We start from the raw sequence: 571956 nt of genomic DNA, 5'->3' as shown, positions 1-571956 counted from the left end.
CAAACTGGGAACGGGAGCCATATAATTAGACTCTGATGAGTTCAATGTGCATCCCCGCAGTTTTTCCTTATGATGGGGAAAGAAAAAGATAATGCCAGCAAAATTTATAATGATTCCTTTATGCCAATAAACAGTTCAGCAACTGGGATGGAATATATGGGAATAGGGGTCGAGACTGGACAACTTCTCAACCTCACTAATATGTCTACAGCTTTTTCTTGATTTTCTCTTATCTCATTGATATTTAAAAACCTTATCTGTCAGGCCCCACACTCACATAACACAACAAGCCAAACTTTTATCCCCTGTATTAGTCCATTCTTGCATTACTATAAATAACTACCTGAGACTGGGTAATTTACAAAGAAGAGGTTTAATTGATTCACAGTTCCACGGGCTGTACAGGACGCATGGCTGGGGATGCCTCGGGAAACTTACAATCATGGCAGAAGATGGAATGCAAAGGGGAATCAGGCACGTCTTATATGCCTGGTAGGAGTAAGAGAGAGAAGGGGGAAGTGCCACACACTTTTAAGCAACTAGAGTTCTTGAGAACTCACTGAGTATCACATGAACCGCAAGGGAGAAGTCACTTCCATGATTCCATCATCTCCCACCAGGCCCCTCCTCTAACACTGGGGATTACAATTCGCCATGAGATTTGGGTGGGAACACAGAGTGAAACCATATCACACCCCCTTATGCATGGATGACTACTTTTTGGGTCACCACCCATCCACATTTGATCCTTGGGGACCATGGGATCCCTCTATGCAAATTATACTGGAACCGAAACTAACCACATCTATGCCTGGTTACAAGGTCCCTCCTCAGGAGTTTTATTAAAAGAAACTGGGTTCTTCTTTTTATGCAAATTCAAAATGTTTCTAAACTTGCCTATTAAATGGAGAGGTACTTGCATTATAGTTGCAGCAATACCTGGGGTTCAAATATATAACTATTCAGACTTCATATCCTCTGGCCAAGTTCCAAATTTAGGATCCTTCATAAGTTGGGCCCTCCAAAGGCCATCAGGAGAAAGGAAACAGAAATGTAACTTAATCAACATCCTATCATTTGGTGTGCTTACCACTGACAATCCCACCATAGAGAGGAATGGTCTAAGAAATTCTGTAGCCCATGCAATTTTTTGGTTGGCAGGTATACCCATGCTTAAGTGCTGTATTCATTATCTCACCATTCTAGTACAGCAGTCTTGGGAAGCTACAGTCATAGCATCAAGGCCCAACAACAGGCCCTAAATTCGTTGGCAGGGGTTGTCTTGCAGAACCAACCCACTTTGAATGTGCTTACTACTGAGATAGGGGGCACCTGTATACTATTAAATGAAACTTGTTGCTTTTCCATCAGTACCTCAGGTCAGGTAGAAGAAAGTTTTAAAAAGATCAAAAAGAACATCAAGATTTTAGAGGGCCTTCAAAAAGGAGTTCTTCAAAATTCCTTTTTGACACAACTATTTCAAAGCTTCTCCAGCTGGGTTTGGCCATGGGTTGCCCCACTTCTCCCACCTATCATAATGCTCATGTTAGTTTGTTTATTTGCTCCATGTATTGTTAATGCAATATCTCATTTTGTGTCTTCTAGGATAAAACAATTTCAAACCAAAATGTTACTGTAGCAAGGGTATCAGCCACTGAGAGAACTTCATGACTCTCCTTTGGATGCAGCAGGACAAAATTTTAGGCTGCAAAGGCTCTTCCCCCATGGTCCCATAGCCACCCTGCCCAAATTAACTCCCAACTTAGGGATTTAGGCCCATGTAACCTCCTAACTAACAACAATCCTAGGTAAGGCCAACTCTACACCTCTGGTCAGCAGGAATCAGCTGAAAGACAATCACCCACATGCCAAAGATTTGTCATTGTTGCTCTGTCAGGGGGTTGGGACGGGGAAATGTGGAGTCTCAATTAGAGAAAAGGAGTCAGCCTGGCAGGACCAAGGGAAAGCAGAAAGAGAAAGCAGATAAGCTATAGATCTGCCTTTCTTCCTGGTCCAGGACAGCATAGCCCTCCTGCACAAATAACTCACAATTTTCCTGTGCCCAGCTATCACCAGACCCTCGGCTGATAGAAAAATGCAAGTTAGCTAGATGCAACCTTGTTGTTATCAGCACACAGCACCAGCACCACCCTATAAAATCCCTAGCAAGCCTTTGTCTCCTTGCATTCAGCTTCTCTCTTACTAATCTGCATGTTGCACTCTTGCAACACATTTTTATACTTTCTCTAATAAGTCTGCTTTTCTTTACCTACAACTGACTTGATAAATTCTTCTTACCCCAACACCACTGGCCCATATAGCTCCTACTCACCTGCAACAACTAGTTCATGCATTAAATCATTATTGATTAATGCAGTGGATAATGAAGTACTACATTTTCTGTAATGGTAGCTTTGGGAAGAAAAAAGAGCAATACTCAATTTTATGAAGGACAAGGAGCAATTGTAAAGGATTTCATTATGCTTCACCTTGCACATGGCACAATTAAGTCAACAAAGAGACCTTCCTCTTTAGATGCAAGGACTGTAGGACCTGAAGCTGGGAAGCATTAGACTAGAGGCTTCTGCAAAGTGTGGGATTAAAGTTGGTATTTATAGATAGGTTTCATGAGGGACAAAAAGGGATCTATTTTGATCAGATTTTATATTCATACTCGGGGATCAGCTTCCAGCCCAGAAATCAGAATCAGGCTCCAGGACTTGTAGTTGGAATCAATACAAGTGGGAAAAAAAAATCTACCAGTGAATCAGAAGTATAGGCCACCTCAATAGTTTGGATCCCTAAGGAAATAAAAGACAAAGAAGAGAAGGTCAGAGGAGAAAGATGGTGCATCTCTTCCTCCCCAGGGGTCTGAGAGTGTGATAGGAAATGTGGTGTTACAGATGCAGGTCTGAGATGAACAGTGAGGGTGAGGGTAGACTTTAAGTTGCTGAAAGAAGCTAATTCATTCTCATAAATGATTTAAATGAATGATGGCAGTTGGCAGTGGCTGAAAATGGCATATCCAAAATGAAAGGAAACTGTTACTTAATACTTTCCTCTTCTTGACCCCTTTATTTAATCCTCAGAACAGTTTTTGAGGCTTTTTGGTGGTGGTGTTGGTGATGTTTGTTTTCTTAGAGACGGGGTCTCACTCTGTCACCCAAGCTGGAGGAGTGCAGTTGGCACCACCATAGCTCACTGCAGCCTTAAACTCCTGGGCTCAAGCCTTCCAGGGAGCTGAGTAGTACAGGCATGTGCCACCATGGCCAGCTTAACCATCACCTCAATCTTGATAGGAAGATATTGATTTTGCCCATTTGCAGTTTTCAGTGACCTTGAAAATGCAAGGTAGATATTAAATCCTTTATTTTCCTGCCTCTGCCATGATTTAGAAAATGCCAAGGCTATTCCTGGATGGGCATCATTTTGTTGTCAGAACACCTGCATGTAATTCTCTGTCCATCTAGAAACTAGGTCCTTTCCAGACCAGCAGTTCTTGCTACACAAGATGCCAAACCCTGAAGGATATTCATTCTTAGTGGCTGCTGGCTTTGCCACTTGTCATGCTAACTTCCCTCCTTAGCTAAAGTTGTGATTCTTAGTGCTGCTGCTGCCCAGCCCATCTCTTCTATCCACATCAGCCACGTGACCTTGATGACCTATGGCCATGGTTCCTACTCTCAGCCCTTTTGGAGGCTGAGTTTCTGCTGTGAATCCCACCTAAAAACTCCACCCTGGTTCACCTAGCCTTTTTCTCTCTGGCCAAGTATACTGAAAATACAAAAACAATAAGAGGCAGTGGTGTGCTGGAGCTGGCTTGTTGCTGAGAGTTAATTTGTAAATTTTCAAGAATTTTATATGCCAGTTGTTAAGTACAGCCATGATTAAAAGGTAACTTATATGAAGATATAATTTTAAAACATGTATGTTGAGACAAAGGTGATATACCGTGTTTATGTATTACAAGAAGACTTACTATTGTTTAGATGGCAGTACTCCCCATATTGATCTACATATTCAATGCAATCCTTATCAAAATTCCAGCCTGCTTTTTTTGCAGAAATTCACAAGCCAATCCTAAAATTCATGTGAAATGCAAGAGACCCACACTAGCCAAAATGACCTTGACCAGAAAAAGTTGCAAGACAAAATTCCTGATTTCAAAGCTTATTACACAGATGCAGTAAGACCATGTGTTACTGGCATAAGTGTATATATAGAGATCAGTAGAAATTGAGACCTGAAATAAACCCATATATTTATGATTTTTGACAAGTTACCAAGATAATTCAATGGGGAAAGAATAGTCTTTTCAACAAATATGCTGGGACAACTAGATATCTATATGCAAAATAATCAAGTTGGACCCCTACCTCACACCATATACAAAACTCAAAAGGGACCATCAACCCAAATGTAAGAAATAAAATTATAAAACTTGTAGAAGAAAACATATAAGTTTTTCTGACTTGGATTGGATAGTGGTTTTTTAGATATGCCACCAAATACACAAGTGAAAAGAATATATAGAAAAACTGGAATTCAGCAAAATTTAAAACTTTTGTGCTTCAAAGGACAACATCAATAAAGAAAAAAGAAAATGCACAACATAATAGAAAATATTTGCAAACTAGGTGTATATATATATATTTTATATATATAAAAAATATTTTCCTTATACCTGCTATATATATATATATATATGGAACTTGTATCCAGTAAAAAAAAAATATATATATATATATATATATGTATATGGAACTTGTATCCAGTAAAAATAAAGAGTTCTTAGAACTGAACAATAAACAACTTAATTTTTTTAAGGCAAAAGATTTGAATAGACATTTCTCTAAAGAAAAGATGAACGTGGTTGGTAAGCACATGAAAAGTTGCTCAACATCATTAGTCTTCAGGAACATGCAAATAAAAACCACAATGAGATACCATTTCATTCCCACTAGGATGGCTATAATCTTAAAAACTGACAAATGTTGTTGAGGATGCAGAGAAATTGGAACCCTCATCTATTGCTGGTAGATTGGAAAGTGGTGCAGTCACTTTGGAAAACACTTTGGCAGTTCTTCAAAAGGTTAAACATAGAGTTAGCATATGACTCAACAATTCCAATTCACAGGATATACACCTAAGAGAAATGAAAATATATGTTTACATAACAATGTTTACATGAATGTTCATGGCATTATTCATAACAGCCAAAAAGTGAAATAACTCAAATGTCCACCACTCATGGATGTGGTATATCCATACAATGGAATATTACTTAGGAAAAAGAAGGAATGAAGTAATGTAGTAATCAAAACTATGTGGGACTGGTGTAAGGATAGACATATGGATCAGCAGAATAGACTCGAGAGTCCAGAAATAATCTTTACATTTATGATTTTCTTTTTTTTTAATTATACTTTAAGTTTTAGGGTACATGTGCACAACGTGCAGGTTAGTTACATATGTATACATGTGCCATGTTGGTGTGCTGCACCCATCAACTCGTCATTTAACATGAGGTATATTTCCTAATGCTATCCCTCCCCCCTCCCCCCACCCCACAACAGGCCCTGGTGTGTGATGTTCCCCTTCCTGTGTCCATGTATTCTCATTGTTCAATTCCCACCTATGAGTAAGAACACGCGGTGTTTGGTTTTTTGTCCTTGCGATGGTTTGCTGAGAATGATGGTTTCCAGCTTCATCCATGTCCCTACAAAGGACATGAACTCATCATTTTTTATGGATGCATAGTATTCCATGGTGTATATGTGCCACATTTTCTTAATCCAGTCTATCACTGTTGGACATTTGGCTTGGTTCCAAGTCTTTGCTATTGTGAATAGTGCCACAATAAACATACATGTGCATGTGTCTTTATAGCAGCATGATTTATAATCCTTTGGGTATATACTCAGTAATGGGATGTCTGGGTCAAATGGTATTTCTAGTTCAAGATCCCTGAGGAATCGCCACACTGACTTCCACAATGGTTGAACTAGTTTACAGTCCCACCAACAGTGTAAAAGTGTTCCTATTTCTCCACATCCTCTCCAGCACCTGTTGTTTCTTGACTTTTTAATGATTGCCATTCTAACTGGTGTGAGATGGTATCTCATTGTGGTTTTGATTTGCATTTCTCTGATGGCCAGTGATGATGAGCTAGCCATATGTAGAAAGCTGAAACTGGATCCCTTCCTTACACCTTATACAAAAATCAATTCAAGATGGATTAAAGACTTACATGTTAGACCTAAAACCATAAAAACCCTAGAAGAAAACCTAGGCAATACCATTCAGGACATAGGCATGGGCAAGGACTTCATGTCTAAAACACCAAAAGCAATGGCAACAAAAGCCGAAATTGACAAATGGGATCTAATTAAACTAAAGAGCTTCTGCACAGCAAAAGAAACTACCATCAGAGTGAACAGACAACCTACAGAATGGGAGAAAATTTTTGCAATCTACTCATCTGACAAAGGGCTAATATCCAGAATCTACAATGAACTCAAACAAATCTACAAGAAAAAAACAAACAGCCCCATCAAAAAGTGGGCGAAGGATATAAACAGACACTTCTCAAAAGAAGACATTTATGCAGCCAAAAGACACATGAAAAAACATTTATGATTTTCAACAAGGATGCCAATACAACAAAATGGGTAAGGCTATATACATGTCATTACATGGATGAACCATGGAAACAATATGCTAAGAAGCAAATCACAATAGACTTTGTGAAATGTCCACAAAGGGTAACTGTGCAATAGGCAGTGATCAGTGGTTGCCCAGAGCCAAGGAGGAGGGCACTTGGGGGTAAATGGGGAGTGACTGCAAATTTATATAATGTTGCTGCTTGAGATGATTAAAATGTTCTAAAACTGATTGTAGTGATGGTTACAAACTCTAAAAATATACTAAAATCACTGAATTATTTTACTTTAAATGGGTGAATTTTATGGTATGTGAATTATATTTCAACATAGATGTTTTTAAAAATCCCAGAGGTAATACTAAAAGCTCACCCTTCTAATTATTATACTACATTTTACTATTATTTGTGCTCTTGATGTTATTTTGTCTGTTGCGTCTATGGTGGAAGTGCTCTGTAATGCTGTACTACTGTGCATCTCTCCAATTCCACTCTTTCAGTTACATCAGATTGTGAACTTTAAATTTCCCATAGTGGGTATAATTAACCAAGGGAAAGTGTGAAATTCTACAAATCAGGGCTTCTTTTATTTCCATGGTATCATCTGTGGCCTGTTACAAACCAGGCTGCACAGCAGGACTTGAGTGGCAGGCAAGCAAGCGAAGCTTCATCTGTATTTACAGCCACTCCCCATCACCCACATTACCACCTGAGCTTCACCACATGTCAAATCAGCGGTGGCATTAGATTCCCATAGGCGCATGAAGCCTATTGTGAACTAGGTTGTGGGCTGCTTATGAGAATGGAATGCCTGAAGATCTGTCACTGTCTCCCATCACCCCCAGATGGAACTGTCTAGTTGCAGGAAAACAAGCTCAGGGCTCCCACTGATTCTACATTATGGTGAGTTGTATAATTATTTCATTAGATATTACAATGTAATAATAATAGAAACAAAGTGTACAACAGATGTAACAAACTTGAATCATCCCTAAGCCATCCCCTCCCGCCTTCCCCGGTCTGTGGAGAAATTGTCTTCCACGAAACTGGTCCCTGGTGCCAAAAAGTTGGGGACTGCTGCTCTAGGGAATTCTGATACCTTTTGGCCACATCTCAACTCTAACTCATGTAATGTACCTCTGCCATACTTCTGTGCCACCTTGCCACTCCAGCCCTGCTCTACTGAGTTGAGCCAGAGTTGAGACAGCTATATATGAACTTCAGCTTTCAGAATGCTGAATCTCTCACTAACTTCTGATGTTGATTTGGATAGTATAATGAGATTTTGACCCTCTATATGATAGATTCAAAATGCAATCCATCTAAACCAAATAGTCTCAAATTATAAAAAGATTCTCACTCCTTCACCTTCAGCAGGTTCCTCAGCCTTCCACTGAAAGATAAAATAGAGGCCATTGGGAGCTGAACTCTTGGGACTTCCAGAGACATACCTGGAAGTGCCTGTTCCCCCAAGTGCCCCACCATGAGGGACTCATTCTCCTCTGGAAAACAAATCTATCCCCTTTGGATAACCACCACTCTGATTTTATACAGGAATTTGTCCCCTTAGATTCTCCTTCTTAGTGAATCCACTTCTTCATCAAGGAGGTATTTCCCCCCTTTCAGTCGAGATATTCCCACTCTGTGATCAGTCAAGTCAGCCAAATACTACACAATATGTTCTCCAAGATCTCTACGCATGGAGGGTGCTCCTAGAAGTCCATTGAGGGGTGAGCATTGCTTATCATTTCTGATTTGAGGTTCCTCTAAACCATGCTTTATGAACCACACCTTTTTGTGCCCCTTGCCTTTGTCACACCAGTTTTAAGGGGCTGCTCTGAAACCATGGCTCGAGGAGGACACCAGGACCACCTAAAACCCTTCCATTTGGGGGCCTCAGTTTTTCTGTCTTCTGAGAGGGGAGCAGAGAGAACACTCTGAGCCTTCTGAGTTTCTAGCAGTTTTTTTCAATCAAGGGCCAAGCAGCTCAGGGTGTCATAGCTCAGTACAGATTGTGACCAGCTTGGCAAGAGCCTGGCCTTTGCAGTCACCCCTAATGGCTCCAGTCCTCTTGCCAAGCTTGGTTCCACTCAGGCTCCGCCCCTCTTGCCAAGCCCCACCCGTCTCTAGCCCCACTCCTGAATCTATCACCTGAGCCAAGGTGTCCTCACCACCTAACCGCTACCCTCTGATAACAAGGTCTTAGTGCTCAGGAATTCTAAAATGTGGCAGGTGGTCTCACTGTGCTTGGGTAGTTGTCACTGAATGCATCCTTCCCATGGGGGAGTTTGTGTTGGAGTCGCAGGTAAACAATCCGCCTACAGAACTTCCTTCTGAAAACAGCTTAATTTCTTTATTTCTTTCAGGGAATATGAAGAAAGGTCTTAGAAGGAGATGAAAATGAGTATTTTACCAAAATGAAATTGAAAGAAGAAACAACTAAAGGAAAAGAAAAAAATAAAAGAATGAGAGAAAGTAAAAAATACATACATAGAAAATAACGTAAAGTAACAGACAAGATTTTGTGGGTGAAAAACTAGACAAGCAATTCAGGTAGTGTAATCCAAATCTAGAAAAATATACATTGAGAATCTGAAATGTATAGATTAAAGAATATTTCAAAATGGCAATTTACAGTAAATTATAGCCTTAGAGAGTATGTTAATCAATGAATGACACCATTATCAGTATTTGTGCTCTTGTGTTCTGACCTGGCCTACACTGAGAATGAAAGTTCCAAGTATGTTAGAATCTAATCTTGGCTTTGCTGTTGGCAGAAAGTACCTGGAAGTACTAAAGGAAAGTGAGGACAATGTTATCAGTAGCTGGAGGAAGGAGGACCCTTGTTATGTACTGGTTGAAAGTAAAGCAAAATGGAGGCCAAGGCGGGTGGATCACAAGGTCAGGAGATCGAGACCATCCTGGCTAACACGGTGAAACCCCGTCTCTACTAAAAATACAAAAAATTAGCCGAGCACGGTGGCAGGCGCCTGTAGTCCCAGCTACTCGGGAGGCTGAGGCAGGAGAATGGCGTGAACCCGAGAGGTGGAGCTTACAGTGAGCCGAGATCGCGCCACTGCACTCCAGCCTGGGTGACAGAGCGAGACACTGTCTCCAAAAAAAAAAAAAAAAAAGAAAAAAAAAGAAAGTAAAGCAAAATGGTCAGCTGCCATCACATGAAAAATAGAAATTTTTACTTAATGCAATGGATGATCTAGCTAAGGAGATTTCTAGACAGGGTGCTAAAATTTTGTCCTCAGCCTCTCCAGGACAAGCAATGATAAAATTAAGAAATAACTTTAGGAGGCCAGGTGCAGTGGCTCATGCCTGTAATCCCAGCACTTTGGGAGGCCGAGGTAGGGGGATCGCCTGAGGTTGGGAGTTCAAGACCAGCCTGACCAACATGGAGAAAACTCGTCTCTACTAAAAGTACAAAATTAGCCCGGCGTGGTGGCACATGCCTTTAATCCCAGCTACTTGGGAGGCTGAGGCAGGAGAATCGCTTGAATCCAGGTGGCAGAATTTGCAATGAGCTGAGATCGTACCATTGCACTCTGGCCGTGGGCAACGAGAGCGAAACTCCTTTTCAAAAAAAGAAGAAAGAAGAAGAAGAAGAAGAGGAAGAAGAGGAAGAGGAAGAAGAAGAAGAAAGAAAGAAGAAGAAGGAAGAAGAAGGAAGAAGGAGAAGGAGGAGGAAGGAGGAGGAAGGAGGAGGAAGGAGGAGGAAGGAGGAGGAAGGAGGAGGAAGGAGAAGGAGAAGAAGAAGGAGAAGGAGAAGAAGGAGAAGAAGGAGAAGGAGGAGAAGGAGGAGAAGGAGGAGAAGGAGAAGGAGGAGAAGGAGGAGAAGGAGAAGAAGGAGAAGAAGAAGGAGGAGGAGGAGGAGGAGAAGGAGAGGAAGGGGAGGAAGAGGAGGAAGAGGAGGAAGAGGAGGAGGAAGAGGAAGAGGAGGAAGAGGAGGAAGAGGAGGAGGAAGAGGAAGAGGAGGAAGAGGAGGAGGAAGAGGAAGAAGAAGAAGAAGAAGAAGAAGAAGAAGAAGAAGAAGAAGAAGAAGAAGAGGAAGAGGAAGAAGAAGAAGAAGAAGAAATAGCTTTAGGCGGAGATCAAATCCTAACAGGAAAACACATGGCATTTTTGAAATAATCATTAGTGAAAACACCATCAGTTTGACTTAAAAGGGACAAAGGTGGCTGGGCACAGTGGCTCACGCCTGTAATCCCAGCACTTTGAGAGGCCGAGGTGGGCAGATCACGAGGTCAGGAGATTGAGACCATCCTAGCCAACATGGCGAAACCCCAACTCTATTAAAATACAAAAAAAAATTAGCTGGGCATAGTGGCACTCGCCTGTAGTCCCAGCTACTCAGGAGGCTGAGGCAGGGGAATTGCTTGAACCTGGGAGGCAGAGGTTGCAGTAAGCCAAGATCGTGCCACTGCACTCCAGCCTGGCAACAGAGCAAGACTCCATCTCCAAAAAAAAAAGGGGGGACAAAGGTGGTTGGGTGCGGTGACTCACATCTGTAATCCCAACACTTGGGAGGCCAAAGTGGGAGGATCACTTGAGGCCAAGAGTTCGAGACAAGCCTGAGCAACATAGTGAGACCCTGTCTCAAAAAAAAAAAAAGATCAAAATATTAGCTGGGAGTGGTGGCATGCATCTGTAGTCCTAACTACTTGGGAGGCTGAGGTGGGAGGATTTTTGAGCCTAGGGGATCAAAGCTGTGGTGAGCCTTGATTGTGCCACTGCACTCCAGCCTGGGTAACAGAGTAAAACCCTGTCTCAAATAAATACATACATACATACATACATAATAAAAATTATAAACTTTATTTCTCAACATAAGTTCTATCAAATTCAAGAAACTTTTGTAAGGAACGGTACCAGCCATTTAGTCCATCCCTAAAAACCTGAAGATCCTGGGAATTTAACCATGTCCATGCAGTCTTTTTTACATTATTAACTGAAGAAAAATGAGTGCACTTTAAAGATTTTGTTAAAATTAGGAAACAAAAAGAAGTCAGAAGGAGCCAAATAAGGACTGTAAGGTAGATTCCCATCAAAACTCTCACAAAATTGCCCTTGTTTGATGAGGGGAATGAGCAAGATCATTGTTGTGGCAGAGAAGGACTCTCTGATGAAGCTTCCCAGGCATTTTTCTGCTAAAGTTTTGGCTAACCTTCTCAAAACATTCTCATAATAAGCAGATATTATCATTCTTTGGCCTTTCAGAATGTCTACAAGCAAAACGCCTTGAGCATGCCAAGACACTTGCCATGACCTCTGCTCCTGATCAGTCTGTTTTTGGGGTGACTGGACCACTGCCACCTCTTGGTAGCCATTGCTTTGATTTTGCTTTGTCTTCAAGATTGTATTGGTGAAGCCATGTTTCATCTCCTGTTACAATTTGAAGAAATACGTCAGGATCTTGATCCCACTTGTTTAGAATTTCCACTGAAAGCGCTCTGCTCTTGTCTGAAGCTGATCTGGGCACAACAGTTTGGGCACCCCTTGAGTGGAAAGTTTGCCAAACTTTACTAATTTTCAGTCAGAATTGTGTAAGCTGAACCAATAGAGATGTCTACAGTGTTGACTATTTGTTTCTATTGTTAACTGTTGGTCTGCCTCAATTTGGGCAGATACGAGATGAATTTTTTCCTTGCAAATTGATGTTGATGGTCTGCCACTGCAGGCCTCATCTCCGACATCATCTCATCCCTTCCTAAAATAAGTTATCCATTAGTAAATTGCGGATTTCTTCAGGGAATTGTCCCCATAAACTTTTTGTAAGGCATCAATCATTTCATGAAACTGCCGTCAGATAGAATGCAATAAGAACAGAGCATCAGTCTGCGATATTACTCCAAAAGATAAATTTAATCACGAGGAAATATCAGACAAATGCAAATTGATAGACTTTCTACAAAATTACTGGCCTATAATTTTGAAAAGCATCAAAGTCATGAATCTCAGAAAAAGCCTGCAGAACTGTTCCTTTCTGAAGGACAGGAAAGAGACATGACAACTAAATGCAAACTATGATACTAAATACAATCATTTTCTTTAAAAGACTGTTATTGGGACAGTTCACAAAAAGTTACTGAGGTCTAAAGATGAAAGTTATTAATGTTAATATATCAGTGCTATCAAAGTTAATGTATCAATGTTAACATTCTGATTTTGATTATTATAACTTGGTCACGCAGGAGAAGCTTTTTGTTTGTAGGAAATACTAAGTTATTCAGAGGTGATGAAACATAAGATTAAGAACTTAATTTCAGCCAGGAGTGGTGGCTCATGCCTGTAATCCCAGCATTTTGGGAGGCTGAGGCAGGTGGGTTGTTTGAGCTCAAGAATTCAAGACCAGCCTGGGAAACATGGCAAAACCCCATCTCTACAAAAAACACAAAAAGTAGCTGGGTGTAGTGGCACGCCCCTGTGGCCCCAGCTACTTGGGAGGCTGAGGTGCAAGGATCATCCAAGCCCAGAAAGGTCAAGGCTGCAGTGAGCCCTGATGGTGCTTCTGCACTTCAGCCTGGGTGACAGAGTCAGACCTTGTCTCAAAAAAAAAAAAAAAAAAAAGAAAAGAAAAAAAGGACTTAATTTCAAGTGGTTCAGAAGAAAGTTATTTTTTGCTTTTCTGCAAATTTGTGATCTATTTAAAAATACAAAATTATTTTTAAGAAAGAGAAAACCAGAAAAAACATGTTAACTTTAAAAAATTATAATATACTGACAAATATACTATGTACACTGATATATATTAAATCAAAGTATAATTGATATGCATTAAAATGTATCCATTCTAAGTATACAGTTTGATGTTTTGACAAATTTAAACATCCATATCACCATTAGCAAAATATAGAATATTTCCTTTGTAGTACACATACACCACCTCATACTCTCAGTCCCAAGCAACCATTAATTTGCTCTTTATAACTATAAATTAGTTTTGCTTGTTTTACACTCTTTTGTATCTGGTTTCTTTATCAATCTTGTTACATGTAGCCATATTTTATTCTATTTTTTAACCAAGTAGTATTCCATTATATGGCTATGCCACAATTAGTTTATTTATACAGTTTTTGGTGGACATTTGATCCCTGTCCAGTTTTGGGATATTACAAATAATACTGCTATAATTATTCACCAATGGGTCATTGGGAACATATGCTTTTAATTCTCTTTTTAAGTACATAGGAGTGGAATTCCTATGTCAGATAGTAAGTGTATGTTTATAAGAAATTGCCAAACTGTTTTGCAAAATGGTTGTATCGTTTTATGTTTTCAGAAGCAATGTTTGAGAGTTCCAGTTGCTTCCCATCCACATGAACACTTGCTATCTCAGTCTTTTTATATTTTCTAACGCGTATGTAGTGTTATCAGAATTTAATTTACACTCTCCTGATGAATAAACAAAATATCTTTTCATGTACTTATTTGCTCTTTGCATGTATCTATTCTTTGTGAAATGTCTGTTCTCATTTCTCGGCTGTTTCTTTTATTGTGTTGCTGTCTTCTTATTACTGAGTTATAGAAGTTTTTACATCTTCTGAATTCAAGTCCTTTGTCAGATACACATATTTCAAATATTTTCTCCCAGTATGTGACTTGTAGTTTCATTTTCTTTAAAAAGTTGTTCAAAAGTCAGGTATTTAAATTTTTTATCATGTCCCATTTATCAATTTTTCCCTCTATGGTTTATGTTTATCCTTTCTTATCTAAGAAATAGTTATCTTTTTTCCTTTTCAAATGGATAGCTATTTTTTTCTGCACTATTTGTTGAAAAGACTATGCTTTATCCAATGAATTACTTTGGCGTCTTTGTTGAAAACCACTTAACCATATACGTTAGGTTTCTTTTTCTCAGCTCTTTCGTTCTCTTAATCTGCATTTCTATTCTTGCACCACTATGCCCTTTTAAATTTGCATGACTCTGTAATAAACCTCAAAATGAGATTTCAAGAGTCTTCTAATGTTGTTGTCTTCACTATTGTACTGCTTTTGCATTCACGTATAACCATTAGAATCCATTTACTAATTTCTACCCCCATCAAAAGCCTGCTGGGACTTGGATTTGGGTTTCTTAAATTTTGAGCAATTTGGGGAGACAAGACACCGTAACAATGTTAAGTTTTCCAAACCATAAGCATAATGTATCTTAAATAGATAAGTAAATCTTATGTTATTTTCAATTTTTATTAGCAATGTTCTGTAGTTTTTAGTTTATAGGTCTTGAACATATTTTATAACATTTATCCTTAAGCATTTTATATTTTGATGTTATTTTAAAAATTTCTTTTGCCACTGTTTCTTAATAGTACGTAGAAATATAATTGAGTTTTATATATTGGCCTTAGACGCTGTCCTTTGCTAATTTCAGCTGCAAGTTCTAATAGCTGTTTCGAAGATTCAAAAAAATTTTAGAAAGATACTCAAGTTGAATAAAACAAACTGCACTTCTTCCTTTCTATCTGTATGCCTTTTGTTTCATTTCCTTGCTTAAATGCACTAGCTAAGCTCTCCCATATAATAATGACTAGAAATATATAGAGTGGGCATCTTACCTTGTTCTCAATCACAGAAAGAAAGCATTTAGACATTCTTTTCCCAATAAACAGGAAGGTAGCTGTAGATTTTTTACTCATGTCCTGTATTCTGTTATTAGGAGAATATAGTTTTATGGTTGCCTTGTCTTCCTGATAAACAAAAACTTTTATCATTATGAATTGTCCCTTTTTATCACCGTTAATACTCTTCATCTTAAAGACTACTTTACATAATAGTAATACAACTAAACAGCTCAGTTGTCTTATGTTTTCATAATATAGTTTTTTTTGTGCACTTACTTTTAACTCATCTCTTTATATTTAAGGTGTAGTTTTTGTAAACAGCATATAGTTGAGCCTTGCTATACTTGGAGAGTTTCTTCATTATCATTTAATTTAACTATTGATATGGTTAGATTTAAGTCTACAATTTTACTTTTTGTTTGGTGCTTTTCCCATCAGTTTCTTCTATCTGTTTACTTTCATTCGCTCTCTCTAGTGCCTCAAAGTAACTGTTTTAAATATTTCTTCCAGAAATTACAGTTGTTATGTGAAAGAAAATTTGTTCAGTAGGAGTTACTTGGATATTATCAGAAACTGGAAGCCTCTGATACATACATTTTAAAGATACTGGAGTTTTTTTTTTACATTTACCAATTTTTATTATAAAGGATATTATAAAAGATACACACTAAGAGATACATAGAACAAGCTATGTGCGAGAAGAAGTGTGGAGTTTCCATGCTCTCCCCGGTGTGTCACCCTCTGGAGCCTCCACTTATTCAGCCATCCAGATGCTCTCCAAACCCAGTCCTTTTGGGTTTTTATGGAGGCTTTGTTACACAGGTATGATTGATTAGATCCTTGGCCATTGATGATCAATTTAACTTTCATCCTCTCTCCTGTCCTCAGAGGTTGTGAAGTGAGGCACAAAGTCCCAACCCTCTAATCATTAAAATATGCTATTTTTAAATTTTGCTATAATGTCATCAATCCAGTAATCTCTTTTTTGAATGAAAAATGAAAAATGTATTGTTTTTCTCCTCTTGGTCCACGTAATAGTCCCGATTATTTAATATAATAAATGTATTTAATTTCTCTTTTGCTTTATCAGAAAAACTTGCCCTAACAGATTCTTTGATGCAATTTGACTTTGATTTTGCCTGCTTAAATTTTTTAGTACAGATTTTAACTGGCATTTTCCCATCCAAGTTCTAACCAGGCCCAATCCTGCTTACGTTCTGAGATTGGATGAGACTGGGCACACTCAGGTTGGTATGCCATAGAAAACCTGGCGTTTTCTATTTCAGACTTCTGCATCTGCTGCTACTGTGCCTTCTCAGCATACCACATCACCGGTGTTTGTCCATCTTGCACTACTTCCAACTGGCATATGATTTGACCTATTATCTCCTTTATATCTTTAGCCTTTTTTTTCTGAATAAATGTGATAAAGGTATGTGACCTTCAGGAAGGCCTCCAATGCAGATTTTTTTTATAGTATCAGCAAGATCTTATCAAAGTTGTCACACTATAATCCCTCTCTCTGCTTTGCCAACTTCATACCTATTTTTTTCTTTCAAGTGATGATATTCTTTGAATAACTAGTTATTTCTTTCTTCCAGCATGTGTTTGTTTTTCACTCTCAGCTTGATTTGTTGTGCATACTTACACAATTTATCTTTTATATTAGTCATTGTGTTTTTCTATTTCATAATCTTTTTGTGCATATTACCCCATTGTTTGAAAACAATATATTTTTACTTTGTAGTTTCAGTGATCATTTCTTTAAGGTTTTTTATCGTATAATATATTCATTTTGTGCGTTCATGTTGTCACATGTATTCACTTTCCTTCTTTTTACATTCTGTGATAGGAGGTCTAACCAATATCTTTTGGTTCAGAGGGTAACTTTAGTGCGATAAAGCTCATTGTGTAGGTTACTACTTTAACATTTAGTTTTCAACATTATTGAGAAGGCACATCATGGTTATATTTTAGTTCAGACGAATGAAAATATTGGAACCTGATGATTCAATGTCTTACTCTGTTTATGTTGCTATCAAGGAATACCTGAGGTTCAGTAATTTACATAGGAAGGAGGTTTATTTGGCTCACAGTTCTGCAGCCTGTACAAGAAGCATGGCACCAGCATCTGCTTCTGGCAAGGAATTCAGGCTGCTTCCACTCATGGTGGAAGAGGAAGGGGAGCTGGTGTGTGCAGATCACATGGTGGGAAAGGAATTGAGAGAGAGAGGAGGAGGTACCAGGCTCTTCTCTACAACCAGTTCTCATGTGAACTAAAAGTGAGAACTCACTCACTCCTGCAAGAAAGGCACCAAGACATTAAGGGATCTGTCCCCAGCATCCAAGTACCTTTCACCAGGCCCCATCTCCAACACTGGGGATAAAATTTCAACATGAGACTTGGCAGGGCCAAATAAATTATAACATATCCCAACCGGCTTGGTGGCGGGTGCCTGTAATCCCAACTACTCGGGAGACTGAGGCAGGAGAATCGCTTGAACCCGAGGGGCAGAGGTTGCAGTGAGCCGAGATCACACCACTGCACTCCAGCCTGGACAACAGAGCGAGACTCTGTCTCAAAAACAACAACAAAAGAACAAAAAACAAACAAACAAAAAAACATATCCAACCGTAATATTCAATTTCTCTTTGCTTTGTTTTTCATTTATTAATTTGAGTTCAATGCTGCTTTCTCAGGTATTACTGCATAAAGTAGTCCATTATACTGAATATTGTTTTGGCTAATATTTCTTTGCCCAGTTTTATTATCTTTTGAATATCAAAATTCTTTTATGTTAAAATGTTAATATCCTCAATATATTTTCTCTGATCTTGATTTATAATTTTCATAATTTTTTCACCTGGCCCTTCTGAGATCTTATGATCTTGATTCTTTTATTTTGTTCAGTTCCACTCTTAGCATGGCAATTTCATTCTGTAATATGTCCTTTTTGTACAATAGATATTTTTCCTTTTCCTTGCCTTCAGAAATCTCAGAATTCTTAACGTTTTAAGTGGATAATTTCTATTTCTTTCTGCTTGCAAAGTGATGGCTGAAAATTTCATTCTGGTAGTTTTAAAAAATGGCCTCAAACTCTTTGAATCCCTTCCCATCAAGAGGTTGGTCTGTTTCTCTTCACCTTGAATGTTCGTGAGTTTCTGACTGCTTTGACCACTGAGTATAGTAGAAGTGATGCTATGTGACTTCCAATGCTAGCTCATAAGAGGCTATACAGCTTTTGACTTGCTCACACATACACACAGTAGCCCTAAGCCGCCATATAAAACTATGACTACTCCAAAGTCACTATGCTGTGATGAAGTCCAATCTACATTGAGAGGCCATATGTAACTCTTGTCATTGACAGCACACACTTTACTGTGTCATTAAAGCACACACTTTACTGGTCATTATAGCACAGGGACCAGACATAAGTGGAGAAGCAACTAGGTGATTCAGGCCTAAGCCATAGGAGTCATGCCCAGCAATTTGTCTTCCCAGATGAAACTTCAGATTTCCAGTGATTTTAGCACTGTTGTCAAAAATCAATTGACCGTAGATGTATGGGTTTATTTCTGGACTCTCAATTTATTCCATTAATCTATATGTCCAGCCTGATGCCATTACCACACTGTTTTGATACATACAGCTTTTTTTTTTTTTTTTTTTTTGAGACAGAGTCTCATTCTGTTGCCCCGGCTGGAGTGGAGTGGTGCGATCTTGGCTCACTACAGTATCCACCTCCCAGGTTCAAGTGATTCTCCTGCCTCAGCCTCCTGAGTAGCTGGGATTACAGGCACCCGCCATCACACTCAGTAGTTTTTTCTATTTTTAGTAGAGATGGGGTTTCACCATGTTGGCCAGGCTGGTCTTGAACTCCTGACCTCAGGTGATCTGCCCACCTCGTCCTCCCAAAGTGCTGGGATTACAGGCATGAGCCACCACACCCGGCCTGCTAGTACTCTTTTTCTGAGTACTCTTTTCCTCTGCCTTCATGAAAATATCTTTCACATCACTAAAAACAAGGCTGTACTCAGGTTTGTATATAAAAGTATTTTCAAATTAATTAATTAATTGAAACATTTATCAAGTGTTGCATCAATTTACTTAATCTTGAGGGTAATTAATTGCTTGAAAGGAATTATGATGTCTAATGTTTGCATAAAGTCTCTCATTATAGGATCTATTCTTGTTATATAATCAGACCCAGCTAAAGAGAAAGAAGGCAATTATCTCAGAAACTCTGCAGGAAACTTATTAAATGGGCTCATACCAATGAGGCAGGGAACTTAACTTCTGTCTTTTGACAATTTCAATGTACCACACAATTTTAATATTGAGACTACAACAGTGAAACGAATAAACTTGTGAAGAAATAAAGCCACCTGTGGGAACAGATATTTCACAAGGTGCAGCAAAAACTGCCTTAAATGAACAAGCAAATGTTGTTGGTACATGTTCTTCTAGAATAATGACATATACCTAAGTGTGAAAAGGCAATGCTGCAGCAAAAATTTGTGTTTCTCTAGTGTTCCTTCCATTCAGGTAATATAGGGGGAGGAGAGAAGGCTTGCTATGATTAGTTGACTCTATTCTTGCCTAACTGCTTAACACAGTATCTCCGTGTGGTGTCCTTGCTTGAGTACACATGTGTGGTTTCCTCCTGCCAATTTCTGAAAGCATTTGTAAGGTTTCAGTAACCTAGCCCTTAATGTACGAAAAATAATGACCAATTACTTACTGAGCTCCACTGAATAAGTCTACTTATTGCAGACTAAGTGTCTACATTCCTTGTCTCTAATTCTGTCATCAATCTTATAAGACAGAGATTCACCCCATATTACAGATGGGGAAACTGAGGTTCAGAAATGTTGCATTATCAGACCAAGGTTCCACATCTGACAAATGGTAAAGTCAGAATTTGAATGGAGGAGTCAGTTTCCCTGGCTCCAGTGCTTGTGTTTCATCTGTGACGTCATGATGCTGCCGCCCAGCTGCACTCCCAGACATCCCCTCGTTTCACAGACTTTTAATGACTCTCAAATAGTCACTCTTAATTTGAATCTTTTCTGTTCATTCTAGATCTTTAATAATTCTGACTTTGAAAAAAGATTAGGTAAATACACAGCTGCACCACACTTGTCCACCATCTGGAAAAAAAATGCCATGCTCTGAGAAATTTTAACGTAAGATTCTTAACACAGAAACACAATTTAATTGACATAATGAACTTCAAGAATAAAAAGATATTTGTGCAAGCTTTAAAGCAAGAAAGAAAAAATATCATGCACAATAGAAAAATCAGGCTAGTCAAAAATTTCTTCACAGCAATATTTCTGCTCAATATTTTACTTGAAAGACTTCAAACTTGCAGAAAAATGGAATACTGCTACTACATAGAACACCAAGATTTACCAACTAATATTTTCCTCATTTGTTTATCTCTATCTATGTATGGATTAATCACTTTTTTATTTTTGTATTCTCATTTTCTTTGAAAATTTTGTTCTCAACCATTTGAAGTTAGGATGCAAATATCACAACACTTCACATTTTTGTTGAAATGTTTCTACTTATGGGAAGATGAAATGTCCAACCCAAACAATGAATGAAAGATATCTTAAATTCTGACTACCTATAATGTGAGCTGGATGCCAGAGAGGCTCAGAGGTAATTGGAAATTAGAGCATTGGCCTCTTATTTAAACAATATAGGTGAATCAATGTAGGAGCTTTATGGTAGGAAATTTCTCCAATATTTAGTAATAAGAGATTTATAAGACTTGAAAGCATGAGTTAATCTATTTGAAGAAAAAGGAGTACATATCTCAGTCAGAATTCCAGCAAAATGTGCAGATAGTATTTAGGGAAAGCAATAAGCAATAGTAGGTTCCCTACAGTTTGCAACACCAGGGAACTATTACTACATCTAGCCTGGAAGGCAATGTTTATGGAAACCTATTGAGAACAGCTGTATGGGAGAGGGCCATCTGAGAGGAGCTGTGAAATTTGCTAGGGTACTTGGTAACCCATAGAGAATCGACAGGGAAAGATCTGGGACAGTAAGCACCCTCCCTCATTCACTTCCCAGGACAGCAACCACCCTCCCTCATTCACCTCCCAGTCTCTAGGTCTCCTGGTGATCCTCCCCAGTGATTAAACCAGCTGTAAGCCAAAAGTCAAAGGCTACTCATGAAACAGTCCACAAAGGTCAGCCCTCTGAGGCAGAGAGTACGGTGGCAAAAGGTAAACAGTGCATTTGTTGGACAAAAATGAAAGACAAAATTGTTAGACAAAATTATCTGCATATACTTTCTACCTACCATTCCCATTTTGGTAGAATAATTTTTACAACACAGACATAGTTACACACACACAAACAATTGTAACTGAGTACTATATATAGGTTACATAATTATATTTATAATATAAAGCTATTGTAATATAAAACAGTTGTAATACAAATCTGATTATAACATAAATAGACTTTGCTATTTTGAATAGTACTGCAATAAACATAGGAGTACAGGTGTCTTTTTGATAGAATGATTTCTTTTCCTTTGAGTAGATGCCCAGTAGTGGGACTGCTGGGTCAAATGGTAGTTCTATTTTTAGTTCTTGGTAAAATGTCCAATGTGTGGTAAGTAAATACACCAAGACACAAAGAATTGCAGCAGAGAAAGAGGTTTAATCACAAGGCAGCCAAACAAGGAGACTGGAGGAAACCTCAAATCCACCTCCTCAAGGAGTTTAGGATCTAGGGATTTTAAGGGGTTTGGATGGTTAGTGGGCCAAGGTATAAGGATCACTGATTGGTTGAAGAATGAAGGGTGACGTCATGGAACTAAAGAAATTGCATTCTTGCATTGAGTCAGTTCTCCTTTTGGTGTCTTCAGACTGGTGGGCATGAGCTGTCCTGCTAGAATTCAGGATCTGGGCCAGGCATGGTGGCTCATGCCACCATGACAGAGATTCATCCCAGCACTTTTGGAGGCCAAGGCAAGAGGATCTCTTGAAGCCAAGAGTTCAAGAGCAGCCTGGGCAACAGAACAAGATTCTGTTCCTACAAAAATAAAATAAAGTTAGTTGGGTGCGGTGGTAAGCACCTATAGTCCCAGCTACTTGGGAGGCTGAGGTGGAAAGATCACTTGAGCCCAGAAGTTTAGAGGCTGCAGTGAACTGTGATCATGCCACTGTACTCCAGCCTGAGTGACAGAGCAACATCTTGTCTCTAAAAATAATAATAATACAATTTTTAAAAAAGAATTCAGAATCTGAAAATCATCTTGAATGGAAAGTTTCAGACTTCTAATGCTAAAGATGCTATCTATAGGAACAATGAGGAAGTTCATGGTCTGTGTTCTGGCCTACGTGACTTTCGGTTAGTTAGCAATTACAGCGAAGTGGGCCAAAGTGTAGCCTGATTAATGCTTGACTGCCCTTCAGCCCAAAACCTGGCATGTTATTATGAGGATGGTTTCAAGAAGACAGAATGAGAGAGGAAAAACTAAAATGTAAGAATAAAATAAAGCAACTGAGAGAATACTAACGTGAGAATATTAAAAAGAATTTGGAAATGCCAATTTACAGAAATAACAGCCTTAAGAGTGGATACACATCAGTCATACCCTTATATGTTGGTAAAAATATGCATCAGTATATAATACAATGTGTAGAAAAGAACTAGCAAAGCAGACCTGAGACTGCTATTCTTAGAAAGGCCTGCTTGCAAAGTTGGCCCTTGGCTGACATCTGGGAACTTAACTGGTAAACAGGTACCTACACTGATATAAAACTTTCCCTTGGTCGGGCACAGTGGTTCATGCCTGTAATCCTATAACCTTGGGAGGCTGAGGCAGGAGGATTGCTTGACGTCAGAAGTTCAGAAGTTCTAGGCAATATAGCAACACTCCGTCTCTACAAAAATATTTTATAAATTGGTCAGGTGTGGTGGCACACATCTGTAGTCCTAGCTACTATGAGGCTGAGACAGGAGGATTGCTTGAGCCTGGGAGTTTAACGCTGCAGTGAGTTCTGATCAAACCCCTACACTCCAGCCTGGGTGACAGAGCAGGACCCTGCCTCTAAAAAAGTAAAATAAAATAAAACACTTTCCCTAAATGATAAGGGTGGCTCACTGTGCCTAGACTGTGTGGACAGTATGGTTTATGCTGAACAACTGCTTTCCATCTGGGTATCTGGAATCATGGTACATGGTAGGCAGGGAATGCCTATATGTCCAGCTCCCAGTAAAAGCCTTAGGGACAGTCTCTAATGACACCCCGATAACATATCACACATTGTCACACTCATTGCTAGAGGAAGTATGTCTTGTGCAACTCCACTGGGAGAGAACTCTTGGAAACTTGTGCCTGTGGTCCTTTGGACTTTGCCTCATGTGCCTTTTACCTTTGCTCATTTTGCCTTGTATCTTTTCATTGCAGCAAATCTTAGCCATGATTATGACTATGTGCTAAGTCATGTGTGCCCTTCTGGCAAATCATCAAAACTGGAGCTGGCCTTAGGAAGCCGCAACACATGCAGATATTGATTTTGTCTGTGCTCTAGAGTTCTGTGTTCAACCTCAAGTTAGCATGGAGGAACCAAAGTGCGATTTTGTAATTGAATTCTAGATATTAGCTTCAGTCTTACCCCTGGCAAGAAGTACCTTGAAAGTTTCTGTCCTAGAGGTCTTTGGTAGATCTGTGTTCTCCTCTCCTGCCGCTGTGGTCCCCACTTGAGCTGATTCTTAGTTCCTTGTTCTGCATTGCCTGTTCCCATGCCTGGAATTCTAAACCTTGGAGCTTAATTGCATTTTTAAATCTATGTCCTGATCCAGGTCCACTGTGATCCTCAGCTTTCAGAACCCTGGTCTTCACCATGCCCAGTCAATGCTATGGCTGCTCCGTTAGCTTTTTCATCTAGTTTCTCCCGTCCTGAGTTTCCCTGAGCCTATGCCCTAACTTCAGCCCAAGGCTAATTACAGCACTCAGAGTAGGAAGATTTATTATTAATATCGAATTTATTACTACTGGCTGTACAGCCTGGCAAAGGACTTAGGCTCCTGAGTCTAAACTGCTTAAACTGAACATGAATAATATAACCTTTCTTCTGTTTGCCTAATAAGGCACTTGTGAGGGTCAAATAAGATGTTTTTTTTGTTTGTTTTTGAGACAGTCTCACTCTGTCACCCAGGCTGGAGTGCAGTGGCACAATCTCGGCTCACTGCAACCTCCGCCTCCCAGGTTCAAGCAATTCTCTTGTCTCTGCCTCCCAAGTAGCTGGGATTACAGGCGTGCAACACCATGCCTGGCTAATTTTTGTATTTTTAGTAGAGACAGGGTTTCACCATATTGGCCAGGCTGGTCTCGAACTCCTGACCCACCTGCCTTGGCCTCCCAAAGTGCTAGGATTACAGGCATAAGCCACTGCACCCAGCCAGATTTTATATGTGTAAGTATTTATCAACTATGGAGCACTACACAGTTACACATTTCACATATTATGATTATTGCCATCATCTCCAAGCTATACCTACAGATAGAGTCACACAAATTTGACTTTTCTAAAAAGTCCTTACTAACCTTTCTCTAGGCCAACCACAAAAAAATCAAGCACTGGAATTGTCATACAAGACTTTAAAGCAGCCATGTAATCATCTTCCACAAGGTAAAGGTGAATGCCCTTGAAATGAATGGAAAATCAGAAATTCTCCACAGATGAAAAAGGCCCAAATAGAAACTTCAGAATTGAAAAATACAAAAACGTAATTAACATAAAACTGAGTGACATGGTTTGGGTTTGTTCCCACCCAAATCTCAACTAGAATTGTATCTCCCAGAATTCCTACGTGTTGTGGGAGGGACCCAATGGGAGGTAATTGAATCATGGGGGCGGTCTTTCCCATGCTATTCTCGTGATAGTGAATAAGTCTCAAGAGATCTCATGGGTTTATCAGGCGGTTCCGCTTTTGCTGCTTCTTCATTTTCTCCTGCTGCCGCCATGTAAGAAATGCCTTTTGCCTCCCACCATGATTCTGAGGCCCCCCAAGCTGTGTGGAAATGTAAGTCCAATTAAACCTCTTTTTCTTCCCAGTCTCGGGTATGTCTTTATCAGCAACGTGAATATGGACTAAAACACTGAGTCACCGTGTTAGCTCAATAGCGGAATGGAGATGACAGAGGAAGAAGTTGGGGAATTTAAAAATAGGTCAACACAAATTATACAATCTGAAAAATAGAGAAAAATAAGACTGAAAAGCAATGAAGCAGGCACAGTGGAATGCCTATAGTCCTAACTACTTGGAAGGTTGAGGTAGGAGGATCACTTGAACCTAGAAAAAGTCAACACCAGCCTGGGCAAGATCCTGTCTCTATCTCAGAGAGAGAGACAGAGAGAGAGAGAGAGAAAAGAAAAGCAGTGGACAGAGCTTTGAAAACTTTTTGAACAATATAAAAAATCCAAGTTAACCAGGCATGATGATAGCTCACACCTGTAATCCCAGCACTTTGCAATACCAAGGTAGGAAAATCACTTGAGCCCAGGAGTTCAAGACCAGCCTGGGCAACATAGTGAGATCCTGTCTTTACAAAAATTAAAAATTAAAAAAAATATAGCCAGACATGGCAGCATGCACCTGTAGTCTCAGCTACCCAGAAGACTGAGATAGGGGGACCACTTGAGCCCAGAAGGTCAAGGCTGAAATAAGCCTTGATGGCACCACTGTACTTCAGCCTGGGTAACAGAGAGAGAGAGAGAGACCCTGTAAATAAATAAATAAATAAATACATGAAAAAATTAACTTCTATATAATTGGAGTCTCAGAAGAAGAAAATGAGATTAGTGCGCACAAAAATATATTTGGAAAAATTGGCTAGAACATCTCAAATTTAGTGAAATACATAAATTTACATATTCAAGAAGCTCAATGAACCCCAAACGGGCTCAAAAATAGACTAAAAAAAGAAAACCATACCCAAACATGTTGTAATTAAACCACCGAAACCAAACGTAAAGGAAAATTACTGAAAGCAGCTGAAGGAAAACAACACATATAGGGGTACAATTATTGCAGGCCAAAAGAGTGAGGGTCGTGATCAACTCAGTATACCACTGGAGGCTATATGAGTAAACAGCAAACTGTTCTCATAAATGCAGAATGTTGGCAAACTGTCAAACTGCGTCTGCCACCCAGAAGGAATGCTGAGGGCAGTCACACCCCAAGCGCAGTGTTTCCTGTGATTAGGTACATCTGAAGCCTGTTAGTAATAATATGAACCTGTGATCAGTTAAGCAGCTGACCAATCGTTACCTCCTCTTCCTTGCTTTTTCTACCCAATAAATACGAAGGGCTGTAGAAGCTCAGGGGCTGCCTTTGCTCACTAGAAGCAGGGAGCTCTCTTCTTCTTCCTCTGGCCCCTTCCTTTAAAACAGTTTCTGTTGTCTTAAGTTTTCATTTCTATGTTCGTCCCTTCATTCACTCTTGTAATGATGGTCTCAAGTAGTGACAGTAGTAACTGCCCCACTGACGGTCTCAAGTAGTAACCGTGGCAGTCTGTCACATGCAATGATTGAAATGCAGACTTTTCCTTAGTAACCAGAGAGTGAAAAAAAAATTTTTTTCCAAGGGCTTAAAACTGACCAAAGGTACTGTTTTCTGTTTAAAGAAGAGATTAATGAAAATAAAAATAGCTGCTTCACAGTAGAAAATTTCTCATTTTTGTTCATGAAATCACCACTAATAGAAAAACGTACAGAGTGGAAGAAAGCAGAATTGGGCAGAGTGAGATGTTGAACTGCCATAGCCGTTCAACATGAGATGTTGAAATCCACCGCCCAGCACATGGAGCTCTGAAGCTGGGACAACCTGCAAGAATTGCCCAGGATTGAGGCAATCAGGAAAGGCTTTATACTCCATGTCACTGATGCGTCATTGGATGTGAACTGTCCAGGAAACGGGCGTGACCTTCAGTGTGTAACTCTCTTTGGCTTAGGCAACTCAGAAGAGGACTTACAATTGAAGGCTTTCTGCTAGCAACGCTTTCTGCTAGCAACACACCCTGCAACTGGAGGAACACATTCTTGAGTCTGGAAGTAGAACCGGGTGCCCCACAGCATCCGTTATTCCTACACATTACACTGGTAAATTATTTATCCTTCAGAAGGTGCTGTCTCGATTTGCACTCCTCTGTTATTAATGGCACTTTTTAAAAACTGAAATTGTTTTTTTTTACGTAATTTCTCCAACCACACGGTGAGTGTCTCATGAGAAAGAATGTTGTATTCACCACCACCTATTTCCTCAGTCTCCACTTTTCGGGCTGAACCCGAGAGCCAGCGTGCAGCGCAGCTGGGGGCGTGACCGACATGAGATGAAAACTGCGCAGACTCAGCAACTCAGCCCCAATAGGAGGGCACGAGCCCCAGCGTCCTCGGTTTCCATAGTGACAGAGCCTACTTCTGGTCTCTAACCGCCACGGTTTCCCTTCTTAGCTCCGGGCGCACCCAGGAAAGACAAAAATACGCATAAGGCCAGCCGTTTGACCCCTTGCTGCGGAAGATAAAGGGCTCCACTCTAAACGTGGTGATCCTGGTAAACGCAGGAGTTGGGGGAGCGTGCAAGACCCTGAGAATTTTCCTTCTTTACCCGCCCCCAGGCCTAGCCCACCCACCTAGACCGCGATCAGCCCTCCCTTTATAAGGGGAGTGTGCTCTGGTATAAGATTTGTTAGGTGATTAAATATAAAGAAAACCTGTTAACCACCTACCCTACCTTCAAGAAACATCCCCCACTAGCCAGCTTTAATACATAAATTATGTCTCTGGAAAATTGTCACTTGGGGTCTTGAAGGCCCATTAGTCTGCAAGTCACCCAGAAGGTCAGTCCCCTTGTGAAGGGGTGTGTATGTCCCAAGAGGGACACAGGGCTGGGAGGCAGAAGATCTGGGCTCTGAACTGGCCGTTACCCAGCTTTGTGATCCGAAACTCGCTCTGCTCCTCTGAAGAGTGGTTTGTGGAATGTGATGGAGCTGTGGGCTTCTCTCAAGCCTCTGTCTCTCAGCCTTCTAAGACTGCATTTCGTTATCAGTTCACCCCTGGGAGCTGCTTGGCAGAACTGGCCCTACACACCAGGAAACTGGAGGAAGGATGAAAGACTGGAAGGACTGTGGTTGTGGAGGAGACCAAAGGAATGCCGCCCGCGGTAGAATGTTGGCAGGTCTTGCATAGCGCTACAGACACAACATGTGGTGGCCTAAGCACCCTAATTTCTTTGTTTCTGCCTAGCCAGTATAACAGTCCAGAAAACCTCCTTTCCTTTAGGAAATACTCAGGGATATTAAAATCGAATTCAGAAAAGAATTGGCTCATGCATGAAACTATTATAGACTAACACAATATCTCTAGGTCCCAGAACATTAGAACCCGGAGCTAGTAAACAATCTGGTGTGTGCAGACTGCAGGCTTCAAGGCAGTGTTTATAGATAGACTTGACAAGCAACAAAAACAGATCTATTTTGATTGGATTCTGTATTCAAACTTAAAGATCCTCTTCCAACCCAGAGATTGGACTTCAGGGCTCCAGAAAATTCAGTTTAAAACTATGACTTAAACAATGCTATTAACTTGATCTATAGGTCGTTATGTATCATTGTATCATATATAATTATATATATATATATACACACACACACACTATATCTATTAGAATATCCCCACCCAACAAAGAACAGAATACACATTATTTTCAAGTACACATAGAGCATTGATAAAGATACATCGCATTTTAAGCCATAAAACACACCTTAACAAATTATTAAAAATTGAAACTATACAAAATGTTTTCTCTAAACATAAAATAGTTAAACTAAAAATTACAGATGTCTGAAAAACTACTTGATATTTGAGATTTAAACAGCATACTTCTAAATAACCCATGAATCCAAGCAGAAGTAGATGTCAATTGGTAAATATTTTGAACTAAATGGAAGTGAAGAGTTCAAAATTTGTGGGATGCAGCTAAAATGGTGCTTAGAAAGACATTGATTAGAAAAGGTCTCAAAATTAGTGATAAACCACCTTAATAAACTTGAAAGAGAAGAGCAAATAAAATACAAAACAAGCAGAAGAAAGGGAATAATAATAAAATTGAAAATAGAAATACAATAAAGAAAAATAAAAAACTCATTCTTTTAAAATATCAATCAATAAGCCTCTAGTCATACTGACAAAAAAGAGAAGACAAAAATTACCAATATCAGGGTCACTGAAGAACCTACAAGTACTACAAGGATATTGCAAGAATATTACAAATAATTATATGCCTATTAATTAGACAATGTAGATGAATTGGACACATTTTTTAAAAGGCACAAACTACCAAATTTTATTGAAGAAATAGCTAAACCTAAATAGTCCTATATATGTTAAGAAAATTAAATTTACATTTAAAATCCTTCTCCACTAAAAAACAATAAAGACTCCAGATCCAATTGGCTTCACTGGCAAATTCTATAAAACCTTTTAAAAATAAATAATACCAACTCTACATAAACTGTCTAAAAAATATAAAGGAAAATAACTCTGTCTGATGCAGTTTATGAAGGCAGTATTACTCTGATACCAAAACCAGGAAAAGAAATTACAAGTAAAGAAACTTAATATCTCTCATGAACATAGCTGCAAAAATCCTAAATGAAATATTACCATATCAAATCCAGCAGTATAACAAGAAAAGGTTTTAAGTAGCGATTAGTTGGGATTTAATCTGGGAATGCAAATCTAGTTCATTATTGAAAATGTATCTATGTAATTCACCATATCAGTAGATGAATGATCATCTCAGCAGATTCAAAAAGAGCATTTGAAAAACTTCAATATCTGATTGTAACAAAAAGGGGACATTGGTAAACTGAAAAAGGGCTGCTATAAAAAACCTATAGCTAACAGCATACTTGATGACTGAATTCTTTCTTATCAGGCCAGGAAACAGGTAGGAGTGTATACTCTCATCACCTATGTTAACCATTGTACTGGAAGTCTTAGCCAATGCCATAAGGCAAGAAAAAATAAAAGGCATAAAATTGACGAGGAAGAAATAAAACTATCTATCCTTAGATAACATGACTGTCTACATAGAAAATTGCAATAAAATTTTTAAAATCTAGAATAATTGAGTTTAACAAGGTTGTAGAATGCAAGGGCATGATACAAAAATCAGTTGAATTTCTATAAGCAATGAATATATGAAAATCAAGATTTTAAATAGAAATCTTTAACAAAATATGAAAATTTTAGACATATATATATATATACACACACACACCAATATATATGCTAGTTCTGTATGCTGAAAACAAAAAAGTGAAGAAAAATTAAAGCAAACCTAAATAAGTGGAGATATATAGCATGTTTATAGATTGAAAAACTCAGTTTGGCCAGCCACAGTGGCTCACGTCTGTAATCCTAGCACTTTGGGAAGCCAAGGTGGGTGTATTACCTGAAGTCAGGAGTTTGAGACCAGCCTGGCCAACATGGTGAAACCCCATCTCTACTAAAATACAAAAAGAGCACTTACAAAATTGAAAATAGAAATACAATAAAGAAAAAAACAAAAATACAAAAATTAGCTGGATGTGGTGGCATGTGCCTGTAATCCCAGCTACTCAGGAGGCTGAGGCAGGAGAATCGCTTGAACCCAGGAGGTGGAGGTTGTAGTGAGCCGAGATTGTGTCATTGCACTCCAGCCTGGGCAAAAGAACAAGACTGTGTCTCAAAAAAAAAAAAAGAAAGAAAAGAAAAAAGAAAGAAAAACTCAGTCTTGTTAAGAGGTCAATTCTCCTTACACTATCATTTCGATGCAATTTCAATCAAAATCATGGCAAGACATTTTATAGAAAATTGATATGGAAAGGCAAAGGAATGAAAAAACAGTTTTGAAAAAGAATAAAGTTGAAGAAGGCTTACACTATCTGATTTCAAGGCTTCTTATAAAGCTACAGTAATCAAGAGTGTGTGATTTTAGACAAAATTAGAATAGAGGATCACAGTAGAGAATCTGTAAACAAATACACTTATATATGTTCACAAACATACAAAGGTAGTTCAATGGAGAAAGCAGTTTCTTCAACAAATAACTGAAGTAGTGAAATAGTGCCGGAGCCACTAGATCCATAGGCAAAATCATATCATATGTGGCCAGGAGTTTGAGATCAGTCTGGACAAAATAGTGAGACCCTATCTTCACCAAAAAAACACCAAGTGTGGTGGCGTCCACCTGTAGTCGCAGCTACTCAGGAGGCAGAGCTGTGAGGATGGCTTGAGCTCAGGAGGTCAAGGCTGTAGTGAGATATGATTATGCCACTGCACTCCAGCCTGGGCAGCAGAGCAAGACCATCTCAAAAAAATTGTAAACAAATATTTCTAGCAGTGAGATATGATTATGCCACTGCACTCCAGCCTGGGCAGCAGAGCAAGACCATCTCAAAAAAATTGTAAACAAATATTTCTAGCAGCTTTATTCCTAACCACCACAATGTAGAAACAACGTAAATGTCCTTCAATAGGTAAATAGATAAACAAAATATAGTACATCCATGCAAAGAACTACAACTCCGCTATTAAAATGAAGAAACTACTGATACAAGCAACAACATGGGTTTCAAAAGCATTCATCCAAGTGAAAGGAGCCTACGTAAAAAAAAATCCTTTTATATGATATTTCGGAAAAGGCAAAATTATAAGAACAGAAAATAGACCTGTGGTTTCCAGGTGCTAAGGATGAGGGACAGGTTGACTAAAATGGGGCGGCACATAAGAATCACTGAGGATGATAAGAGAGTTCTGTGTCTTGAGTGGGGTGGTTGTTACATAACTATGAATATTTGTATGCTAATATAAGTAGACTTCATGTAAACTAAAATAAATGAACTATAAAATACATTTAGTTCTGACCATGGATGTAATGAATTCCTATCATGTCACTTCTGCATCTGTTTTGAAAGTAGGTTTAACTTTCTCATTCCAGAAGCTGGCTTAGTCACCCTGGACACAGTTTCCAGCTTTCTGCCTATTCCTAGTTTCTCAATGTTCTTAATCCACATATCTACCTTATACAACTGGCTCTTGGTTACCACCTCTCCACAAGGCAGCTAGATACAACCCACTAAACTGGCCCAACTGGCCCCACTGACCCCACATGCCACACAGACTACACAGATATGCCACAGTGACTTCTCAGTCACAGCATGACCCCATGGGATGCATGCCTGCTTGCTCTAAACCCACCACTTAGAACTCTCTGAAGGAGACCTGCTTGGGTAAGAACACCCTGGACCCCAAACAAAGGCCTTGGCCCATGGGTTCATCTTTCTGTCTGGCCCCCGGTTGAGCATATTGTACCTGCAACCTTCCTACTGGCCCTCATTTTTACTCTTCTCATCTTTGGTGCTGTAAGAAAATGCTTCTGCTATTTCATGGGTTTTGTTGCCTCTGTCCATTCTACTGGCACACTTGAACCTGACTTTTCTCTTGGTCAGAGCTCTCCTAGATTGGCTATCTTGGTAGAAATAAACTGGACACAGGTCAGACAAGAGCCACAAGAGCATCTGCCAACATAAGTTTCCTGTGAGATGGACACTTGGACACGCAGGGCCCGACTTCTGGGGGCTCCTTGGTAGGATGCAGGGCTCTCATTAGAGTCCCCATGGGGTCCCTCTTGTGGAGACACAGGCAGGAGGGACCCCATGGGGACTCTAATGGCAGCTGAGGGGCACAGCAGGAGCTGCGGGGTCTGCGGGGGGCCAACCGTGGTCGCCGCCCTTTCCCGCCCGCTCCGAAAAGGGCGCTCCTGCCTGCCCACCCCCATTTTAAGCCAGTACAATAAATAGCAAAATAGCAAGGATCTTTCCCTACGTGCTATGAAAGGCCCAACCGTGAGCTCCTGGAGCGCTCCTGGAGGGAGTGGAGATCTAACCAGACCTTTATGACTATTATAAGGCACAAAGAAACGTATAAACTGAAGCTGTATTAAGACCTGCGACTTTTCCAAGAGGAAAGGCGTTAGACGGCCTTTCAGGCAGAACCCAATAAATATCCAGCCAGAGAGACCGAGGTTGATCTGAGGATCGCGCAGATTCAGCTTCTCAGTGCCAAGAGGAAGTGGCTAGACACTTAGGCATTGGATCATCCACCTGGATAAAAAAGTAGCATGTGAAAGGCACACTGTAAACGTACATGACCAAATTCCCCAGAGACGACAGGTGCAGTGCCTCAGGTCTGTAATCTCAGCACTTTGGGAGGCCGAGGTGGGAGGACTGCTTGAGCCCAGGAGCTCAAGACCAGCCTGGGCAACATAGGGAGACCCTGCCTCTAAAAAAAAAAAATTCCCTGGACCCCCACTAAGGCAGTATTATGGTTTATGGCCATTCTCCAAAGACAGACCTCAAGACCAAATTAGAGAGGAATACAATGAGATAGTGGTTTCATCTTTCTCGATACAAGGCAGCAGTGTTAGACACACAAGAGGGATTTTTGACTTTCAATGTAAGCACAGCTCATACACTGATGCGTAGGGAGGGTTGGCAAAAAGCTCAGAAAATCAAGTGTGAGTTGGGGCCAAGTTGGGAAGGTTTTGTCCACATCTGGGAAAGATGTCAACAAGGGAGAACCTGAGGTATCTGTGGGACCAAAAGATAGTCTCCTGGGCACAGATACAGCGATAGAAAGGCTGGTAGAGCCGTCACAGTGTAAATAAGGAAGCTGACATTTCCAGAAGTAATTATGGGAGAGCGGATCTAAGAGATATAGACACAGGAAAGACAAATGAATGTTTTAAAAATTCAATTTATGAAGTTCAGGAAAACAGATGATAGGGACCTATTTTTCCTCCAAGACAAGAGGAAAAGATCAAGTCCAACTGTCGTCCCACCAAGAGCCATCTACGTTGTCCCTACTGTCAGACTAAGGGACACACCTAAAGCCGATTAGCAAAGTACTTGCTGGTGCTCAGTAGGTGGTCAGTGACTAGATCTGCTGTACTTTTCAGTCCTATACATGCCAGTGGCTGTCTTACTTGGCAACTAAGTAAAGCACTTCCTGGCGGCAACTTTTATTTGTGTTATTTTACACAATCCATGAAAGGTTTACCATGGTCCTTGCGTTGCTCACTCCTATAAATAACATAGTATGTTCCAAAAAGGAGATCTGGACACCCAAAAAACCAAGATCTGGCCCAAAGATTCTTCCTGATAGGCTAAGGCAGGGGTTTGTGCAGTGCTGAGTTACCTTATTAAGGAAGAGTTGTAAGTAATCTTAAAATACTATAGTGATTGAAAAAAATCATTGCCTTCCCTCTTCTCTCATTTTTGTTAAAGGAAAATATTTATCCAAATGAAAACAGAAGCCTTGACATATGTTGTTCTTTGTAGTGTTACAAATTACTTCTCAAAAAACAAACCCTTTTATATAAATAAGCAAAAATAAATACATATGTTATAAATTCATATTGAATTACATCTAATAACATGTTTAAGAACAAAGGTTTTATGGTCATTTTTTTAATCCAAACAAAAACACTGCTGATATCAAAGTAAAACACTAAAAACTACTGCAAACTATTTCAAAAGAATTACACAAAAATTATTTTTTGTCTCTTTGTTTTCACACAATTTCCTGGTATGCTTGAGACCAATAGAAATTGGAACAATTATAGTTTTTTTTTAAAAAAATAGTTTTAAAAATTAAAAAAAATAAAGCAAAGCTAAGACATAACTTGGAAGCCTAGAATAAGCGTTCTGAAGTTGGAAACATTTGTTTTATCTTCCTAAACCTAAAGAAAGGGTCAGTCAGGGGACACAGCAGGGGGACAAAGTAATATCACGGTGTGGGTGACAATTTGACACAAAGTGACAATAAATTTTATTCAGCTGTGGTGTGAAAAGTGGTGTCTGGGAAAGAATAGCAATAAACATGCTTCAGCCTCCAGCAGAAGGTCTCCCCCCTTGTGAACCTGCAAACCTGCTATCTTCCTTCTATCTCAGCACTCAAGGGCCACAGAGAGTAGAAGGGATAGGGGCTGACTTGAAACCACCTTTGCAAGAATCGTAACTGAGAAAATTATGACAGTCAAAGAGATATGACCTAACTGACTTCATCCTGCTTCTAACCTCCAAGCTGTCCTTGTTCATTCCTGGGTGTATGTGGAACTAACTTTGGGAGGAATTTAGATTATAGTTTAGGTTTGAAACAAATGCCAAAACAGCTCTTTCCCAAAACAAGCCCCCTTCTTGCCTGGGGACTAGACTGCCTTTGCAGGTCTAACAAATTAGCAACAAGATTAGAAATTACGGTTTAGGAGTCACTGTTGCAAAACCTGAGATCACTGCTTGAGATATTTTTGCAGACCCTACATTCCGATGTACCAGTTGACACCATCCAGATCGATAAACTGGCTCTTCTGGTCTTGTAACCCGCCCCCCACTCCGCCACCACCCTCCCAATGAACTCAGCACAAAAGAACAGCTTCAACTCCCTGTGATTTCATCTTCCACCTGACCAATCAGCACCTCCCACTTTCTGACCCTCTACCCACCAATTTATCCTTAAAAACCCCATCCCTGAATTTCTGGGGAGATTGATTTTGAGTAATAAAATGGCATCTCCCATGTGGTGTGACTGGCCTCATGTCAGACTTTTTATTTTTTTTTTCCTTTTTTCTTTGTTTTTTTGAGACAGGGTCTGGCTCTGTGGCCCAGGCTGGAGTGCAGTGGTGCAATCACTGCTCATGGCAGCCTGAATCTCCTGGGCTGGAGCAGTCCTCCTGCCTCAGTCCTCCGGGAGCTGGGACTATAGGCCGCACTACCACACCCAGGTAATTTTTATATTTTTGTAGAGATGGGTTTCACCATGTTGCCCAGGCTGGTCTGGAACTCCTGGGCTCAAGGGATTCTCCCAATTCTGCTCCCTAAGTGCTGGGATTACAGACATGAGCCACCCCACTGGCCTAAATTGTTTCTTTACTGCAATGCCCTGGTCTTTATTTGTGCAGCATACCCATTGGGATGTTACAGACTCAGTCAGATAATCGAGGAAAGGGGCTTAGGTCGCCTGCCCCAAGAGCCCCGTGACTCTGGCTCTCAGCTGCGCCACAGCCTCCAGTTGGCTCAAGTGGCAGGTTTCTTAGCCTTGTGCTCCAGGTTGTGTCAAGTTTCATGAGGCCCCTGACATTCTCACTGCTTTCAACCTGTGGCTTCCCCGGGCTGTGCTCCTCGTCCCGCCTGTCCCCAGGTGTGGGCTTGTAGGACCTAGCCATGCGATCTGTCGCCACCCGCCCCCCCACCCAACGCCCGACGTGGAGACAAAGGGTCTAGTCCCTCCAGGGCAGGAGCGGCTTGGCCGCGGGCTTTTCCTGCCGCCGATCCAGCTTTCCCTGTGACGGTGAAGGGCCGCGGGGCTCCGCCGAGGGCCACCCAGGGCTGTGGGGCTTCCCGGAATGGTGCGGACTCGGGGACAGCCCGCGCCGCGACCAGGCCCTTAGTGCTCCAGGTGCGCGCCGGCCGCCCGGACGCGGGGTTCTGATCCTCCCAAAAGCGGGTCAGAGGTTGGACACACTCCACCAGGCCAACCGACCCCACGCAGGGCCCGACTTCTGGGGGCTCCTTGGTAGGATGCAGGGCTCTCAGTAGAGTTCCCATGGGGTCCCTCTTGTGGAGACACAGGCAGGAGGGACCCCATGGGGACTCTAATGGCAGCTGAGGGGCACAGCAGGAGTTGCGGGGTCTGCGGGGGGCCAACCGTGGTCGCCGCCCTTTCCCGCCCGCTCCGAAAAGGGCGCTCCTGCCTGCCCACCCCCATTTTAAGCCAGTACAATAAATAGCAAAATAGCAAGGATCTTTCCCTAAGTGCTACGAAAGGCCCAACTGTGAGCTCCTGGAGCGCTCCTCGACGGAGTGGAGAGCTAACCAGACCTTTATGACTATTATAAGGCACAAAGAAACGTATAAACTGAAGCTGTATTATTAAGACCTGCGACTTTTCCAAGAGGAAAGGCGTTAGACGGCCTTTCAGGCAGAACCCGATAAATATCCAGCCAGAGAGACCGAGGTTGATGTGAGGATCGCGCAGATTCAGCTTCTCAGTGCCAAGAGGAAGTGGCTAGTTTCAGCGTCCACGGTTCCCATGGTGACTCTCCTCACTTCCGGCCGGGCGCAAACGCACCCCTAGCCACCCGCCCTAATACGAGGATAGCCCGTGACAACCAGAATGCAGTATCCCTAAAGCCTCTGCAGTCCCTGCGATTGTGGGATCCTGACTATGTCAGGATTTTGGCTTTGCAGGGTGTGGCAAGGTGAAGGGTCTGGTACTCCCTCTTGGGGGTCGTGGAGCGTTGGGGGTGGGTGTGGAGAAGGAGGCTTGGGGAGGAAGGGAGTTAGTGACCTGGGCCCAAGACCCTAGAGACTTGTCCAGGTGCCCCCACTCCCAGGCCCAACCAGCCCAGCCCTACTGGACTGGCAGTGAGGGCTCACTTTAAGAGGAAAGGGTGACGTCCCATGTTACTAAGTCAGACTTAATATTATTAAGGTGGCAATACTCCTGAAATTGTTCTACGCATTCAACGCAACTCCTGTCTCCAAGCTGACTTTTTTTGCAAAATTAGACAAGCCGATCCTCAAATTTACATGAAAATTTAAGGGACCCAAAATAGCCAAAATAATATTGAAAAAGAACAAAGTTGGAGGACTCACATTTCCCAGTTTCAAAATTCTATAAAGCCACAGTAATCAAGACATACAGATACTCAGTACTGGCATAAGGATAGACATATAAATCAATAGAATAGAATTGAAAGTCCAGAAATGAACCCTCATATTATGGTCAATTGATTTGATTTTTCTCTCCCTCCCTCCCTCCCTTCCTTTCTTCCTTCCTTCCTTCCTTCCTTCTTTCCTTCGTTCCTTCCTTCTCTCCCTCCCTCCCTTCTTTCTTTCTTTCTTTGTTTCTTTCTTTCTCCTCCTTCCTTCCTTCCTTCCTTTCCTTCCTTCTTTCTTTCTTTCTTTCTTTCTTTCTTTCTTTCTTTCTTTCTTTCTTTCTCTCTTTTCTTTCTTTCTTTTTCTTTTTTGATACAGGGTCTTGCTCTTGCCTGGGGCTGGAGTGCAGGGTGAAGTCACACCTCATTGCAGCCTCAACCTCCCAGACTCAAGCAATCCTCCCACCTCAGCAGGCATATATAAATGGAATCATCGAAATTTAAAATTTGCACTTCAAAGAACACCATCAAGAAAGTGAAGACAACCCAGAGAATGGGAGAAAATATTTGCAATCATATATCTGATAAAGGACATGTATACAGAATTTTGTAAAACTATTACAACTGAATAATAAGAACAAATAACACAATGAAAAAAATAGGCAAAGTATTTGGTTAGATAGTTCTCCAAAGAAGATATATAATGGCCAATAAACACATGAAAAGATGCCGAACATCATTAGCCATCAGGGAAATGCAAATCAAAACGACAGTAAGATACCACTTCCCACCTACTAGCTTGACCGTAATCCAGAAGACAGATTACAAGTATTGGAAAGGATGTGAAGAAATTACAACTTTCATAACTTGCTGGCAGGAATGTAAAATGGTGCAACCATTTTGGAAAACAGTCTGGCAGTTTCTTCAGTCAGTAAAACATACCATATGACCCAGCAATTCCACCCCTAGTTGTATACTTAAGAGAAATGAAAATGTGTGCACCAAGAACTTGTATATGAATGTTCATAGCTGCAAAATCCATAACAGTCATTATGTGGAAACAACCTAAATGTCTATCAGCTGATGTATGAATAAACAAAACATGCTATGTTCATACAATGGAATATTGTTTGGCCATAGTAAGAAATGGTACCAATACATGCTACAATGTGAATGAACCTTAAAAACATGCTAAGTGAAAGAAGTCAGTCACAGAAAACCACATATAATATGATTCTATTGATATGAAATATCCAGAATAGGCAAATATACAGAGATAGAAAGATTAGTGGTTGCCTATGGGGAGGGGCTTGGGGAGTGGTATCTAAATGGTGCAGTTTCTTTTGGAGGTAGTGAAAGAGTTCTAAAAAATGACTGGGAGGCCAGGTGCATGGCTCAGGCCTGTAATCCCAGCACTTTTGAAGGCTGAGGCAGGAGGATTGCTCGAGCCAAGGAGATCAAGATCAGCCTAGGCAACATAGCGAGACCCCATCTCTATAAAAAAAATTAATTAAAGGAAAAAGATGATCAGGGCAGTAAATACACAAGTCTGTGATTATACTAAAACCATTGAAATGTAAACTTTTAATGGGTAAATTGCATAGTATTTGGATTATATCTGAATAAAGCTGTTTTTAGAAAAATACTCGATGCCTTTCACTAGCGTTCGGAAAGATTTATTTAAATGCATAAAGATTGGTTAATAGAAAAAAGTGGGTTTTGAAAGAAGGAACCCCTTTTTTTTAAGGAAAGGGGTGTGATAGGATTTGAAAGATGAGGAAAGCTAATGAGGGCCCCTAATTCCCCCACCCCACATCTCTCATAGGCCAGATTTAAAATATACAAATTCCATACCTGGAGAATTATCATTGGGATCGTGAACACTTTTACTCTCCCCTAGACTCCCAGGATAGTTGTCCCCTTGCTATGTGTAGTGTGTGACATGGAAAAGGGGATTGGCCCAGGCAGGAGACAGTGCCTGAATAGGTGGTTAACCAGCCATGTGTTCCTGGGTTCCTGCTGCTCTAAGTGACTCTTGAGATTTTCCTGAGCCTGCTTGATTTGATTGTAATTGAATTGTGAGAACTTGCTGTGTAGAGTTGGTCCTGCAGGCTTGGAAATGGGAACAGCAGGTACCTTCAAGGACAGAAACAGTGAAGGAGGCCTGGGGAATGCTGCGTGCTGCAGATTATTGATGGGCCTTCCACAGTACTCCAGACGAAGGCAACTTAAACTGTTGGTCAAGCACCTCTATTCTGTTGTTCCTTCAAACCAACCCCGAGAAGCCACATTAAAAACCCCCTTTGCACATAGACAATTACAGAGATGGTAATGAAACCAATTCTGTGTTCACAGCACTGCAGGAAACACAACTGTGGATTCAATTCACCTTGTGTGGTTTACTCTTCAAGAGATGCTTAGTTCTTACCTTCAGGGAGTTTATAATTTCATTGAGGAAACAACTTGCTCATATATGAAACCATTGCAGATTAACAAAATTACAGGAGTGTTCTGGTGTCTGTAACGGCAACTTTTGGAAGAGAACACAGGGATAATCAAGAAAAAAAATTATCATGAACACAGACCAGTACCAAAGGGTTTTATAATGCTCCATTTTGTGTATGACAAACCTCAGATTTGCTCTGTCTTCTGTAGGACCAAGGACATCATGATCTGGGGCTAAAAAACACAAACTGGAAGCTTCTGCAGGCTATAAAATTCAAGGTGATATTTACAGATGAGCTTTGCGATGGATAGAAACTGACCTATTCAGGATAGAAATTGGTTCGTAGGAGTTGGGTAGGAATAAAAAGTAGAAGAATCTACCACCAAACCAGAGAAGCAAGCCTATTTAATTCTTTTTGGTTTTTTCAGAGGGCGTAAGTGGGAAAGGAAGAAGTCAGATTAGAAAACTGGTGCACTTGTTCCTCTCTAGGAACCTGAGTGTGATAAGAAATGTGGGCCAGGTGCGGTGGCTCACACCTGTAATGCCAGCACTTTGGGAGGCTAAGGTGGACAGATCACCTGAGGTCAGGAGTTCGAGACTAGCCTGGCCAACATGGTGAAACCCCATCTCCACTAAAAATATACAAATTAGCTGGGTGTGGTGGTGGGCACCTCTAATCCCAGCTACTCAGGAGGCTGAGGCAGGAGAATCACTTGAACCTGGGAGGCGGAGGTTGTAGTGAGCTGAGATTGCATCACTGCACTCCAGCCTGGGTGACAAAAGTGAGACTCTATCTAGAAAAAAAAAAAGAAATGTGGCTGTTAGGGACGGGGAAGCTGTAGTAGGGAGGGAGCAGATTAGAATTAAAGCTACTAAACAAGTCCTCCTCATCAATGATATTAAATGACTGGTTCATGACATTTGGCAGTCTTTAAACATTTCAGAGACATCAGCTTGAAAGTATAATATATGAGGAAAAAGGATATTTGTGTCAGGTGTCCTAAGACCATCCTCAGGTTCAATGACTCACTAGAAGAACACACAGAATACAAAAACACTGCTAAGCTCCCAATTAGTTTGTTACAGCAAAAGAATACAGATTGAATGAGCAAAAAGGCTCATAGGCTATAGTACAGGAAAGACCATGCTTCCAGTTCTCCTCTCCTAGAGGAGTCATATAAACAGCACTTAATTATCCCAGAAACAGTGTTGTGATAACATGAATGAAGTATTGCAAACCAGGGAAGCTCATCCAAGCTTTGGTGTCCAGGGTTTTTATTAGGGGATTGGTTACATGAGTATGGAGGGTGCCATTGCTGACCTTGGTTACTCAGTCTCCGGCCTCTCCAGAGTTCATATTGATACCCTGTGGCCCAAGGTCCCCACCACAAATCACATTGCTATCATAAACTATCTGGTGTGGACCAAGATCCTAGGTAAATATAAACATTCTTTTTTTCTTTTTGAGACAGAGTCTTGCTCTGTCATCCAGGCTGGAGTGCAATGGCGTGATCTGGGCTCACTGCAGCCTCCACCTCCTGAGTTCAAGCAATTCTCCTGCCTCAACCTCCTGAGTAAGTGGGATTACAGGCACCCGCCACCACACCTGGCTAATTTTTGTATTTTTAGTAGAGACAGGGTTTACCCATCTTGGCCAGGCTGGTCTTGAACTCCTGACCTCAGGTGATCCACCCACCTTGGCCTACCAAAGTGCTGGGATTACAGATGTGAGCCACTGTGCCCAGCTGAACATTCTTATTAGGCAAGTAATTCTGAGCACTTTAAGGTTATCTCCCAAGAGCCAGTCAAATATCAGATTTTTTTTTCATGTGAAGGTTTGAACAACCAAGGCCTGCTGAGTTAATCTTTTACCGCATGGCACTATTTGGAGAGTTCCCATTCTGGACCTAATTCATATTATTCTCTCAGATGTCTTTCTAGGAGGATGTTAATTTTGCCCATTTTTATAGATGAGAAAAAGTTCTCAGAAAGATTAACTACACTCTGCAATGTAAAGCAGCTAGTATTAGTAGAGCCTAGAATCAAACTCAAGCTGTAACACTTTGTTCTTGAAGGCATGAACTGTAAAATATACCTCTAAAAACTATGACTTAAGATATTGCAATAGCCACAGAATATTTCAGTGTCATTGAAAACATAAGATAGATATTGAATCCCTTGGTCTTATTTTTCTGGCATGTTTCAGCAAATTCTGCCTGAATTTGTGCCTGAATGGACATTAACCTCATGAGAGACCTACAATAGTTCCTTTGCATTCAGAGTCTGAGTTCTTTCCAGACTAGGGATGCTGCATAGAATGGCCTGGGCTCTAAATATATCCCTCCCACTGGCTGCTGTTTTTGCTGATTCTCAAGTCCACTCTCCCCTGGGCCAAAGTGGTTGTCAGTACCACCGTCACCCATCCTGGCTCCTCCCTGCTCCTTATTCAATTCACCTGCACTTGAATGACTTCTAGGCTTGGTTCCTGCTCTCAGCCCCTGTGTCCATTTGGAGAGTGAGTACCTGCTTTGATTCTTGCCCAAGGTCCAGTCTTGACCCAGTCCCTGCCTCCCGCAATCACAAAATGCCAGAAAGATTAGAGGGCCACAGTCTGTTTTTCATACTGTTTTAGACCATTGTGATATGGCTTAGTCACTTCCCAGTTCTAACTCAATGGGACCTAGCCCTCTGCTACACCCCTCTGCTCTCTCCCCACCCCAGCCCTGCCCTACCTAATCCACACTGAGTCTAGGCATCTGTAGATACCTTAAGCCCTGATTTTTTTTTAGCCAATTTTGAGTTCATTTGAATATTATATCAATGTCAGTAAATGAATTTAATAGTCATTATAATAGAATGATTTTCAGACTGGTCCAAAAAACAGAATTCAACTAAACTGAACAGGTGGATATGCTGGGCAAAGGGATAATTTACATCCCAGGTGGGATGGAATGGCACGGTGTGAGATTTCATCACAATACTCAGAATGGCATGGTAATTAAAACTTATGAATTGTTTATTTCTGGAATTTTCTTTCTTTTTTTTTCTTTTTTGAGACAGGATCTTGCTCTGTCATCTGGACTGGAGTTCAGTGATGCAGTCATGGCTCACTGCAGTCTGGACAGCCCGAGCTCAAGCAATCCTCCTGCCTCAGCCTCCTGCATAGCTGGGACCACAGGCACGTGCCACCATGCCCGGCTAATTTTTTTTTTTTTTTTTTTTTTTTGAGACAGAGTCTCACTCTGTCACCCAGGCTGGAGTGATCTCGGCTCACTGCAAGCTCCGCCTCCTGGGTTCATGCCATTCTCCTGCCTCAGCCTCCTGAGTAGCTGGGACTACAGGCACCTGCCACCACGCCTGGCTACTTTTTTGTATTTTTTAGTAGGGACGGGGTTTCACCGTGTTAGCCAGGATGGTCTCAATCTCCTGACCTCGTGATCTGCCCGCCTCAGCCTCCCAAAGTGCTGGGATTACAGGCGTGAGCCACTGCACCCGGCCTAAGTGTTTATAATTTGTAGAAACGAGGTCTTGCTATGTTGCCCAGGTTGGTTTCAAACTCCTGGGCTCAAGGAACCCTCCCTCCTCGGCCTCCCAAAGTGCTGGGATTACAGGCATGAATCTCTGTGCCCAGCCCTCTTGAATTCTTTACTTAATATTTTCAGACCATGGTTGATCATGGGTAACTAAAACTTCAGAAAGCAAGACTGTGTATATTCCTCAGCGAATGATTCCAGTACTGATTTTGTCTGTGCTTGCTGGCAAATTAGAATTGAAGTGCTAAGCATGGTTTTGTCATTGAATTTCGGATATTTATGTCATCCTTGCTGTTTGCAAGAAGTGTCTGGAAGACTTCCGTCCCCCTCCCAGGAATCTTTGGTAGAGTTGAGCTCTCCTTTCCCTTTCCTGTGATCCCCACCTTGTGCTGAGATCCTGTACTTAGTTTCTCATTCTGTGTTGTTTGTTCTCCTGCCTAAGAACCTAATCCTGATTCCTGGTGTCTGATCCCCTGGACTTCTGATCCATTTCCTGAACTCAGGTCCACTGTGACCCTTAGCTTTCAGAATCTGCTCCATTCTGTGCTTGCCTCATGAACTTTTTTATCTAGCTTCTCTCGTCCTGGGGCTTCCCTGAGTCTATTCCCTGATTCCAGCCCACAGCCCAACACTCACAGTAGGAAGATTTTACTATTAATATCAGATCCATTATTACTGGCTGTGTGACCTGGCAAGGGACTTAGGCTCCCTGAGTCTCAATTGCTTTCACTGCAGAGTGGGGACAATAAGGCTCCTGCTCCATTCACCGTATAAGGCAATTAGGATCAGATAAACTATCATGTGCGAAAGTATCTTGCGAACTATCAACCATTAACCAAATAGAAGATTTTTAAAATTATGACTATTACCATCATCATCAAGCTAGACTTATGAAAAATTTACTATTTGACAAAATACTAATCTTTGTTTGCTTCACCATGTCCATACCAGACTGCACACAGATCAAAGTGAGCACCAATAGTGTAAACTGGGAGCTCCTCAAGGGCAGCATTTCAGATGGTGCTGGGGATTTGAGAAAATATGAGAGATGTTTATATTTATTTTTATCTCATTCCTTTAAATATGTATTTTATGTGGTTTCTGATTTTTGCACTATATTGCTGTGGTAATGTGTAGTATTTATAAAATGGCTGTGAATGCTGACAGTTTTTTACTGACAAGGGTGATGAATTTACAAGTTTGCACTGGCCGGGCGCAGGGGCTCACGCCTGTAATCTCAGCACTTTGGGAAGCCGAAGGTGGGGGTGGATCTCTTGAAGTCAGGAGTTAGAGACCAGACTGGCCAACATGGTGAAACTCCATCTCTACTAAAAATACAAAAATTAGCTGGGTGTGGTGGCACGGGCCTCTAATCCCAGCTACTCGGGAGGCTGAGGCAGGAGAACTGTTTGAACCCAGGAGGCGGAGGTTGCAGTGAGCCGAGATTGCCCGCTCCACTCCAGCCTAGGTGACAGAGTGAGACTCCGTCTCAACAACAACAACAAAAGTTCGCACTAATCTAATAACCTAATAAGGCTCTGATATAGGAACCTTCATACACTGCTGGTAGAAATATATGTATCAACCATTGAAAGACAAAATTACAACAAATTTAGTTACAGATGTAATGGCTTTTACTTGCAATTCATGAATTGGGGCAGATCCCATTATACAAAATAGAACGAGAGCTTTTCCTGGGAAATAGCAGAGCAGTGAATTTTGTAAGGTTGGAGCAAGGAAAAAGAACAATTTTTTTTTTAAAGCTGATTGGTTAACATCAGATTGCTTCAGGTTGCTTTTTTATAAAGGTTAAAGCAAAGGGGACTTTCAAGCTAAAAGTGGCTTGTATGGGGATTTGGCTATTATCCTGTCTCTTTCTCCTTGGAAGGTCAGATGAACAATTTAGTTTTGGCTTGGTGGCATGGAACTTCAGCGTGAGTGACTCCATTTTGGTGGGGCCTAGAGCAGGAGCTCTGTCCAAACTAATGACCTCCTATAAATTTGAACATGTCTTACAATATTTATAGCCAATTACAAAGTAATTCTACTTTTAGAATTTTATCTCTAAGGAGAGTCAACTAAGAAGAGGCAAGAGACCAAGCTGCAATGCAGGAGTTTATTGGGGCATTAGGAACTGCAATTCAGGAGACACAGATTCAGCTCGAAGTCAAATTGTACTCCAAAGATAGGAAGGGGAGAAGGAGTTTTTAAGAAAAAGAAAAAGGAAGCTAAGGGTGATTACACAAGTTCTTTTAAAGAAATTATTATTGGTGGAGGCGGCTGGCTGGCATCAGTCCATAGTTCATTGGTTGTTGTTCAGGAGACGCAGCACTAGTGAAATATAGCTGGTTTCCAGGACTGTGTGGTCATTGCAGTTTGGACCAATTCAAAGGTTCGAGGCAAGTTCCTGTTGTGTTTTAATTTTGTTTTGTTTGTTTTCCTTTTTGCAAGTTTGCAGGGAGTCCATAGAATGGCTTCCAGGCGGGCCAGGCACGCGGTGGTTCACGCCTGTAATCCCGGCACTTTGGGAGGCCGAGGCGGGCGGATCACCTGAGGTCGGGAGATCCAGACCATCCTGGCCAACACGGTGAAACCCCATCTCTACTAAACATACAAAAAAAATCAGACGGGCATGGTGGTGCATGCTTGTAATCCCAGCTACTCGGAAGGCTGAGGCAGGATAATCGCTTGAACCCGGGAGGCGGAGGTTGCAGTGAGCTGAGATCGCGCCATTGCACTCCAGCCTGGGCAACAAGAGTGAAACTCCGTCTCAAAAAATAAGTAAATAAATAAAAATAAATAAATAAATACATAATAAATAATAAATAAAATAAATAAATAAATAAATAAATAAATAAATAAAGCCTGGCTTCCAGGCTCCATCTTACAGCTGTTAACCAGAGTTACACCTGGTATATCACATTTGTATATTTGTAAATTTGTATATCACATTTCACAAGAAATAATCAGGGATGAGCATACAGATCTATGTTTAAGAATGTTCGTTGCAACTTTATTTAGAATAATATTTGAAAATGTTCTAAATGCTAAACAATAAAGAAATGGATAAGTAAACTGTGTTTAGGCTTATTGTGCAGCTTATAGAACTAAAATAAGATTTGATATTAGTTTAAGAATTGTTTTTAAATAAAAATAAAATAAATAGAAGCCGAACCGTGCCAGGCCTGGCAGAAGAATGACAAGTGGGAGGAGTAAAAGCCGGAAAGAGTGGTGGCAGGTGAAGTCGGAGACGACAGAGGAACTGGTTTCCTCCGCCCCGCAAGGCACACAGCCTGCCGACGCCCCATTAATACATGTGGAAGGGGAAAGAGACTGAATGGAGGAATGAATACAACTTGATCCAGGTCGTGCTTCGGAAGCGGTCACTTTACCTGTGAACCTCTCTGCCTGACAAACGGGCAATGTACGGAATCAACCACCAAGATGGCGGCGCCCGTGAAGAATCCGCAATTAGGTCGCCGTCATATGTCGCCTAGGAACGTACGGAATTCGACCCACGTACGGAATCGGATTCCAAGATGACGGCATCTATGAGGAAGTCACGCAGTAGGTGCAGCCATGTTGCCTGTACGTCGAGGCCGTACAAGCAGCCGCCGTACGGACTCTACTGACAAGGTGGCGGCGCCCTCGGGAAAGCCACATTAGAGCGCGGCCATGTTCCCGGCGAACATATGGATTCGGCCACCATACGGATACGATAAGCAAGATGGCGGCGCCTGAGGGGTCTTGGGGGCTCTAGGCCGGCCACCTACTGGTTTGCAGCGGAGACGACGCATGGGGCCTGCGCAATAGGAGTACGCTGCCTGGGAGGCGTGACTAGAAGCGGAAGTAGTTGTGGGCGCCTTTGCAACCGCCTGGGACGCCGCCGAGTGGTCTGTGCAGGTTCGCGGGTCGCTGGCGGGGGTCGTGAGGGAGTGCGCCGGGAGCGGAGATATGGTAAGTAGCGGGTCCAGGGAGGGGTTCGGCGGTGGAGGTCGGTCGGTTGGCAACAGTGGGGTCTGTCGGCCGACTCAGGGGTCTGTGGTGAGCCATAACCGGAGTCTGTGGACTGAACGGCGGGAGTCTATGGGCAGAATGATGAACCATCTGGGAGTTCTATGGTGAGCCACGGTGGGGGGCTCCTTAATAGAAGTTTAGTGGGGACTCCGTGTGGCAGTTCCGTGGGAAACCATGATCGGGGGTTCTTAGGGCAGAGGGATAAGCGGGTTGTAAGGAGTCACATTGAGTGGTCTGTAGTGAGCCGTGACGAGGAGTCCGTGTCCGGGTATCCGTGGACAGCCGCGACTGGGGGTGGGTGCGGGTGCCAGGTGGGTCTATGAGATAAACAGGGAGGGGTGCGTGGAGAACCGCGATGGGAAGTCCGCAGTGAGTTACGCGGGGTCTGTGAGGCGCCACGATGGAGGGTCGCCATGACCCATTAGCGAGTGTGGACGCAGGGAGCGGGTGTCGGTGGGTGCGTGATGGGAAGTATGGAGCAGAGTAATAGGATGTCAGAGGAAGGGATGGGGGTCAGTGGGGACTGTGATGGAGAGGTTTTTTGGGGGCCCCGATGTGAAATCTGCAGGCAGAGTGGGGATCCCTGCTGACCACGGTGGAGTTGTAATGGGGGGATGAGCCGCCACGGTGGGGGCTGCTTAAGGATCCGTAATGGGGGTGTCCTGCAGGAGGGAGATGGTTCAGACCCAGAGCCTCCAGATGCCGGGGAGGACAGCAAGTCCGAGAATGGGGAGAATGCGCCCATCTACTGCATCTGCCGCAAACCGGACATCAACTGCTTCATGATGTGAGCGCGGGAGAGATGGGCGGGGCTGACACTGGCAGGGTGGGGTGAGGCCGATGGGCCGCGCCCCTCACATCTCCATCGCCTGCCCCATCCTCTGCAGCGGGTGTGACAACTGCAATGAGTGGTTCCATGGGGACTGCATCCGGATCACTGAGAAGATGGCCAAGGCCATCCGGGAGTGGTACTGTCGGGAGTGCAGAGGTGAGGGCCATGGATGGACAGGGAAGGCAGGTGGGGCTTCAAGGGAGGAGGAGGAGCCACAAGGGGGGGTTATGGGGATTAGTGATACACGTCTGTGGTGAGCTGGAATGGGGCTCCATTGTGAGTAATAGAAGATCCCACGGGAAGAGGCAGCTCTGCCCTGGACAGGGGTGCAGAGTAGGTGGGTGGGTCAGTAAGGGAGCGAAGAGGAAGAAAGAGGTTTTGGGACCATTCAAGCCATCCAGTGCTCACTCACTTTGGCCCTACTCTCTGCCCCACAGAGAAAGACCCCAAGCTAGAGATTCGCTATCGGCACAAGAAGTCACGGGAGCGGGATGGCAATGAGCGGGACAGCAGTGAGCCCCGGGATGAGGGTGGAGGGCGCAAGAGGCCTGTCCCTGATCCAGACCTGCAGCGCCGGGCAGGGTCAGGGACAGGGGTTGGGGCCATGCTTGCTCGGGGCTCTGCTTCGCCCCACAAATCCTCTCCGCAGCCCTTGGTGGCCACACCCAGCCAGGTGAGTGGCTGCATAAAGTGAATGGATGTGTAAAGTGGTTCCGTTTCAGCCCTGCCTGGGTCCATGATTTCTGTTCTGGGCCCCCTCCTGCAGCATCACCAGCAGCAGCAGCAGCAGATCAAACGGTCAGCCCGCATGTGTGGTGAGTGTGAGGCATGTCGGCGCACTGAGGACTGTGGTCACTGTGATTTCTGTCGGGACATGAAGAAGTTCGGGGGCCCCAACAAGATCCGGCAGAAGTGCCGGCTGCGCCAGTGCCAGCTGCGGGCCCGGGTGAGCATGGACAGAGCTGGGTAGGGTCAGGTGTGGGAGAGCTGGTGGGTCCATGCATGGTTAGTTAAGTCTAGGCATGGATAAACCAGGTGGGATTGGGCCTGACTGTATCCTGACAGGTGGGAAGGGGCCTGTCATGTCCAGATGAATGGGGCATGACCTGGTATGCTGGGCTGGCAGAACACCCCCACCAACCCTGGGTAGACAGAGTGGGGCCAGGTGTTTTCAGGTGGTCATGCATGTTGGTACAGATCAGGCAGGGCTGAGCATTCCTGGCAATGAGGGGTAGCGGGGAGGTGTGTCTGGGGAGGTAAGGCCAGGCCAGGTGGGTAGGGCTAGGGCAAGGCCGCCCTCCATCCACCTGGGGCTGACCTGGGCCTTCCTCCTGCCGGCACAGGAATCGTACAAGTACTTCCCTTCCTCGGTGAGTCCAGCCCCCCAGGGTGGGGTGGGGCATGCGGGCAGGGCGGTCAGGGCCAGTCCTGAGATTCTGCCCTGCAGCTCTCACCAGTGACGCCCTCAGAGTCCCTGCCAAGGCCCCGCCGGCCACTGCCCACCCAACAGCAGCCACAGCCATCACAGAAGTTAGGGCGCATCCGTGAAGATGAGGGGGCAGTGGCGTCATCAACAGTCAAGGAGCCTCCTGAGGCTACAGCCACACCTGAGCCACTCTCAGATGAGGACCTACCTCTGGATCCTGACCTGTATCAGGACTTCTGTGCAGGGGCCTTTGATGACCATGGCCTGGTGAGCAGACAGGAGCATCCACTGGTGGAAGGGTGGAGGTTACAGAAGCAGAGAGTATCCCTAATGAGGAGACAGAGGGTATGGAAGGCTGATATGGGACATGAGTAGGTGGTGGGGTTGTCACGAGCGGGGCAGGTGGGTCAGTGCATGCCCTGCTTGCAGCCCTGGATGAGCGACACAGAAGAGTCCCCATTCCTGGACCCCGCGCTGCGGAAGAGGGCAGTGAAAGTGAAGCATGTGAAGCGTCGGGAGAAGAAGTCTGAGAAGAAGGTGATGGAGAGGGTAAAGTGGATGTGGAAAGGCAGAGGGTGGGGTTGAGGGAGAGGCAGAGGTCAGAGGCTGAATGGGGCAAGAGCCAGAAAGGGCTAGAATGGAGCAAGGGTCTGGGGTCTGGGGCTGACTTTGACTCCACCCTGACCTGACTTGTCTTGCTCAACAGAAGGAGGAGCGATACAAGCGGCATCGGCAGAAGCAGAAGCACAAGGATAAATGGAAACACCCAGAGAGGGCTGATGCCAAGGACCCTGCGTCACTGCCCCAGTGCCTGGGGCCCGGCTGTGTGCGCCCCGCCCAGCCCAGCTCCAAGTATTGCTCAGATGACTGTGGCATGAAGCTGGCAGCCAAGTGAGTCATTCCTGAGAGGTTCAAGGGAGTCAGGAAGTGCATGGTAGGGCCTGACCACAGCCTTCTGTATGTCTACCAGTCAATCAGCTATCCACCAGTCACCAAACAGCCACTACCCACTCACCCATCCACCTACCCACCCACCTGCCCGTGTGTCCATCCAGCCACCATTCCGCCAGTCACCTATTTACTTCTCCTTTTGCCATTTGCGTCTATTTTGCCATTCTCACTTACTGATCACCTCACTCATTCTGTTGCTTGCTACCTTCCCTGCAGCCGCATCTACGAGATCCTCCCCCAGCGCATCCAGCAGTGGCAGCAGAGCCCTTGCATTGCTGAAGAGCACGGCAAGAAGCTGCTCGAACGCATTCGCCGAGAGCAGCAGAGTGCCCGCACTCGCCTTCAGGAAATGGAACGCCGATTCCATGAGCTTGAGGCCATCATTCTACGTGCCAAGCAGCAGGCTGTGCGCGAGGATGAGGAGGTGAGCAAGCAGGGGCGCAGCAGAGCAGGGCCTGTACTTTGTCCTTCCCAGCCTTATTGTTCCTTCCATTCCATGCAGAGCAACGAGGGTGACAGTGATGACACAGACCTGCAGATCTTCTGTGTTTCCTGTGGGCACCCCATCAACCCACGTGTTGCCTTGCGCCACATGGAGCGCTGCTACGCCAAGGTTGGGGTGTCAGACTGAGGGGGCGGACCATGTGGGAACATCAGTGGGCCAGTGGGGGACAGATTTGTTGTCTGGGTGGTGTCTTGGGAGGGCATGCAGCGCACATCCACAGTTCCCTCCATTTGTGCTCATCCCTCCAGTATGAGAGCCAGACGTCCTTTGGGTCCATGTACCCCACACGCATTGAAGGGTAAGTGAGGGTGCCACGCAGTGAGAGGTGGGGGGTTAAGGCGGGGGTCAGAAGTGGGATGTGTGTGGAGCTGGGGCAGGATACGGGCAACCAGCCAGGACAGATGGACCTCCCTTCCCTCCCTCTACTGCCCTCTCTACTCCAAATCCCCAGGGCCACACGACTCTTCTGTGATGTGTATAATCCTCAGAGCAAAACATACTGTAAGCGGCTCCAGGTGCTGTGCCCCGAGCACTCACGGGACCCCAAAGTAAGGTTTTCCCTCAGCTCCTCCCATTTTGCCCCTCCTCCCTGCCTCGCTGTCCCACATTCATCCCTTCCTTCCTCACCTCACTTTTCCTTCACTTTTTCCTCTCAGCTTCCCTGCTGCTTCACCCTCCATTCCTCCTTTTCCATGCCTCCTCACCGTTCCCTGAACCCTCCATTCTTTTCCTTCTCCCTCCTTGAGCCCCCATTCCTATTCTCCCTTATCACCGCTATTCATCCCCCCAACCTGGCCTCCTTGCAGGTGCCAGCTGACGAGGTATGCGGGTGCCCCCTTGTACGTGATGTCTTTGAGCTCACGGGTGACTTCTGCCGCCTGCCCAAGCGCCAGTGCAATCGCCATTACTGCTGGGAGAAGCTGCGGCGTGCGGAAGTGGACTTGGAGCGCGTGCGTGTGGTAGGTTTCTGTGCGGTTTTGGTGCTGCATGTGGTAGGTTTCCATGTCGGACGTGGCCGGGGCAGGCGGGGCTGCAGGTGTTCCTGCTTAGGACTCCTGCCGCTCCCTTGGCAGTGGTACAAGCTGGACGAGCTGTTTGAGCAGGAGCGCAATGTGCGCACAGCCATGACAAACCGCGCGGGATTGCTGGCCCTGATGCTGCACCAGACGATCCAGCACGATCCCCTCACTACCGACCTGCGCTCCAGTGCCGACCGCTGAGCCTCCTGGCCCGGACCCCTTACACCCTGCATTCCAGATGGGGGAGCCGCCCGGTGCCCGTGTGTCCGTTCCTCCACTCATCTGTTTCTCCGGTTCTCCCTGTGCCCATCCACCGGTTGACCGCCCATCTGCCTTTATCAGAGGGACTGTCCCCGTCGACATGTTCAGTGCCTGGTGGGGCTGCGGAGTCCACTCATCCTTGCCTCCTCTCCCTGGGTTTTGTTAATAAAATTTTGAAGAAACCAAGGAAGCTGTCTCCACATTGCTGCGGTTGCAACTGTTCCAGACTTCTGGATAAGATGGGGGGCGCCTGCACCCCGCGAGAGCCCAGGGACCCACATTCCCAGCCTCCCACGGGCAGAGGGTCTACGCAGCGCGCCTTCAGTGTGGTGACACCGCCCATGCATGCTCCTGTCTCCCACCCAGAGCTGTCGTCCGCTGTGGACGCCAGGCCCCGCCTTTTCCCCACAAGCCCCACGTTGGGGATCCGCCTCCTGCAGGGGCGCGCCCTCCCGCGTGCCTCAGTTTACCTGCGGTGTGGCACCGCCCCTTTCCCCGCCCCGCGCGCTCCCACAGCTGTTCGGCGGGGAGGAGGGAGCGGGACACGACCCCCCCTGGGGTTGATGTTCGGAGGGACCCACGAACACAGGATAGACCCCAGCGAGAGGTGGGAGAGGAGAGCGCCGGCAGGGCCAGGGAGTGCGCAGGCGCGAAGCAGCTTCCTTGCCGCGTTCGGTATCGGCTGTGGAGACCGCGGGAGGGAAGGGAGGGCGCAGGCGCAAGCCCTCCCCGACCGCTTCCCTTCAGGTTGAGGCTGGAAAGCGCATGCGCCAGCTAGATGGGCAGCGAGGAGAGCCGCAACTGCCAGTCCCTCGAAGGGGTTAGCTGTCGTTGAACGTCAGCACGCAGATGCAACTGGCTCTCGGCAGGGGGGCGCGCGCACCGCTGCGGAGCGCCGGCCCGTAGGCGCGGGAGCCTCCCTATTAAGGGCACGCGACATCGAGGCAATAGTGCGCAGGTGCTTAGCCAGAGGCGGAGCCCGAGAGGCAGGCAGCGGACTTCCGGTTCCGGGAGCAACGAACAGCCGCGGAGGCGACAGCTACCGCTTCAGAGGAGGCGGCCGCGGAGGAGGAGGAAGGGGAGGAGGGCGAGGCGGGAGGTGCAGGAGGGACCCTCGCCATGGGTCCACGGGCCTAGAGTGGCGGAAGATACCGGCCTGGTGCCAAACTGGTGAGACAGCCTTGGGGCTGGACGTGGAGAGCGCTCAGGCGGAGGATGGGAAGGAATTGTGGCTCAGAACGCTGACGGGGAGGAATGAAGGGCCCTCAGGCCGATAAGGGGGAGGAATGGCGGCGTCGGAATACTGACGAGGAGAAATGGGGGGATTTAGGCTGAGGACGGGAAGGAATGCAGCTCTGAACTCTGACAGGTAGGAGTGTCGGGATCCTGGGACGAGGACGGAGAGGAATGGTGGAGATCAGAACGCTAAAGGGAGACATCGGGGCATCTGAAGTTGAGAGAGAAATGGGGGTTCAGAACTCTGAGAGGGAGAAATGAGGGGCCCTCAGGCTGATGACAGGAGAAATAGAGGCTTTGGAATGCTGAAAGGGAGGAATAGGAGGCCCCATATAGAGGACGAGGAGCAGTAGGGGATCAGAATGGTGACAGTTAGGGATGGCATGATCCCGGGACAAGAACAGAGAGAATGGAGGAGGGTTCGGAATGCTGAGGGGAGAAATTAGGGTCTCTCTGGATGATAAGGGAGGAATGGAGGATGAGAACAGTAAGGAGGAGAAGTGGGGAACTTTTTGGCTGTAGAGGAAGGTTTGGGAGCTCAGACTAGGGAGAAATTGTGGGTGAGAACATTGAAGGAGAAGAAAAATAAGGGGGGAGGTCTTGGGCTGAGGAAGGGGAGGCATGGGAGGCTTCCAGTGTGAGGAATGGAAAAGATGAGGGGCTGTTCAGGCTATGGGTTGGAGCAGTTGTGTCTCGCAGAGGAAGTCGAGGTTGTAACACTGAGGTAGCAGGATAAGAGGACATCAGGCAGAGAAGGAATGGAGTGGTTAAAACACTGAAGGAGGGAAATTAGGAACTCCTGGGTCAAGGAAGGGGGGAATGAGAGACTACTGAAGTCAAGTAGTGAGGGCAAGAGAAATGGGGCCCTTTGGGGCTGAGGATGGGGACTATGGGGGTCTTGGGGTGATAAAATAGAGGGATAGAGGCCCTTAGGTCAGTGACAGGGAGGAATGAGGGGGAAGGATGAAAAGTTTCTGGATTGGCAGTGAGGAGAAATGATGGGTTGTCAGTCTGAGGATAGAGAGGAGTAGGGGATTAGGACACTGAGAATAAGAAACAGGGATCCTTGGGTTGAGGAATGATGATATCCTAGGCCCAGAATAGGAAAGAATGGGGTGAGAATATGAGGGGTTTCTTTTCCATATATGGGCTGGTTGCCTGTGGCAGGTCCTAGGGCTTGGGCAAGCACTAATGGATACCAGTGATTTGTGTGGCCTGGGGCACAGTGTTGTCCCTTCCTAGAGCCTCAGTTTCCCTCATCCCTTCCACCCCCTTTCAGGCTACTGCTGCTTCCTGTGGCCTCCATGGCTGAGGACTGGCTGGACTGCCCGGCCCTGGGCCCTGGCTGGAAGCGCCGCGAAGTCTTTCGCAAGTCAGGGGCCACCTGTGGACGCTCAGACACCTATTACCAGAGGTACTGGGTGGGTAGTGGGCAGAGTCAGGAGTGGGGTAGAGCCTGATTCTGGTAAAATCAAATGGTGTGGTTAAATTTATGGATGAAGTTTAAATTATGCACATACAGTTAATCCTTATTAGCGGATTTTATGTTTGAATTTCACCTACTTAATAAAATTTATTTGTAACTTAAAAGTCACTACTCACAGTGCATTTGTGATTATTCAAGAATACGTACAGAGCAGTGAAAAACTGTCACTCAATGCATGTATTTCTAGCTGAGGCTGAAGGAGCCCTTTTCAGCTTTAATACTGTAAACAGGTGTCCTTTTCGTGGTCTGTTTAGTGTCACATTTTTCTAATTTTTGTACTTTTTGGTGATTTTGCTTTTTAAAATGGTCCCCAAGCATAGTGCTGAGGTGCTGTTTAGTGTTCTGTGAGAAGACTATGTCGTGCTTTATGGAGAAAATACAAGGCAGATAAACTTTGCTGGTTATCTGAGTTACAATGCTGTTGGCTGTAAGTTCAATGTTATGCATCAGAATTATGGTACAACCAGAAAAAGAAGGAAATTTGCCAATATGTGCACAAAGCTGCTTCAGAAAGTACAGAAAGCATTTATAGTCTTGAAGCTATGTAAGAGATGAGAAAGCAGCTACATTGGTGGGTTCATGAAATGACGATCAATAAAGCATAGTTGACAGCATTGTTGAGGAAAGCCAAAGTCATGTTACCCTGGGTTAGGAAAATATTAAGGTTATATCAGCTAGTGCTGGCTGACTTGCACATTTCAAAAGGCGACATGGCATGAAACATGTTAAACCTGCATGCAATGCAGGTTCTGCTGATCAGGAGTCTTCCGAAGAATTTTAAAAATACCTGTTAAGTGTTGTACAGGAAAGGGGTTGTGTGGAAGAGTGGTTTTCAATGTCAATGAGATTGGCTTGTTAAACAAGAATATTGGCAAAAAACCTTACATAACACATACGGCCTCCAAGTCCCCTGGTTTGAGTCATTCAAAGACCATGCAAATAATCATTTGTAAAAAAAAATATGTATTAAGTAATGTGTGTTTAAACAGAAACACACACAAAACAAAAGTTCAGATGCTCTCAGGAACCTAACCCTGTATTTCTTCTAGGAGCAATGGTTTTGTATTCAATGTTCATGATAGCTTTGTAGAACGTAACTACCATAACTAATGAGAGTCAACATAGATGTTTATAAGCATTTACATGTGTTTAAGAAACATTATTAAGTTTCTATATTCTTTCTGATTTTTTAAATCTAAGTTGCTATCTTTCCAGGTAAATATCAAATTACAAATTACTTTTTGTTTATATTTAGTTATAATTTATTCACATATTTATGTACTTGTATAAAACTTTCAAAACTTAAAAGTGCAGTTGTCAAGAACTATAAAGAACCTGAGATTTCATTCTTAGGACAAGATAATAGTGAATTTGTCAGAATTTTGTAGATGCTGGTAGGAGGGGTAAGACTCCTGGGTTACAGATCAAAGACAGTTTATTACAACAGTTGCAGGATCCAGAATACAGTAGTCTCCCCCTTATCTGCAATTTCATTTTCCACAGCTTTAGTTACCTACAGTCAACCACCATCCAAAAATATTAAATGGAAAATTTTAGAAATAAACAATTCATTAGTTTTGAATTGTGTGCCGTTTTGAGTAGCGTGATGAAATCTCACACCATCCCGCTCAGTCCTGCTCAAGAGGTGAATCATCTCTTTGTCCATATCCGTATCCATATCCATGTTCTAGACACAACCTGCCTGTTAGTCACACAGTAACCATCTCAGTTATCAGATAGAAAAAACACAGTACATATTACATTAGGGTTTGGTACTATCCACGGTTTCAGGCATCCACTGGGGAACTTGGGATGTATCCCCTGCACGAGAGGGGGAATTACTGTATTACTATTTTTGTGCCAGTTTCTGAATCCCAATTCCTACAGCATGACGTGAAGAGGGTTGTATTATTATAGGAAAAGAACCGTGAGCTTAGAGAATCAGGTTTTTTTTAAATAATATTAAGACAGTAAGTATGCTTTCCCTTTGGAAAAAGTATACTTTCCCTTCCTCCTATGGAAGGAGACCCTATCTCTTATCTTCCAAGGTTGTTTGCTTTACAAACATCCTTGGAAAGATAGTTTATCAAAAAGGACAATCGTTGTCTCTCTTGCAGGGCATACAAAAATGCAAGAAACCCATGGGGGTCCCAAAATCAATTACTTATACTTTAATTTGTATGTAGTTGCATTTGTTTATATGTTTTTAAAACATATTTGTGTTTTCTTTACTTGATATATACTTGGTACATAATGCTAACATTTATATGTTATATTTGTGTTATATATATATAACACAAATATAATATATTTGTGTTCCTATTTGTGTTTATTTTTACTTACATGAAATAGTTCCAGTATTACTAGTATTATATGTTGTAAATATGTTCATCTGTTTACATTTATATTGTTTCTAATGTTTCTATATGTGTTGGTATTTATATTAATTTTTTTATGTTTTCAAGGTTAGTTGAGGTGGGGGCTGGGCAGGGCTCACAAGCCAATTCCAGGCTGCCTCCTATATCCTGCCAGCCCTGTCAAAAGGTTGTATGAGTGAAATGGCATTGGCTCCACCTGGGTGCTAACCCATCATGGCCCATCCCTAGCCCCACAGGAGACAGGATCCGAAGCAAAGTTGAGCTGACTCGATACCTGGGCCCTGCGTGTGATCTCACCCTCTTCGACTTCAAACAAGGCATCTTGTGCTATCCAGCCCCCAAGGTACTTCACAACATGAGATACCTAGGTAGGGGTGGATGTGCCACCCAACACCCAACCACTGACCCATATTCCTCCTTCCCTTACTTTCCAGGCCCATCCCGTGGCGGTTGCCAGCAAGAAGCGAAAGAAGCCTTCAAGGCCAGCCAAGACTCGGAAACGTCAGGTTGGACCCCAGAGTGGTGAGGTCAGGAAGGAGGCCCCGAGGGATGAGACCAAGGCTGACACTGACACAGCCCCAGCTTCATTCCCTGCTCCTGGGTGAGTGTTGGTCTAAGGTGAGCCAGATGGGTGAGGGTTGTGATTGGGGGTGCTCTTGGAGCCCCACACCTGCCTTTCCCATCCCAGGTGCTGTGAGAACTGTGGAATCAGCTTCTCAGGGGATGGCACCCAAAGGCAGCGGCTCAAAACGTTGTGCAAAGACTGTCGAGGTGAGTGGCCTCCAGAGGATGGGGCATCGGGAGATAGGAGCTGGAGCAGGTCCAGTGTCATGCTAGGCTGGGGTTTGAATGTGGATGTCAGGACAGAGGCTACTGGCATGGTTGGAGGTTGGATATTGGAGATAGCAGGCATAGGTAGAGGTTGAATAGTGGAAGTCAGGGCACAGGCAGTGAGTGAAGTCAGATGTCTGTTGCTTCCTTTCCACTTTTCTTCTTCCCTCTTCCTCCCCACAGCACAGAGAATTGCCTTCAACCGGGAACAGAGAATGTTTAAGGTAAGCACAACCTGCTTCCTCTTCACAACTCTGCAGTGGGAGCAGGATGTGATGGAGCTGGTAGAGTCTGAAGGGATGATGATGGGTCCACAGGATGAAGAGTCATTTTATAGGGTGCTCTCCATAGGTCAGCAGACACAATAATGGGAATTAATGGGGTAATTAATCCCCATTACCATTAGTGCATCAGTAGACACAGTGATGAAGTGAACAGGGGACCAGTAGACATACTAATGGCCTCAGTGATGGTGACTAACCAGACCTTCTCAGATACGGTGATGAGGCTAATGGGGGACTAAAATTCATGGTGATGCCAGCTGATGTAGGGTCAGTAGACATGGGAGGACCAGTGCTTCTGGAGCAGGCCCGTGATCTCGTCCCTACCATTCCTGGCAGCGTGTGGGCTGTGGGGAGTGTGCAGCCTGCCAGGTAACAGAAGACTGTGGGGCCTGCTCCACCTGCCTCCTGCAGCTGCCCCATGATGTGGCATCGGGGCTGTTCTGCAAGTGTGAACGGAGACGCTGCCTCCGGATTGTGGAAAGGGTGAGTTGGGCAAGTGGAAAGAGCCCAAGGCTCACCTCGGCCCCTGGCCCCCATGGGCTTGGCCCCATGCTTCATGCCTCTGCTCCCACCTGCCCCCCGCCAACAGAGCCGAGGGTGTGGAGTATGCCGGGGCTGTCAGACCCAAGAGGATTGTGGCCATTGCCCCATCTGCCTTCGCCCTCCCCGCCCTGGTCTCAGGCGCCAGTGGAAATGTGTCCAGCGACGTTGCCTACGGGTGAGTTGGGCTGGAGGGAGCAGAGCTCATTCTGCTGTTAAAATCGTCGCTGCCTCTGCTTCCTTTCAACCTGGCCTTGCCTACCTCATGTCTTTCTTTTCTGCCTAACCCTATGCTCGCCTTTCTGGCCCCGCCTACCTGCCTCTGTCTGCCAGCACCTTGCTCACCGCCTGCGTCGCCGTCATCAGAGATGTCAGCGACGCACTCCCCTGGCTGTGGCTCCCCCAACTGTGAGTGCCTCACGCCACCCTCTGTCTGCCTGTCCCATGCATGCTTTCTGCACTTAGGGTGTGGGGAGTTTCTGTGTCTGCCTGGTGCCACCAAGCTGAAACCACCCTTTCTGATCTTTCCCAGGGTAAACATGCCCGCCGCAAGGGAGGCTGTGACTCCAAGATGGCTGCCAGGCGGCGCCCCGGAGCCCAGCCACTGCCTCCACCACCCCCATCACAGTCCCCAGAGCCCACAGAGCCGGTGAGGCCCCAGTGGGTGGAGGGAAGGCACAACCCTGACCTTACCCAGTACCTGCCCTGACCCCACCCCATTTGCCTCTACAGCACCCCAGAGCCCTGGCCCCCTCGCCACCTGCCGAGTTCATCTATTACTGTGTAGACGAGGACGAGCTAGTGAGTGGCCCCACCCTACCTGGATAAGCCTAGAATCTCAGGACGCTTGGTTAACTTCAAAGAAGCAGATGCTGGAATGAGCCTATTGGGGAACAGCAAGGCACAATAATGGGTCCTAGGATGGGATGAGTAGATAATGGAGGACTAATACGGGGTCAGCAGGTGCATGAGAGTGCTTCATGTCACATATACCAACACTCTGGTAGCTGATGTGGGGATTGACAGAGGAGCAGCTAGCATAGTGACTGGGGTTCACCTAGGATGAGCGACAGAGTAGGCACAGTGATGGGAGCTAATAGAGAGTTATCAAAATGTTGCTGGAAATGGGGGTCAGAGACATTTTCTTGGTAGCTAGTGGTGGCCTAGGAAATACAGCAGTGGATACTGTAGTGGAGCAGCCACAGTCCTAATGGTATCGAGGGCCAGCTGGCACAGTGATAGTGGCCAATGTTGAACTAGCGAATGCTGAGGAGTGACTAGTGGGGAGTCAGGAGGCTGAGACTAGTATGCAAGTAGCTCCGTCTTATGGGGCTAGAGGAGCACCAGGACCAGCACTGGAATAGGCGTTGAGGATGGCCTCTCCTAGTCCTAGTTGACAGCACCACCCATTCCCCCCACCCCAGCAGCCCTACACGAACCGCCGGCAGAACCGCAAGTGCGGGGCCTGTGCAGCCTGCCTACGGCGGATGGACTGTGGCCGCTGCGACTTCTGCTGCGACAAGCCCAAATTCGGGGGCAGCAACCAGAAGCGCCAGAAGTGTCGTTGGCGCCAATGCCTGCAGTTTGCCATGGTGGGTGGGGCAGGAAGGGTCAGGTGGACGGGATAGGTTGGGCCAGGCGCCCCAGTGCCTGGAAGTGGTGGGCAGGCTTGGTAGGTGGGTGGGTGGGGCAGTAGCTTTGGTTGAGGATTAACAGACATTGTTCTTGGCTTAATGAGTCTAGGTGGCATTGGTGTTGCTAATAGGAGACTAGCAGGCTCAGTGATGAAGGGCTCATATGTAAGCAGATTCCGTGCTGGGACTGATGGGAGATTAGCAGGCATGTGGAGCCGGGCAGGGTGGATGTGATTGGTCAGGACACCAGGTAGCCATAGCACCCTATCTTTCCCCATAGAAGCGGCTGCTGCCCAGTGTCTGGTCAGAGTCTGAGGATGGGGCAGGATCGCCCCCACCTTACCGTCGTCGAAAGAGGCCCAGCTCTGCCCGACGGCACCATCTTGGCCCTACCTTGAAGCCCACCTTGGCTACACGCACAGCCCAACCAGACCATACCCAGGCTCCAACGAAGCAGGAAGCAGGTGGTGGCTTTGTGCTGCCCCCGCCTGGCACTGACCTTGTGTTTTTACGGGAAGGCGCAAGCAGTCCTGTGCAGGTGCCGGGCCCTGTTGCAGCTTCCACAGAAGCCCTGTTGCAGGTGAGGGCCCCACCCTGTCCTGCCTTCCCAGCCTCACCCAGCTGCATGCCAGGGAGCTGAGACCAAGTCTGCTGCAATCCTCCCTCACGCAGGAGGCCCAGTGCTCTGGCCTGAGTTGGGTTGTGGCCTTACCCCAGGTGAAGCAAGAGAAGGCGGATACCCAGGACGAGTGGACACCAGGCACAGCTGTCCTGACTTCTCCCGTATTGGTGCCTGGCTGCCCTAGCAAGGTGGGGGCAGTGATGGATGTTCTGTTGGTGCCGTAGCGGAGTGGTCTGTAAGCAGAGTGATGATGAGCCATGATGGTTCTCTTGAGCAGAGCAATAGATGTGCTGATTGCGACGTTTCTGCAGAATTACCCCGCCTGTCTAACAGACACCCTACCTCCCACAGGCAACTAGCTTTGCCCGCTTTGCTATCCAGCTAACAGAAAAACGGAGGTCAGTGAGGAATGGGAATGGGAAAGCTTTGTAGGCAGAGAGATGGACTTTCTGTGTTGAAATGTGATGGAAGTAGGATTTGTCAGCACAGTGAGGGGTTGGCTGATAGAGACTTTCCTCAGGTGAACTCTGCCCTTCTAATGGTTGCCTGTTTCCTACTTCTCCCAGGCAGTAGACCCAGGCCTGCCTTCTGTGAAGCAAGAGCCACCTGACCCAGAGGAGGACAAGGAGGAGAACAAGGATGATTCTGCCTCCAAATTGGCCCCAGAGGAAGAGGCAGGAGGGGCTGGCACACCCGTGGTCAGTGCTGGGGATGCCCCACCCTGCCCTGACCCTGCTGTAGCCCCAACAACCACATTGACCTATGGTGTTAATTCTTCTCTAGATCACGGAGATTTTCAGCCTGGGTGGAACCCGCTTCCGAGATACAGCAGTCTGGTTGCCAAGGTGTGCCCCACACAGTGAGGGGTGGGGAAGGAGTGGGTGTTGGCCAGATGTGGGCCCTGAGTTTTGAAAGTATAGCCGGCAGTTTGGCATGGTGTGGTGGGAGGTAAAGGCCCATACCCACTATGCTGGTCACAATTAATGAGGGGCGTGTGTGTAGGACCCTAGAGATTTCTCCTGAGATCCAGCCCAATAGCATTCCAGGTTAGGACTCTCCTTTGGGGGTAGGGGAAAGACTTGGTACTCTATCATGAGATTTGAAAGAAAAAGATAGGGAGTCTGGTCCCTATTTTCCTAAGGAATTTCTATAGGGGTCAGCTTTAATATATAAATTCTTATTCAGAGAATAATCATTTGGGTCTTGAAGGCCTTTAGAGTCTCCAGGAGACCTCTGGGTGGGCTGTTGCCTGACATTGAGCAATGTGTACCAGAGAAATGGTGCTGGGCTTGCCTGGGCAGTGGTATGGGCAGGAGATCTGGGTTCCGAGCTGGCTTTGTGAGCTGGGTTCACACGTAGTTGTGTGATCTCTGGTTGCCCTGCACTTCCTGGAGCGGCCTCTGTGGAAGGGCTTGGGCTGGATCTCTTGAGCCTTTCCTGAGCCTATTGAGGTTATTAACTTCAGATGCCTTGCAGAACTGTCCCTGTAGTCCTGGCATAGAACAAAGGGTAGATGCCTGTAAGGACTAGGGTGGTTGGGAGGACAGAGGAGTGCTGGCTCCTGCAGAATATTGACAGACCCTGCATAGAGCCCCAGACACTGGCGATGTAAACTATTGGCCTAAGCACTTGGATTCCTTTGCTCCTACAAACCAGCCCACCAGGCTAGAAACCCTTTCATCTATACTTGGCCAATTACAGAAGTATTGATTGAGTTCCTGTTGGGTGCACAGCATTGAGGACAATGAGCCCTGCAAAGCTTACCCTTCAGGAGACACAGGATACCTACCTTCAGGGAGCTTATAATCTGACTATGTACAAGCTGTCTATAATGGTAGTTTTTAGAAGATATAAAAAAAGATAAAGGATAATTAAGGGGAAGTGGATGGAGGACACAGAATAGTAGGAAATGGTTTTGTAATGCTCCATTGCGCACATAGCAAACCTCATTCAACATACAGACCTGCTCCCTTTTCCCTAGGTCCAAAGACCTTAAAAAACCTGGAGCTAGAAAGCAGTAGACTGGAGGCTTCTACAGACTGTAGGATTCAAGGTGATATTTGCAGACTGGCTTTATGAGAGACAACACTGATCTACTAGGGGCTGGACCCTAGATTGGTTGCCAGGGCTTGTGTGTGAATCAACCCTAGGAGGAAAAACCTACTACCAAACCAGAAGAGCAGGCCTAAGAGTACTTTGAGCTTCTAGAAGAAGTAAGCGGGAAAGGAAGAGAAAGAGTAGAAAGTTGGTGCATCTTCTCCTCCCCAAGAGCCTGAGTATAAGAAGTTGGATTTTAAGGGTGGGGGAGCTGGGTTGGAGAAAGGTAATATAATTAAAGCCACCACAAAACAACCTAAACAAGCCATGTTCATGAGTAATTGTAAGTGGCTTCTGGATGAGACCTGGCAGTGTCTCTACATACTTCCTCAGGGAGATAGCAATTGAAAATGTAATTGAATAAATAAGGAAAGGAACTGCTATTTGGTGTGTTCCTCTGTGGACCCAGTTTATTTAATCCTTAAAATAATATTTTTGGGAAGACATTGATTTTGTCCATTTATGTGGATGGGAAAACTGAGACTCATTAATTTGTCCAATGTCGAACAGCTGGTGTTAGTAGAGCCTAGACTCAAACCCAGCTTTTAAAGCCCTTGTTCTTTACTCCACTAAACTGTAACCTGTAATCCTGTATGCACTAACAGGAGTTTTCGGTGACCTTGAAAACACAGATTACTATAATTACTATAATAAATCCCTTACATTCCTGTCTCTAGCATGGTTTAGGGAGTGCCAAGGCTCAATGTAGATGGGGTCACCTTGTCAGAGCATCTGTTCATACAGAAACTGGGTTTCCTGCAGACCCCAGGTGCTGCATAGGATTCCTCAAACCCTACAGGATATATCTCCCCACTGGCTGCTGTCCATTTTGCTTGTTACCCTGACTCCCCCTCTTCAGCCAGAGCAGTCTTTGTAACTAAAGCTGCCAGCCTGGCTCATCTTTCCTGACAACGTGCATCTCCTGCCCTGTGATCACCTTTGTGCTTGGCTCCTGCCCTCAGCCTGAATGTGTTCTAGGAGGCTGAATTCCTGCTTCGAGTCCTGCCCAAGAGCCAGTCTTGGCTCAGCCCTACCTCACTCTCTCCCAATTCTTCATTCATAAAGTGCCAAAAAGATTAGACCTGTAATTTGTTAGCCAGCTTTACAGGGCCAGGACTGAGTGAGTGCCTCCTTAAACTTTGTATCCTGTGTGCCTCCCTTGCCTTACCCTAGTCCCAGCCCTGCAGCTTTAAGTAATTCAGACATGGATTAGCCATTTCCCAGTTCTGTCTCATACAGTCCAGCCTCTGCCACCTTCCCCACCCCTTCCTTTATTCCATCCTAACTAGTTCAGCCCTAGTCAAGACTGGATAGACTGATACTGCTTTGTTTCCCCCAGGAACCAACCACCCAACCCCAGTATTCTGGTAATTTTGACAATGATCTATATGAAATTTATTTGATTGACATTTAGACTCATGAGTTAAGCTTCTGCTGACCATTTATGTTAGGGTACAATCAGAGGAGCAGAACCACTAAGATAAAGATTATGTATATATGTATTTTAAGGGATTTATTATAGGGATCTGACCGCATGCCATTGTGGGAGCTGGTTAAACAGTCTCTGTAAGGCTGTTGTCTTTGCATCTAATGCTGGAGCTTGAAGTCTGCAGGGCAGGCACTCGGGAAGGGAAGATGGATGTAAAGTGTGGGAGACCGAGGACACAGTGGAGCCCACGAGCACGAGCTGGAACCCACGAGGATGGCCTGGAACCCATGTCAGTCTCTCACCACCTCCAGCTTCGATGATGTGGGTGTCCTGCAGAAGAAGCTGGTGCCCTTCCTCACAGAGTTAAATATGCATCTGGCCCAGGAATTAGAGAAGCTGAAAGGATGATCCTGGGGAAGGTGGAGCAGCTGCAGGCCTGGCTGCAGGCCTGACTACTGCCCACACCAACGAGGTGATCTAGCAGATACATGGCAACGTGTGAACTGCAACAACGCCTGGTGCCCCAGCACCAACCTTCCAAGTGTAAAAACAATGTGCTGCTGCTTCACTTCCGCCCTCCGGTTATCAAGCAAAATGTCTCTTGTGGCCCATCTTACTGGAAGAGAGTTCCGGGAAACATAGCCTCACCAAGGTGACACATTACAAAGCCACCCTACCATGAATCCGCTCCCAAGGGTCTCACTGCTCACCTGAGGATAACTCAATATAACTATGTGGCTGAAAATGCAAAGCTGAAGACCATGGATTTCATGGTGATTCCAGCAAGTACAGAGATTCTATGAAGCCCACCCAGAAAAAACTTGCTGGTCCTGGCTATTTTTGTGTCATTTATTCAAGTATTGAGAACCTGGCCTGTGGTAGGCACTGTACTTAATACTAGGATACAGAAATGCAAAAGATACGGCCCATGCAATTTTATTAAATGCATCAATATGTATTACAAATGGTGAATGGATTTCCAACTTTATCATGGAATTTAATGCTGAATATATAGAATTCAGAAAATTGTTGGGAGGACAGCCCTTTTGTGAACCTTGTTTGGGGCACAGTAGGAATTGGAAATAATTTAGTTTCTATCTCTAAGCTGTTCTATTTTAAAATTATTTTTAAATTTTTATTGTCCCACTTACTTACATGCTTAGTGTTTCTTTTGGGAGTGGTTTGGTGGGAACAGTGTTGACTGCCTCTGAGAAACTGGGATAGTGGGTGGGAAGATCAAATCAAGGTCACTTCTTTCCAAGGACCCTGAGCGATTCACTTACCTAGGCCGCGGGGGCGGGGGGTTGGCTGAAGGCTGAGGCTCTTGGTGCTCAGCACTGGCCGGACACCTTCAACCTGCTGGTGGGTCCGCCAGGGGGCGCCGGGGCGAGAAAGCCCGTAGTTCCCAGCCACAGTCACCCACCGGGGCCCTGGAGGCACCGCTCGTCACCCATCACCCCTGGCCTGGCCGCCCTGGGGCGTGGTCTCCGTCCGGCGCAAACCCCAGTACTTGGGCTAGGGCCAGAGGGAAGCTGAGTCCCCCTCTTCAAATAGTGGTAAAACAGGCAAAACCGAACCGGGGTTAAATTTCGGAGCTCGCCCAGGGTGAGGGCGGGGCTCGACGACCTAGGACGTTCGAGTGCGGCCGGGTGTCGCCAAGGGTCGGTTTACCCCATCGCCTCAGAAATTCCGACGAGGCCCTTTGGGCTGCACAACCTTGGGAATCCCCAACGGGCGGCCCCGAATCTGCGCCGATTTTCCCAAGCCGTACTTCGGGCCCAAGGCGTTTTCATTGCCGCCTTCCCGGAGGATGTGTGGTGGGGGTGGTTCCGCCCGGACCGACGGGCGGGCCCGGAGCCCGTTGGACTCGAAGATCAAAGAACCGCCCCTCTGGACACTCCAGGAAACCGAGACGACCACCTAATTTGTTTGTTTTCTGTTTCAGGCCACGTAAACTCTTAGTAAATGCAAATGCGTATTTTACTGAACTGCAATTGAAAGAACCGTTATAGAAAAGAACACAAAATGACAGAATTATTAAAAGAGAAGAAAAACATTATTTCGTGGCTGAAAAGCTGAACCAGCAATTCAGGAAATGGAATTCGTATTTAGAAACATACCACATACAAAATCCGAAGTGGGTGGTTTACAAATGATTAAGGAATGCTAATTTACAGTAAATTGCGTCCTTAAGAGGGCATACACATTAGTTGTACTTATTATATGTCAGTTTGACGTAGGTACTGATTTGTTGCATGTGCTCACAAGTGTTCTATGCTCACCCCCACTTTAGAATGGGAGTATCACAGTGTCATTCTTAATTGGCTTTTAGGTATTACCACCTTGCTCTTGACTGGAAATGCAACTGTGGTTACCACCTGTGCTGCAGGTCCGTCCTGGTTCCCTGATTTGTGTTTCCTGTTCTGCCTGGATCCTGATTCTCAGAAACCAGTTACTGGACTTCTGATCCACATCCTGACCCTGGTCCACTGTGACCCTCAGACTCTTAATTATGCTCCACCAGGTCGTGCCACTGCCCCACTAGTCCATTTGATCTGCCCCCATCCTAGGATATCCTGAGTCTAAGCCCTGGTTTCTGCCAATGGCAAATAGGAAGATTTTATTAACAGGTTTTAAAAAATTATTATTATTACTGGTTATTTGGTTTGACAAGGCACTTAGGCTCCCTGAGCTTTGCCTTAGCTGGAAAATAAGGATAGTATTACTTGCTATTCTATCAACCCTGTAAGATATTTGCGGCCACGCGCGGTAGCGCACCCTGTAATTCCAACACTTTGGGAGGCCGGCGGGAGGGGCAGTGGGGAGGATCGCTTGAACCCAGGAGCAGGAGTTCCAGCCTGAGCAACATAGCGGGACCCCCTGTCTCTTCAAAATTTGTTTTTAAATTAGCAGGGCGTGGTGGCGCAGGCTTTGTAGTCCCAGATACTCTGGAGGCTGAGGCCCAGGAGGACGAGGCTGCAGGGAGCCATGATCACGCCACTGCACTCCACCCTGGGCGACAGAGCGAGACCTTGTCTCAGAAAAAATCTGTGAGGTTAAAAGGCTGTGTGTGTGAAAATATCTTGGAAATTGTAAAGAACTACACAAATATAAGGTTTTCCTGTGATTATTACCGTCATCAAGATTAACCTACAGATAGTGCAAAATTTAAGCTTCCCAAAAAATGTTCGCTAACCTTTTTCATACTTTTAGACCATTACAAGATATAAATAGCAAAGTCAACTGGAATTGTAATTAGAGCTTTGATTTTTCTTGGGCTAGAGGTTTTTTCTGCCATTCTGATGAACCCTGGAGGAAGGGAGCAAGGTCGGCGGGATTTGGCCGAGGGGCGGGGTGAGGACTGCGCAGGCTCAGCTTCTCAGCTGGAAGAGGAAGTCCCGAGTGCAGGCGTCTGCGGCCCCCATGGTGACCAGACCGACTTCCGCCCGACCCGCCCACCTCTACCGGCCCCTAATCCCGCGAGGCGCACCATGGCAACCAGACTTCTGCGTCGCGGAAGCGGGTCCCGCAGGTCGCCACGGTTGGGGGAAACGCGGCGGACGCCGCCCCCGTCCCGAAGGGGACTCGAAAATGTACAGCCAGCGGTTTGGCACCGTACAGCGGGAGGTTAAGGGCCCCACCCCCAAAGTGGTGATCGTGGTAAGCACAGGATATGTCTGCCAGACCCTACAGCTTTCTCCATCTCTCCGCACTCCAGGCCTGGCCTATCCCACTTCGGCCCCCACCCGGGGCCTTCTCGAGGGGAACGGGTGTCGCCTGATGCAGTGGGTTGAATTTTGAAAGAAGGAAGATAAGGTCGCTCACCTATCTACCCCACCTCTCACCCACTCATCTCCCTCTGTTTTCATCCTTACAGCCTTTCATCTGCCCCCAAAGTTATAATATTTAGGTTCTGTTTTTGGAGAATCACCACTAGGGATCTTAGGGTTTTTCAGTCTCCAAGACACCGGAAGGATGTCTGTCCCCCATGCAGTGGCGAGTGTGTGTTATGGAAAGGGCACCCGGCCCAGAGACAGATCTGGGGGCAGGGCGGGCCTATGATTTGGAGCTGGTCTTTCACTCCTAGGAAAATCGTCTGAGGAAGGGGAATTAGGTTGTGAGTGGTTATAGCACCCAACGCCTTTCCTGTGCCAACTCAACCAGTAACCATTGCTGGACAGAAGTGTCCCTTCAGACCTGGGAAAAACTCAGGTGCCTGCCTCTAAGGCTGGAGTGGTAGTAGGCCAGGAAAATGTGCTTGCTGCAGAATTTGATGGTTCCTGCTGAGAACCTCAGACACTATTGGTCCATACATGTAGATTTTTTTGTTTCTACAAATTAGTTTCTACCCACCAGAAAACTAACATGTAGGCAGAGTTATTGCTTGAGCCCCTGCTGTGTGCGCAGTATTGTGGGAGATACAGGGGTGGATACAATGATCCTGGAAGGTTAACTCTTTATTGAAGCCTGAGCCCTCCCTTCAAGGAGCTTATACAAGTCAAGTATCCCTTATCTGAAATGCTTGGGACCAGAGATGTCTAGGATTTCAGATTTTTTTTTTGGATTTTGGAATACTTGCATATACATAATGCAATATCTTGGGGAGGGGACCCAAGTCTAAACACAGAATTTATTTATATTTCATTACCTCGAAGGTAATTTTATTTTCCCCTTGGGGATGCTGAATAAATATGTGTTGTTTGCTTGTGTTTTGACTGTGACCCCTTACATGAGGTCAGGTGTGAAATTTTCCACTTATGTCATCATGTGGGTGCTCAAAAAGCTTCAGATTTTGGAGCATTTCAGATTTCAGATTTTCAAATTAGGGGTGCTCAACTTGTAATCCAATTGCAAAAAAAAACTTAGGTAGAATGAAACCACTAAAGGTTAGCACGGTAAATAATGATGTGCTATATTGTCTGTGATGTCAGTTGATGGATGAAAGATCAGTGATACAGTTTTATTATGCTCCACAGTGCACATAGCAAACTTCAGTCAACCTATAGACCTGCTCCTTCTTTAGGTCCAAGTACTGTAAGATCTGGAGCTGGAAAGCAGTAGATGGGACACATAAGTAGGCTGTAGGGTTCAAGGTGATAATTATAAACACACTTCATGAAGGACAGAAGATCTACTTTGGGTTCTGTATCCAAACACTGGGCTCAGGGGCTGAGCCATTGTTGGGTGCTATTACTTGTGTTGGGAACCAATAAGGAACAGAAAACAAACAAAAACACTAAACCAGAGAAGCGGGCTTATTGAATACTTTGCACCTAAGAAGAATTAAGAGGAAAAGGAGGAGGTTAGAGTTGGTGCATCTGCTCCTCCGGTGTCTGAGTGTGATAAGAAAGATAGATGTTAGAGGTAGCAGAATTGTGTTGCAAGAATTAAAGCCACCAGCAGATGAGACTTGGACCCTAAACAATTCCCCAGGAGAAACCTGTGAAAAATTTAATGTCTGAAGTAATGGGACATCAAAAGGAGCAGCTATTTGATGAGTGTCTCCTAGGAATCCATTAGGAGGATACTTATTTTGCTCATTTGACAGGTGAGAAAACTAAGATTCAAAGAGATTAAGTAACTTGCTCCATTCAATTAGTAATGGACAGAGGCCAGAATCAAACCTAGGATGTAAAGCATTGTTCTTTAAGACAACCGAACTGTAAATTGTAATCCTAATAACTATAACTGGAGATGCTACAATAACAGCCTTCAGTGACCTTGAAAACCCACAGTAGTTAGTAAAATATCCTGTGTTTTCCTGACTTTAGCATGGTTTAGAGCTGTGATGTCCAATAGGTAGCCACTAGTCACACATAGCATTTGAGCACTTGAAATGTGCCTAGAGTCACATATTGACAAGATAACATCTTGGATATATTGGTTAAATAAAATATACTATCAAAATTAACTTCCCCTGTTTCTTTTTACTTTTTTAAATGCAGCCACTTGAAAATTTAGAATTACATATCTGTTTTGCATTATATTTATATTGAACAGTACAGACTTTGAACAATACCACGACTGTGCTGGGATTGGCATCACCTTTTTTGAGAACTCCAGGTCATACCCCTAACTTATCAAGAGATTGGGTCCTTCCCAGACCAGAGTCCTTCACATGATTCCCAAGCCTTAAAAGGCTTCCTGACCCCTTGGGTACTGCTCATGGTATTTGTCACCTCTTCAGCCAAAATATCCCTCAGCCCTGTTTCCTGTCCTGACAACTGGAGCCAGTGTTTCTAGATTTACTTGGTGTTTCATTCCTGTTCTCAGCTCACACTGGGACCCTTAATTCCTGCTGTGTATGCTGCCAAGGGTGCCACTGTGATCCTCCTCTGCTTTATTTTCACAGATCTATATTCATAAAATGCCAACTGTATTGGAGAACAGTCATCTAATTAGCTGGCTCTAGGCTCCAGATAATTATGACATGGATTAGCTACTTTCCATGATATAACCCCCAGCATCATCTTCTGTCTCCTTACCACCCCAGGCTTGCCTTATCTTGTTCAGCTAAATCTAGGTACCTATATGTGTACCCTGAGCCCTGAATCTTTTCATTAAACTGTCTTCAAATGTTGATTTTCTTTCCTCAGGAGACTTCATTACAAACACCTAACCCTAGTATTCTGGTAATCCTGATGGTGATATTCTAAATGTAAAAGATCAGATTGACTCTCTGTCTCTTAAGAGTTTTGTTTCTGTGAATCAGCACCCCAGTATCTCACAACTTACCTAAGGATGACTTGATAAAACTGTTCCTGAAAATACAAAGCTCAAGACTATGGATTTTATGGTGGCTCCAGGAGGTGCAGAAATTGCATCAAGCCCACCCAGCAACATTGTTTCATTCATTCACTCATTCATTCATTCATTTCTATTGAGGACCTCACTGTAGTAGGCATTATGTTCAATGCTAGGAATACAGAAAGGAAAAAGATATAGGCTATGTGATTTCATTAAGTGTATCTATATATATTCAAATGGTACATGCATTTCTAACTTTTTTAGTGGACATTTCTGTAAAAACAGTACATTTATAGAAATTCAAAGTAGCCCAAAAGGTCAGGAACACACTCTTTGCATTAAAACTTCTGGGCACCATAGAAATAGGAATAAAGTTCTACCACCAGCTTTTTTTCTTTTCCCTCCTCTCTTCCTCCCTCACTTCATTTCTTCCTTCTTAGTCAAAGATCTTTCATTATCACAACTCGTTATATATCCATATACATATACACATATATATACACACACACATATACATGTATATACACACATGTATATTTTTTCTATATATTCGCATAGTAGCACCTTTTCATTGAAAGTATTTTGATGTGATAACTATGGTGTCCAACCGTGAGAAATAATGTGGAATAATGAGTGGCAATGTCAAGGTCGGGAATTAGAAGACCTCTAATTCTTGTTTTATCTGCCCTATTTGAAGCAAGTTCAGCAAATCACTTAATGTCTCTGGGTTTGACTAGACAATCTCAACAGAGTCCTGTTCACATTTTTAACTTTGTAATTTCCATCAACTATTTTTCAAATGGCACATTAGAAATATTTGAGACTGTTTTGATGACATCTTAGGTATAGGCTCAGAGAATGAAACAAGTTACTCTTTAGGTGCATAAGCTGTATTCAGTTGTAGTAGGATGTATTAGTTTTTTATACCCAATTTTATTTAGTATGAGTATTGATTGAGAGCATAACTAATTGAAAATATGCAGTTGATTCTTTGGCTTATTATAAGTGATAGTTGGTTTTTGTTTTCAGAGATCCAAGCCTCCTAAAGGCCAAGGAGCTGAGCACCATCTAGAAAGAATCCGACGCAGCCATCAGAAGCATAATGCTATTTTGGCTTCCATTAAGTCAAGTGAGCGGGATCGCTTGAAAGCTGAGTGGGACCAGCACAATGACTGCAAGATTTTGGACAGCCTTGTGCGAGCAAGAATCAAGGATGCTGTGCAAGGGTTTATCATTAACATTGAAGAAAGACGAAATAAGTAAGGCTCACAAACCTGGGACATAAACCATGAAATATTCCTAAAACCACAATTTGAGATTGACCAGTCAAAAATCAAATTTAGCAAGGATCATGGCTGAGATGTTTATATTAAATCCATAGCTATTGCTGGTTAATATTTTTAATATTTTTATTTGTGATAGCCTGTATTTTGATGAAAAACAATATATTGTTTCATATTTCATTATTTTGATTGAAACCTGTTCATTTTACTCTTTTGTTAAAAATATATATTTCGTATCTTATTTGTATGTGATCAAATAAAATATGGTGCAGTTGGTTGGGCTTAGTGGGTCATACCTATAATCCTACCACTTTGGGAGGCTGAGGTGGGAGGATTGTTTGAGCCCAGGAGTTTGAGACCAGCCTGGGCAACACAGTGAGACCCCATCTCTACAAAAAATAAAAAAACAGCTGGGCATAGGGGCACCTGCCTGTAGTCCCAGCTGTTCAAGGAGGCTGAGGTGGGAGGATCACCTGAGCCCAGGAGGTCAAGGCTGCAGTGAGCCATGATCACACTGCACTCCAGCCTGGGTGACAGAGCGAGATCCTGTCTCAAAACAAAAACAAAAACAAAAACAAAAAAACAAACCAACCAGTCTTATTCTGTGGAAGACTGCAGTGATCTTTCTTTTCTTACAAATTAGACCTATAGTTCTGAAATTGAATATAACGATGCATGTAGCATGACAGTTTTCTTTTTTTTTTTTTTTTTTTGGCTTTTTGTTTCAGGCTACGTGAGCTTTTAGCATTAGAAGAAAATGAGTATTTTACAGAAATGCAATTGAAGAAAGAAACCATTGAGGAGAAAAAAGATAGGATGAGAGAGAAAACTAAATTACTAAAAGAGAAGAATGAAAAAGAGAGGCAGGATTTTGTGGCTGAAAAGCTAGACCAGCAATTCAGGTAATGAAATCAGAAAACACACAAACAGAATCCAAAGTTGGTACATTAAAATAGATTTAAGAATGCTAATTTAAAGTAAATTAGTCTTAAGAGGATATACAGAGTAGTTGTAACTTTAAGTCTTGGCAATATATTACATATCATTGAATAATACAGTGTGTGCTTGAGAACTATGTTCTAATGTTCTGTGCTTGCTTCTCAATTAGAATGGAAGTAACAAAGGAGATTATGTTACTGAACTTTAGGTATTAACCTCACCCTTGCTGTTGGCAGGAAGTTCTTCAAAAGCCCCTGTGCCAAGGAATCTTTGGTAAAGTTGGGCTTTCCCCCTGCTGCTGTAGTCTCTACCTGTGCTGCATGTGTGCTTGGGTTCCCTGGGGGGTTTTTCGGTTGTCATTTTTTGAGACAGGGTCTTGCTCTGTCATCCAGGCTGGAGTGCAGTGGCATGATCATGACTACAACCTCCACCTCCTGAGCCCAAAGTGATCCTCCCACCTCAGCCTCTCAAGTAGCTGAGACTATAGGCACGCGCCACTGTGCCCAGCTAATTTTTTTGTATTTTTTGTAGAGATGGGGGTTTCGTCATGTTGCGCAGGGTGGTTTTGAACTCTTGGACTCAAGTGATCCACTCACCTCAGCTACCCAAAGTATTAGGATTACAGGCATGAGCCACCATGCCCGGCCCTCTCTACTCTCTTCTTTATTGTCTGTTTCCTTGCCTGGTATTCTGATCACTGGGGTCTGATCACCTGGACTTATAAGGCACTTCCTGACCCAGACCCATGGTGACCCTCGGTTTTCAGACCCCTGGTCTTTACTGTACTCAATCTACTCAATCTGGTACTGTGGTTGCCTCTGTATCCCTTTTCATTGTGGTTTTCCATCGTAGGATACTCTGAGTCTGTGCCCTGATAGACTACCCACTACTGTGCACTTACACAGAGGGAAGATTTGTATGGGAGTACCCAAGAGTGATCCTCTGGAGATGATCTATAGTGTTATATAATCAGAAGCTTGGCAGATGCTTTTAGTTTCACAAACCAAGACATTCCTTACCTCTAAAGCAAAAATATACTAAATAGTCTCCCTCCCTAGAGCTACAGCTCTTAGAACAAGAGCTATTATATATTTATAATGTTACTATAATTCCTCAGTTATATTTTCAGTGCTTCTGATACTTCTAAGAGTGTAAACATTAAGAATTGCTGTTATTTGGCTGGGCACAGTGGCTCACACCTATAATCCCAGCACTTTGATCACTTGAGGCCAGGAGTTTGAGACCAGCCTGGGCAACATAGTGGGACCTTATTTCCACAAAAAATAAAAAAATTGGCCGGGCGCAGTGGCTCATGTCTGTAATTCCAGCACTTTGGGAGGCTGAGGTGGGTGTATTACCTGAGGTCAGGAGTTCAAGACTGGTCTGGCCAACATGGTGAAACCCAACTCTACTAAAAATACAAAAATTAGCCGGGCATGGTGGCACACGCCTGTAATTATTGACTATAGTCATCCTGTTGTGCTATCAAATAGTAGGTCTTATTCATTCATTCTTTTTTTTTTTTTTGGTACCCATTAACTGTCCCCACCTCCACCCCCAACCCCCCACTATCCTTCCCAGCCTCTGGTAACCATCCTTCTCTATCTCCATGAGTTCAATTGTTTTGATTTTTAGATCCCACAAACTAGTGAGAACATGCAATGTTTGTCTTTCTGTGCCTGGCTTATTTCACTTAACATAATGACCTCCAGTTCCATCCATAGTGTTATAAATGACTGGATTTCATTCTTTGTTATAGCTGAATAATACTCCATTGTGCATGTGTACCACATTTTCTTTATCCATTCATCTGTTGATGGACACTTAGGTTGCTTCCAAATCTTAGCTGTTGTAAACAGCACTACAACAAACATAGGAGTTTAGCTATCTCTTCAATATACTGATTTCCTTTCTTTTGGGCCTATACTCAGCAGTGGGATTGCTGGATCTTATGGTAGCTCTATTTTTAGTTTTTTGAGGAACCTCCAAACTGTTCTCCATAGTGGTTGTATTACATTCCCACAAACAGTGTACAAGGGTTCCCTTTTCTCTGCATCCTCACCAAGATTTGTTATTGCCTGTCTTTTAGATATAAGCAATTTTAACTGGGGTGAAATGATATCTCACTGTAGTTTTGATCTGCATTTCTCTGATGATCTGTGATGTTGGGCACCTTTTCATATGCCTGTTTGCCATTTGTATGTGTTCTTTTGAGAAATGTCTGTTGAAATCTTTTGTCCATTTTTTGATTGGAATATTGGATTTTTTTCTTATGGAGTTGTTTGAGCTCCTTATATATTCTGGTTATTAATCTCTTTTCAGAGGGATAGTTTGCAAATATTTTCTCCCATTCTGTGGGTTGTCTCTTCACTTTGTTGATTGTATCTTTTGCTGTGCAGAAGCTTTTTAACTTGATATGATCCCATTTGTCCATTTTTGCTTTGGTTGCCCGTGCTTATAGGGTATTGCTCAAGAAATCTTTGCCCAGTCCAATGTCCTAGAGATTTTTCCCCAATGTTTCTTGTAGTAGTTTCATAGTTTGAGGTCTTAGATTTAAGTCTTGGATCTATTTTGATTTGATTTTTGCATATGATGAAAGATAGGGTCTATTTTCATTCTTTTGCATATGGATATCCAGTTTTCCCAGCATCATATATTGAAGAGACTGTCTTTTCCCCAGTGCATGTTCTTGGCTCCTTTGTCAAAAACGAGTTCACTGTAAGTGTGTAGATTTGTTTCTGGGTTCTCTATTCTTTTTCATTGGTTTATGTGTCTGTTTTTATGCCAGTACCATGCTGTTTGAGGTACTATAGCTCTGTAGTATAATTCGAAGTTAGGTAATGTGATTCCTCCAGATTTGTTATTTTTGCTTAGAATAGCTTTGGCTATTCTGAATCTTTTGTGGTTCCATACAAATTTTAGGATTGTTTTTTCTTTTCTTTTCTTATTTTCTTTTATTTCATTTTATTTTGAGACAGGGTCTCACTCAGTTGTCCAGCCTGGAGTGTATGTTGCCCAAGGTGGAATGCAGTTACAGGATCTCAGCTCCCCGCAACCTCTGCCTCCCAGGTTAGGTTCAAGCAGTTCTCCTGCCTCAGCCTCCCAAGTAGCTGGGACCACAGGTGTGTACTGCCACCCTCAGCTAATTTTTGTATTTTTAATAGAGACGGGGTTTCCCTATGTTGCCCAGGCTGGTGTCGAACTCCTAGTCTCAAGTGATCCACCCACCTTGGCCTCCCAAAGTTCTGGGATTATAGGCATGAGCAACTGTTTTTTCTGTTTCTGTGAAGAATGTTATTGGTATTTTCATAGGGATTGCGTTTTGTCTGTAGATTGCTTTGGGTAGTATAGAAGTTTTAATAATATTGATTCTTCCAATCCAAGAACATGGAATATGTTTCAATTTTTTGATGTCCTCTTCAATTTCTTTCATCAGTGTTTTATGGTTTTCATTGTAGAGATCTTTCACTTCTTTGGTTAATTCCTAGGTAATTTTATTTATGGCTATTGTAAATGGGATAACTTTTTAAATTTCTTTTTCACGTTGTTCAGTGTAAGCATATAGAAATGCTATTGGTTTTTGTATGTTGATTTTGTATCCTGCAACTTTACTGAATTTGTTTTGCAGTTCTAAGACTTTTCTTGTGGAGTCTAGATTTTTCCAAATATAAGATCGTGTCATCTGCAAACAAGGATAATTTGACTTCTTACTTTGAAATTTGGATGCCCATTATATCTTTCTCTTGCCTGATTGCTCTAGCTAGGACTTCCAGTGCTATGTTGAATAATAGTAGTGATGGTGCATTTTGCCCCTTTTTTCAGATACATCTCTCAGTGCAGTGATGATCACATGAATGACCCATGGAATGCCCTAAATCATCGATTTCATCTGTCTTTTAATTTTAGAGTAACTGGCTAAAGTTTTTGTATTCAGAAGGGATTTTTACAGTCCAAAATATTACCTGGAAGTGTTTAAAACATAGCCATTAGCATTCATTCATTCAGTAAGTATTTTTGGGCTCCTACTTCATGCCAGGCTCTGTGAGAGTGAGTGTCACTTAGGTTGTTAGGTCATCTAGTATGAGTGGGGCAAGGTGTGTATCATGTTAAGCCAGATTCAGGAATGGATGATCCAAAAATACCTGAGTTTAAATCTGGTGGAATACAGAAGGAATACAAGAGTTCATTTTTCATAGCACTCAAAATTTGAGTAGACCAGAAATCCAAAGGTCAACAGATGTGAAAAAGCAGCAAAATGACATCTGTGGAGGGATCAAGACATGGTGCAGAGAAAAGCTTCTTCCATCTGCTCTTTCTGTCATGAATTCGCTATTAATAATATGGACAGCCCTAAACCCTCAACCCTCTTACTAGAGGCCAAAAGGAGAAGTAAGCCATTGCAGTGAGTAGTAGATAAAAGTTGCAGATGCAGCTGCTAAAAGTAAATTCCCTCTCAAAAGGAGAGGGAATGGGAAGTTTCAGGGCTTGGGGAGCTGCTGAAGGAGGGCAGTGAAGAAACCCGGAGTAGTAACGCACAGGGCCAGACGCGACTTGCCACCCTCCTTGGCTTGTAGATGGATAACTGAGTTCTACAGGTAGGGATTTGTCTAGGTCTTAAGCTTGAGGTAACCAAAAGAGGATTAGACTTGGATTTTCAAGCCTGTGTAAAGCATGCACTCATACCCTGTCCTCAGTGGGATTTGGACATCTTTGCTACTGGTTGCTGGGGGGAAAAGATGCTGTGGGTGGAAAATGGTATATTAGCCAAGTGACTCTCAATGGACCATTCATATATTTTCTACTCCCTAGTAAATTTATCTTAACATATTAAGAAAACAAAATGGTTCGTAAGTGGTTGTGCTTTTAAAATTTATGGATTTAGCAACATTTTACAGATTTCACTTGTATGACTGAGTTTTTGCTAGTTAGATGAATTGTTAAAAATCTTAAAGAAACGAATGTATCCTATAGTAATATAATTTGAAAACAAATTGTTTTTAGTGTTTTGAATGAAGCACTGCCAACTCCTCAGCATAGATCCTCAGACATACTTTTGAGTAAGGATGCGTTATTAGACCCTATTACTGAAAATATAGTTGAGGCTTTAATATGTATATTAATATAAAGCAGAATGAAAATTTTCCTCTTTTTTTTTTTGTATTCCATTGTATAAATATACCACAATTTATTTCTTCTCCTGGTGACAGTCATTTCAGTTATTTTCAGTTTGGGACTCTTATGAATAAATCTACGATGAATAGACATGTCCTTTGATGGCATATGCATTCATTTCTCTTTGATATATTCAGTGGCATTCATAGAATATTTGATACCTGGAGTAGATCATTTTTAGTGATCCCTATCTTCTATACAGCAAAATTATTTTCAGCAATAATAATGAAATGAAATGGATAATAATGACAAGAAAAAATTACCAGTGGTTTTTTTTTGTATTTAATTTTTAATTTTAAATAATTATATATTTACAGAAAGTGCACAGATAGTACAGAGATCCCATTTACCCTTCACCTAGTTTCCCTCAATGGTTATATCTTACATAATTGTAATACAATATTAAGACAAGGAAACTGATAGTCATGGAAGGTGTGTGTAGAGTTCTGTGCCATTTTATCACCTGTAGACTGTGTAACCACCCTACAATCAAGATACAGAACTATTCCATCACTGCAAAAATCTCCTTCATGTTACTCTTCTAGAGTCATGCCCACTACTCTCACCCCCATCATTCCTAACCCTGGCAACAACTAATCTCTATCCCCATAATTTCATCATTTTAAGAATGTTATATAAATGGAATCACACAATATGTGATCTTTAGAGATTGGCCTTTTTCACTCAACATAATGCCTTTGAGGTCCATCCAAGTTGTTGGAGGTATTGTTAGTTTGTCTTTTTTATTGCTGAGTAGTATTCCATTGCATGAATGTACCTCAGTTTGGTTAAACCGTTCACTTACTGAAGGACATTTTGGTTGTTTCTAGTTTTGCTCTATTATAAGTAAATCTGACAGGAACGTTTGTGTACAGGTTTTTGTGTGAACATATGTTTTTGTTTATTGAGGATAATTATCATATACTATTGCTGGATCATATGCAAATTTGTTTTGTTTTGTTTGAGACAGAGTTTCACTCTTGTTGCCCAGGCTGGAATGAAATGGCGTGATCTCGGCTCACTGCAGCCTCTGCCTCCTGGGTTCAAGTGATTCTCCTACCTCAGTCTCCCGAGTAGCTTGGATTACAGGCATGCACCAACCAAGCCCGGCTAATTTTTTGTATTTTTAGTAGAGATGCAGTTTCTCCATGTTGGTCAGGCTGGTCTTGAACTCCCGACCTTAGGTGATCCGTCCACCTTGGCCTCCCAAAGTGCTGAGATTACAGGCGTGAGCCACCACTCCCAGCCATAAATGTAATTTTTTCTTTTTTAATAAACACTAAACTATTTCCTAGAGTAGCTGTACCATTTTATAATCCCACCAGCGGTATATGAGAGATCCAGTTTTTCCACATCCTGGTCCTTTTGGTAGTGGCGTTATTGTTTTGTTTTGTTTTGTTTTTATTTTTAGCTGTTCTAATAGGCGTGCTGTGATATCTCATCATGGGCTTAATTGGCATTTACCTAATGGCTGGTGATGTTGAGCAACTTTTCATGTGCTTATTTTCCATCTGTACATTTTCTTTGGTGAAATGTCTCTTTATATCTTTTGCCCATTTCTAATTAGATTTTTAGAATTTAGCTTGTTTTAGCTGCTAAGTTTTTGCCTTTTTTTTTTTTTAGCTGTTAAGTTTTAAGGATTCTTTATGTATTCTAGACAGTACTTCTTTGTCCGATACGTGGTTTTTTTCCTAGACTATAGCTTATCTTTTTTTTTTAAATGGTTTTTTCTTTTCTTTCCCCAGACATTCAGCAGTCTTGTCTTATTTATCCTATTAAAAGGATCTTTTACAGAGCAAAAGCTTTTAATATTAATGAAATCAAATTTGTCAATATTTCTTTTATGGATTGTGCTTTTGGTACATTATGAAATTTCTTTTTAAATGCCCTGTAATTATACATGGTTAATGATTAGACCCCAGATTAAGGTAGGCATTTCGAGGGTTTGTTTTGGGGTGTTTTTATTAACGAATACCCTAGGATGTTTGGTCAGAATGCCTGTGGATCAGAGGTAGTCTTGCCTCTGTCAGTTGCTGGCAGAGGTGATGCAATGAAACACCAAAGAATCCAGACTCCAGGGCCACACTGCCAGCTCTTCAGTCCCAGTTCTACCACATATGAAATGGACAAACTTAGGTAAGATGCTTAACTGCTGTGTGCTTCCATTTCCTCATCTGTAAACCAAGGACAATAAAAATAATAAAAATAAATTTGCAGTAATGTTCATTGCCATATTGATTATTATGAAGATTACAAGAGTTCATATGTGTTAAAGTGCTTAGAATAGTGTCTGGCAGATAATAAGCACTTAATAACTTTTGCTAATAATATTCCTACTACTGGTTATGTGACTTGGGAAGACACTTAGGCTCCCTGAGTCTCTGTTGCTTTAACTCTAAGATGGGGATGATACCTGCTACCTGCAAACTATAAAGCACTCACAAACATAAAGTTTTCCTCTTATCAATGATTATTATCATTAGAATAAATAAATATTCTGTCTATCATTTAATTTATTTTTTTAGAAACTGGGTCTTACGGCTGGGCGCAGTGGCTCACGCCTGTAATCCCAGCACTTTGGGAGGCTGAGGCGGGTGGATCACAAGGTCAGGAGATCAAGACCATCCTGGGTAACACGGTGAAACCCCGTCTCCACTAAAAATACAAAAAATTCTCCAGGCGTGGTGGTGGGCGCCTGTGGTCCCAGCTACTCCGGAGGCTGAGGCCGGGGAATGGCGTGAGCCCGGGAGGCAGAGCTTGCAGTGAGCCGAGATCGTGCCACTGCACTCCAGCCTGGGCGACAGAGCGAGACTCCGTCTCAAAAAAAAAAAAAAAAGAAACAGGGTCTTACTGACCTAGAGTGCAGGTTAGAACGCATTGGTATGGTCCTAGCTCACTGCAGCCTCAAACTCCTGAGTTCAAGTGGTCTTCTTGCCTCAGTCTCCCAAGTAGCTAGGACTACAGGCGTGTGCCAGCATGCCTAGCTAATTTTTTAAAAACTTTTGTAGAGACAAGGTCTCACTGTGTTTCCCAGGCTAGTCCTAGTCTCCAGCGATCCTCCTGCCTTGGCCTCCCAAAGTGTTGGGATTACAGATATGAGTCACCATGCCTGGCCAGATATCCTATCTAGCTATAGTGAGCATCTCAGCCTGGTGTAGTGGCTCATGCCTGTAATCCCAGCATTTTGGAAGGCTGAGGCAGGAGGGTCACTTCAGACTAGGATTTTGAGACCAGCCCTGGCAACATAGCAAGACCCTGTCTCTACAAAAATAAAAATTTTTTAATTAGCCAGACACGGTGACATGTGCTTATAGTCTCAGCTACTTGGGAGGCTAAGGTGGGAGGATCACTTGAGGCCAGGAGTTCAAGGATGCAGTGAGCCATGATCACGCCACTGCATTCCAGCCTGAGCGACAGAGTGAGACCTTGTCTCTTAAAAAAAAAAGTGAGCAGCTGGGTACGGTGGCTCACGCCTCTAATCCCAGCACTTTGGGAGGCTGAGGTGGGCGGATCACAAGATCAGGAGATCAAGACCATCCTGGCTAACACGGTGAAACCCCGTCTCTACTAAAAATACAAAAAAATTAGCCAGGCGTGGTGGTGGTCACCTGTAGTCCCAGCTACTCAGAAGGCTGAGGCAGGAGAATGGCATGAACCCGAGAGGTAGAGCTTACAGTGAGGTGAGATGGTGCCACCGCACGCCAGCCTGGGCAACAGAGCGAGACTCTGTCTCAAAAAAAAAAAGAAAAAAAGTAAGCAACCCTAAATTAGGGGTTCTCAAAGTCAAGTGAATAGGTCAGTCATTGGGGTTAACAGGTTGAGTTTTTGATCTGAGATCACACAGGAAATGGAGTCAGGGCTGCCTTTGCTTTACTCCAGTTTTCATAGTCAGGCTGTGCCATCCTGGTGCTTGCCCTCCCTGCTGCTCCCTCTTGTTTCCTGTGCTCCGATGGCCTGCATCCAGGTCTCTGATTTTTCTTGCTTCATTGTGTGATTGTACAGATGTGTGCCTCAATAGAGCAGTGCCTCACGAAAGGCTGGGTTTTGTCTTTTTAAAATTTTCCTTTCAGGGAACGCTGTGAGGAGCTCCGTGTTGAATTGTTATCTATCCATCAGAAGAAGGTGTGTGAGGAGCGGAAAGCACAGATTGCATTTAATGAGGAGCTGAGCAGGCAAAAGCTGGTGGAAGAGCAGATGTTCTCCAAACTCTGGGAGGAAGACCGATTAGCCAAGGAAAAGCGAGAAGCCCAAGAGGCGAGGAGACAGAAAGAGCTGATGGAGAACACACGCCTGGGGCTGAATGCCCAGATCACCAGCATCAAGGCACAAAGGCAGGCGACACAGCTGCTGAAGGAAGAGGAGGCACGCCTTGTGGTGGGCCTTTAAAATGCTTGTTAGAGGGTGATCAACGCCATGGGTGTAGTACAGTTTGCAGGCCTGTTACAGTACAGTTTGTCTGATGGCCTGGGCTAGTTCACAGGCACATTTCCATTTTTGGACTCTTAGTGCTGTTTAATAATGTATCCAAATGTGTGGTGCAGAGTTCATAGAAGGGTCAAGTGTGGAAGGCCAACGCACCCACAGGTGGAGAATGGTGGTGGATGATGGGTACTGGGATTAAAAGTAGTTTCTGTTTATACTTTTCTGTTTTCAACTCTACAACTATTTATTACATTATAATCACACATGCCCAGGCAATTTTCACAGTTTTATTGCTGACTCAGCTACGAAAAGGAAGGTTTTCTTTCTTACAGCCTCTCTAAATCCAGGTGTGTGTGTATTTCCAGAAATCCTTTATTCCCATCTCTGAAGTCAAATGCACTAACTTGTCTTGTCCAACTGTACTGATGCATTATCTTTATTATGATTCTACCTTAGGAAAGTAACAACGCACAGATTAAACATGAGAATGAACAGGATATGCTAAAGAAACAGAAGGCAAAGCAGGAAACTAGGACCATTTTGCAAAAAGCCCTACAAGAGAGGATAGAACATATTCAGCAGGAATACAGAGACGAACAGGACTTGAACATGAAGCTCGTGCAAAGGGCCCTTCAAGACTTACAGGAAGAGGCAGATAAAAAGAAACAAAAAAGAGTAAGACATTTTTTTGGTGCCTGCTACCTGCTGGAAGGGATTCCTTACTGAGTTCTCAGTCTTGTGGAAGATGGCTTCAAATATATAGCAGTGCTACTCTGAGTGTGGTCCACAAGCCAACAGCATCAGCACCATCTGGGAAAATGTTAGAAACAGAAATTCCCAGGCTCCAGAATCAGGATCTCCCAATCAAAATCATGACAGGGGCAGGAAATCTGTGTTTCAGCACACTCCCCCAGGTGATTCTGATGCTAACTAAAGTTTGAGAACTCCTGGAATTTGAGAAAGACATTACTCAGAAAGTGACATTTGAGTTGGACCTTAAAGGATATGTAAAGTTTTGTCAGGCAAAAAGAGAAGGGAAAGGCATTCAGTATTGAGTTAACTACCTATACGTTTGGAATTTGGATTGAACTTTTAAGAGTGTTTTGTTTCTCCCACAAGTGCTTTTTCTTGTTTTTACCTGGTTCTTAGTGTGCATGTACTTTGATTTTTAATTAAACTTCTCTCTCTCTCTCTCTTTTTTTTTTTTTTTTTTGAGACAGGGGTCTCACGCTGTAACCCAGGCTGGAGTGCAGTGGCATAATCATGGCTCACTGTAGCCTCGCCCTCCTGGGCTCAAGCAATCCTCCCACCTCAGCCTCCCGAGTAGCTGGGACTACAGACATCCACCACCTAGCCTGGCTAATTTATGTATTTTTTGTAGAGACAGGGTTTTGCCAAGTTGCCCAGCCTGGTCTGGAGTGGGCTCAAGTGATCCTCCCACCTCAGCCTCCTAAAGTGCTGGGATTACAGGTGTGAACTACTGTGCCTGGATAAACTTTTCATTTTGATATGATTGTAGATTCACATGCAGTTTTAAGAAATAATACAGAGAGATTCCTTGTACCCTTTACTCTGGTTCCCTCAATGGTAATATCTTGCAAAACTATAGTACCATGCCAGTCAGGATGTTGACATTGATATAATCAAGATACTGAACATCTCATCATCACCAGGATCTTTCATATTGCCCTTTTATAGACACACCTACTTCCCTCTTGCCCCACCCCCTTCTTAACCCTGTTCTTCATTTCTATAATTTTATTATTTTGGGAATGTTATATTAGTAGAATCATATAGTGTGTAATCTTTTCAGATAGCCTTTTTCACTTAGCATAACCCTCAGGAGATTTGTCCAACTTTTTGGATCTATCAATAGTTGTTTCTTTTTCTTTTTCTTTTTTTTTAATTTTTTTTTTTGAGACAGTCTTGCCCTGTCACTCAGGCTGGAGTGCAGTGGTGTGGTCTCAGCTCCCTGCAGCCTCAACTTCCCAGGCTCAACTGATACTTCAGCCTCAACCTCCTGAGTAGTTGGGATTACAGGCACAAGCCACCATGCTCAGCTAGTTTTCTTATTTTTTGTAGAGATGGGGTCTCACTATGCTGCCCAGGCTGGTCTTGAACTCCTGGGCTCAAGTAATCCTCCTGCCTTGGCCTCCCAAAGTGTTGTGTTTACAGGCATGAGCCACTGCACCCAGCCTTCTTTTTATTCTTTTTTTTTTTTTTTTTTTTGAGATAGAATTTTGCTCTTGTTGCCCAGGCTGGAGTGCAGTGGCGTGATCTCGGCTCACTGCAACCTCCGCCTCATGGGTTCAAGCGCTTTTCCTGTCTCAGCCTCCCGAGTAGCTGGGATTACAGGCGGGTGCCACTGCGTCTGGCTAATTTTTGTGTTTTTAGTAGAGACAGCGTTTCGCCACGTTGGCCAGGCTGGTCTCAAACTCCTGACCTCAGGTAATCAACCTGCCTCGGCCTCCCAATTTATTCTTGAGTAGTGTTCATGGTATAGATTTACCACAGTTTGTTTAGCCATTTACCTGTTGAAGGACATTTGAGTTGTTTCCAGGTTATGGCTATTATGAGTAAAGCTGCTATAATCATTTGAGTACAGGTTTTTCTGTGAACACATTCTCACTTTTTTTTTTTTTTTTTTTTAGGCGGAGTCTTGCTCTGTCACCCAGGCTGGAGTGCAGTGGCATGGTCTCGGCTCACTGTAACCTCCACCTCCCGGGTTCAAGTGATTCTCCTGCCACAGCCCCCTGAGTAGCTAGGATTACAGGTGTGTGCCACCATGCCTGGCTAATTTTTTCTATTTTTAGTAGAGATGGGATATCACCATGTTGGCCAGGCTGGTCTCAAACTCCCAACCTCAAGTGACCCACCCACCTTAGCCTCCCAAAGTGCTTGGATTACAGGCATGAGCCACCACACCTGGCACAAATCATCATTTCTATGAGATAAATGCCTAGAAGAGCAATTGCTATGTCATATAGTAATTGCATGTTTAGTTTTTTAAAGAAACTGCTAAACTGTTTTTCAGAGTAGCCATACCATGTTACATTCCCACCAGCAATACATGAGCAATCCAGTTTCTCCACATCCTCACCAGCATTTGGTGCTATCACTATTGTTCACTTTTAACCATTCTGATAGATGTGTAGTAACATCTCATTGTGGTTTAATTTACATTTCCCTAATGGCTAATGATTTTGAACAACTTTTTATGAGCCTGTTTTCTATCTGTATGTCTTCTTCAATGAAATGTCTCTTCATGTCTTTTGCCCATTTTCTGTTTTTTTTTTTTTTTTTAATTTTTGTTGAGCCAGTATCTCACTCTGTCACTTAGGCTGGAGTACAGTGGCATGATCATAGCTCACTGCAGCCTCCAACTCCTGGTTTTTGTCCATTATCTAATTGACTTGCTTATTTGATTTCTTTTTCCTGTTGAGTTTTTTGTTCACATTTAAATCATTTTTTTAACAGCTTCAAGAGAGAATTCACATAACATCCAGTTCCCCAGTTTAAACCATACAATTCAGTGGATTTTACTGTTTTCACAGATATGTGCAGCTGTCATCACATTTTATTTTAGAACATTTTCACTATCCTGCTATCCCTTCTTCCCCACCTCCTGCCTCCAGTCCTAAGCAGCCACTTATCAACTTTGTGTCTCTATAGATTTCCCCATTCTGGACTTTGATATGAATGGAATCACATGTTATGTGACCTGTTGACTGTCTTCTTTCACTTAGCATAATGTTTTCAAGATTTATCCACATTGTAGCATGAATCACTATTTTATTTGTTTATGTGGCTGAATGATATTCCATTGTATGGATATGCCACATTTTGTTTATGCATTATGTCAGTTGATGGACATTTGGGTTATTTCCACTTTTTGGCTATCATGAATAATGCTACTATGAACATTCATGTACACATTTTTGTGTGGACATATGTTTTTATTTTTCTTTGGGGCATGTATCTAGAAGTAGTACTACTGGGCCATACGGTAACTCTGTGTTGAAGTTTTGAGGAACTGCCAAACTGTTTTCCAAAGTGGCTGAACCATTTTACATTCCCACCAGCAGTGTATGAGGGTTTTGATTTATCCACATGCTCACCAACACTTGTTATTGTCTGTTTTTTTTATTTTACCCAGCCTAATGCATCTGAATTGGTATCTCATTATGGTTTTTATTTGTATTTCCCTAGTGACTAATGATATTGAGCCTCTTTTCCTGTGCTTATGGTCATTTGTAGATCTTCCTTGGAGAAGTCTATTTGAAGGCTATTCTCTATTCTTAGAGAAGTCTATTCAAGTCCTTTGCCCATATTTTAGTTGGGTTATTGGTCCTTTTATTATTGAATTGTAAGAGTTCTTTTTTTTTTTTTTAAATCTCACTCTTGTCGCCCAGGCTGGAGTGCAATGGTGCAATCTCATCTCACTGCAACCTCCACCTCCCAGGTTCAAGCGATTCTCCTGCCTCAGCCTTCTGAGTTGCTGGGATTACAGGTGCCTGCCACCACGCCTGGCTAATTTTTTTGTATTTTTAGTAGAGACGGGGTTTCACCATGTTGGCCAGGCTGGTCTTGAACTCCTGACCTTAGGCGATCCACCCACCTCAGCCTCCCAAAGTGCTGGGATTACAGGCGTGAGCCACCACGCCTGGCCAAGAGTTCTTTATATTTTCTAGATTCAAGTCTCTTACCAGATAAATGACTTGCAATTATTTTCTTTCATTCTATAGGTTGTCTTTTTACTTTTTTGATGATGTCCTTTGAATCACAAAAGTTTTAAATTTTGACAAAGTTCAATTTAGCTATATTTTCTTTTGTTGCTTATGCTTTAGGGGTCCTATCTAAAAAATGGTTACCTACTCTAGGATCACAAAGATGTACTTCTTTGTTTTCTTGTTAGAGTGTTATAATTTTAGCTTTTACATTTAGGCTTTTGATCCATTTTAAGTTTTGTATATGGCATGAGATAAGGATCCTAATTCATTATTCCTCATGTGGATATCCAGTTATTCCAGCATCATTTGTTGAAATAATTCTCTAATTGTTCCCCTATTGAATTGTCTTATCACCCTTGTCAAAAATCAATTACAGTAAAGTGAAGGTTTATTTCTGGACACTCAGTTCTATTCCATCAATCTATATCTCTATCCTTAGTCCAGTATAACAAATCTATATGTCTTGATTACCGTAGCTTTGTAGTAAGTTTGAAATCAGAAAATGTAAATCCTGGCCTGGTGCAGTGGCTCACGCCTGTAATCCCAGCACTTTGGGAGGCTGAGGCAGGAGGATCACCTGAGGTCAGGAGTTTGAGACCAGCCTGACCAACATGGTGAAACCCCGTCTCTACCAAAAATACAAAAATTAGCCAGGCATGGTGGCCCATGCCTGTAATCCCAGCTACTTGGGAGGCTGAGGCAGGAGAATCGCTTGATCCGGGAGGCGGACGTTGCAGTGAGCTGAGATCGTGTCATTGCACTCCAGCCCGAGCAACAAGAGTGACACTCCACCATTGCACTCCAACCTGGACAACCAGAGTGAAACTTCATCTCAAAAAAAAAAGAGAGAGAGAAAATGTAAATCCTCAAACTTTGTTCTTTTTAAAATTGTTTTGGCTATTCTGGCTCCCTTGCATGTCCAGGTATCTGGAAGTTACATGGATCAGCTTGTCAATTCCTGCAAAGAAGCCAGTTGAGATTTTGGTAAAGATTGTGTTGAACCTGTAGGTCAGTTTGGGAAGTGCTGTCATTTTCACAGTATTGTTTTCTGATTCATGAACTTAAGCTGTCTTTCCATTTATTTAGGTCTACTTTAATTTCTTTCAATAATGTTTCTTAGTTTTCAGAGTATACATTTTAACACTTACTTTGTTAAATTTATTCCTAAGTATAACATTTCTATTTGGAAATAAAATTTTTAATTTCATTTTAGATTGATGCTGTCAAATAGGAATACAAGGAGTTTTGTATATTGGTCTTGTATCCTGCAACATTGCTAAACTCGTTTATTAGTTTTTTTTTTTTTTTTTTTTTGAGACGGAGTCTCGCTCTGTCGCCCAGGCCGGACTGCGGACTGCAGTGGTGCAATCTCGGCTCACTGCAAGCTCCGCTTCCTGGGTTCACGCCATTCTCCTGCCTCAGCCTCCCGAGTAGCTGGGACTACAGGCGCCCACCACCGCGCCTGGCTAATTTTTTGTATTTTTAGTAGAGGCGGGGTTTCACCTTGTTAGCCAGGATGGTCTCGATCTCCTGACCTCATGATCCACCCGCCTCGGCCTCCCAAAGTGCTGGGATTACAGGCGTGAGCCACCGCGCCCAGCCTTATTAGTTTTAATAGTTTTTTTTTTTTTTTTTTTTTTGAGATAGAGTCTCATTCTGTCACCCAGGCTCGAGTGCAGTGGCATGTTCTTGGCTCACTGCAACCTCTGCCTCCCAGGTTCAAGTGATCTTCCTGCCTCAGCCTCCTAAGTAGCTGGGACTACAGGCTTGTGCCACCACACCCAGCTAATTTTTTTGTATTTTTAGTAGAGACGGGGTTTTACCATGTTGGCCAGGCTGGTTTCCAACTCCTGACCTCAAGTGATCTGCCCACCTCAGCCTCCGAAAGTGCTGGGATTACAGGCATGAGCCACCATGCCTGGCCAAGTTTCAATAGTTTTTTAGTGGATTATTAGTTCACTCTTCTTTTTGGTGCTCAGATTGCCTGATTCTAGATCATGAGAGTCCCTTCAAGTGGGCTGTCATGCTCTTTTGATACTGTCCACCAACAGACTTTGATAGTTTTCTTGATTCTGACACAATAAGATGTACCAGGTTCATCCTGTTCAGTTTCTGCTCCAGTCTTATATTGATTATTTTCCCAAGGATTGTTGGTTCTTTTTAGTGGGAAATGGTATTTATCTGTTTTCACACTGCTATAAAGAACTACCTGATATTGGGTAACTTATTTAAAAAAGAAGGTGTAATTGACTCACAGTTTCACATGGCTGGGGAAGGCTCAGGAAACTTAAAATCACAGTGGAAGGGGAAGCAAGGCACGTCTTACTTGGCGACAGGAGGGAGGGAATGAAGAAAGCCACACTTTAAACCATCAGATCTCATGGGAACTCACTATCATGAGAACAGCATGGGGGAAACTACCCCCATGACCCAATCACCTCCCACCAGGTCCCTCCCCTCACACATGGGAATTACAATTCAAGATGTGATTTGGATGGGGACACAGAGCCAAACCATATCAGGTGTTTAATAATATCTACAACCTTGGTATTGGATGAACTCATTGCTATTGGATAGTTACTGCAACATGGCAGTAGCCAACTAAAAATGCCTGCGCTAAATAAACAGCAGGTCTCAACTTTAGCTGCACATTACTATCACCTGGGGGAACGTAAAAGGTATCCATTAATTAGGAATTTCTGGGGGTGGGACTCGGCCCTTGATTTTTTTTGTTTTTGTTTTTTTTTTTTTGAAACGGAGTCTCGCTCTGTCGCCCAGGCTGGAGTGCAGTGGCACGATCTCGGCTCACTGCAAGCTCCGCCTCCTGGGTTCACGCCATTCTCCTGCCTCAGCCTCCCGAGTAGCTGGGACTACAGGCGCCCACCACCACGTCCAGCTAATTTTTTTGTATTTTTAGTAGAGACGGGGTTTCACCATGTTAGCCAGGATGGTCTCAGTCTCCTGACCTCGTGATCCACCCGCCTCGGCCTCCCAAAGTGCTGGGATTACAGGCTTGAGCCACTGAGCCCAGCCAGATGTCAATACTTTGTAAAGCTCCCCAGTGACTCCAAAGTGTAGCTAAGATTGAGAATTGCTGTAATAAAGCACAAAATGACTACCAGCCAGAGAGACAGTGCTCTAATAGTAGAAGTAACTTATTTTGTTGATCAGATTAGGATTTCATATACCTAAATTAAAGTAAATGAAAATAAAGCTGTATCATTGAAAACTATTTGGCAACTACTTTGAGAAACACTTTGGGAAAGTGTTTGAATTAACTTATTCAAACATTTATTATCAAACATTTTAAACAAATACAAAGAATTGCACAATGAGTCCCCACGTGTCCATCACCTCACTTTAACAACCATCAACTGATGGCCATTCTTGTCTCTTCTATATCCCTACCCATTTCCCCCGCTACTCTTGAGTATTTTGGAATAAACTCCAGACATACATCTGTAAATGTTTCAGTACATAGTTCTAAAAGATTGGGATTGGAGCTTTTAAAGATTTTTTTTAAATGTATCCTTACTATAGTATCACACCAAAAAATTTTAACAATATGAATTTTTATGTTACATAGGAAGATATGATAAGAGAACAGAAGATATACCATAAATATTTGGCACAGAGACGTGAGGAAGAAAAAGCTCAGGAGAAAGAATTTGACAGAATATTAGAGGAAGACAAGGCAAAGAAGTTGGCTGAGAAGGACAAGGAGCTGAGACTTGAAAAGGAGGCAAGGAGACAGCTTGTGGATGAGGTCATGTGTACAAGAAAACTTCAAGTTCAAGAAAAGTGTAAGGAACTGAATTACAGTTATATTATAGCTTGCCCTTAATTCAATTTAAGTAACAACCAAAATACTAACAACCATAATACTTATTATGTAAAACACCATGAGGGATGCAAAAAGGATGAAGGCAGGAGGCCTGTTATTGCAAATCTTATCTAATTGGATATATATGAAGAGACCAGCAGATTCCAATCAGTCACGGGGAGAAGTTCTCAAGGTTAAAGGAACAGTACATCATTTGAATACTGTATGTCTTGGTGATTAGAATGAAGAGTGAGAAGGTGGGGCACAGACATACAGCTCCCCCTTGTCCTTTGTATCTGTCCCTCTTTTCTTTCGAAAGTTATCTCCATACAGTTTCGGGAAGTCAGGGACCCTGAATGGAGGGACCGGCTGAAGCCACAGCAGAAGAACATAAATTGTGAAGATTTCATGGACATTTATCACTTCCCCAAATTAATACTTTTATAATTTCTTATGCCTGTTTTTACTGCAATCTCTGAACATAAATTGTGAAGATTTCATGGACATTTATTAGTTCTCAAAATTAATACTTTTATAATTTCTTATGCCTGTCTTACTTTAATCTCTTAATCCTGTCATCTTCATAAGCTGAGGATGTATGTCACCTCAGGACCCTGTGATGATTGCGTTAACTGTAAAAATTGTTTGTAAAATGTGTGTTTGAACAATATGAAATCAATGCACCCTGAAAAAGAACAGAATAACAGCAATTTTCAGGGAACAAGGAAAGATAACCATAAGGTCTGACTGCCTGCGGGGTCGGGCAGAATAGAGCCATGTTTTTCTTCTTGCAGAACGCGAGTAGGAGAAATATTGCTGAATTCTTTTCCCAGCAAGGAATAGCCCTGTGGAAGGAATGCATTCCTGGGGGTAGGTCTATAGACAGCTGCTCTGGGAGTGTCTGTCTTATGCGGTTGAGATAAGGACTGAAATATGCCCTGGTCTCCTGCAGTACCCTCAGGCTTACTAGGATTGGGAAATTCCAGCCTGGTGAAATCTAGTCAGACTGGTCCTCTGCTCTCGAACCCTGTTTCCTATTAAGATGTTTATCAAGACAATGCGTGCACAGTGGGACGCAGACCCTCATCAGTAATTCTAATTTTGCCTTCTCCTTGTGATCTTTATGACCCTTTGAAGCATGTGATCCTTATGACCTACTCCCTGTTTGTACACCCCCTCCCCTTTCAAAATCCCTAAAAAAAAACTTGCTGGTTTTGTGGCTTGAGGTCGCCATCATGGTCCTGCCAATATGTGATGACATCCCAGAGGCCCAGCTATAAAATTTCTCTCTTTGTACTCTTTCTCTTTATTTCTCAGACCAGCCGACACTTAGGGAAAATAGAAAGGACCTACGTTGAAATATTGGGGGCTGGTTCCCCCAATGCTATACCTTTGTTTATGTCGTTGTCTCTGCCTATGATGCTCTTGATCATGAGAAATCTAGATATCTTTCAATGCCAGCTCAATTGACTCATGCCTTGAGCGGCCCTCTGTGTTCTCCCATTTAAAATAAATCCTCTTTCCAGGGCACTGTGGCTTGCTCACATCTCAGATGACCAACTGGCCAGGAGGGTCTTTATTTGGAGACCATACTCAAAGTTTGGAGAATCTTTCCCCTTTTTAATACTTACATTCAATCCACATTGGTTACTAGGTATTTCTTTCATAAAGGGAGTTTAAGCTATTCTTGTAAGGGTAAGCTTTGTTTTAAGGTTTCTGAAAGTTACATCTGTGCTGAGATGACCTTTGTCTCTTGGAAATCCCTGGCCTAGGCTGCATCATACTGCTAAGTGATACATAGTGTCAGCCCTGCGAGATGCTTAAGTTAACTTTATGGCTACCATTAATCTTATAGCCACATTATGTCTCTTATTATTATACTACAGTATGCCACTATGTTCCCTCAGCTTCAAGCAGTGCTTGGTCACAGAAGGATGTTTGTTGAGAGGGTGAATTTCCACCTCCAGATTTCTGCCATTTCCATGTCCAGCCCAATGGACCAGAGCGGCAATAAACACATTTCTTGTTAGGGTACCATTGGATTTCGCACCAGTGGTCTTTGCAAGAGGAAGCTCATCCTGGTCCCATTCATTAATTCTTCACTCCAGGAATTACAATAGCAGTAGAAAATTGTTAAGCCAATATTAGATGGAACTTTTAGAAACTGCGTAGAAAGTTTATATGCTGAAAAGATTTTTATATTCGTCAGTGATGTTAGAAATAGACAATCAGTGCCACGAGGAAAAGTCAGCACAGAGAGAGATGATCTCTCAGCAAGACCATCTTTACTTCCTGCAGAAAGGGTGCTCAGTCACAGATGGAACAATAGCGAGAGCACATCTGGGCAAGGGAGGGGAAGAAGTTCTTATTCCTGACTCACGTGGCCCCTGCTGCTGTGTCATTCCGCTATTGGCTAGGATTGGACTGCACAGGCTAAACTAATTCTGATTGGCTAATTTAAAGAGAGTGATGGGGTGAGTGGTTTGGCAGGAAAAATGGTTATGGAATGAGTCAGGGTAGAGAATGAGGGCAGAGCAGGTAATTGGAATGAGTCAGGGTGGAGCAGGTAATCAGAATGAGTTAGGGTGGAGCAGGTAATCTGAATGAATCAGGGTGGGGTAGGTGATCAGAATGAGTCAGGGTGGGGCAGGTGATCAGAATGAGTCAGGGTGGAGCAGGTAATCTGAATGAGTCAGGGTGGGGCAGGTAATTTGAATGAGTCAGGGTGGGGCAGATGATCAGAATGAGTCAGAGTGGAGCAGGTAATTTGAATGAGTCAGGGTGGAGCAGGTAATCTGAATGAGTCAGGGTGGAGCAGTTGATCAAAAAAGGTCACTTTATGAGGAAGTTAAGTTTAAAAGTAGAAGGCAAAGAATTGAACATACTGACATATTGATTCTTTGAAGATAAATTTAGAACTCATATCTAACAAGTGATAAATGTTATAGAAAATATTGAAAAAACATGGAAAATTTATTGAGACCATTTATAAACAAGGAAACAAAATCAACCATAATTCTACCACCCAGGAATAGCTACTATTCACAGCTTTGTGTATTTTCTTCTAGTATTTTTACTACATATATAATTTTCTTTCACAAATTAGAATCATGTAGTATATACTGTTTTATGGTCTATATTTTTCACTTATCAAAAATATTTTTAAGTCATTTTTTGTCAATTATAAGATTTGTAATGACTGCCTACAAATCTGTTATAAAAACAGACCGTAACTTATTTTACTTAAACACAGCAATGACTCTTTATATTGTTTCTAATCTTTTTACTGTTATTTTAGAATTCCAGATTACCATCTCCATACATACTTATTTTTGGATTGTAACTGGTTGTTTAAGATGAATTTCTGAAATAGACTGTGGTACCAAAGATATATACATTTCAGATGTATATTAGCCAGTTGTATTTATTATTTTGTAAACTCTGTTTCCTTTGTCTTTTTTTTCTATTGGGATGCTTAAATATTTTTAACTTACAAGAGCTTTATTTATTTATTTATTTATTTATTGAGACGGCGTCTCACTCTGTTGCCCAGGCTGGAATGCAGTGGCACGATCTAGGCACTTGTGCCTCAGCCTTCTGAGCAGCTCAGATTACAGGCACGCACCACCATGCCCAGCTAATTTTTGTACTTTTAGTAGAGACGGGGTTTCACCATGTTGGCCGGGCTGGTCTCGAACTCCTGACCTCAGGTGACCCACCTGCCTCAGCCTCCCAAAATGCTGGGATTACCGGCATGAGGCATTGTGCCCAGCCAAGAGCTTTATATATTTAAATAATATTTATTTTATAATAAATATATAATAAATAATAAATTATTTATAATAAACTTTTATTAATATGAATGGCAATGAACTGTTTGTCTTCAAGGAGAGAAAAGTAGGAAGTATTTTAACATTAGTAATCTGGTATGAAAAAGGGTAATTATAGATTTTCAATGAAAAATGATGAACAGAAAATCTAGATTGTAGCATATATGAGCCTAAACCCAATTTATTTCTCAATTGAGATGTGTACTTCTACTTTATCAATCTAAGATCCAGCCTTGATTCTAAGCTCTGCCTTTCTAAAGACAATATGACTCTGGTGCCCAGAAAGATGTTGGCAATTCTTGTCTGAAAGTCATTTGACATATAATTACTTTTGCTTTTCTTAGTGCAACGAGAAGCTAAAGAACAGGAAGAACGTGCTATGGAACAGAAACACATAAATGAAAGTCTTAAAGAACTTAACTGTGAAGAGAAGGAGAATTTTGCAAGGTATGATTTTGTTTTCTGTATCATCATTTGCTACCTAAAAAATGGATTTTTGGCTAGCCATGGTGGCTCACACCTGTAATCCCAGTACTTTGGGAGGCTGAGGAAAGAGGATTGCTTGAAGCCAGGAGTTTGAGATTAGCCTGGGCAGTATAGCAAGATCTCATCTCTACAAAAAAATAAAAATAAAAACTAGCCAGATATGGTGACATAGACCTGTAGTCCTAGCTACTTGGGAGCTGAAGTGGAAGATCACTTGAGTACAGGAGTTAAACACTGCAGCTATGATTGTGCCACTACACTCCAACCTGGGCAACAGGCAAGAACTGTCTCAAAAAAACAAAAACTAAAACAGATTTTCAACATAAAGACCATGTGCCATAATTCATGCATTATTGACATTATTTTACATTAGTATTACACTTGTCCTTCTAGACGCTCAAAGCAGTTTACAAAATTTCATGTAAAAGTAGGCACCAACTGTCTTGGTAAAATTAAATTCCATTGCCATTATGTATATTATGATTATACACATAAGTTATTAGGCTGGATGAATATCTTTAAAAATAAAATAAATTTGAAACACTTAAAAAAATTGGCACCAACCTTAAATCCTAATAAAATAGCAAGAAGATTTTTTTTCCTCCATGAAACAAATCCTGAAAAGCAGGCTGGCCTAATCAGCTAGATTAGCAGAATGGCTTATAGGGACAGGATTCCATACAAATGTCCCTAGGAGGACGTGTTTAGCCTTACTGCACTAGAACACTCTGGATGCTTTGGGAAATACCACTGCTTTCCTCTGACAGGCCTTAGGCTGGGGATTGGTTAGTGTCCTTCTGATCACCACAACCAGGCTCAGGTGGGGGAAACAGGCAGCTACCTCCCTGCAGTTTTTCTTATACCATCTCAGTCTCTTCCCACTGGTGGCCATGATACCTAAATCAGGCAGCCAGTGTAGTGGAGGAAGAGGACCCGGCTTCTCTGATTACTGGTCACCCTCCCTGTTCCTGGGGCCTGTCCTTTGACTTACTCACACTTGGTGCATAGAAATTAGCTCTTCTCTTTCTAGAAAGAGTATGGTTAATGTGCCTGATCTTATTCTCACTTTGGGGTCACAAACAACAACATCTGGCCTACCGTTCTGAGTTCCTGCTACTGCCTCTGCTGTGGAAATCTTTCCTTCTCATATATATATATATGTGTGTGTGTGTGTGTGTATGTGTGTGTGTGTGTGTATATATATGTGTGCGTATATATATATATATATATATATTTTTTTTTTTTTTTTTTTTTTTTTTGAGATGGAGTCTTGCTCTGTCACCTAGGCTGGAGTGCGGTGGTGTAATCTTGGCTTACTGCAATCTCCGACTCCCGGGTTCAAGCAATTCTCTGCCTCAGCCACTCAAATACCTAGGATTACAGGCATGCACCACCATGCCTGGCTAATTTTTATTATTTTTAGTAGAGACAGGGTTTCACCACCTTAGCCAGGCTGGTCTTGAACTCCTGACCTCGTGATCCACCCACCTCGGACTCCCAAAGTGCTGGGATTACAGGCGTGAGCCACTGCGCCTGGCCTCTTTCTCATTTTTAAAAAGTCTTCTGTTGGAGATTTGTGAGGACTCAATAAATATCACATCTCTTCCCTGCTAAACTTCTGAATTGGTGGAGAGATAAGGAAGAAATTATGGGCAGAGGTATTACAGTTACCTATTGCTACATAACAAAACACCCTGAAATGTGTGGTTTAAAGCAATTTATGATTATCTCTTATGATTCTGTGGGTCAACACGGCTCACCTAGGTAGTTCTTGCTCGGAACATCTCATGTCATTGAAGTCAGATCCACATGACTGAGGCTATATATTCATCTGAAGGCTCAACCTAGGACACCTACTCATATAGCTGGCAGTGTATGCTGACTGTAGTCAGGGATCTCAGTTATCAACTAGGAGTTTTAGTTGTCACCTGGAACCCCTATGTGTGGGCTCTCCATGTGATTTGGATTTCTCACAGTATGGTGGCTTGTTTTGAGAGGGAGAGTTCCAATAGCAAGTATTCCAAGAGCTAGGAAGAAGCAGCTGCCAGGCCAGTTAAGAGCTACACCTGGGACTGGCATAGCATTACTTCTACCATATTCCAAAAGTAGTTACAAGGCCCATCCTGATTCAAGGAGATGGAGATAGAAGCTCCACCTCTTGACAGGGTAGTAGAGGTTTGCATTGCTGAAGCGCATAACTAGGCTGGTGGCATGGGGGTAAAAGAATTTACCAAGACAGTTGTAGGTACAGGCAGATTAACTAGAGAAAGTAGGAAAACTCAGTGCAAGAAAGCAATGGGCAGCCAGCAAGAGAGGAGCTGACTGCCAGGAAACAAAGGCTTGCCAGAGATTTTATAGGATGGTTCTTGGGCTACTTGATAACACCAAGGTAGCAGGGAGCTGACTTGCATTCTTCTGTCAGCCGAGGTGTTTGATGATAAATCGAAACATTTGATGTTAAGCAGAAGTTTGTGAGTTTTGTATGTTATCTGCACAGGAGGGCTGTATGTCCTGGGCCATGAACAAAGGCAGACCTATAGCTTACTGCTTTATCTCTGCTTTATCCTGGTTCCACCAGCCTGACTCCTTTTACCTAAATAGGATTCTACATTTCCCCCAACAGAGCAACAATGACAAATCTTTGGCATGTGGATGAAGGTCTCATCTTCCAACTGCTTCTTGCCCACCAGGGGTGTATAGTTTGCCCGACCTAGGATTGTTAGTTGGTCAGGAGGTTACATGGACCTAAATCCTTGGGTTGGGAATTAAATTGGGCAGGGTGGCTGTGGGACCATGGGGGAACAGCATTTGCAGCCTAAAATATTGTCCTGTTGCATCCAAAGGAGAGTCATGGAGTTCTCTAAGTGGCTGATACCCTCACTGCAGTAACATTTTGGTTTGAAATTGTTGTATTCTAGAAATCACAAAACAAGATACTGCATTAACAATACATGGCACAGATAAAGTAATATGAATCTTACTGTTATTATTATTTTTTGAGACAGAATTTCGCTCTTGTCAAGGCTGGAATGCAGTGGCGTGATCCCAGCTCACTGCAACCTCTGCCTCCCCAGGTTCAAGTGATTCTCCTGCCTCAGCCTCCCAAGTAGCTGGGGTTACAGGCGCATGCCACCACGCCCAGCTAATTTTTGTAATTTTTAGTAGAGACAGGGTTTCACCATATTGGCCAGGCTGGTCTCAAACTCCTGACCTTAGGTGATCCACCTGCCTCAGCCTCCCAAAGTGCTGGGATTACAGGTGTGAGCCACCGCACCCAGCCAATATGAGCTTTATTATAGATGGGAGAAGTAGGGCAACCCATAGCCAAACCCAGCTGGAGAAGCTTTGAAATAGCTGTGCCAGAAAGGAATCTTCAGGAACTCCTTTTTGAGGGCCCTCTAATACTTTGATGTCTTCTTTTATCTTTTCTAAAGTTTTTTGCTACCTGACCTGAGGTATTGATGTAAGAGCAACAAGTTTCATTTAACAGCATGCAGGTGCCTCCTGCCTCAGCGTTAAGCACATCCACAGCACATCAGTTTTGCAAGACAACCCCTGCCAATGAATTTAGGACCTGTTATTGGGCCTTGATGGCCATGACTTTAGCTTCTCAAGATTGCTGGACTAAGATGGTGATATTACAAATGCTGCACTCAAGCATGGGTATACCTGCAAACCAAAAGACTGCATGGGCAACAGAATGTCCTAGACCATTCCTCTCTATAATGAGATCATCAGTGGTGAGGATGCCAAATGATGGAAGGTTGATTAAATCCCGTTTCTGTTTCCTTTCTTCTGATGGCCTTTGAAGGGCCCAACTTAGGAAGGATCACAAATTTGGAACTTGGCCAGAGGTTATAAAGTCTAAGGAGTTATATATATGTACTCCAGGTATTGCTGCAACTATAGTGCACGTCCTCTCCATTTAATAGGCAAGGCTGGAAAAATGTTGGATCCACACAAAAAGAAGAGCCCAGTTCCTTTTAAAGAAACTCCTGAGGAGGGACCTTGTAACCAGGCATAGGTGTGGTTAGTTTGGATTCCAGTATAATTTGCATAAATAGAGGGATCCCATGGTCCCCAGGGATCAAATGTGGCTGGGTGGTGACCTAGAAAGTAGTCATTCATGCATAAGGGAGGAAAGTTTTACTTGTGTTATATGAATGTGGGGCCTGGCAGATAAGAGTTTTAAACATTAATGAGATAACGGAAAATCAAGAGAAAGTTGTAGATGTATTAGTGAGGTTGAGAAGTTGTCCAATCTCAACCCCTATTCCTATATATTCTATCCCAGTAGCTGAACTGTTTATAGGCATAAAAGGATCACTATAAATTTTGCTGGCATTAACTTTGTTGTTTCCCCACCATAGAGAAAACCTGCAGAGGTACACAGTGAACTTGTCATTGTTGTCATATAGCTTCCATTCCTGGTGTGTTTGATTATAGTTGAGGGTGTAATTACAATGGGCTTATGTTAAACACCCTAGGAAAGGGCCAGACCCTTTGGAGTTTCTGATGCAGAGGTGAGCCTTACAAGTGCCTATAAAAGGGCCAGATCCCTCGGATTTTCTGATGCAGAGGTGAACCTTACAGGCCATCTCTGGTGCCTTCCCAATCTGCTCCGTCACAGTGGATGATTGCCATGAGGAATCAATTGGCCTAGGCTCCCCTCCTAAACCTGTGTTTTTGGTGTGTGTGTAAATGGTGTAGTTGAATCCAGAGTATCAGGCTTGTTAGTAATTTCTTCTATGGATAGCGGGACTGCTAGGATATAATGTTATCTTTGAGTGCCTGTCCGCATGGGCATATCCAGAAGTTAGTGCTGTGTGTTATGTTAGCAACCTGAAATATTACTGGGAGGAGTAAGTGCCTGGCTCCAGCCATGGAGGCAATAGCCGTGATAGAATAAAAACAAAGCCATTTTTAAGGAAAATGACAATATGTAGTAAACTCAGGGAGACAGGCGAGAAGAAGGGCTGTAAAGAATATGAGAAAAACAGTTAACCAAACACCTAGTACCTTAGCACACTGATGTGGTGTGGGGGTAAATGACATTACTAGGACAAATATACAAAAAAATTCATCTGGGTGGTAATCTTGGAAGTCCGCTTGCAAATAGCAGTCGTAAACTACCTCCCTTATAAAAGCATCAATATTAAGAGGGTGACGCTGCTTAAGTGAGGCAGTTGGATAATTACTGAAAGCCTGTAGTAGAATTGGATAAAAAGAGTCAGCCTTAAGAGTAAGGTCTAAAGGAGGTGTTGGATTTATTTATTTATTTTTTATTTTTAAGGGAGGTTTAAAAATTCTGGGTTGTTTGAACAAAACCTCTTTTACCTTTTTTTCTTTAACTTTAAATGAGTTTTCGATGTTTGCATTCTAATTAGACCACAAAGAATGAGTTTTATCTCAGCACCAGGACCTTAGTAACAGCAGATTTAAAGCAGGCAGAAAAAAAGGAAGATAGAGAGCTATAGAAGACTTCACTTAACTTTATAGTGCAGGTTAACCATTTGAGCTCTGACTTTTTCTTGTTGTAGTTTGCCCGTTAGTTTAAAATGTACCATAATATGTAACCAGCTGGAGTTTTAAAGAGAATGACAAAATCAGGGGTTAGGATGTTAGAAACTGTCTTTCCCTTTTAAGGCTGGACCCCTGGATTGAACAGAAAAAGAGAAAAAGAAAAGGAAGGAATGGAGAGGAAAAGGTCAGGCTTTACAGGAGGGCTTGTGAGCCTTCCAGCCACTGCACAGTGCAAGGTCAGTACCCCTGCCACTTTTGTTTATCTCCCGCCAGGGAGAGCATTAGCACCCCAGACCTACAAGGTGTGGGATAAATTCTTCCCAACTTTGCAAGTTATCAGTTAAGGTGAGCTGTTTCCAGACAGAGCAGAGAGCCTATTTAGCATAAGGCCATTAGGGGTTGAGATTCTGTCCTGGGGGCCCTTTGATCATCAGGGCAGTCTTTTTTCCAGTGGCTGAGCTTGTGGCAGAGAGAGTAAGCCAGGCAGGGCTTTTAAAATTTATTCCACTGGGGCACTCTGCCTTTCAGTAACCTGGCGTTTTGCACTGATGGCAGTTATCTGAAGGAATGTATTTTTAGGGAAACCTGGAGGGGCTGGGGCTTGTAAAGCAGCCAACAGTTGAGCCTGTCTCTTGCCTCTGCATTTTTCTTTCTTCTTAGCCCTGTCCTCCTTATTCTGCTGTCAGTTGTAAAGGACTCAGGAGGCTAATTTGATGGTTTTCTACATAGGGGCCATGCTGTGTTACACAATAAATTAGACATTTCTTTTTGAGGGTTTGAGAGTTAAATTTGTCTTAATGTTTTAGGATACAACCCAGAAGTGAGTCTGAAGGAATAGATGGGGTTTGTCCCATGGTGGGACTAGAAAACATGCTGCTTGGGGATGGTGCAACTCAGGGGCACAAACTGCACTTTCTCTCAGGATGTCCAGCCGAGATGAAAAGCAGTTCCACTTAGGTCTACTGAGGAACTTGGGGTGCACTTTCTAAAGGGGTGTCCCACCTATTAAGAAAGTCCCCTCGGCCACTCAGGGGCCTTATGCTGGATGGCCAGTCCAGGTACAAGGAAAATGGGTGAAGGGAGGACTCTGCCTGTGTTGGCCCAGGAGAGGGGGTGGGTAAGGGAAAACTCATGGTTCTGAGGCTGTCTGAGATCACCTGATTTAGCAACATCTGGGACAGAATGGCTGGCTGACTCCACAGGAGGATTCAGAGTGAGAAAGAGTGTCTGAGTCACCCAAAATGTGTGAATTTGCTCTGAATGAGCTTCTGCTGCCAGTCGCATCACACGTAGGGATTAGGGACTTCTGACCAGAGAGTATAGGAGGAAGCCTTCCTCTCTTCCAGGCCAGGTGGCTATTTGGCCTTCAGGCAACACCGGATAGTAGCCACAGCTGGTTACTGTCAGTTGCCAAAGAGATACTAAAAGCCAGCTGCTGAAAGGCTGAAAAGAGAAAGTAAACTCAGGTCCCTCACCTGAACAGGTGGTAGTTAGATGCTTCCACACGGATACCTTTCAGTCCCACAGGAGTGTAGGTAGCTCCAGCTAGAGACCTACAATTGTCTCTCTGGGTAGATACTGTCCACTGAGGTTCCTAAGTTGGGAAAGGGAAAGAGAGAGGCCAGAGGCTTCCTCATAAGGAGAGAGTTTCCCATACAGGCTACCAAAATGTGGGTGAGCAGTGACTATCTGGGTCAGTGGTGCAGGGGTAAAAGAATTTACCAAGACAGTTGTAGGTAAAGAAAGGCAGATTTATTAGAGAAAGTAGGAAAACTCAGTGCAAGAAAGCAATGGGCAGCCAGCAAGAGAGGAGCTGACTGCCAGGAAACAAAGGCTTGCCAGAGATTTTATAGGATGGTTCTTGGGCTACTTGATAACACCAAGGTAGCAGGGAGCTAACTTGCATTCTTCTGTCAGCCGAGGTGTTTGATGATAAATCGAAGCATTTGATGTTAAGCAGAAGTTTGTGAGTTTTGTATGTTATCTGCACAGGAGGGCTGTATGTCCTGGGCCATGAACAAAGGCAGACCTATAGCTTACTGCTTTATCTCTTTGCTTTATCCTGGTTCCGCCAGCCTGATTCCTTTTCCCTAAATAGGATACACATATGGGGAGGGAGACAGTACTGTGGCCATCTTTGGAAAATAGAATCTGCCATAGAGGGGTATCCACATTATCTTTATTTCTGATAAAATTCTATTATCTTTATTTCTGATAAAAGTTGATGGAGTGTTTTCTGACCCCAACAACAAATTCTCTGATTCTCCAGACCCCAACTGGGTGTCCAAGAATTCAATTCAGTTCTGATAGTAACTACCCAGAGTTAGTATAGACCCCTCAGGGTAAGGGCTTAGTCCCACAGAACTGCTGCCACTTCAGACACCAGATGCTAGTCCCAGACCACCTTCTGATCAACCAGCTATAAATTGGGGGTTCCCACGACCTCCTCCTCAGGTTCAACAGTTTGCTAGAATTGCTCAGAGAAATCAGGAACACATTTGACTTGTGTTTACCAGTTTATCACAATGGACACAACTCAGGAACAGCCAACTGGAAGAGATGCATAGGGGCTTCCGTGCTCTCTGCGGGTGCACCATCCTTTCAGCACCTCCCTGTGTCACCATCACAGATGCCCTCAGAACATCCTTGTTCAAGAGTTTTTAGAGCTTCATCTCCAGCCCCCACCTTCCCCTCCCAAGAGGTCAGTGGGTGGGGCTGAAAGTCCTAACCCCCTCATCACTTGGTCTTTCTAGTGACCAACCCCATCCTGAGGCCACCCAGGGGCCCTACCCTAAGTCAGCTTATTAGCATAAAATTGGGTGTTCCTATGAATTACAAAAGATACTTTTATCACTCAGGAAATTACAAGAGTTGTAGGAGCTCTGTGCCAAGAACTAGGAACAAAGATCAAATATAATTCTTATTATACCACAGCTGATATTAAAAATGTGGCTTATATTTCTAGCCATTGAAACTACAAAGAGGCCAGGCATGGTGGGTCATGCCTGTAATCCCACCACTTTGGGAGGCCAAGGTGAGTGGATCTCTTGAACCCAGGAGTTTGAGACCGGCCTGTGCAACATGGTGTAACTCTGTCTCTAAAAAAATACAACAACAACAAAAAAATTAGCTGGGTGTGGTTGTGTGCACCTATAGTCCCAAATACCTGGGATGCTGAGGTGGGAGGATCACCTGAACCTGGGAGGTTGAAGCTGCAGTGAGCCATGATTGTGTGATTGTGCCAGTAGTGTACTCCAGCCTGGGTGACAAGAGTGAGACCCTGTCTGAAAAAAAAAAAAAGAAAAAGAAAAAAAGAAAGAGACTACAAAGAAAAAAATGTGGCTTATAAATTGTAAAATTATATAACCATTATGGAAAACAGTATGGAGTTTCCTCCAAAAAATAAATATTAAAACTACTACATAATCTGGCAACCCACTTCTGGGTATATGTCCAAAAAATTAAAAGCAGGGTCTTGAAGAGATATTTGCACAGAAATATTCATAGCACTATTCACAGTATTCAAGAGGTAGAAGCAACCCAAGGGTCTATTAATGAAATGAATAGATAAACAAAACATGGTATATATTTATGATGGAATATTTTTCAGCCTTAAAAAGCAAGGAAATCCTGTCACATGCCACAGTATGGATGAACCTGGAGGACATTATGCTAAGTGAAATAAGCCAATCACAAAAAGACAAATACTGTATGATTCTACTTTTATGAGACATATAAAGTAGTCAGATTTATAGAAACATAAAGTAGAATGGTGGTTACCAGGGGTTGTGGGGAGAAAAGAGGGGAGGGAGTTTCAGATTTGCAAGATGAAGAAGTCCTGGAGATCTCTTTTACAGCAATATGGAGACTTAACTACTGAACTGTACACTTAAAAATGGTTAAGATGTAAATTTGTTATGTGGGTTTTGTTTGTTTGTTTTTGTTTTTGTTTTTTGACAAGGTCTTGCTCTGTTGCCCAGGCTGGGGTGCAGTAGTGTGATCATGGCTCACTGAAACCTCAACCTTCTGGGCTCAGAAAATCCACCCACTTCAGCTGGGACCACAGGCACATGCCACCATGCCTGGCTAGTTTTTTATTTTTTTGTACAGATCAGGTCTCCCTATGTTGCCCAGGCTGGTCTCAAACTCCTGTGATCCTCCTGTCTTGGGCTCCTAAGGTGCTGGGATTATTAGGTGTATGACCTATGTAAATTTTTTTGTTTTGTTTTTTGTTTGTTTGTTTGTTTTTGAGATGGAGTTTGACTCTTGTTACCCAGGCTGGAGTGCAATGGCGCAGTCTTGGCTCACTGCAACCTCCGCCTCCTGGGTTCAAGTGATTCTCCTGCCTCAGCCTCCTGAGTAGCTGGGATTACAGGCATGTACCACCATGCCCAGCTAAATTTTGTATTTTTAGTAGAGACGGAGTTTCTCCATGTTGGTCAGGCTGGTCTCGAACTCCTGACCTCAGGTGATCCACCCAACCTCAGCCTCCCAAGTGCTGGGATTACATGCATGAGCCACCATGCCCATCATAATGTGTTTTTTATTACAATAAAAATTATACTATAAATAAAAAAACTGTCATATATTTAAAATGTGGCTTATTTATGCAAGAAATTATCTAGTTAATACTGAACAGAATGATAAGATAAGGCTAACTTACCCACCCAGTCCCCAGCAGCATGAGATCACTGCAGGCCTCTTGTGCGGGGATGTGGCCCTTTGATCTACAGCAGAGCAGAAAACAGGCGGAGCAGCCTCCGAGATGAAAGGGGAAAAGCTGGCCAGGTGTGGTGGCTCACGCCTGTAATCCCAGCACTTTGGGAGGCTGAGGCGGGCAGATCACTTGAGGTCAGGAGTTTGAGACCAGCCTGGCCAAAATGATGAAACCTCATCTCTACTAAAAATACAAAAATTAGCCAGGTGTGGTGGCGGACGCCTGCAATCCCAGCTGCTTGGGTGGCTGAGGCAGAGAATTGCTTGAACCCAGGAGGCGAAGGTTGCAGTGAGCTGAGATCACGCAACTGCACTCCAGCCTGGGTGACAGAGCGAGACTCCGTCTCAAAAAAAAAAAAAAAAAAAAAAGGAGAAAAGTTGAATTGAGCAGTTTGCTTATCCTCTCCAATTTTACCCATAGAGAAGAGTAAGGGAAGGGATGGAGGCAAACCAAGGACCATTACCACATAGCAGTGAACATTACGAGCAGGGAAGAAGCATTTCCTCTCTAAAATCAATATTTGTCCTAGGATTATATTAATGATTATTATGTAAGAAACCCATTATTGAGTTTTTCATCTATTTCTTCTCCACTCACCCTGATTTTAATGGGAATTTAATTTGACTTTACAAATTATATTTTAATTGTAATGCTCTGAATAAATCTAAATGCTTACTTTTATAATTTTATGCTTTGACATTTCTAATACTTTAGACGCCAACGTTTAGCCCAGGAGTACAGGAAGCAACTTCAGATGCAAATCGCCTACCAGCAGCAGTCCCAAGAAGCAGAGAAGGAAGAGAAACGCCGAGAGTTTGAAGCAGGTGTAGCAGCAAACAAGATGTGTTTGGACAAGGTCCAGGAGGTCCTGTCCACCCATCAAGTGCTGCCTCAAAACATTCATCCCATGCGCAAGGCATGCCCCAGTAAGCTTCCACCGTAGTTCCGTGAGCATCAATATATCTTTTCTTGGTCTTTTAATATTTTTAACTACAGTATGCTTGTATGCTTCTTTTAACTCCTGGATAAACTTTTCTTTTTTCCCTGAGTTTGTGTAATTAATTGAACATAATTTTCTTCCTTTGAATAAACCTGTGCCTATTTTGGAGTTCACAGACTTACAAATCCAAATGATCTACTTAATCTCATGTTATTTTCCTGCCCCCTTTGCCTCCTTTTTTAACTCACTTATGACTAGCTCCATTTGCTGACAACTATCTACCCGTATGCCCGTTTCTTCTTCCTTCCTTTCTCTTCTCTCTCATATACATAATTCAGTGTGAAGAGAGCGCTTTTGTAGGCAGAACTGGAATTAACAGCCACTTTCATTAACCCACCTATTTAGTCATTAAAGAAATGTTTTCAGTGTCTCCCATGGGTCAGGCACTATTCTAGATCCTAAGACTTCAGCAAAAACAAAACATACCCCTTGCTCTTGTTGAGCTTATATACTAGTGGAGGAAACAGGAAATAAGCGTTAAGTGCCATAAACTGGAAATGGCAGGTGTGCTGTTTCATTTTATATGTGATGGTCAGAAAAGGCCTCTCTGAGCAGCTGATACTTGAAGAGAGGTCTGAATGAACTAGCCATGGATTATCTTCAGGGTAATTATCTAAGGCAGAGGAAAAAGCCAGCGCAAGGTCCCTTGGGCAGAAGCCTGCTGAGTGCATTTGAGGCATAATATTTGTGCTGGAGTAGAGTGAGTGAAAAGAGATTAATCAGAAAGGTAGTTGGGGCCAGATGATGTAAGGCCTTGGAACCACGGTAAAGGCTGGCTTTTCCTTCACTAAAGGAAGCTATTACAGGGTTTTCAAGAGAGGAGCAACACAATATGATATAAGAGGGTTGCTGGCTGCTATGTCTAGGATAGACATCAGGGAGACAGAAACAAGCATGTTGAGTGATTACAGCCAGGCATGGTGGCTCACACCTGTAATCCCACCAGTCTGGGAGGCCAAGGCAGGTGGATCACTTGAGGTCAGGAGATCGAGACCAGCCTGGCCAACATGATGAAACCCTGCCTTTACTAAAAATACAAAAATTAGCCAGGCGTGGTGGTGTGCGCCTATAATCCCAGCTACTTGGGAGGCTGAGGCAAGAAAATCGCTTGAGTCCAGGAGACGGAGGTTGCAGTGAGCCGAGATTGTGCCACTGCACTGCAGCATGGGTGACAGAGTGAGACTCTGTCTCAAAAAAGAAAAAAAGAATGTTAAGTGATTGCAATAATCCAGGTAAGAGGTGGTGGTAGTGTGGTAGCCAGCCTCCAAGATGACTCCCCATGATTTTCTTCTGTATTTATGTCCAACCTCCCTGAATCATGGCTGATCTGTGGGACCAACAGAACAGGGTATAACTTCCAAGACTAGGTCATAAAAGACACTGCAGCTCAGTCAGTCACTTATGCTGGTAAGGATAGGATGCTCAAGAAGGCCTTCAAAGAGGCCCATATGGGGAGACATTGAAGCCTCCCACCAAAAGGCAGCACAGCATGCCAGCCATGTGCACGAGCAACCTCGGAAGATACTCCAGCACCAGTTAGGCATTCAGATGACTACAGCCCTGGCTGACAACTTGACTGCAATTTCATTAGAGATTCTGAGCCAGACTGCTCAGCCAAGGTGTTCCTGATTTCCAACCCACAGAAACTGACAACAGACGTTTATTGTGGTTTAAGCAACTAAGTTTTGGGGTATACCATTAGGCAGCAATAGAAAACTAATACAGGGTTGTATCTTGGGCACTGTGAGAGAGGTCAGATTCTATTTTAAAGGTAGAGCCAACTAGATGTGCTGATGGATGTACATGTTGAGTGTAGGGTTTGAAAGAAAGTCATAAAATAGAACTCCAAACTTTTGGTTTGAGCAACAAACCAGTAAACTGCCTCTGTGGTGGGAAACACTTGACATCTCTCTCAAGCTGTGAACCTGGAGATGTTAGCCAAATGAAGTCAAAGAAATTAACAAGTTACTGGGTAATTCTCGTCAGTATTCTATTTGGCATTCTACCTCTGCACTGCACTGTGTTTTTCATATATCAAAATATGTCTTGTGTTATACCACTTTTTGTGAAAAACAAATCAGGAAAGGTCTGAAATTTACATATTTTCCTGGAGTCATTAGACACAATGAAATATTTTAAAACTCTAGGAAACCCTAAAGTAATGAAACCTAGTTACCTTTGTTTATTCCTCTGTTACTCATACTTACTTGATCTTGAAACTCTTTTTTAAAAAATCAAACCTATTAACTCCTTTTGGTAAACGCTCATCTTTCTTCTGCATATTCACATGATTCATTACATCATCTCCATGGGATATTCAGAGAAGCTTTCTGCAGGATATTACTTTCTAAATAAAACAGTGCTTTATTTCTAGTAGCTCGGCCAATGTTTTATGTAAAAATTCTAGAGAAATTTATTCTTTTAGACAGTATTTTAAAAGCTATATTGAGGTATAATTTCCATACCATGAAGTCTGCCCATTGTGAGTGATTTATAAAGTGATTCTTGGTAAATTTAGAGCTTTGCAATCATCAGCACAATCTAGTTTTAGAATGCTTCCATCACCCCGAAAACTTTTCTTGTGCATGTTTGCACAAAACCCGACTTCTTTACCCAGTGCCAAACAAACACTGACCAACTTGTGTCTCCATAGTTGTCTTTTCTTCAAATTTCATATTAACGGAATCATTCAATATGTACTCTTTCATGTTTGCCTTTCACTTAACATGTTTTCGAGGTTCATCATGATACTGGATGCATCTGTAGTTTATTCCTTTTGATTTCTGTAGTATTCTATTGTATGGATATACCACAGTTTACACATCCATTCACTAGTTCAGGGACATTTGCATTATTTCTAAGTTTTGGCTGCTATGAACATTCACATGCAAATCTTTGTGTGAACATACACTTTCATTTCTCTTGGTTAGATACGTAGACATGGAATTGCTAGGTCTTATGGTGTTTTTCACTTAAGTTGCCAGGCTGTTTCAAGTGACTGCATCATATTACATTCCCACTGCAATATATGAAGGTTCCAGTTTCTCCACATCCTTGTCAGCACTTGTAATGGCAATTCTAGTGACTGTGGAAAGTATCTCATTGTGGTTTTAATTTGCATTTTCCTAATGACTAATGATGTTGAGCATTTTTTTCATGAGCTCCTTAGCCCATCATATGTCTTATTTTGTGAAGTATTTATTCAGATCTTTTCCCCTATTTTCTAATTGGGTTGTCTTCTTATTACTGAGTTGGAGGAGTTGTTTATATAGTCTGGAAACAAGTCTCAGCTACTTGGGAGGCTAAGATGGGAGGATCACTTGAGCCCAGGAGGATAAGGCTGTAGTGAGATCTGATGGTGCCATTGCACTCCGGTTTGGGTGACAGAGCAAGACCCTGCCTCTGAAAAAAATTTTTTTTGGTCTTTGTCTTTGACTTTGCAAGAAACAGAAGCCCAAAGAAATCTCCTGTGTCTTGGTCTGGTACTTTTTGTTACGGGAAGTCAGGGACCCCGAACAGAGGTACTGGCTGGAGCAGCAGCAGAGGAACATAAATTGTGAAGATTTCATCTTAATATGGACATTTATCAGTTCTCAAATAATACTTTTATAATTTCTTATGCCTGTCTTTACTTTAATCTTTTAATCCTGTTATCTTCGTAAGCTGAGAATGTACATCACCTCAGGACCACTGTGATAATTGTGTTAACTGTACAAATTGATTGTAAAACGTGTGTTTGAACAATATGAAATCAGTGCACCTTGAAAAAGAACAGAATAATAGTGATTTTTATGGAACAAGGGAAGACAACCATAAGGTCTGACTGCCTGCAGGGTCAGGCAAAAAGAGCTATATTTTTCTTCTTGCAGAGAGCCTATAAAATGGACATGCAAGTAGGAAACATATTGCTAAATTCTTTTCCTAGCAAGGAATATTAATATTAATACTCTGGGAAAAGAATGCATTCCTGGGGGAAGGCCTATAAATGGCCACTCTGGGAATATCTGTCTTGTGCAGTTGTGATAAGGACTGAGATAAGCCCTGGTCTTCTGCAGAACCCTCAGGCTTACTAGGGTTGGGGAAACTCAGCCCTGGTAAATTATTATTCTTATTGGGCTTATGTGCCTTTTCCTCCACTTATTCGACCTCTCACCTAGATGGATGCTCCTGCAGAGATCTATACTAATGATAGTGTGTGGATGCCTGGAGCTACAGATGACCATTGCCCTGCTCAACCAGGAGAAGAAGGCACTGCAATTAATGTTACTATGGGTTATAAATACCTTCTTCTGTGCCTCGGACATGCACCTGGTTGTATCCATCTAGAAACTCAAGTCTGGGCTGCTTACCTTCTGAAGAGATCAGCCACAGGGGAATGGAGACATTTGGTCTCTGGCCTCTCCCTTTCTCCTTTAAGACAAATGAAAGGGGGAGTAATAGGAGATACCCCATACTTTCGATATAAACCTGTGGGAAAACCATGTCCTAAAAATTTTGAGGGCCTTATCTAAAAGTTTAATTTGGGAAGATTGTGTTAACTCACATGCAGTAGGATTAAAAAATGACTCATATGGTTTAATAATAGACTGGGCACCAAAGGACTATTTAAAAAGCAATTGCTCCTCTGGCAGAAGGGAATGCCTGGAGGCTACTTATTTTATTTCTTATTGGGAGGACGAGGATCACCATCCTACTTTGCATAGGAGGTTCAGCTTGTTCTTTCCCTTAAAATGGGAAGAGAAGGGCATTACCCTACCCCTGCCAAGGCCTCGTATGATATTCCCCATTCTGAGCCCAGAACACCCAGAACTTTGGAAATTGGCTATTGCCATGTCTGGACTATGATTATGAGAAGGGGAAACTTTCCTGTCTGTTGTCCCCACTACTGCCCCTCGCATCCGTGATTCTGAACCCCATGATAAATCCCCTTTGAACCCTCTTCCTCTTTTTGATGCCCATCCTCCTTTATGGGACTCCGATTGGCATTATGATAATAATTCTCGACCCAGGTATGCCCCTCTACCTCTTCAGCATCCTGGGCACCTTGGATTGCTTCTTTATGGTGGAGAACATCCAGTGTTGCCACTGCTGCTCGTCTCCCTCTGTATCAACATAGATTCAGACATTCTGCTTTGTTTACCTCCAGCCTGACTATTCCTATACAGAGTTGTGTTAAGCCTCCTTACATGCTGTTAGTGGGAAATATCAAAATTTTGATGAAAAATCAAACTGTCCAATGCATTAATTGTCATTTATACACTTGTGTTAACTCCTATTTTGACTTCAGGAAAAGTGTAATGTTGGTTCGAGCTTGAGAAGGAATCTGGATACTGGTAACTTTACCCAGACCTTGGGAATCTTCCCCCTCAGTACATTTAATTAATGAAGGGTTACAACAAATTCTCAAAAGATCTAAGAGATTTGTTTTCACTTTAATCACTGTGATCATGAGCCTAATTACAGTCACTGCACTGGCCACCACTGCCAGAGTGGCATTACACCAATCTATTCAAATGGCTCATTTTGTTAATGATTGGCAAGCCAGTTCCACCCAAATGTGGAATTCTCACAGGGCATTGATCAAAAATTAGCTAATCAAATTAATGATTTAAGACAGTCTGTTATTTGGCTTGGAGATCGGCTAATGAGTCTCGAACGTCGCATGCAAATGCAGTGTGATTGGAATACTTCTGATTTCTGTATCACACCATATTCCTACAATGAGACTGATCGACTGATCGACTGATCATTCATGGGAAATGGTCAAAGGGCACCTGCTGGGTAGGGAAGATAATTTATCCTTGGACATAACTAAATTAAAGAAACAAATATTTGAAGGCTCTCAAGCTCATTTATCCATTGTGCCTGGAGCTGAGGCGTTAGAGCAGGTGGCACAAAGTCTTTCTGGACTAAACCCCACGACTTGGATTAAGTCTATTGGGGGCCCACTGTAGTAAATTTTGGAATCATGTTTCTCTGTTTAATCGGCTTGTTTTTAGTATTCTGGACCAGTCAAAGAATCTTGTGTCAAAACCGAGAGAACGAACAAGGCTTCATTGCCATGGCACATTTATATAAAAAGAAAGGGAGAGATGTTACGGGAAGCCAGGGACCCCAAACGGAGGGACCGTCTGGAGCTGTGGCAGAGGAACATAAATTGTGAAGATTTCATCTTAATAGGGACATTTATCGGTTCTCAAATAATACTTTCATAATTTCTTATGCCTGTCTTTAATCTCTTAATCCTGTTATCTTCGTAAGCTGAGGATGCACGTCACCTCAGGACCACTGTGATAATTGTGTTAACTGTACAAATTGATTGTAAAACATGCGTGTTTGAACAATATGAAATCAGTGCACCTTGAAAAAGAACAGAATAATAGAGATTTTTATGGAACAAGGGAAGACAACCATAAGGTCTGACTGCCTGCGGGGTCAGGCAAAAAGAGTCATATTTTTCTTCTTGCAGAGAGCCTATAAATGGACATGCAAGTGGGAAACATAGCTAAATTATTTTCCTAGCAAGAATATTAATATTAATACCCTGGGAAAAGAATGCATTCGTGGGGGGAGGTCTATAAATGGCCGCTCTAGGAATGTTTGTCTTATGCAGTTGCGATAAGGACTGAGATAAGCCCTGGTCTTCTGCAGAACCCTCAGGCTTACTAGGGTTGGGAAAACTCAATCCTGGTAAATTTGTGGTCAGACCGGTTCTCTGCTCTCAAACCCTGTTTTCTGTTGTTTAAGATGTTTATCAAGACAATACATGCACCACTGAACATAGACCCTTGTCAGTGGTTCTGCTTTTGCCCTTTGCCTTGTGATCTTTGTCGGACCTTTGTCAGTGGTTCTGCTTTTGCCCTTTGCCCTGTTCCCTCAGAAGCATGTGATCTTTGTTGGACCCTTATCAGTGGTTCTGCTTTTTGCCCTTTGAAGCATGTGATCTTTGTACGTACTCTTTGTTCTTACGCCCCCTCTTTTTTTGAAACCTTTAATAAAAACTTGCTGGTCTGAGACTCAGGCAGGCATCATGGTCCTACTGATATGTGATGCCACCCCTGGCAGCCCAGCTGTAAAATTCCTCTCTTTATATTGTCTCTCTTTATTTCTTAGCTGGCTGATACTTAGGAAAATAGAAAGAACCTACATTGAAATACTGGGGGCGGGTTCCCCCAATAACTTTTTGCATCACATACTATCATGATTTCTTACCAAAATCTAATTTGGTATCAAAGTACTCTTAATCAATCAATATGCCCTTTAAGGCTTGCTGTTTAGCAATGCTCTTGGCATTTTCACTCCCTTGCCATCATTTTGTGGTCTCTGTCCAAACCTTTATGCTTGCTAACATAGCATTTGGTGCAGATCCATCAAATACACCAATGCATGCACATTTCATAAATTACACACAGGGATGAATATTTTTCCTTCTATAAACCATCCTTCTGATATTTTGATTGCCTTACATATATGAGGCAAACAGCCTCTCAGAATATAGATGAGAATTTCATCTAATAAAAAGAATACCTTCCTCTCTAGAAAGGCCCCTGAGATAACTGGAATTTTATCGCAGTTAGCGCAGGGAACAGTAAAAAGATATGATTCCATTTATGCCTCTTGTGAAGCTGTCAGCTGGACAAGGGCTCTGAGAGCCTAAGCTTCCTCCAAATTTCATTTTTTTTTTTGTAAAGTGCTAAGACATGTGTTTTGGGTAGAGGCTGAGGGTTATTAGCTTAGTGCTTCCAAGCACTGCTATGTGAGACTTCTATTTGAAATGACTTTGTAGATATAGTTCTGGGAAAATGGACATAGCGAGACAGTTTCAGGCTAGGTTCTTGCCCTATATGTGTGACTTCAGGTTGGGCTTTCTGGGATTCATTTTTCTTCCCTAAAATCTGAGCTGAAAGGGACCTGAGAGGGTGTCTAGTTCAAATCCTTCCCTTTATAGATGAGAACTCATCTTGGGTTTGGTTCTCCCGAAAGCAGAGCCCGAGATGAGGACTTGGGTGCAGTTAGATTATGTGGTCAGTGATCCAGGAAGCAGAGGTAGGGAGGCTGCAGGGAAGGAACCATGACAAGAATGTGCTACAGAGAGGTTGTCACTGCAGATAACTGGGTCTCATTGCACCTGGGGACCTGCTGAGGAACTGTCTAGAAAGCCTCTCAAGTTTGAAGTGCACAAGTGCACAATGCTGGGGCATTGATCTCCCCACTCTTGCCCGCTTTGGTCAAGGGTTGTCTCTAGGGGCACTGACCCCCCACACCAGGTGGGGAGGCGTACAGAGGCTGTGAGGGACTCCCTCCTAAGCCACCCTGTCCAAAGCTCTATTAAGCACCTGTGTTTGCTGCTGCCACCTTGTGGTCCTATCTTTCTCCTTGATCAGCCTCAAATCCCTCTAAGCCTGGCAGAGAGGCAGAGGGAAACCTACCGTCAAAGGTGTGATCTTTAACTTAATGACCAGAAGACAGGAAGGGGCAAAATGTCTCGCTCTTCAACCCCACATAAGCCCTGGAGGTTTATGGAGATGAGGGGGCCACCATCCAGAAGGGGAGGAGGACAGGCGAGCTCCTGGAGACAGGAGGATGTATCACCAGGCAGCCTAGTGTGGTGTCTTTGGGTTCAGAGATCCCAGGGCCACACTGTTTGGGACCTCACTACTGCCAGGCCTATCTTATCAACAGGGGACAGCTGTGGGATGAAGTTGCACCGGGTATGCAAAGCAGGCAGGCTCTAGATGGCTAAACATTTGCTTGTTTGGGCTATATTTAAAATTGAATATATCAACATTTGCATATGGTGTCAGCGGGCTGATCTAATGAGTCTCAGCCAACAGTAAATAAATAAACAACCTTGGTGCCAATGCACAGAGGCCACTGTTAGCTCACTTTTGTGATAATCTGAGCAACCCATATCCAGCTGTGCTGAACTGACAGTCACTGGTCTCCAAACGGACAGCCCCACCATTTCCCCGCATCTAAGCCTTCACTGAGAGTGCTGTCTCCCTCCTGCAGCCACCCGGTGGATTCTAGCCTTTCCTCTCCTGAGAGCCCAACTCAACACCATCTACTCAGGCTACCCAGACATCCTAAAGGCTGCCTGCCACCCTACTCTCTCCAGCTCTTTCTCTTTTTTATCAGGTCAGCTGGGATCCGACCTACATCCGCTACTAGACCATGAGCTGTCGGAGGGAAAGGGTACTAGGGACTAAGCTGTATCCTCCCAAAATTCATCTGCTGAAGCCCTGCCCTCCATGTGACTATATTTGCAAATGGAGCCTTCAGGGAGGTTATGAAGGTTTAATGGGCTCCAAATGGCTGGTGTCCTTATAAAAGGAGGAGACACCAGAGCTCTCTCTTGCACACACAGTGAGAAGACTGCAGACAGGACTCCCCAGAAACCAGCTCTGCGGGCACCTTGATCTTCCAGCTTCCAGAACTATGAGAAAATAAATGTCTGTTGTTTAAGCCACCTAGACTGTGGAACTTTGTTATGGCAATTCAAGCTGACTAATACAGAGACCTATTTCATTCTCCTTTAAATCTCTTGCAGCATCTAGAACAGCGCCAGGCACACAGAAACCCCTCAACAAATGTTGACTACATTGAATTGTAATCCCCAGGTGAATGAAAGATGTGATGCTGCTGGGGCCCTGGATCTGAAATCTCTGACAAATCCCGAAGCCAATCCTGGTCCATGTACACCGGAGAAGATAGCCAGGGTCTGCCAGCCCTCACTCAAAACTGCAAAACCCAAAACGCTCTGAAACCAGAAGGTGTGATGCCAACCCTCATTTAGCAGCAAAGTTTGACCTGAACAGGAGTAAAGCTACTTAAAATTATCTCACTAGATTTTACTATAGCACTATTAATGATTTTGATTACCGGCCACCACCCCAGCTCTGGCAGGAAGTGTTATAAAATCTATAGTTTAGGCATCATACCACCTTTCTAGAATCAAAAAAATGCAAAATTCCAAAAACCCATCTGGCCCCGAGGGATTTGGATAAAGAACAGTGAACCTGTGCTATAGACAGGGTTAATACTAACCTCACAGCTGTCCACTCAAGGAAGAATATGAAAAACACTAATTACCCAGTGTGTAAATAAATTGCAATTGCAATTTGGACAGAAGGGGAAATAACTTTATTCTAAACTGGGGAGGTGTGTGATTGGAAATGAAACATGTTTTTTAACGTGAATGCTACAGATGCCAGTGGGGTTTTTCTTTCCTTTTTTTCTTTTTATTTTTTTGAGCAGTTTATTTCATCAGCCTACAAAATGTGCTGAGTACAGTTTTTAAACATGTAATGAAAAAGTACAAAACTACCTTGGAAAATAGCATCAGTGCAGTTTAAAGTCCAGTTGGCTTTTTATAAATTGCACTTAACAACTGGAGAAATCAATAACAAATACAATTATAAGGACACTAAAAAGTATTCATTATCATTATCAGCATTGCTACCACAAATAATATGAATAAAATTCATTTGCTGAATGTATATAGTATATTTTTAGCAGAGCATCTCAAAACTTTTTGGTAACTAGTGCAATCTCAGCTGTGTGAACCCTCTGCTAAGCCCTATGGGGCATACAGAGTAAAAACGACATAATTTCTGCCCTGGTGGAATTTGTAGTCTCACTGAAGATCAAAACCTAGGACAAGAAATAATTAAGAATAATGCAAGTCAGTATCTAATGAGTGTGAAATACAGTAAGTGCATGCAACAGACTTACTTGTGCTAAGAAGGCTTCAGAATTTGTATGTAGCCTGCGTTTAAAAGGGCATCTGGCTGGAAGACAGTGTTACGGAATGTTTCTTGAGGCTGCGTTTGAATAGCAGTATGCTGTTTTGTTTAGATTTTGTGTTTATTTTGAGTGGCTTGGAGGAGGAGCTTTTGGTAACTTGACAGAGGGTGGTACTATGCAAGTCACACTTTAGAGTCACGCCACTGCTGCTTGGGTTTTTTTGGAAAAGGGAGAGGTTTATCATGGCTGGGACCATCAGTTCTGGAAGTCTTCCAGGAAAAAGGTGCACTGGAGCTGGACTTACAGGTTGGGTGGACTGTCGATGGCCTAGAGAAGGAAGAAGGCATTTGGAGTTGAGTGTTGGGGCAGGTCACAGTGAGAAATGGACTTGACTCAGTTGGAGAAATCTATCTTGGGGGCAGGAGATCAGAGCATTCATTCTCAGACAGACCAGAAAGACCCATTCACAAATGAGAAAAAGGGAGTCTCCTATATCTCACCAGACTTCAAGAGAAATTAATTGCCTGCAGAATTTCAGTAACTGCAGACCCCACGTTGGGCATGATTCATAACCAACCTATTGCACCTCCTTTCTCACTAAGGGCACGGTCTTGACTGTATTGTTTACACTATTAGAGGTAATCATTTGGACTCGTAGCTTAAGGAAGAGGATGCCACACCATTAGTAACAGGCAGCAGGGTGCCTGCAGAGCCTTAGCAGCGTCGAAGTCCAGTCGAGAGGCCATATTATCCAGAGCAGCAGAGTCAACCCCGCCTTGACTGTTGCAAAATTAAATGAGATGATACAGCAGAGGGCTGGCACTCTACAAATGCTAAGTGCTGCATCTCAACAACTGAAGCATTGCAGCCCATAATACGTATCATATTCTTCCAGTGAAATTGTGTAATTTCCCAGAAGTGCTCAGTTTCTATTCCTAGTTAAGTTCATTCTGGTCTGGAAGAACAATTTTTTTTTCCCTCAAGGATCTAACATCTTTTTGATGCCATCATTATTCCTTAACAATAGCAATGCACATTTGTTTGGTGTTTTGCAAGCCTGTCTAGTTTTACTTGGTCCTCACCATAGCCCATAGGCACTAGACAGGGATGCTTTTCCTTTTTTAAATTGAGGTATAACATGCATGCAGTAAAACGTGTCAAGTGTACAGCTTGGTGAAGTTTTACCTATGTTTGCTCCTGTATAGCCCCACCAGCTGAAGATACAGAGCATTTCCAGCATCTCACAAGGTTCTCTCACGCCCCTTTCCAGTCATTGTACCCTCAGAAATAACCACTCTTCTGACTTCTAACACCATCCATTCATCTTACTGGCTCTTGGACTTCATGTAAACAGAATCATACAGAATGCAGTCCTCTGTGCCTGGTTTCTTTCACTCAACATAATGTCTATGCGATTCATCATGTTGCTGCATATTTTAGCAGCTCATTCTTTGTGAGTACTGGGTAATGTTTCATTGTGTTTCAGTATGCCACAGTGTATCCATTCTTTTGTAGGAAAAGATTATTAAACAAATTTACAAAGGAAGAAACCCAGGACCAGAGTGACTAAGTCCCTGGCTCCAGATGGCACAGGTAGGAAGGTCAAGATTTGAACTCAGCATATTTGGCTCCAAATTCCATGCCCTTTCTAAGGTGCCACGCTGAAGCGGTGCTTCTAGAAACTTTTTTGGGGGCTTGCAGAATTTTGAACTACATGATTTATAGTCTCTTAAATCACTGGCAGGGAATAAGTAGTTCAGTCAATAAGCAAAAGCAAAAACTAAAAATCCCATTTTGGTGGGAATCTTCATGTGAAAATGTGGCCATGTATTTAAAATGAACACCGAGCACATGGTTGGCTTTGAATAAATGCTTAATGGTCCTGAGCCATATGGAAGAAGAGGAGGTGGAGAAGAAAAAGTCTGGGAGTGGTGAATGAATTCAATTCTCAACTCTACATTTACAGCTACAGTGTAAGCAAGACTGGGAGAGAGGTACCATTTTTTTCTCGCAGAGTGGTCAGTCTGCAGTGGACTAGCCTGGGGTGTGTGTGTCTGTGTGTATGTGTGTGAACTTAGCATGCCACTAATCATGCCCTAATATGCATGTGGGCATATGCCTCTCCCTGCATTGGAAACTGAGCTACTTTGCTCTGCCCCTGCAGGACCTGGCTTTCAAGGCCTCTCTCTCAGGAGCCAGCTGTGGCCACCCCAGCTGTTTTCTTAAAGGACCAACTGCAGAGTCAGATGAGAGGTGCTGGAGGCAGCTCAAGAGTGATTTGTGGAAAACCCTGGAGGGAAAAATGGATCCAGGCAAGGATTTAGGGCAATTAAAAAAAATAACAAATCATTTCATGGTAAATGCTACTAGTCAAATTCCAAGTCTGGGGCCAAGAACTAGAGAAATTCACGTGCAGCAAAAATGCAAGGGACGAAATCACTCAGATTGAATGCGCTTTCCCAACAATGTGTGCTAAATACAGACATTTCCAATTGCTTCTTGGCCTTTTGGCCAAAATCAAGGGTAAATACAGGTATCTCCGCTGTCAGGAAGAGGTGGCCTCTTCTATCACTTAGCAGTGAAATTCTCTTTCCTGCAAGAGGAGTCTCCCAGCCACCCAAGTTACAATGGGGAAATAAAAATCAAGTTTTCTCTCTGTCAGTTCCTGTGTCCGCCTTCAGACACCCTCCCCTCTTATGCCATTTGTCTCTCTTCCCAGCCCAGTATGTAAAGCTGCTCCTGGCTGCCCAGTGGGCAGGGTCCCACTCCTGGACGCATGCCTTTCATGCCCTTTTTCTCCCACAGAGACTCTTAGTTACCACCTCCCTCCAACTCCAGCTAGTTCTCCTTTCTTTTCTGTCCTCAAGCTAGCCTGTCTCTGTCCTGTGTGCAAATGCCCTACCCTCACCAGAAATGTTCTGGCAAACTAATCTCTGATGCGGCCATGACCCAGATGTGGGCCAGTACCTCCATAGACAAACCTCCTTAGGTTTTTGTGCCACCAGGGCACTCCTGGAGATGGACATGTGGGTGGTTTCCAGGCTTTTGTTATTTCCAGTTATGTTGCTGGGAATAAATCCACACAGTTGACTCATTTGTGTGTATATCAGGAAAGTGAATACATATACATGAAAGTCCATATATATACATTTATGAGTATATCAGGAAAGTGAATTCCTAAAGTGGAATTTCTGGTCAAGGGAACATGCATTTCAATATCTGATAGTGGTTTCCATGTACCCAGCACTATCCCAGTCCATGCTACTGATTAACTTCAGAGAGAAGGGGCTGATTGATGGCTCCAGGGCTCAGTTACGGGAGGACAAACCTGACCCTGTTATGTTTCTTGAACTCTTTGGTCTAGGTTTCAAGTCACACTTTAATTTAATGTAATTTTTTTGAGACAGGGTCTGACTCTGTCACCCAGGCTGGAGTGCAGTGGCACGATCACAGCTCACTGCAGCCTTGACTTCCTGGGCTCAGTCGATTCTCCTACCTCAGCCTTCTGAGTAGCTGGGACTATAGGTGTGTGCCACCATGCCCAGCTAATTTTTTCATTTTCTATAGATATGGGATCTCACTACATTTGCCCAGTCTGATCTTGAACTCCTAGGCTCAAGTGATCCTCCTGCCTTGACCTCACAAAGTGCCGGGATTACAGGAGTAAACCACCATATCCAGTCTCAAGTCACACTTTAAATATCAGAATATTTGTTGACACATATGCAGGGATTAAAAGGCACAAAACATCGCTAGACAAGTCAGCGGGGATTACAATTCGGCCATTACTATGTGGCCTCACAATGCTTCCAAGTGTCTATAAAAGCATCCAGGCTAGCATGAGGCTCACTTGATCACCAGGATGTGCGTAGAGTGCTTGAGTGCACTGTCCACACTCCCAGCCTGGAATGTTCTAGCAAACATTTTATCCCATTTCTTACCTCCCGGATGAAGCAAGTGGCATCATGTTCATAAAACTGTATCTTCAGTGGTAACAAAAATAAGTGTTCCATTTGAGGCATGTGATTTACATAATCACATTTGGTGGCGCAACAGGGACAGTTCACAGTGCTGCCTCTAGTGTGCCTTGGGACATTGATTAAGAACCCCTGATGCTAAATCCAGGCAGATGCCCCCTGGGGAAAGCAAGAAGTCTGGGAAGGTCCCAACAATGCTTAACGGGAATCCTGACAGGTGAGCAAATCACAGCAGCAGGAATCTGGAAGCAAGATATGAGCAGGTCCAGGCATCAAGGAGAATCTGCTGCAAACATTGGGACCAAGTCATGAAACCTGGGTGTGCAGATAAGATCAGAGATGGAGGGAAGACTGTGATGAGTACGGTGAATCTGGTCTCCAGGAAACCTGGACATAACAGGGAATTGGATAAAGATGAGGGCACTAGAGACAAGAGAAGGATTGAGTTATATGACCAGACTGACAGAGGCTTGTTGTAAGGAATAGCACAGGATCCCAACTACTGGAAGTAGAGTAAAGTTCAAGGGGAGAGGAGCATCAAGACTGGGTGGGACCACTTACTGACTTTGCCTTTAAAACTGTGCAGCTCCTGGGGCCTGGCTTGCTGTGAGCGGTTCCTGGGGTTTGAGGAGTGGCGAGCCAGGAGCTGGACAGTTACTTCTGCAACCACTTGCGGAATAAGCTTTAAGATCAGCTTGAGCAGGAGTGGCAAAATGCTTGAGTCCGATGACAACTTAGATGTGTGAGGATTTTTCAGCCTAATTTATGGAGTAACACATGTTAAAATAGAAGGAGACCATAAACTTTTAGCTAGAGCATAAAAATGTAATCCTAAATGATATGCCTCCCCACACTCCCAGGCTGGCAAGGGTGGGCATGCAAAGATTACTGGAGGCACCAGCAGGTGGGTGCTTATAGATGGCTCTGGAGCGGGGGCACCACCTCCGTCTGTGTGGGCTCTCTTGGGACTAATCACGTAGTGATGTTATTTGCTTTTCTTCACTAGCCTGGGAGCACCCTGGGGTAGAGGTCCTGCCTATCATTTTTTTTTTTTTTTTTTTGTTCTGCAGTGCTTAACAAATGCCTGGCTCTAGGAGTGTTTGTTGAATAAATGGGTGAAGAAAGGAAGGAAGACTTTGTGTCTTATATAACTATGGCAGCTGGCCAGGCATCGTGACTCACACCTATAATCCCAGAACTTTGGGAGGCTGAGGTGGGAGGATCATTTGAGGCCAGGAGTTCAGGACCAGCTTAAGCAACATAGGAAACCCTATCTCTATTTAAAAAAACAAACAAACAAACAAACAGAAACAACATCTCCAGCCCCGTATCTTTGTCTTGGTGGAACGGAACTGCCATTGGACAAAACCACCCTCAGACGTCACCTGTTATGGGCTGAATTGTATCTCTCCATAAAGATATGTTGAAGTCCTAACTGCTAGTACTTTGGAATGTGACCTTATTTGAAAATAGGGTCATTACAGATATAAATGCTAAGATGAAATCATTCTGGGGCCGGGCGAGGTGGCTCCCAGCACTTTGGGAGGATGAGGCGTGCAGATCACCTGAGGTCAGGAGTTTGAGACGAGCCTGACCAACATGAAGAAACCCCATCTCTACTAAAAATACAAAAAAAATACAGCATGGTGGCGCATGCCTGTAATCCTAGCTAGTCGGGAGGCTGGGGCAGGAGAATCGCTTGAACCTGGGAGGCAGAGGTTGCGGTGAGCTGATGTCATGCCATTGCACTTTAGCCTGGGCAACAAGAGCAAGACTCTGTCTCCAAAGGAAAAAAAAAAAAAAAGAAATCATTCTGGATTAGAGTGAGCCCTTACTCCAATATGAGTGGTGTCCTTATACAAAGCGGGGTACAGACAGAGAGACACAGATGCACGAGGTGAACGCCATCTGTGACAGAGGAAGAGACTGAAGTGCTGCATCTAGACAGGATGCCGTAAGGACAAGGGTGGGGGTCACACCCCAGAAGCCCAGGAAGCCCAACATAGTGGGCAGACCCCCAGAAGCTGGAAGAGGCAAAGACAGATTCTTCCCTGCGTGTTTCAAGAGGCTGGCCCAGCTGACACCTTGATTTTGGACTTCCAGCTTCCAGAACTGTGAGAGAATGAATTTCTGTGATTTTAAGCCACCCAGTTTGTGGTTCTTTGCTATGGCAGTTCTGGCAAACCAAGACATCATCCAAACTATCCTGCATGCTGGAAAGAATCAGGCTGGAGTTGAAGAAGTCCCTACAAGTTAGAGAATAAAACGGCTTATATTTTAGCAAGGGGATTGGGAAAAAAATAACCAAATAAATACATAATATGCTAGATGGTGATAATGACATAGAGGAAAATAAAGGGGCCAGGGGATGTGGAGTGCCAAGGGGCCATGCAATGTAAGTGAGGCAAGCAGGGAAGCCCTCACTGAGAAGACCCCTGAGAAGGTGAGAGGGTGAAAACCTTGAAGCCAGGAAAGGCAGAGGCACTGAAGCTGGCCAGACCATGAGGCATTCAAGGAACAGCAAGGGGACTGGAGAGGAGGGGATAAGGGGGCTGTTGGAGCCAAGCCATTGTAAAAAGACTTTGCTGTGTACCCTGAGTGAGATGCTGTCTGTTTCCAGATCCATGAGTTGAATCTCACTCAGAGTAGAAGGCAAAGTCCTTACGAAGTGAGATGGAAACCCTTAGAGGGTGTGTGCATGGGGAGGTCTAGAAAACAGGAAGGAGAATTCCTGGCCAATGGCATGTCTGGAGTTAGGAAGTGTTCGGAGCCCTGGGATAGGAGGCCATAAGGACAACGGTGGGGGTCACACCCCAGGAACAACACTCAGCCTGGGAATAATGGAGAGTTATGACCAGCCAAGTACAAGAAAGTGAAATAACACTCAGACGCACAGGCATGAAAATGAAAATGTTAATGTTGGATAACTTTGTTCACGCACTTTCCCTTTAGTAATGTTCATATTTTAATAATGGATACCTAGAAATACAAATCACCATAGAAAAAGAATAAATCATTTCCCCAGGACAGACCAGAACCAGGGCCAATGTATCTCTTCATAAGCTCCGAAGCTAAGTTGATTTATGCAAAGTTTGAATATGCAAACCAGTAGTTTCTGCACTTTGACATGAGTGCAACTTGACGGCACACTCTGTAAATAGCTCTTGTTAAATCAGTAACATTGGAAAGAGCTGGAGGTATCCTTCATCTTAAATATTCCATCTAGACTTATCTCTGTGGGTCCTTTTAGCCTTTGGATCCCCCAGCCATGGAGGCCGCTTGGCAATAAACGACACCAGGAGAAACCTCAGCTGTGTGGCTGCCCTTTGTGTCTGTAACCATGCAGGGTTTCAGCCTCCATGCAGAGTCAGTGCAACTGACATTTTACCATCAACCATGTGAGGGACACTCTTCTATCATCTGAGAGTTTAGCAGTGAGCAAGACAGACAAGCTCTCTGCTTCAGGGAGCCTGTATTTGAGTTGAGTGGAAGGGGTAGACGGGAAATTATGAGATAGAAATGAGATCATTCTAGAATGTGAAGTGATACAATGAAAGAGAAATGGAGAGAATGCAATAACAGATACGGTTATCAGAGGCATTCCTGATTATGTACTATTCTGATTAGGCTGGAAAGATGAGAAATCACAGGCTTGAGGGTTATAGGGCCACTGCGCCCAGTCTATGGATCAATAATATTTTTAAAAATCAAAATTAATGCAAAAAGTCCACAAAGCATGAAATATCAAAATTTTAAATAAAGACAGGATCTGGCAGTGCTATGCTCAACCATGTTGGAATCAGAGGCCAAAAGAAAAATGTGTGTCTGTATAGACATGCCTTAATGTATTTCTTCAGTGGTTAACTTTTTCCAGAAGTAGATATTATTGATTGATCCAGAAAATATTATTGATGAGCTTGCTTCATTAAAGCCAGTGAAGTTATACTAACTTCTGGTTTTGTTATTATGCAGTTAAAGATTAATTCAGCAGGCTTGAGGTGTCCAACCCTGCACATTCCAAAGAAAGGATGGACCCTTGAGGCTCCCGGGAGATATAACCTGTGAGTTCTTGGAATTCTGCCTGATATGAGTGTCTTTGTCTTCCTAGAGACTTGGACTACCCTAGATAGCTTCTTATTTTTTATTTTAGAGATGGAGTCTCACTCCGTTGCCCAGGCTGGAGTGCAGTGACACGATCATAGTTCACTGCAGCCTCGAATTCCTGGGCTGAAGCCATCCTCTTGCCTCAGATTCCTGAGTAGTTAAGACTATGGGAACATGCCACTACACCCAGCTAATTTAAAAAATTTTTTGTATAGGCAGGATCTTGTTCTGTGCCCAGGCTGGTCTCGAACTCCCAGCCTCAAGCAGTCCTCCTGCCTCAGCCCCTCAGAGCACTGGGATTACAGGCATGAGCTACTGCACCTGGCCTATCCCGGATTTATACTAACGATGTAATTTTTGTTGAAACCTGTTGTTGTTCACCTGGGAACCTGGGCCATGCTGTATTCATTTCACCTCTGGAGGTGGGAGAAATGAAGACTGGCCCCCAGTGAAAACCTTGCAAGTTTGGGTGAGCTTCCCTGCTTGGCAATACTTCCTCCATGTTGTCACACATCATTGCTGGGTGCTCTCCCTACAATTCTCCTTGTTAAGGACAATGGAAGCTTATGTCTCGTCTCTTCTGGACTCTGCCCTGTGCACTTTTTTTCCTTTGCTGATTGTAATCTGCATCCTTTCATTGTAATAAGCCAAAACCATGACTATAACAGCTTTTTTGAATTCTGTGAGTCCTTCTAGCAAATCCTCAAACCTGGAGTCCTGGAGATCCCTTAACACAAGTATAATAAAATATTTAAGCTTAACATAATGTGCATTTTAACAACCCACTTTAAAATTTTTCAATATTTTTTAACTCCTTTAAGATCCTGGGAAAAGTTAACCTTTAAAAATATACAGCTGGGGCTGGGCGTGGTGGCTCACGCCTGTAATCCCAGCACATTGGGAGGCCGAGGCAGGCGGATCACCTGAGGTCGGGAGTTTGAGACTAGCCTGACCAACATGGAGAAACCCTGTCTCTACTAAAAATACAAAAATTAGCCAGGCGTGGTGGCGCATGCCTGCAATCCCAGCTACTCGGGAGACTGAGGCAGGAGAATTGCTTGAACCCGGGATGCGGAGGTTGCAGTGAGCCGAGATCGCGCCATTGCACTGCAGCCTGGGCAACAAGAGCGAAACTCCATCTCTCTCTCTCTCTCTCTATACACACACACACACACACACACACACACACACACACACACACACACATATATATATACAGTTGGGCATGGTGGCACATGTTTATAGTCCCAGCTACTCCAGAGGCTAAAGCAAGAGGATTGCTTGGGTTCAGGAGTTCTGGGCTGTAGTGTGTTATGCTGACCGGGTGTCTGCACTAAGTTTGGCATCAACATAGTGAACTCCCAGGAGCTGGGATCACCAGGTTGCCTAAGGAGGGGTGAACCAGCCCAGGTCAGAAACTGAGCAGGTCAAAATTCCTGATCGAGGCTGTGAACAGCCACCGTACTCCAGGCTGGGCAACATAGTGAGACCCTGCCTCTTAAAAAGAAATACAAGGCTGAGTGCGGTGGCTCATGCCTGTAAACCCAGCAGTTTGGGAGGCTGAGGTGGGTGGATCACCTGAGGTCAGGAGTTTGAGACCAATCTGACCAATGTGGCGAAACCCTGTCTCTACTAAAAATACAAAAATTAGCTGGGCGCGGTGGTGGGCGCCTGTAATTCCAGCTACTTGGGCGGCTGAGACATGAGAATAGCTTGAACCTGGGAGGCGGTTGCAGTGAGCCGAGATTGCGCCATTGCACTCCAGCCTGGGCAACGGAGTGAGACTCCAGCTCAAAAAAAAATGTATATAGGGGCACACATTTTTACCTCTGGCCTTTGGATTCTATATGGCTTAGCATGGCACTCCTGAATCCTGTCTTTATTTAAATTTGTGTTTTTTTTCGTCATGGACCTTTTTTTTTTTTTTTTTTTTTTGCTATTGCATTAAATTATTGTCCTAATGTCTTGAGTACTAAGTTTTCTTGGTGCTTATTTAAATTTTGGGCCTGAGGTGAATGTCAGGGGTAGAGCCTTCCAGGGAAGGAGCCAGTAGCTTCAAATAGCCTGAGGTGAGAATAAGCACAGCATGTTTGAGGAACAGAAAGAAGGGATTGAGGTCGGGAGCTCAAAGTAAGAAAGGAGAAGGGCAGGAAGAGATGAGGTCAAATAAATGGAAGTGGAGAGACCAAGCAGGTGGTTTTTGCAGTAGCCCAGCAGGAAATGGCTGGGGCTGGTGGAGGGTGGCACCACTGGAGATGGAAAAGGTGCCTGATTTGGGATGTGCCTTGGAGATTGAACTATTAGGCTTTGCTGATGGATTAGAATTGAGAATTGAGGAAAATGGGCTGGGCGCGGTGGCTCACACCTGTAATCCCAGCAGTCTGGGAGGCCGAGATGGCGGATCGCTTGAGTCCAGGAGTTTGAGACCAGCCTGGGCAACATGGTAAAACCCCATCTCTATTTCTTAAAAAAATTTAAAAAAAAAAATAGGCCAGGCTCGGTGGCTCGTACCTGTAATCACAGCACTTTGGGAGGCCGAGGCGGGCAGATCACCTGAGGTCAGGAGTTCGAGACCAGCCTGGCCAATATGGTGACACCCCGTCTCTACTAAAAATACAAAAATTAGCTGGGCGTGGTGGCGCGTGCCTGTAGTCCCGGCTACTCAGGAGGCTGAGGCAGGAGAATGGCTTGAACCTTGGAGGCGGAGGTTGCAGTGAGCCGAGATCACACCATTGCACTCCAGGCTGGGTGACAGAGTGAGACTCCATCTCAAAAGAAAAAAAAAAAAAAGAAAAACAGAATTGAGGGAAATAGAGGAATCAAGGATGATGCCTAGCCTAGGATTTCGGCTTGATGGTAAGTGGTGATGCTATGTATCAATATGGTTAAGATTTGGGGAAGAACATGCATGTGGGGTGAAAATTAAGATTTTCATTTTGGTAATATAAGTCAGAGATACCCTTAGACACATATGTGGAAAAGGCAAGTAGGCAGCTGTATGTTTGGGCTGGGCCCCCAAAAGACATTTTATTCTTCTGTAAATCTCTGTAATCTCAGGGAGTGTCTGAAACATAGTGGGTGTTTAACAAATGATGTTTAGATGAATTTTTGTTTAAAGGAATCAGAAATATATAAGACTCAGAGTTAGAAAATGACTTAGGATTCTATGCCACATTTAGATTCTTTTTGGTAGATAACAATTAGTTGCCCAAGAAGGTTGTGGTGGCTACAGGTGATAGAGAAAGCAGTTCATTCAGCCCACGTGCTGCCACTTATTAGACAAGCTTTCAGCGGCAAGCTGGTCCAGAACTGGCTTGGTAAGCTTGATGAGGTTTCAGCACTCTTGCCTTTTAGGGGTTCTGATCACACCTGTAAGGCAGGGTTACTTGAGGCTGCCTGTATACAAGGTTCATTCATTGCAGCATTCAGAGGCAGGAGTTCGTGCTTCTAGTCAGCTTTTTACAACCAGATGTCCTCTTCCACCATCGGCTGGACACCAGGCCAAATTAGGATCCAGCCTTGGGCACCCTCCCTCACGGTGCAGGTTATAGGGCACTCCAGATTCTTGCTCTGGCGTGTTCTGGCAAGAGTGAGGAGTGTCTCTAGCCTACCCCTAAATCTTGAATACCCATCATTTAACCAAAGAGATCCAACTTCTAACATGCATCCTGCAATTTCACAAGTCACCAATAAAAACTCATTTGACATTCAGTCTGTTAGTTAGCCTAGACATGGTGATTGATTGAAATGTGATAGCAGAAGGATGTGTGGTGGCTACATCTAGAGTGTGGCCTTTTGGGATGTGCCCGCTGACTGCCCTGGAATGGAGATTCTTCACAGCCTGTCACCTGGCCACCCCTAGAATTTAAGCTCAAATTAACTGAGTGGGACTGTAGTATTTCAGAGTATATAACAGAAAATCTTCCCTAGTTCCCTGATCTTTGAAAGTGGTAGATGGAAGAGCCAATCCTCTCATTTTACTAATGAGAAATCAGAGGCTCAGAGAGGAAGCGGGACCGCCCAAAGTCACCCCCGTGGTTGGCGGTGCGGCAGCTCTTGGCCTGGGCATTTCTGGGAATAGGAAGATGATAGGGGCTCCCGAGACCCGCTTGAGTAGCAGAGAATTTCACAATCTCTCCCCACCTGCCTGGCTCAGAAAGTTTACCCTTCACCCCACATCACCTGGTAATAAATCAAAATGGAACCATTAAACCAAAGCCTTGCTGTGGGGACCATGTTTCAACCTGATTCTAGGGGAGACTTCCTCTCAGGTGAAGTGAGAGGGATTGAAAAATGAGAAAACGCAGAAACAGAACTAGCTGTTGGGAAAAGTGTCCAGAAGAGGGCGTGAGACGCTGGGGATAAAACATTCCCGCGGCCTCTGCGATCTTCCGGAAAGGGACCGGCAGCTGCTTAGGTGAGAGCCGATTGTGGTGAGGGGCAAGTGTCTGTTGGAGGACTGGAGGCTCAGAACACTTCAGTGGGGTGTGGAGGAGACTGTGCGTTCGCCGACGGTGGTATCACATTTCCTCTGATCCATGTCACCTCATTTTTCTCCTCCCTCCTCTCCATCCAAGCTCCAATAGACTCGTCATTTCATTCTGGGGTTGGCGGGGAGGTGTCATTACAGTTATTTATATACAGCCCGTGAGCCCTGGGAACAGCCTCTAGGGGCAGGAATTTTGGAGGTTCTGCGAAAGCATAAACCACACTGTTATGCCTCCCTCTTCTTCAAAGAGAAGAAGCTAGCCCCACCACCCCTTTTCAGCAGTCAGGATGCCTCCTAGGAAGCAAAGCCGCTCATTCCATTTCGGATTAAAGGCGAGGTTTATGTGAAACACCCCCCAAAGGAAGCACATGACTTACAGTCGTACTGAGTTGTAAGAAACTGATATCAAACCTTCCTAGGGAGCAAGCTTTAAGATGCGGGTTTCCTCCCTCAAGGCTATCAATCCAGCATTTGTGACAACAGCTCTAAGCTTTCTTGGGCACCATAAGCCAGGTGTAAGGAGGGCAGCCACCAGGGAACCACCAGTGATTCCAAGCAGGGGTACAGCCCACCCTCCACCCGGTGGCAAAATAGCATCCTTGACAGTGATAATCCAGCCTCTGCTTGCATTCTTCCAGGGACAGCACGCTCAATTCTTCATGAGATGCCTGGTCCTCTCTTGATGGTTTTTCTTATTTGAATGTTGTACTTATGCTTCATGGTTGTCCAGGATTTATTACCCTGAAACTTCCTCCCTGTGGGCCTGGCCTCTATTAATCAGCTTAATCTCTCTTTCACAAAACTGATTTTTAAGTATTTAAGAACACGATGTCCCTATCTCTCTTGTTGGGGGTCCCCAGTCCTCACCATTCCTCAGACCTCAGAGTCTTTTTTTCCTAAACTAAACAACTCCAATAACCTCCACTCATCCTCACATGTTAGAGCTCCACCATGGAAGAATGTTGGAGCGGAAGTCTGGGTCAGGGGGTCGGGGACTGTGCCAGGGCCTCCCCGTACAAAGAGTAACAGAAGTTACTGCTGAAGCTGCAGAGGCTGGGTGCTAACTTGAAACAGGTGAAAAAATAAGTCTGTATTGTCTCAAGAGAGACTTGGAGATGAGCATAGACTAAACTGGCAGGCTGAAAGCGTTTCACAGCATCAAGATGGTTAACACCAATTTAAATCCTGAATTCCTAAGAAAGTCCTAATGTGAGGAGCTGTGGAAGTGGCTGTCCTCCACCCCAGGGGCTTTAGACTTTCTTGCTTTTTTTTTTTTTTTTTTTTCTGCCAGGGTCTTGCTCTGGTTGCCCAGGTTGGAGTGCAGCGGCATGACCACAGCTCACTGCAGCCTTGACCTTCTGGGTTCAAGCAATCCTCCCATCTCTGCCTCCTAAGTATCCGGGACTACAGATGCATGACACCACACCTGGCTAATATATTTGTGTAGAGATGGGGTTTCCCTATGTTGCTCAGGATGATCTGAAACTCTTGGGCTCAAGTGATCCTCCATCTTGGCCTCCCAAAGCGTTAGGGTTATAGGTGTGAGCCATCATGCCCAGCTGACTTTCTTGCTCTTATATTCTCAAAATGAATTTTTTAAAAGCTGTATGTCTCCATACATTTTGGATATTTTCTAAGTTTCCATAGTTGAAAAGGATGTAATTTTGCTGTATCTAGTCACTTAAAATACTATATTACTGTTTTAAATGAACCCAATGGACTCTAACTGTCCTAGCAATTTGATAACTTCCATTGCCCATTTTTAAAATACACAAACAAGTTATTTAAATCAATTATTTTTTGTTCCTTAAGCCTGAAACTCCATTCCACTTTTTCCACGGAATTTTATCCTACATTTTTTTGTGGTAGAAGTCCTTTTAATAACCACCCTATAATAATTAACCACAACAAAAATAGCTATATAAATTAATATATTTTAAAAATTTCCAGTGGTCTAAGTATTAAAATTATTTTGAATTATCACAAATAGTATTACTGCACAGCTTCAAAAATCTATTCCTATTTTTGTTATAAGTGCTGAGAGGAATCTTGTTTGCATAAATAAATAGATAGGAAGGCAAGTTTTGTTGGAACAGCGTCCTTCAATTCTTTGAATTCCTTCTGAGTTGCCAAAAATTACATAGTGATCCATCAAAAGATTGTTTTTAATAATCTGTCAGCTGACCACTGGCTTAAGTCCTGCTTCAATTTTGTTGATAGCACAGAAGTGGAAACTACTTGAGCTGCAAAAGAATTTGTGGCCCCTTCTTTAGTTACTTGCTTTCTCAACACCAAATTTCTAAGTGTCCTTGTGTGTGGCATCATGCTTTGGCTACCTGGGCAAACCACCATCCTACTACTCAGGAGGTCTGAGAATGTGTCTTTTGCAAAGGGAGAGAAAGGGACCTGGGAACTGAGACCTGAGAATGACCCTTGCCTAATTGCAGGCCTGATTTTTTTCAAATCAGTGTTTAGGAAGAAATACATATGGAGGTATAGGATCTGGACACCAATTCCTTTAAAACAAAATATGGGAATAACAACATGAATAGTCTTGGTGTACAGGGCCCCACAAACCCCAATTTGAAGATGGCCACTTTAGTAGGTATTTGGGGAATGAACCTGCCATCATGAGGAGAGAATTTGCTAGAATGAAATTCTTATCAGTAAGCCAAGGATCACAGAACACTTTTGTATATAATTATATTAGTCATCTATCACTACATAGCAAATTATCCTCAAACGTAGTGGTTTTAAACAACACATTTATTATCACACAGTTTACATGGGTCACAGAATTATATCACAGTTTCTTTAAGGTAGATGCAGCTTTATGGGATCCTTGCTTCAGGGTGGATCACATGGTTGCAATCAAAGTGTCAGCTGGGGATGAGGTCTCATCTGAAAGCTCATTGTATTACTCAGGGTTATCTAGAGGGACAGAACTAATGGAATATATATATGAGTTTATTCAGTATTAACTCACACAATTACCAGCTCCCACAGTAGGCCGTCTGCAGGCTGAGGAGCAAAGAGAGCCAGTTGGAGTTCCAAAGCTGAAGAACTTGGAGTCCGATGTTTGAGGGCAGGAAGCATCCAGTAGGGGAGAAAGATGTAGGCTGGGAGGCTAGGCCAGTCTCTCTTTTCCCATTTTTCTGCCTGCTTTTTATTCTAGCCATGCTGGCAGCTAATTAGATTGTGCTCACCCGGATTGAGGGTGGATCTGCCTTTCCCAACCCCACTGACTCAAATGTTAATCTCCTTTGGCAATACCCTCACAGACACACCCAGGATAAATACTTCATATCCTTCAATCAAGTTGACACCCAGTATTAACAATCACACTCATTTGGACAAGAATCTCCTTCCAAGCTTACTCACATAGTTGTTGGGAGAATTTGGTCCCTCAAGGGCCATTGGACTGAAGCCTCCCTTATTTCCTTGCCATATGGGCCTTTCCACAGCAACTCTTCCTCAGGGCAAGCATATGACAAGAGCCAGAGAGAGTTCCAGTAAGACAAAACTCACAGTCCTTTATAATTTAATGAATCTGGCATGCCATCATTTTTGCTGTATTTTATTGTTAGAACCAAATCTCTAGGTCTAGCCCACACATAAATGGAAGAGATTACACAAAAGGACACCATTAGGAGGTGAGAAATATTGGGAGCCATTTCAGAAGCAGCCCATAATCAGGCTTTAATGACCACCTGTTGGGGAAAACAACTTCAACCTTATTCCCATGTCTCAGGGACTACTATTTCAACCATATTTCCATTTCTTGGATACAATGTGGAAAACTCAATTCAGTACTCAAATCTGTATGAGAGAAGCAGTGGATTGCCAGCTGGCTGAGGGTGATGAGGACATTATGGACCTCTGGAAATGAGAGAGGACCTGCAGAAGTTCAATGACTGTGCTGGCTGCCTCACAGGATAATGAGTTCTCCATCCGCAGCAGTGTCTAATCAGAGACTGGGTGGTCCCACATTTGGGAAGGTGAGCATTCTTGCACTGGGCATTAGGCTAGATGACCTCCACCCCAAAAACTGTGATTCAGGGTCAGTGAGTCCATGCCCAGTTTTTAGTTCAGGGATAAGTTTGTTTTCTCCCACCCTTTCTTCCATGCAGGTAAAGTTGTCCCCTTTTCATGTTTAGGGAGTTTATATTCCAACTGTGAATATACTTTATGGCTCCTCATCCAGATCCAGAATTCACTTTATTCATTCCCTTGCCCTGGTTTGGGGGGGCCAGACCTCAGGAGAAATCCTGACATAATTTAAGACAAGTTTTCTGGAAGAGACAGAATTTGGAGAGAAAGGAGTCTAACGGATTATGTTATTATTGAAAACATTTGCTGTCCTGTTCTGGTTGCTCCTCCAGTCAGTGCCCTGCCCTGATAATTTCAGAAGCAGCCCTGCATCTTGTTTTGGCCAATGAGATGTGAGTGTATCCCTCTCAGTATTGAAATGTGAGTCAGTCCTCAAGCAGAAGCTTTAGAAGCTGGAACGGGGTTTGCTGCATCTCTTTTCCTTCCACCACAACACAGGGAAGCTTCCAGATGGGAGCCCAAAGGAAAGTCTCTAGAGCAGAGCCGCATCCAACCCACGGTAGGTACGTAATATGAGCAAGAAAGACAGCCTTTGTTTAAGGAACTGAGGTTTTCAGGATAGAGCAGGAAAGGGGGAAGATATGAATCTGTTTGGTAAAGGAGAGGATATAAGAAAATTATTATTATTTTTGGAAACAGAGTCTCACTCTGTTGCCCAGGCTGGAGTACACTGGCACAATCTCAGCTCACTGCCCCCTCCGCCCCCTGGGTTCAAGAGATTCTCCTGCCTCAGCCTCCCAAGTAGCTGGGTCTGCAGGCATGCTAATTTTTGTATTTTTAGTAGAGATGGGGTTTCACCATGTGGGCCAGGCTGGTTGTGAACTCCTGACCTCAAGTGATCCGCCTCAGCCTCCCAAAGTGCTGGGATTACAGGTATGAGCCACTGTGTCCAGCCCATAAGAAAATAATTTTAACTGTCACTGTATAGTTTATAAACCGCTTTCACAGAAGGGCCAGTGAATAAGAAGCCTTCTTCTTAGTGGAATCCCTCCTCTCTTTCTTTGCTTATGCAAATTTTTCTGTTTAGTAATCCCTTTATTTTCTCTTTTCCACTAATTAATGAGCAGTACTTCCTTTAAGACTTGGCTCAAAACATATCTCTATTTACCTACTATTTACTGTGATCAACTTTGTGCAAGTCATGTTCTAGGAAGTGCAGAGGACACAAATATGGATCAGGTGTGGTCCCTGCCCTCAAGACTCTTAGAACCTAGTGGTGAGGAGGAGAAAGGGATATTAGTTCACATATCATACAGGGTGCAAATGAATGCCTTGGAAGTTCACTTTTTATTATTTGTGTGAGGGAAATCCTCACCTGTCAGGAAGGAGACTAAGGCATTTCCAACAGGTATCTTCTTTTTACTTTGAGAAGCCGTGGAGCACAGAGCAATGTTTCTCAAAGTGTGGGCCCTACACCACCTGGGATATGTATTAAATTTGCAGACTCATAGGCCGGGCATGGTGGCTCACGTCTGTCATCCCAGCACTTTGGGGGCCAAGGTGGGCAGATCACCTGAGGTTGATCCATCTCTGCTAAACCCCGTCTCTACTAAAAATACAAAATCAGCCAGGCATGGTGGCGCATGCCTATAATCCCAGTTACTCGGGAGGCTGAGGCAGGAGAATCGCTTGAACCCGGGAGGCGGAGGTTGCGGTGAGCTGAGATGGCACCACTGCACTCCAGCCTGAGCAGCAAGAGCAAAACTCCATCTCAAAAAAAAAAAAAAAAAAAAATTCAGACTCATTGATCATGTCTCTGACCAACTGAATTAACATCCCCTGATAGCCCCTTAATCCTGGTACACACTGAAGTTCAACATCCATTGACATAAAAAGCAAGGGTTAGACGCTCGAGTGAGACTTTAATTGAACAGTAGCTGTCTGACCTAGAGTGTTTTTCACACCCTTCTTCCCTAAGCCTCACTTTGCCCATCTGTGAAACAGCCTTAATATTCTGAACCTCCTTTATAAGGTTGCTCTGAGGCTTCAACAGGATCACAGAAGTAAAGCGCTTGGTATGTTTCCTGGATCAAGTAAGTTTTAAAATGTCTTTATTGTTCAAAGGAGGGAAACACCATATCTGATTGTGGAATTAGAAATTCACAAAGCTCTGGCCAAGTGTAGGACTCAGGAATGCGATTCAGTTCAGTTAACATGAATTGAGCTTTTCATTTGTGCCAGGTGTGATGGAAGCCAGACAGTTGGAACCAGTTACGGGTGGGGAGAAAGGATGGAAACAAATGAATGTCAGGTTGGTCCGAGGTCCAAGTGGCATTGTTACCATTGCCTATCTGCAGGTGGAAAGGTGGATCTTGAGTAAGGTTAGAATTAGATTTGAGAATTAGCATTGTGAGCAAGAGACAAAATGGGGGCGTGGCTGAGAAGAAAGATGAGATCTCTGAAATGGAGCATAGTTTTATTCAGAAACCAGGAAGAGGACGCAGGCCTAGAAAATAATGTTGAGAAGGTTTGGTTAGAGAGGCTGAGAAAACAAGAGAAAAATAGTACTCAGGGAAGAGATGGTTTAACGTAATGGGTTGAATCAATTCCCACCCCATGCTTCACAGTGATGAGGCAATTTCAATAGGATAGGTCTGAGTGGAAGCCAAATAAGAAGAAATTAGAACAGCAACATTTATTTATTTATTTATTTATTTATTTATTATTTTTTAAAGATGGAGTCTTGTTCTGTCACCCAGGCTGGAGTGCAGTGGTGTGGTCTCGGCTCACTGCAACCTCCACCTCCCAGGTTCAAGCGATTCTCCTGCCTCAGCCTTCCAAGTAGCTAGGATTACAGGCATGCGCCACCACGCCCAGCTAATTTTTGTACTTTTAGTAGAGACGGGGTTTCACCATGTTAGCCAGGCTGGTCTTGAACTCCTGACTTCAAGTGATCGGCCCACATTGGCCTCCCGAAGTGCTGGGATTATAGGCATGAGCCACCACACCCGGCCAGAACAGCAGCTCTTAAACTTGGCTGCCATTAGAACCATCTGGGAGCTCTTCAGAATCCTTTCACCCAGGGCAACACCCCCCAGACAAGTTAAATCAGAATTTCTGGGAGTGGGAACCAGACATCCACTTGTTTCAAAAGTGATTCTGATGTGCATAAAGTGTTGAGAATCAGAGAATTAAGGAGGTACTGGGCGTAAGTGGAGATAGCTAAATAAGTGAAGCTACTGCTTTAAGAAGTTTAGCAGGAGAGGAAAACACAAAAAGCCAGGGGCCAGTGGAGAGAGGAAGAGTTGCTGGTAGAGAGATGGGACCACTAATGGTGGTGGAGGAAGAGGCCAGGATCTAGGCAGGACTGATGACTTTCTTATTCAAAAAGGGGAGAATCACCTGGAGGCAGAAAGAACAATGAGTACTGGCCCCACACCAGAGTTTATGGTTCAGTAGGTCTGCAGTGGAGCCCAATAACTTGTATTTCTAACAGTTACCAGGTGATGCTGATGGTGGGCGTGGGGGGTGGGGACACACTTTAAGAGCTACAGGAATCCGGGGAAGGGAAATATGCAGAAAAACTTTTGAGGAAGAGAAAAAAATCCCTTTCTGCTCTTGCCACTGATGTGAAGAGTTCCATTTTTAGGTCCAATGAGAGCCGCCCAAGCTTTGGTCAATGCATTTGTCACCCTGGAAGTACCATCCTTTAGACTTTCAGAGGAGCTTTAAAAATTGGGATACCCAGGTCCCATCCTTCATTATATCAGAATTCCTTGGGTTGGGGCCTCTTCCTTGGAACGCTTAAAGCTCCCCATGTGACTCTCATTGTGGAGGTGCCCATGGGAAGGCCTGCACAGGTGAATTACAACGGGATCTTGAGTTCCAGGTGGGATGCCTCTGAGAATCACCTTCTGGGGCTCTTGAACAACTGCCCCGGCTGGTACAGATATATCTTCCGGTTGAGAACCACTTTTCAGGGGCCACCCCTGGGTCAGGGACAGATGTCAGCTTCAGAAGGGAGTGTCTCCTCTGACAGCCCCTCGTCTCCCTCCACAGACTTCTGGCAGTTTTTTTTTTTTTTTCTTGGTTGAAATTTCTACTTTTCACTGGAAGTAGGAGAGGAGCTGAAGTTGCTGCAGGCAGCCAAGTGCCATGGTCAGAGAGGGAACACAAATAAACGAGGTAGTGAGTGGCAAAAGGACCCGGAGTCTGCATGTAGACGAGACGGGGGTTGGGAGAACGTGAGACTTCCCGGAAAAGCAGAAGCCCTCTGAGATGAGTGGCCTGGAGTCTCCTTGGAGGCTGTGGGCGAAAGTGGACAATATTTGTACAGAAGGAGTTACGACTCCCACTTTACTGACAAGGATTTCCGCGCAGAGAGTTCAGTTTGAAGGAGAAGATCCCTGGTGTATGTATATCCAGGTCGCCTTAATAACGATCTACGAGTAACTGAATTTTAATCATGAAAGCGCTGAATACAGCCAGGTAAAATCGAGGGCAATGTCTGGGGCCTTCCAGCCATAGACGCTTCTCTTTTTTCCCCCCTCTCTGGTTAGTTCCTCTTCCCTTTTCTTGTCTGCACCGCGTTCATGCCGGACTCCGCGGGGCCCGGTGCGGGTGGAAGCGGAGCGCGGCAGGGCAGGTGCGGGCGCCGGGGCGCACCTGTGCCTGCGCGCGCGCGGCGTCCAGCAGGGGGCGGCCCGCGCCGGTCCCGGAGCTCCTCTCTGAGCGCCCCGCCCCCGGCCCGGAGGCCCAGGTGGCAGCGGGGGCGCGGGAGGGCGCGTCGGGCCGGGCACCGGCAGGGCTCAGAGGCGCGGCGGCGCACGGGCCGTCCGCTCTGACGCGAGCGGGTCCTCCCTCCTCGCCGGCCCTCGCCTCCTCCCCACACCTGGGAGGGGAGTGGTGCGGCGCGGCCTCCTCCCCCGGCGCTCGCAACTCCTGTCCGGCCGTAGCTGCGCCGCCGCGGCGGGAGTAAAGGTCGCGCCGCCGGGAGCGAGCCGGCCGCGGCGCCTGCGGGAAGCCGGCGGGGCAGGTCGGAGAAGAGCGAGAAGATCGAGAAACTCCAGGCCAGCCCGGGAACATGGCGCCAGGCGGGCCAGCCGCGGACTGAGAGCCGCGGGGCAGCCAGGAGCCGGGGCCCGAGCCCCGCCCGGCCCGGGCCATGTCGGTGGGCGAGCTCTACAGCCAGGTGAGCGCGGCCGCGAGGGAGGCGCCCCGGGGCCGGGGTGGCGCGCTCGGGGCCACCTAGTACTCAGGGTCGCCTTCTCCCTCGGCTACTGGAGGCGGGAGGTGACGGGAGACCCCCCTCCGCGGTGTCCTCCTCGTCACTGTCCTCGGAGTCCCTAACTTCGGTTGGCGGAGAAAGTTTGGCGGTTCCGGGAACGCCCGCACTGACCGGCCACCCGGCTCCTAGAGGTTCCGCAGCGCCACGGCTCAGCACCAAGCCAGGGCTGTCGCCCCCTCCCCGCCGCGCCCCTCACTTTCGTTGCCTGGGCTCGGCTCCAACCGAGTTCCCCGAACGGCAGGGCGACCCTGCCAGCTCTGAGCGCCGTGCGCGGGACGGGCCCCCGCGGTGCTCCCGCTGCTGTCCCCTGTCCCCGCCGTGGACCCCACCCCAGGGGCTCTGCGGCGCCGGCTCTCGAGGGCGCGCCTCCGAGGCGTCCTTTCCTCCCGCATACCCACAACAGGGAACCCTGGACTTGGGAGAGGTGGGGGTTCTGGACTTGGTGGAGAGGGAGGAGACAACCTGGCGTGAGGGCGCGGCGGCTGGATGGAGTGAGGGTAAGCAATGGGTAGAGGGGTGCGCCGTTATCTCCGGAGACCCCAGGGAAGAGCATTGTGAATTTGCTGGGGATGGATGTTTTGACGCGGCCTCTTTGGTACAAAGAGGGCTTCAGTGACTGCGGGGAGGGGGTTGGAGTAAAGTCGAACCGGGAGCAGGGTGTGAGTTTCAGGATGCCTTCAAGGTCAGAAGGGATGTGTGAGGCTGGGTGCTCCGAATCGGGAACAGGTGCAGCCCGGGCGGAGACGCCCGCGTTCCGCAGCAGTTGCTGTGGTTAAAGTTAGGGACAAGCCACCGCTTCCAGGGGAGCTCGCGGCAGCGCTGCAGCCGCCCGGGACCCCTCGAGTTTCAACCTGGAGTCAGTAGTGAGAGGGGCAAAGGCCTTTTCTTCACATGTGCCCTATGCACCTTTAAGAAAACAAGTTTTGGATAGTCCAATGCCTGGTTTTCCTGTTCGTCTTCTTGGGTGGCCAAAACACGTTTAACAGTGCCTATGCACACGCCTCCATGCAGAGTTGTGTGTGCGTGTGGTGTCCACGCGCGTTGCGTGGGTATGCGATTCCCGGGACACCCGCCCGGGCCAACAGGTCTGGGCTGGGTAGGAACAGTCACTTCCGCGTCCTTACCTGGCGATCACACGCGGCTGTCTAGCCCATGTGGGAGCCCTTCGGCTCCGTGGGCTGGCCACCCTTCTAAGTTTGAGGAATTATTCAACTCTCCCATTCCTCCTGGAGGGGAGCAGGGCCGGGATGAGTTCATGCTCAGGAAGGTGGCCGCGGAGGCTGTCACCTGGCTGGGGGTGGGGCCGCAGCAGCCTCAAATACAGCTTCCGAGCCCACCAGGGGCCACCTGTGCAGCGATCAGGGATGGGCGACGGCCTCTGGGGGAGGAGGGGAGGAGGTGGGAGCCAGGGCGTGAACTCTGTGACAGTCCTGGCCCTGGAACGGCACCCCACCCCTCTTAGCTGTGGAGGTATTGGGAGGATCCCTAAAAGCTCAGCTTTCAGTTCTTTCACTGAAGCCGGTTAGGTTTTCAGGAGCTGGGACTGGAGGCTGGAAGCCAGTGAGGCAGGGGAAAAATCTGAACTGGAGTGCTCAAAGAGCCGAAGCTTTGTTACATTAAAGTGCATGGAGATACAACTTGTGCTCCTAAGTAAAAGGAGTGACTCAACTGAATATACCTACAATGTGTCAAAGTCCTTTGTCAGGCAATATTGAATTGCTGTATTATATGAGGGGGAAAGTTTGTGGGGGAAAAATGGAGTTAAAAGATTAAAAATATAAACTTTATTTCTCAACACAGTTTCCATCAAGTTCAAGACACTTTTTTAAGTTATACCAGCCACTTAGTTCGTCCCTAAAGAACTGAGGGTCCTGGGAATTTAACCATGTCAATGCAGTCTCTTTTACATTATTAACTGGAAAAGATGCAGGTCATTTAGTTCAAGATTAGGACACAAAGTCAGAAGGAGCCAAATCAGGACTGTGAGGTGGACGCCTAATAGTTTTCCACAGAAACTCTTGCAAAATTGCTCTTCTTTGAGAGGAATGAGAAGGAGCATTGTTGTGGCAGAAAAGGACTTTCTGGTGAAGTTTCCTGGGTGTTTTTCTGCTAAAGCTTTGGCTTCCTAAAGACACTCATAATAAGCAGATGTCTTCATCATTTGGCCTTCTAGAAAGACAACAAGCAAAATGGCTTGAGCATTCCCCCAAAATGTTGCTGTGATCTCTGCTCTGAACCAGTCCATCTTTGCTGTGACTGGACCTCTTCCACCTCTTGGCAGTCTTTGCTTTGATTGGGCTTTGTCTTCAGGATTGTACTGGGAGAGCCACATTTCATCCCGTTACAATTCAAAGAAATGCTTCAGGGTCTTGATCTCACTTGTTTAGAATTTCCATCGAAAGCTCTGCTGTTGTCTGCAGTTGATCTGGGTGCAGCAGTTTTGGTATCCATCAAGTGCGAACTTTGCTCAACTTTGTTTTCGGTCAGAATCATGTAAGCTGAACCAATTGAGATGTCTGTGGTGTTGGCTATTGTTTCTACCATTGTCAGCCCTCTTCAATTAGGGCACAAACAAGCTACATTTTTTTTTTTTTTCTCTCAAATGGGTGTGGATGGTCTGCTGGTACAGGCTTCATCTTTGACATCGCTTCGTCCCTTCTTCAAATGAATTATCCACTTAAAAACTGATTGTCCCCATAAACTTTTCATAAAGTCATGATTTCACAATTCTTCTCTCCACACTTCGTCATAAATTTGATGTTTGGTCTTGCTTCAATTTTAGTAGAATTCATGTTGCCCTGATAGGGGCTTCTTTTCAAACTGATGACTTAACTTTCTTAGTGCCTCAAACTAGACCCTGTTCTAGATCCCATTCATACTTGTTATAACAAGTATAAAACTATGGGTTTGTTTTGGTGCAGAAAACTCTGAAATCCATGTGAATTTTTTTCCATGATATGCATTTTCCATGACCTTGAAATAGTGCTCATATGAGGCTAATGGACAATTGAATAAACCCTTAATCTTCGGAGCCCTAGTTTTGAAGAACAAGAATTAATATCGGATTGCTTTTAAAGACAATACTTGTAGGAGAAAACACTCAATTTGATTTTTAGTTAGAAATGAATACATTGCATGTTAATTCTTAGGAATGATGAAGTAGTGGGAGTCTGAACTTGGGTTTCAGTGTACTTTTTCTCAGGTTATGGAGATGTACAAAACTGGTGTCACCAGAGAAAGGTCTTGGATATAAGACACTTAAAAAGTAGCTTCATTGGTGTGAGGGGTTGGCATAATTAATCCCAAACAAATATTAGAGTTCTTCCCTAAGGGCTGCTGGGCTGCACCTTGCTCTGTTAATGGGTTTCCAGTTCTTAATCATTTAGGGTCTTGATTATGAAATTAAGGAGATTTTCTGGGACCCAAGACAGTATCTTCTAGATTTATGTTTTGAGCAGTTGTTATTCTTCCTGGCAATTAACACACTTGTGCTTTACTATGAGAAGCAGTTGTGTAGTTGCCTAACCATGGTCTCCCCACTTGCCAAGCTGGCTTCTCAGTATGCATGTGAATCATAAGTTACACAGGGAAGTCGTGCCTGCTACTCAGATTCACTTTGTTTCTTAGAGATTATTCATTTTAGTGTATTATCAAAATAGCCAATGTTCCCTTTTATTTTTAACTTGCTAGTGGGCTTTCCTAATGTGATGAACACTGGAGCCAGACACACACATCAATGTATTATGTATGATGGAAATAATTACCCATTATGCTAACAGCATTTATACATTTTTGGGAATGGAAAATTTAAAGCCCTTTGATTATACCTGTTGCTTTTGTGATAGTTAGAAGATGTTATTATTGGAATATGAAACATTTAAATATATATTAGCTTGTATTAAATACTGTTCAGTAAGAAATTAGTGTATTTCTAGTTATCTAAGAAAATAGTTTCTTTTTCCCTCCATCCAATTAAATGTGTTCTTGCTCTTCTTGATCTGTTCCCTTCAAGTGGCAGTTTATATGTTATGTGATTTTTTTTTGGTAGGTCGGGGGCCAAAGGGCACTTCTCTTTGAACAGAGACACTCCTGTTCTCAGAAGACCCAACACCTCACCTTTGAGAAATTGTTTTCTTTGTAGTGAGGTTTTTCTGGATGGAGAAAGAGCACCAGTCAGTGCCAGACACTTTCAGGGTGATGTCAAAGTGAGTCAGTCTCATTCACTCTCACATCAGCTCCAAAGGTGGAGCTGATGATGGTCTCTGTTGTCACAGTGGCATGCATGTGGTCAGTGTGAGTGCTTGGCTTCCAACCCATTGGAAAAGACAATGTGGGCTTTGCTTTGCATAGATCCAGAAAGAAGCCCACACATGTGCAAGCATGGTGAATACCATTTCATCATGATGATTGCAGATAGTAGTCTGATTTTAAAGCATAAAATGTAACCTCTCCTTCTCAGGCTGAATAATACAACTCTTATCTATAGAAGAGTTACTTGGAACAAAAAATTTAAATACTGCTATTTCAAATACCTGGATTTTCAATATGCTACTTTGATTCTAGCCAGCAGAGTGAATGAGAAATCATCAAATTGAAACTGGTGCCTTGAAACCAGTGCCTTCAAATAACCTTTTTTCCTGCTTGGCTTCTAATTGATAGGTAGTGTCTGAGCAGTGGGTTTTTGAGTGCTGCTGGGAGGTTACTTTACTGGCAGACACACCATATGTATGGCAGCTTTGCACCCAGGAGCCTTTACTAAGGGCGCGATTTGGGACCAATCATTTGAAAAATAGATCTTCTGTGCTTTTGGGCAGGTGTCCTTTAACAGTCCCTTACCTATACCTCAGGTAATGTAAGTTTCTCCCAAGTGTCAGTCTGAAGGCAGCAAGAGCCACCTGTTTCCTCTGTACCCAGTCACCCCTGCTGGAGGGGCTGATGATTCCTTCTTTTGCTGGTGGCTCTGAGTGATGTTCTTTTTTCCAAAAAGTGGTGACAGTGTTAAAGACATGAGGACTTGAAAAGTGTCAGCAGATGCTGTTAGTGCTCCTATTGTTTCCCCCTTACTCCCTTCCCTGCATACTGCCTTGGTGTTAGCTCACTCCCAATAGCCAGCACCCATCTCTTTGTCAAAGCTCCTGAAGCTGTTTTGCCTGTGTGCATAGGGAGCCTGGGAATTGACACTCTGCAAAAGGGAACAGTCCTTAACCAATGGCACTGTAATGACATTAGTTTCCTATCTTGTCACCTTGAGAATGGAACAGCTCTAAAGTATGACCCATACTGTTTTCAGTTTCTTTGTACAGTTGAACTAAAGTTACCATGCTTGGGACTTTCCTTAGTATCACATGTTAGCTTGACTTCCTTCCCTCTCTTGTCCACCTTCTCTACTCCCCTACCAGTCTTTTCCGGAAAACACTGCCTTACAAGTCTCTTGAGCAGGAATCCTTGTCTCAGGATCAGATTCTAGGAGCCCAAGTTAACCATAACTCATGGTGGCTTAGCTTAGTGGATGTTGAGAATCTCAAGGGCTTTGGCCCCTCTATGGTCCCAGGAAAGGCTGAAAAGAAGCATGGAGGTTGTGTGTCATGCTGTCACTTTCCTTCTGAGGCTCATTCTCTGTCTTGCATGTGGTTTTTTTCTTCTCTCATCCCTAGTTCCAATTCCGTTGATCCTCTGCTCCCCGTTTTCAGATGGGCCTATAAGCCCAGTGGATCCTGCTTCACCATGTTGGCGATCATCAGAATTTTGAAGTTTGTACTTGTGACTTGTGGATGTGGCATATTCCAATGGCCTGTAACCTGTAATCATTGAGCAGGCTCTTGCCCTGCCCTCCTTTGTTGATAGGTGTGTGTGTTTTTTTTTTTTTTTTTTTTTTTTTTTTTTTTATGACAGAGTCTCACTGTGTCACCAGTCTAGAGTGCAGTGGAACGATCTCAGCTCACTGCAACCTCTGCCTCCTGGGTTCGAGTGATTCTGCGGCCTCAGCCTCCTGAGTATCTGGGACTACAGGTGTGTGCCACCACTCCCGGCTACTTTTTGTATTTTTAGTAGAGACGGGGTTTTACCATGTTGGCCAGGATGGTCTCAATCTCTTGACCTCATGATCTACCCACCTCAGCCTTGTTGATAGTTTTTATGTGATGCTTTATCTAAGTAGGCTGAGATTCTGGAGAACAGAGGCCATACCAGATGTTTTTAGGAGCCTTCAGTGTGTTTGGTGATAAAAGCTAAATACACAAAGTACACTAACAATACAGGATTATCTGTGTGTCATTAGAGGAGTGCACATACTCCTCTACAAGTTACAGGCATTTTGTAGAAGTGTTGGTCTGGTGGGCTACAGTATTGCGGGAAAGGCTTCCTTTAAGGTGTAGTGGGACATGACTGGGGCCTAAAGAATGAATAGGATTTGAAATGCATGAGGAGGCTGTAAAGAAGGATGTTCTCTCAGGAGGAGACAGGGGAGAGTGAGTTTAAGCATAGGGACAGGTATGAGCTAGATGTATATGGGGATAATTATAGCACTATTTTTAACTATTTTGAAATATACACTTACAGAAACATTGCAAAAATAGTGCAGTTTCTATATTTTTCCAGATTGCTCCAGTGTTAACATGTCATATAACCATAGTGCAATTATTGAAACCAGGAGGTTAACATTTCTGTAATACTACTAACTGGTCTATAAAGCTCACCGGAATTTTACCACCTTTTTCACTAATGTTCTTTTTCTGGGCCAGGATCCTGTTTAGGGTTCCACATTGCCTTTAGGGTTGTAGCTCCCTGCCCCCCTCTAGTGACAGTTGCTCAGTTTTTTGTCTTTCATGACCTTGACACTTGAAGAACATTGGTCAAGCCAGGCACAGTCACTCACACCTGTAATCCTAGCACTTTGGGAGGCCAAGATGGGAGGATCCCTTAAACCCAGGAGTTCGAGACTAGCCTGGACAACATAGCGAGACCTCATCTCTACAAAAAATAGAAAAAATTAGCTGGGTGTGATGGCATGCACCTGTGGTCCTAGCTACTCTGGAGGCCGAGGTGGGAGGATTGCTTGAGCCTGGGAGTTGAGGTAGCAGTGAGCTGTGATTGTGCCACTGCACTCCAGGCTGGGTGACAGAGTGAGACCCTGTCTGCCCACCGCCCACCCCCCCAAAAAAAGCATTTCTCAATAATTTTGTAGAATGATTTTGGGTTTGTCAGACTGTCTTATGCTTACATGGAGGTTGTGACTTTTGGGCAAGAACACATCATAAATGCTGTGCCTTTCTCACTGCATCACCTCAGGAGACAGTGATATCAATGTGTCCTGTTACTGACGGATCACTTTGATCCCTTGGTTAAGCTGATGCCTGTCAGTTTCCTTTTATTGAAGAATGGAATTTAGAAATGAAGATCTGGTTGCTAGGTGTACTCATTACTACTTTTTGTAGTTATGTAGAAATTACAGAGACTAGAACTCAATAAATGTTTTATTAAGGGCAAGGGAAGTAGAAGAGTCAACTATGAACTTGAAATATCCACCTTGAGTGTGGACAGAAGTCAGGTTGGAGCAGGGATAATTCTTGATTTTTGACATGTTGGGTTTGGGATGAAAATGGTTTGTCTAAGTGAAAGCATTTATTTACATTTGGAGATTTACGAAAGAGCTTAGAGGAGAAATGTCAGGATCTGGGGTTCTTGCAAATGATGCCTGGGATTTGCTTTTCTTTAATGAAGAAATGCAGTTGTCTGATAGCATGGTGTTAATAAGGGTAAGATCAGGAGCTTGGTATGGGCATTTCCAAGGCCTTTGTGACTATGATCTTGAGGTGGACACCCTGGATATTGTGGCGCTCTCAGCTCCGACACATTGGAACAGATACTTTCTAAGCCTTGATTTCTTTATCTGAAGAATTGGGGTGGTACCTGCACCATGGGAAGGTTACTGGAGGCTTATAATCCTAATCCATGTGAAGTGCTTGTCTAACATAGTGTTGGCAACTGTTCATTAGTTTGCTTCTCCCTCCAGTCACCATGCTGGGTGGCAGTCAGCATTATGTGGCTAGCATGTTTTTTCCCCTAACCCTTCCCTGCTGTCCTGAAGGGGTCTTGATCACAAGGAGACTTGGTGAAAGAGGAAGTAGGATTGCTACAAACATGAACTATGAGAGCGGTAGACAAGATATGGTACTCCCCACCACCCCTGGGGAAGGAGCAAGAGCAGTCTGAAAGAAGTTTTAAGTTTAACCTGTGCTTTCTGGTCTCTTATTATAGCTTTAAAGGAAAATTAAAAAGCATTTTTCACAATGCTTCTGTTTTCCCTCTGTGAATACAAATGATTATTGAAACAATCCATACAATGCAGGAAAGACAAAAGCTCTGTAGTCTCATTCCCAGAAACAGCTGCTCTTGACCACTTAGGCATGTTCTCTGGACCTCCGTTGTCCAACAGGGTAACTGCATGTGGCTGCTGAGCACTTGCGATGAGGCTGGCCCAGCTTGGGATGAGCTGGAAGCGTGCAGTACTGTACACACTGGGTTTCCAAGACTTAGAAAAATGTATGCGAAATATCCTTCATACTTCTTATATTGGTTATGTGTTGAAGTGATTGTTATTTATATATTGGCTAAAATATTCTGTTCAATTCACCTTTTAAATGTGGTTATTAGAAAATTTAAAGTACCACAGGTGGCTCACAGTTGTAGTTTGCATTCTGTTTCTCTTGGGCAGTGCTGCTTTAGACTTATGCACAATATGTACTCAAAACAAATGGGATCATGCCATGTCTATTACTCTAAATCTTAATCTATGGCTATCTTTTCCTGTAGCCTACAAAGGCAATTTTGCCATTTTTAATGGCTGCACAAGGCAGCATATGGATGTACTGTAATTTTTTCTTAAAAATATACATTTTTTAAATTGCCAAGATCTGATGCCATATACTGTAATGTGTTTAACCATTCCCATGCTGATGAGCATTTAGGTTGGTTCCAATTATTTTCCTTTTGTTTTTTGTTGACAGTAATAATTGCACAAATTTATGGGGTTCAAGTGATTTTTTTAATACACGTATACAATGTATAATGATTAAATCGGGCAATTAGGTTATCCACCACCTCAAACATTTATCATTTCTTTGCATTAGAAACATTCAAGATCCTATCTTCTAGCTTTTTTGAACATACTAATAAATTGTTAATCTTTTGATACTGTGAAAGATTGTTCTTGTAACCTCATTTATTTTCTCAGAATAAATTCCTAAAGCTGGAATTGCTGGCATGCACATTTATAGTCTTCATTGATATGGCCAATAGCCACCACAAGAGAACCAGTCTGTTTCTTCGCCACTCTAAGTTCGGGTCATTGTTCTTTCTCTCTCTCTCTCTTTTTTTTTTTTTAAATTCTTATTCATACTAAATGTTTTACACATGTTTTAAAGTTGACTTTCATTGGAGGGTTGAGCCTCTGTTCACATGCTTGGTAGGCTCTACATTATTGATCACTGGGAACAATGTGTTGTTTTCCTTATATTTCTTGTTTGTATTAACTGGCATTATTTATAACTGTTTTTGCTCATTTAAATGACTACTCTATATTTTTTATTTTTTTGAGACAGGGTCTCATTCTGTCACCCAGGCTGGAGTGTGTGTGGTGGTGCAATCATGGCTCACTACAGCCTCAATCTCCTAGGCTCAAGCAATCCTCCCACCTCAGCCTCCCAAGTAGCTGGGAACAGGCATGCGACACCATGCCCAGCTAACTTAAAAATAATATATATATATATATTTTTTTCTGTGTGTGTGTGTGTGTGTGTAGAGATAGGGTCTCACCATGTTGCTCATGCTGGTCTTGAACTCCTGGCCTCAAGTGATCCTCCCACCTCAGCCTCCCAAAGTGCTGGGATTATAGGCATGAGTCACAGCACCCAGTCCACTCTATATTTTGAGATAGGAAAACATGGAAACCAGAATATTCAGGATACAATATATACATTTAAAGAATAAAGCACCTTGGCATGTATTTTCCCCTTCATTTGTTCTGAGCTTATGTATTTTGAACCCTCTAGTTGGACAACTACTGGTTATGGAGTGCTTTTGTGCCAAATCACTTCTCAGCACTACATGTTAGCTCATTTAACAATAACACAGGCTTATGTGACTTTCCCAAAGCTGCCTGGCTTCAGGGCCCAGCTTCTGACCACTGTGTTCTACTGCCTTCCATGAGGTTATCTGTCCCATTTATGGTGAGTCAGAACATCATTTGGATATAAGGGGCCCTAATATAGAGGGTCCTTTCTGCCTAGCACTGCCCTGCAACTCTCCCTGCCCCAGCAACAGAAAACCCACCAAGATCAGAGAAGGATCGAGTCCATGTGCAGAAAGAACGGCAGGTGGTCTGATCCTGCTTGTGTTCTTTTGCCACTGCCACCACTACCACACCCAGCCCCACGTGCATCCTGGTGCTTCTTAAAATTCTGTCCCAAATGTAGGCAGAACCCCTGCTTTTGGTTTTCCTTAGGCCATGTAGTCCCAAACGAGATCCACATCTTCAAAAAGGCAAAGTGTAACAAAGTACACTGTCTTAGTCCATTTTGTGTTGCTGCAACAGAATACCCGAGACTAGGTAATTTATTTTAAAAAGGTTTATTTAGCTCACAGTTCTGTAGGCTGGGAAGTTCAAGGGCATTGCCCTGGCTTCTGGCAAGGCTGTCCTGATGTCATAACATGGTGGAGAATGTCAAAGCAGAAGCAGACATGTGCAAAAAGACAAAATCTGAGGGACATCCTGTCATAACAACTCACTGTCGTGGGAATGAATCCATTCCCAGGAGAACGAATCCAGTCTCACTATAGTGAGAACTCACTACCATGAGAACAGCACCATACCATTCATGAGGGATCCGCCCCTATAACCCAAACACATCCCACTAGGCCCCGCCTCCCACCCCCGCCACATTGGGGATCAAATTTCAACATGAGCTTTGAGGACAAATGATTCATATCTAAACCACAGCATACCTGAAATTCAAGGAGCTTAAAATTGGGTATTTCTGATCTAAAACTAACCATCCTTTCATTCTCAGGGCCTTGGTCCACTTTTCCTGGCTCCATCTCTCACTTAACATCCTCCAGTGAAAAGCTGCCTCCTTCCTACCATGCTTGACACTTTAATAGGCATTTTGCTTTCTTTCTGGGCCATGACCTGAGACTCCTGGAAGCCTTTCCTCATCTTCTTGTTTAGTCAAAGGCCCAGCTTAGGTATCATCATTTAATGTGCTTTAGAGAGGAATACATACAGAATAATACCATTCTTAGAATTTCTGAAACAAAATGAATAGTATTGAAGGAGATATATATATATATATATATATATATATATATGATAAAATTGAGGAAACACCAGGGAATGAAGGAAAAGAAAACAGTCTAGAATAATTACTGGGAGGTGGGAGTGGCAGGGGAGCAGCATGGGAAACTGTACTATTAACAGTCTAATTTGGGTAGTGAGTTCACAGGTATTCATTTTATTACCGTGCATCATCAATTATCCAAAAAAGGTGGTTCTGCTGAAAATAGGATGAGTTATAATGCCAAATTAAAAGATGCAATGCCAAATCAAAAGCTTTGAGGTCATAGGTAGTTTTTAGATTCACTGTTTCATTACTCTTTGTTTTGGGTACGCAATTGGTGGTTGAGTGTGTATATTTGCAAAATTGCTGTCATTGAAGTTGTAGGTAGAATCTTAGCCTCACATCCCTCACAGTTCCCAGGGTGGGGTTTTGCATGCTGTAGGAACTCAACAAATATCATTGAATTGGTTTAAAGTTTACCTACAACCCCCCAACCCCCCACAGCCTGGTTCTAGGCATGGCTCTTTGAGGAAAGTCCTCTCCTCACCAAGGAGCCACCTTCCTTGACTGTAACATTACCTTCTGTGATTTTGGAAAGGCTTTTGGCTTGGCATAACCAGTAGAAAGCCCATCTGTTTCCTCTGGCACTTGCCAAAGTCTATGGAATGTGGAGCCCCTGTCAGGAGATAATTAAATGTTTTTCTTTTTTATGACAGTGCTCAAAGGCTTAGCACAAGGTGTGAATGTAGAATATCAGCAAAGTAACATTCATGGATGTGAGAGTTAATTTAACTGCCTTGTGTTTGAATATCCTAATTTTACACGTTATTTTGGGCACATATTTTTGCCCTTACCTTCTCAAGGTTATCATTTGTTAAGAGCACAGTCTCCTATTTTTCCCCCAATTAACTCAAAAGGTTTTATTAACAATCTTTCTCCACCAAGCTGGCCAAAGGAAGAAAACAAACACCCCCAAAACCAGTCTTATGAAGACCCATGGGTATTTGCATGATGAGGTGGGGGCATGTATGGATATCCACCTGTCCTGTTAGATGTAGCAAAGCCAGTGGCTTTCAGAACAGAAAACAGTGAATCCAGGAAGAAAAACTAGATCGAGTTGTTTTCTTCTCTCACCTAGAAAAGATAACAGTACTCATAGTTTTTGCCTGAAGGTTCAGACCATCTTTCGTATTCATCACGCAGGCAACAAAGGTTTGGAGCACTGTCTCACCACTGGGATGTGTTACAGCCAGCACATGAGGCTGGGAGAAAGAGCCCACCCTGGCAAAAGTAGGCTTTTGACCTTGAGTTCTTCTAATCCAACGGTTCATTTGTCGTATGAATAAGCATTAAGGAGGTATTAGTATGTTAAAGGGAGATAAATTGCCTTATCTTATCCCATCATCAGATTTAATCACATTTTCAATTTGCCTGAATTCCGTAATGAGGGATAATATTTATTTGTAAAGTAAGGAAAATGAATGTCTCCTCAGCCAGAAACTAATGTTTCTTTGCTCTCAAGCTGCTTGCCCTTTTAATTGCCATTTTACTGTGTGTATGTGTGTGACTATGAAACAAGCTGCAGGCACCAAAATGATGGCAATGCCCATAAAATGTGATGGATTTTTATGACCAGCATGCTACATCCTGCACCGTCTGAAGGTGTTCTGTTTCCTTTGGGGTGGTCACTTGGGCAGAGGGCTGCAGATGCTGTAGCTCATCAATACATCTTATGAAACTGGCTTCAAACCTGATGGTGTGTGCTTTTGAGTCCTCCCTATGGTGACAATATCTTTGTCTGGAAGATAGGCTTTCTGTTCTAGAAATAGTTAAGTTATTCACACAACTAAGCTGGTTGAGTAAGGTGAGGACTCACTGACTATCTTGCTATTGTGGACTGTGTGTTGCTTCCAGGTATGGATGCCAATTTTGTGAGGCCTCTTACTAGCCATCATCATCTGGAGTTACAGTTAGGCTTTGAATGTTCCCAGTGATCAATAAATGTAGAGCTTTCCAAATTGTCAGGAAAATACTCATTTGGATGTAGCAGTTCTGGTCTGTTTGGTTAACAATTTAAAGACAGAATTTTATAGTTATGCTGATTTATAGTTCCACTTAAATTATATGTATGTTAGTACAATTAACTTAGTGTATGAACATATAATTACTTCAATTTTATGACAAGTATAATAGCATTAATAAATATCTATTGATTTAAAAATCACATGGAAAGCCCATTGCACCTAATTTCCTAAAATGCACTTTTGAAAGTGGATGGTGAATACTCTTTTTACTCTCTTCCCCCTGCTGTGTCAGGCAGGATGACAGGTGCTGAATGTAAGTGAATGAAAGATAAGGAGGTGGAGCAGCATTATCCATGATTGTCAAAAGCAGGGAGCACCCTTTTGACTATTCCAAGGAATGATGAATGGATGAATGAGATGTGGTCTGCCCACACAGTGGGATATATTCAGCCTTAAAAAACAACGAAATTCTGACATCTGCTACAGCAAGGATGAACCTTGAGGGCATTTTGCTAAGTGAAATAAGACAGTTACCCAAAGATAAGTGTATGTTTCCACTTATATGAGGTATCTAGAATGGTCAAATTCATAGAGACAGAAAGTAGAGTGATAGCAGGGTTTTTAATGGACACAGAATTTCAGTCTTTCAAGATTAAAACAAAGCTTTGGAGACGGGTGGTTGCGAGGGTTGTACAACAATGTGAATGTACTTGATGCCACTGAACTGTACATTTAAAAAGATGACAATGCTAAATTTTGTGTATCTTACCACAATGTAAAAACTAAACTCGGGGAGCGGGTAGGTGGGAAGGAGGACTGGAAAACAGAGGTTAGGTGTTTAGATGGGGGATTGGCCTGGGTTTTGAGTCCTGGTTCCTCAGCTTTCTAGCTGTGTAATCTTAGGCATAACCTCTAGACTTCAGTTATCTGTAAACCAGGAGCAAGAGTCTAGGACACCCCTCAGGCTTGTTGATGAAATGAGGTAATGTGTGAACTGTATTAGTTGCTGATAGCCACATCACTAGGAGAAGGTCATGTCCTTGGGAAGCCACAGCCCAGTGCGGGGCAGTGTGGTGGGCGCCAGAGTGGCTGGGAAGGGAGCTCTGTCTGCTGAATCACTGGCTCCAGCTCCTCAGGTTCTGAGTGGGCAGCCTTGGATCTGGTCCTCTCACCTAACAAAGCACCAGCATTGATGGGGAACCTCGAGGTTACAACATGCTTTTCCTTTTCAGGTGTGGAGAAGGCCCTTAGGAATCTTAAGATCCTGGTTTTGAGGACCACCTGTCAGATCTTCAGCCCTAGAGGTCCGGACCTAAGTGTTCCATAGCTTATGGTTATGGACCTTCCTGCACTTTGTGTTGAGAAGAGCATCCCGCATTGATACCACCAACAGGATGCTTGTGTCTATCTTTGTCCCTCCTAGCACTTGGTATTCTTGGCTATTTTGGGTCCAAGGGCACTGCAAGGCATAGGCTTCATTCTAAGGATGCTTTAGGCATTAAGGGAGATGAGGCTCTTTCGGGAACCAGGCTTAGCTGGTCTGAGAACTGTGGCCTAATAGGCCAGCACAGTACTAGGGGACCAGAATAATGCTGAAGCCTTCCATGGCTTTAGAGAGCAGGCTGTCCCATCAGCAGCAGGGGTGCATTGCCTTCTGTGCTAGTGCTGGCAAGGAGACTCAGTTACTCTTGTCCTTGGCTCTTTTCCTTGTCTTCTCACCTCTGCTGTGTGGTTTTAATGCCCTTTCTGAGTCTCTGGTTCCAGTTTAGATTGGCTCCACTATGCACCGTTGTCCCTGTCATTATGACCCAAGCTCTGAAGCTTTTGTAGAAGGCAGCCTCTTAATTGCTGACTCCTGGGCAGCTTCCTATACCCGGTTCAGGTAGCTTTGCCCACTTCAGATGAAGGAACTTCCCAAGATGGCTTAGTCACTGGGAACCATGTTTCCATCAAAACTGGAGGTTGCTGGTACCAGAGACCTGGTTTTTCTACTTTGGGTGCATCAGATACAGTTGCTGTGTCTCTTGTAGAACTGGATTTGGGAGACTTGTTCTAGGCCTGGTTTCCACTTCTTGCTGGATTGTGGTTATTTATGGAACTTGCATCCTTCTGCCTGAGTCTAAACTATCATCAATCTCTGCCTACATTCTGGTGGTGGCTGGTGGTTTTCATGTCTGGAAGAGCTTTAACCTGCTGTCACCCCCTAAAAATAATGCTGGGCTATCGGCCCTAAGATTTGCCATTTATTTATTAGTATAATAATAAACATTTTTTCCTTGGATTTTATCTCCTCTTCTAAAAGTGTTCTAGGTCCTCACCTTTTTTTTCCCCTCCAGTTGCTTCCTCCACTCCCTTAGTTGCCTCACACTTTAACCTTCTGTAATCCATCTTTAATAAAGGCTCTAGGGATGGCCCACTGTGTTAACATCCCTGAAATCTGACTGGCAGTGTGAAACCAAACCCCTTTCAGCAGGCCACTGGAGTCACACAACACTAGCCGTGGAGAGAGTTCTTAGTTAATGGGACAGATGCGAAGATGTCCATCTGAATTGCACTCACATTGCAATGTGAACCATCTCAGAAATCAGAAACTGCCTAAATGCTGGCCAAAGAATGATGATGTGTCTGGAGCTGTAAATAATACCCGAAGCCCTGGAATGGTAGCCTGTATCTAAAGTGAGGCAGCTGAGTGCCAGCCAAATTATTTAGGTTATAACTGTTTTCTGCTGAATCTCACTCAATAAGTAAACTCTTGGCTTAACACTGGAATTTAAAATCTTGCCTTATGCTTTTTGTGTTTTGCTAGGGGGTCAGTTGTTGCACTTCCCTGCTGGGCTATGTTTATGCATCTCAAGTGTTTTCTGTTGCTGAGTACTGTGGATACTAAGAAATGAGAATTTTTTTACGTAGTTATTCACTGTGGCAAACAGTGGTTAATATCTGAGCTAGTTCATGGCACCAGACAGGGAAGTTGATATTTTTCAGTCATACACACTTTCTGATTTAGCAGGGGGTTATATCAGTGGGAAGTGGCATTGATTCTACTTTGTGCCAGTTTGGGCTGGGAGCATTGGTGGTGATCTGAGTCTGAAGCTTTTAACGCTCTGATTTGTGAAAATGGTCACTTTCAGCTGATTGTGTGCGCCACAACTACCCTCTCCCCACAGCAGAGATGTCTTCCACTCAGCCTCGGTGGGTTGGGTAGTATTACATAACAGACACAAGTATTCGAGAGTCTTTTTGATGCTTAGCATGGTGCCGGGTGTAAAAGGTGAATAAGACATAGTCCTTGCTATTAAGGATTACAGTGCAATAAGTGCTATTCAGGAGTAGTGTATCAAGGAGGTATTTAACAATATTCTTGCCTTTGGAGATGACAAGAAGGATGGGCTGTGGCACCCCTCTACTGCAGGCAGTTAGAGGTTGCCTGGCTGTCATGGCAGCTGTGAAGACAGTGCTCCAGGAGGCTTCACCTCTTGCTATTCCCTGTGGCTGGGTGTGCCTGCCTTGCATGTCAGTCTCTCAACATGCCTTCCTATCCCTGCCTCAGATCAGTTTAGGAGGACTGAATGCTCTGTCTAGAACCACAGTTCAGTGGGTGGTGATGAAGACCCACATCATTTGGGGGCTTTCAGCCTTCAGAGCAGTTCTCTCTGAGCAGTTAAAAAGAACTCTTGGAATCCCTACTTTGTTCACCTGGAAAACTGCTCCCTCCCACCAACTCCAGGGAGGGGCTCAAGGCAGTTAAGGAGAGCAGGACTTACAGGAGACAGCCTGATTGGATGGGTGGGGGATAGGGCTGAAGTTTTGTTTGCTTGCTGAGTGAACATTATTGACATCAAAGAGAATGATTCCCATAAATTACAATGCTGTTTGAGGAAGAAGGCAAAGACGGGAGTATATAAAAACCAAAACATAAACGTTTACAAGCTGTTAAAAGCATTTGATTATTGTAGCTGCCACCTTAAAATGAGTTCCTCTAGAACTCATCCCACCCCTTAGTGTATAATAACACGGTAATATTCAAAGTATGGAGGCGTCTATTTTCCTGAATCTTCAGGGCTGCCTCTGCATGGAGCTGTACCTTTTTTTGTCATGTAGTCCTTTGCTGAAGCTTATTTTTGGATAAAATTCACTTGGCACCAACTTTTTTAAAAAAATAAGATGGCCTGTGTTTCCATGAAATTAGGGTTATCCTGATTTATATAATTGTGTTTTAGTTTTACTGTTTTGGAATTTTTTAACCAATGGTGTCATGTGAAATTTTTTCAAAGCTCAATGCTCATTATCTCCCTTACAGTGCAACATGTTTCATCTTAAATGAATAGGTGTTAGCTACAATTTCTATGGTCCTGGCAGGCTAACATAGTTTAAGACGACTTCAGATGTAACCATAAATACACAGGCAAGAAACTTGTGCTGGAAACTTTTTCACTTGGGATGATAAACGACATTCATGAGTGCACACTTGTCTTATGGGAGCAAAAAAAGCAGTTGCTTAAATAGTTGCAGCCTTTAGAAAAGGATAGTGCTGTTGATTTTATGTACTACAGTAAGATTGCTATCACATTAACCTCTTTATGATTTCTTTTAATTATCACGACAACAATTTGCAAAAAGAAAGACTTTTGAATGGAAGTTTTACAAAGTTCCTTGGGTGAACTCTGAGTGGTGGCTCTTTGACCATCAAGAAGTTTTGGTCAGGGACCAAACTTTGATCAGGGACCAGGTATGCAAGGGAGGATGAACTTTTGAAGACTCTAGGAAAACACCTCCTTTGAAGAGGACTAAGTAACAGTGGCAACTATTTTTACAGCTTGGGTACATCTGGCTCATGGATGCATTTAAATTTCAGAAATGCAGTTATATGTGCTAGGCATAAGTGAACAAAAATCCCCAAGGAACCAACCAACAAAATGAGAAAAAATAACTTCAGTTGTGTGAACCATTGACAAGCTCATTGAGGATACCCCAGGGACAAGAGTGAGAAGGAAGGAGGGAGTCTGTTTAGGCAGTTCAGAGCCTCTTGAAGTTAGAACATCTCACCACGGTCATGGGCAGTGCAAGGGATTTCCAAGGGTAATTTGGGTGCTGCATGATTTTTGCTTTAATATTGACTTTAGCATTAAGCCAACTCCCTCCCAATAAGATGTGATTCCGTGATAATATATTCTGATTTCAATGACATATTTTAAGGGGACCTTAGTAAATGGAGCTCATTCAGAGGTAGATGCCCAGGACAGCAAAATGCCTGGAAACCATAGCATGTGAGGAATGGCTTGGGGATCCAGGACTTATAGTCTAGGGAAAAGGAGATATAATCCTAAAATACTGCAGGGCTGTCATGTGGAATTCATGTATTTCCTCTCTGAGTTCTTCCAAAAAGCAGTATGACCAGCAATGGGTATGTGTTGTGGGAAGGTGGACTTAGCTTGGTGCAGGGGCACGTGGTCAGTTGAACACCCCTCAACCCCTCCGTGGTGGAATGGGCTGCCTGTGCAGAAGTGAGGTCTTCATCTCTGCAGGTATCTGAGCTGGCTGTGCTTTCCAGCAAGGATGCCATAAGGGAGTGCCTTTGAGTAAGAATTTCACCTTTGAGTAAGAATTTGACCTTTATGACCTTAAAACTTCTTGCCCACCTGAAAGGTGTCTAGAAATGACTGCTTATTGTGGAGGATATAAAATTACAGTGACAAAGAATAACTTCACATAGACAGTAAAAGGAGGAAGGAGTAAGTCATTTTCTGGAGATTCTACTTACCCATAAAAATAAACCTAAAAAAATTTGATGGTTTTTGTTTTTCTTAAAGAAATAGGTTTCCAACTCACTTGATCTTAAGAACAGAAATCATCAAGCTTTTACTGATTCAGTAGAAAATAGTTTAAAACATGCTTTAGTTCCATGTTGTGGTTATTTAATGGTGGGAGGTAGGAAGGCAATGGAAGATGACCACCTGTTGTCTTTTAGGATAAAGCAGCTTGTGGGTTGCAAGCTTGGATGCAGACAGAAAAGGGATGAGAACAAATGAAGGAGATTAGAAAGAGGAAGGATGATCATGATGGTGGAGGAGAGTGAAAGTAAAGAGGGAGGCAGGCATGGTGTGGCGTCTGCCACCTGGCAGGCTGATACTGCATGAATCCCCTTGCCCAGAATGTTGCTTGGGTCAACCATAGAAGAATGGCTACTGAGGGGACATGGATCAGATTCCCTGAGAGGCTGGGTGGGACCTGTTTTGCCTTTCTTTAGATGTCACTTCCCCATAGTGTCCTGGAAGCTGATGATTTAGCTTTAGATCAAGCATCTCATTAACGACAGATCCAAGATGTGCCAGTGGCCTGGCTGGCTGCCCTCAGACTCCTCCAGCCATCACTCTGCTTGTCACTTGACCAGAGACTTGGCATGGGATATGTTCTTCCAGGAACAGGGCCTGATGTCTGAGGCCAGACACCTTCTGCAGTGGCAGCATGTCTGCACTGGGCAAATCACTAGCACCTATGTAAGGCATTTGTATGATCAATCAAATGAAAGAAACATAAGGCATTTTCCACTTCACACATGTGCATCAGTACCTGTATATTACCACACCACTGCTACCCCCTAATTCTGGCCATGTGGGAAAGGAGAGGTGGCCTTGAAGGAACTCACGATGGCTGGCTTCTGCTTTTCCCCTTCAGAAAACATCAGGAGTCTCTTCTTAACAGCAGTGTCGTCTTATATTGGTGTATACTTTGTTTTCCATGATGTTCTCCCATTTAGTTGTCCTTTTCTTGTCACAAGAGCCCTCTGAGGTAGGGAGGACAAAGAGGGAATGGAGACCCTGAGCTGTTCAGCAACATACTCAAACTCACGATGCAAAATAGGACTGGAATGCAGGGCTTCCATCCCTGATGTCAGGGTTCTAGCACATGACATCCTGGTGTTGGTGCTGTACCTTCTCAGGAGCTAGGGGCTGATGGGGGCTGATGGGAGTGAGAGTGCACCATCCCCTGTGATACTCGCTGTGTGTATTTTCCTGGAGGCTCAGTAGCTTGTTTGTCTCCAAAGGAATTAAGTTCCACATGAGCCAGTTTTCATAATAAACCTCCTTTTATGTATCTTTATCCTATTCTGTTTGTCTGCAGAACACTAATACAGATTTGGTACTGGGAGTGGGGTCACTGATGTAAGTACCAGAGTCTGAGGGCTCCCATGTCCACAGGCAGGAGAAGATCAATGTCCCAACTTGAGAGAATTTGCCCTCCTTCTGTCGTTTTGTTCTATTTGGGCCCTTAATGGATTGGGTGATGGCCTACCCATATAGGTGAGGGCAGACCTTCTGTACTCAGTCTGATTCCAATGCCAATCTCTTCCAGAAACGCCCTCGCAGACACACCCAGAAAGAATGTTTTACCAGGTATCTGGACATCCTTTGGCTCAGTCAGTTTGACACACAACATTTGCCATCATGCTGACCCATTACAGGAAGTGAAATGGTTCAGTCTGAAAGTGTATGCCTTTTCTAAAGTTGCTGCCTCACAGTAAAAGATGCTTAGAAACAAGCTTGTATGTTGCTATTCCTGTTTCTCCCCCCAGCTCTCACCATCCCAGTAAGAGGCATGATCCAGCAGCCTAAGACCCAGATCCAGGCATCATCTGTGATTTCCCCACTCCATCAGCAAGTCCTGTTGGCTCAGCTTCCAAACGTTACTTGAATCCTCGCTCTTCTTGCCCCCTCACTGCTCTGACCTCCAGCCACCACGATCTCTGGCCCGCATAATGGAAACTGTTTTCCAACTGACTCCCTTCATCTTCCCTTGTCTCCTTCCAGTCTGTTCTCTGTGCAGCAGCCAGATCAATGTAACGTCAGTTGGGCTCTGTCACTCCTCTTTTGGAAATCACGTAGATGCTTCCCTTGGCTTTTGGAATAAAATCCAAACCCCTTACCAGGCCCATGAGGCCTCCTGTAATCTGGGCCCTGCTATCCTGCCCCATTAGCATCCCTGTCTTCCTTACCTGCTGCATCCATCCGCACTGGCCTCCTCTTTTTTTTTTTTTTCTTCTGTTTTTTGTTTTTGGAGTCTTGCTCTGTTGCCCAGGCTGGAGTGCAGTGGTGTGATCTTGGCTCACTGCAACCTCCACCTCCCAGGTTCAAGTGATTCTCCTACATCAGCCTCCCAAGTAGCTGGGATTACAGGCTTGTGCCACCATGCCCAGCTAATTTTTTTGTGTTTTTAGTAGCGACGGGGTTCGCCGTGTTGGCCAGGCTGGTCTTGAACTCCTGACCTCAGGTGATTCACCCACCTCAGCCTCCCAAAGTGCTGAGATTACAGGTGTGAGCCACTGCGCCTGGCCCACACTGGCTTCTTTGTTCACTGAACAGTGCAGGTGTCTGGCCACCTCAGTGCCTTTGCACCTACTCCTAGTTCATAGATGTTCTTTCCCAGTCTTTGCACTGGGGGGCTTCCTGTCATTCAGACCTCTGCCAAGTCACCTCCTCTGGGAGGGCTTCTCCACCACCTACTCAGATCATTGCCCTATTTTGTTTTTCTCCTCTCATAGCTGGCTCTCTTGTTTGCTTGTCTTCCTCACCTGGATCCTGAGGTCCTTGAGAGGAGAGCAGCACTTGTCCTGTTCACTGCGGAGTCTCCAGTGCCTAGGATACATGTAGCACATAGAAGGTGCTTGGTAAACATATTTAAAATAAATGAGTGACATCACCATAGTTTCACTTTATAGGGTAATGCTGCATTTGGCAGACTTGTCTGAATCATTTTACAGATCTTTCAGTATCATTGAGGGAGAGTCATCCACCCACTGCATGAGAGTCTTGCTTGAATACTGGGCTTGGCCAATTCCATGTATAACAAAACTCACAGTGGTAGGACCTTGTGGTATCAGGAATACACTGGGAATCCGATTCTCTAGTTCTGGATATCAGTGTACTTTCTTATCTGGGCCATCGTATAAGAGAAAAAACAGTCTGGCCAATCTCTTTGCACTCACTAATGTGCTAGCACAGTTCGGCCTTTTTTTTTTTTTTTTTTTGTCTTTTTTTGTCAGGGTCTCACTCTATCACCTAGGCTGGAGTGCAATGGCGTGATCATGGCTCACGGCAGCCTCGACCTTCTGGGCTCAAGTGATCCTTCCCCTTCAGCCTCCCAAGTAGTTGGGACTACAGTTGTGTGCCACCATGCCTGGCTAATTTTTAAAGTTTTTGTAGAGATGGGGTCTTGCCTTGTTGTGCAGGCTTGTCTCAAACTCATGGAGTTCTGCCCTAATGAACATGAGGCCTCCAGGGGTGGTTAGAATGAGGGTCTTTGCTGATTCCACAGACTCTGAACAGCCATTCTGGTTTAATCCTCTTAAGAATTCATATATGTCTTTTAGTAAATAGGCACAAGGAAGAAGATCCATTGCTGCAGATTTTTCTGAATTGAGTTTTGGATTTGGCTGTTATATGAGGAGCCTCTTCTGGCTTTCTCTCTGTATTCTTTCCTCTGGTTTTAAGGGTGAAATACATGGGGTGGGGATTGACACTCACTAAACAATAACCATTTATGGTTGCCTGTCTGGGATCATCCACAACTCCATTTCAACATCTTGACAAAACCCCTCCTCTATGCAGCCATGTGACTTGGGCTGAAACAACACTGCAGAACCCACCAGAACTCTGGACTTCTTGTCACATGAGATAGAAATGCCCTTCTGTTCAAGCCAGGTTGAAGCCTCCCTTATATCCAGAGCATAGTAACTGATCATCTATCATTTAATTATTGCCTTGTATGATCCACTGTTTCCCCAGCAGAATCAGCCCACTCATAATCGTCTGAATGTACCTTGAGTTTTCCATATCCATGCTGTATCTGCCTGGAATGTTCTGTACCTTTATATTTCTAAGTTTATGGTCTCTCTCGAGACCAAGGTCAAATTGCAGCTTCTCTATAAGCCCTTCCTGACTTCTTCAGCCTAAGGAACTCTATTCTCTGTACAGAGGCAATTACTGTAAATCGTGTCCATCCATTACATGGTCTTGGCATCTCCTCTCATGCCTCTGCTGCTGTCGTTGGCCTGCAGTGTTATTTAATATCTCTTGGATGATTACTTTACTTTTTGCATATTTGCCTTATCTCCTCAACTTATCTGTGAGGGTGAAGATCGTGCCAAGTGCCCAGCACTGTCTTATGGAACAGGCATTCAGGACTTCCAGATTTGAGGAACAGGGCTGCATGAGACTGGCGGCCAAGTATCCCAAGATTCTGGGATTTCTGTAGGATTTTGAGGGCCTGGCAAATACTAGCTGAGGGGATGCTAGCTGCAAGGAGAGAGAGCCTCAGGGAGGCAGGTGTGGGTTCACCACGGGGTAACGGGATTTTGCAGCTCTTCACTTCTGAAACCAATGTGAGCAAGTAGAGAAAGATTGAGTGCTGAATTTCCTGTACGTTCTTTCTTCTAAGTTTGGGTAAAATGTCTCTTTTCCTGTTTACTCTTACTTGATCTCTTGTTCTAGTCATTCATAATATAATCTTCTAATCTCAAAAAGTGAAGCCATGTTGAACTGGCAGTGTTGTTAACGATATACTATGTGGATTAGGAGAACACTGGATTGGGAGTCATGGTTCAGAATTCTTGTTCCATTTATGCCAGTTCCTTGCTGTGAGACCTTGGACCAGTGGCTTAATCTTGCTCAACTTTTTCTTATGTGTTAAATGGAAACAACTGGAGTCACCCCACAGTACTGTTCGGAGTGAGAAGAAAGCAAAATAGTGGTAAAATGAAACTTTAAAGAGGAAAGCATATTGGCCCAACATGAGGTATCATGGTAATAAAAATGTGATTAGAAAATAAAATATAGAATGATTTCTAAAGTCAAATTATACATGAATAGTTATTTATCAAAGTCCCCGTTTATTTGTAGGTAATATTCTAAAGGTTACCTTAAGTCTAGCATCTAGGATCTTTCTCATAGAGGCGGTGTTCTTGTGGTGGTCTAGTCAAAAGTCAAAATGTATTATCGAAATAGTACATTTCTGATGGAAAACTTGAAAACCTGCTTTGACTCATTGCGATGCTGCGGTGCTACAGAGATCCTGGAGGCCCTGCTACTGATGCTTCCGGCCAAGCCTCCTTTCCTCACTGCCCACTGCTGGACAAAATGCATTCTCACAGCTTCTCTGCCCTCTTGTCCATGCAGCAAGTCACAGCTTTTCTGTTAACTTTTTGGTGGGTTTTCCTATTAGCAATAGTGGGGAAATAGTAATGGAATCATAGTCTTCTGTCTTCTACCTATTAAATGTATCAGTTATGACTTCTTTGGCTGTAACAGAAAACCCTACTACCATGACATCGACAATCAAAGAGTTTATTTTATTCCATACTACAGTATTTTTGGAGGTGGGCAGTCTGGGGCCCGTGTGGCAGGTCCACGGCTCCTATCTCATTGTCCTGCTAACCTTGCTCATCATGGGACTTGATCCTCACATCTGTATTCTAGGTGGAAAGCAAGTGGAAAGGTGAAGAGCAAAAATTTCTTTAAAATACTGTGTTTTGAAATCTTTTCAGACTTCAGGAAAATTGCAAGAGTAATTCAAGGCACACTCATATACCTTGAATTGGGTTTAAAGTTTTGTCCATTGACTCAGTAATACCCTTTATGATAACGGTACCAATCCAGGGTTATACATCACACCCACTTGTCATCTCTCTCTAGTCTCTTCCAATCTGGAACGTTTCCTCAGTATTTCCTTGACTTTCATGGCCTGGACAGTTTGTGTAGATTACAGCCAGTCACTGTAGAGAGGCTCTCCACTTGGGCCATGTCTTTTTCTCTGGATACTGTGATGATGATTGCAACCCATGCGGTGGCATGTTATGTCTAATTTGTCCTGTTACTGGTGGTGGTAACTTTGATCACTTGCTTAAGATGGTGTATGCCAGGTTTCTCTACCTGTCATGTTACCTGGTCCTCAGGAGGGACTTGATTAAATGCTGACTCATTACCCTCCCCTGCATTTCCTATGTAGCTTTTCTTTTTTGAGACAAGGTCTTGCTCTTTGCCCAGGCTGGAGTATACTGGCATCATTATCGCTCACTGCAGCCTCTTGGGCTCAAGGGATCCTCCTGCCTCAGCCTCTTGAATAGCAGGGACCACAGGCATGTGCTGCCACATCTAGCTTTTTTTTAGTTTTATTTTTTGTAGGCATGGGGCCTCCCTATGCTGCCCAGGATGGTCTCAATTCTTGGGCTCAAGCAGTCCTCCACCTTGGCCTCCCAAAGTGCTGTGATTACAGGAGTGAGCCACTATGCCAAGCCCCCTATATAGCTTTTTCGCCCTTCTCTCTCTGACTTTATGGGGACAGATCACTCAGAAGTGATAGTTGCTTGGAGGATCGAAATAATACATTTCTGATGGAAAACACATTTCTGGCTAGAAGTGGGCACAGGCATGGGGCTTCTGGGATGCTGATAATGTAACTTCCGATCTGAATGCTGCTTACACAGATATGTGAATTTATGAAAGTTCATTGAGCTGTTCTTTAGGATTTCTATACTTTTCCATATATGTCATCTTTTAAAAAATTACTAAAAAATTAAAGTCTGAGTGTTTTGGACACTTAAGACCAAAACAAGAAAGTGAGGAGGGTGATTGACCAAGACCTGGTTAGGGGTCGTGGTGTCTGAGATTCACACAGGGTTGGAACAGTGGTGGGGGTCTAGTGGGGAGGGTCCTGGAGACCCTCCCCTCTGTCTGGAGCACATCTGTCCTGGATGGTACCAATGTCTCTGAGGAGCAGGGAGTGGGGAAGCCCCAGCTTATCCTGGGGACTGCAGCAAGCAGGAGCCTTGGAAAAGGGCCCCCTGACAGGGGCAGCTGTTCCACTCCTCTTTGACATGAGAGACAAAGAGAATCCAGGCATATTCATGGAAGAGACAGCCTGTTTTCTAGAATGCCAGGTGTCAGAACTATCTTTCCTGAGTCTTCTGGAACTGCAGGCCTCTCAAAGGACTCTCAGTAAATCACCATGTTGCCAGATTTTCCACTTTACTCCCTTAGCTGTGGAACAAGTTGACTTGTGAGGTTGAAGGCCTTGCTGTGCTTTGGCAGTGACGGGAGGGAGGCAAATGAGGAGGTTTGACTCGGATGCTGTTAGAGGGAGTGATGAAGCCAAGAGCACCATTCTTAGCAGGGTTGGTGCCTTAGGGGTTATATTTTAATTAGCAATCTATCAATGCAGTGCTGAATAATTCAGAATTAACAAAAATCAGCCAAGGCCCCATGTGGTACTTCATATAAGTGCAATATAAATATCATAGAACCTGCCCTATGTGAAATTTAACAACTTTGTCTAATGGTTGATTTTATTTCTGAGTTGTTTTTTTAACCTAGACTGTCAGCCCCCAGGGCAGCAGTGGCCTTTATGGTGAATACATAGGTTTCTACAAATGATAGGAAAGTGTTTTTGCCTTACCCGTGGGGCCAGAGGGCAGATGGGCTTGGCTTGATTTATTTTGGGGACTTGAACATTCAGGTTTATATATTGCTTTAAAGAAATGGATGAAAGGAGCCCTAGGCATAGGAGATAATCTCTTGCCTATGGATCATTGCCTTTCTCAGCTGGGGAAGCTATGGAAGCAGGGGGAGAGGGCTTCTTGGAGGGAGATGGGCCTTAAACCAGATCCTAAACAGCCAGCAGGGTTTGGGTTAGAGGACAAATAGCTGGGAGAGAAAGCATGTCCATGACCTTTCATGGAGTCAGCCAGTTCTGATTTTTAGAGCAATTTGTCTTTTATAACTTATTTTTCATCTGTTTATAAATTGAGTTTCTAGAGGTTGGGACAGTTGATCAATCCTATCTACATTGAAGTGGCAGGTTGCATAATATGGATCAGAATGTGGAATGGAGTGGGGATGAATAGAAACAAATGTCGGTCCTTTATACCTGTCACTTATGAAACTTAAGCCTTCTTATTTGGGGTCAGTAATAGAAAGTCTTATGCCTTAAAGTACTTGGAGACATACAGTGAGGCTTGTGAAAGCACCCAGCACATTGCTTCATACATAGGGAGTGCTCAGTAATATCCTTTGAGTTTTCAAGTTGTGAATTTACACTAGTAGGCAGAAGTAGAAGGAGCCTTCTGCAATATACAGCAAGGATTTTCCTAAGGAAAGATGTAAGATTCTTTTGTCTTTGTTCAGACAGTGTACTATAGCCTTTTCCCAGCGGTGGCTTGCTTGCCAGAGGGGCAGTTGCTGAAAAGATGCTTAGGGAATTCAGTTAACTCGTTTAGATCTTTAATATCCTTTCCAGGGGAGTCTCTCTTTAAAGACTTTCCAGGCGTCTTTTATATTCACCTAAAAGATTGAAACCATTGATTCAGTATGTGCATTCAAGATTGGCAGTTCTTTCCAAATGCAGTAAAAATTGATATCCAAGATTGTGATCTTCATAAAGTAAAATGTTATATACTTGGTTACACTAAAGGTGGAAATGCTGTAGGTCTTATAGCTGGGAAAAGTAGTTGTAATTCCCCCTTCTTCTCAATCATGCATTGTGTTCCTCTCAGTGGTATTTTCCATATAAGACCTTTGACTCAACCTAATTTCCTGATGAGGAATCTTATGAAATCAAAACTTCAAACTGATAAATGGTTTCTTTTGGTAGGCGGGGGGTGGGGAGTGGCTAAGGAGGAATATTTTACTTTTTATTTTGTGTACTATGCAGCTTAAATTTTACTTTTTCAATGAGCTTGTGGTTTTTAAAATGAAAAAGTCCCAGTAAATTAAAGATAATGCTTTAAGGTCAACTGTAATAGCTTTAAGGTCTACTATAATAGCCTAGAATTGAGATGTACCAGCTTAGCTGTGTGTTATTGGGATGATGGATGTTTTGTAAACCTGATGTTTAAACAGAAGAGTTAGCAAATTTGCTTGCTTATGTCTATCTTTTCTGAGGTTTAACTAAAAAACTAAGCATGGCCATACCCAAAAATAATTTGGGCTGCTGTTACCAGTATTCAGGGCACAGAATGCTTAAGGTTTCAGATAGAATCTGGGGACAAGGTTAGGATGAGTTTACCTTAGTGCTTGTATAATGGGTGCAATTACCCATCAGTTAGGTGAACTCACCCTGAGGAATTGCTCATAAAATGTGTGGCAGGCAAGTCCTGAGGGCTTGATATGAAGGGCGTACTAACTAATACAGAGAACCCCCGCCTGCTCAATGGTGCTGGAGTGTACCTGGCATAAGGTGATGACTTTTCTGGTTGCTGAAAAAGGAGGACAGGAACAAGGTTTTGTATGAGTTGCCTGTCACTTTGGTGGGAGCATGCTTGACTGTGGGCAAACCATCCAAACCTTGAGGTGGAAGAGAGGCCTCTAACAGCCTTGTAACTAGAACTCTCTAATACCTTTTTTGACACAAATCTTGATACTGAGTGAATGTGATCCTGGGGAAGGAAAATCTAGCCCTGGTTTTCCAGTCAGGTTATCTTATCTTTCTTTCTCTCTTTCTCTCCTTCTTTTCTTCCTTCCTTCCTTCCTTCCTTCCTTTTTTTCTTTCAGACGGAGTCTGGCTCTGTCGCACCCAGGCTGGAGTGCAATGCCACGATCTCAGCTCACTGCAACCTCTGCTTCCTGGGTTCTAGTGATTCTCCTCCTTCAGCCTCCTGAGTAGCTGGGATTACAGGTGCACGTCACCATGCCCTGAGAATTTTTGTATTTTTAGTAGAGATGGGGTTTCATCATATTGGCCAGACTGGTCTTGAACTCGTGACCTTAAGTGATCCGCCTGCCTTGGCCTCCCAAAGTCATGGGATTACACGCGTGAGCCACTGTGCCTGGCCTTTCTTTATTTTTTGAAACACAGTCTTATGCTGTTGCCCAGGCTGGAATGCAGTGGCACAATCATGGCTCACTGAAGTCTCAGCTACCTGGACTCAAGTGATTCTCCCACCTGAGCCCAGATAGCTGGGACCATAGGCATCTGCCACCGTGCCTGGCTAGTTTTCCTATTTTTGGTAAAGATGGGGTTTTGCCATGTTGCCCAGGCTGTTCTCAAACTCCTGGACTCAAGTGATCCTCCTGCCTCAGCCACCCAGAGTCCTGGGATTGATTACAGGCATGAGCCAGCCACTGTGCCTGGCCCAGGTTATTTTAAAAGTGTTAATCAGTGGCATTCTGGTAGATGCATCTCTCCCCTGAGTTGATGACTAGTTAACTTTCCAGACTTGTAAACCTGCAGGTCAACCCTTGATTCTCTGTTGATTTTCCCCCAGCTGCAGTGAGGGGCCTGTGCCCAGCATATATAGATGCTCCAAAGCCCTGCCAGATACCAAATAAGCTGCGAACTCCTCCAGAAAGAAGAGCGTTGGTGGGACCTCCACAAAGTGATCTGTTGAGGGTGATAATGTGTCAACACTGAATACACTCCCAGTCTTGAGATTTCTTAACTCAACTTCAGCTCCAAGAAGGGACATTTTCTATTTTACTCTTATGATAGAAACCCAATTTTTAAGAAGCATCAGAGAACAATGAGAACATACTGACACAGGGAGGGGAACAACACACACTGGGGCCTGTTGGAGGGGTGGCAAGAGGGAGAGCATCAGGACAAATAGCTAATGTATGCAGGGCTTAATACCTACATGATGGATTGATAGGTGCAGCAAACCACCATGACACACATTTACCTATGTAGCAAACCTACACATCTTGCACATGTATCCTGACACTTGATTAAAAAAAAATCACAATTTGAAAATTTCTTTTTAATTAAATGGATTTAATTCCAGGGAGACATTGAGTCACAGATTCCAAATAATGTATGTGAATACCTTATCAAGGGGGCATTTCCCTTAAACAGAAGTTCTGTAAAGTGGGGGGATGGTCACAGATGTCAGTTACGCTGTGTTGGTGTGTGTCTTTCTCAGTAGACTCTATCTCATGGATAACTGGTAGATGGATTAGCAGCTTTGACAAAATAATGTCATTAGACAGGTTGGGATGGCTTGCTCTATTTGAAGAGAAGGCCACCCATAACAAGGCATATACTTAAGGAGGCCTGAAATAGAGTGGAAATGAGACCTGAGTCACTACTACATAAAGATCACTAAAGTACAAACAATAATGCGAAAGGCGCCCAAAGTTGGAGTAGCGAGTCTCCTGATGATGTAAGTTAAGAGGTTCGTGTGGGGAGCTTCTGTAGTCTTTGACTCCTGCATCAGGATAGCTACCTTGTCTAAAACCAGCACTAAAAACCACCTTATGTTATGCAGAAAAGAGACACTTAATTCCCTTGAAATATTCTTTGCCTGTAATGTTGTACCTCTGATAACTTGAACAATTTTTGATATTTTTCTTTTAAATAGAATTACATTCCTACCTAATGGCTAAAACATGAAGTTTATTAGGATTTAGACATGGATGGGATGTTTGAAGTCACCTGAACTGTCATTTGGGATCTCAGAGCAAATTAACATTTGCATAATGATTGTGCTTTCTCCTCTTTTGTTACTGCCAGCAAAATAATCACCTGGAGTCCAGGCAGGCATGGGAGGGGCCAGCTCCATGGGGTCCTGGTGCAGCTTGAACAAGTCTGGTTTGTGAGAAGCAGCTGGTCTCTGCTGAATGAAGCTGTTTCTGCCCAACTTGTTTTTAGGAGACTCTGGCCCAGAGACTACCTTTGTTAGGGAAGTTGCTCATGGACGCTATCAGGAATGCACTGCAGAAAATTTCCCACAGTATCCAGCACCTGGGCTGCTGGTGGGGCCTCATGGTATTGAAATAAGATAGGAGGAGAAACTAAGATTGTGTGCCCCAGGAGATTCATGCTGTTTCTGCCCAGAGCTGCAGCCAGGGGTTTCCCTTCTTCCTTAACGTGACAGGTAGAAAAAGTAAAAAGCCATTGCTTATGAAATCTGCAGGGCTGGGCTGATGTGGTGATGGAGGGGAAAACTGGAACATGAATGGTGCCCTTGTTTGCCCCTCTCCTGGGAGAGTGGAGGGTACCACCCTGACATGAACGAGCCGAGCTCTCTCCCCACTGCAAGTTCTGTATGTCAGGGTGGATTAATTCGTGTGCATGACTTTTTCCCTTTTGGAGAGTGATGAGGTGGCAGTATGGGGAGGAAAAAGGAAAAAATATTAGCAGGCTTGGTTGGGCTTTGCATTCACTGGAGGTCTGTCTACATGAGGTCATGAATCATCTTGTGTCTTGGAAAGCTGGCAACCTTGGTAGCAATTCATTTCAGAAGATCTGCTGATAGTACTATACTTCACGAAGTCATTTTTGTTATTAGCTACAGTTGCATGAACACAAACAAAAATCATTGAAATGTAAAACATGACTGCCTCAACCAGTTTGTAAAAGGAGGTCTCCATCAAGGACACTTTGCTTAGCTGATAGGTGTGGCTCCGAGTAGCTTGGAATGTGGGAGGGAGATGCCGCTGTGACAGGGCTGGAATGGACGGGATGGGGAGGCATCAGCTGTGAGGTGCTGTGTAGCTGAAAGATTTGTTGCCTGATCTTTTTGGGCAGTACTGTGCTGACCTCTGGGTTGCAGATGGTGCTGCCTCAGAAAGGTTGGCACAGTGCAGCACTTAGAGGCAGTGGATTCTGTGTAAACAGTTGATGATCATATCTGATGTGCCTCAGTGCCAGCACTGTGAAGAAATGTGCATTAGTGGATAATGTGATGTGGTCGAGGGCTCAGGGCCGCCCAGTTTGCTTTTGGAATATGCCAAAGATGTCCTGATGAGCCAACATTCTGGTGTTCTCTCCCCTCATCAGTTACAGGAGGCTGTGACCAAGCATCGTTGGCAATCTCATGGAAAATACGCTCTTTGAAGAAAAGAGTTGTCTATCAGGAGGCTGAACTTGCTGGTAGATCAGCACAGTCCTTCCAAATTTTTCAACAAATTAGATGTTTTACTGCTTCCCTTAACTTTTGGTATCAAAAACTGGGCGCCGGGATTCCTATCAGGAGTGGTAATGATGTTTTGAAAATATGCTAGCACTTGGCAGGAATTTGCTTGTGGGTAGGGAGGGAGGGAGGGATGGTTCAGGATTCTGAAGGCTACTTTCCTCACACTATATTGCTGTTGGAGAATGTTGATATGCAGAAATACATTTTAGAACCCCATTTGAAGACTGAGTTTGGGCCATGCAGAACAGTTTGAGAAATAGCTTTTTCTTTAAGATTGGAGCACAGGGGAATTGGAGAATGTAGTGACCTCATCTTGCAAGACAGACCTCTTCCCTGCCTTCTGGGAAATACCACTACTGAGGGAGTGGCTGTTGGCCATCTGCGTTGCACGCAGGTACCTATGTAACCACTTCCATGAACAAAAAAGTGGATGCCAAACCAGTTTAGCAAAAAGCTGGTGGCCCTGCCTTTGGCTAGGTTCCTCAGCCTCCCCAGCTTCCTGAATGGGGCATCTTTGAATTCTCAAAAACTCATGCTGTTTTTCCCCTAGCAGCTTTCTCCCTCTGCCTTTGCTTTGGCTGTCACAGTCCCTGACTTTGCTTCAGGGCAGCAGGGAGGGGCTCCTGCCTTAGAGTTGTGTTTTGCAGTGTTCAGGAACCTGGGACTCTTGTCCATGTTTCCTGGTTGCCCCATAGTGGGGACTCTGTCTAGAACCTGATTGTCTTGGAGGATGCTTTCTAAGGGTCACTGATCCTTCTGCTTCAGGGTCTGAGGGAGACGGAGGTAGTGGCTGTAGCTAGCAGGGTCGGGCTGCATGTTGTCTTCTGATATTTCAGGGGAAGAGAGAATGTGGTAAGAGCAGTGACTCCTGTGCCCCCCCACCCCGCCCCGAAACCCTAGTCCTTTCTGCCCATTTCCTCTAAATTCCTTCAGTGTCTGGGGTCTAGTCACAATTTGGTGTTTAGGTATAGTCCCCCCACTCCCTTAGAGGGGAGCGGTCCTTCATGGTTTTGTGTGTTTTGTTTGTTTTTGAGACAGTCTCGCCCTGTTGTCCAGACTGGAGTGCAGTGGCACTATCTTGGTTCACTGCAACCTCCACCTCCCAAGTTCAAGTGATTCTCATGCCTCAGCCTCCTGAGTAGCTGGGATTACAGGCATGTGCCACCATGCCCGGCTAATTTTGGTATTTTTAGCAGAGGTGGAGATTCACCATGTTGACCAGGCTGGTCTCAAACTCCTGACCTCAGGTGATCTGCCTGCCGTGGGCTCCTGAATTGTCCTTCATTGTTTAATGTGAGTTAATCTCTTTTTCTAAGCCAGGTTGTGAGCTCCACAAGGGACAACTGCAACTTTGAGCTTTGTGTCCAGCCCCCAATACTGAGCCCTGTACTACAAGGAGGACACAAGCTGAGGGTGGCCTTGAGAGCCCAGGACAGGGCGGGAGTTGGGAAATTAACGTGGGAGAATGGCCGCAGTGTTTCAGGGCTTTTCTGAGGAGAGAATGAGCTCAGAATGGGCTGCTGGTGGCTGAGGGGTGGGTGTTGGACAGGAATGCAGTCTCCACACAGTTCTGAACTGTGTAGGGAATCGAGAGTGGAGGGACTAGGGGAGTTGATATGTGCTGAGGATTTCCTTTGGGCTAGGCCCTAGGATTGTGTCTACTCTCACAGCGGTCACAACTAGGATGAGTGGGTGAAAGTTTCAGGGAGATGGATTCTAGCTCAATCTGAAGACACAAGTTTCAGGTGACCCAGAGTGGCCCCCCAAGCCACCCCCCGACCCTCTCATTGCTGGAGGTGTTCACATATGGCTACCTGACCTTTCATGGGGAATGTGTGCCAGCTCTGTGGCTTGTCCCCAGGAACACAGTCGGCTGGAGGACTGTCCTTTTCTGAAGTCCTTACTTTGGGGGGCAGTTAAAATGTCTGTTCTTGTGGAGAATGTTGCTGATAGTCTCTGAAATTAAGTAAATATTAACTGGTCCACAGAACCCCCGAGTCAGGGAACCTCTGCTTTCCATCATCTGATAGAGAACTGGGTTTTACCCAAGATCCATCTGTAAGGCTCCTTTCAATACTGAGATCCTCCAGCTGTGGCCTCTGACCTTAGAGAGTCTGCTCCACAGCCTTGCCCTCTGCAGATGACAGCAGAACATTAAGAAAAGCCACCCACATAGAGTTTTCGAGAGAGCAGCTACCCTCACTGACCCTACGTTAGGGTCATAGGTGCACCCGGGCAGCCCCGTTGTTTCTGCTTCCATGCTTACGGTGGATATTCTTGCTTGGTGTTTTATCATCCGCTGGGAAGTGTTGACTGTGGTACGTTGTGCGTGTTAGCATGTGGTCCCATGGACAGAGGGGAGCCATTTGCACCCCTGGCCATGCCATCACGTCTGCGTGAGTACTGTCCAACTTGTGACTCTCCAGGATCCAGTGTTGCTACGTTGTTCATGTGGAGCGTCTGTGTGCCTGTGCCTGTTCTGCAAGGGAGGGTGAGGGTTGGGCAGCAGGGTTCCTGCCATCTGAAGCTCAGTCTTGGATAGGGCAGCAGCAGCACAGGCAGTGCCACACGGAATGTGCAGCATGATATCAGTGGCGTGGGGGTGCTGGGGAGGATGCAGGAGGAGACTAAACAGTGGAACGTGAAGACCTTGAGTAACAAACACTGGGAGAGAGGGGAGCTGGTTGCTGGCGGCGTGGGGCATCATAGAGGCCTGGAGGTGCGGGATGGCAAAGGGACTTTTTCTTAGAATAGAAGATTCCTTTTGGGACAGTTGGGAGACAAGTCTGTGGGGGAGGATTTGGGATTTGACATGATGTGGGCAGAGAAAGCCACTGTGAGCATGAGAAGCACGGTGGCCTGGGGGCTGCAGAGCACCTGGAGCTGGGAGCTTTAGTTGACTGCTCTCCCGTGGGTGACTGAATGTCACTAACGTCTCTCAGCTTGAGTTTCCTGGGTTGTATATTTAGGCCCAGCCTGGGAAAGATGGGTGTGAGGGTTGAAGAAGGTAATAAACATGTGAAAGCTCCTTGAACATGCCAGGGGATTGGTATCTGAGAGATTTTCTGCAGGGGTTGAAATAATCAAATATCAGAGTTAGAAAGTAGAGGAAAGCATATTTTCTTTGATGGCAGAGGGGTGGCAGTTGGCGGGGGCGTAAATCAGTTGCTTCAACCTTTGCATGATTTCTTAGGAGTCAGGAGATCTTCCCTGGGTTAACTGTGGGTTTGGTTAACCTTTGAGGCTGGCTGTGCACCTTCTCAACTAGGTCTGTTTATTTTCAGAAGTGATTGACAGCTCTGGACAAACCTGTTTGACTTCTCTGGGAGTCTCCCCAGGATAACGAGTTTAAACCTTTGTCTCTCATGGTTGTTAGTCTTCATGCATGAAAGGAGCTGTAGAATTTGCAGGGCTTTGTGCAGCCTGCTCTCATTTGGAAGTGTCCATTAATAATGATAACGGCAAACATCGTGGTGTAGGGTAGCACAGGCGTAGATTCATGTTTAATCTAGAGGACTTCATGGTAATCCATACACATTATCATTCTTACCCCATCATCAGATGCTCAACAGCTTTCCACAATGTGCCAGGAGGTTGATAACTGTAGCTCCTGCCTCAGAGAACACCGGCTCCTTAGGGAGACCATAATGGGGCATGTTCTGGATTGGGAGCCAGGGAACTGGCATTCTCATTTTAGTGTCCTCAACAATGGACTCTGACTTTGGAAAAAATATGTCACCTCCTTGGGCCTTGGGTTTTTCACTTGCAAATAAGGATTTTGGGCCAGGTGATTTTGAAGGGTGTTCTCAGGTCCTTTCCACAGTATGGGATTTTGTGATTGTCCATGTACAAATGCATCACATGATGAAATTTAACTATGTACATGAGCAATACATGTAAGAGCTAGGAATCCACGCAAGGAAAGATATTAATAATTGTGGGTCCTGAGGGTCAGAAATGGCGCTTCCAAGAAGGTAAAAATGTAGATGAAAAGTCCAGATATCTGCATAAAAATAGGGAATGGAGGCTCACCTGCTAAGTCATATTAGGTATATGAAAGAGTGGCGTTGGTTAGGGGTTCTGAGGTCCTTGGCAGCATCCATGTGAGCTCATTGGGAGATCCAGGGATCTTCCATCTATTTCTTCTTTGTGCCATAATTACTTGAGTATCTGTGAAGCCAGACACTATTTCTGCTTTAGACATGTGGCCCCAAGAAGACCTTACTATATAAAAGTAATACAGCTTGCTTATTGATGACTCCAAACTCATTATTTGCTGGATCCCTCTCTCCTGGTCCCTGTAATCATTTAAGGTTTTCAGGGAAATGCCTTCGTGTGCCCACTTCCACCTTAGATGTGCTCCTGCCATCCTCTGCTTCCACCCATAAAAAATCAGTATTTAGTTGTGTGATCACATTTCGTCACATACAGTAAAACCTCCCAAATTTTACTTGTAGAGTTCCAGTGAGTTCTGGTTGAACAAGTATATGGATCTTGGTTTTTAAAATATTCTCAATTGTTTTTGAATTTCACCATTATTTAAGTGCTTATTCTATTCCAGGCATTGGGTAGGCATTTGTAAACACAAGACATGGTTTTGGCCCTCATACATCTTATGATCTAACAGGAGAGACAAACATTAAATCACCACACAGGTAAATGTTAAGAGCATCAGTTTGCTGGGCACTGGTGAAAATGAACAGGATGGTGCAAGACTAACGGGGCCACATTTTGTATTTTAGATTTGAGATCAACTTGACCTCTCTGAGAAAGCAAAGGATGAGAAGCAGCAGCTAGTGAGGAAAAAGGGCTTGGCTGGAGTTGGGGAGAAGAGAAATGTGGCTGGAGCTGAGAGAAAAGCCAATGCAAAGGCCCAGAGGCAGGAAAGGGCTTGACAGGTTGGAGGAACTGGAAGAAAGGTCAAAGGGATCGGACTGTTAGAAATTATAGGGGAGCGTTTGAGAGAGGTTGGAAAGAGACCCGGGTCAGATCACATAGGATATTTTGGTGGTTAGAATTTTAGATTTTATCCCATATTCAAAGGATATCCAGGCCGAGGTAGATGAATCACCTGAGGTCAGGAGTTCGAGACCAGCCTGGCCAACATGGTGAAACCCCATCTCTACTAAAAATACAAAAATTAGCTGGGCATGGTGGCAGGCACCTGTAATCCCAGCTACTTGGGAGGCTGAGGCAGGAGAATCACTTGAACCCAGGAGGTGGAGGTTGCAGTGAGCCGAGATCACGCCACTGCACTCCAGCCTGGGCGACAGAGCGAGACTCCGTCCCCCCACCTCCCCACCCCCAGCCAAAAAAAAAAAACAAAACAAAAAGGATATCCATTGTTGATTTCAAAGAGGGGAGAGACACAATTCACTATAGATTTAATTATTCTGTCAGTGTTTTGAAGGATGACCTGGGGGAGGGTGGGTGTTGAGGTAGAGAGTTACAGGGGATCAGTGTGGCTCAGGTAAGAGATGATGCTGGCATGGACTTCATTGGTGACAGTAGCGTTGGATAAAGTTGAATGGATTTCATGTGTACATTGAAGGTCGAAATGATGGCACTTAGTGTGATGGCTGGGATGGGAGAGGTGTCAAGACTGACTTCTAGCTTTTAGTTCTATCATCAAAATGGAAAAGTTACATGTAAGATACACTGTTAAAATTCTTTCCTAGAATGTATTGGGCTACCTTTATGCTTTTTTGTACCTAAGAAAGTGGAGCTAAAGAAAATAGCTTCCTTTGGATGTGGGTCTGTATTAGTCTGTTCTCACACTGCTAATAAAGACATTCCCGAGACTGGGTAATTTATAAAGGAAAGAGGTTTTTTAATTGACTCACAGTTCAGCATGGCTGGGGAGGCCTCAGGAAATTTACAATCATGGCTGAAGGGGAAGCAAACACGTGCTTTGTCACATAATGGCAGGAAGGAGAAGTGCTGAGCCAAAGGGGGAAAAGCCTCTTATAAAACCATCAGATCTCATGAGAACTCACTATCAGAAAAACAGAATGGGGGAAACTGCTCCCATGATTCAGTTATCTCCACCTGGTCCCTCCCGCAACACGGGGGGATTATGGGAACTATAGTTCAAGATGAGATTTGGGTGGGGACACAGCCAAACCATATCAGGGTCTTAGCATCTTGAAACAGTAATCTTACTGTACTTGTTCTGTAGATGAAAATGGCATAGGAGAGGTGTTGAGTGTGCAAATACTGGATGTTCCCTAGAAGTTGATTTTAAATATGAATGTATTTTCTTTTAATCCATATTGCTTGTGGAAGTCCAGTGGCCTGGTCCTGGTTAGTTGGGTTGTGGTTAATTGAGATTTTACTTTAAATTGGAACAATCCAAAGGATTTATGTGGGTGTGGTCCCAGAAAAAGTGTAGGACCTTGCTAGAATGTCATTGTGCACGACTGTGGCAGGCCACCATTTTTCTCCTTAGGATCCTGGAACAGCAAGAAGTTAAGTCCTCTAGTTCATCTTCTTGACCTATTAGTGTTAAAGGACTTGAAGTTAACTTTTGAAAACCAAACTTATGTTGAAGTCATCTTCGGTGCCACTGTGACATTTCATAAAGCACTTTTGGATCTTGGTTTGTAGTGGTTACTGAGATTCTTTTTAGTGCTCAGAAATTCCTAGTTCTCACTAACCGATCAGAAAGAGAATTGCTTTTCTGATTGGTAAAAAGACAATTGCCAAGTCTTACTTGAACACACTTAGCTTTTTCCTCTTCCTTTTTGCATCTACTCTGGTAGAGGAAATAGCATGAAACAACTCACTTGCCTGTTGGGAGTGCCGGGCAAAACAATTTAATGACTCTTCTCTGACTAAATTGAGAGTCAGGTCTTTTTGATTAGCATGTAGATAAACTGCTGCAAGGTAGTTAGAAGCAGTGATGGTTGTTCAATCCTTAGGAAGATTTTTTTGTTTTTTATCTCAAAATACTGAGGGTGAAATGAATGAAATCTTTTACTCAAGGATTACCAAGATAAGTACCTGGTTAAATACCATTTGTAGTTCTTTTAAATCATATTCTAATATGGGTCATATTTTAAAAGATGATAGTAGAATAAAGAATACATAACTTTAACCACTGTTCTTACCAATTCTTCATTCTACGAATGAGCTATATATTAGTTAAAGGCATAATATAGTGGAGGAGATGACTCCTGGTTCACTATAACTGTGTGAAGTGAGGCCTGGTTGTTTGTGCCACGTAGCTGCCTCGTACCTGGAGTGGTTGCAGCTACTATTTATGGAAGGTCTCCCTGTACTGGAAACCTTACGTATGTGAACCCATATAAATTTGAAAAACAAGTTGTTGTTTTTTAACAGCTATTTTTCAAATTTGTCCGAGTTAAAACCACTAGAAGAAGAGTTGCAACTGAGATGGTTTGTCTGCTCTAAAGCAGGCCTTTTTAGTCTGTGGTGCTACCTTGTGTAACATGAAAAATACCTTGAAGGCAAACAGACTTTTTTGAGTGCTGCTTTGTAAACCTAAGTCTGTAACATAACAGCCAATGTCAGGTAGGACTCCAGCAAAACTGCCTTGCACAGGAGAGTATCTACCTGATTTTAAAGGATTTTTCAGAGAAGGAAGCTTGAACCCCTCTTCTGACCATTCATTCCAGGGCCCTAAAGCCCTTGTGCTAGGAAAGTCTTCCTTATGACTAATTCCAGTCCCTCCCACCTCAGTGTCATCCTGTCCCAATTAGAAGTGCTTGTTGAACAAGCTAATGGACTATTAATCTGCATTTTTGCTTGTCAAGCATATTGCACTAAATGCCCTCATGGTGCTTCCAGATAATAGGTAACAAATGTGAACTCGAATGTGCTTCTGTGGAATAGAAGCAGGATATTACACAATTGAGGACTTTGCCCATGCTCTTTGAATTCCATCTTGACATTACTACTCAACCTGTATCTTCCCTTCCCCAATATGCAGGTAGGCTTAGACAAATCCCGTACCAATCAAAGAAGGCATGGTGGAGCATTAACTGTTCTTAAAATTAGAGGAGCCAGATTTAGTGTGCAAAGAAGAAACTCTTGACTTCAATGTTGTGAGGTCATGGATTGTCTTTTCTTGTCATTGACTTTTTTGGGTGGGGGATAAGCTTTAAAAAAATCACACAATATGATCTTGCAAAAATCAAACAATATAGAAATCTCTAAGATAATGAGTGAAAGTCCCTCCTTGCCTTACCTTTCTCCAATCCTTCTTTCTTTCTCAGAGGTAGCCACTGCTATTCTCTGGGCACATACCACCTACATACAGACCTACACACATACACAAGTGTGAAGATGTATGTTACATAGAGAAGGCTTTGGGAGGTCAATTGTGGAGCCTTGGCCAAGGCAGAGAAGGGTCCTGTGTGTTGAGAGCCCAGGAAGTCTAATGGCCATTGTGGAGATCAGTGTCTTCAGCTTCATTGGCATCTTCCTGATCATGTGCAGCCAGACCATTATAAATTACAGGTGGTGGAGAGGTGCCCAGAGGCTCCAGGGGTGGGGAGCAAGGACACTGCAGTCTTAGACACAGACTATCCCCACTCACTCACTCACTGGTGTCGTCACTCACTCGCATCCCCGCTCGCTCACTCACTCACTCACTTCCCCACTCAAGGGTAGAGTTGATTTTATTTCCATAAAGAAAGTGAGGCCGGGCACAGTGACTCACGCATGTAATCCCAGCACTTTGGGAGGCTGAGGCGGGCAGATCACTAGAGGTCAGGAGTTCAAGACCATCCTGGCCAACATGGCGAAACCCTGTCTCTACTAAAAATACAAAAATTAGCCAGGCGTGGTGGCATGCACCTGTAGTCCCAGCTATTCTGGAGGCTGAGCAGGAGAATCGCTTGAACCCGGGAGGCGGAGGCTGCAGTGAACCGATATCGTGCCACTGCACTCCAGCCTGGTGACAGAGCAAGACTCCATCTCAAAAAAAGAAAATGAAATATTTCTCCCATGTCTCATGCTGCTTGTGCTTATAAATATATAAGAATAGATTCCATCTACTAGGAGCGTCTTACATTCCAAGTCATGCCTCACTGTTAACACTGACATCTCTTGTTGCACAGGGGATCCTTCCTAGCTTGAAAGTCACTATTTTGAAGTTAACACTTGGAGCACTGAAGTCTTATGCCTTTTAGAAGACATCCTTATTTTCAATCTTTGAAACATTGAACATGACCCAAATCTTATTGCAATTAGTGTATATAGTACGAACGTGCCACATCTTACTGGGTAAGCTGGAATTTAACTTGGGTGACTAATTGTGCCACAGGACATTGATTAGTCTTGGGAAAGATCTACCTGGGAATCCAAATTTCCTGCTTTATATAGCTATGTCAATAAGACAGCCACCTGAAATCTGCATGAATATACCAGCAGTAACTTTAGTTTGATTTCCTGCATTTTTCACAAGGAAAATAAATTCTAGTTGTTACTTGCCTGAAGGGTGGAATCTATTATAGAATTCACCAATATATGAACAAGGGACATGTGTTTCTTTTCAGTGTGATTTTTTTTTTTTTTTTTTTTTTAGTTTTGAGAATACATACTATTTCTTTTAATGAACACCAAAAAATATACAATCATAGTTTTTGTTTACTCTTTGTAGGTTTTAAGAACCCCAATATCAGAACTTAGGAAATGGTTATTTTAGCTTTCCTGGGTTTTAAAATCAAAATATAAAAAAAGTCATAATAAAGTACATTAGGCAGGTTTCTTAGGCCAGTTGGGCCTGCATGTTAGTGGCTGTATGAATTGATTACCTGCTCTCATGTTGTAGTTCTTATGTGGCAAAGCTTGTGATGTCAAGACCTGTGGGTTGTCTTTAATATGTGATTGGGATAATGGAGTATGCTTTTCAAACTCTCTTCTGGTACCCATTCTCAGAGGTTTTGGTAAATTCTGAAATAAAAATCACCAAAAAGTTGTCCTTTGGAATCATGCTGAAAGCAGTAGCACATTTACTAGAGTTTGTCATCTCTCACCTGTCTTAATATAGAAAGGACGACTTTAGTTTCTTAACCCAAACTGATCATCCCAGAATATCCTGCTCAGATTTCATTCAGGGAGTGCCCTCGTTGTGGGTTAAGCCCCTAAACACCTAAGGAAACCTATGAAATTCTGTGAAGCAGCTTATGCTTTGTGATTAGGCAGGTGGCTTTAATTATTGCCTGCCACCTCAGCAGAAAACACGGGGTGGGGGAGGCACCATTGGGACTCGGGATCAGTAGGCTGTGCTTTTCACGAAGGCCTGTGAATCAAACTGCTGTATAATGTATTGGTCTTTGGCTGAGGAATTGTGGTCCAGAGAGGATTTAATCTTTGATGACTCAGCACTCTTGTTTACGTAATTCATTTCCGTCATCTCTCTCACTGTGCCCCCAGCCATCTTGGATCAAAGTCAAGGAAGGATCTGAACGGGGCGGATGTTCCCCCAGGATGTAGGCTCTCTGGGCTGCAGGTCTTGTGCATCCCTGGAGCGGGAAGGCAGGCTGAGGAAGCTGGAACCCAGGAGTGGTGTGATTTGGGGTGGACCCTGCCCCCAAAGAAATGGGTAAGATCACCACGATTCCAAGGGACCAGCTCAGAGAACTCATCCTCACTCACATCCTTTGAACATCCGAGTACAGACTCCAGGGAGCCAAAACAGAATTCTCTGATACAATACAATCCTAGCTGTGTTTAGGCTTAAAAAAAAAATTCAGTGTTTTAGAAGAAGGGAAACTAGTGTATATATATACTTTTTCTAGAGCCAAGCATTTTTCTTGCATAGTTTAATGCACATAACAATGTGTTGTAGTTTATCCCAATTTTATAAGTGATGAAACTCTTAGAGCCATACAGTTAGAAAGTGATGGAGTCTTTATTTAAACCTACATTTTTCTGACATAAAAGCCCACCCCTATCCAAGAAGGCTTTGAATAGTAGAAATTTAAGATCATATTTATATCATGATCCTTCAAATTTAGACCCTTCATGAGGGTGCTGAGACCCAGAATGGCTCAAGGACCACCTCAAGTTGACATCTTCTCCTTGGTCACAGAATTGGGGAAGAACTGAGTGACGTGCAGTCAGTCCACTGTTCTCAGGAAGAACTTGTGGTGGGCTATAGTATGATGGAAATTCTTTATCCTTGGAATTTCAGACTAGCTGCTAACTCTGAACTACAAAGCCTTGGTACATGTATTTTTCAGAACTGTTTTTTCCTGTGGGAGTGGGATTAAAAACAATAAGAAGCAAAAGTGACCTTTGGAGTAAAAAGGAAGCCAATGTCTCTCATCACCACATTTAGGGAAGGACCAGAAGCTTGACCCAAGAGACAGCATCCCAGCTAGGCATCCAGGAGGACAGAGGAAGGCTCCTGAGAGCTGGCCTTGAAGAGTTAACCTTTAAAACTGATGGACACACTTGCTAGTGACTATGACCATTTAGGGGCAGAGGCCTTGCCTGTGTGAAGAGAGGTGTGCCAGGGGAGCATTGAGTATGGAGCTGTGACTGTAGCTTTATTTTCAGCTATATGTTGTGGCTTCCACTGCCCTATTTTTCTTTTCTTTTTTTTTATTATTATACTTTAAGTTTTAGGGTACATGTGCACAATGTGCAGGTTAGTTACATATGTATACATGTGACGTGCTGGTGCACTGCACCCACTAACTTGTCATCTAGCATTAGGTATATCTCCCAATGCTATCCCTCCCCACTCCCCCAATCCCACAACAGTCCCCAGAGTGTGATGTTCCCCCTCCTGTGTCCATGTGTTCCCATTGTTCAATTCCCACCTATGAATGAGAATATGCGGTGTTTGGTTTTTTGTTCTTGCGATAGTTTACTGAGAATGATGATTTCCAATTTCATCCATGTCCCTACAAAGGACATGAACTCATCATTTTTTATGGCTGCATAGTATTCCATGGTGTATATGTGCCACATTTTCTTAATCCAGTCTATCATTGTTGGACATTTGGGTTGGTTCCAAGTCTTTGCTATTGTGAATAGTGCCGCAATAAACATACGTGTGCATGTGTCTTTATAGCAGCATGATTTATAGTCCTTTGGGTATATACCCAGTAATGGGATGGCTGGGTCAAAAGGTATTTCTAGTTCTAGATCCCTGAGGAATCGCCACACTGACTTCCACAATGGTTGAACTAGTTTACAGTCCCACCAGCAGTGTAAAAGTGTTCCTATTTCTCCACATCCTCTCCAGCACCTGTTGTTTCCTGACTTTTTAATGATTGCCATTCTAACTGGTGTGAGATGGTATCTCATTGTGGTTTTGATTTGCATTTCTCTGATGGCCAGTGATGGTGAGCATTTTTTCATGTGTTTTTTGGCTGCACAAATGTCTTCTTTTGAGAAGTGTCTGTTCATGTCCTTCGCCCACTTTTTGATGGGGTTGTTTGTTTTTTTCTTGTAAATTTGTTTGAGTTCATTGTAGATTCTGGATATTAGCCCTTTGTCAGATGAGTAGGTTGTGAAAATTTTCTCCCATTTTGTAGGTTGCCTGTTCACTCTGATGGTAGTTTCTTTTGCTGTGCAGAAGCACTTTAGTTGAATTAGATCCCATTTGTCAATTTTGGCTCTTGCCATTGCTTTTGGTGTTTTAGACATGAAGTCCTTGCCCGTGCCTGTGTCCTGAATGGTAATGCCTAGGTTTTCTTCTAGGGTTTTTATGGTTTTAGGTCTAACATGTAAGTCTTTAATCCATCTTGAATTGATTTTTGTATAAGGTGTAAGGAAGGGATCCAGTTTCAGCTTTCTACATATGGCTAGCCAGTTTTCCCAGCACCATTTATTAAATAGGGAATCCTTTCCCCATTGCTTGTTTTTCTCAGGTTTGTCAAAGATCAGATGGTTGTAGATATGTGGCATTATTTCTGAGGGCTCTGTTCTGTTCCATTGATCTATATCTCTCTTTTGGTACCAGTACCATGCTGTTTTGGTTACTGTAGCCTTGTAGTATAGTTTGAAGTCAGGTAGCATGATGCCTCCAGCTTTGTTCTTTTGGCTTAGGATTGACTTGGCGATGTGGGCTCTTTTTTGGTTCCATATGAACTTTAAAGTAGTTTTTTCCAATTCTGTGAAGAAAGTCATTGGTAGCTTGATGGGGATGGCATTGAATCTGTAAATTACCTTGGGCAGTATGGCCATTTTCACGATATTGATTCTTCCTATCCATGAGCATGGAATGTTCTTCCATTTGTTTGTATCCTCTTTGATTACATTGAGCAGTGGTTTGTAGTTCTCCTTGAAGAGGTCCTTCATGTCCCTTGTAAGGTAGATTCCTAGGTATTTTATTCTCTTTGAAGCAATTGTGAATGGGAGTTCACTCATGATTTGGCTCTCTGTTTGTCTGTTATTGGTGTATAAGAATGCTTGTGATTTTTGTACATTGATTTTGTATCCTGAGACTTTGCTGAAGTTGCTTATCAGCTTAAGGAGATTTTGGGCTGAGACAGTGGGGTTTTCTAGATATACAATCATTTCATCTGCAAACAGGGACAATTTGACTTCCTCTTTTCCTAATTGAATACCCTTTATTTCCTTCTCTTGCCTAATTGCCCTGGCTAGAACTTCCAACACTATGTTGAATAGGAGTGGTGAGAGAGGGCATCCCTGTCTTGTGCCAGTTTTCAAAGGGAATGCTTCCAGTTTTTGCCCATTCAGTATGATATTGGCTGTGGGTTTGTCATAGATAGCTCTTATTATTTTGAGATACGTCCCATCAATACCTAATTTATTGAGAGTTTTTAGCATGAAGGTTGTTGAATTTTGTCAAAGACCTTTTCTGCATCTATTGAGATAATCATGTGATTTTTGTCTTTGGTTCTGTTTATATGCTGAATTACATTTATTGATTTGCATATATTGAACCAGCCTTGCATCCCAGGGATGAAGCCCACTTGATCATGGCGGATAAGCTTTTTAATGTACTGCTGGATTCGGTTTGCCAGTATTTTATTGAGGATTTTTGCATCAATGTTCATCAAGGATATTGGTCTAAAATTCTCTTTTTTGCTTGTGTCTCTGCCAGGCTTTGGTATCAGGATGATGCTGGCCTCATAAAATGAGTTAGGGAGGATTCCCTCTTTTTCTATTGATTGGAATAGTTTCAGAAGGAATGGTACCAGTTCCTCCTTGTACCTCTGGTAGAATTCGGCTGTGAATCCATCTGGTCCTGGACTCTTTTTGGTTGGTAAGCTATTGATTATTGCCACAATTTCAGCTTCTGTTATTGGTCTATTCAGAGATTCAACTTCTTCCTGGTTTAGTCTTGGGAGAGTGTATGTGTCGAGGAATGTATCCATTTCTTCTAGATTTTCTAGTTTATTTGCATAGAGGTGTTTGTAGTATTCTCTGATGGTAGTTTGTATTTCTGTGGGATCGGTGGTGATATCCCCTTTATCATTTTTTATTGTGTCTATTTGATTCTTCTCTCTTTTTTTCTTTATTAGTCTTGCTAGTGGTCTATCAATTTCCACTGCCCCATTTTTCACATCCGCTAATGCTGGTAACAGTTTCTGCCTCCTGTTTACCTCACAGGATCCCAGGATTTGGCAAGGTAGTTGCTTATTGAGCTCCTTAGAAAGCAGGTTCCTTAATATTTAGTGTTTAGGGAGTGTGCAGGCACTGGAGAGAGATGAGGGATAGAGTAGGGCCTTTATACAAAAGAGTTTCGGTGAGGTCAGTGAGGTCACTGGGGCCAGGCTCAGGAACGGTCTTGTATGCTACCGAAGATGTTAGGATTTTAGTTAAAGCCATGGAAAGCCATAATGGGATCTTAAATTTGATTTCATCACTAGAATGGGCACAATGTCTGTTTTGCTGACAGCTGTATCCTCAGGGCCTAGAATAGTGTCTGGCACAAAGTAGTTGCTCAGTGAAGACTGAATGAATGAGTGAATTTCTTCAGCTTCATGTGTTAAACAAATCCATGTACCCTGTGGCGGCTGGACTGGAGGCAGAGAGTACTGGAAGAAGGGGTGCTAATCAGGAGGTCACTGCAGTAATTCAGGTGACTGTGGACAGGGCAGTGGCAGGGATTAGAGGAGAAACCTGCTTTGGGAGAGAGGTTCCAGAAAGACCTTCAGACTCACTGGGTGTGGCAGGTGAAGGGAGCGAGCTAAGGGTGACTCCTAGGATCCTGACTTGGGTAGTTGGAAGAAGAGAAGCCACTGTGGGGAAGATGAAGGCTCTGAAAGGCGTGTTGGGCTGAGAAGCTTGTGGAACAGGGTAGGGTTGGCCTGTGAGCTTTTGGACATACTGTTCTAGAGCTCAAGAAGGCAGTCCAGGCTGGAAATAAGGGTTAGGGATTCATGAGGGATCAGGTTGAAATGGAAACTGTCTGTAAGGAGACAAGATGGTGACCACTGGTAGAACCCTGTGAAGTGTGATGCTCCTTATGGGACAGGGAAAGAATTTATGTGGGCGATTGGAGGGCAGTGAAAAATACTCTGAGGGGGACAGGGAGTACAGAATTATACGAAAAGCCTGCCCTTTCTCTACCCCCACTTCCAGAAGTACCTGCAGAAGACATTTTGTCCTATATCCTTCCAGCTATTTTCTGTGTCTACACAACGCTAAATACGTAAGTTTTTTATTTTTACCCAAATGGATTACACTTTGTTCACATCCTCTTTAAGAGTCTGATTCACAGAGAAGAACATCTAAAGAGATCGCAAAATACAGGTTGAGTCTTAGCACTGGGTTAATTCAGATGTAATAACCCTTGATGAAAGTATAGAACTTAAACACGTTCATCCCAGACAGCAAGGACTAGCTTGTTTGGAGGCCTTTGTGCTTTTTCGCTAAAGATATCTAGGTGCAGGGTGGACACAGGGTCAAGAGCACAGCCCTTGCCCTGCTCCCCAGCCTTTCCTACCTGCCATTTATGTTCTGGTGCAGGTTTCCTCACTGGGGTTGCCAGGCAAGCCCAGTCTCCTGACTGCACTGAATTGAAGCTGCTGGCACTCCAGCGGGCAGTCAGGTCATCTTGAGGGAAGGCTCCTGGTTTGCTTGCCTGTAGCCACAATGTCCCATGTAGGAAGAGGGCTTTCCAAAGTTCTTCCTTCCAGTTGGATAAGACTCTGCCATTCACGGGCTGTGTGACCTTGGGCAGGTGACTTCGCCACCCTGGGTTTTGATTTCCCCATCTCTAAAGTGAGGGGCTTGGGCTAACAGCCCCAAGATTGTGTCTGGCATAAATATTTCTTGACCCCTGGCCCATCAACCTGCTAGGGGTTAGACTGAGTGAAGGCAGAACCTGCAAGTGTGCTGCAAAATACTACAGACTATAATTTGCCCTCAATAAATCATAATTAAACTGAGCTACTGTCTTAAGTCATCTTTCCTACCTTCTAGGGAAGTGACATAGTAATTTGTATATTGGGAAGGGCTGCTCCTTTAATTTACAAAACAAAGTTAAAACAAATACTTCGAAATGTATCCGTTTTTGGTAAATGGTTTCTTCCATCAGTGTCACAGGCACCAGTGAAGACCAATGGTGTAAACAAGTTTGCAGGCTTAATGAGAACAACTTTTGAGTTTCTAAAACACCTCATTAATGGAAAACCATCCATTTTTTCTGATATACTTTGGTATCCCTCAAATGACATTTTTTTTCCTTGTTTGCAGAAATCTTTTCTGGGACAGCCAGTGGTAGGTTCAGTTCCAACCTCTTTTGACTTTTGTTAGAGCTGTTTGAATAATCTTTTGAGAGATTTTGTTGTTGGTTGAATACTTTTTAAAAAACTAATGGAAAAATATACTTCTTATGATGAATGAAATACATGTTTAAAGTCTTCCCATCAGCATTTTTAATTTAAATACTTTGCTTTTGGGGATGCTCCTGAGAGAAATTTTTTTTTTTTTTTTTTTTTTTTTTTTTTTTTTTTTTTTTGAGATGGAGTCTTGCTCTGTTGCCCAGGCTGGAGTGCAGTGGTGTGATCTCAGCTCAATCTCGGCTCACTGCAAGCTCTGCCTCCCGGGTTCACGCCATTCTCCTGCCTCAGCCTCCCGAGTAGCTGGGACTATTGGTGCCCACCACCACACCCAGCTAATTTTTTGTGTTTTTAGTAGAGACGGGGTTTCACTGTGTTAGCCAGGATGGTCTTGATCTCCTGACCTCGTGATCTGCCTGCCTTGGCCTCCCAAAGTGCTGAGATTGCAGGCATGAGGAGCTGCACCCGGCTGAGAATTGCTGCTCTTAAAACTTCTATAGACACCCAGAAGTAGGTCACTTTGGATTCCTTCTAATTTTTCCATTTTGGTGGGAGTGGTAGCCTCAACTTCCTCTGTGCTGAAAAAGGCATGAAAATTCCAGGCAGAATGTTTCTCCTGAAGGGAAGCACTGAGTTGTTGCCTCTCCCAGAAGTTACCTGTTTTAGGGTAAATAGGTGATTGATTCAAGGCCTGTATTGAGCCCTGAGTGTCCCCAACACTCTGAGGGATTTGAAGAAGTGTGGGCATGAATCCTGCTGCCATAACTTGTTTTTACCTGGGATTTAGACTCAACCACCTGTGCATGTGAAGTGATCTGGGGGAGGGGTGGTCTTCATCTTTTGAAGGGCCTGGAAGATGTGGATGAACTGTGTATACCTATTAGGTGCTATGTTAGGTGTGGCAAAGGGCCTTTCACATTCATAATCCATACACTTCTTCCTGTAGACTCTTACTGGTATCTGAGTTAATGTTTCACTCAGTTGGAATATCAGCATTTTCCTTCATCCCAAGCAGTGCTTTATATAAACCCTGAAGAATAAATGTCTTTCCCTAAGGTCTTTTGGGGGTTATTTCCAGGTTAATTTGCTACTGTTCTGTGTATATGTAGCTCATGGAGAGCATCTTCCAGAACCTCAGTTATATTTTCCACTGAAGTCCTGTTTTTGGATGGGAGAGTGAAGGGGGACTGTCAAAAAGGACTGATGTTGGGAAAGTTCTCTGCCAGAACCCTGCCTATCCTCTTTTAAGTGAAGGGCAAGCTCAAACCAAAAAAAGGAGGCAGACCAACCCCTCCTGGTTGGGAGGCAATTGAAGACTTTTTTTCAGAGGGATCATCCATACAAGGCAGTCTTGAGTTGGCAGCAAGATGAGGTAGGTCTTTATGCGTCCAAAGCACGCCTGTCTAGTCTTCTATACCATGGGAAGAAAAGAGAAAAAGTTACTGATGCTGTGTCAAGCCATCTGGTTGCTTTCTTAATCTATTCCTTTCTACTTAAAGGGATTGTTTGGGTTTCCTACAATCTGGTTAATATTTCTAAGGGGGGTGGGGCAGAAGTGGTTACCTTGATCCTCTGGTCTCTGTGTTCTGTGACTCACTGTGATGTTACATGCCCAGAAGACATTTTCACAACACCTGAGTGTTCAGTGCAGCTTGCCTCACCAGCTTCCTCACCATAAGACAAAGCCTTTGGATAAGAAGGTGATAACATTCTGTCCGGCTAGATGATGAGGCCCTCCAGAAAATGGATATTCCATGCATATGGTGTGCTTGGCCCTAAGCAAGACCCCTGTGAGAGCAACGAATAGGGCAGAATGTGCTTGCAGGTTGCCAGATGGATTAAGGCAGGTGCGTAGGAGACAGGACAAGCCTGTACACAAATTGTGTGTTGCACGCCATGTTCTGACCTTCTATTGCTGCCTTTCATGGTGCCCATCCGAACAACATCCTGTCTATATAGATAGCCTCTAAGATATTTTTTTCCTTAACAAATGCCTGCCTTCTATTCCTTCTACCTGTAGTCATTTGGGGGCTTTCTAAATCTCTGGCTATGTTATAGAACTTTTTATTCTTCCTTATTCCCAGCCTTCATATATCCAGATAAATATTGGTGTGATTAGTCACTGAGAAGCCTTAGACCCATACAGATCAACCGCTCTAATGCCCCATCCTGTGGCTGGTGTCAGCCGGTGCTGTTCAACAACTCCTAAATACAGAATGCTGCGGTTGCTGAGCCTGTGGGATCTCACATTGTTAGAAGGTGGTTCTGCTCTTAGTAACTGAGGGGGGCCTCCTGGGTCCTGCCTACTGACTCCACTTTCTGCCTTTGGAGTTAAAAGAAGCCTATTTTATTCTACACAGCTGCCCTTCATGTTTTTCAAACAGATAACATCCTTTCCAAGGCTTCTCCCAGCTAAATAAATGTCCAATCCCCTCTTTCTCTTGTAACAGACCCCTTACTACTCTCTCTGTCCTATGAGTACTCACTAGTTTGTCAATGACCTTCTTAGTGTGCAGTGCTCAGGGTTAGATACAGTTACTTTGATGGATTGGAATGAGGAAGATAAAGCTTAATAGAAACGTTAAATGCTTCATTTAGATTAAAAATATTTGACAATGTAATTACCACATTCCCCTTGGCTGGACAGAAGTCTGTGTGAAGAAGTGATGGCGTTTTGGTTCAGCTCACAGTGAACTCAGTTGGTAATTCATCAGGAGTTTCTGTGATTCATACTCTTTCCATTCTTAGGTGTTTTCCTATCGTATGTCTGCTGGCACTCATCTTCACTGTGATTTCTTATGACTGGAATGATGCTGTTGTGATTTCACATGGTATGCCTCGGTGCACTTGAATTTGCAAATCGAGGCAAACCTGAATGCTGTTGTCATTGTTAGACTGAGGTTACCCTTTAAGCTCTTGGTCCAGCTATGGCCATTATAATCTTAGGCTGTAATGGTCTTTTGAGGGTGGGGGTTGACTACTAGCCACCTGTGATGTGGACTGGGGAACTTTGGTGCCCACACTACAGAGCAAGGCAGACAAGTGAAACTGAAACAATTAATTCTGCAACTATTCCATGTTACTCTTTGAATTCAGAAGACATCCCCTATATACCTTGGTTTTAAAATGACAACACAAACCCCCCATATTCCCAATCAGATCCCCTTCAGCCCTTGTCAGAGACGTAGATGAGGAGATTCCTACTTTGGTTGGGAAGTGGATGCAGTAGTTGTTTGGTTGCTCATGAATATCTGGTTCCCTTTCTCCTGACCACTTGGTAGAATTGCACTTCCTTACAGTTTAACTTGGACATGACCATGGGATTCGGTTTGATTAAGGAAATATGAGCTGAAGCCACTTTCATAACATTTCTGATAACACATTTTGCCAAGCTCTTCCTTGCCTGCCATGGTAACCAGTACTGTTCTGGGAGGGTTGCTCCGTCAACCTGAATTCCAGAACCCCCAGCCAGCCCATGATGAACATGGAGCAGAAGCCAAAAGCAGACACCTTGTGTGTGCCAGTGAAATGTTGGATGGGGTTTGTGACCACAGCAGAACCCAGTTGATCCTGACAGATGCATTAGATTGGTGGGCTTCTAGGTTAGCTTCTAGAAAAGCAGCTGGAGAATTACTTGGTTGAATCAGAGTAAAGAAAGTCTCATTGGTCCTAGAAGCAATAGCAGAATTCCCAGAGAGAAACTATCCCCATTTTGAGGAAGAAATGGTATGTGGATGATTTTCTCTTTCTTGAATTAAGCTTCCAACCCATTGTCACTACTTTGGTCTTTACCCCCTTTAGAGAGAGGTGAGGCAGGGAATGGGACTGGGCAGGGCTTCAGCTCCAGGAGGCAGGCTGACCTTGTTTCTTGGTTCTCTGTTAAGGGTCAGGATAACTGACTTTATGCCTGGTATAGCCATTTGCTGCCTGGGTCTTAAATAATTTAACCTTGCCCACAAAGGGGTCTTGCCTTTGTTATGGGCTCAAAATATGATTTAGGGTAGGGGCTGGCAACCCCAGAAATACCAATAGTGTGATTTTGGGTCAGGAGCTGGTCATGCATAGGGTAGGGTATGGCCATATCAGAAAGATTGATGCAGGGCAGGTAAGCTCCAAAGTGGAGCTTAGCCCATGAGGGTTCTTGGCTTCATCCAGGGAAGAATTCAAGGGGAGCTGGTGGTAGGGTAGGAGAAAACAGCTTTCTTGAATTGGTAGTGTTACAGCTCAGGCAGTGTTACAGCTTCATGACAACTCCTGCAGAACAGGTCTACCCCATAGGCAGTGTGCTGAAAGCAGCAGCTCAGGGCAATTTTGCAGTCATATTTATACCTATTTTTAATTACAGGTAAATTAAGGGGAGGTTTATGCAGAGATTTCTAGGAAAAGGATGGTAACTTTTCAGTCATCAGGTCCGTGCCATGGAAAGGGGCAGTGACTCCTGGGTGTTGCCATGGCAGTGATAAACAGACATGGCACATGGGTGGGCCTGTCTTATGGAAAGCTGTTTCCTTGTTGTCCTTTTTTAGCTAGTCCTCAGTATTGTCCAGTGTCTGAGTCCTGCCTCCTACCTCAAGAATCAACTATGCCATTTAGGTTGGGGGCTGGAGATTGAGGTCAGCCATGTGGCAGTAAACCACACCTGCATAATGAAGCCCCAGTGAAAACTCTGAACACTGCGGCTCAGTTGAGCTTCCCTGATTGGCAGTATTTTGAGTATTGTCACACATCTTTGCCAGGAAAGTAACACGTTTCATGCTTTTCCTGGTCTCTGTCCTATGCATCTCTTCCTTTGGCTGGTCTTCATCTGTATCCTTTAGCTAAACTAAACACTGTACCATAAGTACAACAGCTTTTAATCAGTCTTTCTAGTGAATTGTTGAACCTGAGATGTCTACTTGTGCAGTTGGTGTTAGAAGTGAGGCCAGGTGTGTGGACTGTGGTTATAACTAGACAGTCGGCCCTAATGGTTTGCACCCCCTTCTACTTCAAGGCTCTTCTGGAATTCATTAGATCTTCGTCCTAGTGCTCTGCTGAATGGAAAGAATTGGTTTTCATTCCTTTGGAGGCTGTTTGCCTCTTTGGTTGTAAATGTCAGAAAGGAAAGATTGAGAATGTTTTTCTATGGGCTTGGAGGATTTTCTTCCTATAGCGGGTGTGGAATAAATACACAACTCATTCTTCCAACTTCAGGACCATTAGCCCAGGTGAGAAACAGTTTATCTCCATATTGCCCAATAGCCCCAGGAACCTGAGACTTCTCTTGTGTCAATCAAAAATTAATTTCTGTGCACTGAGGCATTGCTTTAGTTTCCTCCCTGTTCACTCACTCAGCACCATGTTTGGGAAGAGTTGCTGCCTTTTAGTTTCAAAAAAGATAATGTGTTGCTTTCCTTGAGCATTTTGCAAATAGCCGTCATTCATTTTCCCAAAATGGTAATTAATAAAGATAGCCTAGAGCAAGAAGCATAAAGTTATTTTAGATGTGGTATCTAGAACCAAACAGGATTTCTGGATCTTTTCCAGTTACAGTGAGCTTTACAGAATGACCTAACTGTTCCACATAGCAGATAAAAGAAGCAAAATTATACATCTACTCTGTATTGGCTGCCACTTTGTTAGTACTTCAGCTGATTTGTTTTTTAAAGTTTTTTTCCCCCTAGGTTGTTTGTAATTTTAAGAAGTACAACTTTCTGAATTATACTTTTCTGATGAGAAGTTAATTAATTCACCGTCAGCTATGGTGTTTGATAAATTTATTAAATGTATATTTATGTGTAGACTACACTGATGGTAGATTTGTTTCTGGAGATATTAGGTTGGTGCAAAAGTATTTGTAGTTTTTGCTATTGGAGCTGTGAAGAGAATGGGACAATTTGCTGGTTGGGGGTGGTTCTGCCTGCCGGACCTGCTGCTTTGCTTTGGAGCTGGTGGGCTGCATCTTCTCGGGACATGTGGATAGAAGGGAAAAGCATGGATTCTCGCTAAGCCCAGGGCCCTTGTTACTGATTGTGTTTATAGAGTGGCTTGCCAGGCAGTGTGCTTTAGGGAAAGGCTGGGTCCTCTGCTGGGCAAAGGGCTCCCCAGAACCACTGTCCTCCAGGAGCTTCCTTCACTCACTTGTGTCTCTTCCATGACCAGCCTGTGACTTGGTTGTCTCTAAGTCGTGCCAATGAAGAAAGCTGACTTTAAAAGTGTCCATAACTCAAAAGCCAAGACTCTTGTAAGGAGTTACTTAGAATTTCTTAGTTGTTGGAACAGAAGTAAAGTTGGGAAGCACCCTGTTCGTTCATGTGCCATGTTTGAGGAACCTCTGGGACAGAGTGTGATCTGCTAGGGTCCAGACCAAGAGATTTTTTTCTGACTCCAAATGAGTGTCCACTTTGTAGCATGACTGAGTCACCTTAATGCTCAGCTGCAAAGTTGGGAGAGGGTCCTGGCCGCACCCCTGCAGGGCCCCCCACATCTCACATCTTGGAACCAATGGTCTTCTGAAGAAAAATGAGATGATGGGAACACAGATTTTGAGAACAGGCATTTCGAAGGCCTGTGGACCTAAATATTTCCTGGCCCTGGTCTGCCTAAATACTCTGGCATCCTCACATTAGATGAACATTGTTGCATTATAAATAAGTTATCTGGGGAAGGTAACTGGCATGGGTTAACTTGGATTGTTTATTAGTTGAGAACAGGGTCCTGGGAAAATGGGAAGAGAGGCAGATGTTGAGGGTGAGAGAGTTGCAGATCCAGGCCTGGGTGGGCCATGGGGATGGTGGCACCAGGCCCCAACACCCTGGGCTCTGCCCTGCAGAATCGCCAGCCCAGGCTGAGGCAGGATGGCTGGGCTCTGGTACTTAAGCAAATACATGGAAATTTCCCCTTGGAACCACCAGGAAATGGGGTACTATTTCTTCATCTGTGGATAACAAGGGTTTAACTAATTAGGCACCAAAGTGAGTATTTTGGAAGGACTTATCAAACCTCTTAGAGGTTATTGAGCATAATTTCACTTCTTTTTTTTTTTTTTTCCGACTCAAGAGTCATCACCACAAAAGGTCAACATTTCACTGTGGTTTAGCATGAGATTCCTGCAAGCTCCACCAAGGTGGACAGGGCTTCTATCCTCCTCCTAAATGGAATCAGAGCAATTTAACACTGTTCTGGTGCCTTTCTTTTCTTTTGTCCTCTCCTGAGCTGCCACTTCTTCTGCAGTCTCTGTTCTTGCTTAAAGCAGCATTCCATTTACTGCTCCTGCCACCCCCCCCAAATTGGGCACACTCCAGATTCCCTTTCTCCTGTAACTTCTTCCCAAAATAATTCGTTTCCTGTGTGGGGAAAGAGGGCAGGAAGGAATGCTGAATACTGAAATCTTTGTGGAGATTGAAGTGATTCAGCTTGATAGAGAAAACATTCCATTTAACACTTTCAAGCACACTTCTAACTACATTTAGAAATACCCATTTTTTCTTTTAATTTTAGGTTCGGGGTATATGTGAAGGTTGTGCTTGTGGGTATATTTTAGGTTCAGGGGTATTTGTGGAGTATATGTTCACGGGTATATATTTTAGGTTCAGGGGTAAATGTGAAGGTAAACTTGTGTCACAGGGGTTTATTGTACAAATTATTTCATCAGTGAGGTATGAAGCCCAGTACCCAGTAGTTATCTTTTCTGATCCTCTCCCTTCTCCCATCGTCCACCCTCAATTAGGCACCAATGTCTGTTACTTCCTTCTTTGTGTTCATAATTCTTATCATTTAGTTCCCATTTATAAGTGAGAACATATGGTATTTGATTTTCTGTTCCTGCATTTTTTTTGCCAGGGATAATGGCGTCCAGCTTCATCCATGTTCCTGCAAAAGACGTGATCTCAATTTTCATAGCTGCATAGTATTCCATGGTGTATGTGTACCACGTATTCTTTATCCAATCTGTCATTGATGTGAATTTAGGCTGATTCAATGTCTTTGCTATTGTGAATAGTACAGCAGTCAACATTGGTGTACATGTGTCTTTATGGTAGAATGATTTACATTCCTCTGGGTATATATCTAGTAGTGGGATTGCTGAGTTGAATGGTGGTTCTGTTTATAGCTCTTTGAGGAACTAAGAGAAACTTAGCTGTTTTGAGGCAATTTATTAATGGGCTAATTGACAGAGCTGCAATAGTCATTGAAGATAATCTATACAGCTTCCTCGTTTCCAGCTGAGAAAACTGAGCCTAGAGGTTGGCAGGACAGGACCTTGTCTAGGTTCCTTCACCATTTGCATAAATTTTTAGTTGATGGCATTCTTTTATTTGAGGGCTGCTTTGAAGGTGGGTTCCATGTCTTAGTCATCTTTGGGTTTCTTGGGGCCTTACACAGTGCTGGCATAAAGCAGGCCCTGAAATAACGTTTGTTCAAAATGTAAGTGGAGTATAGATTTTCCCTTTTGGTAGATAGGCTAAGAATCCTTCAGGGGAACCTGGAGTGCCTCGTTGGTATGCAGGTCTGCAGAGCCTTTTGATTGTATGTGAAATAAACTGCCCTCGTGGCCACTGTTCTTTTTGCAATGCTTGAAACTTGTGTTCACTTGAATTAGCTCATTTCAAAATATTGGAGTCCTTACTATCATCTTCTAAGAATCCATGAGGGACATAAAAGTAAGCACTAGCCTCCCTCCCAGACCCTACCTTGTAAAGTGTTTAATCTACTCGGGCAGATAAACTGTTACCACTAGTGACTATAATACACAAGTGCCTATAACAGGGCCTATAGATATTCTGGCAATTGAAGATGGAGTTTAGGAGTTGGGTAGTTAGGGAATGCTTTGTGGGGCTAATGGTAATTTATTGAATGCCTTTGTGATAAGGGGTCTGACACCATCGTTTTCTTTCATCTTTGCTATAATTCTCCAAGTGTAGGAGGTTGTCTTCTTAGTAACATTTGAGAGAAGTTAAATGAGGATACTGCTTTACTAAAGAGCCACTAAGTGGCAGGGTTAAGATTTGAACCCAGATGCCTTAGACCCTAAGATCCGTACTCCTTCCATGCAGTTACCAACTTTGGTTGCACAAGAACTGTGCATGTTTGTACACACACATATACACACATAACCCTACCTCCAAAAAGTGGCCTTTTGGAGATCAGTTTTGAACTAAGCCTTGGAGTCTGATTTAGATTTGAAGAGGTTAAAAAGAATGAGCAAGAGCCATCTACCTAGGGAAGATGTCAGCACACTTGTCAGCTAATGTTTACTTGTATCATCACCTGGTAATATTACCATCCCGACTTCCTTTCTTAGCAATTTGCATGGATGCAAAAAAAAAAAAAAAAGTAAAAAAAAAACAAAAAACAAATATCCAGTTGATGTCCTTTCAGAGACTAAAGGCAGGTAGATAGTATTATGGGTGTATCTTAGACCCTAACGTGGCCACTCCAGTTGAAAGCGTTCCTCTAGTTAAATGGCAAGACCACAGGAAGGCTTCTCTAAGTACATACTGTGGGACCTTGGGAATATCACCTGAGTTATCAGTTTCATCCTCCTGTGAAGCTCCTGAATTAGCCGGCCATGTGAGGCCACAGAGCTCCAAAGCTGTATGCGTGACAGACGTGTGATACCGTGGAAGAATGCTGTGGGGCAGGCTTAGAGGACCTGCTGCATTCAGGCTGTGTGACCATGGGCAAACTACTTCACCTCTTGATTCCTCACCTGTCAAATAGGATGATAACGAACACTCTCTGTCTCACGAGTTTTTGTATGGATGAAAAGAGAGGACATGAAAAGCGCATTGTAAATTGACATACTGTAAAACTGTTAGACCACTTGCAGGCACACCTATCAAGGGCCTGTTGTGTGTCCTTGGCACTTAGCACTGTGCAGTGTTTCCTCCCAAGTTCATGGACAGGGTCTCCAGGTCACCTCCTAGCAGTTTCTAACAGTCTAACAGGATGTAGCTGTTTAAAAACCTGCTTTTACAATAGTAAGACAGCGTGCATGGAATCTCAATTGTCTTTAACCAATCCCACTTCATTTAAGTAATACACCAAAAATGATGAAATTAGCCATTTAAATACATATTATCTTCTCTCTGGGAATGATTTATCTAGATTGAATACTTAGCCCTTTCAACCAGAGAGGTGTCTTTGGGACATCCTTGGAATCCTTGTCTCTTTACCTAGAGGGTTTCAGTCTGTCCAGAGAAAGGTGTGTGCGTGTACATACAGATGGGAGTGATGTCAACTGTAAAGTGGATTTTTGAATCTGGCAAAGACGAATATGATCATCTCTTGACATGTTGGATTATCCATTCTCCTTTCATCATTACATAATTGATATCTTTTCACTTTCCCTAAACTTTGTAGGTTGAAAGGTTGAGTCTTCTGGACTCGCCTGTCTGCTAGACTGTCTTGAAAAACCTCAAAGCAAGCAGGCTTTCTTGAAGGGAGGAGAGAAGTGAAATTGGAAGGAAATGTGGCTATTTTTCTCTTCCAAAGTAGTACAGGGAGTAAGAAGTGGGAGATGGTCTCAGGAATATGAGGCAGGATACAAACACTTGAGGGCAGAATTTTGTTGGCAGTTGGGTCAGGAGAAATAGACTCTTGTTGCCTTGTGTATTTCCCGGTTGATATGTGTATTTAAAGAGGAAGAGTGGAGGGCATTATCTTAGAGGAACACACTTATTACAATCAGGCAGAGCAATCCAAATCAGCCTGTATAACAAACAGTTGAGGAACTTAATTTCAAAGCTCTGAATCTAGTTATAAATGATTGTTTTATCTCTTGCAAAGACAGATCTGAGTAAGTGTCTGTAGGCATTGATTAAGTGACTTCAAGCATCAAGGGAGATAATTAAGGTGGTTGAGGAATAGTCTGTTCTTTCAAAGAGTTAGCAGTTGACTTGGAAGACAAAAATTCCATGAAGAGAATATATGAAGTGCCTCGTGAGCAATCCCCAGGGCACCGTTTCCCTCAGCAGGTGGATGGAGTGTCTCTCTTTGACTTCTGGAGCCTCGGTGCAGCCCAGGCAGAAGAGAAGGGTTCTTACATGCAAGAAATCACTGAGAGCTCTGGAATACTAACCCTTGAGGCTGCTATTATTTATTTATTTATTTATTTATTTATTTATTTATTTATTTATTTATTGAGATGGAGTCTCACTCTATCGCCCAGGCTGGAGTGCAATGGCGCGATCTCGGCTCACTGCAACCTCCGCCTCCTGGGTTCAAGTGATTCTCCTGCCTCAGCCTCCCGAGTAGCTGGGATTACAGGTACCTGCCACCACACCTGGCTAAGTTTTTGCACTTTTAGTAGAGATGGGGTTTCACCGTGTTGGCTAGGATGGTCTCGATCTCATGACCTTGTGATCCACCCACCTTGGTCTCCCATAGTGCTGGGATTACAGGCGTGAGCCACCGAGCCCTGCCACGCGGCTATTTTTATCCCTTAATCACTATTTTTACTTGTTTTTATGTGCCTCTGTCTATCCCTTTGAAGTTTGAACAACAAATTTATTTGATAATGTATCTGTGTAGTTAAATTCAAAGAGCTGAAAAGCAATATGGTGATGTTTTCCTTCTGCCTTTGTCCCCAGTCAGGCAGTTCCTTTTTCCGGGAGCAACCAGTGTAACAGGTTTCTTGTGGATCTTTTTAGAGATACTCTATATCTATATATCTTGTATCTGTCTCACTCCCATCTTTAAAAAACCTTTATTTTCATTGCCCCATCTTTTCTTATACATAAGGCAGCATGCTAAACACACTGTTCTGCACTTGTGTCTTTCTCTTAAAGATATCTCAAAGATTGCTCCCTTTTGTGTTTAAATAACTCCCCCCACCTCCCTCCTTTTTTTTGTGGCCATATGGTTCTCAAACTTTGCATCTAGAATCACCTGGAGAGCTGATGAAGAATGCGGAGTCCCAGGCTCCTGGAGGTGGGAGGGGCCTGGGCCTTTGTGTTTTGACCAAGTGCCCCAGGTGATTCTGTTAAAGATCAGAGTCTGACAGCCACTGCTGTATAAGCCCCACCTTGCAAAGTGAGGAATAAGCTGGAGTGTAATATACCAGGACAGTCATGGGGTTGCAGTGGGGGGACAGACAGACAGACGGACGGACGGAGGGATGGAGGGATTTCTGGGCTCATCACATGACTTCTCTTGGTTCTTGAGTCAACTTCCTTCACTGGGCAGCTTCAGCAGTTGTGTCTGCACCTACCTTTTCCTTCTGGGTCATGTTTCTGACGTCTGCACCATATGAGCTTTCACTCTTTCTATTGAAGGTTCTTTTAATACTTTGGAATAGCATTAAGGCCCAAACATTAGCCTCGTTTAAGGCAGCAAGCACTCTCATGAACTCCTCTCTGATCTTGGGATGTAGTATCTTCTTTGTGGTTATTTTGTTTGTGCTTATTTTTACCTTTTCCAATTTGAGGAGAGCACTAGAGAAGACAGAGAACAAAAATAGTGTTTCTGTATGGCTTGAATCTCTTTTTGCCTGGGATATGTAGTCTGTGTTGAAGTACTTTGAAGGGGGCCATGGATAAGGAACTTGAGACTCACTCCTCCTCATTGATATTTTTGCTTTTCCAGGAAGGAAACAGTCATATTCTGGATTAATTCTGCCCTCAGCAGCATAGACTGGTCTTGGAGAATCATCTTCCAGGCTTATTTAAAACAAAAAGCAAAAAACTATGAACTTGGGTCTCTCTAAATTAGTAGAAAAAAATTTCCCCCTCCCACTGATTTAAATTAAGAAGGCTTTTAAATACATCCCAGTGGTTGAAGCTATGGATGTATATGTAACCAGGGAGCTGTGAGAAGGAGGTGGAGGAAAGCAGTGTGAAATGATTTAAGGGATTAAAAGGTATTTCCTTATAGAACTTACCTGCCTTTCACGCTTCAGCCAAGGTACTTGGAAGTTTTTGTCTCATGCTCCCACTTAACTATGTTTAAACATTGGAGGTTCAACCCATGCGAATTTTCTCTATCCACTTGCTTAGTGGCAACCACCATAATCTATTCCTGGGCTAATTCTGAGCAGGCAACCCTATTCCCAGGAAGAGAGATGGCAGAGAAGAGGGGAGCATGGTGGAGATAAGCATTTTACTGAGCACAAGTGAAATAAGTATTAATGTTCATTTTCTTCCCCAGCCTATGGCAGACTGCTGTTGACTGGACTTGTCGGCCTAGAAAGAGTTAATGTTATATATCAGCATTATTAATTTACACAGAACCATTGTGATGTCATATCACAGTACCTGGAATATATATTAATCTCATATTCAATCTTTACAACGACAGAAGGACACAAGTCTCTACTACCTCAACTTTACATAATTAAACTGAAACCCAGAGAGGTTTAGTAACTTGGATAAGGTCACACAGCTAAGAAGTAGCTGCACCAAGATTTGAGCACTTGACGTGTAACCATTATGCTCTGCTCCTCCAACCATGCCCAAATGTTCTTAAATTTCCAGAGGATCCTAAAAGGACTGCCGTGGCCACTGTTTCAAAGCGGAGAGCAAGTGAGGGTTTGGGGGATAATGCTTGTGTTTTGTTCTTGATTTTATTCTTAAAGTGGGGAGGAAGTATTGGCACACTTGGGAAGAGGGAAGAAAACAGGAAATGTGGTATATTTTGCTAAGCCCACTGTGGAAGCAGGAGCCCCTTTCAATAAAGAATTCTGCAAATTATTGTTTGGGAAAAAATAGTGCCAATGGGGGAAAACTGCAGGTACAGAAATGATAAATGTTCTCTCTTCACAAAAAGTTCAGGTCCAGATCTGATTGTGGATGGTGATTGGTTTGGTATTCAGCCTGCTGAATAATTAGAGTGATTCATAGTTCATGCAGAGTGTGTGTTTGGGAGTCCAGCATTGCTACAAATAATAGAGGGGAGGTGGTTTCCCCTGCTGTTTTGAAACTTGTGAAATGTCACATTATCACCTCCTGTCATGGTGACAAATGAGCTTTTTCACTGATCTCAGTACTGTATCCAGCTAAATGCTTTCAAACTGCCTGTTGCCCCCATAGGTTTTTGAGCTACAAATGCTTTTAATGCACCATTCAGCCTACCTTGCTATCAAAGAATAATAATACTTATGATGATAATTTAGCTCCAGGGAGTACAAAGCACTGGGCCAAGTGCCATGCCAATATTGAAATGCTTGTGGCCAATGTCAGAAAGGTGGCTTGATTGAAAGTGTCTGTAGGAAGTGGCAGGAGTGAGGGAGTGGGCTCAGTACCTATTATTTTTCCTTGGACTCTAACTTTGGATGTGATTTGATGAGGCCATTTTTGATAGGGATTTGGCTGCCTGTTTCATAGTCCTATTGGTGTGCTCAAAGACTCATGGTACAAATGTGCTTGGATGGAGTGGGATGTTTCTTCCTGGTAGCCAAAGTCTGGCAACAAAAGGCCAGTGAGTTGGTGGGTTAGAGCCTGCAGTGTGAGTTTTATCAAATAGTTTTCAAATTAGGACTCCCTTTCAGGACTAAGTTTCTATGCATTCTATTCTATGATTCCATGCAATTAATGACTAATATTAGCTAGTATAGGGCTTTAATGCTTTTAAAGTGCCGTGCTAGATGTCATCTCATTTGATTCTCACAGAAAGCCCTGTGACCTAAGCAGAACTTGATTCCTGTTCATCAGTTGTAAGAATTGAAGATTGGAGGAAGAGGCTTGCTGCACATTCCATAGCTGGAACATGATAGGCATGGGGCTAGAGGTTTTTCTGCCATGTAACTACTCAGCTTGGGATAAATGACTCCTGAAGTCCCCTGGAAGGAGAGGAGCTTGGTTAGGGTGATAAAGCCAAAAGGGAAACTACCTTTTCCTGAGAGATGAGCTTATTCGGGATTCCTTACCCATTTCCTGTTAGCAGTGCACATCACAGTCGTTTTGTAAAACGAGTCTTTTGCAAATTTGAGCAGATGAAAAATGGCCAGGGAAGAGTTTGTGGCATCCTGTGTAGACGATATTGTTGGTTCATCTGAACCGTTCTAACTGGCTTGTATTTCACCGGTGTTCTTAGAATTCAGGCCTGGTGTTCATGATTAAACAATAAATCCACGGAGGGTGCTTTTAATTTCCTGATTTCTGCATCAGTACCCACCAGTTCAGGTAGGGTGGATATTGCTCGTTCTCATTCTTCTTGTCTCCTTTTGAAGGAGCCTTTGCCAATGCCCAGGAAGACCTTCCTAGAGCCACAGAAATGAACCGCATGTGTGTACATCTCAGGGTAACCTCCAGAAGCTACCAAGGTTGTACAGGTTTCCTTCTGGAGGCCCTAAGGAAGTGCTCAGGCATAAGCCATCTGATTGCCATTCGTCAAATTCTACAGGGCAACTGGGAGTTTTTCCTTATCCAAGAAAACTTAATTATAAGTCCTGATGCCTTCTGCTGGCTAATCGATAATGAGCAAAGCTTTTTATTTCAAGGAAGTTCTTGAAAAAATCACAAGAGGCTTAAAAAAATATGGCTGATGTATTTTTAATTGTACCCCCAGTATTAACCAACATTTCTTAATTGGATCACTAGGTAGCTGACAGCTGATTCCAGCCCAGTCTCCTGGTGGCCTGCCTGGCACTCAGCCTTGCTGTGGTTGCATCAATGTTTCTGTTTTTGAGGAGCTAATTCAGTGCAGGCTGTGCTGAACATGCTGAGTGCTCAGGTAGGGTAGAGAGCTCTGAGCTGCACTGCTCCTGGGAAGGGTTTGAAGGAAGACTGCAGGAGGTGGGGCGGTGGTCATTGGGAAAAAAAGTTGGTTTAGTTTTCATTTTTCTGTCTAAAGAAGCACTTCATGTTCATTTTAGAAAATTGAGAAAAATCAGGAGACAAAACAAAGCCCCTCTTCTGACTTTTCTTGTTGGCGGAGGCTCCTGTACTAGTCCCATGATTTGGTTTAGAGATGCAAGGTATAGAGGATTTTTGAACTTTGGCACTCTTGAAAAGGGCTCAGGTTTTGGGATCTAGATTCTTGCCTGGACTCAGATTCCAGCTCTGCTACTCCCTAGGGACCTCGGGCAAGTTATTCCACTTCTTCACATTTAGTTTCCTCATCTGCAAAATGGAGATGATGTTTCATAGGGCTGTGGGAATTAAAGAAGTTACTACAGAAAGGCTCTAGGAAATGGGCTGGCGTATGGTGAGGTGTCTGTAAGTACAGCTGTTATGATCACATCTCTGGTATTAGCTCGTGGATCATTTGCCTGCATTCCTTAAATCAGAATGCTGGACAAGAGCTCCAGTGATTTGAGTTTTCTGCCTTATCGGAGTTCATTTCCTGTTTCCTTTCATGGAATATATATGGTGTTTTAGTTACATTGGTGGCATGACAATTAATATAGGGCAGAAGCTTGTCTGTTGAAGTTCCCTTGAGGAGAAAGGGATGCCCTGGGTTTGTGGTAAGTGTGCTGTGTGGACAGCATTTGCTGGAGTCTATGGGATTGTAAATGTGAGATAAGCTCTAGCTCCAGCTCCAGGAATTGCTGTACTGGGAAGTCCCTGCCCTCTCCACAGTCCTGCTTGGGCCCAGCCCTCCATCCCTCTCCGTCCATCAGGCCATGCTCCCACCACCGTGGGGCCTGGCCTGGGCTCCTTTCACATCACTGAGCATTCCCTGCCACCTCATTCTCCTGAGCCGGCTCTGACAGCCCTGCATTAAGCAGTGACTTACCGTGAGATTTGGCAGGTGGTTCTTCTGTGATTTTAATTAGGCCCTGGGTGTGTTTTGTGAAGGTGATCCTCTGCGGGTTTGTCAATAAAAAGCCTGCTTTTCCAGCCGGCAGCCGCTGATTGGGTATTCTGAGGCTTCACACCAAAGCAGTTTCTGGTGGAAGGTGGTTTCCCCCTTCTCACTGGGCCACTTCCTCCTCCAATGTTCTTTCACATTTTATCCTCACATTCCTTCTGGTACGCATGTCACAGGGAGGGAAACTGAGACCCGGAGGGCTTGAGTGACAGACTGGGGATGTGTAAAGGATCTCGGATTCTTAGGTGCTGGCACGTGGCCTTCTCCCTGGGCTCTTTGGCCTTTGTACCTGGGCAGGGTGCAGAACTGCTCTCCGAGCTGTTGATAAATCCAAGGGAGTGTGAGAGTCCTCTGTTCTCAAGGCACGAGAGACTTCCTGTCACTGAGCTAGGCGCTGCTATCGCACCCCACATGTCTTCTCCTACCTGGACAGGTATATGCTGCTGGCCTCCTGGGCTCCAGGCTTTTCTACGCTTATCCATGTGGGATCACTTCTCCTAAACTCTGCTTTTGTGTGATTCTCAAGATCACAGGCACCCCATCTACCTGTGTGGAGGGTCATGTTCAGAATCCATCAGCTGTTCTCAGATCAGCTGTTGCACCTCACAGTCCTCATTCCTGTTTGTTCTCTCTCCCCCTTCAAAGCCATTTTCTCATGGCCTTCCTATTCTCTCATTTTTTCACATCTTCGCTTTTCATTCAATTTCTTAGACTTCTGGAAGCTTTCCTCCCCTTTTACTCTCTGCCAAACCAATAGTAGTGTATTAGGATTCTCTAGAGAAAGATAACTATAGGAAATACACATATTTATATATTATGGAATTACTCACACAATTACAGAGGCCAACAGGTCCTAAGATCTGCATTCAGCAAGCTGGAAACCCAGGAGAGCTGATGGTGTAGTTCCAGGCTGAGTCCAAAGGCCTGAGAACCAGCAGAGTCAGTGGTGTAAGTTCCAAAAGCCAGCAGGCTTGAGACCTGGAAAGAGCTCATGTCTCAGTTTGAGTCTGAAGGTGGGAAAAATAGCAGTGTCCCAGCTCAAACAGGCAGGGTTCCCTTTTACCCAGACTTTTTGTTCTAATTGGGTTTTCAACTGATTGCATGAGGCCCACCCGCAGTGGGGAGGGCAACCTGCTTTACTCAGTCGACTGACTCAGATGTTAACCTCATCTAGAAACAGCTTCATGGACACACCCAGAATAGTGCTTGGCCAAATGTGTGGGCACCCAGTGGCCACATAAGTTGACACATAAAATTGATCATCCCAGTAAGCAATCTTTAAAGCCCCACCTAAATCCCACCTCTTCCGTGAGGTTTTCCCTGATTACATCAACTTACACTTGACTGGCTTAGCTGGATTCCTCTACCTTTTATGCGCTCCACCAGGGCTCAGCAATTAGTGGTACCTGCCCCTCCATTGTTCTCTTTCAGCTGAGGACTCCTTACCTCCTCTACCAGGTGTGAAGGGTGGCAGATACCATGAGTTTGACCACTCTTGTCTTCCCTGTAATGTAGAGCACTGCATCTGTTGTAGGTGCTCAGTAAAAGCTTGTTCTCTTAGCCCAGTTTTCCAGTAGATAAAGTGAAGCGTTCAAAACTTGGCTGCTGGGATTACAGACCAAGATGATGGGCTTGGAGAACCTGGGTTCTTGGTTCCTACAGGCACTAGAAGAAAGGATGGCCAGTATCTGGTATATAATAGGTGCCCAAATATGGTTGAGATGCTAGAAATTTTCATCAAATGCTTTTGAATTATCGTAAGTGCCACAGTGTGGTGGGAAGAGTAGGGGGCTCTAACTAGCAATGTAAACTCAAGCAACTTGCTCTTCCTTTGCCTCAATTGCCTATGTTAACTGGGGGCAGTTTGATCTTGCCCCACCTGCCTCTTGGGTCTTATGAGGTTGGAATAAGGTAATAATGATTATGAGAATAACAGCTAACTCTCTATGTGGCAAGGATTGTTCTAAAAAATACTTTTTAAAAACTTGCTTTTTTCTGTGACACTAACCAATGAATTGTAAAAACTTCCTGTATGTCAGCTCATTTAATAACCCTATTTTACAATGAGATGCTGAGATTCAGAGATCTAGTAACTTGCCCAAGGTTACAGAGCCAGAGAGCAGCAGGGCTGGGATTCAAGCCCAGGAAGTCTGGCTTCACCATGCATGCTCTTCACTGCCATAGTGTGCTAGAAGATGGTGTGAAAATGCATTGGAGGCTTGGAGAGCTGTGCTGCTGTTCTGAGACCCATTTGATCAGGTCCTGGAGATGATTCACGCATGACTGCTGTTCACTAGGGAGTTTGCTAGAGCTTGGACCACGTATGAATTGAGAGCAGGAATGTGTGCAAGCTCTTGACTTGTCAAGGCCTTTGCTCACCAGAGTGACATGTGGGGTTTGCTGTAGACATTTCAGATAACTCGGGATTCTGTAGCTTCCTGGCAACTTTGCCCTGACAGCCCCCACTTTGTGGTCCCCTGTGATTTGCCCTCTTAGCTCCATTCTTCACTTTGTGGTCTCTGCCTTAATTGAATTAAAAGATGGTTGATGTGTCTCCCCAGTGGAATGCAGGTTCTATCAGGGCAGGGCTAGAGGCTGTTTTGTTCACTACTGTGTCTCTAGTGTCCAGTGTGGTGTTTGGTCTGGCCAGGGGTGCCCACATCTGGAAAATAAGCATTATAGTAAAGGACCTGTTTCCCTGTTTCAGGGTTGTTTGTTTTTATTATGGTAAAATATAAGTAAAATTTACTGTTTTTTAACTTTTAAACATTTTTTAGTTGTGGTAAAATACACATAACAATTTACCATTTTAACCATATTTTCACCATTTTTCAGTATACAGTTCAGTGGCATTAAGTACGTTCACATTGTGTGCAATCACGACCACCATCCAAGAACTTTTTCATTATCCTAAACAGAATCTCTGCACCCATTAAACAGTAACCCCTTCCTCGCAGCCCCTGGCACCCACCAGTCTACTTTCTGTCTCTATGGATTTGCCTCTTCTAGGTCCCTCATGTAAGTGGAGTCATACAGTCTTGTCCTTTTCTGGCTTATTTCTCTTAGCATAGCATCCTGAAGGTTCATCCATGTGATAGTATGTGTTAGAATTTCCTTCCCTTTTAAGGCTAATAATAATGAATTGTATGGATAGTCTGCTTGTTGATCCACTGATCTGTGAATATTTGGGTTGTGTCTACCTTTTGTCTATTGTGATGAATGTGTCTGTGAACTTGGTATACAGCTATCTGTTTGAATTCCTGCTGTTGATTCTCTCAGTTACATTCCTAGAAGTAGAATTGCTGAATCATCATAGGGTCATTTTGAAGATTGAATAACCTAGTATTTGAACTGTTCCTGACACATAGCAAGCACTATATATGAGTGTTTGCTAAATAAGACTTTTCTTTCTTTTTATTATTATTACTATTATACTTTAAGTTGTAGGTTACATGTACACAACGTGCAGGTTTGTTACATATGTATAAATGTGCCATGTTGGTGTGCTGCACCCATTAACTCGTCATTTACATTAGGTATATCTCCTAATGCTATCCCTTCCCCCTCCCCCCACCCCACAACAGGGTCCGGTGTGTGATGTTCCCCACCCTGTGTCCAAGTGTTCTCATTGTTCAATTCCCACCATGAGTGAGAACATGCGGTGTTTGGTTTTCTTTCCTTGCGACAGTTTGCTCGGAATGATGGTTTCCAGCTTCATCCATTGATGCATCTCTTAACATTCATTGTTCAGTTTGATATTTAGAAAGGTGTGCAGCATAGTGCCCTTGAGAAAGAGAAGCTGTAAAGGTAGGTTTGCGCTCTGTTCAATACCATTCAAATGGCTTGGAGACCCTGGGGCTTGTGCCAGGCCTTGCAGTCAGCAGGGGTACCATCTGTGGCAGGCTCCCCAAAAGTAGGGCTAGGAGTCAGGGTGGGCTTGGTTTCTGAAGACTTCTGCTCCAGCTGCTTATATCCAGTCCTTGATTTGAGTCTGGTTTCCATACTGTAGTCTCTTTATTGATCCTTGCAGCCTCTGTCCTCTCCCAGTCTGGGGAAATTAAAGTGGGGCTTCCCAATTCTTATGTTGTTATCTGCAGTTTATTAAGAAAGACTGTACACATTCCTGAAATAAGTTGACGCTTAAAAATAACATATACTTTTCAAAATGATCAAGCGGGGTGGGGCGGGGGGAGAGATGTGTCAATTGCAAGCAGTGATGTGGAGTTACTGATAGGAAGGGCACCAGGGGGGAAAGATTTCACTTTGCTCACAGCAGGTTTATGCATATTCCAGATGAGGGATTTGCACAGGGATTCTATGCAGGCTATACATGTCTTTCCTTCTGGTTCCAAAGCATTTTCTAGTTACAGGGTATTATTCTTCAAAAGTTTTTTGTTGTTGTTGTTTTCTTTTTTTTCTTTTTAACATTCACTTGAAAACAACTTGAAGTAGACAATCACACTTTCCCTAATCCATTTAATAGAAGAGCAGAACGATGACTCCCATAATAGGAATGCCGCTACCCCATGAGTTGAAGGAGAGTGATGGGACCATGTGCATGGGAAAAGGTGTACCAACTCCCCTTTGGGAATGATTGTCTATTCAACCAAATAAGCCACATGTTGAGGAAAATGTTTTGCACTGTGTATTGGAAAACTCTGAAAGAATCTCACAGTTTTATAACGAAGTCTATAAAGCTTCGAGAATAAAATGTTCAGTTACCAGAACCTCTCTGCACTGTCAAGACCCAATTTAAGTGAGGCCATCTTATCGGAGGATGTATCTGGTATTTGCACATAGGTTATAAGGACATTGTGTGTTAATCATAGGGTGCAGTGTGACTTTGTTGAATTTTTAGATGAGAATTTAATCAGATTTACTAAGCGCAAAAGCACAAATAATGTGCCCATGGTGGAAATGGTCTTATTTATAGACACATAATTATGGGCATATCTGCAGTCACTCAAAAGACTCACTGAGCTTTGACTGGGAGAAAAGGATGCCTTCTGTGGACGGCATGTATCTGTGTGTGTATCGTATATATACATAAAGTATTTGATGCTACAAATGATCCACTAGGCTGTAAGATATATGAGGGCAAGTACCAGCATTGTCTGGTGTTTTACGTGTAGCAGGCTTCCAGTAGGTATTTGAGGAATGACTGCAAAAGAGTGACACCTCTATATCTTTCTTTGAAAAGTGGAAAACCTTTTATCATCTTATAGAGCCTTAACTTTTTTTGAGACAGGGTCTTGCCCTGTCACCCAGGCCTGGAGTGCAGTGGTACGATCATGGCTTACTGCAGCCTTGACCTCCCAAGGAGCTGGGACTGTACGGTGCACCACCATGCCTGGCTAGTTTTTTTTATTTTTATTTATATTTTTTGCAGAGATGGGTTTTTGCTATGTTGCCCAGGCTGGTCTCGAATTCCTGATTTCAAGCAATCTTCCCACCTTATCCTCCATCGCTGGGGTTACAGGTGTGAGCCACCTCACCTGGCCAATTTTTAAAAATTGAAGTGAAATTCACATAATATACAATTACCCATTTAAAGTGTACAGTTCAGTAGTATTCAGTTCATCCACAATGTTGTGCAAACACTCCCTCTCTCTAGTTCCAAAATATTTTCATAACCCACAAAGGAGACCTGTACCCATTTCTCCCTCCTGTTGGCCCCTGGTAGCCACTAATCTGCTTTCTGTCTATGGATTTGTGTATTCTGGATATTTCATATTAAATGGAATCATATAATATGTGACTTTTTGTGCCTGACTTCTTTGACTTAGCATATTTTTGAGGTTCACCTGCATAGTAGGCTGTATGAGAACATAGTCCGTTGTAGGGATGTACCGCATTTTCTCCATTGTGCAGCTGATAGACACTTGGGTTGTTTCCACCTTTTACCTGTTGTGAATAATGCTGCCATTCACTTTCATAGAAAAGTATTTCAGTACCTATTTTCAGTTATTTTGGGTATATAGCATGCAGTGGAATTGCTAGATCACATGGTAATTCTGTGTTCAGCTTTCTCAGGTGACATCAAGCTGTTTTCCACAGCAGCTGCAGCATTTTACATTCACATCAGCAGTCGATGTCTGAGGGTTCCAATTTCTCTACATCTTTGTTGACACCTTATTTTCTATTTTATTTTTTATTGAGGCCATCCTAGTGGATGTAAAATGGTGTCTTATTGTGGTTTTGATTTGCATTTCAGGGTCTGTTATTTTTTAATTTTTATTTATTATTTTTGAGATGCAGTCAGTCTCTCTCTCTCTCTCTCTCTCTCTCTCTCTCTCTCTCTCTCTCTCTCTCTCCCCCCCCCTTCCCTCCCTCCCTCTCTTTCTCTCTCTCTCCCCCTCTCTTCCTCTCTCCCTCTCCCCCAGGCTGGAGTGCAGTGGCACAAACTGCTTCCCAGGTTTAAGGGATTCTCCTGCCTCAGTCTCCCAAGTAGCTGGGATCATAGGCACCTGCCACCACACCTGGCTGATTTTTTTTTTTTTTTTTTTTTTAGTTGAGACAGGGTTTCACCATGTTGGCCAGGCTGATCTCAAACTCCTGACCTCAAGTGATCTGCCTGCCTCGGCCTGCGAAAGTGCTGGGATTACAGGCATGAGCCACCACGCCTGGCCAGGGTTCTGTTTTTAAATTAAGCGCCACCAAAGAAGAACCACATTTCTACTTAGGGCAGATATCCTACCACTTAGTGGCTTTTAAAATGAATTTGTGTGATTAGGAGAAGGGTGTTTTGGTGGCGAAAATTGTCATTGAGCAAATGCCTCATCTGTGCCCAGTGTTCTGGTACTTTCTGTACTTTATGTTTAGTTCTCACAGCACCCTGCTTTTTCCACGAGGAAACAGACTGAGACTAAATTATGCACTTGAGGTTGCATGGCTGCAAAGCAGCAGCTTTGGGGGTCGGTTCAGTCCTGCCTATTTGACTGCAAGCCTCATGAACTTTCCATAGCCAGTGTGAATCTTGGAAGTAGGAAAAAGGAAACAAAGGGTGATGTCCACTTCAAATATTTTAGTCAAAAGCAAAGACTTTACAGATTGCAGTGAGAAAGGGCTGTTATTGGTAGTTGCATGGGGTCCTGGCAGTCTTTGGTTGTCTGCTAGTAGATCCATGAGTCAGGACCTACATTGCTGGAGGTATCCCTGGGCTAGAGGCTGTGGCAGCTGCAGTGGTTGGGCATTAGTGAAGACAGTGCCTGTTTGGGTTTGTGGGGCTATAGGGTCTTTTTCTTGTCCCTGTGACCATTTAAGTGGGTGCTTTGTATTTACATTGAATGATGAAGTGAGGAGGCACACAGGGCAGGCCCTGATCATAGTGAGTTCTGAAGAATGCCTTCCATTGGTGATAGTTAATTCTCAGTAAATTGAGAGTTCCTGAAAAAATATCAAACTGAATCCTGTTTTAATGCAGGGGCACTTGATATTTAAAGGAGTCCTCTGGTGAATGCTGCTACACAGAGCCCTTTGATAAATCTTTTAGGTAAATCCAATTTTCACATGCTAAGTTTGTTTAGAAAGACATACACAAGACTTGGAATTTTACTTAAGAAGGTCATTGATACTATAATTGTCTCACTATATAAAGCTACCAGTGTATGTATTCTAGCAATGTTTATTAGACCACTTTGGACACTGGAGTGAAGAAATAAGTGAGGCCTTGAGGTGCTTATAATCTAGAAGGGACAGATAACGCAAGCTTTGGAATGAAGACCACGTGGGCACGCTGGGGGCTGATGGTGCTACTGCAGGAGTTCAGGGAAAGTTTCACAGAGGGAAGGAAAGAGACTTCTCAGGACAGAAAGGATTCACAGAGGAGGAACCCACACTAGGCCTCGAGGACTGAGAAACAGAGGAGAAGGGAAAGCATCTCAGATATGGGAGTGGGGTTTGAAAATGCCCAGAGGAGAGCAGGTGCATCTGCACTGGCCGTAAGTTGCTGGTCTTGCTGACTCCCGGGCTGGAGGGCAGGCTGGAGGTGGATAGAAGAGTCCTTCATTCTCTAGCTGAGGAGTTTGGCCTTAGAAGCTCCTGAAACATTGGAAGCCTTTTAAATGGCGTGCAGGTCAGCTTTCACCATCTACCAGCTGACCAGGAAGTAGCAGTGCTCATCAGCTGCTCTTGTGAAGGTGGGCCAGCCTGGGGGTGTACATTAAGAATGGGGACTCCCCTAAAACCAGAGGTAGCCTTTTACCCTGGCACAAGGTGTTCTCCACCCCTAGACTAAGCAGGGATTATTGTCTCCATATCACATACAAAGAAGCTGAGGCTCAGCTATGACCTGCTTGAGGTCGAGCAGCTTACTCAGAAGGGCCAGGCTGGGACCCTGGATTGCTGGCTGGCTCCTGTCCAGGGCATTCTGCATACCACCCTGGGGGAAGAGGGCTGAGGACGGTAGACAAATGCTCCTAGTGGCTCTGACAGTTCCACTTCGTAGGTGTGCTTCCTTAGGACATGGCCCGTTGAGACCTCACATGGGATTCTCTGGGTCCCAGCAACGCAGACCAACACTGCCCTGAGAATTGAGGGGTCACCCTCCTGCTGCCTGCATCTCCTTCCATGTTTCACCTTTAGTGAGTCAGGCAAGGGGTTCAGAAGACAGATGCTAGAAACCTATGGCTCTGGGAAGCCAATCTCGAGCAGACATTGTCTTCAGACCTCACTTGAGTCTTCCACATTTACACTCGGTGCTTCCTGGAGGAGAAGAACACTGTGAAGGTTGTGAAGCTGACCAATTATACTTCTGGCCCCCAAAAGGCATTAAAATTGAAAGCACTGCTCGATAAGTCTTTGTTCCTTCTGTCTATATCATAAATGCTGAAGTGGATTGCTTAAATACTTAAGTTTTGTAAATGCACACACCACTTTCTGTGGAGAACACAGTGGTGTTTCTGTTTAATGCCTTTTTTAGTGCCGTATGTGCTAGAAGCTAGACCTTTTTTTAAATATGTTCCCAGGGAGCACAATATTCAACTTTGGAGCTATGAGAGGGCTGCCCCTCTCTCTTGGTTCTAGCCCACTGTTGAGGAAGGGTCTAGTTCACCAGTTCATTTAAAATATTTGTGCTTCTCAGAAGGTATCACAGCAAACTAATTTTTTTTCCTTTTTCAGCAAGACCTTCTCTAGCTTATTTTCTTTAAAAATTTTCTTTGAAGCTCTGGGACAAGTACTTGAAAAAGAGCTGGAGTGTAGTTCAGTGATAAGTGGCGCGATGAACAACTCGGGCTGATTTATATTGATGAGGTTTTCCCTTTAATACATCCCTCCCTTAGGAGAAGGAGACATGTGAATAATTGAGCTGGAGATCATGAACTAATTCCTGCCGCTCACTGACCCTGGGACTTCGGGAAAGCTCCGGAATCTCCCTCTTTCTCATCTTCAGGATGAGGAAATTATCCTTTCCAGTTGTCTCTCTCTGACCCTGTCATGCGAACTGGATAGATCATTGAACAGAAAACTTCTACAGCCCACGAGATTACTCTGTTTGCAGTGACAGCAATCTCTGAATCCACAGACAAAAAGTTGAGGGAGATGGAATGCAGCTGTTGGTGTAATGAGTGAGGAGAGAAAACAGAATTTGTTGAGGATTACAAGAATAGGAAGCTGAAGGATGTGAAACCTGTAGGGTAATTGCTACTCAGCTTCATGTTTAAAATCAATATAAATGCTGTTGGAGGAGCCCCTCGTCTGGGATAGAACAGTGCAGCTCCATGTGGGCCCCTCTGCAGCATCACCCGGAGCTGGTTATAATCCAGATTCCTGGGCCCCACCTCAGATCTGCAGAATCAGTAAGTGGGGAGGAATCCAGGAATCTGTTTCCACAGAATCCAGGTATCTCTTTCTGGGTGATTCTTATACATGCTAAAATTAGAGAAACACTATTCTAGAAGTCCAGAATTTGAAGAGCTCTTGATCATTTACATCTTATAGGTAGAGACAAGACCAGAGAGGTTAAATGGCTTCCCAGGAAGGTTGATAGTTGACTCAGGTTTTCTCAGTTGGTTATAGGTGAGCCGTGGTCTAAGCTGGTACTACTCTTAGTGTGGTCTGTGACTAGCAACAAACAGTAGCACCTGGGAGCTTGTTAGAAATGCCAACATGTCCTGGCTAACGCGGCGAAACCCCATCTCTACTAAAAATACAAAAAATTAGCCAGGCATAGTGGCGGGCGCCTGTAGTCCCAGCTACTCAGGAGGCTGAGGCAGGAGAATGGCGTGAACCCTGGAGGCGGAGCTTGCAGTGAGCCGAGATCGCGCCACTGCACTCCAGCCTGGGCGACAAAGCGAGACTCCGTCTCAAAAAAAAAAAAAAAAGAAATGCCAACATGGCACATGTATACATATGTAACAAACCTGCACGTTGTGCACATGTACCCTAAAACTTAAAGTATAATAATAATAAAAAAAGAAATGCAAATTGAGTCCCACACCAGACCTGGGGATCAGCACTCTGTGCTGTAGTTAAGCCCTTCAGGAGACTGTCAAATTTGGGCATGCATATGAACTACTAACCTAGGCTTCTAGCTCTTAATTGAGTGCTCTTCACCAGAAAGACACTGACTTTAAGTTACTAAAGGCTGTGACAACCTCTTTCTGCAACTCTCATTGGGCTTCAGGTTGGACACATGCGGTCCTATCTAAGATTTGTTTTTCTGCAGCGGCAGCCATAGGTCTGCTGGTCCTATGGTGACCAACCATCCTAGTTTGCCAGCCTTTTGTTGCTGAGCCAGGGAAGTTCTGGGCAAACTGAGACAGTCATGCTAGCTGGTCTCAGGGTTTAGTTGGGGGCGGGTGGATGGGCAGTTGTATCCTACTGAGTTGCAATCATTTGGCAAACATTTGCTTGATTGCATTGAGTGAAGGAGGCTGAGTCACTAATAAAAAGGCCATTTTCATCAGGCCGGTGGTAATGTATGGCTGTCATCCACTTGAATTTATTATCCTTTCACTTCCATGTGAAATCTGGCAGTGCAGGAGCACAGTTTCAGGAGGAGATGGGACTGCCCAGCACTGACTTTGCTCCTTTCATACAGTAAGTGCTTACTGTGTAAAGCCAGATCGTGAGCCCCTGGACCCAAGCATGGCGTACTATGTGGTGGTGGTATTATATAAGCCAGAGACCTCTTCTATGGGCTCAGGCCTGAGGGGTCTGAGAGAGGAGGGATGTTTTTAGCAACAAAATCACTCCCATTTGTGAGCCGAAGCTGGGAAGCTGTTTGGGTCTGCCTGTAGCTTTTCTTTCTCTCCTGCTGTGCTGGGAATTGCTGGTACCTATGGATAGAGAATAATGGCCCTGTTTTCTTAATGCACTTTTTTTTTTCTCGGCTTTTAGAGCATTTAAGGAACAAGTAGGTATTCTAATTCTCCCATTTTGTAAGTTACAAGTTTTTCCTCTAGAGAGGAAGAAAGACTCCCAGGGAGAAAGGGGGCGATGATATGGTATATAGAAAGATATAATCTAAACTTTGAAAATTCCATAACTAATGTCTTCTGCTGTGCTTAGAGATCATGGAGGCCTGTCCCTCATCTGTTCATGGGGCTGGAAGTGCTGTTCCAGGCCTTAGACAGGCTTTACAAAGGTGTGGAATGTTGGGTCTTCCTGGAAGAGCCTTGAAGAAATAAACCCATAGAGTTTGGAATTCATGAGCATGCTATTTTTTTTTTTAAATGAGAATTTGAAGTTTCCTCTCTAGACTTATTTGTAGAAATTTTACTGCTGCCCTTTTTTATAGGGGCTTGGTCATATTCATATTCACCTAAGTTGCTTTTTTTAATCACCCCAAATTGGGACCAAAGAACATAATCGTATCTTGACCAAAAAAGGGCATTTTTGAAATGAGCTACCAAATATAGATGAATATTCAGAGATTGCTTATTATCAAAGAAGATAGGGTTAATGTTTATCTCATAACAAAATGTCAATTGCTGCTACGTACTTAATAGTACTTATGTGCTGTGACAGTGTGTCATTGTCAAAAAAGTTGGGTATGTGAGTCTTATGTAGGAAATACCTTCATAGCTAAATGACATCACAGATGCTGATTCTTCATTGTTGATGTTGTGTGTGGTTTTTGTTTTTTGGTTTTTTTTTTTTTTGGTAACTCAGTGGTTCTCAGACTTTAGTGGGTATCAGAATTGCCCAGAAGGTTTGTTAAAGACTCCTGAATACCCTAGACTGCTGATTTAGTGGGTCTGGGTGGGGCCTGAGAATGTACATTTCTGACGAGTTCCCCCGTGAAGCTATGCGGCTGATCCAGGGACCACACTTTGAGAACAGCTGTTCAAACCAGAGCAAGGGTTAAGCCACCTGAGGTTAGGAACGGCCTTATTCACCTTCTGTGTCCCATTGGGTTAATTGAGAACTTGGCACATTGGAGAACTCAAGAGATGCAGCAGGTTTTTTTTTCTTTTTTTGGATTTAAATCTGAAGCTGTCTCTTGCTACAGAGGGGAATGATTCCAGTTTGGGTAGGCAAAGTTAAGCCTATCTTCTTTATTGGCAGAACTGCTTCTCAGCTCATGCCTGAGCTTTCCTCTTTTGGATTTGGGGAACAAGCATCCTGCTTCCCAGGTGTTCATTTAGTAACAGTGAAGTTCTTCTACAGACTGACTGCAGAGTGCCAAGTGATGACTGTTGACTAGTGATCAGGCTGCTCCATCCCTCAAGTACTCCGCCTATACTGCAGAGAGAAGGCTGTTGTGGGCATGGATCGCCACACGTAGGGGGATGATGGTGAAAGATAAGTAGCCATGCCCATGGCCGAAAACTTTGGTCTATTAGGGTCATAGGGATGACATGATTGCTCTTAGGAGTCTGTCTTAGACTTTCAGTTTTTCCTAATTTTGTTTAGTGATCCATTTTAAACCTTCTTTTAGGAAAACCATTTTGGTTAGTGTCTTACACCCTGAAGAGATGGGGGGATGGAAAGGTAACAGGCTAGGGAGTAAAGGTCCCATGGTGTTGCATTGTTAGTTTCTTTCCTCATGCATCTATGATTAGTGATAACTGGAAACATTCAAAACCTGTTCGTTTAAAAGTAGAAGGCAAGCAGCCATTAACAGCTACCTTTTTAAACAATGAAAAAAATCCAGAACTTTACCTACCACTACCCTCCCCCCTCCCACATACCCACAGAATCCTGACCAGAGAAACTGTTCCCCATACACTGTCCTTAAGAATTCCCTAACATATGAGGCCAGATATCCGGTAATGGGGATTTAAATGTTGGAGCTGGTTATTAAGTGGCTCTAGACTATTCTGTAAGATTCTGAAGTCATACTAATCATTAGACTCCCACCATAAGGGGATTTGATCAGCTTTACTAGTAAACTGTCAGCTCTGAGGATAGGGACAGTTTGTGTGTGTGTGTGTGTGTGTGTGTGTGTGTGTGTGTCTCTCTGTGTGTGTGTGTGTGTGTTTTATTTATTTTTGTCTGGCCACCAACTTTCTAGAGCCTAGCACAAGACCTGGCCCTGGTAGGTGCTCCGTACATAATTTGGTAAGTGAGGAATGCAAGTTCTGCAGGAAGGGAGAGGGTTGCATAACTGTTGACTTCTGTTATGTAAGGCTAGTGAAGTCTAGCCGTAAGATTGAATTCCATAGACACTTTCTGAAGATTAGCCAAGGGCTCACTGCTGTCTGAGTATTGTGAAGAGTAGGGGAGAGGACCTTGTGGTGTGTTTGAAGAGCTAAGACATGCTCATGGGATGCTGTTGGAGAGTATCCTAACACAGTGTGCAGGTGGCTGCCCACCTTGGGGATCAGGATCCCTGGGAGAGCTGTTGGCATGACTGGGACAGGTATGATGGAGCAGAGAGGAGGAAGGCACAGTGTGGGGACAGGTGTAAGTGGTGGGCAGATGCAAACTGAGATTCAGCACTGAGTGGACCATCAAATTGTGGAATCAGAAAGGTGCTGTCCTCTGGCTTCGTCTCTGTTCTCTGCTATGTCTGGATTTTCAAAATGTTCTTTGGAGCAACTGGGAGCTTCCTGGGTGTGAAAGCAGGAGGCAAGTTGCCATGTGGCTTCACCCAACTTTGGTCTGGAGGAGGGTTCTACAGATAAACAAGGTCTTGGGCAGCACTGCCTCCTGTCATGGGCTTTATCAAGGGGGCAACCACCACACCTGCTCCACCTGTGGAGGTAACACCAGCATTACTGGTCTTCCCCACACTTCCTGCCCTTCCATTTTTATTGCTGTTCTGCTCCTAGATGCAGCGGTGCTGGCCACTCAAGTAGAAGGATGAACTCTTATTTCTGGTCCTCTAGTTCTTTGCCAAGTTCCGTCTGGAGCAGCGTGTGTCGAGGCTCTGACGGAGTCAGCTGACACTTAACATGCTTGCCCAGCTCAGACAAATGTCTGAATTGGGAACAGTTTATGTAACTTTATTATATAAATGTGATTCTCTCCAAGGCCTAAGTTACCTCTTAATTAGAAGGCAGCTATCCTGGGAAGCCGGGCTGTACCTCTGGGTTCTTTGAGGATTGTGTGGGCACCCTTTCCCAAGAGGAGCCTTGGTTAGCTTGGAGGAGTCAGTGCGGCTTTGAATAGGCTGAGAGTTAGTTTAAGCTGAAGCTCTGGGCCATGGTTGAGACAGGCACATCCTTTGTTTCTTTGCCCAGCCATGACTTGACTTTCTGTGCATTCTCCAAAATTTACATAACATAAACTCAGTATTATAACAGCACGGCAGTTTAAAGAAACAAAGTTCTACCTCTACCACCTTTTTTAATTTTTTTCTTTTCTTTTTAACTTTTGCTGGCTGGCATCTCAGTTTACTCATCAGTAAAATAATACCATCTCCTCATTGCAACTGCTTATTACCTTACAGGGCCGACATTAAGCCAAAGGAAATAATCTAACATGATTTAAAGAGAAGAGGCAAAGAACCACAAAGCCAAGCTCAGGTGGCAGATAGATTTTTAATGCCCTAAATGGGGCTGTGAGATGGAAGTTTAATCTTTTGAAATCTGATCCCATTTGTTCAGTCTAAGAACTTAACTTGGGAAATCGATAAAATGAGTTAATTGTGTGTTCTCTTTTTCAATTGGTGTAGCAGCTCTTTAGGCTTTGGACAAAAGCTAAACTTCCATGTACTTTAAAATAGCATTTGAGATGCCTGGATGATAAGAACAGCAGCCTGAGTCACTCCTGGTGAGCATAACAATCAAAGCCAGAAAGGGGAGTGGGTAAGAGGGGGCTCCTCTAAGCAGCTCTCACTGATGGACTCTGCCATGAGAAAAGACCCTCACACTAACTTCAACCCTTCAGGGCCCCACAGTACCTATCTTTGTGTAGTTGATGCTTTTTGGAGCATTCTTTAATGTACAGAAATAAGTTGCAATTTTGTACGTGCGCCTGATAATTACGAGGCCACACTTGATGTTCAGGCATAAAGAAAAGGAGATAGCAGCTTCCTAACTTTAATAATTAAACCATATCAGAGCAGTGTTCCATGGTCCAGCAATGTGTTTTCTCTAACGTTCAGTTGTCCCCCATCTTAACACAAATGTGAAATGTAGTTATCTGCCTCCAAACCATGGTGAGCCCTACAGTGCAACTGGCAAAAATGATCACGACAGCATCACAGGGAGGCATCAGTGACTCTTGGGAGGGAAGGCAAGGCTTTTGGTTTTATGTCAAAGCACCCCTTGATACTGCTTTAGGATGCGAAGCTTCCTGAGGGCAGGGAAGCCTTTTTGTCTTTTTTGTTCACTGTTTTATGCCCGGTACTTAGAACAATGCTGACTACAGGTACTGAGCAAATATTTTTTGAGAATGGATGGGAAACTACAGAAGATGCCTCCTCACACTCAGCAGTGTAGGTGGTGGGGACGGGCAGGGAATTGAGGCACACTTGAAACAGGTCTCAGGGAAAAACGATTAATTCTTGGAGATGAGAAAGTGTTCTAATTGTGCGTTATTTATAAGCAGGCACTCAACGTCCATGTAACCTTCATTATGTGGAATGATTTTAAAGTTTAATGTGGGTGACAGGATTGTGTGTTTGTGATTTAATGACTGTGTTGTGCTAACAAATGTCTTATTGAAATAAATGACCCAATTTTTTTTAAAATACGTTGCTGTGTTGAAAGTATAATAGAAAGCTGCTATACTGGATGTTACACTGCTGAAAATTGGTTCATTTTCACAAACATTTTGACAATAGGGATGTTACTGTCATTAGTCATTGTTATTTATTATAATTCATCAGTTACTGAGCTGCTACTGTGTACCAGCTTAGAAACCTTCAGTCCAGTAGGGAGTGACTTAATATAGTGGGGGTTTTCTTGTGTATGTACCAGAAGGGCCTGAGTTGCCTTGGAGCAGACAGAAAAAGGTTTTTCGTGGGGCATAACCAGTCTCAAGTGTCATGCACAATGCATGCTCAAAGGCAGATAGGGCTGGTGGTGCTCAGCTGGTTAAGGCGCCATGGGGGTCCCATGCGGCCGTCTTTGGAGCCCCATTTGGGTGTGGGCAGGTGGGTGGGTGGCTCGGCAGGAGCCTTGCCTTTGCCTCTTGATGGGGACGTCTTGGTGTTGATGCTTTGCTGCTCTGATGGGCCAGTATTGTTGGGTACGGAGGATTCCATATTTATCCTTAATAGCAGTGTTTCTCAAAAGGAGCCCCTTGGAGCCGTGATGCAGTTGCTTTGTTGGTTCGCTACAGTTATGGATTCCTAGATGTAGCCCAGATCTCTCAGGAGTGGGGCTTCAATTCTCTTTACTATACTTTTTCCCTACTCAATATTTAGGAGGTTTGCTCTCTCGTTTCTGTCCTGTTGCTTCTCCATTGCCACTTCCTTAGAGAGGCTTTCTTTGACTACTCGATCTAATATAGCTCTCTTCCTTTGCCCACTTGGGTTGTTTCCAAGCCCCTTACCATATTTACTTTTCTTCATAGCAGATGTCTCTGTATCTGGTTTTGCCTGTTTCCCCCACTAGGATGTGACCTCCATTAGTACAGCGATCTTGTCTCTTCCTTCTCTGCTCCAGTGCTCAGAGCTTGCCTGGCACATAGTAGGTACTCAGTAGGTGCAGTGCATTGAAGTCTCCAGGTGACTCATGTGCTCAAGGTGCCTTATAGGAAGAGGGGATGAGTTGATAAGAGGCAGAGTCTTCAGAAGTTCAAAGAAATGAATGAAAGGGCTAAGACTTAGAAATTCCAGTCCCAATGTTCAGTTAGTAAACGTAGTTTTATTTTACCTTAATGAGATCCCTTTATCAGCATAAACTGCAGAGAATTTAAGGACCTTAATAACTACTGGTTATAATTGCAAAAGGTTCTGCAAACATACAGCAATAAAAGCAACAATAACCATTATAGATCTCAGTTCATGACTGACCCCTTAAGGAAGATAGGGTTTTAGCAGGTGCCTGTTTCTTTTGAATTCAGTCTTATCTAAATTTACCCAAGGAACATGTATTTGAATGAGAGATACAATCTGGAGAATTTGCCCCAGAACTTTCAAAGAGAATGAGAACCAGAAGGATCTGTTTTTCTGCCTACTAGTTTAAATTATAATCTTGACATGGGTGTGTATCTTTCAATCTGTGACTGTCTAACAAAATAATTTACTATTCAGTGCCCTTTGCAGAGTAGAGATTTTGTAGTTTTATGAATAGAATTTACTTCTGTGAGATAACTGCAGTTTAACTTTTTGACACTAGCAAAAAATGCTACAGATTATAAATGATGGCAGTGCAACCCTCAGTGCTGGCCTCATTACATACCTCTGAATTACCAAGGCATCAACATTACTGAGTTGACACAGCCTCTGTTCCCACTCTAGTAATCTTTGAGCTAATCTGAGCATTATCCCTTTCTTCTTTTTTTGCCTATTTGCCATTTCCTTAATATAGTCTCCACCAAAGAATGAAAACGTTAACCTTATGAGAGGGGAATTAAGTGACTTTCTGAAGAGAAATCTCAATGGTGTTGAAATCTTATCATTGTGAACATTTTAAAGTAGTTTTATCTGCTGCTCTCTGTTTATGGTACACTATGATTGCAGGATCTTCTTCTGATATGTTTTGTATTCAGTAAGGCATTCTTTGAATCTGTAGGTGTTTGCCTGCTTTCTCCTTTATCTAATTTTTATGCTTCTATTTTTATTTTTCTAACAGACTCATACTCTACCTTGTCTAGATCTTCTAGGTGGTTTATAGCCCTTAAACTCATCATTCTCGCTAATCCATGCTACAGACATATTTGGAAATTGTTTACTAATGAATAAAATTTGGTTCCTTAACTTCCGTCCTCAGTTGGCCCTATACTTCAACATTCTGCATTTATGGAGTGTGATTGGTGAGTTTCAGTGACATGCACTCAGGGATAAAGAAAGCACATTTAAGAGGAGAGGCAGGAGGGATTCAGAACATTGCTTTGGAGCTCTACAGACCTAGGGTCAGATCCTGGCTCTGGTACTTTTCAGTAATGTGTACTGGGCAAGGTGCTTAATCTTGCCAACCAAGTACCCCACTTTCTTCTTGTATAAAATGAGAGAAAGCACTATCTTCCAAATCCTTGAGTGCCTATCAGCTGCTGGGCATACCTGGAGCAAATGAGGGAGGAAGGTGGGAGGGTTTAGGCCACAGAGAGCTTATCTCATGGTGAGGGAGATAAGCAGGATAAAGTATTTAGGGCATAGATGCTGTTGTTGCCAGGAGAAGAAAATAAAGCAGAGAAAGGAGACATGAAATGGGGTGAGGGAGGTGATGGTGAAATTCGAGGCCATGCAGAGAAGTTCACGTTTGGCCAAACACTTGAAGCATTTGAGGGAGGAAGCAGCGTGGATATCTGGGAAAAGAACATTCCAGACAGGGAAAGCAGGTGCCCAGGCCTGAGGCACAGCAGGCCTGGTGATTTTGAGGAACAGCAAGGAAGTCTATGGCTGGAGCTGAGTGAAGGGAGTGGGGAGAGAGGGTAGGATATGAGGTTAGAGAGGTGAGAGAGGCCAGACTGGGTAGGGCCTTTGAGGCTGCTGCAAGGGTTTGACTTTCGCTGGGATGGGGAACCCGTGGAGGATTTTGAACAGGGCAGTGACATGATTTGTTCTTGTTCTCACATGGCTTTAGGCCTGCTTTGGGTGTTTATGTTGTAGTATGGAGGGCGGTGGATACTGAGCATTGTATGTAGCTCACCATGGTGCTGCCGTTGGCCGGATGAGGGTGCCTTTGCCTACCTTGGTTCTGCTGCCTTTGAAAAATCATGACCGCTGGTCGTGGTGGCTCATGCCTGTAATCCCAGCACTTTGGGAGGCTGAGGCAGGTGGATCACAACGTCAGGAGATCGAGACCATCCTGGCTAATGCGGTGAGACCCTGTCTCTACTAAAAATACAAAAAAAATTAGCCAAGCATGGTGGCGGCGCCTGTAGTCCCAGCTACTTGGGAGGCTGAGGCAGGAGAATGGCATGAACCCCGGAAGCGGAGCTTGCAGTGAGCTGAGATCACGCCACTGCACTCCAGCCTGGGCGACAGAGCAAGACTCTTGTCTCAAAAAAAAAAAAAAAAGAAAAATCATGACCAGCGGACCAGTTGTGATAAGATTGACAAGTTGGTGACAGAGCATGTTTTGTGAACCTCTGAACTCTTCTGGGGGCATTTCTCATAATTTATGTCTTCTTGTCTCCCGGCTTGGGTGCCTAGCACTCATGGTTTTTCCTGCTGGTCCCGTAACAAATTCCATTTTCTTGGAAAGGTATGTGGTCTGTCATGTAGCTTCTAGTCTTGGCTGGGATTCAGTTGCCATTTGCCCTCTTAGGGTATTGACACTGGAAACTTTCTTATCGTGGTTCTTCAGTGGAAGTTTGGTGGAAGCTGTGGATAGGGGAAGTGGTGGGACGGGAAGATAGGGTTTCTAGGGCTTTAAAAATCACTCAGTGCCAATTTTCAGTTAGTCCTGGTCCATTTAGCTAGTCTTGGTATCATCACCCCAGTGACTTTATTCTTCTTGGAGCCTGGTTCAGAGAAGACAGTTTTAGCATGTGGGGTCATTCAAAGCCAGGTGAACTGTATTTTGTGTGAGGAAAGGAAAGGGTTGCCTCACCCAGCTAGCCCAGCTGTATAATGGAAGCAGCACATATAGCCTCATGTTAGACTTGAACACTTCAGAGCTGGCTGGGGAAAGATAATCAGTTTTTATCTACATACCTGGTATCCTCAATAGTAGAGTTACTACATATTTTTTACTGATTCTGGTTTATCAGCACACAGCAAGGCCTTATTATTAGAACCCGAGATAATTGCTGCATACCTCCTTATGAGGCACTGTGGATTGTCAAGGATGCATGTTTGTCGGGGGTCCATCTGCATAGTTTCCTGTTCTTGGGCTTCTGTGAAACATGTAGCCGGTCTAGGCTGCCTGGAGAACTTGGCCTGTTTCTGCTCTGGGTACCCAGGTATTTTCAGTACAATCATGTTGAAATTGTGTGGACTCAGCTGATTCGATGTTAAAAACATAGGAGAAACACCATCAATATTTAAAACAAATACATTGTGGTTTGTTCATGTACTAGAATAGCACACAATAGCGCGAATGAATGGACTCTGGCAACACATAGGGACATGAACATATCTCACTTAATGCAGAGCAGAAGACTCAAACTATAAAACAGTACACACTTCTGTGAAGTTCAACTATAGACAAAGCTCAGCTGTTTGTCAGAGATTCTTACATAGGTGGTTAAATTATAAGAGAAGCAAAGGAGTTATTTCAAGAGACAGGATAATGGGCTGGGCATGATGGCTCATGCCTGTAATCCCAGCACTTTGGGAGGCCAGGGTAGGCAGATCTCTTGAAGCCAGTTGTTCAAGACCAGCCTGGCAACATGGCGAAACCCCATCTCTACTAAAAATACAAAAATTAGCCAGGCATGGTGGTGCATGCCTGTAATCCCAGCTGCTCAGGAGGCTGAGGCATGAGAATTGCTTGAACCTGGGAGGCGAAGGTTGTAGTGAGCCAAGATCACGCCACTGCACTCCATCCAGCCTGGGTAACAGGGTGAGACTGTCTTAACAACAACAAAAAAGGATAATGGTTTGCTCTAGAGGGAGGGTCACATGGGAGTTGGGGACTTCAGGGTGTGGTATCCTTGGCTTCTTGGGGGCATGGTTATGCAGATGTCCACTTCTGAATAATTATACTGTAAGTACATGTATGCTATGTGAATGTTAGCATATACAACTTAAAAACACATACAACAAAGCAGTGAGAGAATGATTAACTAGGGTATTTTGCCTCTTTCTGTTGCTCCACAGATGTGTAGTGCTGTGTGGCATGAAAACCGGAAACAGTGCTGGAATCACAAGGCTGGTTTCTAGCAGGAAATGGCTGTGTGGCTGGAGCCAGTCCCTTAACAACTTAGGGTTTCAGTTTTGCATCTGTAAATTGAGGGGATGGTAATGGAATCTGGGATCTTGTTAAGTTTAAGTTGCAAAACTCTGAAACACAATCTTAATTGAAGCTCAAGATGTGAGAATACGGTAGAACTCCCCTGGTTGTGGCGGGAGGAGCTGTCTTATCTGAGCTCCTCATTTCTCTGGTGGTTGGTGGATCTTGGAGTTCTTCAAGAGCACCCTGGATATCACAAGGTCAGGAGATCAAGACCATCCTGGCTAACATGGTGAAAACCTGTCTCCACTAAAAATACCAGGCATGGTGACGCATGCCTGTAGTCCCAACTACTTGGGAGGCTGAGGCAGGAGAATCACTTTCAAGTGCCACCTGGGAGGTGGCAGTTGCAGTGAGCTGAGATCGTGCCACTCTACTCCAACCTGGGTGACAGAGGGAGACTGTCTCAAAAAAAAAAAAAAAAAAAAAAAAAAAAAAGGCACCCTAAGGCATTAGGAAACCCTGGACCAGGCAATCTCCAAGCTCTGTCTAGCCCATGATTCAGAGTCAGGGCAGCTGGAGGTCCCATAACTAATCCTCATTGTCTGGCTGTTTAGGCCAAGATGTTCTCCTCCCTTTGCACCCTCCCTTAGTGAAGGCAGCAGAGTGGGTCTTGGTCAATGAGCATTTATTTCTCCAGGGTTTTCTTTATGAGGTGGGAGGGACATAGAGTTATGTGGCCATACCAAAGGCACAAATTATCTATCGGCAAGCCTTGAGTTCCTGTTATAATAGACACTGACGATACAGCAGTGAATAAGATGCCTTTCACGGACTGGGTCTGTCAGGGACACAGATGAATTGTCTGACATGTGGAGTTAGCAGGGTTGTGTCAGGGGAGGCACAGAGGGGCACATGCCCCAGGCCTCGGGAGTTGGAAGCACTTCCTGGGGGAAGTGACATCCAGGCTGTGAAACCTGAAGAGGAATAGCCAGATAATGAGAAATAGGGTGGGCGAGCATTCCAGGCACAGGGAGGATACTGTAAAGGCCTAGCAATAAGAGCATGAAGCATTTAGGGAAATGAAAGTAGCCTTATTTCCAAGGTAAAAATGGTAAGAGATTAAACTTAGTAGGCAGAAACCTCTGGACAGGGCCAGATGATGAAGGCCAGATGATGATGACCCCTTTGACACACTAGGACTTGGGTCCCAAGAACAGTGAGGAGGGCATCTAAGAGCTCTGAGCAAGGGAGGGAAATTATTTGATTTACATTTTTGAAATATCACTTTGGCTGCAGTAAGGAGAATGCGTTGATGTGGGGTCATACCAAAGGTCAGGGTTTTACCCTAGTGAGAAAAGGTGAGACCTGGACAGGGATGGCAGTGGTGGAGGGGATGGAGAAAAGCAAACAGATTTGGGAGAGAATCGGGAGATCTGCTTGGTGAATTAACGAGGTAGAGGGGAAGTGAAGACAATGTCCAGGGTGCATTTTTGGGCAAGTAAGAGGATGGTACCACTCTCTGAGGCAGGGAAGGGAGCAGGCGGAGGATGCAGGGGCAGGATGGGAGGATGAGTTATGGCTTGAATAGTATGAATTTGAGGTGGTTCTATAAAAAGTAGCTGGAGAGGGTGACTAGGGTGGGTAGGGTGGACAGCCTACAAAGGAGGCTTGTTTATGTGTTTATGTGAGTCTTTGAGAGTCAACAAAGAGCTCTGTTTTTGTGCCAGAAACACTGGAAGGTGCTGAGCTGGGAGGGCTGTAGTGGTGCTCATAGGAGTGACTTCATGCTTTTGTCTTTACTTAATTTGTCCAGCCCAGCTCCATACTCCAAATGGCATATGCAAGGCCTTGTGCTTTGATGTTCTAGAGCAGTGGTTTTCTTAACCTTTTTGGGGAGTTTCGTATTCCTTTGAAATCAGGCGAAACCTGTGTGCAGAAAAATACACACTGCAAAAAAGAAAAAAAAAAAGAAATGCACCCTGCAAACATAGTAATTTTTACAAAGTTATTTAACCTGGCAACCACTGACCTGTCCTCCATCACTATAGTTCCGCTTCTAAGAAGGTCACAAATGGAATCATGAAGTACGGAACTTAAGGAGACTGTCGTGGAGTGCGGTTTTCCCATGTTGGATTCTGTGAACCTGGTTCAGAGCTCACAGGTTAGGGAAGAAGCATTGCTTCATAGCTACACTGTTTTGTTTGGTAGAAAGTAATTGTTTAAGACTCCAGATGGTAATGACATCCTGGCTTTCACATCACTCTGAACAACATAAAGGGGAGCCCTCTCTATCCTGTCATCCTGCCTGTCCACCCAGCTCCAGTACCAGCATCAGCAGCTATTTTATCTATTTTTTATTTATTTATTTATTTATTTATTTATTTATTTATTTATTTATTTTTACCATGCCTTGACCTCTTGCTTACACCCTGACTGCTAGTGACTGGTCCCGGTCTTTTTTCTTCTTCCAGCCTCATCTTGGTCTGATTCCTACCTTGGTTTCCTTTGTAAGTATCCCAGTCAATAGGGAAACCATTCTCCTAAAACTCCAGAAGCCAAGTCTTAACTTCCTGCTCCTAGATGTCCTCGTGTACCCCCTCTGGAGTCCTCCCGGTGGTTGAGTCCTGGTGGTCTCCAGAGTGCTCCATCCCAATTTTTCCATCTGAGCACCAGCCAGCCCACAAGTGTTGCTGTTCTGGCCTTTGGAGTTCTGTGATTGCTGGTGTTTATGCATTTTGGCAGGTCTGGGATATCTCTTGTCCATCTACTTCCAGTTTCAAGGTTAATAAGGGGCAGATGCTACCTGTGCGGTCCATGTCTGTTCATTCCCTGGATAAAAGAATTTTCCCCTAGGACCCAGCAATTTCAAACTTAGGGAAAAGGCTATGAAAGATTATTATCAACTTAGCTGTAATGTAAGAGCGCATGGTCTGAAACTTGTCATTACTATGAAGTACATTAGTCATTATTTGCGAGGAACTGGTTACATAGTTGTGGGAAACCTAAGAAGGTCTTTCCTGATGCCCATGCTTATAATCATTACTCTTCATCCCCAAATAAAGACAGGAATCATCATGACAGTGAACAATTGTATGATCTTTGTAGAAATGTTTCTTCTAAACTAAAATACTAGTCATTTAAAGTAAAATTTTCCTCATTGAATAAATTAATGACCACAAATAGATGATCAGATATTTCACAGTAGAGACATAAACTAAGTAAAAACATTTTTTTAAAAATTGGTAAATTTTTTTGAATTTTTATTCAAAGAATATGAGGATGTTCCTTTTTAAATTTTTTTGAGATTTATGAGATATATATATATATATATATATATATCATGTATAGATCCCCAGGAATCTTAAATTTCTGGCCAAAGACACCTTAAAGTTGTTAATGTCCTCCTCGCTAGGTATAATTTTCTTTTTTTTCTTTTTAATAGACAAGTTCTCATCTGTTGCCCAGGCTGGAGTGCAGTGGCATGATCATAGCTCACCACTGTAAACTCAAACTCCTGGGCTCAAGAGATCCACCTGCCTCAGCCTCCTGAGTAGCTAGGACTGTAGGTGCACACTACTACACGGGCTATTTTTTTTTTTTTTTTTAATGGAGATGGGATCTCACTGTGTTGCCTCAAAACTGATACTTTTAACTAAGAAGGTGATCCTTATGTTACATTTAACATAATTTGTAAACTGTGTTCCCAGATGATGATGCATGCTTGCCCTACCCATTTGGAACTGCATGTGCTTGACGGCAAATTATTATTTAGAGTCCATGAAGTTTCAAAGAGTGATTGGTGGTATGATGTTAGAGTTCCTAGGTGTTTGGAATCTGTTTTTTGTTTTGGTGGGGGCAGATGAGGAGACAAGGTCTTGCTCTGTTGCATGGGCTGGAGTGCAGTGGTATAATCATAGCTCACTGCAGCCCCAAACTGCTGGGCTCAAGCCATCCTCTCAGCCTTCCCAGAAGCTGCCACAGGTGCACACCACCGTGTCTGGCTGATTTTTAAATTTGTTTTAGATATAGGGCCTCACTTTGTTGCCTAGCTGCTCTTGAACTCCTGGCCTCGAGTGATCCTTCCACCTTGGCCTCCCAAAGTGCTGATATTACAGGCATGAGCCCACATACCCAGCCTTGACCAGAATCTTTATAAAGGAAAAGAAAAAAATGGATTGAGACTTAACCAACCCACACCAGGTAGGGATTTTGAACAAGCACAAGATTGTAAGATACATTCTAACTTCCAGGGAGGGTCAGGATAGAGTGTCTTTTACCCTTCCCAGCCTCCATAGTTTAGGTTGGTAGAATCCACACAAAACTGGTTGGAAATGGAAACTAAGATAGTGGCTTAATGAATGGCTAGGCAGCACCTAGTTACCCTCAAATTTAGGACCTTTTGGTCCACTGTTGAGGTCATGGCTTTGCCAAAATGCCCAGAGAGCTTTGCCCACAAAGTGGGCCTCCTGGCTAGTTAACCACAGGAGCTGGAAGCCCAAGGTGAGCCTGTAGCCATGAGCACAGTCAGAACAAGGACAGGCGGGGCAGGGGAGAAGTGGGAAGGAGAGAGCAGAGCCTGTTTCAAGAGCATTGCATTTCCACTCACTGATCACATACAATCTGTTGGATTTGCTACTCTTCTCCTTTGGGGGAAGGACTGAGTTCCTGGGGAAGAAAAAAAAAAGGACTCCCTCTTCATTGCTCCTGGGAAAGGGCAGAAAAGTCTCTTATGGGCTGAGGCTGGGGAGGGGAAGGAAAAGACTTTGAGAAACTTTGGGCTGGTACAGGATTATCTAATTCTTTGGCCTGGGGGGTTTTGGGACAGGCTAGTATTTTAATGTGCATGTAGAACACTGGGGATTTTTTTTTTTAATTCATTGGTTCTGAGGTTAGAGATTCTGCATTTCTAACAAGCTTGCAGGTGCTGCTGCTCCTGGTCTAGGGACTATACTCCAGAGCCAGGTTCTGATTCTCTCTTCTGGGCTGTGCAGGACTGGGTTGGAGCAGCCTTCACCCTGCATCAGAGGTATTTTGCTAATTGTGGAAACTCTTTGTCTGGCATTAGTATTCCTAATCTGTAGCCACTCTTGCATTTCTAGCTTTTCATTGGATCTGTGTGTTGCTGGACCATTGAGGAGGTTCCTTACCTGGCTTTTCTCCACCTGGATCGTATTCCTGCTGTGAGTTCCCTCCCAGCAATCTGTCTTCCTTTTCTAAGAGTTAAGATTTGGAGGCTTTTTTTTTTCTTTAAGTTCTGGGTAGGATATGTATGCAGAACGTACAGGTTTGTTACATAAGTATGTGGTGTGCCATGGTGGTTCGGTGTACCTATTAACTCGTCTCTCCCCTCGCCCCACAACAGTTCTCAGTGTATGTTGTTCCCCTCCTTGTGTCCATCTGTTCTAGTTGTTCAACCCCCACTTATGAGTGAGAATAAGTGGTATTTGGTTTTCTCCTCCTGTGTTAGTGTGCTGAGAATGATGGCTTCCAGTTTGAACCATCCAAGGACGCAATCCTTCCTTCACCCAAGGACATGATCTCATTGCTTTTTATGGCTGCATAGTATTCCGTGGTGTATATGTACCACACTTTTTAAATCCAGTCTATCATCAATGGGCATTTGAGTTGGTTCCATGTCTTTGCTATTGTAAATAGTGCTACAATAAACATACGTGTGTGTGTCTTTATAGTAAAATGATTTATATTCCTTTGGGTATATACCCAGTAATGGGATTGCTGGGTGAAATGGTATTTCTGGTTCTAGATCCTTGAGGAATTGCCACACTTTCTTCCACAATGAACTAATTTACATTCCCATCAACAGTGTAAAAGCATTCCTATTTCTCCACAGCCTCACCAGCATCTATTGTTTCTTTACTTTTTAATAATCACCATTCTGATCTGCATGAGATGGTATCTCATTGTGGTTTTGATTTGCATTTCGCTAATCCGTGATGTTGAGCCTTTTTTATGTTTGTTGGCTGCATAAATATGTCTTCTTTTGAGAAGTACCATATCATTTTCCCAGTTTTCGATGGAGTTGTCTGTTTTTTTTTCTTGTAAATTTAAGTTTCTTGTAGATTCTGGATATTAGACCTTTGTCAGATGGGTAGATTGCAAAAATTTTCTCCCATTCTGTAGGTGAGGCATTTTTATAGTTATTTTTTCTTTTTAATATGTGTCAATCAATATGCCTAGGACTTACAGAGAAGATGGCCCCATACAGGAATATGATGGTCCAGGACTCAGGGATACCTGGCTGGTGCCTCACTAAGTACCCCTCTTCCCTGTGACCTTCTTTTTCCCTTCCATGTAGCTTTATCAAGGTACAGTTGACAAAATTGGCACTTAAGGTGTACAACTTGATGCTTTGATGTACATATACATTGCGGAATGATTATCATCAAGCTAATTCACATACTCGTCATCTATCACCTCACATAGTTACCATTTTGGGGGATTTGTTTTGTGGTGAGAACACTTAAGGTCTACCCTCTTAGCAAACTTCAACTATACAGTATGCTATTGTGAACTATTGTCCCCATGCTGTAGGTTAGATCCACGGAGCTTATTCATCTTGTAACTGATTGTTCAATACCTCCCCATTTCCCTTCCCCGGACCTGTGGTCTTCTTAAGGAACAATTGCCAAATAGTAACTGAAGTTCTAGGTTTTCATTGGCCCAAGCCCTGTCCCTCCCAAAGCAGAGTTCTGGGTGGGAAACTGCAGTTTCGGGTGATGCTGCTGGCTCCAGCTCTCCCTCAGCCACTTCCGCATCTAGGGGTCTTGCCATGCTCTGATTGATTGTTCCTTGCAAAGCAAAGACAAGAAGAAGAGAGCAGAGAAAGAGCCCAGTGCTTTAGGAGGAATCTTCAGCTCTGGTTTGGTTTGCTGATCCCTAGACCTGGAAAAGAGAGGGGAGATGCATGCATAGTATGTGGCTTTTGGCCCCCAGTGACTGTGCCTGAGCAACAGCTAGTACCAGGTAATGTCTTGGACCCTGACCAGTCAGTACGATGTGCTTTGGGGAAAGAGGAGAGAAGTAGAAAGTGGGGAGGGTGGTAGGCAGAGGGGTAAAACTTCCCTTCCCTCCATACCATGCAGGCCGTTTCTCACTTGAATATAGTTGAAGCATAATTCTGTGCACTAGTTGAGGTCTTCCTGTGGTCAGTGGGTCTGTTGACTTGCAGTAATAGATGCTTCACAGATACCAAAGGAAGCTGGGAGTCTTGTGTCTGAAAAGGTTATTCTCTCAAGCTTTTGCTGGTGCAACACAACCAGCATCATATGTTCCTGCCTTCAGTGTGACAGCTCAGGAGGAAACAAGATCCTGATTTAGCAGAAGCAGATGTCTCATAAAATACTTTAACCATGACAAAGTGAAACTGTGAATTAGTCATTTAAGTATTTACTCTAGTGAATATCCAAACAGATGTGCTCATGTAGAAAAGAAAATAAGCTCCTTCCTTCTGTCATTGGACCAATGTGCATGTGACTTTATAGTGTTCTTCCGGTTTCTAGCCAGGTTGTTGCTGAAATATCTTGGCTGTGTATCTTGGATCTGAGCTTGGAAGGCACCTATAGTGATGTGGGAGGTAAATCTCTGAAGGTTGCTTTAGGACACTGAGAATCTGTGTGTAGACTGTGGAGCCCTGGTCCTATGTCCAGTGTCCTGAACTGGCCCAGTGAACCCATGGCAGGCACACACGGGCCCTAGTAAATAGTAGTCTATATTTAGCCCTTTTGGTGGAGGATAAAGTTTATATATCTAATGTCAGGTGCCCATTGGCATCAACGAAGCCAGTTGGCTTTACAGGGGGAACATAAGTACAAGATACCGTGTATTTCTCAGCTAACTATTCTGCAAATTCATGTAAAGATGGTTGCTGAAATTATGTGGAACTTCATCCCCACCACTTAAAAGCAGCTCAAAGCTCCAGTCCTTGCCATATGTTTCCTGGGGGCCCAAATCACCCCTAATTGAGAATGTCTCACTTAGAGTAAGATCCTTGTGTTCTGTGGTGGCCTGTTGGTAGTAGAACCCCAAGAATCAACTACGTTTTACTTACAAGGCTGGCTGACTGGCTGGCTTTGCATCTAAGCCAGGCTTTTGGGAGTGGAAGGAACCATGGCATCTTGTTAGACTTCTGTTCCTCCTGTTCCCTAAGTCTCTACTGTGTGTCCCACTGTTGCTAAGTATCCTTGAAGCACAGTCTTCCTGTGTCACTTATCCACTCTGGAACATCAAACAGCTGCCTGTGTTGAGAAGCCTCCATGATCCTGTCCCACTCTACCTGTCCAAACCTACTTCTCATTATTGCTTGACATGCCTTTTTTGTTTCAGGTGTTTTGGGTTTTATTGTATCAGTTGTTCTTATTCTGAACAGTAGGTACAAAAGATATGAACACTGTTGTGTCTTAGGTTGGAAATGTGCATCCTCAGACTTTAAGAAACTCCAGATTGAGACAAGCTTGGATGCGGATTGAATTCATGGTCAGAAGATGAATTAAATGGAAAGAAAAAAAGGCAACTTGTGCTTGAAGCCTCTAAGCAGTTGCTGAGACTCATTCAGCTCTTGTAGTTGTGCTTGGATCATTCATATAAAGGCCGTTTTAATCTGTTCTTCAGATTCATTCAGGGGAGTATAAAGGTTTACAACTTTGACAGTGGGGCTGGGTGTTGACAGAGGTGACTAGGAAGCTGGTGGCCTTGGCATCCTTAGGGTTTTCTTCTGGGATTACAGGAGCTGGACTGCAAGGATCAGAGGTTCCATCATCTGAACTGCTGTCCTTTGGTGAAGGTTTCTTTCCCAGCTGCTCAGTTGACCACTGTTGGTACCTGGATTGCTTATGCTCCAAGAGCATGTATTGGAGTCATTACATTGATGATACAGAGGAGCTTACTACATTGTCCATGTTATCTATGTTATTTCATTTCTGTTTCTAAGACTTTCTTTTTCTTCTGCATAAATCCTACCATCTCTGCAAGCCTTTCCCAGTTAATCCAGTCCCCATGCCACTGTGCTTCCAATCTGTACCACACAGTTGGACATTTACCTTTTCAAAGCTAAGTTGTAGTTTGTAAGCTACTTGAAGTTAAGGCAGTCTATTTCCTTGTTGTGTATTTGCTTCCTCACAGCCAGCCTAGTAACCAGTAGATATTTTGGTATTGATTTTGATGGGACTCTTTAGGACATCTAATATGAATGTTATAACTTCATTGGAATCCATAGAACATGGCAACTAAGTTTGGAGCCTGTAACTCCAAAGCAACGATTGCTAGTTTACACCTTGCCCCTTAAACAATTGGAACAATACACCTATAAGATAAAAAAAAACCTGATTTTAAGTAACATAGTGTTTCCACGAATCTGTTGGTATTAACTGTTGTTGAAGTATACCCCTAAGTAAGTAGACAAACTGACCTGCTTGATGGAGGATGTTGGATATAAGCAAGTTATATTGTGGAGTAAATGTTAAAGCAAATATTTTATTTCGAAGGGAATTCTTTACTCTGACTTCCAGAGGTGCTCTCTTGGCTTAGACTTTGAATGTGGTTCAGGGTGTGAGAAGTTGGTCATTCTTGTCCTTTCCTGACTCATACCACTAGCCTCTTTGGCAAAAAGCAGTGTGTAGTTTCTTTGTTTAGGGTAGAGCATTAGTTTCCAGGGTGGTGACTTTTCTTTGCTGGTCTGAAGTCATGCTGTCTCCAGTTTCCTGTTTCATTCTCTGCTCCTCCTCAGTTTCACCAGGGTGTGTGATCCACTGCCCTCATTTCCTTGTTGGCAGTGGGTCCTTTGGCACCTGCGGCTGCTTCATGGGCAGTCAGGGTTTGCCTGTAGGCCCCGAGAGGCTTGGGACTTGCAACAGAAGTTTACCATCCTTCCCTAAGCACTGGCTTGTGTCATTTGATGACTACTTATTCAGAACCTGGAACTTTCTGCCTGTGAGGTCGACATACCCATCATGCTTATTGCCTGGAGAGGAAGCCCTACATTCTGCTGCTGCTGCAGAGTGATGATTTTTAACAGACCAGAACTTACACATCTAAATGAGTGTTGTTGTTCAGTGAAGTCACCTTAGGACAATGATTTAAATAACACCGCGATTTCTCAAGAAGTTTGGAACTTCTCTTATGGTTGAGTTCAAAGCCATTTTATGTTATATGTGGCCCAAACAAGTTTTATTAGTACAATTAAATCTTTATTGAGGACTTTTGATGGACCACATAGTGAACTTGGACTGGGAATCAAAAGAATGGTAAGGCAGGGTGTCTGCCTTCACTGTGCCTGCAGTCTGGCTGAGATGCACATGTGAGCCACACTAGCACAAGCCAGCATGCACTGGCCTGTCACAAGAGAGGTGAGATCAATTCTAGGGATGCGGAGGTGGGAGTGATGACATCTGTGGGGAATGGGGATGGGAGGAAAGTCAGGGAAGACACCAGCAATGAAAGACTGGGAGGATTTGAGAAGAAAGATAGGGGAGGAAGGACAAGGGAACCATATCAACAGCAGTGTTGAAAATCTGGGGACTTGCCTGGGAAATGAAGTCATTTCACTGGACTGACAATGCATGCTGCAGTGTTGGTTTCCCTTCATAGGTGGAGCCAGGCCCAGCATAAGCACTGACCCTGTGGATGGATGCCAGGTGAGGCTGGCAGGTCTGCTGGCCCAGGTGTTGTCTCCCGCAGGAGCTGGGAGCAGACGTTGTCTGAAGGTAGGGGTATATTGTAGCCATGCTGAGGAGCCAGCATAGAAGCCAGTGTTGGACCTAGGGAGCTCCAGCAGGAAGACACTGGGGAGAGACATTGAGAAGAGGAAATAGAAATGCAAGGCAGGGCAAAGGGGGTTTGATGATGACGGTGATGATGATTTTTTAAGAGTATGTATTGTGAACAAAGTAGGAAAGGACTTGTGCTTATTTACAGTGGACAGACTGGTGCTGGGGCAAGTGGGTACATCGTAGAAGTTAGGATGAAGGAGAGATGGAAATGGTGACCAGTGGAGATCAGCCTCAATGGCTTTCAATACAGACTAAGAAGTGTGACCTTGATCCAGGAGGCTCTGGGAGCCACAGTGATCCTTCTTGAACACGGAGTGACATAGCCAGACCTAAGTTTTAGAAAGAGGGATCTTCTAGCTCTTGGTGGGATGGATTGGAGGGGGGAGAGGCTGAAGGCAAGACAACCTTGGCCTTCACAGCCTAATTTAAAAAGTAAAGAGCAAACACTTGAGTCAGAATGCTTCAGAGGGGGAAAGGGGGGAATTTGGTGTGAGAAGCAGATGTTGAAAGGATTTGGGGATGGCTTGGATGTTGGGTGAGCACACAATCCTTGTTTTCCCCAAAATGCCTAGTTGCAGCCCAGTGTCTCAGCATAAGTGAATCATGGAGCTGCCTTTCTTTAGGTCAAAAATGGCCAAATGTGGCTATTTAATGTGGTTCAACATAAGGTTAAATGTGCCTCCTTTTCATATATGGGAAGTGTCCTGGTTTGGACAGTAAATGATTTGGTCCCCCTAGTTAGACATGGTGAGATATGGCAGAACAGTTTTCTTCGAAGTTCTGAGCTTGGTGACTGGGAGAATGCCCTGGTAGCAGAAGTGAATTGGGATTGGGAGGTGGGTGATATTGACCTACCTGCTCACCAAACTTGGGACCGACTCACATTTGACTTTCAAATAATTCTGTTCCCTCTCCAAAGATGTAACACTTTCATCTCTAAGGATATTGGAAGCAAAGAAGCTCTGAAGGTGGTTCCTGTAGAAGCTCTTAAAAGATTGCTTTCAGTGGCATGACCCATATGGGAGTGTCTAAGTTCTGGTGGATGTGTTCATGAGTGAGGCTCCCTGCACTGTAGTCATTTCTCACATGGGTGGTTAGAGTAGGTGGCTGGCCATCCCAAGGCGCATGGGTCTCGTTCACTTAACTGTATCCATTAACTGATTTCTGACTCTTTCCTGAAAGACAGCTAGGCTCACACATGCTCATCCTTATTCACAATGGGGCTGGGCTTAGGTGTGTCTAAGGGCTCAGTGCAGACACACCCACCCATGTGTGCATCCCACAAAGAGTGCCCAGCAGAACCACTCTCATTCTGAACCCCAGCACATGTGCCTGCTTCATGATTTAAGCAAGTACCAGGTATCTAGTGGAGAAGCAGAAATGTCACGGTGATTAAACTTTTTAGTTTTATGAGATCTTGCTTCAGTCCCTTGAATGCACAGGTTAACTGCACGGCTTGCTGTGTAGAGGAGGGAAATGCAGGGAATTACATCCACTTCTATTTCATGGGTGGAATTACTAGCTATACCAAAGCATCAGTTCCTAAGGATAAATAAATGGCTTTGTCAGGCCAACTATGACAATAGAAGATACTTCAGTGGAAACACATTTTTCTGAAATGGTTGCACTCAAGATCGTTGGTGAGGGGATACTCTGTGAGAAAGGTTGTGCAGGGAATGTTGATGGATTTCGGCCAGTTGTGGTGGCTCACACCTGTAATCCCAGCACTTTGTGGGGTTGAGGTCAGTGGATTACTTGAGGCCAGGAGTTCGAGACCAGCCTGGCCAACATGGCAAAACCTTGTCTCTACTAAAAATACAAAAAAATTAGCCAGATGCAGTGGTGCACGCCTGTAGTGCCAGCTACTCAGGAGGCTGAGGCATGACAATCACTTGAGCCTAGGAAGTGGAGGTTGCAGTGAGCTAAGATCACATCACTGCACTCAAGGCTGAGTGACAGAGCGAGACTGTTTTAAAAAAAAATGTACAGGTTTATATTACTGAGCAAGTCCATAGGCAATAGATCCTGGTTTCAGTTTTTAGTGGCCTAATGGCTACACAAAGAGTCAGGACCACATCAGTGTGTTATGTACCAGGTTTATGGATGAGGAGATCTACAAACACCAGAGTTACCCAAATCTCTGTTGTCTTTGATAAAAGCAACACTGGTCTCCATATAGGTTTTTTCCCTTGTTTGGTAAATGTTCCCATGGGGCAGCAGTGTAGCTCAAGGGTCATTTCTGCATTTTCTGCATTTTTCTCCTCGATGGCTTATTTCTTCTCTTTGAGAATGAACTACTCCTTTCTGTGTTTCATTATGAAATCTTGAGGTTTTAAATTCTTTCCAACTACAAAAAAAAACTCAGTACTTAAGAAAACTGGGAGAACACCAAAAAGAAGTGTCGTCCATAATTCTAGCATTTTTTTTTAAACCACATTTTCCCCTCCCTGTTTCTAAGCCCACCTGCTCAGAGTTACACTGCTCAATTTTGATGTGAACCTGTCTAGTACAGCCTTTTGCTTACTTAAACAGTGTATCCATAGATTGTTTTTTAAACACAAGGATTATACTATAACATTTTGTAACTTGTGCTTTTTGGTTAATATACCATGATTATCTTTCCAAATCAACCCGTTAGTCTACTACATATTAGTGGCTACAGGATTCCCATGGAAGACTGTTTTACTGGAAAGGGGTCCTGATACAGACCCCAAGAGAAGGTTCTTGGATCTCACACAAAGAATTCGAGGCGAATCTAGAGTAAAATGAAAGGAAGTTTATTAAAGTAAATGAATTAAGAGTGGTTACTCCGAAGGCAGAGAAGCCCCAAGGGCTGCTGGTTGGCCATTTTTATGGTTATTTCTTGATTACATGCTAAACAAGGGGTGGATTATTCATGAGTTTTCCGGGAAAGGGGTGGGCAATTCCCAGAACCAGAGGGTTCATCCCCTTTTTAGACCATATAGGGTAACTCCCTGAAGTTGCCATGGCATTTGTAAATTGTCATGGCACTGGTGGGAGTGTCTTTCTTTTTCTTTTTTCTTTTTTTTTTAGCATATTAACGCAGTATAATTAGTGTTTAATGAGCGCTGAGGACGACCAGAGGTCACTTTAATTTCCATCTTGTTTTTGGTGGGTTTTGGCTGGCTTCTTTACCACAACCTGCTTTATCAGCAAGGTCTTTGTGACCTGTATCTGGTGCTGACCTCCTATCTCATCCTGTGACTTGGATGCCTAACTTCCTGGGAATGCAGCCCAGCAGGTCTCAGCCTCATTTTACCCAGCCCCTCTTCCAGATGGAGTTGCTCTGGTTTAAACGCCTCCAACAACTGCATGATGATTTGTTAACATCCCACTGAACATGAGGCAATTTTCAATTTTTGCCCTTGTAACAACACTACAGTTAACATCCATATTATTTACTCTTCCCATCCTCAAGCTAGTGTTACTGTAGGAGAGTCTTCTAGACTTGGCATGACTGGATCAAGTTGCTCTCGAGGGTTCATCCATTCTGCAGTTTTGTCAACAACATGAGCATGCTTAGTTTCCTATCTTGGTATTACTAATATTCTTTTGTGTGTGTGTGTGCCTCTCTGTGTGTGTGTGTGTGTGTCTGTGTGTGTGTGTGTGTGTGTGTGTGGCACAAAGCTCATAGGTTAGTAGTATTTCACCATTTAATGGTCATTTCTTGAATCATGAGGGAAGTTGAGCATCTTTTCATGTTTATTGGCTCTTTGTATTTTTTCAGTCTATTTACAAATTGTTCATAGTTTCTTACTGATTTGATAGCTTTGAGAATAATAGATATTGAAAGTTTCTCTGCATGTTTGTTAAGGTTTCTTCTGCCATTTGCTTTTGTTTGCGGAGTCTTTTAAAAGAGAATGCATGCTGTCAAATCTGTCAGTCATTTTCCTTTATGTATTCTGAATTTTATAGCATGCTTAAGGTTTTAAATTTTTGAAAAAAGTATTTTTGGAGTCTAACACTCTTGACATTTATTCAATGATTCAATAATTCAATATTAGAGTATCTACTTAATGTGTTCTGTTCCTACTAATTACCATATCATTTCCTCTTCCCCTTCAGTTCCATTTTGGGCACTAGTATGTTACTGGCATTCATTCATGATTGCAGCTTTTTAGGAAATTGAATATCACCCTGTTGAAAAGCCTGAAAGTTATGGTCTAGCCAAGCAGCTGACCAACCTCTTCCAGGAACCCCCGTGGTTTCTGGTCTTTATAACCCTTTTACAGTTCTTTGAGCAGACTGGGTGCTCTTGTGTTTAAAAAAAAACAAAAAACAAAAAACTGATTGTTAACCAAAGTCGATGGCTTTAGACACACCCTGCTTTAGTGAGGTGTGTTAGAACGCAGCAGCAGCAGCAGGATGGCTATAATCTTCCTTCTCCATTATGCCATGTGACCTTGGGCCTGTCCCTCAACCTTTTGTAATCCCCTGTGCTCACTTTTCAAATGCAAGACCCATTCTTCCTTTTAATGCTGCTCCCATCACTGTTTCTTGGTTTAGTGATTCTTCTGAATTTCAGCTTGGGGCTGCATCTGCTACTACAGTTTTTTGGCTTATCATTTTTCTCTTCTAATCTTTTCTTCCCATCTTTGAGCCTCTTACTTGAAATCCCTTTAAGGCAGGCAGTTATTCATTTGGATTCTTCTTTGTTTCTGCTGGCCCTTATATGTGTCTGCTTCATTTCCTGGTCTCTGTCTTTGAAGCTGAAATTAGAAACCTGCAAAAGCATAACAGATGCTAGAATCTCATGAAGTAACAGCCCTGAAATAGCCCAAGTCTACTGGCACAGGATTTGGCCATAATTCTAGTGAAAGCTCACAATGGGGCTGCCCTGACTAATCACATTTGTCCCTGTTTCTCACAAACTTTTGAGGATGGTCCCAGTGCATTGTCATCCCCTTAGCCAAAACCCTTGGCTTTTCTAGTGCCATTTCTCCTCTTTCCCTTTTAGTATATTAGCATTGAAAACTTTGGGAAATTTTCAGTGCAAGCCTATATATTACAAATAGGCATTTAAATCTGTAGAAGCTGCAAGCAGACACTGAACAGAAGTCAGGGGTGCTGAGATACATGTAACAGGGTGTGGTGGTGTCAGGTGGCTCAGTTGATAAACAAATGGCTGCCTAGTGCCCTGTGAGACTCCTACAAAGACAGAAACAGCCTCCAGCAATGGGAAGAAGGCAGACAGTTGCCAGATTTGGGTTGAAGTTTCGGGGCTACCAGTTACTTTTTGTTGTACATACATCCGTTAGGTTCTCTGAGTATACCTACCCCATAGGATGGTTGTAAGGATTCGGGGATGAGATTGTGTATGTTAATTACTATGAAGTGCCATCTATACATAGTAATAATAGGTGATTAAATTTCCAAGAATGCAAGGATGGGTATGCAAATAAGCTTGAATACGAGTAAAATTTATAAATGCTCTCAGAGACTTTGCAGATACAGTGCCAAAGAACTTGAGAGGAGAAAGCTTCTGTCAGTCTGGGTATTGGAGGGGAATGCATAGCATTGATGTTAGTAAATACGCAGTAGTTGATCAAAGCTGCTATGAGATGGGCCTCCACTCCCTTTATAAACTTCCAGTGCGTCTGAATGATAGTAGAGGACTTTGTTTTAGTCTCCTTTGACCTGGTGGCAAGTGGCTGCAATGCATCTATATGCACAGGTGGGGCTGTTGCCCTTCCCTGTCTTCAGGTGGGGCCTCCACTAACTGGGGGAATTCTCTCATGCTGGTGGTACCTGGACACCCAGGCACATACCTGCCGGTAAGCAACTTAAAATGAACTTCTTCATAGAAACATGTCACTATATTTTAGGAATACAGGCTGTGCAGGCTGTCCTGGGAACCTAGCATGGCTAGAATTGTTTCTGCTGAAAAAGTGAATTCTGAATTCCAGACCCAGAACTTTGAACACAGCTTGTTTGAACAGGAAGCCCTCACTTAATGCTATAGGAGGATGGGGGATGCTGTTGTAGGGAAAGTGGTGATACAATGAGGCTCTTTCTGGATGGATCCAAGGGGCAGCAGCTCCCCTGTGCTGCATTATAACGCAGAGCAGGTCAGTTGTAGGCAGACTTTGGTACAAAAGTGCTAGGGAACTCTTCTGCTTTGATTTTTAAAACCACATTTTGTAAACCTTGGCTTACAGAAAATCCCCAAGAAGCCTAAAAAGGGTAGAGACAGCCACAGTAGAAATAGGAGCAGAAAGGCGAGGTGGTTTGATTTTGGCGGTGGTTTCCCAGTTGAGTGTAAATTCTGACTGTGGAGCACATGGGTGTTAGTTGATGAGTGTGGTGACAACTCAAGGAGGGATACTACCTAATATTCTATGGCTGTCATTTCCTGGAGTCCCTGTCAGCAATGGTTGCATTTTTATGAGCAGACACAAAGTGTGTCTTACATGGACATAATTTGTTAATTTCCCTCAGAGGGAATTTTTTTTTTTTTTTTTGAGGGTCTTGCTCTGTAACCTAGGCTGGAGTGTGGTGGCATGATCTTGGTTCACTGCAACCTCAACCTCCTGGGCTCAAATGATCCTCCTGCCTCAGCTTCCCCTGTAGATGGTGATTTGATTCCTCCTGGAGTGGAGGAACACCAGGGTTCTTTGTCCTCATGCTGGTTTAGATAAAACAACATGGACTTATGTGGAGTAGTTTTAAGGAGTGGATAATTTAATAGGCAAGGAGGAAGCTCCCTCGTACAGAGACAAAGGGAGTGGGGCTCCAAAGCCGAGAGAGGGAACCCCAGTTGGGGCGGAAACCAGCCAGATATATAGAGAGAGGCTGAAGGAGGTGGTGTTTGATTTGCATAGGTCTCAGGGGATTGGTTTGACCAGGTATGTCATTCATGTAGCCTTCGAAAAAGGTGGCCCTCCCACCCTAGCCTTTTAATATGCAAATGCAGGGTGCCATGATGTTCTACACATGTGGGGTTATGCGGGGGTGGCCATGTTGCCAGGAATACATGGGGCAAGGGCACAAAGGCCCAGGGAATCGCCTTGTTGGGTGGGTATCAAAGGTTGCCGACCTGGCTCTAAGGGCCAGGACTTTACAAGAAACGTTTGTGTTTGCAGAGCAGCGTTAAAAACAGAAACTTCCCAAGGACCTCTTTTCCTTTCCATCTGCCTAAAATAATTAATTAATAACTCCTACGACACTGGGACACAGGCAGGTACCACCACACCTGGCTAATTTTTTGATTTTTTTTTTTTTTTTGGTAGAGATGAGGTCTCACTTTATTGCTCAGGCTGGTCTCAAACTCTTGGGCTCAAGCAAATCTCTCACTTTGGCCTCTCAGTGTGCTGAGATTACAGGCATGAGCCACTGCACTTGGCTTCAGAGGGAATCTTTGGTTTGCTTTTTGTGTCTCTCACCCTTGATAAAAGGTTCCTATAACTTTTTTTTTCCTTTTTTGAGACGGAGTCTTGCTCTGTCGCCCAGGCCAGAGTGCAGTGGTGCGATCTTGGCTCACTGCAACCTCCGCCTTCTGGGTTCAAGCAATTCTCCTGCCTCAGCCTCTTGAGTAGCTGGGACTACAGGCATGTGCCACCACTTCCGGCTAATTTTTGTATTTTTAGTAGAGACGGGGTTTCACCATATTGGCCAGGCTGGTCTCGAACTCCTGACCTCATGATCTGTCCACCTTGGTCTCCCAAAGTGCTGGGCTTACAGGTGTGAGCCACTGTGCCTGGCCAGGTTCCTATAACTTGAGCTCCAGATAAACTTTTAAAAAATGGTACTTAAAGGAAACTGACTTGCTTTCCAGAAGGTTACTTTTGCCAGGTTACTGACCAGGAAAAATGAGCATTTTAGGGAGACTTTTCTCCCCTTAGATGATATTCACAAGTCTAGGAGCAAAAAACATCAGCTAACAAAGATCTGTCAAGCACTAACATATGCCTTCTGTTGGGCCAAGTCTTTTGGAAGAACCAAAAAGGTGTAATATGCAGGCTTTCTTCAAAAGAAGTGTGTTGATGGATAGATAAGATAGATATGCAAAACAATGACTGGAAAAGACAGTATGAAATGAATTGCTATGCTATAAATCACTTTTGGAAGATGGAGGATATAAATTATACATGTGTGAATGCATACATTTTAAATGGCCATGTGCTTATACATAATCTAGACAATTAGTGAAAATTGATAATTTCTGAAAGTGCAGGCTTGAGCTAGTCCTTGAAAGAGGGTGAGGCTATGGGTTGTGCAAAAGGATATGTCAAAATATAGACTTTAAAAATATTGCTCCTTCAATTTTATTCCTAACAAACCTGGAGTTAAATGAAGAGGAACACAATTATTGTTTTAAAGATTTTAAAGTCACCTGAGAAATATTTCACATTGGTGGTTTTACCAGTGCTGCACTTGTATTTAAGCTGTGTCTAGGGTGGTAATAAATCAATAGCACATCACCTATTTTTCCTGTGTGTGGTAGGTGTTCCTATACATGCCTGTCATGTGGAGTTTCCTGAGGCTCAGTTCCAATCTCACCTTTGTCTGTTTCGGAAACTTTCAGTAGCCTCCAGTAGCTTACAGCATGAAGTCCTCTCTGCAAGCAGGGTGTTTGGGGTCCTCCATGGTCCACCTATAATCCTGACTTGCCACGTTTATTTCCTTCTACCCTCCTTTGGACACCAAACCCACAGCCAACAGCAGGTCACCCCACACCGGTCCTGCCGCTGTGTGTCACAGGTGCTGGCTTCTTTCCCTGGTCTATGAATTCTGTCTCTGCATCTTCAAATCTTCTACATCCTTCAAAGCTTTGCTCAAAGTCCCTGCTTCCACTAAACCTTTTCTAACCTTCCAGCCAAAAGAATCTCTGCCATCTCAGAGTTTCTGTGGTACCCAACCCCTGCTGCTCTTGTGGCTCTTAATACTCTCTTCCTCACACTGTTAGTTACTGTGCTTCCCCGTTAGCATGAGGGCTGAGTCCCCAGGCCTTTCTCATCTTGGTTTTCCTGCACCTAGCATCACCTTGGAGACCTGAGCTCTTTGGGAAGGGTGCCTCATCAATCAAAACTGGCAACCTCCAGTGAACGCTCTGGGCTTCATGACACAGCCCTACCTAGGAGACACCTGGGCCTCTTGTTGCTACCTCTGCATGTTTATTTAGAGGTTTTTACTGATGTCTGCATAGATGACAGACACAGGCGGTTAAACATAGTGTGATTCTTAAAACATTCATTTTATTTATTTTTATTCTTTTTTTTTTTTTTTTTGAGATGGAGTCTTCCTCTGTCACCCAGGCTAGAGTGCAGTGGCACGATCTCACCTCACTGCAACCTCCACTTCCCAGGTTCAAGCGATTCTCCTGCCTCACCCTCCCTAGTAGCTGGGATTACAGGCGCGTGCCACCACACCTGGAAAACTTGTTTTTGTATTTTTAGTAGAGACGGGGTTTCACCGTGTTAGCCAGGATGGTCTCAATCTCCTGCTTCGTGATCTACCCGCCTCGGCCTCCCAAAATGCTGGGATTACAGGCATGAGCCACCATGCCCTGCCAACACTCTGCTTTTTAACAGTCTCTAAGATGTTTTATCCAGGGTAGAATCCTCAGAGCAGATGGAGGAGTAAACAGGCAATCTTTAGAGACACTTGGCAAACATCGAAGTCCTACCTGGCTGTGGCTTTAAGGAAGTATCTTGCAGAATACTGAGAGAGAGCTGAAATAGGACATGTCCATGGCTGCATGTTCTGGTATTGAGGAGTGTCCATGGCATGGTGGTTACCTTGTTCACAGCTGTGAGACTCACTTAGCAGTTTCAGGTGTGCTATTATTGTGAGTCTCTTTCACAATTTACTGTAGAGGTTTACTATTCCCAGTCAGTCCGATTTGGGGATATTGGTGGAGTGGTATCCTTTTTGGTTCTATGTTGCTGTATACAGACCACTCCACTATATGTAGTGGCACAAGAACAGTTAGTCTTTTGCATTTCTGTGAGTTGACCAGTTGTGTGTGTTCCTGTGGCCTGCTCATCTCCTCTACTGGCATCACCCTCCGCCTGTAAGCAGAAGACTTCTAAGCCTATTTCTTAAGTCTTTACTCTCTTCTGAGCTCCAGACATGAAGATCCAACCGACTGCTGGCATAGTCAGTGGAATGCCCCAGCCTTGGCATTTCCACAAATGTGGAAATTATCTTTGGTTCCAAATGCAAGGGTTATATAATTTCTCCGTGTCTCCAGTGCCTGCACAGTGTATGGTACACATAATAGGTTCTGAGCAATATTTGAATCAGTGAGTAAAGAACACTTGTCAAGGTCCACCAGTGGGTGCTAGATATGTCAATTGTGATACACACACGTGCACACACCACAATGGAATACTGAAATGAGTAAGCCAGATCTATGTGTATTAATAAGGAAAAAATCGATGGTGAGTGGAAACAAATGTAGAATACGTAGTATATGCTACCATTTTTCTTAAGTATACAACCAAACAATATTACATATTTACAGGTGTATCTAGTCATGGTACACAGACATAGATATGAGGGAATCACTCCACTGTCAAGATAATGGCTGTCTTTTGGGAAAGAGAAAAGGCAACGGAAGAGGGAAGGAACTCTCAACAGTAATAAGTTTATTTTTAAAAATCTGGAGTGAGTAGAAATAGGCCATAAATCCGTTAAACAGGGTGTTGAGGATATGGATGTCTGCTTTAACTCTGTACTTCAAAAAGTCTGCCATATTTTAAAATTAAAATCTTTTTTTTAAATTTTATTATTATTATACTTTAAGTTTTAGGGTACATGTGCACAATGTGCAGGTTTGTTACATATGTATACATGTGCCACGTTGGTGTGCTGCACCCATTAACTCCTCATTTAGCATTAGGTATATCTCCTAATGCTATCCCTCCCCCCTCTCCCCACCCCACAACAGTCCCCAGAGTGTGATGTTCCCCTTCCTGTGTCCATGTGTTCTCATTGTTCAATTCCCACCTATAAGTGAGAACATGTAGTGTTTGGTTTTTCGTCCTTGTGATAGTTTGCTGAGAATGATGGTTTCCAGTTTCATCCATGTCCCTACAAAGGACATGAACTCATCATTTTTTATGGCTGCATAGTATTCCATGGTGTATATGTGCCACATTTTCTTAATCCAGTCTATCATTGTTGGACATCTGGGTTGGTTCCAAGTCTTTGCTATTGTGAATAGTGCCGCAAAAAACATATGTGTGCATGTGTCTTTATAGCAGCATGATTTATAATCCTTTGGGTATATACCCAGTAATGGGATGGCTGGGTCAAATGGTATTTCTAGTTCTAGATCCCTGAGGAATCACCACACTGACTTCCACAATGGTTGAACTAGTTTACAGTCCCACCAGCAGTGTAAAAGTGTTCCTATTTCTCCACATCCTCTCCAGCACCTGTTGTTTCCTGACTTTTTAATGTTCGCCGTTCTAACTGGTGTGAGATGGTATCTCATTGTGGTTTTGATTTGCATTTCTCTGATGGCCAGTGATGATGAGTATTTTTTCATGTGTTTTTTGGCTGCATAAATGTCTTCTTTTGAGAAGTGTCTGTTCATATCCTTCACCCACTTTTTGATGGGGTTGTTTGTTTTTTTCTTATAAATTTGTTAGAGTTCATTGTAGATTCTGGGTATTAGCCCTTTGTCAGATAAGTAGGTTGCAAAAATTTTCTCCCATTCTGTAGGTTGCCTGTTCACTCCAATGGTAGTTTCTTTTGCTGTGCAGAAGCTCTTTAGTTTAATTAGATCCCATTTGTCAGTTTTTGCTTTTGTTGCCATTGCTTTTGGTGTTTTAGACATGAAGTCCTTGCCCGTGCCTATGTCCTGAATGGTATTGCCTAGGTTTTCTTCTAGGGTTTTTATGGTTTTAGGTCTAACATGTAAGTCTTTAATCCATCTTGAATGAATTTTTGTATAAGGTGTAAGGAAGGGATCCAGTTTCAGCTTTCTACATATGGCTAGCCAGTTTTCCCAGCACCATTTATTAAATAGGGAATCCTTTCCCCATTGCTTGTTTTTCTCAGGTTTGTCAAAGATCAGATGGTTGTAGATATGCAGCATTATTTCTGAGGGCTGTGTTCTGTTCCATTGATCTGTGTCTCTGTTTTGGTACCAGTACCATGCTGTTGTGGTTACTGTAGCCTTGTAGCATAGTTTGAAGTCAGGTAGCGTGATGCCTCTGGCTTTGTTCTTTTGGCTTAGGATTGACATGGCGATGCGGGCTCTTCCCAACTAGAAACAAATTGTTGTCACTACCATCAGAGCAAATGTCGAGATTTGGCCATATAGATTTGGTTTGAAAGTTCCCAGAAGGCAGGAGAAACATAAAGAACTTTGCAGGCCTTCAGTAAGGTAAACAATTGATGCCTCAGCGATGAGTTTTCCTGCCCTGAGAGTATTGAGGCCCAAACTGGATAACCATTTTTGTGCCAGAGATTCAGAAGAAGGGATTTGAAAATTAAGTAGGCAGTTCCTCTCTAACTCTAGAGAGAGTAGTAAAAATGGTTAAAGCAGAGTTTTAGAAAAACAAAACTGAGTATAACCCAGAAAGAGAAAGCTAAGGGAGGACGAATGAATTCTGGGTCAAAATTAATACTCGATTCATCCTGAATAAAGGGTTAAAGGAGCACAGAGTCTTCTTTTCATTTTGCAGATGGAAAATTGAAACCCTAATTGGCAACATGTGCTGCTAAATGTTAGCAACTAGGTGCCAGATATTGTTCTGAAAACGTTATTACGCCATGGAATTCTCTCATATACCTTTTAGAAGAGGTTCCATGATAAACTGAGGCACAGGGAGATGATATGACTTGCCTGAGTCACATAGCTATTAAGTGGCAGTAGTACCATTCTGACGCTAGGGTCTTACTATGAAACTTCTGTGGCAGTTTGGGTGAATGATGATGTAATCTTCTGTAATTTGCATTTAACTGCAAACCTTCCTTGGGGTGGACTGGGATGGCATGCCTGGGGGTGAATGAGTTTGAGATCCCTGGTTATCTTGGGTATCAGGTTGGTGACACCCACTAGAGGTTTTACCTCCTCCCAACTCCAGCTGTAGGTGGCCTTGGTGATCCACCTTGTAACTGAGCTCATGTAGTTGCAGAATGGTTGAACAGATGAGGGGAAACCCTCTGAGGCTCTGAATTAAAGTTAACTGCTCCTGACCAAGGATTTAATTCTGGCTTGCCTTTGTGTGCTCAGTGCTGTGATGCCCACGTGTCACATGCAGCATGCATGCCTGTGACAAATGTGTATATTTGGGTCTTTGTCCTCAGTTCTTGGCACACAGCTCCTAAAACCCTGGGAATCTCTGGAGTGATAAAAGTGTCTTTTGTATGCTACTGAGATGGCTGGTGGCCCCTAGGTATTACAATAGTTTCAGGATTCGGGCTGAATGTCGGAGAGACCAAGGCATGATTAGAGGGTTGGAATTGTCCCACTGCTTGACCTCTGGGAGAGGAAAGGGGCTGGAGATTGAGTCAATCATCAATGGCTAATCTGTCATGCCCATGTCATGAAACTTTAAAAAACTCTAAATGGTGGGGTTTGGCAAGCTTCCAGGTTGGTAAACACATTGAGGTGCTGGGAGGGTGGTACACCCAGAGAGCTCACAGAGACTGTGTGCCTTCCCCCATACCTTGCCTGATGCACCTCTTCTATTTGGCTGTTCCTGAATTATGTTCTTTATGATAAACTGATAGTAGTAAGTAAAGCACTTACCTAAGCTCTACAAGCTGTTCTGGTAAATTACTGAGCCTGAAGAAAAGGGTCATGGGAACTCCCGGAATACAGGTGGGAACCTTAGACTTGGCACTGGCAGTGGGTATGATCTTGTGGAACTGGGCTCTTAATCTGTGGGGTCTCCAGGTGGTTAGTGTTAGAATTGAATTTTAGGAGGAACACCCAGTTGATGTCTGGAGAATTGGTTCTTGGGTGGAAGAAGCCCACATATCTGGTGTTAGAAGTCCACATATCTGGTGTCAGAAGTGTTGTGAGTAAAAACAGTTCTTTGCCTAAACTGGCTGTTTTCTTCCTCAAATTTGCAAGTCTTTCCCTTGTATTAAGGTGGTACCATTCATTTTTTAACTGAAGTAAAATAAGCATGCGTTGTCTAATGGTCTTAGCTCCTAGGAGGGACAGAAGTTGGAAGGGATATCCATGAATAGAATTGAGGTCCCAATCCTACAGTTAGTATTAGGCTGCACATTCCCTTGAGGTAGGAAGGATTGGGTCTCACAGTATGTTGATGACATTGGTATATTTTATCAATCCGCAGATAGCCTTTGCTTTAAGCAGAGGAAACACTTAGGTTCTAGACCTGAATTGGTTTTAAACAATGACTTCTGCATGTTGATAGCTCCTAATAACATGGAATATCCTTCTAAATTTTTCTCTGTTCACATATTTGGAGTTTTAAGATGTGTTTTTTCACTAGAAACAATCTTTTTGCAGGTCACTGTTTCCAGGTCAACCTGTTGGTCCATAACACACTTGAGCTTATAATATTCATAGTATAAGGCTGAGGCCTGGATCCTGGAATCCAGTAACCACAGGGAATAGGATTTGGTCCATGGTTTAGTGAGGACTTATGTCTGGCACTTTGCCTGCCTCCTGTTATATTTAACCCTCTCTCCAACTCTCCTCCAGCCCTTGGTACCATTGTGGGCCTTAAGCCCCATCACACTTGAGGCTACCTTAATCTATGATAAAAAGACATTTCCTCTTAGCTGCCAATCTCAACTGTTTTTCTGCAGATGGCACTGAACTGACTTTTATGGGTATAAATACTAATATATCATATTTCTTTTATAGGTGTATTTTCACTTTTAGAAAAGAATTTTGTTAAACCAAACAAATTACTTCTTGGTAAAATTTCAGGTTCCATAACCAAGAATTTGGGAAGTGTGGAATATGAATTGATGAGGCAAGAAAGACCATCAGGCTAGCCTCAAACCCTTCTCCCCATCCACAGTTGTCTTTTTGTATACAATTGTGAATTCCTCAATTGTGGGCTTTATTTTTTTTTTAACAAAGATTACAGAGCAGAGGGGTGGAATAGAAAAGGTTGCATGTGTGAATCAGAATGTTGAATGTTAAATGTTACTTGGACTGAAAAAATTTTCCCAGAAATAATACTTTTGTCCCCATATAAGCCTTTTTGTCCCAGGACACCTGATTTATTTACTATGACCAAAACCAAACACAAAACACTGAAATCAGCCCCAAAGTATGGCAACCCTTTATTTGGGAGAGAGCTTTTAAATTGTATTACAGTGCAGGGATTGTGTACCTTCACAATGAAGATGTTTCTCTCTCATAGTGTTTTCCTCCCTTTTCCCACCACCTTTACAGTAGCTGGTGGATGAATCACCTGTGTGTAGAGTGTATGAATCAGCTGAAAGAATCCCGAGCCCTCAGTTAGCTTTTGTTGGCTGTTAGCTGGTTATTTAAAAATAGTAGGTCTTTGTTTTCCTAAGGGTTGGGCAGCCTCCCATTGGGAGCATGGGCTTGGAGGGTCCTTTTGGCTCTGGGAACAGGTCATCTTTGGTCAGCCAATCCTCTGGTGACTTTAGGAGATAATTCATTCTGAGGGCTGCTGGCCACAACAGAAGGACCCACTGAAGAGGTTGACCTAAATCCAGGCTTTGTCAACCTTAGGAGAGGTGAAGGAGGAGGAAGGGAAAGCTGGTGAAGTCACCTGAGAAAACAGAGCAGATGCTTTCTTGGAAGGTGTGTTTGAGTCTCTGGTGACTCATAACTTTATTCCAAGTTTAGCTTGCTACTAGCGGCATGAAAATATATATATTTTTAGATTCCACCTCCTAGTCATATTTTGGCTTAATGATGAAATTCAATATTTTAAAGAAACACCCAACATGAAATGTGGAACCTCCCAAAGAGTGGGACGGGCTGGCAAGTGACTTAATGATGAAAGACCCCTCCTATGCCTTCTTCCCTGCTGCATGAACACCTCAGCAACCTGGATGGAAGGGCCGTGCCCCTGTGCTTATTTTGAAGTTCTCTTATGGGAACTTGCTTCATCCCAGCTTGTCCCATCCCAGCATGGCAACCTGGCACCATCCTTCGTACATAGCAAGTGTTGTGTAAATGTTAATTGTTTAGTATAACTCCATTGAGGCTCTTGATTCAATAGGCTTTTTCAGTTTGTCCCCCTTCCTGTTGTCATCATCTAACTCAAACAGCTAATACTTGAGGAGGCTTCTGGTGACTGTGGATGGCCTACAAGTGGCATGTGGCCTCTTGCCAAACTGTGACTCTTGGGGGCAGCTGTTGGGCAAGTCGCCATTGGTTTCCCCCACATGCTGTATAAAAATGTCTGCCCTTGGAATAACATATGTCAAGAGCATTGAAAGGATGCAGGGAGAGAAATTGGCGTAGAGTGAGGAGAGGCTCGCCTGTAGATTTGCTTTCAGGGAGGTAGTTGCTTTGATTGGCTGCCCTGGAAGTGAGGGCAGCACCTCCCCGCACCCCACAGATGTCCTCCTTGAGCCTAGATGCAGATCCTTTAAGAAACTGTGTCGTTAACTCGACCTTGTCACTAATACCAAGTTGCTGTAGTGTCAGTCTGCTCCCAAGGGCTTGCTGAGATATTTACTCATAGTTCCTTCTCTCGTGTCTTTTTAAAGCGGTACTGGTTGATGGGTTGTTTCCTGAGTCCAGAGCTTGTTTGGGATGATGAAAATTCTGGACATGGACAGTGGTGTTGGTTGCACAATAATGTGATTGTATTCAGGGCCACTAAGTTGCACATTTAAAAGTGGCTAAATTGTAAACTTTATATTTACCACAATTGAACTAAAATTGTGAAAATGACACTGGTAGCAGGAGCAGCCCCTCCCCATACTTGTCATCTCAGGCATCTGAGTTGTGACTGAACAGCACCATTGTGCTCCTGTGGCAACAAAACCCCTCTGCCCTAGGATAGACTACGCTGGCAGAATTAAGGAGGGCAGGCAGGCAGGCATTCAACTGGAGACGGCCCAGCTGGGCTGTTGCCCAGGGGTTACATAGCAGATGCTTTGCCCTGGACTTGGACAGTCTGATTCCGCTGCTACAGAGGCTCCCGCCCATCCCATGCCACCTTTTGCTGCCAGCTCCCTTGAGACCTGGGCTTCTTCCAGGAGCTGGAGAGTGGCAGGTGGCTGTGCAGAAGAGGAGTCAGCCATTCATAGTCATCCATTCATATTCTCCAATGCCAGTGAGACCAACAGGTATTTGAAAGGGAATGTGATTTCTGTATCCCAGGGTTTGAGGGAAGGGCTCTGCCTCAAGGGGGGAGAATTTGAGGAGTTTTATTTTGGAGCACTCTGTCTTTTAAGTCGAAGTGTGAGAGGGAGGCAGTGGTTGGTCCAAGGACCAAGGGGTGGATGCTCTCATCCCCATCTTCTGATACCTGGAGAGTGTGGGACAGCGTTCTGTGGAGGAAGAGATACCACAAGTTAAGTGTGGTACATTTTCCTAGAATATGAGTTATGAAAGATTCTGGGGGAGACAATATAGACACACATGTGGTGAGGGTGTAAAGCAAGACGGAAAATTCTCTAACTTTCTTGAACTTTTTATTGAAGTAAGATTTATATCCAGAAAAACACATAAGTGTATATCTAACTTAATGTATTGTCACATACTGAACCCACCGATGTAACTAGAACCTGATCAAGAGACAGAACTTACCAGCATCCCAGAAGTTTCCTTTGTGTGCCCTTGCAGTCACTATGCCCTTCCCCAGAGTCACTTGTCCTGACTTCTAACACCATTGTTTACCTTTGCCTGTTTTTGAAATTTCTGCAAATGGAATAGTTTAGTATGTATTCTTATGTCCACATTATAAATGAGATGTGTCCTTGCTGTCACATGTAGTGGTGGCTTCTTCCTTCTCATTGCTGTATAGTATGCTGCTGTGTGAATATACTGGGATGTATTTGTCCATCCTACTGTTAATGAACATTGGGTTTTTTTCTAGCTCTTGGCATTTACAAAAAAAAGCTGCTGGGCATAGTCTTGTACTTGTCTTTTGGTAAACATACGTGTGCATTGCTTTTGGGCATGTATCTAGGAGGAGAATTGCTATGTCATGGGTGTGGTGGGTCTTATGCTCAGCTTTAGCAGATACTGCTGAAGAGTTTTCCAAAATGGTTTTACCTGTTGACACGTTCATAAAAATAAAGGCTTGTTCCACATCCTTGCCAATGCTTGTTTTCTTTTCTTTTAGGCATTATGTTGAGTGTAAAGTGGTGGTGTGTGTAATGGTATCTCATGTTTTTAATTTGCATTTCCTTGATGACTAAAGTTGAGGGCTTTTACAAATTCATGTTCATTATAAAGGTGAAATGTGTCAATCCAGATTTTAGTGGGTGGACAGTATGCATCTACTCCCTCCTGCCATTAGGGGACTTGCATAGAAAAATTTGCCTTAAAGTCCACCAAAATGTGCTTTCTCGCCTTTGTCTGTGCTGTGTCATAATACTAAATGGCATATAGTGATGTAAATCAAGCATGATCGAAAGGCACCTAATCTACTCCCAGGATGCTCAGGGATCTGAAGCTTATTTATGAGAAGGTACCAAGTGCTGATCAATTTCCTTTCCCTGTAGGACCTCCTGTGGAAGGATTTAGTTTAAAGAAACCAGATCTTTGAGTTTGGGAACTCTGCTATAGGCTTTATGTGATCTCAAGCTAGATGGATTCACTTAGGGTAAAGGGAATATTCCCGCTTTCCCTAGGATTCCAGTATTGACCTAGCTTCTGTGTTGTCATCTTGATTCCTCAACTTCCCCTGCCTCCAAGGAAATAAGTCCAGGCTGTGATGCCTTTTGTGCTAATATATGTCTTTTCCGCAATATAGGATGTGCAGTTCTTGTGTGGAATTTCCAGTTCTGGGAGTGTGCTGAATAAAGGTCAATGGATGTGTTATTGTAGTATGTAGGAACCGGAAACTTGCAGTGGGCCTTAGGGTGAAGAGGGTGTCTTGTCCCTGGGTTACAGAGCAAGTGAGCAGCAGAGAGCCCTCCTGACTGCTGTTCAACTGTTCTTTCCTCTGTGCCTTTGTTTCCCAAAGTGCATTTAATGGAATACAAGTGTCTCTCTTGAAGTTGCGTTGTTTTAAGATAAAGCTTCTTTGTCAGGTGTAATTAAGAAATTCTGATTAAACAGATTTTAAAAACTATGTAGTTAAGCATTATGAATCTATAGGAGATGAGTGGGAGATGCAACATTCCTGAAATGGGCTGGACCATTGAAGTCCTTTACTGTGTGTGTGTGTGTGTGTGTGTGTGTGTGTGTGTGTGTTTGTGTGTGTGTGTGTGTTTTGCCTTGATCACGGATCACCTTAGCATCTCATGGTAGGCATGAGGTTTAAGCATCCAGATGCAGGGCCACTCTGAGTTACAGCCTAATTTCTCTTAGAAAGGGACTTCCGAGTTGTAATCTAACATGCTGTGAAGTAGCAAGCGTCTCTGGTTCCTGTAACCCTGTTTATGTGCAAAGCTATAGTGTGTTATACAAACTTGAACGCATAGAGCAGACGTTAGGTTTCATGAACTAGAAAAAATAGTGAAAGACCGACAATAAGAATTCAAGTCACTGATGTAAGTTGTCTTTTTTTTTTTTTTTTTTTTTTTTTACTTTGCCACAATAAATTAACCCTAAGCAAAAACACCAATTGCCATTTACTATCCCCATTCTGTTTCTTAAAAACGAAGACATTTTAACAAGGGCATCCTCACAGCATAAAGAGTAGTCTGTTACATGTAAAGACTGATGACATCTTTGCAGGCATAAAAAGGAAATATATTTAAAAAATATTTCTAATGAGGAAACATTGCCAAAATTTTATTTTATACTATTGGATTTTTTTTTTTTTGCAACATCAGTTTTTTAGTCTGGGCTTCTTTATTGTTCAGTGTAACAGAAAGTGAAGTGTGAATGTCCCAACTGGTTTTCATCACAATTATTGTCAAGCCACTCGCTGGACATTACTTCACCCGATTGGGAATATTCTGAACAATTGAGAGACACACACAGGGAGCTTCTGACTGCATCTCTGGCTTTTCCAGAAGGAGCAGGAAGGCAGCGGGGGCAGTGGACCAGGTGTGGAAGTCACGCCTGCTCGTGGTTAGTTGATAGGAGAGGAATCACATGACCACCTTTTGGAATTGTCTTATTTAGACCAACTGCCGGATCCCCTTTGCTCATTTCTAGGAATTTGACAAGCCCAAGGCTATGTCATGACAGGGACAGGAAGGACAGGAATGGATGCCGGTGTGTCCTGACATATTCCGTGCTCTGAAAAGCGCTTGGGAGGCCTCACCAGGTGGCTGCCATGGCTGTGTGATCTTTGCTTCCCCTCCTCCTGCCACGCCTTTCCTTCCTTCCTGTTTCACCCTCATGCTACTGAGGCAAGTCATGTGTCTTTGGTGGCTGGTGCCCCTTACTCTCAGGGTGTTTGGGCATGGATGGAACATGGTATGATCGTCCACTGCCACCTCCTCAACCTTGTCAGCTTACAGTTCAGCTCACTTTCCGTACAGTTCTGCAGCCAGGGGAAGGATCTTGACGGCCTCCTGAGCGTTTTCCCTTAGTTTAGCAGTGAGTGAGCTCTGCCTCTGGCTGTAGGTTGCTCTCTGGCACGCCTTTTGCAATTAAAAAGAAGAAAAAGGAAATATCTTGCCAACCCTTCTTTCTTGTTGACCTCCCAGCTGTGACTTCTTTTGAGACTATTTTTCAAATAATGAGATCATCCAGGAGATGTCAGTGGAGGGTTAACAGGGGTTTTCCTTGAGGCCTTCGTGGATTCAAATTGCAGTTTGCAGTCAGACTTTCTGAATCAAAGTCCAGCCCTTCTGATCATTCTGCAGCGTGGCATGGCCTGGCCTCTGATGTGCATTTACTGGTAGAGCTGTACATTGCCACTGATACTTCTTTTGAAATGGACTGGTGGTGGCAGGAAGGAATGCCAAGAGCTGGAAGCTGTTGTCCTGGGGTTCTGGCTCCATGCTCCTGTTAGAATGAAAACTCGTCTCTCCTGGATCCAAACTGAGTGCCACAGCTTGTTTTCAGGGGACTTGGGCTTCCTGCCCTGTGTTCTTCTTTCCCCTTTTGGCATCCACTTCTTTGAATCTAGAAGCCTAAAGCCTGTAGTCTGTCTTGGGGAACACAGTGTAGCACTGGTGGAAAGTGTAGGACCTCACACTAGGATCTAGGCTTGCTCTGTCATCGCTGCATGGCCTTGGGCTGAGAGGGAGGCACCTTCTATGGGCTGCAGTCCCCAGTAGTCACAGAAATGAGGGTATTCATGTTTTACCAGAAGAGTTATAAGGATTAGATGACAAAGGTTAGGAAATACCTGCTGCCTTCTTTGCCCTGCTATGAAGAAGGGCAATGATAGGTTAATTTCACCATGGAATTCATGGTATACTCCTGTGTATATGTAGGTGTTTAAAACTTGGATTCTTCATGTCTTGGCACACACCTGAGATGTCTTCCTTCCTTCTCCATCCTGCCTCTTTTCTGTGAAGTCTCTCCAGTCTTCCATACCCATGGAATCCCAAGAGACCCCTCTCTCCCCTGAATATTAGCACTGGGGCAAGGACAACTGGAATGCGCTCCCATGGTCTGTTCTAGCTCAAATGGTGTCCCCTACAAATATCTGAGTACACTTGGCACTAGAGATGTAACTGAGAAAAACAGGTCTCCAGGCCAGGCATGGTGGCTCACACCTGTAATCCCAGCACTTTGGGAGGCCAAGGCAGGCAGATCATGAGGTCAGGAGTTCGAGACCAGCCTGACCAATGGTGAAACCCTGTCTCTACAGGGTGATGGGGTGCGCCTGTAATCCCAGATACTCGGGAGGCTGAGGCAGGAGAATCACTTGAACCTGGGAGGCAGAGGCTGCAGTGAGCTGAGATCATGCCACTGCACTCCAGCCCGGGCGACAGAGTGAGACTCCATCTCAAAACAAACAAAAAAACCCCCAAAAAAACCATGGGTCTCCAATCTCCTGGAACTTATATTTATGGGCATGAGACAGGCAAGAGATGAACCTGATCGTTTCAGATAAGAAAATCTGATAGTGGGGATGGTGGAAAGTGATTAACAGACCTGTTTTTACATTAGTTGGTCGGGAAAAGCTCTTCAAGGAAGGCGATGTTTCAACTGAGATTTACATGACAAGAGCCTTGTGAGACTCCCTGAGCCAGAAGATCAGGGTGCAGATTCAAAGGCCCAAGAAAAGAAAAGACCTATCGAGCTAGAATTGCAGTGTGCTGGATGGAAAGAGATGAGGTTGGTAGAGAGGACATGCAGGATTCAAGAGCCTCATTGAGGAGTTCAGGTTCTATTAATGCAGTGGAAGATTTTAAGCAGGGAAGTGACATCCGATGGGCCCTTTCAAAATGATGCTCTGACTGCTGTTTAGGAAATGCATGGTGATAGGTTTGGCTGTGTCCTCACCCAAATCTCACCTTGAATTGTATCTCCCAGAATTCCCATGTGTTGTGGGAGGGACCCAGGGGAAGGTAATTGAGCATGGGGGCTGGTCTTTCCCGTGCTATTCTCATGATAGCGAATAAGTCTCATGAGATCTGATGGGCGTATCAAGGTTTTCTGCTTTTGCTTCCTTATTTTTCTCTTGCTGCTGCCATGTAAGAAGTGCCTTTTGCCATGATTCTGAGCCTCCCCAGCCATGTGGAACTGTGAGTCCAATTAAACCTCTTTTTCTTCCCAGTCTCGGGTATGTCTTTATCAGCAACGTGAAAATGGACTAATACACATGGTTTGTGGAGGTTGAGAGCAGAAGCAGAGACCAGGTAAGAAGGAGAAGGAGCAGTCTAGGAGAGGAGGGGGTTGGCAGGGTGAATGGAGAAGGATCAGACACAAGATACCTGTTGGTAGTAGAGTGAATGGGCCTTGCCAATGGATTGGATGTGGATAATAGGGTAAAAAGATAGGAAGCCAGGATGATGACATCTCCAGGCTTTTGCTTGAACCCCAAAGTAGATGGAGGTATCATTTTCTGAGGTGGGAAAGACTAGGAAATAAACAGGTGAGGGGTAGGAAAGGATTCAGGGGCTCAATTTTGGCTTTTAAAACTTTCAATCTACATATTACATACCCAAATAAGGGCACTAAGTTGGATATGAGGGTTGAGATCTCAGTGGGAAAGTGGGGGCTCAGCTGCATACATGAGAGGTAGCAGCCATGTGGCTGGACAAGATCCCAGCAGGATTATGTTACATGCACAGAAGAAGGGACAGGGGTAAGTAACAGGTGCATGGACGAGGGGAGCCAGGGAGCTACCCAGCAAACAGGTGGCCAGAGTGGAAGGAGGAAGGCCAGGAGTGTGGTCAAGAAAGCCAAGTTGTTTTGGGAATCTGGCTTCTCACGATGCTTGCATGTAGAGGAGGGCTTGTCCTTCCCAGTTCACCTGGGTTTGAGTTCATTTGCTTAGCTTCCTTGGCTTTTCTTATTTTGCCAGTTCCATCTGGGTGCAGAGTTTTGTTGAGTGATAAAATTGATATAAATTATTTGCTGGTATGCCTCATGGTGGTTTATAATATTTTTATTCTGTCATCTGGGGACCCTTGACAAGGTCCCAGCTTCAGTAGTAGGTACCAAGAATAGCAATGATAGCAATTAGCATTTGTATAATACTTGATCGTTATAAGTATACTTTCTTTTATCCAGATCGCTAAACTACTCAGTCAACTTCTGGCTTCTCCTGTGTGAAGGATTAGGTGAGAGTCCCTTGGCTAGGAGTAAATCTTTGGCTACGATGTGACTCCAACCTGCCTTTTGGAACTTGCCTCCCACCATACCTTTCCACAAATCCCTGGCTTCAACTCAGCTGATGGCCTAGTTGGGCCCTTTCCTTGCACACTCCAGCCTGGAATGTGAGCCCTGGTTGCTCTCCTGCTTCTGGTCTTGCAGGCCAAGTTCTCTTCTGGGACTTCCTCCTGGACTCTTCCTTCCTCCAGTGGGAGCTCCCTATTGGCATCTCGGTGAGCTGGTTCCACTCACTAGATGCAATCCTGTACTGGTTTCCAATAACTGTGTGTCCTGCTGCTTACTTTCCATTGATGATTAATGTTTTCTGTTTTTATGCTTTGCCTGCTTAACTACACTGTTAGCAAAAACCTTAGAATGCACCATAGTGCCTGGTGCTGTCATCTCATGCCCACATGAGGTGTTGAGTATCTGATTGGAATTATTCTCTTTTGATGCCCTTGTGAGGTAAGATAGCTCCTACAAATGAGGAAACTGAGGAAGGACGTGGGCCAGCAGTTTATCCCAGGACACAGAGCAGTTAGGTTTGGGGCCAGCGTTCACACCACCAACCCTCATTTCTAATTTCCCCCCAGGCTACACTCCCTGAATGTGATGCCCTTCCCTACTCACTCTTGTCTCTCTCCCACATAAATGGGGCTGCTTTTTCACCAGCTGCTCCACAGACTTTGGACTGGATCCCTGAAGCTTGGAAGAGCCTCAGCTAGACTGTGGCCTATTGTCTGTGTCCTCACAGGTCAGAGGCTAAATGTTAGTTTTTTTTTTTTCTCTTTTTAAAAATGGTTCCTGGTTATGTAAGTTGCATATATACTCTAATCACTTTTTGCCTGGGCAACCACAGAGTGTCCCTCCTCCATAACATCAGTTCCCACAGGACTGAGATCAGTGTTTTCTGAAGTCCATGGAGAACTTCCAAAGGGAGTGCCTAGAGAATTAACAGGGCCTAGTGGTACCAAGGAGACCTTGATGACTTCTAGCTCCTATTTCCCTTTAGCCCAAGCCTTAGAGGGTTGCTTGTCCCCAGTGATGGAAGCTAGATGGTCTGTGTTATGCAGCACATTGTAGAAGTCAGCTGTTGATTTGTCTCCTGTTAACAGAAATGGGGCTGGAGCATGGGACTCAGTGAAATTCCTCTCAGATGCTCCCCTATAGCTCTTAAGCCTGTGCTAAGGATCCTGCTCTTGGCATTCTTCCATTTAGTTTTAGAGAAACACAAAACACTGTATTCATTTAACACACCCATTGCTTCAGAGCTTTCTAAATTTGTAGGACCCAGAAATTCCCACAGAACCAGGAGTAGTGACAGATAAGACCTAGAAGTTACAGGAGCTATGGCTGTGCTAACTCTGCAGAGAGAAGTGCAGTGTCATCAGACTCCATGCTGGAGTTTGAAGACAGAGCTGCTCTTCCTTGTGCCCAGATGTTCTCGAGCTGGTGACAGCCCTGTGCTGATGAGTTATTTAGATAGTACTATTTTTAGCCTTTCTGGTGGGAGAGAGGCCATAGCTTCTTGCTATGAGAAGCAAGAATCTATAGTGCTAGAGTGTGTGTGCACGCGTCCGTCCATTCAGCATCTGCTTCAGTGCTTTGCAGGCCCTGTCCTGTATGCATGGGGCATCATGATGAACATTTTGTCTCTACCCTTGAGGAAATAGAAACATCTGTACAAGTGAATATAGTAGAATTCAAGGCTGTTATAGTAAAAACACAGAGAGACCCCTGGGGCAAGCATGAACAAACAGTCTTGACAAAGGGAGTAATGTTTATGCTGGTCCTTAAAGGGTGAATAACAGTGGAGGAAGGGAGGAAGATATCTTCAGCAGAGGAACCAGCATGAGCAAGGCCCACTGGCAGGAAAGCTCAGGAAGGATTTAAAATAGGTTAGTGCTGGGCATGGTGGCCCACACCTGTAATCTCAGTATTTGGGGAGGCCAAGGCGGGAGGATGGCTTGAGCCCAGGAGTTTGATACCAGCCTAGGCAACATAGCGGGACTTCATCTCTACAAACAATACAAAAGTTCATACAAGACTGTTTGCAATTGGCCCAAATGTCCCAGCTACCCAGGAGGCTGAGGCCAGAGGAGGCTGCAATGAGTAGTGATCTCACCACTGCACTCCCACCTGGGTGACAGAATGAGATCCTGTCTCAAAACAGGTGAATGTGGCTGGAGTGTGGGATGAGATGGTATGCAGGCAGGGGGCAGTGGGGGTGTGCAGGGGCCGGGGGGTGCAGGTAGGATGGGGATGTGGCCAGAAAAATCATTTGGGCCAGTTGCGAACAGTCTTGTATGAACTTATCCTGTAAATGACATGGACATTTTTAAGCAGGGGAATGGTATCGTGCAGGATGAGGTGTTTTTGTTTTTGAGATGATTCTAGAACAGAATTTCTCAACTGTGGCATTAATGGTATTTGGACTAGATAATTTTTTGTTGTCAAGGGCTATCCTGCGTGTTGTGGTATGTTGTTATAGCGGCATCCCTGAGCTCTACCTACTAGATGCCAGTAGGACCCTCTCCCCAACCCTTGTGATAATCAAAAATGTCTAAAGACATTGCCACGTGTCCTCTGGGGACAGTTTTGTCCCCCACCCCAGATGAGAACTGCTCTAGAAGCAAGCAGTCTAGAAAATCAGTTGGAGTGGGAACAAATTGGTTGCAGGAAGACCAATTAAGAGTAAATTGCAGCTGGGCGCGATAGCTCACGCTTGTAGTCCCAGCACTTTGGGAGGCTGAGGCGTACGGATCACCTGAGGTCAGGAGTTCAAGACTAGCCTGGTAAACATGGTGAAACCTTGTCTCTACTAAAAATACAAAAAAATTAGGCAGATGTAGTGGTGGGTGCCTGTAATCCCAGCTACTAGGGAGGCTGAGGCAGGAGAATTGCTTGAACCTGGGAGGCAGAGGTTGCAGTGAACCGAGATCACGCCCCTGCACTCCAGCCTGGGTGACAGAGTAAGACCCTGTCTCAAAAAAAAAAAAAAAAAAAAAGACTAAATTGCAATATTTCAGGTAAGAGATGAAGTCCAGAACTAAGGCAGCAGAGTGGAAGTTGAGAGTGGATCCTGAATTTGAGTTTGATGTTGACATTATCTGGCATGTTCTAGGTGCCTGAATAAATAGGGATGAACAAACAGGTCTTGGTGATTGGTTGGAACTCTTCAATTAAACTTGAATATTGGGTTGGGCTTGGAGAAGTAGAAAGAGCACTGGCTGGGGAGTCAAGGTCTATTTCTGGGTTCAGTTTTTTTTAGGGATCTGAGCATATCTAGGTTCCTTAACTTCCTGGATCTCAGTGTCTTTCATCTGTAAACTGTATCTAAGAATCCCTGTGCTTCCTGTCCCATGGAATTCTAGGAATTACTATTTGCATAAGCCCTTTGAAAACTGCAATTACTCTCTAAACAGTGCTCTTCTAGTGGTACCAGGCTGAGGAGTGAGGGCAACGGGGACAAGCATGCTCAGACATGAGTGTGAGAGAGAGATACTGTGAATAGACAGTGGACAGTGTGTCACATCTAGCTGTAGACTAATGGACGGTGAGGCTGGACAATACTGAAGACTCGGGGGATGGGATGTTGGGACTTGGAAGGGAAAATTTTGCCAATGTTGTGGTGCTTAACGTCCCTGCCGTGAGTGGTGGAACTCTGTCCTGACATGATGCTGTTCTTCATCCTTACGTCAGCAGTGAAAACAGACTCCAGAGCTCAGCGTTAACCCAAATAAGAAGGTTCTCTGTTAAACACAGACAGATAGTAGATAATAGCAGGAGAGGGAATGGCCAATAAGGGGTATGTTTTAAACATCCAATGGTTATTATTATTGCTATTTTTTTTTTAACCGGGGAACATTGCCCTTTTACCCATTTCCTACTTGCACCCAGGACAGTTTTTGGACTCCATAGATGAGTGTTCTTGGGCTAGGCACTGATCCTCCTGGGAGCCTTGTTTCCCTTACCTGCTAAATAATGATAGAACCTACTTATTCTGAAAACAAAGCACTAAACTGATTGACTTCTATGGTCTCTCTGATTAGAGAGAGGCCTATCTGTTGAGCCACAAACTTTGACCTTTCCATGGATATATTAAAGGTGGACATTAAAGATGTTGCCCTGGGCAACCGTCTTACTGGGAAGCAGGAAGGTGGTTAAATGATAAGTGCAAATGGAGTGTTGAGAGCTTAATTTAGTTAACCTACTGATTGGGAAAACCAAGGTCAGGAGAATGTGAATGATTTGTCCAATGCCGTTTTGCTATTTGGATGCTGAGGGAGGTCTGTGTGCCTTGGTAACTTATTGACCAGAGCCACACTTCTTCTTTCACACCAAGACCCAGTTGCCTTTTGCTTGACATCTCCAGCTCCATATTCTCAGTCATCCTGGAAAGAATAAATGTGACGTGGTCTGTGTCCAGAACCAGCGTGCTTCCTTTTCTTTCATTCTGTTTCCTTCTATGCATTTCCAGTTTACTTAAGGTGGGACTGCTTGGATCACTTAACTTTGTTGGAGGAGTTTTGGTCAGTCCTTTGTGATGTTCTCCCAGACTCTGATCTATGGGGGCTTGGACCCCAGGAAGGCCTTGGAGCCAGGGCAATGGCAGGGGCCACTGGGGAAAACTAATGCTGTAGATCTGGGATGTGTCCCTATTTTGACACCTAAGTGGTGGAAAGAATACAGTATGACTCAGGCTGTATCCAGAACCTGGATGATTTAACACCTGGTGTGGGTTTCTATTTTAAGAACTAGATGTATACTTGTTAAAATAGGGATGTGCACATATTTCAGTATCTACCATTAATCTCACATATTTGACAAAAGCTTTATTGGCTACCTAGTATGTAAGGCATCTGTAAGAAAGTGAGAATTTTATTGAGGAATAGGGTTTGCTTATGTTGTCCCAGAGATTCTGAGCTCCTTTGGATTTAAAATATTTCCACTCTAAAAGTGTTGTGTGTGTGTGTGTGTGTATATGTGTGTATATATATATGTATGTACGTGTGTGTATATATGTATGTATGTATATGTGTTCTAGAACATGTCTGTAGTGTATACTTGGTAAGGAAAACAGCACCAGCAAGACTGGAGTGCTTTTGTGTTACCTATCCCCATGGGTCACTGTTCTTAATAGTAATTGTCTTAGTCCGTTTTTAGTTGCTATAAAGGAATACCTGAGGCTGGGTAGTTGATAGAAGAGGTGTATTTGGCTCATGGTTCTGCAGACTGTACAAGAAGCATGGTGCCAGTAAATGCTTCCAGAGAGGGCCCCAGGCTGCTTCCACTCATGGCAGGAGACAAAGGGGAGCCAGCATTTGTGGAGATCACATGGCAAGAGAGGAAGCAAGAGAAGCAGGGAGGTGCCAGGCTCTTTTTAACAATGGGCTCTCACGGAAACTAAGAGTGAGAACTCACTGCCTTCCACCCTGGAGGGCATTAATCTATTCATCAGGGGTCTGCACACGTGACCAAACATCCCCCATTAGGCCCCATCTCCAATATTGGGGATTGAATTTCAACATGAGATTTGGAGGGGACAAAGATCCAAACTATAGCAGTAGCAATGGTAACTGGGACTCTGAACAACAGCTTCTGAGGGCAGCACCGCTCATCTGATGGGTGTGTACATGCTGCTCAGGTTTGGGTTGAAGGAAGGCAGCAGGCAAAGGCTTCTCCTTGTAATCCTTGGGTCCAGCCATAGCTCCCATGTACAGATAGAACAGGAAATATAACCGATCTTCCCATTTACTTCATAACTCCTCAAATGGTTTTCACAGTGACAGCTCTCTTTTTGTGCAAAGTTTTAGATTGAGAAGATGGGGCCCATCTCTCATTTTACTTTTTCTCATTAAGATGAATTCCCCCTTCCATCTTCATAGTAGAGTGGATAAAGGGTACATTTCACGCAATCTCATCTCTCCTTCTCTCTTCCTAAACTCTACTAAGTCTTTTCTTATGAGGAACACAGAGTGTCAGGCCAGTTATCTTTAAAGTTGCAGACACAGTTTTCAACTGGACATGAAAGGACATTTCAGGATAAAGCTGCACCTGAATCTCTCTAAAACATGTTCATTTGGCCTAGAGGAGTTTGAGGTAGCTGTGGTCATCCTAGGGGATCTATGGTTATCTGACAGCTCAATTTGTTTGATATTAACACTAGATAGAGCTCTCCAGAGAATGATTCGGTTCCAAATAGGCAGGCTGTATTATTGATAGTGTCTGCTCAGTAATTCATCTCAGAAGCAGGATGGAAATCGGAGGCAACTTTTTAAGGTCTTAGGGTAATAGTAATTTAAGCAGCAGATACCCACTTAACTTTCCTAGCTCAAAAGTCACAACTGGTTTCATGGCTGCAACTCAGTGTGTGTGTTGATTCGGGAACATTTTTTCCTTCTGATATCCTAGAATTTTAGATGGTATTATTGTGCCGTTTTGCTAATGTACCCAGGTTGAACATTTCTTCTCTATTCTTAGCATTAAACTTTTCCATTCAACCCTCTGAAACAACAAATTAGCTCCATATTGCCTTATGCAATGAAAAAAGTTGGTAGACCTGGTTGATGATGACATGAAATAATACATGAATAAGGAGGTTTCAAAACTGTATAAGTATTTCTACAGAAGTGTGGTGGGAATGGCAGTTTAGCAATTGGGTGTGATACAAGTACCAAATAAAAAAGGAATATTCAGGGGCAGAGTTTCAAAGACAGTTTGTATGGGGATAGTGGTAGGACAAATGATGTCCATGATTTCGTATCATTGTTAGTGCTCATATGAGGACAAAGGGAAGGGACTGGGGTTATGCACATTGCAAGACTGAACTATCTTGCTGATAATAATTCTTCCATATACACTCCATCTGTAAATCTGATATTTTTATCATGGAGTTTTGACCATGTCCTTTCCCATGTTTGAAATCCATGTGTAGTTTTCCATTGGCTATAGAATACTTCAAAAAAATCTGTAATGTGACCCCCAAGAACCTACTGGATCTGGCTTCTGCATCTCTTGCCAGTGTCATTTTGAGCCCCTTTCACCACTGTCCTCTGTCTCCCACCCACACTGGCCCTCTTTCAGTTCCTTAGCGAGCCCTCCTCCTTCATGCCCCAGACTTATCACACAGGTATCCTCTCAGCCTGGAAACCACCTCCTTCCACATCTTGCCCAGCTACCTCCTTATCCATCTAGGATTCAGCTTGAATCATCTCCAGTGAGGCCTTTCCCGATGACCCACAGTGGGTTGGGTCCCCTGTCACATGCTGTGAATGTCGGTGCTGTTGATGCATTTATGACCATTGCAGGAGATTAGCCGCATGTGGTCCGGGATCCTTGAAGGGCCCTGTGATATGGTTTGGCTCTGTACCCCAACCCAAATCTCATCTTGAACTGTAATCCCCATATGTCAAGGGAGGGACCTGGTAGGAGATGAGTGGATCATGGGGGCAGTTTTCCCCATGCTGCTTTGCCTACAGTGAGTGAGTTATCATGAGATCTGATGGTTGTATAAGTGGCGGTTTCCCCTGCACTTTTTCTTTTCCTGCCACCTTTTGAAGAAGGTGCTTGCTGCTGCTTCGCCTTCCGCCATGATTGTAAGTTTCCTGAAGCCTCCCCAGCCATGCAGAACTGAGTGAATGAAACCTCTTTCCCTTATAAGTTACCCAGGCTCTGGTATTTCTTTATAGCAGTGTGAAAACAGACTAAGACATCATGTCTCCTCTTCACTGTGCCCAGCACCTCGCACAGTGCCTGGCTGTTGTGTAGAGGTCTTCAGTAAATACTTGTAGAGGATTAGGTGAACTGGAGTCCATGGTCCAGTCTGTAAGCCTTGGTAACCTATTAGGGACATATAGGAGTTGAATGTTTATTGAACAGCTTCAAAGATAGGTGTTTGACTAATTGGAGATGGGGGAGACTGACATGCTCCTGTGGAAGGAAAATTGAGAGCTCGCTTGAGTCCCAGATGCAAGTATGTGAGGTGTGTAAGTTCTGAGATAGGTCATCTCTTGAAGACAGAGTAAGGACAAACCAACTCATGCACCCAAATACAAGGTGCAGTTTCCCCCAGGTTATTTCTTAAGAAAGAGTGGTGCTCCTATGCTTTCTCTTAATAATTTTGGTCAGTGAAGTGGTTCGCAGAAGAGAACTTAGCCTAAAATAACTTCAGTCAGTGCTTGCTTTGGTTGTTTAGAGAGGTCAAGGAATGGAACAGGTTTTTAAAAAGAAAAACGAAGCAAACTTAGACTGCATAAATATTTATAGGGCTATGACCTTTCAATAAGTGTTATGGTGATCATAAACTGTTAAGGTTGTTTCTCTGGGGAAAGCAATATACTGGTCTTTTATAGAGATGAGAATGTAAATCCACTGGATGAAGAGGAAAACAACTATCCTGTGATAGAATCAGAAATGGATTTTAAAAGTTGGATTATGTCAGTGAGCTTTGAAAATGAAGGTGGTATGCTCTGGAAAACTATCTTAAGTGACTTAAAGATTTTTAATATGATAGTAGATTGCTTAATTCATATACTTGATTGCTCTGTTTAGGGAGGTTTGACAGTCTAGGAGCTGAATTATGGAAGTAGGATTTTAACAGTTTTAGCTACTTGATTGGATCTGGACATATCCTTTAGCTGCATGATATGCATTAGCTTTGAGGAAATCTTTTTTAGCTTTTTTGGCAAGCAGGTTAATGGATTCAGCATTGCAGCCTTAAAAAGCTGACTTACTGTGGACACATCCCTTTTTAAATGGGAGCTTTCAGTGATCTTTCCACTTAGGCCATTAGGTCATTCACAGTCTCCAAAGAATGTTCCCTTGTGCTCAATTCAGACTCGGGGATTTACAATCCAAGTTCATTGAAAGTGGACATGCAGAAGGTACTAAACTGATATGTCTGTTGTCCAAGTAGATTGTGGGAAGTCTTGAAGTGAGAGCATGACCGCATTGCTTGATAAGTATTTCTAAGCCTCTGCTATCACTGCTTCCCTCACCAACAAGTATACTACTGGTATAAACCAGTTGGATAAAATGATTCAGCAGTGTTCCTTGTACACCAAACGCTTCCCATCTTGTCAGTTCATCACCTGAGGACACACTGCTTACTCTGTTAACTACATTCATAGGGCAGTAAACAGGTAAATTTTGCCTTCATCAGCCACATGGAGACTCGATTCCTTATTAGCTTCAAATATAGATATAGAATGTGTGATAAATGGAATTGTGACTGACACAATGAGATATCACAGAAAGTTGACTCTTTTCTGAAGAGACTGGGTTGAGATGATACGATACATACGATACCATAGCATGTGGATTTGCCTTTTGGTTATAATTGACTTTTGTTTCATTTAAATGATAGGAAATGTTGAATATTATTATAATTGTGCTATGTGACTATGCAGTTACCGCATCAGAGCGACTCTTTCTTCTCTGCTTTTTTCTCCTCTCCCCCGAGGTTGCTCAGTGGCTCTCTGCTGTCCCCGTCTGTGTATATTATGTTATAGTTCTTTCTCCTGGTGCTCTGCATACCCTAGTTCTCTGTCATTTAAGAGAAAACAGCAGCAAGATAGGGAGGCATCTGGGTGGGACTTGGGAGTCTACCTAATGGGCTCAGAAATCATACCTGAATTTTTAGTTACTTAGGTGGCTCTGGGCAAATGGGATATTTACATGTAATTCCTTGTGGCTCTAAATTACAGGGAGCTTTCCAGTGGAAAGCATTTGGGGAAAGGGGAAGATTATTACTGGTTCAGGAAGACTTTAATGGAAATGAGTAAACGGAAACTCAGAAGCATGGCTCGCCGCTGGGGGAGGAGGAGTTAACTCGGGAAATAATCTGGAAGCGCTGAGCTTCTCTGTTCCCATGACACTTTATACGCACATGGTTCTGTTGGGATTCTTTGGCTGGCTGTGCTCTCCTAGAGGGAGTCCTCTCTGGTTTTATTCACTCCCAGGGCCTGAGTCCTGCCATAGTAAGAACTACTAAGCACTTAAAATGTGCCAGATACTGGGCCAAATATTTCATATACATTATTTAATCCTAACAACAACCCTGGTGCAGAAGACATTTCCACCAGATGATGAAATACCTTCTGAGGAAGCCGAGCCTCAGAAGTGTAGACTCTTACCTGATGATGGGAGTGGGGACCAGCACCCTATATCTGAATCTTCACCTCCTTGCTCTTCTGTCTCCCATAGTGGGAGCCCAGCCCAATAAATGTGAAGGGAAGATGACCAACAGCACACCAATGGGAATGTTCTTGATTTGGGCTCCCCAAATTTGCAGGACTAATCATCACCACTGGGTTCAGGATGCGGTGTCTGGGCCCATGAACACTCCTTCAGACAGCGGTACCTGTAGAAATGATTGTGAGTTCTACTGGGAGGGGGTGCAGGGCTTAATTAATCTTTATCTTCTAAATTCTTACCTTGCAAAAGAGTGGAGTGTGTCCCACTTTGTGCAAGCACAGTTAGGTAAGGTGTTTTCATAGTTCCTACAACACAGCAGTATCCTTCCAGGTACCAAGCCACTTGGGAAACTGCTGTTTTGCTGGTGTTAAATGAAACTATTAGTTTAGAAATGTTTTTTCTTCCTTCTTTCTTCTGAACAGACCAGTGTTCCTGTTCTTGGTCCCCTAATCACAGGAATGGACAGGGAGTTTATACTGCCAGCTATCAAGTTAGGCTGTGGGATCCCTTGTCCATTCCCAGGGAACTCTGCCCAGACTGCCCTGCTTCCGGTCAAGGCGTTGTTGCAACTGAAACATCAGCCTGTCTGATGCTTAATGCTGAAACTACCTGTGGCTTAACTTGGCGTATCGTTGTTAATTGGCATTTGTACATTTTTTTTTTTCATGTGTAATTACAAAGCACTTTACCTGTATAAAATACATACTCAGCAGGACTCTGGGCTGCTGTAAACAAATCAATATTTCTCCAGGAGTGGGGTAGACAGTGGAGGACTTAGAGACTGAGATCTTTTCTCCAGGCCTGCTTTTGACTAAGCTCTTGGCAACTTGGGCAAATTGTTCAGTACTTTTAACCCTCAGGTTTCTCCTGTATAAAAGAGGATTGATAACCCTGCTCAACCTAATTCAGTTTTGAAACTAAGTTGAAATGACTCAAATACTTAAGATTACTTATGTTAGTAGGAGGGGATGGAAGTAGCATTATTATTAATTCCAGGGAGTGCAGGTTTCAAATGTCCCTGTTCTCTTCTCCCTGAAGGTCCACCTTGGCTCCTGAGGTTCACTCTGAGATAGGAGTTTTAATTCTGACAGTGCATTCATCACTTGGGAAGTTTTTTAAAAATACAGTGTTTGGGCCCTACCCCCAAAGATTTAACTATTCAAGTGTGGGATATGGGTGTTAGTGGTTTTGTTTTTTAAAGATCTGAAGATCTGCAGATAATTCTTGTATGCCAGCCAGCACTGAGAATCAATTCTCTCAGGTTTTTGGAGTAGAAGTAGGCTAGAAGTAGGTATTGATTTTTAAGGTAAGATGTGGCTACCTATGTATTATGACCTACAGGACATCTAAAGGATCCCAGTAACATGGACCACCTTAGGTTTCTTATTTTCCTTTTCTCATTTTCTAATTCTATCCAAAATCCCATCAGGATTTCTCGACAAAACTGTATAGTAATATCACCATCATCATCATCATTGCCTAATACTTATGTGCTGTGATAGTGGGCTCTCATTTAATTCTTAGAACACTTCACGAGGTAGGTAGAACTTTTACCTGTTGTTCAGCTAAGGAAACTGGGGCTCAGACCCATTCATCAACTTACACAAGCTAATAAATGGTGGTTAGAATTCCTCTCCGAAGCTGTTTGACTCTAGAGCCCGCACACTTGACCACAGTGCTACAGCCTGATAATTCATATATATGGATAAATGCTGTGCTCTTCTGGACATTGTATTTACATTTTAGCTGGGGCTCTTTGGGAAAGAGTTCTTTAGCTCTGGGGAAATAATCTGCAGGCTGGAGTTTAATGTTTAACCACACACTGGTAGGGAGAGGCCTGCAGCACATGAAGGTCTGTGATACCCTTCAAATCTGTTACCCAGTCAGCCACATGGAATTACATTTTCAAACTTGCTTGCATATTGAATTCATCTGGGGAGCTTCAGAAAACACTACCTGGTTCCCACCCCTAGAGGTTGATAAAAGTAGGATGGGGTGTTGCCTGGCAATGGGAATTTGTGAAAGCTCCCTAGGTGGTTCTAATATGTAGTCAGGATTCAGGCTCTTGTCATAGTTGGCCACCCCCTCCAGCTGTGTATGTAGGAGAACAGCTGCTGGAGCTGGCCCTGCAGTGGAATAAAGGAACAGGTTGTTGGAGAATAGCTTGGTACTAATGCATTTACATTTGATGTAGGCATCTGCCTTCTCTAGGAAATATGTGGGGCTCTTTTCAAAAGAACTTTCCAAAAATCACAAGCTTTTCTTTGATAATTGGGTCAGACTTGCTATTTTATTTACTTTGATATGAAGGAATTAAGTGTTGTTAAAATAGGATAGTGACAAATTGAGTGGTATGGTAATTGGGTTGTATGAGTGAGTTTGTCTGTCTTATAGTCTGTTGGCTTATAGTAAATCTGGTAGTGGTCAGATTTGTTTGAAGACATTCCTTGAAGGTGAGAAAAAATTAAGAGGCAACACAGATCTTTGGTTCTAGAGAGTTTGGCTGGCTCATAAAATAATGGCCTTCTGTGAAAATATTTTACTGCTTTTTCATAGACTAGTAATGTGAACCGATGCCAGGAGAGAGCATGTACAAGATACTGTTTGCAATCTCTACAACCAGAACAGTGTGTGTGTGTTTAAACTGAGAAAAAATTTACATAATATAAAACTAACCATTTTAAAGTGAACAATTTGGCTTTTAGTACATTCAGTGTTTGCAACCACCATCTCTGTCTGGTTACCAAAACACTTTCATCGCTCCAAAAAGAAACCCTTCCCCTCCGAATCCTTTCTGTCTCCAAACCTCAGGTCATGTCTGCCTTCCTCAAGTCGTTCCCAGCTACTGTGGTCTTGTCTCTCCCTTCTTAGTTCATGTGTCTGTTTCTTGGCCATATATTTTATACTCATCATATACTGCTTTGTACTTGATTACAGAAGCAATGCATCTCGCAAAGCCAGCATATGAGGCAAAATTTGATTATGGTTAAAATTACCCTTGGAAGATCTATAAATTTCTCATTATATGCAGTATGGATGACATTGGGTAAACAGCCCTGCTCAGTAATTTATAGACACTTTAAACTGAGAATCCATAAAGTAAGATAAAAGTGAGGAGGCAGAGCGGGGAGGTGGCAGCTGGCAGCTGTGAACCATCCTGCACAGAACAGGGGGTTCACTTCATTCTGATTTAACAATGAACTGCTATAATCTCAATGTGTTCCACGTGTCTTTATTGTGGAGATTGACTGGACACATATCTTGTGCCCAATATTTACTAGATTTGCATCTAAAGCTTGCTTGATCAGATCTGCATATACAAAATCCTTTTCAACATCATGGAAGAATTTGGCTACCAACTTTCTCTCTTCCAAAGTCGGCATTAACTTGTTTTCCCCTCTCTCCCTGTCTTCCTTCTCTCCACTGGATAGATGTTACTCTCCTTAGGAGTTGGTCACATCACCCCATTAGGGCATATTTTTATGTGAGTTATCGACCCAACTAAATATACATCCCTTAGGTTCAGGAGCTACATCTCCATGTTCATACTTTGTTACATGGTACTTATCACAATGTGTTTTAGGTATAAACCAGGTGCCCCATGAATGCACATTCTCTGTTCACTGATTCCTATACTCAGCATGAACATTTAGTGAGCATCTGTTCCGTGCCAGGATGTGCTAGATCCTAGGGATACAAAGATGCCCAACAGTATATTTGGAAGATCTTGCTGTAATGAGGTGAAACTGATGTGAAAGAAATGACTGCAAAACCAGAAGGAAAGATAATCATAGAAGAATTTATAGTGGCAGCTTATGGTTGGGTAGGGCTAACTCTATAGGGAACAGGGAAGGAAGTGATCAGTGAGGAGATGGTGCTGGAAGTTGGACCCTGCCCACATGGACGAGTAAGGTAGGGCACTGTGGCCTGAGGAAATAGTAAGTACAAGGACAGAGGTTGGCATGCTTTCCTGTAAAGGATCAGATAGTAAACATTTTACTATGTGTTTTTTTTTCTCCGAGACAGAGTCTTGCTTTGTCACCCAGGCTGGAGTGCAGTGGTACAATCTCTGCTCACTGCAACCTCCGCCTCCCGGACTCAAGCGATTCTTCTGCCTCAGCCTCCCAGGTAGCTGGGATTACAGGCACCCGCCACCACGCCCGGCTAATTTTTGTAATTTTAGTAGAGACAGGGTTTTACCATGTTGGCCAGGCTGGTTTCGAACTCCTGACCTCAAATGATCCACCTACCTCGGCCTCCCAAAGTGCTGGGATTACAGGTGTGAGCCACTGTGCCCGGCCTACTGTGTTTTTAAAATGGCTTTGAACCATAGGGTCTCTGTCATTACTTTTTGTTTTTTGAGACAGAGTCTCATTTTGTTGTCCAGGCTGGAGTGCAGTGGCACAATTGTAGCTCACTGTAACCTTGAGCTTCTGGGCTCCAGGGACCCTCATGCCTCAGCCTCCTGAATAGCTAGGACTACAAGCATGTACCACCACATCTGGCTAATTTTCTTTTTTAAGTTTTGTAGAGACAGGGTCTTGCTATATTGCCCAGGCCAGTCTCAAACTCCTATCCTCAAATGATCTACCTGCCTCGGCTCCCAAAGTGCTGGAATGATAGGCATGAGCCACTGCACCTGGCCTTCAATTCTAGCATTAAAATGTGAAAGTATTAAATAGATAATACATCAATGAATGAATGAATATGGCTGTGTTCCTAGGAAACTTGATTTATGGACATCAGTATTTGACTTTCATGTGATTTTTTTCATGTTATGTGAATATCCTTCTTCTGAGCTTTTTTCAACCATTCTTAACTCATGGGCTATAGAAAAACAGGCAACACAGGCAGTGTGCTAGATTTGTCCCATAGCTGCAGTTTGCTGACATATTCTCAAAGGCAGGGGAGAGTGAGATGATGTTGCAGGAATGGAAGAGTAAGTAGTTAGTATGAGGATTCTGATGTGGTGAGTCTGGGGGAAGCTGAAATTCTATGCTTCTAACCTGCTCCTAGGTGATGACGATGCTGAGGTCCTCACCTGGAGGAGCAAGGAGCTAAAGTACCATTGGGGTCCCACTGTGCCCCTTATGTTGTGATAGGTTTTGTGGGTATGGGACAATATGAGAAGCCAATTGTATGCCTACCAGGTGCTCTCAGTCTCTTTAGAGAGGAGAGATTTATATAACTAGAAAGGTACATGAACTCCCCTAGAATAAAAGTTGAGATCAAGCCAGGCAACGAGATTCTTCAGTGCTGGATGCAACTAACCACCCCACGAGTGGCATATGGGCCACAGGGTGATGGCCAGCAGAGTCCTTGGCTGAGCTGGGACTAGGCTCCCTGGCTTCCAGGATCTACACAACATCACCTCCGTTCGGTTCCTGTTGGGATTTTCCTGTTCCTTTCTGGTTATTCCTCATTCTGTTATCTTGAGCCATTCCTGGCATGATTTACATGGAGTGGAGACTTTGCTTTAGGTAAAAATTTCTTGGGTATGCTGGCTGAAGGGGGAGTCCCAGGAGTGGAACTCAGTGACAAGAGAGCTGTGGTGAGGCTGAAGGACAGACACTCACCTGAAGCTTAGGGACAGCAGCTTTAAAGGTCATCACAGCTGGATGGATGGTGGACTTAAGCCATAGTGGAGAAAGTGAGGACACCTGGGGGTAGAAGAAATGTTGACAGTTAAGATCAGCAAATGCTCAGAAGGTTTTCTCTGGAGGTACCTCAGAACATTCCTTATATTTTACTCTGGAGCTCTCAGATGCAATAAAGCTCTTTGTTATTTTAAAGCTCTATATTATTTTACTATAAAGATATGATAATATCTTGCCATAAGGCAGCAGGCTTAAGAAGCAGGGAGAAGGTTAAGATTCTGTGAATTTGTTTCTTAGTAATGAAACAGATGACTTTGGCTTGTACCCTGAGTTGGGATGTCAAGGATGCAAAGTGGTTGATGTTTGCTTTCTCATTGACTGGTATTCTGATTCTGTTGCCTTACAACTTTCACTGTTCCATAGTATATTAGAGACAAGTGTAGGAGGAGTCAGGATCTTGCTTTAAAAAAAAAAAAAAGCCTCTGATTACCTGGAGGAAAACACTGCTTTGAAAAAAAAAGTCAGGACCAAAGTAAAGCCAGCTGGCCGCATGTGCACAGGTGACAGACTGGCCCAGGGTCTGTGCTCAGCTGTCACTCCAGGAGTGAAGTGGATGATACTGACCCAAGCACATGTTCTGGTTGAGCTTTTGGTCAAAAGAACCAGTTGTTTCAGGTTTCCTGATAATATTCTATGGCCAAAGAAGCCAGATGTATGTGTGTGTACTGACGGCTTCTACAGAAAATAGGCCCTGTGGAAGTTGCCTACCTATGAGATGAAAATGCAGAAATTGTTCTGACAGCTGTGCAGTAGGATCCCAGGAGATCCAGATGCTGCCATTCAGCACTCATTAGTGTCTCTGGGAGCTTTTATGTCACCTCAGATCCTGACTGAGTTGGTCTGAGGTACAGCCAAGAATTGATATTTTCCAGGCTCCCCAGGTGATTCTGACTGCAAGTAGGGCTGGGAACCTCCTAGTTATGTTGAGAATGTGCTGGGCAAGTCAGACAGTTAATCCTGTATCACTACTTTACCAAGGGCTGTGTTCTTTCCTGCCAGAACTTGGCCCCATTCAGTGACTTTGTCTGCAAATCAGGATAGCTACTTGGTGAAGGTGAGTGAAAGTTTTGGGTTTATGGCTTAAAGAATGGACAAATAGGCCTGGCATAGTGGTTCCTGTCTGTCATCCCAACACTTTGGGAGGCTGAGACGGGAGGATCACAGGAGTTGGAGGCTGCAGTGACCTGTGATCACACCACTGCATGCTAGCCTGGGTAACAGAGTGAGACCCCATCCGAAAAAAGAAAAAGAGTGGACAGATAAATTCAAGTGGCTGACAACTTGAGGATACTTAAATACACTTTCCATTTGCCGACCACTTTCTTTCACTTCTGCAGGAAAATGACTTTTTCTCTGAATGCAGAATATCAGCAGAGATTCCCAAGCTTTGAACATTTGCTATACTGTCTTGGCTTTTCCCTGTGTTGTTTTGTTTGTAGCCTGCTAAATAACTCCCTCTGACATTGCTATTTTGTAACACCCTTTGAGATAATGGTGCAATATCTAGTGTATATAAACAAATGCAGGCTCAACAGTCTCTTGGGTAGAATTTTAATTTCATTGATCTGCAACGTTCTTTTAACATCTAAAAGGTGCCCTCTGCTACCAGTCCTGTGAGTTGTTCCCCTGTTATCATGATATCGGATCACGTTGTGTCCTGAAATGAGAAGGTGGGGAGATGTGTGCAGATAGCTTTAGAAGTTCTCCTGATGGGCACTTTCTAGGTAGTGACACACATTTAGAAATCTGAGAGCTTTGTTCTGTATCTAAGTTTCTTCTGTTTTAATCTTTCAGTGCACAAGGGTCTGGATCCCTGACCCTGATGAGGTATGGCGCTCAGCTGAGTTAACCAAGGACTACAAAGAAGGAGACAAGAGCCTACAGCTCAGACTGGAGGATGAAACGGTAAGAGTGAGTCCGGGGCAGGGGGGCGGGGGTGAGGTGGGGCAGGGAGCTCAGGTGTGCAAGGAACAGGAGTAGATAGTACATTGTGGGCTGGAGTTTTCCCTGGACATTGGAGCTCTTGAGCCCTTGGATTCTTTCTTGTTGCTATTGATGTATGTGAAAGTGCTAAGCCAGGAAGCTGCTCTATGGATGTCACACAAAAAATAAGTGTTTATTGGGGTTAGCAGCTGAGAGATCATTGGTGATCAAGGCAGGAATCTTCAGTGGAGTGGAGGGAACAGGAGGTTGAGACCTCACTGGGAAGTGAGGGAGAGGAGCTGCTACAAGGGTCCCTGCAGGGCACAGTGGTTGGAGCCAGCCTGCCTGGGTTGGGATCCTGGCTCAGCCATCACTAGTTTTGTGACCTTATATCAGTTCACAATCTTTCTGTGCTTGTTACTTCATCTATAAAATGGGAGTGCTAGTTTATCTAGGGCTGTTTTGAGAATAAGATGGGTTAATATGTGGCAAGTACTTAAAACAGTGCCTGGCACATAAGTGCTCCCTATGTGTTAGCTGCTGTAGTGAGCATTTTTTATTTTTTGACCTTCAGGCTGTTTCTTTCAAGTGGAAGACAAGGTAGTAACTATGAAATTCTATTCCTCCTAATATGTCTGATTTAGTTTACCTTCTCATGAGCCTTTTGTGACCACTGCCTCTGCAACTGGTGCATTTCACAAATAATGGATGCTCACCCTATATGCTGTGCCAGGTCCCAGGGGGCAGATGGGTAAACGGTTGTGGCCCTGCTGTTTCAGATAGCTCAGTGCTAAAGGGGGGCAGTGAACATGAACACAAAAGGGAGACAAAGTATTATGATAAATGGCAGTAGGCATGGAAGTGAGTGCATGAGGTATAGGAGAGAAAAGGAACCCACTCTTTTTATTTTTAAAGAGATGAGATCTTGCTGTGTTGCCCAGGTGGGCCTGAAACTCCTGGGTTCAAGTGATCCTCTTCCTGCCTCAGCCCCTGGAGTAGCTGGGACTCCTCTTGAGGAGAGGGGGTTTTGGGAAGGAGCTGGCCATGGAAGATTCAGGGTGCGGTGACCAAGAGTAGGGTGTCCCAGGCAGGAACTGTGTGTGCCAAAGCCCTGAGACCTTCTTGTGTTCCAGGAAAGGGAAGGAGGCCAGTGCATCTGGGAGCTGTCGGGGAAGAGGACTGTTGGGTGGCTTCAGACTGAGGATGCAGGCAGAGGTAGTTCATGCAGGCTTTACGGTGGGGGAGACGACTGGGAGAAAAATAGGTTTGGAAGAAAATGGTTGGTAACAAATTAAGGGTTGGCTTTGGGATGGATTGAGTTTGGGCTGCAGAACAGACATTGCTTGGAGAAAAGGTTTGGGTTGGAGATACTGTTTCCTCTCTGAATGGCAACAGCACTAAAAGTGTGTACCATATCCTCTGATCATTTCCTGCCTATTCTTGGTCTTGTCTCCTTTTCTAGATGGTTGGTGATTAACTTGTTGATTGAACATCCTACCACTAACTTCTGTTTTGTATCAACTTAAGCATATCACTTGGTAAACCCAGAACATGAGCTTATTAGAAAACGTCTGTACTGAGGTGTGCACCCCTCACATTCCTCTTCCTAGTAGGCAGCTTTCGCTAGCCACCTCTTGCTTTTGAGATGAGAAGCACAACTCCCAACAGATGGAATTATGTTTACCATGTTGAATAACTTCCCACCCCACCCCCAGGAAAAAAAAATGAAATTAGTCCACCCACTTGAATGGTGTATCTTCTACTCTACTCCAGCAGATTTCGTTTCAGTTGATCTTTTCTAGTGGGTGGGTGTTTTTAAAAAGTTGCACGGAGGTAGTGAGGAATGATCTGCCATGTTGCTAAAACAGAGCAGATGCTCGCCCACCCTGCTGAAAACGAATTTGGCCCTGCATGACTAACTGTGGCAGCTGCCCAGACCCCATCTCCTCCTTCCCCTGCTACAAGGCCAGGCAGCATGTAATTGGAAGGGAAGCCTGGCTCTAGAGATTAGCAGTTCTCGAGAAATAATGGGCTCTGAACATCTGAGTCTGTCCAGGTTGCTCATGGGCAGTGGCTTGTCCATGGCTGGCTCTGAGCTATCATTATGAGTGACTTGGCAGAGCTGTGGACTAGAGGCAGGAGCACAGAAATTACGTGGCCACACTTTGAATGCAGAGAGTCTCCTCTGAAGCTGAAATTATCCATGGTGTACTATGCTGGCTGGAAAATCTGCCCCAGCAGCCTCTTCCAACCAACCTCGTGCATCCTCCCTCCCCCTGAAGTTCAATAGTGTGGGTTTCACTGCATCAGCAAAGGATTAACATCAGTTAGATTATCTTCCAGGAAGACAATGATATTCCTAACCTCTGACTTATGATAGGACCTTCCGCCTGCTTGCTAACTTGTCCCCTCTTGAAGACAGTCAAGCTTCTCTCCGTGCCTCTAAAAAGTTTTTTCACTCTGGTTTTCACTCATTCATTCATTCATATCTATTGTGGTAAAATATATGTAGCATAAAATTTACCATGCTAACCTTTTTTTTTTATTATACTTTAAGTTTTAGGGTACATGTGCACAATGTGCAGGTTAGTTACATATGTATACATGTGCCATGCTGGTGTGCTGTACCCATTAACTCATCAATTAGCATTAGGTATATCTCCTAATGCTATCCCTCCCCCCTCCCCCCACCCCACAACAGTCCCCAGAGTGTGATGTTCCCCTTCCCGTGTCCATGTGTTCTCATTGTTCAATTCCTATCTATGAGTGAGAACATGCGGTGTTTGGTTTTTTGTCCTTGTGATAGTTTACTGAGAATGATGATTTCCAATTTCATCCATGTCCCTACAAAGGACATGAACTCATCATTTTTTATGGCTGCATAGTATTTCATGGTGTATATGTGCCACATTTTCTTAATCCAGTCTATCATTGTTGGACATTTGGGTTGGTTCCAAGTCTTTGCTATTGTGAATAGTGCCGCAGTAAACATACGTTTGCATGTGTCTTTATAGCAGCATGATTTATAGTCCTTTTGGTATATACCCAGTAATGGGATGGCTGGGTCAAAAGGTATTTCTAGTTCTAGATCCCTGAGGAATCGCCACACTGACTTCCACAATGGTCGAACTAGTTTACAGTCCCACCAGCAGTGTAAAAGTGTTCCTATTTCTCCACATCCTCTCCAGCACCTGTTGTTTCCTGACTTTTTAATGATCGCCATTCTAACTGGTGTGAGATGGTATCTCATTGTGTGGCAGTCAGCAGCAACTCAGTGGTATTTACATTGTGTAACCATCACCACTCTCCTTCAGAACTCTTCCTCTTTTACAACTGAAACTTGGTCCCCATTAAACACCAACTTCCCAATCTCTTCTCTCCCCACAGCACCTGGAAACCTCCTTTCTACTCTGTCTCTGAGTTTGACGATCCCAGGTACCTCACAGAAGTGGAATCATACAGTATTTGTCCTTTTGTGTCTGGCTTATTTCACCTGGCATAATGTAAGATGTTTCATATTGAAGTAAACAAGATGATAAACTTCTTGGGGGAATAACATCTTATACCTTTTTCTCCCCAGAGCCATGATGGGTACAAGGTATCTAGGTGTGCCAACTCTTAGCACAAGACTGTTTTTAGAGTGGATCAGGCTTTCAGGGGATGCAAAACTTGGTGATGAGGTAGCTTCTGCATGCTCTGCCTGGAGCACCTCTGTGCAGGCCAGGCCTTCTCTCTCCTGGCCCCACCTCCCTTTTTGACTGCTTGACTCCTGCCTTCTAGTGTCAGGGAAAACTCTCCTTGTTTCCATGGTTTTTAATTTAAATTTCATTTTCCAACTGAGTTTGTATCTACTATCTATCACCCACCTTGATGATGAGTACTCCCTCTGGGCAAGGCCCTGACTTAGCATTCATGAGTGAGAGGAAGACAGGGGAGCATGTGAGCTTTTCAAAGAGTAACACACTCTACCGTCTCAGTATTTCCAAGCCCACCCTGACATTTGGAGGGCCAGGGCAAGAGAATGTAACCCTACATCTGTTTAAAGTATATTTTATCAAATTATTTAAATCTCATATTTTTAATTAAAAACATTGTTAAACATTTACTATTTTAAAAATAAAGATAGTTGCAATTCTATTCAGTTTCTATCCAGCTGCCAATATGTGGAATCACTATCTTGGTTTGGGCATGTTATACCTGCACATATGTGTAAACACATAAGAGTAGTATGAATTGTTCAGTATTGCAAAGCATTCCTCCTCTGTCATGTTGCAGAGGTTGCAAATACTTAGTACCCCTGGAACCACGACAAGAGCACGTGGAGAAGCAAGGACTTGGATGCTTGGCCTAATTGGAAAATGATAATCCATTATGTAAGAATCTTTTGCATGTGCTATCTGAAAGGAAGGATAATGAGTTTGTCCTCCCTTTTACCTAAGCCTCTTTGCTGTCTGATTCTTCCCCACACTCCAAAGCATCATTTCTCCAGTGCTGGCAGTGTTACAACCCATGAACCTCAAGGCAGCTGGGCACTGTTGTCTTATTTCAGAATCACAGGACAAGGTGTGGAGAAGCGTTTCTCTGAGGCCTGAAGGTGTTAGTCACCAGAGCGGCGTTGAGCATTTCAGGTCATGCTGTGACAGCACTGAATGTTGATCCCAAGGATGGAGGCACACCATGTATTCTTTAATAATTTATATTTTGTGATATTTAATGCCCTCTGCAACACAGTGTCAGGGAAGGGATCCCTCTTGCTCAGGTCTAAGGATGGTACTGAACATATGAAGACATTATAGCAAGGTCCTAATCAAACATGGTTCCTCATGTCAAGAAGCTATAGTCTCACAAAACCACTAGGACTATTGTCCTTGCATATTGGTGCACTCAGACTCGTTCACCTTGAGAATGCAGAGCCCTTGTGTACTCAGTGCAACTTAAATGCCTGCTGTGCACACATCTGGCAAAACCAGAGAGCTAAGAGTGTCTGAGGATACCCTTCTGGAGCCACCAAAGCTTCTTAGTAGAGGTAGAGTTTGATTACTTCTTCTTTTAGCTGGCCATTTTAGTTCTTATAATGCTGGTTTTTGGGTCTCCTAATAATTTTTTATTTTTATCTTTATCTTGCTTTCAGTTGCTCAGTTATGGTTATATTGTACACACACAAAATGTTTCAGCATAAAGTATAATGCATATAATTATCTACTGGTAATATTGCTACCACTAATTAGTCATCTTGTCTAAAGAGTCAAAGTGTAAAAAAAAATTGTGGTAAAATACACATAATGATTCAACATTTTCACTATGTTTAAGTGTACAGTTCAGTGGCATTAAGTATATTCACAATGTTGTGTGACCATCACCACCGTCTGTCTGCAGCTGAGTACCCTTGAAGCTCTAATTTATTGTCATTGACCTATTTTTCCTGCTAATTTTTTTCCCATAGATTAGGATGCTTTGCCCAGCTGCTTCAGATTAGAGATGAGTGGGGCAGCAACTTGCACCCCTGCCCCGAACATTTGGCAATGTCTGGGCACAGTTTTGGTTGTCACAACTGTCATGAGGAGGATTTGCTACTGGCATCTAGTGGGATGCTTCTCAGTGCTCCGTAATGCACAAGGTGGCACCCCCACAACAGAGAACTATCCAGCCCCAGATGTTAACAGTGACAAGGCTGGGAAACTCAGGTTTAAGCCCATAAGGAAAGTGGTCTGGTCTGTCCATTGCTGGAGTACACCAAGTTAGGAGTTAAACTGTGGCTCTATGGTTCTGACAGAATGTGTAAGCAGTGGAATAAATTGAAGTCAAAAGATGAACTTTGACTCCATATTTTTATGCTGCTGTATTCTTGTTTATAATTCAAACCTCTTAATTGTGTTGACCAGGCAGTTTATCAGTAGCTTTTCATTTATAGACTTTTCTTCTAATTACTTGCATCACTGTTGATTTATCATTCATTCATTAAAAATTATTATTGAGCAATTATGTGCCAGAGTCTGATTATACAGCAGTAAAAATGACATATCTGTACCTTTGTGAAGTTTTCCATCCAACTTATGATGAAAATATACAATATAGGGTTTAGAATATGAAAAACTTAATTTCAAGAATCTGTAGAAGTCTTTCTAAAACAGTGGTGGCCATGGCAGGATATTTGATGCTACTCCACTCACCCTTGTATCTGAGTCTCTGAGTCCTCCAACTTCACACTTTTTTTTTTTTTTTTTTCCTGAGATGGAGTCTCACTCTGTTGCCCAGGCTGGGGTGCAGTGGTGCAATCTCGGCACACTTCAACCTCTGCCCCCCCGGTTCAAGTAATTCTTGTGCCTCAGCCTCCTGAGTAGCTGGGATTACAAGCGTATGCCACCACGCCAGCTAATTTTTGTATTTTAAGTAGAGACGGAGTTTCACCATATTGGCCAGGCTGATCTCGAACTCCTGAGCTCAGGTGATCTGCCAGCCTCTGCCTCCCAAAGTGCTGGGATTACAGGCATGAGCCACCATGACTGGCCCACACTCTTTTTGAAACCCTTTTGGATACTACTTGGATTTCCTGCTGACTTCTCAGAGCAGGAACGCTTAGGGTGGCAGAGATGATACCTTCATGCTTCGCCATGGTTCGTAGCTCCCTTGCAGTTCAGTGGGACCCTGTGATTACTTTTGTCGAGTGGGTGCTAAGTAGAACTGATGTTGATCACTTCAGGTGGAAGGAGAGACGAACCCACAGGAGTTTGCTGTGCCCTTCTCTTCCTCTGCCTGGTGACTGTCAGGCAGCATGTTGGTGTCAGTGTGACCTTAGAGAGCAGAGCCTCAGTACCAGCCAGCCTTGTGCACCTAGCATAAATGAGAAATAAACCTTTGCAGTATTAAGCCACTGAAGTTTCAGGGTTAATTTGCTACTTCCTCATAACTTAACTGAATTTCCTAATTGGGAAGGTTACATAAATCAGAGTATTTTATTTTTCAAGTAATTGAGTGCCTGTGCTGTGCTTCATGGTGCAAGAGGAAGAATAAGAAGGTTCTCTTTAAGGAGAATAAGCTTTCTGGGGATTGGAGAAGATGGTGATAAAACTTAAACACGGGACTGTTAGAGAATGAGACACAGCAGAACAGTCATTAAATGTTTGTGTTTTTTTTTTTGTACACTTTATTATTATTATTATTATTATACTTAAAGGTTTTGGGTACATGTGCACAACGTGCAGGTTTGTTACATATGTATACATGTGCCATGTTGGTGTGCTGCACCCATTAACTGGTCATTTACATTAGGTATATCTCCTAATGCTATCCCTCCCCCCTCCCCCCACCCCACAACAGTCCCCGGCGTGTGATGTTCCCCTTCCTGTGTCCAAGTGTTCTCATTGTTCAATTCCTACCTATCAGTGAGAACATGTGGTGTTTGGTTTTTCGTCCTTGTGATAGTTTGCTGAGAATGATGGTTTCCAGCTTCATCCATGTCCCTACAAAGGACATGAACTCATCATTTTTATGGCTGCATAGTATTCCATGGTGTATATGTGCCACATTTTCTTAATCCAGTCTACCGTTGTTGGACATTTGGGTTGGTTCCAAGTCTTTGCTATTGTGAATAGTGCCGCAATAAACATACGTGTGCATGTGTCTTTATAGCAGCATGATTTATAATACTTTGGGTATATACCCAGTAATGGGATGGCTGTATCAAGTGGTATTTCTAGTTCTAGATCCCTGAGGAATCGCCACACTGACTTCCACAATGGTTGAACTAGTTTACAGTACCACCAACAGTGTAAAAGTGTTTCTATTTCTCCACATCCTCTCCAGCACCTGTTGTTTCCTGACTTTTTAATGATTGCCATTCTAACTGGTGTGAGATGGTATCTCATTGTGGTTTTGATTTGCATTTCTCTGATGGCCAGTGATGGTGAGCATCTTTTCATGTGTTTTTTGGTTGCATAAATGTCTTCTCTTGAGAAGTGTCTGTTCATATCCTTCACCCACTTTTTGATGGGGTTGTTTGTTTTTTTCTTGTAAATTTGTTAGAGTTCATTGTAGATTCTGGATATTAGCCCTTTGTCAGATGAGTAGGTTGCAAAAATTTTCTCCCATTCTGTAGGTTGTCTGTTCACTCCGATGGTAGTTTCTTTTGCTGTGCAGAAGCTCTTTAGTTGAATTAGATCCCATTTGTCAATTTTGGCTTTTGTTGCCATTGCTTTTGGTGTTTTAGACATGAAGTCCTTGCCCATGCCTATGTCCTGAATGGTATTGCCTAGGTTTTCTTCTAGGGTTTTTATGGTTTTAGGTCTAACATGTAAGTCTTTAATCCATCTTGAATGAATTTTTGTATAAGGTGTAAGGAAGGGATCCAGTTTCAGCTTTCTACATATGGCTAGCCAGTTTTCCCAGCACCATTTATTAAATAGGGAATCCTTTCCCCATTGCTTGTTTTTGTCAGGTTTGTCAAAGATTAGATAGTTGTAGATATGCGGCGTTATTTCTGAGGGCTCTGTTCTGTTCCATTGGTCTATATCTTGTTTGTGTTTTTTTGTGCTTGTCTAGGACATAGCACAAAACAACCTTTTAATGCATGTTAAATGAACCTAGAGCCACATGCTTGCTACTGTAGTGAGGGTAAGTGGACTTAAGCTTTGAGGCCTCCTCTTACCTGGGAATAGAGTTTCCTTAACATTGTTTTTCTTCTAGGATAGCTGTTGTAATTTGACAAATGAGAAAACCCCTGCATCCATGGACCTAAGTTAAAAACCTTCAGCCAATGAAGTTGGAATGACCCTTGAAGATTGCTGAAACTAGGCTTCCCATCTTACAATTAGGGAAACTGAGTTTCCTGGAAGTCAAGTGATGGGCTCAAGGCCTTACAGAACTTGGGTTCAGTTTTTCTCAACTTTGGCTGTGCATTACAAACCCCTGGAGAACTTAAAAGGCAAAGCCTAGGTTTCAGGCAGACTAATTAAACAATCTTGGGATGGGATGTAGGTTATCTTTCTTAAAAGCTCTCCCAGGGATTCCAGTGTGCAGGGAGGGTTGAGAGCCACTGCTTTGATGGACCAGGAGTTGAATACAGGGGTTGACTCCTATTCGGTGCGATTTCCACCTCTGGGTCAACACCAACTTCTTGCCAGCTGGTAACCCTGTTTTTACTAGCATATCTTTTTTTCTAGATCTTCTGGTTCCATGGGTAGATAATAAAAGCCAATTCTTTCTCCTCTTCTGTCCACTGTATGATTATTATTAGTTCCAAATCTTTGGGAGTGTCATTCAAACATGTTTTTATGATTATACCATCTTGCTGTTGTACTATGTAACACAGACATAGATTGAGGTATGGGAGAAGTTATCAGTGAATCAGACATTTCACTCAACTAATATTTTTTGAGCACCTACTAAGTAGTATAGGATCATAGGCCCACAGGGCTTAGAACAGTCTAGGCCAGCGCTACCAATAGAACATTGGCTGTGGTGGAATGTTCTGTATCTCAGTTGTCTAATGTGTCAGTCATTAGCTACATGTAGTTATTGGACCCTTAAAATGTGATGTGAAAGAAAATATATTAACTCTTGGAGGCCAGGATCGTGGCGGCTCACACCTGTAATCTCACACTTTGGGAGGCTGAGGTAGGTGGATCACCTGGGCAGTTCTAGGCCAGCCTGGGCAACATGGTGAAACCCTGTCTCTACCAAAAATACAAAAATTAGCCAAGTGTGATGGCACATAACTGTAGTCCGAGCTACTTGGGAGGCCGAGGCAGGAGGATCACTTGAGCTCAGGAGGCGGAGATTGCAGTTAGTCAAGATTGCCTCATTGCACTCCAGGCTGGGCAGTAGAGCAAGACTCTGTCTCAAAAAGAAAAACTCTCAGGACTCCAAACTCACTGTGCCAAAGGGAAATTTAAGCTTGGGAACTGAGTCACGCAATACTACTTTCCTTCTGTTTGCAAACAGCTGTAATTTTGCAGCCCTGTGTCATAGCCTCATCTGTAAGCCATGTTCCCACAGTGATAGAAAACCACATTATCTCCCCAGGTGGCTTTCCTCACAAATTGCTTACAACGAAATTTCTTGAGTCCCTAAATATTCCAGGGTACATGTCACTCCTATAAACTAGGCATACAAAACTGAGTTCTGTTGACTCTTAACCGTGACAATGTCAATTACCAGCCTATCTTCACAGGTACAGCACAAGGACAAGAACAGAAATCATCCCTCTGCCTACTCTGAGACAAATGCACAATGGACTTTTTCATTTTCTCCCTCTTTTCACATGTAAAATATGGATTTACTGAGGCTAATCAGAGCCTCACAAGAATGTAACCATGTGTCTCACTGCCTACCCTCCCTCTCCCTCCTTTTTCCCCCCTCCTACTTGCTCTTTCCCCTTTAAATACTGAAGCTCCCAAACCCCCCTGGACAAAGCATAGGCTGCAGATCTCCTGCATCTTATATTTTTCCCTGCCGGCATCCTCAGCCTTGTGTAGACAAACCTCTGTTAATCGAGACCTACCTCAGTCACTTTGTATTAACAGTGGCTAGTGTGACTGAGAAACTGAGGTTTCAGTTGAATTTAATTTTATTAATTTCACTGAAATAGCCACATGGGGCTCGGGGCTACCCTGCTGGAGAGCTCAGGTATAGACCAGTTCCTACTCTAGGCCTCCTGCCACTCTCACTCATCTAGTCCTGCTTGTCAGGCAGGGACCAACTGGGGACCTCCATCTGTTCCTGATTCCCAGCTCCTAGTTGCAGAAAGGAGGCAAGGTCCACTCTGAGTGGTGACTAAGTATTAATTTTGTGAGAATTGTTAACATTTAGCCTCCTTTTCACCTCTAAAGGCCCAGTTATTATGGAGTGGATGGAATCTTTTGTGCCAGAAAGTTCATGGCTGCGATCACTAAGTCATAAACACTTAGATGTCAAATAAAACCATATTAGCTGTAAATGCCAGACACTAGCAGCAATATTAGAATCAAATTCCTGTTACAGAAAAAAAATCTGCTCTCAAGTCTCTCACTCCTGCCTTCCCTCTGGACGTCCACACATCCAAGAATCTGCACCTTTGGCTGCTGAGCTTGCAGCCCCCACCTCTTTTCTGCTGCTCTGGGCATTTTTACTCCTTATCAGTTTTACTGAAACCAATACCACTTGTTTATTTGCAGCTGCAGTTTTCACAAAACTGCATGTGTGTTTGCCTCCACGTGCTTTTTTTAAAAAAATTTTTTATTGCCATAGGTTTTTGGGGAATAGGTGGTATTTGGTTAGATGAGTAAGTTCTTTAGTGCTGATTTCTGAGATTTTGGTGCACCCATCTCCCAAGCAGTGTACACTGAACCCAATTTGTAGTCTTTTATCCCTCACTCCTTTTCCCCTAAGTCCCCAAAGTCCATTGTATCATTTTTATGCCTTTGCATCCTCATAGCTTAGCTCCTGCTTATGAGTGAGAACATACAATGTTTGGTTTTCTATTCCTGAGTTACTTAGAATCTCCAGTCCCATCCAGATTGCTGCTAATGCCATTCATTCCTTTTTATGGCTGAGTAATAATTCCACTTTATATATAAATATATATTTATATATATTTATAAATATATTTTATATATTTACATATTTATAAATATATTTAATATATTTATATATTTATATATATTTATATATTTATATACTTATAAATATATTTTTATATAAAAATATATATACTTATAAATACATTTATATTTATATATAAAATATATTTATATACTTATAAATATATTTATATTTATATATAAAAATATATTTATATATGTAAATATATACAAATATATTTAAATATTTAATATTTAATATATTTAAATATATTTAAATATTTAATATTTAATATATTTAAATATATTTAATATATTATATATTATATAATATATTTATATTATATATAATATAAATATATAAAATATATATTTTATATATTTATATTATATATTATATATAATATATAAATATAAATATATTTATAAATATATGAATATTTATGTATATATATATTTGTGTATATATACACACACACCACAATTTCTTTATCCACTCATTGATGGGCATTTGGGTTGGTTCCAAATTTTGGAATTGTGAATTGTGCTGCTATAAACGTGCATGAGCAAGTATCTTTTTCATGTAATGACTTCTTTTCCTCTGGGTAGATACACAATAGTGGGTTTGCTAGATCAAATGGTAGTTCTACTTTTAGTTCTTTAAGGAATCTACACACTATTTTCCATAGTGGTTGTATTAGTTTACATCCTTGGGGGGAAGAGTTGAAGAGATTCATCTGAGAATCTAGAGGAGGCCAGCATTTCTGCCTCAGGAGTTGAAGCCGTTGGGCTCAGGTCCTGGCTTTCTAATCTGAAAGAGGAGTACTCAGGTCCTGGCTTTCTAATCTGAAAGACATGAGCTCTGTGGCTCTGCACCTGGCGGTCCCTGTGCTGCCTTCTGAGCTGGGTGCAGAGCCCGGGAGAGGAGGGCAGCTGTGCTCTCTCAGGTCCGGGGACATCTCCACCGAGGTGTGGTTGGGATGCTTTGTGGGGAGGGAGGTCTGATTAGAATCCTGCTAAGAATCCTGCTAATACCAGGAACAGTGGATGAAGAAGCCTGCAACTCTGGAATTGAATGAAATAAAAATCAGCCCTCGGACATTCGCCATTTCCCCCTGTTCCCACCTTTTGGAAATTTTTCTGCATCGTCTACATGATAGTTAATTGTTCACTGGTTTCCTGTATAGACAAAGTTTAATATAAATAAAAAAGCTTTTCACAAAAAAAGAGGCTTCATTAATATAAAGAAAAAAACAGGAAACTGTCTAAAGGAAATCCCACTAACAAAGATAACCAATGATATTTTGCACGGTCATCCATCTAGCCTTTAAAACAGTTTTAAATAAAGGGAATTCTCTTACAAACTTTATTCCTATAGGATACTTTTTTTTTTAATTCAGAAGAATGCTGTAGGTAGCTGCCTGACTGTCCCTGTAGTTTTTCTTTCACTATCTATAGCTTCAGTGAGTCCATATCTTGGCTCATTTGTGAAATTATTTCATGAGATCAAGGAAGGAAGAGTTCATCAATGAAAAATTCTGATTTAGGTATTGCCTGCTGCCCTCCAGAGATAAACCAATCTGTCCCCACAAGTGGTGTAACTGTTTGTCTGCCCTCTTCCTTGTTAGGGTCTTGTCAGTCTGATAATAGTGCTGATAATCTTTTACTTGAATCTCTTTGGTTACTGATGAAGTTGAATAGTTTTTCATCTGTTCATGTGCTATTTTGTGATTTGTATTCTAGGTATGATTTTCTGTTGGGGTGTTGGTTTTCTTTTTAATTTCTTATAACTCTTTGTATATTAAGATTAGGAATTCCATTGTATGATGAAGAATCGCTGTCTCCTTTTCCCTTTTCCCATTTGACTTTGCAAATGGTAGGTTTTATGATAGGTTTAAAGTTTTAAATTATAGTCAAATTTATAAATATTTTCCTACATGGTTTTGGCTTTTGCATAATTCTTCAAAAGTTCTTACTTCCAAAACTTACACAAATACTTGCCCAGTTAAAAAAATTTTTTTTTAATGTTTGTTCTATCTAAACTTATTTTGGTAAGAGAGAATAAGAATAAGAATACTGGTCTAATTTTTTTTTCCCTAAATGGCTAGCTAATTTACTTACCAATACTACTTGAAAAGATCCTTTTAACCTTTTATTTGCAATTTAACATTATAACATACAATTTTTCTGTATGTGCTAGTGTTTCTTTCTGTATCTACTACACTTGATTTATCTGCCTATCTTAGCCCTTTCATTGCTGGGTTTGTTAATATACCTTAACATTTGATAACCGAGTCCCTCTAAAGATGGGGTGAGAGGAACATTGATATTTATATTATCTTGAAAATTGACTATTACCCCAGTAAATTGAGTCTGTGTCCATAGAATTTCCTAAAAGTTTTATGTAAAACAGAAATTCTTAAAATATGATCTAAAAGCCACCTGTATCAGAATTACTTGGGAATGTATTTTAAATTTCAGTTGCCTGAATCCTGCCTCAGAATTCCTGATAAGTAGGTTGGGCTCAGGAAACTTTATAAGCGTCTCAGAAGATTTTTAAGAACACCATAAGAATCTTAGCACTCAGATAATACATGGTGAGCAGCAGCCAAGTTCCTCCTGTTTAAATGTTTAAAAACATCCCCACTACCTTCTTATAAACTACCTGTGTTAGATGTACATGTGTGCATACATGTACCGAGGGTTATAAATGTATCCTGTCAATGAACATTTTTGGGTGCTTAATGTTGTCCAAGTGCTAAGAATACAAGGATAACACCTCGCATCTGAGATTTGACCTTAAAATGTGTAATCCTACTCCCTGGTTATGCACATATGTCTCAAACTCCTAATATATTTTAGGTGAAAGCAAAATTACTGCCCTAGAAGAACGTGCAGTTAGTTGGGGAGAAATATATGCACAAATGGTTCAACTTGAGGCCGCTTATAGAGGGCAGTTCATCAGATACAAGATGATCCAGATAAAAATGGAGTGTGTTGGTTAATGGGGGAGAGTGTATGAAGTACCAGCAATAAATGGGGCCAATCAAGGAAGTTTTTCTAGATGGAAGAAAGAACAGCATTCCAATTGCAACTGAAATTAAAGACTCAGTATTTTTCCCTTAAGAAGCAATAGAACACTCTCTTAGACCTGGTTATGTTTCCTGAGCTCTGTGGGTTATGTTATCAGCAAATTTTCCATCTGGACTGGTCTCTCATGGCAACACAGGTATTTTGTTCAGCTTGTCTTTCTTTAAAACATTATCTTCATTACTTACTATCATGTTAAGATGGTGATTCCAGCTAAGAAGACAGGACATTGAATACAGACTTAACGCTTCATAACCACCTTTTTGTGTCTGCTACTTGCATGTCTTTAGATTCTGGAATACCCAATTGATGTACAACGCAACCAGCTGCCCTTCTTACGGAATCCAGATATCTTGGTGGGAGAAAATGACCTGACTGCCCTTAGCTATCTTCATGAGCCTGCAGTTTTGCATAATTTGAAGGTCCGTTTCCTGGAGTCCAACCATATCTACACTTACTGTGGTAAGTGGGGGGCATCTGTTGGCTGCATGCGTTGGAAAGTGCTTACCAGCTTTAGACTTGCTCAACTCAAATGCTTAGGAGTCCTCATTTCACTCTCTCATTTGTAAGTATCTCTCCACTGAGACCCTTGAAAGGTTTGCAATCAGTGAATGTGGCTTAATTAGGCTGCCCCAGTCTCTGTGGGATGATTGGTGTTAATCATGGATCAACCAGGGAAGAAATGGGTCACACCATGTGGTGCGACTGGCTTAGCTCAGTCCTTGGAGTCCTGGGAGAGGAGTAAGTACAGCATCGTGTCTGAGCTGGGCGCCTGCTCTCAGCACCGAACCCTTGTTTTGTTTTGCCTTGTTTTATTTTCTACTTGAAAAGCCTGCTTTTCTGTGATCTTCTCACTTGCCTCTGTTTGTACTGACATAATACCCAATGAGTATTTGTCAAAATAGTGAGCAAAATTCATAACATATTTTAAAAGTCATGAAATTATATTTGATTTTCTTAAAACTTTTCCTTTCCGCCGGGCGCAGTGGCTCACGCCTGTAATCCCAGCACTTTGGGAGGCCGAGGCGGGCGGATCACGAGGTCAGGAGATTGAGACCATCCTCACTAACATGGTGAAACCCCATCTCTACTAAAAGTACAAAAAATTAGCCGGGTGTGGTGGCGGGCGCCTGTAGTCCCAGCTACTCGGGAGGCTGAGGCAGGAGAATCGCTTGAACCGGGGAGTCGGAGCTTGCAGTGAGCCGAGATCGCGCCACTGCACTCCAGCCTGGGTGACAAAGTGAGACTATGTCTCAAAAAAAACAAAACAAAACAAAACAACGAAATAAACTTCTCCTTTCCTATATCACAAATTCTGATCTCTCTCTCTCTTTTTAAAGAGTATTGCTAAGTGGCAAAGCAAAAATAGAACCCTATAAACCGTTGTTTGAGAGGCAAATTGAGGATCTGGTTGGGGATTCCGGCTGCTGGGCTCCTTTGTGGGAGTCGCTCCTTTGTGGTCTTGTCCCGGGAGGGAACGCCTCGCATGTGCCCTGTGGTCTTGCTCATTGTCATAAGTGACACCTCAGGCACTCAGGGGTTTTTCACTTTTATATTCCACTTTGGTTTGGAATTGATAGTTTTAGCTGCTAAGTTAGGGTGAGTTTTTCTTCCAGATTTCAGGAGCTGTCGATAGCAAGTTGATTCCAGTGCTTGAGAGCTGTGATTTCCCAAAAGCTCCTTCACTCCAACTGCTGGTGGGAGTTTTATTTGAAACAAACTGTCAATTATCAGAGCCTTTAATAAGATATTTACTTCAAAAAGGAGACTTTTAAAATTTGACTCCTATTTTAGGAGAAAAAGATAAGTGACCATCAGGTTCTGTTTTTAAAGGAATACCCTCTAAGATGTCCCAGTGTCTGTACATATTTATCCAAATGCATCTTGACTCCTCCAGTTCAAGCTGTTCAGAGTGACTGAATGGCACAGAAGTCTGAGTCATCCAGGAAGCACTAGATGCTGCTCTGGAGGGGCCAGGATGTTTAAGGAAAACACGTGACCTCGGAGTATGATACGGAAATGTGAATTGCGTGCTACGTGAATTAGAATCTTATAGAACTCTAATAACAAGCAGAACATGTGAGGCTGTTCCTAAGAGGATTCTCCAAGTGATTAGCTGCATTAGTGGAATTTGTTAGGGTTCTGGGCCTTATATTTTGGTCTTTTCAGGCAAACTTCTTTCAAGAGGACTTGAGTGTCTTTTTTACCCCCTGGCCCTTTCCCCTTTATGTGGAATAATCTGGTTTATTACACTTCGCGTTCCCAGTGTCTCTTTTCAGACACCAGAAGGGAACACAATGTCGGAGACTTCCCATCTTAGCAGTCGCCCTTTCATTGCCTTCTCCTTCCCAAGTGACTGGAAAGGCTTCTGGTTTTTGTACCTCAGTCAGTGGGTCTTCTGACATCCAGAATGTGACCTTATGGGAAAGAAAAAGGCATATCTCTGTTTGTCTGAAAGATCAAATTCACAATTTTTTCCTTCTACAGGCTCAAATATCAACCTGCCTCACATCATCCATAAAAGATTATCTGAACTTTATAGCATTTCCTGGTTGCTCAATCAACATGTATTTACTGAGTCCATCACTGCAATCCATTCTTTAGGGGACACAAGGTGTAAGGGAAAAAAGTTGAGATGTGGTGTAATAAAAAATAGCAAACATGCAGTGCTTACTATACAAGGCACTGGTCTTAAGTGTTCTCTTTTTTTTTTAAGACAGGGCCTCACTCTGTCGCCCAGGCTGGAGTACAGTGGTGCCATCATAGCTCACTGCAGCCTTGAACTCTTGGGCTCAAGCATTCCTCTCAGACTCCTCGAGCAGCTGGGACTACAGGTCCATGCCACCATGCCCAGCTAATACTTTTTTTGTAGAGAAGAGGTCTCACTGTGTTAACCAGGCTGGTCTCAAACTCCTGGCCTTAAGCGATTCTCCTGCCTCAGCATCCCAAAGTGCTGGGATTACAGGCATGAGCCACCGTGCCTGGCATTTTCCCTCGCACAATTCATCATTTTTCCTTAGGATGTCCCAGATAAATGCAGTTGTTATCTCCATTTTATGTAACAGTTGAGGAAACTGAAGTACTGAGAAGTAATTGCCAAAAATGACATAGTTGGCTGAGCCAAGATTAGATCTCAAGATATGTAAATTGTATTCTCTGTCCGCATGTTATTTGTATTTTAGTTAAGATAACCAATATACAAATGAGAAAATGTATAATCCTTTCCCAGATTTTAGTTCTGAGATGGATTTTTAAGTCTCTCTAATATATACTGGTAGAATTTAATATCCTCTTCTCTCTGATCCTGGAACACCTTGCACATGTCTATTTTATTAACTCAATTTTTTTTTTTTAGCATTTGTGAGTGAGTGTGTGTGTGTGTGTGTGTTTGTGTGTGTGTATGTGTGTATGCTTATTCCAGGCTGTAGGGTATTTGGAGATCTGAAGCACACAGATGAGCCTTGATTGAGCTGATTGATTGGTTAAGACTGGTTCTGCTGCCCTCTCATTCTTTGGTTTTTGGCATGTGTATGAATGGATGGGTGCCTTGAGCTAATAATGCCAGGTGTCTTCTGTGCTGTCGGAATCTGACCACCTTGTCTGTTTGCAGGTATCGTACTTGTTGCCATTAATCCTTATGAACAGTTGCCAATCTATGGACAAGATGTCATCTATACCTACAGTGGCCAAAACATGGGAGACATGGACCCCCACATCTTTGCTGTGGCAGAAGAAGCCTACAAGCAGATGGCCAGGTGAGAATGTCCTCAGCCCAGAAGTCCTCCTGAGTAGTCAGTGGGCAGGAAGGGGAGTTTTTACCTTCCTCTGCAACTGATGCTCACAGTGAGGTGGTGAGATTGGGACTGAGGAAACATCTTGGAAACAAAGCAGCCCAAGTTCTACTGCCTACCTCATTTCTTCATGCCTTTATCTTATTCTTGTGAACTTGAACCTAGACTTGGAGAGCAGTGGCTCTTTAGACTTATTTCATTTTTTTGAGCAATGGAATAAATTCCTTGCATTTCATCTCTCTTTGACTTCCTTTTGGCCCCTTTTCCTCCCTTTATGGTATAATATAATTCATTTGCTAGCATCTCCATTCATTTACCCCAGCCTGATCTACAGATAGTCTCACTGAAGACTCCCTTTTGAAGAAACCAGGACTCTTTGACAACTTCTTGGGATGCCAAGCACGTAAGGGCAGAAATTGAAGTTTCAAACTGGCAGCTGTGCATAGTGGTTTGGGGTTTTTAGCCTGGAAGTGGAGCTCTGTTTAGGCATTTAAGTAGATCTCCTCCTTATTGCTGTTATTCTTTTCACTCTGAAAAATAGCACATCTGTTTCTTCAGAAAATGGGTTGGGTGATGGGCTGTAACTTCAGCATAAAGTAGGGAAAGATAGCTTTATCAATGTTTTGGGGGAAATGCAGGTCTCAGTTAATGCTAAAATGCTAGATTCTTTCAGCCAAGTTTTTCTTGTCACCTCTAGAGAACACTTTTTGGAGCTGGCAACATATAGCAAAGTCTTTTTGGAGAAGGAAAGCTATTTAGATTAATTTAGTAAAAGGAGTTAGTGATTTTTGTAGGGGGAGAATCCCATTCTAGGTGGTCTGTGCTTCAGTGGATTTCAGGGTATCATTTTCATCCCAGTGAAAATTTCCATGAGGGAAGACTGTTTTATGGGCATCCTTGCAGATTTATAGTGCTTTATTGCTGGCTGTAGAGATCAGTATATAAAAGGTCTGCTTCATTATAGATACTCAGTGATATATTCAAAATAAGCACTGATTGGAGAGCTGAAAAATCTAATAAACAGAATGATCTGTAACTATTTTATTTCTCCAAAGAGTGGAGCTAAAATTATTGCAATCTTTCACTTTTCTCTAATGCCAAAAGAAAGACCATACACTATATTAACCTGCTATCAGGGCTCAACTAGGAGTCCCTTAGCTTGGCAACTCATTGATGTGTACCTCTTACCCAATGGTGTGTGGTTCAGAAGATTGTGTGGAGAGAAGAATGAGCATTAGCATGTTGCACAGTATGCAGCCTGCGCATGAGTTTCTGTTGGAGGCCGCGGGTATGGCACAGAGGAGGGAGGCCTTGGGACTGAACGGATTCTGTGCTTTGGAAGAATCAATTCACCTGAGTCTACATGCACTTCATGTGAGAACAGCGACACTCTTTCCTCCTTTAGAAGATGGTTTCTTTATGGTTCTGAAAGAGAAGGTAGATGTGGCTTGGTTCTTACCATGTTATACCATGCCAACAGCTCTGACAGCGCTCTAAGACTTGTCCTGTCATGGCTGGATGCTTTCATCCCATTCTCTTGGCCATTGCACTTAGGTGTGTCAGAAGTTTCCATTCTTCATCAAAGCTGCTTGTGGACTCCTGTAGGCTTGAGAGTCTTCTAGCTTTCCACCCTGTGGAGTCTTCTAGCTTTATCCACCCTGTAGACCCTCTTGACAAGATTCCTCTGTTCTTCTCTGCCGTGCCTGAAGCTGAGTCCATGGTTATCCTACAATTGGGTTATTTCACTTGCTTGAGACCTTTGCACCCATTATGGGGAAGAGGACGTGTGGGAGTCTGGGGTGATGGGTGTGATACTGTCTTGCCCTAGGGTAATGAATTTGTCAGTAGAGAGTTTGGATGTTAAAGCTGAACTGGGATTGCTTCCTTAAGGATTTTCTTTAAGGTTTTAAGGTTTATACTTGTTTTACCACTGGGTCCCTAATTTTGCTGAAGTTCTTCTGCAATTTTTGCTTATGAACATGCATTAGAAGTAGGAAGACCAGCACATGTGGCCACAGGGGAGAGCTTTTTTGTTTTTTTGGTTTTTTTGTTTTGTTTTGTTTTGTTTTTGAGATGGAGTTTCGCTCTTTCGCTCAGGCTGGAGTGAAGTGCTGCGATATCAGCTCACTGCAACCTCCGCCCCCCAGGTTCAAGTGATTCTCCTGCCTCAGCCTCCTGAGTAACTGGGATTATAGGTGCCTGCCACCACACCTGGCTAATATTTGTATTTTTAGTAGGGACGGGGTTTCACCATGTTGGCCAGGCTGGCCTCGAACTTCTGACCTCAGGTAATCCACCCGCCTCTGCCTCTCAAAATGTTAGGATTACAGGCGTGAGCCACCACGCACGACTGAGAGCTAATTTTGAATTACTTCTGTTGTCAGCAGCTCAGGGTTTCTGTTACTGATCTGAGATGTACATTGGAAGCCTCAGCAGAATCTGTTGAGCCAAGAAAGAAGGGTGACCCATTGGTTAGATGCAGGACAAGTTTTTGCTGTATTTCCTGTATGGGTCTTCTCTATCAGTTTTAGACACTAGAACACATTCATTCAACAGTACTTGTCAACTGTCTGTTGTGCTTTTTCTGACTCATCAGTAGTCATTGAAATAATTATGTGGTTCAAGTAGCCATAGGCTAGCACAGTGTACTTTGAATTTGAACCTGCCTAACAGCTGGGTGAAATGAAAGGTGTAAGAAACTAACATTAATAGTTTTCAGTCTTTGGAGACTACAACTCAGGTGGCCTTGGACTCAGTGATTCTCTTGATTCACTGGGGACTGGATTTTCTTTCTTGATGTGGCTCACACAGGAACTCTTGATGCTTTGAGTAGGTGTGGAGACTCTGTGAGAGCATGAGGGACTAAGTATAGATCTTTATTCCCCCCCATACCCACCCCCCAAGAGTTCCAGGAGAGAACTGCTAGTGCTGGAGGAAAGTTAGAGGAGATAGCCGTAAGAGAAGAGGATTTGTTCACTGTGCCTATCTCTGTCATATTCACCAAGTCTGGGCTTGAGGGTGAATGCAGATTCACAGTGAAGAAAAAGGGGGTGTTAAAATCCTATGAAACGTCATTTTAATGAATTCTGTCCACTGCATGAGAATCCTGTGAGGAAGGGGCTTACCTCCACTTCTTAGCTGTGTGCTTTCTACTCCTCCTTCCCTGTCTGAGACCCAGAAGGCCCACTCACTCATTTTTACCTTCCTCAGCTCCAACCTCAGGTCCTCCATCAAATCATTATCAGCAGATGTTTATAAAGTATCAGTTATTTGATAGGCTCAATACTGGCCACTAGGAAATGTAAGACCTCACCCTGCTTCTTAAGGGGCTCACTGTCTGGTGGGAGAGAAAAGACGTACGTAGGCCAAGAAGCCTATAATTGCAGGAAGTATAAATAGAAACTGTGCCACGGTGTCATTTAAATTGCGCTTGGAGACCTAATGTCACAGATCGTCCGAGAAAACTAGGATTTTAGCTGGGTCTTGATGAATTGGTAGGATGCACAGAGTAAGAAGAGGGCCTCTAGGTGGGTGGAGTAGTGGACCATGACCTCAGAAGTGGGGCGTCAAAAGGCATCATGAAACCACAAGATACTGCCTTGCACTCACTAGGATGTCTACAATCAAAGATATGATAATGAGTGTTGGCAAGGATGTGGAGAAATTCGAATTCTTACACCCTGCTAGTGGGAATGTCAATTGGTGCAACTGCTGTGGCAAATAGTCTGATGGTTTTTTTGAAAAGTAAAACAAAAATCCCCCTATGACCCAGCAATTCCATTCTTAGGTATGCACCCAAGAGAAATGAAAACACATTTTTTTTTTTTGAGATGAGTTTCACTCTTGTTGCCCAGGCTGGAGTGCAATGGTGCAATCTTGGCTCACTGCAACCTCCACCTCCCACGTTCAAACAGTTCTCCTGCCTCAGCCTCCCGAGTAACTAGGATTAAAGGTACCTGCCACCACACCCAGCTAAATTTTTGTATTTTTAGTAGAGACAGGGTTTTGCCTTGTTGACCAGGCTGGTCTCGAACTCCTGACCTCAGGTGATCCACCCGCCTTGGCCTCCCAAAGTGCTGGGGTTATAGGCATGAGCCTCCATGCCCGGCCTGAGAACACATATTTACACAAAAGCTTACACATGTTTTTAGCAGTGTTATTCACAATAGCCAAAAGGTGAAAACAACTTATATGTTCATCACCTGATGAATGGATAAATCAAATGAGGAATATCCATGCAATGGAATATTATTGGCCATAAAAGGGAACAGAGAACTGATACATGCTACCACATTGATAAACCTTGAAAATATGCTAAATCAAAGAAGCCAGATAAAAAAGACCACGTGTTGTCTAATTCCATTTCTATAAAATGTCCAGAATAGGCAAATCTATAGAGACAGAAAGTAGATTTACAGCTGCCTAGGGCTGGAGGTTGAGGCAAAATGAAGCATGATTTCTGAGAGTTATGTTTTTTTGGGGGGTGGTTGTGGCGGGTGATGAAGTGTTCTAAAAATTGGTTGTGCTGCTGGATGCACAATTTGGCAAATGTACTAAAAATCATAGAATTATACACAGTAAATGAGTGAATTGTGTGTTCTGTGAATGATATCTTAATAAAGCTATTATAAACAAAAAGACATGGCCAGGAGACTGTACCTAGGCAAGTTTAACTTACATGGTGAATGGATCTGCAGGGGTGTTCTGGGCTGTAAAGTTAGAAACAAGGTGAAGCAAGACTGTGGAGGCCTTTGCAGGCTGGGGTGAACTTTGGGGAAGAAATGTATTCTATTAACACAGTACAAAGTTGGCCAAACGAGTTTGGGAAACCGTGGGTTAACCAAGTTAAACGTCTTCCTTTAAGGCAGAGCTTCCCAGAGCCCTTATGTTGACACGCCTTCTGAGTTTCCAAGATAGGGATCCATTATGCTGGGTTTGCAAATCATATTTAGACACAAAACTGTTTTCAAAGATTATTTCGAGGGACTAATGTTCTGTGCAACACTGTTTGAGAAATGCATAGGGCAATGGAGAAATTTTAGTGTCTTGGATAAGGAAATAATATGATACAAGAGATGTTCAAAGAAAAATTTTTCTCTGTTGGGTCCTGTTTCTTAATGATATTTTCTTCTCCATATTCCTGTACATTTCCAAGGATAAGAATACCTTCTCATCAGAAACTTAGCTTGTTGTGGAAAGAACTTATCTGTGTATAGTATGGATGAAAGGCAGGGAATTATAAAGTGTGAGACTTTGTGGCACAGTGTTATGTTCTATTTCTTTTGTCTTCCATGCTTTACCCCAGTGCATATGATTGGTGCTCAAGAAAGAATAGGAATTATTCTCATTAATGCATCTAATTCTCAGAGTTGCTGTCTGAGATTAGTTATCCCCACAATACAGATGAGGATAGAGACTTTCGGATGCTGTATAGTTCTCCAAGGTCATGAAGACAGTAACTGGGTACAGATGGAGTTCAGACCCAAGCCTCTTTGCTGCACAGCTTCCTCCATTACCTGAGAAAAATGATACTACCTCCCTAGATGGGCAGAGATGGAACCCAGACCCAATCTGATTGCCCAATGCTTCCTGCATTAGCCAAGAAGCTGTTCTACCTCCCTTAATGGGTAGCAATGGAATTTAGACCCAATCTGTTTGCCCCAGAGCTTCCTGCATTAGCAAAGAAGCCCTACCGCCTCTCTAAATTTTGTCTGCTCAGCCCCAGTCTTGTCAGAACAGAGCAGATTCTGGTCCCCCAAGTAGCACTAAGGGGCAAAAGGGATAGATCTTTGTCCTTACAGTTTTGGTGTGTTTTCCAGCCTTGTTGGTGGGAGTGTGCCATCTTATTTGGCTGGCGGTGTCTGATTGCTTTTTTGAGCCATGTGTTTTATTTGTGCTTTTTTTTTTTTTTTTTTTTTTTTTTTTTTTTTTTTTTTTCTGAAAGGGAGTGGGGATGCTGCAGAGCAAATTTATTTGCTCAGGTAACCAAGGTAATACAGCACCCACATTCCCATCTGTCTCTGCTGTGTTGCCAGCTGTGACTAATAATGAAAGATGAGATTGCTGTTGCCTGGGGTCCTGGGGAGGGGTGTGCAGCTTGGAGGCCTGTGGAGGGTGGAGCTGGTGAGGAATGAAATGCACCCTTGCTAGAGTGGGAGCCAGCCTGGAGATGGGATCTGGAGCCCATGAGGGTGAGAGCCTGTGCTCGGCAAGGATAGGGATTCTAGTTAGTGGTCCTGGTTGGGCTCTTGGAGGAGGGTCTCTTGCTTGATTTGGATCCCCATAAGTGTGAAGAGCATGTAGAGAATTTGATGATCTTCCAGGGAAGCAGTATGGAAATGAGTGTCCATCGTGAAAAAGCCAAAAGTGTCCCTCTTGGTAAACAGGAGGGAAGAGGTTGCAAGGCTGATAGTATGAGTGGAAGTGACAGGCTGTCCTCTGTTGCCGGGACAACCCTTAGTGAGCACATTGACTCCTCAGGGCAATGAGAGAAATTCCTGATTGTGGAAATAAATTGCAGAAGGGAAAGGGAGCGAGGAAGCTATGCATTTTCCATTTTTGGAGGTCAAAACGACAATTAAAAATAGAATTGACAACTTTATCTTCCTAATGATGGGGATGGAATGCTCTGGGATGCATGAGAATGGACTCAGGACTTTTGCAATCAACTCCAGGCTGCAGATTCTGTTGAACTTGGATCTTCGGAAATACATCTTTCATAAAAGAATTATACAGAGGTGACCTAAATCTTCATGTTGCTTTGAGATCAAGTTTTAAATAAAATAATGTTGGTTTCTTCCTTCAGTTTTGGCATAAGGTGGTTTGTTATTCTGGGCTGTTACATTGTTTGGGGAGGTTGGGGATGTGGAGTGCTTCCTAATTGAGCCTCAGGTTTTCAGTGAGAGAATGTGGTCATGCTGATCTGAGTGTGGAGCCAGGTTTTTCCTGTAAGTGGTATGCTATGCAGGAGTATGCAAGGGTCTGCCCCCAGTAACCTCTTCTCTCCCAACCTGCCATGTGTCCAGGGGTAGACTCTCTGACCTCTGTGGTTCTCAGCATCTTCACACTTTGAGGGGAACATTGGCCTTGCTTCTGAGAGGAACTTGGATCCAGTGAGAAGTCATGAGGAACCTTTGAAAGCTCTTGAGTGCCGTAAGACTTTGGGCACAGTTGTTACAGCTGACAGATTCATGGGCTATGGTTGAGTACAGTGAATGGTGGAATCCTTGGGGAGGTCAGTGAGTAGGGAGCAATGACTGGGTGAATTTTATAGTAAAGTCTGAAACCAGGACTTCAGTCAGCCCTGAATTTTGGGTGAACTTTTCTTTCCTTTCAATATAATTTCAAGTCAGGGTTAGTCAGAATTGCTTTAGGACAAGGTATAAGAGATGCTTAAAATGTCTGAACACAGGAATGGTTTTTAATCTCTTCTCCGGCCCTGTCTCTTATTTCTTGAACATGCCCTGAGCATTCCACATTCAGATTCCTTCCTGGGATGCTCCGGGCTGTTCACTTGTCCCTGTTCTTCCCTGCTCACCTGGGTCTCTCGTTCTGTGACCTCCTGCACAGCCATGCCAGTGCACACCTATCTCCCTCCCCTAGGGATGATACAGCACTAAGGTTTTGTGAAATTGTTTTTGATCCTTAGATGGTATTATTGTTTGTGTCTACCTATCATATTCAAATTGCTAGTTTTATTGTTAAAATTTCTGAGTAGGGGAAAGTTATTTAAGTGTGCAGTGAATATGGCTAATGATGACATTCCTATTTTAAAAGAAACTGATAGTAAATGGATATTGCCATCTCCTTTTAAAATTATGCATTTAGGAAAGAATAGGAGAGGCAGTTTCCTTTGCCTGCCTTCTATGACCCTGCAGAGGTCATAAATATTATTAACAGTTGCATATCTGCAGTGTACCCAACATGATTTGTGAGGTTAAATCTCAACTTGAAATCACAAAGCTAAGAGATATTTTAGTTTCTTAATATTCACTATTTTACTTGGAGAAGCACAGCATGTTAGAAAGGAGAGAGCCTGCGTCACCCGGTGGAAATTAGTTGTGCAGGATACTGTGTTCTGGCAAGTGGTCTTTTGGATGCTGCCCTACCATTCCCAGTATAGGATGCTTTCTCAAATGAGTTACATTTTAACAGCTTTCATTGTCAGGAGTTTCTGTATCACACAGCAGTTTACTGAGTCTCTATTTGCCTTCAGGCATGGATCTGAGCTCTTCCTGTGCAGCTGTCCAGGATAATGATCATTTTCTTATATGGCAGCCCCTTCTGTCCTTGCCCCCCACTCTGGCCCAAGCCTCCTGGCTCCCCCCACTGCCATTCCTTATGAGCATGGCTTTTCAGACACTCTCCTATCTGGCCACCCTGAGATGTCATCTGGTCTTTCTGTCTGATGTTGATGGTCGCTGGATGTGGTCTGCAGAATGTGACGTGATGAGGTACTCATGCAGAATTTCTAATGGAGCCTGAAAATGCATTTATTTTTGGCAGGTGTTTCATGTTGTTTACTTATTATAAGTTTACAAGCCACTAAATTTCCATCCTTTCCCTGCCCCACCCACATGCACACTCAAGAACTGTTTTTAATCACAGCTTTAATGGGATGTAAATAACTAGCAATAAACTACACATATTTAAAGTGAAGTCACACACATTAAATTGCACATACAATTAGACATTGTATAGTATACATCCCTGAAACCATCACCACAATCAAGATAGCAAACATTTCCTTAATCCTGAAAGTTTTCTTGTGTTTTTTCTTTTTTCAAAGTCTCCCTCCATCCCCAGGTAACCTCTAATTTGCTTTCTGTCAGTGTAAATTCAGACTGCTCTTAAGGTATGTTGCCTTCATCCTGCACTTGCTCAATTGATTGTTTTTTCCCTTTGGTATGCTGAGCAGGATTCTATCCATATTAAATTTCACCCTTGTACTTGTGTTCTGCTATTTTGTGAATGTTATCTTTTTGAATTCTGAGTTTTGCATCTAATAGATCAGGTCTCCCTAGCTTGATGCACTGCAGATGTAACGAGTCTGTTGTGTCGTTCTTATCTAGAAGTGGTAATCTGGATAGATTCCTGTAATGTGCATAGATTCCTGTAATGTGCATGGAGCAGTTTTTTCTCCAGGTACTAGTCACTTAATCTGGTAGAACTAAACATTGAGTCAAGTGTTCATGTGTACTAAGTCTTGCTAAAACCTGCACACACTGGGTTAGTCAATCATGACTTGTTCTTGGAGCACTCTTGGTTGTGTGTGAGGTGGACTAGCACAGACCCCAGTTAGCGTCCTAGCTTCACCCGGGTCAAGCTCCTTCACTTAAGGTGTGCCATTTCTTTATTGGAGCAAGGGCATGTGTGTGTGCACTTGTTTCCTCAGGTCACTGTAAGGCATAAATGGGCTCAAGTATTGGAGCACTGAACATGGAGCCCTGTGCAGGCAGAACCCTCCTGGGTGTGGGCTTCTGTGGCTCCTACACGCCGTTCTAGTTACACAGCATTTTCCTGATGTCAAAGTCAAACTTGTCACCCTACATGGATTTCTTTTGGAATTAATAATGGTGCTGACATGTGAGTAGGATTTAGTTTTTCAAGGTGTGTCCAAAATAATTTTCATTTAAAAAAAGCTAATAGAATGTGAAGCCTAGCAGGATGAAATGGCATTGCTATTTACCTCGTAGTAATGCCGTTCATGCTGTGTTAACCACTCTTTCTTTTTCTACTGTGTATTTTCACATTTATATCCCAGAAGACAGAGCAGCTGAAAACCTAGTCTGACAATGGGCCTGAGTTTTGCAGCAAAGGAACATGCTGGGAAGCAAGGCGGCTAAGAGTTGAGTGTCCAGGGACAGTAACGAGACTGGCTTAAGTTCTTAAAACACAGTAGCTGTGTGGCCCTGAGCAAGTTTCTCAAGTTCACCTCAATTTGCACCAGGGTTTGTGTCTCTAAGATAGGCATACATGTCATGTCTAACTCACTAAATTGTTAGAATTAAATCAGTTGATAAATGAAAATGCTTAGTATGATTTCTGGCACAGAGTGAGGGTTTGCTGAATGTCAGGCACAGTGGTGGTGATAGTACTGATGGCACATCATAGGTGTCGTATCCCTCATCATGTCACAGTATCCAAAAGAAGGAAACGATGGAAGAATTCATAGTTGAGTAAGATTCCATTTATAGGTTGTCCTCAGAACAGATTTTACTTTCAGGGCCAAGTGAACAGTATAAGGATAGCCAGTTCTATGTGCTCAGTGAAATTCTTTTGGACTTTTTAATAGGTTTGTGCTTGGCAACCAATTATAACTTCTATGATTCTATTTTCAATTTGTCTAGAGGAAATACAGCATAAACTACACTATGCTTATGCATTTATTATATATGGAAAACAAGCCACTTTCAGTTCTACAGTTAGAGTGAAATTGCACTGTTAGTGGCTGAGCAGCCCCAGAATAGCGTTTAAATGTGGACTTTACTGCCCTTTTACAGTTTACAGACACTGTAAACGTAAACAGAAAATAATATATTCCATTGCAGGAACCAAATAATTATTTGATTGTATATAGCCAGTTTTTTGAAAGATGGCTAGCCAGACACCACTGATCATGTGGTGGATGCCAGAAAGCAGCTTTTCTTAAGTGGCTGGAAGTGATAGTCCCTTCTGGTGCTTGCAGTAGTGAATCAGTTGGTTAGAGCAGCAATCTTCAAACTGCTGGGGTGTACTAGTTTTTGGAAGATGATTCACTAGAGTATGTGAAGAAAATATTAAAACTTTATTTTTTTACATCTTTTTAAAACTTAAAATATCATTTGTATATGTTTTATACTATGCATAATATAGTACAGTGTCACAGAAAACAATTTATAAACTGTAAGCATGTTCACAGTTTTCTTTATTGATAGGGATGCATGTCAAAAGTAAGATAATGAGTTTAATGTCTAGGGAAGTGTCTAAAGCCACATATGCAGTGATCTTTGTGGACTGGTTCATATTTCAGAGGAAAAAGCTGTCCCACGGGCCCCTGCTGGGGTCCTTGTCATTGTACCTTTACAGTGGGGTGAAGATGAGAGAAGGTGGCCATTCCATCTTAGGGAATATAACTGAGAGTGCAGGCCATTGTCCCTCTATTAGTGTCATCTGTCTAGGCTGGGTTAAAGAGCACTGCACTGTCTAGTAGCTCTTTGATTCTATTAGGATATAATAAACATATACTGTTACAGGACCAACAGGTTCATATGCCCACTGCACAGTAACAGACCAGTTACACTGAGACAGCAGGGTTTTCAGCAGAGAAAGAGTTTAATGATCACAGGGCACCAAGAGAGGAGATGGGAGGAGATCCTTAAATCCACCTCCTTGAGGAGTTCCGGGCTGGAGTTTTTAAGGGGATCACAGAGGGCAAGGGGCTAGACAACTGGGGTTGTGAACTGGTTGGAGGAAGGGTGATGAAATCATCGGGATGTGGAAACTGCGTTCTTTGAGTTAGTTTCTCCTGAGGTCCTTCAGACCAGCTATGTTAGTATCACTGATATGCAGGTCTTGACCTGTAGATGGTACTTAAAGCCTTGGGAATGGATGATGTCAATCAAGGAGAGATTGTTAGGGAAGTGAGAACTTCCCAGATCTCTGAAAGAAAATCTTAAATGGAAAATGTTTTTTAATATTCAAGTTGTTATCTATAGAGCAGTGAACGGGAGCTATAGTCTTGTAACAGGGTCTCTGTAATTCTAGGACAGTAGGCACCACATAACTATGAGGAAGAGAGTCAGAAAGCAAGCCGACCTCATGAACACTGAATGTGCTGCAAGCTTGGTTTATTTTCATTTTCCCACTCCCTTCTTCCCTGATTAATTTTATACAGTTCGTAAGGACAGTTTTAGTATGATAATGAACAGTGTTTTGACTTAAAGGAACTCCCCAAAGCTCTTAATTTTAACTATCTCCATGATTTTAAGTCCCAGTGTATGGCTAGTCTACCTGGTCTTTGTCCACAGCAGATACTCGGGAAGTCAGGGAACCTCTCTGGTTGAGGAATACTGCAGAAAGGTCTGCAGGCAGTGCAGCATGGCCAGGAGAAAGCCCCATGTCTATGTCCTTTAGAACCACAGTGGACAGGCTTAAAAGCAAATGCCTTTGAACCTTCCTGGCTCCTGCCCCTATTACAGATCGATAATGTTGGAAGCCAGAGGGAGGAGTGTACTTACAGCCAAAAGATGACGGAAATTAATTTGGTCCTCTGTATTCCCAGAACTAGAGAATAAAATGATTCATGATTGATGACTTGCTTTTAAAAAGATGTCCTTTTTGGTTAAAAAGGGCATTAAACCTTCTCTACAAGAGCAAGTACCAAGAATACTTAGAATTATGGGATGTCTTTTGAGAAAATGTCTTGCACCTGGTAGCAGAGAGAAGGAGAGAGGTGGAATCCCAGCACCCAGGACTTCTCTGCTTAGTCACCCTTCCTAGCTAAGAATGACTGCACCCCTGACCTTGTGTTCCTGAGAATGTTAATATAAGTGTTTGAACTATTTAGAGTCTCTCTAGCCACATTTAGTTTAAATGTATGGTATTGATCTTCAGTTATGATACTGGGGATTAATATATGCTCACTCGGGTTTTTTCTGCTTCCGCACTGGGTCATTGGGCTCCTAGAGTTTTATTCCATTTGTCATTGCACATATTAATCCATCATAATTACCTGATGTGTACGAACTCCAGCTCAGCAATCTAAAGCAGAGATTTTTCTTCCTGCCTGTATGGGGTTGTCACTTCTACAATTTTGTCCATTTTACTTCCTTATATTTATAGAGCCCCTTATATTTTATTTTATGGAGTATGTGTTGAGGTAGTGCATAGAGTGAAGATTTTTTTTCTTTCTGAAGTTGGAAGGCTCTTCAGGTCAAACAGCATAGGACAGGGTTTCATCTTTCAGCATCTTCAACGCATGATACCCGGTCTAGGCTGGAAACTTCTAGTGTCTCCGGGAGGCAGCCATTCCACTTTTGAAAGCTCTTAGAGGTGAAGAGATACCAGCCGCCCTGCTACCTACCACAGCCCCAGGGCCTGCCTCTTTTCTGGAGCAGCTGCTAGAACAGACTATTCTGGGAATGGTCTTTTAGTCTTTTTTCTCTAAGCTAAACTCTTCCTCATCTCATTAGCATTCTTCATGTGATAGTTTACTATTCTGATTGACTTTCTCAGAATATATTTCAATTTTTCTAAGTATCTCACAAAATGTGGCTTCCGTAATTGAGCCAGGATTCTAACTCAACTGGCCAGAGAAGAGGATCATGGCCCTCTCCCATTCTCCTGGTATCTAGATACTCTGGAGCCGCATTAATAGAAGCTTACTAATAGCTTCATACTATGATGGTTGATAATAACCAAAATAGTCCAGTGCTTTCCGTCTGAACTGTGGTCACGCCGCAGCTTGGTTTGGCATAATACCCTTGTGAGGTGTGTTGTGGGCCCACTGCAGTTCAAAAACTTGTCTAGGTCATGTAGGCTAAGTGGCAGTGTCCATTTAGAATCCAGGTGCTCCCATTCTCTAGAGCTCTTTCCTCTAGAACTGAGGTGGGCTGATGACGCAATGTTCTTAGAACTAATGAAAGATGTCTTTACTGTCATGGTAGTAAATCACTAAAGTGACTTTTTTTTTTTTTTGTAAGACATTGTAGGATTTCTCACATAGGAAATCTGTAAGAAGAATAGATGGTTTATTCTTAAAGAAGATGCCTAGAAGACCCTTTGTAACTTTGACAAAGCAGCAAATTCCACCTCCCATCCTGCCCCTAGTCCCATCTATGGGTTTGTCAGTTGCCTCCTCCAACAATGCTGGTCTGCTGTTATCTTAAACAGCAGCACACCAAAGCTGAACTTAGCTTCCCACTTTAGGCTGGGCTTCTTCCTTAGTCTGGTCCGGGGATTCCCTTAAACCTGTCCTAGAACCTAGGAGGTGGGGGTAAAGGGCCTGCGTGGGGAGTGAGGACACTGGATGCTTCCCTTGGTTCCTCTGTGACCCTTCCTTCAGACTTCCCTCCCAGTCCCCTGTGGCAAGTGGGACTTCTGTCACTTTACATCCTGAATTCTCTCTGACCGTGGTGCAAAATTCATATTGCTTAAACCTCACTCTTGATATCTGAGTAGGAATCTAACAAACTTTTGAATGTTCCTTTCTCCACGGCAGCAGGCAGGATTTCAAGACAATTATCATGATGAGAACCAAAAATCCTGTTTTGATCGTCAGAAGTTGAACTCTGTGGCATTTGTCCCTTGTCTTTGCCTTCTTACTATAATAATCCTAATCCACTTGAGACAAATTAATGCCTTGAGTTGAGGAAGGAGAATGTCATAATAAAAGAAATGTGGAAGAGAAAAGTGTATTAATGTATTTCAAAAATATTTCCCTGCTTTGATATGTGTAATAAGAGGGAATGTTTCTTAGTATCATAAGTGATATATGAATGTTATTTAATTGCCATTAGAACAGTATCTCAATTTTATAGATTTGGCAGTGGAATCACAGCGGAGTTATACATCTTCCCTAAGGCACATTGCTGGCAGTTGGCAAACATGATGTGAACTTGGGCACCCTAACTCTAGACTGTATGCTGTTAACTGGCTTGGGGCACTTCTGGGTTTTTGGCTTGGGAAACTAGGTAGATGGAAGTTCTATTTGCTGACTCTGAGAAAAAAATGGTGGGGAGGGAGGGAGGGAAGAGACACTCCTGGGGTGAAAATCAAAGAGTTAATCTGGAACCTGTTATGTCTAAGAATTTCCTACCCTGCTTCTGACATCCAAGTACAGCTGTCTAGTCACTGTACAATGCAGGTAAAACAGGTGTTGACCTGTAGATGGTACTTAAAGCCTTGGGAATGGATGATGTCAATCAAGGAGAGATTGTTAGGGAGGAGAGAACTTCCCAGATCTAACCCCAAAAGGAATGTTAACATAGATCTGGTACAGAAGGAGGAATGTACAAGTAAGAAATCTGGTCTAGAGAGTGAATCTCAGCTGGGAGTGGTGCTTCCTCCTTAGGGCAATTTGAAATGCTTGTAAGATTTTTTTTTTTTTTTTTTTTACGCAGATGGGATGGGGTGTTGTGGAGAAGGACCACATAGATTGGGCATTGGTTAGGATGCAGAAGAACCTGCAACGTGAGGGACAGTCCTGGGCATCTAAGAATGGCCTCCCATCAGACAGAGCGTGACACCCAAACTGATCTTTAATACTTCTTGTAACTCACATTATACTGCCTTTTAATTTTCAGACCTCTTTTCTCTCTCTTGCCTCATGGCTCTTGCCGTAACTCCAGGATTGTGGAAGGGCAGCCTTTATTATATCCCCTCTTGAGAGCTGAGGCCCTGAGAGGTAGAGTGATGGCCAAAGGCACCGAGTTCGTGAGTGGCAGAACTAGTGCTGGAACCTGGTTCTCCCGCCTCTTACTCCAGGGTTCTTGCTGTTCAATTCTTGTGTCTCTCTCCATGGATTGAATCTGGAGAACCTGTGCTTCTAGCTGTCCTCCAAAGTGTTGCCAGGCTTGCACTAAATAATTTGCTCCATCCAGTGGGAGGTTTTCACAGCTGTGGCATGGCAGGATCTCCTCGGAGGCCCTGTGTGAGCCGACCTGTTTGACACTCAATGGCTCCTCAGAGGAGGATGGCAGTGCAGGTAATTATGCTTGTGTGTGCATATATGTTCCTCTGTGTGCACTGGGAGTGCAGAACCAGTGTGGATTTCATAGGTTTGCTACACCATGTTCTTAGTGTACCTCTGCACACTCTGTGTGCTCCATGTGGGCAGCTGCTGGGTAGACATACAGTTTGAGCTACAGGAATGCCCTGTGTATCAATTTCTGCCCTAGAAACAGAGCAGCTTTTAAAATTCTGAGTAGGTATGTAATTAGATAATACCAGTTAGATGACTGTCCACAGATTCTCCTACCTAAAAACATCCATCTCCCTGGCCTAGCACTTTGTTTAGCTGAGTCAGAAACTATTAAAACATATATTTTCTGGTAGAGAAAGTCATCTATGCCACACCTCTCAAATGTGACTTGGGTCTGTTGCCTTCGATTTCTACCCCTGCTGCCTGAGTTCAGGGCCGTCTCCTCCACCTGGTTGCTGCTGCCACCTTGGCATGAGCCACATCCTTGCTGCGTGTCTTCTGACTCCTGGGTCCATCCCCCTCACTGTTGTGGTCATTGTAGGTAAATGATTTCAGCATTGAACATGCTGTTGAGAAGGAACCTGTAGGCAGGGAGGTTGAAGCTGGGAGAATGGGAGGCAGAGAAAGGGGGTCACTATTAGATTGGAGTCCCGACATTCAGGTAGGATCCAGAGCTCAGATGGTGGAATTTTGATCCATAAGAAGGCAGAGTTCTTCCCATCTTAAGGGGAGGAGGAAAGCTAGGAGCTGCTGCAGGAAGGTTGGTGCATGTGGTGGTGGGAAGTTGAGGGACTGTTCCAGGCCTTTTCTTGTCATCTTAATGCATAGTAGATACTGAAATGTTGGATGCATAATGAGTGTTTTATGTTTCTGATGATGTTGATGTCCCTGGCAAATCCCTGGGGAGTGGAGATAGGATCAAGTCACTTGGAGAAGAAAGTATGAACCTGAGCCTGCAATGTATGCTGTGAGCTGATGCATAGTCAATGCAAAGGTGGGTGGGTGGCTGGATGAAATGATTGTGTCTCTCATGAGACAGGTGACTGAGGGTAGGGTGTGGAGCTGCAGGCTTTGCTAAGTAGCCTAGGGTAGATGAGCTTGGTGAGCTGGAGTGTGATGTTGAAGACACAGCCATCAGTGTGTAATGCTTGTGGACTCATCAACCATGCCCTGGTCTGTGACCACAGACCCTCTCACCCAGGTTAGCTTGAACTTGTCATAGGTAGAGTAGACAGATCATGCAAGAGAAAGAGGGACACAGCCAGAGACCTTGACAGCTGGAAGGATCCTTAGATATTTTTTGGTCCAATTCTTTTATTTTAAAGCAGACGAAATTTGAGTACCAGGGAGGAAAAGGGACTTCCTCCTGGGCCCTGCCTTGAATTTGTGTTGAGGCCACCAGGTACGAGACTCCCAGTCTTGCGCTCATTCTAATCTTTAGTAAAATGGCAAAATCCCTGGGCCAGTATTAGACCCCAGTTCTGCTCACTGTTGTCTTGACATGAACTGAGAAAGACCTTGAATCCTAACCTCCTCATGGCCTTGGCCAAGATGGACATCACATCAAGCCATTATGGCAATTTAGTTTTGTGTGAGTGACTGTTTTTCAAAGAAATAGCTAGCAGAATGCTGGGCTCTGGAGGCTGGACCACTGAATTAAAGAGTTTGCTGGGTGAGATAGATCCGAAATAGAGGATTGTGTTTGTAGAATAGCATAGAGTAGCCAGCATGAGCAGCACAGGTGTGATTGGATCCCAAGATGATCTGGGAGGGAAGTGGGGAGGGTAGCAGGGGCCGACTCACCCACTGAGCAGGTTGTGCCTTCTCACTGTGGCTTAGTCGTTACCCATCTCATAAAAACTGCAAGGAAAATAATAAGGATGGAACTGTGACTTCTATGCGTTTATATTACATAATAGCTTATGGTTTCTCTACTAGCTACGTGATTATGGTGTATCTTTAAAGCACGTTTATGAACTTTTTCTCTTTTCAAATGTCAATGAGGTTTCATTTAGTGGTCAGTTGTGACTGTGCTGTGTGAGATTTGCTGTCTTGCCTCCCGGGTGGATAATAAATGGCTCTGGAGTGTAACATGGTTTCACATTATTCTTCCTTCAAAAAGTGAAGTCCAATAATGTAAGTGGGCAATCATGTAGACTGGGGAATAGATCTTCATCCCAGCTGGTAAGAGAAAAGTGCTACCTCTTTAGTTAGCTTGGGATATTATCTCTAGCTACTTTTCTTTTTTCTTCCCCTCCTCCCTTCTTTCTTGTGATTCTTAAAAATGCTTATTAAATCCACCTTTCTTAGCTTGAGAGTAGTAGTTGAAATGGCTGCCCACTAAAACCGTGTGTTAAGATGTGATGCTAGCATCCCCCTTTATCATCGTAAGAAGCAGTGTGATGTGATAGCTTAGAGCCTGGATGCCAGAGCTAGCTGGCCCAGTAACCAGCTGTGTGACCTCAGGCAAGTGATACCAGCTCTCTGTTTCCTTATCTGTAGCATGGGGATGATAATAGGACTTTATTCCTAGGGTTGTTCTGATGATCAATTGATATACAGAAAGTGCCTACCCGGAAGATGCTATATGAGAGTTAGCTATTATTATTTTCATAAAGCTTGCCTTGACCATGTTAATCCAGTTTAAAAGTCCTCATGTTGACATTTTAAAGATTGCGAAGGCTTCTCTAGACAGTTTATAGCATATAAGGAATGAACAATTGAAGAAGTTAAGATCTTAACATGTCTTTAAAAAGAGGTGGAGACATGCAGAAAATATACATGCAAATGCAAAGTTCTTTATAACATAAGTTAGACTGTATCATCAAGCAAAAAAAAAAATGGGTATATGTATGAGCAAGCAAAAGGATATGAGTGACTAGCTGGGCATGGTGGCATGTACCTGTAACCCCAACTACTCAGGAGGCTAAGGTAGCAGGAGATTGCTTGAAGCCAGGAGTGCTAGGCTGTGGTGAGCTATGACCACAACTGTGAATAGCCATCCAGCCTGGACAAGACAGCCAGACCCTGTCTCTTAAAAATATGTATTAAAAATATTTCTTTTGAAAGGGCTGAGTGACTGGAGAAAAAAACACTTAAAAGAGACCCATTTAACTCATATTTGAGTCACATGCAAGAAACAGAAACAACTACCCAAATAATCATATTTAAATCCCTAAATTCGTTTCTGTGTTTAAAGTACACTTGAATACTTGAAAATTTCTATAGGCAATTAATTAGAATTTAATGTTAACTGGCGTTTCTGGGAGTGAAGAACGTTAAACCAGTCTAATGATGAATGGTATTACATGGTATCACAGCTTATTTAGGGAATAGTGATTGGAATGATTTCTGAACAGTATGCTGTGTCTCATCTTTTGATTTAACAATTAGATTTTGATGGGCTCAAAGTATGAGATTTTCAACAACTGTCCTTCAAGAAAATTCACAAAGCTACTATTATACCTATAAAACATTTAACCCAAGAAAAAGGAAAACACATGCTCACATAAATGCTTCTCCATGAATATTTATAGTAGCGTTATTCGTAATGGTCAAAAAGTGAAAACAACCCAAATGTCTATCAGCTAAAAAATTAAAATATAATCTCTCCTTACAATGAGATATTATATTGTTTGGCTATAAAAACGAATGAAGTATGGATACATCCTACAACATGATGAACCCTTGAAAAATTATGCTAAGGTAGCCGGGCGCAGTGGCCCACGCCTGTAATCCCAGCACTTTGGGAGGCCAAGGCGGGTGGATCATTTGAGTTCAGGAGTTCGAGATTAGCCTGGCTAACATGGTGAAACCCCGTCTCTACTAAAAATACAAAAAAAAAATTTAGCCAGACAGTAGTGGCACGTGCCTGTAATCCCAGCCACTCGGGAGGCTGAGGCGGGAGAATCACTTGAGCCCAGGAAGTGGAGGTTGCAGTGAGCTGAGATCATGCCGCTGCACTCCAGTCTGGGTGACAGAGTGAGACCCTGTCTCAAAAAAACAAAATGAAAAATTATGCTAAGGTAAATAAGTTAGTCACAAAAGACCACATATTCTATTCATTCCATTTATGTGAAATGTCCCAAAGAGGAAAATCTGTAGGTACAGAAAGTAGATTAATGTAAGGGATGGTAGGGTAGATTGGGGGAGTAGATTTAAGATAGGGGTAGAGATGGGGTGAAGGGGGTAGGGTTAAATTTGGGGTAGGGGTAGCTTTAGGGGTTAGTTAGGGATGGGGTAGCATAGGAAGAAGGACAGATTTGGTATAGGGGTAGACACAAGCTGGGGGTCGGGGGTTGGTTTAGGGCAAGGTCTGGGGATTGGTAGGCAATGAGAAGCAACTGGTAATGGGTGTGGGGTTTCTCTTGGGGGTGATGAAAATGTTCTATTGTGATGGTTGCACAACTCTGTAAGCACCTTTGAATTGTATATTTTAAATGGGTGAATTGTATGATATATGAATTACATCTCAGATGTCACCATAAATAAGGCAAAGTGACAGATTTGGAGAAGATATTTTAGAGAAGGTGGACAAGAAAAATGTCTCTTAGATGGTATCATTTTAGCCTAGATTGGATAAAGTGAGATTGTGACAGTTGGGACAAGGGCAGAGGTAGGTGTGAATAATACACATTGTAAAGAATCCTGTCCAAGAAGTTTGGTTTGTATTTCATAGATACACATTATGTTAAAGAATTCAGTTACTGCACATGCTAACCAATATGGAAATAAATCTACCTTTTTATTTTAAAAGGGGTTTCTCCAAATTAGATGCCAGCCTTTAAACTCTAAGTTTTATTAAATATAAAATGAATGCTTAAACCCTTAGGAATTGGGTTCACACAGGATTGGATCATGGGTTAATACATATTTTGGTGGAATTGAGAGTCAGGCACAGTAAGGCAAACAAAATAAAAAGAAAAAGAATGAGATTAATGAAACAGTTAATCAACTGGCCAGCAGATCCCTCAAGTTCTGGGTTGCATGGCACTCTGATCATGCTTTCCTGGGATCTGAAGGCCTTGCCTACTGTCTGATACCTCCCATCTTTGGCCCTTTCCCTGTGTCACTTCTCTACCAGTTGGGAATCTGTAAGATGGCTCTGCAAAATGTATCACCAAATTGTGATTGCTGAACAGGTTTTCGAGGTAGGCTTTCCAGCCTGGTCTTAGAGCCCATAGTGCTCAAGATGACCAGGACTGGAGGTGACTCTGGTTCCAGCAAGAATCTTAATATGTTCCAGATCAGCCCTTACCAAATATCCCATGGAGCACAATCACAGTGCTCATACCAGAGAGCTCCTAACAGGCAGGACGTGCTGCTTACAACAGGAGCTGTTTATTCAGCAGAGGCTACTGCAAGCACCTGGAGGAGGTGCTTGCTCACCTCGATGGCACAGAAGGTTGGGGCCTTGGAAGCTGTATTGGGATGAGATAATGTGGCGTGACTTCATGTGTCCCCAAAGAAGATAATTGTCAACTACCAGGAAGCCAGCTTCCCTTGCCCTGGGCACACCTGCTGCGCCAACAGAATATTTAACTTAAAACTGAAAATGCCTGTAGATTTTGACAGATGACACTAATGAAATACTAAAGAACACTTAAAAAATTTCACCTTTTGGGATTTTACAAATGTTAAGGGACTTCTTATAACTATTACTGAAAATAGTCAGATTTCAAGAAATAAAATTATTAAAGGAACACCCAGAATAGTTTAAGAAAAAATTTAAGCAAAACAAGCAAATTCTGATCCTGGAAATATTTGAAGATTGCTTTAATTACATTACCCAGCCAAAGGAGTGGTCAAATAAAACAGTTCCCCTACTCATGGGGAAAGCCATAGTTTAATTTTTGATCAAAAATGAAGTTCACTAGGTCAGAGGGGTTCATTTCCCTCCAATGCACAAGATAGTTAAGAACTTGTTTGTACCCAAAATTGTCCTCCCAGAGAAAAAGCCCACACATTTCTGTCTTTGTTTCAGCCCCCTGATCCCTGTCCCGTGAACCCACTGCAGAGGGAATTCCTATCTTTCAGCTTCCCTTCTGTCTGTACAAACTTCTAATTTTTGGTCAAGGTCAACCTTAGGGCTGTTAACATTTTGAAATCTAGCAAGACCCCCAATTCCAGGAGACTTCCCCCAGGGTCATCTTCTCTGAGCCCTCAGATTGTTGAGTCTATTTTGACACAGATGCTTCTCTTTGTCTTAGACGTGCTAGGCATGGTCCCTTACTTGAGCATCAGTCCCTCAAGGGAGCACTTTTCTTACACTTAGTTACACAGCTTAACATTTTACGCAAGGGAGCTGTGCGGTAAAAAATTGCCTAATGGATGGAACAGCTGAACCCCACCTTCATTCCCTTGGGGCCGAGATGTTTGTAGGTACTTGGGTAGAACAGACATCCTTCCCATCCTACAGGGAGAGAAAACACTCCATGTAAAATAGCAGCTGTCCCCTTTGGGCTCCTCATCCAGCCAGAATGGTACAGTGGGGACACTTAAAAAGCTCTGACAGATCTGTAAGGAGAGTCTGGGCTTCATTTACTGCAGGAGATAGGGCGGTAGGTGCCGCATTACAGTGAACTAATGTCACCAAATTGCAGGCTGTATCTCACCCAATCTGATGGCACCTTACACACCTCACCACAACCCATAATGAGAGAGTTAAGGGATCATTAATACTCTCTCTTACAAACGAGGAAACCAAGTTTTACAGAAATGAAATAACTTGCCTGAGGTGGAAATGCCCTTTCAAAGTCTTTTTAAAGAAGACCACTGCATTATCATTAATAAATAACACTGTATAGCTTCTGTTGTAAGTTAACCATACCCGTAGTTTTTTTTTTTTTTTTTTCCTTTCTCATCCATTTTCTCCATAATTTTGGGACTTTTTTTATGTAGACATTTGTGAAACAAAGTATTTACTACTTAATCAGTTTTTCTGCTACTGCTTCTCTTAACTGTGAGCCCTTTGGACCCCGGGTTTCTCTTCCTAACACTGCCCACCTCAATGTCATTTTTATGATACAACCTGGTTTTACTACTTTTTTAAGTAAAGAATTTGAAGGAAGAAGCTAGAGAAATTGACCACAATTGAGGGGGTCAAAGATTCCTGACTTGGAAGTAGAGCTCTGTGTCTTGGATTCTTGTCCATGGTGACTCAGCAAGCATACCCAGCGGCACCTGAGGCTGTAACCTGTGGGAAGTTCTCCCTGCCAGCCCCTCTGCTGGGCTAGGCAGTGGAGGGGGAAGGAGCAGCACTGGGTCCTGCCAGGGAAACCCAAGCTTTGGATAAATCTCTTTGGCTCTGTACTCTTACCGTCTCTGTGAAGCAAGTGAGTGTTTTCTGACCTGCCTCACGTTGTCAGAAGGGAAAACTGAGGTTTCGCATGTGATCTTGAAGTCGGGTAGAATGGATAATGATTGTGAGTTTTGGTCGTCTGTGTTACCTAAGTCTACTATTTTATTGCAAACTCTTGGCCACTTACATCTGTGCTGTATAAAAGGACACTCGAGAGAGGGCAGGGAGGTGAGTAATCCATTGGAATTACTACAAGCAAGATCTTGGGTTACTGTCTCACTGAGCCCAAGTTAGTGAGGGAATCTGTAATTCTCTCAAGAGGGCTGGCTGTTTTTGGCCTGAGGCTGCTATTGCAGAAGCTCAGTGCTTGACATAAGTGTCGTTTTCTCATCTATTGAAATGGTGTCATTTGTCATCTTAAAATCTCAGGGTGTAGGTGCAGTTGGGAGGGATGCCTCAGAAGCCTAAGGTGCTGTGTGGAGGCATGGAGTTGGCATACTCAGACCTGTAGGCCAGGATTTCCCAGATGTTACCACTCCAAGACTGGTGTGGCTGAAAAAAGTGGGTAGTATTCTTCAATTTTAGTTTTGTTAGAGATGTTTCTGAGGTCAGCAAGTTTTCCTGCCAGCCTAATGAATGATTGATTTGTTTTTCATTATTGGGTCTTTTCTGGCCCACTAAAGCGAGTCTGTCTTTCAAGGACTCAGATGTGTTTAGCAACCTTATGGATGTAATTCATTTGTATCCCAGGATCCACAGACTTTGGGACATTGTACTAAAGAGACTTATGAATAAAAGAGTACTTTAGATAAGTACAGCCAGCACTCACTGTGTGCTTGCTCTGAGTTCCACAGTTACATGAATTATCTGCTAAGCCGTGAGGTTGATTATGTCTTTGCTAGAATGCCTTCAGTCTGAAGCAGATTGTTTTCAAAGCAGCCTCTCCTGTGGTTGGACCCATGATGTGTTTGAAGGGTCCTTGCATGGGAGGAGGAAGGAATGCTAACCTTTGTCTACTTTGGGTTCTGAATTTACAGCATGGCTTTCAACAAACCATTCAGCTGCTGTGCAGTCAATGTCACCCAGGAGAAGAGAAGGTAGCAGCCACAGAAGGGGCACCCAGATGCTGAGCAATAGTTCCCTGGAAGGGGAAGCACTTTCTTTCTGGTGAATTTTCAGGGCAGGTTTTCTAGGATGGCCTTTGCATTGGGCCTGGGCGATAAACAGGATTTGCACCTGAATCTTAATGCTTGTGCATCTGTGTACCTCGGACATCCAAAGCTGACCAGTCTACATCATTATTTCAATTGTATGTCTGTCAACAATGTAAGTCCAGTTAATGAGGAAACTGTCTGTATTTCTAGGTGATTTATCATAAGCGAATAGCTAGAACTTGGAATTAATAAAGGTTTCTGTGGTCTTCAGCCAGGAAGAGCAGTTAATACATTCATAAATTAAAGGCTGTTTAGTTTTTTCAAGCTCATCTTTCAGTTCAGTGGTACATTGTATTAGGCTAATGTTGACCATGAACAAGTTACAAGGTATTTGAATTGCTGCCAGTTCCTGAACATGTTTATGTAGTGACCCATTTCTTAAGCTGAGTCTGTAGCAGTGCTTCTTAACCCTAGCAGAACTCATGTTCTAGTAGAATATTAGAAGCACTTGTGGAATTTTAAAAACAAATATCTGGGCCTCACCCCTCAGAGATTTTGATCTAATTGGTGTGGTGTGGGATCCAGCAGAAGTAGTTTCCTAAGCTCCACGAGCACTTCTTAATGTACAGCCAGGGTTGAAACCACTCTGTGGTGAGCAAATAATGGTTCTGCAGTCAGCGTTGCCTCTTCCCTGAACACTACCTATGCTGTCCCACTCTTTACACAGCCTGGCACCTCTGCTTGGAATGGTCTCTGGGAACAGCTCGTGCAGGGCCTGGAGTGTCAGAGGCCCTAACTATACCCACCGTACTACAGGGTCTGGTGCAAGGGTGCTAAGCAGGGCCTGGACACATTCAGATGAGTGTTTTGGAAATATGTTTCCAGCAGCAGTGAGGGGGAATGGATTGAGTAGGGCATAGAATTATCATGGGAAGACCAGTTCTGCTGTGGTAGCATCTAGGAGGGAAAGGAGGAGGAACAGGGCTTCGTGGGGTGGATTAGAAAAAAATTCAAAGCAATACAGCCAGCTTGGCCTCAAGCAGTAAAGGAGAGAAAGGTGTCACGGGCAGTTCCCAGATTCCCTGCTCATTGCTGAGCCATCCCTCGGGAAGGCAGGATGAGGAACAGATTGGTGGGGAGCTAAAGAGCACTGTTTTGGACGTGCAGGCCTTGGAGCGCCTGTGCACCTTCCGCGTGTAGTTGTCCAGTGGGCAGTTGAGCATATGTGTTTGGCTCTCAGAGGAAGTATCTGGGTTGGGGAAATACCAGTGTGGACAACTTGTGGGTAGCAGTTATAATCACAAAGGAAGAGGAGATCACCTCAGAGGCCACCTGGAGAAGTGAGGAACGATCTGTCGCCCAGGCTGGAGTGCAGTGGCACGATCTTGGCTCACTGCAACCTCCACCTCCCAGGCTCACACCATTCTCCCACCTCAGCCTCCCGAGTAGCTGGGACTACAGGCACCCGCCACCACGCCCGGCTAATTTTTGGTATTTTTAGTAGAGTCAGGGTTTCACCATGTTAGCCAGGATGGTCTCGATCTCCTGACCTCGTGATCTGCCTGCCTCGGCCTCCCAAAGTGCTGGGATTACAGACGTGAGCCACTGCACCCAGCCACCATGATGCCCTAAATTTTAAAAAATGTATGGATGAAGCAGTATCTATCAAAGGAAGAATACAAGACTTGTATCTTACTGGTGGCATGCCAAAGAGACAGTGTGGTATAGAGAAAGAGGATGGGTTTTGGAATGAGGGACTCACATGCACCTGGCTGAAATGCCAGCTGTACTACTGGCCAAGGAAAAATCATTTTATTTGAATATACTTGAATATACTCCCTTGCTGCAAAATAGTTTCCAAGAACAAGTGAAATAAGTGAGTTTGAAAAGTGATGTTTATTTGGTCTGACAGGCTACACATTCTATATGTGTATATCATAGTTCACCCCTAGCTAATGACAACATTAGAATAAGTCTGAAAAGCATAAAATCACAGGAAACACGTGCCTCTGTTGCTCACTTTCATCTAAACCTGCAGCTTTCTGAATTCCAGTGTATTTTGGACATTAGCAGTTCTATAAACTTCAGTTGATATAGAATGTATCATACAGCTCCCATATAACCTGGATCTGGAATCACAGAATATAGGAGTAGCAGGAGATCCTAGGGATAATCTTCCAGACCCTTATTTTAAGAGCAAGGGAATTGGCACCTTCCCATTTACACCGAGGAGTGCCCTAACCAGTGCTCTGTCTCCCTCTGTCTGGCCTGTCTGCCCACGATGGGGTGGGCTGGGTGGCACTCCCCGGGTTCTTTCTGTGATGGTATCTCATCTGAGATGGAGACAGCCCTGCTTGGGAATAGCCAGCAAGAGGAAGGGACAGATTCATTTCGCTGCTGCCTATATCACACTACACCTGAGAGGCTTATAAATAGCGCTTAGCACTCCAAGGGCCACTGTTTAACTGAAGTGGGAAAATGATATTGGATATTAAATGTACTAAGTACTTATCTCTTACACTATCAGAAGGTTCATTTTCATCTTACCAAGTAGGCACTTGGGACTCTACCTGCCAAATGCCAATTACACAGTTTCCAGTGAATATTCATGACAGCCTTCCTGAATGGCTTGGTTTCAGTTCTGGGCTGTGGCTGAGTGGTGCCCTGGCCTGGTAGGGAGGGTATGGTAGAGTAAAATGTCACCACCTGGTGGCAGACTGCATGAGGACATCCCTCTGCCATTTTCACCCCAGGAACCCAGGACCTGCTCAGTCCTTGGGCCTGGAGAACCCCTCACACAAGTGCCCTGCCTCCAGGTGCCTGAGACACATCTCCTTCCCACTTTCAGGCCTGGCTGTCTTGTTGGAAGGGTTTGTAGACTCTCTTGCTTGGAACATTCCGGCCCAGCCCCTTCTTGCAGCAGAAATGTTATTTATAGTGTTCCCAACTTTGGGAGGAAGCCCTTGAATGTTAGAATAATTGTAATTATATGGCTCTGTTTTGAGCCCAAATCTGACTTATGGTAGTTTTCCATATACCTTCTCACCTGACTTGACTGCTATCTTAACCTACCTCTGCTCCCCAACCTTACTTTTCTCTCCCCACATAACCTTTCGTTCCCCGAATCTGATTTTTCTTTCCACTGGAGTCTTCCTCCTATCTAACTTCCCTCACTATAATAGGTTTTTTATATTAATATAGTTTTGTGTGTTTGTATCTCTTAGTATTCTGTTGTTTCATTTCGCTTGTTTGAATTTATCATGAAAATATACCATATTGAGTTGTTGTTGTTGTTGTTGATTGAGACAGTCTTGCTCTATTGCCCAGGCTGGAGTGCAGTGGTGCAATCTCGGCTCACTGCAACCTCCGCCTCCCGGGCTCAAGCAGTTCTCCTGCCTCAGCCTCCCAAGTAGCTGGGATTACAAGCACCCACCACCACACCCAGCTAATTTTTGTATTTTTAGTAGAGATGGGGTTTCACCATGTTGGCCAGGCTGGTCTCAAACTCCTGACCTCAAGTGATCCACCTGCCTCAGCCTCCCAAGGTGCTGTGATTACAGACGTGAGCCACTGCGCTCGGCACATATATACTATTATCATTTTAAGTCACCATTGTTTCCAAGATTCATTGTCACTGTATTTTTCTACCCTGTCTTCCAAGTATTAATACTCTCCATGGTACTTATACAAGTATCTTTGTTGGACAGAAATTATTTTAAAATTCTATGTATTCTCTAGCATAGTCCTTCTTTTTAAAAACTATTGTCGGTGATCTGTGTTTTGGTGATGGTGTTGACTATATGATTAGAGCATGTAGACACAGACAAGAAGCAGTAGACTGATTATCCCATTAGTGAACAGAATATATTCTGTTGACACACCTAAATCTTCAGATGATTTGTCACAGAGGATGAAATGATATAGAGGGGCTTCATGACCGGTTTGGAGATGGGATGTCCTTTCTGTGGTGGCTTGGCAAGCCAGGCTTCCCCTTCTTCCTGTTTTGCAACCATAGTGTGTGTTGGGCCTAAGTGAGTGTTGTTCCCACCTCTTCATCCTCTCAGGGAGTTTCCAATTCAGGTAAATAGAGTTGTACCTGTCTGAGGCTCAACTCCCTCCCATTCCCCACACACACAAGTCAGTCCCCTTCCTGTGGGTGAATCATGGAAGGCTGAGCATAGGGCAGGGACGACAAAGTTTGCAGGCAGTAACTTGTACAACTCGAAGGGGGCTCCAGATGGTGTGCTCAGCCGGTACTGCTATACATAACAGCCCTTGCTGAGGACTTCCTCTTAAAATCCAGGTGCCAGACCACTCATCCAAGTCCTTGTATGTGAGATTGACCATCATAGGATTTAGGTTCTAGTGGGGAGACTAGGGTGGGAGGAACACTAAGTGGATGAGGAAAATGTTAGTACACTGTATAGTGAGTGCTATGAAGGTAGGATGGTTAAAGGTGGGTGGTGGGGGCCTTCTAGAGAAGTGATGTCAAGCCAGCCAGCACTGATGACCCCAATACATATTTAAACTTACACTGAGGCTAAGTTTATTATGGAGGGATTTGTTAAAGGCTGCTTTATTATACAGGAAGGAGTGTAATGGTAATACAGAGATACAGGAGTATAATGATAATGCATTATCCTGTATAATTCCACCAGCATAACCTGGTGGAAAATTGTGCAAGGAGATGGAAGCCTGAGTTTGAATCCGGGCTCAGTGTCTCACTAGCTAAGGAATTCTGGGTGCATCATTTGACCTTTCCAAACTTCTATTTTCTCTTATTTAAAATGGGAAGAATGACATCCAGTGATCTTATGAATCTTAAGCAAAGTCTATATACTAAGAGTCTCATAAACCATTTGAGCATGATGTAAATAAATGGTTAGTTAATTACATTAAACAGCAGTTATCGATGAGCTGCCATAAGGCAGGATGTGATTGAGTACCAGGCATTAAGAGCTGTGAGATCAAAGGGGATTATCAGTTTGAACTGGGACAGCTTCAGGCCACTGCAACGTGGGAGAGAATAAAGCAAGAACCTCTGTGTGGCTTGAACATATCCAGTAGAAGAGTGGCATGCACTGAAGCTGGAGAGAGGTGCTCGGTCCCCCAGGGCCTTGAACACAGTAGATGTGGGTGTTATTTAGAGGATAGAGGGATGCCATTGGAAGGCTTAAAGCAAGGGAGAAGAATGGTCCGATGTTCATTTTCAGAAAGTTTCATGAGAAGGACATGTTAGAGGAGGAGGAGAGTACAGGCTGGAAAGCTGCTATTGTAATGTATGCCAGAGATGATGATGGTGTGGACTAAAAGGTACAGAGAAGGAAACAGACTACACCCTGGAGAGAAGTTCAATAGGATGTGCTAATGTAGGGCCTGAGGGAAAGGGAGAAATCCCCAGTGCCTCTTAGGTTTCTTGCTGGAGTGAATGAGTAGATACTGGTGCCACTTACATAGAGGAGGTGCCAGGGATAGGCTTGGATGCCAGGAGCCCTGGGAATTCGAGGTGAAAGCACAGAGCCTGCCAACAGCGAGCCCTCATTTAGTGATGTGCGAACTGAGTGTGGGTGATAGAACCTGGTGTTTGAGGAGGGAGGATACCACGGGTGCCACCCAAGTCTGCAGCGGGACACTTGGCCTCACTGGTCACAGCCAAACTGGTTGCTGGGGAGTGAAGCCTCTGGAGCTTTCCTGGGGATGCTTTGTCATCTCTGAGATGCTTTGAGTAGTGCTGCCGTGTGGGTTCTGTGTACATATAGCTAGTTTGGAGACCACAGGTGACAAATTATGCTCCTCAGGAAACCCAAACAAGATAACACTTAGTGGGATTTCTCAAAACAGAGCTCCCTGGGTGCCTCCCTGGCTGATCAGCAGGCCTCTCCTTTGAGCAGAGTGACCTCAGGTGCCCTGCCAGCCACCTGCATCACTCTCTCTCCCGGTGGCACCACCCAGAAATGAGGAGGAAGGGCTTGATCTTGCTCATCAGCCTAAAGCACTGCAGTGGTTTGGTGGGAAACTTCTAGGAGGAGTTAGAGTAGTTTAGCAGAAGCTAAGTCCTGCCTCTCAGGTGTCACAGAAGGGGGGGCCAGTGTGAACTGGGGAGGTAGTGTGTGTGTGGATGTGTTGGTTGTCAGGTCTTTTGCCTGGAAGCTGCAGAATGGCTAAGTTCCTTACCTCAGGCTCCTGTACTCTTGTCTGAGTCCTTCAAGAGCCTTTTGCTGTTTGACTTTCTGAAGACCATGTGGACCCGAATCATGGCTGAGTACTAAATTCCTTGCCAATGGTTTACTCCCTCTACATGAAAGGAATTTCACTGGGCTCAGGAGAGGTGGCTTTATTGAAAAGCAGATTGATGCAAGTTGCCAGCCAAGTCATTGGGGTGAATGGATGAAGCCACACATTGGTTATATTTTTGAAGGACATTGGGTCAGATTCTGTACTTGTAAACATCTCCCCCTTAACGAGCCCTAAATAGCCACAGTTTGAAACTAAGCTTTTCCCTACCCCTACTTCCTGTTAGGATTTTAGTCAGAGGATCATCAAATGTCAAAGGTAGGCAGTATCACTTGGGAAGTCCAAGTCACAGCCTTTTACTTTAGAGATGAAAAGATGGAGGGCCAGAAAACAGAAGCAACCCAAAGTCACACGGCAGGTGAAATGACCTCACTGGGACTGACTTCAAAAGAAGGCGAAATATGACAAGGTCTTAAAAGGAGGACAAAGCAAGTAATGGGGGACTTTACAAGCTGGTGAAATAATTGCCTTCTAGGATGCCTGGGTGGAGAGTCAGGGCAGACTGTCCAGGCATTGGACATGGACAGGACTGCATAGAAGCATATATATTGAAGGTTACCTCAGGTAGAGGGAATACCAGAAACGGCAGTGGTGGGAAAGTGTGTGGTCATCAAAGACAAGTAGTCCTGTTGGGTTGAACCTTGATACCATCATCTTATAAGAAATATAGGCCAGGCAGTGGCTCATGCCTGTAATTCTAGCACTTTGGGAGGCCAGGGTGGGCAGATTGCTTGAGCTCAGGAGTTCAAGACCAGCCTGGGCAACAAGGCAAAACCCCATCTCTACAAAAAATAGAAAAATTAGCCAGATGTGGTGGCCTATGCCTATGCCTATAATACTAGCTACTTGGGAAGCTGTGGTTGGGGGATCGCCTGAGCCCAGGAGGTTGAGGCTGCAGTGAGCTGTGATTGTGCCACTGTACTCCAGCCTGGGTGACAGAGTGAGATCCTGTATCAAAAAACAAAAACATGTAGAGGTCATCTCACAATCTTGCAGCAAATATATAAGATGGGGAGGTATTCTCTATAATGTGGGTACGTGGCTTACCAAGAATTTGTTGGCAGCAGAACCAGGACTCAGGGCAGATCCTTTAGATTACAACCCCAGTGTCCTTTTCACAAAACCCCATACTTATCAAGGGTTTTAGCATTAGGAGTATGCATCGTGGAAGGGTTTACATGCTCAACTAAAAAGCTTAGACTTGATTTGATAAGCAATGAGTAGTTATTTAACTTTTTTGAGTGGGAAAAATACGATTAGGACTGTGCTTTAGCAATTTAATCTGGCTGGAGTATTAAAATGAATTAGAGACCTAGGTATCTTAATCATGGTGACTACTTAGAAGAGCTTGGGCTTCAGGGATCAGAGTTCTAACAGACTGAACTGAGATGATCTGAAGGTCAAATAAGTTAACTACTTTGTCCAAAGTCAGACAGCTAATCAGTGGTGCGGCCGAGGTTCAAATTCAAGTCTGTCTTTAATGTCCATTTCTGGGATTCCAGCTCCAGGAAAGTGGATATGTACACAGAACACAGTGGGAGAGCTGCTGCACGCTGCACTTTGTAGGCTGTTACAGAATAGTGTGTATATGCCTAATGTGCACCTACCCCACCTCTATTTTTTTTAAGAGTTGAGATCTTGCTCTGTTGCCCAGTGGTGTGATCAGAGCTTATCATAGCCTTTGGACTCATGGGCTCTCATGATCCTCCTGCCTCAGCCTCCTGAGTACCTGGGACTACAGGCACATGCCCAGCCCTACCCTAGGCTAGGGAGGGAAGTGCCTAGTATGTGCAAAAGAAGTGCAATAAAGCTAAGTAAAAATCATCAGTTTTTCCAGACATTTTACCTCTGAATTAGGGAAGCTGTTGAATGGTGCTTGTTGGTCTAAGAAGTGAATTTATCTGACTTTAGCCTACATATCAGCATCAGATCTAACATCCGTGAAGTTAGGCAGAATTAGCACTACTGGTGATTTCCAAGACTTGTTCCCCAAAAGAGCCTCAAGTGTAAAGATTTTTTAAACTTGTGGTTTTTTCTTTTTATAACTCTTGATAATTTCTTAGCCATGTATGTCCACTTTTATCAGAACACCAAAATTTGCCTTTTGCATCCTGCCAGTTTTACTGTTCCGTTGCCTTGATTCCTTCTTTTTGAATTCTTGACACTTGTCACGTGACCTAGCCCCCTTTTTGATTCCTGGCCACTTACCTCCTCAGAAGAGCCCACTTTTTCTCCACATCTTGTATGAGTTGCTCTCTTTCCTGAAAAGGGCATGACTTTCCAGTCACTCCCCAGTGATATGCAGGGGAATTCCCTTATTGATGCCGTAGGTGAACAGTGACAAGCATCGCTGGTGTGTGCCTCATCTGTCTTTGCCGAGTGTAACCTGTCAACTGGGTCTCCTTGTAGTCCAGCATCCTGTGTGTGCTGTGTTGACGCAGGAGCCTGGCAGCACTTACCCATCTCCCCTCCTCCACTGATGGGATTCATTTCCTCCTGACATCTGTGTGTTGCTTCCCCTGGATCCTTATTAAGTACTTGGGATAGTATATACTTCTGCATTCTAACTGGTTCTTTGATGAGGATCAAGGCTTAGATACATTCTAAACTTATCCATTTATCTGGGGCTGAACACACAAATTTGGGACATAACTCTATACTTTTGGGTGTCGCTGCTATAATCTAGTTCTCCTTATTGCAGATACCCAGGAAGTTTTAAAGATGGTATCAAACTTGTCTGTTTCAGAGGTACAACGCCAAACTTGTGATGTTCTTAGTTGCCTGGGATGGTTGTGCTCTGAGCAGTTCTCTAAGGACTTGATAATGAAGATATTAGGATTAGAGGTGACACCTGTCATTATCCTCTAGGTTTAGGGATATGTTATAAAATTAAATGAGAAGAGGCGATACAAACATCCCCAGGCTGCTTTAGAGGCTACCTTTCAATGTTGAGATTTCACAGCAGCAAGGAGAGAGAAGCAGATGCTCTGACTACAATGATGTCTTAGAACTACAAGGGATCTCAGAGAGACACTGGTAATTCTATCCCCCAAATACTGGGTAGGATTCAACATACATTTTCAAGTAGTTGGTTGTGTATCAAATTTGAAATATACATTTTTTTCGGTTTTGTCTTCTCAACAATGCCTACTAGCCACCCACATCCACTCAGGTCCATCCCCATTGCTAACCGTTTGTGTGAGCTGGGACACTTCTTGCTGACCTTGAAGAGCAGCTCATAGTGAAGGATTTTTTCATCTCAGCTACCTCATGACTCTGCCTTCGGCTCCCACCTCCAGCCTGCTTCTTTTCTGTCTAGGCCGTCTCTAATTGGACCATTCCCTTGTATCATCTCACCATGTTTCCAGCTGTTAGCCTTGATCAGAAGAGAGGCTGACATTCATTCCCCTGTGCTGATAAGCTATGGCCTACTCATGTTGACAGTTAGCAAGGCAGGGCAAACCCCTGTGGTGCTTCTCTGTTCTTTTCTAACCCACTCTGCCCTAGGAAGCAATGGGAGCTGGTGTAAAGAGGGCCAGGCTGGTGACAGGGGACCCAAGTTCTAAACCTGTCCTCATATGGAAAAGAAGGGAGTTAGATTAGTTGAGAGCTAAGTTGCTTCCAGTTTAGTGATATATATTGAGTTTGTACTTTGTGCCAGGCACAGTTACAGACACTGGGGAGTGAAAGCAGAGTGCCTGCCCTCTTGACAGTGGGTTTGTGAATGGGAGGTAGGTGGTGGAATACAGCACTTACAAACCGTTTCCCGAAACTGCGATCCAAACGTTTGTCCTCACTCCCTGCTTTGAACATCCATCTAATCTAACCCCCTTCTTTTCCAAATGAAGACAGGTTTAGAACCTGAGTCTCTTGGCACCAGCGTGGCCCTCCTTCCACCAGCTTCTATGGCTTGCTAGGGACATCCATGTTCCTTGGAGACCCACTGAGCTGTTCTTTCCGTTGCTTGTCTGTCTTCCTACTACGTGTTTTAAAGGGATAACTACAGAGGTGTTTCTATCTGATGTAGAGTATCTTCTTCCTGCCCTCTGTTCTGTCTGACTCAGATCCCACTTATTGAAATTGATAGTTTTATCAAAGTTCTGAGAAACTTGAGGCAAGATTATTTTGGTGGCTAATAGCATGCCCTTTGTGACCTACCTATATGAAAAAAAATGTTCAAAACTGTATCTGCTGGCATGCTAGGCTCAAATGCAGGAGGAGAAGAAAAGATCCATGTTTTTGAAGAAATTGTAATGTATACAGTGACACAAGATGGGAATGTTAGGGAAACAAAGGGGAGATGATATAACTGAAAGTGTGTGCTTGTGAATTTTTTTTTTTTTTTTTTGAGACGGAGTTTTGCTCTGTTGCCCACGCTGGAGTGCAGTGGCACGATCTCGGCTCACTGCAACCTCTGCCTCCTCGGTTCAAGCGATCCTTCTGCCTCAGCCTCCCAAGTAGCTGGGACTACAGGCGTGTGCCACCATACCCAGCTAATTTTTTTGTATTGTTTTTTAGTAGAGACAGGGTTTCACCATGTTAGCCAGGATGGCCTCGAACTCCTGACCTCATGACTCACCACCTCGGCCTCCCAGAGTGCTGGGATTACAGGCATGAGCCACCACGCCTGGTCTGTGTGTGCTTGTGAATTCTTAAAGGATGTGTGTAAGGGAGTGATCTAGGGGCACTGCACCCAGTGGGAACTCGGGAGAGTGGCCAGTTGTCTGCACCACTCTCGCTCTAGGCCATAAATGAAAGTATGTGCCCTGTTAGAATTGCTTTCTTCCTCCTGCTTTCAGGATGTTTGCAGGTGTCGGGGAGGGCAGACTATTTTTACACTGTTCCTCTGCGTTTATCCATTAAAGTAGGAGAGATGCTCCCAGTGAGGCTCAGGCCCTTGTCAGACAGAGTCCCTGGACGGTAGCAGAGCCTTTCCATGGCCAATGACTTATCAGAGCTTTTTTCCTTCCAGAGATGAGAAGAATCAGTCCATCATAGTCAGTGGGGAGTCTGGAGCCGGGAAGACGGTATCAGCCAAGTATGCCATGCGCTATTTCGCCACCGTTGGTGGCTCGGCCAGTGAAACCAACATCGAAGAGAAGGTGCTGGCATCCAGTCCCATCATGGAGGTAAAGCCTTCTAGGTGTCCTGGCCTTCCTGGCTGGAGCTCCTCCCACTGGCAGCAAGACTGCTGGGCGTCAAGCCTGGGTGGCAGCCTTCACGCCTCTCCCTGAGAGCCCTCTGTCCACTGTGGAGGAAAAGTTACCAAGCTGCCTCTAAAACCATGGATGTTGACCTGGTTGTGTCTTTAGGTTCCCAGTACTGGGTAGAGTGTCCTCATATTCTCCATGTCCCTTGACTCTGCTGAATGCTGTAGTGACAGTGACTGTCCCTCCCCACCTCCTCCACCTCTGTTGCTGTCCCCTTCCCTGCTGACATCACGTGTCAGAAATCAGTGTTCCACCGAAACTCTTAGAAGCTTTGAGGGCCTGCTGGGTCAGAAAGGCAATTTTCATGGGGGACGGGAAAGCCTAGATAGAATATTTTTTAACCCACAGTATTTGGGCATCTTATCTTTTTAGCGGGGAGGTAAAGCCAAAAGGTATGTGATAACCTAGAATCTGTTGAAGCTCCTCAGAAAACAGTTCCCTATGATGGCGTGAATTGGCCAGGGCAGGCCCCATCTGTGTCTTCACTCCTCAGCCTTCATGATAGGGGCTGGACTAGGGTGGGCTCAGAGCAGTTGACACAACTACAGGCCAGAGAAGTTTGCTAAAAACTAGATCTTGCTATAACTAAGCATGCTTTAGGATCAGAATGCTGTCTCTTTTTCCCCCTTTTCTGTATGAAACCTTCATTTTGATGGATTAGAATGAAATGGCCTCGTAGTCCCTGGGACAGCTTTCATTCCCCACCTTTGAAGCTAAAGCTCTTTGTTGTTGTCTTGGTTACAGTTGGTAGGAGCAGGCCTTTCTGCCAGCCCTGGGCAGTCCGTTTGTTTTATGTCATCTAGTCCATCTCTAATTGGACAGTTCCCTTCTATCATCACACCTACAATAGTAAGAAGACATTAGTTGAGCCGCAAGCTGCCAAGATAGCATCAGGTTTCCATGCGGAGCCCTGAGCCCCATCGACTAAGGCACAAGTCACCATGGAGTTTGGTCTTTCAGATGATTTTGGAGCTTAGGGAAACAAGAACCTGCCTGGACTTTCCCCAGTCCCCTCTTTCTCTCTTCCTTTACCAAGTGCAGGCATAAATTGAGTCTTGATTCACAGGGGTTCATTGATTATCCAGGCAAAATCTCCTGCCTTCAGAGTTGCGTTACTTTGAGGACTTTAATTCTCTGCTAAGTAACAGGATACAACGTGTTCACTATGAATTTTTGAAAAGCAAGTTTCAGTATTTGTTCTTACAAGATTTGGGAAATGGTGAATACAGTTGAAGGCATTTGTACTAAACAGACAAAAAGAAAAACTTTTATTCCATTACAGTGCTTCTCAAATTTGAGGGTGCCTGAGAATTGCCTGTAAGGCTTGTTAAAGCACAGATTGCTCTACTCCACTCCAGAGTTTCTCATTCAGAAGGGGTCTGGGAGGGGCCCCCCAAATTTGCATTTCTCGCAAGTTCCTAGGTGATGCTGGTGTTGCCCGTCTGGGTACCACACTTGGAGAACCACTGACCTATTAAAAAGATAGGATGGGCTCACTGGAAAATGTGAAAGAATGAAAGGAAATAATCCCCTTTAATACTACAGCCTGCTGATAATCATCCAACATTTTGGTATATTTTCTTCCAGCTTTTTTACTAACTATTACAGCATAAGCCTTGTCCCCATATCATTCAACTTTTTATGAACTATCTTATTGGCTGCAAACATAGATTAATAAATGGCTTTACCATAATTTGACTCCTTCTTTTCTGACATTTCATTGGTAGCATATTTACTCCAGCATTTAGTCTGAGCCCCGAACTGAGGCATGGCCACGGCCCAGGTCGGAAGCCGTTTGTGGACTGTGGCCTTGGCCTCCTTAGACCATGTACTATGCCTATATTGAACAGCTAAGACAGCCGCTCCACAATTAACCTCATGTTCTACCTCAAATGAGAGTGAAAGCAGGCTCTCTCCTTTGACTGAGTTTCAAGATTCTGTCCATCTTTTAGGCAGTAAGATATCAGAGACATAGTGTACTACTTCTTTTAGAAATAGAGTAGTTATTCTGAGCAAAACGAAAGACAAGAAACCTCTTTGAGCTCCAGAGACTGAACAAAGTAGTTATTATTAGTCATGCTGGAAGTTTAGTGAAGGCAGATCACCACATTAGTAAACATGTGTGAGACATGGGGAAATTTTTTACAATTTTATCATAAAATACACATAGCATAAAGTTTACCATTTTAACCATTTTAAGTGTACAGTTTAGTGGCATTTGGTACATTCACGATGTTTGTACATCCATCACTGCCATCTATTTCCAGAATTTTTTCATCATCCCAAACAGAAATTATTTACCCATTAAACAGTAACTCTCCATTCTCCCTTCCTCCAGCCCCTGGTAATCTCTCTGAATTTGCCTATTCTAGGTACCCCCACACAAGTGGAATCATATACTAGTCCTTTTGTGTCTGGCTTATTTCACTGAGCATAATGTTGTCAAAGTTCAATCATGTTTTGGCATATATTAATATTTTGCTCCTTTTCATGATTGAACAGTATTTCATTGCATGGTCATACCACATTTTGTTTATTCTTCTACCTTTTGGGTATTGTGCATAGTGCTGCTGTGAATGTGGGTGTGAAAGTATCTGTTTGAATTCTTGCTTTGGAAATGCTTTTTAAATCACAGTGGTCTGACCTTATCTAACATTTGGAATATCCATTATAGCCTGAGTAGGCCGCTAGGCTGTGGGAACGCAGGGTGCTTTGACATGGCAGAGATGAAAAGCAACATGCACACACAGACATATGCTCAACGTGCTTCAGTTGCTAAGGTCTGAAGGAGGAGTGTGTACATGAACCAGCTTAATCTTACATGGTCATGTAAATAAATGCTACAGTGGTTTGAGCTCAAAACATTAATTTTCTGCCTTGTGCAAATTAGTACTTTGGAAATTATGTAAGTCCTGAGGGTTTCTTCTGTCAAATGGAGCATTTTGTCATCCCAGAGACTGTCCCTTGAGCTGTCATTAAGTGTTATGTTTGAGAGAAGTCTTGGCTATGAACATGGAAAGGAAGAATTATAGCCAGGAAGAACCCTGAGTAGAATTAGAAAGAGGCTTTTGTTGCCAAGCAGAGAAAGAGGCTTTTGCACTTCCCAAGTCTGAAAACACGACTTTTCGTAAGTCGACTCTATCTGGGACCTTGTATCAGGAAGCCCAGTCAGTTTTGTGGCTGCTCAGAGTGTTATAACCAGCACAGAGCATGTCTTAATCAGGGGACAGACAGCTGATTACTGATTGATTGCTCTGCCCCATCCTAGGGAAGGATGGCACCTCCCAACAAAGCAATCGGTTATGGTCACGGCGTTGTCTCATTGCGTCTGCTGCCCAGCAGCTGCAGACACCTCCTGGGGAGACCTAGAGTTGAAGGTCTGAGGAGGCGGAAATCCCAGTGGTCTATGCTAAGTGGCAGTTGTTGGAATTAAAGGCGACTTGAGGATGGATTGAGATTGGCTGGGGTGCACTGGGATGATTTATTGTCATCACCAGCACTCTCTGACCCTGTTCTGTTTAAGAGCTTGTCAGCATCCCAGGAGTGATTTGTTCACAAGTCTGCACTGATTAAAAGAACATTGATAATCAAGAGACTGTTAGAGGAGGAACAGAACCCAAGTTTAGGCCAGAGATATCACATCATTTCTTGGGGTGACTGGACTTTGCAGGCAGACAACTCTGAGAGCCACAGAGAATGCCCCTATTCTGGGAGAAAGAAAGGAGACGAGATCATGCCATTGCACTCCAGCCTGGGCAACAAGAGGGAAACTCCATCTCAAAAAAAAAAAAAAAAAAAAAAAAAGAAAGAAAGGAGGCTAGAGTGAAGCTAGCAAAAATGATGATGAAGACCAGATATGTTATTTTCAGGATTTGCTTTTTTTTTTTTTTTTTTTTTTTTTTTTTTAAAGACAGGACCTTGCTTTGTCACCCAGGCGGAAGTGCAATGGCATGAACACGATCACTGCAGTCTCTTCCTCCTGGGCTCCAGCGATTCTCCTACCTCAGCCTTCAGAGTAGCTGGGACTACTAGACGTGCACCACCATGACCAGCTACCTTTTGTATTTTTCAGTAGAGACAGGGTCTTGCCACATTGCCCAGGCTAGTCTCAAACTCCTGGGCTCAAGTGATCCACCCACCTAGGCCTTTCTAAGTGCTGGCTTACCAGTGCCTGGCTAAGTGTTCACGCTTTTTAGGGCAAAGAAGAAAGCCAGACACTGTTAACCCATTTTTACAAGAATCTGCTCCCAGTACACCTTACCAATCTTATCTCCTGTTTTCTTTCATGTATCAACATACTTTAGCCACTTCAAACTTGTTTATTTTGTAACATAACCCCGTCCCTTTGTCCACACTATATTTATAGAATCTCTTCTTCTTTCCCACTGTCAGAATTCTGCTCACTTTAAGATCCACTTCAATTTTCCACTTCTTAGAGCTTTTCCCATACTGGGGCATGGTTGGTTTTGCTCCTTATCCGTGTTTTCATACTACTTGATACATACCTCTTTATTGTACAATCAATTACATTGAAATTATTTCAGTCCATTTTTATTTCACCGTGTATTTCTGTATGCATCGAAAAGATTGTTATACCATAAGTAGTTGGTAGCATATTCCATCAACCAGTTTGCAACTTTTCACTCTACATTTTTTTATTAATCCATGAGCTGTGTTCTAGTTTATTCTTTTAACAGCTTTATAGCATCTGATTGTGTGGATATACCACATTTTATTTATGTTTTCCCTACTGGTGAACATCTGGGTTGTATTTCTTTTTTATTATTAAATATAGTCTGAATGGAACATTCTTGCCTACTTGAATTATGTGAGAATTTCTCTAAGTAACACCTAGAAGTAGAATTGCTGATTTGTTAGGTGCATGCATGTTCAGTTTTACTAGATATACCCGATTTTCCTTCAGAATGGTTGTTCCAGTACTTTTAGATCTATCAATCACTTTGCAAAGTAGCCTAGTAAAGTAAGGAGGGCCAATCTTTTGGCAGTGATCTTTAGACCTTGGGCAAAGTTTTCCTAAGCTATCACAAGGAATGATCTCAGATATGGTAAAAGGTCTTATTGCTATCTTAGAAAGTAAGAAATTGGAAATTAAAAGTTTGAAATTGAAACTTATCTGTTGAAACGAGCTTCTCCTTTAGAATTTTCCACCAACTGGCCTTTGCTGATTACATCTGTATGACATTGTTTAACATGTGCCTTTGTCCACTTTATTTCCTGTAAAGGAATAGTAAAATTTAGAGGCTGCTTTAGTTTCTGTTTTGTTTTGTTTTTAACAGGAATCCTTAAGATGTGGTAGTTGGGCCTCCATTAGGAGGCACAGAAAATCTGGCTTTTTGTGATGTGAGCCAGCAGTTGATTATGCCTAGATATATTAATTAATCAGCAGTTACAAAATGCTGATATTGTCATTCTGTTACACCTCCTGCATGTATTAGCTGGAATAAATCTGTGCAGAGAAACGTCCCCTTACCAACTACTTAATTGCCCTGAGATACAGTTTACACTGGAAAGTAGATGTTTAAGGCTTTATTTACTAGGTTTCATAGTAATTAGTTGGTTTTCTAGCATCTTCTGAGAGGCTTCTCCCTGCTTTTACATAAAAAGATATAAGTGAGGATGTAATCCCAGCACTTTGGGAGCCCGAGATGGGTGGGTCACGAGGTCAGGAGATCGAGACCATCCTGGCTAACACGGTGAAACCCTGTCTCTACAAAAAAAAATACAAAAAAAATTATCCAGGCCTGGTGGTGGGCGCCTGTAGTTCCAGCTACTTGGGAGGCTGAGGCAGGAGAATGGCGTGAACCTGGGAGACAGAGCTTGCAGTGAGCCGAGATCACACCATTGCACTCTAGCCTGGGAGACTGAGCGAGACTCCATCTCAAAAAAAAAAAAAAAGGATATAAGTGAGGATTAATATCTATCTTTATCCTTTGACTTGATTTGGCCATTTGAGCCATGAGAAGTTGCCCACATGTGTGGTGGCTTTCTGTCTGGTAGTGAGTGGTTTGGAGGAGACAGAGTATGGAGGAGTGCTGTGACGCCGTGTAGGTAGAATGAACGCAGACTTTGGATTCAGGTATATCTGAATTTCTATCTTGGGGTTGCCACTTCCTAGCATGTGACCTCAAGCACGTGACTTGACCTTTCTAAGCCTAAGTTTTCCCGTAAGTATGGTGAAAGTTAGTAATGCCTATCTTGTAGGGTTCTTGGCAGCATTAAATGAGATTATAAGGGGCCCAGCCCAGGACCTGGCTTATGTTGAAGGTCCGGGAAATGCTTTCTACCAACATTTTAGGAAATATAGCCTCCTTTTCCATTTTTCAAGTAGAAATTGGCTCACTGAAGTCTGGCAGTCTGCCATCATCCTGTGGGGCCTTAAAGGCTGAGACTCTTTGTGGAAGGAAAGTGGTTACACTGAGGCCTCTGCTAAGATGACAAGGTTGGTGGGTGCCAGGAGCGTGAGTCCCCATCGCCTTTGGTTGGAGGAAGCTGATTACGTAAACTCTTCCAGTTAGGTGACTGAGAGTTACATCAGGCTGGCCGGGCTCTAGCCTTGTCCTGACCTTGGGCATGTTCCAAGCACCAAGATGCCCTTCAGAGCAATCCAACATACCAAGGTTGTACTTTCTCCCCCTACACTTCCTTCCAGAGTTATATACTGTGTCTGTAACATATAGATTGCTTTATACACTTTAAACCCTAAAGTAAAAGTGTATATTGTGACTCCAACTGGTTTTTGCAAGACTTTGCAGTGGCAAGTTACGTATGAGGACAAGGAGTCCAATACTTACATTTCACAAGAGAAAAACTGAAACCCAGGTTCATTTACTCTTTCACTTAAATATTTTTGAGTGCTTACCATGTACTGGGTGCTACAGAGTCTGTGCTGAAGCAGATGTATAATCTTTGCCCTCATGAACACAGAGGGTTAACCGCATATGGGCTAAGGGGAAGAAGAGGGAAATGTAGGGCCTGGAAGAGCATATGGCAGGAGGTGCTCCCCTAGTCTCGGGATCAGGGAAGGCTTGCTTGCCTGAAGAAGCGACATCGATGCTGAGACCTGAAGGAAGATGAGTCGACTAGGTGCAGAGAGCCGTGGGAAAAGAGGGAACTGCCTATGGGAAGCTTGGGTGAGGGCAGAGAGAGCATAGGGCTTTGGAGAAAGAAAAAGGGAGTTAGGATTGTTAGAAGCCGGGACCAAGGGCAAGATTAGAGGCAGGGAAGGGTCGGTTCCTGCCAAGCACATAAGCCATGCTAAGGATTTGAAAGTTGTATCTCAGAGGGCAGTGTAAGCCACTGAAGCGTTTTATACAGGGAGTATAATAGGTTTACATTCTAGAGGAATCACCCTGGCAATTGAGTGGAGAATTGACAGCAGGTGGAAGATGGGAGTGGGACCAGGGAGACCATTGAGAGCCCATTGAAGTTGTTCAGGAAAGAGGTGACAATGTTGCAGGCTAAGGCTATGGCAGTAGGATAGAAATAGGGACAGTTTGACCCGTTTGGAACTTGGCATCCTCTATACTCGGAGGGTGGTGAATGGAGGCCAGTCCTGGGCTCAGCAGCTTCCCTGGTGCAGAGCTGGACCTAGATTTCTGTGAGTGGGTGGTTGTATAACTCAGCGCCTCCCTGTACTCATCTCAGTAACAGGAACAGTTGTTCAGTAACAACTCAATGGCATGTTTTCAGGAGCATTAGTTTTAGGTCAACTTTGTGACCTTTTGCTTCTCACTATTCTGCCAGCCTTGTCAATAATAGATGGCTGCCGGGCATCGTGGTTTTGGGATGTCAGGCGACACTAATAGTTCTTCTGCTTGTATTGGGCTGGGCAGGACTTGAGGGGTAGGTTGGGATTTTGGCTTTTCTTTCAACTTCTTTGTGCCTCAAATTTTCTAGACCATTGAGAAGTTATAGCAGGTGTTTTTCAAGTGTTTTATCCACCTAAAAATGTAAGCATGTGAAAGGGATTAAATATTAATGTATTCTTTACCAATGCATTGGCAACATGGTGTTTTATAGGAAGCAAATCTTCACACGATAAAATTAGTCCCATATCCACTCATTTTAAAAATTATCGTCTAGTGTTTTGAACTGTAACCCTGATGCTGCAGAAGAAATACCAAGAGGGATGATGGCTTCCTGAGGTGGGAAGGAGTGTCAATTTGTGGCGTATTGCTAGGAAGGTATTATTTGTCAGTTGGGAGTGACATTTGACTGCCTGCTCATGTAGAACTGATCAAAGTGTATTAAGTACAGGAAGGTTTGTTTGTTTTTTTCCAGAAAGTTCAGAGCTAGTGGGCACTGGTATTGTTTTAGTGGCTCAAGAATGTCACAGCTAAGGTCTCTGTGATTCTTTAGGCCTTTTCCTCATGGTTCCAAGATAACTGCTATAGCTGGTACCATCACAGGTGCATTCCAGGCAAGAAAGAAGGAAGAAGAGGGACAGTGGGATGCACCTTCCATTGCACCTGGGTAGTCCCCTTTGAAGACCCCACCAATGAACTCGTTACTCTCATTGGCCATCCTCAGGAGTAAGAGGCTGGAAAAAGAAGAGTTTCAAGTTTTTGTTTTATTCTTTAGCTCAGTTCATTGTCATCCCAAGAACAGAGGGTTTCTGTAAGTAAGGAAGAGAAAGGGGACACATGCTGCCACAAACATACAATCCTGAAATCAAGAAAGCCCTCTTTTTTTTTCATACCTTTGTCTGTCTGGTCTGTGCAGGCCATTGGAAATGCCAAGACCACCCGCAATGACAACAGCAGCCGTTTTGGCAAGTACATCCAGATTGGCTTTGACAAAAGGTACCACATCATCGGGGCCAACATGAGGACTTACCTCTTGGAGAAGTCCAGAGTGGTCTTCCAGGTGAGTGGGAGGATTTGCGCCCTTTTGTGTATTTCTCATGGACAATTACCTTACTTCTGCTCCCTGCCCCACTCCCTGGACCCAAAGAGAATCTCTCTTGTGAGCCTGGAATTGAATGTAGTTGTTCTTTTGGTTCTTATCTTTTATCAGTAAGTGTTCATTCAGATGGTATAGGGATTAGATCTCAAAAACCTTTATACAGTACTGTTTTCAGATTCAATCAACAAACGTTGAATGCCTCTTATGTGTTAGCTCTGTCCTAGGCACCAAAGATACAGTAAAGGACAAGACAGAACTTTTCCTTATGGATTTTAAAGTCTTATCAGGGGAATGTCATAAATACGGAGTCTGGGTTTTAGGTTTCCTGAGAACTTCCTTATTTAGTAGGTTTAAAAAATAGATTATACTTGGCTACCTACTTAGTTTTCTTTTCAAATAAGTGGATGTCCCATTTTTTAAAAAAAATTATACTTTAAGTTCTGGGATACATGTACAGAACGTGCAGGTTTGTTACATAGGTATACACATGCCATGGTGGTTTGCTGCACCCATCACCTCATCATCTACATTAGGTATTTCTCCTAATGCTATCCCTCCCCTAGCCTTCCACCCACTGACAGGCCCCGGTGTTTGATGTTCCCCTCCCTGTGTCCATGTGTTCTCATTGTTCAATTCCCAGATGTCCCACTTTTCACCTGACTTGATTCTTCACTGTTCTTCGCTTACCTTTAGTTTCCTCCTGCCAGCTACTCTTTGCCTCTTTGTAATCCTTCTCCTCCTCCATCCTGACTTTAGTGGGCTTGGTGCAACTCACAACGCCGATAGAAGTCCTCCTCCAGCTCCCTTTACCCTCCCATCACTGAACCAAGATGATGGTTCAGGTCCTGGTTTGAGTCTGTGGCAGATTCTTGCCTTGGGTTAAATGGCTTCCTGGTCATTGAGCTTTAGCTGCCTTTAAGGAGACCTCAGAATTGCCTCAGCTGTTTGTTTCTTGGTGACATCTCCATGCTGATGATAGCAAACATCTAATGAATTTTTTAACCAGCTCCCCATGCTTTTGCCTGCATTTTATATGCACCTCACAGGTTGGCTTGATAATCCCCCCATCCTGCTTTACACCACAGCCAGGGAAGCAGCTTGCTGGGTTGGGTGTGGGTCTGATGTCTTGCTCATGGCTCTTTCCTGGACACCCCTGGAGCTTCCCTCTTCCTTAGCTCTCTTCGCTCAGGCCTCCTGAATCCCCACCCCCACACCCACCCCACCGGTGTAAGGCCAGTCCAGCTGCAGGTGTTCCCCAGACATCCTGCCTCACTTGTGGGCCTTTCCTGTCTGCCCAGCCTGACCTGATGGGCAAGCACAGCTTCCACTTATCTCTGAGCCTCCCAGAGGAGAACGGGAGCTCACAGAAGGGTACTGACAATCCATGGGACATCAGCCAAGCAGCACAGAAGACTGAATAAGTATTTGTTGATTGACTGACTCACCATTTGTGAAGAGCAATGATGTCCTATATAGAAGGAAAAAAGAAAATACATACATGCTTTTGCATAATTCAAGACATATAAATCCTCAGGTTGGAAGAAGTCCCCATAAGAGTGAATAGAAAGTCGGAAAGTGGGAATTGAAGGTGGCAGAGGTGTGGAGGAAAACACTGGGAAGAGTGGGGGGCTCAGCCTCCACCACCTGGAGCACCCTGGGATTACAGTGGCAGAGGGAACGATGTTAGAGGTCACTGCCCTAAAACTGCTTCACTTCTTCCTCCTCCAGGCAGATGATGAGAGGAATTACCACATCTTTTACCAGCTCTGTGCTGCTGCCGGTCTTCCAGAATTTAAAGAGCTTGCACTAAGTAAGTCAACAGGTGCATGCCTATCCTCTGGGGTGGGCTACTGCTCCAGCGGGTGCACAGCTGGGGGCTCTGCTCAAAGCCCTCCGTCATGGGTTCTTGTCTCGGCTCTGCCTCTTATGTGGCCATAACCCCTAGGCCTCTCTAAATTTCACTGCTCAATTAGTAAAAGAGGGTTAATTGTATGCAGTCCACCTGGCACAGGAAGTGTATGAGAGGATAAGAGGCAGGGGTGGAAAAGTGTTTTGCATGGCATGGAAGTCTTTTCATGCTTTATTATTCTGAAAGATATGTTTGCACTTTAAGCATCATAGGAAATGTGTCCCAAACCTAAGAATCTAGAGATAAAAGTAATATACATCATATAATCATAACCAGCATGTTTTAACTCATAGTTTAGGATTGAGGCAAAGAGAAAGGGGTGAGGATAAAGCAGAGAATAAAGCAGGGGTGGCTCTAGAGCCATATGGATGCAGTATGGCATGGCCACAGAGGATAAGAGGGGGCTCTGGCATGTGAGACTCTGGACTGCCAGGCCATCTGATCTCTCGTGGACTGGCATGGAAGCTTCTAGCACATCCTCACTGGAGGGAGAGAGATGGAGCAACCCAAACTGCCTCTCCACAAAAGCTGAGGGGATAAGGCACTTTGTCATCATCCCCATCAGATGAGCACCACCCTTTGTTTCCACTCCTGCTGCTTCCTGAGGGGTGTTAGCAAGTTTCATTTGCTTTGAGGCTATTGATGTGGAGCCAGTGGAGTAGTGAGCAGGCTTTAGTTCTTGACTCCATACCACAGAGCAGCTCTCCTTGGGTCTGGAGCCTTTGGCCCTTCTCTGTGTGGGTCCTTATGGGGTAATGACTGATTTTTGCTGCTGAGTCTTCAGGCACATATGTGTAAAGAGGGCAAGCCTTGAGCCCAGCAGCGTCTTGGTGTCTGCCACACTTCCTGCCATGCTTCCTGTCCCTGTCCTGCTGTCCGTGTTTTGGGGGCATGTGGGGAGGTCCAATACTAGCAGATGGTATGAAGATCCGGGTGTCTAAACAGAGTAGTTGGTCTTTGTGCAGCTGTGCAAGAAACAGACATCTGAGGCTTGGCTGTTCCTGATCCAAATCCTGGCCATCCTAAGAGTCCAGCACCAGACCCATCTGTGCTCCCAGTAGCTGAAATCCATCAAGTGGTTTCAGCGCAAGTCTGCCCTCATAACACTTGCTTATGAATCCCTGTATCTTCAATGCTTGTACCATGCAACTTAGCAATAATTCTTGCGTTTGTTCATCAAACTCTATTCAGGCCATGTTAGGCCCCAGGGATCCTGCATTGAGCAAAATAGTTGTGGGTCCTACCCTGCTTAGCTTGTCAATTATGATGCAGAGTGCTAAGGGCTGTGCTGAAGGAAGCAGAGCTGAGGAGGGCTGGGAGGCTCCCCCCAGGAAGTAATATTTAAATTGGGACCCCAGGGAGAAAACTCTGGCTGATGTCCATTGTTAGTTATGTCCTGTTCTCCAGCTGGTCAGTGCTTGCAAGTCTGATTTTCCCCGGAACACGATGACATGATAAAATCCTTGAGGACAAGGAGTGTGTGTTCCCTGCTAAGCAGAACAGGGGCTGAGCACTCTTTGCACACTGTCCTGAGCTGGAGCCTGTGGCTCTGAGGGTGCCTGTCACTCTCAAGCAGCCAGGTATGCCTCCACATTAGGGGCCACTGCCATCCTCCTCTTTCCTTCCCAGAGCAGAACATAGGCCTAGCAGGGCTTTTCGGGGCCAACTTGCAGGAGGTGAAATTTTTTTCCCTCAGGTCAGTTTTATAGAAAATAAACAAATATTGGCAAGACCCATCTGGATGATTTGGATCAGTTGTCCCAGTTGTAATTCTAAGGTAATGGGGAAGAAATCCTCCTAAATTTCTTTTTCAGTTACATGAGTCATATTGAGGTTAAACATGATTTCCCCTTATTCCCTGTCTCTGCAAGGTACATGGGCCCCAGGCTGCAGCACTTGAAAACTACCCAATTTGATCAGTATTTTTTTCCCACTCTTTCACCTTCATGTGCCCTCTGAGAATATTTTGGAGTGAAACAAGAGCCTTTGACAAGCGCTTGTGCTCTGGTGTCAGGCTGTCCTCGGCCTCATGGGTGGATTGGCTGAGGGCCCTGAAGCTTGGCATTTAGGTCCACTAATAACCCTAGTCGAGTAGCTGAAAACAGCAAATACATGGACTAGCCAAGGGCTCTAAGTGAATATTTGGACCTGCTTCATATCCTTCTTCCTCCTCTTCACCCAAAACACGCAATTCAAATGCACACAAGTCTCTGCAAGACCCCTTGGCTTGGCGTAAGTTTTGTGCATTTGTCTGAGAATGGAGGGTGCAGATTTGCATCCAGTTGTCCACACTCTTCTGCCCCATTGTTGGGCCATTGCATTTAAAATGACCTCAAGAGGAGATTTTTTTTTTAAAGTCCAATGAATAATTTGTTAAGGTGTGAATAAATGATGGTAAAAACCATACAGGCCAAGGTCAATACCCTAGAATAATCTCCTGGCCCTTTTGTGAAGTAGCTGCACTCTACCTTCCACTCACAGCTTATTTCCTCCCCATCTCTGCCTTCCAGATACACCAATCTCTGGTGGTACATCCAGTTGTAATGGGCCCATTTTCCCTTAAATACAGCCTTTAGGGGATAAGAAGTAAATTCCTTTTCTTCTTTTTCATTTCCGTGGTTGTATGGATAGTTTTATAAACAACCTCTCTGGCCTTGCATAGGTCAGAGCATAGCCTCCCCAGGTGATGTGCAAGTCCATGACCATGGCCTTGGTGGTCCGGTGCTCTAATCACTGGGTTCATGTTCTCCTCTGTGTTCTTTTGACTGCCTGATCCAATCTCTGCCTGTTGAACTAGTTAATAGGAGGTTTGTGGTACATTTCTCCTTGGGAATTCTTTGTAAAGAGAGAGACCTAAACTGGAGGATGAGAGAAGTTGCTTTGGGATGGGATAGTCAGTGTTCAGCTTTATGGGCCTGAAAGGAGGGCTGCGATCCAGGAAAGCCAAGCAGGTGGGGGAAGACTGAGTCCTATTTGGATGTACCTTACTAAGAGGGTCCAGAGAGTGATATGACGGAGTTGATGGCAGACCTTAACGCATATGGAAAGATGATCATTTTGATTGGTTTCAGATCATTCAGTAGAAAATGCTGTAACTGACCCAGGTGGCCCCTGCAGTGACAAGCCTCAGTCTGAGGAAGTTGCCCAGCTGGGCCTGAGTTGGGGAACTGGGCCTGAGTTTGGGAACTGGGATCTCGGAAGGCGGGGTGTCTATCTGATTCGTAGCAACATCAGGCAGTAGGACCTTGGCTATTGACAATGAAAGGTCTTCGAAAGATGCTGAAAATGCCTTCCCTCTAATATGAAAGTCTAGTCTCCTCCTTTGGAGTCTCAGGTGACTCTTTCTGATGTGTTTGGCTGACACTTGATGATGAGTTAGTTTGTATTTGTGGCAAAATCATGAGATGCCATAGATAAATTGTCGTTTTTCTACAATAGGGTAATCAAGTAATGGAATCCCAGGCCTGACCAAACCCTGGGTGACCCTGGGCACCCCTTAAACCCCATGTTACTCAGTTTGCTTTTCTGAAAAATGGGAGTAAATAATATAGACAGTCTTCTTTGGTGGACACTGTAAAAATAATCAAATGAGATACTTTGAAAGGTGAGTGTAAAGGGAAAAAAATTGGTACTTTTATTAAGCCTTTGAAACTGTTGTATTGCTCTGTGCCGGTGCTTGCTGAGTGATTAGGTAAGAAAGAGCTAAAATGCTGTCTTCTACAAAGATCTGATGTGGTTTTCCTCATTAAAATGTGCTTCTGCCAAGGCTGTGAGTGACCACAGGGCTGGAGTCCTTCCTCTCTCAGTTCAAGTGCCTTGGCCACTGGTCCTCAGAATTTGTTACTCCTCCAGGAAACCTTCACTCATAGAGTACAACTGATGTTCTCATTATTTGTGCCTGTGGGCAGGGTCACCTGGTGGTTATAGTTCAGGTTGTGTAGTCAGACTGGGGTCTAGGGCTGAGTTCTGTCTCTCCTTGCCTGGCCTGTCCATGTATGCATAATAGACTTGGAGGAATGGGCAAAGCTCAGTATGGCTTGGAGCATAGGATGCAAGGTGGGAAATGGGGGGAGGTGAGGAAGGAGAGGTAGGCAGAGACCACTGAAGGCGTGGACAGAGGGAAGAGCTGATGCATGATAATAAGGAAACTGGTGTATCTGGAACATAGAGATGGGGAAGGAATAAGCCATGAGTCTGGAGGGTATGTGGTGGCCACTTCACAAAAGGGCCAGGGGCTGTTCTAGGGTATTGACCTTGGCTTTGTGAGCAGTGGGACCTCTCAAAGGGCTTTTTAAGCAGAGTGGGTGGTATGATCAGACATACTAGCATTTTCGAGGTGGATTTGAAGGGACGGGTGCAGAAGCAGAGAGATTGGAATAGTGTCTTTTTCAACAGTTCTGACAATGGAGCTGAAGGGCAATGGCAATCAGGATGGAGAAAGGAGAGAGACTTCAGAAATTCTTGAGATCAAATTGCAAGGACAGGTGTTGAAGGAGCACTGGGAGTTGCAGTGAAGCTGCATCTAAGCACCTTTAGCTGATGTGTTTCAGCCCTGCATGCTCAGGTCCAGGGAAAAGAACTTAGGGTTTTCAGGGAAGAGGGAACTTGGCCAGTGTCTCCTTTTGACATTCTATCAAAACCAAACGTTATACACTTAGAGCATGAAGTGCCAGGCAGGATAGTACCAGGCAGGATCACCATACAAGATACTATATTTTGTGAAAGATTTAATCAGTTTTTAAGGGTAACTTCGATTACATGCAATTGTTGCCTTAAATGCTCACTTTTAAGCCCTGCTTCCTCCTAAGCACTAATTCTGCCGTCCTCTTTGTAGGGCAGATACTACCCAGGGCTTGTTGCATTTGTGTCCTCTTCTAAGCTTGGCTCTGAATTTTAAGACACCACCTGGGCCCTTCCTTACCAGCTGTCCCCTAGGCTGTTACCAGAGGCCTGACTGAAGAAGAATTAAGCTGGGGGATGACAGCAAACATGTAAGGGTATCAACCTGCATTTGTGCATGTGCCCAGAGAGTTCAGGTGTGCCCAACTTTGTAAAACAAGTGAACAAAAAAACTGTCACCTCGGGCACATCACTGTTCCTCATTTGTCAAATGAGCTTGTCGGACTGAGATTATGTAAGTCATAGAAGTCTGGTTCTAGGGTGGGGATACATTTTACTTGTATCAGATCTTTTCAAAAACAAATCTGTGATGAATCCTATTAAACTGAATTGTCTGTGACGTATATGCCTTTTGTGTTAACATATGTTTCCCGTGCCAGTTTTACATAAATACAGCAGCACATTTCTGTCAGTGTCGTATAATTTTCTTGTACTATTCAGTTTTCTCTCCCATTTGCCGTTGTGGATAAAGACTATTTTAAAGAGTTTCACATCCAGCTGGGCCTAAAATTTAGTCTGGGATAGCATGCTAACGGAGTAGAATTTTCATGGGTCACGATCTGTGGGATGAAGTGTCCTCCAGTGCCTCATGCCTTATTTCCTCGCCTCCCACAGCAAGTGCAGAGGACTTTTTCTATACATCACAGGGAGGAGACACTTCCATCGAGGGTGTGGACGATGCTGAGGACTTTGAGAAGACTCGACAAGCCTTCACACTCCTCGGTAAGGAGCTTCTTAGTTGGGGAAGCAGGCCCCGAGGGCTGATGGCACGGAGGGTAGAATGCAAGGCGATGTCCCACTGTGCTTGCCAGCAACCTGCAGGAGCTAATGGGAGATGCCCTCTTGCCCCTGGTGAATGTCATCTCTTACTCTCTTACCCATCCCAACCCTCAGGCTCTAGAACTTAAAATTTGGAGCTTCATTGCCTTTTAAAAAATAAGGTTATGAGAGTCCCTCTCCCAGGCACTGTGCAGTGACCCTTTCCACTCGTGCAGGCTGTTGGAACCAACGGAGGCAAAGCAAGTGTAGCCACGTCTTCTCGTGCTGTGGTCTGGGCTCAAGTGTGCTCTAGCAGGAAGAACACAATGTTGCGCACACCCAGTGCACCTGTGCACCACAGCATGAAATCAGAGTTGGAAGCAGGCTGTGAAGGTCTGGCAGCTGCATCACACATACAGCGTTAATTCTGTCAGCTCTGTTTCCATATAGAGCTTTAGCGTTGGAATCCTTCAAACAAGAAGTTCTCTGTCCTTCAGGGGCATAAGGGGACAGTATGACTGGAGGAAATTGCCCTGCTTCCCTGCCACTTTTGGGGGAGAAGCGGTAAAGTAGAAGGTAAGCCTTTCTCAGTTGGGAAATTGAAGTGTTAAATTCCTGGGACCTGCATCCAGAAAAAGGAAAGCTCGAGAAGTCAGCCTGAAACCCCAAGTGGCGCAAGATGGTGCTTGTGTCTTCCCCAGCCCCTTCTCTGAAAGAGAACATTTGGCTTCTGAGCCATGTGACTAACCCAGAGCAGCATGTTAGGTTCTTTGGAGGTCAGGGAAGTTGTAGCCAATGTCCAAATAAAACATGGTCAAACGGGACACACCTTAACCTCTCTATGGGGAGGCAACCAGACCCTTATTTGCCACGCTCCCAGAGCCAGTCAGTTCTCTGGGAAACTGGTACATAGTTCATGGGTACAAAAGACAAACCCTATCTATCAGTCAGGAGACACAAACCACACTGGTTATTCCAAAATAGAAAAATTAATATAAACAATTGTTAACTACAGCAGTAGCAGGTGATTGACTACAAAAGGGATAAATGAGGACTTTATAGAGGGTCCAGAAGTAGCAGGTACAAAAGAACATCTGCTATTCCTGGCAGGGGCCGGGATGGGGTGGTGGGGGAAGAACAGCCAATAAAGGTAAGAGAGGCCTCCATCCTAGCTGAGCTTTAGTTCACTTCTAAGAGGATGTGATGAAGAAACTTGCCCAGAGGATGCAGGCCAGAGCTGTTTTGTACAAGCAGGCTGCAGGTGCCCCAAGGTGTAGGGGGCCAGAACTGCTCAGAAGCCACTGCTGATGGGGAGACAGGTCTGAGGGCAGAGCTGGAGCTCATCTGGAGGTTTCTGGGCTCCCTGATAAATCATGATAACTATGGAGGACCAGAACCAGAAAGGGAATTGTCTTCATGTTCTGTTGCCTTGCAAATCGCCGGAATACCCTCTATTGAGCAAGCTTGACATTCTACCAGTAGGCAAAGGAGAAATGTTTACAGGGCCCAGCTTCAGTTTGATAAAGCAGGGCAAAGGGGATGCTTTGAAGCTGAGAGATAAGTTGATAACTGGCATCCCTGACTTCCTCAGCACTACATGCCTATCCTAGTCTCCAGAGTTGGGCAGGTTTGGAGCAGACTTGACAGTGTGCAGGATACATTCTTCTCTGAATTTATCAGAGAAAGGAGAAGATCTCTGGCAGCTGCCCTTGTAGTGCTGATGTGGGCAGTGGGCACAAGCTGATATAAGGAGAGGATTGCTCCCTCCAAGGCTCTAAGGACACTGGATACTTTAATGCTCAAAGCAAATTGCTTTTGTAAAACTAATTATTGTAATAAGACTTTCTTCTCTATTCTTTAATAAACATGTCCCTTTTTTAATTGCAGGGGTTAGCAAACTTAAAGGACAAAATAGTAAATTTTTTTAGTTTTGTGGGCCATACAGTTTGTTGCAAAGCATTCAACTCTGCTGTTTTGTGAAAGTAGCAATAGACAGAACGTAACAGAGTGGGCATGACTGTGTTCCGATAGAACTTAGTTATGAAAACAGGCTGTGGGCCATAGTTTGCCAACCCCTGTTTTACTCCTTAGGTTTGTTTGATTGATTTTTGTTTTTAGATTTTTTGCTTCCCATAGCGTGAGGTACCACTTATTCAAAGAATCCCACAGCAGGAAAGGATGTTCTCATCAATGTAGTGCGAGGATCCTAACTATTGTTAGGATTCAGTATTCATTCTGTGTCTACCACTTAAATTCCTACCATGACAGGGTGGTTCGGTCTTTGGAAATTGACAGAGCATTGGTTCTCAAGAGTAAAGGAAGTAGGCCAGGTACAGTGGCTCATGCCTGTAATCCCAACACCTTGGGAGGCTGAAGCAGGAGGATTGCTTGAACCCAGGAGTTCTGGGCAACACGGGAGACCCTGTCTCTACAAAAAATAAAACAAATTAGCTGGCCATGTTGGCACACACCTGTCCCAGCTACTCAAGAGGCTGAAGTGGGAGGATTGCTTGAGCCCAGGAGTTTGAGGCTGCAGTGACTGTGCCACTGGACTCCAGCCTGAGCAACAGAGCAAGACCCTCTCTCAAAAAAATAGATAAACGAAGTAGAAAAGCTACTGTCTAGGGAGTATATCCTTCTTGTTCCGTGATGGTACCAGCACCCAGCTCCTGTCTAGCACTTTCAATGGGACTTGACTTAAGAGCAAGATACTCTAAGCTCAGACAAAAAACCCCAGTGTTTTACCTCCTACAAGGGTGCATAAGTGCCTAGCTTCCTGTCTTGTCCTGAATACCAGCCTCTGGCTTTAATCTGTCTTCCTTTCACCAGGTGTATTCAGTTATGCTGAACCAAGATGGACGCTTAAATTCTTTGGTGTTTTTTGGGGGGGATTTTTAAGCTAATACCACGTATTCAAATAATGCATATGTTTTGATAGCTGCAAATACTTGCAGCCTGTGTAGTAGCCAGCGATCCGGTCATTCTACCATTCAGGTTTCTGAGCACCTGCTATGTTCCAGGCAGTGTTCAAGGCCCTGGGAATCTAATGACAAGCAAGAACAGGGATTCATTATATTATTTACTTTGTTATTCTTTACTTTGTATGTTTTGAAATTTTACATAATAAAATCAAAAAAGTAAATCTATGATGCTTACATGGTAGTGGCCATCTAACATAAAAGCCTAGAGTTAATGTTGCTTGGGTTGTCCACTTTGTAGATTATCTGGGGAAATTTTTTAATCCTAGCATGGCACATCTGTGCCTCCCATTTTTACAGGTGTTACTGTTTTTTAGCCTGAATAAAATATTGCCTTAAAAATTAACTGCAGCTGGGAGGAATGGGGAGAGCAGCTGTATTTCTTAAACTAAGTGGAAGGTTCACTGGTATTCATTCTATTGTTCTGTAGTCTTTTAAAAATGAGTCTGAATCATTCTGTAAAAACGCCAATGCCTTGCAAGCTAAATACAAATTAAGAGATTATCCATGCCTTTGATGATTCGTATAGGTAAATAACAAATCTGACAACACGTGATTGCTGCCACAGTGGTTCTGGGATCAGTGTGCCTGCCTATGACAGTGCATATAGTGTGGCGAACAGCTGCTCCATCTGGGGATGGCCAGGGGCCAGCTGGCCATCCAGCCCCAGAACAGCAATCCCAAGAGAAGTTTCTCCTTTTCTTCCCTCATTGGCACTGGGGATGTGTGTCACAGATGTTTACAGGATATTATGTTGGAGAAAAAATGATTGCAGATACATGACCATTCTTATTAAACTCATAAAAACATCCATAAAGTGTTTGGTTGAAATGAAGCCCAAAATGAGCCTGCAGGATTGCTGCCTCTGCTTTGCTCTTTGAGAAGTTAAAATGGCAGCTTGACCCATCTGATTTGGTCAGGACGATCATAGTGAAGATATTTTCTTTTTAGTCCAAGGAGCCCCTTTGCCCTCTGAGCTGTTACTGTGAGTGGTAATTACTTGGTGAGGAGCCTGGATCATTTTAGGAGTCATCGGGTCAGAAAGAAAAATCAAACCTTATTAAAAAAAAAAATGTCCTTAAAAGGGGTAAAATGTCCTTTCTGTCCGACCATGGATACTGAGTGTCATCCATTCATTTTTCTTTTCCAGGAGTGAAAGAGTCCCATCAGATGAGCATTTTTAAGATAATTGCTTCTATCTTGCACCTTGGAAGTGTGGCGATTCAGGCTGAGCGTGATGGTGATTCCTGTAGTATATCAGTAAGTTGCACACCAACACCGGAGATAAAATGAACACAATTTACCCTGTTCTTTGATATGACTGAAATGTGTCTTTCCAGTTAGAGGACACTCATAGGTTATTTATTCTTAACAGTAATGGTTTCTGTTCACTTGCTGATAATTTTTTAAAAGAGCCAACCCTTTAAAAATCAGCTGCCATCAAGTTTCTGTTGCCGAGGACAGGGAATGTAGTGGCTATTTGATAAATTCTTTTTGTTGGGTTGATTTCCCAAGTACCCTGAAGTACACAGAATTCTACTTGTTGTCAATCAATTGAGTACTTTCTGAGTGCCAGACTGAGGTCCCCACTGCAAGGAGATGAAAGGGCACAGGGCACTGTACCTGGTGATGCTTCAAAGGGGCTTATAGTCTAATTGGGTGGACAAGACAGGTGGCAACCCTTGCCAAGATTCTGACAGCACAAGGCAGGCTGTTAAGTGAGACACACATGTGAAAGTACTGCAAGCTGTCAAGTGCTCCGTGAAGGCTCATAATGAAGGTTATTTTCCTGATGCCCAATGTAGTACTGATATGTGGTAGGTAAATGTCTAAGTGGATGGACGGGTGATGGAGTAAGCACCAGGGAAGTGGCACCCACAGCAATTGCTGTGCCTTCTGGAATTTAATGGTGTTGGGAAAAGCTAAAGCTGGTATTCTAACCTTGGATAGGTGAATCTGCAACTGTTTATTCTATACCTCTTATGCCCATTTATGGCCAGGTTCTGGGGAGGTACAAAGTATGATTCTTGCTTCCAGGGACTTGGAATTTAAATAACCAGACACTGGAAAAATACAAAAGACAACACTACCTGAGGGCACGTGTCCATGCTGCTCACAAGCTAATGCTTATTCAATTGAGTGGACGTAAATTAACCTCCTTCTGTTTGTCTAGAGTTGGGGGTTATGAGAAGTTCAAACTGGCCCTGTCTTCAGGGAGAGGAAGACCTGAACTGTAGCTGGGATTCAGTAGAGCTCATTGTGTATCATCCATGGATGGATACACAATCTGTGGGGAATGATCTAGGGTTTGAGAGGGCCCCTGGGCCTGTCTGGCCTGCTGCCATCCCTGGCATGGACTCTGCAGCCTCGTGAGAGCCTTGAAGCTCCCCTGTCGGGCCCAGTGGAAAAGGAGGAGGTGTTGGTGCTGGTAGCGTTAGGTGCCCTGGAGCTGTTTTGGACATCTGCTGCTTATATACCTGTGTGGGTGCTCACCTTAGGGGGAAGGAGGGCATGGTACAGTGGAGTTGGCAGCAGTGATGCCATGAGAAGGACTGTCATGTTCAGAGGAGGACCTGTGGCCCAGGGGGTGGTGGAGGAACCTCCAGTGCAGGACAAACCTTCCCGTAATCTGAGTCTTCAGGGCCAGTGATGTATTGTCCCAGTGTCTTTCCCCTGATAAGAAAGGCATAGAGCATCTGTGCCTCCCCATGCATACAGCTCAGTCAATGTCCTGTGGTTCCTCAGGGCAGCTGTACTCTGTGTCAGGGACAGGTGAGATGAGGAACACCTGCAGTGACCAAGGCCTGGCTGAGGCTGGTAAGAGGCAGGAAAGGTGACAGATGTGCTCTGTGGTCTGTGGACCTCCAGCCCGCCCAACACCCTGCTCCTCCCCAGGCCCTTCACAGGTCACTTCTTCTTTCATGGGTTCTTACCTCTCCTCTGTGGGGCTGAGCATTTTGTGTGTGTGTGTGTGTGTGTGTGTGTGTGTGTGTGTGTGTGTGTGTGTGTATTACTTGCTGCCTACCTTTCTCCTTTGTGACACTCCAAACTCTGAAAGAGTAGGGTCAGTTCTCGCTCTTTAGTCTATCACCAGCATCTATTGTGGTGCTCAGCACTCACCAGGTACCCAAGAAGTAGATGGGTGGATGACTGAGGCTCTCCAGGCCTCAGGGGTGGCACACAGGAGAGTAAGAGTGGATGGGCAATTCTGAGATCTTAGTGAGGCTGATGGTTAGCATGAGAACCAGGGCTGGGGAGTCCGTGGACACCTACCTGCATTGGGGGGCGAGACCAGCAAAATTAAGGCTTAAGCCTGTAAGTGAAGTGTCTCTGATCTTATAGTTGACCCTCCACACCCAGCCTCCGGAGAACGTTCAGGTGAGAAGGGAAGTGAGTGTTTATTAGGACTGTATCTGTTGGGCTCACTGTTCTCCCTCTAGTACCCACTGAGTGTTTGTGTGGAGATAGTATGAGGGTGGGAACATCAGGGCCTCTTAGGGAGGCATGGATGGAGGATGCAGGTGGTAAAGGGGGCAGGAGGGAGGAGGCCTGAGAGGTTGAGGTTTGGATGCTACCTGGTGTGGCAGCCCTTTCTCTGCTAGGCGGCAGGAAGTTCCAGAAGGCATTTGAGTGCAGGTTTGTGGTCTAGGCTGGTCTTCCATTGTTCTGCAATCAGAGCTGTACAGAGAGCTAGTGGACAGCAAGGACTCTAAGTCGAGATGGCCAAGGTTCATATCCTGATTCTTCTTGCTGGATGTGTGACTTACGGCAAGTGTGCTAACCTCTCTGTTTCCTCTTCTGTAAAGTGTGGATAACCACCTGCCTCAGGGCTGGAGTGAAGATCCCAGAAAGCCCTGTGTGGAAAGGTTTTAGCACAGAGCTCGTGGTTGAGAGAGTCTTTGTCTAATATCAGCCTTGTTATAGCCTGAGTGGACCTTAAGAGCATCCCTCTTGCTGTACAGGGGAGGAAAAAATAAGGCCCAGAGAGGGGAACCTCTTTCTCTGAGGTTAGAATGACAATGGCAAAGGTGGGACAGGGCCCAGGCAGTGTTCAGTCCACTTCACTCCTGCCAGCCTGGCTTCCTCGGCTGGACTACAAGTCCTTGGGGAGGAGACTGCCCTCTGCTTGCCTGGTGAGCCCCATTGGTGCCCTCACAGTGCCAGGCACAGAATGTGTGCTTGAGAAATGCATCGTTAATAGTTGCTACCGAGAGCCCCACTGATTGTGGTTTATTCCTCGGGCACATAGGATGGAGCTTCTATTGGAAAGGCTGTCTTTCCATACGCAGTGTGCCTTCTGCTCAGTAGTTTTTATTTTTAATTAAAGCATGAGAATGTGCTCCATGACTGCCAGGGTTGCCTTGGAGATGCAACAGCATTCAATTTGTTTCTTGAATTTAGCAATATGGGCCCATAAAACTGATCTGCTACTTATTATATTGGCTATTTTTAATGGATTTAGCATCATTTAATTTTGCCTAAATGTAATTGTACGATGTTAAATCAGTTTCAGTCAGCACCTTCAATCAACAGTCGGAAGAGGGTGAGAAAATCAAGCCCCGCCCCACTGTGGTGGTTAAAAGCCGGTCCCCAGGGTGGTTTCTCAGACAAGTCTCTAACTTGTGCTTTCTCCACTGCACTCACAGCGCGAGGCCTTAGGCAGGGGAGGGTGCCCGTGGGCATGTCTTGGGCAGTCATGGTAGCTGCTGGCAGGCCACTTAAATGTCAGGGAATCCATCTGCAGTGCCGTGCCTAGCAATTAAGAATTTCTTGGAAATAGGTCAGATGAACAAATTGGACGCTTGCCACCTCTGAACTTGTTGCCTGCCAAGCGGTCCCCAGGCACTTAACTCTACTACATATGGCTTTATGTTTAGGGGAGTCGGGGAGCAGGGGAGACAGGTTGGCTTCAGAGAAAAAGGATCTTGGCCAGGAGAAGTAGCCATGGAAACTCTCTGCTGAGTGTGAAAAGATGGGGGCTTCTCCACACCCACCCGGCCCAAACCAAGCTGATTGTCCTGCAGGGCTGGGGTTAGGAGCTCTGGGCCAGAAGGCAGGAGGCCTCACTCAGCTTCATCTGAATAGTAAGGGACATCGGATTAGAATGCAATTTCTTAAGAACATAAGCATTCTTTGGTCAAATACATTCCAAAAATGCTTCTTAAAATATCTATCTCTTGGTGCTACATGGTGTATTAAACCAGTTCAGCTGTGTTTAACCTGGTCCTATCCTCTCCTTCTGTTAAGTAAAGCCAACTAATGTTCTTTGCAACTACTGTTCCATAAACCATACATTGGAAAAACACTGGCCTTAGTGATTTTGGATTCTATTATTCTGGCGTTCTATTATTTTATAACTGTTTTGGGTAGATGGATTTTAAATATATGTAGGAGGAAAAAATTGCCTGGGGATATGGTGTTAAGGGAGAAATAATACAGTTATCTGTGTTAATTTTCATTAAGCCCTCATTTAAATCCTACAAGTCAGCCTCATCAGAAAATGAGTCCCACAAGCAATTGAGGGTCATTAGGAGATGGCACATCATGTTCTGAAGGATTCCCTTTCAGCCTCAGCGTTAATAAGCTTTCCAGCAGGCTTGAGCCTGGGCTACCAGCTTTCCCAGGTGGATTCAGTTGAGGGAATGAAAAACAGGTGAGAGAATGAATAACAACGATGAGCAGGTTTTCTCAGAGTGCCCCAAGTGGGCTGCAAGGATTATCCAAGGAATTTGTACATTTTGGTGAAAGAAGACAAGACCCTGTGGGAAATGTGGCTTTCCAGTGACTCAAATGTCAGGTGATGTGATTGGTATTTGGGTAAATGAGGGTCAAGACTCACACATAGTCAGTAGAGGCAGCTGGGGTAGGCAGGAGATACATCGGGCAGGACCGTGGTAGAAGCCTTGTGCTGGGGGTGGGGCGGGGGCCTGGTTGAGTAGTTGTACCTCTCTGGGGCTCAGCTCAGCTTTTTGCCTGTAGGAAAAGAGGCCTAAACTGGAGGAATTCCAGTTTCTTTCCAGCTCTGAGCATGTGTGATATTATCAGTGGAAGTGTTCCAGATGATCTTCCCAGGTCAAGATGTGGTCCAGGGGTTTGCCATGTATCTTAGCTTTCCACGCTGAGGAACTTTGTTTACATACTTAAAACGCTTGCTTCTTGGGGAAAAAAAAGTTCAGTTTCTATGATTTTAGCATCAATGAGGCTAAGAAGAAAGCGAGCCTGCTTGGAAGCATAGGACAATGCAGGGTCAGTGCTGGGAGTGACATCGTCTATTGCGTTTCAGCCTCTCACCCAGCACATCTGAACCACTCACTGGTATCATATACAATTTCAGAAACTCTTCAAGGTGATTCTCACTTAAGCTACCCACCCAGAAGAGAATCATTGATCTGGCCCATCATGTTATTTTACAGAGTAGGGAACTGACTTCTAAGGGAGGAACATGGCTAGTGCCTTCGAAGGGCCCATCCACCTTAGGAGCCTGGGGCTTGTTTCTGAGCATACAGCTGGTTAGATGGGTCGGGTCAAAGGCAATGCCTGTAAGGGAGGAATTCTAAGAGAGAGGAAGAGAATTGCTTTCTGGGCTGTGGGTCAAGCACTGCATGCATACCTCAGCAGATGCAAACTGCATTTGGTGTGAATGTGTTCGTTACTCCGAATGGATTGCATGGTCATAAGCTCTCAATTCTCTTTCTGCTCCCTTCACTCCAGGACCTGCCTCTTACCAGTTACTCAGCAGCAGCCTGGCATGGAGGGAGGGGACAAGAAAGATGGAGAATGTTTTGGTTTTTAAAGTCCTATAATTTGGTCATTAGCAGGTGGAATGACCAGTCTGAGCATTGCTCTCTTATGGGCTCTGTCATCTCCACTTAGCAGTGTGTGTGTGTGTGTGTGTGTGTGTGTGTCTGTGTGTGTGTGTGTGTGAGAGAGACTGCTGGGCTGGCAGCAGGGCATGTGCTGGGATTCTGGAGGGCTGGGAGGCCTTGAGTTTGGCTTGTTTTCCCTCTGGGCAGGAGGGTGGAAGACATTGGTGGGGGGCGGCTTGTCTCCCACACTCCTCCTGAACCTATCTCCCCCATCTCCCACAGCCCCAGGATGTATACCTAAGCAACTTCTGCCGACTGCTAGGGGTGGAGCACAGTCAGATGGAGCACTGGCTGTGTCATCGCAAGCTGGTCACCACCTCGGAGACCTACGTCAAGACCATGTCCCTGCAGCAGGTGATCAATGCGCGCAACGCCCTGGCGAAGCACATCTATGCCCAGTTGTTCGGCTGGATTGTGGAGCACATCAACAAGGCCCTGCACACCTCCCTCAAGCAGCACTCCTTCATCGGGGTCCTGGACATCTATGGGTAGGCCTGCCGCCTGTCTCGCTCTATCTGCTACCTGGGAGTGGCTTCCTGCTCATACTTTACAGCCAGCAGGGGCATTGGAGAGCTTCCTGGTGGTTCTCAACTTAGGGCAGTTTAAAATGTGTGGGGCCATTTTTAGTTGATTAGTTGACACAATGATGGGGCCTGAGGCCAGGGAGGCTTAGTGGTCTATAATGTAAGGGAACAGTCCCCAAGCAAGAATGGACCTGTCAAAACACCAGGAGTTTCCCAATGAGAAACCCTGTAAGCGTCAGTTTTTACACCTGAGAAAGTGAGGCCAAGAGAGGGAAATGACCTGCCCAATGTGATTTTGCAAGTTACTGTGAGAAATGGAACTTAAATTCAAGTTCTGTATCTCAGTAATGTTTTATTTCAATCTACCATTTGACCTCATTGACTGTAACAGTCAAGGTGGCTATTTTAGTACCATAATTTTGTCCAGGGCTGTGCAGATTTGTGTTGTGTGTGGTCATTCCTGAGGTTTCTCTTCCTTTCAGAATTCCAGCCTGATTGAAAGGACTGTTATTTATAACTTTATTTTTGGCAGGGAGAGCCACCGTGGTGTGGTGAAAGTGTACTTGCCTAGCCATCGGGAGACTGTCACCAACCAGCTGAGTGAATCTCCACAGATAGCAGACCCTCTCTGGTCTTTCATTTCATAGCTTCAAATGAGGTTTTGAGCCACAGTCTCCCTGAGGTTCTTTCTAGGTCCTTGTTTGAAGTTAACACGAACTGGGTTGCAACCTACCTTGCACTTCTTTTCTGACCAATGTCCTGTCCTCTTTAAGCTAACAATAGACTAAATCCTCCTGGATCTTTAAATTATAGAAGTCATGGCATCTTAAAATAGAAATTCAGATCCATAGAAGTGAAGCGTCGTAAGAACAGTGACACTCTAGTGCGAACAACTGCTTAGCAGGCTAGAACTCACCCGGTACTCACCTTATGATGAGGTTGGAATAAAGGCCAGTCCCCTGTAGAAGTGGCCACTTCCCCACGTGGCATGCGGAGACAGGCTCTCCTGATTACATCTCTGATGCTGTTGCTCATCCCTGGGTTTCAAATTGAACTATGTTGCATGCTATGGAGAAAGAAGACAATCTTTGTGATTTCTGACATCACAAAGGCCTCAGGAAGATGCTGAAGGAGTTGTCTCATGCACGAGTTAAGTGACATAAGAGGCATCAGAAGAAATTGTGGAAGGGTCTATTTGAGGGTTTGGATGCTTCGTGCTGTACAAGTTTCAAGGCTGGAGAGGACACGCTTGCACAGTTGGGCAAGCTTTATGTGGGAGCTAAGATTTGAACTGGATCATATGAACAGGGGAAGAATATGGAAAGTGAGGGAGGCATCTTTGGGAACAGGAGTGCAACCAAGATATGAGGAAGGAGCAGAGTGTGAAGGCAAACCTCCTTGCTGATAAGGAGCACACAGTGGAGAATCACCGAGAGTGGGAGGTGAGAAGAGGCATCCTCCCCAGGCCTTCAGTTGCATGACCCCAGGCAGGCCCCTTCTCCTCTGGTCCATCGAGTGCTTGCCTTGTGCTCAGCCCTTGTAGTTGCTCTTGGGAGAGCATAGAACAGTGTGCTCTCTGGGAACTTCCAGTCTCATTGTCAATCATTAATTATGTGTTGATCTCTCTACTTTGAGTATTTTCAGGTAATTGGATATCCCAAAATACTGACCTTTCGGTATTACCTTCCAAGTAAGACCTGGGGAAACCCAAGCTGACCCAATTCCCTTAATCCACTTGTAGAAGGATATAATTTTACTGAGGTTTTGATTTAGGAAGATTAACATGCAGACTTGTCAATAGCATGTAAAAATTTTATGATTTCCTTACTACTGCTACATAAAATACCATGCCTCAGTTCTGTTGTATTTCTATATCATCTTAACAGTGCCTTGAATTTAAAGAGTCTGCTTTCTCCTTCCCTGTGATCTTCCGCTGGGTTTTTTGCTGTTCTTAGGAGGCCTCCGTGAGCTGGGCTCGTGGGGCTGCTGAGTCCACAGATGTCAGCCCGGTTTGTGCAAGCTGGGATTTTGTGTTTATATTTGCCATTTAATTTTTGTAATTGTTTGTTTTCTCTAACATCCTGTGACTGCCTAAAGGGGAGAAATAGATCGCAAGGATGGCTTGTCTGGTTTGAAAACAATAGTTTTCCATGGATGGGGTGGCAACCTGGAGGACTTGGTCTCCTGTTCCTAGTGCCAGCTCCTCACCTGTGTCTCCTTCATCTCAGAGTGGCTTCCGGGCTCCTTTGAGACTATCTGACAGCTCTTCCATGAGGGCAGGGTCCCGATACAGGGCCATCAGCATAAGGCCATTCTTGGGAATTTTCCTACCCTTTGTGCTTTCTTCCGGGCATGCTATGTTGTTTTTTTCTTAATCTTCATTCTTTCTCAGAAACCAATTCACTTTTTTTGTTATAAAGTTGTCATATTTTAAAAGTGACTCTTCTTCTTGAGACAAATAAGTCCCATGCACAGTTACTCCTCTGTAGCTCAATGCAGTGCTGAGTTCACACTCTCTCTGAGTTAAGGATAACAAGTTAGATACAAGGGAATTCAGAGTGAACAAGCTAGCTGTGTGCCTGGGCCATTGGTTGCCAAGAAAGCACTTACATACATGCCCTAAATATGGAAGTGCATGCTACTCAATGGTCTGATTCACCAAGAAATTTTACAAATGTGGACTGGCCCAGGCTGTCTTTCTGGTGAGAGGGTATGTAATGAACTCTTAGGAGAACTCTTAGGAGATTAAAATCAACAAATTAACGGAAGAGCAGGTGGCTTGAGTCTGGAGGTACTTTCTAATCTATCAGGTCAGTGATATCATTTCTTAATCTGGGAGAAAACAACACAGAACCCTGGGTGGAAACTTGGGATAGCATGTGTGAGCCGTTTACTGTCATCTGCCCCTTTCCACTTACAGTGTCTTATCTGCCTTATTTCCTTTGGACTTCACATACCTTCCAGAAACCCACCAAACCTGCCTTTTTTGTTTTTTAATGTGGTCATTTCTTGGTTACCTGGAAGTGGGCATCACACTCAGCCCCACTTCTCGCCCTCTCTACTCACCTCCTTCCCAGTTCAAACTCATTCCAGTCATTAGGCTTTATTCTATTCATGACTATGGGAAGTGATTCTAAGGAGTTTTTCATCCTCTGTGGCATAAGAAAACCCAAGCGTTGTTTAGTTTTTGAGTTTTCTATTCATATCCCTGGCCATCAAACCCTGGAGGAGAAGACCATCTGTCCATTGTCTCACTCCTTCTTAGTGGGGGTGTGGGGATGCCTGAGTACCCATAGAGGATGCCCTGGGGCTGACCTGATGTCTTTGATTTTCTCACTTCTCCTTGTCTCTTTTGAGCAAGAGTGGCAAAAGTGGAGTCCAGAGAGAACAGAAAGAATACTGGGATGAGTTTCTGAATACAGCCAGCCACATCCGGGAAGTGGAAAAGAACGAGACATTGCCTCCCTCTCAGGTTGGAAATGGGCAAAGCTAGGAAACGAGGGTGGAACTGCTGCTTCTTCCCCTTGACCCCACCAGTGGCCACTGATTTCTTCCACTGGGATAACTGTCCCCGGATGAGCTGCAGTGCCTATCTAGGGCATTCCTGGCCCGCCAGTGAAGCTCATTCATGAACCGAAATAATTCTGTACCAAACATGAGCCACTCCACTTTTTCCTATAAATGTGTTAAATGTTACCACAGAACTCACAGCCAGAGTGAATACACACTCACTTCTTTCTATAAGCAAGCAGTACACACGCCAGCATCGTATACACACATTTCTCCCCATCACTGTGTTCTGACTCATAGTTAGCTTGTAGAGGAGAAAGGCTGTGGGCTTCTAAACAAATTAGCATGGGCCACAGCTGCTTCCACCATGACTGTGGTGAGTGCTCTGCTCAGAGGCCCTTCCCCAAGGCTTTTCTGAATGGTTCCAGACCCCCAGTGTCTGGTGGAAGCTTCCCTACATCTTGCTCCTCTGTCCCAGCTCCACAAAAAGTGCAAAGCAAGCAGTACTCAGAACAATTTAGTCACCCCAAGCTGAGCTCTTCACCTTAACCAAGGATCTGTGAAGTCGCCTTCAGGGTATTTTTGACCAGGCAGGGTATGGAAATTAATAGGGGAGATCCTGGCAGCTTTTGGCTGGGATTCCCTTTCCAGGTTGCATTAACCTGCATTTGCCTCTCTAGGCCTGATTAATTGCAGTCTGTAATCCTTTATACCTCTCCTCCCCTTGAGTCTCTAATCCTTTGTTCCTATCCTCTCTTTGAGGCAACAAGAAATAAACGGCTTCAATTTGGGAAAAATACACATTTACTTGTCTTTGATTTCAGCCTTCAAGATGCCAAGGTAGCAGAGGGCTTTGGCTATGGCCAGCCCATTCTTGCGGAGGACAGTTGGCCTGGGAGCAACACAGGCTGTAACAGATTCATGTGTTCTGCTGAGGAACAGCTGGGGAGAGAATGGGGTAGAAGGTGGGGAAGTTTTGACCCCAGGAAGCAGGACATAGGATTTCCTGGGATTTTATATCCTCATCAGTCCTCTGTTACTTTCTTGTGGTACTTCCTAATAATAAATTAGCATCCAACTCTATTCGGTGCTCTTTAATGGTATGTTTAAAAATGCCTTTAAGGCCGGGCGCGGTGGCTCATGCCTATAATCCCAGCACTGTGTTGTTAACGGTGGAGGGTGTCCAGGTTCTTGGCGTCTTGAACAAAGAATTGGACAAAACGCACAAAGCAAGGAAGGAATGAAGGGATTTATTGAAAATGAAAGTACACGCCACAGTGTGGGAGCAGGCGGAATGTGTTTTACATATTCATTTACAAGTTGTTACATATTCTGGTTATTAATCTTTTATCAGAAATATGATTTGCAAATATTTCCTCACGTTCTGTAGGTTGACTACAATGATATATTTTAAGTAAACTTCTTAGACCCACTGTTCACCTTTGTTTGGTGGGGAAAAAATATTCTTTTGCTTTAGTTTTCTTGGTCTCGCTCTCCAAAATAAACATAAATAACCTCAAAGCTGCAATAATTATTTGGAGGCTACCCATCTCTTCTCTAGCCAGTATCGAAAGGTTTCACAGAAAATGGAGGGGGAGAAATCAGGAATTGCATTAACCCTTCAGCCTGTGACAGTGTCTCAGCCCTGGACAGCCCAGAAGATCCCTGGACATGCCTTCTTCAGGGAGGACATGCATGGCTAGCCACAGTGTTCTCAAACCTTGCAGATCATCGGAAGCTGTTGGCTTCACCCTGGAGTCTCCCAGCCTCCTAGGAAAGCCTCATAGCTCAAGAGGGCTCTAAAGCCAGGCTCCACCTTCCCGAATTGTTCTGAGGTGGCCCTTTGGAGTGTGCCTGGAGCCTGACACCACTGTGTGCTTCCAAGGCTCAGATGAAGTTCCATGTTCTCTCTGTCCATGCCAGTACTCCCACACTATGTGGCAGTCCAGGTCTCACTAACGCAGGCCTCTATAGCAACTGTTTCAGTACTGAGTGAGTGGTTAAGTTAAATATTAAAAGCTAAAAAAGTCAGTGCCCTCATACAAAGGCTGGAATGTAACAAGAGCCCACCAAGAGTCTTGCCTAGGCCCTTCCTGGGCCTTAAAGCATGACAAAATAAGGAATGAATTCTTAACAGGACCCGTTTAAGATTAAACAAGTTTTATTGTGGGTCTGAAGAAACTCCCCAGGCCTCTAGAAACAAGTTTATTGGGGGGCCTGAAGGAACTCCCCAAACCTCCGTGATTTAGCAGGAGACAAGATAAGGGTAATCACCCCAGCACCCGGACCCATTTAGATTAAGTAAATTTACTGAGGCTCCAGAGGAAAGTCTTCAAGACTCAGATCTTAGTTATAGATTAGAAGTTAATCACTTATGTCTTTGGATGAATGCACACTTACATGTAGACATACAGCTTAGAAGGTATATAAGCTCTGAAAAACTTTGTAATTTTGAGTTGGGCTGGCGATAATTTCCAGGCCTTCTCCCTGTAACTGGTTGCAGAAAGTAAAAACTCTTTTCCTCCCCAGCTCATCTGCATCTTGTTATTGGGCCACGAGAATAAGCAGCCCGACCCTCAGTTTGGTTTGGGAACACTATGGCCTCATTGTCTTTTAAAAGCCTACAACACATACAATTTCTATTCCTTGGGGAGGCTCTCATGTACTAGTTTCCTGTCATCTGCCCAGTAGCTCTTCTGGGCAGGGACTGTGACTTGCTCATCTTTACAGCCTTCATAGTTTGGGACAGTTGGCTGTTAGGTTGGGAGAGGATCGCCATACAGTGGATGTTTTCCTGTCCTGCATTGGAGTTTCAGGCCTGAAGACGAGCTGGGAATTGGAGCATTTGGCAAACTGAGTGGATTTAGGTCCTCAAGAAGAATAACTGACCTTCGCCTTGGGGTGTGAACAGTGCCTGGGATTGTGTTCTGTCTAAAAAAACTAGTCCTGGGTGGGGGCATCTAGGCACAGAGAAGCACCTGAGCGGAATGCAGGCCCCACCATTCCAAGGTACAGCCAGCATCCCGAGGTTGTTCAGTAAAGAGATCAGAAGGGTTGGCCTCTCTGACAGACCCAGGGTGGCCTTGTGAGATTTTATAGGCTTCAAGATGGAAAGGGACCTTGAAAGGATGTCTGGATCATTTCTCTGACCTCAATGCATGATGGCCCTGCTTTTAAAGGCTTCTCCAGGGAGAATTTCTCCATGTTATATTTTCTGTGTGACTTCTAATAATCATTCCCTGGAAGCTATCGTCTGTATCTAATCTGTAGTCCATCTTTTCAGTCTACCAAAGGCAGAATGCTGGAGAGTGAGCTTTATAAATTGGAAAGACCAGGCTGAGCTAGGAGATTTTAGTTCCTTTGACCTGTGCCAGGGGAACGTAGAGTTTCCCAATCTTCAAAGCATCTCACTGCCTCTCTGTTCTCTCTCCAGGTCATGGAGTGAGAGATTCAAGGAGGTTGATCATTAACTTAGTGACTAATTGACTTTTTATTGCAGTTTCACTTTCCAACGGACACTACCTTATTTGTAGAGGCATCTGTGTCCCTTACTACACTCTGAAGTTAAGGTAGAATGAGAAGGAAATTGTATACTTTTCGACTATGAAAATAGAAATGGAAACAGTGTGATCATTGTGCCATCGAGAGACCAGATGCCACATTTCAGCATCGATTCTTACTCTATGTTTTGACCTTCCTCCGGCCCAAGGATTCTGGTTTAAATATTTTCAACACTGATTTTACAAGAGAAATTCAGTTCTCTTTAGCATATAAATTTCTTTGTGACACTTTAATGTTGTGAACTATAAATTGATTCATTGTGTTTATTTTAAAAAGTCTTCTCTGTTGATGGGAGGAATTACTATAAATATAATTCCATTGTAAAGGAAAAGTTACCCAATCTCCCCAACTGTGGCTTTCTGAGGTCTGTCATTTTAGATGTTTCCCCAAGCTGCCCGAGCCCCTCATTCATTTCTGGGCCTCCGGCATTTAAGTAATTATGCTAGATGGCACAGGAATTGTTACCAGATAATATCTTAGAAATAGGAAAATTACAAGCTAATTTCAGTCCATCTCAAATTAATGAGAATGTTCTTTGTGGAGTGCTACCAGTGTAAACCTTTAGAAAATGACAAGTCTGAGATATTTAAATCCTCTGTGGAGCTTAGCACAGCTCTGCCAGCACACCCAATTGCTATTATCTGGCCAATTGCTGGGGTGGCTCTTTTATCTCCCACCTAGGTTTTATTAATTCAATTTCCTCTGGGGCTTGGCTGCCATCAGCAGCTTCTCTCAGGGTGGAGGATCGGGGAAGGCAGTAAGGTTCTAAGGGACATAGCTCAGTCTTTAAGACTATCATCTGGGCTGGAAGGGCCCCAATTCAAGGCAGTGACTGGCAGACACAGTGCTTCTCCTGCTTGGTCTGGAGTGCACAGGGGTGGCCTCCTTCATCCCAGCATACACTTTACATCTTTGATCTTGTTTTTTCAACCTAGAATTATTTCTCACACGTGGGCATGGCCAAAGGCTGTGCTTTAATGTGGTTTGTCTCCAAGCAGTTGACTCATTTAATCTCTAAATGATTTCCTACTCCTCCTGATGGGGGAGGTGAGCACCAGGGTGGGAGAAGCCTGATGTATTCTGGGCACCGGCCCGGCCCCTTTGGGTATCTGATGCCTCTATCTGTGGTGTTCCCTCTGCACAGGTGCTATCTCTCCACCACCACCATCCTCAGCCCCCATCAGGGCCAGCTGCAACATTTCTCTCTGGGGTGGTACTGAGGGACTATGCTCTATTTGGAAGGGCTTGCATGACACTTTGTATGTATGACACTGAGAAAATTTAGTTGTACTGAAGAATGGAAAGGGTAGAGACATGGAGTGGGCTGAATGGAGCCTGTGTCCATCGCTATTACCTCGTTGGTATTACTGGCCCTTTCCCATTCACTATGAGCTCAAATACCTCCTTCTAGGACATCATCCTCCATATTCACAGCCCTTCCACCTCATCTGTTTTTCCTTTTTCATGAAACTTCTCCTCCTCTCTGAATTAAGACTGTGGTCTCAGAAATCAGACTGTCTGGGTTCACACACTGCCTCTGCCTACCGACTCTCTGGCCTTGGGCAGCACAGCTTATTCAGTCTCCCTGCCCATCAGTTTCTTCAGCCACAGGATGGGATTAATAATAAGGCCTAACTCTTGGCTGCTGGAGGCATTACTCAGAACTTGTGGAGCACTTGGGCTTAGTGTTCTGTGGGCTCTCATTAGTGGGGCCACTGCCGTCCATTTGGTGCATTGGGCAGTATAGAATGAGAAGAGGTGTGTGTGTGTGTGTGTGTGTGTGTGTGAAAAGAAGTGTGTTTGTATGAAAAGAAGTGTGTGTGAATGAGAAGAGATGGAAAATGTCCATCTCTTCTTCATAGGCTTCTGCCCTTCTCACCCCTCAGCCTGATGCTGCTGTGGAGCATATAAGGTGGGCTGCAAGCATTTGTAGCTAAAGCTGCCAATGTGTGTATAATGTTGCCGGCATGGTGAGTGTGACCACATCCATCCTGTTGCCTGGGTCTTATCTGCACATCCAGTTGGTCATTTGAGGCCCTCTCATCCACATCTTCCTTCATGCCCAGAACCTTTCTATTGGTTGGCCACCAGCAGTGTACGTCAGGCCCTGACTGGATCTTTCTGGCTTCCTACTGTAGTAAGAACTACCTTGCTCACCTTCGTGCCTCCAGGCTTGCACACTCTCCCCCGGCTCACAGTTGTTCTCCTGCCGGTCTCTAAGGTGCAGGTCAGGTTGTCAGTTCTTAACTTGACATCCTTCGGAATCTCTCTGCTGCTGCCTGGTAAATTCCAGACCCCTTGGCGTAGCCAGCATGGCCTGAGGGAGGACCCCTGCCTCTGCCCACTACGCTGCATATCATGACCCCCATCCTCCCCTCTAACGGTTCCACCTTCCCCTGCCCAAAGATTGGGCCATATTGCACACATTGGAGTTAAGCAATGAATGATAGTGTTGATATTCTAAGATACAAAGCGCTCAGGTAAGTCCATTTTTAAAGTTAAAATCCAACAAAATTGACCAAGCATCAGACAATTCACGAAGTACAATGACTAGTACAGTCAGACAGAAAAATGTTGAGCTGTAGTAATGATAAGTTAAAATTCAGACTTTTTATGTTCCAAGGAACCAAAGACTTTAAAAAGCTAACATTACACAGTTGACCAAAGAGCTGTGATACACTACCATTCCCAGACTCCCAGTAAAGAGGGGCAGGACCAGATGGGGAGAACACTGGAGGCTGACCCGAATGGAGCATGGGGAAATTTTCCAGGTGATGAAAATGTCCTCCATCTGTGTTTGCATATTCACAGAACATCTCGATATAAAAATTCTCTATCAAAAATGCATCACCCATCAACAGAAGTTGAGAAAAAAAAATTTAAGAAAAATGCATGAAAATATACACTTAAAATTGGTGTATTTTACTGTGTGTAAAGGCTAACTCAATAAAGATGATTAAAACAAAATATTGTTAACCAGTATTAGAAGAACAAGACACTTTCGTACATTGTGAGGCTGGAGGTGGGGTCATAACAAACATTAGTTCCACCTTTCCAGGAGTTAATTTACTTCTACCTTTTAAGAAAAGTGGTACTGTTTGACATGGTAATTTCTTTAGGTTAGCATCCTAAGGAAAGAATTATGAATTCAAAGAATTTGTCACAAAACTAATAGCAGCTAACAACTGAGAAAAGAACCAAAATGTCCTCACTGGGGGTGTGGTTAAATGATGATGCATCTCTGTGGGGGCCACTGCCAGCTCATGGGCACCTGTGTTAATTAAGTAAAGGTGTCCCCTCTGGATGGAACACACCCCTCTGGGGCTTGCGAGGGGGCTGACTGAATTTCAGCACCACCTGTCCCCTCACCTGGACACCATTGCACTTCCCAGGTCTAGACCACGGCCCTGATCTATACAGTGGTTGATGAGACAGATGTTAAAACTGATGCCTTCAGAACAGTGGTGTGGGGAAGTGTTTTCAATGGAATGTTAAATGATGATAATAGAAGGTAAGGCCAGGTGTGGTGGCTCATGCCTGTAGTCCCAGCACTGTGGGAGGCTGAGGTGGATGGATCACTTGAGCCCAGGAGTTCGAGACCAGCTTGGACAACATGGCAAAACCTTGTCTCTACAAAAAAGTAGAAAAATTAGCTCGGCATGGTGGCGTGTGCCTGCAGTCCCAGCTACTCGGGAGGCTGACTGAGGTGGGAGGATCCCTTGAGACTGGGAGACAGAGGTTGCAGTGAGCCAAGATTGCGCCTCTGCACTCCAGCCTGGGTGACAGAGTCAGACCATGTCTCAAAATAAATAAATAAATAAATAAATTAATTAATTAATTAAATTAAATAAGTAAAATGTTACATAGTTCTGACTTTTTTCAAAAATGCAAAATTCCTAAAAGGAAACCCACCAAGATATAACTGGTGGTCAATATGAATGATAGAATCATTGCTGACTTTCTTTTTTAAACTTTCTTTTCCAAAATTTTCCTGCTGTCATTACTTTTTCTAGTTTTGAAAATAGACATGTTCTTCAATTAGGCTCTGTGTAGTGCTAACTTCTGCAACAGTGGTCTCTCTGAACACAAGATGAGACAATGGGGATTCTGTAGTGGCATCGGGGGAGACCTGGGTCAGAGCAGCTTTGTTGAAGTCCCAGTGATTCCTTTGTTGAAAGGAGACGTCTCTTATCTTCTCTTTCCATTCTGTAGGTTTGAGACATTTGAGGTAAACAGCTTTGAGCAGTTCTGTATCAACTATGCAAATGAAAAGCTCCAGCAGCAGTTCAACTCGGTAGGCTTGGTTTCTAGACCTGGGGGTACCAGGATTGGGGGGACTCCTCTGGGAGGGACAGACAGGCCACTTCTCTTCCTCTGAGGTGGGTGGGCCCTGGCTACGTTCTGATATCCCTTGGTTTTCCTGGTGGTACCTCCAGCTTTCGGAAGGGGCTCTCCACTGCTCAGGAGGGAGAACTGAATGGGGGCAACTGTGCTGAGAGGGGAAATGATCTTCTCTTTGGCTTTGACTCCCATTCCTTGAGCGTAGGTGTTAGGGTATTTAAGCAACAGCAAGCCAGATATGGGGCTTCCTGTGATTGAATGGGAATACGGCAACTCAGGTGATTGTTAAAGTGCCCCCAGGAAGTGTTCACCCAGGCATGAGGAATCGCCTAACTGTGCTTTGCTTTTCTGCAGTCATAACTATGACTTAGCATCCAAACCTTATCTGGCAGTTCTCTGCTGTCCTCCAGAACCCAGAACTCACTGAGCCCCTGGGGGAGGTGAATGTTAAGGTGTGCCTGCAGTTCACTCGTGTGACCTTTTTACTTGCCCTAGCATGTTTTCAAACTGGAGCAAGAAGAATACATGAAGGAACAGATCCCTTGGACCCTGATTGATTTTTATGATAACCAACCTTGTATCGACCTCATTGAAGCCAAGCTGGGTATCTTGGACCTGTTGGATGAAGAATGTAAGGTAAAACTGATGATGCAAATTAGTTCAATTCTAGGGTAGGGATGTGATACAAGGAAATCACATAAGATCTCAAAGGTGGAATTTCATCTGTGATCAGCTGGCCTTCAGTGTGCTGGAAGAAGCGTTGGCAGGCTGCATACTAGAAGCATGTACCATTCTGTGTGCTAGAAGGCAACATGTTTAAAGTGACTGGCAGGTGTTGCTACACTGGTAAACGTATGCCTCTCTTGGGGGAGCCTGGGTGGCACGGGTTGGCATAATATGGTGGTTTGGACTTGATGTCCCAGGTGACCTAGGTGCCAAGAGAAGAACTGCAACATCTAATGGGCATCCCTAGAGAGTGAAGACTAAAGTCTGGGATTGCTAATGCCACGTCAGATGGCTTGTGAGTGATAGAGTTGCATGGCATGGTGGCAGGTGAAATTCATAATTTCCCCATCTGGTTTCTGAGGGGCTGTACCTGGTGGGATGGGGTGAGTGCTGACTTGTCAGCCTGGAGAGTGCCTGGCAGCATTGGGAGGGTAAGGTTTAGAGGATCTGGGTTTTATCAATTACCTAACTTCTTTAGCCTCTGGTTTCCTGCTCGATGATAGGGGTTCATCTAATCTGCAAAATCTCTCCCAGTGGAGTGGTTGATTGCTAAAAGGGGTAAATATATACCAGTTCCTCCAGGGATGGAAACACTAATCAACAGGTATAAAAGCCACATGATTCTTGCTATTGCAAGGGAAAGAACCCACTTGCTTTTACTTTCTGCTCTCCCACATCTTGCCTGTAAAGGCTTAAGTGTGGCTTGATGGTTTGGTAGGAAGTGTTTCCTTTCAGAAGGGCTCTCCTAGTTTTGTTGCCTTTGAAAATGAAAGGGAAACAGTAGAAGACAGAGAAAAATATACCAGTTCTACAGCTTGCATATTTTTTTTTAACCTCCTGAAGGTTTTTAGCATTTCACTAGAGATGTGGGCTTCATCCCGAGAATCGGTATCCAAGCAGAGATAATCTCTCAGTGTAGCAAGTGTTTGTCCAGGCTTGCCTAACCTGAGGGGTAGCAGTAAAGGTAAAACAATTGTCCCTAGATTGAGTAGCATTGGCTAAATGGCTGAAGTCACAGCCTAGGCCATCCTGCTGTTCATGATTCACTTTTATTTTCTTGGTTTCAGCATCCACTACTACCACCTCCCTTCCCAAACTCAGCCAAGGTCATGCTCCTTTTCCCCAGTCTCTTTTGAGATTCCCATCAGTAACCGTCTCCTCCAGCTCCATACCCCCGAAGCTAAAGGCAGCGCCATGTCTTGTGTCCAACCCAGGCCTCTGGGATGCTAAGCTGGTGTGGCTCCCTGGGGCCAGTACTCAAGGAGGACCCTGGCTTTTCACTCTCCTCCCAAGTGGTGAAGGTGAAGGTCGTATACAGTTCTCAGGGCACATGGAGTAGGCAGTTTGTCCTACACAGGTTTGTGGAAAGCCTGGGTTTCCTGCCAATCAGGCTGGTGGGGGCTAGACATGTCAAGACATTGGGTGGTACTGTGGATGTGACACGTGTAAACTCACACTGGTGGCCAAGAAGATGAGTTGAACACCACATTAGGGAATAAGACAAAAGTCCACAATGTGGAGACTTTTTGTAACAGGTTTAATTGTTCTGGAAATTCAGGATGATTTAGCATAGTCTGATAGAGCATCAGTAACAGGTGGATTTTAAGCCAACAGGTGTTATTACATTTGTCAAAACTCACTGAACTGTATGCTTCAGTGAAAGGGTGCATTTTACTGCATGGAAATTATTCTGCAATGAACCTGACTTTAAAACATAGTAGGGCCTGGAAGCACCCATGTCTCTGAGCCTGAGGAGGTTAGGGAATCCCCCTGGGTTTGCCGTGGCTGGGCAACGCGGTGCTCCTTGGGAAGGATCCTGTTGGGCTGTGGAAGCAGCCTCAGACACGTCCTTTCTTCCCTGTCTCTCAGATACTTTGCAGGGTGAGAGTGAATAATACATTGCACTGTGAACAGTTGAGTTCTGTGACCCCATGAGACAGGACATAAAGTCAGATGAAGGATTGGACTCATGGTGCAGAAGCAGCCTGTGGGAAAATCACTTTTCTTGGGGAAGCTGTGCAGTGGCAGGCAGGGTAGTGAGCTGGGGTTTAGATAAGAAGTGTGGAGATGGGGTGGCTGTGAGTTTAAAGGGGGAGTGTGCAGGGAGCACTCCCCAGGGCCTGTGACTGGTGCCACAGCTGCAGAGGAGAGTGCAGACTGGACCAGGGTATTTATTAAACCACCTGAGGTGGAAAAGCCCCTTTGCAGACAGGCCCCAAACAAGCCACAGACTAAAATTGTTCCTCCGTTACCCAAGCCCACTCCTCCAAGAAGGTGTTTGAGTGTCAGCAATGTTAATTTCCAGGCTGCTCGTAACAAGACTCTCCAAAGATGTCTGGTGGCGGGTGGGGAGTAGGTGCCCACCAGCCCCTGCTGCCTTCTAAGCCCTATTTGGGTTGGGATTTCCTAATATCCTCTTCCCATTCATCAGTCCACTTTCTCTCAGAGGAACAGGCAACCTTGAACCCTGGAAGCAATTCTAGTAAGTGAAGCCCAGGCGCTGTATCAAGTTGGAGGTGTTGGAGCAATCAACGGCAGGTCTGAGTGGGGCGGCAGGCTCTGCCCTGTGTCCTGTGATGAGGATTCTTTGTTTCCTGGAAGAAAGGAAATCACTCAGGACTGTGGAGTGAAATCAGCTCACTCAGTGGGGAGGCCAGTGTCCCCCGCCCCCTGTTTCCTCACCTGGCCCAGCCTGCTGTCAGGAGGATTTACTCTGTATTCAGATCAGGGGATTGTGGTTTCTTAAGAAGTGGCCCCAAAGGTTTCCTTGTCTAGCGCTTTCGTGTAGAGGTGTGACTCCTGTGATGGAGGGAGGTGAAGTGCCCTTGCCACATTTATGTATTCATTCACATGAGAAACCACATGTTCACGGAATAGTGCACTGAGCCCCTGCTTTTCAGATGTCAGCACTTCTTGAGAGGGTCAGGCAAGCACTGAAGTGTCATCTTTGATGACACAGAACCAGAAACACTGTGGAGGAAATGACAGAAGGAAGAGCGTCGTGGGGAGAGCATTCCCAAGCGAAGTCAGATGAGGAGGGGGTGTTCCAGGTGAAGGGAATGTCACACTTGGAGAATTTGAAGTGATCTGATTTGTCTGGAACTCCTGGTGGGGGCAGGTAAGGTTGGAAAGTAGGGACCATGGGAGAATGAGAAGCCGTGTCCACCCTGAGCAGGCACTTGGGCTTCACCCTGAAGCTCAAGGTATCAGCCCACAGGGGAGAAGCAGGGGAGAGGGGTTCAGATGTGAATGATCAGATCAGCAGGTCTCCCAGACTGTGTGCAAGCTGAGGTGGGGAGACCCTGGAGGGGGCAGCACCCTGAGGCCATGTGGTAGGCCAGGCAGGAGAGAACCAGGGCTTCCAGGAGCTCAGCAGGGAGAGGGCCTCCGTGAGTCCCTTGGGTGGAGGACTTCCTTCCAAGGGAGTTGTTGGGACAGAAACCTAATTTCAGTAATTTGAGGAGAGCAGGAGGTGAGGCAGTGGAGACAGCGAGTTTGAACTCTTGGAGGCTTGGCTGTGAAAAAGAAGCGGTGCGAGAGAGGAGCATGGGCTTGGGTGGACTGCGGCCCTCCAGGAGGCAGGGGTGGGTGGATGGAAGACCAGCCAGGAGGGAGACCTTTGTTCCATGAGAAGGACAGAAAGGTGGGATGGCTGTGGGTGCAGATGAGTTTCTGCACGTTAGGACAGGAATTTGGGATTTCCTGCTTGACAGCTTCTATTTCCCCATGAAGGAAGAGACGAGGCATCTGCTGAGAGGCAGCAGGGTCAGAAGCTTGAAGAGAATGGAGGAAGGTGGGAATGGCTGCCCAGTAAACAGAAAGAGAAATTGCAGAGTGCGCAGATTGTTTGGCTGTGGTTAAAGACCATAAATTGGGGTTTAGGAGTTGTCGAGATCAACTTCCTCCATAGATCTAGGAACAGTGTCTTAATCCATAGAAGTGATTCTCCGAGTGAAATTCAGTTTTATTTTTTGGCTGCAGTACTTGTATAAAAGTATAATGGCAGGGCTTGGTTAAAGGAAGATGAGTTGATGTGTGGTCTCATCCAGCCACCCAGGTATGGGTAAGGAGAGAATGGGTAGTTGGATTTATCTAGAATTAATGTTTTGCTGAGCGTGCAGAGGGGTATTTTGTAAAGGTGAAAAATAAAGGCCTGGAAGCAGCACTGGGGGTGGCTGGCAGGTGAGGAGGAAGGAGCTGCCTCCATTCTAGAGAGCAGTGAGGACTGCAGAGTCCTGGGGGGGGCCAGCTGGGCTTCTGTGATGGCAAAGAGGGGAGGGGCCAGAGGGTACTCCTTAAAGAGGCTGGGGATCCAGAGGTATTTATGGTACAGTGATTTGAGAGGTCAGCAGGGGTACAAGGCCTGAAGTATGGAATGGAAGGAGACAGTGAGTGACCAGGAAGGTTGGTGCCAGTGGCCCAGGAAGACAGGGACGAGAAAAGAAGCAGACATAGAATAACTGGCCTTGGGGTCTGGTTTTTTTTTTTTTTTTGGCTTTTTTTGTTTTGTTTTGTTTTGTTTTGTTTTGAGACAGTGTCTTGTTCTGTCACCCAGGCTGGAGTACAGTGGTGTCATCACAGCTGTCACTGCGGCCCCAACCTACCAGGCTCAAGCGATCCTCCTGCCTTAGTCTCCCCAGTAGCTGGGGCTACAGGCAAGTGCCACCATGCCTGGCTAATTTTTAAGTTTTTTGTAGAGATGAGGTCTCCCTGTGTTGTTGCCCAGGCTGGTCTTGAACTTCTTGGGCTCAAGCCATCCTCCCACCTCGGCCTCCCAAAGTGCTGGGATTACAGGTGTGAGCCATTGCGCCTGGTTGGCCTTGGGGTCCTTAAAAGTCAGCTCCTGTCAGCAGCTTTGCTGGGGGCAGGCTTTGGCCTCAGAAGATGTCCCAGGCCAGCGATGGCAACATCTGTGATAGAGAGTGTACAGTTTCTGTTTAGAGATCCACAGGGAACATTGAGAGGGGCTCAGGGAGCCCAGAACTTGCACTCCCCCACTGCCATGCCTGCTTTTTTTTTTTTTTTTTTTTTTTGCTACTTTATTTTACTAGCAAGGAGTGGAATCAGGTCTAATGTATTTTTAACAGCTTTAATGAGATATAATTGACATACCATACAATTCACCCATTTAAAGTATACAATTTGGTGGTTTTTAGTATGTTCACAAGGTTGTGCATCCATTACCAACCACAGTCAATTTTAGAACATTTTCATCACCCCATAAAAAAGCCCTTTAGCAGCTATTCTCCATTGCCCCCCTCCAGCCCCAGGCAACCACTAATCTACTTTCTTTCTGTATGGATTTGCCTATTCTGGGCATTTAATACAGATGGGACCTTTACTTTTTGATGTGATCAGTGGCCAGTACCACAAGGTCAGAGGGATTTAGGCCTCTGAGGGACAGAACCTGCCTAGACGAGGACTGAGCTATGGTCCCGGCTCCTGGCTCAGTGGTCTCTCTGCGTTGCTTTGAGAAGAGCAGAAAGAAGTTCATATAGCTGTATGTGCATTTCCTTTTTAAAGGATTCAGTTCAGCTGCATATTATGGAGCTACCGATATCCATGACCCAGAAGTTATCAAAATATAAGATTTTTTTTCTTTCTCCTGTGGCTGTTTAAAATCTATTTCTATGGAAAGATTTTTGGAGATAAGCACCTTCTACCTTGTTCTGCTTTTGTGGCAGCCTTTAAAACTCTGTCGTCAGGCAGGAAGAATTAACTTGTCCTGTTTGGAACACCAGCTCTGCTATTTAATGGCAAAAGCCACAATTACTTTTGCACCAACCTGATACTTCCCCATTATGTGACCTTGGCAAGTTACTTAACCTCTCTGTCTCCATTTCCTTGTCTCTAAAATGTTTACAAACATAGCACCTAGCTGACATGATTGTATGAGGGTTAAATGAGTTGATACATCTAAAATGTGTAGAAAATGGCCTGGCAAACAATAAGCACTAGCTATGAGTATCATCTGAGACTCTTGATCATTGTTAATTCCTGCCGGCCCTTATTTTTGGTTGGAGGTGGGGTGGACAGTGAAAGGAGAGACTGATCCTTGTCAGAAAATTATGTATACACTTGACCTTGGTTGTTGGTTTCCTCTGCTTATTAATTCATGCCAATCTGAATTAGTGAATATGCAGGATTACGAAGTCTTCTCACAGAAGTCCAATTTCATCTCCAAGGCAAGAAGATTTTGTTCCTAGCCAATTTTACGTGTTTGCCTATGTGGGCTTCCCACCATGGTTCTGTCTGCCCCAGTTTTGCCAGTCCTTCTAGGTCCCTCTTGTGTTCGTCCTCTGTCCCACCCGGTCCTGACAGCCATACTGGGAAGACCACTCCTTCCTTCACACCCGGTGGTTCTAAACACAGAATGCTTGGAGACAAATATAAAACAGTATATATGGAAAGTGCTGAATTAAATATATTTTATTGTCTGCCCAGTGCAATTAATAGCCTCCTTCAAGATAGTTTTCTTTTCTTGAATTTCCTATGGTGTTTAGCATTGAGTATTCAATATTAGTTATGCCAAAATGAATCTTGAGCAAAATCAGTTTGCTTACAAAGGATTTAAGAAATTGGTTCCCAAGTATGTAAGCATTTTCTTTATGGTGCGGATTTTATTAGTTTACCATAAAAATCCCTTTGTAAACGGCTAGTGCAAGGGTCACCATCAACACTTCCTGATCCAAATATGCAATCTAAACCAAAGAAGGGCAGGTCAGTTAGTGACCCGTCACTGAGGACTGGACTGATACTGGTCAGTAAGTGTGTGCAGCGATGACCAGGGATGACAGAGGAGGGAGCACCTTCCCATTGGAAGAGTTGCTGTCATCCTTGACAATTTGAGTGGTGGTTACGGTGACTCTGTTACATTTTCAATGAAGTAAGATGCTTTTTACTTTTAAAGCCATCCATAAAGATATTGAAAGGGGCTGCCCTTCAGAATTCTTAATGCAGTGGAGCCTCTAAGTCTGACTTTAGACAGTGAGAGATGCAGAGATTAGCACCATGTAGAACACTCACTAGGTACTTAGTTCTCACTGCATGGCCAGAGCCCAGTTCTAAGTTCTTTCAGGGACACATAAGCAACGTAAGGCACAGCCAGTCCTTGATCACAACAAACTTACAGTTTGTAGTGATGAAACCCAAAACTCAGGGGTGCACAATATTCTAGGGCATGTGTAAGAGCTTGATTGTGAGGAATTCCAAAGAAGAGGGAAGTGAGATCAACAGTGGTCAGGAAAGGACAGACTTGAGCCAAACCTGGACAATGGTATCTAGGTGAGTTTAGGGAGGGAAGGTAGGCTTTCCTGTGGCAGGAGTTCACCTGGGTGAGTGGGTGAGCTTGGCACTGCAGGTGGATGTGTTTTGTGATGCTGATGTCACAGCCCCAGTTGCAGGGAAGTACCTTCAGGTGGTCCTGCAGGCTGTGACTCTGCTCCTGTGACCTTGGCTTTCACCCTCATCCTCCCTAGCACTTCCAGTGTCTGCCAACCAGCAGGCTCAGCTGCTCCCACAGGTCCCAAGGGAGCCAGCCCACATGGGATGAGGGCACGCCGTGGCCGGATCCTGAACATGTATGGTTGAATCATTCTTTGCACCGTCCAGTTAAGGTCCTGGTTCGAGGGCTGAATCAACCTTCACAGAGCCAGCCTACTGGTCCCATCCCTCTGCTGCAACCCAGGGCTTCCTTCTTCCTCTTCACAAAGCGCTCTGCCCTATCTTGTGGTTCTGCAGGTCCCCAAAGGAACTGACCAGAACTGGGCTCAGAAGCTCTATGACCGGCACTCCAGCAGCCAGCACTTCCAGAAGCCCCGCATGTCCAACACGGCCTTCATCATCGTCCACTTTGCAGACAAGGTGGCTCTCCTCTCTGTTGGCTCGGGTATTCCCTTGGCCCCTCTCTAAGTAGACTCAATGGGCTCTAGACCTAGAGAGAAATCTGTCCCTTCTGAATTCAAATGGCCTGAAGCCTCAGCTAGGTTCCCCTTCCATCCTCTTTTACCCACCCCTCTACTTCTAGGGGATACCAAGCTTACCACAAGGCATAACTTCACAGGGGGTACTATAGTTGCCCAGTCATTCATATATATATATGAATACACACACACACACACACACACACACACACACACACACACACACACATATAAATACATACACACATATATGTCTGTGTATATATATAGTCTATACACACACACATACACACACACACATGTCTGTATATATATAGTCTACACACACACACACACACACACACACACACACACACACATATATGTATATATAAATTCTAAAGCAGTTAACAGTCTACCCTCATGGAGCTTGAGAGAGAAGGGAGGGCTGTAAACAAAGTACCAAATGGTTTGGCTTCTTACCTGGAGCCTGTGTAGCTGCTCTTCAGGGGGCTGCTTTCTCAGTAGCTGGTGGGTGCATAGAATTTTTCTAAGTGGATTTCTGTTTGCTATGCACTAGCTCGGTGTTTCTTAAATTGCAGTGTGTGTATGAATCACCTAGGGTCTTGTTAAAATACAGATTGATTCATTGGGTGTGAGGTGTGGCTGAGAAGCTGCATTTATAGATCCCTGAAGAAACCTTTTATTATGGGAACTCCCTTTAAAACAATTTCTTCCACAAAATGAATACTCAGTTCCCTGTATGTAAATCCTGACCATTTATTGGGTTTGCATTTTAAGTGGAAACATCTGTGGGTTTCCTATCTACTCACAGCTCTTTTCAGAAAATGCTACCTGGATGAGATGAAAGTGGTTGAGAAACTGCTGAAGCACTAACGACTGTGTCTCTCTCTGGTTGCTGTGGCCCCAGGTGGAGTACCTCTCTGATGGTTTTCTGGAGAAAAACAGAGACACGGTGTATGAAGAGCAGATCAATATCCTGAAGGCCAGCAAGGTAAAGAGTGTCAGAAGTGGGGAGTGGAGCAGGAATGCCCACGGCCAGTGCTGGACAGGGAGTGGTGATGCAACCTCCTTGGGGTGGAAAGACAGAGATGCTGGGCAGGGAGGAGGCCAACGGGTTTGTTGGTCATTTCGGTATGAAAACAGTTGAATGGCCATACCACTGTGAATGTGTCCAATCTTGTCTGAAAACACTTTAGTATGGCCTGATGGAGGGAAGAAAGCAAGGAGTGTAGGGGTAGGGGGAGAAAACTGGGAAAGATGCCTGCTAATGGAGGGGATAGGGGAGCATGGGAGGTGACAGGAAGAGAGGACGGTGAGCGCAGTGATGGAAATGTGGCTGGTGTCCATCATGTCATCTGTCCTCCGTCTCCTGCCTGCAGATGTAAGATTATTTAAACCCCATCACATCTAGTATCTGCATTTAATTTGTTCAGCAGTCTATAGAACCTCTCTATAAGCAGAAACTTAATGGAATAGAAGGTGGGATTTAAGGAACACTTAAATCTACTACTTTGGACTCTTTCTCTGTTATTATCAGAATTTCATTTATTTCCAAGCATAGGAAAAAGGTAGCAAATATTGTGTCCATTCTACAGGTAGAGGAAAGAAGGCACCAATTCACCCAAACATATATTTACTAAGCACCTGCTTTGGAAGGCACTGCCCTAAACACACCATTTTCACACAAAGATGAGCAAGACAGAGTCTGCACTCTGGTTGCTCCCCTTCTAATGGGCTGTGAGTGGGCAGATGAAGACACCCACAGGTAACTGTGAAAGGAGAGAAGGAGCACGGGGAGAGGGTGGTAGAGTCAGGGGAAGCGTGTGCACTGGCATTCTAAAAGCCGACTCTGATGCAGATGCCGTTACTGGCTTTAGCCCTGCAGAGGAAACCCAGGGCCGGGGGTGGGGGAAATTCCCAGGATTTAGGAGGCTTTCTCCCAGACCACATGATACTGAACTCACTGCAGGGGCCTGATAACATTGGAGAAATGGCAGATTAATTTCTCTTTGTGATAAGCTTTAGATGAATGCAATAGGATGAGATGATAGAATGGAGAAAATATATCCAGCAAAATGGACCCAGGACATAAAGCCAAGTAAACCCTGTTCTATCACGTGGTGAGGGGTTTAGGGAGGATTTGAGTCAGTAGCAGCATGCAGACTGCCAAGAACAGACCCCTGCCCAGTGTGATCTCTGGATATCTGGAACATCAGAGAATTAGTCATCACTGGGACAAATTGGCCGTGGGTAAAAGTGAATATCACTTTGGAGTTCAATGCAAGATTGACCTTGCAGCTCCCTAAGTTTTTAGATCTCCAGTCTGTGGTGGTTAATGTGACTTTTTCCATTTTTTCATGAGGATGGTGGCATAGGGAGGAGCCCCAAGGCACAGGGAAAGAGAGTAGATGGAAGTGTTCTGAGCACTAGGATCCCCTTCCTCACGATGGTCTCTTACGATGCCTGGAGGCCTGTGACAACTTATAGGGCCAGAAAACTCTGTTGTCTCAGTAGAAGTTTGTCCTTTCAGATTAGAAGCAGAAACGAGGGATGGAGAGAAGAGAGGTGGGTACTTTTCATTTAATACAGAGTCTGGTTCTGCCATTGTGTTGATTTCTGAGCATCTTAATTTGAGTGACTCTCAGGGATTCCAGAATCTAAAAAGGAGTGGTGCCCGGAAAACTCTGTTATATTCACTCTCCAGCAGGTTATCTTTTATTAATAGCTGAGCTGCTTTTCCCTTATTTTTATTTATCAGCTTTATTGAATATTTGTGTAGTATATAGTGGTAACCGACACATGTAGTTAATCTCATGGAACTTAGTGAAAAAGATGCACAGTTTAATTACAAACTGTGGTAACGCTAAGAAGGTCAAGAAGAAGGTGCTATGGAAGAGAATGATAAGGGTAGGTTGGTGGCCCCCAGGACCACCCCCAGGTTCAACCATTTGCTAGGAAGATTCACAGAACTTAGCATATAGTTATGGCTATAATTTGTTACAGCAAAAAGTAAACAGCAAACTCAGCAAAGGGAGAGGTGGATGGGGTGACGTCTCCCGGAGACCAGGCACAAGCTTCCAAGAGTCCCTTCCACCTGGAGTCATACAGGATGCACGTAATTCCCCCTAGAAGCAAGTCATGACACTTCTTTTGACATGCCTACCAGGGAAGGTCACCTGAGCCCAGGCGGCCAGGGTTTTTATTTGGGGTTGATTATGTAGGCACCCTTAGCCTAGCACAAACCAAAATTCCAAACTCCCAGAAGGAAAGCAGATGCTCAACATAAATTATTGTTTGCATGAACAATTTAGGCACAGTGAACTGTTCTTATCAGGGAATGGTAAAAATCCAAGTTCCCCTGACACCAGCCAGGGGTCAAGCAGCCTTTCTAAGGATAGCAGATGCAGGCCTGCTGTGTTAGCTCTTTTCTATACAAGAATATTGTTTTAGATTGCAGGTACTGGGTTTTTATTAGAAATTAAATGTAAGCTCATAAAAAATTAAAGTATTGTAGAAATATATAAAATAAGTCTTCTTTCCCACTCCTTGACCCATCTTTTGATGGGTCAGAATATACCCTATTCTGCATGTTGGTACATCTTTTTAAGATTAAAATAAGTACATTATAGACACGTAGTCCTCTGTAATTTAATTTTTCAGTTACCATTGTATCTTGGTTGTCTTTCCACACGAGTACACATCTATTTCTCTTTTTTAAACAACTGCTGATAATTTGCTATTTCAAATAATGTAGCAATGAATATCCTTTATGTATATCTTTGCATACTTCTGTACAATTATGTCTGTTGGGTAAAATTTTAGAAGCAGATTGATGATGGTTCAAAGAGTATGCACATCAAAAGTGTATAGATGTTGCTAAGTTGGAGGACAAAATAGGTGTGATCTACTCTTGAAATGCAACTTCCTCCTCCTCTTTCCTGCCCACTAACCACAATGCTAGCTTTCCCCCTCACCAGCTAAAACGTCTAAAGAGCCAGTGACCTTTTTGCCACCCCTGTCCCCATCCCAGCAACAACCCTGAGATGTGGTGATGTTGGCTGGCAGCACTGAGATTAACCAAGAAGGGCTCTGGCTAACCAGACCCTAGCTGGAGGAGGGCTTGAGAACTCTCTACCCTGAGCCCCTCCTAGCCTGTTTCAGACGTCTCAAAAGACAGAAAGCAAAGATTGTTGCTGTATCACCATAAACCTGCAGATGGGCTATACACAGACTGCAGCTGCAAATCAAAGAGTGATTCTAAGTATGCTCTACACCATTTGGGCAGATGGGCATGTCTGGCAGCATCTGTCATTTTAGTATCTTTAAAGCTCATCATTTACTGAGTGATGAGTCTATTTTCTTTAAAATTTTTAGTTTTCATAGTAGCCCTATGAGGCATATGTTTCTAACTCCATATTAAAGAAAAATGAAAACCTAGAAAGATACAAGTTTCTATGTCATTACATTAAAATTGTAACGCTTAATTTTTTATTGGTTTTCATTTAGCACAGCTAAATCTCAAATCCTGTTTGTAAATTCATAATTTTACCTAAAGTACTTTTATTTTATGAGAGACTTTTTTTTTCTGTTGGGTGACATCCTTGATAAGAAATTAACAAGTCATCATGAATAATTAAGCAGTAGGGGATAGAAGACACCCATATACTCTACCAACCAAAGGGATGTTCGAAGAACTCCCACTACGAGCAGTGAAATAACAGGGTGTTAATGAGAATGTAATTAGTGAAGCCAGTTCCATTGTCTGAGCGGTTGTAATGTAGCTAATTGCTTTCTCAGCTATCGGAGCTGTAAATAGAGACTTAAGTAAAGAGATGCCTCTTTAAAACATGACTTCAAGTTATTAACAGAGTCATTTTCTTTAAATACTAAAGGATGGAGGTTTTCCTTTTTTTTTTTTTCCAGTTTTCCAGTTTTTATTTATTGTGAAAAGGAATAATTTATCAACCAGGAGAAAAAGAAAACTTTAAAAGGAGAATGTTTTTCCTCTGAAGATTGCCTATTCCTGGCCACCACTACATGTAGGTCAGAGGGACAAGCTGTGGGTCACGTGTTTGTGCCAGCATGTGCTGGGCAGTGAGGGTGTACTGGGCAGTATTTCTGGGCTATGGGACAGGCATCCCAGTGCCATCTTTCCACTCTATCCCAGCATAAGGGATCTTGAGATGAATGTGGTCCAGAGACCACCTTGGCCCAAAGCTACTTACCCTGAGTTCATGAACCCTACACCTCCTTCCCAGAATTAATTTTCCAACAAACTCATCCACCTCTGAATCTCAGAGATCCTACCACTTCCAAGTGCAGTCTCAATGACAGGGACCTACAATTAAAACCTAGATTTTAAAATAAAATACAAATTCACCAGACTGAACCTTGGTCATGTTGGTACCCAAATTACAGCACAGGAGTCGCAGGAACAGCTCACACAAGGCCCAGGTGTTCACTCCCCTTCTCCCTCCTGCTGCTTATGGCTTGACTTCAGCTTGTCAAGGAATGACAAGTACACATGTCCATTGCTTTCCACACTGATGTGTTTTTAAAAGGTTATATACACACACCTTGTTTTGACCAAATAAGTTTGCTTTTTAAAAATCTTATGTTTACTTTTAATTTTTTAACTTATTTTCTGAATAGGAGCTTGAGATAATAAACATACTATAAAATGTTCTCAAATGTACTTTGCTTCCTGTTTAAGATGTGCTGGTATTTGAAAAGCTTCTGCCAATACTTAAACCAAGCAGGGTACTATGTAGGATAACTTTTTAGTTGACAAAACAATATCGTCTCCCTTATGATACAGGAGAGTCCATGTTGTCTTCCAAAAAAAATGAAGTACTGAGACTTTTCCTCCAAAGCCTATTTAAAACCCTTTTAAAATATTCATCTAAATGTCAGAGATTTTTCCCTCCAAAGGGTACCATTAGTCATGTAAAAAGAATTGATTGAAAGGAAAAATGTGTTTATTATGTTTACAGCCATAGATTTCTTTTTAAAGAAAAGATTCTGGGGAAGAGACACCACCCAAACTGTTCTTATACTATGTCTTATTTTAACTTTATGTGTCTGTTTCAGAGGAAATATCTTTTATATTCTTATAAACACAAATGAGTAGGTGTGATTTCCAAGGTAACAGCTATGTGTCAGCTGTAATTGACTTTTTATTTTATTATTATTATACTTTAAGTTTTAGGGTACATGTGCACAACGTGCAGGTTTGTTACGTATGTAGATAGCATTAGGAGGTATACCTAATGCTAAATGACGAGTTAATGGGTGCAGCACACCAACATGGCACATGTATACATATGTATACAGATGTAACAAACCTGCACGTTGACTTTTTTTAAACTGCCAAATGGCCTTTACAAAGTTTTTTCATGCTTCTTAGTCCCTTTTTGATTTGCCCCAGGCTTTTAAAAGCTATATATAGGAATGAATAGCAGAGAATACCAAAGCCAGTCCCTATGTACAGGTTTTAAACAAGTGACAGGAAAATATTGGTTTGTCTGGAGGTGCTAGCTTGAGTGTTTGAGTTCGAAGGGGACAAATTGTGAGAAATGCCCGGGTGGCTGCCCTAAGGTAAATTGTGGCAGCTCTCTTACTGCTCAGTCAGCTTATAAACAGACTGCTTAATAACTCTAAACACATAATTGGAGTTTGTCAATTGCCCTGATCTGATTACTATACACTATATATGTCAAAACTAGGTACCCCATGTATGTACAGTTATTATGCGTCAATTAAAAAATAAAAATTTAAAAACTTCTTTTCGCTCAGAAATGTGATCCTTTGTATGGGTCCTTTGTCAAGTAAGAGCTTGGTGACTACGGCTGGGTGCGGTGGCTCACGCCTGTAATCCCAGCACTTCGGGAGGCCAAGGCAGGCGGATCACAAGGTCAGGAGATCAAGACCATCCTGGCTAACATGGCGAAACCCCATCTCTACTAAAAATACAAAAAATTAGCCAGGCGTGGTGGCGGGCGCCTGTAGTCCCAGCTACTCGGGAGGCTGAGGCAGGAGAATGGCGTGAACCCGGGAGGTGGAGTTTGCAGTGAGCTGAGATCGTGCCATTGCACTCCAGCCTGGGTGACAGAGTGAGACTCCGTCTCAAAAAAAAAAAAAAAAAAAAAAGAGCTTGGTGACTACTTTTCATTGTGACTCTGGGCTTGTGTATAGTTGGGACACTTCTCAGGTGAGGTATCCTTACGTAGCCCAATCTTCTTAAGGGATGGGTGTGGATGGAACCATAATTTGTATTTCTTGCCTGGGTCTTTTGCGGATGTCTACAGCCCAGCGTTGAACATGGTATCTCTTAGTCTTTCAGTCCTGTCATCAAACTAGATCTCTTATGTTCATTTGAGTTTATAAAACAAATTTTGAATAGAATACGAAGCATACTGGTACCTCCTTTTGAGAACTAATATTCCAACACAGTCATCTCCCTCTAAATCCCAGATCCTGCCACTGCCAAAGGCAGTCTCAACAGCAGGAACTTAAAGGAAAACCTAGCTTTTCAAATAACATACAAATTCTTCAGACTAAACCTTGATTATGTTGATTCCAGATTATAGCACAGTGCCAGCTTAGGTACAAATCTGCCTTGGACAGTTTTTACTTTCTGTTCTTAAGTTACAAAGTCCCTGTTTAATGTATAAAATTAAAAGCATAGATAGCCTTTCTAATGGAAGCAGGAGAAAGGGGCTGAAATCTTAAAATTCTCCCATTGGTGATTCTGATTTCCAAGTTCCTAGTGTGATTTTTCATACAGATCAAGCATCACAAATCTAGAATGCTCTAAAATTTGAAACTTTTTGAGCACCAATATGACACTCAAAGGAAATGCATCTACGGCCATACCACCCTGAACGTGCCTGAGCTTATCTGATCTCAGAAACTAAGCAGGGTCGGGCCTGGTTAGTGCATGGATGGGAGGAAATGCTTACTGGAGTATTTTTGCATTTTGGATTTTCAGATTAGGGATGCTCAACCAGTAAGTATAATGTAAATTCTCCAAAATCTGAAACACTTCTGGTCTCAAAATTCTCAAATTTTGAATAACGGATACTCAATCTGTACCTGTTAATGACCTTAGGGCTTAATATTTTTTTTTTTTTTACAGTAAAAGCTACTATGAATGATTTCTGTAAATTTAACCCCCTCCCCACTACCCAATAGTATAGTTATGCAGATTGGTAACTTCTACCCATGCCTCAAACATCTTGAAAATTCACTTCAGAAAGTATATGAATTAGAATTATTTAATAAGCCAGTGTTTTGCTTTGCCATGACAGACAGGCATGAATCACAATGGCATCTTCAAAATGTGAACCTGCCTCCAGCCTCCCATTATTTCCCCATGGAGCTTTCTCAGCACCAGTCTGACGGGCCACTTTGTCCTTTCTTACCTGTGTCTTGGCTCTCTGGCCCTGGTCCATGGAGCCCCCAGGCCCAGCTCTCCTCTCCTCCTCCTCCTCCTCCCCTCCTCCCCTCCACCAGCCCATTCTGCTCCTGCCACTCTCAGTGTTTAGTTCACCTGAACACTGTTCATCTATGGCTTTCTGCCATAGACAGTGAGGACAAACAAATGGGCCTTTAACATGTGGCTACTGGATAAGGTTTGCATCCAGAGAAAACTCTGGCTGTTGGTTGGAATGTGTTTGGGTGAAGGTGTGCCCGGAGGTATGCCCTCACGCTTTCGGTGACTGTAGTGATCCAGGAGAGAGCTGGGTAGTCCTGAGCTGGAGCAGCAGCTCCAGCTCCAGATTAATGAAAAAAAAAAGGACTGCATGATACTCCCCTGTGGGCAGAACTTGGTACTTGATTGAGATATAGGAAGTAGGGTGAGGACAGGATTCTAGCCTAACCTAGGAAGTCAGTGGGTGAAGGTGGTTTGGGCTGTATTGAATTCGGAGTTCCCAGTGGAACACCTAGAGGAAAGAAGAGCGAGCTGGAATTGTGAATCATAGTAACAGGAAAAGATCCAGACTGGAGTGGCAGGATCTGGGAGGGATGGTTGGAGCCATGGCCTAGGGGAGACTGTCCCCAGGGACTGAGGTAAGTGGTGAGGATGAGGCTCTGGAAAATGGCAATGCAAAGGATGGAAGTGCAGGAAAAAGCCCCGTGGGAGGTTCTGGGAAGGGCGCCGGGCAGGGAGAAGATTAGAGGAAGCAGAACTGCTAAGTGTCAGGAAGGGACCTTTACAAGGAGGCGTGGGCCAGTGGCACAGAGGCCTTTGAAGAGGTCGGGTAGGATCAAAAATGAAAGCACACCACTTCTAGCCATTGGACTTGACAAGCACTGGAGTTGCTTTCAAGGTACATTTCAGCAGCATGGGGAGGAGGCCATCTGGTGGAGGGAGGTCTGAGGAGGAGCGGCGTGGAAGGCGGTGTCTGTCTGTGGATGCCTTGCTCGAGGTGATCGATGGTAAAGTGAGAAGAGAGACAGGCTGAACAGGGAGGGGTTTGAAGCAACAGAGAAGCTTGAACGTAGCTGTATGCTTGGTGGATAGAAGCCAGGGGATGGAGTGATTCAAGTATAAGAAAATGCAGGAATCCAGGTCAGGGAGTGACTTAAAGGAATCATCTGGTCAGCTCTTCCATTTATATAAATGAGCAAGTTAAAATCTAGTAAGCCTGAGAGGTTTGCCATGGGCCACACGGCTATCAAGTTGCAGGGTCATATCTAAAGTTCAGGTCTCCTGACCCAGCCCCATGCCCTTCCTGCTATACCTCATTACTTCTGAGCTCACTGCTAGGTTGTAAGCTCTTCTGGTCTCCATGGTCTCCCTTGACTCCTCTAGGCACCCAGGACAGGGCTTCATGTGCAGTGGGCTCTTCCTTATGCTGTAGCCAGGGATCTGTTTAGAAAGAACTGCCATTGCTGGTTCTAGTCATTGCCGTTCTCTGTGGTGCATTGTTGCTTGGACTCTGGAGACAGGCTGTCTGGGTTCAAATCCTGACTATGCTACGTACAGCTCTGTGATCTTGGGCCCTAAGTCTCAGTTTCCTCATCTGTAAAATAGAGTGCAATGGTGCTTACACCACTGGGAGGCTTGGAGGAGTTCATGTGTGCCAGGCATAGTCAACGTGCTCAATAAATATTAGCCCCTGTTATTTTAACCCTTTAATGGCTTCCCATTGCTCTTAGGATAAAAATAAAAATTCTTAACTGAGGCCTACATGAGCTAGTCCCTCTTGCTTCCTTCTCACTGTGTACATTGTACGTTGACCAGCTTTATCTTAGCCCCCCGAATGCACAGAGCTCCTTCATAGGTGCCATTACTTCCACCCCATAACATGCTGTCCTCCCCATCCAATGTCCTACAGTTCAGACTTCCCTCCCTAAGAGAATCCTGTCTTCATTTCCCACATCCCAGACCCCCGATTTAGTCGCATCTTTGTTGTTGATTTCCTTTAGGATATTCATCTTCTTGTCATTATGTTTTTAATTGTGGGTTATTTTCATTAGCATTCACCTTCCATGCTAGACCATAAACTCCATGATATAGAAGAGGCTAGGCTTCTTCTATAACACTTTTGTTTTACCAGTTCCTAGCACAACATTTGTTGCATATTTGAGCGTCAGTAAGTGTTGATGGATAATGTGTGGATGAATGAATGAATGCACAAACTAGTCAATCTAGTTTCTTGACAGTCAGTGACCTAGTATTTACTTTCTCTGCTTTGACTGCACATGGAATTGAGTACCTAATACAAATATCGGTTTTTTATGATGTTGGCATATGGATTTTAGCCACAGATCTTAAATTGTGTTTTTATTTCTGACAGCTCACTAGTTACCTTGCCATCTAAAAAGACAATATTTATGACTTTGAAATGCCATGCATGAAGAGAGGGAGGAAAATTTTTTTTTTAATTATACTTTAAGTTTTAGGGTACAACGTGCAGGTTTGTTACATATGTATACATGTGTCATGTTGGTGTGCTGCACCCAGTAACTCGTCATTTAACATTAGGTATATCTCCTAATGCTATCCCTCCCCCCTCCCCCCACCCCACAACAGTCCCCAGTGTGTGATGTTCCCCTTCCTGTGTCCATGTGTTCTCATTGTTCAATTCCCACCTATGAGTGAAAACATGTGGTGTTTGGTTTTTTGTCCTTGTGATAGTTTGCTGAGAATGATGGTTTCCAGCTTTATCCATGTCCCTACAAAGGACATGAACTCATCATTTTTTTATGACTGCATAGTATTCCATGGTGTATATGTGCCACATTTTCTTAATCCAGTCTATCATTGTTGAACATTTGGGTTGGTTCCAAGTCTTTGCTATTGTGAATAGTGCCGCAATAAATATACATGTGCATGTGTCTTTATAGCAGCATGATTTATAATCCTTTGGGTATATACCCAGTAATGTGATGGCCGTGTCAAATGGTATTTCTAGTTCTAGATCCCTGAGGAATCGCCACACCAACTTCCACAATGGTTGAACTAGTTTACAGTCCCACCAACAGTGTAAAAGTGTTCCTATTTCTCCACATCCTCTCCAGCACCTGTTGTTTCCTGACTTTTTAATGATCGCCATTCTAACTGGTGTGAGATGGTATCTCATTGTGGTTTTGATTTGCATTTCTCTGATGGCCAGTGATGATGAGCATTTTTTCATGTGTCTTTTGGCTGCATAAATGTCTTCTTTTGAGAAGTGTCTGTTCATATCCTGCGCCCACTTTTTGATGGGGTTGTTTGTTTTTTTCTTGTAAATTTGTTTGAGTTCATTGTAGATTCTGGATATTAGCCCTTTGTCAGATGAGTAGATTGCAAAAATTTTCTCCCATTCTGTAGGTTGCCTGTTCACTCTGACGGTAGTTTTTTTTTTTTTTTTTTTTTTTTTGCTGTGCAGAAGCTCTTTAGTTTAATTAGATCCCATTTGTCAATTAGATCCCATTTTTGCTTTTGTTGCCATTGCTTTTGGTGTTTTAGACATGAAGTCCTTGCCCATGCCTATGTCCTGAATGGTATTGCCTAGGTTTTCTTCTAGGGTTTTTATGGTTTTAGGTCTAACATTTAAGTCTTTAATCCAACTTGAATTAATTTTTGTATAAGGTGTAAGGAAGGGATCCAGTTTCAACTTTCTACATATGGCTAGCCAGTTTTCCCAGCACTATTTGTTAAATAGGGAATCCTTTCCCCGTTGCTTGTTTTTGTCAGGTTTGTCAAAGATCAGATGGTTGTAGATATGCAGCATTATTTCTGAGGGCTCTGTCCTCAGACATAGATCCCATTGATCTATGTCTCTGTTTTGGTACCAGTACCATGCTGTTTTGGTTACTGTAGCCTTATAGTATAGTTTGAAGTCAGGTAGCATGATGCCTCTGGCTTTGTTCTTTTGGCTTAGGATTGACTTGGCAATGCGGGCTCTTTTTTGGTTCCATATGAACTTTAAAGTAGTTTTTTCCAATTCTGTGAAGAAAGTCATTGGTAGCTTGATGGGGATGGCATTGAATCTGTAAATTACCTTGGGCAGTATGGCCATTTTCACGATATTGATTCTTCCTACCCATGAGCATGGAATGTTCTTCCATTTGTTTGTATCGAGAGGGAGGAAAATTTATTTCAAAGATGCTGAGAAGCTGAGAATAGGAACAGAATTGTCACCTGTTGGCAGCTAACACTTGGGGGCATCCTTAGTGATCTCACTGGGGTACCCTCCAGGGTACCTGCCTGACAACAATATCATCAGTATCCTTAGCAGGGATTTGTCTCTTTATCTCCTTCCATGGAGCTATTTAGACTCTGCATATTGTGAATAGGATTATCCCTTCCATGCCCTCAAGCAGGGATTTGAGGTGTGCTTTGCTCAGAAATATGGTAGCATTCTCTAGTGCTAATCATGGTGTCAGCAGCCTATTGTAGCCACAGAATAGCCAGCAGTGAGAATGGGCTTGGGCTGCTCACCAGAGATGGCCTTAAGATCATTGGTTGGTGCTTTTAGACTGAACTTAGAACCCAGGCCAGGGAACTAAGGAACTGCAACTTTTATTTGCATGCAAGTCACTCTGGTGGAAAATGGAAATTGGATGCTTCTAATGGTTGGTGTGTCTGTGAGAAATGAGGAGTGTGAGGGAAAAGTGAAACTGACACGTGTTGATTCCCGCATGATTGTCCATGTAGGTGCACATGAAACACAGTTGTTTCATGGCTTTATAACCCATTAGACTAGCTCCTGTGCTGTGTAAAACAAAACACTGACTTGTGTTAATTTCTCTTGACTCTAAAACTGAAGCTACTAAGATGTATGAACTTTGTAATAACTAAGAATGAGGTAAGAGGAACTAATTTTTTTGTATGTTTTTAGTTTAAAATGCTTGATGTAGAAGATTAGCCCATAATTTTCACCAGCATTAGGTGCTGTTTTAAACATTAGGCATTGTAACCTTGTACGTATGTGCAGGTGGGCACACTCATTCTAATCCACTGTGATAGTGAAGTGTTCCTGCATAAGGTGAGGCTTAAGTCTTGCTGAAAACAAACCCTTGGATCCGTGGAATTCATACAAGTTGCTTTATGCTTGATCTTATCCAAAAGGCCTAGAAGTGATATGGGTTACTTTAATATGTGAAAAATACCAGAGTCGTCAGACTGAGGGGGGTTCACTGAGCAAAGTGTCTGCATCTCTCCAGTTTCTCCTTGGACGTGACCTGGGTAGTTGCTGATGGTCTTATGCCTGCCTTAAGTGAGGTCAGGTTGCAAGAAGCCCCATGGAAATGGGATGGTCATCATGTGTTTTATAACCCCCATCATATCACCCTGGAACTCCAGCACAAAGGTACCTAATAAGGTTGCAGAAACTGCCTTTGAGTGTGCGAAGTCACCTGAATCTGACAGGTTCTGAGAACAGTTCTAGTATGCCACCAGCACCATCTTGCTACTCTGTCTGGACACTGTAATGTGCTGATGTGATACCATGACTCTGTACTGTCAGGTATCTCTGACTGCAGAAGGGAGATGAGCCAGGGCCCACTGTAGACTGTAATGTGAAAAAGCTCATACTCATTGCGTTGTTTTGATATGCTTCTAGGACTTTTTGAATTCACCTAGAATAGTGAATTATTTTGTGAATTTTGGACCTATTCTTACATGATTCTTTCTTTCCAAGCTCTTGGCATGATGCTGTTGATATGAAAGCCTTTGTAGGTACTCAGTAAATACTCCACTAGGCTGGAACTTAATTTATTGAAGGTCTCGGCAGTGCAGAGCATCACCAGAGCATGAGCTGTCACTGCTATATGGGACCTGTAGCCATACATGAAGATGATGCTGCATCTTCAGTAGGTAGCTTGCCTTAGCCTGAATCTCCTACAAGTCTCAGGAGATGATGTCAGCTAGAGAAATGTTTCATGGAAGTGTTATCTTATGTATTTAATTGTTGTTGCAAGTACCTCAAAAGTCAAGGCTATATCTGAAGCCCTTTTATATTTCTACTTCCTTGATATTGTGGGTTTAAATGACAAGGCTATATTTCTGTATTGAAACAAATTCTGACCTGGGCATCCGGAGGCCGAGGTTCTAGCCCAGGCTCAGCCACTGACTAGCAGCCCTTTGAGAGCTGGTGCTGACCATTGTGCTTGGTGGTGGAGGGAACAGAGGTTGGAGCAGGATTCCGGTAGGTTCCTTCTCCCCAGTCGCCTACATCCTCACCTGCCACATGGAGGTGAAAGTTGACCTTTACATTTGTTCCAGATCTAAAATTCTATGTTGTTTCTTCAGATCAAAAATACAACTTTCTTAAGCATCTGTACTTACGTGGTTCAGAAAGATCATTCATGTAGGCCGGGCATGGTGGCTCACACCTTTAATCCCAGCACTTTGGAAGGCCGAGGCGGGCGGATCACGAGGTCAAGAGATCGAGACCATCCTGGCCAACATGGTGAAACCCTGTCTGTACTAAAAATACAAAAATTAGCTGGGCATGGTAGTGCACGCCTGCAGTCCCAGCTACTGGGGACACTGAGGCAGGAGAATCGCTTGAACCTGGGAGGCAGAGCTTGCAGTGAGTTGAGATTGCGCCACTGCACTCCAGCCTGGTAACAGAGCGAGACTGTTTCAAAAAAAAAAAAAAAAAAGAAAAAAAAGAAAGAGTGTTAATGTATATAACCCCTAGTAAAAGTAATAAAACTAGATAATGTCTGAGCCCTATATGCTGGACACTTTTCTACATGCTTACACGGATTCTCTCATTCAGTCCTCTCCTCAGCCCTTGTTCTCAGGAGGAAGGGAAGTCTCAGCAAGTGTAGAGCTCAGGATTCAACACAGACCTTGAGGGGGTGAGGGTGTCCCAGGACACCACAGAGCCTGTGGGAGACACAGACAGGAGTGATGGGTGCTTTGGGAGAGGGTCACGGGAGGGGCAGGGCTCAACCTTGAGAGAGGGGCCTCTCAGGATAAGTATAGAAGAGAAAGGGGTGGGGGTATTTCAAGTAAAAATAGCACAGTAAGCAAAGGTATAGAGGCAGGAGTAGTGAGCATTGTGCCTATGAGACAGCAACGTGACCAGTTGGATGGTTTTGCAAGGTATTGTCTGAGAGGGGTGAGTGGGATCTGATCAGGGAGTCCTCAGACACTAGACTAGGGATTTCAGACACAATGGCAGGAGAGGGGAGCCATGCACTTAAGTGGGGGTTAAAGGAAGAGGGCACAGGGTAGGTGAGAAGGAGCAGAGCCTAGCATCTGAGGCTGTAGCATTTAGCCTCTCTTCTGTTGAGATTGGAATTGCTCAAGGTTAGTGAATGGGGCCTGTATGTTCCTTTTCCCTCCCTCCTTTTCCCCCAACCCCTGCAGGAGTGTGGTAAAAGCCTTGTAATACTTTATTCTAGCCCCAGCATTGACTTCCCCAAGGGATGATGACAGGACTGTGTTCCTGTCAGACTGAACTTCTTGATGGCTGGGACTCTGTCACCAGCGCCTCATCCAAGGCCTGCATCTTCACCTTGTTACAGATGAAGATATTAACCTCTTATTTAGTATTCATAACAACCCCATATAACAGGCATAGGCTTATCCCTATTCTGATGAGAAAACAGGTATCAGGGAAGTTAACTTGACAAGATGCAATAATGTAGAAAAATAGAACTTAAACTTAGGTGTATTAAAGCATAGCCACCTCCTACCACACCACAAGGAAATGAAGTTCTGCGCATCTTTGCAGGTGAAGATTGAGTGAGATTGTATGGGAAAGCAACTTTTTTCCTACCATTTAAAAAATTGAATTGTCATTCATACATTACAAAATTCACCCTTTTGAAGCACACAATTCACTGGGTTTCAGGATGTTCACCAATTTATGCAGTCATCACCACTAAAAGTCTGGGAATATTTTTATTACTCCAAAAAGAAATCCTGTCCCCCTTAGCAGGCACTCCCTTTCTCCCCTTCTTCCCCTTCCTCTTCCCCTTTCTCCCCCAACCCCTAGCAACCAATAACCTACTTTCTATTCCCTGGATATTTCATGTAAATGGAATCACACACTATACGAACGTTTGTGTCTGGCTGCTTTCACTTGGTATAATTTTTTTGAGGTGTGTCCATGTTGTGGCATGGATCAGGAGGTCATTTCTTTATATTGAATTTATTAATAATGTTGAATAATCCATTGTATGGAGGTACCACATTTGTTTGTCCATTCATCAGTTGGTATTTGGGTTGTTCCTACCTTGTGGCGCTTTTGGGAGTAACGCTGCTGTGCAGGTTGGTGTGTGGGTTTTGGCGTGGATGTGTGTTTTCCGTTCTCAGGTATATGTTGAAAAGCAGCTTTGAGAGGAAACATGTAAGGTGCAGGAGATGTCACTTTCATCATTCTTCCTGTGATTGTTTCTAGTTCCCACTAGTGGCTGACTTGTTTCATGATGACAAGGACCCTGTTCCTGCCACCACCCCTGGGAAGGGGTCATCTTCGAAGATCAGCGTCCGTTCTGCCAGACCCCCCATGAAAGTCTCCAACAAGGAGCACAAGAAAACCGTTGGCCACCAGGTCAGCCCCGGACCAAAAGCTATGGGCTGAGGTGCATGTGCAGGGCTGGCCTCTCTGTAGATGAAGGATGGCGGCAGGGTGAGAGGGAAGCCATCACAGCAGCCTTGACATCAGTAGCCTCAGCCATCCAGCTCTATCTTGTGTCCTTAGAAGAAGGAAACTCCAATACCTTCACCACAAGGAACTAACAGAGGGAGGAGGGAAGGGGCCGACCGTAGCCTCCATAAGTATGTTAACGCCTGTGGTGGGGCTGTGCCACAGGGCCAAAGACACCTAGTGTGGGAGGCAAGAGGGCCTGGAATTTATAGGTTAGAGAGGAGGCTTAAGGAAGCTGTGGATCAGGAGACTAAAAGCAACTTCTCCTGCTGTGGGGTCTCTGTGGCTGTTCTGCCCATTGTGTCTCTGGAGAGAAGAGAAGAGAATGCTTGTCAAGTCCCTGGCAGCCACCACCTAACATTTGTTCCTATGAGTTTGCCATTCTGGACATTTAGTATAACAAATTATTTCCAGGATACCCAGGCATCGGATGTCAGGGTCCCAGGCCCTCAGGTTTAGGAAGAGCAGGCTTCCGGTGCACAGTGACCAAATCTCTCCTACAGTATTTGCCCACCTTTCATCTTATTTGATCCACAGCACTGGGAGTTAGGCACATTAGGGGGTAGTCTGTCCCCCATGTAATTCAAGGAACCCTTAAATAGGAAGGACTTGATTTTGGTCACAGCAAGATAGCAGTGTCAGAGCTGGAATCTTACCCCAGGTCTCTGAAATTTCTTCCATCCTTCTGGATTAATAATATAATAGTAACAATAACTACCGCCACCCATATATGAGTTTTTCTTTATCACACATCCACGACTTGTTAAAACTAACCAAGCACTGGCTTTTGTCTCTCTAGTTCCGTACCTCCCTGCATCTGCTCATGGAGACCCTGAATGCCACGACACCTCACTATGTCCGCTGCATCAAGCCCAACGATGAGAAGCTCCCCTTTCAGTAAGTGCCTGCTGGGCATTAGCCTGTCCAGCCCAGCCTTAGAGGTTCAGGTGGAACAGGGTGGCCCAGGCCTTGCCTGGGGGTCTGTGGCCTTCAGCATGATGACCACCTGGACTTACACTCCCCAGACATCTTACTTGCTGCAGACAGACTGACAGACACTTGCTGAGTGCCACCAGTCTGCTGTCCAGGAGGTCTTAAGAGAAAAAATGCCGTTCCCCGTATAGTGGTGGTCAGGAATGTGCATGCTTGAATAAAATAGAGAACGTTAAATGTAGCCATGAGTACATCTCACAGCAAGTGTTAAATTCAGGCTTGGAAAGGTTGCTGGAGTGGTCAGGAAAGGCTTTTCTTGTGTTGAAGAATCAAGACCTCACATGATGTGTTGGACGATAGGACATGAACATGGTCCTGTTTCTCACATTCCCATCTGCTGCTAAGCTTCCAGAATTATCCACATTTGCTCCCCTTTTCCTCACTCCTCAACCTACTCTGATCCAACTTTTGTTTCTACCCTGACCTTGAAACTTTGTTCCGGTTCTGTCCATGCTCATGTGGCTGACCTCACCCTAATCTGTAGAACTCTTAATGATCTTTGTACATCTTGGTTTCTACTAAATTCCAGACAAGTGTTTGTGCAAGCCTACTACAGCTTCATTATCCACCTTGCCTTCAGCACATCTGAGACCACACTCTTCATCTCCTGCCACCCCCCAAGAATGATTCCTCTTTCATTGGTCTTTGTTGTAGTAAGAGGCATAACATTTCCTGTTATCTCATCCACCCATGAGACCTGATCTCCCATACTAGAAGTTCTCTCTAACCTGCTGTGCAGGGGGAATCCCTGTGATGATGGGTATGTGCTGTCATCTGCCTTATCCAGTGTGGGAGCCGCTTGTCACGCATGGCTATCGAGTGCTTGAAACCTGTCTGGTGTGAGTGAGGAACTGAATTCTGAATTTTATTTCATTTTAATTTATTTTGGATACCCCGAGGTGCTAGTGGCCACCATACAGCATGGTTTAACCCTTGATTCTTCCGTCTCCTTCACTTCCCAGTGTCTAACTGACGTCAAAGTCCCATGAAGTCTCCATGCACGTTCCTCACCCTGGTCTCCCTTTTCTCTTCCTTATTCACCTTGTTCCAGATCCTCTTTTCTTGCCTGAAATACTACCTTAAACCTTTAAAAAACATCCTCTCACTCAGCTCTGCAGTCTCTTCTGCTCTGGGCCTTCACGCATGCTGTTCCCTCTGGCCAGAGGAGGTGTATTTTTAAATTTTTTAAGCACCTTATTCCCATCTTTCCTTCCCCATGATTTCTGTTTCGGGCCTAGTATAATTTCTTTCTGTGAAATAACTTACTTTGACAATTTTGACTCTCAGACTGAATATCTGAACTGCCTTCTACACTCTGGTCATGTAATAAAGCTTGGCTTCCATTCAGATGGGCTCTGTGTGGAAAAGGTTAAGGAGACAGAATGTTACCAGTTTTCTTTGCAGTGTGCTGCTTGCTTGCTCTTCCCTTCCTCCAAATCTCTGAGACATGCTTAGGAATTCCCCCTGGGTGGCTTCTGTTTACCAGCTGACTCCAGAAGAGAAGAGGCTGTTAGAAGCGTAGTGTGTGTGAAAGACTCAGATTCTGTGTGAAGGGCAGAGTGCTGTGCAGGGCCCAGGGGAGAGGAGATGAGGGCTCTATACCAGCTGGGCCAGACCAGCTGTGGCCTTGGGCCTTTCCCTCATCAGAGCGTGTCCCTGCTGTGGGACAGATACTCTGCTGGGTCTCCCCTCTCAAAGGAGAGAAGACACTGGGGACTTTCTAGTCCTGAGGTCCCACTTTTCTAAGACACTGCCTTATCTTCAGAACCAAAATCTTCCTCCCAATACAAAGAAAAGGTGGGAGGAATACTGACCATGTCATGATACCGGGATTCTAGTTTGAGCTCACTGCTGATTTGGCCAGTCGCAAGCTAGTCTTTTGCTCTCTGTGTCTAGTTTGAGCTCACTGCTGATTTGGCCAGTCGCAAGCTAGTCTTTTGCTCTCTGTGTCTCATTTCCTTACCTGTTAATTCTGATGAGGGCCTGGTGTGGTGGCTCATGCCTGTAATGGCAGTGCTTTGAGAGGCCAAGGCAGGAGGATCACTTGAGGCAAGGAGTTTGAGAGCGGCCTGGGAAATATAGCGAGACCCAACCTCTACAAAAAATTTTAAAATTAGCTGGGCATGGTGGTGCATGCCTATAGTCCCAGCTACTCCAGAGGCTGAGGTGGGAGAATTGCTTGAGCCCAGGAGTTTGAGGCTGCAGTGAGCTGTGATTGTGTCACTGCACTCCAGCCTGGATGACAGAGGAAGACTATCTCTCAAAAAAATAAAAATAAGTATCCTGATGAAAGAATCTGAATAGGAATTATTCATGAGAGTATAAAAATTTATGTGATTACAGTTATTAGTTACATCATCCTAGAAGGAAGTTTCTGTGTCTCTCCACCCATTTCCTGTAATCGGAGTTGCTCAGCCTCAGCAGCACTGACATATTGAGTCAGAGAATTCTTTGCTGGGGCAAGGGGTGCTGTCCTGTGCATCATAGGATGTTGAGAAGCATCCTTGGCCTCTACCCACTAGATGCTACAAGCATCCCATCATTGTGACAGCTAAAAATGTTTTTAGACATTGCCAAATGTTCTCTTGGGGACAAAATTGCCTCCAGTTGAGAACTCCTGTCCCACATTAAATGCTTTGATAGCATGACCTATACAAAAGGCTTTTTCCTCTGCTTTCTTCATTTAAGAAACATCTATCATACCTCTTACTAGGCACTGGGCTAGGACAGGTAGAATGACAATAAGACATGTCCCCTATGCTTAAGGAATTGTCTGTCACAAGTAACTGGCAATGCCACAGAAGTGGCTGTCGGTGGCTCTGTGAAAGTGCTGACAGGGCAGAGGCAAGAGAGAGATGAAGTATCCAGAGCAGCAGTGGCCTGGGGCGGTTGTCATAACCTGGGAACGCTTTGTGGAGGACCTGGTCACTGGTTTTCCGAAGGCCAGCCCAGGTCTCGGAGTCTCAGAGTTCTGAGATGTGACTGCAGGATGCTGCTGAGCCTGGGGAAGCAGGTAGGGAGCTTGCAGCCCATGGAGAAATCAATTCCATGGCGGGCAATTGTGGAGGTAGGGCTCGGTTCTAACACAGTGGGATCCTCTCTTTGCATCCAGCAGGCTCCAGGGTCTGCTAATCCTATTGGGAGAGGAAAGCATGAACTTCAGTTTCAGCACTGTGACCTTCTATGTCTTTGGTGATTTTTCTATGTTAATTGTCCTTGCTATGGTCCTCCAAGATTTAATAGAAGGAGGGCTGGTTTTCCATTCCTAGTCACCTAATAGTGAAAGCAGTGAGGCGGATTGAGAGATGCATTTGACGGTGGGTTTTCTTTACTGTTGGGGAGAGGAAGTACAGAAGGCCAGCTGGCCTCCCATATCCCCTTGGGATATGTGAACAGGGAAAGATGATGGCAATATCTTCTTTGTATAGTGTCTCTTAGCTTTTTCTAAAAGCATTCTTCTTGTTTTTTTGTTTGTTTGTTTGTTTGTTTTTGTAACATAGTCATTACAGCCACCACTGCTTTATAGTTGGGCAGATATGTTGAGCTCTCATTGAGTAAATGAGGAAAATGAGGTACAGAGAGACTGTGTCTTGCCCAAAGTAACACTACCTGTTAGTGGCAGAGCGGAGGCCACACTGAGTTCTTTGCCCCAGACCACAGGGGAAAGCAGTGTTGCCATCACAGGAGGACAGAACAGGTGTGGCAAAGGGAGGGGATTTGCTGAGCTGGTCACGAAGAGGGAACAATGTTAAGGCTGAGTTCAAAAACTCTGTGCCAGGTGCCTTCTGGGGACCAGCTCCAGGCACGCTGTGTGGAGACTCTAAGAGAAAACCGATGTCCCCAACCCTGCCCTCAAAAACTCATGCTGTGCTGTGTGAGGGGAGGGGACCAGCACCAAGTGAGCCATTGCCTGGCCCTTCAACAGGACCGAACTGGGATGCCAGAGGTCAGGAAGCATGATGTGGGGATACCAGAACAGAGAGGGAGGGGACAGATGGGGAGGAGGAGCAGTACTTTTAAGGAATGACGGGGTTCTCAATGAGCTTCTGCTCATTTTATTAGTACCATGAGGAAACAGTAGGAGGTCCTGGAAGAAGAAGGGACCTCCAGCTGGTCCCATAGCCCATGTGGGACCTAAGGGTCCCAGATGCTCCTGAACACGCTGCCATCCCTGGTGTGTGCAATGGGCTGAACTTGACCCTGTGGTCATGCTGAGCAGAGGAAAGAAGCCGGTGGCTGGCTTGGGGAACACAGCTGCTGTGGGCAGGGGCAGAGTGCCTGGGGAGGTGGTCTGCAGGCCACAGGATGCCTTTTCCAAAGCACAGGGGTGTCCGCTCTGCCTTCATGCTGCAGGGCCTGGCTGACAGCTTTAGCAGTGAGAGCCTGTGAGCAGGGGAGCCCGCAGCCCGAAGGCTTCTGATCACTCGCAGTCATGGGCAGCCGAGCAGCTGCTTATGACTGGTCATTGCCGCCCCTGGTAATGAAGACCCCCTTGGATCCTGGAACTGTGCTTCCTCTTGTGGCCGAGCAACCACAGGAGGCATTGGAGTGAGAGGGTGAGCAGGCAGTGAGGTGCTCAGCACATACTCCCTGCTGTCCTGTAAGGCCCTCGCACTAAGGGGCTTTTACTCTAGTTAGAAAGATGAAGTCTTCTGAAGGAAATGTTTTGTTCAGAGCTGTGTAAATCAGTGTTCCGTTGTGCCTCACATGCTCAGTGCCGTGGGCTGTTGGAGCTGGAGGAGTCGGGAAGATTTTATGGAGAAGATGGGTGTGGAAAGAAGGTGGGGCTTGGGAGGGCAGAGGGGAGCAATGAAGCCACAGTGAGCACAGCCTGGAGGGGAGAGTGTGGGTGTCTCATGGGATGAGACCCAGGGCTGATGTGCAACGTGGAGTGTTGCCTGGGTTGAGGTGGCATCTTGCAGTCATCAGTTGCTTGGCAAATGCCCACTGTTTTCCAGTGCCAAGTACCCACTGAGCCCAGGCAGCTCCAGGGCACCATCTATCAAGCACCATGTCCCAGAGTGAAAGGAGGAAAAGAAGCATGACTCTTAGCTCCAGCTGAGCTGCAGGACAGTCAGAAGGAAAGGGAGCATTTGTTCCTCGTCCCTTCTGATGGAGTGGGGCAGTAATCTTAGCAAATTAAAAATAGTGATTAATTCTAGGTTGCCTTAATTCTTTCTCTATGAAGACTCCCTGCTTACTCTAGACAATGGTGATGTCTTGCTCTCTGCCTTCTTTTTTTTTTCTTACTAGTGTTTTTTTTTGAGACAGAGTCTCACTCTGTCACCCAGGCTGCAGTGCAGTGGCACGATCTCAGCTCACTGCAACCTCTGCCTCCCGGATTCATGCCATTCTTCTGCCTCAGCCTCCCGAGTAGCTGGGACTACAGGCACCCACCACCACGCCCAGCTAATTTTTTATATTTTTAGTAGAGATGGGGTTTCACCGTGTTAGCCAGGATGGTCTCGATCTCCTGACCTTGTGATCCACCCACCTCGGCCTCCCAAAGTACTGGGATTACAGGCATGAGGCACCGCATCCAGCCCTTCTTATTAGTTTTTATGATTTGTGTTTAACAACCTCAGACAATTGCTCTCTGGCTTCTTTTGGCATTTTCACCATGTTTGTTATGTACTGTCTTGTATAAAATTTCCTCTTCAAGCGGGGATACTCAGAAAGCTCACACAGCATCTGGCTTTTTATTCTACACTGCCATACTCAATATATGTTTAAAAACATACTGGGTTTTGAGTGCTAGCCTTAGCTTTGTAGGACATGTGAGTGGTTGAAAATGGTGCACATATCTCTGAAGACTGGAAAGTAATCTGTAATAATGTAAATGAAGTTCATCTACATGATTCTTAACTGAACAGCTGTTGTGATCATAGCTAACAGCATACACAACGTATGTGCCCTACGCAGTGCTAGGCATGGTTCCACCTGCTTTCAGGGACCATTACATTTAAGCTTCACACTAACCTGATAAAATAGGTACTGCTGTTTTCCCCCATTATATGGATGAGGGTACTGAGGCCCAAGGGGACATGAAGTGACTTGCCCCAAAGTAGACACCCAGCTGGTAAGTGACCATGTCATGATTGAAACCCAGATCTGCCTAGTCTGAAACTCATCCTTTTAATGCTTGAGCCAAATAATGGGGCTAAGCATATATGCTTGGGACAGTGAGTGAAGATGCATGCCCTTGTGGATAAAAACAGTAAGAGTAGGCTCTGGAGAGGAGCAGGAATGATGAGTCTTGGAGGGTGGGGAGGATTCGGGTGGGCAAAGAAGAAGGGTATCCCAGGTGATAATGAGAATGTGCACAAAAGCCTCAGGCACAGAACAGAAGATGCTGAGATGGCTCAGGTGCCTGCACATTGGTGTCTTTTAGTCTATGCCTAATCCCTGACTTGAGCTCAAGGGTAACTCAGTGGCTGTAACTCAGTGGCAGCAGGTACTTCACATGCTGCAGGAAAAGATTCTTTTTTGTTTCTTTTTTGCAAATGTGGCCACTCATCTCTTGTCTTGCTTTTTTTTTTTTTTTTCTCCTTTGGCAGCTTTGACCCAAAGAGAGCAGTGCAGCAACTCAGAGCCTGCGGGGTGTTGGAGACGATTCGAATCAGTGCAGCTGGCTACCCATCCAGGTAACTAACGTGCCCGCCAGCTGCCTCCTGGGGCTGCCCTAGAGCAGCCAGAGTTTGGTTCCCCAGGGAGCCCTCTGTGTACCGTCGGCCAGAAACAGATCCTTCAAAACGGTTCCCAAACATTGAGGCCCAAGCAGGATGCTGATGGAAATGAGACTCTCACATTAGCCTGAAAAATTGGGAAGGTTAGCAGTCACATCCTCTTGGCTGCTTTTCTCTAAAGTCCTTTTCAGATTTCAGATTTTTGGTGTTGGTCTAAGTGATGAGCTAGCTAGAGTTGCAAAGAGGATTTCCCCTTCTCTCAATTCCTACCTTGTCCCCTTTACCATTCCCCCACCCTTTCTAACAGAAGGAAAATATATGTATTTACCATCTTAACTACTTTTTAAATTTTTTCAGTAGGTTTTTTGGGGGAACAAGTGGTGTTTGGTTACATGAATAAGTTCTTCAGTGGTGATTTCTGAGATTTCGGTGCACCCATCACCCAAGCAGTATACACTGTACCTAATGTATAGTCTTTTATCCCTCACCATCACCCCCCTTTCCCCCAAGTCCTCAAAGTTCATTGTATCGTTCTTATGCCTTTGCGTCCTCATAGCTTAGCTCCCACTTATGAGTGAGAATGTACCATCTTTTGTTTTCCATTCCTGAGTTACTTCACTTAGAATAATGGTCTCTAACTCCATCCAGGTTGCTGTGAATGCCATTATTTTGTTCCTTTTTATGGCTGAGTAGTACTTCATATATACGTACCACATTTTCTTTATCCACTCATTGACTGGGCGTGTGGGCTGGTTCCATATTTTTGCAATTGCAAATTCTGCTACTATTAACATGCCTGTGCCAGTGTCTTTTTCATATAACGACTTCTTTTCCTCTGGGTAGATACCCAATAGTGGGAGTGCAGTGGCATGATCTGGGCTCACTGCAACCTCTGCCTCCTGTGTTCAAGAGATTCTTCTGCCTTAGTCTCCTGTGTAGCTGGGACTACAGGTGTGCACCACCACATCTGGCTAATTTTTGTATTTTTAGTAAAGATGGAGTTTTACCATGCTAGCCAGGCTAGCCTCAAACTCCTGACCTCAGGTGATCCACCTGCCTCAGCTTCCCAAAGTGCTAGGATGACAGGCGTGAGCCACCATGCCTGGCCCAAATGGTAGATCTACTCTTAGTTCTTTAAGGAATATCCACACTGTTTTCCATAGCAGTTGTTCTAGTTTACATTCCCACCAGCAGTGTAAAAACATTCCCTTTTCACCACATCCATGCCAACATCTATTTTTTGATTTTTCAGTTATGGCCATTCTTGCAGGAGTAAGGTGGTATCCCCTTGTGGTTTTGATTTGCATTTCCCTGATAATTAGTGATGTTGAGCATTTTTTCACATGTTTGTTGGCCATTTGTATATCTTCTTTTGGGAATTATTTTCTCATGTCCTTAGCCCACTTTTTGACGGGATGGTTTTTTTTCTGTGCTACTTTGAGTTCCTTGTAGATTCTGGACATTAGTCCTTTGTTGGATGTATAGATTGCAAAGATTTTCTCCCACTCCGTGGGTTGTCTGTTTACTCTGGTGATTATTTCTTTTGCTGTGCAGAAGTTTTTTAGTTTAAGTCCCGTCTACTTATCTTTGTTTTCATTGTGTTTGCTTTTGGGTTCTTGGTCATGAAGTCGTTGCCCAAGCCAATGTCTAGAAGGGTTTTCCCAATGTTACCTTCTAGAGTTTTTATGGTTTCAGGTCTTAGATTTAAGTCTTTGATCCATCTTGAGTTGATTTTTGTAGAGAGTAAGAGATGAGGATCCAGTTTCATTCTTCTACATGTGGCTAGCCAATTATCCCAGCCCCATTTATCGAATAGAGTGTCCTTTACCCACTTTTTGTTTTTGCTTTGTCAAAGATCAGTTGACTGTCAGTATTTGGTCTTATTTCTGGGTTCTCAGTTCTGTTCCATTGGTCTATACACCCGTTTTTATACCAATATCATGCTGTTTTGGTGACTGTGGCCTTACAGTACAGTTTGAAGTTGGGTAATGTATTGTGTCCAGATTTGGGTTTTGTTTTGTTTTGTTTTGTTTTTTTGTTTTTGCTAGTCTTGCTTTGGCAATGCAGGCTCTTTTTTGGTTCCATATGATTTTAGGATTTTTTTTTTTTTAGTTCTGTGAAGAAATATGGTAGTATTTTGATGGGAATTGCATTGAATTTGTAGATGGCTTTTGGCAGTATGGTCATTTTCACAATATTGATTCTACCCGTCCATGAGCATGGGATGTGTTTCCATTTGTTTGTGTCATCTATGATTTCTTTCAGCAATGTTTTGTTGTTTTCCTTGTAGAGGTCTTTCACCTCCTTGGTTACCATCTTAGCCACTTCTAAGTGTACAGTTTAGTGGTATTAAGTACATTCCTTATTTTGTGCTACCATCACCATCATCCATCTCTAGAACTCTTTTCATCTTGCAAAACTGAAACTGCGGCATTAACAATATTTCCCTATTCTCTCTCCCCCAGTCCCTAGCAGCCACCTTTCTACTTTCTGTAAATCTGGTGATCCCAGGAACCTCATATAATTGGATTAATACAGTATTTGTCCTTTTGTGAGTGGCTTATTTCAGTTAGTATACCTTCAAGCTTCATCCATGTTGAAGCGTGTGTCAAAACTTTCTTCCTTGTTAAGGCTGAGTAATATTCCATTGTGTGGTTATACCCCATTTTGCTTATCCATTCATTCCTCAATAGACTCCTTTAACTTTTGAATATAGAATGAAATCTGTGGTGGGAAAATAAAGTTTCTTTGAGTTAAAAAATAACTATCATGCTCTGATTTGCCTTGCGGATAAGCCACTGAACCAGTCCAGAGCTTGTTGGAGCTATGCCAACATTGGATCCCCTCTGGACACTTGCCTGAAATAGGGGTGAAGGGTGGCTGGTGACCCCACTAGCTCTTGTGAAATCACACTGCCTACCAGCATCATGTAGACCAAACATCTGCCATTAATTGGAGCTGAGCTGAACAGTGTAGCAGCCCAGAGCCTGTCCCACTGGGACCCTCTGTCCTAACAACTCGCTCATATCAGAAGGTGGAAGGAACCAGAAGTGGGAATGGAGGGATGTGATATGGGCCTCCCCTCCTCCCTGTCTTCTCTCCACCTGGCACTTTCCCACTGTAGTGGAGGAACCATTTCGTATGCAGTGATTAATTACCCATAAACAACTTAACCACAAACAATTCCTAAATGTTTGGCCTGAGAAGGAAGCTGCAGATGGAATTAGGAATTTACATTTGACCTGGAAAGTACAAGAGCTGTCAGTAATCTGCAACACCCGGGCAGCTTTTCAAAACCCAGCGGGTCCCAGCATTGTTCAGGATGAACTGCTCTAGCTAGGTTGAAGGCTGTTGTTATTTTCTTTTCAACCACATCTGTCCCTGCTTAGAAAAAAGGACAGAGAGTGTCCTGGGCCTGCCTCTCATTTTTTGACCTTAGGGTCTGAACACAAATAGCTAACAACTCTGTTAATGAGGTGGGCCAAGCTTGTCACCTCAGATGAAGGCCTGGCACTCCTTTTCCCAGTCTACCCTGCAGTCTCCTACATTGGCCTTTTGATGGAGGGGATGGGGCTCAGGCAATGGGTGCAGTAGTTCAGTTTTGAGTTCAAACCACTAGTCTGACAAATTAGACTGCCTTTCATTGCCTGCTTACAAGCCCAGGGTTCAGATCAGACATATCTTCATCCAATTTAAGAACTAGAAGAGGACCTTAGGGAGCTGCGGAGCTACTTGTTTTCAAACCATCTTCCACGGGCAGCTGGCTGCACTCCTGCTCCTGGCTGCACTCCTGCTTCTGGCTCTTGTATCTGCCAGTCTTCCAGGAGAGGACATACCTACAGAAAACATTTCCTTATCCACTGTTTCTCAGAACTGTGCACTGCAACCCATTTATGGGTTAGGATATCAATTCAATGGGTTGTGTCAATGAAAAGAGTCAAACTATAGAATATTTGAAGAGATTTCTTCTGAGCCAAATATGAATGACCATTGGCCCATGACGCAGCCCTCAGGAGATCCTTAGAACATGTGTCCAAGGTGGTCAGGCCACAACTTGGTTTGATACATTTTAGAGAGACATAAAACATCACTCAACACATGTAAGATATACAATGGTTTGGTTCAGACAAGTGGGACAACCGGAAGGCGGGAGCTTCCAGGTCACAGGCATATTCAAAGATTTTCTGATTGGCAATTGGTGGGGATATTATCAATAGAAAGGACTGTCTGGGTTATGATAAAGGGTGGTGGAGACCAGGGTTTTATCATGCAGATGAACTCTCCAGGTATCAGGCTTCAGAGAGAATAGATTATAAATGTTTCTTATCAGATATAGAGTCTGTTCTATTAGTAATTCCAAAGGGAGGAGGGTATAATGAGGCATGTGCAGCTCCCCATTCCCAGCATGGCCTGAACTAGTGTTTCAGGTTAACTTTGGAATGCCCCTGGCTGCAAGGAGGGATCCATTCAGATAGTTGGGGCTTTAGAATTTTATTTTTGTTTTACGGTTGTGACCAATATACTGTTTTTGTTTTTTTCATGAAATAACTTGGGGTGGAAAATGGGAGAGGGCAATTTGTGGGAGAAAGGACATTGTGGCATGGTCATAGTTCAGTGTTATCTATAGGGATGGGTGCATCAGGATGTAAAGCACATGTTTACAAGTGAGACACAGACAAGGAAGTGAGCTGGTTAAGATTACCAGCCTGGTTGGTGGTTGAGTTAGGCCTAGACCTGCCATTCCTCTGCCCCAAGTTATGCTGTTGCTGCTGCCAAGCATCTTACTGCTCGTGTGCAGGAAGTGTTACCATCCCAGCAAAGGTTTATCAGAGGAGGAAGGGGTGAAGCAGGATCCTAAGAGACTGCCCTCTGGGGCCAGCTCCAAACCTGAGACAGTGCAAAACTCCCTCCTCTTTCCAGCTTGTGGGAGTCCAGACTGCAGAGCTGTGGCCTGCCAGAAAGCTGAAAGAGCCTGGTAGTTGAATTCTTGGACTTTGGAGTCAGGCCTGGATTCAAGTATTGACTCCCACACTTCTTGGCTGGGTGATCTTGGAGAAGTAAATTAATCTCAATGAGCCTAGGTTTCCCTATCCTTAAAAAGAATGATCATACTCACTTGGTAGGTTGTTGTAAGGAATTAGATAATGTATCTAGAGTTCTCAGCCAGCACTGGACACTTGAGCATTTAGTAAGATATTTATTACTTATTGGGATATGAGCAAGAAGCTACCTCCCTATGGGTGTAACTATCTGGGTAGAATGTGTCTATCTCAGAACTTTCTGGTGGTATTTTTGTGAAATCCCAACATGTGCGGCCACCTGAAAAGAGCATTCTGAAATTCCCAGACCTCTTCAAGCAATTAGAAAGCTCAGTTTAAAAAACATGTAAAGAAGTCTGTCAAAACAGACTGGAGCTGAATGTCCCATGTTAAACTGTTGAGGATCACTGTACAAGAAACTGTGGGATTGCAGGTCCTCACAACCATCCTGTGCTGTACAGTGCAGAGGTCTGGAGGTGAGCAGAGAGACCCAAGGTGCTCATGGAGGACTTGTCAGGTAGGAGGTGTGAACATTAGGACCATGTCAAGCAGGGGAGAAGAAACAAGGGAAGCATGTGACAATGAGATATTCTAAGGCAGGTGGAACCTCTGGGACCCCCCTCAGTATATAAGGGGCCACCGATTTCACAAAGAACTTTTTAACAGAATGAATTGTTCAATAATAGAACAACAGACTACACAGGATGTTGCTTCAAGGGTTTCTCCTTGGAGAACGTTAGGGAGGAGCTAGAAGTCCATGGATCTGACGTGGTTAACCATAGACCATGCTCAGGCAGAGGTCTATACACATCTCTGCCACCTCTGATTCACTGGCTGAGCTAGCTTGAAGCCTCGCTGTGTGAAATCAGAGTGACAGTGTGTGTCGCCCACACTTCTACTGGTCTTGCTGTCTCCATGCAAAATGGTCGGTTTTAGAGGGGGAAGCCAGTGGGGAGAGGATTTTGCTTCTAGGGGCTCACATGGGTTCTATGTAGAATGAGAACAGTTTCTGGCCTTTGTGGTGTCCTTCTCTCCTGGGAATCTTTCTCTTCCACATCTCATCCTGCACCGAGCATCTAGCCCTGTGTTGCTTCCTGGGAGGGAATGAAAGATTCAAGTCATGGGCCCTGCCCAGCAGGGAAGTGATATGAGATTGAAACAGAACAACATATAACCAGATGCAAGGTTGTAGTGCAAGTGCAGGAGGAGCTGCAACTTCACTGAGGAGTTGAGACTTGAGCTGGACTTTGAAGGGTGTAGAGACTGCCTGCCAGGAAGCAACATGATGTCTGGTGCTAGGAGGCACAGTAAGTTGCAGAGGGCTTTTCTGGCCGCTCACTGCCCTGTTCCTACTGCTTACTCCCCTAGTTGTAGCATGCTGAGAGACCAGGTGTGATTTTGCCTCATCCAGGCAACCTCATTTTTAGCAGCTAAAAGAATGCATTTCCCCAAAGTCTTTAGACCCACGTGGAAAATGGATTCTCCTACTGTTCATTCCACCTTGCTGCGAATCCGAGCTGCCAGCAGAGTCAAGATGCCCACAACCCCTGGCCTCTTAAGGGGCAGCTGATAGCTGTCTTTTACTGCTATTCTGATTGTTTTGGACTTTTTTCTAGCAGATACTTACATGTGTATTTGTACCACTTCTTTTTGTAATTACAGGTATTGTGGAAATTGTAAGGAAGGAATGACTGTATTTCTGGTATCACAGGAACTGTTCTCTAATTCTGTGAATTAAATGTGTGGAATTAGATCTAGAATGCTGCCTTCCTTATCCTCCTGGCATTTGCCATCTTAGCAAGTTTTGCTAAAGGGTCAAAGAGAGGATTCCCTCCCCAAACTGCTATTTGAAATGTTAACTTTTGGAAAGAGGCACTGTGTTTTGTGTCACTTTTGTTAGTACTGTATTGAGCTGCAGTCGAATCATCCTCACCATTTAATCCAGAGCCTAATCCTTTTCCTCTCACCACAACCAAGCCACAGCATGTAGGATGGCATTTACTTTGAGGATGAGCGGTGAGAGGGCAGGAAGCTCTTATACCTGTAATATTTTGACTCAGCACCATTGCTTAATCTTTTCCATCTGCCAACCATGGTAACCATTTGGAGTGATGTCACTGATTAAAATAATAATGCTACCTAACTGCTTAATCCAGGAGATTGGTATATGCCTACTGTGTCTGGGGATAAAGCAAGTGAGGTTTAGTGGATACTGTCTGCCCAACAAGGTGTTAGCTACTGAAGGAAATATACAAGTGTAATGTGTGCTAGCTTCAGTGTGGAGTTGAGCAGTTATTTTGTTGATGTGACTTTAGGAGACCTTCATAGGACCAGAGGGACCTGAGTTGGGTGCTGGATAAATTGGGAGTTTTCTACAAAAATTCTGCTCTTTGGCTGCTGAAAACTCAACACAGCGAAGTGATTCAGCTCATATTAGCTTGTCAAGTAACCATACAACTTTGCACAGCTGTTTCCAAAAGAAACTTCAATGGCCCTCTTTGATTAAGGGAATTACAATTTATGCCATCTCCAACAGTTCCCGTGTGGAAGCAGCCAAAGTGAAGGAGATGGCAAAGGAAAAGAAAATGCGTCATCCCAGGACTGCAGAAGCCTGTGATGAATTATCCACAGGGCTGCTCCCAAGAGCCCGAGCAGAGGGCTTTTTCGGCAGAGTTCCTGCATCCAGCCTACCGATGCCCTGGAAGAGGAATTCTTACCCCCCTTCCCCAAATTAATAAAATCCACCAAGCCAGAGAGCAGGAATGCAGCATTGCAGGACAGCAGTAGCTGCCGGGTGTTCCCTCAGCCTGCCCTCGGGCTTCCCTATACCGGTCTATTTTTATCCTCCCTGAGAATTATGGCTCTCTGTGAGTCTGATTTAAAATGAAAATGTGTCACTCAATTTGAAATGCTGTGCAGCGGCTAAGAAATATGTCCATTGTTATGCACATAAAGCCCTGTGATAAATGCACTGCCCAGGAAGAGAGGCTTTTCCACCCGTCACCCAGCTCCTAGGTCTCGTGCCTGTGCAGTCATCTGTCTCCCTCTCCAGAGAGTCAGCAGCTTTGTGTCCTGGAGAAATTGTGAAGCAAATACTGCTTACCCCGAAAAGTGTGTGTGTGGTGGGGGGAATGTACAAATGTTGATATTATAAAAAAAAAAAAAAAAAAAAAACTCTGCTTGAACTTGAGTTCTCCTCCACATCCTCCCACCTTCACTTCATAAAAGTGGCACTTTCTGAAAAGACTTCCACTTCTTCCTCAACTTTCTTCTCCCCAGTCCTGTGAAGAGTAAATAGCATAAGATTGGAGAACTAAAGGGAAGCTTTAGAAGCGGCCTGCTTCCTCTCCCTATTTAATCATGGTTGAGTTTAAAACAGACGCACAGTTACTTCCCTTGCTATTAAACATCCCACAGAGGAAGAATAATAGAGAACTGATTTTGGAATGATATGAGTCATTATCTCAGGATCTCACAGCCTTTGGGTCTGGCTCTTTTGTGTGAGATCTGTCTTCGTTCCTTTGGACTGGAGCCTGACCCACGGGTTTTCACGCATGGCTGCACGTCAGTCATGGGGACATACTCAGCAGTCTCAGAAGCTGGGCCCCCTCAGACCTATTAAGTCAGAGCCTGAGACTGAGTCCTGAACATCTGCATTTTGACAAGTTTCCCCAGGTGATTTAAAAATGCATCCTGCCTTAAAATCATTACCCTGAAGGCATGTGTTGCCCCCTGGGTAAACTACAAGCCACTTCGTCACATCCAAGCAGTGATAGGATGGAGTGGGTTTTCCTGTGTCCTCACTTTGTGTCTCAGCTCCAACTCGGAGCCAGTGGGGAGGAATTGTGTTTCCTTCCCTCTGCAACAAAGTTCTGCAGGCTTCAGATCTAGGGCCACTAATGGGGCTGAGTCTGTGTTCCCCTAGGAGGCCCAGGACATAGTTGGGGGATAAAAGGAAAGGCAAACATGGAGTGTTTCTGATGGTGTGAGTGCTGGGTGAGCATGTGACAACCTTTGCACTGGAACCCCTCCGTGAGTTTCAGAGCTGAAAACTTGTATGTATTACTTTATAAAGGCCACCCACAAACCTCTTATGTTTTCATCATCTTTTCAAAATTTAGATATAATTTATCTACTATAAAATTCACCCCTTTAAAGTATGCAATTTCAGTTATTTTCATTATATACAGAGTTATACAACCATCACCACTGTCTAATTTCAGAATGTTTTTATCACCCCAAAAGGAAACCCTGTGTCCATTAATAGTCCCCACTCCCAGCCCCTGGCAAGCGCTAACCTACTTTCTATTTCTATAGATTTGCCTAGTTTGGATTTTTCATATAAATGGAATCACATAATATGTGTCCTTTTGTGTCTGGCTCTTTTCACTCAGGGCTGTTTTCAAGATGTATCCATGCGCAGCAACCGTCAGTAGTTTATTCCTTTATATTGCTGAATATTATTTCATCAGATAGATACAGCACATTTTATATTATCTGTTCATCAGTGGATGGATGTTTGGTTGTTTCTACTTTTGGGGAAGTAAGAATGCTGCTATGAACACTTGTGTACATGTTTTTGTGTAGACACATTTTTTCTCTTGAGGGTATACCTTGGAGTGGAATTGTTGTGTCATATGGTAACACTCTCCTCTTCTGAGGACCTTCCATATTGTTTTCCACAGTAGCTGTACCATTTTGCATTCTTACCAGCAGCGTACATGAGGGTTCCCGTTTCTATGCATTCTCATCAACATTTGTTCTTGTCTGTCCTTTTCATTATAGCTATTCTGGTGGGTGTGAAGAGGTATCTTGTGATTTTGATTGGCGTTTTCCTGATGACTAATGATGTTGAGCATCTTTCATGTGCTTGGCCATTTGTACATCTTCTTTGGAGAAATGTCTGTTGATCTCCTTTGCCCATTTTTTTTATTGGATTACTTGTCTTCTTGTTGAGTTATAGGAGTTATAGGAGTTCTTTATATATTAAGAATATGAGAACCTTATAAGACATACGACTTGCAAATATTTTCTTCCATTCTGTGAACCATCTTTTCACTTCCTTAGTAGTGTTCTTTGAAGCACAAAAGCTTTTAATTTTGAAGAAATCTGTTTATTTCTTTGGTTGTGCATTAGGTGTCATTGCATTAGGTTGTGCATTGCCTAACCCAAGGTCACAAAGACTAACTAACATCTGTGTTTTCTTCCAAGAGTTTTACTGTTTTAGGACTTTGATCCATTTTGAGTGAGTTTACATGTAAGAGCCCAGTCTCATTCTTTTGTATGCATTTATCCATTTGTCCCAGGACCATTTGTTGAAAGGATCACATTGACCATTGAGGAAGGCAAGGTAGACAGTGACAATTTCATTTAAGGGATAAAGAAATATACCCGAGAAAAGTTAAGTAATCAGGTCAAGTCCTCCAGATAGAAAAGGGTAGAGCCACCATACCGCATGTCCACAGGTTAAGGATGCCTGTTCCTGTGAGCCTTTGAGAAGGTGTCCCTCTCTTCTCTGATTCTGGCCTCTTATGTCCCTTTAGAAATTTTGTCCATCCCTAGTACACTTCCAAGGGAAACTCTTGTATCCAGAATCATCTATTTCTCTGCTGATTTGTTCCTTCAAAAAGGAAAAGAAGTGTATGTTGCTTGGTGGCATAATGAAGATGATCCATGTCTCAATATCCAGAGACAGCCTGTTGGTCCTGGTAGGTATGCCTCACAGCATGGCCAAACAATTCTGCCCCACAAATTGCTGCTGGTTTCCATGTGAGACCTTGTAGGGAACAAAGTCCCACTGAGGCTCATAGGTTCCTGTAAGGCTCTTTAACTAGAAAAGAAGCATATACCTCTTGCATTCCACCTCCATGTGACCAGGAATCCTCCAGCTAGGTTGCATGATGGTATAATGGAGTACCTGAAAGGATGGGTTGACCCACCTAATTCTGACCGGAAGAGCTCTGAGGGATTCTTTACCATTTTCTAAGGGAACCTTAGGTTACCCATCAGGACATCTTTAGGGATTCTTTTTGTGGACTGATGTCATAGAATTTGTGTGACTTAGGGCCTTATGCCGTGGTCTTACTGGAGGGACTCTAGGGTTTGTCTGATCCAGCCAGTCCCCTCATGAGGAAACATGCCCGAGGGAGAAGAAGCACAAAGTGCTGTAACTCTGCAGCTCCATACCATCTGTCCATATTGGTCCATTGGGGCCCTTGCAAGCAGGCATGTTGTTCTGCAGAATATTTGCACGTGCAGATGGTTAAACCCGGTGTTAGGCTCTGTATGGGACCTCCGTTAGCCAAACAACATCCCAAAGCTACTGCGCTTCCTGCACCATTCTTAGCAGCCGTGTTACCACTCCCTGCCTTGAGCCTGAGGAGCTCATTACAAGGAAACATCTTTCCAGACTGGTGGGTTCTGCTGAATGCCTGTCCTGGCCCATCCCATATTGGCCTTTGTTACTGTCTCTGATCTCTCCCTCTTCCTACCAGGAAGCAGTCACGGGTCCTGAGCTTCTCCCATACACCCAGTTGTGACTCCTTGACCCTGTCAGGGCGCCTGCTCCCCAGCAAGCTAGAGGCACTCCAGGTGAAGAAGCCCTTGATTCTGGAGGAAGCACACCACTGAAGTCCAGAATGCTCAGCCAGGCCCCTGACAAGCAAGTCAGAATCCAGGGAGAGCAGGGCTGAGTAAGAATTACATTCCTGGAGTCACTAGACTTGGGATGAGGGCTCTTCTCCCACCATTAATGTGGAATGGAATGGAAGAGAAGCCAAGCCAGGATTGGGTGATTAGGTTAAAAGACGCCTCCTGGCCAGTGAACCAGAGTCACACCGAGTGGGGAAAGGCGTCTCGATGGCCATCTAATGAGGATGGGGGTCGTGCTGTGGAGGTGATGGAAGTCGAGAAGGTGTCCTGTTCTTCTGGAGTAAACGTTTACAAACCATGGTCTGGAGTAAACGTTTTACAAACATTTGGGAGCATTTTTGATGTCTCAGTGAATGGGGTCGGGGATAATGATCCAAAGATGCTGCATGGTGTTAGGACTGTCCCACACCCAACGGTGCTGCCCCAAAGCCAGTAGCACCCTCTGTGAGAAACACTGGTAGGAAAGGTTTAACGTGTTGAATGGTCAGGAGAATACCCATTTTTAAAACTGTAATTGGCAACTGAGTATAAGGACACCATGACAATAGGTGCTGTAAGGGTTAAACGTGGATCAGAGACAGACTTGAAGGAGGTGCAAGTCTTGCAGAGGAGCTACCCCTGCATGAACATATCCACAACACGAGGTGGAATGCTCTCTGTCCCACAGTGGACTCGGAAATAGCTAAAATGCTGTGAGAGGGGGAGATTCCGTCATGGCAGCCTCAAGAAACCCTGGACAGCCTGTGGTCTTCATGAGTGGGCTGTTCCAGCTTTAGGTGATTGCAGTGAACACACACCCAAAGGTCCCCACCAAATCAGAAAGCCCCTTTAAAAAGTTCTATTTTTGGAAAAAGAATCACAAATTCTCTTGAGCTTCACTTTGAAGATTTTCCTCTTAAAGGTGAGGGAGCCTTTCTTGGGAGAGTTTTATCTCTGAGGGTTTGTTTTCTCACAGAAATCCACCGAAAGGAGAATTCACATTTGATGCTGGGTCCTTCGGGGAGCGACATCTTTACAGCCCTTTTCCCAGACCCCATAGTGGGTACTGAACTCTCTTGGTCCCTCCTGAGGGTGTCCCCACCCTCACGGCCACGAAGCGATGGTGGTGCTTCTCAGTGGACGGTTTGCCTTCACACAGGAGCTGGCATCTCCTCTCCCCTCAGCCTCTCTGCACACCCTGTCTGTGGTACAGCTGTGTGTGAAGGACACCTTTGTGAGAAAAGGGGAAGGGAGTGGCTTAGGCAGGAAACAAGAGAATTCCGGTCTTTGGAAGCTTTGGAGCTCTCCATACGCCCCATCTCCTGAACTCCCTGGCTACTAAAGCCCTGTGGTGCTTGTATGAGGTGGGTGATGTTCTCTCCACTGTACAGGTAGCGGAGGGGCGGCATCCAGGCTGGGACTGGCCCCAGTCGCACTGCCGGCCGGCATCAGAGCCAGGCTTCTGTCCTCCTGTTCTCCAGGTTCATCCTGTACTGGCCTTGATGTCTTTGCAGCCACAGCTCCTCACTCTAGTAATTTCCTTGAGTATGGATCTGTCAGCAGTAAGAGGTTTTCAAATTAGAAGCATTTAAGGTTTTTAGCCCAGCTAAATGATGCTTCAATTATTTCCCCAGTGAAATTGCAAACTCTTAAGGAGAACTAAAGCAAGTGTGTATGCAAATAACCATGGTGTATAATGTGGGCAGTGCCCTCAGACACACGGAAGGAAAGGGCAGGGCAGCTTTAAAGGGGGAGCCCGCACCTGAGCGGGTGGGTCAGCAAAGCCGAAAGAGTCAAAGATGGATGGTGAGCACAGGGACCAAGGGGACTCGGACTCTGTGAGGCCCTTTTTCATATGGTTTCTTCCACCTGATTCTTACCCAAATCCATCTTACCCCAAGATAAGTGTCTATATTTAAAACTTGGGGGCCGAGACAGGAAGAGCCTGGGAGAAATTCAGCCATGCTGGCGTGTGTTAAAACACACATCTGATGGGCAGTTTGTCAGCTCTGGCTCTCTCTTCCCCAGGGTTCCGGCATTAAGTTGTTCAAGTATGGGTCAGGGCTTAGGAGTGTTCTGAATATTTATTGTACATGATCAAATAATTAAAACAATATGTAGCTAGGCAAATAACCTTAAATGTTTCCATTGTTAAAGCCTCCTGTCAGAGATAATCAGCAACTCAATGGGTTTGGTTCACAGTCTTTCCACTACTAGAGGGACAGGAAATAGTTTCTGCTCGGTGAGTAAAGGGCAAAGGGCAGAGCAACCCTTTCCCAGGCCATAAGACAGAGGCCTCGGTGCTCTAAGCGCCCTGCGCCCTTCCTTCTGAAGGGAATCCACATGGACCTGATGAGCAGGGCCTTGTAAAGACTCATGAGCTCTGAGCTGAATACGGGCTCTTGTTCCCTTGTGCCACTACGTGCGTGACACATGGGACCAATTAAAGAGGGAATGGGCATAGAGACAAAGTAGGTTAGTAGTTGCCAGGATCTGTGAAGAGGGGAGAATAGGGCAGAATAGGGTGTGATAGTTGCACAACTTCGCAAATATACTAACAATTATTGTACACTCTAAAGGGGTATATTTTACATTATGTGAGTTATAGCTCAAACTTAATTTTATAACGGTAAGGAGCCATTTTACATAGAGGAAAAAAAAAGGAAAAGGGAGAGATGTCATTTTGGTATTTGCTCTTATACTCACCCCTTCTCTGAGACCCATGGCTGTGTTAGACATCTTCCACCAGACCAGGAAAAGCGTTTGCAAAGGAGCAATGAGGAGGGGGAAAGACAAGGAGCTCAGCCTCCATTTTCCTTCTCATCCCAGGCTGCTGGGAGGAACAAGTCCTCCTAGGAACCCAAGGGCCGCAATGCTGGAAGATCTGGAGCTCTAAGAGAACCTGCTCCAGAGCACGGTGTGCCCGTACTGCCCACCATGCTGCAGCTGAATCCAAAGCTGTATGTGATACTCCACAGCACTCGTTTCTTTTTCTTTCTTTCTTTTCTTTTTTTTTTTTTTTTTTGAGACAAGGTCTCTGTTACTCAGGCTGGAGTGCAGTGGCATGATCTCGGCTCACTGCAGCCTCCACCTCCTGGTTTCAAGTGATTCTCCTGCCTCAGCCTCCTGAGTAGCTGGTACTACAGGCATCCACCACCATGCCCAGCTAATTTTTGTACTTTTAGTAGAGACAGGGTTTCACTATGTTGGCCAGGCTGGTCTTGAACTCCTGACCTCAAGTGATCCACCCGCCTCAGTCTCCCAAAGTGCTGGGATTACAGGTGTGAGCCACCACACCTGGCCAGACTTTTACCTTGTTTCTTTGGACAACATTTTTAAAGGGCCCTCTTAAAAGGCAGAAGTGCTCCAGGAGAAGGGATACAATCCACTTACTCTCTTTTAATATCTCGAAATGAGTGAGTTTACCTGAGTATGAGACGGGAGAGTTCCCTGGCCCCCCATCACAGGGTGTGCTATGGGGGTGTGGCTCTCTGTTTGCTGCTGTAAGCTCAAACCCCTTATGGAATGGGGAGCAGGCAGAAGGGCAGGTGCAGGAACCGGCACAAGCCCTTTTGGGCTCTAGCCCCACAGCAGCATCTAGGGGTGGGAGCCTGCGACTCCTGAAGCCCCAGTGTCACAGTGTGGTTTTAGCTCTGCCGTCGGTGGATGGCTTAAGTGTTAACCAGCTCAGTGCCCACTTGGTACCCAGGCCCTTGTACAGGGTCCTGGAAGAATCAGGTCACACATGGACCTGAAGGATGGTTGCTGGGGGGTGGTTATTGAGTGGTGGAGGTGGCTCTTAGCGGGATGGATGGGGAGCTGGAAGCAGGGGTTAGAGTGGGAAGATGATCTTCCCCTGGAGTTTGGCCATCCAGTGGCCAAACTTCTCTCCCACCACCCCCAGGTGAACTCCTCTCAGTGTTCAGATGCTCTTTCTCTTCTCTCTTTCTGTCGTGCTGTTCTGCCACTGATCTGCTTGTCTCTTTGTCTCCTTGTCTGCCTTTGGAGCCTGGGGTTTGGAGTTTATATGGGTATAGGATAGGGGGTGTGGTGGGCCAAAAGGCAACTTTTTGGTTGCAAAAACAGGAATGCCCATCCTCATTTAGGGCCATGGGTATCCAGGCTTGAGGGTAGGGCCTTTGCCAGGGAACTGTCCTCTTCTGTCCAGTATTTCCCTGTCTCCTGTCCATATCAGGTAGTTGGACAGTCACATAAATTACTTCCACGTGAGGGGTATGGACAGCACATGCCTCGGAAGATGAGAGTGGGTGGGGGGCTGCCTGTACACCTCCACTGAGGACACAGAGAAAGTGGGGATAGGCTGGACTGACTTTCAGAGGGATGTAGAGTGAAAATTCAAAGTCTCCTTAGAGTAGGGATTGTGCTGAGTCACTACATGACTATATGAAGAAGTTGTTGAATACCTCCCAAAAATTGAAAGAAAAATCAGTTTCAGGAGAATGAGCATATGTATGAATCGAGACCACCTTAATGAGAAAGGGACAGACCCTACCTGGAAATAGCAGATTTGCTCATTGGAAAGACTGCATTTGTTTAAGTAGAGATCATTTCAGAGGCCAAGGGGAAAACTTAAGGCTTTCTTTAAAGATTCCCCTCCCACACAGACCAAAACAGCACTCACCTACATAGGTAGGGGTGTTGTAAATGCTCTTAATTATGTGAATTGCTGGACATTTTCTTTACAGTGGGCCTGTATTACTCTAATAATCAGAAGAAAAAAATCATAAGCAAAATCTACTTTGGGGAGAAAAATGGTTCCTTCTATACTGATTAAAACATAAACCATGTTATCTCTCCAGGGGTTAGGATACGGCCACTTGTTATTTGTTAATGTACATATTTCTGCATTTAAAAAGCTGTTTACAATGAGCAGTATTCTATAAGAAAACCAACATTTGAAAATAAAGCTGTGCTCTAGGTAAGGCTCCTGCTTCTGAGGAGTGGAGCACTGCATGCTTGGGCAATATATTAGACTGTTCTCATGCTGCTAATAAAGACATAATCGAGACTGGGTAATTTATAAAGAAAAGGAGCTTTAATGGACTCACAGTTCCACATGGCTGGGGAGGACTCACAGTCATGGCGGAAGACAAAGGAGGAGCAAAGGAACATCTTACATGGCGGCAGGCAAGAGAATGAGAACCAAGTGAAAAGGGAAACCCCTTGTAAAACCACCAGATCTCATGAGACTTATTCACTACCACCAGAACAGTATGGGGGAAACCACACCCATGATTCAGTTATCTCCCACTGGGTACCTCCCTCGACATGTGAGAATTATGGGAGGTACAATTCACGATGAGATTTGGGTGGGGACACAGCCAAACCATATCAGGCATAAACTTCCTGTTTAGTCCTCTAAGAAGTACCTTCAAAACTCACCTTTTTTCCAGCCCTCCAGCCACAATTCCAAGAATCACATTCACAGTGAAATTCTTGGAGGGCACTGGGGAGGACAAAACTCCCCTGGGACTGTTCTTTGCTGCTCTGAGAATGACTTTGTGCCACAGTGTTGACCCCATAGGGAACTGTCTGAGGTCACGCCTGGCTTTTGTGTGGCCAAGAGGCAGGATGTGTCACCTGATGCCCCTTTGCTTTCCCTCCAGGTGGGCCTACCATGACTTTTTCAACCGGTATCGGGTGCTGGTCAAGAAGAGAGAGCTCGCCAACACAGACAAAAAGGCCATCTGCAGGTCTGTCCTGGAGAACCTCATCAAGGTGAGCCACACAGCCCAGCTCCAGGAGAGGCCTGACCAGGTCCCCTAAAGATTGAGGGGGTGGCGTCGTTATCTACATTTTTTTTTTGGTCTTCATCCTTCTTACTGAATCTATTTCTGGGATATTAATCCATTTTCCTACATCAGTGACTAGAAAAAAAAGCAACCCATTCTCCTTATCTAGAGCACTTCCCAACCTTTTTTACAGCTCAGCAGGCATAGAAAATGGAATTCTGTGGCAGCGCTCCTCTCGAGGGCACCAGCTGCAGGGAGTCTGTCCCTTGCAGACCCCTGACCCAGCAATGGATGAATAAAGTATACTGACACACAGATATTCTGCTCTGCCAGTTCAGCTGAGGGTCTGAGCCACTTACAGGCTCCCTGCTGAGTCCTGTAAACAGTTGTGACTGGGCCCTGATCAGACTTGCATTTATTCAGTAAGATTAGTTAACAAAAGCTTGAGTCAACACCACTAGAGGATAATTGACATTGTGGACTTCCCAAGTAAAAACGCACTTACACAACCGTGGTACATCAAAGGTTAGTCTTAAGATTATATGAGTAAACAAGCTATCTAGGTAAACTACTCTGCCTTTCTTTATTACTATTTTCATTTGTTTATCTAGAGGTAAAGGGATCAGGCCACCTTCAGCCAGATCTGTTACCAAAGTTATGCAAACTTCTAGGCCTTCCAAGAAGATTTGTTTCTATAACTATCTCTAACATTTTTCCCACCAGCCTGACTGAACTCCAGCAGAATTCTTTGTACAGCTTGCTTGGGTTTATGATGAGGCTACTGCTAACTGCAAGCTGCCGGCTCAGGATCTCTGGCTTCTCTAGTTCTCAGGGGCTACATAGCACGGCCCATCTGGTACACCTGGGTAAGGGCTCTGATGTGGAGCCCAGGCCTAGCCCTGAAGCCAGCAGAGGGGAAGGTAGCTGCTGCATCTAGCTGGTTGCATCACCAGCCTCAGGCCCTCCCCCAGATACTTGTTTTAAGTAAGGCAATAGATTTTATGTTTTAATTGAAACAATTTGAACTCACACCTGACAGCTGAGACTGGAGAACTATAGAAGCGGAGCTATTGGGGCCTTTTGTGAGGGGCAAATCCTTAAACATTTCCATGGTGCCAGACATTTTGGGGATTACAGCAGAGTATGATCATTAATGGCTCGATAAAGGTTAAATTATATCAAAAATCACTTGAACAAGGTAATAAAAATAATTACCTCAGAAATTTTAATTTTTCAGGTTTTCTGTTCGGAAAATCTATCCATCTGGAGTAGCTCATTGCCAGATGATCAGGATCTAAGGTCATGTTTTATTTTGTAAATGTGTCGCAGCCATCTTCCCAGCATCATCTTAGCTGCTCAAGTCTAGCTATAGACACTGCAGAATATTATAGTAAATGTATGCATAGCTTTAAATTTGCCTTTTTAAAAAGAGAGCCTAAATACTAGCCCACCTTGCCATGCCATCTTTTTTTTTTTTTTAAACAGGGTAAGGGGGTAACAGGCTGGTTAATCAAGGGCTATAGTTAGCTGGACTCCAGTTGATTGAGGTTTTTGCTGTGGTCCACCTATCAGTGTCCACATTTTAACATCTTACTTTTTATGGACAAGAAAAATCTCTGTTAAAGGTCAGCTGATTTCAGGGCCTGCAAGTAGCCCACTCTGCCATGTGGCTGCCTTCTCATTTGTCTAGGATCATAGTTTCCCTCTTCTGTTCCTTCGCTGGATTTCTCCAGGATTACCACCAAGACCTCTGATTCCCAAAGAGGGAACTCTGGAGGGGACCCGGATCAGACTGGCTGAGTCGGCCCCCACACTGGGCTCTCCTCCAGTTAATGGGACCACATGCCACTGCCTGGGGCTGCTGCTGTGATGTGCTCAGGACACTGGGCCTTTCCTGGCACAGCTGCCTCTTCTCTTCACTGACGGGGAGCCTGCCTGCTTCTCAGTGCTCGGCTTCAGTGCAGCTTCTCCCTCCTGCTTCCCATGGTCTAGCATGTGGCACTTCATGTCACTCTTAGAGCCCATAGCATGCTGACCTATGTTCCAGATGTGTTTGTCCTTTTTCGTAGAGGACAGTGTCTTTATGTTTACACCACCTCCTTAGTTATGAGTGCTGAGCCTAATACGCAGGGGGAGCCTACCTAATATTTATGGAACAAATGAAAAAACAAGTGACTTGCCTAAAGAAAAAGTATAGGAATACATGCTGTTTCCTCTGCCTGCAATGCTTTTTCCCCTCTTTTGCCTGCCTGACAAAGTGGTATTCTTCCAAACTGAGCTCTGAAATACCTCCTAGCCTCCCAGATGTTGTTAGCTACTCCATCTTCTATGGGCCAGCAGCACTCACCTCCTCCCTTCCTTTATTGTGTTCATCCCCTTATGTTGTAATTGAGGGCTTGTCATTTCACCAGACTGTGAACACATAAATGACAAGGGTCCTGTTGTGGCTGTGTTCCTAGCACAATTCCTGGTTGTCACAGGAATACATGAGTTGGTGCAGCTGGCTGGGGAACTAGCCAAGAGCTGCTCATGACTAGAAACCTGCCAGTAATGGCTCATCCTATGAGGAATATACAGAAATCACCCTCATTTTACAGATGAGGAAACTGAGGCACAGAAAGCTGATATAAATTGCCCAAGGTTGCCTAGGTGGACTGATTCTAACTCCCGCTGTCTAAACTACATTGCCCTCTGATCCAGTCTGATTGAGTAATGTCACTGAGTGCAGTTATCCTTCCTGGAGACTGAATAGAGACACTAATGCTAAAGATTTCCCTGGGGTCTTCTATTTCCTCCTTTTTATTTTTCTCCTCTTCTTGGGCCACATCTGGACACCCATACTTCTCATGCTGAGTGACCTGGGACTTTGTATCGAGAAACTAAGACTTGACAGAGCTGCGTGTTAACTTAGAGGGGCACATGCCAGTTCCCCACCCTGTCCCAAGCAAGTTCTAAGTACGTTTTAGAACAGAACGATGAGAAGTGGGGACAAAGGTGGCCTGCAGGGCAGGCACCAGGCACTTAAAGACCACCTTCCTGGAGGGGCAGCCTGGGGCTGGGGGCTGCTTCGTTAGGCTGTCAGTGAGGTTTTAATAAATTGTTGTGGTTGTTTAGGGGAGAAAAGTGGATTCTGGTGGCCTCTCCCCTGCAAGGATTTTAGGAATAGCCCCTATCATTCTTAACCTGAATTTGTTTATTCTTTAACTCCACAGATACATACTGAATTCTTTGTACTCTAATCTGGAGGGGTTAGTGTGAGGGTTATAAAAAGAGTGCATTACATGGACCCTACTCTCCAGAATTAATAATAGTCTAATGTAACGATGGCCATAACTGTAGAGGACCACATCACGGAGACTGGCTGTCGTGCAAGCCTGAATCTTCATCACAGTGGCGAAGGAGTGTATTAACAAACATCTGCAGGGAGCCAACGGAGCACAAGGATGTGTGTGAGCACTGTGTAGAGGAGACAGTGTCACGAAAGGGGATGCTGCAGTTGGAGACTTGGGGCCTGGGAGACCCAGATCTGGGGTTATCCTTTGATATTTGCTCAAGTCACCTTGAGCAAGTCACTTCACTACTCTAGGCTTCAGTTTTATCATCTGTGAAGTAAAAGGAGTGGCTTGGAATGGATTGCTAAGTTTGCTTTCAGCCCCTGCAGTCTGACTCTTGGAGAAAGGTTCTCAAAAGATGATTGATCGACTGATCAGTCAACAGTCAGTTCTAAGGGTTAGAGGAAGCAGATCTGGGTGGGAGATGTTCTGGAGACACACAGGGTGAGGACAGTATGGAGATGAGGCTGATGGGTGTCTCAGTGGAGCAGGTGAGACCCTCAGAGAAATCCTTGTTCAGAAAAAGTGGCCTTGCAGAGCATATCATCCCTTCCTGTTTTTTTTCCGAAATAGGGAATGAAGCGCAGGTACTGTTGTTGCTTGGATGCGGTAGACAGCCCCCAGCCTCTGGCTCTGCTTAAGCTGGAGGACCCAGGCTTGTTCCCTGACTCAGGGGCTTAGCTACCGTGCTTTGGCTTCCTAACCCCTCCTGGCTGAGCCATGGAGCCTCCCCAAGCAGGGCAGAGATCAAAGCAGGGCCGTGGCTGCCTCAAAGCTCCCAAGTCCCATCCAGCCCCTGTTCCTCTCAGCATGAGCTGAAGGCCCAGTGGGTGCATGGCTCTGAGCAGACACAGGGAGGAGAGCCAGGCCCAGAGCCCACTCTTGCCAGCTTCACGAGCAGCCTGGCCCAGGCCGGGGACTCAGTCAGTGACACTCAAGCTGGAAGCTCTGCTGCAAGCTCAGCCTTAGCTCAGGCAGGACAGCCTTCCCTGTGTGTGGAACCCGACTCCTAGTAACCCAATAGGGCTTAACCTATGAAGAATGATGATTCAGCATTTTTCAGGGCCATTTGCCAACATGAAATGCAATGTTGTGTGTGTATTTTCCTTGGACTTGGCTCATTCCTTCCTTTCTCATTATGGTCTTCATGCCAGTGAGCAAAATGAGATGGCAGTTGATTTACAAAGAGCTCTGTCATCATGGGTTACTCTCCCAGTGCTCTGTCCCAGGCTTGTCCACAGGAACCCTGCTGGGTTGTCTTTCCTCATCCAAAGGGGTGAGCCCAGGGAAGGGCAACTAATTTTAACCTAATGGATGTAATTAAGACAGTAATTACAGGTCCAAAACAATCTCATAGTTTTATTTGGGGGTTATTTGCATCCTGTAATTATGCATACAACTGTGTGGCCATTTGAGGATAATCTTTTTAAAATGTTGATCAGATCAGGTCATTTCCTTGCTCAAAGCTTGCCTGTGGCTCTCACCCCAATTTTATGCTGCAACCTACGAGGCCTTTGGTGATTGGCTCCTCCCACCAATCACCTTCAGTTCCCCCAGCTAGCCATCCTGGCTCTCCTGATCCTCAGATATACCCAGCAGTTGCACCACTGGACATAGGCATCCACTCTGCCCTTCTCCTGGAACTTTCCTCCTTCCTTCTTTTCTGTGGTTGCCTCCTTCAGCTCATTTAGGTCTTTGCTCAGCTGTCACCTCCACAGAGCTGCCTTCCTTGAGCATCCTTTTTGAACATCCCCATCCCACGCTCACCAGCCACCAGTTTGTTTTCTTCATAATCCTCACCATTCTCTGAAAACGGAAAGCATCTTTATTTGCTTGTCTGTCTGCCCTCACCATGATGTCAGTTCCTTGAGGGCAGGCGTCTTGTTCACTGCCATGTTCTAGAGTCTGGCCCGTAGTAGGGTCTTGGGGTCTGTTAAGCAAATGCTGAGACTTTGTGTCCATCTACAGAGAGGGGTGCATGAAGTCTGGCCAGGGGATTCTGCATGGGAAGAACAAGGGTGGTATGGGCCATGTTATTTCTCTGCTCACTGGTGACCAACCAGATCCCCTCCCTACCTTGTAAAGGACCCCGACAAGTTCCAGTTTGGCCGCACCAAGATCTTCTTTCGAGCAGGCCAGGTGGCCTACCTGGAGAAGCTGCGGGCTGACAAGTTCCGGACAGCCACCATCATGATCCAGAAAACTGTCCGGGGATGGCTGCAGAAGGTGAAATATCACAGGCTGAAGGGGGCTACCTTAACCCTGCAGAGGTACTGCCGGGGACACCTGGCCCGCAGGTGAGCCAGACTGTGGCAGCTCAGGGCAGCAGATCATGGTGGGGAAGATGGGGGTCTGCCTTTCTCAGCTACTTGGCTTCTCTCTTCCTCTGTGCTGAGAGTGGTTCCTGTTGGGGCCATGTCTGCATCTTGGCTTTTCCTCGGCAGCTGGGCCTATCCCTATAATCAATGCCTTCTCACCTCAGGGGGTAGGTCTAGTTTCCACATCTCCTGGTTTCCCCAGGCTCCCTCCATCCTACCAGCATTAGAACCAGCTGGTTTTGCCACAAACCAACCATTTCCCCTTTGCCTGAACCCCAAAGTAAAAAACTAACTCCTTTTAGGAAAAGAGACCAATACAGCCTGGCACAGTTAACCTGTGCTTGGCCTCATTACTTATTCCACAGATTTCATAATGCCTCGGAGTCAGGTGATTAGGGCTGCAAAGGTCCTGGGAGGCCCCTTTTGCGAGTTACTGCACAAGCCAGGATGGAGAGAGAGTGGCTTGTCTAAGCAGGAGTGTTGACCTAGGGGTTGAGTCAGGATGCCAATCAGCCTCCCCTGCCTGCCCCCAGCTCGACCCCGAGCAGAAGAAACTACTGCAGGGTTCCTTCCTCACGGACACTGGGCTGATGAGGCACTACAGCAGCAGGAGTGTGTCAGCCAAGACAGGCTGAAGACAGCCTGCCCTCTGACCCTACCCTCGGTTGTTAGGTTTTGAGCCCAGGCCTGGTTCAAGTCCAGTGCCCTCTCCAGAAAGGAATTTCCTTAGAGAAGTGACAATAATCGCCACAAAGTCTTGTGTTTGGAGGCCAAACAGAGAGCTAGACTAGGGAATCAGATGCATTTCAGCAAACAGGTGACACATGGGCTGAGTGGGTCACTTTCTCCTTTGAGGCTTTGCTGAATGATTTCCAAGGTCTTTTTTAGCATTTCACACTGAGTCTCTAATTGAGCACTTGTTATAGGCCTGGCAGCAAACAAGACCCTTCAGAAGGGGAGGAAGTGTTAGACTGGCTTTATCTGGGAGGTGAGATGGGAAGGCAGAAAGGCAAGAGAGGAGAGGAAATGGCCACATTCCATGCATCCCGAGCAGAAAGGGTTGAGGAGATAAAGGAAACAGAGATTGGTCTGGGCCTGAGAAGGTTTAGTCATTCAGCAAACACTTACCCAGTGCCTACAGTGGGTCCAGGATGATGGAGACACAGCCCCTGGGATCTCCAAGCCTGGGGAGGTACAGAGGACAGGCAGCAATGTGAACACATGATGTAGAATGCTACTGGTGAAGTAGTTGAGGACTGCCCAGGCACAGTGAGGTAGAAGAGTGCTCAGATAAGGATCATAGAGGAAGTCAGACTCTGACTGAGTTTGAAGCTTGTGGGAAGCCTTTCGAGACCATAAGGAAAGAACTAACACTGCTTTTCTAGCCACAACGTCAAATGCCTAAGGCATTGCTACATTTGTTAGGGGTGAAGAGAGTTGGTTTCCCCTGGGTGTGTCCAGGTAGGGCCACAGAGGGAGAGGTTTGCATTTGCAGATGTCTCAGGGTTCTCTGCATCAGGGCGGTCAATACTCTCTCCCTGACACTGCCTGTTTCCTCTTGCTCCCCAGGCTGGCTGAGCACCTGCGGAGGATCAGAGCGGCTGTGGTGCTCCAGAAACATTACCGCATGCAGAGGGCCCGCCAGGCCTACCAGAGGGTCCGCAGAGCTGCCGTTGTTATCCAGGCCTTCACCCGGGCCATGTTTGTGCGGAGAACCTACCGCCAGGTGAGTAGCCACTCTGAGGGCCTCAGGGCTGCAGATTCAGAACTAAAGTGGCAACAGATGAATTACTGCCAACGTGAACCTCTGTCAAGCACTCCCAACTTTTTTCTAAATGCTTTCACATCTCTGCTCTCACCAAATCCTTTCTGAAGTCCCACAAGGTAGGAAGGGTGTGCATACTGTTGTCTTAGTCCATTAAATGTTGCTATAACAATATCTGAGGCTGGGTGATTTATGAAGAAAAGAGGTTTATTTGGCTCACAATTCTGGTGGCCAGAAAGTTCACAATTGAACATCTGCTTCTGGAGAGGGCCTCAGGCTGCTTCCACTCATGGTGGGAGGTGGAAGCCGGTGTGTGCAGAGGTCGCATGGTGAGAGAGGAAGCACAAGAGTGGCTCTTTTAACAAGCAGCTCTAATGAGAACTAACAGTGAGAAATCACCCTTGAAGAAGGGCATTTATTTGTTCATGAGGGATCTGCCTCTATGACTCAAACATCTCCTGTTAGACTCCATCTCCAACATAGGGGATCAGATTTCAACATGAGTTTTGAAGGGGCCCAGCATCCAATCATGGCAGTTTTCACACCCCTTCTGATACCTGAGTTGCTCAGAGAAGCCAGGTCACCTGCCTGAGGGCCCAGGCCAGCCAACAGCAGGGCCAGGTGACCCACCTAGGGCTCATTCACACTTGAGGGCAGGCGGTGGTATTGGGCATCATCAGGTCTAACTCCTCCACTTAACGGATCAGGAGCTTGAAGCCCAACATGGTGAGGTCAGGAGGGAGGCCCCGACCTCTTCCCTGCCAGGTTCTTGCTCTTTGTGTTGTTCCAGTGAAGCCAAAACCCTTGGGTTCAGGAGCCCCACATCAGGACACATCTGTTCAACCAGGTAACACCAACACATCTGAAGCACAGAGCTGACTTGAAACACGAATTGGAAGGAAATGTCTAAAATGGTTTTCTTTTTCATTAAATGAACATCTGTCTCTTCTATGATCACAGAAGGTGTGATTTTCTAAATAATAAAAGTAAAGCACGAAATTGATAATAATAAAAATGTGGTCAGGGTGGAGCACACCCTGGTGTAGTATGTAGAGAAACCCAGGCCATTGGGAGAAGGTTCTGTGAGTGTTCTTGGGTGATGGGTGGCGTTGGTGTGCTGCTCCCATGGAAGGGGCAGGTGATGTTTGGGAGTTTCTCAGCAGGGGCAGCATGTGCAAAGAGTGAGCACTGATGTGGCTCCCAGCTCTGTCACTCATGGCTGTGGCACTGTTCATTGCTCAGCCTGTTTGCTTGTTTACTCATTTATTCCACAAACATTTATTTTACCAGGTATTAGGGCGAGCACACTGATGATGCTTTCATATCCTGAGTGGTTTTTTAACTTGGTAGAAAAAAAAAAACAGTGAATTACACACCAAGTTTGTAATTATAAGCCATTAGCCTGCTGTGGACACTCACTGAAGTATCTCACTTCCAGCTCAGTGCCACCAGGAGGGGACCTCCACCTGGTAAATGGGTAGAGAGCAAGTGGATGATCATTAGGCCCCTACAACCTTGAGGTTTTCAGACTGTGGTTTCCTAACCCATAAAACAAAAAGTAAAACAAAGCTGAAAAGAGTTTGACAGCTGATTCCCTGTGGATATGTAGGCGCAGAACCTCGCTGAAATGTGTTATAAAACAACCACCAAAGCCTTAGATCTTAGGGGGCACATTGTCTGTGTAACTCCTAGAACCAAGGCTGCCCTGGCCTCTTCCCTCCACAGGCAGTGATGTATGCTTCCTTCACTCCTGTCCTGCAGTGCAAACCCACAAGATGTGTATCCTTGTTTCCCGCCAGGTCCTCATGGAGCACAAGGCCACCACCATCCAGAAGCACGTGCGGGGCTGGATGGCACGCAGGCACTTCCAGCGGCTGCGGGATGCAGCCATTGTCATCCAGTGTGCCTTCCGGATGCTCAAGGCCAGGCGGGAGCTGAAGGCCCTCAGGATTGAGGCCCGCTCAGCAGAGCATCTGAAACGTCTCAACGTGGGCATGGAGAACAAGGTGGTCCAGCTGCAGCGGAAGATCGATGAGCAGGTCAGTGTCTGCAGCTCCCTACCTGGGTGTCGGGGGCTTGGGTACTGGAGCATTTTGAGAGAGCCCACAGCTTCCTTGAGGAACTGCACATGCCGAAGACCCGAGGGAGCACAGACGTCCTCAGACCACAGCAGATACTAACTGTGGCAGGCAGATCAGTGACCCCTAAAGATACCCTCAGCCCTGGGATCTGTGAGTGTGTTACCTTATATGGCAAAAGGGACTTTGCAGATGCAATTAAATTAAGAACTGTAGGATGGGAAGAGTATCCTGGGTGAGCCAGGTGAGCTTGATATAACAGGGGTCCTCCTAAGAGGGAGGCTGGAGGATCAAGTTCAGAGAAGAAGTGATGACAGAATCAGAGGTGGGAGGGATGCAGGCAGCCTTGAGAAGCCAGAGAAGACGAAGACATGGACTCTCCCCTAGAGCGTCCAGAAAGAATGCAGCCGTGCCAACCCCTTCAGACTCCTGACCTCCAGAGCTGTAAGATAATGATTTATGCTATCTTGAGTCATAACTTGGTGGTAACTTGTTGCAGCAGCAATAGGAAACTGACACACTAGCCCAAGGTGCTGGTGTTTTGCCCTTGCAGGGGTGACATAGGGTAATGCAGCAGCAGCTGGTGTGCATGGAGGGCTTGCTGTGTGGGGTATGGGGCTGGCGCTTTGACTGGAGTAGCTTGTCTAATATAGCGGCCCTCCTACGGCAAGTATTACCATCCCCCTTTTTGTACAATTGAAGACACTGGAAGGGCACATGGCATCCTAAAGTCACACAGGTGGCAGTGGCAGGGCCGAGGTTTGAACCCCAGCTGTCTGGCTCCAGAGCCCATGCTCTGCATCACTTTGCCCTTCTGTCTCTCTGTCTGCCTATCTGTCTGTCTGCCTCTTTTGGAAAGAGTGTTTGCTTTGGAAATCAGAATTCAGTTCTTCTGCTTAAAAGTTGAGTGGCTGATGTGACTACTCTGAACCTCTTTTCTTATCCATAAAATGGGGCTGACAGGGCTGAAAGAAGAATAAATGGTCTAATGCATATGCAGGGCCTGGTATGCAGTAGGAGAAACTTGAAAAATGGTTAGCACTCTTATTTTTAAGCTTTGTCCTCTTTCTACCCTGGCCACCTTCCCATGTCAGCCAATCAAAGGGGTAACAAGCCATTGATTAAATATCCCTGTAGGGGGTTGGGTACCGTACAACGTAGTACAAGAGATTCGAGACAAGCACAGAACACTCAGCTTTGTCTAATGGAATAGACGAGGCTCACATGTATGCATGCACAAACCTGGACCCCCACTTTTTGGTGGCCCACATGGCCAGTCCTCCTTCCCTTCAGAAGACCTTTATTGGATGCCTGGCTGTTTCAGGTGCTTTGCTGGCCTTGCTGGACAGAGGATGGCTGTGACGTATGTCGCATGCTGTATCATAAGGGAGGAAATCGCATGCCAACAGGCTGAACAGCATTGATCCTAAGGATTTTCCAAGCACCTGCCATGTGCCAAGCTCTGCGATATGTGTTTTGTGTTCACTCTTATTTGATCTTCATACAATTTTGTGAGATCATTTTGTATATGAGGAAATGGTGGGCCAGGGACATCAAGTCCCTTGCCAAAGTCACATAAATAGAAAGTGCTGGGACCAGGATCCTACCCGAGCTCTGATCCCACAGCCATAATGGGGGCATTGCGGGTTTTTTAACCCCAAACATTACTGAAGGGTTTCAGTCCTTTCCCGTGCATGCCTACTGCTGCGTTTGGCTCCCAGAGTTGAATGGAGGCCCACTGTTACTTTGTCCATGCAGGGTGTAGAGGTGGCCACAGAACCAGGCTTCTGAGGTGCCCCAGAGGGTGCCTCCTAGGGAAGGAAAGGACATGAAGAGTGTGTGTGGCATGGAGAAACAGAATTTTAGAGTGGGTATGGCTTTGTAAGTCATTGGGATTTAATGTATCTATTCTATACTGGGCATTTTTAAAGCTTCTCATGACCCAGTAGGGCAGGAAAAAAGCATTTTACACCTAAGCCAGCTGCCCTGAACAGGAGCCCAAAAGTGGTGCAGAGATAGCAATAGAATGCCTCTGTTTCCGTGCTCTTGCAAAAGACAAGGCTTTCTGAGAAGAGACTGTCACTGGGTGTTTCTCTGTGTTAGTTCTACAGGGTGCCTTGTTTGGCTTGGCTCCTTACTGGGGAAGCAAAGCAGAGAGCCCAGGCACAGGGTGGGCACAGGGCTTGTGCCTGCCCCTGGTCAGCCTGCTGTGATACACCAGGTCAGGGAGGAGGGCACATCCACTCAGAGGGAAAAGAGTGCAAAGGAAAAGGTCTGCTGTCTGGCACTGGCCCTTTGAAAAACACAAGCACAAAGCATGCCAAGGTGGCAGTGGCTATTGTGGCTGTTGACAGGAAGAAAAGACTTGCTTAGTCAAATGTTGTGAGTTAACCTTCCAGCCAGAGTGCAGTCTCAGGGATGAGTAGGCATTGACCGCTGCACCCTGCTGGGAGCCCTGTGTACATGCTGGCTCCCCCAGGCCTTGCTTTCCAGCCTTGGGGCTCTGCATTGGCATTGCTGATTTCTAAAGTTAACTTGAGAGGATAAAAATAAATCTAGCATTTTACAATCCACGTGCTTGAAAAATCAAAGAAAAGCAGATTTAAATGGCCTATTTAAAAAAAAAATAAAAAAAGCTTTTTGCCTTAAGCTTCCTGCTTGGCAAACATCTGTGAGTGGTGGCAGGTGTTAGCTACCCTGGGCAGGATGCCCTGTGTGTAGAGGGTGATCAGAAAAGACGGGAGGAGTGGATAAGCTCTTGCTTTCTTGTGCCCTTGCCTGCACTACCTGACTAGGCACGCTGTGCTCTTCTCACGTATTAACTCATTTAATCCCCACCAGAACCCTAGGAGATAAACATTAATATTATTCCCATTTTAAGGATGAAGAAACTGAGGCACACAGAGGTTAAGTAGCTTGACTGAGGTCACACAGCTAGTAAGTAGCATGGCTGGGATTGAAACCTGTCAGGCTGGTTTCAGGGTATGTTCTGCCACCTCTGACCAAGCTATAAGATATTTAGCTATTGGGAGACTCTTGGAACATGTCAGGAGAACTCCTCAGTCCAAGGGAGACTCTTAGCCTTAGTTTGGGTTCATGCTCATACAGATAGCATTGTCCTTGCTTGGGACCGGCTGGCATTTAAAGTGGGGAGTGTGACCCAGTGTCAAATAACATGCTTGACACTCTGTTACAAGAGGAAGCATTGACATAATCTCCATTAGAGCTCTATATAGGGGCTTGTTTCATTGCAATCTCTTAGCAGATGGGGCCAGCTGTTTGCAAGTGAATTTTTTTTTTCCTATAATTCCTGGAGACAACTTAGGCAGTGGTCCTCTGGTCACACAAGGTTTCTAAGCCAGAAGGGGAGGATCTGCGAACACCAAGGACACCACAGGTGAAGGTGTCCCAAGGTATTTGTGAGAACAGCATAGGGAGTAGACAGAGTGCCCACTGGACAGAGGCCTGGGTTCTGTCTCAGTTGTATTCACAACCAGAGCTGATAGCTTGGAAATGATTGGGGCTTTAGTTCTTCCAAGGGGATTCGCCTGAGATCTCTAAGGTAACATCTAGCTCAAAAATTCACTGATAACCATGATCTGGCTAGAGTAGGGTTCCTATCCCCAGACTGTGCTCTAGAATCCCCTGGGGAGCTTTTTTCTAAAAATGTATCCTCACTGCCAAGAAGTCAGTAAGGGAGGAAACAAAGATAAAACCAGGGTAAGGCTAGCACCCAACATTCATATCCTAAGGCCTTGTACACCCACCTGGAAAGAAAAGATGCAAATTTGGCACCAAGTTTCTATGCAAACAGTAACAGGAAGAAAACTGAGTGGCTTGAGAGTTCTTAATAGAAAAGAACCATGCAGTTCAAGAGGATTTGGAGCTGTCCGTGGTGCTGACTTGTTTTTCCTGTGGGCTTTCATAATCTGTGACGTGACAAGCCACATCCTTCACCATATCCTACGGTGATATATACAATGCTGGTTCTTGAGACCATTTCTTGCAGTGTCCCTGGGATAGGCTGTGGTATGACGTCATTCAGTAAAACGATGTAGTCCGTGAACTCGGCTCTCTGCCAGCCTAACTTTAGTCAAGCACACATTTAGAGTTGGCCAGTTTAACTTACAATTTATTTATAATGAGAGTAAAGTTCCTTAGACACTTATGAATATAAGGTTATCCTTAAATATATTTTATATGAGAAATATGACACAAATATATGGAGTCAGTAGCCTTTTAAATCAATTTGATTCCATATACTTAGTAGTCACTTTGTAAATATGTTAAATTCGTTATATGTAATCATGCATATATGTCATATACAGTCATGCATCTGTTAATGACAGGGGTACCTTATGAGAAATGCATCGTTAGGTGAGTTTGTAGTTGTGTGAACATCATAGATTTCGCTTACACAAACCTAGATGGTGTAGCCTGCTACACACCTAGGCTATGTGGCATAGCCTATTGTTCCTAGGCTACAAACCTGTACAGCATGTTACTGTACTGAATATCATAGGCAGGTGTAACACAATGATATTTGTGTATCTAAACGTATCTAAACATAGAGAAGGGATAATAAAAATATGGTGTAAAAGATGGCACACCCGTATAGGGCACTTACCATGAATGGGGCTTGCAGGCCTGGAAGATGTGTAGGGTGAGTGAATGTGAAGGTCCAGGACATTACTTTCCACTCCTGTAGACTTTATAAACTGTCCACTCCTATCGACTTTATAAACTGTCCACTCCTGTAGACTTTATAAGCCGTACACTTAGGCTACACTAAGCTTACTAGAAAATTGCTTTTCTTCAATAATTAACCTTGGAGTACTGTAATATTTTTACTTTATAAATAATACTTTTAACTTGTGGCTTCTTTGTAATAAGGCTTAGCTTAAAACACAAACATGTACAACTCTACAAAAATTTTTTATTTCTTGATATCCTTATTCTGTAAGCTTTTTTCTATTTTTAAAATTTATTTTTGGGGTATCCCATTCTTCATGATGTGCTTATTTCACATTGCATATCTATCAAAACATTTTATATACCCCATACATATACACACCTACTATGTACCCAGGAAAATTAAAAATTAAGTTTAAAAATTTTTTTTTACTTTTTTTTGTTAAAAACTAAGACACGGATACATTCATTAGCCTAGACACACACAAGGTCAGGATCGTCAGTATCACTGCCTTCCACCTCCATATCTTGTTCCACTGGAAGGTCTTCAGGGCAGTAACATGGCAGGGAGGGTTTCTGGGGTCTCCGAGGGTGTGGGCACCCCATGCCCTGCCCTCTGCCAGGCTTGGCTGCATGGCTGTGACACCTGCAGGTGCAAGGACGAGCCTTCTGGGGCCTGTCCTTCTGAAGTCAGATGTCCAGAACAGAAAATGCACCGCCTCCACAAGCCCCCAGTGACAATATCTGGATGCCCATGAAAAGACATAGGAGCTCCCCACCCACACCCCAGACAGCCAGAGACTCGGGCAACTCTCCAGGGTTCTCCATAGAGAACTTGAACAAGGAAGATAGCTGATGTTTACTGAGCCCCTAGCAAAGTACTTTATCTCCCTAATCTTGATAACCACCCTCTGAGGCAGGAGTTACTATTATATTCCTGTTTTACACATGAGGACACTGGGGCACAGAAAGGTTGGTTGATTAGGTTGGATGTACACAGCTGATCAAGGATAGAGCTGGGATCTGAGCACATGTCTGTCCAGCTCCAGCCACTCAACTCCCTGACATCCCTGAGCCAGGTCTCAGGCGGTGTCAAGATCAATGCAGCTGGGCCTCCTGGATACATCATACTTCGCATTAGAGTCCTGAGGTGCCATCTTTGTCAATAGCAGGATAGGATGTGCCTCCTGTTACCATGCGTGCCTCTCTTCATACTCCAACAAGCTCTACCTAGAGACCTCCTGCCTAGTTATCCTTCCACTCCTAGTGATTTGACCCAGGCTGTGCCATCTAGAGAGAGCAGCTGGGCCAAACCTCATGTCCAGCCCAGAGCAGAGATGAAGTCAGAGGGTGGCTACTCCAGCATGTGTTCCCTCCCTGTGCCCTACTCCTCTGTGCAGAGACCCTCAGCCTCCAGTGGAGACCCAGACTGGAGTGGATAATACAGACGTGCATTCGGTGTTCAAATAGAATCTGCTTGATTGGATTTCTTCTTTGTGATGCCTTAGATCAAGGCTGCAGGCAGACCAGGCTTGAAGGTGTGTCAGGTTGTAACTGGGAGGTTCCCACAGAGTGCTGGGGAGCGGGTAGCATGTCTCATTCTGTTGTGTTGGTGCAGGAAATGGACTGGTGGCTTGTGCATTGCCGTACTGGTCACAACCACAAGGCCCCACAGCATCTGTGGCATTTTACAGGGTCCAAGGGCTTTTCTTTTGCTGCTCTTCACTGTTTTCTGTGAAGTTTAATTTCTTATGTGAATTAGTCATTGATTCCTGATGCTCCAGCTTATCGGTGATTTGGCCGCTAGCTCTGTTCTGCCTGGCGCTCCTACAGACCAGAGCAATGAAGAATAATCAATGACCATTGTTGCCTGCTTGATGATTTGGAGAGCCCTATTTCTTCCTCTCCACTTTCCTCACTGACCACTCTTAGCTAATGCCCTCAACTCTTGCGGTGCTGATTTCTTCCCATAATTTGCAGTAGCACTTGATACCAGCAATAGCTTCTTAGGGCTCTGGGCCCATGGGGGCTGTTTCACACCTGTGTGTTGCCTGAGTGGGCTGGGATTGAGTATCCCATCTGCAGGAGCATGGTTTGGGCAGGGTGGGTCAGGGCATCAGTTCCCTGAGTCTTAGAGTCTTATGGGGCAAGCCATGGCTGACAGGGGTGAGAGAGATTCCAAGACCCCATGGAGGGCCTCCTTGGAAGAGAGGATGCTGAAGGGGTCCTTTGTCTCAAAGCCAGCGATTAGATTGCAACTCTTTGTGCTGGCAAGTCCACAGGCAGGAGGGCTCTGTATGAAAGAGCAAAGAAACCTAAAAAGTGAAGGCTGCAAACCCAGAGAGCCAGCTTCTTTGTTTCTGCAACTTAAAAATAAGGTATAGGATCCACCCAGCCATAAAGCCACCTGCTACCAGGCAGCTTCCAGCTCTGCACATGCTCACGAAAGCTCCTTGAGCTCTTTGAATGTCAGTGTTGCTGTTCTTTGTTTTCCTCTATTTCTGTAAGTTTACATTAGTGTTTTGTTAGGGAGATGCCAGGCAAGCACTTGAGCATGCAATGATTGTGAGACTTAATCCTACCTTGGAAGTTCCTTTTTTGATTGCCTTCATGCTTTTTCCCTGGTAAAATAACCTTTTCTTCCCCCACTTCTTCTCCCTTCTCCTTGTTTGCTGATGTTCTCCACAGAACAAAGAGTTCAAGACACTTTCAGAGCAGTTGTCCGTGACCACCTCAACATACACCATGGAGGTAGAGCGGCTGAAGAAGGAGCTGGTGCACTACCAGCAGAGCCCAGGTGAGGACACCAGCCTCAGGCTGCAGGAGGAGGTGGAGAGCCTGCGCACAGAGCTGCAGAGGGCCCACTCGGAGCGCAAGATCTTGGAGGACGCCCACAGCAGGGAGAAAGATGAGCTGAGGAAGGTATGCTCAGGCCAGAGGGGCAGGCGCTGGCAAGCAGAGTGGGTGGGCACACGGAGCCACCTCTCAGAGAGCACTGCTGCTTCAAGTGGTAAAATTGCCATGGTCTTGGGCTCATGTGCACAGACTGACCATTCATCTGTGTCTAGACAGAAAGTGGCATGCTTTGGGGAAACCCACACAAGCATGACTGCGCTTCTGCTGTTAGCTGGACACTATGGCATCCCCTGGGAGGGGCACATGGTGTCTGCCTGTGAGCATTGTTTTTATGGTCTAGAATTAGGCCCAGGGCTGGCTCTGTGGCCCGCATCCTTGTTGGCAAGAAAGCCGTGACAGAGGCTGGGGCTGATCTTGATGCTGCCTGCAGGGGAGGGCAGCTTCTGGGCACCCTTGCCCATGATGCAGCACTGTGCTTTGGTGGAGGTGCCTCACCTTTGAACACTTAAAGTCTCAGCCTGTCACACCCACCCTGGTGGGCTTATTTCTTACACCATGAAATAGAACTTCCTGAGCTTTGCCCCAAACCTGAGCATCAGGGCATAGAGATTCCCTGCTCCACTGCCAAGATAACTGTTCCAGCCAGGGAAGTCCCAAGGGCCCCTGGAGACCCCCCCACAGACTTGGGTCATTGCTGTTCTGCCTCCCACCACCGCCCCCCCTCCCACCACCATCTCTACAAGCCACAAGGGAAATAGCATGTTGCCCGCTTTTTCAGTGTTTGTCCATCAATGGGGAGTTGCAGTGGATGGGGATCTAAGAGGGAGAGATCCAGTGTTCAGGGTGTTGGAGTAACAACTTCAAAATTGGGGCAGGCTGGATGCTGCTGCAGGAAGGGCCCTGCGGTAGACCTTGGAGTCCCCAGATTCCCATCCCCACTCTGCCATTCCCAAGCATGTGCAGAAAGCCTCACTGGCCTTAGTTCCCTCATCTGTGTGTATATTTATAAAAGTTGGTTCAGATCATCTCCAAGGCCCCTTCTAGACTTGCACCTGGCTGCCACCATGAGATTGTGTTTGGCTTCTGGAAGGAGCAGAGGCCCTTGGCCCTACGTGGGAGTCCTTCTCTCTTCTATTTCCCACTGCCTTTTCCTGGCCTGAGCCTTCACATGCAGCTGAGGAACACACAGACATCCGTGGAGGTTATAGAGCCTACAGTGCCAGCATGTGCTGGGCTTGCATAGATCTTCTTCCCACCTCGGGCCTCAGCACCATCAGCTCCTGCCTTCACCCAGACCCCAGGGATCTCCAGGGGCCAGAGGTGGGATCCAGGTGTGGAGATTAAGGGAAGAAGAAAGTAAGACGCAGGCTTCCCATAAAAGGCCACACTCCTGATGTGCTGCTTTGAGGGCCCTCTGCCCACAGGACCCTCTGCCCAGATAAGTCACCTGCCAGCCTGCCCACCATGAGACATGAAGTGGATTCATTCTTTGGGAGAAAGCACGTGGTGCTTGGAAACTCCTGTTAAATGTGTCTACAAGTCTTGTAACCTACAAATCATGGAATACCACACTTGTGGTTTGTCTACCCTTGGGAGCAGATGAATGGGATGGTGACCTTTCTACATGAATAAAAACCAGAAGGTGAGGTCCAAAGCCAGAAAGGATCAAGAATAGAACTGGAAACTCCTGAGACTAGTGACCCTGGGAGAAAAAACATTCCCTGCATGTGTGTCCCAGTCAGATGAGACATCTGCAAAGTCTGTTTACCCAGCAGATCCACAAAATCAGGTCTCACCTATCTCTGTCCCAACAGATAGCACTTGACTCATCAGCTTCCCAGCCCCGCGTCCCTGCTTCCTGCTAAATGCTACAACTTGGGGACTTCAGCACTCTAAACACCCAAGTCTCCATCAAAGGGAGTGCATAAGAGTTTATAATATGAAAATCTTCATTGGAGGAGCAAAACAGAGAAGCAGACTCCCTCCTCCTCTCCTTAAGAAATGTTGCTACTCTTCCCTAGCAATGATATGCTGACCTAGGTCTTAAAGAAAATTAGAGCTTGGAATTGGTAACAAAAAATTAAGGACGCTGCAAGGAGGGGAACGCTAGGAGCAGAGTAGTGCAAAAGCCCCTTCCCTACCCCAAATGTAAGCAAATTCCAACTTAGAAACACTCAGAAACCAACAGGAGATGACTCATGAAGTGGCATGTCCACCTCTTTCCTGGAAAAGAAAAAGTGGAAGCAAACATTCTTTAGAATCTTCAGAATCTTTTTGTTGTGGTGGTTGGAGGTAGGTAGATGAGCTGGCTGGCTTTTTTTTGTTTTGTCTTCTGTGCCTCCTCAGGGTATAATATTTATCAAAGGCACTGTGTCAATTTCAATAAATGCTGAGTAATCAGACAATTGGTTTCCTCCAAGGCTTGAGCAGGGGCCTGCTCTGCTTTGAGCGAGATTGATGAGACCAGCCAAGCACAGTGAGGGGGCCGACTGCTAGTAGATGTTTAATGAGTTTGATATTTCCATCAGCAAAGGCAGCGAGTGTCGTATTGGAACTGCTATGCTGGAAAACTCTGGGCTTGCCATCTCTGACGATATTAATTGGTGGGCCACGTGGCTGCCCTGCCTTGGCCTGTGGGAGGCCAAGTCTCCCCGAGGGCAGGAATTCATCTCTCTGTCCACAGAGTCCAGAGCAGCTCTGTCGCATAGGTTAGATGACATCCTTTTCTACTAAAGGTATCTGTTGTTTTGGCGCTTCCACGGGGTAGTCCACACCCAGGCCCTTAGCCTCCTTCCCTTTTAGCCTGTGCATTGTGTACATTTCGTTCTTTTTGAAAGCTTCAGCGATCCCTATGCCGGCTGCTTTTGTACAGCTGTGCTGTTTTGCATGGCTGCTCTGTTTGGTGAAAGAGAGGTGGCCCCCAGGGCTGCCCTAGGCACAGAGGTGACAGCTCATTATTCAGAATCTGCTCTGAAGGCTGCTCAATGGGACCAGAGCAAGGCTTACTTGGTGCAGGGCTGTGGTGGGTGAGGAGGAACCACCCACAGCCAGGTGCCTGGCTCTCAGAGGGGGTCCCTGGTCCTTGTGAGAGATGACTAGCAGGCCCCCAGGCACTGAACATTCGGACTAGTGGGGCTGGGTTGTGCATTGTATCAAGACATCAGTCATAGAACCACTAGCCACTAGTTGATTGCCTTGGGTAGTTCAAGTTATAAAGGTTTTGATTTCTCCAAATAGAGGTAGAGAGATCTGGCTTGGGGAATGGGGGCTCTCATAGCAGAGTGTGTTGAGCCTTCTCCCCAAAGGTGTGGAGCAGAGCTACTTTGACCAGCCAAGAGGGGGTTGTGCTCTCAGCAGCACCAGGACTCATGGTTCATGTGGAGGCTGAGGATTATTAGGAAGGGGACACTGACCCATCTCTGGAAGGACGTTGTCTTGCTGCAGAAAGCACAGAAGCTCATGGTCCTTCATTCAGCAGGTGTTTGAATGCCTGTATGTGTTAGACCCTGTTCTACACACTGGGGCAAAAGGTGAATGGTGTTTGAAAAAACCCTTCTCGTTCTTAAGGAGCTTAAATGTGTGGGGATGGGGGAAGAAAGTACAGAGAGGAATCTAACGTGAATTACCCCCCAAGGGCTACAAACAACAATGAAGCAGAGTAAAGGGGATGGAGGGTGACCTGTGGGGGCCTGAGGGGTATGATTTCACTTTTGATGGCCACAGAAGGTCTTTCTGAGAAGACATCTGAGTAAGGGGAGAAGATAAGCCAAGGCGATTTGGGGATAACAGGTGACAGGTGTGGCACACGTGCACAGGCCTTGGGGCATGAGTAGGCTGGGTGGGTGTGAGGACCAATGAGGTGCTCACTGGGCTCAGGTGGAGTAAGTGAGGAGGCAAACAGCAGGAGCACAGTGCGGCCAGGTCAGGAAGGATCTTCTGACTTCAAGCGCGGCCTTGACCCATGAAACCTCCAGAGAGATGAGCAACTCTGTCCTAGGCACTTCAGCTTCTGTGAGCTTAGGGGTGAGAGAGGAATTAAAACACATCTGCAGGACCATTTTGAAGATATTTTAGCCATTGTTTCAAAGTTGTCTTACTATCCAAGGGATGTTGATTTTCAACTTTTGCTTTAATCACTACTTTAAAAAACAAATTTATACTATGCTTACTTAGAAGAACATTCTCAGAAAATGGTCAAATAAACACTTCAAGATTTTGCAGAATTAAAGGTATTGTCCCTACCTAGGGCTGTGCCTGTAAATGTGGTAACTGCACAGCATCAAGGACAGATGGCAGAGGAACCTTTTCTGATTGGCATTGTCCAACCAGTTTTCCCATGTTTGCTACTAGAAACCTTGCGCTGGGTCTTCTTATAGTACTAATATCCCTCTTGAAAACATAAGACAAAACAAAGCCCCTAGCTACATTTGTATCCCCAAAGACAAACTAGTAAAGACAGTTCTTTAGCATGTTGCTGGGGCATTTACTTAACTTAATATAGGTACTGTATTAGCCTCATAGATACAGGATTTTCCTCCAGTGTTGATTCTGATAAGCTGTCCCAAATAAGCTTTTAGAAGAAACACTGAGTAATGTTGCCTGCAAGAGTTAAGACTAACCACTCCCCCAGTCCAAAAAAAGGAGCTGCTGAATGGTGTTGAATGAGTCCTGAAACCTAAGGTGTTATTTATCATGCTCAGGGGATGCAGCCACCTGTTTTATGTTGTTAAAGCATCTCCCACTGCACCCTGCAGCCCTGACACCACAAAGTGGGGGCCATTTGGCTGCAGAAGTTTGTTACCTGCTGTGTCTGCCAACAGCTGTGTTAGCTGGCTGGGAAGACTGGGGTTGGCTGGTACCTGGAGAAATATGATCAAGGAAGCATTCTCTCACCCACCTGGGGTGTGGAGCTGAGTGTGGGATTGGTCCTTTCCTGCTGTTCATGAAAGATCAGGAACATGGGCCTACCTCCAAAATTGTTTAGGCAAGCAAGAAAAGTAAATCCCCCTGAGGCCACTTTAATGTATGGCTTAGAATAATAAAGCCAAGTCAGAGACCTGCATTCATGAATCAAAGAGGGAGACAGAGGGAAGCAACAAGCCTCAAAACAATAGGAGGTGTAGGTGGCATACATGCTGTTAACCATGGCACTCCCAGACTGTAGCCTTGGCTCAGGTTTTAGATCATAGGTTGTTGCAATGAAGTCACATGTTCTTAGGTGGCATTCATAGGACTGGAGATTTCAGGACCCACTTGGTGATGATGTCATGCGCTCTGTGCTGGTCAGATGGCATGTTCCATTTCAGAGGGATATTGACTGTGTGTAGGATGCTCAAAGGATGGCGAGGGGTCTTGGTCTTCTCAGGTGACCTACTGCTCTGTGAGCCATCTAGATATTAGGAGAATGTTAAGGAGAAGCAAAGTTTTGCTCCATGGTAAGGTCTGGTTACTTCACAGCCTGCTGTAAAACCTACCAGTAGTTGACTGATTCAGAGGGTACAGCCTTGTTCCTGGCAGGATGGGGCAAGACCCCTGCCTTCCTAACTGTGACATAGATCATGCTTCATTGCACCACCCTAGGCTTTATTCTGTAGAAGTACATACCATGTGGTTTCTCCTGTTGGGTTGTTTTCAGTTTGATTTTACTTGTATGTCTAGAAAAGTGAAATCTATTTTGATAATTTGCCAACCTAATTTAAAGGTGCTCCTGAAGTCATTGAGTGAACTGCCTCCAGCAATAGCAAATTAGATGCATTTGAAGAGTGTTTTCCTACATTGTATGTGCTGCCTAAATTGAATTATTTGATTAAACAAGCTCATGTATTCTAGATATTTTGGTCAACTATAAACACATTTATTTAAAAAAACAATTTTAAAGGGAGCCCTTAGTTGTGACTGAGGGAATGCAGGCTCCTTAACTTGGTCTGCAGGGCCCTTCTATTCATTTGATAAGCTTTCAGGTGCTGGCGGTGGCCTGGGTTCTGAGGGTGTGATAGTCTGGCGATATAATCCCTAGGTCCACGTTGAGGACTCTGGTCCAGGCTGAGCAGGCAGGTGTATGAGGAAGCATTGCTGTCCCACAGGCTCTGGAGGGATGTGCAGGCCCTGTCAGAGCAGGACACCAAGCGTGGGGGCAACCCCACCACCCCGTGTGGTACAGGAATGTTTCCCAGGAGAGTGCCGGTCAAGAGCTAATAATGAGAAGAAAGTAACCAGTAAAGAATGGGAACGACAGAGCCTGTCAGAAGGAACAGTGAAACATTCAGGCAGATCCTGGAGGGCGGGAAGAGGCTGGGGAGAGGAGCTGGGCCCACCCAGGTCGAGTTAGGAGAATAAGAGGAGTTCAGTGTTTCCTGAGGACAAAGGAAGAGAAGCCATTCACAAGCTGATTCTTCCTCCCTCTACCTACCCAGCCTTGACTTTTCTCAGTGCCCGTGCTGCAACCACACGTTTTGGCAACGTAGAACTCTTCACATTCCCAAACCCGTGCCCTTCCTCCTCCCAGACCTTTAGGCACTTGTTCTTCCCACCTAGAATGGCCCTCAGCTGCCTGAGACATCCCACTTGCAGGCCTAATCCAGATGACCCCCACCTCTTGTGAAGCCTTCATGGACCCTGAGGCTACCTTCTTTTCCTTCTGAATCACCTTATTGTAGTGATTCTCAATCGGGGTGATTTTGCCATTAGGGGACGTATGGCAGTGCCTGGAGACATTCTGGTTTTCACAAATTGAAGGTGAGAGGAGGGTGTGTTGTATTAGCATCTAGTGGGTAGAAGCCAGGGATGCTGCTGAACACCCAGTAATGCACAGGAGAGTCCCTTACTCCCCCAAGAAAGAATTGTCCAGCCCAGAATGTTGACAGTGTCAAGGCTGAAAAACTTTGCTTTATAGGAAGCTGCTACAGCCCTTATTGATATCATTACTATGTATGCACCTGTCCCTCATCCCTGCCAGGCTGGACACTCTCTGAGGGCAACTACTATATTAGACTGTTCTTGCGTTACTATAAAGAAACACCTGGGCTGGGTGTGGTGGCTCATGTCTGTAATCCCAGCACTTTGGGAGGCTGAGGTGGGTGGATCACAAGGTCAGGAGTTCCAGACTAGCTTGGCCAATATGATGAAACACGTCTCTACTAAAAATACAACAAAAAAAAAATTAGCCGGGCTTGGTGGTGCATGCCTGTAATCGCAGCTACTCAGGAGGCTGAGGCAGGAGAATTGCTTGAACTCGGGAGGCAGAGGTTGCTGTGAGCTGAGATCGCGCCACTGCAATCCAGTCTGGGTGACAGAGGGAGACTCCATCTCAAAAAACAAAAGAAACACCTGTGGCTGCATAATTTATAAGTAAAAATGTCTAATTGACTCACAGTTCTATAGTCTGTACAGGAAGTGTAGTGCTGGCATCTGTCCTGATGAGGGCCTCAGGGAGCTTCCAGCCATGGCAAAAGTTGAAGGGGGAGCAGGCATCACATGGCGATAGTGGGAGCAAGAGAGAGCGGGGAGGTGCCACATGTTTTTAAACAACCAGATCTCACGTGAACTCAGTGAGAACTTATCCCTCACTGAGTTCACGCTAGGGCAATGAAAACGTTGCTTCCCCTTAACATCCTCCTAATATCTAGATGGCTCACAGAGCAGTAGGTCACCTGAGAAGATCAAGACCCCTTGCCATCCTTTGAGCATCCTACACACAGTCAATATCCCTCTGAAATGGAACGTGCCATCTGACCAGCACAGAGTGCATGACATCATCACCAAGTGGGTCCTGAAATCTCCAGTCCTATGAATGCCACCTAAGAACATGTGACTTCATTGCAACAACCTATGATCTAAAACCTGAGCCAAGACTACAGTCTGAGAGTGCTGTGGTTAACAGCATGTATGCCACCTACACCTTCTATTGTGAACTCAGTGAGGGATGAGTTCACCAAGGGGATGGTGCTACAGCATTCATGAGGGATCCACCCCCATGACCCAGTCACCTCTCACCAGGCCCCACCTCCAACATTAGGAATCACATTTCAACACGAGATTTGGAGGAAATGAACGTCCAAACCATATCAACTACCATGAGTCAGTCTATCTCATTTGGTATCCCCCAGCCCTGGCAAGGCTCCTGGTATAGAGGTGTATCAGGAAATGTGTGATGGATGAGTGACAGCCTTGCCCTGTGTCATACTAGGGGCCAGAACTAGGCTTGGTGAGTGGGTGCCTCTACGGATAAAACGTCGTCACTCTCGGTCGGTGCTTCTTCTTCTGTACCTTGCCCTCAACACCAGGTCACATTTTAGCCTCTGAAGACATACAACATCTGTTGCATTAATTATTATAGGCAATAAATATTATAGGCAATAAATGTTATTTGGCAAAATAAATTGCCAAAGAATAATAACTTGGTATAATTAGTTTGATGCATGTATATTTTTATCACCTTTATCTGATTTGACCTCCTGTTGGGCAGAAAGCCAACCCCTTTGCCTGACTCTCCATACCGAGAGTCCCTGACTGTGCTTATCATTTACTTGTGGGGTGAGGAGTTCTGCTGGATATAAAGACATAAGACCAGCAGCTCTCAACCTCTAGAGCCTCAGAATTACCTGGACAACTTTTGAAAACATGCTTGTCAGAGCCTCCTTCTTGTAACTCATGGAAGCCCATCTACAGATAAACGGATGAGACAAACTGAGTCTGCTTGAATTGAAGGGAAAGAAAGATTGAAAAACTCCTTAAATTTGAAGGGGTTCTAGACTGTTAAAAGTGTTGGTCAGGTGCCGGTGGCTCATATCTGTAAACCCAGCTACTTTGGGAGGCCAAGGTGGGCAAATCACTTGAGCCCAAGAGTTCAAGACCAACCTGGCCAACATGGCAAAACCCCGTCTATACTAAAAATACAAAAATTAGCCGGGCATGTTGGCAGGCACCTGTAGTCCTAGCTACTCAGGAGGCTGAGGTGGGAGGATCACCAGAGCCTGGGGAGGTCGAGGCTGCAGTGAACCGAGATCTCACCACAGCACTCCAGCTTGGGTAACAGGGTGAGACCTTGTCTCAAAAAAAAGGGTGTTAACAAAGTGCTTGGATCTTTTTGCAAGCCCTTAATAGTATTGTATTGTGTATCCTACTTTTCTCTATGGGCCCTTAAAGGACAAACCTAATGTAAGGCCACTACAGACCCATCAGCAGCTCCCCAGAGTAGCTGAGGCACCTTTAAGTGAGAGTCGCTGCCTTCTGAGTTCCTGGGGTGGGGAGAGCCAGTGACCCCAATCCTTAGCTCCAGTGTGTTGCCATTTTTTCCTGCCCCTTTCTACCTGATGCCGAGGGTGGGGCAGCTCCTCCCTTATTAACTCACCTCTTGGTGCCTTGAGCTTAATTTACAGCCAGGAGAGGAAGGAAAGTTGGCATTTAAGCATTGTAACCAGTTGAAATTCAAACCTCATGCATTTGGAGGAAATGAACGTCCAAACCATATCAATTTAGGCTTCTGCTGGTTTAGTCCATATCCCTAGGGCCACCTCTCTGGGTTTTAATGCCATGAAGTCTAGAAGAGTTTGAAAGGTGCCTGTCTGATGGGGGTGCAGGTGGGTACTCAGGGGTCTGTATGGTCATCTCTCCTCTGCTCCACGTGGTCATCTCCTAGGTTGCAATCCCAGTAGTCACCAATTAGTCCCTCTGCCATTGCACACTTGCTAGTCATTATGTGTTGTGGTGCTGTCCTGAGGAGGTCATTTTTGAGACTCTTTCTACACAGGTTGAGACGAGTCCTCTGGAAGATGACTGCATCCTGTGACTTAAGCTAGAAAGGGTGAGGTTGTTCTTTGTGTCAGTCAGCGTACAAGTTTTTGTGTGGACTAGGTTTTCATTTATCTTGGGTATCTGCCCAGGAGTAGCAATCCTGGGTCACATGGCAACTCTATGTTAAACCTTTTGAGGAATTGCCAGAGTGTTTTCCAGAGCTGCTGCACCATTTTATATTCCCACCAGCAGCATATGAGGGTTCTGATTTCTTCATATTCTCACCAACACTTGTTATTGTCTGTCTGTATTATAGCCATCCTGGTGAGTGTGAACTGTTATCTCAGTGTGGCTTTGATTTGTATTTCCCTAATAAGATACTGAGTGTCTTTTCTGTGTTTATCGGCCATTTGTATATCTTCTTTGGAGAAATGTCTATTTCAGTTCTTTGCCCGTTTTTAAAATTGGGTTGTCTTTTTATTGTTGAGTTGCAAGTGATTTTTATATACTCATGCTATGAGTCATGTATCACAGGAGTCCCCAACCCCTAGGCCATGGACCAGTAGTGGTCCAGGAACCAGGCCGCACAGCAGGAGGTGAGTGGTGGGCAAGTGAGCAAGGCTTCATCTGTATTTACAGCCGCTCCCCACTGCTCAAATTACTGCCTAAGCTCTGCCTCCTGTCAAATCAGCAGTGGCATTAGATTCTCATAGGAGCACAAATCTTACTGTGAACTGCACATGCGACACTTTCCTTATAAGACTCTAATGCCTGATGATCTGTCACTGTCTCCCATCACCCCCAGATAGGACCATCTAGTTGCAGGAAAACAAGCTCAGGGCTCCCACTGATTCTACATTATGGTGAGTTGTATAATGATTTAATTGTATATTACAATGTAATAATAATAGAAATAAAGTATATAATAAATATAAAGTGCTTGAATCATGCTGAAACCATTCCCCCGTCACCCTGGTCCGTGGAAAAATTGTCTTCCATCAAACTGATCTCTGGTGCCAAAAAGTTTGGAGACTGCTGATGTATCAGATAGGTGATTTGAAAATATTTTTTCCCATTCTGTGGGTTGCCCTTTCACTTTCTTGATGGTTTGAAGCATAAAAACTTTAAATTTTAATGAAGTTCAATTTATTTTTAACTTGGTGGCTTGTGCTTTTGGCATTGTATTTGGTGGCTTGTGCTTTTGGCATTGTATTTGGCTTGTGCCTAATCCAAAGGTCACAAAGATTTGTTGCCATGTTTTCTTCTGAGAGTTTTATAGTTTTAGCCCTTACATTTAAGTCTTTAATGCATTTTGAGTTAATTTTTGTATATTATGAGGTAGTGGTCCAGCTTCATTTTTTTCCATGTAGATATCCATTTGTCCCAGCACCTTTGATTATAAGACTATTCTTTTCCTCATTGAATTGTTTTGGCACGGTTGTCAAAAATCAATTGACTGTCAATGTGAAAGTCAGTTTTGTTTCATTGATCAGTATGTCTGTCTTTATGCCAGTATCACGCTGTCTGTATTACTTTATCTTCTAGTAAGTTTTAAAATTTAGAAGTGTGATTATTCCAGCTTTGTTCATCTTCTTCAAGATCGTTTGGGTATTCTGGATCCCTAGATATTATATATGAATTTAAGGAACAGCTCATGAATTTCTGCAGAGAAGCCATGCAGGATCTTCATAATGATTACATTGAATCTGTAGATGAATTTGAGGAGTGTTGCCATCTTAAAAAGTGTTTTGATCCATTATCTCAAGATGTCTTTCCATTTATTAAGATCTTTAATTTCTTTCAATAATGTTTTTTCATTTACCGAGTATGAATTTTATACTTCTCTTGTTAAATTTATTCCTAAATATTTTATGCCATTATAGTGGAATCGTTTTCTTAATTTATTTTTCAGATTGTTCATTGCAAATATATACAAATACAATTGAGTTTTGTATATTGAAATTGGACCCTGCAACCTGAACTCATTTATTCTAATAGTTTTTAAGTGAATTTCTTAGGATTTTCTGTATACAAGATTGTGTCATCTGCAGATAGCATTCATTCTGGATGCTTTTATCTTTCTTGCCTATTGCCCTGGCTAGAACCTTCAGTACAATGCTGAATAGAAGTGGCAAGAGCAGACACCCTTGTCTTCCTGATCTTAGGGGAAACGCATTCAGTCTTTCACCATAAAGTGTGGTATGAGCTATGGAATTTTTATCAGGTTGAGGATGTTCACTTCTATTTGTAGTTTGAGTGTTTTTATCATAACCACTTGCTAGTATTTAGTTGAGGATTTTTGAATCTATGTTCATAAGAGATACTGGGCTGTAGTTTGGTTTTTAGTGATTTCTTTGGTTTTGGTATCAGAGTAACACTGGCCTCATAGAATGGAATTGGGAAGTGTTCCTTCTAATTTTTGGAAGAATTTGTAAAGAGTAGATACTGTTTAAATTTTTGGTAAGCGGTGGAGTGGTTTTAAAGTGTGTATTTCCATTTCATGCCCAGTAAGAGTAATGTAGAACCATCTACATATATTGATCAACTGCTCTATGCAGTGACTTCTGCTTGGTACTTCACATGCGTCATCTCATTCAATGATGAGAAACTCTGTGAAGTGGGTTTCCTCTTTCTTTTTTTTTTTTTTTGAGATGATTTCTTGATCTGTTGCCAGGCTGGAGTGCTGTGGCACGATCTCAGCTCGCTGCAACCTCTGACTCCCTGGTTCAAGTGATTCACCTGCTTCGGCCTCCCAAGTAGCTGGGATTACAGGCACGCACCACCACGCCCAACTAATTTTTGTATTTTTAGTAGAGACGGGGTGTCAGCATGTTGGCCAGGATCATCTCGATCTCCTGACCTCGTTATCTGCCCACCTCAGTCTCTCAAAATGCTGGGATTGCAGGTGTGAGCCACGCACGGTACCTGGCCGGGTTTCCATTTTATAGAGGGGGAAACAGGTTTATAGAGCCCAGGATCTGTGTGGCTGTGAAACTTGTTGTCTTTGCCATATACCACACTTAGGATGTGATCACAAGAGATTATTCTGTGGGGAATGGTGACGGATCAGCCAGCCGTGGGGGAAGGGAGATCTCAGGTCTGGAAGCCTGAATTTTGAGGGGCCACTGGCATGTGTTCCTCATTCTCTCCCTGCCTGTTTTTTGCAATGCTCAGCTATGTCCTCATCCATGTCACAAAGGCAGGGATGTGATTTTAGTAGGGAAAATTACTTGACAGCCTCCTGCAGAATGAATCTGTAGGGGATCCAAGCGCAAAGGTGAATCAATTGCAATTTAGCCCCCATGTTATAAAAGACCCTTTCCCATCCTCCTCTATACCAACTAATGATTTCAAATTCTCTTAGAACACAGCTGAATTGTTACTTTTTAAAAACCCATACAAATAGTTGCTCTAATAATAAATAGCAAAAACATTTTTTAAGAACTTTCTTCGCACTTTTTTTTTTTTTTTTTTGAGACGGAGTCTCACTGTCTCCCAGGCTGGAGTACAGTGGCGCGATCTCGGCTCACTGCAAGCTCTTCTTCCTGGAGTTCACGCCATTCTCCTGCCTCAGCCTCCCGAGTAGCTGGGACTACAGGCACCCAACACCATGCCTGGCTAATTTTTTGTATTTTTAGTAGAGATGGGATTTCACCGTGTTAGCCAGGATGGTCTCGATCACTTGACCTCATGATCTGCCTGCCTCAGCCTCCCAAAGTGCTGGGATTACAGGTGTGAGCCACTGCGCCTGGCCTCTTCACACTTTTAATTCTTACTCCTCTTTGAGTAGACTACAATTTTTGTTTAATTAGTATTTTTTCTTTTATACCTTTTTTTTCTGGTAATAGTCACCTTATTTTGGTTTTGTCAACATCATCAGAAGTCCAGCACTAGATTAGACAGTTGAGTGTCAATAGCAAGTTATCTCTTTTCCAGAATTTGAACTGTGCTGGTCCAATAAGACAGGTAAAGCAAGTGGGTTGAAGACCAGAGATCATTTGTTCATTGTGAGATTTTGGCCTTCCTAAGACCAGGTTTGAGAGCCCAAAATTTAGCAAGACAGGCAAACAAATACAAAAACATGAAAGCTGATGTGGACCCAATCCCTGTTGGACTGAACAAAAGGGGATGAATGTGGGAATAAAGACAAAGACAAAAGAGTATATTTGGAAGAAGGGGTTGGGGGCTCCTTGCTTCCAGTAAACAAGGGCCCTGAGCTTTTAGCTCCCTTCGTATTTATTGAGTAAAAGAGATAGGGAGAAGGGTGTGGTTGTCAGTCAGCAACTTGACTCGGTGCAGGCTTGCACAGCTGCATTCTCTGAACAGTAGTCTCCAGATGTGCCAGTAGATAACCTTAAGGAGCATGGTGCCAGGGAGTGATTGCACTCAGCAAACCTTCTGGTGGCAGGTGCAGATGTGAGTTTGCCCACATCCTGCATTCATGATAAACAGTTTGCTATTGGATCATGTAGCCTCAGTGGAATGCTGACTTGGTCACGATCCACAGGCCTTCAGCTCTCTACAGAAAGCCTGTTATCTTTGCAAGTTCCTCAACAAGGCATGTGAGCTTGTGATAGACTTTTCATGATGTGTTTGTGGACATTAGATGACCATAAATAGTGCTGAGCTCATCTGTCTTGTTTTAATGGGATTTTTCTTTCAGTACACAATTTTTCCTTGAAAACAAAAGAAGCTTTAACCAAATCAATTTTCTTAAAAAGAGCATTTACATGTATCCAGTTAAAATTCAAATCCCACAAGAGGAGCCTCTCCTCTTCCCAGCATCATGAGACATTTTTCCCCTATTGCTCTCTTCCAGCGAGTTGCAGACCTGGAGCAAGAAAATGCTCTCTTGAAAGATGAGAAAGAACAGCTCAACAACCAAATCCTGTGCCAGTCTAAAGGTAAGTACCAAAGCACTTGAGTTTTATTTGGGGTTTTAATCTCTTTTCCTCACTGACTTCTCCCAAAGACTCCTAGCAAGCATGCAGTTAGACTAGAGGCTACAGTGGGGAAAGGATTTTAATAGAAGAAGATGAAGAATAATGACCTTTAAGATCCCACTAGGACATTTGGCCTCAAGAGTGTAAAGAGGTGAGACACGTATAATGGGCAACATTGTACATGAGACTTGGAGTCAGGGAGGCCCGCACTTGAAGCATGATTCTGCCGTGTGCTTCTGTATGGCCTTGAATAGGCTTTCAGTTTGTTCATCTACTACATGGACATAAAGGTCCAGACATCGGGGGGCTCATGGGAGGAATGAGGAAGAGGCTGCACGTGAAGTGCTTAGGAGGGTGCATGACACTCAGCGAGCGCTCAGGAGCTGTCGTCATTGCTGGGTTTCACATTTGTCTTTCATGTCCATCCACGCATCATGGTTTCTTCTACCCAGTGGGTCATCTGTTAATGTTTACTGAAGAAACAGTCTTGAATCAGATCCCAGGTCAGCCTCTCTCAAGTGCCCACCAGCTCCTGGGCTGCCATCAGTCCCCATGTGCCACTCGGCTGTGGAGGAGCAGGGAGAGTCCACAGACCCCAGTTTCTGCTTCAACTCACTGTGATTTTGAGCAAATCCCCTTCTCCCATACTCAGGTTCCTCATTCATGTCACAAGAGGATGGAACCACATGACCTCACAGTCCCACCCAATATCACATCTTTTTGAAAATGTGAACTGTTTTCAAATGTCCTTTTAAAACACTTTTCTGTCCGTTAATGTGAATAAGTTTTGGCAGGGAAGTAGCCCATCCTTCTCTATTTGCCTTCTTTCCTTTTACCCCAGTCGCCTTTAATCTCCCTGCACTCCTAAGAACTGAAAGATCAGGACTAGGAAAGGAGTGTGGAATAAGCCTTCATTCTTCCAGGAATGCTGCCAGCAGTTGCTGTGACAGTTGGCAGAAGAGAGGCTGGGGCATCAACTGAGGGAATTCTCACCTACGCTGCCAACTTCTCTCTCCCCATTCCCTGAGAGCAGGGTCTTTCTCTCCCTCTCTGAAGACTAAGCCAGAGTAATGAGACTCACCTTTGCTCTGCAGTAGGTGAGGAGCGTAATAGATTCATCAAGAGCCTCTGATGAGCTCGTCATGGGCAGCCTCTTAACAAGAGATTAATCGGAAAACATGAGTCAATACATGTGAGGGAATCCATCCAGAAAAACTGCAGCTTAGCGTGTTGCTTTCCAGATGAATTTGCCCAGAACTCTGTGAAGGAAAATCTCATGAAGAAAGAACTGGAGGAGGAGCGATCCCGGTACCAGAACCTTGTGAAGGAATATTCACAGTTGGAGCAGAGATACGACAACCTTCGGGATGAAATGACCATCATAAAGGCAAGGGGGGTGCTTCTGCTGTGCCATGGCACAGGTCCCTGGCTCCTGTCCAGCTTCTGACCACGTGATCTCAGGCACTGCTTTCTGATATGTGATGCTCAGTCCATGTGTCATATGTGCAGCACTTGCCATTACTGCAGAGAGGCAAAGGTAGCTGGACTGGGTGATTCATTCCTACTGACAGCTCCTTTTCCAACTTTGGGGTCATGAAGATCTCAGTTATGAGTTTAAGGAACATTCTACCCAAGTGTGTTATCTTTCCTGTTTCCTGTTACGGGAACATTCCTGTGTTGAGTCAGTAATGGGGTGTGGGAGTTCTCAGCTTCATTAGTGTGTGTGTGGCAGAGAGACCCACAAGGGCCTGATTGTGTCTCCTAATCTGATGAGATGCAGTATACATAGAGACAATTTTATGATATTTTAGGATCTGTCATTCTTTTTTACCCCATGTAAACATTTCCTCCAGAAATGAGTATTCAAACAAGATGGAGTAAGTTAATTGCATAGAAGCCAGGAAAGAAAAGCTGAATAGGAACATCCAGAGAAGTCTAAAATTGTCCTACCAAGCTCAATTTTCACACTGACAGCCAAATCAGATGCAGGAAAAAAAAAAGTATTTTTAAATGAACAGTATAAATGGTAAACTATTTTTAATATGCTACTATTTTCATAAAATTTGAGGAGTGCAGGTTGAAGGGAGGGGCCATTCTGGGCAGGTGTGGAACATTCCTTTCAAGGGAGAAGTGGGTAATGTGACTGCCTTTGTGCATTTCAAGAGCAAGACTGGGAGGGAAAGGTTTTTCCAGGACTTCTCGGAGAAATTGACCCAAGTGTTAGGAATTTGCGTTTCATTAAGAGATGAAAAGTGGATGACTACAGTAAGAACTGTAGGTGAAATGTTTCATAGGGCTAGCTTTATTTAGCCATCATTCCAAGAAGCAATGATACCTATTCTTGTTGACAAATTAGGCAGAAGGATAACTCTAGGGCCTGCCACCATGGGAGGTAAATTCTCATGAACATTAGTTCCTAATGAGCTATCACGTTTTTCTTGTTGAACAGCAAACTCCAGGTCATAGGCGGAACCCATCAAACCAAAGTAGCTTAGAATCTGACTCCAATTACCCCTCCATCTCCACATCTGAGATCGGAGACACTGAGGATGCCCTCCAGCAGGTGGAGGTGAGTGATGCAGGCTCTTGGGTACTGTCCTCCTCCAGAGGGAGTGTGTGTTTTTTTCTGTGTGGAACTGTCCAAGAGAAATTTACTCTTCTGCTGATGGTGACCAGAGTGCCCAGGGGCTAATTCTCAAGAGCAGGATCACTTGGACTACAGTGGATTTAGAGACAGTTCTCTGGAGTTAACACTTACTGTGTAAAGCAATACATTATTGTTCACCTTACACCCTATCCAGAAAGGAAAGAAGAAGGTGGATCTCTGATTCCTCTTGAAAAACCAAGAAGCTGATGCAGAGAGGTGAAATAGGTGGTTTAGGAAGGAACAGCTAAGTCATTAAAATAGATACAACTTATCCCCACTTAATATCATAGTGCATATAGTAATATCAATAAACAAACAAGAAAATTGCCCCCTCACTTAGAAGCTGGATAAAACTCAGAACAACAAAAAATATTTGGAATGAAAGTATGCTGGGTGACTGTATCTTTGTTGGTAATAGCCTCTTAGTCAGTCACTAAATATACCACACAGTGGACTGTGTGGTCTTTGTATAATTTTGTCAAAGGTACAAAAGATACAATTTTTCCTCTGGCATTTGAAAAGAAAATCACAGGCACATGCGCGCGTGTGTGTGCGCGCACGTACACACAGAACCTTGTAAAGTATGTGGAAATAACATGGAGGAGAGACAGAATAAAAACAAATGGGTTTGGAGCAGTTCTTTGTGCAGGATCTGCTGGTCAGTGCTAGAGAAACAGTGGTGACTGAGCCGGAGAAGTCCTTGCCCTCATCTGACAGAGAGCTAGTCAGTGAGCAGTTAGGGAAGAAACATGTGATATGATTGCAGGTCCTGCTAAGTGCTATAAAGAAAAATAAGAGACCATCAGCAATAGAGAATGCTGGAGCAGAGGGTGGAGGGAGAGAAGGAGGTCCCCAGAACTGAAGGTCTCCTCTCTGTTGTGCGGTTCTGCGTGGCTTGCTGCCTGCCAGACGCACTTAGTAAGCCTTGCATAACTGCTGGCTTGAGATGCTTGGCTTTGCATTGCGGTCTTTTAAGTCTAGGCCCTTGGAGGTTTCAGTCAGCCTCAACTCCAGGCTTATCACCCTGGTGTTTGTATGTGTGACTATCTACATGTAGACATAAGCATTGTCATCACTGGTTTTATGTTCTTTAAGGAAGCCAAGACTGGTCCAGTGCTGGTTAAACATGAAGCCTTGGTGGAACCAGTGCTTATTAAATCCTGGTGGAACCAAATTATATTGTCTCACATGTACATACATGTGCTTAAAAATCCACATGGATGTGCTCATACACATTACCCATTCACAGGCAGATAGACGTGTTTGTACACCCCTATCCCCACGCATTGGAGTCCTGGAGGGCAAACTCAGGCATGAATCCAAAAGGAACAAAATCTGGGAAATAGATGCTTTAAGATCTGTTGGATAAATAGGTTCCGGGGCAGAGCAAGCATTGATTCCATTTCAAGATGCAATCAAGTGATGGCTGACAGCACATTGCAGTGATTGGTAACCATGTTGATTCCTCATCAGGAAGTGCTATGTCCCAAGTTCTATAGTTTCTCTGGTGTGAGACCATTTTCCAGAAGTGAGCTCTTTTAACTTCCAAAGAAAGTGCCTGTGTTTTTATCCATTTGTTCTTGGAATATATGGTTGGTCATTTTAAGTGGCTCACACAGGAGGAATATAAATGGCTGAGACTCAGATGTTATCTGGACAGAAAATGAGCCTGGAGCACCAACTGTGATATGAGAAATGTTAGTTGGTTGTCATTGGCTTTGTATTTGAGATGCAAATTGATGTTTGGGAGGAGAGAGGAGACAGATGGCTGATATAGAGGGAGGCAGTGAAGTGCTGTGTGTTCCCTAAGGCATGTATTTAGGAAAACCTTTTTTCTGTGCCTGTCTTCCTTTGAAGGAAATTGGCCTGGAGAAGGCAGCCATGGACATGACGGTCTTCCTGAAGCTGCAGAAGAGAGTACGGGAGCTGGAGCAGGAGAGGAAAAAGCTGCAAGTGCAGCTGGAGAAGAGAGAACAGCAGGACAGCAAGAAAGTCCAGGTACGTGAAGGGGCTGCAGTGCTCTTATGGTGCTTGGATGAGAGAACAATCTAGCTCTTGTGTCCAGGGCTCATGTGGCATGTGTGACCACATGGGATTGTGCTCCTGCTAAGTCTCAGAGGGCTCCTACTTAGTGCATTGGAGTCATGCTGAGTCTTCTCTGAGTGCCCCTACACCGCCCAGCTGAACAGGAGTAAGCTCCCTCATGCCCCGGGTTTCTGTTGGTGAAGCTAGGGGGAAGTCTGTGGCATCATCACCTACTTGCAAAGAGGGGAGCTCCCTGCCAGGAGGACCAGGGTGTGTAATAAGAGTGTAAATACAGCAGAAGTCAAATGTACACAGAGATGACCTATCGCCCTTTCATACCTGGGATCTTGCATGGGCTTGGGTTCAGCCTTTTTGGGTCAGAGGCAGACCAAGTGTGTGTCACTCACTTTCCTCTCTCATGGCTGCACCCTTGCCTCAGTCCAGATTATCAGCAGCCTCTTGGGTCTAGAAAGGATATTGTTTGAAATCTTAGTAGCCCCAAAAGTAATCATTCCATCTCAAGGAACTACTGGGCACCCATGCTGCATTCAGAACTATGCCAGTGCCAGGCACGTAGTAGGTACACAAAATGTTCATTAAAGGACAGCAGATAACAATATAAGAGAAATTCCCAGCCATTGAGGAATTTAAATGTTATGAGGAATTTAGATGTTACGTCTGGGAGAACCAGACATAACACAGGTGAAAAGTAAAAAATAACATTGGTAGCACTTAAATAAATGCAAGTTGAGTGCAAACAGGTTGGTGCCATAGGAGTAGAGAATCCATTGACTATAGCAGTGCTAAGGAGGAAAGAACCATTTATTTCTTTGGAGATAGAAGGACCACTTCTAAAGGGTACAAGGCCAATTCTGCCATGGGTTATATCATCAGCTGAACTCATAGTGGGTTTGAAAAAGGCCTTTGGTATGTTCTCAGGCCTGAATTATTAATTGTGGAGTTTGACACCTACCCCATGTTCTCAATCCCTACCCCTTCCCTCACTTCTGTGTCCAGTCATTTTTTGCAACACCTGTATTCCCTTTGCAATCAATTGTGATACAGATTCTGATCTATATTGCTGGCAAATTCTTGTTTTTTTTCCCCCTGAGCAGTAAGTGGGGAGGTAAATCTTGCCGATGGGTTTAAATCTCTCAGGTGGACTTGATTCAGAATGGAAAGTGAAAAGATTAGGTTTCTAAATGACTCATTGAATTAGAAGGAAAGCTGCCCTGACAGGCAAGTGCAAATCAAATCTATGAAAAGCTACACAGATGACATCAGACGGTGCCTGATGTACAAGTTCTTGGCCTATCCAGCTGTACCTAAAGATTCATTCTCCAGGCTCCCCATTGCAGACATGCCAGCTAATTTTGGAATCTTGGCTTTAGAACTTCTCTGGATACCAAATAAAAAAGGGTATCTTTTTCCTCCAAAATAACCACTGAACAATAGTTAGAACTCTAGGCCTGGGCCATAGCTCTGTCATGTATATTAAGGATCTCTCTTTAGGGAGAATGGCCTTGTTTCTGACAGTTTAAGGAAGGAAAGGCAGGTGTGGGTTGGGAGAGGGTATGGGATCCCTCTACAGCACCCTGAAATGGAGCTTTTGGAGGTCAAGTTCTTGGATTCGCTTTTGGTCCAAAGAGGGATCCTGAACTACCTGGGTCTTCATTCTGGAGAGAGATGGCTCAGGTCTCAACTGCAGAGAGAGGCCATGCACTGAGTGAGGAATGGCAGGGAAGCCCATGGGATGTACCATCAGTATGGAAGTGACTGAGGCGCTGTGAGGGTGGGGCCTCTATGACAGTCTACAGTCAGTGCATTTGACCTCCCACCCAGCCACCTCCCTTTCTCAAGCCTGGCAAAGTCACCTTGGCCAATAGGGTGATTCCTATGGGCTTCCCACTTACGAACGTGACTGCCAGCCCATCTTAATAGAGCCCCTTGAGTCTGAGTAGGTGACCTCCACTTTCTGAGAATGTAATGTACTCAATATCATCCACGGACACATGGCAAATCCATGCTACATAGAACACAAGTACAGAACTCTCACCGGAGCAGCAGGTTGAATGCAGACCCTGGACAGCCACAGCCTCCTATACCACTGGTGGTGGTGGAGGCAAAACAGACACTGGTACCTTGGAGGGGTTTTAAGCCCAGATTGCAGGGCTGGAAACAGTGCGGTAACTGTAGGCATCCTTCAGCTGGGAGGAGTACAGGAGATGCTCAGATCCTGTTCCTGTCTCCAAGCCTGGGGCACGCTAGTGCATCCACAGTGGGAGGACTTAACACTGCTAGCTAGCACGTAGGTAATCTCATTAAGTGATCTGTCCATTTTTACCTCCAAAAATCCATCTTAATCAGGGACTAACACCCACTACTTGAAATTACTCCAAGTAGTTAACCATTTATGAAGCTGTTTCTACCCCTTCTCATTGGCCATTTAAGTCAAATAGCAGCTAAATAACTGAGGAATTATTTGCTCAGCTGAATCCTAGTGAGTTGTTATTCCAGAAATTGCCATAGACAAGCACTAGCTTTGGAGTTCTGATGTCAGACAGCATTACAGAGTGTTGTGGGCCATCTCTACTACCTGCGGTAGTGTCATGGAGGAAGCAGCTCTCTGCAAGGTGCTTAGAGTTTAGTTGGGAAACAACACACTGGGGAGCTTTCCTCCCTCATAAATTGGAACGTAACTTGTTAGCCTTGTTACTAGAGACGTAGTTTTACAGTGTGTGTTAGCTTCCTAGGGCTGCTGAAACAAAACACCACAAACTGGATGACAAAACAACAAAAATTCATTCTCTCAGAGTTCTGGAGGCCAGAAGTCAGAAATCAAGGTGTTGACAGCCCGTCTTCTCTTGAAGGCTTTAAGGGAGAATTTGCTTCATGCCTTTCTCTCAACTTCCCATGTTTTTGGCCATCGTGGTGTTCCCTGCCTGGCAGCTGCGTGACTTTAGCTTCTGCCTCCATCTTCACATGGTCATCTTCCCTGTGTCGTCTTCCGACTGGATTAGTGTCCACCCAAATGACCCCAGCTTAACTTGATTACATCTGCAAAGACCCTATTTGCAAATAAGGTCACATTCACAGTTTCTAGGGGTGAGGACTTCAGAATATCATTTGGGGGGGCAAAATTCAAGCCATAACACAGTGCTATACATATTCAACCTATAAGTGCCTGTGGGGACCATGTGAGTGAAAGTGGGGGTGGGGACAGGAGGGAGGTGTTGATGGAACACTTCATGGTAGGCTGGAGTGTTGAGCTGCACTTTGAAGGTGGGAAGGAAGTGGACTTGTGGAGGGTGGGGGTGTTGGGTATTCACGCACAGGCAGGATGAGCAAGTTTGACCACAGTTGGAAACACCTCTGTGGAATATCTTGCTCGAGGTCTGCACTTATCTTTGTGTCTCTATCCATGCAGGCGGAACCACCACAGACTGACATAGATTTGGACCCGAATGCAGATCTGGCCTACAATAGTCTGAAGGTAAGATTCTTGGGGGACAGGCTTCCTGGAACACTCCCCTGGCAGAGGGCAGATGACAAATCTGGGCATCAGGAAATCAGGCCCTGAGCCCCAGTCTGCTAACAAGGAGAGCAGTAAGCAGGTAGCTTCCCTTTTCCATGCTGTAGTTTCTTAACCTTTGGAATGAAGAAAAATTTGTATCTACTACAGGAATGATAATAAATACATAACCTACCCAATATAATTTCAGTTAAAATATGGCCACTAAAAATCACTTAGGAAAAAAATCAAGGCTTGCATGGGTAGACATAGGGCAGAGGGATCTGCCAGTGTGTCCTCTGCTGGCATGCAGGGAGACAGGGCGGTAGAACAGTGGGAGGTGAGTGGGTCCCATGGCAGGGAGGAATGCACAGAAAAGGGGCTTCCGAACAGGCCCACCCCATTCCCATCCTCAAAGACGTGGTAATGTGGGAATTTAGCCTATCTGCCAGTCACTTACAGGACTACAAATAACTCTGGCTGGTTGGTCTGAAGGTAGTGAGTTATTTCAATGGACTGTTCACAGTCTGTTACAGATCGAACTCCTTGTTCTATTCCTTCCCCTGTCTTACTGCTGCACTTGACTTGTCAAAAAATAAATAACTTGTCAAAAAATAAATAACTCTGGTAACAGCTACATTGCCCAGGAGAACAGTCTTGAATCATTCCCATGGCTTATTTCTAATTTTTTAAAGTGTGGTAAAATACACAAAAAATTTACCATCATAATTAACCCTTTTTAAGTGTATAGTTCAATGGTATTAAATACACTCATAATGTTATGCTAGCATCTCACCAGCACTTATCTCCATAACTCTTTTCATCTTTTAAAACTGAAGCCCGTACCCATTAACAACTTCCCAGTTCCTCCTCCCCCAACCTCTGGCAACCACAATTGTACTTTCTGTCTTTCTGCATTAGACAATTCTAGGTTCCTCATGTAAGTAGAATCGTATAGTATTTGTTTTTTGTAATTGGCTTATTTCACTTAACATTTGTGTCCTGATGGTTGATCTCTATTGTAGTATGTGTCCATCTTCTTTTAAAACTGTGTCCCATTGTGTGTATAGGGATCACACTTTGCTTATCCATTTGTTAGACATCTAGGTTGCTTCTCTGTTTTGGCTATTGTGAATAATGCTGTACTGAACATGGATATACAAGTATCTCTTTGAGACCCTGCTTTCAGTTCTTTTAGGTATATACCCCAAAGTGGAGTTGCTGAATCATGTGGCCATCCTATTATTAATTTTTGGAGGAACTGCTATACTGTTTTCCATAGCAGCTGCACCATTTTACATTCCCACCAGCAGTGCACAAGGATTCCAGTTTCTCCACATCCTTGCCAACACGTAGTATTTTCTTTTCTTTTATTTATTTATTTATTTTTTTGATAGTAGCTATTCTGATAGGTGTAAGGTGATATCTCATTGTAGTTTTGACTTGCATTTTCCTGATAGTAATACTGAGCATCTTCTCATGTGTTGATTGGCCATTTCTATGTAGTCTTTGAAGAATGTCTTTTCAGTCTTCTGACCATTTCTGAATTATGCTGTTTGGGGTTTTGTGTTGAGTTTTAGGAGTTCTCTACATATTCTAGATATTAATCCCTTATCAGATACATGATTGGCAAATAGTTTCTCCCATTCTGTGGGTCATCTTTTTATTCTGATAGTGTCTTTTGGTGTACAAAATGTTTAAATTTTCATGAAGTCCAATTTGTCTATATTGTTGCCTGTGCCTTTGGTGTCATGTTTAAGAAATCATCAAATCTGATGTCATAAGGCTTTTGCCCTATGTTTTCTTCTGAGAGTTTTACAATTTTAGGTCTTACATTTAGGCCTTTGATCCACTTTGAGTTAATCTTTGTTGAAGATGTGAGGTAAGGGCCCAACTTAATTCTTTTGCTGTGGATGTCCGGTTTCCCAGCACCATTTGACTTTTTAAACAACCAGGGCCACACAGATGGCATAGGAGGGTGTGTCATAGAGATCTCCTTCTGGAGTTATTGATTAGACTTACTTTCCTCATGTGATATTCTAAAGATTCAAAACCCTCCAAGGAGCCTGGGAGTCTTTCAGTGGGATAAATGCCTGCAGCAAGGGGACTTCTGCATGCTAACCTTCACCCGCCTTTCCCAAGGGAGGCTTAGTGCCTGGGGATGAAAATGAGCATGTGAACTATTATAGGTAGCACTTTCGGGGCATCAATCCTACCCACCCTTTTAGAAGTAATGAGAGGGGCCCAGTAGCTCCCCAGCAGTAGATGTGGGACTGATGGCATCAGCATCACTGAGCTTGCTGGAAATGTAGATTCTCAGGTACCCCACCCCCGAGACCTGCTGAATCAGAAGGCTGGGATAGGGCCCACCCATCTGTCTTTTAACAAGCCCTGCAAGGGATTCTGTTGCCCACTCAAGTCTGAGAACCACTGTACTACCCTACGCATGAAACTGCCTCCCGGACTCCTGCATTAAAATCAGCGCAAAAACTCCTCCTCTCATTTAGCTGTCCTTGAGGAAGATGCCCCTTCTTGATTTTACAGGCCTCGTCTCCACTGCCAAGCATGGGGCCTGGCACAGAGAGGGCGCAATAAACATTTGTCTTAAACTGCCATAAGTCTAAATAGCTGCTCCACTCTGCTGCTGTTGACTTAGGCCAGGATTCTGAGGATGTGAGACCTGGTTTTCCCAGCATTGTCTCTGATGAAATGATTTTACTTGTGGGCCTTGTCACAGAGGCTGGTCCCGGGGACCCCTGGGGTTAAAATTACCCATGTAAGGAAGCACTCATGTTGAAGAGGCTGGCTTGGGTGCTTCTCAACCAGGCCCAGCCCAGACATTCAGGGGACTTTATTACCACTTACTAGTATTTTTTATAATAATGGAAATTGGGCTTTTAGGCAGAACACGGTCAGCTTATATTTAGTGAGCTCCCGCTGTGCACATCCCTCCTGAATGCTCTGAAGTGTGCAAAGGGATGGGAAGTGTACTGTGCCCTCCAAAATTATAGACTCTACCTGAGCAGGTAAGTCAAAGCACTAAGATGATGAGTCGATACACCTGGCCACTCAGCTGCCTCTTGCAACCTGATCCTTAGCCAGTTGGATTTGAAAAAGCTGCCCACAGGTACATGCACAAGATGAGGCTACTCTAGGAAGACACCTTGACAAGTAGTGATTTTTTGCTTAAACCCTTTTACCAGAATTTTAGAAATTTCTGCTGATCCTTCTGGAATGCAAAAATTAACTGCAGCTCTCGGCAGAAGCACATTGACTACGTACCCTGCACAAGGCTTAGGTGCCCCCATTTGGGGTAAGGTCATGTAGAAGGGTTCTCAGGGCCAGTCACTCCTGCAGAGCATTGTCTCCGGAGGCCTGAGTAGGGTGGATGGAAGATGGGTCTCCCTGCAGTGACTGTTAGCCCCGGCCAGTGTGCAAAAGCAGAGGAGAATGAGTGGTAGGGATGGTGAGGGCAGGAAGGGTGGCTCTAGGGGAAGCTCACCATTCCCTGGTGCCTGAGACAGGCCTGGTAGCCAAAAGGAGCCATGACTGTGCTGACCTGGAAGCTGGCTGGGCAGACAGACCCTGCTTACGGCCAGCAGCAGTGTTGGTTTTTCTTTATCGACCTGCTATCAGCCAGAGCTGGATTCAAATCAGGAGATGGTACCCACTGACTCAGAGTTTGTGCAAGAATGATAGAGAACTAAGAGTCCAGCTTGGCACTTAAACACTTTTCACCTCAACTGACTATCCAGCCATTGGCTTATCCAATGTTGAACGTGCATCAGAAAAGACTCAGTTGAGAAGATCCTTCGAGTGTTTTTTTTTCTCCTTAATGTGTCCTTTTTATAGACATTTTTCATTTTATTTGTAAATTTATTAAAGTAATTCTGTTCATCTTAGAAAAATTTTAAAATACAAGAAAATCTAGAGAATTTTTAAAAAATCCATATTCCTGCCACTTAAAGGCAGTCTCTGATATTATTTGGATATTTATTTCTAATGCTTTTTATATGCATATTTATATAGTTGTTATATATATAATTTTTCTGCTTTTTTTCTCACTATAACGAGCATTTTTCTACATGTCTTTGTAAACATGATTTCCATGGTTGATTAAAATTTTATGACATGATTATCACAATTATCCATTCTCTAACTGATGAATATACTCTCATGTTTTACTTTTATAAATAATCCTGTGATGAAACTAGGCTTTTTCTGAGAGAGAACTGGACTGTCCATTTTATTAAAATTCCTCATAATTTTAAAACAAGCTGTATCCATTACTGTTTACTGTGGCTAGATTTGTGAGAGCCATTTTCACAACTTTAGCTTGTTTTATGGAACACGGATCAGTTTTACTGGCTTAAAATCTTACAGAGTTATAGAATGGTGGTATAGTGTTGACTATATATAGAATTTCAATGAACCCTTATTCAAAATTGTGCCGCCTCCAGTGGTAACGCTCATCCCGTGTGAAATATCTACTTTGTAGTGGTCATCCTCATAGAGTGCTTTCCAGGGATGGACTGACGTTTAAGAAATAGACACCCAAACTCTCTACAGAAAGGTTTCCTGCCCAGTCCAATGTCCAGCTAACCTAGGGCTACCCAGGGACAGGAAATCGGAAGCATGCGGTGTGCAGGGCCCAGCCTCAGCACACTCTCCCGGGGCGGTTTCACCCCCACCCACCCACACATCCTCCCAAGACTTCAGTCCTCACCAACATACTGATCCATCTCTAGCCCATAATTCCAACTGCTCACTGCGCCGTGGGGACTACAGCTGCACACATCTGAACCCTGAAACCCCATCTTGTCTCAATAGATGACACACGTCACCCAAGCATCTAGACTTTCTTCCCACTCACTTCCCACATCCAAGCAGTCTCCAGGTCTTGACAGTTCCACCTCCTAAATCTCTGTATCTCATTCACATCTCCCTCTGCTCCCTGCCATGGGCCATGCCACGTTATACTCCAGCCAGGTGGCCCATCTCCCCATGCAAACCAGGGAAACCCTTCTGAAGCTCTGCGATGACCAGCTCACTGCTTTTTCCTGGATCCAGCTTCCTTCCCTGGATTTTGGAATCTCTTGACCCCCACCAGCTCTGCTCTGTCTTCTGCATGACAGCATTTCCCCGGCAAGTCCTGCTTGTTCTTCTCTGAGGCCTTTGTACCTGGAGGCCTCTTGTCTGCCTTTTTCACATAGCTAGCTGCTCCTGTCCTTTAGCTGTCAGACCTGTTCCCTCCCCTTACCCTCTGGCCCTACCCCTCTGAGTCAGTGGATGGCATTCTTCTGTGTTCCCCAGTCACTCTGGATTCACTCATGTCATAGTGTGTTCCAGGCTGCAGTGCCATGATCTGTACTTTAGTGTAATTGATAGGTTCTAAGCAGGTGTTGTGCCTGCAGCACCTAGCACAGTGCCTGGCCTGAAGAAGGCAGATGATGAAGATTGGTGGGAGGCAGGGCCGGGGAATGGGACTCCCTTATTCTCCAACTGGAATGGCATAGCATTTGGGTGCACAAAAATATGTCTTTCACACAAATTCGTCTGTTTCCATTTATATGAGGTACCTAGAAGGTTCAAACTCAGAGACAGAAAGTAGAATGATGGTTGCAGCAGATGAGGAGCGGGGATGGGGAGTTAGTGTTTCATAGGGACAGAGTTTCAGCTGGAAAAGGTGAAAAAGTTCTCGAGATGGATGGTGGGGATGGTTGCACAACATAAATGGACTTAATGTCACTGAACTGTGCACGTAAAAATAGGTAAGATGAGGTCGGGCGTGGCGGCTCATGCCTGTAATCCCAGCACTTTGGGAGGCCGAGGTGGGCGGATCACGAGGTCAGGAGATCGAGACCATCCTGACTAACATGGTGAAACCCCATCTCTACTAGAAAAAAAAAAAAATTAGCCAGGCGTGGTGGTGGGCGCCTGTAGTCCCAGCTACTCGGGAGGCTGAAGCAGGAGAATGGCGTGAACCTGGGAGGCGGAGCTTGCAGTGAGCCGAGATCACGCCAATGCACTCCAGCCTGGGCGACAGAGCGAAACTACATCTCAAAAAATAAAAATAGGTTAGATGGCTAATTTTGTGTTTTATATTTTTTACCACAATAAAGCATGCATATTCTTTTGGCACTGTTGACCAGAAAGGATGATGAGGGAATGGTAGTGAACCTGTGGGGGAGGAGAGGGGAGTGGAGAGGAGAGGTTATGTGTGGGGGACCAGTGAGGTATGGTTAGGGGAGATGGTGTCCAGGAATGGTTAGAGAATGGGATAAATAGAAATGTCACAGATGTGCCCTGGGTAGAAATCCTTGAAAAACAGCCAGAGCTTTCAACCAACCTGGCTCTGTCTTGAGGCACAATCTCACAGCTGAGTAGGGCCTGGCGTGGCTGTCAGCACAGGCACACAGCCAACAGCTGTCACCGAGCTCAGTTCTGGCCTGTCACAGCTGGAGGAAACCTTAGCCACCAGCTGTTCTCACTCCCTTAAGCCACACCTGAGGAGGCTAAGGTTCCAGGACTGTGCAGTGTGCACCTTGAGCCAGGAGGGGACCCAGGGCTGCCTCCACACCCAGTGCTCCTCTAGCATGTGACACTGGCTCTCCTGAGGATGGCCTTGGCTGCCAGAAGATCACCCAGGCACTGAGGGGATCCTTAACTCCTGAACTTAGTAAATAGACTCACCATAGGCTTGGTGACTCATCAATGATCATTATTAATCACCTTATTTTGGGGCCCTCATCATGTCTGCAGAGTTACTATCTCTATGCATGGTTCTAAATCTTCTGGAAATCACCACATATATGGTGGAGTCACAGGGGCGCCCTGGACCAGGAGTCAGGAGCCCTGGCCCTCTGTCCTGGGTCAGTCTCTAAACTTGCTGTGAGCCTTCCCCTCCCTGGGCTCAGCTTCCTCACTCAGCAAATCAAGAGATTCATTCTCCCCAGCGGTCCCCTGGTTCCATCATGCTATGGCTCTGTAACAAACATGCAACCAATGCATACTCATCCACATCTTTGGGTTTCCTTTGGGAAATTTTGAATCTCATGTATCCCAGGGTCCTGCCGGCAGTTTGTGTGTGATCATCAGACTTCATCTCAAACACAAAGTTAAATGTACTATCCAGAAAATATGAAGTATGTTCCAAAGTTGAGTTCCTATAGCACATTCAATTCTGTATGTAGGTATTTTTCCTCTGCTGACAGGGACAGTTGGTGGCTTTCTATATGACCAAAACAACAAAACTGTGTCCCTGGTGTATCTTCCAAGTCTAATTAGTCCGGGACAAAAATGATGCTTCCTGAAAAATAGGGAGCAACGGGTTCTCTGGGCAAATAAGTTTAGGAAATCCTGCATTCTTGTATCTTTTCTTGGAAAGTCACAAAGCGTGTGAACATATTTAGATTGTAGGAATTCTTATGTTTACTATATGTCATTTAAAATTGTGAGCCCAGCATTTCCACAAGGAGGAGTTTCACAGCCAAACATGTTTAGCAACACGAACACTGTTGAATCACTTTGGAGACTGCCGCTCTGGAGGCATTGTGCAGGTGCTTCACACTTGTGACTTGAAGTCATGAGTTCACATCCAGGCCCCAGCTTTGACTGCTTGCTGATGGCAGTCAGAACTTTCCATGTGTGTCAACGTTTAAAGAGCGAAGTTTCCCAGTGGACAAAAGAAGGGGAGGAGGGGAGGCCCACACAGGGAGAGAGCCCTAGGGCAGGGAGTAATGGCAGCGGCCCTTGGGCTGTCTTCCAGAGGCAAGAGCTGGAGTCAGAGAACAAAAAGCTGAAGAATGACCTGAATGAGCTGAGGAAAGCCGTGGCCGACCAAGCCACGCAGAATAACTCCAGCCACGGCTCCCCAGATAGCTACAGCCTCCTGCTGAACCAGCTCAAGCTGGCCCACGAGGAGCTCGAGGTGCGCAAGGAGGAGGTGCTCATCCTCAGGACCCAGATCGTGAGCGCCGACCAGCGGCGACTCGCCGGCAGGAACGCGGTAACAAGATGGCGGCCCGCGGTGGGGCTGCCGAGGGGTGACCCTAGGTGGTAGATTAGTGTTTTTTTAATTATCTTTACCCACGAGGGTCTAAAACCTGAAAGAGCAGAGTCTCTCGCTGTGGGGTCTCCTCCAAAAAGGCAGAGCAAAAGCCTTGCTGCCCTGTCAGCATGACCTTCCCTGGGGGATGCAGCTACAAGCTTCTGGACTCTTCTGAAGTTAATATGAAGATGTTTAATAGGTAACCTCAGGGTGGCCTTTTCACCTTATACCCCTTGCTGTTTGCTTTCTGAAGTGGAGAGAGTCATTGGTCCTCCTCAGTCCCCCAGGGTGGCAAGTCCTATTCACTGTATTTTCCTAATGTTCTCACTTTCTGGGGCAGACTAGAGCCAGAGGGTGGGGACAGAGGCCACGTGGGTCACTCCATGGGCTCTAAAAACCTGAGCCACTTCTGGGCATGAGCCTCGGGACAGCTGGGGTAAGCAGGTGCTGAGGAGTGTGGAGGATTCCAGCTGAACCAGGGTCTACCTGTGTGCTCTGGACTTGGGTGCTCTCTCCTCCCAGGGGCACCTCCTGGCCATCTTCCCCCACCGCCCCACATGCAGCTCTGTCTCAGCCTGGCCTCGTTGTTCTGTGTCTCTTCCAAGATGACCTTTTGGAGTCATGTTCCTGGCGTGGGTTTGATTGTGGTTATCTCTGTTCTTTCCAGGCCTTTGTCTTTTCCCAAAGGCATGTTTTTATACCTGTTTGTATATAAAGCCATTTTGTGGCAATTGTTTAACCAGAGTTATTTTTTTATCTGGGGCTTTCTAGGAGCCGAACATTAATGCCAGATCAAGTTGGCCTAACAGTGAAAAGCATGTTGACCAGGAGGATGCCATTGAGGCCTATCACGGGGTCTGCCAGACAAACAGGTAAGGCCGCCGCGGTCAAATGTGCTGGACGAGGCCGCGGAGAAGGGCCCTGCCCAAACGAGTCTGTTTGGGGTTTTCCTCAGGTGATGACCATGTGCTCAGCATCAGAGAATTATTTATTAGAGGACACAGAAAGACTGACTCAGAACCCCTGCCCTACTGTTAGCTCAGCAAGGCTCGAGCAACACGCTCTCAGCATCTAGAGCCCAGGTCCCCTGAAAAGGATTAGGAAAAAGGAGCTTCCCTGGGAGGATGACAGGAGTGGAATAGGAAGGTCTGGCTGAGAACAGCTTTTCTTCTTGAGAGGATGCTGGCTGGGGAGGGGGGTGGGGGGTGGCTAACTGGCAGCAGAGGGCTGCTTAGCCATCTGCTGCAATGCCCTTCTCATGCATGCAGTGTGTGTCACACAGTGGGGGCCCACCCTCTGTCATTCAGAACAGATGGAACCCAAGCTGGGCACTTGGGGGTGGAATGGAAGCATTTCACCTCCACCGTCTTAGCCAAAATGAGATCTCCCTGGATGTGAGTTTAGCAACCACTGTCCCCTCGAAAATAAGCTGAGCCAGGGTTAAGGCAAGCAAGAGTGATTGTCTGAGGGCAGCAGCAGGGCCAAGCGTTGTCAGCAGACAGAACGCAGACCCCCAAGGCAGAGTGTCTGAGAAGGTGCACTGCAGAGTCCACTCCTCACGGTTTAGTAGCGGTCACATGACCGATAGGTGCCTCAGTTGCCTCATCTGTGAACTGGGGACAGCCATAGCGGCATCCTTCCTGTGGCTTTGGGAAGATGGGGTGAGCTCCTATCACCTGTGTAAGGGACTTAGGACAGTGCCTGCCTGTGGTGCGCACATGATGAGTGTTACTGCCGTGATACTGTTGTTATCATCTGCTTCCTCATGCCCCTGTGGGCACCTATAAAAACGGAGCTGTCTGGCCGAGCATAGTGGCTCACACCTGTAATCTAAGCACTTTGGGAGGCTGAGATGGGCAGATCACCTGAGGTCAGGAGTTTGAGACCAGCCTGGCCAATGTGGTGAAACCCTGTCTCTACTAAAAATACAAAAATTAGCCGGGCGTAGTGGCGGGTGCCTGTAATCCCAGCTACTCAGGAGGCTGAGGCAGGAGAATTGCTTGAACCCAGGAGGCGGAGGTTGCAATGAGCCGAGATCATGCCATTGCACTCCACCCTGGGCAATGAGAGCAAAACTGTGTCTCCAAAAAAAAAAAAAAAAAACATGGAGCTGGCCTCTTCCCTGGCTACCTTTCTCTCTTACCTCAACTAATAGAATGTTGATCAAGTATTTGTTCAAAATTGGTGAAAATAGCAAACATTTCCCAAAAATGTCATTAGGTGGCACTGTGAGTGCCACTTTAAGTTTTTTTGCAAGAATGTCACAGAGTCACTGAAGACTTCTGGTACTTTGATTCCCAGATCTTTTCATCCAGTCCCTCTTTCTGCAGAGAAGGAGACTGAGGCCCGGGGGGGTGGAACAGCTTAGGCCCACGGGTGGCCTGTGCCTGAGTCAAGGTAGAATCCGGAAGGCCTGACTCAGGCTGGGGCAGTTTCCAGCCACTGAGTAGGTAATCAGAAGTTGAAGGTGGTGTCACAGGCTCCAGGAGGAAATTAAATTTATTTCAAGAGAGGTATAATTCTTTTCCCTAAAGGAGGGAGAAAAGGAATGAAGGTGACTCTCTCAGTGCTAAAACTGGAGTCAAGATTTAGTCATTTTAAATTATCTTGGGTTGAAGATAAGAAATGAGATGAATAAGAAAAAGCCCAGGTGATACTAAAGTAGAAGGGAAGAAGCAGCTGTGTGCTTGGTCTGACAAGCGGTGTGCGTATCTCCCCGATCTTCAGAGCCGTCACCATTGGCAGCCTCTTTTATTCATGCAGCGGTTGTCAGGGATCCAGACCCCAGTTTAGGTTTTCCCAGGGGCTGCTTAATACCCTGGATTTGTCTTCCTTTACAGCAATAATAATGATGGTGATAAAATAAAAATAGCTTTTATTATATCTTAAAATAATTCTGTTCCCAGCAAGCCTGGTGTACAATAGGAAATTAATAGCCTGTGAAACTGAGTTAAGTACAGAAAAGGAGCTGGCTGCCCTGGGGAGTGGAGGCCTGAAGAGCCAGCTTCGCAGTGTGTGCTGCACCAGGTGCTGTGGAAGTGGCCATGGTGGGCCTGCCTCTCTCCCAGTCTGGCCTTTAGCTTTGGGAAGTGTTCATGATTGCTGCAAATCCCAGCATTGAGGGAGGAGAGGCAGGGAACAGGGACCCAACTGGGATTCTGTGGAGCCCATGACAAGGGGATTCCCATTACCATGAGGGCCACCCTGGCAACTGGGGTGCTTTGGAGATAGACAGCTGCTCTGCGTTTCCTACAGTTTTCCTGTAATGGAGAGTTCTACTGTTTAAATATAAATTATATCTACACATGTGTGATTTGTGAAAGACCATTTAGAATTTTGATGACATCTATCCTCTCCCTAGAGGAAGTTACACTCATATGCTGAATTTTGCTTAGATTTCTGGGGGCTTCCATCACATTCCCAGTCATAGCCTCTTTAAGCATTCATGATCCTCAAGTTCAGAACTTTTATCACTTGCTAACCTTCATAAGTTTGTAGAGTTTTGTTTTGGTCCCTATAACTGTGTCTTTTCCCTTGTTTTGAACTCTGGGGAGAGAAGCTATTATTGAGGAGCTGCTCTGAGAGGAGCTGCAGGAATGCGGGTGGCACTTCTGCTTCCACAAAGCTTTCTCCTTTTTTACCTCTGGGAACTAAGAGACACCAGCATCATTATCACCATTTTATATATAGGAAAATGAAGGGGGAAGAGGGCTGTGAACATGAGCTGGGTGCTGGGCAGTTTGTCTTCTTTTCAGGGCTGTATATGGGAGAAGGATGGGGAAGTGGTTTAGGAGGGCACAAGTTGCCACTGCCCTCAGCCCAACCTCACCTCGGGGTGAGCACTTAAAGTCAGAGTTAGGTAGGGGCAGGAGTGTGGCCAGGGCTCTGGTCTGGCTCTTTGACAGTGCTCCTTTGATTCCTGTCCACTTCTACCCAAGCCTTATCAAGAGTGTAAAACTCCAAAGTGAGACTGGTGCATTCCCGAGGTCCCAGAAAACCTCCTAGCAGCTCCTCTCCATCCAGCAGGTCCCCGGCAAGACAGGAGGCCTCCAGGCATTGGCACCTGGGCTTGGTCGGGCGCACCTGGGGTTATTATTCACACCCGCCGCCCCCCGCCAATACACACACCAGGGGCCTGTCCGGGACAGCGGAGACTGTGTTTGACAAGGAACTGTGTGCAGTCTCAAGATTTGCTCGGAGCTGTTGGCTCATTTGACCTTGAGCCTCGGCTGCTGTGGGCTGCCTTGCTCAGAATGGCAAAGAAGGCGGGAAGAGCTAGCTTCTGCCCAGCCCCTCCCCAGAGGGCCCAGCTTTAACCAGTCCTGACTAAGAGCTCTTGGCTTTTTTCAAGGAGGTGATCATTTCCTTATGTTCCCCAAAGTTCTGCTGGTCCTGAGTTGGCAGCACAGTTTGGGTCTGCTGTAATTTCATGGCTAGGTCATATTAATCCACAAACTGTTCACCCTCATATGGCCAGGCCTAGGGCCTCAGATGTTTCTCTGTTGTTCCTGGTGTTTGGAGTGTGCCTTCCATTTCCCAGAGGTCCCAGGGAATATGCTAGGAGGTTGAATAGAAAGCTTGGGTATGAACTAAAGAAGTTAGGCTGTCTGTGGAGCACACAGTGGGCTTTTTAGAACCGGGAAACTGACCATCTCTGAGCTGGCAGGAATCTTGTCTGTTTCCCCAGGAAGGCAGGTTCTTAACTGTGGCGGGGCCATGGTTGATAGATCCTGTTTTTCCAATATCTTCACAGAGGCCAAGTAAATATTATCCTAGGCCTTGTCTGGCTTTTTATAAGATCTGGAAGAAACCTTTGCAATAAGGTTAGTAATTAAAGATCTGGAAGAAACCTTTGCGATAATTCAGTAGGCTACTTTCACTTTACCCGTAAAGAAAGAGAGGCCCAGGGCGTGGAGGTGATTAGCCCGGGCCACGGGCTCATTACAGGTGGGGCTGGGAGTTGCCCCAATGCTAGGTTCTCCAGCCAGTTTCCTGGATGCCGAGCCTCACTGCCCCCTGTGGCTGGAGACTGACTGCAGTGAGTTAACTTATCTCTGTGTGTCACAGTGGTCTCTCTGGAAATATTTGTAGATTTATTAATTGATATCAAGCACTTACATTTTCAACAAAAAATCCTGAGCCAAGTAGTTTGGGCTTTTTCTTTTCCCACCAGGAGGTGGCGCTCCCTCCCTGGCCTTGGCCCATAATGGCCTAAGTGGAGCTGGAGGAGCTCCTCCAGGGGTTCTTTCCTCTGGGAACCAACGGCTGAAGCAAGTTGGTTGACTGGTTTTTAGTTTACTCGTGTGTCTGATTTCCTGAGCACTGTGGGCTGCCTGGGCTGCACAGTTCTCTACTTTTATCTTTGTCAATAGTGCCTGGCTTGTTACAGAATTAAGAATTCTGGGAGTATGGCCCTGTGAGGCTGGTGGCCTGGGCATTCATTAATCCTAACTTCCTTGTGTGAGTCAGCTTCGCGTGCCCCACCCTAGAGAGCTCTGCAGTCTGTAGGTTTACGGGGACGACAGAGGTGAGGTGAACCTCTGAGACAGAGCCCCAGCAGCCCCTCCCTGGGGGGTGGGGGGCTGGAGGCTGGAAAGGAGCTTTAGTTCAAGGTCTGGAGACCCTGGGTCCTGGCGCAGGAGTCAGTGTCTCTCTGGTGTGGGAAAGGAGGTGGGTGGAGCCCAGGATCCCTGCACTTGTTCCCTTTCAGCGCTGATGCGCTCTACTTCCGGCCCTCCCCAAGAATCACTGCAGTGGTGCCTACAGTCCTCCAGTGAGCTGTGCCTTTGGGTTAAAGCACCAGCCATGAAAGGCCGTAGTAAAATGCAGGCACTAACATCTGAGACGGGATGATGCTGAGTTATGAGTTTGGGATTTGTTAAAGTCTATGTTGATGTTAATGATGGAGAGGTATAATGAGGCACATCGGACCCCCACTTCCTATCGTGGCCTGAAACAGTCTCTCAGGTTAAACATTAAAAGAGCCCTGGCTGAGGAGGAAGTCCCTTCAGATGGTGGGGGGCCTTAGGATTTTATTTTTGGTTTACAGATGGTTTGCACCCTGGGAATGAGGACGAGGGCATTACAGGTCCTCATTTAGGGCTGTTTGGATGCAGTTCTTGCTCCATTATTCCTGCCTGGAAAGCTGGAATCTGGCCTGCAGGAGGAGTACTCCAGGAACAGAGGCTGTTAGGAGCAGGGAGGTGCGGCAGAGTCCTGCTGGGGGCAGCAGGCCCCTACCTGCCCTCCTCCACCCAACTCTGCTGGCCCTTGAGTATCTCTGTGTGCCCAGGGCTGCGCAGGTTGAGGACCTAGGTGGAGGTGGAACATTGGACACACCTGACCTCCAGGAGCTGCCCTTGCTGGCATGGGGCAGACACTGGGTGACTTGGACACAGCAAAAGAGTTTGCATGTAGAGGGGTAAAGAGTTCTGCTTTCCCAAATTGAGTAAAAAGTGGTAACGCACCCCAGTCCCAAGGTCAAGGGGAGACATCATTCAGTTCTCATCTAGGGCATCACAAAACTTGTTTTAGCTATTGGAGAAAGACCCTGCAAGGAGAGCTGAAGTTAAGATTAGTTAATATTTTTGTGCCTTTAAGGAGTCCCAGAAAGATCTGCATTGAAAAGCAGGTAGTGTCTGCAGTCTCCTTCCTTACCCTGGGTGGGCCTGACGTCCCCCAGGGGCTTCCCATGCTGCTCTGCAGATGCAATGTGTTCCCCACCATGAGCCTGCTCACTGCCTCCCGCTTCCTCCATGCACACTTAGGGTTCTCTCCTCCCAGCCCCTTTTGCATCTCTCCCTGTGCTTGTCTGAATCAATCTGATTGAGGGAAGCACCATGTGTGAGGCTATGTGAATGCTTCCACACTACCCACACTGCTGCCTTGCTGCCATTTACAGAGTTACCAGAACAAGCTGGCCCTCTGCTGTCTCTGGGGCAGCATGCTTTCCCACCTGGGGTTATTAGCAGGCCCCACATGAGACCACATGAACCCACTTCCAGGACAGTACCTGAAACTGGAGGACTTATGGGAGAGATGCTGTTTGCAGGTGACAGGAGAGGAGGAAGGGAAAATGGGAGTTCTTGAGCCTTGCCTTTTTTTCGTTTCCAAACCTTGGCTAGAATCTCCTCACTTTCCAGGACTCCCTGCCTGCCTGTCTCTTCCGTCTACACTGGACACCCTGTTTTTCTGTCCTTTGTTTCTAGCAAGACTGAGGATTGGGGATATTTAAATGAAGATGGAGAACTCGGCTTGGCCTACCAAGGCCTAAAGCAAGTTGCCAGGTGGAACATATTCCTTTCTTCCTGTGTCTGCTTTGTCCGTTGGGCCTGCTCATGTCTATGCTTAACCGTTTTTCAGCTACAGTGGGTGCGAGAGCACGGGGAACAGTTGGCATGCAGTCTGGCTGGTAGCCCCTGTGGTTGACCATCTGTCACTGTGCCCAGGCTGTACAGATATGGCTGAGGGTGGCTGGTTGTTTGGGTCAAGGTGATAGCATTTAGTGGACCTCCTGAGGTCCAGCCTACTTGTTCTATAGGTGAAGAAAGAGACAAGAGCAGGAGGTCACATAGCGGCAGGCACACAGCTCTTTAGAACAAGGCTGAGAAGGAAACATACCTCTGGGGAATCCTGGGCCTGTGCTGCTTTCACACTACATATTGGCCCTCCTAACTGCAGGATCAGCCAAAAATGTCTGCCTGATCTGTGCTGCTGGCTGTGCTCCAAATGTAACCTGTGCCCCCAGAGCCTGCCATCAGTATGTGTGCTGGTCCTGATCTCCGGGACTCCCTGGAGCTGATGGCAGCCAAGTGCAGTGCATGCGCCTTGACATCTGGCCTCACAGCACCTTCATGGGGTGGGGACACTGAAGCCCGGAGGGTTTAAGGAAATTGCTGGTGAAACAGAAGATCCAGAATTTGAACCTGGTTCCAGCTGATACCAGAGTCTGTGCCTGAAACCCACTGGCCCTCAGCAGTGGGTGAGCAGCTTAGCCAGACAGGGTAGGCATGCAGCAAAAGGACACCATGTGATGGTCACACCATAGGCCAGTTGACTGCAGGTGGCTTTTAAGAGCTGTGGCATAGCTTTGCCTATTGGAGCCTGACTCAACAAGAGATGGACTGGTAGTCATCGAGCTTGCTTTCCAGAGAGGAAACCGGGACTCAACAAGGTGGCATGAGTGCTGGACCCAGCTCCCTCAGCCAGGTGGTGGCGGAGCAGGAGCCAGAAGCCCTCATGCTGCTTCTCCTTGCCGCCTGCTGAGGATGTAGTAGAGGTACTGTTGCACCAAGAGCATCTCTTCTTGGAAAAAGAAAGTTTACTCAGCTGATTGACAGGGTAGTGTTTCTCTGGGTTCAGATGTGGCCCCACAATCTGTGAGCAAGGTGACATGGTGGGTCTGTTTCCTTGTGAATGGAATAGGACCTTCCTCACGGGGCATTATAAGGAATAAGGTTAATACAGGTGAAGTACTTTGCACATGCCTGATACGTAACCATGGAATAATAAATATTAGCTGCTACTTCTATTACTATCATGGTTATTATTCAATAAGATCAGATTTCTGTCCCACCAAGTAGTTTGTTTTATTGGAGGAAGGATCCTTGTGTGAAGCCAGGTGATTCCTCGTGCCTCTCCATCAGCAGATCAGACATGGTTTCATGAATCGGCAACTGAATGCATTAATAAAGCACAGACCTATGAATCAAGAGTCCTGGTTTCTAGAATCAGCCCTGCCACTGGTCGTGGCCTCAAAGCTCTTTTGGCCTTAGTTTTCTCACCTGCACGATGAGGTGGCTAGCCTAATGTTTAAGTAGGAACAGACCCTGGCTGAGTCAGCTACAGTCCACCTGGAGAATAAGACATGAACAGTGAACGTGCTGCACAAGGCAGGAGAGAAATCCTCAGGGCAGCTCGCCTAGAACCCAAGAGTGTCTGTTCTCTCTCATTAAATGTATAACTTATTGGTGACTACTTTTAATGTGCTTACTGTAGCCAATATTGGATATTATCTAAATGCTGTATTTCATTTAAAATCCTGATTTAATTACCCAATTATCCTCCACAAATCTCATGTTATTTTTCTTTAGTAATAGGTAATATCGCCTGTAGTGAATGAGTGATTTTCTCAATCACTTCTTCATTCATGTAACTTTGTTGAGGAGCCACTGGGAGTCAGGTGTTACACCCAGTGCTGCTATGGAGCTGACTCAGCTACATAAAATGTGGTTGCTTATATCAACAGTGTAGACTTTCCCTCTCTCTCTTGCTCCCTTGTAGACATGGTCCCACCTGTCTTATGATAATTCTCACCTCCCAAACCATCAGAACTGTAAAAAACATGGCGCCTTCCTCCAGGGCAGCCACGGCCTCCAACAGCTGTGTTAGAGGCACAACCAGTTCCTACCTGTGTGCCTACCTTGGTCATAATTGTTATGTGCATTCCTGGAAGACACTGGGGTGGATTTTTTCCATGTAACCATGTCTGGAAGCTCTTTACAGTACAGTACCTCTCCCCCAGCACCCTAGCTTTCTTCCATATGAAGCCTGCTGCACTGAATCGGAAAGCTGGTTTAAGTAACTAAGTCCAAGAAGGACAACATCATGGTCATATTAGCATCTAACTTCCTGAAGATGCGGCTGCCTGTGAGCCTTCATTAATCTCTTGCCTTCTATTATGATGGGAGCATTGCCCAGGTAACTGGCACCTCTTGGTCTTGGGCCTTTTGACTCAGAATGTTATAAGACTTCTCCTCAATCTTTGCAAGATCTCTAGGTCTCTCTGCTTCTTGTCATGACACCAGCTGATCTTACACCTTCCCCAAGATCATTTGCAAATAGTCTTAGTTTTCATTTTTGGCTGGAGGAAACTTGTATGTAAAAATTGTATATGCAATAATTGTATGTATAAAATAAAATGGGGCTAGTAATAATGGTAAAGATAAAAAAGGGGCTAATATTTTGCCTTTCTAAAACTTGTGGAGAATCTGCCACAGGGAAAATATGTGAATAATATAATTAGCTCAGTTTTGCCAGAGTTTTATCTTAAGAAGGAGGTTCTTGTGAACTTTGGGGCAGATGTAGATGTTTTTATTTAAAAGATGCTTTAAGAGATGTATTTCTGTTGATGGACATTTTGACAGGGAGACAGTCTTTCAATCCCAAACCATTAAACTATGCTCACTGAATGAGGAACAAGGGTCGAGAGAAAGGCTTAGGACCAGAAGTGCCTTTGGCCTTGGTTTCCCATCATCTGAGAGGAGGACACTTTGGCCTGCTTGCCTTGTGGTCCCCATGGCATCTGTCTCCTGCTGCATTCATCCCTCTGGGGGATGTGCAACCGCTGCTGCTGTGTGCTTGGCTGCTCCCCTGTTATGTTTCTGCCTGTGTCCCCTCAGATGGGGGCCCTGGCCTGGGCCACGTGCTCACCTGTCCTCTCCCTGGCACAGGCTGCTGGAGGCTCAGCTGCAGGCCCAGAGCCTGGAGCATGAGGAGGAGGTGGAGCATCTCAAGGCTCAGCTCGAGGCCCTGAAGGAGGAGATGGACAAACAGCAGCAGACCTTCTGCCAGACGCTACTGCTCTCCCCAGAGGCCCAGGTGGAATTCGGCGTTCAGCAGGAAATATCCCGGCTGACCAACGAGAATCTGGTGGGTAGCCATGTCTAGTGGACCCCAGCTTTGGGAAGTCACGTTCTAGAAGCAAATGGGATCGGGGTTGCCTTTGGCAAAACTGACAAGGTTCATGACCCTTGGCCCTATAGTAGGAACAGAGATTCTAGAAGTCTCCGGTCAAGACCCCTTCACTGGAGCTGAAAGATCTCAGACAGCCCCACTCCTGTGTCTGGGGCCTTGTCGTTGGCTGGGGGGCGTCACCTGCCTTCTTGCTGAATTTCACTGGTCTGAGCTGCTTTACCTGGCTGCTGGCTTCCAAGAGGATGAAAGCAGGAACAGCGAGACTCCTCAAGACTCAGTCCCTGAACTAACTGTTGCTTCTGCCCATTGATCAAAACCAGTCTCATGGCTAGGCCAGATATGGCGAGAGAGAGATTCTACCTCTTGAGGGGAGGAGTAGTGGAAGAAGTTGTTGGGGCCTCTTTGCAGACAGTCACCAAAGGAGCCCCAGCAGGTGCCAGAGAAATGGAAGAGGGCCCCTGTCTTATGAGAGCTTGCAGATTGGTCAGTAGGGGAAGCAAGGTATGTAATAAAGAAGAGAAAGTAGATAGTGTTTTTAAAAGCATGATTCTGCATTGAGTTAACAATGAGTATTACAGGAAGAGAATAAATGGTGGGGCGAGCTTTTGGGAGGACATGAGGCTTGAGCTGAGACAGGAGGTATGAAGGGGATGTAAATCATGGAGACTGGCAGAGGGGGAGGGAGAAGAAAAGCATGGACCAAGGCACCCAGACAGGAGTGAAGGCAGTCGGAGGGCGGGGCTCAGCAGTGCCGATCACCTTCTGGAGCTGAACGTGCCTGTAGAGTGCAGCACGTTCATGTGCCCGTAGTGCATCCAGTCCAGGAGTCCGGCCATGGCTGTCATTTCACTTTATAACCAGATCATCTGTGGTTGGGTGGCCAGTTCACTTGATCCCAAGAGGAAAAGTGGGGTCCCAGACTCACAGCTGAATAGCACTTACATACACATGATCTTCCCTCCCTCCCTCTCTCTCCCTCTCTTTGTCTGCAAGTCACTTTCTGTTGCATATACGTGTGTTACCTGGTGGCTTTATGAAAAGAAATGCACCATGTTAAAGAAACCTACCTGGCCAGCTTCTGCCAGGTAGAGGAGGCAGCCTAGGAAATGCATTTGGTGGCCTATGTTCCCTGGAGGGCCATTGACCAAGTAGTGCAGTGAACAATCACCCTATAAAGAGGGCTGTGCACCATGCAGGTACTGCGTTAGCTCACGGCACACCAACACAAGGTTGCCAAGGCCACACTTAGGAGAGTTAGTGACTGGAAAGAGGTGGGTAGTCAGTCCTACCTTAGGAGTCCTACCTTAAGAGAGCAAAAGAAAACAGTGCAGTGGGCCCCTCTGCTGGGGTGGTGACACTGGGTCATGAGTAGGGGCCTGTGCTGCTGGCCGGGCAAGGAGGAGGAGGAGGAGGAGGGCTCCAGTTTGCAGCCTGCTGAGAGACTCCTTCCAGAACGTGGTCCTCCTCATTTGCCCAGACAGAGGCTAGGACCCCTAAGGAGAGCCAGCTGCAGCAGGTTCCAGGGGCTGTTGGTGATGTATATTCACCTACTTAGCAAGCATTCCTGCCTACCGTGTGCCAGCTGGTGAAGCACTGACCTCAGGCAGAGAGGAGACAGTGTATACACAAGTAACCACAGCACAAGGTGCTTGGCAGTCTCACAGGGAGTGTAAGGGAAGTCAGGGGAAATGGCTTGAGGCTGGAGTGGTGGGGAAAGGGGTCTGTGTAGAGGGGAGGATGTGATTGTCCCTCCTGGTAGCAACTTGAAAAGTTTAGCGCCATCTTCAGATGTGCTCATTTTTCATTTCCAAGATTCCTTATGAATTGAATTCATTATTCTGTAAGCTTTTGTAATTTTAGGCTTTAGGACTTTGGGCCTTCGTGTCTCCACAAGTTTACAACCACTGTGGCCAGCACTATGTTCCCTTTATTTGTTCTAAATTTGTTGATTTCAAGCTTTAAAGATTCCCAGGTGGTTCCAATACCCCTACAAAGTTTGGGAAGCATAGCTCTATATAATTCCCCTTAGCACATTAAGAATTCAGCCTTCTGGGATTTGTAGGGGGTTGGGGGTTAGACACCCAGGCATGTCTTAGCACAAAGCCACCGTTAGTGACATGGATCTTACAATCACCTCTGCTTGAGCATTTCGGGAGGGGTATTGGATTTTCTGGGCTTTCCTGAGAAGATGACTGAGATGTCAGAGCTCTCAAAGACAGGCGTCAAAGCCTGGCCTGGATTAATCTTTCCTTCTTGAAGCATCTGGTGTATAAGATGCTGCAAATAGGCATTAGAGCATTTATTGCCTGTCCTCCCAGGGTGTAGTGAAGGTTTTCAAAGTAATGGTGGAAAAGACATAAGAAATGCTTTATCTTGTGGATTTGATAATATTGTACAGAGGAGCTTCGGACTGATGGTGGTCATAGTACCAGCGTCCTGGTCCCGATCCAGTCTGGAGCAGCCCTGGGCTCCCCATTCACTGGGCTGGCCAAGTCTTGTGGCCCCAAGAGTTGGTTAATCCTTTGCAAGAGTCAGAGTTGTAGCCGAGGATTCAGTGGGGTTGGATCTGGACAGGGTTATATGAACACGAGGCAGGGGTGGCAGTGCAGCGGAGCTGGGGAGCCAGGGAATCACATGCTTTGGTGCTGCTTGGCAAGGCACCTAACAGGGGAGACGGAGTCTGAGTAGAACTCAGGGTTCACAGGAGACCTTCGGTAGCCACAGAGATTCCTGGCTCAATTTTCTCTAGACACCTGGGTCCTTTCTACCAACTGGCCTCTCACGCAGAGGCCACTCTTAGGTCACTGAATAAGGTTTTACGGTCTGCCGCCTCTCCTGTCATTTAAGCTGGGTTTTTAGATGCCTCTCAATTTAAGAAGTATTTTTAAAGATTTGCTTCTTTATCAAGATGAATAAAGTTCCTAACAACATCTATAACTAGGTGTGTAGCTTGGGATGGCCACATCCCTGGGACTGGGCCAACTCCTGTCAACAGGCTGATCTTAAAAAGTTGTCACCCAATGTGTTTGTAGAGGCTCCACCATGGAATACTCGCTTCTGTCTTCCTGTCACTCTCTAGTCACCGAAGCCGGCTCTAGTGGTGGATGGAGCAGGGCTCCTCTTCTCCTCTTTGTGTCCCTGGCCACAGAGGACCACTGCTCAGCTGGGATGGAGGTGACATTAATGACAGCAAACTCCTCCCTCAGCGGCTTGCTGTTCTAGGTCTCAGTGGGCTGATGGGCTTCCAGTGGCAACAGCTGCTAGGGTCTGGGGCCACACCAGTGTCCTGTTTTGCCGCTGGGCCCTGGATAATCTCACTTGCCCACTTGCTCTTCCAACCTCCCTGCCCCCTGCATTCTCACACCTGTCCGTTCCTTCCCAGGGCGCTGCCCGCCCCACCCTGGGACTCCTAGGCTGAGTGTGTCTCCTGGGGGGTTGGCATGGCAACCGGAGGAGGCTTGGCTTGGGGAGGCTTGGGATTCAGCAAGGCGCCAGAGAGCCTGACCTGGGAGGAGTCTTGCCTTGAGAGAATGGACTCTGACTCATCATCTCCCACTTCCTGAGTTCCAGAGCAGGTGGCAACAGCCTGTGAAGAGCAGCTCTCCTGGCAGCGTCCCTGACTGGCGCATTTCTGACGGCTGCCCATGGGCCGCACTGGTCACCTCCAACTGCAAGCAGGATTTTACCCCCACCATCCCAGGCCGGGCTGATGTCTGTTCTCACACTGCTTCCTCTGCTTCCAGGACCTTAAAGAACTGGTAGAAAAGCTGGAAAAGAATGAGAGGAAGCTCAAAAAGCAACTGAAGATTTACATGAAGAAAGCCCAGGACCTAGAAGGTAGGGGGGTGTGAGTGAGTGTGTTTTGTGAATCACAGGTATACTTGGCCACGCCTGTGGGTGTGAGCTGTCTGCCTGCCCTCTGCACATTCTTCCTACATCACTGATTTCTTGGTGGCTCTGCCCAGTCCAGCCAGGCGATAGAAGTTGGATCCCATGAGCTTACCCATCTGCAGTTGCCAGAATATGGACAAAAGACACTTGAATTCAGCCAGTTTGGGTGCTTACTCTGAGCAAGGCTCTGCAGGGCTAGAGGAATGGGGAACCCAGAGGTGACCTGGTGGTCCCTGCCCTCAAACGGCTTGAAGTTGGGAGGCAAGATTGATGTGAAAGAATGCTGTGTAACACAAAGACCTAAACCCCAAGGTCCTCACTCCATGCTATTGAGTGTCAGGATTAAACTTCCAATCTGGGATCTTCAGGTAGAGATTTAAATCACTCTTCCAGAAAGACCTAGAATGTTCTCTCCCTCTGACTCCCTGCTGCAAATCTCACTGTGTCACTCTTTACATATGTCACCCTGCTTGGAACCCTCTTTCAGCCCCTCACTGCTTGGATACCCCTCCACATCCTTCCACCCTCAGCTCAGGAGCCACATGCTCAGGGCTTGAGTCTCGTCTTAGACAGTCCTGACCCCACTTGTGTGTTGGGCACAACCCTGATCACAGTTGTCATTTTACCTGTTTAATCTCCTGCTCCTCTAGACTGGAAGGTCTTAGAGGGCAGGGATGTCTGTGATCTCTATCCAGGGGGACACTTCTCTTCATATCTGCCCATGTGCCCACCAACTTTGGATTTGCTATTCCTCCAGTTTCTCATTCTCCTAGTCTCTTGGCTTCAAGCTTTGCTTACTCCTAAAGACCTATCACTCCCTCTTTTCTGATGTTTCTCTGTGTCTGCCCCTACCCTTGTGTCCAGTTCTTGTCCCCTGTTCCCAGATTGCTTAGTAGCTTCCCAGTCCTGTTTTTTCACAGCACTGTCTGGCCTTTGCCTTTGCCTTATTGCCTGCAGAATGAAATCCCAGCCCTAGTCTGCCAGCCTTCATCCTCTCACACTCTCCCCCACCTCCACTCAGAGCCTCCCTTCAGCCACTAGGAGTTCATGGAGCACCCTTCCCTGGGTGTCACTCGTCCTGGTCCTCTTCCATTGGTCCTTTCCCAGTGGATCAGCTCCTTTGAACCTGGATGTAAGAGTCCCACCCGCCCTTCATCCCACCTCTTCTGTGGGGTCCTTCCAGCCCCACCACCATCAGCACCCACATCATCAGCACCCACCCTTCATCCCACCTCCTCCGTGGGGTCCTTCCAGCCCATCACCACCAGCACCCACATCACACACTCCTGGCTTGGTGCCTGACTGAGCTGTGTCATAGTGTTTCCATGTGAATGTACAGATGTGTCTCCTTAGTTCGACTGGCCAGGGACAGATTAAGCATGCCATTGTATCTGTTCCCGTGCTTAGGACAGCGTCCCGTGTGCAGTCAGCACTGAGATGTGTTTGGGAGTGATGCTGTGGTTGCCCACTGTCCCTCTACCATGGTGTGAGGCTGAGGAGAGGCCTGAGTGAGGGTTGACCAGGCCTTTATACCTTCAACCCTGCCACTGAAACTCTTCCCAAATAGTCATCATCTTATGTAGTTGCAAAGACTGCACTTGGCAGCTTCCTAAACCTGAACCTGCATTTAGTGGCTGAGGACGTGTCCTTACTATCACCATCACCACCCTGATCCACCACCCACAGGTCACAGACAGTGTCCAGGCCTTGCCCTGAACACCTGGGTTTGCCCTGCGGCTGTGTCACGATGGCCACGTTGTGGCCACACACAGGGAACTGAGTGTAGTGGGCCAGGCCGAGGCCAAGCACTTCCCAGAAAAACGGTATCTCCTTTCCTTAGAAGTCAGTAGGGAAAGAGAAGCAGCTATGCAGGAGCGGTGAGAGACCATGCTGGCTGTCATCCTTCACAAGTTTTCTCTGGTCTGAAACCTGCCTGCTGTCTTTTCGGATGTTTCCTCTCCCCTATCCAGAGTGTGGACCCCAGTGCTGGATGCTGAGCTCCTCACACTTGGGGTGTGGCTCTGGCTGTAGGAACAGACTCCGCAAAGAGAGTGGAAGTTTGGAGAACCCAGTATGCCCCCTGCCCCAGGTGCCATCCTCCACCTGCCAGAGATGCCCCTTCCCCTGCCCCAGGTCCCATCCTCCACCCGCCAGAGATGCCCGCTACCCTCAGGCCTGCAGCTGGAAGTCTCATCCATGCTTCCTGTTTTCTTTCCTGCTCAGCTGCCCAGGCATTGGCCCAGAGTGAGAGGAAGCGCCATGAGCTCAACAGGCAGGTCACGGTCCAGCGGAAAGAGAAGGATTTCCAGGGCATGCTGGAGTACCACAAAGAGGACGAGGCCCTCCTCATCCGGAACCTGGTGACAGGTAAGGACCCTCTGTGCCACCCTATGCTGCCTGCCCCTCCTTCAGCCCCCGCTCCCATCTCCATCCCCAGCACAACCCCCACACCCCTTCCTTCACCTCCTGCACAGCCCCCACCCTCTGTCTCCTACTTGCCCTTGCACCTGCCCCCATCTTCCACTCCCCACACCTACTCTCATCCTCCCCCCAGCTCCTGCTGTGTCCAGCTGCTATTCTCGATGGCAAGACCCACTGCTTCTTTGTTCTGCCCATACGATGGAAGTGGGAGGGGAGCCACCCACATGCTTTTCCTCAGCAGCAGCCACAGCCCCCTTTCCTTGGTGCAGCTCTCTGCAGGCCACAGTGCTTTGGCAATGATGGAAGCTCATGCTTTTGGAGCACATCCTCTACCAGACTCATCCCTCCTTTAATCCTCACAACCTCCCTTTAAGTCAGAACTGCTGCTTTCTCATTTTACACTGAAGGAAACAGAGACTCACTCTAGTAACTTGCCCAGGTCACACAGCTGGGAAGCAGTGGATCAAGGATTCAGACTCCTTCTGTTTGGTTAGGACTTTACAGTTTAAAGTGCTGTGTGGTACAGCACATGTGGGTGTGGTCTCTGGAATCACATGGGCTGTGTTCAGACCTGGCTTCTTTCCTAACTAGCCGCACATGGCCGTGGCTGTGCTACTCACCAGTGTTCTTGTGTAGAGCACAGGAAAGGGGATCATGCCGCTGGCATGGAGTTGTGAGAATGAAAGTTCGTATTTCGTTGCTCATACATGGTCCCTGGACCAGCAGCATCAGCATCAGCATCAGTATCACCCCTGGGAAGGGGTGAGAGATGCAGAGTCTCGGGCTCCGTGCCAGGCCTCCTCAATTGCAAGGCACATAACAAGATGCCAGGTGACATTCACAGGCTCATTAAAGTGAGGAATGCTGAGCTTCTGCAGTCTGTCTGGGATCACCCTGGTCCCACTGTCAAAGTTCATCAGGGTTGGCTTTTACTGTCCCTGCGATCATCTGCAGTTTCTTATCCAGGCATGTGGCTGAATCAGGGCTGGCCTGCCAGCCTCCCACCCCCATGTGCTCCCTGGGGCCACCAGGCAGCTGTGAGAACCACTGCTCAGAATTCCTTCCCCAGCTGGGCTCCTAGGACTGAAAGACCTTCCACACTAGCTGCCAAGAGGGCAGGGTTTTCTCTGTGAAAAGAGGAGCCCCCGCCACCCCTCCGAGTCCCTCTTGGCTGCTCAGCAAGGGCCAGGAGGGAGTCTGTGTGACCTGTGCAGCTTGCTCAGGTTTGTGCCCAGTGCTGCTTTGCCAGTCGTACCAGCTCCCTCCCCTCCAGTCTTGTGCCCCATCTGCCACAGGCCACTGCAACAGGCCACCTCCCTGCTCTGTACCAACCCAGTCCAGCATCCCCCTGCAGAGCCAGGAAGAGTCTTAGAGGAGAGAGTCCTGTGGGAAAGAGGAGAAATCTTTGGTGGTCTGATCCTCTGGACCCTGAGCCAGCAGCTCCCTTCTTTATGGCACCTTAGTGAAATGGGATGATGACACTGACCTGCCTGCCCCATGATGTGAAGTGTGTCAAAGGCGAAATGCTGTGTTAAAACTGCAAAACCCTTCTCAAATGTGAGGCTTTCAAAGGAGTGGTAGCTTTTGCAGGAATATTTGAAGTTCAAATAAGAGGCAAGGCAAGCATTATTTTAGAGAAACTTATGTAAGACTGAAGTCCGACTCTGCTGAGCACTGTGCCTAGGGCCGAGGGACCCAGGAAGAACAGATTGTGACATCTGCCTTAAACAGATTTGCTCCAGCTGTTTGGTTTGTGTGTTTTTAGTAGCCTGCTTCTTAGATGTATTTTGCTCTTTTAAAAAGCTTAATCTCCCCTACAGTTGTCCAGCAATTAATTAAATGTGGTGTAAGTTTATCTTAAACTTCCTTAAACAGACTGCATCTTGTTCAAATGCAATTAGGAACAAACCTTTCATCTCTGGTGAATGAAACTTTCAATAAATAAGGCTGCTTGTGTCAGACAGGTGGCTCCCTCCTGCCATTTGCCAGGGTTTTTACAGAGAAAACCCTGCCATCAGCATGAGATGACCCTTGCTCAGGTGGCCCCAGGAAAGGTCATCTCCTGCTGAGCTACCTAGGAAAATCCTGCAGTCATCTTCCCTCCAAAAGACCCCATCCAAACAAATGCCAAAACTTGACTGCCGACCACCTACCTCTTAGGTACCTGGCACTGGCCAGTTGCTGTGGAGGAGAAATAAAACTAGTGTCATCGTCTCTTCCCCAAGATGCTAACATTTAGCTGGGGCACCCAAACAAGCTTTATTTAATCACAATAGAACATTCCAAGACAGGACAAGTTGTTTGCAATCTGCACATGGATCAGGTTTGAAGTAAGAAGTTATGGATTGGAAGTCTGGGCCTACAAAATACATTTTCCTGGATAAATGACTGGCATTCTAACTAGAGCCAATGGCCAATCCACAGCCATCTGCTGGACCTATAAAATGGCCAAATGTCAACCATGTACTCAAGAGTATTATGGCCTACAGTTATCATTTAACTAGAAGGATGCGTTGGAGCAGGGACAATGTAACCCAAGTACCAACTGGAGCTGCTGGCAGCAGAGCCCAGCCCAGGACCAGCCTGGTAGAAGGTTTGCAAGGATACTGCCCACCTGCAGGTGGGAGGGAGGTGGCCTCCCTTCATTGCCATTCTGAGCCTACAGGTGGCTCATGAGGCCTCGTTTGGGAGGGTATGAGTGTAAAGAACAAGGGCTGGAGATACAGTGCAGAGCTATGGTGAGACCCCTGGGGCCTTGTGCTCCTGCCCCATTCTCACCTGTCATCTTGCCTTTGCACCAGGCCTTTCCCCCTAGTTCTCTGGCCTTCTACCACCACCTGTTGCCTTAAGTCTGGCTCAGCTGGCATGGTCTGGAATAGAAAATGGTCTGACAGCTGCTTCCTGTCCCTCCAGGGCCTTTTGCAAGAAAGGGCCAAAGGGCTGAGTCTGCAGTTAATGGGGAGACTCACAAGGCCCTTCCAGTCCAGCCAGAGCAGCCCTTGCCCAGGCAGGGACAGGAGTGTGGGATACAGAGGAGAGCAGTTGGGGGAAGTAAGAGAGCCGCTGGAGAGATGCATGCCAAGCAGCAGCACCGGGGTGGGGAAGGGGGGCCTGCCTGATCTATTTGGCTGTGAAGCTGGGCAAGCACGGCTGGGTAATTTGTTCCTGAACTGATGGGCCAGAGATTGTTCCAACCTCCCTAGCCCTCAGCAGGCTGGCCCTGTCTTTGGGCACATACAATTTGTCTAATTCTGGAGCCAGCCCTTGCCTTCTGGAAGTGGTGGTGCCCACGAATCAGGAGTTCCTGCCCCCATGTGGGAGCTAGGCCCTGTCCTCAGCCTTCCACTTGCCATGGGCCCCTGTTGGCTGCGGACTGAGGCATCTGTGTAACTTGCAGGCACTTTTCCTCCATATTGTTAGGCTGAGGCATTAGAAGCCTGTTTCAGGGTTATAGTGCAGACAATTAGGAATGTGGTTTTGTTTGTTTGTGTTTTTAACCACAGTGTCTGAAACTACTGGTAGGCATGCTCGGGAGTTTGGGTACCCTGGGTGGCTTCTCTCCCAATCCTCTTTGAGACATCTATTCCTAGATGAGCTATGGGGAAATATTGAAAACACGTCTATTCAGATGAGGATTCTGACAGCCTCCATTGTCCCCCATAGATCTAACTTGCCATTTGCTGCTCTCGTTGCCCTTAGACTTGAAGCCCCAGATGCTGTCGGGCACAGTGCCCTGTCTCCCCGCCTACATCCTCTACATGTGCATCCGGCACGCGGACTACACCAACGACGATCTCAAGGTGCACTCCCTGCTGACCTCCACCATCAACGGCATTAAGAAAGTCCTGAAAGTAAGCAGCCCCTGCAGAAGGTCATGGTTTGTGGTGGGTAGAGTGAAGCCAGCCCCTTACTGTTGCTTCTCTGTGTCTGGGTTTGGCTGTAGTGAATGCTCCTAGGGCTCCAACTTTGAAGGTAAATGAGCCACAGAAGCATCCATATAACCAGGATGCCTGGCAGTTCCCAGAGAAGGATGCTCAGGCCCAGCAATGGCAGAAAGCCGAGGACTCTGGTGTAGGTAGCCCTCCAGCTCCTCCCTGCTGAGCCTCCAGACATGCCCAGTGCTTACAGAAGCCTTGGCCTGCCCACTGCCAGAGGTGCTAGGGAGACATCCTGCTGCAGCCAAGGGTGTGTGGGCCTCACCCTGGAGCAAGTTCAGGGACACCCCTGAAACATGGGCCCTCTCCACCTTTCCAAGGGGCCGGGTGCTTGCTTCCCTGGGGGGTAACACAGGGAGGGCTGTGACATTCCATCACCTCCCAAGGTGAGGCAACCTGGGCCAGGACAGGGCTTGCCGCATGGTGTTAAAGGTGCTCGGGAATGCCACCTGAAGGCACAAGGCTCTTCTTGAATGTAGTGCAGCCACTGCAGAAACAGGCTGGCCTGCAGGGAGGGTGAGGCCTGTCCACACATGGATGAGGGCCAGGCAGTGGGGGAGGTGAGATTCTTGAGGGAGATGAACCCTCAGTGAGAGGGATTTCTACCTGCTAGCAGGCCTGTGCCCCGAGTATTATTGCTCTTAGAGACCATCTTTAGTTCTTACACATTACTGCTTCCAGGATACAAGCCATTCTCAAAAGCTCTGAGTCCAAACCAATTCTGGAGTCCACTGAGCTGCTGGTTGCTGCTCAGAATTCCAGAGCCAGCCTTTAAGTCTGGTTTCCTGCCCTCAGTAGCTGCATTGCCCTCCACAGGCAATTTTATCCACTCACGGCTCTAAAACATATCTGCATGCTCGTGGCTCTCAGATTTGTGTCTCCAGCCTTGATCCTCTTTCGTGAGCACCATCCAGCTGGAATCTTCGGCCAGTCTAGGCCAATTTAGGGCTGACACAAATGTCACTTCCTTAGGAAAGCCTTCCCTAATTCTGAGCTAAAATAGCATGTCCCAGCCCCAGCAGTCACTTTCTATTCAACCTCATTTCTTTTTTTTTTTTTTTCTTTTGGTCGTACCTCATACCACTCTGTCATTTAAATAATGATAACGCTTACTTGACAGAATGAGCTGCGTGAAGTCATCAGCTTTAATGCAGCAGCTGTCTCATAGCTGTTTGGGTTGCTGAGCAGGCTTTTTCACCTAGTTAGGGTTTGTAGCCATTTTCTAGAGAGTTAAAGCCATGATGCATCTGACATCTAGATAAATGGGACACCAAACTATTTTGCTGTTATGCTCTTCAGCATCCCTTGTGTTGGATAACTGGCAGTTCAGAAACAGAGCCAGCTAGCCCAGGCGGTTAGACGAGAGCCCGGGGCTGTTGGGGCAGAGCCTCATCTGTCACTCAGCTTTGCATTCATTCTTCAGCCATGGAAGGCAGCCTGTCCTTTATGTGTGTCCCTGTATGTGCACCACTGATCAGGAGACCAAGGTGGGGGTTCTGTGCACCATCCCTGGTGGTAGAGGAACACTCACACAGCCTCTCAGCAATGGGTCTCAACCCCGTGACTGGCAAGTGCCCTGCCCAGCCTCAGGGCTGCTCAGGAACACTAGGTAAGGGTAGGAAATGTGGGGAAAGAGGTACCGAGGAAGCATTTCACCAGATGGGAGCCACTTAGAGCTGAGGATGTCCTTTTCTTTTCACAGAAGCACAATGATGACTTTGAGATGACGTCATTCTGGTTATCCAACACCTGCCGCCTTCTTCACTGTCTGAAGCAGTACAGCGGGGATGAGGTGAGTGGGGAGCCAGGCACCCAGGAGGCATTCCTGCTTCATCCAAATGTGGTTGAGAAGTGCTTTGTATACCCTCAGAGGTCAGTGGGGTCTTTGGAGCACCCTTGGGGACCTCAGACCGTGGGCACACCTTATCATGCCTCGTGGCTGGAAGCAGCAATAAGGCCAGCCACAGGAGACCTGCCTCTAGGAGGCCTTGATGAGCCCAAGGGGCCCCAAAAAGCACTCCTGGGTTATGTAAGTAGAGTCTGCATAACCCATGATCAATAGAGGCCCTGGGAGTCTCCATGAAACTCTTGTAACCTGACATTTCTGTATCAGCTCTAGAAGCCCCACTGCAGTGGATACTGGCAGGGAGCTCAGTTGCCTAGTGGGTCACCCTGTCTCCTAAGCCAACTGATTAATCTGTCCATTTCAAGATAGACAAAGATGGCCACAAGAACAGAGGCACACCATAATCAGAACTACGTGTGTGCAAACTGACCTGGAGGCCCAGCTCCATGCATTTATCCAAATTGGATTCCTTGACCTGAGGCCCAACTACTAACCCCATCACTTCACAATCCACACCGGACCTGTAAGGCCCAGCTTTTTCTGGAACTCACATTCCTAGCTTTGGTCCCTGAAAGAACTTCTCCCATGCTCTGCACTCTGCCCAATGACCTAGTAATATGTGGCTTGTTTCCATTCTAGTTTCTCTGGTGAGAATCCCAGCTTGTTCCAGATATGCCCGCTCACAGGTTCCTGTAGGTCTTCCAACTTTTCTTCCCCTTCCTTTCACATATCTCACCATCCACCCTTCCCAAGGTCAAGACATAGTGTAAACCAAAATAGTGCGACCATTTTTAAAGCTTTATTCCATCTTTTGTGCCAGAACCAATTTTGACAGACTCTTCTCCCTGGGTTAGTAAAAGGATATGCCCTTCCTTTCAGTCTTACCTTCTTTGCAGTTGGCTTGACGCCATCTCTCTCCTAAGAACCAGCACTTCATTTGATGGCCTGCTTTTATTATAAAAGAGATGGGCCAAAGGTTAAAGAAATAGCCATTTCAAACCCCATGACTTCTGTTACAAAATCATAATATCCAAGCATTTACTTGAAGCATAGAACTACATGTAATGTTATTTCATTGAGGTCCATCACTTTACCCAATGTTATACACATTCTAAATGGGAGGTTATATAAGGCTAGGGCAGGACCTAGAACTCCATTACATTAGGTTGTGGTTACATGTGCTCATATTCTCTGGGTCAAGAGCTGAACCACAGCATGACCAGATCCGTGTAGTCCAAATAACAAGGAAGAATGATTGACTCTATCTTCATCATTACAATTATCCCCTTTTCTGCCTGCTTTTTTTCATATTAAGATGGCTTTGTATTTGACACAGTACAACAGGCCTTGCTGAAGATGGTTGCCCTTTTGGGAGCACTAATCTTTTTGGCAGATACTGGTTTCCCTAGGCCTGAATGAAAAGGACATTGGTCACATGAGCCCTTCTGATATCAGCAGTTCCCTTAACTTACATGTGATTTCATCTGATTAATACAGAAAGCTAAGAGGACACAGTGCGGTAGCTATGAAATCACTTTAGTTCATCTATTAATTCTGATAACCAGTGATAGAATCTGTATAAAATTTCTCCTCATACAAGCGTATAATCTGGCCCATGGCCACACTCCTTTAGAGGCTGCACATCATCTAACATTTTAGGGGGACCTGATATATTGAGGAAAGCGCTGGATGAAGGGAAAAAGCAGGGATCCCTTTCTCTGGACCTGGTACCAACCTAGGTTTTGCTACCGTAGGGAAATCACTTCGCCTCAGGGATTTGGACTGAGCGATTCAGGCTTTCTCTCTCATGTTGAGTTTTTCTACATCCTTCAAGTTCAAGGGTCATCAATGAGGCCTCAAAGAACTGACAGGCTTTTGTAAAACATCATCTACATAGGGAGGGCCTGAGTAGGCCCCCTGCCCACCAAATAGATGACTAAAGTTACCAGAGCCCTGGAAGTTGTGCTGGGCCCAGCAGACCAGAGAACTCAGTAGTGCACGCCTCTCCCTCTGCAGGGCTTCATGACTCAGAACACTGCAAAGCAGAATGAACACTGTCTTAAGAATTTTGACCTCACCGAATACCGTCAGGTGCTGAGTGACCTTTCCATTCAGATCTACCAGCAGCTCATTAAAATTGCCGAGGGCGTGTTACAGCCGATGATAGGTAAGCTGGCAGCAGGAGAGCTACATCACTCATCATGGTGTCTGAAATGAGGGGAAGGCGTGGTCAGCACCCTCTGCCTTTCGGGAACCAGATATCTTAGCCATGACCTCCAGAAAGCCAGAACCTTCCAGTGAAGGCAGAACTGAGGTGTGCACATCATGCTTAAAAAGCTGTGAAAGTATTTGACACAGTGCAAGAGGCATAGATGACTTTCCCTTTATCTCTTTTTCTGTAATATGTTGTATTTTTTCCCAAATTTTAATACATAATAAATGTAAACTCAAAAGGTACAAATGCATATACAGTGAAAAAGCATAACCCTCTTAACCTATTATGAACTTGATTCATGGAAAAAAGCAGGAGTGTTCATGCGAAAGGACACAGCAGTCGGCACGATGCATCAGTATTTATTAGACACTTGCTTTGAACCAAGCAGTGTACTTGGGCACTGAACATGAAATCAGAATTGAGAAATGAGAGCAGTTACATTTTCAATCGGAAGAAAAATTATGTGTAGATGCATTACTCACTGTGCTCTGCAAAGGCTGGGAAGGAAAGTGTACCTGGACCTATTCATAATGCTTTCCCCAGGTTCTTACAACACAAGTAGGTTATGAGTGAATCCCAAGAAGGACCAATCTAGAAATACATTACTTGAAATGAGGTTCATTCCAAACCCTCCTTCCTGTCTGGAAATCTTTTTATAAGGCACCAGACAGAGGGAGAACTGACATATCAAGCTGGAGATACTCAGAATAATGTGAAGGTTAATAGCAGCAGTTCTGGAGTCAGACAGACTTGGGTTTAAATCCTGGCCCTGCCACTCCCTATCAGTGTGACCTCAGACAAGTTATTTAACCGCTTTATACCTCAACTTCCTCATAAAAATGGGTAGTACTTTATAGAGTTGTTGGAAGATTGAAAGAGATACTGAACATAAAGCCCCTGGTGCATAGGTAATGGCTGCTTAGTAAGTATGACGGACCAATGAAGCTCTTATTTACATAGTCAGTGGCTGGACGAGGATGACACCCAGGTTGCTCAATTCTCAAACTGTGGACTTCAGCACAGGCGATACCAAATCGAGCTGGTACATGCCCATCATCTTTGTCTAATTGCCAGTAAATTAAATGAAAATGCTGTCCACAGCTGTTTTATTCCATACAGAAATCAACACATTAGAAATTTTTTGCCAAATGTTATAAGTTCCTAAGCATGTCAACATTGCACACCTCTGGATGGTATCATTGCTAAAGCCCGGAGCACTAAATGATTTGAGTGGTCCAATCTTTGCATTGTTAGTGGGGAATGCAAGCTTCTCTAACTGTGCTTTTATTTCAGTTTCTGCCATGTTGGAAAATGAGAGCATTCAGGGTCTATCTGGTGTGAAGCCCACCGGCTACCGGAAGCGCTCCTCCAGCATGGCAGATGGGGATAACTCATACTGCCTGGAAGCTATCATCCGCCAGATGAATGCCTTTCATACAGTCATGTGTGACCAGGGCTTGGACCCTGAGATCATCCTGCAGGTATTCAAACAGCTCTTCTACATGATCAACGCAGTGACTCTTAACAACCTGCTCTTGCGGAAGGACGTCTGCTCTTGGAGCACAGGCATGCAACTCAGGTAAGGGAGGAGCACCCCCCAACAACACAGATAGAGTGGGCCCTCACTGACTGCAGCTAGAATCAGAACACAAGACTGCTGTTTCTAAAAATGAAATCCAAATCTAATTGACAGTCCTTGTCTCCATCAGTCTGTGACTCAAATCCATCACCTTTTTACCTGTTGGTGAAATCCGTCGAACACTGAGATGGTTGACTTGGTAAACAAATTAGTTCAAAGCTTAAAGATGTTGACATACTCTAAGTTAAAGACTGAATACAAAGCAGATAGGTCAGAGAGAAAACTCAATGAGTTAAGAGGCATGAAGGCTCACATAGAAGTATAAATACATTTGTGAATGTTAAATATAAATACTTACAATTCAGTATATTTAATGCCTGTTTTTCCCTGTTAACTTATGTAGACACTTCAGGTATTTCATCTTTGCTTGATTTTAAGTACCCACTCATTCATTTATTCATTCTTTATTCAACAAATAGTTCCTGAGTGCAAGGCACTTGCCATGCTTTTTAACCGTGTGAGATAAATAATGGCACTAGCTGCAGCGGGCCTGCAAAACACAACAGGTGTCCCCTTCTCAGTGAATTAGGAGGACCGGCTTAACATAGCTTGCTTTCTACCTATGGCTAAGGTACAATATAAGTCAGCTTGAGGAGTGGCTTCGGGGAAGAAACCTTCACCAGAGTGGAGCAGTTCAGACCATGGAACCTCTGATCCAAGCAGCCCAGCTCCTGCAATTAAAGAAGAAAACCCAGGAGGACGCAGAGGCTATCTGCTCCCTGTGTACCTCCCTCAGCACCCAGCAGGTACAGTCACTTTGCACCTCTGTCAACATGGTATTCCAAGGAAGCCCTGAGTCCATTCCAAGTCTGTTCTCGTTGGTGGTTATTTGTTAGTGTTGCACTCCCACCCTTTATATACCCCTAATGAGACAATTTTGAAGTGCAGCTGATGGGATATTCCTAGATGAACCAAAAACCATTTGGTCTGTGAAACAAGATGCCACAGATACTGTTTTCTAGTAACTCTCTATCCCTCTTACTCACTTAAAAAGATAAGGTAGCAAACTCACAAAACGTTAAGTTTAGGTAAAAACTTCTTTAAATATAATGAATTCTGGAATGTTTCTTACATAGAAATCCACAAATTTTCAGAAATTGGCAGCATCAGGTATTTGCTTTCTTTACAAATATAACTGTAAGAAAAACCTTTTCTTTAAAACTAATTGCAATATGGTCATATTTTCACTCACACTCATTTATATTGTTTTAAATGAAGTCATTAAGAACTTAGGGGCATTTAAGTGTTACTTTCCTTTTCCCTAAAAAATGTATAACCATGATTCAGTTGCCGACACATTGCCAGTCCCTGAAAGATAAATAACAAAATCCAAACTCAGTACAGAAAAACACATCTTAATATAGCAAAGTGAACACCTTTCCTTACCTCCTCTGCTTACTATTAAAATATTAAATATCTAACTCTTTAAAAAACTGCTTCCTTCTGTAAACATTTCCAGAAAGTCTTCAAACATTTTTCTTCTCTTTAAATACATTTCACTTAAAGTAAGTTTCCTTCTAGATGCAGCTGGCATTGCATTTGGGCAGTCTACTTCCACCAAACCAGTGGTAGGCAGACAAAAGAGTATCTCCTGTTCAAATACTCATTTGTAAACAATGTTGGGGGACAGGGGGTAGTTAGGTATTAAACAAGACCTTTCTCATCTAAGGTAAGATCTCCAGTACTCTTCAGAAGAAACCTTTAAATTACTAGTAGATATGAGGCTGAGGATTTCAGGCAACTGCATTCTAAACTCCTCATTGTGTATACCAATGAGCATAGTGGGGAGGGGCAGGTGGGTTTACAGGAGACATGAGTTCGGTGAGAGGGCTCAGATCCACCTGACAAAGCTGTGGGCTCTAGTTTCCTGGATGCAGGCTCCAAGTGTAAATGTCAGTCCAGCTCCATCTGTGTTGTGGGCCTTGTCTAAAGAGGATCATACTCTTGTACCAATGTCACATATTCTTTAAAGTTCAAAAGTTGTCTCATGTTCATTTAGCTCTGTGCTAAATTCCGTTTTTATCCCCAACAGATTGTCAAAATTTTAAACCTTTATACTCCCCTGAATGAATTTGAAGAACGGGTAACAGTGGCCTTTATACGAACAATCCAGGTGAGTTTTAAGATAGTAATTTTATAAAGTCCAGTCTACGACTATAAAGGAAATTAAAAATTTGGGCTTTAATCTTGCTTCTCTTTATTACTAAAATACTGGTTACATATATGCTGGGAGACCTTACATTCCTAGACTTTCTACTTAGGTAAACATGAACCGTATCACCCATGAGTAACTTACTGTTTACACACAGAAAACTCAACTTTTATCATCTCTGCCTCTCAGATTATAGACATAGTTTAAGCATTATGTCATTTGCCACTAGCATGTTACTGAACTATTAGCACCAAATGGAATTAACAATGTCAGCAGAATATCAGCCCTAACCATAAATGGAACTAAGAAATGTTCTTTAAAGAAAGCAATTTGAGCTCTTAAATCTTTGTCTAAGACTTATAATATAGGCCAGGTGCGGTGGCTCACTCCTGTAATCCCAGCACTTTGGGAGGCCGAGGTGGGTGGATCACGAGGTCAGGAGATCAAGACCATCCTGGCTAACACGGTGAAACCCGGTCTCTACTAAAAATACAAAAAATTAGCCGGGCGTGGTGGTGGGCGCCTGTAGTCCCAGCTACTCGGGAGGCTGAGGCAGGAGAATGGCGTGAACCTGGGAGGCGGAGCTTGCAGTGAGCCGAGATTGCGCCACTGAACTCCAGCCTGGGCGACAGAGTGAGACTCTTGTCTCAAAAAAAAAAGACAATATTTGCTTTTAGGAAAATGCTTGAAAGAAAATGTATTAGGGAAAACGGTTATTTAAATCTGTCTTTTCCTAAGATGATGGGAATGTTTTACTTAAACATGAGCTTCCTTAAGCTGAGCCCAAGGTGATGGCTGAGCGCCTGACCTTTGCATGTGATAGTAACTGTGACAGTGTTGGAATGATAGTCATGTCGCAGTGATTCAGAAAACAGGCCACACTTCTCCCATGATTACCTGTGGGGAGCACCTCAGGGGAGACATAGCACTCCCTCAAACTTTTAAATGACCTTGTTGGCCAGTGAAGGGATATTGACACAAAACAAGGATTAAAAAGGGGTTCAGGGGGAAGTCATCAGAGGGAGAGTCAGGAAAAAGGGAACCAAATGGAGGTTTATCAAAGACACTGAAGAAACGTGAGGAAACATGGAGCTTTGTACAAGAACCTGTTCCCTTTGGAATACTCCTGGGATTTTATTTGGAGCTCCTTACAGTGTTTCAATGTAGATCCAGAGATTTAGAGAGCCCTGAAAAGAGCTAAAAAGGGGTTTGAAAAGAGCCATGGCAAAAAAAAAGCCTAAATGAACTTTAGCCCAGCATCTAAGTAGGGAACAGAGGCCAACAGAGGGAACGTCTGGGAAGTGGTGCCTAGTCAGACTAAAGGTTGTTCTCCTAAGGGCAATGACAGAAACACAGTCGATTGTTAAAGACACAGGCCGCAGAATGGGGCAGGCAGAGTGAGTCTCTCTACTCACCAACATGTATACAACAATGGGGTTGTGGGTGGCGCTGACAGAAAGGATCCAGTTAGGATGCTCATAGTCAGCTGCTGAATGGGAAGAGTTTGATGACAGAAGCCACTGAGATATCTGAACCTGGACCCATTATATGGATTTTTATGGAGGGCTGATAATTTATACAAAAGTGCAAGTTTAGAAAGTCTTGTTTAGTTTCGAATATCTGAGACACACATTAGAGGGAGAACTATAACTGCTCATAAATTGGCAACCCCACTGTTTATGAGAATTCAGGTTAAAAAATATATGCCACATCATACTGCAGGTTTAATGGATCAAGGACAAAGGGAAAATATAATGGAGGTTAAGCCCAACTATTCTCTCAAAATATGTACAGTCAGATTCTGAATCTTCCTCAGTAATCAATTTCAGTGTCTCGCAGTTCTAGCAAAATATTTTTTTCATGAGCTATAGCTTTATGTTGTTTCTACCTATACAATGCTCAGAAGAAATGGTGAACAATCAGTCCTGCCCTCCTACATTTGAACTCACATGTGTGATAAAGACAAGTTACTTGTTAAAGCAAACCATTGCTTGGGCGCTCTGGGCTTTTTATAGCTTTGTACTGACCTTTAAAAATGTAAATTTGAAGTTGTTAAACTCACCAAAGCATTCACAGGAGGATTTCTGTGAAATGACCACCTTATATACTTTAATTGATTAAAAGTATACATGCCTTTTGCTGTTGAATTGTGATAATATAGGTAATATTTCACTTTCTTTTCCCATTTTTATACTCTCTAAAATTTCTTCAAACCCTTTAGGTAGTGAAGTCTACTGTCACATCTAACTAATGTGGAGAAATACAAGGGCCCTTAAGTGCTACAAAGATGACTTTTTTTCCCAGAGCCTCCTGCCATTTCACATTTTACATACATATGCCTTGTGATAGGTTCATGATAATAAACGCAGCAAACCTCAGAGTGGGCTGTGTGTGAGCTGTCAACAATCCCAGAGAATCATTCTGCCAGGCCACACCAGAGCCATCATTGAGTACCTTGAATTAGTGAGGCTAGTTGCTTATTCCTCCCTAAATACCTTTCTCTCCTTTAAACTTCTCTCCCATTATTTCAAACCACTTTTTCAAATGATTAAAATTACTTTAAAATTTTGGCCCATCTTTCAAGATGCCAAACACACGGGTACTGGAAATTTAAGTCATGCTTTCTATTCATAATTCAGGTAATGGATGAAAACGTGGGCAATTCTAGGTTCCCCTGCCACTATAGAGCCATCTTACAGTGCCATGCTCCAGCTGACTTCATTCTGTAAACCTATTTCCCAGCGATTTTCAAATGCTGCTATGTATTTACTGACTATGGCCTGTTTCGAGGTTTAAGAAAAATAAATTGTGTTTTCACAAAATCAGGATATATTGATTTTCCTTTTTGGCAATACTCCCACAGTTAACCCTATTGACTTTTGTAAAAGTACAGCTTCTACCAGCAGTTCATGGTTCAGAGGTCAATGGTTAATGCATGGGCAGGAGGAACAAAGGAGCATATTATAAAACTGATAACAGCAAATACAGCACTTACTATGTGCCAGTGATGGTACTCTGTGTTCTTTACACCTGTTAACTCTTCAAATCCTCACAACCTTATCAGAAGGGTACTCTTCTCCATCCCATGGTTTTGGGGTATGTGTGTTCCATTTTAACCATTTTTAAGTGTATAGTTCCGTGGCATTAAGTATATTCACAATATTACATAACCATCACCACTATTTCCAAAATTCTTTCATCATCCTAAACAGAAACACTACCCATTTGGGCAAATAATATTCTCCCTTCCCTTCAACCCTGGGTAGGCTTCTATATGTAAATTCTAGATATCACATATAAGTTGGCTCATACGATATTCTTTCGGGTCTGGCTTATTTCACTTAGGTTCTCAAAGGTCATCCATGTTGTAGCATGCATAAAAACTTCATTTTTTTAGTGACTAATATTCCCTTTATATATCCCATTCTGTCTATTCATTGGTTGATGGAAACTGCACTGTTTCTACCTTTTGGCTATTGGGAATCATGCCGCTATGAACATTGTTGCACAAGGAGCTGAGATCAATTTTTCAGTTCTTTGGGGCATATATTTAGAGGCAGAATTACTGGGTCATATGGTAACTCTATATTTAACTTTTTGAGGAATCTGAAACTTTTCCACAGCAGCTATACCATTTTACATTCCCACCAGCAATGCATGAGAGTTCCAGTTTCCCCACATCCTCACCAACACTTGTGATTTTCCAGCTTTTTAAAATTATAGCCATCTTAATGGGTGTGAAGTGGCATCTCATTGTGGTTTGGATTTGTATCTCTCTGATGACTAGCATCTTTTCGTGTGCCTATTGGCCATGTATATATCTTCTCTGGAGAAATATCTATTCCAGTATTTAATTCATTTTTAAATTAGATTATTGTCTTTTTGATATTGAGTTGTAGGAGTTATTTGTATAATCTGGATATTAAATCCTTATCAGATATGATTTGCAAGTATTTTCTCCCATTCTGTGGGTTGTCTTTTCACTTTCTTGATAGTGTCCTTTGATGCAGGAGTTTTAAATTTTGAGGATGTCCAATCTATGTATATTTTTTTGTTTCCTATGCTCTTGATGTCATTTTTAAGAACCATAAATACTTTCCCCTATGTTTTCTAAGAGCTTTGCAGATTTAGCTCCCTTTAAGTTTTTGATCCATTCAGAGTTAATTTTTGTATATGGTATAAGGTGAATGTCCCACTTCATTCTTCTGTATGTGGATATCCAGTTGTCTCAGCACCATTTGTCAAAGACACTGCCCTTTCCCTCATTGAATGGACTTGGCACCCTTGTCAAAAATCAATTGACCAAAAATATGAGGGTTTTTTTTTTTTCTGGGCCCTTATATTCTATTGGTCTGTATGTCTGTCCGTATACCAGTACCATACTGTTTTGATTCCCATAGCTTTGTAAAAAGTTTTCAAATGGGAAGTGTGAGTCCTCCAATTTTGTTTTCCTTTTTTTTTTTTTTTTTTTTTTTGAGACAGAGTCTCACTCTATCACCCATGGAGCGCAGTAGTGCAATCTTGGCTCACTGCAACCTCCGCCTCCCAGGTTCAAGCAATTCTCCTGCCTCAGGGAATATAGGCATGCACCACCATGCCTGGCTAATTTTTGCGTTTTTAGTAGGGAAGGGGCTTCACCATGTTTGCCAGGTTGGTCTCAAACTCCCAACCTCAGGTGATCTGCCCACCTCAGCTTCCCAAAGTGCTGGGATTGCAGGCATGAGCCATTGCACCTGGCCAATTTTGTTATTTTTCAGGATTGCTTTGGCTAGTCAAGATCCCTTGAAGTTTGATATGAATTTTAGGATTTTTTTAGATTTCTGCAAAAAACGTCATTGGGATTTTGATAGGGATTGCACTGAATCTGTAGATTGCTTATGTAGTATTGTCATCTTAAGTCTTCTAGTACATGAACATGGGGTGTCTTTCCATTTGTTTAGGTCTTGACTTTTTCAGAAGTGTTGCACCTTCTTGGCTAGATTTATTCCTAAGTATTTTATTCTTTTTGATGTTATTGTAAATGGAATTGTTTTTCTTTCTGATTATTCATTACTAGTGAATAGAAATACAACTGATTTTTATGTGTTTTTTTTTATTATGTACTTCGCTGAATTCATTAGCTCTAGCAATATTTGTGTGTGTGTGTGTGTGTGTGTGTGGATTCTTTCAGTTTTTCTACATGTAAGATATGTTGTCTGCAAGAGGATCATTTTAAATTGGCTGCCTCTTATCTCTTTTCTTGTATAATTGCCCTGGCTAGAACTATACTGAATAGAAGTGGTAAGAACAGGCATCCTTATCTTATTCTTGATCTTAGAGGAAAAACTTTCTGAGTGTGATATTTGTGATGTTAAATGTGGGGTTTTTACATATGGTCTTCATCATGGAGGGATTTATCTTTTTATCATTAAAAAAGTTGGATTTTGGCAAATGCTTTTCTCCATCGATTGAGATGATGTGGGTTTTTTCCTCTTCATTCTGTTAATGTGGTATATTACATTGATTGATTTTTATGTTGAACTAACCTTGCTTTCTGAAGGTAAATCTTGCTTGGTCATGGTGTATAATCCTTTTAACCTTTTACTGAATTCAGTTTGCTAGTATTTTCTTGAGGGCTTTTACATCTGTATTTATAAGGGATGAATATAGTTTTGTTTTCTTACAGGGTCTTTATCTGGCTTTGATATTAGGGTTATACTGGCCTCATAGAATGAGTTAAAGTGTGCCTTCCTCTTTGATTTTTAGGAAGAGTTTGAGAACTGGTGTTAATTCTTCTTTAAATGTTTGATAGTCTTCACCAGTGAAGCCCATCTTGGGCTTTCCTTTGTTGGGAAATATTTAATTACTAATTCAATATGCTTACTTGTTATAGGTCTATTCAAATTTTCTATTTCTTCTTAAATCAGTTTTGGTAGTTTGTGTGTTCCTGGGATTTTGTCCATTTCATCTAGGTTATCCAATTTGTTGGTGTTAAATTTTTCATAGTATTCTCTTATAATCCTTTTTATTTCTGTAAAATTGGCAGTAATGTCCTCACTTTCATTTCTGATTTGCTAATTTCTCATTTTAGTCTTCCCACACACCTGTAATCCCAGCTACTTGGGGGGCTGAGGCAGGAGAATCACTTGAACCTGGGAGGCGGAGATTGTGAGCAGAGATCACACCACTGCACTCCAGCCTGGGTGACAGAGCAAGACCCCATCTTAAAAAAAAAAAAAAAATTGTCAATTTTTTGAACCAACTTTGATTTCATTTGTTTTGGGTATTGATCTGTTCTCTATTTTTTCCATCTAATTTATGTTATTTCATTTCTTCTAGGTTTAGGTTTAGTTTGCTCTTTTTCTGATTCCTTAAGGTATACAGTTAGGTTATTGATTTGAGATTTTTTTTTTTAATGTAGACATTTACAGCTACAAACTTTTTAGCACTATGTTTATCCCATCCCATAAGCTTTGGTTTATTATATTTTTATTGCCTAATTCCCCCTGTGATTTCTTTAGCCCATTGGCTATTTGAGAACTTATTATTTTCCATATATTTGTGGATTTTGCAGCTTTCATTTATTGATTTATAGTTTCATTCCATCCTAATCAGAAAAAATATTTCATATGGCTTTAATATTTTTAAATTTATTCAGACTTGTTTGAATATTGGAGACTGTTCCATATGCATTGAGAAGAATGTGTATGCTGCTAAGTGGGGTGTTCCATATGTGTTTGTTAGGACTAATTGGTTTATAGTGTTGTTCATGGCCTCTATTTTCTTATTGATCTTCTATCTGGTTCTATCCATGATTAAAAATGGGGTATTGAAATGTCCAACCATTACTGTAGAACTATCCTCCCTTAAAGTCTGTCAATTCTCCCTTCAAATATTTTGGGGTTCTGTTGCTAGATGCAGATGTTTATTATATCTTCTTGATGAGTTGAACCTTTTATTAAAATATAATGTCCTTCTTTGTCTCTGGAAATGACTTAATTTCTCCTTCATTCTTGAAGGGTAGTTTTGCCAGATTTAGAATTCTTAGCAGACAAGATTTTTTCCTTTCAGGATTTGAGCTGTGTCATCCCACTGCCTCCTAGCCTCCATGGTTTCTGATGAAAAACAGCTGTTAATCTTATTTGAGGATACCTTATACAGTCAGCCCTCCATATCCACAGGTTCCATATCTGCAGATTCAGCCAACCACAGATTCAAAATTCAGTATTCACAGGATGCAGAACCTGTAGTTATGGAGGGACAACTTTTTCTATCTATAGGTTCTACAGGGCCGACAGCAGTACTTGCATATCCATGGATCTGGGTATCTGTGGGAATTCCTGGAACCAATCCCCCATGGATACTGAGGGATGACTGTATGTGACAAGTCACTTCTTTCTCACTGCCTTCAAGACTCCCTCTTTGTCTTAGGGTTTTGACAATTTAGTATAATGTGTTTCACTGTGAATCTCTTTGCCTTTATCCTGCTTGGAGTTCATTGAACTTTTTGGATGATTACATACATGTCTTTCATCAGATTTGGGAAGTTTCTGGCATTATTTCTTCAAATATTTTGTTGCCCCCTTCTTGCTCTTTTCCTTCTGGTACTCCTGTAATGTGTATGTTGGTATACTTGATGGTGTCCAATAGGTCTGTTAGGCTCTGTTCATTTTTACCTCATTATTTTTATTTTCTTCTCAGACTGGATCATTTCAATTGCTTTATCTTCAAATTCACTGATTTTCTTCTGCCTGCTCAAGTCTGCGGTTAAACTTCTCTAGTGAATTTTTCATTTCAGTTTTTGTACTTTTCCTAAAATTTCTGGCTTCAAATAGGAAGCAGGGAGGGGCTCTGTGCCTTTAAATTTTCCAGTTGATGCCACTAGTGGAAGCCATTGCATCCCAAGGAATGTCTAAACCAAGACAGGCATCTGCTGGGACCCACCAGATCAAAGGGCACAACCCCAAATTTTTGGAGGACAAGGTCCCACTGCCTACCCTGGCCAGCTAGCTACTCCAGGAATGTGAGCTGCTATCCCCATAGCTTCAGGGGAGCTGAAGAGAGGGGGATAGTAGCTGGGTCACACACACAGTTCCCTTAGCAAAGATCAGCAGCCTCTCCCTTTACCAATCAGTCTCCCGATTGTTATAAATGTCCAATCAAGTTCCAGAGTTATGAGATAGTTGACAATCACTGTTTCTACTTCAAGGTAGCTTCAGTGGAGGGACCAATCCCTAGGGCTTCCTACTCTGCCATTTTATGTGATGTACTCTTCTCCCATTCTACAGGTAAAGAAACTGAGGCATAAAAAATTCAGGAATTTGCCCAGGGTGGTGCCAGGATTAGAGCTCAGCTGTCTACCTAAAAAAAAAAACCCATGCCCTTGGCCACTTCACTATAGTGCCTCTCCATATGGTTTGCACCTGAGATGTATTTTATATTCTCCCTTAGACAATTTTTTAAAGAATGCTAGAATTGGGAGAGTGCTTACAGCCCTCTGATCTCCAAGAAGCCTAAGTCAGGGCTTCTCTCCCCACTAAATACCTCAAGGGTGAGGAGATCACATTCTCCTAGTCCTGAAGTTCTACCTAATTGTCGTAGAAATCTTTCCATGATATATGCCAACTCACTTTTGTGAATTCACTTAAACTGGCTATTTTTAGGGGTACTCAAACTTTACATGGTCTTATTCTTCCCCATAGGCACAACTACAAGAGCGGAATGACCCTCAGCAACTGCTATTAGATGCCAAGCACATGTTTCCTGTTTTGTTTCCATTTAATCCATCTTCTCTAACCATGGACTCAATCCACATCCCAGCGTGTCTCAATCTGGAATTCCTCAATGAAGTCTGAAGATGCATGTTTCCAGCATTAGTTTGATTCCCAATGTGAGCAAGAAGGAAGTATATACAGTAAAGTAAATTCAAGGATCTGTTAAATCTGGTAAAAGTAGATCAAATCAGAGATTGACAGCCTGTGGAGGGTGCTGAACTATACAGAATTAGACACAACTATGTCATTATTTTTTGTACCTACTGCTCAGAATAAAAACACTTGAAATATGGAAGATTTTAAGTTTGATTTCAGTCCAACACATATACATAATTTATAGACACCAAGCAGTCCCCATAGACATATAAAAGGTGTCAATTCTATAAAACGAAGCTGCCTAGTTTTGATCTTTGCATAGAACTAGAGAATGTCCAAATTAAAATACCAAATATATATAAGTCACATAAATTGCCTTCAAAGGGCTTTAACAAATAATGGTACTAATAACCATGATAATGGCATATACTGACATTTCCCAAAGTTTGCAAACCATAGGTGTGGTTGAGTTTGTGGTGAGATGTTTTAAGAACAAAAATATGGGGATGAGACTTCTGAGAAATATTCCCAAAATATTTTTTAATGGCTGATTATACACAGACAGTGGTGTAACTGACCTCCAGACCAGACATTTTGAGTACTGGTTTCTGAAGCAAAATTAGAAGTGCCAGTCCTCAGTGTGCTCAAACGCTTTTGTGTTATCTTGATTTAATGGAAGAGATTATTAAAATGCTGCTATCCCAAACTCCAAGTGAGAAAGATGGAAAAATATTTTGTTTCTGATGCTAGTCCATACACTTTCCAAGTCCCACAAAACTTTCACAAAAATGTATATAAGCTAAATATTAGAAACGGATAACAAACTTGTTTTATTTATAGATGTAAAAACCAAACAAGTCAATATGAAAGCTTTTAATCTCTTAATACCATTAAGCTTCCAGTAAGAGCATCACATAATGCTCTACTGTTCCAGAAACCAAATAGTAAAACAAACTAAAGTTCGCACATCAGATCATCTGAAAAACCTTCAAAAATAATCAGTTCAGGGATATTATACAAAAGTTTGGGTTTTTTTTTTTTAAGAGAATAAAATGGCTTAGGTCAACTTTCCCTTTTCAGGTTATTTTCAACGTTTTTCAAATTTAGCACACAAAAAATTGTAAATATCTCTCCCACAAAATAAGGATTTTAAAAAAGTAATTCAGTAATATAACAGGCTTAGATGTTTGCTGCTCTTAGAATTTTTTTTAACTTGTTTTTGGTTTCTTCAAAAGCAAGCATTCAATTGGAAACCCATATTCTTTCCACACTTTTTTTTACTGTCTTTTCTGTATTTCTTGATAGCAGTATGCTGTTCCCATAAGAAAAAAATGGTATTTGCAAATCATGGAAGAACAGCCTCTGTATTACATTGAGAAAATAAGATTTATCCATGAATTGGAAGTAGAACAGCCTGCCTTCACCCTCTTTTACTCAACCACCCAACTTAAAAGGCTCTTGGAAACACAGCACACTCCACGCTACCTTCTGCACTGTGCCCTTAGAGCACAGCTTCCTCAGTTGTTCTCTGCATCTCCTGGGGCTTAGGCCAGTCTTAGCCTGGGTTAAGGCTGCTGACATTGTGTTCCAATCAGTTGTCATGGGCATTATCCCCTCTACATCCACATTAAACATGCCGGCTTCTCTTGGGCATCGGCAGAGCTGTGCCTTTTTCTTTCAGTTACAGTTACATAATCACTGACGTCCATGACACTTACCCATGGATCCATGTGCTGACTTCATTTAGAAGGCCAATCTAAAACAACTGGGTTTGTGGCTACCTCTTTAAAGTTGTTTGTGAAGGATAATTTGTTTTTTAATGCACTTTAGTTTGAAAGTGAGTCTCTTATGTAAGGACCATCCTTAAAAGACCAAAAATGCCTTGTTAGAGTGTTAAGGAGTTTTGACATGCAGTGGTTCCACAAACACAGTGGCTTACTATCCTTATACACTGTCTTATACCATCATTCTCTCCATCTCTCTTGGTCACTACTCTCTGCTGTCACTGGTTAATCACTAGGTGCCAAGAGCTTACTGAATAAAAGCTTGGCAATTAGAATAAATGGGGAGGGAAGGACCTTATGAATAGTCCATTTAGCCTAAGAAATGGCAGATTTAGTTCTTCTCTTCCAAAAGATAAAGGTATATCCTGGAATTGTACTTAAAACTTACAGATGACTAACAAATATATACTTTATATGTAGTTAATATTTAGATCTGTCTTATTTAATACTTGGAGGCTAGAAGAAGCATCTTTAGGGGAACTATATAATCTTTTGTTAGCATTTTCTCTGCATTTTAAAAAATCATTTCAATTCAAACATTTATCAGTGTCATGAAATCAGTAATGACTCTTTAACAATTCAGGTTTGAACTCTGCATTAGATGTCTCTTTAATTTTTTAATATTTAAAATTTAGTTGACATTTTTTTCACCAGGTGCCTTTAGCGGTTACTAAGATAACTGACATCAGTTGTTTCTCTGAAATAAGTGTTGCTGTGGGAATAATTTTAATGTTCAAGGTGATATCATGGGGGAGTTTTGTCTTTTAAAACATTAGAAGCATTTTAAATATTAAGAATCAAATATTTATAGATCAAAACTTGTGTTTTAAGTATTATACGGGACCTGTTTACTTATAGTAAATGTGAATGTACACATGAGTTGTTGCTGAAGCTGACAAGCATATTACATACATGCATTTTCCCTGTGCCCTCATAGTTGCAGTTAGAGTTCCAGTACCTGTAGGCTCACCTGGGAGGCAGATTAGACCCAAAGGTAGATGTTTTTCCCCTTTCCATGAAGCATGTCAGTGGGAGTTGCTTCCTTTGATTTCCCTAGTACTAAATTTTAAGGCTTTTGTAAAAACAAAACAAAACTAGGAGCTTGGAACAGTTAAAAATCAACACTGCTACCATCAATTCATCAAATATTTACTTAGAGCTTTCATACATTAAGATTCCAGTAACCAATAAATTAGAATTCATTTCTTCTGCATAAAGTAAATTTTCATACACTTGACCTACTAAGACAGCAAGGGTGTCCTAAATTGAGGCATTTGTATAATGCCTGCATAACTAAATGGTCACTAAAATGGGACAGCATGGGGCAAGACCTTGTAGTTCTTCACAGAATATTTGTGGTCAGTTTCTCCAATTAATTTGCTGCATGAGCCAAATAACCATAATTCACTTTTTATACCCACTGGTGCCATAATTAGAGAATTAGAGGGTGTAGACAGAGGTTAATGCCAATGAGAAACACAGGACAGGGTTTTTTTTATTATAAAGGTCATTAGATACAAAAGATTGTTTTTCAAAAAATTTCTAATTCTAACAAAGGGGATCAATCAGAAATGAAACTAAGCTACTTTCTAAAGTGACACTGTATCAGAATAATCCAGATTTGAATATAACATTTTGCCACCAACTGACATTTAGATGAAGGACTGCCTCTCTGAAAGAGTTCAGATCATATTCAGGGGTGAATCCAACACCATGGAAGAAAGACTACTGATGAAAATATTTTCCCACTTTGCACAAATCTGTAAACTACACCTTTGTTTATAGAAAAATGCTTGTAATAGTCACTGTAATATTTAGCTGTGGATAAAAATTTGTGGAAATAAATACTTTTGAATAAAGAGGTGTGCCAAATCTAAATGAAATTTAAAACTCTGCAGCTACAGGTTGACAAAGTTTCTTTGTAATGCTCTCTTGAGAAGCTTCATTATGGGGCCTATATTCTAATACGTGTCAAGATCATTTAAACCAGAGGTCAGCATCTTACAGTCCAAAAGTTGGGGGCAGGGAGAAACTCTCAGATAACAAGGCTTATTGAGCAATTACTTTAAAGCTATGGAATTAAAGGCAGTTTTGGTGTAGGCAAAGACAAGTAGATCAACGAAACAGAATAGGGAGTGCAAGGATAGGCCCAATCCTATGTATAACATAGCATACGGTAGAGATGGCATGAAAAATCAGTGGGGAAATAGTCATAAGATCTGTATGGAGGAATTTGTAAAATATAAGTGAAAAACAATGACAACATTAAAATGGAGAAATAATTAGGTACAAGAATTCGAAGACTCCATACCACTAAAAGTTTGTCAGTTGTCCCCAAGTTGATCTATAGATTAAAAATCAAAATTTCAACTGTTTCTATGTGAAAACTGACAAGCTCATTATAAGATTTATATGGAAGAGCAAAGGCCCATGAATAAGGAAGACCCTCCTTGAGAAAGTGGGAAGCTTTCCTTAGCAGGCATTGAGACTTACAAAATTTCAGTAATTAAGATGTGTGAGGATGACAGACATGGAAATTTTTTTTTTTTTTTTGAAACAGAGTTTCGCTTTTGTTGCCCAGGCTGGAGTGCAATGGCACAATCTCAGCTCACCGCAACCTCCGCCTCCCAGGTTCAAGCAATTCTCCTGCCTCAGCCTCCCTAGTAGCTGGGATTATAGGTATGTGCCACCATGCCCAGCTAATTTTGTATTTTTAGTAGAGACAAGGTTTCTCCATGTCTGTCAGGCTGGTCTCAAACTCCCGACCTCAGGTAATCCACCCGCCTCGGCCTCCCAAAGTGCTGGGATTATAGGCGTGAGCCACCGCGCCCGGCCCTGGATGTGGAAAAATTGACCAGTGGAACAGAATAGCCCAGAAACTGAGCATCTATATGGAAATACTGATACATTTTTTCTTAACTGGGAGTACACATCAAAATCACCTGGAAATCTTTAAAAAAATTTACACCCAAATTTATGGAATAAGACACCTCCAGAGATGGTGCCCTTCCACACCCATTGTTAACCTGACCCACCTAAAAATATACAAGAAGACATCCCCAGGGATGGTGCCCTTAAGCACCCATCATTAGAGACCACTATTGAAATATTTCATGATCCAGAAAAATGGTCACAGTATAATTAGTCCTCAACGTCACTGATAAGTTCTAGGAAACCACGAGTATAAACAAAATGACGTAATGACACCAATTTTAACATAAGCTAGTTGATATAAACAGTTCCTTCGGCATATTTATGGTCATACAAACATCACCAAATTTTTTTTTTTTTGAGATGGAGTCTTGCTCTGTTGCTCAGGCTGGAGGGCAATGGCAAGATCTCAGCTCACTGCAACCTCTGCCTCCTGGGTTTAAGTGATTCTTCCTCCTCAGCCTCCCGAGTAACTGGGATTACAGGCGTCCGCCACCATGCCTGGCTAATTTTTTTGTATTTTTATAGAGATGGGGTTTCACTATGCTGTCCCGGCTGGTCTCAAACTCCTAGCCCCCAGTGATCTGCCTGCCTCGGCCTCCCAAAGTGCTGGGATTAGAGGTATGAGCCACCATGCCCGGCCAAAACATCAACAAACTTCTAAATAAAGACCAAAACACTTCTAGAATTAAACACTGAAATGAAAGCTATATATACATTTGAGAAAGATTAATAAAAACAAATGAGAAAGTTGCCCACTTATTCCATTTAAGAGTCACTGAGGGCCCACCTCTCCTGGCAGCTCAGGGTGCCAGGGAGGCACCAGGCCTGGACAGGAAACCATCCTGTCACTGGGTGTGCTCACAAACCCACACTCAGACTGGGATCACTTAGACACATCCATTCACCTCATGTACACAGCTTTAGGACATGGGAGGAAATGAGAATCCAAAGAAAACAGTCATGGGGATCTCACCAGTGGAACGTATCCATGTCTGTATGAATGAGGCTGCAGCCTCAATTCTTGCCACCTCAGAAGAAAGAATTTGAGGGCCGTACAGCAGAAGGAGAGACCAAGGCAAGTTTTAGAATAGGAGTGGAAAGGCAGGAAAGTACACTTGGAAGAGGGCCAAGTGGGTGACTTGAAAGAGTCAAGAGCGTGGCTTAACCTCTTGACTTGGGGTTTTATATGTTGGCCTACTTCTGCGGTCTTGTGTTACTTCTCTCAACTCCTGAGATCTTGTCAGGAAGTGGCTGATCACCAGTTTCATGTGTTTTCTATCGGGAGACTGCCTTTCTCTGATGCTGGCTGCGACCAATGACTACTTTAGAAAGACAGTTAACAACTGCCTTGACCATCACTGGATGGTCACAAGATGCTCCTGGTGTGTGTGTGGAGGGGGGAGCTCTCTCCTGCCCTGCTCATGCCTGACTAGGTACCCACTGTAACAGGGAGAACCTGCAAACTCCACACACACAGTGGCCCTGGCCAGGAAGCAATTCTTTTTTTCTCACCAACATTATGTCAAAATGACAATGAATGAAACAATGTTATGTAGGGACCTGCTGTATACTATGCAGTGAAAAGTTGACTTTTGAAACCACCTTCCAATCTAAAGATGGATTCACTTTTTGAGTGGCTGACCAAAGAATACCCTCACTTGAGGAAAGCCTTCAGCTCATTCTCAAAGAGGTTTAGTCCTAGCTTCAAAGCCTCAACAGGAAAACCACATTTGAAAAGAAGCAAATTTCATACAAGATACACTTAATAACAGTTCAGAAAGAGAAAAGCAGACTGACTTCCAGGAACTGATTTGAAACTCAGAGCTAGGCCTGGGTCATGCTAGAAGCTGGCCTGGTCCTCTGTGCTGGGCCGTGTTGTTCTTTTGCTATGAACAACCTTATAAAACACCAATATCAGATGTGGCCACTCTGACTACACTAAAGTGATATGAAACAAGACTGTAATTTTGCCCAGGCACAAAAACAAGATCACTGTGTAAACCATGTAACACCAAATATGCCCTGTCCCAGGTAATATGAGGGACTGTAGCTGCTTTCCCAGGTGCAGCTTGAGCCTAGCTCTAATCAGCCCTCCTTCAGGATAAGATGATACTGTGACGGTTAATATTAGTTGTCAACTTGATTGAAGGATGCCTAGATAGCTGGTAAAGTATTGTTTCTGAGTAGGTCTGTGAGGTTGTTGCCAGAGGAAATTAACATTTGAGTCGGTGGCCTGGGAGAGGAAGAGCCACCCTCAGTGTGGGTGGGCACCATGCAATTGGCTGCCAGCGCAGCTAGAACAAAGTGGGTGGAAGAAGGTGGGATAAGCTGGCTTGCTGAGTCTTCTGGCTTTCATCTTTCTCCTGTGCTGGATGCTTCCTTCCATTCCTCCTGCCCTTGGACATCAGACTCCAGGTTCTTCAGCCTTTGGACCCTTGGACTTACACCAATGGCTTGCCAGGAGCTCTCAGGCGCCCTTTGGCCACAGACTGAAGACTACACTGTTGGCTTCCCTACTTTTGAGGCTTTTGGACCCAGACTGAGCCATTCCTGGCTGAGCCTGCTGATGGCCTATTGTGCGACTTCACCTTGTGATCCTGTGAGTCAATTCTCCTTAATAAACTCCCTCCCTCCCTCACCTCCCTCCCTTCCTTTCTTTCTTTTGCTTTTTTTTTTTTTTTTTTTTGAGACGGGGTCACAGAGTCTCGCTCTGTCACCAGGCTAGAGTGCAGTGGCACCATCTTGGCTCACTGCAACCTCCGCCTCCTGGGTTCAAGTGATTCTCCTGCCTCAGCCTCCCAAGTAGCTGGGACTACAGATGCACGCCACCACGCCCAGCTAATTTTTGTATTTTTAGAAGAGACGGGGTTTCACCATGTTGGCCAGGCTGGTCTCGATCTCTTGACCTCGTGATCCACCCGCCTCGGCCTCACAAAGTGCTGGGATTACAGGTGTGAGCCACCAGGCCTGGACTTAAACTCCCTTCCATATATACATATGTTCTATTAGTTCTGTCCCTCTGGAGAACCCTGAATAGTACTGATACCCAAAGACTTGTCCCTACTTCCTGACAGTACCCAATCCAGAGTGAACCCGTACTTCCTTGGATCCTCCCCAAATCACCTAACCAAACCCCAAATCCTACCACCCTTTTACTGAGATGTGCTGCAGTTCCCAAAGGCACACCCATGATGTGCAATCTCCCTTCTTCCAAAGAACATTAAACCCAACTTGTTCAACTATAGGTGTGTTTCTGGAGGTTTCTGGCTGGAAGGCAACAACAGCATTGTCTCCTTCTACCAACATTAGTATTTTGCAGAGTAAACTTAGATCCAAGGAAGATTTGCCTAAGGTTATGCTACTAAATGAAAGTTGAGCCAAAGATATAGAAGCTGCAAATAACTTTCAGACAAGTAGAGAAAAAAGAAAAACAAATATCTATCTTAAGTTTGAGACAGTGCCTTAGGGTTACTGGGAACACATCAAGACTTAGGGTAAACTTAACATGAGGGAGTTTGGCGTATTGGTGTCTTTATTACTTCCTGTCTACATTCCCTTAGAATAGGTAGCTAGGCAGACTTGGGCAGGGCAGGAGAAAACCTCCCCCACCCCGCCCAGGAATGTCAAGCGACTATCAGGTGATGGTCAGGCAAGTTGTTAAACTATCTAAAATAATCATTCGTCTCAACTGGCGTCAGGGAAAGGCATTCTCCCAATAGATGGAAAATACTAGAATCTGGTGATCAGCAGCTTGTGGATAAGATTTTGGGAGAGTGGGCTCAAACATGCTCACTAAGAGGCAAAATGGTAGAGTTTAACTGGTATATGAGCTTCCTCTAGGAACAAGACTGGTAAGGGAGGAATGTCTCTAGTGAGTATGTGCACAACTTCAGTAAACACACTGCACATGCCACCCCTCCCAAGTGCCGGCAGGCCACTGAGCATGCCGACAGCCCACCCCAAGGGAAAAATCGGAAGAAGTAATGCAAGGCCTAGAACCGTACCAATGTATCAATCCCCAAATCAAGGGTCAGGTGGCACAGCTGAATCTCTCAAGTTGCCCACTTGGCCCTCTTCCAAGTGTACTTTACTTACTTTTATTCCTGCTCTAATACTTCTTAATAAACTCTCACTCCTGCTCAAAAACTTGCCTCGGTCTCTCACTCTGCCTTATGCTTCATTCCTTTGAGGAGGCAAGAAGTGAGTTGCTGCAGGCCAGTACGGATTTGCCACTGCGAACAATTTCATTCATCTGATGTTCTTGCTTGGCAACTTGAACTTTCTGAAGAGTTAGTATTTGTTTTAAGAATAAAACCACATTCAACATTTGCGTTCTAATTAACAAAAATTGAAGTATTTCCAAAGCAATTAGATTAACAGTGAGCACACACATAACGTTCCAAACTACTCAAGATCAGCAAATTCACTTATCTCACTCATTCAGATTCATATACTCATTTTTAAAAGTTGTCCTAGGCCCTACTGACTTCGTCAGCTTTCCCCAGTTTCCATTACTGAAACTTCTAAAGCCACTGCTGCTTAAGCCACCGTCAATTTTTAGTGTTATAGGAAAGCAGGAGAAACTGTGTTTAAGCATAGGAAAATAAGTAAGGAAATGATAATATTGCATTTATAAAAATACTGAGAGTTAAATGTCTAAAAGTAGAACAATAACTTTACATCTCATGAAAGACTCCACATCTAGACAAAAATTATCACAATTTTAATATACATATTAAAATTACAAGAATACATAACTGCTTAAACATGATGTAAACCTGAAAAGGACTAAATATTTTCAAAAATAACTTGTTTCAAGCAATTTTGTAGCTTACGTGAAGGACATTTTTTATCCCAACTTCTATTTTGAAAGAGTTAAAACCTACAGAAAAGTTGCAAAAATGGAAGAATGTGGTACACGCCTGTAGTCCCAAGCTACTCAGGAGGCTGGGACAGGAGGATCCCTTAAGCCCAGGAGTTTGAGGCCAGCCCTGGCAACATAGCAAGCAAGACTCCCCTCTTAGAAAAAGAATAATGGGCCAGGTGCAGTGGCTCACGCCTCTAATGCCAGCACTTTGCGAGGCCGAGGTGGGCAGATCACCTGAGGTCAGGAGTTTGAGACCAGCCTGGCCAACATGGCGAAACCTGTCTCTACTAAAAATACAAAAATTAGCCGGGCAGGATGGCAAGCACCTGTAATCCCAGATAATCGGGAGGCTGAGGCAGGAAAATCACTTGAACCTGGGAGGTGGAGGTTGCAGTAAGTGGAGATCATGCCACTGCACTCCAGCCTGGGCAACAAAGCAAGACTGTCTCAAAAAAAAAAAAAAGAAAAAGAATAATGAACAACTGTATATTCTTCATTTGGATTCCCCAGTTGGTAATATTTGGCCATATTTGCTTTATCTTTCTCTGCCAGTGTATAGTCATGCACTATCTTTCCTATGTTTAGATGCACAAATGCTTACTACTTGCTACAACTGCCTACAGTGTTCAGTAGAGTAAAATGCTATACAGGTTTGTAGCCTAGGAGCAATAGGCTGTACCATATAGCCTAGGTGTGTAGTAGGCTCTACCATTGAGGTTTGTGTAAGTGAAATCTATGATGTTCACACAATGACGAAATCGCCTAATAGCACATCGTTCAGGATGGATTCTCGTGGTTAAGCAACACATAACTGTATATATATAAATGCATTTTTTCCAGTCATCTGCAAGCTCATGATTCTTCACCCCCATATATTTCAGTATGTATTTCCTTAGAACAAAGGACAATCTTCTACATAACTACAATATAATTATCATGATCAGGAAACTTAATGTCAATATTACCATGTCATCTATAATTTATATGTTTCTCCAGTTGTCCCAATACTGTCTTTTAGAGTATTTTTTTAACCCAGGTTTTAATTAAGGATCTCATACAATATGTGTCACATATCTAGTCTCCTTTAATGTGATACTATTCCTATTTTAGCCATTTTTTGTTTTTCACCACACTGATGTTTTTAAAGAGTTCAGGTCAGTTGTTCTGTGGAATGTACCTCCATGTGGATTTGTCTCATTGTTTCCTTATAATTAGATTCAGGCCAGATGTTTTCAGCAGAAATTCTACGCAAGTGAGATTGTGTTGTCGCTGTAGCAAGGGGAGCGCATGACGTCAGTCTGTCCCTTTATTGGTGATGGGACACCATTACTTCATAATTTGGTGAAGTAATACCCGCAAGATTTATCCATTGTAAAGGTACCCTTTCCTCTTCATGAGACTTGGAGACTATGTCAATATTCTCTCATATATTTACGTGTTTTAATATATGTAAACCTTTCACTGAATGGTGTTAGAATCCACTCATTAGTGACATTTCCAATTAGAGAAAACACAGTACATCTATAAAGACCTACTGATGGTGATCTGCAGTGGGAAGTTGTGATACTTAACCTTTCTTAAATATGTAGAGGCAAACTGAATAGAAAACTGTGTACAAAAATGAACACTCTATACATGAGCATTTTTTTTTTTTTTTTTTTTGAGACGGAGTCTTGCTCTGTCACCCAGGCTGGAGTGCAGTGGCACGATCTCGGCTCACTGCAAGCTCCGCCTCCCAGGTTCACACCATTCTCCTGCCTCAGCCTCCCCAGCAGCTGGGACTACAGGCGCCCGCCACCACGCCCAGCTAATTTTTTTGTATTTTTAGTAGAGATGAGGTTTCACCGTGTTAGCCAGGATGGTCTCGATCTCCTGACCTCGTGATCCGCCCACCTCGGCCTCCCAAAGTGCTGGGATTACAGGCGTGAGCCACGGCGCCCGGCCTATACATGAGCATTTGTGAAGCTTGTCTAAGATTTGTACATTTGATTGCGTGGATATTTTGCCTTAAAAAGAACTGTAAATGAATAATGTGTGCTGATGTGTTCATGGGTGTAGAGTACTAAGGTCTGCATTAAAAAGATAAGATGGTTTGATGGAAGAACAGGTGGATAGCAATATAGCAAAATGTTAACAATTGGGTCGATATGTGTCCACTGTACAAGTCTTCCCACTTTTCTGTAAGTTTGTAAGTTTTCATAATACAAATTTGGATTTAAAAACACCCCAACATTGCAAGAGTGTCACCAAAGTGTTTGAAAAGCAGGATTCTAGGGGGGGCATTCGCTGACGACTCAGAGAAACCGTCCATGCCACCCACCACCCCTACGCACTCAAAAGAAGCCCTCGCTAGGCAGCCCGGCCCTCCGAGCCCTGGTATCGAGGGGCTCTCCGCCTCTCCCCTGCCGCGGCCGCCTCCTGCTTGCCCGGCCTCAGTCTGTTCTCAGAACATACTCCATCACCTGGTTCCCAGAACTCAGATTGCGCAGTGGTCTCGTCATCATCGGCCAGGACTCACAGTGCCCGCGGCAGAGGCCTCCCTAGACCTCCCTCCCGTCCAGCCTCACCCGCTGCCTACTCTCCTCACGCCCCTGCTCCAGGTCCCCTGGCCCCATTTCGCTCGCCACGTTTTCATAATCCTCTCAGGCTCCGGGCAAGCGGCGCCGCCCGCAATGGGACCTGATCATATAAGGAAAATACTGCGGGCTCATCCGGGGGCTGCAATGGGGACCCGAAAGCGCCCTAGCCTACTACAATCACCGCACCCCAACTGCCGCCCACCTCTCTGCCCTGCCCCCAGTACAGTACCCAAAACCGGTCCGGGTCCAGCTCGGCGGCCCAAGCCTCTGCCCAGCGGACTGCGCACCCGCCCGCCCCAGCCAATCCCGCCGCCGCCGCCGCGCCCCGCCCACAGGACGTTCGGTCCCGCCCCCAGCTGGCGGCCGCGGCCGCCCGCGCGCCAAGTTCCTCAGCCCTTGGCTCCTGCCCAGTGTTTAGGGTGTTGGCGGAGACAAAGGGGAAGAGTCATCGCCTGTCGGGGCTAGGATATGATGGGTGAGAGGTGTCAAACCAAATTCTCTCGGTTTGGAAACGGAGAAAATCTAAAAATGAGGATGTGAGGAAAGAGTCCGCTCTCAAGGCGCGTTGTGGTCTATCCGAGCCCCGTCCCCTGGGCTCCCTCGGGCTGGGGTGAGGCGGGCAGCGCTACGCGTGGGGTAGGACCATCTTACGCTGGGACCCCGCCAAGGAGCCCCAGGAAGTAGGTGAAAGGGCAGGGGCGTGGCTCTCGGGGCGCCACCCACGCTCTTGAAATCTGGGTGATTGCGAGCGGCCGCTCAGCGTCCCCCACACCACAGACCCGCGCCGCCGACGACCCAGCAGCCGCCATGGCTCTGCTCCGAGGTGAGCGCAGCCCCCTCCTCCTCTCCTCGCCCCTCGGGGTCCTGCCCTCCCCAGGCCAGGCCTCCGCTTCCGGCCGCCGCGGAGAGTCGGGGTCGTGGGGTGAAGTTCACTCAACCTCCTCGGTTTTGGAGCGGACGTGATAAAAACCCAGCCCGAAAGGCTTGTTTGGGTTAAGGAGAAAACCCTTACTTGTAAGGCGCTAGCGACAGCGATTTCGGTGCAATTTCCTGTTTAGTTGAGACCAAAGTTTGCTTGCATGTGACCTTGGAGGTCATTCCTTTCTTCGCCTAACAGTGACCCCACTAGTTCGAGTCCAAGTATTAGAAAAAATGGGGCGGCGCCATAGGCCGCGGGCGCCTGCTGCGGGGCAGCTGCGCACAGGAGCCCGCCGCTCGGCCTCGGTGGTCAGGGCTCCCCGGGTGAATCGATGGAGAGGCCTGCAGAAATGGTAGCTGGTGTTCTGCTGGAAGACCTGCCCTGCTCCCATTTCCCTTCTGTTGCTTTAGATTAGAGCGGTCACTCTATACCTAAGTTCTAGGGTTATGAACTTGTTTAAAACAACTGTGTAATAAACTCCCTTTTCAAAACAAGTGGGCACAGTCAATGGAATCTTACTTTAAGGATGTACGAGTCGAAGAACATTGAGGTGGAATACATATCGAGGCCCTGAGACAGGAAAAAGCTTGGCAGGATCTAAGAACCAAGCATTTTGGTGCTCCAGGGCCCTGTGGGCTCTGTAAGAAGGTGGGGTTTTGTTCCAAATTCAGTGGAAGGCAATACAGGGATTTAAAGCGGGGTAATGACAGGATCTGATTTCCACTCTGTCCGAATTTGGGGCGGTCTGTGTAATGGCGAAGAGACCATTTAAGGATCTATTGTAGAGGTCCAGGGAGCAGCAAATGATGGCTTTGACTCGTGTGGGGCAGTGTAATTGGGGAGAAAAGGGGAGGGATGAGTTGAGATAGATTTGGAGGTGGATTTGATAGAAAGTGGATTGGATGTGGTGGAGTAAATATAAGAAGGAAATGTCGAGAATGATGAAAAGTGTCTGGTTTGATGAACCGTGTTCATGATGATGCCACTTTACAGAGTGAGGAAAATTGGGAAAGGAATAGATGTGGAAAGAAGGATTGAGAATTCAGTTTTAGGCAGAAAACTTTTTGGTGCCTGTGAAGCAGCCAAGTGGAGATGCCAGCTAAGCATTGGTTAGGGGGATCTGAAAGTGAGAAGAACCAAAGTGGCATGGGAACAAATCAAGGGAAAAATCCGTATTCTGGGACCAAATGCAGTGTTTACAGTTTCCTGCAACGTGGATTTCATTTGCCAGTGCCCTTCCTGACTGAATTTACTACATTTACTTCATAAAGCAGCGTGGTGAATTTTTTTTAGACGAGGCATTTACACTTCATTTAAAAGGTGCATTGTCATGAGCTATCTTCTAAAAAAGGAAATAATATTTTTACTGATATCATTTTAATATTTTATCAGTGGTTCTTACCCTTTCTTATAATACAGACCTGTTTGAAAATTTCACAAATACTATAAACCCAAAAAGGAAAAAAATGCACATTGACACCTGTATTAAGGAAGTATAAAGTTTATAAATTTCTGGTACAATTTACTGTAGTGTTAGAGCTAGTGATCGTATTTTTTTCCATTTCCTTATTGTAGCAATTAGGAGGACACTCATGTCGAGAGAGGTAAAGTGGTTGTGTATAATAACACAGGTAGTTAGTGGCTGTGACTAGAACCCAAGCTTTGAGCTTGAAATAGTGATGTTACAGGCCAGCTAGAATCATTAAAGATAAACTTCTCTCAAGCAGCATACCAAGTGTTTGCAGGATGGGTGGGAAGAAAGAAGAGCATGTGACTGATTATAGGGAAAAGGACACATTTGAGTTAAATTTTGTTAAGGATTAACATTAATTTGTCAGATTTCAGTCAACAAGAAGAACCGGCTCCTAGGTTTTTATTAGCACCCATCCCAGTACTTGGCAGGAGGTTTTCGCTCGACAGATCATAGCTCTCCTACTGCTCCTAGCTTTGTTGGGAATGTTTGTGTATTTTTTCAAGGCAAGTAGACAGGGCTGCTAAATTACCTTAATCTTGAAACAACTGGATGCCACCGCAGCTTTCCTTAATTTGCCCTCGTTGCTGCCTGAAGTTGCTCTAAGTGAATATTTACCTAACAATGTGATAGAAAGGTAGTGCTCCTGTTTCTTTCCTAGTGGTGCTTTTCCTGTATTGTCAACTCAGCACATCTTTCCAGGGCCTTTCTTGGAGCTACTTGGACTCACTACACTCTGGGTTAATAGGTCTCTTCACTGTCTTTCAGTTTTGGGAAATTTTTAGCCTCTGAATTTTCAGGGTGTTCAAATGAGATTTCAGTTTGGTGTTAAAGATTGTTAAGTTTTAGACCTTTTAGTATCCACGTAAAATTGACATCAAATGAAAATTGACATGGTATACAATTTATGAAATTAAAAAAAAAAAACTTTAAACCTTTATAGTCTATCTGCACATCCCAGATTATTTGTTAAAATGAAGATTTAAAATAATAATAACAAATTATTTTTTAAAATAGAGAAACCCAGTCTCTACAAAAAATACAAAAATTAGCCAAGCATGGTGGCACTCGCCTGTAGTCCCAGCTACTCGGGAGGCTGTGGTGGAGGATTGCTTGAGCCCAGGAGGTTGAGGCTGCAGTGAGCCAAGATCACACTACCGCACTTCAGCCTGGGTGACAGAGTGAAACCCTGCCTCCAAACAAACAAACAAAAAAAACCCAAACCAAAAATATATGATTGAGAACATTTTCTCTGTTCAAAATAATTGTTTTAGTTCAGTTAAGGTCTTACTTGAGCTAACCTTTACAGTCTGGGAGCATCAAATAAGAAGTAATATAGGTAAAGGGGAGGTTTTTTTTTGTTTTTATTTTCCCATGCACACCCTTTCCTTTGTAGATATTGCATATTTCACTACTAGCACTGCCCTATCAAATGCTTTCTTAGAATATGAGACATAGGGGAGAAGTTCATAAAAGGAACTTTGTAGAGAGACAAATGAAATTAGGCTCTATTGTTTCTGAGAAGTGAGGGGTCATTTCCATGTGTGCAATATGTCATTTTTATTTCTGGATGCTTTATATATTTTTGTTATCTTTGGATTTCAAAAGTTTGACAATGATGTGCCAAGCTGCAGGAGAACGGGGTGTGGAGTGTTACGTGTGGTGTTTATTAGAGTTGAGGTTTACCAAGCTTTAATATACAAATTTATGTTTTTTATCAAATTTGGAAATTTCTTCTTTATTATTTCTGCAAATGTTTTTTTAAATCCATTCTCTGTCCTCTCCTATGACTGTAACTTGTTAGTCCTTGAGGTTCTGCCCGTGTTTTTTTACTATCCGACTTTAAAGAAAAAATTTACAAACTTTGTTTTTGAGCAGATTTAGGTTTTACAAAAAAATTGAGCAGAAAGTACGGAGTATTACCATGTGCTCCCTTGCCCGGTCCGTTTCCCCTATTATTAACATTTTGCATTAGTGTGGTACATTTGTTACAATTGATGAGCTAACATTGATATATTATTATTCACTGAAGTTCATATTTTGCATTCAAGTTCATTCATTGTATTGTATAGTTCTATGGGTTTTGACAAATGTGCAAATGACCGATGTCAGTATTATAGTGTCATGCAGATTAATTTCACCACCCTAAACATCATCTGTGATTCACTTATTTATCCCTGTCTCTGAACCCCTGGCAAGCACTGATCTTTTTACTGTCTCCATAGCTTTGCCTTTTCCAGATATCATGTAGTTGGAATCATACAGTATATGGCCTTTCCAGACTGGCTTCTTTCACTTAGCGACATGCATTTAAGATTCCTTCCTTTTATGGCTTGATAGCTCACTTCTTTTTATTGCTGAATAATATTCCATTGTATGGCTGCACCACAGTTTGTTTATCCATTCACCTGTTGAAGGACATTGTTGTGGGAAGTCAGGGACCCTGAATGGAGGGACCGGCTAGAGCTGTGGCAGAGGAACATAAATTGTGAAGATTTCATGGACATTTATCACTTCCCTAATAATACTCTTAACGCCTGTCTTACTTTAATCTCTTAATCCCGTTATCTTCGTAAGCTGAGGATGTACGTCACCTCAGGTCCACTGTGATGATTGTGTTAACTGTACAAATTGATTGTAAAACGTGTGTTTGAGCAATATGAAATCAGTGCACCTTGAACAGAATAACAGCGATTTTTAGGGAACAAGGGAAGATAACCATAAGGTCTTTACTGCCTGCGGGGTCGGGCAGTAGGAGCCATATTTTTCTTCTTGCAGAGAGCCTATAAACGGATATGCAAGTAGGAGAGATATCACTAAATTCTTTTCCTAGCAAGGAATGTTAAGACCCTAGGAAAAGAATTGTATTCCTGGGGGGAGGTCTATAAATGGCCGCTCTGGGAGTGTCTGTCTTATGCGGTTGAGATAAGGACTGAAATACCCCCTGGTCTCCTGCAGTACCCTCAGGCTTATTAGGGTGGGGAAAAAACGCTTCTTGGTAAATTTGAGGTCAGACCAGTTCTCTGCTATTGAACACTGTTTTCTGTTGTTTAAGATGTTTATCAAGACAATATGTGCACAGCTGAACATAGGCCCTTATCAGGAGTTTTTGATTTTGCCCTTTGCCTTGTGATCTTTGCTTTGTCCTTTGCCTTGTGATCTTTATTGGCCTCAGAAGCATGTGATCTTTGTTCTCCTTTTTGCCCTTTGAAGCATATGATCTTTGTGACCTACTCCCTGTTCGTACACCTGCTCCCCTTTTGAAATCCTTAATAAAAACCTGCTGGTTTTGTGGTTCAGGTGGGCATCCTGGACCTACCGATATGTGATGTCACCCCCGGCGGCCCAGCTGTAAAATTCCTCTCTTTGTACTCTTTCTGTTTCTCAGACCGGCCGACACTTAAGGAAAATAGAACCTACACTGAAATATTGGGGGGCGGGTTCCCATGATAGGACATCGTGGTTGCCTTCAAGTTTTAACAATTAGGAATAAACATTTGTTTGCAGGTTTTTGTTTGAACATAAGTTTTCAAATCATTTAGGTAAATACAAGGAACCTGATTGCTGTATCATACATATGGTTAGGTGTGTTTAGTTTTATAAGAAACTGCCAAAGTGTCTTCCAAGCTGGCCATACCATTTGCATTCCCACCAGCAGTGAATGAATTTCTGTTGTTCCACATCCTCACCAGTGTTTGGTGTTGTCAGTGTTTGGGATTTTAGCCTTTCTAAAATCCAAAAGACTAATAGTTGTGTAGTAGTATCTCATTGTTTTAATTTGCAATTCCCTAATGACATACAATGTTGAGCATCTTTTCATATGCTTATTTGCCATCTGTATATCTTCTTTAGTAAGGTATCTGTTCAGATCTTTTGCCCATTTTTAAATTGGGTTGCATGGGTTTTTTTTTTTTTTTTTAATTGCTGAGCTGTAAGAACACTTTGTATGTTTTGGATACCAGTCCCTTATCAGTTAGGTGTTTTTATAAATATTTTCTCCTAGTCTGTCGCTTGTCTTTTCATTCTCTTAACAGCATCTTTTGCAGAGCAGAGGTTATTTATTCATTTGTTTTTAGAGGGTCCCGCTCTGTCACCCAGGCTGGAGTACAGTGGTGTGAACACGGCCACTGTAGCCTTGACCTCCTGGGCTCTAGCAGTCCCCTTGCCTCAGCCTCCCAAGTGGCTAGGACCACAAGCACACACCACCATGCTTGGCTGATTTCTTAATTTTTTATAGAGACAGGGTCCCATCATGTCTCCCAGGCTGGTCTCAAACTCCTGGGCTCAAGCAGTCCTCCCACCTTGGCCTTCCAAAATGCTGGGATTATAGGCATGAGCCACTGCACACAGCCAGAAGTTTTCTATTTTAATGAAGTCCAACCTAAGTTTTCCCTTCATGGATCCTGCTTTTGGTGTTAGATCTAAAAAATTATCACCAAACCCAAAGCCATGTAGATTTTTCTCGTATGTTCTAAGAGTTTTGCATTTTATATTTAAGTCTATGATCTCTTTGTTTTTGTTTCTGTTTTTTTAGATAAGAGATCTCACTCTGTCACCCAGGCTGGAGTGCAGTGACTTGATTGTAGCCCACGGTAGCCTTGAACTCAGCCTCCTGAATAGCTGGGACTACAGGCACATGCCACTATGCCCAACTAATTTTTTACATTTTTTAGAGATGGGGATCTCGCTATGTTGCCTAGGCTGGTTTCAAACTCCTATCCTGACACAGTCCTCCCACCTCAGCCTCTTGAGTAGCTGAGATTATAGGCTTGAGCCACAGTGCCCAGCCCACTATCAAAGTTGACGCATTTTTGCCTGGATTCATTTTGTTTGGTATATAGATGTTTTGTTGTTCCAGCACTGTTTGTTGGAAAGACGATCCTTTTTCCAGTGAATTGCCTTTCCTCCTTTGTCAGACCTTGAGGTTCTGGCTTTGTTTTTTAATCTTTTTTTTTTCATCTGTTCTTCAGATTGGTTAATTTCTATTTATCTATCTTCAAAGTCGCTGAATTTTTCTCCTTTCATTTCTATTTTGCTGTTAAGCCCATCCAGGGAATTTTTTATTTCAGGTATTTTCCAGTTTTGGAATTTCCATTTTGGATTTTTATAGTATGTATTTCTTTACTGAGATGTCCTATGTTTTATTAGGAGCATATTTTCCTCTACATCCTTGAGCATAGTTGTAATAGAATGCTATTTTAAAATCCTTGTCTGCTAATTTCAGTGTCTGGGTCTTCTTGGGATTGGTCTCTGTTGATTGTCATATTTTTTGTTTCCTCATATGTGGATTAACTTTGAATTATATTATGAATATTGCAGATGGAACATTGTGGAGACTGGATTCTGTTATAATCCTGCAGACAGAACTGACTTATTGATTGGTTGGCTATTTATTTTTTGTAGACAGTTACTTTGCCTACAAAATCACCCCCATGCACCCCCGTGATAAACTATGTCTCCCCTTGTAGTGGGCAGCAGCTTAAATCTAAGTTCAGTTTTTTAAGGCTTGGCTTAGGTGCTTGTGGTCTGACCTACACATGAATGGCTAAGGAGTCAGCCAAATATTTGGGCAGAGTTTATATGTGAAATTTGGAATCTCGCTCTATGGTGCTCCTCTTTCCCAGATTCTCATTCACTTTCTAGTGGCTGTGCTTACCATGAATTTTATTCTCTGATTCTTCAAGCCAGTAAGACTGTTTCTGAGTTCTAGCCATTCCATGCATCATGGACTGTTAGTCTTCAAGTTAGTTGCTATAAATAAATTGGACACTTACCCTGTTCTGTTCCCTTCCTCTAAGTATCAACTCTTCTCCTTACCTGTCTAGTTTTGTTCATTTCCAAGACCGTCAGGTAGTAGTTGTTCTTATATATTGTCTGGAGTTTTTCATTGTTATCTGTTGGAGGGTTGGTCAGATAGGAGCATAGTAGGCCATGACCAGAAGCAGAACTAATGAAATTAGGAAGAAGGCATGGAAAGAGGAAAGAAGAATGAAATAAAGCAACCACTGATAGGCCAGGTGCAGTAGCTCATGCCTATAATCCTAGCAGTTTGGGAGGCCAAGGTGGGAGGATTGCTTGAGCCCAGGAGTTCGAGACCAGCCTGGGAAACATAGCAAGACCCCATCTCTACAAAAAAAAAAAAGAAAAAAAGGTAAAAATTAGCCAGGTGTGGTGGCACATGCCTGTAGTCCTACCTACTTGGGAGGCTGAGGCAGGGGGATCACTTGAGTTGGGAAAGTCGAGGCTGCAGAGGTCGAGGCTGCAGGGAGCTGTGATCACATCACTGCACTCTAGCCTGGGCACAGAGCAAGACTGTCTCAAAAAAAAAAGAAAACACTGATATAAAAATAGGCAGAGACTGTTAAGGAAGGAGGATGAAAGGAAACTTGAAAAGATTCAGGAAGGCATCATGGTACAGAATAACCAATTTACCAGAACAAAACGTTTGTAATGCACTCGACTAGTATTTATGGCCTTTTGTAACTATCTGAATTTGTATCTGTAAAAAACTGAGTGGATCTGTTCTAAATTATAGTTATATATATTGCTCCTAATATTCCTTTAAACTGCAAATTTCTCAAAATAGGAATGAAAAGAGAGGTTGAAATAGAAATATTTTAGGCTAGGCTTGGTTTGTTTGATGAAAGAGATCATAAACTGGAAGATTATACTTAGATACCAGTAGTGGTATAATGCTTGAATAGTCTCATTTGTAGATCAGTATCTTATCACAAACCCATTGCCGAAAGTCCCATAATTTCTTGACAAGATGTGGAAATGTGAGCTTAGATTGTCTTGGAGAGAATAAAGTTAGTATATGCAAAGTGCTAGCATGAAGTCTATTCCATAGTAAGTGTCCCCTCTATGTTAGCTATAATATTTACCTTGCAGAGTTGCTGGGAAGATTAGCTTTTGTGTGGAAAGTGATAAAATGTCTAGTATTTAGTAGACACCTAATGAATGTCAATATGATGAAATGGCTATAACTGATGCTGCTTACTGATATGCCGGTTTTGCACTGTACAGCTCTAATGATGATGAGTGGGTACCACTCACATCATAATCATATATTTGTATAGTCACAAGTTTTTTTTTGGCAGATGGTAGTAGGTGATTGGGAAGGGGTGATTTTTATTTATTTGTACAAGGACACCGATTTAACTAATAGTGATGCTGCAAATTTATAGTCTTAGTTTGTATTAGTAGATGTATAGATAATTCCTCTATTCTTTGTGATTAGATAAAATGCATGCTATTTTTGTTATATTCTTATATTCTAAGGGACACATTTTAATAGGATGTTGGCAAACTACAGTGTCTTTAGAGGAAAGCAGTCAGAATTAATGTCAAATAAAAAACTATTGAAAGAATGCCTTTAATTTACCTGAGATGAGAGTCACTAGGTTTGGGGACTTACAGGTTAGCTGACTTCAGATACTGGAGGTGGGGGATACACATGTAGAAGGTAACCTGTTTTGCCCATTTTTTTTCTAAGAGTAAAAGATAATAGTTCAGGTTATTTATTTGAAGTCTGTAACTTGAGTCATCCTGTGACTCTAGAACCGGTAGCAGCATATATTCTAGAAACTACATCTCTATCTGTGTTGGTGCTTTTGGAGAGAACTAGAATTGGTGGATGGAAGACTTTGTAAGCTGAGTTAGTTCAATATAAAGAAATATCATTCGTTGGGGCCGGGAGTGGGTGACTCACGCCTGTAATTCTAGCACTTTGGGAGGCTGAGGTGGGTGGATCCCCTGAGGTCAGGAGTTCAAGACCAGCCTGGCCAACATGGTGAAACCCCGTCTCTACTAAAAATACAAAAATTAGCCGGGCCTGGTGGTGGGTGTCTGTAGTCCCAGCTACTCGGGAGGCTGAGGCAGGAGAATCACTTGAACCCGGGAGGCGGAGGTTGCAGTGAGCCGAAATCGCGCCACTGCGCTCCAGCCTGGGCGACAAGAGCAAAACTCTGTCTCCAAAAAAAAAAAAAAAAAAGCAATATCATTAGTTTATGTTGTCCATGACCAGCACACTGTTTCATGCAGTAGAGTATGCCCTCTTACTGAAAGTTTCCTGGCAGAGGTTTAGAGAGAACCTTTTGTCAGGAATTTTTAGAGGTAGTTCTTATAGAGTGAGTGGTTGACCTCAGACAACCCTAAGGCACCTTCTAGTTTGGAGATTCTTTTATTCTAATACTAGGCAATATACTCCAGCACATAGAAGAAGGATTTTAGTTCTCAACATATGTTTCTAGCATTGTGAAGCATCAGAGAACAAGAAAGTTGTCTAACCAGAATGGCTTTACATCACAGTGTAGCAGGACGAGCCACAGTCAAAACTCCTCAGACACTGGATTAAAGAAGGAAGAGGCTTTATTTGGCTTGGAGCATCCACCAACTTGCGTCTTAAGAGCCGAGCTCCCTCAAAAAGAAATTCTTGGCCCTTTTAAGGGCTTACAACTCTAAGGGGTCCACCTGAAAGGATGGTGATAGATCAAGCAAGTGTGGGGAACGTGACTGGGGGCTACATGCATTAGCTTACAGAGCAGAAAGTTTTGCAATGCTTTTTCATACAATGTCTGGAAATTACAGATAACACAAGTAGTTTAGGTCAGGGATTGATATTATTATTATTATTATTATTATTATTATTATTATTATTATTTTAACTACCAGGGCCGGGTGGTGGCACCAGGCCATCTGGCTATTTATCTTACTTCTGTTTCTTTTTAACTTTTTGCTTTTTTCTTTTCCTCCTGTTTTATAAACTAGGCAAGGGGGGCGGGGTGCGCAGGAGAAGTGGTGGTCTTCTTCCTTAACAGCATGCAGTGCAGTTCTTGGTACCTGCATGTAGGTAAAGATCAAACTGTCAAACTGGTAGTCCTTAAGACTCTGCTTCCATGGGTATGACTTGTTCTAGGTATTATTGCCTAACAGAAATTTCCATTATCTAATTTTAAATTGTGTAAGGTTTCACAGTGAGATTATTCGAAGCATTTAGAGGTATTTACTAACCTGTGATGGCTTACAAATCTCTTCTTGTTGCAATAGGTGTGTTTGTAGTTGCTGCTAAGCGAACGCCCTTTGGAGCTTACGGAGGCCTTCTGAAAGACTTCACTGCTACTGACTTGTCTGAATTTGCTGCCAAGGCTGCCTTGTCTGCTGGCAAAGTCTCACCTGAAACAGTTGACAGTGTGATTATGGGCAATGTCCTGCAGGTTAGTAGAGTAAAGGAAGGTGTTCACTCCTATTGCTTCTTTGATCAGTTTCTAAAAATAATTCCTTTAACATATCATAATGGTAAACAAGTTAATAATAGTTATAGACTTTTTTTTTTTTTTTTTGAGATGGAGTCTCGCTCTGCCGCCAGGCTGGAGTATGGTGGTGCGATCTTGGCTCGCTGCAACTTCCGCCTCCCGGGTTCAAGCAATTCTCCTGCCTCAGCCTCCCGAGTAGCTGGGATTACAGGCGTGTGCCACCAAGCCCAGCTAATTTTTGTGTTTTTAATAGAGACAGGGTTTTACCACATTGGCCAGGATGGTCTCGATCTCTTGACCTCGTGATTCTCCTGTCTCGGCCCCCCAAAGTGCTGGGATGACAGGCGTGAGCCACCACTCCCAGCCAATAGTTACAGACTTTATACGTTTGTAATTTGAGTAATTCTGTGACTCCAGAATCAACAGCATGCATAATTCAAAGCATCATATGTTCTAGAAACTGTATGTCTGACTTGGGATGCATTTCAGTGCTTCCTAAATAGCAGATTGACTTCCTTGGCTTACTTGAAGTTAATTGATCTTCTCTATATGCCACCTTAGTAAACCCAAGCCATTACAGCACACCTCCCCTAATTTTCTTACACATTGTAGGAGCTTGATCAGTGTTTGTTGTAAGAAATAAGATGCTTCCTTACCCTCTGTCTTGCTATGTGTGATGTACAAAATCAATCATTCATATGCAGGTAATTGAAAATTCAGAATTCCTTTAAAGTATACAAACATTTGTTGGATACCTAGTTAGAGGCTATTATAGGTGCTATGGCACCCAAGGTGGACCAAAAGGAGGTAATAATCTAATGAAAAAGATAAGATATATATATATATATATATATATATATATGATCAGTTTCTGTGATATATCTTATGTATCATATATACACACACAAATATATATATGATACATATATTTAAAGATGTCAATGATGTGATCATTGCTAAAGGAAAGAGAATGACAATGGACACAGAAGTCACTAGGCCTTGCATTTGAACTTGATGCTGTTCATCTTGCCGTTGTGTATCTTCACATCCAGAAAAAGCAGTGACTTTTTTCCTTTGGCAGTTATGTCTGTTGAACCTAAAATATTTTCATAAAGAATTCTCAATATTGTCTTTTGTTCTTTTTATTTTATTTTGTAACTTTTACCTCTGACCTAAGAAGGCATTAGAACAGATTGAATAGAAATTGGATACTTCCGTTTTTTGCGTTTTCTAGAATTTTGAAGGAAAAATATTTTTTTCCCAGCATGTATTCTCTCAAACTTTATAACACAAAGTCACTATAAATAGTATCAGTTTCATTGTGTTTGTGCCTCTGTTCCTAAAGACAGTTTTTCTTGTGTTAAGTTTTCTGTCAGGCCAAGATAGAGTTTTCTTGTAAGGATGTTAAGTGCTTAACATAAATATTTGGGGTTAGGCCTTTATGGTTAAGAGAGAACAGAATATGCTTCGAATAACATTTGACAAATACCACAAAGCTGCTTTTCTAATTGAGTTTTATATTATTAAATATCACTTGGAATAAATGAGTTTTACTTATTTCATAGGAAACAATGAAATCCAATGTGGATTCTTTTTATTTCTTTTTCTTCCCTAATTGCCCTGGCTAGAATCTCCAATGTTGAATAGAAGTTATAAGAAATGGATATCTTTGTCTTATTCCTGATTATAGGGGGAAAGCATCTGGCCTTTCAACTTTACATATGATGATAGCTGTGGATTTTTTTTTTTTTTTTTTTATTGATCATTCTTGGGTGTTTCTCGCAGAGGGGGATTTGGCCCACAGGACAATAGTGGAGGGAAGGTCAGCAGACAAACAAGTGAACAAAGGTCTCTGGTTTTCCTAGGCAGAGGACCCTGCGGCCTTCTGCAGTGTTTGTGTCCCTGGGTACTTGAGATTAGGGAGTGGTGATGACTCTTAACAAGCATGCTGCCTTTCAAGCATCTGTTTAACAAAGCACATCTTGCACCGCCCTTAATCCATTTAACCTTGAGTGGACACAGCACATGTTTCAGAGAGCACGGGGTTGGGGGTAAGGTCACAGATCAACAGGATCCCAAGGCAGAAGAATTTTTCTTAGTACAAAACAAAATGAAAAGTCTCCCATGTCTACTTCTTTCCACACAGACACGGCAACCATCCGATTTCTCAATCCCTTCCCCACCTTTCCCCCCTTTCTACTCCACAAAACCGCCACGGTCATCATGGCCCGTTCTCCATGAGCTGCTGGGCACACCTCCCAGACGGGGTGGTGGCCGGGCAGAGGGGCTCCTCACTTCCCAGTAGGGGCAGCCGGGCAGAGGCGCCCCTCACCTCCCGGACGGGGCGGCTGGCCGGGCGGGGGGCTGACCCCCCCACCTCCCTCCCTCCCGGACGGGGCGGCTGGCCGGGCGGGGGGCTGACCCCCCCACCTCCCGGACGGGGCGGCTGGCCGGGCGGGGGGCTGACCCCCCACCTCCCTCCCAGACGGGGTGGCTGGCCGGCCGGGGGCTGACCCCCACCTCCCTCCCGGACGGGGCGGCTGGCCTGGTGGGGGCTGACCCCCACCTCCCTCCCGGATGGCGTGGTTGCCGGGCGGAGACGCTCCTCACTTCCCAGACAGGGTGGCTGCCAGGCGGAGGGGCTCCTCACTTCTCAGATGGGGTGGCTGCCGGGCGGAGGGGCTCCTCACTTAGACGGGGCGGTTGCCGGGCAGAGGGTCTCCTCACTTCTCAGATGGGGCAGCCGGGCAGAGACGCTCCTCACCTCCCAGATGGGGTCGCGGCCGGGCAGAGGCGCTCCCCACATCCCAGATGATGGGCGGCCGGGCAGAGACGCTCCTCACCTCCTAGACGGGATGGCGGCTGGGAAGAGGCGCCCCTCACTTCCTAGATGGGATGGCGGCCAGGCAGAGACGCTCCTCACTTTCCAGACTGGGCAGCCAGGCAGAGGGGCTCCCCACATCCCAGACGATGGGTGGCCAGGCAGAGACGCTCCTCACTTCCCAGACGGGGTGGCAGCCGGGCAGAGGCTGCAATCTCGGCACTTTGGGAGGCCAAGGCAGGCGGCTGGGAGGTGGAGGTTGTAGCGAGCAGAGATCACGCCACTGCACTCCAGCCTGGGCACTATTGAGCACTGAGTGAACAAGACTCCGTCCGCAATCCCAGCACCCCGGGAGGCCGAGGCTGGCGGATCACTCGCGGTTAGGAGCTGGAGACCAGCCAGGCCAACACAGCGAAACCCCGTCTCCACCAAAAAAATACGAAAACCAGTCAGGCGTGGCGGCGCGTGCCTGCAATCGCAGGCACTCAGCAGGCTGAGGCAGGAGAATCAGGCAGGGAGGTTGCAGTGAGCCGAGATGGCAGCAGTACAGTCCAGCTTCAGCTAGGCATCAGAGGGAGACCGTGGGGAGAGGGGGAGGAGGAGGGGGAGAGGGAGAGCTGTGGATTTTTTATAGATTCCCTTTGTCAGATTGAGAAAGTTGCCATCTGTTCCTAGTTTGTTCAGTGTTTTTGTCATGAAAGGGTGTTGTATTTTGTCAAATACTTTTTCTGTTGACTTTTTGTGTTGAAATCCACATTGGATTTCATTGTTTCCTAAGAAATAAGTAAAACTCATTTATTCCAAGTGATATTTAATAATATTAAACTCAATTAGAAAAGCAGCTTTGTGGTATTTGTCAAATGTTATTCGAAGCATATTCTGTTCTCTCTTAACCATAAAGGCCTAACCCCAAATATTTATCTGTTAATAATTTACACGAGATGATCGTGTAAATTTTTTTTATTCTGTTGATATGTGATATTTGACAAACCTTGGCAAAAGAATATCCATTGGCCAAGAATTTTTTTAATGACATTAATTTGTAAAATAAGATAATTTCATCTCAGTCAACAGATGAAACATTTAGTTAGTAGATTAATTGATGTTATACTGAGTTCCTCCCAGTTCCATCTGCATTCAAAACCCTTAACTTATAAATGTGCCGAATTTGTCAAGTTTTGAAAAACTTGAAACCTACACAAAAGTTAAAAGAATAGTACAATGAACATCCTAAAACCCCGTACCTTGATAGACCAATGTTTTACATTTTGTCAAACTTGCTTTTGCTCTTGCTAACAGCCTCCAAAACAGGCTGTTAATGTTTTTGGTTGTTGTTGGTTTTTTTTTTTTAAGTCATTCTTTTTATTCAAAGTGTGGTTCTTGGACTAGCAACATCAGCTTCACCAGGGAAATGGTTAGAAATGCAGAATCTCCGGCAGACCTAGACCTGTTGATTCAGAACTTACATTTTATTATAACAAGACGCCCCCATATGCATTTTAAAGTTTTGGGAGTGGTGGTCTACTCCTACCTCTTACTCTCCTGACCAATCATTCATCTGTCTTCTCCCTAAGTATGCAGTCCTCAGCCTGTTTTACATTAGAATTACTTGGGATGCTTTTTAAAAGTGACTACTGATGCCCAGGCCCCACCTCCAGCCTTTCTGGTTTAATTGATTTGCTTAGGAACTTAAGCATGAGTATGTTAATAAAGCTTCCTAGGTTATTCCAGCCTGCAACCAAGGTTGAGAACCACAGCCTCCGATACTTCCTCTGTTAAGGAGCATACTACTTTAGGATAGCGTATTCCATTTTTAAATAACTCTAATTGTTATAAATTTCTGTCTTATATTAAGGACTTAATGGGATTTCTCTAAGTAGCAATTATCTTTAATATATTTGAAAACCAATTGACTGTGGTTACACAACATTATGAATGTATTTAAATAATACCATTGAACTATACACTTAAAAATGGTTACAATGATACATTTTGTTATGTGTATTTTGCCCCAATAAAAAAATAGAAAAAAACCCAATTGACTGTAGTTTTTATTCAAATTGTAAACACATATTAGATATAATATGCTGTACTTAGATGCATTTTGTCCTACCTTAGAGCCATATAGTTTATCATTTTTGATAGATTGCCAACATTTCCATGTATTTCGTGCTTGTTCTTAATTAGTAGATTTATAGAGAAAATTATTTTTCTTTTCCTTCTCTCTTCTAGAGTTCTTCAGATGCTATATATTTGGCAAGGCATGTTGGTTTGCGTGTGGGAATCCCAAAGGAGACCCCAGCTCTCACGATTAATAGGCTCTGTGGTTCTGGTTTTCAGTCCATTGTGAATGGATGTCAGGTATGGACAACATTTTTTTAAATTCTCTGAAAATATGTTAATAGTTACTAGAAGAAATGTCCCACTGCAATATAACACTTTAGCTTTAGGGAGGATTGCTTGAGCCCTGGAGGTCAAGTAAACCATGATCATACCACTGCACTCCAGCCATGGGCAACAGAGTGAGACCTTGGCTCCAAAAAAAAGAAAAAAAAAAAAAAGCTAATAATGAACCTGAAAGTGGAATAAGCCTGTCATAAAAGGACAAATACTGTATGTTTCTACTTCTTTGAGATACCTAGCGTAGTCAAATTCATAGAGACAGAAAGTAGAATGGTGTTCCCAGGGACTGGTGAGGGAAAGTTAGTGTTTAATGGATATGGAGTTTCAGTTTTGCAAGATGAAAAGCGTTCTGGAGATGGGTGATGGTAATGGTTGCATCACACTATGAATACACTTAAACTACTGAGCTGTATACTTAAAAATGGTTAAAATGGTAAGTATTATATATATATATATACTTCAATATTTTTAAAAGCTAGTATGTTCATCATTCTTTCGAGTGCTTCCTACATGCTAGGCACCCTGCTAGATTTACATTCAATATCTCATTTAATCTTACAACCATCCTATGAAGCAAGAACTATTATTATTATTCCCATTTTACAGGCAAGGAAACTGATTAAAGCCATTAAGGTTACTCAGTCATAGAATTTGAACCCAGGTCTGTGAGTGTTACCTGTGAGGCACTGAATAAAGACCGTGAGGCAAGCAGGAAATCTCAAGAATTTAGGAGAGGATAAGGAAATGTATTTTATTTCAAAGGAAGTGAATGATGCTGTTAGTAGAAGTACAAACTAGTTTGACCTTTTTAAAGGACAGTTGGTTAAATACATTTGTTTCTTTGAGCACAGAGAAGAAAGTGAAATCCAATTTCATTTGTAAAAGTCTTCATTTTATTACAAACAAAATAAGAGCCAGAGGCGTATTTTAATAAAACAATTTTCACATTAATTTGTTTCTATAACGATATATCTTAAATAGTGACCTCGGTTTTCCTAGTAATAATTTTAAGAACCATCAGGTTCATAGAGGCTCATTATTTGCTCCTTTTCTGAGAAAGGCAAACAGTGGAAAGTGTTGGAAGAATGAAGTGGTTTCCTTTTTATGAGTCACCTAGATTGAACTAGTTCTTGTAAATCTCTGTTCTTGTTCAGATACATCCATTAATGGGATAAATTTTTCTTTTGCCTTTTTAAAGGGTATGTCCTTTATTATCTGCTGTACATTTATGCCAGGTATTAATATCTGTTGATTTTCAAGATTTATATTGTGTTAAGAATTACTATTCTTAGCCACATGTAGGTAGGGCCTGTTACTCAGGCAAACATGATTGAAACCTTTTAGTTTTCTCCTCCTACATCTTGGTAATGGATACTTTAGCATTTGCTTTACAGTTACTTTAAAAGCATTTCCTTTTGAGACACTGTAAGCTACAGTACAATATTTGTTTGATTTACCATTAATTTGTAAAATCAGTGTGTTTCTTAATACATTGTTTGGGTACGGTAAAAGGAGTTTTTATTACTGTTTGTTTTTAAATAGGAAATTTGTGTTAAAGAAGCTGAAGTTGTTTTATGTGGAGGAACCGAAAGCATGAGCCAAGCTCCCTACTGTGTCAGAAATGTGCGTTTTGGAACCAAGCTTGGATCAGATATCAAGGTTGGAACCATAAAAATTTAAAAGAATTAGTTCTTATTAGCATTATATAAGTACTTTTAATAACATACCTTTTTATGGGAGAGAAAACTAATTTTGAAGCCAATTTCGTTGATGAGGATTGGCAAGATATGAATGATTAGAAGTTTGTAAACTATTTCAAAACTCTATTTTGGTGGTTAGTTTTGACATTTTAACCCATATGAAATTAGATTCTATCTATCTCAGCAGACCTCTAGTAGTATAATTATCCTGTGTAAGTGGCCATAGGCATGGGAGAGATGGAGGAAGGGAAGAAGTGGATTAAAAAGATAGACAAAAGAGTGAATTAATCTCACTACTAAACAATTAGTAATCTGAGTAATTAAATCTTTAACGTGACTTATAGAAGTTTTATTTCTGGGACAGTCTCAGAATAGATTTCTTCATCATCACAGAAAACATCTTTGAATACAGATTATATTGTCCCAAATCAAACAAAAACTGATTCTTTTATCTTTGAGAGCTACAACTTGAGAATGATGGTACAGTACTGATAAAGAATGATGTTTTCTTCTCATTCCCATGTGAAAGGGCTACTGACATTTTATATTTTTTAGCATTTTCTATAGTAATGTTTGACTCACACTGTTCACCCAGTTTCTCACCTGGCCTTTTTGGAAGTTGAAAGGAATGGGACTTAAGAGAATCTATGCGGATTTTAGCCACCAAACACATTTGAGATATCTTTTATGAAGACAGGTCAGTGAGTTAAATGTTGATGAGGCAGCAAAGTGGGGCACACTTACCAGAGACTAACTACTTGAATAATAATTAACAACCTTTCTGTAACTCTGGGAACCTGTCCCAAGATCTTTTCAGCCTCATAGTAACCGATAGAACCAGCTATTCCTGTCACTGAGGCGCAGGATGAAAAAGAAAAACAGATAATACTGTTTATTACAGAGCTCAGGGCTGGTTTACAAAGATGGCTATAAGAAAACATTGCATGAAGACTCATTGTCAGGTTTTCTACAAAATATGACCTTGAGGATTTAATTTTTGATCGTAGGGTAACTTCTGTGATCTCACCATGCACGTCTAGTCCTGTTAGCTGTTCTTAGACCCCCACATTTAGAGAGGGACAGAGAATGTGTGCATTTTATTTTGTGACATTGAATGTTTTCAAAAACATTGCATGTTTTTAAAAAATATCCCATAACTGAATATGAATAGTGGTTATCAGAAAGTCTTAATTTTACTTTTGTTTATTGGAAGTGTTGATTATTTAAAGAAATTATAACATATTACTTTTAAAAGGAAATGCCTTAACAAGTCACTTTATTAATGTCTTTTAATAGCTGGAAGATTCTTTATGGGTATCATTAACAGATCAGCATGTCCAGCTCCCCATGGCAATGACTGCAGAGAATCTTGCTGTAAAACACAAAATAAGCAGAGAAGAATGTGACAAATATGCCCTGCAGTCACAGCAGAGATGGAAAGCTGGTGAGTGAAACTGGAAAGTATCAGTATCTATAGAATAAATATCTATAGGAAATATTTTCATCATTTCTATTATGGTTATATAATATTTACAAATCATACCTTTAAGAATTATTACATCTTTTCATTATTCCTTTGTCTTTAGATGATCAGATATTTTATTAATTATTGCAAAATTAACTAGGAATTTCTCTTTTGAAAAAGTTAGTACTACTTAAAAAGTGGTATTGCTACTTGACCCTAGATGGACCCTTGAGTTTTGTGCTGAACTGGTCCTGTTGTCAGTAGAACATGATGAGGAATACGATACGTTCTGTCAGAGGTGATAGCTCACTGTGGCAACTGGAATATAGAGGATGTCCTCTCCCACAAGCCATATCATAATCATAAGAAGGGGTAATGTATTTGGAAAAGACCCACTGGGTCTTTTATGCTTTCCTTCTGCCACTCCTAATTAAGAATCATTGTACCTAACTCAGAGACTTAGAACTAGTCCGAGACTCTAGTTAGAGTGCCCTGGTGTAGCACAGCAGGTTGCTATAGAGCCGGTCCAAAACAGGCAAATGTGACAGCAGTTCTTTTAGCAGTGCAGCAAGTTGAAGAAATGTGATATTTAAAAAATTAAACTGTTAAAGCAAGTGGAAACTCTTATTTAGGAATATTAAATGCTTGAAGTAATGAGGATAAAGTCCATCTTAGCATTTCAGAAGGATAAGTGGAATAGAGCTGATGCCATCTAACTCGTGTGTTTTTTTACTTATATGTTCATAGTGGAAGAGGATTGGTCTAGAAGTCAAGAGTTATCAGTTCTGTTTCTACTTCTACCACGCACAAGTTATCAAGCTCAGTCATATCATTTATTCACTGAACCTCTGTAAGATAGAGATAACAATATTTGCCTTCCCTATTTATCTAATAAGGTTGTTTTAAAACCAAATAAGGGCATATAAGGAAAGTATTTTGCCAATTGTAAAGTGATATGAAAATTAAGGTTAGTATTATTCCTGACCCTATTTCCAAAGCTATAGATTACTACAGTACATTCTAGTCAGTGGAGGTCAAAGTAGGTAAGATGTTTTACTTATAATTGTATTAGTGATTGCTCCCATAATTTCTTCAGGTTGCCTATCACTATTAAGTTTCAGTTAGATTACTTTGTGGCATAGACAACTTGGTAACTTTTTAATTGCTTATCTCACCAAAAGAAGTTTAAAAGGGGTATTAAGTCCATTTATTGCCATTACATCTATAGCAAACAGACAGATGCTGCTAACAGTCTTAGCAGTACCTGGTGAAAAAAAATTGTGGTTAAAAAAATATAATTTTTAAAAATATAATTTTTAAAAGATGCAAAATGCATCTACATAAACACATGACAGTATCGTAAATCCTCCAATACGGAAGGTAAGTTGTGTAAGTAAATAGTAAAGACTCTATAATTTTTAAAAGATGCAAAATGCAACTACATAAACACATGATGGTATCGTAAATCCTCCAATACGGAAGGTAAGTTGTGTAAGTAAATAGTAAAGACTCAGGCTGAGCGTGGTGGCTCATATCTGTAATCCCAGCACTTTGGGAGGTCAAGGAGGGTGGATCACGAGGTGGTGAGTTCGAGGCTAGCATGGCCAACATGGAGAAACCCCATCTCTACTAAAAATATAAAAAAAATTAGCCGGGCATGGTGGTGGGCACCTATAATCCCAGCTACTGGGGAGGCTGAGGCAGGAGAATCACTTGAACCCGGGAGGCAGAGGTTGCAGTGAGCCGAGACTGTGCCGTTGCACTCCAGCCCAGGCGACAATGTGAGACTCCATCTCAAAAATTAATAAAGACTCAATATTAAAGTAGACTGTGAGGAAAAGGTAGATCAGAAATTAAATTGAATAATATGTTTGATTTATTTTCATGTTTCTCTCTTTTATTCTTATGATAGTCTCTCTACTATTTTTCAGCTAATGATGCTGGCTACTTTAATGATGAAATGGCACCAATTGAAGTGAAGACAAAGAAAGGAAAACAGACAATGCAGGTAGACGAGCATGCTCGGCCCCAAACCACCCTGGAACAGTTACAGAAACTTCCTCCAGTATTCAAGAAAGATGGAACTGTTACTGCAGGGAATGCATCGGTTGGTATCACCACACAGATTAGCTTGAATTCTTCCTGGTGTGTTCAACAAAAGTAATCATGAAGTATCTTGTAAATACTTTTTATGCCAGTCTTTAGTTGTTTAGCTTAAACTAATAGTGTTCATATTCAATTAATTTAGGTTTTCATAGACCCACACAAAATCTTTTCATATTTATTTATATAATACTCTTCTGATTTCTTAATTTTTTCAGAACTAAGAAATTTCAGAAACAAATCTATCTGGCTTATTTTGGTTTTCAAACTTTTTTTTTTCTCATGCATACAGTTTATCGTATTTCTTCTTACATCTACTCACATCTAGATAAAAGTTTTTCCTTGACACCCTTTTCCTTGTTCTTTAGTAAAGTTGTATTCTGTGCCTTAAAAAATCTCCTTCATCCACCACAGTACCACTTTTCTAATTGTATCTCACACTGTGCACTGGCTTCCTATGTACTGCCATATTCCTAATACTACTAGTCCATTAGTTCAAACTTTGATTAACTGGATTATTTTAGCCTTTAGTTAATCTAGTATTTTTATTTTCAAGGGTGTAGCTGATGGTGCTGGAGCTGTTATCATAGCTAGTGAAGATGCTGTTAAGAAACATAACTTCACACCACTGGCAAGAATTGTGGGCTACTTTGTATCTGGATGTGATCCCTCTATCATGGGTATTGGTAAGTTTATAGTAAAACAAACTGGTTCTATAATATTTCTGGAGGTAAGTCTTCTTTGGCATTCAGAGTCCTGAAAAAGTGGCCAAACCAAGGTCACCTGTAGAGAAAAGAAGATTGGTAATCAGTTTAAATAAAAAATCTTTATGAAGAACTGTCCTAGACACAATAGAAAAACCAAGACCGTGTAAACTCCATGGAGGAAGTAATCATATCTTAGTGTCCATTTGAGATTTAAAAAATCAACACACAGTAATTATATCTTATTGTTCCTTTGAGAGTTTAGAAATCAACACAGAAAATAACAGAAGAATTACGTGATCCTGACAAGATAAAAGAAATTATGAGATGGGAGAAATCCTGGGGTGAAACAGAGAAGGCTGTATGGAGAAGGTGGTATCGCAGCTCCTTGCTGGTTGTTTTACACACATTCAGTCTTCCCACGTCTCCAGTAAGGGAGACTTCTTTGTGAATGAGAAAATTGAGGCTTAGGGAGGTTGTCTTACAAGGTTCCAAATCAGTAAGTGACAGCCAGGGTGTGAATCCAAGTCTCTCTGAAATCAAGTGCTCTCTTCACTGTGAGTTAAACGCATAGTCTCAGGAAGTCAAATTAATATTCCTCTTGCTCAGGTGAGTATTAGCAAAATAAAGACTTATAATTAGATTGGTAAAATGCTAGATGGAAAAAATTTGGAAGTCCATAAACATGTATAGTCTTGGCTTAAAATATTTGATTTAGAAGTAGAACAAAGAGCTTTTTGCTGGATGCACTCCTAGGAACCACACACGATGCTGAATTTTAATAGTTCCTGTCATTCTCTGGGGGAACAGGGAACCAATTAGGTGCCTTACTTAGAAAAATAAAATTTGGTGCTCAGTAACTTTGATATATCCCACCTACATATAACCTCCCACTGTAAGGAAAAGCCTGCCCTAGGGTATAGATTTCAGATTGTTTAGCCCTTTTTTGAATAACTAAATTGTTTTCTGAGGTGGGTTCCAAGAGAGGAGGAGGAGGATAACCTGTTACTGACCTGCCATCTCAGAGATCCTTCAGTGTAAGCCTACAGGTTCTACTCAAACAATACCACTTACACTGACTTGGGATTAATACTCAACCATATTTGCTGCCATGTCCCTCAGAGAAGACATATCTCTGTATAGAGTTCCTAAGAAAAAAAGCTGGCATGTTCATATTTTGTCATCTTTCACTATGTGTCTCAAATTTATGTCAGCAAGAACTGCAAGATATTTTGACACATATGAAAAGTCAATCTTAAGCTTATTAGCTTTTGGCTATCCACTATTGGCAAAAGATAACTTTTGTCTTAGAAATGGAAGGTGGTGGAAAAATTAAACATCCGTATGTTGTTATGGCATTTATTATTTTGATATCTAGGGTAGTGGTTCCCAACCTCAGATGATTGTCAGAATCCACTCATAACCCCCACACCCTTAGATTTTGTTTCAGTAAGTCCAGAGTGGAGCCCAAGAGCAGAGTTGGTTTTGTTTTTTGTTTTTGACACAGAGTCTCGCTTTGTCACCCAGGCTGGAGTGCAGTGGCGTGATCTCAGCTCACTGCAACCTCATTCTTCCCAGTAGCTGGGATTACAGGTGCCCGCCCCCACGCCTGGCTAATTTTTGTATTTTTAGCAGAGACAGGGTTTTTCCACGTTGGCCAGGCTGATCTCAAACTACTGACCTCAGGTGATCCGCCCACCTCAGCCTCCCAAAGTGCTAGGATTACAGGCGTGAGCCACCATGCCCAGCCCAAGAGCAGAGTTGGTTTTTTTCCTGCATACACCTAGATGCTTTTGATGATCAAACAAATGTATGTGACATGGGTTGGCTATTTTATACTCCTTTTTCAGTTTAACTTTATTTAATAGGTTCTGGTAGATTAGCATAGCCAGTGAACCAAGAAAGCGTTGTTTTCCTTCCTTCTGTTCCTGGGCCTGAATATTTGCCCTAAAGTACAAAGAATGCTCCTGTGGTAGGATTGTCATTTTTCCTCGGGGCTTGAACAGAGCTGTACATTCCAGATGTCCCACAGTATCAGCTGCCCCCTTCATCTAGAAGTTTGGCTGTCACTTGTATATAGTGATGGGATTAAACAAAGTAACTCGTTGAAGCATCCCAGATGAATAAGTGGGGAGAATAAGTTATTAAGTATCTAGTGGGAACTGGTTTGTTAATCTAACTTACAAGAATAGTGGTTCTCAGTTCCATGATTACCTAATGACTAGCAATCCTTAGCCCTGCAGAATAGCTGCAGACCAAAAAAAAACGGGGAAAGCCATGACTTGAAAAGAATAGTACTGGTTCTGAGGAAATACACAGCTATAGAAAGACAGCACTCCCTGGAACTCCTCAGGGGTGGCAATGGTAGAGGTTGGTGGGTGGAACTTTGAGCCTCTTCAGCTGGAGCAGTCTGGCATTATCTATTACTTGGCATCATATGCAAAAAGAATTCTGATGCTTAAAGAGAAAAAGGTGGAAAACCCATTCAGAGTGCTATTGATGAGTAGCTTGTTGCCCAGAGAGATGCACAAAGTCGCACAGCTATTAGTGACAGGAACCAGGACTAGAAATAAGGTCTCCTTTTCCTAACAAGAATACTAAACCTTCCTGAAGTCCCAGTAAATAACAGTGGTCTGGGAAGAGTCCTTTAAAAATCGAGTTATGGCCTAGCATATTGTTACGGTGGATTCTGAGTTAAAGTGAAAGTACGAGTCATGCTTGCTGTGTTGTTTATGCAGACAAGGAAGTGTGTACAGTGGTCTGAACATTGTCCACCTTTTATGTGTCTGTCACCACTGTTGGCTACTTCATCCCCTCACCAGGCTGGATAACTGATGCTTTACTACTGACTACCCATCTCATTTTCATGATTTCATGCTTTAGACATACAAAGAGAATCTGGAATCAGATCCTGTAGTAAATCAGTAGCTGTAGTAAATCAGTAGCCACATGAAACTGGCATTTTAAATTGAAGTGCATTAACTGGATAGTCCTAATCAATAAGCACGTGGTTTGTTGTCCAAAGAGTATTTTAACTACGTGACAAAATAAATATTATATTTAGGTTTCATTATGCCTTTCTTGTAAAGACTGATTTTCCATTTTATAAGGTAAAATGCTTGTGAAACTTGATGCAGAATATTTGACTACTTGAATTCAGCAGAACATACTACATATTTTTCTTTGTAGACATTTTTGGCAGTTTCATTCTTTAAGAACAAGTCGAGAAGTAGATAATCTTCTCTACCCAAATTTTTTACCTTTTGAGAAAAAATATGGATTTAAATTATGAGCAATATTAAACTCTCATTACATCATCAGAAATCTGGGAGCTAAAGTTTATTTCAGAAGTCTTATTAGATGGAGTTGCATTTCTTAAATTAGGAGTTATGTTTTATTTAAATTTCCTGCCTACCCTTGGAGTTGTAAACATCACCTTACTTCATAAAACCTTCCCTGAAGTGCCTCGTAGTTTCCCATCTCTCTGTGCCCATGTGGAGATACTGCTATTTCTTGTCTTTTATCCAAATGGGCCTGAAAATTCAGAGTGTAGCCACAGTAACTTCTGTGCTGTGAATGCATATGGCTTGGATCCCAAGTAGAGCACTCAGTCTGCCTTGCTCTTTGATATCAATTATAATCTATTAACATAACTAAAATCCCATATATGGACTCCTTTGGCTGTTTTCAATCTTAAAGCCGTTTATGGTAGAACTTTTCATGTAATTCTCTTATCTGCAGTTTGAATGTATAAACAACTTTTCACCTTGGTTCCATTTTATTTTTATTATTATTTTTTTTCTTTTTTAGAGATGGGGTCTTGCTGTGTTGCCCAGGAGGCTAAAGTGATCCTCCCACTTCAGCCTCCCAAAGTACTGAGATTACAGGCATGAGCCACCATGCCTGGGCCCTTTTTCTGCCTCTTTATGGTCACTTCATTTAATAGGTACGGTCAAGGTAGTAAGATTTGTGGCTACTAATAACTGCCGCATTATTTCTTCCTTACTTGGAAAGAAGGAGAAGCTTGATACGTAAATATAAGATGACATTTATTTCTATATTTTTATAGAAGATTTTTATTATTATATAGGTCCTGTCCCTGCTATCAGTGGGGCACTGAAGAAAGCAGGACTGAGTCTTAAGGACATGGATTTGGTAGAGGTAAGTGTTTTTTTTTTTTTTTTTTTTTTTAACAACATGAATAAACCATGTACTTTTATAGCATAAATGACTTTAATTTGGTCTCATTGCTCTTTGAATTTCATTGTAGTTAGCCTTTCCAAATGATGTACATCTAAATAAATAGTACCTTCATTAGATGCCTTGTGTTGATACTTTTCCCCACCTGGTTAACATGCTTTATTTATATTTGAATATTCAAACTGCCTGATTTCTCTTACTCAAGTATAAATTCCTGGGAATTTCTTACTACTTTATAAAACTGTTACATTTTAGACTATTAACATGCCTGTTGAATATTAAAGTGAAAAAATATATGTAAAATAATTGACATAATAGAAAAGCAATATTTAGTGCCAAATCTACAAGTTTCTTGCCCTTCTCGCCAGATAGAGCCCCCTCCCTTAAATGTATCTTTGGCTTTTATACGATAGTTGTAGCTTGATTTGGGATGCACCTATCATAATTTTTGACACTGGAACTTAAATTTATTGAGTGATTTCTTTTTAAATGTTAGTATTAGAACTAAAGTGTCTTAAGCATAATTAAAAGAAGAGGTGGAGAAACATTTAAAGATGGTTATATACATTCCACACTTTTGGAATATTTATTTGAAAATTTTAGGTGATTAAGCATGTGATGCCTGGCATTGGGAAATAACTAATAGAACAAAGGAAATCTATTTAACTTGATAGCGAAGGGGTAGGCACAGGTGTGATTTCCTCTATGATAATCTCTCACACAGGAAACCATGATTTCAGACAAATGGTTTATCTTTAAATCTCTTCCACTTTTAGCAGATCACAGTTCAGAGCCTCAAAGAGGCTGTTTAATTTATTATATTTGTGTCAGCAAATAGGTACCACTAAATTTCTCACTTTAGACCTCACATTTAAAACTATTAAACTATATCAACTTTGGGAAGTTGTTCATAATCATTTGGAAATGTATACATTCTCAAGGACATAACTCAGACCATAGTTTTCCTAGGTTCAAAAGCCTAGTTTCACTACCTATTCTAGGTCTCTTAGTACCTCCTTGAAGATGGCTCTGTATATAGAGTAGAAAGATAATGGTGGATCTAAGCACATATGAGGCACCATCTTGAGAGACCACAAAGTATAGTAGGAAAGAGCACAAGACTGAATTTTATCCCAACTCTGCAAAAGTTACCTTTCTTAGAATGAGTTTCCTTATCTATAAAATTCCTGAATTAAGATCATATGATAATACAGTACTGTAAACTTGAAGTAAGGTAATTGCCAGTTTGTGTAAGTATAACATAATATACTTTTCAGTTCTGCCACATTTCAACATAGTAACTGTTCCCTTTATGTACGTGGCTTTGAAGGTTTATTCTTTGTTGTGTGTCAGCTTCTTGGAAGGATAGCTCCTAGTACTGCATAATAATAATAATACTTGCAACCACTTATTGAGTACTTGCCATGTTTCAGGTAACACACTGGACACTTAATACTCATGATTTTATCTAACTGTGACAGTGACTCTTAGCATGATACCACAGTCACATTTTCACACGCGGAAACGTGAATTTAAAGAGTTTAAAGAATATGCATAAGGTCACACCCTAACAAATGGTATAGCCAATATTTGAACCATCCATCCAGTTCTAAAACCTGTGGGCTTTCTACAGTATCCCACTGTGTCTGGTATGTGTCAATTTATGGGATTACTGAGAATTGCCTCTAAGGGATGCATTTGACTAAAAGTATTATTTAGTAAATATACACATTTTAAACCTGATAGCTTTATGCAGAATGATTGTAGATAAAATAACTTTGCGAGGTAATTTAAATAGGAAGAAACAGCAGACTTAGCTGTTGATAGGACTGGACCATTCTCATTTAAAAATTAGTTTGTGAGTAAGGATTTTTGTTAGTGCTCTAATTTTTGTTTTAAGGTGAATGAAGCTTTTGCTCCCCAGTACTTGGCTGTTGAGAGGAGTTTGGATCTTGACATAAGTAAAACCAATGTGAATGGAGGAGCCATTGCTTTGGGTCACCCACTGGGAGGATCTGGATCAAGAATTACTGCACACCTGGTTCACGAATTAAGGTATTTGCTAGAAATAGCTGCATTTCAGATTTGCTGTTTTTTATAGAAATGCATGGATTTAGGCTTCCCCAGAACACTCCAACATTTTTCATTCTTCTTCATGTCTCCTGCACTGGCTGTTACCAGGAACAAGTTACTTGGGCAGTGCTTTTCATCTGGTCTCATAGATGAGTCAGTCACCTTGTTAGTGGCTTTGCACTTAAGAACCAAGCTCTTCCTCTGTGTGTCCAGTCTCTGTGCACTGTGTGCCCCACTCAGCTTGTGTTCACTGCATGAGCAGATAATGAGGCCCTGCTTCTCATGGCACTTGTATTTTAGTGCCAGTTACAGGAGTAAAATAAATCTATTTTAGAAAAAAAAAGTACTGAGTGAGTACTGATCTAGATGCCATAATTTATGAAATCTAAGCAAACTGACATTTGGGTCTAAGTTTTTCTTTTCACTGCTTGCAGGGTTCCAGGAGGAACCTTTTGGGTGTTTGGTGCTTTTCAGTTTTGATAGATAGTACCAGAAGGAGGAGCTCTTCTATTTTTGGAATATTTTGCTCTGTAGAAAAATTGCAAACAAAACCAAGTAAGTCAGGCTGAAAAATTACTCTGACTCCCTGTTAGGCCAGGGGAAATGTGACTCTTATTTCACTTAATGATTCCCTGAGTTGAAATAGGTGATTGCCACATACAAAAGTAATTCCTGGATAATTTTCTCGAAGTCATCATATTAGGAGTGAGGAGTACTTTAAAAGAGTCTAATTTTTATGAAAGGGACATGGATAGTTTCTAAATTATCTGCCCTTTCATAGGGACAAACTTTATTAATTACATTTCTTCTAAGGTGCCATGAGGCTCTCACACTATATAAATCAAATATATAAATCAAAGGAGCTTAATGTTCATCCCCTTCCCCAGCTTCCCATTTATCCAGTTACCTCCTCTTCTCACTCCTTTCCCGTAACACACACAAGCTTCTGTATGTGTTTCATATACCCTAAATCTACTCTATAACCCTAAATCCACTCATCTCCTTTTTAGTTTGCCTCCCTCTTCTGGTGTTTGTTTTTGTTCTTTGTTTTTTGTTTTTTTTGATTAAAAACTTTCAGCTTTCCAAAGTCTGTTGCCTGTTGTAATTATACCAAAATTGAGGACTGGGGAAAAGATTGAGCAGATGAGCTGAATAAGGATGAGTAATGCAGATGTGATGTTATTAGTTCTATTTCATTAATCTGATTTTTTATTAGAGTAGATTTCAGTCACTGCTTTCTTTTTCAGGCGTCGAGGTGGAAAATATGCCGTTGGATCAGCTTGCATTGGAGGTGGCCAAGGTATTGCTGTCATCATTCAGAGCACAGCCTGAAGAGACCAGTGAGCTCACTGTGACCCATCCTTACTCTACTTGGCCAGGCCACAGTAAAACAAGTGACCTTCAGAGCAGCTGCCACAACTGGCCATGCCCTGCCATTGAAACAGTGATTAAGTTTGATCAAGCCATGGTGACACAAAAATGCATTGATCATGAATAGGAGCCCATGCTAGAAGTACATTCTCTCAGATTTGAACCAGTGAAATATGATGTATTTCTGAGCTAAAACTCAACTATAGAAGACATTAAAAGAAATCGTATTCTTGCCAAGTAACCACCACTTCTGCCTTAGATAATATGATTATAAGGAAATCAAATAAATGTTGCCTTAACTTCAGTTAATATTTTCCTGTCATTTATATTTTTAAAAATTTTAAATTGTGATAAGATACACATTACATAAACTTTACCATCTTAACCCTTTTTTAGCGTACAATTCACTGGTATTAAGTACATTCACATTTTTATACAAACATCCCCACTTTTTATCAACAGAACTTTTTCAGTCACCACACATGGAAACAATAACTCCTGATTCTCCCATCCCCCATCCCCTGACAACCACCAGTGTATTTTGTTTCTATAAATTTGATGACTCGAGGTACCTCATAAGTGAAATTATAAATATCTGTCCTTTCGTGACTGGCTTATTTTACTTTACTTTATATAATGTTCTCAAGATTCATCCACCTTATGGTGTAGCATGTGTCAGAATTTCCTTCTTTTTAAAGGCTGAATAATATTCTGCTGTGTGTATAAACCTTACTTCCTTCTTCCCAGCTTAAAGGCCATCTTTCATCCTTTATTTTCTCCCTTTAAAATGCCCCCACAACACTTCCATTGCTTTATTTGTCTGTTCTAAGACTGGATATCTAGTAGGGCAAGGCCCTATTCTTGTTAACTTCATCAAAGAGCCACTGGAAATTTTAATTAAGATTAAATTGAATTTATGGGTTATACATTTATTGGGGGGAAATTTTTTTTTTTTTTTTTGAGACAGAGTCTCGCTCTGTCCTCCAGGCTGGAGTGCAGTGGCGCGATCTCAGCTTACTGCAAGCTCCGCCTCCTGGGTTCATGCCATTCTCCTGCCTCAGCCTCCCCAGTAGCTGGGACTACAGGCGCCTGCCACTACGCCCGGCTAATTTTTTGTATTTTTAGTAGAGATGGGGTTTCACCGTGTTAGCCAGGATGGTCTCGATCTCCTGACCTCGTGATCCACCCGCCTCGGCCTCCCAAAGAAGTGCTGGGATTACAGGCGTGAGCCACTGCACCCGGCCTTTTTTTTTTTTTTTTGAGATAGCATCTTGCTCTGTCACCCAGGCAGAATTGCAGTGGCACAGTCATGGCTCACTGAATAATAGATGTTAAATAATACTAGATGTTAAATAATAGTATCATAAGTACCTACACTGTTTCCTCAACCCTTTGCTTATATGGTTTCCTTCATTTGATTAAAAAGCTGAAGTGGCACATACATCCCCCTTTCTGTCATAGAGAGGCAGATGACAAGCGGCCTACCCACGGTTTGGGATAATGGACTAGTGGCAACAGGCAAGTCCAGCTTTTATTGTTTGGGATCCTTACTGAGAAGCAGCAGGCTTCCTCTACTGTCATAAAAATATTAAAAAGTAAGAGCCCTGTATAATTTCTCATAATAAAACAATGTTTTGCAGAACATTTTGTTTTTTACATATTCTTCGTTTGTTGTAACTTATAATAAACTTTCTCTGGGATGAAATGACCAAGGTCACATGTTACCATCTTCTAGAAACACTAGTGATAGTTTATCAAGCCTATGAATTTCCAGATGAAGAAGGAATTGTCGCCAATAGCTGAAGCAATCCGCTTCCCAGGGCATCTCCTGGCACAGGCCTTGGTAAAGGTTTATCGCTTTTCCCCATAAAGGTCTTGTGTAGTTTTGTTATCCAACTGAGACCTTTTTCCTATTTTCTTTTACATTTGATTATTGCTAATGAATAGCTTTTGGATATTATATATCTAGCCAGCTTGTGGAACCCTTTTATTAATTTGAATCATGCAGATAGTATCTCATTTATTTTTATTGCCTTTTTGCCTTGTGCTGAGACCACTGGCGCAGTACTGGAGGAAATAAAATGTGGTAATGCTCATATTCGTTCCTCACTAAGTTGATGCTTACAGTAGGTTTCTGATAGATAATGCTTTATCAAGGTCAGGAAGTTTCCTTCTATTCTTAGTTTTCTTAAGGACTTTATGAGTGGTTCATTCATTCTTCACTCTAATCTTACTTGGCTGCCACCACTTAAGCCACAGTTCTCTTGCTCATGCCACCCTTTATGTTCATATTGCCAGAACTAGTGGAGATCTTTCTGTCTTCACCTTATTTGACTTCTCCAAAACATGACCCAGTTGACCACTCCTCCTTGAACTGACTTCTGTTCATGTCTCTGCTTTTCCACTGCCTCTCAGGCCATTCTTTTTCATCTTCTTGGGCAGCTGCTCCACTGCTGTGAGTTTCTTGGGATTGGTTTTTGGATTTGTGGCGATTTCTTTCTATGATTCTAAATACCATTACATTTGGCTGGGTGCAGTGGCTCATGCCTGTAATCCCAGCACTTTGGAGGCCAAGGCCAGAGGATCACATGAGCCCACGACTTCAAGACCAGTCTGGGCAACATAGTGAGACCACATCTGTACAAAACAAAAAACCAGAAAAATGAGCTGGGTGTGATGGCATGTGCCTGTAGTGCCAGCTGCTCAGGAGGCTGAGGTGGGAGGATTGTTTGAGCCCAGGAGGTTGAGGCTGCAGTGAGCCGTGATTGGGCCACTGCACTGAAGCTTGGATGACAGAGTGAGACCCTGTTTCAAAGTACATACATATATACATACATAATATATCATCACATTTACATCCCAGCACTGGTCTCTACCTCCAGACTGCTGTAGCAAACTCCCGTCTTGACTTTTCTCACAGATGTCTTCTTAAACATGCCCTGAGCAGTAACTTTTATCATATCCCACTTAACCAGCTCCCTCTTCAAGTTCTTCTCAGTGCCAGTAGCTCAAGTCAGAAATCCAGGCATTTCCCTCAGTTCTACCCTCTCCCTCACTCTTCATCTCCAGTCTATCAGCAAGTATTATCAGTTCTTCCAAGATATAGCTCAAATACATCCATTTCTTCCCCTCTCCACCTCCACTACTGTGGTCCTAAGCCACCAGAATCTCTTGCCTGGACAACCACAAGAGCTTTTAGAGGCTCCTACCTCCATTCTTACCCCTCTTCAGTCATTCTCTAAGAAGCCACCAGGAGCATCTTTTAAAAACTCAAACTATGGTGACTCTAACGTGATCTCAGGCCACTCCTCTAGCTCCCAGTGCTTCAGACAAATGGCCTTTCTGGGGACGGCTTGCACACCATGCTCTTTCATGCCATAGGGCTTTGGCAGATGTTCTTTCCTGTGCCTTCCTGGGCCTGGGTCCCGCTCACCAAGTCTCAGATGCTTCCTCTTCAGTCAGGTTCTCTGTTCTGTTCACCCTAAGTTCCTCGCCCTGAGACTTTCCACTGTAGCACCCTGACCTTTATGGAACTTTCCTGAATTCATATTCACTTAGTAGTCCATTTACTGTCTCACTCCCTCATTAGACTGTAAACTCCATAAAGGCAAAGACTTCATGTGTTTAGCACAGCGCCTGGCACATGGTAGATGCACAATAATGTTGTTGATGGAATGAGTGCTTGGATGGATGGGTGAATGGATAGATGGACAGATGATGTTTGAAGAAATTATAGCATAAAAATTGCTTAATCTTCAAAGGATTAAGAGATGGATGGGGCCGGGCACAGTGGCTCACACTTGTAATCCCACCACTTTGGGAGGCTGAGGCGGGTGGATCACCTGATGTCAGGAGTTCGAGACCAGCCTGACCAACATGCTGAAACGCTGTCTCTACTAAAAATACAAAATTAGCTGGGTGTGGTGGCACCTGCCTGTAATTCCAGCTACTCAGAAGGCTGAGGCAGGAGAATCACTTGAACCCGGGAGGCAGAGGTTACAGTGAGCCGAGGTTGTGCCTTTGCACTGCAGCCTGGGCAACAAGAGCAAAACTCTGTCTCAAAAAACAAAAACAAAAAGATGATGGATAGGAGGCAGGACTAGATTACAGCTCCCACTCAGACGGATGGAGCAGTATGTGGAAACTAACATCATGAACTTTTGCTCCAAGAACTGGCAGGAACATACCAAGAAAGCTGAGACAATCCACAGACCCCTTTGTGAAGGAACTGGATCACTGCTGCAGGCTCCCTGAGACACCAAAAAACTGTGAGTCTGCTTGCTTTCTCGATGGGAAGGCTCGTGGTCTGGGGCAAGTTCTCAGCCCTGGTCTTCGGCTGTCTGAAAATAGACTCGGTGCTGTTGGCAAGGCATGGTGGGAGTGAGACCAGCCTTTAGGACTGTGGGCTATGTGGAAGCGGGGTGAAGCCTGTGACTGCCGGCTTCCCACCACTTCCCTGACAACCTGTATGACTCAGCATAGGCAGCCATAATCCCCCTGGGAACATAACTCCATTGGCCTGGGAACCACACTCCCATCCCTTACAGCAGCTGCAGCAAGCCCTGCCCAAGGAGAATCTGAGTTCAGACATGTCCAACCCTGCCCCCACCTGGGGTCTTTCTCTACTTGCCCTGGTACCCGAAGACAGATGTCATAATCTCTTGGGAGCTCTCTGGCCCTGCCCACTGCTTGAGAAACCTGAAAACCGGGTGTCCCCAGGGCAAGTTTGCATCCTCCCTATAATACTGCAGCTGATATGCTCTTGAAAGCACCACCTCCTGGCTAGAGGCCAACCAACACAAACCAGCACACTAAACAAAAATACAACCAAGGACCCTCACAGAGCCCACTTCACTCCCCTGCTACCTCCAACTGGAGCAAGTGCTGTTATCCACGGCTGAAAGACCTGAAGACAGATCACTTCCCCGGACTCTTTGCAGACATTCCCCGGTACCAGCCCAGAGCCTGGTAGCTTCACTGGGTGGCTAGACCCAGAAGAGCAAAAACAATCACTGCAGTTCGGCTCTCAGGAAGCCCTATTCCTAGGGGAAGGGGGAGAACACCACATCAAGTAAGCACCCTGTGGGACAAAAGAATCTGAACAGCAGCCCTTGAGTCCTAGATCTTCCCTCTGACATAGTCTACCCAAATGAGAAGGAAACAGAAAAACAATTATTGTAATATGATGAAACAAGTTTCTTTAACACCCCCAAAAGATCACACCAGCTCACCAGTAGTGGATCCAAACCAAGATGAAATCTCTGAATTGCCTGAAAAAGAATTCAGAAGGTCGATTATTAAGCTAATCAGGGAGACACCAGGGAAAGGTGAAGTCCAACTTAAAGAAATCAAAAACATGACACAGGATATGAAAGGAAAAGTCTTTAGTGAAATACATAGCATAAATAAAAAACAATAATGACTTCTGGAAACCAAGGACACACTTAGAGAAATGCAAAATGCACTGGAAAGTCTCAGCAATAGAATTGAACAAGCAGAAGAAAGAACTTCAGAGCTCAAAGACAAGGCTTTCAAATTAACCCAATTCATCGAAGACAAAAAATAATTTAAAAAATGAACAAGCTGCCAAGAAGTTTCGGACTATGTTATATGTCCAAACCTAAGAATAATTGGTGTTCCTGAGGAAGAAGAGAAATCTAAAAGTTTGGAAAACATATTTGAGGGAATAATCGAGGAAAACTTCCCCAGTCTTGCTAGAAATCTAGACATCCAAATACAAGAATCTCAAAGAACACCTGGGAAATTCATCACAAAAAGATCATCACCTAGGCACATAGTCATCAGGTTATCTAAAGTCAAGACAAAGGAAAGAATCTTAAAAGCTGTGAGGCAAAAGCATCAGGTAACCCACAAAGGAAAACCTATCAGATTAACAGCAGATTTCTCAGCAGAAACCCCACAAGCTAGAAGGGATTGGGGGGGTCCTATTTTTAGCCTCCTTAAACAAAACAATTATCAGCCAAGAATTTTTAATCCAGCAAAACTAAGCTTCATAAATGAAGGAAGATTCAGTCTTTTCCAGACACATGCTGAGAATTTGCCACTACAAAGCCGGCACTACAAGAAGTGCAAAAAGGAGCTCTAAACCTTGAAACAAATCCTCAAAATGCACCAAAATAAAACCTCCTTAAAGCATAAATCTCACAGGACCTAAAATACAATAACACAATGAAAAAAAACACACAGGTATTCAGGCAACAAATAGCACAATTAATAGAATAGTACTTCACATCTCTACACTAACGTTGACTGTTAATGGCCTAAATGCTCCACTTAAAAGATACAGAATGGCAGAATGGATAAGAATTCACCAACCAAGTTTCTGCTGTCTTCAGGAGACTAACATAACACATAAAGACTCACATGAACTTAAGGTAAGGGAAGGAAAAAGATATTCCATGCAAATGGACACCAAAAGCAAGCAGGAGTAGCTATTCTTACATAAAACAAAACAAACTTTAGAGCAAAAGAAGTTTAAAAAGACAAAGAGGGGCCGGGTGCAGTGGCTCATGCCTGTAATCCCAGCACTTTGGGAGGCGGAGGCAGGCAGATCACAAGGTCGAGATCGAGACAACCCTGGCCAATGTGGTAAAATCCTGTCTCTCCTAAAAATACAAAAATCAGCTGGGCATGGTGGTGTGCGCCCATAGTCCCAGCTACTTGGGAGGCTGAGGCAGGAGAATCGCTTGAACTGGGGAGGCAGAGGTTACAGTGAGCCGAGACCTCACAACTGCACTCCAGCCTGGTGACAGAGTGAGACTCTGTCTCAAAAAACAAAACAAAACAAAACACAAAGAGGGACACTATATAATGATAAAAGGACTAGTCCAACAGGAAAATATCACAGTCCTAAATATATACGCACCTAACATTGGAGCTTCCAAATTTATAAAACAATGACTACTACACCTAAGAAATGAAATAGATGGCAACACAATAAAAGTGGGGAACTTCAGTACTCCACTGACAGCACTAGACAGGTCATCAAGAGAGAAAGTCAACAAACAATGGACATAAACTATACCCTACAACAAATGGACTTAAGAGACATTTACAGAACACTCTACCAAACAACTGCAGAATATACATTCTATTCATTGGCACATGGAACATTCTCCAAGATAGACCATATGATAGGACACAAAACAAGTCTCAGTAAATTCAAGAAAACTGAAATTATATCAAGTACTGTCTCAGACTACAGTAGAATAAAATTGGAAATCGAGGAGCCAAGATGGCCGAATAGGAACAGCTCTGGTCTACAGCTCCCAGCGTGAGCAACGAAGAAGACGGGTGATTTCTGCATTTCCATCTGAGCTTTGAAGAGAGCAGTGGTTCTCCCAGTACGCAGCTGGAGATCTGAGAACGGGCAGACTGCCTCCTCAAGTGGGTCCCTGACCCCTGAGCAGCCTAACTGGGAGGCACCCCCCAGCAGGGGCACACTGACACCTCACACGGCAGGGTACTCCAACAGACCTGCAGCTGAGGGTCCTCTCTGTTAGAAGGAAAACTAACAAACAGAAAGGACATCCACACCAAAAACCCATCTGTACATCACCATCATCAAAGACCAAAAGTAGATAAAAACCACAAAGATGGGGAAAAAACAGAACAGAAAAACTGGAAACTCTAAAAAGCAGAGCGCCTCTCCTCCTCCAAAGGAACGCAGTTCCTCACCAGCAACGGAACAAAGCTGGACGGAGAATGACTTTGATGAGCTGAGAGAAGAAGGCTTCAGACGATCAAATTACTCTGAGCTATGGGAGGACATTCAAACCAAAGGCAAAGAAGTTGAAAACTTTGAAAAAAATTTACAAGAATGTATAACTAGAATAACCAATACAGAGAAGTGCTTAAAGGAGCTGATGGAGCTGAAAACCAAGGCTCGAGAACTACGTGAAGAATGCAGAAGCCTCAGGAGCCGATGCGATCAACTGGAAGAAAGGGTATCAGTGATGGAAGATGAAATGAATGAAATGAAGTGAGAAGGGAAGTCTAGAGAAAAAAGAATAAAAAGAAATGAGCAAAGCCTCCAAGAAATATGGGACTATGTGAAAAGACCAAATCTACATCTGATGGGTGTACCTGAAAGTGACGGGGAGAATGGAACCAAGTTGGAAAACACTCTGCAGGATATTATCCAGGAGAACTTCCCCAATCTAGCAAGGCAGGCCAATGTTCAGATTCAGGAAATACAGAGAACACCACAAAGATACTCCTTGAGAAGAGCAACTCCAAGACACATAATTGTCAGATTCACCAAAGTTGAAATGAAGGAAAAAATGTTAAGGGCAGCCAGAGAGAAAGGTCAGGTTACCCTCAAAGGGAAGCCCATCAGACTAACAGCGGATCTCTCGGCAGAAACCCTACAAGCCAGAAGAGAGTGGGGGCCAATATTCAACACTCTTAAAGAAAAGAATTTTCAACCCAGAATTTCATATCCAGCCAAACTAAGCTTCATAAGTGAAGGAGAAATAAAATACTTTACAGACAAGCAAATGCTGAGAGATTTTGTCACCACCAGGCCTGCCTTACAAGAGCTCCTGAAGGAAGCACTAAACATGGAAAGGAACAACCGGTACCAGCTGCTGCAAAATCATGCCAAAATGTAAAGACCATGGAGACTAGGAAGAAACTGCATCAACTAACGAGCAAAATAACCAGCTAACATCATCATGACAGGATCAAATTCACACATAACAATATTAACTTTAAATGTAAATGGACTAAATGCTCCAATTAAAAGACACAGACTGGCAAATTGGATAAAGAGTCAAGACCCATCAGTGTGCTGTATTCAGGAAACCCATCTCACATGCAGAGACACACATAGGCTCAAAATAAAAGGATGGAGGAAGATCTACCAAGCCAATGGAAAACAAAAAAAGGCAGGGGTTGCAATCCTAGTCTCTGATAAAACAGACTTTAAACCAACAAATATCAAAAGAGACAAAGAAGGCCATTACATAATGGTAAAGGGATCAATTCAACAAGAAGAGCTAACTATCCTAAATATATATGCACCCAATACAGGAGCACCCAGATTCATAAAGCAAGTCCTGAGTGACCTACAAAGAGACTTAGACTCCCATACATTAATAATGGGAGACTTTAACACCCCACTGTCAACATTAGACAGATCAACGAGACAGAAAGTCAACAAGGATACCCAGGAATTGAACTCAGCTCTGCACCAAGCAGACCTAATAGACATCTACAGAACTCTCCACCCCAAATCAACAGAATATACATTTTTTTCAGCACCACACCACACCTATTCCAAAATTGACCACATAGTTGGAAGTAAAGCTCTCCTCAGCAAATGTAAAAGAACAGAAATTATAACAAACTATCTCTCAGACCACAGTGCAATCAAACTAGACCTCAGGATTAAGAATCTCACTCAAAACCTCTCAACTACATGGAAACTGAACAACCTGCTCCTGAATGACTACTGGGTACATGACGAAATGAAGGCAGAAATACAGATGTTCTTTGAAACCAACGAGAACAAAGACACAACATACCAGAATCTCTGGGACGCATTCAAAGCAGTGTGTAGAGGGAAATTTATAGCACTAAATGCCCACAAGAGAAAGCAGGAAAGATCCAAAATTGACACCCTAACATCACAATAAAAAGAACTAGAGAAGCAAGAGCAAACACATTCAAAAGCTAGCAGAAGGCAAGAAATAACTAAAATCAGAGCAGAACTGAAGGAAATAGAGACACAAAAAAACCCTTCAAAAAATTAATGAATCCAGGAGCTGGTTTTCTGAAAGGATCAACAAAATAGACCACTAGCAAGACTAATAAAGAAAAAAAGAGAGAAGAATCAAATAGACGCAATAAAAAATGATAAAGGGGATATCACCACCGATCCCACAGAAATACAAACTACCACCAGAGAATACTACAAACACCTCTACGCAAATAAACTAGAAAATCTAGAAGAAATGGATAAATTCCTCGACACATACACTCTCCCAAGACTAAACCAGGAAGAAGCTGAATCTCTGAATAGACCAATAACAGAAGCTGAAATTGTGGCAATAATCAATAGCTTACCAACCAAAAAGAGTCCAAGACCAGATGGATTCACAGCCGAATTCTACCAGAGGTACAAGGAGGAACTGGTACCATTCCTTCTGAAACTATTCCAATCTATAGAAAAAGAGGGAATCCTCTCTAACTCATTTTATGAGGCCAGCATCATTCTGATACCAAAGCCAGGCAGAGACACAACCAAAAAAGAGAATTTTAGGCCAATATCCTTGATGAACATTGATGCAGAAATCCTCAATAAAATACTGGCAAAACGAATCCAGCAGCACATCAAAAAGCTTATCCACCATGATCAAGTGGGCTTCATCCCTGGGATGCAAGGCTGGTTCAATATATGCAAATCAATAAATGTAATCCAGCATATAAACAGAGCCAAACACAAAAAACACATGATTATCTCAATAGATGCAGAAAAGGCCTTTGACAAAATTCAACAACCCTTCATGCTAAAAACTCTCAATAAATTAGGTATTGATGGGACGTATTTCAAAATAATAAGAGCTATCTATGACAAACCCACAGTCAATATCATACTGAATGGGCAAAAACTGGAAGCATTCCCTTTGAAAACTGGCACAAGACAGGGATGCCCTCTCTCACCACTCCTATTCAACATAGTGTTGGAAGTTCTGGCCAGGGCAATTAGGCAGGAGAAGGAAAGAAAGGGTATTCAATTAGGAAAAGAGGAAGTCAAATTGTCCCTGTTTGCAGATGAAATGATTGTATATCTAGAAAACCCCATTGTCTCAACCCAAAATCTCCTTAAGCTGATAAGCAACTTCAGCAAAGTCTCAGGATACAAAATCAATGTACAAAAATCACAAGCATTCTTATACACCAATAACAGACAAACAGAGAGCCAAATCATGAGTGAACTCCCATTCACAATTGCTTCAAAGAGAATAAAATACCTTGGAATCCAACTTACAAGGGATGTGAAGGACCTCTTCAAGGAGAACTACAAACCACTGCTCAAGGAAATAAAAGAGGATACAAACAAATGGAAGAACATTCCATGCTCATGGGTAGGAAGAATCAATATCGTGAAAATGGCCATACTGCCCAAGGTAATTTAGAGATTCAATGCCATCCCCATCAAGCTACCAATGCCTTTCTTCACAGAATTGGAAAAAACTACTTTAAAGTTCATATGGAACCAAAAAAGCGCCCACATCGCCAAGTCAATCCTAAGCCAAAAGAACAAAGCTGGAGGCATCACACTACCTGACTTCAAACTATACTACAAGGCTACAGTAACCAAAACAGCATGGTACTGGTACCAAAACAGAGATATAGATCAATGGAACAGAACAGAGCCCTCAGAAATAATGCCACATATCTACAACTATCTGATCTTTGACAAACCTGAGAAAAACAAGCAATGGGGAAAGGATTCCCTATTTAATAAACGGTGCTGGGAAAACTGGCTAGCCATATGTAGAAAGCTGAAACTGGATCCCTTCCTTACACCTTATACAAAAATCAATTCAAGATGGATTAAAGACTTACATGTTAGACCTAAAACCATAAAAACCCTAGAAGAAAACCTAGGCAATACCATTCAGGACATAGGCATGGGCAAGGACTTCATGTCTAAAACACCAAAAGCAATGGCAACAAAAGACAAAATTGACAAATGGGATCTAATTCAACTAAAGAGCTTCTGTACAGCAAAAGAAACTACCATCAGAGTGAACAGGCAACCTACAAAATGGGAGAAAATTTTTGCAACCTACTCATCTGACAAAGGGCTAATATCCAGAATCTACAATGAACTCAAACAAATTTACAAGAAAAAACAAACAACCCCATCAAAAAGTGGGCAAAGGACATGAACAGACACTTCTCAAAAGAAGACATTTATGCAGCCAAAAAACACATGAAAAAATGCTCATCATCACTGGCCATCAGAGAAATGCAAATCAAAACCACAATGAGATACCATCTCACACCAGTTAGAATGGCAATCATTAAAAAGTCAGGAAACAACAGGTGCTGGAGAGGATGTGGAGAAATAGGAACACTTTTACACTGCTGGTGGGACTGTAAACTAGTTCAACCATTGTGGAAGTCAGTGTGGCGATTCCTCAGGGATCTAGAACTAGAAATACCATTTGACCCAGCCATCCCATAACTGGGTATATACCCAAAGGACTATAAATCATGCTGCTATAAAGACACATGCATACGTATGTTTATTGCGGCACTATTCACAATAGCAAAGACTTGGAACCAACCCAAATGTCCAACAATGATAGCCTGGATTAAGAAAATGTGGCACATATACACCATGGAATACTATGCAGCCATTAAAAAATGATGAGTTCATGTCCTTTGTAGGGACATGGATGAAATTGGAAATCATCATTCTCAGTAAACTATCAGAAGAACAAAAAACCAAACACCGCATATTCTCACTCATAGGTGGGAATTGAACAATGAGACCACATGGACACAGGAAGGGGAACATCACACTCTGGGGACTGTTGTGGGGTTGGGGGAGTGGGGAGGGATAGCATTGGGAGATATACCTAATGCTAGATGACGGGTTAGTGGGTGCAGCGCACCAGCGTGGCACATGTATACATATGTAACTAACCTGCACAATGTGCACCTGTACCCTAAAACTTAAAGTATAATAAAAGAAAAAAAAAGTCATATACAAAAAAGATACTTGCACACACGTTTATAGCAGCACAATTTACAATTGCAAAAATATGGAACTAGCCCAAATGCCCATCAATCAATGAGTGGATAAAGAAAATGTTGTATAGCTGGGCGTGGTGGCCCACATCTGTAATCCCAGCACTTTGGGAGGCCGAGGCAGGTAGATCACCTGAGGTCAGGAGCTCGAGACCAGGCTGGCCAACATGGCGAAACCCCATCTCTACTAAAAGTACAAAAATTAGCCGGGCATGGTGGTGGGCGCCTGTAATCCCAGTTACTCGGGAAGCTAAGGCAGAATTGCTCGAACCAGGGAGGCAGAGGTTGCAGTGGGCCGAGATTGCGCCATTGTACTCCAGCCTTGGCAACAAGAGCAAAACTCTGTCTCAAACAAACAAACAAACAAAAAAAAAAAAACAAAAGAAAATGTGGTATATATACATACTATGAAATACTACTCAGCCATAAAAAGGAACAAAATAATGGCATTCACAGCAACCTGAATGGAATTAGAAACTATTATTCTAAGTGAAATAACTCAGAAATGGAAAACCAAACATCATAGGTTCTCACTCATAAGTGGGAGTTAAGCTATGAGGATGAGAAGGCATAAGAAGTGATACATTGGACTTTGAGGACTCTGGGGAAAAGGTGGGAGGGGGGTGAGGGATAAAAGACTACACATTGGATACAGTGTACACTGCTCAGCTGATGGGTGCACCAAAGTCTCAGAAATCACCACTAAAGAATTTACGTATGGAACCAAACACTACTTGCTCCCTAAAAAACCTATTGAAATAGGCTGGGCGCGGTGGCTCACACCTGTAATCCCAGCACTTTTGGAGGTCGAGGGCAGATCACTTGAGGTCCGGAGTTCAAGACCAGCCTGACCAACATGGAGAAACCCCATCTCTACTAAAAATACAAAATTAGCTGAGCGTGGTGGTGCATGCCTGTAATCCCAGCTACTCCGGAGGCTGAGGCAGGAGAATTGCTTGAACCCGGGAGGCAGAGGTTGCAGTGAGCCGAGATCGTGCCATTGCACTCCAGCCTGGGCAACAAGAGCAAAATTCCGTCTCAAAAAACAAACAAACAAACAAACAAACAAAAAAACCTATTGACCTATTGAAATAAAAAATAAAAAAAAGGAAAGTCACAAAAAATAATAAATTGCTCAAAATCGTACAGAAGTAGAGCAAGTAGCTGCTCACACAATTTCCTTTACCCTTGTCTGTCTCTATAGATTATCATGGAGTGTGTGTATGTCTGCACATACACATGTGTGTACCTATGTGTTTTCAAAAGAGAAGGAGTGGAGAACTGGGGGAGATACCAAAGATATTGCCACCTGGCACTAAAGATCAATAGAAAGTGGGGTAACTATGGGAAATTTACTTCTGACCCAGCTACATGCTATAGAGAGAGTTAGGAAATAAAGCCAAATGCATCAGAGGTTTCCCCTAGGATGACCAGTTAATTTATCATCCAAACTAGGTCAGTCTTGAAAAGTGAAAGAGGACATTATTAATAATTACCCTGGGACAAAAGGTGTAAACTGGGACTGTCCTAGGCAAACTGGGACCTAGAGGACTCTAATAACCAAAGTGCATTGCAGTAACTCCACCTCAAGTTCAAGAAAGCTGAGCAAATATATTAAGTATGGATTGTTGGGTATGAAGATGATAAAGTAGTTGGTCAGAGTGGGATTCACTGAGTCCTTGACATTTGAGCAAATGCTTGAAGGAGGTGAAAGGTGGCCACACAGGTGTCTGGGAGAAGATCAGGGGAAACCAGTGCCCAAGCTGAGGCAGGAGCATGCCAGGTGTGTTCAGGGAACAGCAGTCAGTGCAGCTGGAGCAGAGTGAGTGGGGTGCATGTTATGCAGAGCCTTGTAAGTCATTAAGAGGGACTTTGGCATTTATTCTGAGTACAACCAGGAGCTACTGCAGGCTTTTGAGTAGAGAAAAGACATCATCTGACTTGCATTTCTATCGATATGTTCTACTGAAATGAACTTCAGAGGGACAAAGTTGGAGGCAAGGAGGTCAATTAGGATGCTATTGCAGTCATCCAGGCTAAGGAATAATGGTACCTCAGATCTGGGAGTCTACAGTGGGGGTGGTGAGAGGTTGTCAGATTCTGGATATATTTTGAAACAGTCTTGAGATTTTCTAATGGGTTGATTGGCTGTGAGTTGGCAGAGAGAAGTCAAGGATGATTCCTGGGCCTTTTCTCTCAGCCACTAAGATAGAGAAAGCTGCAGGCAGAACAGGTTTTGAGGGGAGTTCAGACATTCAGATGGAGATGCCAAGCAGGCCCTTAGGTGAAGGAGTCTGGAGTCTGAAAGCATTTGGGATGGGGATATAGACTTGAGAGCCATCAGCTTATAAATAGGACTTGGTCAAGAATGGGTGGCCTCCATCCTAGATGGATATAAATAAGAAATAAATATCAATTTTTCTTCTTATAACATTCCTAGGTTTTCATTTTTATGACTTTAAGAAAAATATGAATGACAAAAATAAAACATAAAATCAAATATATCTGTATTGCCCTTTGGGGGACACCATCTCTTGCTCACTTTACACAGTAAGTGCCATTTCCTTCACCTCCATGGAAAACATTTCGTAAATTACTAAGTTGAATAACTTAAAATATAGGACGGGAACATACATTTTAAAGGAATGCCTTTGTAAATGAGAAATTGTTTTTATAAAGTGATTGATGACTTTTCTTTCCCATTCTCTCTATTCTATTTTTTATTTTAAATTTTAAATGTGAGTACTAGAACTTCATTGACTGGGTGACTTGCAGTAGTCCAGCAATAAGCCCGGGCACACCTTGTACCCTAGGTGGCGCCTCAGGCTTGGGCTCCCTCGGTCACCTTCTCATCAGCATCTCAAAGAAGCATCTCAGCGAAATTGGCCTAACTCCTTCCCTTTCACTTCCTGGGACTTGAGGAAGAGAGAGAAGGAGCCAGGAGTAAAGAAACCTACGGTAGCAGGTGGGACGCAAATGCCCCACCTCCTGGCCACTGCCCCAGTACTGTTGGCCAAAGTCACTGCCTTTTGTTTCTCGTCAGTGAAAATGTGCAGTCACAAAGCCCCGAGAGCTGGGGAGTTCGTGTAACACAGCCCCTGAGCCAGTAACAGACCACAGGCCCTCCCTGAGGTGCTGAGCACCAGGGCAAGTGAGGACATGGAGGGACACAGCGGGGAGCATGGTCTGGAGCAGCAGAGAAGATGGGGTGACAATCATGGCACTCCCCACGCTTCTCTCCTGGAGCCCCTGGAGCCAGGGTGGCTCCGCTTCCTCACCCTGTCCCCTGTACTTGAGAGTCCACAGCTGCCCCCAGCTGCTCTCATGCAACAGAGCAGGGCTGCAGGAGCTGTCTGTCTATCCCTCCTCAATTTCTATGACATCAGCTGATACAGCTGTCACCAGAGAGGTCTGGGGGGGATGGGGAGCAGCAAAAAGACAAGCATGGGGAGATGTGTGTCCTGTGCCCTTGTCTTCCTTCCCCACTGAACTGTCCAGCTACCAGGACAGGAGCCATGCTGCAGACTCCACTCACACAGTCTAGTGCCTCTGGTATGAGTGCCTCAGCAAAGAAAAAAGCATCTGATAGATGCAAAACCTTCCAGGAGCACAGCCACCATGGAACGCAAGTCCCCACCTGTCTGTGCTGCCGTGTCTACTCTCCGCAAAATCCACCAGTTCCAATAAGTGAGAGCAAAGGAAGTCATGAGATAAGCTCCCCCAGAGCCAAGCCCTGGACCAGTCTCAGCACAGCCGGGATGTAGACACATTTCAGAAGCTTGGACCTTCTGGAATGTTGTAGAAACAAGGGGCATTGGCAGAAGTAAAATGCAGAATTGGATCTTAAACATGAAGTTCCTTGGGAGCCTTTTGAGTAATACAAGATCAAATTAGAAACCCCACAATGAAGTAACATGCTGATACCAAGAGCAAGCTATTCTAGCTACACATACACACACACACACGTATTCCTCAGACTACATTTCTAGATTGCAAAGAAAAGCTACATCCCCATGAGCTGAGGCCCACAGTGCAGACGAGATGGAACTCATTCCATGTTGGCCTGTAGGTTTATACCTGGTGTGACCATGAGCCTAGTGCTGGGACCCTACTCAGACCATCAACCAGGGCTCTAGGCCTGCGTCTTCCAGGGAGAACTAGCAGCACCCCCAGCCTTGCTGTCTCCCAATTCTATGCATCAGGTCATTACCCAGGCTGCTTTCTGGTCCCCACATGTAGCTCAGAGCCCTGAGATCACACGGATCTGCCCAGCCCTGGGAGGAGGCAGTCTGCCCACTGGAGACATTCCATTCCATTCCATACACTTCAATATGTTCATTATAGACGTGAGCTCCAAGAGGGTCTGGAACCCCCAGACTGTTGTTCTTACTGCACATGGTAAGTGGAGAAAACAAAATATCCACTGAAAAGACAATGGCTGAGACAAGACCATGTTATGAAGGATACATTTGTGTTTAGTCCCTTTGAACATTCTAATAGGCAGTTTTAGAACAAATAGGAGGAAGTCCTCTTTACATGGGTGCAAAGTAACTTCAGCAACTTGTTTTCACCAAGCAATAGTACAAGGTGAAAACAGAAATATTCTTAAGACCAAAAACATTTAAACATTTCTCAGTGTAATGAGGGGGGAAAAAAAAGCACTTTCAGCTGTAGTACATGACTTTATACCTATGTTTAAAAATGCACATACAGTTAACAACACTGTATTATATACTTGAAATTTTTGTTAAGAGGGTAGATTTCATGTTAGCTTTCTTACCACATTAAGAGGCATAGGGTGTGGCACCCAAGCACAGTGGCTCATGCCTGTAATCCCAGCACTTTGGGAGGTCAAGGTGGGAGGATCCCTTGAGGCCAGGGGTTCAAGACCAGCCTGGGAAACATATGGAGGCCCCCTCTCTTATTAAAAAAAAAAAAAAAAAAAGCAGATGGGGTGGGGTGGCACAAGCTGGGTGCAGGGGCATATGCCATTATTCCCAGCTACCTAGAAGGCTGAGGCCAAAGGATCGCTCTCAGTAACATAGTGAGACCCCCATCTCTAAAAATAAATAAATTTTAAGTTGGCTGGGAATATGGCTCATGTCTGTAATCCCAGCACTTTAGGAGGCCGAGGCGGGCAGATCTCCTGAGGTTGGGAGTTTGAGACCAGCCTGACCAACATGGAGAAACCCCGTCTCTACTACAAATATAAAAAATTAGCCAGGTGTGGTGGCACATGCCTGTAATCCTAGCTACTCGGGAGGCTGAGGCAGCAGAATTGGTTGAACCCAGGAGGCAGAGGTTGTGGTGATCTGAGATCATGCCATTGCACTCCAGCCTGGGCAACAAGAACAAAAACTGTCTCAAAAAAAAAAAAAAAATTTAAAAGAGCGTAGCCATGAGGAAACTTTTGGAGATGATGGATATATTTATTACCTTGATTGAGGTGATAGTTTAACGGGTGTTTACATATGTCCAAACTCATCAAATTATTAATGCACATATTAAATATGTACTTTTTTGCATAACAATTACACCTCAATAAAGCTGTTACAAGAATTTAAAGTGTTCCCCAATTGCCCAACAGAAGTCACTGTAACCCTCTCTGGAAGAGCCTGACTTCAATTAAGCAAGACACATCCTGAGTTCAAAGACATTAAAAGAAAGAGCATCAGAGAATGGATGACCTGGGGTGGCTCTAATTTTATAAAGCATTAGAAAGCAATAAAATATACATAAAATGTGAGTTGCTTGAGTGTCCCTGAATATGTCTGACCCTCAGAAGTCCCTCAGGTCCTCCAGGACTATCTGTGTCCTTATCACACACAGCAGACAGCAGTGTAGTAGTGTGTAGTGTAGACAGCAGACAGCAGTCCCATCTGCTCCCTGTCTACACTGGAGTCAATGCAAGAAAGGGAATTCCTCTGTGTATTTCATTTCCGACAAGAGGCCAGCAGGGGTGAAAAAAAGCTGAGCGGGTGGGAGAAAGGAAGGGCATTGCTTCCATAGACATGGACTGAGGGCCACTGAACAGAGAGGGAAGGATGCAGAAACCAGCTGCCAGGGCCCTGGCTCAGGGGACATGTAGTGTGGCCTGTGGTACAGGCAGGTCACCATCGAGTCCATAGACGCAGCCCCCAAAACTTCCAAAAGGTGCTCCTTTGCCTCCTGCACAGGTCTGGGTCATGAAGGTTCCTTCCCTGAAGGGATCAAATCCTATCTGGAAACCCATGGAAAAAGCCCTGACATAATTAAAAGTGCAAGACTGTCGAGAACCAGACACTCTACGCTCTGTGAGTCAGAGAAGGGAGAAGTCAGGTCACCTGAGGAAGACTTTTGTTTGGTTGTTTGTGTCTTTTGCCTTTTTGTTTGTGAAGAGGTTTGCATAGAGGAGGTGGGCTCTGAAGGGCCTCAGAGGATTGAGAGCCCCTCCTGAAGCCCAAGGTTGTAAAATGTGTACCTCCTGGTGGGGATGCTGGGCCCAGGACTGTGGCTGTGGGCTCCTCCTGCACACATGCTGCAGGTGACGGGCTCATTCTGAGCCTCTCCCCACTCTTTCGGGATGTCTTCAGGTGGATGCCCCCAGGCTGCCCCATCTGCAGTGTGTAGACAGTGCAGGTCTCAGCAGCTGCCCCCTCCCCACTCCAGGCCCTGGTCCATGATGTGTCCCCTGCCCCCTAACTGGCTAAGTACCTGCCCTGGGAAGAAGCAGGAGATGAGGCAGAACCCTCCCAAACACACAGACCCAGTGATGGAAGGTCCAGTGCCCACGGGGCACCCAGGCCCCACCAGGAGTTGGCTTTGCTCAGTCCAGGGCTCCTTCAAGTCCTGGGCATCCTGCCAGGCCTCATTCCCCACATGCTTAGTGAACATCTTCCACTAACAATACAAATGGGGAGAAGAGCACCATAGGAACATTCCCGTGAGTTTAGCTACTTCTCAAAGGAAGGAAAAAATAAACATGCATGCCGACAAAGCAGCTATGTTGGCAAGGAGGGGGTGTCAGACTCCTTTGCTGTTCACGTGGAATCCCATTGCTTGAAGCCTGGTGGGCCTAACTCCCACTTTACAGCTGAGGCTCCTGAGACCCAGAGAGGGAAATGGTCTGTCCAAGACCATGGCTTCCATCAACAGCTGAGCTGGTGGAAGGCAGGTGCCCTGAATAACCAGCTGGAGGCAGGTGGTCTCCTTGCACTCCAAAAGGCTGGATGCTATGCCAGAGGCTGAGCCCCACACAGGTGTCTCTTTCATTGTGTAAATGTCCAAAACTCACCTGCTGACCTCCCAGGATGCTTTTACAGCTAATCAAAATAAGAAACCTACTGAGATCACACTTCCCAAGGCCCTTTTCCCAGAGCATTCTAACTCTGTACGCCCCTCTCCCAACCACCCTGACTCCCAGATGTTAAGAACGTTAACAGAGTCAGTGTCCACACTCGCCTGATCTTTTGCTCTTCCCAGAAAAATCAGCCCAATT

General features: G+C 44.0%; 5 protein-coding genes, 4 long non-coding RNA genes, 2 other non-coding genes and 4 pseudogenes across 178 annotated transcripts, besides 41 other annotated features; 11 read left to right on the top strand and 4 right to left on the bottom strand.

Annotated features, from left to right (window-relative positions):
* Nucleotides 16378-16496, bottom strand: RNA5SP458 (RNA, 5S ribosomal pseudogene 458; annotated as a pseudogene).
* On the top strand, nt 26064-28593 carry LOC124904301 (uncharacterized). Its single transcript, XR_007066367.1, has 2 exons — nt 26064-27826; nt 28322-28593. It is a non-coding gene; the product is annotated as an uncharacterized LOC124904301 (long non-coding RNA).
* Nucleotides 47383-47752: an enhancer, noted in NCBI's record as "active region_13320". NCBI's record gives its function as "activates an Ori minimal core promoter by ATAC-STARR-seq in GM12878 lymphoblastoid cells {active_cell/tissue: GM12878}" and the evidence as "EXISTENCE:reporter gene assay evidence [ECO:0000049][PMID:35858748]".
* CXXC1 (CXXC finger protein 1) lies at nt 47806-53151 on the top strand. 4 transcript variants are annotated; one of them, XM_017025718.3, is made up of 16 exons: nt 47806-47911; nt 47990-48075; nt 48640-48758; nt 48859-48959; nt 49241-49476; nt 49570-49749; nt 50147-50173; nt 50251-50496; nt 50659-50766; nt 50936-51120; nt 51397-51604; nt 51683-51793; nt 51934-51983; nt 52137-52233; nt 52492-52644; nt 52759-53151. In XM_017025718.3, exons 2-16 carry the CDS (start codon nt 48073-48075, stop codon nt 52903-52905), a joined length of 1971 nt encoding a protein of 656 aa, XP_016881207.1. In that variant the 5' UTR covers nt 47806-47911; nt 47990-48072; the 3' UTR covers nt 52906-53151. The 4 variants fall into 4 exon arrangements, with proteins under 4 accessions (XP_016881207.1, XP_011524242.1, NP_055408.2 ...); XM_011525940.3 differs by having other exon boundaries at nt 50659-50778; NM_014593.4 differs by lacking the exon at nt 47990-48075.
* Nucleotides 47863-47952: an enhancer, noted in NCBI's record as "active region_13319". NCBI's record gives its function as "activates an Ori minimal core promoter by ATAC-STARR-seq in GM12878 lymphoblastoid cells {active_cell/tissue: GM12878}" and the evidence as "EXISTENCE:reporter gene assay evidence [ECO:0000049][PMID:35858748]".
* Nucleotides 48073-48192: an enhancer, noted in NCBI's record as "active region_13318". NCBI's record gives its function as "activates an Ori minimal core promoter by ATAC-STARR-seq in GM12878 lymphoblastoid cells {active_cell/tissue: GM12878}" and the evidence as "EXISTENCE:reporter gene assay evidence [ECO:0000049][PMID:35858748]".
* Nucleotides 49013-49062: an enhancer, noted in NCBI's record as "active region_13317". NCBI's record gives its function as "activates an Ori minimal core promoter by ATAC-STARR-seq in GM12878 lymphoblastoid cells {active_cell/tissue: GM12878}" and the evidence as "EXISTENCE:reporter gene assay evidence [ECO:0000049][PMID:35858748]".
* Nucleotides 52736-53316: an enhancer, noted in NCBI's record as "H3K27ac-H3K4me1 hESC enhancer chr18:47808552-47809132 (GRCh37/hg19 assembly coordinates)". NCBI's record gives its function as "activates a minimal SCP1, AML or CMV promoter by ChIP-STARR-seq in primed H9 embryonic stem cells {active_cell/tissue: H9 hESC(primed)}" and the evidence as "EXISTENCE:reporter gene assay evidence [ECO:0000049][PMID:30033119]".
* Nucleotides 53317-53897: an enhancer, noted in NCBI's record as "H3K27ac-H3K4me1 hESC enhancer chr18:47807971-47808551 (GRCh37/hg19 assembly coordinates)". NCBI's record gives its function as "activates a minimal SCP1, AML or CMV promoter by ChIP-STARR-seq in primed H9 embryonic stem cells {active_cell/tissue: H9 hESC(primed)}" and the evidence as "EXISTENCE:reporter gene assay evidence [ECO:0000049][PMID:30033119]".
* On the top strand, nt 53731-68613 carry MBD1 (methyl-CpG binding domain protein 1). 165 transcript variants are annotated; one of them, NM_001399965.1, is made up of 18 exons: nt 53975-54135; nt 55481-55615; nt 58302-58408; nt 58500-58666; nt 58754-58836; nt 59080-59120; nt 59517-59663; nt 59770-59898; nt 60054-60128; nt 60253-60369; nt 60453-60521; nt 61145-61312; nt 61638-61934; nt 62072-62164; nt 62543-62674; nt 62760-62821; nt 63958-64029; nt 65680-66652. In NM_001399965.1, exons 6-17 carry the CDS (start codon nt 59112-59114, stop codon nt 63995-63997), a joined length of 1338 nt encoding a protein of 445 aa, NP_001386894.1. In that variant the 5' UTR covers nt 53975-54135; nt 55481-55615; nt 58302-58408; nt 58500-58666; nt 58754-58836; nt 59080-59111; the 3' UTR covers nt 63998-64029; nt 65680-66652. The 165 variants fall into 165 exon arrangements, with proteins under 165 accessions (NP_001386840.1, NP_001191072.1, NP_001386894.1 ...); NM_001323949.2 differs by having other exon boundaries at nt 61635-61934; nt 62027-62164; nt 65692-66652; NM_001399888.1 differs by having other exon boundaries at nt 58294-58408; nt 61148-61312; nt 61635-61934; nt 62027-62164; nt 65687-66652.
* Nucleotides 54043-54152: a silencer, noted in NCBI's record as "silent region_9457". NCBI's record gives its function as "represses an Ori minimal core promoter by ATAC-STARR-seq in GM12878 lymphoblastoid cells {active_cell/tissue: GM12878}" and the evidence as "EXISTENCE:reporter gene assay evidence [ECO:0000049][PMID:35858748]".
* Nucleotides 54163-54242: a silencer, noted in NCBI's record as "silent region_9456". NCBI's record gives its function as "represses an Ori minimal core promoter by ATAC-STARR-seq in GM12878 lymphoblastoid cells {active_cell/tissue: GM12878}" and the evidence as "EXISTENCE:reporter gene assay evidence [ECO:0000049][PMID:35858748]".
* Nucleotides 59690-60190: an enhancer, noted in NCBI's record as "H3K4me1 hESC enhancer chr18:47801678-47802178 (GRCh37/hg19 assembly coordinates)". NCBI's record gives its function as "activates a minimal SCP1, AML or CMV promoter by ChIP-STARR-seq in primed H9 embryonic stem cells {active_cell/tissue: H9 hESC(primed)}" and the evidence as "EXISTENCE:reporter gene assay evidence [ECO:0000049][PMID:30033119]".
* Nucleotides 66792-67061: a silencer, noted in NCBI's record as "silent region_9455". NCBI's record gives its function as "represses an Ori minimal core promoter by ATAC-STARR-seq in GM12878 lymphoblastoid cells {active_cell/tissue: GM12878}" and the evidence as "EXISTENCE:reporter gene assay evidence [ECO:0000049][PMID:35858748]".
* Nucleotides 67222-67411: an enhancer, noted in NCBI's record as "active region_13316". NCBI's record gives its function as "activates an Ori minimal core promoter by ATAC-STARR-seq in GM12878 lymphoblastoid cells {active_cell/tissue: GM12878}" and the evidence as "EXISTENCE:reporter gene assay evidence [ECO:0000049][PMID:35858748]".
* Nucleotides 68754-69599: an enhancer, noted in NCBI's record as "H3K4me1 hESC enhancer chr18:47792269-47793114 (GRCh37/hg19 assembly coordinates)". NCBI's record gives its function as "activates a minimal SCP1, AML or CMV promoter by ChIP-STARR-seq in primed H9 embryonic stem cells {active_cell/tissue: H9 hESC(primed)}" and the evidence as "EXISTENCE:reporter gene assay evidence [ECO:0000049][PMID:30033119]".
* CFAP53 (cilia and flagella associated protein 53) lies at nt 69003-108305 on the top strand. Its single transcript, NM_145020.5, has 8 exons — nt 69003-69162; nt 73279-73508; nt 74261-74434; nt 83714-84017; nt 84522-84740; nt 92382-92598; nt 96793-96895; nt 107889-108305. Exons 1-8 carry the CDS (start codon nt 69094-69096, stop codon nt 108115-108117), a joined length of 1545 nt encoding a protein of 514 aa, NP_659457.2. The 5' UTR covers nt 69003-69093; the 3' UTR covers nt 108118-108305.
* Nucleotides 69038-69107: an enhancer, noted in NCBI's record as "active region_13315". NCBI's record gives its function as "activates an Ori minimal core promoter by ATAC-STARR-seq in GM12878 lymphoblastoid cells {active_cell/tissue: GM12878}" and the evidence as "EXISTENCE:reporter gene assay evidence [ECO:0000049][PMID:35858748]".
* Nucleotides 69278-69407: an enhancer, noted in NCBI's record as "active region_13314". NCBI's record gives its function as "activates an Ori minimal core promoter by ATAC-STARR-seq in GM12878 lymphoblastoid cells {active_cell/tissue: GM12878}" and the evidence as "EXISTENCE:reporter gene assay evidence [ECO:0000049][PMID:35858748]".
* LOC124904300 (uncharacterized) lies at nt 77422-79733 on the top strand. Its single transcript, XR_007066366.1, has 2 exons — nt 77422-77593; nt 78294-79733. It is a non-coding gene; the product is annotated as an uncharacterized LOC124904300 (long non-coding RNA).
* Nucleotides 94484-95683: an enhancer, noted in NCBI's record as "P300/CBP strongly-dependent group 1 enhancer chr18:47766185-47767384 (GRCh37/hg19 assembly coordinates)". NCBI's record gives its function as "activates an origin of replication core promoter dependent on BRD2, BRD4, P300/CBP, MED14 and CDK7 cofactors, with strong dependence on P300/CBP, by STARR-seq in HCT116 cells {active_cell/tissue: HCT116}" and the evidence as "EXISTENCE:reporter gene assay evidence [ECO:0000049][PMID:35650434]".
* Nucleotides 116410-116459: an enhancer, noted in NCBI's record as "active region_13313". NCBI's record gives its function as "activates an Ori minimal core promoter by ATAC-STARR-seq in GM12878 lymphoblastoid cells {active_cell/tissue: GM12878}" and the evidence as "EXISTENCE:reporter gene assay evidence [ECO:0000049][PMID:35858748]".
* RN7SL310P (RNA, 7SL, cytoplasmic 310, pseudogene) lies at nt 128223-128500 on the top strand (annotated as a pseudogene).
* Nucleotides 140137-140376: a silencer, noted in NCBI's record as "silent region_9454". NCBI's record gives its function as "represses an Ori minimal core promoter by ATAC-STARR-seq in GM12878 lymphoblastoid cells {active_cell/tissue: GM12878}" and the evidence as "EXISTENCE:reporter gene assay evidence [ECO:0000049][PMID:35858748]".
* Nucleotides 140351-512709, top strand: MYO5B (myosin VB). The gene is made up of 40 exons (NM_001080467.3): nt 140351-140731; nt 280120-280230; nt 295184-295355; nt 298504-298648; nt 334087-334243; nt 343067-343210; nt 344978-345059; nt 350673-350780; nt 354945-355054; nt 360883-361148; nt 372468-372549; nt 373092-373232; nt 381063-381185; nt 382155-382238; nt 398101-398253; nt 399149-399246; nt 405900-405986; nt 423325-423436; nt 428868-429079; nt 430670-430826; nt 432665-432904; nt 440324-440557; nt 455043-455127; nt 456408-456553; nt 457616-457735; nt 459671-459811; nt 463266-463331; nt 471118-471357; nt 472171-472271; nt 478608-478685; nt 481851-482049; nt 485838-485931; nt 488209-488352; nt 492106-492257; nt 494044-494133; nt 496204-496354; nt 497696-497981; nt 498613-498787; nt 500074-500154; nt 508875-512709. The coding sequence occupies exons 1-40, from the start codon at nt 140705-140707 to the stop codon at nt 509025-509027; spliced, it is 5547 nt and encodes a 1848-aa protein (NP_001073936.1). The 5' UTR covers nt 140351-140704; the 3' UTR covers nt 509028-512709.
* Nucleotides 140437-140676: a silencer, noted in NCBI's record as "silent region_9453". NCBI's record gives its function as "represses an Ori minimal core promoter by ATAC-STARR-seq in GM12878 lymphoblastoid cells {active_cell/tissue: GM12878}" and the evidence as "EXISTENCE:reporter gene assay evidence [ECO:0000049][PMID:35858748]".
* Nucleotides 203597-203646: an enhancer, noted in NCBI's record as "active region_13312". NCBI's record gives its function as "activates an Ori minimal core promoter by ATAC-STARR-seq in GM12878 lymphoblastoid cells {active_cell/tissue: GM12878}" and the evidence as "EXISTENCE:reporter gene assay evidence [ECO:0000049][PMID:35858748]".
* Nucleotides 206540-206599: a silencer, noted in NCBI's record as "silent region_9452". NCBI's record gives its function as "represses an Ori minimal core promoter by ATAC-STARR-seq in GM12878 lymphoblastoid cells {active_cell/tissue: GM12878}" and the evidence as "EXISTENCE:reporter gene assay evidence [ECO:0000049][PMID:35858748]".
* Nucleotides 206942-208141: an enhancer, noted in NCBI's record as "CDK7 strongly-dependent group 2 enhancer chr18:47653727-47654926 (GRCh37/hg19 assembly coordinates)". NCBI's record gives its function as "activates an origin of replication core promoter dependent on BRD2, BRD4, P300/CBP, MED14 and CDK7 cofactors, with strong dependence on CDK7, by STARR-seq in HCT116 cells {active_cell/tissue: HCT116}" and the evidence as "EXISTENCE:reporter gene assay evidence [ECO:0000049][PMID:35650434]".
* Nucleotides 208935-208999, top strand: MIR4320 (microRNA 4320). Its single transcript, NR_036204.1, has one exon. It is a non-coding gene; the product is annotated as a microRNA 4320 (primary transcript).
* Nucleotides 234505-235704: an enhancer, noted in NCBI's record as "CDK7 strongly-dependent group 2 enhancer chr18:47626164-47627363 (GRCh37/hg19 assembly coordinates)". NCBI's record gives its function as "activates an origin of replication core promoter dependent on BRD2, BRD4, P300/CBP, MED14 and CDK7 cofactors, with strong dependence on CDK7, by STARR-seq in HCT116 cells {active_cell/tissue: HCT116}" and the evidence as "EXISTENCE:reporter gene assay evidence [ECO:0000049][PMID:35650434]".
* Nucleotides 235006-235155: an enhancer, noted in NCBI's record as "active region_13311". NCBI's record gives its function as "activates an Ori minimal core promoter by ATAC-STARR-seq in GM12878 lymphoblastoid cells {active_cell/tissue: GM12878}" and the evidence as "EXISTENCE:reporter gene assay evidence [ECO:0000049][PMID:35858748]".
* Nucleotides 259425-259719: a silencer, noted in NCBI's record as "tiled region #3103; K562 Repressive non-DNase unmatched - State 24:Quies, heterochromatin/dead zone". NCBI's record gives its function as "represses a minimal TATA promoter and a strong SV40 promoter by Sharpr-MPRA in K562 cells {active_cell/tissue: K562}" and the evidence as "EXISTENCE:reporter gene assay evidence [ECO:0000049][PMID:27701403]".
* Nucleotides 260743-261289: an enhancer, noted in NCBI's record as "NANOG hESC enhancer chr18:47600579-47601125 (GRCh37/hg19 assembly coordinates)". NCBI's record gives its function as "activates a minimal SCP1, AML or CMV promoter by ChIP-STARR-seq in naive H9 embryonic stem cells {active_cell/tissue: H9 hESC(naive)}" and the evidence as "EXISTENCE:reporter gene assay evidence [ECO:0000049][PMID:30033119]".
* ADAD1P2 (adenosine deaminase domain containing 1 pseudogene 2) lies at nt 271012-271706 on the bottom strand (annotated as a pseudogene).
* Nucleotides 360470-360969: an enhancer, noted in NCBI's record as "H3K4me1 hESC enhancer chr18:47500899-47501398 (GRCh37/hg19 assembly coordinates)". NCBI's record gives its function as "activates a minimal SCP1, AML or CMV promoter by ChIP-STARR-seq in primed H9 embryonic stem cells {active_cell/tissue: H9 hESC(primed)}" and the evidence as "EXISTENCE:reporter gene assay evidence [ECO:0000049][PMID:30033119]".
* Nucleotides 360970-361471: an enhancer, noted in NCBI's record as "H3K4me1 hESC enhancer chr18:47500397-47500898 (GRCh37/hg19 assembly coordinates)". NCBI's record gives its function as "activates a minimal SCP1, AML or CMV promoter by ChIP-STARR-seq in primed H9 embryonic stem cells {active_cell/tissue: H9 hESC(primed)}" and the evidence as "EXISTENCE:reporter gene assay evidence [ECO:0000049][PMID:30033119]".
* LOC124904299 (uncharacterized) lies at nt 361160-365777 on the top strand. The gene is made up of 2 exons (XR_007066365.1): nt 361160-364656; nt 365519-365777. It is a non-coding gene; the product is annotated as an uncharacterized LOC124904299 (long non-coding RNA).
* On the top strand, nt 389109-389232 carry RNA5SP457 (RNA, 5S ribosomal pseudogene 457; annotated as a pseudogene).
* Nucleotides 430247-430747: an enhancer, noted in NCBI's record as "H3K4me1 hESC enhancer chr18:47431121-47431621 (GRCh37/hg19 assembly coordinates)". NCBI's record gives its function as "activates a minimal SCP1, AML or CMV promoter by ChIP-STARR-seq in naive and primed H9 embryonic stem cells {active_cell/tissue: H9 hESC(naive and primed)}" and the evidence as "EXISTENCE:reporter gene assay evidence [ECO:0000049][PMID:30033119]".
* Nucleotides 430748-431248: an enhancer, noted in NCBI's record as "H3K4me1 hESC enhancer chr18:47430620-47431120 (GRCh37/hg19 assembly coordinates)". NCBI's record gives its function as "activates a minimal SCP1, AML or CMV promoter by ChIP-STARR-seq in primed H9 embryonic stem cells {active_cell/tissue: H9 hESC(primed)}" and the evidence as "EXISTENCE:reporter gene assay evidence [ECO:0000049][PMID:30033119]".
* Nucleotides 436725-437019: a silencer, noted in NCBI's record as "tiled region #7262; HepG2 Repressive non-DNase unmatched - State 10:DNaseD, and K562 Repressive DNase unmatched - State 9:DNaseU". NCBI's record gives its function as "represses a minimal TATA promoter and a strong SV40 promoter by Sharpr-MPRA in HepG2 and K562 cells {active_cell/tissue: HepG2 | K562}" and the evidence as "EXISTENCE:reporter gene assay evidence [ECO:0000049][PMID:27701403]".
* Nucleotides 455082-456281: an enhancer, noted in NCBI's record as "CDK7 strongly-dependent group 2 enhancer chr18:47405587-47406786 (GRCh37/hg19 assembly coordinates)". NCBI's record gives its function as "activates an origin of replication core promoter dependent on BRD2, BRD4, P300/CBP, MED14 and CDK7 cofactors, with strong dependence on CDK7, by STARR-seq in HCT116 cells {active_cell/tissue: HCT116}" and the evidence as "EXISTENCE:reporter gene assay evidence [ECO:0000049][PMID:35650434]".
* Nucleotides 478399-478899: an enhancer, noted in NCBI's record as "H3K27ac hESC enhancer chr18:47382969-47383469 (GRCh37/hg19 assembly coordinates)". NCBI's record gives its function as "activates a minimal SCP1, AML or CMV promoter by ChIP-STARR-seq in primed H9 embryonic stem cells {active_cell/tissue: H9 hESC(primed)}" and the evidence as "EXISTENCE:reporter gene assay evidence [ECO:0000049][PMID:30033119]".
* Nucleotides 478900-479400: an enhancer, noted in NCBI's record as "H3K27ac hESC enhancer chr18:47382468-47382968 (GRCh37/hg19 assembly coordinates)". NCBI's record gives its function as "activates a minimal SCP1, AML or CMV promoter by ChIP-STARR-seq in naive and primed H9 embryonic stem cells {active_cell/tissue: H9 hESC(naive and primed)}" and the evidence as "EXISTENCE:reporter gene assay evidence [ECO:0000049][PMID:30033119]".
* On the bottom strand, nt 484439-521475 carry SNHG22 (small nucleolar RNA host gene 22). The gene is made up of 4 exons (NR_117096.1): nt 521436-521475; nt 496134-496222; nt 495073-495135; nt 484439-485861 (listed from the first exon to the last, which is right to left on the bottom strand). It is a non-coding gene; the product is annotated as a small nucleolar RNA host gene 22 (long non-coding RNA).
* Nucleotides 485178-486377: an enhancer, noted in NCBI's record as "MED14-independent group 3 enhancer chr18:47375491-47376690 (GRCh37/hg19 assembly coordinates)". NCBI's record gives its function as "activates an origin of replication core promoter dependent on BRD2, BRD4, P300/CBP and CDK7 cofactors, and independent of MED14, by STARR-seq in HCT116 cells {active_cell/tissue: HCT116}" and the evidence as "EXISTENCE:reporter gene assay evidence [ECO:0000049][PMID:35650434]".
* Nucleotides 485574-486085: an enhancer, noted in NCBI's record as "H3K4me1 hESC enhancer chr18:47375783-47376294 (GRCh37/hg19 assembly coordinates)". NCBI's record gives its function as "activates a minimal SCP1, AML or CMV promoter by ChIP-STARR-seq in naive H9 embryonic stem cells {active_cell/tissue: H9 hESC(naive)}" and the evidence as "EXISTENCE:reporter gene assay evidence [ECO:0000049][PMID:30033119]".
* Nucleotides 488324-488825: an enhancer, noted in NCBI's record as "H3K4me1 hESC enhancer chr18:47373043-47373544 (GRCh37/hg19 assembly coordinates)". NCBI's record gives its function as "activates a minimal SCP1, AML or CMV promoter by ChIP-STARR-seq in naive H9 embryonic stem cells {active_cell/tissue: H9 hESC(naive)}" and the evidence as "EXISTENCE:reporter gene assay evidence [ECO:0000049][PMID:30033119]".
* Nucleotides 489548-490049: an enhancer, noted in NCBI's record as "H3K4me1 hESC enhancer chr18:47371819-47372320 (GRCh37/hg19 assembly coordinates)". NCBI's record gives its function as "activates a minimal SCP1, AML or CMV promoter by ChIP-STARR-seq in primed H9 embryonic stem cells {active_cell/tissue: H9 hESC(primed)}" and the evidence as "EXISTENCE:reporter gene assay evidence [ECO:0000049][PMID:30033119]".
* SCARNA17 (small Cajal body-specific RNA 17) lies at nt 521055-521475 on the bottom strand. Its single transcript, NR_003003.2, has one exon.
* Nucleotides 521453-521622: a silencer, noted in NCBI's record as "silent region_9451". NCBI's record gives its function as "represses an Ori minimal core promoter by ATAC-STARR-seq in GM12878 lymphoblastoid cells {active_cell/tissue: GM12878}" and the evidence as "EXISTENCE:reporter gene assay evidence [ECO:0000049][PMID:35858748]".
* Nucleotides 521865-522159: a silencer, noted in NCBI's record as "tiled region #2051; K562 Repressive non-DNase unmatched - State 1:Tss". NCBI's record gives its function as "represses a minimal TATA promoter and a strong SV40 promoter by Sharpr-MPRA in K562 cells {active_cell/tissue: K562}" and the evidence as "EXISTENCE:reporter gene assay evidence [ECO:0000049][PMID:27701403]".
* Nucleotides 521865-522172: a biological region, named in NCBI's record as "Sharpr-MPRA regulatory region 2051".
* ACAA2 (acetyl-CoA acyltransferase 2) lies at nt 521965-553334 on the top strand. The gene is made up of 10 exons (NM_006111.3): nt 521965-522029; nt 532645-532811; nt 537904-538032; nt 539617-539733; nt 541071-541218; nt 543171-543346; nt 543899-544028; nt 548137-548207; nt 550147-550301; nt 551567-553334. The coding sequence occupies exons 1-10, from the start codon at nt 522014-522016 to the stop codon at nt 551649-551651; spliced, it is 1194 nt and encodes a 397-aa protein (NP_006102.2). The 5' UTR covers nt 521965-522013; the 3' UTR covers nt 551652-553334.
* Nucleotides 522053-522172: a silencer, noted in NCBI's record as "silent region_9450". NCBI's record gives its function as "represses an Ori minimal core promoter by ATAC-STARR-seq in GM12878 lymphoblastoid cells {active_cell/tissue: GM12878}" and the evidence as "EXISTENCE:reporter gene assay evidence [ECO:0000049][PMID:35858748]".
* Nucleotides 553335-571956: the final 18622 nt, after the last annotated feature.

The sequence above is a fragment of the Homo sapiens genome, chromosome 18 (assembly GCF_000001405.40).
Source record: "Homo sapiens chromosome 18, GRCh38.p14 Primary Assembly".
Lineage (NCBI taxonomy): Eukaryota > Metazoa > Chordata > Mammalia > Primates > Hominidae > Homo > Homo sapiens.
This window is presented reverse-complemented; position numbering and strand designations above follow the sequence as displayed.

Bases quoted from the DNA above. Each gene is read 5' to 3' on its own strand.
- CXXC1 (NM_001101654.2), top strand. The intron at 52,234-52,491 runs GTAAGGTTTTCC...GCCTCCTTGCAG, and splicing joins AGCACTCACGGGACCCCAAA to GTGCCAGCTGACGAGGTATG. The intron at 52,645-52,758 runs GTAGGTTTCTGT...CTCCCTTGGCAG, and splicing joins ACTTGGAGCGCGTGCGTGTG to TGGTACAAGCTGGACGAGCT.
- MBD1 (NM_001323942.2), top strand. From the start codon at position 55,506: ATGGCTGAGGACTGGCTGGACTGCCCGGCCCTGGGCCCTGGCTGGAAG. The intron at 59,664-59,769 runs GTGAGTTGGGCA...CCCCGCCAACAG, and splicing joins GCCTCCGGATTGTGGAAAGG to AGCCGAGGGTGTGGAGTATG. The intron at 60,522-61,144 runs GTGAGTGGCCCC...CCCCCACCCCAG, and splicing joins GTGTAGACGAGGACGAGCTA to CAGCCCTACACGAACCGCCG.
- CFAP53 (NM_145020.5), top strand. From the start codon at position 69,094: ATGTACAGCCAGCGGTTTGGCACCGTACAGCGGGAGGTTAAGGGCCCC. The intron at 92,599-96,792 runs GTAAGGAACTGA...TGCTTTTCTTAG, and splicing joins ACTTCAAGTTCAAGAAAAGT to TGCAACGAGAAGCTAAAGAA. The intron at 96,896-107,888 runs GTATGATTTTGT...CTAATACTTTAG, and splicing joins GAGAAGGAGAATTTTGCAAG to ACGCCAACGTTTAGCCCAGG.
- MYO5B (NM_001080467.3), top strand. From the start codon at position 140,705: ATGTCGGTGGGCGAGCTCTACAGCCAG. The intron at 459,812-463,265 runs GTACGTGAAGGG...CTATCCATGCAG, and splicing joins AGGACAGCAAGAAAGTCCAG to GCGGAACCACCACAGACTGA. The intron at 488,353-492,105 runs GTAAGGACCCTC...CGTTGCCCTTAG, and splicing joins CATCCGGAACCTGGTGACAG to ACTTGAAGCCCCAGATGCTG.
- ACAA2 (NM_006111.3), top strand. The intron at 538,033-539,616 runs GTATGGACAACA...GTTTTTAAATAG, and splicing joins CCATTGTGAATGGATGTCAG to GAAATTTGTGTTAAAGAAGC. The intron at 544,029-548,136 runs GTAAGTTTATAG...ATTATTATATAG, and splicing joins TCCCTCTATCATGGGTATTG to GTCCTGTCCCTGCTATCAGT.